We start from the raw sequence: 576716 nt of genomic DNA, 5'->3' as shown, positions 1-576716 counted from the left end.
GGACACACACGCTGCCTCAGCCAAGGCTCGAACTAGCGACCTTCAGATCACTAGACGAACGCCTTAACCACTTGGCCACGCACCAACATACACACACACACACACACACACACACACACACACATACACATATACACACATACAGTGCCTATAAAAAGTATTCACCCCCTTCAAGACCGTATTTAGTAGATGCACCTATGACAGCAATTTGTGGCTTTTCGGACCAAGACCCTTCGGCAGGACTGGAGAAAAAAAGCTGATTTAAAAGGTGGGGGGAGGAGGGAGAGAGATATAAGGTGATGGGTGAAACTGGGGGCAGGGGGGTGGATGAGGTAGAGAGCTGGGAAGTTGATTGGTGAAAGAGGTAGAAGGCTGGAGAAGGGGGAGTCTGCTAGAAGAGGTCAGAAGGCCATGGAAGAAAGAAAATGAGGGAGGAGCACCAGAGAGAGGTGATGGGCAGACAAGGTGAGAGAGGGAAAAGCAGGTGAGAAATGGTGAAGGAGGGAGGGCATTACTGGAAGGTCGAGTAATCAATGTTCATGCCATTAGACTGGAGGCTACCCAGATCCATGGCCTCCACTATCGATTCTGCCATCGTCCCCCTTTCTTTTCAGTCCTAAAGGCGAGTCTCTGCCCAAAACATCGACAGTTTATTCATTTCCATAGATGCTGCCTGACCTGCTGAGTTCCTCCAGCATTTTGTGTGTGTTGCTGTTTTGGTTTGCATTTTTGCCTCATCTTGGCAGTGGAAAAGGCTGAGGACAGACAGGTCAGTAAAAGAGTTCTGAATCTCTTAGAGAAAGTATTTCTCCTCACTTCTGTGCAAAATGGGTGATATCTTCGACGGGTGGGACTTGTCAGACGTGGTTGCAGCTCATCTAGGAGAAAGGAATCTCTGATCTCAAACCTCTGCTGCCTTGCGGCTATACCCACTCACGGGGAAGACTTCTGGGGTAAACCCCGAGGGGAAAATCCAGAGCTGAAGTCCCTAAGGCAGTCCTACAATTGAGTTCAATGCTGAATGGCAACTCATATATTGGTCTCTGCCATTCCTTTGAACTCATCAGATGCATGGAGAGCAGAAGCTTGCTACATGTGCAACAGCTTTTTCTCCATATCGCACTGCCCAGGCTTGCATAGCTAGACAGCTCAGATGCAACATCCATGGCCAACCCTGACCAATGGAGGCCTCACTCACTCGGGCAGCCTGGTGACACAACTAGTAGGCCCAGGTTTTCATACTGACTTCGGGTGCTGTCAGTTGGCCACAAGGCATTCTTCAGGTACTGCAGTTTGCATGTCCTCTCCATGACCACATGATAGTCATTGGCTGCGTCTGTGCAAGCTTATGTGTTCTTCCTGTAACCACATGAGGTTCTTCGGGTGCAGTCTGTACAGAGTTTGGTTTGTGTGTTCTCCCCATGGCCACGGTCCATCTCCTATCAGATGCCTGCTTCAAAGTTCAGAGTACATTTATGATCGAAGTATGCATACCGTATACAACTCTGAGATTCATATTCTTGCAGGCAGCCACAAAACAAAGAAACACAATAGTATTCCAAAAATAAAAACCCCCGTAACAAAGACAGTCATGCGTTAAATGTGCAAAAAAAGAGAGCAAATCAGGTAAACAGCAAAATAAAGCAAACAAGCAATCCAGAGTCCCTGAAAGTAAGTTTACAACTTTCATAACTACATAGCCAGTCCAGGAGCCCAATGGCAATTCTTCTCTAAGAGAGAGGCGATTCTGTGGACGCAAAAAGGAAACACAGATGGTAGTTTGCCTCCCAGGTGCAAGGGTCCATGATGTTTCTGAACATGCCCACAATATCATGAAAACAGAGGGTGAGCAGCCAAAAATCATGGTACATATTGGTACCAATGACATAGGTAGAAAAAGGAAGGAGGTCCTGAAATCAGAATACAGGAAATTATGAAGGAAGCTGAGAAGCAGGACCTTAAGGGTGGTGATCTCGGGATTGCCGCCTGTGCCATATGACAGTGAGGAAAGGAATAGAATGAGGTGGCTGAAGAATTGGAGTAGGGGTCAGGGATTCAGATTTCTGGATCATTGGGATCTCTTCTGGGTCAAGTGGGACACATACAAAAGGGACAGGTTGCACTTGAATCTGAGGGGGACCAATATTCTTGCAGGCAGGTTTGCTAGAGCCGTTGGGAGTGGTTTAAACTAATATGGCAGGGGGATGGGAACCAGGATGATAGAGCTGAGGATGAACCAACGAGTTTACAAGTAGATGATGGATGTAACATGAATGTAAGGAAGGACAAGCCAATGACTGGGTACAAATGCAGAAAGAGCAAAGAGTTAAGTTGTACCACAGAGGCAAAATTCATAAGGGTGAAGAACGCAGGACTGAAGGTGCTGTATTTAAATGTACGTAGCATTCGGAATAAGGTGGACGAACTCATGGTGCAATTAGAGATTGGTCGGTGTGACATTGTGGGCATTACTGAGTATTGGCTGAAAGAAGGCCATTGTTGGGAGCTCAACATCAAAAGATATACTTTGTATTGAAAGGACAGGCAGTGGTGTGGCTCTGTTGGTAAGAGATGGAATCACATCTTTAGAAAGAGCTGACATTGTCATGGTCCGGATCGGGGTCTCTTTAAATTTACCTTGTTTATGTTACGATCTGGACCGTTGATTCCCTGTTTTCCCGTGTTGTCCCTCGGCATTGGTAATTAGAGGCAATTAACGCTCAGCTGAACCAGTAGTTTATAGTCTCCGGCTTTCAGCCGTTCGGCACGGGAGCGTCTACAAAGTCATCTGAGGTACGGTGTGCCGATGTCATCTGGCCGGAGCAAGCCCCGTCTCTGCCGAAGTGAGTGCCGGTAATTCGCCTTTCCTCACCGGAGCAACCCTGTCCAGTTACCTCGCCAAAGCGAGCCTGGAAAGTTTCCTAACCGAGGTGGGTCCATCAGTTAACCTGCCGGAGGGAATCAAGAACCGCTGTCTACTGTTCCCGGGCCGAGTCGAGAGCTCGCCACTACCCGGAGGCTCCAAGTCAAGTCCTGGCTCCGGGGGCATTCAAGTAGCAAGTCAAGTCCTGGCCCTGGCGGCTTCCCAGTTCCGAGTCAAGTCCTGGCCCTGGCGGTCTGTGATTCCTGTCCTACCCCCCTGTCTGAATACCTTCTCTGCCCCTCTTGCCTCTAGCCCTCGTCTGCAGCCCTCACCTGCACTTCGGTCTAGTTCTATCGCCGGAGCTAGATAGGTACTGTCTGGTGTGCTTTAGTGTTGGTCTTGTCCTGTCCTTGCCTCCGTGGGGTAAGTCTGGCCGTCTTACTGTTCCCCGCGGGAGGTCATGTCTTGTCTTGTCTTGTCCTCACCTCCATGGGGTAAGTCAGGCCGTCTTGCCATTGCCCCGCGGGGGGGTCACGTCTTGTCTTGTCCTCGCCTCCGTGGGCTAGGTCAGGCCGTCTTGCCGTTGCCCCGCAGGGGTCATGTCTTGTCTTGTCTTGTCCTCACCTCCATGGGGTAAGTCAGGCCATCTTGCCGTTGCCCCACGGGGGTCATGTCTTGTCTTGTCTTGTCCTCACCTCCGTGGGGTAAGTCAGGCCATCTTGCCGTTGCCCCATGGGGGTCATGAGTCCCGGCCCTATGTCCTGTACCCAAGGAGGGGTCCCGGCTCTCTGCTCTGTGTGTGAGTCCTGGCCCTATGTCCTGTTCCCAAGGAGGGGTCCCGGCTTTGTGTTCTGTGTATGTGTCCATGGTTACGTGTACCTGCTCTCCCAAGACCGAGGCTCTGTTTTCCATGTTCCTCCTCTCCCTAGCCCATGCCATGTCCACGCCTGGTTCTGGGGTCCGAGCCCGAGGCAAGACCCAGCGTGAGCAACTCTGCGTGAAACATGTGGCGAGTGAATCAGGACAACAAGGGATGCCTGGCCAGCGTAAACTCCTTTCCTATTCTTTAACTATTCAGGAGAGTCAGGGATACTTAACGAGTGTGCACACAAGGTAGTTAGTGTATGAATTCACGTACTTGTTAGTTTAAACAATAAAGGTAAATACAGATCTCTCTGTGCCTCACTAATCATCATTATAAGTAGTATTTTTTTACAACAAAGAGAGGCAAGTGTGAATAATGGACCACTGGAAAGCAATGCTGGAGAGGTAGTAATGGGGGACAACAAAATGGCGAATGAACTAAATAAGTATTTTGTGTCAATCTTCACTGTAGAAGACGCTGGCAGTATGGTGGAGGTTCCAGGTGTTAGGAGTCATGAAGTTTGTGAAGTTACCATAATTAGAGAGAAGGTTTTTGGGAAACTGAAAGGCCTGAAGGTAGATAGGTCACCTGGACCGGACAGTGTACACCTAAGGGCTCTGAAAGAGGTGGCTGAAGAGATTGTGGAGGCATTAGTAATTACCTTTCAAAAATCACGATTCTGGAATGGTTCTGGAAGACTGGAAAATTGCAAATGTCACTCCACTCTTCAAGAAAGGAGAGAAACAGAAGAAAGGAAACCATAGGCCGTTTAGTATGACCTCTGTGGTTGAGAAGATGTTGGAATCAATTATTAAGGATTAGGTCTCTGGGTACTTGGAGGCACATGATAAAATAGGCCATAGTCTGCATGGTTTCCTCAAGGGAAAATCTTGCCTGACAAATCTGTTGGAGTTCTTTGAAGAAATAACAAGCAGGAGATTTAGATGATGTTGTGTACTTCGATTTTCAGAAGGCTTTTGACAAAGTGCCACACATGAGGCTGCTTTACAAGCTACGAGCCCATGGTATTACAGGAAAGATTCTAGCATAGATAAAGCAGTGGCTGATTGGTAGGAGGGAAAGAGTGGGAATAAAGAGAGACTTTACAGGTTGCCTGCCAGTGACTAGTGGTGTTCCACAGGGGTCTGCACTGGGACTGATTCTTTTTACGTTATATGTCAAGGATTTGAATGATAGAATTGATGGTTTTGTTGCAAAGTTTGCAGATGATATGAAGATAGGTGGAGGCGCAGGTAGTTTTGAAGTAGTTGAAAGGCTACAGAAGGACTTAGATTAGGTTAATGGGCAAAGAAATGGCAGATGGAATACAGTGTCATGCACTTTGCAAGAAGAAGTGAAAGGACTGACTATTAAGTGTAAAGAAAATACAAAAAGCTGAGGTGCAGAGGGTCTTGGGAGTCCTTGTGTAGGATTAATTTGCAGGTTGAGTCTGTGGTGAGGAAGGCAAATGCAATGTTAGCATTCATTTCAAGAGGACTAGAATATGAAAGCAAAGATATAGTGTTGAGACTTTATAAAACACTGGTGAGGCCTCACTTGTGAGCAGTTTTGGGCCCCTTATCTTAGAAAGGATGCGCTGAAACTGGTTTGTCCGCCAGAAACGCTCTGTCCGCCAGAGAAAGCAGGATCTCCCAGTGGCCACACATTTTAATTCCACATCCCATTCCCATCCTGACATGTCTATCCACAGCCTCCTCTACTGTAAAGATGAAGCCACACTCAGGTTGGAGGAACAACACCTTATATTCCATCTGGGTAGCCTCCAACCTGATGGCATGAACATTGACTTCTCTAACTTCTGCTAATGCCCCACCTCCCCCTCGTACCCCATCCATTATTTATTTATATATGCACATTCTTTCTCTCACTCTCCTTTTTCTCCCTCTGTCCCTCTGACTAGACCCCTTGCCCATCCTCTGGGGTTTTTCCCCCCCCGCTCCTTGTCTTTCTTCCCGGACCTCCTGTCCCATGATCCTCTCATACCCCTTTTGCCAATCACCTGTCCAGCTCTTGGCTCCATCCCTCCCCCTCCTGTCTTCTCCTATCATTTTGGATCTCCCCCTCCCCCTCCAACTTTCAAATCTCTTACTCACTCTTCCTTCAGTTAGTCCTGACGAAGGGTCTCGGCCTGAAACGTCGACTGCACCTCTTCCTACAGATGCTGTCTGGCCTGCTGCGTTCACCAGCAACTTTGATGTGTGTTGCTTGAATTTCCAGCATCTGCAGAATTCCTCGTGTTTATGCTGAAACTGGAAAGGGTTCAAAAGAGGTTCATGGAATACAGGCTCTGGACCTGTATTCACTAGCATTCAGAAGAATGAGGGGTAAAACATTGAAACCTATTGAATGGCAGACATCCCACCTCTCCCGGAAGTTCCGGGAGTCTCCTGCATATTAATAGCGACACCCTGATGCCCACAAATTATATACAATATCACGGAAATCAATGTTTTTGAGAGCGAGCGAATGAGAGAGCGCGAGAGTGACCATGAGAGAAAGCAAGCGCAAGCGCGCACTAGCGACCACGAGAGAGAGAAAGCGAAAGCGTGAGAGAGCACGCCATGGCAGAGTGTTCCAAAAAATGAAAATATAAAATGTACGTCACCCCAGACTACACTAAAGTGTACCCCTGCCTAATAGGGGTCAAAATAATGACAGTGTTGCTCACTGCACTGTTTGCAACAGTGACTCTTCTATTGCCCATGGTGGGTTAAGACTGTAAAAGACATGTTGAGGTGAGTTTAACAGATGTCATTCGTTCATTAGCATAGTTAACGTTATTTAAACTAGCTGGCCAGCTGCTAAGGAGCTACTCTATTGCAGACATCCCACCTCTCCCAGAAGTCTCCCGCAAATTGATGCTACTACCTCCCTGAACTGAGTTTTTGCAGGGTGGGATGTCTGGAATGGTGAAAGGTATTGATAGAGTGGATGTGGAGGGGATGTTTCCTATGGTGGGAGAGTCTAGGAATCGAGGAGGAATTTCTTTTGCCAGAGTGTGGTGAAGCTGTAGAATTCCTTGCTACAGGCAGCTGTGGAGGCCAAATCTTTATGTATATTTAAGGCAGAGATTGATAAATTCTTGATTGGTCAGGGCATGAAGGGGTACTGGGAGAAGGCAAAAGATTGGGGCTGAGTAGAAAATTGGATCTGCCATGATGAAATGGCGTAGCAGACTCGATGGGCCAAATGGCCTAATTCTGCTCCTACAGTATATCTTATGGTCACTATGTACTTCATTATAATCTTGTACTTTCTATCATTTACCTACACTGCACTCTCTCTGAAGCTTTTACACTTTATTCCACATTGTTATTGTTTTACTTTGTTCTAACTCAATGCACTGTGCAACGATCTGATCTGTGTGAACAGTATCCCAGTACATTTGATAATAATAAACCAATTCCAGTTCCAATGGGCATTCCTTTCGTTCTGATTGTATTCCTTCTTATAAAATCTAGATTTAAGTTTGTTTTTCTTGTGGATATTTAAAATCTGATGCTCTGTGTCTGTGAGGCTGCTGCAAGTAAGCTTTTTCATTGCAGCTGTGAAAACGTGGACTTGTGTAGGTGACAATAAACTGGACTCTGACTTTCACTATCTATGAACTGTTTGAAAAATCTCTCTTCGGGGCACCTATAAGTTCTGTCTAAGCCTTTCACTGTAAAGCTATTCCATGAGCTTGTCTTGATTGGCTTGTGTGTTCGGGGAGGATGGCAGGTAGTGATTAGCAGGCGCTTCTCTGGTCCATGTTCAATGTAACACCAAGAGACGCCAGAGTCTGATGACCGAGGGTAGGAATGACCTCATGTAACGCTCTTAGGAGCGGTACAGTTGTCTTAGTCTATTACTAGAAGTGCTCCTCTGTTCAGCCAAGCTGGCATGCAGAGGGTGAGAAACATTGTCCAGAATTGCCTGGATTTTCCAGGGGGTCCTTTGTTCTACCACAGCCTCCAGTGTGTCCAGTTTGACTCCTAAAACGGAGCCAGCCTTTCTAATCAGTTTACTGAGCCTGTTGGCATCACACGTGTTGATGCCATTGCCCCAGCACAACACCACATAGAAGATTGTACTGGCAGCAACAGACTGATAGAACATGTGAAGGAACGGCCTGCATGCTCTAAAGGACCACAATTTCAATAGGTTTCAATATATACATTTAATGTCAGAGAAATGTTTACAATATACATCCTGAAATGCTTTTTCTTTGCAAACATCCACAAAAACAGAGGAGTGCCCCAAATAATGAATAACAGTTAAACATTAGAATCCAAAGCCCACCCCCCAGCTCCCCCTCCCATGCACAAGCAGCAGGAAGGCAATGACCCCCGCCCGGCCCCCACCAGCACAAAAGCATCAGCGCCCTCCACCGAGCACTCAAGTGTGCAGCAAGCATCTATAAAGACACAGACCTGCAGTGCTCCAAAGACTACTCGTTCACCTGGTAACTCGACATACCACAGGCTCTCTCTCTCCCTAAGGGAGAAAGGTGTCCCTGTTTCACAGCGAGAAGGGTGACACAACAAACAACTCGCTGATTTACAATGTTAAAAATCTGTTTTTCTGAGCTCTGCACCCAGAGACTCGGCCCCAGAAAGGGGCAGCTCTCTGGACACACAACCCCTGGCAGCTAACCCGCTGCTCCCGATGTTCCGTGTTCTCCCGCGACCCCTCAGTCGGGGACACTGGCCTAGAATCAGCATGTCTCCAGAGCCACGAAAATCTGGAACCCTGAAAGCGCGCTTGCCTTCCAGGCCACGTCCTTGGGATATCAAAAAGCGGCTGGTCGTGAGGCCCTAAGAGTGGGCCTCACAAAGAACCAAGGTCAGAGAGTAACTCCAGGTCAGGGTCTTCAAAAGAACCTTGAAAAGGGAAAAAAGAGATATCAAAGATAGAACTAGAGTTGTTTCTGAAGTTGCAAGCAGAGGAGTCTCCGTTCAGTGCCATCGTGACTTTGCTCTGCTCCTTCACGTCCAGAATTTCCTCAGGAAGTAGAGACGACTCTGGCCATCTTGTACACAGCCTCTGTGTTGGGGCTCCACCCAAGTCTGTCATCCAGGTGAACCCCCAGGTACTTGTAGGTCCTCATCCATATCCACGTCCTCACCATCAATAGTAATGGGAAGCAGTGCAGGCTTAGCCTTCCTAAAGCCCGGCACCATCTCCTTTGTCTTACTGATGTTAAGCTGCAGATGATTCAGCTTGCACCATTTGACAAAATCCTCCTCCAGGGCCCTGTATTCATTCTCCTGTCCTCTCTTTATACACCAACTATTGCTGAGTCATCAGAGAATTTCTGCAGATGACATGACTCAGTGTTGTATCTAAAGTCTGAGGTATACAGGGTAAACAGAAAGGTCTGAAGTCCGAGGTATACAGCTCCCTGTGAGGCCCCAGTGCTGCTTATAGCCATGTCTGACACACAGCTCTGAAGCTGCACAAACTGTGATCAGCCAGTCAAGTATACTATACTTCATTCAGAGTTTGAACGGATTTATTATGTCAACAAATACACTCAAAAACTTCTATAGATGTACTGTGGAGATCATTCTGACAGGCTGCATCACTGTCTAGTTTTCTTCTATATTCTGTATTGCATTGAACTGCTGCTGCTAAGTTAACAAATTTCACATCACATGTCGGTGATAATAAACCAGATTCTGATTCTGATTCTGAAGTAGTCAATTATCCAGGATACAATGGAAGTATCAAACTGTATTGAATGGAGCTTTTCCCCCAGCTGTATGGTATTGAAGGCACTTGAGAGATCAAAAAACATGATCCTCACAGTGCTGTTGAAACCCTCACAACAGCTCTACATTATTAGGAGTTTGAGGAGGTTTGGTATGTCACCAAAGACCCTTGCAAACTTCCACAGATGTACCATGGAGGGCATTCAGACTGGTTGCCTTGTCACCTGGTACGGACGCTGCAATGTGCAGGATCACAAGAGGGTACAGAGGCTTGTAGACTCAGCCAGTTCCATCATGAGCACAACCCTCCCCACCATTCAAGACGCAGTACCTGTCAAAAGGACTTTCACCATGGCGGACTCGCCTTCTTCTCAGTATTATCATCAGGGAGGAGGTACAGGAGCCTGAATACCCACACAATGCTTAAGGAACAGCATATCTCCCTCTGCCGTCAGATTTGTGAACAGTCCATTAACACTATCTCACTTCTTGCACAACTTACTTTTATGTACTTCTTATTGTACTTTATTGCACAGTCCATGAACCCATGAATACTGTCTCATTATACCACTTTCCATAATTTATTAACTTTTGTAACTTTTTAAAATGTAATGCACTGTACCACTGCTGCTAAACAAAACAGATCACATATCTCAGTGATAATAAACCTGATTCTGATTCTAAAACTTCTCTTATTTATCGTGATAGTTGAAGCACTTTGACAAACGTACTCCCCACCCAAGCAACACACATCAAAGTTGCTGGTGAACGCAGCAGGCCAGGCAGCATCTCTAGGAAGAGGTACAGTCGATGTTTCGGGCCGAGACCCTTCGTCAGGACTAACTGAAGGAACAGTTAGTAAGAGATTTGAAAGTGGGGGGGGGGGAGATCCAAAATGATCGGAGAAGACAGGAGGGGGAGGGATGGAGCCAAGAGCTGGACAGGTGATTGGCAAAAGGGATATGAGAGGATCATGAGACGGGAGGCCTAGGGAGAAAGAAAAGGGGAAGGGGCAAGGGGTACAGTGAGAGGGACAGAGAGAGAAAAAGAATGTGTGTATATAAATAAATAATGGATGGGGTACGAGGGGGAGGTGGGGCATTAGCGGAAGTTTGAGAAGTCAATGTTCATGCCATCAGGTTGGAGGCTACCCAGACGGAATATAAGATGTTGTTCCTCCAACCTGAGTGTGGCTTCATCTTTACAGTAGAGGAGGCTGCGGATAGACATATCAGAATGGGAATGGGACATGGAATTAAAATGTGTGGCCACTGGGAGATCCTGCTTTCTCTGGCGGACAGAGCGTAGGTGTTCAGCGAAACGATCTCCCAATCTGCGTCGGGTCTCGCCAATATATAGAAGGCCGCATCAGGAGCACTGGATGCATTATATTACCCCATCCAACTCACAGGTGAAGTGTCATCTCACCTGGAAGGACTGTCTGGGGCCCTGAATGGCGGTCAGGGAGGAAGTGTAAGGGCATGTGTAGCACTTGTTCCGCTTACAAGGATAAGTGCCAGGAGGGAGATCAGTGAGGAGGGATGGGGGGGACGAATGGACAAGGGAGTTGTGTAGGGAGCGATCCCTGCGGAATGCGGAGGGGGGGGAGGGAAAGATGTGCTCAGTGGTGGGATCCCGTTGGAGGTGGCAGAAGTTACGGAGAATAATATGTTGGACCCGGAGGCTGATGGGGTGGTAGGTGAGGACAAGAGGAACCCTATTCCTAGTGGGGTGGCGGAAGGATGGAGTGAGAGCAGATGTGCGTGAAATGGGGGAGATGCATTTGAGAGCAGAGTTGATGGTGGAGGAAGGGAAGCCCCTTTCTTTAAAAAAGGAGGACATCTCCCTCGTCCTGGAATGAAAAGCCTCATTCTGACAGCAGATGCGGTGGAGACGGAGGAATTGCGAGAAGCGGATGGCATTTTTGCATGAGACAGGGTGAGAAGAGCAATTGTCCAGGTAGCTGTGAGAGTCCGTAGGCTTATAGTAGACATCAGTAGATAAGCTGGCTCCAGAGACAGAGACAGAAAGATCTAGAAAGGGGAGGGAGGAAAGCGACCCTCTTCCCCACCCAAGCAGCTAACATTAGCATGGACAATCTACTCCACATGTCACAGAAAGTAGGGAAAGCCCCAAGAATAAACCGCACTGGGATATATGAAAGATTAATTCTCTTCAGGAGACTGCAGCCTGTGTCTGAGTTAACAAGGTACAAAACAGATGGTTGCTTGAGTTCAGAATTTATTTTTAGATTCTAAGCATTACGTCATCTTTTCTGTCCCTTCCAGACTTCACTTTATTTTTCTGTCTTAGTTTCTGCTTGATATTTGAATATCATCTTATCCATCCTCTGTACCAGAAAGTCATTTATAACTGGAGTTAATTAGCATCTCTGCCGCAGCTTCTGCTATGTTAGTGCACCAGCTTCCTCATTATCATTGTCAAGGTGAACATAGATTACAAAACTCAGGCACAAGTTTTCATGATTATTTTTGTCAAGCTGGGAATAAAAATAATCAGAACAGGAAGGTAGGTTGAGCAAGCTTGGGCTTTTCTCTTTGGGGTGGAGGAGGGTGAGAGGGGACTTAATGGAGGTGCACAGGATGGCAAGAGGCATAGGTAGCAGGGATAGCCAGAGATATTTTTTCCTAGGGTGGAAATGGCTAATAATGATCGGATATAATTTTAACATGATGGGAGCAAAGTATAGGTGGGTTGTCTAAAGTAAGTTTGTTATACAGGGAGTGATGGGTGAGTGGAAAGCACTGTCAGAGCTGGTGGTAGAGGCAAATACATTAGGGGTATTTAAGAGACCCTTAGGCACATGGATAACAGAAAAATAGAGTGCTATGTGAGGGGAAGGGTCAGACTCTTCTTAGAGTAGGTTAAAGGTCAGCACAACATCATGGGCTGAAAGGCCTGTACTGTGCTGTAATGTTCTATGATCTATGCTCTATATCTTATGTACCCATATAGATTAGACCATAAGACATAGGAGCAGAATTAGGTCATTCAGCCCATCGAGTCTGCTCCGCCATTCCATCATGGCTGATCCTGGATTCTACTCAACCCCATACACCTGCCTGCTCACCATATCCTTTGATGCCCTGACCGATCGGGAAATGATCAACTTCCATTTTAAATATATCCACGGACTTGGCCTCCACCACAGTCTGTGGCAGAGCGTTCCACAGGTTGACTACTGTGAACTTGTTGTACTACGTTGTACTACAATCCTAGTCACCCTGTTACAGGAAGGATAACATAGAAACAAAGAAAACCTGGGGGGAGGGAGAGAGAATCCTTTTAAAAATGTTTCTCCTGAACAGACAAAGCAGTCCCTGGCTTTGTATTCTATCTAGTCTGCTTGCCTTTTTCGGTCTTTTGGGAGGGGGAGGGGTTAGAGTTAGGAATTTTTTCCCATTCGGTGGTTCCGGAGCATGCGTGTTTTTTATGTGGTTGTATTCTTCATCACCACCATTTTTGATCATCTCATATTGGTATGTGCTCTGTGCATGTGAAAAGTAGAATAAAATTATAATATGGTGTTTAAACAGATTAATGTACTAAGTTGGAATGTACGTGGTTGGAATCATCCTACCAAATGAAAAAAGACTTTTAAAATTATTAATCGATTCCAACCTGATATAATTTCTGCTCAAGAGACACATATCAGGGTGGGAGATTTTTTTGGATGGTGGAAAGATTTGCAATTCCACTCCACTTCTCAGAATAAGACTAAAGGTGTGGCCATCTTTATTAAATCTGATATATTTACTCAAGAGGATATTGAGTCAGATTCTAATGGTAGATTTTTAATTGTTAAAGAAGTGATCTATAACAGAAAAGTTGATTTGGTTAATTTATATGGTCCTAATTTAGATGATCCTTCTATTTTTAAAAAAGGTATTTGCTTTACTGCCTGATTTAAATGAATATATGTTGATAATGGGTGAGGATTTTAACTGTTATTTAAATCCTTTGATGGATAAGAGCTTAACCTATCGTTCTGCGTCACTTATCAACTCCTTTTTGACCGATTTTGGATTGATTGAGTTATGGAGGTATCTACACCCTGATAACAGAGAATATTCTTTCTTTCCACATGTTTATAAAACTATTCGAGGATCGGTTATATTTTAATCAATCCCCGCTTCTTGCCTAGTGTTAAAATTGTGAATATGATGCTATTGCTATATCTGATCATGTGCCTTTGAGTTTGTCTTTTGAATTTGATGATGTCATTCTGGCCCGTCCACCATGGCGCATGTCTCAGATATTATTGCAAAATCCTGACTTTCTCAGTTTTATTGAAAATCAGATAAAAGAATTATTTTTTTTTAATGATTTAGGGGGTACATCTAAATTAATTATATGGGATACATTTAAAGCATTTTTACGTGGACAGATAATTTCTTATTCAGCTAAGCTTAAAAAACAGACTAAGGTAGAATTAGATAAAATTTCAAAACAAATTAAAAACTTAGATAATATTTATGCAGTTTGCCCTAATATTGATTTATTCAAACAAAGGGTGAAACTTCAATCACAATATGACCTATTATTAACTCATCCTATTGAAGGCTATTTGCTTAAGTTAAAGAGTCAATTTTATATGTTTAAAGATAAAAATGATAAACTGCTTGCATCTCAATTAAAAACAGCTAGAGCCAAAAGGCAAATATTGAAAATTCGTAGGAAAGATGGTACTTTGGCTTGGGAATATGAAGAAATTAATAGGATTTTTCAAGACTTTTATGCTGAACTTTATAAATCTCAATGTCCAGTAGATTCTTTTAAAACGGATGCTTTCTTACGAAAGATTGCTTTTCCCAAAATCTCTGCTGAAGATCAAAAAACTCTTGATGCCCAAATTACTGAAGCCAAAATTCATAAAGCTATTTTTTTGATGCAGTCTGCTAAAGCCCCTGCACTTGATGGTTATTCTGTAGAATTCTATAAAAAATTTGGAAAATTGCTTTCTCCGTATATGTTGGAAATGTTTAAGGATTCTTTTGTGAAAGGTGATTTATCCTCTACTTTTTATGAGGCTTCTATCTCTTTAGTTCTTAAAACGGATAAAGATCCTACTGATTGTGCCTCATATAGACCTAGTTCACTATTGAATGTTGATGCTAAGATTCTGTCAAAGATAATGGCCAATCGATTGGAGAATATTTTGGGAAAAATTATTTTTAAAGATCAGACAGGTTTCATTAAGGGTCATTATTCTTTTTCAAATGTATGGAGACTGTTTAAGATTATATATTCGTCCTCTTTTAAAACTCCACAATGCGTTGTTTCTTTGGATGCTGAAAAAGTGTTCAATCCAGTCGAATGGAAATATCTATTTAATGTTTTAGAGAAATTTGGCTTTGGTGTTAATTTTAATAATTGGATTAGAATGATATATAAAGCTGTTATTTCTAATAACTGTAGGTCTCCTTTTTTTCAGCTTTCACAGGGGACAAGACAAGGCTGTCCATTAAGTCCTTTGTTATTTAATTTAATACTAGAACCCCTTGCTATTGCTCTCCATGAAGCTAAAAATATTTATGGGATTTCTGTGAATGAGACTATTCACAAGAGTTCTCTTTATGCAGATGATTTATTGGTTTGGATATCTAATTCTGAAGAATCTATTCCTGCTTTGTTAAAAATATTTAATGAATTTGGAGAGTTTTCAGGATAAAAAATAAATTTTAGTAGAAGTGAATTGTTTCCTATAAATGAATCCGTTTCTATGTATGACAATACTCCTTTCAAAGTTACAGATTCTTTTGGTTATTTAGGTGTCACAATCACTAAAAAATATAAGGATCTTTATAAAGCCAATTTTGTTCCTTTTCTAGACTCAATGAAATATTTATTTAGTAGATGGAGTCCACTTACATTTTCACTTGTTGGTCGCATCCATATAGTCAAAATTATGATTTTACCAACATTTTTATATCTATTTCAGAATATTCCTGTTTTTTTGACTAAGAAGTTTTTTGACCAGATTGATTCTATTATTTTATCTGTTACCCGGAATAATAAAAGACCAAGAATTAGTAAATGTCATTTACAAAAGTTGAAAAAGGATGGAGGTCTTGCTTTGCCTAATTTAAGAATGTATTATTGGGCTGTTAATGTGTTTACATATCCTTTTGGTGATATTGGGTTGATAAGAAGGATCGGCCTGTCTGGGTAGATTTGGAATTGAAAGCTGTGAAACAGTTTTATTTACCTCATTATTGAGAGCTGCTTTGCCTATACAATTAGCTAAAGTTGCTAATTTAAACTTATACCCTGAGATCAAGCATTCCTTACAAACTTGGCTTCAGTTCCGCAATTTTTTTAATCTCAAAAAATTTAAGCTTTATAGTTTAATTTATTGGAACTACTTTTTTAAGCCTTCTTTGAGTGATCCAGTTTTTTTCACTTTGGAAAAATAAAGATATTAATTCTTTTTTGGATTTATTTAAAGAAGGTAGACTGATGACCTTTGAACAATTAGTTGATAAATATTCTCTTTCATACTCACACTTTTTACAATATCTCCAACTTAGACATTTCTTACAAAAATAAGTAATTTAAGTAATTTTCCTTACATATTGGATGCTGACCTGTTAGAGACTATTATGAGTATGAACCCTTCGATGAACGGTTCCATTGAAAGAATTTATAATTCACTATTACAATGGGATAAGCGTCCTTTATTTAAGATTAAACAAGATTGGGAAAAGGAATTCAATTTGACTTTTATGACGGAGCATTGGACGCAGATTCTGAAGCTGGTTAACTCTTCTTCGATCTGTGCTAGTCATTCACTGATTCAATTTAAAATTGTACATCGTTACCATTTGACGAAGGAGAGATTGTCTAAAATATTCCCTAACGTTAATAGTTTTTGTGATAGATGTAAAACTGAGACAGCAGTACTGACACACATGTTTTGGCCTTGCTCTATACTGGAACAGTTCTGGAAGTCAGTTTTTTTGACAATTTCTAAAGCACTTAAAATTAATTTACAACCTAACAAATTAACTGTGCTTTTTGGAATAATTCCTTGAATATCCATGGTATCTCTGTGTCTGACCAACATGTTATTGCATTTGTTACATTGATAGCTAGCAGGGCCATTTTGTTGAAGTGGAAGGATAAAACGGCTCCCACTTTGTCACAATGGTTCTCTCAAGTGATGCTTTGTCTTAGTTGGAGAAAATTAGAAGTCGAACCTTTGAACTTGGGTTTGATTTTGAGAAAAGATGGGGCTCATTTGCTCGTTATTATCATTTGAGTTAATTGATGGGTTCTCCACGATCCAATTGTAAATTTTTAGTACTTTTTTTTGCTGGCGGTTTGATGTTTATCTTTACAAGCTTTATGTATGACACATGGCTCTGGGTTTGAACACCTAATGGGGTTTTTCTTTTTTCCCACTTTTCTTGCTTAGTAGGGGTTTTTTTCATCACAAAATTTTTTCAATCTTTATATAATTTTTTTTGAGATATTGTAAGTGTTGTTTACTTTGATGTACTCGTGTTTATTTTGGATAAAAATAATAAAAAGATTTGAAAGAAGAAAACCTACAGCACAATACAGGCCCTTCAGCCCTGTGCCGAACATGTCACTACCTTAGAACTACCTAGGCTTTACCCATAGCCCTCTATTTTTCTAAGCTCCATGTAGCCATCCAGGAGTCTCTTAAAAGACCCTATCATTTCCACCTCCACCACCGTCACCAGCAGCCCATTCCACGCACTCACCACTCTCTGCATAAAAAACTTACCCCTGACATCTCGTCTGTACCTACTTTCAAGCACCTTAAAACTATGCCCTCTCATGCTAGCCATTTCAGCCCTGGGGAAAAGCCTCTGACTATCCACACAATCAATGCCTCTCAATATATTGAACACCTCTATCAGGTCACCTCTCATCCTCCGTCGCTCCAAGGATAAAAGGCCGAGTTCACTCAACTTATTCTCATAAGACATGCTCCCCAACCCAGGCAACATCCTTGTAAATCTCCTCTGCACCCTTTCTATGGTTTCCACGTCCTTCGTGTAGTGAGGCGACCAAAATTGAGCACAGTACTCCAAGTGGGGACTGACTAGCGTCTTTTATAGCTGCAACATTACCTCTCAGCTCCTAAACTCAATCCCACAATCAACGAAGGCCAATGCACCGTATGCCTTCTTAACCACAGAGTCAGCCTGCGTAGCAGCTTTGAGTGTCCTATGGACTCGGACCCCAAGATCCCTCTGATCCTCCACACTGCCAAGAGTCTTGCCATTAATGCTATATTCTGCCATCATATTTGACCTACCAAAATAAACCACCTCACACATCTGGGTTGAACTCCATCTGCCACTTCTCAGCCCAGTTTTGCATCCTATCAATGTCCCGTTGTAACCTCTGACAGCCCTCCACACTATCCACAACACCCCCAACCTTTGTGTCATCAGTAAATTTATGAACCCATTCCTCAACTTCCTCATCCAGTTCATTTATAAAAATCACAAAGAGTAGGGGTCCCAGAACAGATCCCTGAGGCACACCACTGGTCACTGGCCTCCATGCAGAATATGACCCATCTACAACCACTCCTTGCCTTCTGTGGACAAGGCAGTTCTGGATCCAGAAAGTAAGGTCCCCTTGGATCCCATGCCTCCTTACTTTCTCAATAAACCTGGCATGGGCTACCTTATCAAATGCCTTGCTGGAATCCATATACACTACATCTACGGCTCTACCATCATCAATGTGTTTAGTCACATCCTCAAAAAATTCTATCAGTCTCGTAAGGCACGACCTGCCTTTGACAAAGCCATGCTGACTATTCCTAATCATATTATGCCTCTTAAATGTTCTTAAATCCTGCCTCTCAGGATCTTCTCCATCAACTTACCAACCACTGAAGTAAGACTCACTTATGTCATTGAGTCATACAGACCCTTCGGCCCAACTCATCCATGCCAACCAAAATACCCACCTGACTGGTCCAATTTGCCCACATTTAACCCATATTACTCTAAACCTTTCCTGTCCCTGTACCCGTCAAAGTGCCTTTTAAATGCTGTTACTGTACCTGCTTCAACCACTACTTTTGGCAGTTCATTCCCTCTACCCATCACCCTCCGCATGAACAAGTTGCCCCTCAGGTCCCTCTTAAATCTTTCCCCTCTCACCTTAAACCTATTAGGAACATTTAAGAAGCTCTTAGACACATGAATGATAGAAAATGGAGGCTATATAGGAGGGAAGAGTTAGATTGATCTTAAAGTAGGTTAAAAGGTCAGCACAACATTGTGGGCTGAAGGGCCTGTACTGTGCTGTAGTGTTCCATGTTCTGCAGTATGTTCTACAATAGCAAAGAAACCATCTTGTACATTTCTGGGCCATATTTACCAGTAGTGCACACATCCAAGTCATAGCCTTTGTCAGGGTCTCGTTTATGGCTGCTATCAGAAAGAAATGGTTGATTGCAGATGGCATTGCTTGAGAACATATACCACTAGACTCAAGGACAGCTTTGTCATGGCCAAGAAAGCTCACCAATGCCTATACTTCCTCAGGAAGCTAAAGGAACACATGCCCCCGTCAATCCTCACCAATTTGTATCGATGCAACATAGAACGCATTCTGTCTGGATCATCATGGCTTGGAGTGGCAACTTCTCTGCCCGTGACCACAAGATACTGTAGATAGTTGCTCAGCACATCACAGGAACCACCCTTCCCTCTATGGACCTAGTCTACATTCCTTGCTGTCTCATTAAATCAGAATCAGAATTAGGTTTATCATCGCCGGCATGTGTCATGAAATGTGTTGACTTACCGGCAGCAATTCAATGCAATACATGATAATAAATAAACAAACAGACAGACCAACAAGTAAGCAAATTGCAGTGGATATATACATATGCACTGTCTGTTGACTAGATTAAAAATAGTGCAAAAACAGAAATAATATGTTTTTAAAAAAGTGAGCTAGTCTTCATGGGTTCAATGTCCATTTAGGAATCAGGTGGCAAAGGGGAAGAAGTTGTTCCAGAATTGCTGAGTGTGTGCCTTCAGGCTTCTGTATCTTCTACCTGATGGTAACAATGAGAAAAGGGTTGTCCTGGATGATGGGGGTCCTTAGTAATGGACATCACTTTTCTGAGGCACCATTCCTTGAAGATATCTTGGCTGCTACGGAGGCCAATACCCAAGATATATCTGACTAATTTTATAACTTTCTGCAGCTTCTTTCAGTCCTGTGCAGTAGCGACCACCCCCTTCCCCCCACCGCTCATACCAGACCGTGACGCAACCTGTCAGAATGCTCTCCAAGGTACATCTATAGAAGATTTCCAGTGTTTTAGTTGACAAACCAAATCTCTTCATACTCCTAATGAAATATAGCCGCTGTTCTGCTTCCTTTATAGCTGCATCAACATGTTGAGAAACAAGTTAGATCCTCAGAGGTCCTGTCACCCAGGAACTTGAGATTGCTCACTCTCTCCACTTCTGATCCCTATATGAGGACTGGTTCGTGTTCCCTCATCTTACCCTTCCTGAAGTCCAAAATCAACTCTTTCATTTTCCTGACATTGAGTGCAAGGTTGTTGCTCAAACACCACTCAACTGGTATATCTCACTCCTGTAGACCCTCCCTTCTCCATCTGAGATAAGCAGCCAGTATAATCATAGACTCCGCCTACCCTGAACATTCTCTCTTCTCCCCTCTCCATCGAGCAGAAGATACATAACTCCGGGTTCAAGAACAGTTTCTATCCCGTTGTTATAAAGCTATTAAATAGCCTGACAAGTTGGACTCTTGACCCCACAGCTTACCTCGTCATGATCCTGTACTTTATTGTTTGCCTGCACTGCACTTTCTCTGTAGCTGTTACACTTTATTCTGCATTGTGTTATTGTTTTACCTCAATGCACTGTGTAATGATCTGATCTGTACGAACAAAGTTCAATGTTCAATGTAAATTTATTATCAAAGCACACCATAAGCACCACCATATGCTACCCTGAGATCCGTTTCCTTGTAGGTGTTTAGAGAAGAACAAAGAGATACAATAGAATCGATGAAAAACTACTCACAAATACTGACAAGCAACCAATGTGCAAAAGAAGACAAACGGTGAAAATGCACATTAGATAAACAAATAATACTGAGAACATGAGTTGTGGGGTCCTTGAAACGGAGTCCATAGGTTGTGCTCAGTGTTGAGGTGAGTGAAGTTGTCCATTCCACTGTTCCTGAACCTGTTGGTGTGGGACTAAGGCTCCTGTACTTCATTCCTGATGGCAGCAGCAAGAAGAGAACATGAACGACCTGGGTGGTGGCAATAATATGCAGGACAAGTTCTCCGATGTATCTTGGTGTACTTGACAATGATAAACCAATTCCAATTCGTTTTTGAATGGACTTCTTATACAATCAAGATGAGCTCTTGACCTCACAATCCACCTCTAGCTGTACTGCACTTTCTGTTTAACTAAAACATTATGTTCTGTGTTTTTTTTCCCTCTTGGACTACCTCGATGTGCTCATGCAAGAAAAGATCTGTATGCCTCTCCTGAATCAGGAGGGATGGACGATGGGGGTGTAAATACCACCGGACTAGACATGCCTAGGCATCATCCCTAGTGAAGATGGATGAGTTTGTCATCAAAACATCGGTTAAGATCGATACTTGTACCCAGGTGGAAACCCAAGCAGAGTTTATTCGTCATATACACTGCAAAAGCACGAGATCAATAACTTATAGCGTTTTTTTATTATGTACTGTATTGCAATGTATCGCTAAAATAAGTTAAGAGGTGATAGGTGGAAAAGGAAGAGGGCTGAAGAAGAAGGAACGTGATAGGAGAGGAGAATGGATCACTGGAGAAGGGGAATGAGGAGGGGCACCAGGGTGAGGTGATAGGCATATGAAGAGAAGGGATAAAGGGCCAGAGTCGGACATTGAAGAAGAAAGAAAATTGGGGGGGGGGGTCGAGGATAAATGGCAGATAAGTTTAATCTGGATAAGTCCGATGTGATGCGTTTTGGGAGGTCAAGTGCACGAGGGAAGTGTACGGTAGAGGGTAGCACTTTTAGGAGTACCAACATTAGATTAGATTAGATTATGAGGACACTCAGTCCTCGTTTATTGTCATTTAGAAATGCATGCATTAAAAAATGATACAATGTTCCTCCAGAAAGATATCACAGAAACACAAGACTACCAACTGACAAACCACATAATTATAACATATAGTTACAACAGTGCAAAACAATACCGTAATTTGATGAAGAGCAGACCATGGGCACAGGAAAAGTCCCGATAGCCCCATCATCTCACGCAGATGGTAGAAGGGAGAAACTCTCCCTGCCATGAACCTCCAAGCACCGCAAGCTTGACGATGCATTGGAAGCAGCCGACTCTGAGTCCGTCCAAGAACTTCAAGCCTCCGACCAGCCCCTCCAACACAGCCCCTCCGAGCACCATCCTCTGCCGAGCGCTTCGACCCCGCCCCGGCCGCCGAGCAACAAGCAAAGCCAAGGTCTCGGGGCCTTCCCCTCCGGAGATTCCGGACCGCACAGTAGCAGCAGCAGCGAAGCAGGCATTTCAGAAGTTTCACCAGATGTTCCTCCGTGCTCTCGCATCTGTCTCCATCAAATCAGGATTGTGCACGGCACCCTACTTGACAGATAACAGATATCGCCACCGGAGTGGCCGCTGCGCGCTGCGTCGTGCCACCATCTTCTCATCCCGCCTAGAGCCTCCTCTTTCAGAACCCTTCATACAGGAGGATCTTGGGCTGTCCATAACTCGCCGAAGATGGTGGTAAAGAAAGTATACTGACTGCATGCCTCCTTTTATCGGTCCGGGCACAGAATATGAAAGTTGGCAAATCATGTTGTAACTGTATTAAACTTTGGTTCGATCACATTTGGAGTATTGAGTCAGGAGCAGAGTCAGGTTTGTTATCACTGACATAGGTCATGAAATGTGTTGGGTTGCGGCAGCAGTACAGCACAATACATAAAATTATCATAAATTACAGTACCAAATATAAAAAAGCAAATAGTGCAAAGTAGATCGCCAAGTGAGGTGGGGATTGATGCCGTTCTGGACACCACATTCTAGAGAGGTTGTGAAGTCTTCAGGGAGGGTGCACTTACTGCTGCCTGGATTGAAATGTATCAGCTCGAGGGGGAGGTTAGAAATACCTGGCTTGTTTTCTCTGAAGTGTTGGATGCCAAGGGAAAGCTGCAGAAAAGGGGATAAAATTATGAGAGTTGAGTGTGCAGTAGATAGTCAGAGAGTTCTTCAAAGGATAGAAATATCAAATGCTAGTCAGTATTGGTTTCCGGTGGGGGGGGGGTGGAACTCAAAGGAGATTCGCAGAGCAGGTTTTTTTTTACACTGTGAGAGCCGGGTGCCTGGAATGTGCTGCCAGGGGAGCTGACAGTGCAGTTCAGATATCAACTCCCTCCTCTGTGTTCAGAGAAACCTTCCCCTCAGATCTCCCTCAAAACTCTTTTCTCTCAGGTCACCCCCTCGGCCTTCTTCACTGCAGGGAAAACGAGTGCAGCCTATCCAACCTCTCACCATAACAGTTCCAATCATGAACTGCTATTGTCTTTCTAAAATTATTCAAGAATAAACACAGGACAGAGAACACTACAGCACAGTACAGAGACTTCACCCCACGACGTTGTGCCAACCTTTTAACGTACTCTAAGATCAATCAAACACTTCCCTCCCACACAGGCCTCTACTTTACTTTCATCTGCGTGACTTAGTCTCTTAAATGCCCTGAATATATCTGCCTCTACCACCACCCTTGGCAGGGTGTTCAGCTCACTGTGGAACCTTGACCACGCCCCCTTTACTCTCCTCCAATCACCTTAAAATTGTGTCCCCCTGCTATTAGCCACTTCTGCCCTGGGAAAAAGTCTTTGGCTATGCACTTCAACTATGCCTCGTATCATGCTATACACCTTTATTGAGTTACCTCTTATCTTCCTTCACTCCAAAGAGAAAATCTCTAGCTTGGTCAACCTTTCCTTATAAAACATGGTCTCTAATCCAGGCTGTATCCTGGTAAATCTCCTCTGCACCCTCTCTAAAGCTTCCACAACCCTCCTATAATGAAGTGGCCAGAAATGAACACAATATCCCAAGTGTGGTGTAGCCGAGCTTTATAGAGTTTAAAGACTGTTAACTGAATTGACTGTTAATTAATTCTTTGCAAAGTCTGCGAAGCGAGTTATATCTGTTCAAGGATTTTGTTGGGTGCATATGTAAGATAAAGATGAAATATGGAAGTCATTGAGCCAATAATATCAAAGAGGATACAAAAGGTTATTTTCTGATGTATAAAGAGTAAAAGAAAGACGTGAGTGGATATTGGAACACTGGAAAATGACACTGGAGATGTAGCAATGGGGGACACAGAAATGGCGGACGAACTTAATAAGTAATTTGTGTCAGTCTTCACTATGCCAGACTTTTGAGAGTGTCACATGGGCAGAAGTGAGTGAAGTTGCTATTGCTAAGGAGAAGGTGCTTGGGAAACTGAAAGGTCTCCTGGACCAGATGGTGTACACGCCAGGGTTCTGAAAGCGTTCTGAAAGAGAAGGCTGAAGAGATTGTGGAGGCATTAGTAATGATCTTTCAAGAATTATTAGATTCTGGAATGATTCTTTCTTTTTAAATCTTTTTATTAATTTTCAAAATTATAAACACAGTAACAAAGTTGGTACGAAGAGATTGGAATAATCTTAATAAGCATATATAAAAAGGATTTTAAGTAACATAGGAATAATAGACTTCCAAACTCATAATGAAATTAATCATAAAGAAAAAAAAGAAAGGAAAAGAAAAAATATATATAAACAAAGAAAAACCCCCAAAAGAAAAAGAAAAATAACCCAAAAAGAAACAGAACAGAACAGTGCTGGACCAATATCTTGAATCAGACACATTCAGTAATGTCGTCAGCTCCACTCCTCTATTTGTATAATTTAAGTTAATAAAAAAAAAGATTCGGAAAGGTCAAATTACATCATATGAAAATGTTGCATAAAAGGTTTCCAAGTTTCTTCAAATTTAACCGAAGGATCAAAAATATCACTTCTATTTTTTTCTAAGTTTAAACTTAATATAGTTTGAGAAAACCATTGGAATGTAGTAGGAGGATTGGTTTCCTTCCAGTTCAACAAAATAGATCTTCTCGCCATTAAAGTAACAAATGCTATCATCCGACAGGCTGAAGAAGATAAAGATCTATGTTCTACCATTGGCAATCCAAAAATTGCCGTAATAGGATGGGGTTTTAAATCAAATAATACCAAAAATATCTTTCCAACATTTTTCCGAAAGAGGACAAGACCAAAACATATGACTTAAAGAAGCCACCTCAGAGTGACCTCTATCACAAATAGGGTTTATATGGGAATAAAAACGGGCTAATCTATCTTTGGACATATGGGCTCTATGTACTACTTTAAATTGTATTAATGTACATTTAGCACATGTAGAAGAAGTACTAACTAATTGAAAAATTTTATCCCATTTCTCCGTAGGTAGACAAAGTTGAAGTTCCCTTTCCCATTCATTTTTAATTTTATCAGATATACCTGGCTGTAATTTCATAATTATATCATAGATAATTGATATTAATCCCTTCTGAAAAGGATTTAAACCTAAAATTTTATCAATAATATCAGTAGGATTTGAAATCAGAAAGGTAGGCAATGTAGTATTTTAAAAATTTCTTATTTGTAAGTATCTAAAAAATTGGGATCTAGGCAAATCAAATTTCTTAGATAACTGCTCAAAAGACATAAAACAGTTATCCAGAAATAAGTCATGAAAACATATTATACCTTTCGTTTTTCTGGAATGATTCTAGGGGGCTGGAAAATTGCAAATGTCACTCCACTCCTCAGGAAAGGAGAGAGGCAGAAGAAAGGAAACTATAGGCCAGTTAGTCTGACTTCAGTGGTTGGGAAGATGTTGGAGTCCATTACTAAGGATAAGGTTTTGGGGTACTTGGAGGCACATGATAAAATAGGCCACAGTCAGCATGATTTTCTTAAGTGGAAAATTTGCCTGCATACAGCGTAAGAAATAAAATGGACGATCTTGAAATTCAGCTACAGATTAACAAGTATGATGTTGTGGCCATCTCTGAAACTTGGCTGAAGGATGGCTGCCACTGGGAGCTGAATGTCCAAGGATATACGGTGTATCAGAAAGATAGGTTAGTAGGCAGAGGGGGTAGTGTGGCCCTGTTATAAGAAATAATATTAAATCATAAGAAAGGGATGACAAAGGCTTGGAAGATGCAGAGTCTCTACAGGTTGAGTTAAGAAATGGCAGGGTAAAAGGACACTAATGGCAGTTGTATACAGGCCTCCAAACAGCAGCTGAGATGTGGATTACAAATTACAGCAGAAGATATAAAAGGCATGTCAGAAGGGCAATGTCATGATAATCGTTGGGAATTTTAACATGAAAGTGGATTGGGAAAACCAGGTCAAGAGAGAGAATTTGTAGAATGTCTAAGGGATAGCTTTTTAGAACAGCTTGTTGTTGAGCCCACTATGGGATCGGCTGTGCTGGATTGGGTGTTGTGTAATGATCCGGAGGTGATAAGAGAGCTTAGAGTTAAGGAACCCATAGGGAACAATGATCACAATATGATCCAGTTCACTTTGAAACTTGAGAAGAAGAAACTAAATTCCAATGTGTTGGTATTTCAGTGGAATAAAGGAAATTACAATGGCATGAGAGGGGAACTGGCCAAGGTTGATTGGAAAGGGACACGAGCAAGAAGGACAGTAGAGCAGCAACGGCTGGAGTTTCTGTGAAAAATGAAGGAAGTGCAAGACAGATATATTCCAAATAAGAAGAAATTTTTGAATGGAATAAGGACACTACCATGGCAGACAAGTGAAGTCACAGCCAAAGTAAAAGTAAAAGAGAGGGCATACAAGGAAGCCAAAGCTAGTGGGAAGATAGAGGACTGGGAAGCTTTTAAAAGGGTTCAGAGAAGATTCACAAGAATGATTCCAGGAATGAAAGGGTTACCATATGAGGAATGTCTGGCAGCTGTATTCCCTGGAGTTCAGGAGAATGAGGGGGGATCTCACAGAAACATTCTGAATGTTAAAAGGCCTGAACAGATTAGATATGGCTCAGTTATTTCCCATGGTAGGGGAGTCTAGGACAAGTGGGCACGACTTCAGGATTGAAGGACATACATTTAGAACAGAGATGCAGAGAAATTACTTCAGTCAGAGGGTGGTAAATCTGTGGAATTTGTTGCCACGAGCGGCTGTGGAGGCCAAGTCAGTGAGTGTACTTAAGGCAGAGATAGCTAGGTTCTTGATTAGACAGGCATCAAATGGTATGGGGGTAGGGATGATCGGAAGAATTGGATCAGCCCATGATTGAATAGCAGAGCAGACTCGATGGGCCGAATGACCTGCTTCTGCTCCTATATCTTATGGTCTTATGGTCTAAATCTGTTGAAATTCTTTGAGGAAGTAACAAGCAAAATAGATAAAGGACACTCGGTGGACGTACTTGGATTTTCAGAAGGCCTTTGACAAGGTGCCACACATGAGACTGCTTAGCAAGCTACAAGTCCATAGTATTAGAGAAAGGATACTAATATGGATTGAAGATTAGATAACTGGTAGGAAGCGAACAGTGAGAATATAGGGAGCTTTTTCTGGTTGGCTGCTGGTGACCAGTAGTGTTGGTGTTGGGACCCCTTCTCTTCACGTTATATGTCAGTGATTTGGTTGAAGCAGTTGATGGCTTTGTGGCCAAATTTATGGATAATATGAAGACAGGTGGAGGGGCAGGTAGTTTTGAGGAAGTAGAGAGGCTACAGAAGGACTTAGATGGGTTGGGAGAAGGGGCAAAGAAGGGGCAAAAGGGGCAAAGATGGAATACGGTGTAGGGCAGTGCATAGTCATGCGCTTTGGTAGAAGGAATTAAGGTGTGGACTATTTTCTAAATGGGGAGAAATTTCAAAAATCTGAGGTACAAATGAACTTAGGAGCTCTCGTGTAGGATTCCCTAATGGTTAACTTGCAGGTTGAGTAAGGAAGGCAATTCAATGTTAGCATTCATTTCAAGAAAACTAGAGTATAAAAGCAAAATATAATGTTCAGGCTTAATAAGGCTTTGGTCAGACCATATTTGGAGTATTGTGAGCAGTTTTGAGCCCCTTATCTAAGAAAAGATATGCTGGTATTGGAGGGGGCCCAGAGGAAGTTCACAAGAATGATCCCAGGAATGAAAGGGTTAACATATGAGGAACGTTTGATGGCTATGTGACTGTACTGATCGGAGTTGAGAAGAATGGGGGGATGGGGGGGCGGAATCTCATTGAAACCTATCAAATATTGAAAGGACTACATAGAGTGGACATTTAGAGGATGTTGCCTGTAAGTGGGGAGCCTCAGAATTGAGGGACGTCCATTTAGAATAGAGATGAGCAAAAATTTCTTCATCCAAAGGGAGTGAATCTGTGGAATTCATTACCATAGATGGCTGAGGAACCCAGCTCATACGGCATATTTAGGGTGGAGGTTGATAGGTACTTGATTAATCAGGGTGTCAAAGGTTACGGGGAGAAAGCTGGAGAATGAGGTTGAGAGGGATAAAAAAATCAGCCATGATGGAATGGTCGAGCTGACCCAATGGGCCGAATGGCCTAATTCTGTTCCTCTGTCTTATGGTCTTACATATATTACTGGAGCAGAGGCCTCTTCGCTTCAGTCACCACCTCCTTCATATTCCTTCTCAGTTGCTGATGTCATAGGCGGTTCAACACAAGCATGTTCAGCTGTTGGTTAAAGTGCCACTCGTGTATCCCGTGCTCGAGGGAATACTGCAGCACTGGATGAGAAATTAAACTGAAATCCCAAATATCCCATTAGAGGTAAGAGATCCTGACAATAACACAACTGGACCCTACTGGTGGTGTTTCTTTTTTGTATTTACCCAGATTATCATCTCTTCACATTGATTATCTGCCATACTTTGATTGGGGCCATTTTTCATTGATTCTATGATATTTCTTTGTTCTACCATGAATGCCTGCAAGAAAATGAGATTCCGGCTTGGAAATGGTTACATAGTATATTGCACACACTTTGATAATAAATTTACTTTGAACTTTTGATCTTTGGTGCTGTGAACAACTCCCGTCTCAGAATCAACGTCACTAAGATCTGGATGTAATTAGACTTCCCTTGTGATGACTTTGGAAAATGGGTTGTCATGCACCCCAAATTGCTCCCCACTCTCCAGCTTACCCTCCCTCATCCCCTCACTTCTTCCCCTCATTCTCTCATTTCTTCCTCGCTCCTCCCCTTCCTCCTACCTCCCATCTCATCCCTCCTGCCCCTTCCTAATCTTCTACCCCTTCTTTTGTCCTCTTTTTCCCATCCCTACCTTCTCTCCAATCTTCTCTCCTGCCCCTTCCCCTTCACTCCTCCCCAGCTCCCTTCTCTTTCCTAATCCCTCTTGCATTGCACTCTCCAGTTTCCTCAATTTGTACTCGCTGGAGTTTAGAGGAATTAGAGGTGGCGGGGGAGTGGGGAGATCTCATTGAAACCAATCGAATATTGAAAGGCTTAGATAGAGTGGACATACAGAGGATGTTTCTTATAATGGATGCCTAGAACCAGAGGGCATGGCATCAGAATAGAGGGGCGTCCCTTTAGAACAGAAGTGAGGAGGAATTTCCTTAACCAGAGGATAGTGAATCTGTGGAACGCATTGTCACCAACAGCAGTGGAGGCCAAGTCAATGGGTATATTTAAAGCAGAGGTTGATAGGTTCTTGATTAGTAAGGTCATCAAGGGTACGAGGAGAGTTTAAGAGAATGGAGTTGAGAGGGGTAAGAATTCAGCCATAATGAAACGGCCTAATTCTGCTCCTATATTTATTGATCATCATCCACATATGCATTCTCTGGCCTCTACTCCTTTTCTAGGAACTAACCCCAACCCTTTTAGTGTAATACTGTCCTCCGACGTTTTATGTTGGCCGAGGAGGCGGAGCGGAGCCAGAGGTTCCCTTTAAAGGGAGGGGGGCGGGCTGTCCCAGGATGCTCGGCGCGGTGGAGGGTGACAGCGCCATTTGTGGGGCTCCGAGGTGAGCGGTGTCTTCAACTTTCCCCCCACATCCTCGCCCCTTTCCCTCGATGGCTCCCTCACTCTCGGCGGCCCCCTACCATAGGGACCCGGTGGCCGACAGCTGTGGGCGGCGGCCTGAGCGGGGGTTTTGCCACCTCGGTCCCCCCGCCCCCCGTGAGGGGAGCGCGGCGCCGAGGCCCCGTCACTCGGCTCCTCCCGCACCTCACACTACCCCCGCCTCCCTCAACCACTCCTCCTTCCCTCCCTTACTCCCCAGATCGGTAATCCACGTACCCTTCACCCGTCACATTCCCTCCCCAGCCCCTTTTCTTTGCCCCAACCTGGCACCGTCTTCATCCCCAACTGCTCCTCACTCCCCTTCTCTCCACTCTGCGCCCCCCCTATCCTCTATCGTGCCCCTCCGCTGTTTTCCTGGCCTTAATCTGAGTAGATTTCAAGGCGTGTGTGTTAATTTGGATTTGTTTATTGTGCTTTCTTCCGTAGAATTGTCCACCTATAAAGTTTATTATATATGAATTCACTTAACTCTAATTTGGTGTGCAGTCTAATTTACACAATATTATATCTAGCTTATTCAAGTGTTTCTGGAAAATATTAGCTGAAGTGCTTCATGAAGTGTTTTTTGAAAAGCATTATTTGAATTACTTTTAAGTAATTGGTTCTGTTTTTGAAGTAGAATTTTACTTTTGGCTTGCCTAAGATTTCACCTGGCCTTTTATGGATCATGGTGCTTGTTGCTGAGGCTTCAGGTGCAGGATTCTTGTAATGGATTGGTTGCAGCTCAAATCACACTTTCTGTAAGGAATATTTTGAGGCTAATGGACTTTAGTGTAGGTATAAATCTATTTTTGTGTTAAGAAAGAAACAGTTATACACTAATGGTAATTTTTGTGATCTGCTACATGTTTGTGGCCACCAGATATTGGATAAGAAAAATTGGTATTCAGAGGCTTTAGTGTGGGGGAAGTGAGGGAGTTTTTCCATTGGAATGTAATTTGCTGGTCAGTCTAGTTTGAGTGTCAGAAAATGTATGATACTGGAACCCAATTCTAAAGTTCCAATACTTGGTCCATAGTTAAAGTAATTCTCCTGTCATTGGTTTCTAATTGTCACATATACCAATGTTCAGTGGAAGAATTTACTTTTGCATAACGTCCATACAGTTTGTGCCTCGTATTTAATAAAGGATGTTCTGGCATCGGAGAGAGTCCAGAGGAAGTTGAGAGTTATCCTGGGAATGAAATGGTCTGAGAAGCATTTGATGGCTCTGGGCCTGTACTCACTGGTGTTTAGAAGAATGAGATTCCTTTGAAAGATCAGGAGTTCACAACTTTTTTTCTTAATACCATGGAGCCTTGCCATTTACCATTAACCTGAGGGGGCAGGAAACCAATAGAGTAGACTAGAGAGGATGTTTCTGATAGTGGGACAGTCTAGGACCAGAGGGCACAGCCTCAAAATAGCGGGATGTCCCTTTAGAACAGAGATGAGATGGAATTTCCGGAGCCAGAGGATGGTGAATCTATGAAATTCATTGCTACAGATAGCTGTGGAGACCAAGTCATTAGTATCAAAAGCAGAGGTTGACAGGTTCTTGATTAGTCAAGCTTAGAGGGAGAAGGCAGGAGATTGGGTTTGAGGGATAATAAACCGGCTATGATGGAATGGTGGGTGTAGATGTTAATGGACAGAATGGCCTGATTCTGCTCCTATGTTTTATGGTCTTATTTCATTGCATTAAGACAAGTGGGTGGATGAGTATTCTGAGATGGTGAGGAGGAAGCATCATTACAGGGTAACGAAATGTCTTTTTAACCAATAGTTAGCAGAAACAGACAATATACAAAGACAGCTGGAGCAAGGGGGTAACGTGCAGATTACAAAAAGAAAATCAAAGGCTGAATGGACATAACTGGGAATGATACAGATGTTGTGAAGTGATCAAGGGTGAGAGTATGGGGTAAAAGTAGTAGGAATGGAAAGTATTTTTGCTCAAATCCACGTACAGGTATTGTGCTGTTTATAAACTTGCTGCATTCACTGCCTCTTTAGTGTGTATCCTGTTTACAAATCCACTTTTTACTATAATGGATAGCGTGTCACATCTCAGTCATAGCAATACCATATATTTCACCCCATCTATCCAATTTAAAAAAAATTTTGTTAGCAAAATATTTTTCAGCAATCCAGTTATTTTCATAAACTGCAAGTGTAGTGGGTTTGGATGGAGCTGAGAAATAGATATGGAAAAGACCTTGGTGATAATTTATTGTTAGGCTTAAATGGGCATGTTTAATCTAGTTACAGGTAACAAGAGTATTTATGTACATACTCTTGTTAGCTGTAAGTACATACAAGGCAATCCAAATTAGCAATAATATGGAGGTCAAATCGTTAGGGCTTTTCTAATAGGAGGTCATTGACCACAAGTGAAAGCCATTGTTTGTAACATTTTAATAACTTAAATGAAGGTGCTCAGATACATGATAACATTGAAACTGTCCTCCCTACCCTTGATATTTTCAATAGGCAATGTCTCAAGAAGGGCCCTCACCATCCAGGACATGCCCGCTTCTCGTTACTACCAGCAGGAAGGGAGTGCAGGAGACTGAACATTTTAGGAACAGTTTGTTTCCCTGTGCCATCAGATTTCTGGACAGTCCATGAATACTACCTGATTTTTTTTGTTCTCTTTTTGCAATATTAGGTTTTTATTTTTCTTATTATAACTTTTGGTAATTGCAGTGTTCAACAAATTTCATGACAGATGTCAGTGACAGTAAACCTGAATCTGAAGCTGTGGATAGTGGGGAGGGTTGTTAAAGCAGTCAGCAGAACTTAGACCAGATGAAAATGTGAACAGAGAAATCGCGGACAAGAATGAGCCAGGACGTTCCAGAGAATTGATGAAGAGGGAACTTGGGGCACAAGTTCATAGAAACATACACATAGAAAATAGGTGCAGGAGTAGGCCATTCGCTGAAATTCGCAACACAGTGCTGGTGAAGAAGGCATACAACATGCTTGCTTTCATTGGTCATGCCATTAAGTGTAAAAGTTGGGAAGTCATGATGGCAGCTACATAAAACTTTGGTTAGGCCACATTTGGAGTATTGTGTGGTTCTGGTAACCACGCTATAGGACAGATCTAGAAGGAATGATTTGCCTTGATGTTGCACAGATCAGACTGTATTGACTGAGGTTATACTAAAAGCATTTGAAGGATGACTTGATAGAAAAATGGTCTTTCACAGGTGGCAAGTATTGGAGGCCATTGCTTTAAGGTGAGAAGGGGGAAGTTTTGTTTTTGGTAGTTGCCTGGAATACTAGGGGAGGTATTGGAAGCAAAAATAGGAATGCTTTAAGAGGCATTCAGACAGATGCATGAGCAAGCAAAGGAGGGAGGGCACATGCCACACAGGTGGATGGGATTAGATTAGCATCATGTTCTGTGTAGACTTGGTGGGCCAAAGGGCCTGTTACAGTGAATTTAAATCAGTGGGATAAGGAAATAGGTTGTATTGTGTGATGCTGAAGGGTCAGTAATCTTCTATGTACGGGTCCTTCAGGGAAGGGAGCTTTTATGTAATTTTGTAGAAGGATCAAAAGTGAATTAATTCACTGAAGTCCAACTCTTGAACCTAAACAAAGGAAAATATGAAGGTATCAGGCAAAGCATCTGCAGATTTTTCTTGTCTGTAGGTATCGGGTAGAAGTTGCAGTGGGAGAATACATGGTTTACAGCAAACAAACCTGAGGATGCTGGAAATCCTCAGCAAATCATGCTACATGTGTGGGGAAAGAATAAAAAGGTTAACATCAGGTTCAAGATTTCTAGCATTTTTTTTTAAACTGTCTGGTCCAACCTTTTCCCTACTGACAAGAAGTCAAAGGCCTTGTACCAATTCAAAAAGTAACTAGATATTGGAACAGATCATATCCCTGTTGAATTTCTGAAACAAGAGGCATCTATAGTCACAAATTCAAAGCATCTTCTCCCACACCTGGAAGAGAACATAACTAGAGACCGTGGAGATATGGTCATGATGATCATCTTGAGGAAGGAGATATTAAATATAACGGTAGAGGGTTGCTCTTGTTTGTTACAGGGACAATTGGGGTCCTTCTCAATGCCTGCTCCCTAAGTTGCAGTGTAAATATCATTCATCTAAGAGAAAAGTTTAAACTCATGTCAGCTCTAAAAGCAGCACCAACTATGATGTATTTTTCAACCTCTTAATCCTTTCCCGATCATTTGACGGGCATATGTCTCAAACTTGATTTTCTGCAGATAGCTGTCTCTCACTTGCTTCATAAAGCTGTGCTCTGATAAGCAGATCTACAACATCCCATCTCGAGCAACATAAACAAAATGCTCTGGAAGCACGTCATCACAACTAGGCATCATCAGCCTTTAAATGTTCCCATTTAGGCTGAGTACTATCATTGTCTTGATATTTGGATAATACAGTAAAATGGGCTTGCATCTAAATTTATAATTCACACAAATCAGCAACCCCCCAAAAAACGTGGGCACTTTCCACCTTTTGAGCTGCCCCAACAATGGCAGGTATCTGGTGAAATTCACCTTCATGTTTGATGTATTTGCAAAGGCTTTGGCTATCTGAAATAAAAATCAAGACCACTAACCTCAAAGTTCATCTTTTACTGTGCCATGATCTCTTGAGTACTTCTGAGATACTGACTATCTGCAGTGAACATGTACTTTGGGGAGTGTTGTGCAGTTTCATCAGATTGATTTCTGGAATTAGGAGGTAGGATATGTGAGGGCAGTGGGTGATTAAATCGTCTAAAGAGGCAGTTGTGTCTTTAGCCTAAACATAATTTTATACACTTCAATGACTTGAATTTCTCAAAATACTTCACTTTGCACTTTTTGGAGTTAAATTCTGTCTGCCATTTCCTTTTCTCCTTGCTAGTTCAATTAGATTCTGTTGTTGTCATATCCATTGACACCATTCTTGGTGTCATCTGTAAATTTACCGTTTCCCATCAATGATTGATTGTCTGATGGTCATAGCTGCAGGGGAGTCGGGACCAAAATCAATCTATACAAAATAAGCAGCACTTTTTTTTCCTCCTTTGCAGTCTGGCTAAATTAAAAGCTATGGGATGTAAATTTAATAAAGCAAATCCAATATTACCTCAAGAGCATGCTAAATTTGGAAAATAATTTGCTAAAGTTGGTGACTGTTGGGGGTGGAGTGGAAGCAGCATCCCTCCTTCCTCCATCACTCCAGCTTTGTATCTTTTGTCCAAAGCCATAAATCTATCTCTGTCCCCTCTTGTAACTAATTAATCGGAACGGTTTTTGTTTCTTTCACCTAAACCCTTCTCTAATATTGCACATGGCTCTAAAATTTTACACTGTAGAGCTCGTGTTCTTAGAATCATTATGGTAAATCTCTGTACATTCAGGAAGTTCAAGATCTTGCCTAAAATATGATGACTGAACTGGATGCAATATTCTGGCCTTGACCTAACCAGAGCAGTTTAAAAAATTTTGTGTAAATTTCCCTCCTTTTCAGCTTCTAATGGAGCATAGAATCACCTATGTTTTGCTATGAGTTAATAAGTCCTACCTCCTTCAAAGATTTGTGTACTTGAACACCCTGGGCTCCTTGGCTTCTGCATGTTTATTAAAATACTGTCATTAACTGTCAAAATACATCAGTTCATACCTCCCTGTGTATAAACTATTTGCCTATTCAGCGGCTCTGTTTGATTGGTTTCAACCCCATTGTTTGGCAAATTTCTGAAATTTCATTCTTTATATCCCAATGTTTGAGTCAAAAATAAAGAACTGATATTTGGCATGGAATCTTTAGGAATATCTTCCAAGCTGGGGTTCTCAACATTTTACTGCCATGGAACCCATTAACCAAGGGGTTCATGTTCCCCAGGTTGGGAACCCCCCTCTAGAACAATTGTGTTGTTACAATTGTTTGTTACAACTGTTTTCTGTTCTTAAGCCTTTTTTCAACCAAGCTTAATGATAATCTTTTATGACCATTGTTTTGATGTTTTTTGTGGCAGATTGTCAAAAGTTTGTGATAAAATCCATATGGATATCATCCACCTTTTTCCCTTCGTTAATCTGTTACTTTACTTTTTCTGTCAATTCATTAGGTTGATTAAATGTTATCTGCCCTTTTGCAAATTCTTACTGGCTGTATTAATTAACCTATTATTGCTAGTGCCTTGCCCACCACCGATGTTATGCTGGCCAGCCCGTGATTATCTGGAATGTTTGTACCTTGGACAAGGATGTACTGTTTAACACCTCCAGCAGTCTTTTTCTCCCTCCTTTCCATATCTAAGAAGATTGAAAGGCACTTCTGTCTTTAGCCAAACTTCCCTTAATCTGAGATGTTGGCCATTCACAACCAGTGACATAACCCCTTTAAACATGCCCACCCTTTCCAATATATCCTGCCTATCAATTTTCACCCTATCTATTACCTCTATGGTCAATTGGGTTCTGCTGATCTTGTATCAACCTCCTTGTTCTCAGTAAGCATTGATAGATAGTACACCGAAGTATTCCAGATTTACATCTTTGTAAACAGATCACATTGTTAACAAGAGAATCATGACTGGCACTTCATTGCTGAAGGAGGCTTGCAGTGCATTGACTCATTGACTGCTATCTTTGGCAGAATGTTAAGCTAAATGTCTAATTCACTGAGCAAGTATAGATGATGCTGCTTAGAGTGCATGTTGTTCTTAGCGGTTCTGGCCATTGTTTATTACTTAATCTGCGTATGCCACCAGGAAAATGACCCAGGCAGATCACATTGCTTTTTGCTGCCTGTAGGGAACTTGACTGTCATGTTGCTCTCATGACAATAGTGCATTCTTTCAGAAGATTTGATACTCTTATGAAGTTCTGTAATATTGTGAACCAGGGTATGCTATATCAATGCACTCTCCTCACTACTCCTATTGGGCAGGTGGTACTGCGGCCTTGGGAGACACAAGTTCAGGAACAGTTATAACCCTATAACCATTAGGCTTCTGAACCAGTGTGGATAACTTCTTTCACCACAATGCTGAATGATTCCACAGCCTACAGACACTTTCAAGCACTCTACAACTCGTTCTCAGTATTACTTATTTTGTATGTTGGTCAGTCATTGTATGTATAGTTTTTCATAAATTCTATTGTAATTTATTTTCTAAATGCCTGCAAGAAGAGGAATTCCAGAGTAATATATAGTGATGTATACATTGATAAATTTACTTTGTCTTTTTAATGTAGTACGTGACTAGTAATGTAACGGGAGCCAGCACCCTACAGAAGTGGTCTGTTTTGGACTTGATGCTGTGGCCCAAGCCTGCATGTTTTGTATGTTCCATGGTATATCCTACAATTTCTCGTGTGTATGTATGTATTGCTTTATACCTTGTTTAACCATGGCCACCTAAAATTAGGCCATATCCTTGAATGTCCTTTTGCTTGAGAATGCTTGGAGGACCTTATAAATTTTTTTTCCTGTCTCAAAGCCTGCTTCGATAAAAATCTTACGCAAATGACAAATGTTTTGGAGCAAAGTTGATTATACACACAGCCAGAGATGGGGTTATTACAAAAGCAGTGTTCTGTTAACTTCCTGTATAACTATTTTTATTCATGTGAACTGCTGTTATCTCTTATCTTGAAGTACATGGTTTTGCAGAGGATGAAATGCTGATCCGATCAAAGATTTTCTTTTTTTAAATTCTTGCAAGGTGTTTAGCCCATTTATATCAGTGTTTTACATAGCAAGCATAATAAAAAGTTTTCTATAATAAGCACAGCTACTACAGGAAGTTTGCTGATTTTGTTCTCACACTCATGTTGGTGGCATGTGCCACAGAATCCCAGAAATCTTTTTTTTTCTCTCTCCTCCCCTTTCTCTAGTGAGATTGGCATACAATAGTTTCGGAGGTGTTGACATTGGTTTCGGACCTTGGGCCATTGCCCTGCATGTGGAAAAATGTATCATAAAAGTCACAGACCTCCCTGGGTGGATCCAGGTACTTGCATTTATTGTTGTGCTTTCCTAAGAGACACAATTTAAAATTTTTGGCTTATTTGGATTGGAAGAATCATAAATTTCTCTCCATTCTGTAAGGTCATCAGAGTTCCAGAATATTATCATTGTGAGGAATGCATCCACTACTTTGGAGCAAATTTGCTCTCTCCACACATTGGCATCTTTCAGATCTTCAGAGCACATCTGATCTAGGCTATAATATTATATTCTGGCCTTGATCTTATTATTCTGTGAACCTTATTCTATGATTCATGTGAGAGGACGAGAACTGAACATGGGACAGGTGTTCCCCGCTTTTCAAACGTTCGCTTCACGAAACCTCACTGTTACGAAAAACCGACATTAGTTCCCTGTTTTCGCTAACAGAAGGTGTTTTCACTGTTACGAAAAAAGGCAGCGTGCAGAAAAAGCAGCACGCGATTAAAAAGCAGTGCCTGCCCTGAGCAGTTGCTCTCCCCGGGAACTGCATTCTTGCTGGCATTGCTTAAGCACGTGCCTGTGAGCAGCCGTTTGCAAGAAAAGCCTAAAAGAGCTTGTAAGGGTGTTACACTTAGTGTAAAACTAGACATAATTTAGCGTTTTGATCGTGGTGAACGAAGTAAGGACAAAGTGAGTTTGGCTTGTGGAAGTTGATGAAGATGATGTTGAAGAGGTTTTGGCATCCCATGACCAAGAACTGAAGAAGAGCAGATGCAATTGGAAGAGGAAAGGATAACAATCGTAACCGAATGAGTAATGATAAAATACGACTTTAATTTTGAAAGGGTACGTTGGTTTAGGGCATATTTGCAAGATGTTTTGAGTCCTTACAAAGAACTGTATGATAGAAAAATGCGCGAGGCTTAGCAGTCAAGCATACTGTCGTTTTTCAAGACTTCCACAGCAGACGACAAACCTTGACCTTCGACATGAGGCAGGCAGACATAGAAGATGCAACACACATCAAAGTTGCTGGTGAACGCAGCAGGCCAGGCAGCAACTTTGATGTGTGTTGCTTGAATTTCCAGCATCTGCAGAATTCCTGTTGTTTGCATAGAAGAAGATGACCTGCTTGCCCTGATGGAAACAGACAACATCCCAGTGTCCCACCACCCCAACCCCCAGGCCGCGGGCAGATACTGATGTGCAGAGAATGCAGTGGTAGCCGGGAGGCACACAGCACATCTTTAAGAAAAGAGCTGAAATAAACAAGCTAATTAATTACATGCCGGGCGGCACCTAATTAATTAGCATGTTTGTTTCGGCTTTTTTCTTAAAGATGTGCTGGGTGCCTCCCGGCTACCGCTGGACCCCTGCATGCTTTGCGGATCGGTATCGGTTCGCTGCCCGGAGGGTGGGGGCCACTGCACCACCCCAACCTGCGACGACTCAGCCTAACACACCATCATCAGTGTGCTCATGTCTTCCAAATTCCCGTAAGTGATACTACACTGTACCTATATTATTTCTACTTTATATAGGCTGTGTGTTTTTACGTGTTATTTGGTATGATTTGGCTGCTTCATAGCTTAAAGGTTACTGGAGAGCTCTTGCGCCGTGTTTCTGCCGACGGCGCATGCGCGAGATATTCGCTACAGAGAACAGTTCAGGCAATGATTGTGGAAAAGTATTTCTACTTTATATAGGCTGTGTATTTATCATATCATTCCTGCTTTTACTATATGTTACTGTTATCTTAGGTTTTGTGTGTTATTTGTCATGATTTTATAGGTTATTTTTTGGGTCTGCGAACGCTCACAAATTTTTCCCATATAAATGGTAATTGCTTCTTCGCTTTACGACATTCTGGCTTACGAACCGTTTCATAGGAATGCTCTACTTGCGGATGGCGGGGGAAACCTGTATCTAGAATGATGTCTAAGACAACAGACATAGGAGTAGAATTAGGACATTGTTTAACTGCAGTGTTGTGCATGAATATTGTTTTGCTGATTTGGAATCCATTTGTTCAAGTTTATTGTTATGGCAAAATTGTTATTTAACCTCCTCCAAAGAGGAATTCTGTCGTGGAACCATAGAACACTATATCATAAACAGACCCTTCAGCTCATCTAGTCCATGCTGAACTGTTATTTTACCTAGTCCCATTTGCCCACGCTTGGGCCATAGCCCGCATACCCCTTCCATTTATGTACTTATCCAAACATTGTTTAAATCTTGTAATTGAACCTGCATACCCCACCACTGCTGCCAGCGACTCATGCCACACTCGCAGCACTGAGTGAAGAAGTTCCTCCTCAGTTTCCCCTTAAATTTTTCATCTTTCACTTTGATCTATAACCTCTAGTTCTAGCCCATCTAGGTAACTAAAGTCCTTTATCCTTGGGGTGAGTCCAGTGAATCTTTCCTGCATTCCTCTAATGTCTTAAACCTTTTAAAAACTTTTAGGCACTTTATCTTGTCTCTTGAAGTCCATTATCTTCTGCTTTCACATTCTTCTGTTACTTTCAACAAGTGCATAGAGTTCTGAGAATGTTGCTTAGAATTCTGTACTCTATTTTATTGTTTTACCTTCACTGGAATGTAAGGCTTGAAATTTGTTTGACATTGCATCCACTCTTGACATTTTGTTTATTGTCCTTTTCAGAGTTCATTTTGCTTCCAAATGTATAATCTGTCAAATTTACTGACAATGCTGCAGAACTGGGGCTCATCACCAATAACAGCAACCACCCCTCCATACCCCAACCACCACTACTTTATCATTTTCTTGTCAGTCACCTTAAGTTCTGTGCCTGGTATTACTTTATGGACGTACAATTAATCTATGTATATAAGCTATCTTGTGTATTTGTGTTATGTTGTTGATATTGTGGGTTAAGACCATAGGATATAGGAGCAGAATTGGGCCATTTGGCCCATAGAATTGGCTCTGCAGTTTTATCAAGGATGATCCAATTTTCCTCTTAGCCCTATCTCTTGCCTTCTGCCTGTATCCCTTCATGCTCTGACCAATCAAGAATCTATCAGTCTCTGCCTTAAATATACATAAAGTCTTGACTTCCACAGCTGCTTGTGGCAAAGAATTCCATAGATTCACTACTCTCTGGCTATGAAATTCCTCTTCTCTACTCTACTCTAAAAGGGCACCCCTCTATTCTGAGGTTATGTTCCCTAATCGTGGACTCTCCCACTCTATCAAGACCTTCCACCGTTTGATAAGTTTCAATGAGATCACACCTCATTCTTCTGAATTCCAGTAAATACAAGCCTGGAGCCATCAAACGCTCTTCATATGACAAGCCATTCAATCCTGGAATCATTTTCATGAATCTCCTTTAACCCTTCTCCAGTTTCAGCTCATCCTTTCTAAGATGTCCAAAACTGCTTATGATACTCCAAGTGAGGCCTCACCAGTGCTTTATAAAACCTCAACATTATGTCCTTGCTTTTATATTCTAGTCCTCTTGATTCTGCCTTCCTCACCACATACTTGATCTGCAAATTAACCTTTAGGGAATCCTGCACAAGGACTTCTAAGTCCCTTTGTGCCACAGTTTATTTTAGATTGAGAACACTCAGTCCTCATTTATTGTCATTTAGAAATGCATGCATGCATTAAGAAATGATACAATGTTCCTCCAGAATGATATCACAGAAAAACAGGACAAACCAAAGACTTGACACTGACAGAACCACATAATTATAACATATAGTAGCAGCAGTGTGAAACAATACCATAATTTGATAAAGAACAGACCATGGGCACGGTTTAAAAAAAAGTCTCAAAGGCCCGAGTCAATCGACTCATGAGTCCCCGATAGCAGGCGGCAAAGTGAGAAACTCCCTGCCATAAACCTGCAGGCACCGACAACTGCCAATGCATTGGAAGCACCCGACCACAGCCGACACTGAGCCTGTCCGTCCGAAAACTTCGAGCCTCCGACCAGCCCCTCTGATACAGCCTGCTGAGCGTCTTCGACCTCGCCCGGCCGCCGAAACAAGCAAAGTGTATTTTCTCTCACTTAGAAAATAGTCAACCCTTTCATTTCTTCTGGCAAGTGTATGATCATACACTTCCTGACTCTGTATTCCATCTGCCACTTCTTTGCCCATTTTCCTAATCTGTTCTTTTGTAACATCTCTACTTCCTCAAAGCTACCTGCCCCTCTATCTGTCTTCATATCAAATGCAAACTTTGTAACAAAGCCATCAATTTTCATCCAAATCAAGGTAAAATAATTAGGACCTTACCTTATAGGACATATAGGGTAAAAATAATTTATCCCAACATGAACCCCTATGGAGCACCACTAGTCACTGGCAGCCAATCAGGAAGGCTCCTGTTATTCCCACTCTGTCTCCAGCCAGTCAGACTCTGTTTTATCCATGCCAGAGTCTTCCCTGTAATACCATGGGCTTGTAGCTTGTTAAGCATCTGGTCCAGGTGACTTGTCTACTATCAGATCTTTCAGATTCCCAAGAACCTTCTCCCTAGTAATAGTAACTTCACAAACTTCATGCCCCCTACACCTGAAACTTTCACCATACTGCTAGTATTTTCCACAGTGAAGACTAATGCAAAATTCTTAAATCAGTTCATCCACCATTTTGTTGTCCCCCATTACTACCCCTCCAGCAAAATTTTCCTACAGTCTGATAGCTACTCCCACCTCTTTTACACTTTTAAGTATCTGAAGAAACTTTTGGTATCCACTTTTATTGGCTGGCTTATATTCGTATTCCATCTTTACCTTATTGTGCATTGGATCTGGTGTAACAATGATTTTGTTCTCCTTTTATACTTGTACTGTATACTGGAAATAGCAAAACAATTTTGAATCTTGGAAGTTATCAATGAATTGGACTTTATAATGTTTGTGAGGTTCTAACACTGAAGTACCATTACACACTTTCCTATCCAGTTCAGTGGGTGGGGGGGAATTTGCTTTTCTTTTCATCACCTAACCAATTATTTTAATCCTTGCTACTGCCAGTTTTGTTCCTTGGGGTTTGGTCTTAATTCTAAACTAATTATGCACTACATCCAGTGTCCTTTTGAAAACCCCTATAATCTTTATCAAATCTGTTTTTACATCAAGTTAATTGAACAAAGTATTTTTCTTTGATAAATCCATATTTGCCTTCTCCATAAATTCAGTTATCTGTCGAATTTTGCCCATGATTGAAATTTCTAAAAGTTTCCAAACAACTGAGGTTAACCATCTTAAAAACCATAAAATGCTGGAAACAGTAGACCATGTTCTGACAAAGGTTTGTGGGAAGCAGTTAGCTCAAGTGTAATTTTCTCTTCAGCAAACTACCTGATGAGTGTATCCTGTTAAAGTTTATTGTCATCTGACTGTACACATGCAACCAAATGAAAGTGACCATGGTGCATTCCATTGTCCATGGTGCATTCACATTGTCATGCACAGCACATTGAACAATGTATTACCATAAATCAATAAAATATAATTCAAAATGCATGCACTGTGCAACACAAGTAAACAGTTTGCCATCCTAGTGACAAGATCTTGCTGATGGCGGGGTATTCATTAGTTTCACAGCCTGAGGGAAGAAGCTGTTGCCCAGTCTGGCAGTTCTAGTCCTGATGCTCCTGTACCTCTTTCCTGTGGTAGTGGGCAAGAGATTGTTGTTTGGGTGCTAGGGGTCCTCAGTGCTTCGGCCACTTCATCTATAATGCTCCCAGTAAATGTCACAAATAGGGGAGAGGAAGACTCTGATCCCTTTGGGGTTTTGCTGTCATTCAATCCAGCATTTTTATTTTGCATTCCCAGCATCTACTATTTTTATTATTAACAAAGTTGTAGATAATATTAAAATGGAGGATTGTGTGCACTGAAGTGTGTGATTTCAGTTTAAACTGGAGTTGTGAAATTTGGCCAAATTCGAATAATTTTTTTCACTCTAAACGTGGCACCATTGCCTGTAAAATGCTTTGGATAGTCTGAAAGTTGTGAAAGCCTCTTTTCATAAGTGCATTCCTGTCCCACCCAATGTTTTTGACTTGTATGTGTTAATTGAAGCATGCTTTTTTCCCCAAAAGACATTAAAGAAATGCCCCATGCCTGTCACACCATGAGCCTCCACATCCAGCACATGGTTCTTCACAACTTCTGCAATCTTTAATGGGATCTTACCACAAAACACAACTTTACCTTCCCTACCCCACTTTCTGCAGGTATTGCTCTCTGTCTGTGATTCTCTTGTTTATTCATCCCTCCAATAATTCCCTCCTAGCGCTTGTCCCTGCAAGTAGAATAAATCGTACACCTGCCCATTCACCTCATGCAGGGCCCCAAACAGTCTTCCCTGGTGAGGTAACACTTCACATGCAAATCTGTTGAGGTTGTCTACAATATCTGGTGTCCTGATGCAGCCTGCTCTACATCAGTGAGACCTGATGTAGATTGGAGGATCACTTTGTTGAGTACCTTTGCTCCATCTGCAGCATGCAGGATATTCTGGTGGCGATTTCCGTTCCAATCCTACTGCCACAATGAGGCCACTCCCTAGAATGGAGGAGCAACACCTCACTGTCCAGGTAGCTCCCAACCTGATGGCATGAACATCGATTTCTGCAATCTCTGGTGATTTTCTTCTCTCCCCCGCCCCCCCCATCCCCTTCTCCTTCACCTTATTCTGGCTTCCTGTCTAGTCCTGATGAAGATTGTCTGCCCAAAATGTCAACTATTCTTTCCATAGATGCTGCCTGACTTGCTGAGTTCCTCTGGCATTTTATGTTGTCTAGATTTCTGGTATCTGCAGATTTTTTTTTTAAATTTAGAGAAACGTTTGAACTGTTATAACAGTTGAACTGTTTGTGGTCTTTACTGAAAACTACTTTTTTTTCCAAAACTTAATTTGTATTGTTAGTCTATCTAGATGTTGGCTGAGCTTGTTCCTGGGACTCTGGATTATGGATCCAAATTTGGCCTTTACGCTAACTCCCATAGCAAATATAAAATAAATGGCAATGTCTCAGGTTGCTGATGTTTTAAATGTTCAGCTTGTTCGGCACCAGCAGCCCAGGTTCATTTCCTGCCACTTTCTGTAGAGTTTGTACGTTGTCTCCTTGACTGGTGCTACAATTTCCTCCACATTCCCAAGTTAGAGGGTTAATTGATCACTTGGGTTATTTAGATGGTGTGCACTTATTGGGCCGGAAGGTCTTGTTACTATGTATTTGGATAGGGTGGCCTCACTGGGCTGCAAGGGCAGTTACTGTGCTGTATCTCTAAATAAAATGAGTAACGAAAATGTGTGAAAGAGCTGGAAGGTCCTAAATGGATCAGGTGCACATTGGTGTGCATTGCAGACTTGATGATTACAACTTGAGAGGTTGCACAAAAATGGTTAAAATGTTGAAGGATTTAGAAGTTTTGCCTATTTGGGAAATGTAGCCAGTTAATAGGCCAAATGCAAAGAGCTGAACTGCCAGAAGATATCAAGAAGGATCTAAGGTAGGAAGTGTTTACAAAGCTGTTTTGTAATCTTCCTAATGCAAGATGCAGTCATGAGGTATGACAGGGCAACTCTTGTTCATTAGACTTTGGAATCCTGAATTTCATAATTAGCTATAAAGTAAGCTTTATAGCCAATGACTTCCCCATCTATTATAGAGGTAAATTTAAGTGTTTTGTATTGATCTCATTTAGTACTTTTTTTTTGACTGGGATTGGGTAATTTGTAGCTTGTTTTGATCAAATAGAAATAGTTGGCTGGAAAGGCTGATTTGTTTATGTACCGGGTACTCAACATTGCACACCTTGATAGTGGTTTTGAATTTCACCAACAATGTTAATTGTCTCTGAATCTCCAGCTCATTTGTGCTGATGGAAGTCCTTGGACTGTTTCTCTGCACAACTACTATCTGACCTGTATTTCCATGATTTTATGTTGGCATTTCCTCATAACTTTAGCTCATGAGGAATAATTGTATTCCTCAACCAACATCTGTAACCTCCAACCTGATGGCATGAACATCGACTTCTCTAACTTCCGCTAATCCCCACCTCCCCCTCGTACCCTATCTGTTACTTATTTTTATACACACATTCTTTCTCTCACTGTCCTTTTTCTCCCTCTGTCCCTCTGAATATACCCCTTGCCCATCCTCTGGGTTCCCCCCCCCCCGTCTTTCTTCCCGGACCTCCTGTCCCATGATCCTCTCGTATCCCTTTTACCTATCACCTGTCCAGCTCTTGGCTCCATCCCTCCCCCTCCTGTCTTCTCCTATCATTTTGGATCTCCCCCTCCCCCTCCCCCTCCCCCTCCAACTTTCAAATCCCTTACTCACCCTTCCTTCAGTTAGTCCTGTCGAAGGGTCTCGGCCTGAAACGTCGACTGTACCTCTTCTTAGAGATGCTGCCTGGCCTGCTGCGTTCACCAGCAACTTTTATGTGTGTTATCTGTACATTAAAACTTTGATAATTGAGACCTTTGACTTTGGTACCAAACTTAGTTTTTACAGACTCCTGTACATTGCCCAACGCACTTTTAATTCACTTGATAGAAGTTGTGCAGCAGTGCAGTAAATTATCTTGTGAACTGGCATGTGGGAAATGGGGTTTAGATCCTGTTGGATTGGTATCCAGATGCCTATGAACTGTTTTCATAATAGATTGAATTTTACCATACAGCAAATTGATTCTATGTTTGTGGCAATGTGTTCAGCAACTAATCTGAAAGGGACACCAATGAAGTGCAGTTGAATATCATCTGAGTTGATCTACCTAGTTCCCTGTAATGGGATTTGAAACTCCAATCTTCAAATGAGGTGTCTAACCATAACTGAAGTTCCACAAGAGGAAGGCACTGTGTTGTAGAGATTTGTGTTAATACAAACAACTGGACCACCTTGAGAAACCCATGCTACTGTCTGCAAGGAGTTTGTATGTAGCCCTTTGACTGTTTCCTTTGGGTGCTTCAGTCTCCTCCACATTCAAAAGATGTACAGGTTACTAGGTAAATTGGTCATATGGGTATAAGGCCTTCATGGGTTCATTGGACTGTAAGGGTTTGTTACTGGCTGTACCTCAAGTCTTTTTGTTACCCATCAAAAAAAATTCCCAAATGTTGGTTTGTCTGGTGGATTCTGGCTTCACCTACAGATTTTCAACCACACGTTTGGGGTTGGGTAGAGCAGTGACAGTTCTGCTCAGGGCCGAATCTATTACCTTTTTACGATTTTCCACTCAAAGGCATTGTTGTTCCCATACCAGGCTGTAATGCAGCCAGTCAGCACACTTTCCACCACATATCTATAGAAATTTGCCAAGACATTTGATGACGTGCTGAATTGCTGCAAACTCTTGAGGAAGTAGAGGTGCTGTTGTGCTTTCTTCATAATATTAATGTGATGCGTCCAGGACAGTTCCTCTGAGATGGTGATACCCAGGAATTTAAAGTTGCTGACCCTCTTTCTCCCCCCCTCCCCCCCCCAATCCTTTGATGATGATTACTGGCTCATGGACCTCTGGTTTCCCTCTGATTTATCACCACCTTTGATACAGTCCACAACAGTGGTATCATCGGCAAACTTGTATGTGGTGTTGGAGCTGGGAAAAGCATCAACATTTCAGGTCAGTGACATTTCACCAAAACGAAATGTCAACTATTCCTCTATTGTGCACTCCATGACCTAATGGAAATTTCTAGTATTTTCTGTTATTACCTCTCTGGTTTGAGGCCAATACTGATCTGAGAAGAAACTGACCATGCAAGCTGTGATATAACACTATGAAGGGTGGTATTTATTCCCTTCTATAGATGTTGCTTGACTTGCTGAGTTCCTCCATCATTCTGTGTATTTGTTTGTCAAGATTTCCAGCATCTGCAGGATCTTGTTTAAGGTATAACACTAGCTTCATTGAGTTTTACTTTTGTTCAAGGTCCTTTATATTGTTTACTGACAACTTTTGTGTGAGAGATTGAACAAATGCTTTTTATACTTGATCCTTGAGCACCACAGCTGCCGTTATGTGTCCTCCACAAAATGCAAAAAGACTACTTTAACTCATCCCAAGCCAACATCCAAGAAGACCGGTGGTTGAAGTTGATGGGACCACACCACTGATGGATTCCACCCCCAGTAGTATCTTCCAAAAGACAACAGTGATTCATTCATAATAGCTGCTGCCTTCACTATTTTCAGTTGTGTAAAGATTTGCAATAAATGCTGGCCTTGTTAGCTGCCCCATTACAGGGACGGTAGGTTGAAGGAACCCCTTTCTGTGCTCTAAGTCTGCATCAGCCACCCATTTTTTTTTTTTTTTTTTTTTTTTGAGAACAATAATCATACCTTCACAGCCCAGAAACTGGTTGGGGGAAACTGTTCTCGCTTGGTCTCAACGCTTCCCTCTGCAATTGAATACTAGACATCTTATCAGTAAGGCCACTGTCAGTCTGTGTGGGCAGCAGTGTCTCTAATCCCATTACTCTGAACATTGGTGCTCCCCAATGCTGTGTGCTCAGCCTTCTCCTGTTCAAACCATGTCAGGTTTGTGGATGCCACAACAGTGGTTGCTGTCATTAAGAATGATGATGAGACAGAGTACAGAGAGGAAGTCGAGTAGCTGGTGAACTGGTGTGAAGAACAACCTAAGCCTGAAAGTAGAGGAGATCAAGGAGGTCATTATGGAGTTCAGGAAGGTGCAGATAAATCATCCCCCTCTGTGAATGCATGGCTGCTCCATAGTTAATTGTACAGAGTTCCCGGAAGTTCACATCATGGATGACTTCACCTGGTCCTTTTAATATCACTGCCCTGAGCAAGAAGGTACTGCAACGCCTCCACTTCCTAAGAAGATTGAGGCAAGCAAGGTTCCAACGACCCCCCCTCCCCGCCAATCTTAACTATACTTTCACAGGAGAGCCATTGAGAGCATCCTCCAACGTTGCATCCCCATGTGGTATGGGAGCAGCCAAGCATCAGACCCAAAGTCCCCACAAAGGATTGAAAATGGCTGTGAGGATCATAGGGGTCTCCCTGCCACTCATCGGGGACATTTATCGGGAGCACTGCATACACAGGGCCCTTAGTATTATGAAGGATACCGCCCTTTCATCCAGCATCCTCTTTGACATTCTACCATCAGGCAGGAAACTGCGATTAAATTAAAAACAAGAATGGCAAGGATGGGAAACTTTCTTCCTTCAGGCCATTGGGCTTCTGAACTCCCTACCACATCACATTCAAAGTGTCACTGTTTAATCTGTTTTGTACCTTTTAATAATTTGTGCACTTTAGCTTATGCCTGCTTCATCTGTAGGTTTTTATCCTTGCCTTCATAAATTATCATGTGTGATATGTTATAGGACCACAGGATGCAAGCAGAATAAGGCAGTTCAGCTCACTGAGTGAGTCTGCACTGCCATTCCATGACTGATACCGGATCCCACTCAACCCCATACAACTCAAAATCTGGAGGAACTTACCAAGCCAGGCAACATCTATAGCAAAGAGTACAGTTGACATTTCAGGCTGAGACCCTTCATTAACCCCATACATCTGTCTTCTTGACGTGTCCTTCAATGTCCTGATCAATCAGAAACTATCAGCTTCTGCCTTAAGTATACAAATTCCACCGAGATGCAATACGGAGCGTCATAGGAAGTCATTCCTGCCTGTGGCCATCAAACTTTACAGCTCCTCCCTTGGAGGGTCAGACACCCTGAGCCAATAGGCTGGTCTTGGACTTACTTCCTGGCATAATTTACATATTACTATTTAACTATTTATGGTTCTGTTACTATTTATTATTTATGGTGCAACTGTAACGAAAACCAATTTCCCCCGGGATCAATAAAGTATGACTATGACTAAATGGACTTAACCTCCACTGCAATCTGTGGTAGAGCATTCTCTAGATTCACTACTCTCTGGCTAAAAAAAAATTCCCCTTGCCTCTGTTCTCAAAGTTCACCCCTCCATTATGAGGCTGTGCTCTAGTTCTGGATACACCCACCATAGGAACCATCCCCTTCACATCCACCTGATCCAGTCCTTTCATCATTTGGTAGGTTTCAATGAGATCCCCCTCCCCCACATTCTTCTAAATTCCAGTGAGTACAGGTCCAAAATTGCCAAATGGTCCTCATGTTTAACCCTTTTATTCTCCGAATCATCCTTGTGAACCTCTTTTGGACACACTCTTCAATAACAGCACATCCTTTCTGAGACATTTGGGGCTCAAAACTATTGACAATACTCCAAGTGGCCTGAATAGTGTATTATAAAGCTTCAGCATTATCTCCTTGTTTTTATATCCTATTCCGTTTGAAATAAATGCCAACATTGCCTTTGCCTTCTTTACCACAGACTCAATCTGTAAATTAACCATCTGGGAGTCTTGCACGAGGGCTCCCAAGTCCCTCTGTGCCCCTGTTTGAATTTTCTCCCCATTTAGATGATAGTCTACACTATTGTTCCTTTGCAAAAATGTATTATCGTACATTTCCCAACACTGTATCCATCTGCCACTTTTTTGCCCAATGTGTCTTAAGTCGTGCTGCAATCACATTGCTTCCTCAGCACTACCTACCTCTCCAACTATCTTCGAATCATCTGCAAACTTTGCCACAAAGCCATCAATTCCATTATCCAAATTGCTGACAAACAATGTGAAAAGTAGCGGTTCCAATACTGACCCTGAGGAACACCACTAGTCATTGGCAGCAAACTAGGAAAGGCCACTATTATTCCCACTTGCTGCCTCCTACCTGTCAACCATTCCTCTATCCATGCCAGAATCTTTCCTGTAATGCCATAGGATTTTATCTTGTTAAACAGCCTCGTGTGGCACCTAATCGATTGCCTTCTGAAAATCCAGGTAAAGGATATCTGGTGACTCTCCTTTGTCCATCCTTCCTTGAAGAACAGTTTTGTCAGACAAGATTTCCCTTTACAGAAATCATGCTGGCTTTGACTTGTCATTAGTCTCTAAGTACCTCGAAACTTCATCCTTAATAATAGACTTTCCTAACCACTGAGGTTAGGCTAACTGGCCTATAATTTCATTTCTTTTGCCGCCTTCCCTCCTTAAACGGTGGAGTGACATTTGCAATTCTCTTGGCCTCTGGGACCATGTTACAATCAAGTGATTCTTGAAAGATCATGACCAATGCATCTGTTATCTCTTCAGCAACCTCACTGTTTGTAGTCCATCTGGTTGCGGTGACTTATCTACATTAAGACCTTTGAGTTTCTCTGGCAGTTTTTCCTTTGACATAGCAATGGCACTCATGGACCTCTGGCACACTGCTAGTGTCTTCTACAATGAAGACTGATGCTCAGTACCCAATAAGTTTTTCTGCCATTTCTTTGTCCCCCATTACTACCTCACCAGCATCATTTTCCAGTGGTCCAATATCAACTCTCACCTCCCTTTACTCATTATACAACTGAGAAAACTTTTAGTATCCTCCTTTATATTATTGGCTAGTTTGTCCTTGTTAATATCTTTTCCCTTTTCATAGCTTTTTTAGCTGCCTTTTGTCTGATTTTAAGCTTCTCAATAACTTTCCACTTACTTTTGCTGCCTTGTATACATGCCTTTCCTCTGTTTTTATGCAGTTCTTAACTTCCCTTGTCAGCCATGGTTGCCTAGCCCTGCCATTTGAGAAAACTTCTGTGGGGACATATCTATCCTGTGCCTTGTGAACTATTTCCAGAAACTTCAGCCATCTCTGCTCTGACATCATCCCTGCCATATCCTCCTCCAATCCACCTGGTTAAGCTCTTCTGTCATGCCTCTAATTCTCTGATGCATGTGACTTGTGCTTCTCCCTCTCAAATTGCAGTATGAATTGAATCATATTGTGATCATTGCCTCCTAATGTTTCCTTTGCGTTAAGCTCCCTAATAAGATCTGGGTTATTTACACAACACCCAATCTAAGAGCTTTTCCTGTTGTAGGCTTGAGCACAGCTGGTCTAAAAAGGCATTCAATGAATTCCCTCTTGTGATCCACACACCAAACTGGATTTTTCCAGTCCCCTTGTATATTGAAGTCTTCATTACAATTGTGACATTACCCTTATTACATGCCTTTTCCAGCTCCCTTTGCAATCTCAACCCCACATCTTGGCTACCATTTGGAAGCCCATTATGATTCCCATAATGGTTTTTTCACCCTTGTATTTTCATAACTCCACTCACAAAGATTAACATCCACTGACCCTATGTCACCTCTTTCTAAAGATGTAATTCTGTCTCTTAAAAAAGAACCACGCCACCACCTATGCCTTCCTGCCTGTCCTATCCTTTGATGTTAAGCTCCCAACTATGGCCTTCTTCCAGCCATGACTCACTGATGTCCTCAACGTCATACTGACCAATCTCTAATTGCGCCACAAGTTCGTCCACCTTATTCCGAATACTGCATGCATTTAAATACAGCACCTTCAGTCCTGCATTTTTCACCTTTTGAATTTTGCTTCTAAGGTACAACTTAACTCATTGTTCTGTCTGCGTTTGTACTCAATCATTGGCTTGTCCTTCCTTGCATTTGTATTACATTTATTTGTAAACCTGCTGGTTTATCCTCAGTTCTTTCATACTGGTAGAGGAACTCCACAGGCCAGGCAGCATCAGTGGTGGTGGGGGGAGGGGGGGCAGGGGAGTACAGTCAGTGTTTTGGGGCATAATATCAACTGTACTTTTTTCCCCATAGATGCTGTCTGATCTGAGTTCCTCCAGCATTTTGTGTGTTGCATGGATTCCCAGCATCTACACATTTTTCTTGTCTATCACACTGGTTCCCAAGCCCTTGCTATATTAGTTTAAACCACTCTCAACAGCTCTAGTAAACCTGCCTGAAATGATATTGGTCCCCCTCAGATTCAAGTGCAACCTGTCCCTTTTGTACAGGTCACACCTGCTCCAGAAGAGGTCCAAATTATCCAGAAATATGAATCCCTGCTCCAGTTCTACAGCCATGCATTTATTTGCCACCTTATTCTATTCCTATCCTCACTGTTGTGTTGCACAGACCTAAATCCCAAGATTACTACCCTTGAGGTCCTGCTTCCCGGCTTCCTTTGTAACTCTGTATTCTTTTTTCAGGACCTCCTTCCTTTTTCTACCTATGTTGTTGGTACCAATATGTATCACAACTTCTGGCTGCTCACCTTCCCTTTTCAGGATATCGTGGACGCGTTCAGAAACATCGCAGACCCTGGCATCTGGGAGGCAAACTACCATCCGTGTTTCTTTTGGCGTCCACAGAATCGCCTAACTGTAGAGTCCCCTATTACGTTATGTATATTTCTGTGCTTTACACCCTGGTTCAGAGAAACATTCTTGTTTCTATATGCATTATGTGGTTAGATAATGGTTAAATGGCAATGGACTTGCTCGTCCTTCATCTACATACACAATGGGCAACTTGCAATTAACCTACCAACATGTGTGCTTCAATGTAGCATTTACTCAATGTTGACTTTATGTAATAACATTTTCATCAAATGGTATATATTCAAAGAGCAGTGATCCAGGCTGCTTCTACTATTCAGGCGGTATAGTGATTAATGCAGCACTTTACAGCAACGGCTGTAACACTGGGAATCAATTTTATTAGTCATATACATTTATGGTGTGTTGGTCAGGGTGTGGTATGCAAATGAAAACAGCATTCAGTAATTATGAAGTATATAAGTTGGAAGTTAAAGTTCAGGTATGAAATGCTTAAGTACATAAATACTAGCATGTATAAACAGCATTATAAAATTATTTGCATTGCAGGGACAGAAATAATAGATGGGGAGGGGGAGGAGGCTAAAGAGAGTAGTTGATCAGATTAACTACCTGGGGATAAGAAACATTTCAGATAACATGAACTTTTTGTTTTAATAGCCCTATAGCACTTTATAGAAGGAAGTTTTGGAAAAGACATTTTGTAGGGTGGGTAATCTTTCCTGCCCACTTCTTTGACTTGGACATAAGTCCTGCAGTGATGGTAGACTGCAGCCAGTGATAGTTCATTGTGGATTTTGTAAATTGTAAGAAGATGCTACACTATACCAGACTATAATGGCCAATGTCATCATGGAGGGCATCCTCACAGGGAAGAATTGCACCAATATATTCCGGTGAAGATAGAATTTTACCAACTGCCACAAGTACCATCCTATGGCGAACCTAAGCTTGAATCAGATTCCCAATGCTGCCTGTAAGGAATTCCAATGTTCTCCCTGTAACCATACGGGTTTCCTCCAGCTGCTTCCAGTTTCCTCCCACATTCCAAAGATTTAGGCTTAGTGAGTTGTGGACACATTAGTTGGTACGAGAAGCATGGTGACTCTTGCAGGCTGCCCAGCACAATTGTTGCTGATTTAATGCTAATTTGATTAGAACTAATCTTAATTGTATATTAGCTGAATGCAATGGATTTCTGTTAATTGGGGCATCTCTTAAAGAACAAAATCTAATAATTAAAATAGTTGAGTTTCCCTTGGTTTATCTGGGTCATGATGGCACTTAACTGGCGCAGGAGACTGTTGTCATACAGGTTTTAACTAGTGTTAGCCACTTGCATTTGTGTGGCTCTTCGACACTACACTATGCTTGAAGCAAACAGTGTGCTTGTGTTCAAAAAGAAGTGATATTTGTCACTGATGGTTGGCGTGAAACAAACAGTAAGACAATTCCAAACTCTTTTGCACACTGCAGTTTTAAGCATTCAGGCATGGAGATGCCAGGAATGGCTGGTAGTGAAAATGAAACTATTTCAGTACGCTAGGAACTATGAAAAGTTTGAAGGTATCAACAATCATCTTGAATGTTACAATAAAATGAAGATTTGGAGGATGTAATTGTCAAAAGCAATGTATGAAGGCAGTACATTATCTGGACTAGGTCTGCTGATTTGGTTCAGTTACAGTCAAAAGAACGCGACGTGGATGAATTCCTCTGTCAGCGTACTAGAAACTAATTCTACTGCAGTAGCATTGGTGGCATTCTAATTTCTTTTCATTTAAATACTTGATTGGTTCAATGACATTTTATACCTTTTTAACTACTTCCATTAAAATTCAGCTTTTTGGGGCAGCCACTTAGTTGGACCAAAATGTGCTGGTCCTGATGTGTTCCAATTAACCGGAATCCATTGTATCAGGACTGTCTACTGAGGCAATTGAGCATGCCTCCAGATGGCTATGAATCCAGAGATGTGACCTGTGGACCAGCACTGCTGGGGCCTGATCAACTCTGGCTGGGTCACCTGGGTGAGGGTGTCTGGCGTTAAAATACTCAACCCCCAGTGACCCCAAGTTGCACAACTGATGTTGTGTCCCAGCACATCCTAGAATGTATTATTTGTAAAATCTGAAAAATGTTTCAAATGCTTATAGCACTGGAATTTCCAGAATTGGAGAAAATATTGGTTGTCTCCAGTTTGTGTACTGATGGAATACTGGTCTGCTCTGTCCTTTAGATTTGATATTAAACCAAGGTCTCATCAGCTGACTGAATTGGCATCATCTGAAGAGGAAGAAGTTCTAATGTACTGTCCATCAGGCAAGACAAGGTTAATATTCACATATTTAATTTGCTGTGGCATATGTGTGCATGAAAAATGGTGTATTCAACAACACTGAAAAATATTGAAGTTTACTCTTTGTAAAAGTACTATTTTGAAGATGAAAACTTGAGACAGTTGTTGAAGATGCAATTATAAAATGATTGCCTTTGCCTTGTATAGAAATGAATAATTTTCTGGATTTGCTTTTCATTTATAAAGAATGAAATTAACACTTCCCATCCTTATAAAATTAGTATTTGCTCACAGCTAATAAATTTTCTATTTAAGGAAGCTTTCAGTAATTCTTTGCCTTATCTTTTCTGGTCCTAAATATTCTGCCCATATGCTGTCAAATTCTCGGATAGAGGAATGAGTTTTAAACTGCTGTGCTATTGGGAAATGCTTATGTTCAAAGGAACTCTGTTCTTGTCCCATAATCACTTAAAACTCTTCTATAGGTGTATCACACAATTAGAAAGACGAATTGCAAGCTCTATCACAGGGAATTGTAGTACGAGTCAAGATTCCTTACTAAATTATAGTATATTGTAAGCCCATGTCTTGACCGTGCAATTTTGGTCTTAATGTATTTAATAAAAGTTGTGATTGCTGTCTGTGGCATGAGTGAGTGGGAGGGAGGAGCAGGACATGTTTTGCTGTTCTATTTTGTTCTGTGAACATGGCAGGCACCTTGTCTTGGTGCCAGAATGTGTGACAACACTTGTGCTGCCCCCATCTGACCTTGGGTGTGTTGGTTGTTAACACAGATGGTACATTTCACTGTTTTAATGTACATATGATAAATAAATGAATCTGAGTAAATCAGACTGGTTCCTGGATTGTCTGGATTTGTTTTCCTTGATGTGGATGAGGGGCCTCAGTATAAAATTGAGGTGCTTGGGTTGTAGGAAACTTCCTCTACAGAGGTATCTACAACTAGAAGGCATAGGTTTAGGGTAAGGAATAAGAGGTGTAGGAGTCTGGAACATACTGATTTGGTGGGAGGGGGAGGGGGAGGGTTTGCTGAAATTATCAACACTATATTTAGATGAGCCCTTGAATGGCTAAGACGTCAAAGGATTTGGACCAAGATAGTAGCGTAGCGTAGCATAGCATTAGCATAACACTATTATATCGTCAGCGACCCGGGTTCAATTCCCTTTGCTCTCTGGAAGGAGTTGGTGCATTCTCCCTGTGACCACATGGGCTTCTGGTTTTCTCCCACGTTCCAAAGGCCTATGAGTAGGTGTAATTGGTTGGCATGGGCTAAGTGTGCTAGAAGGGCCTGATACCATGCTTGTATTAAATAAATGGGATGGACATATGGGCCAAAGGGCCTGTTTCTTGTGGTTCTGACTGTATGCTGGGTCTGTCATACAGAGATTTGGGTAAGTCGAGCCTCTATTAAATGGCACTTAGAAGAATGAAAGGCAGACTCGGTGAAATGACATTTGTATAGGACTCAACAGGGTAGATGCAAGGAAGATTGTTCCCCTGGATTAGGAGTGCACAAATAGGGGGTAGTTTCAAAATGTTAGGCCACTTAAGATGGAAATGAGGCTCTTCATTCAGAGGCTGATGTATCTACAGAATTTACTCAAAGATGGTGTTCAAAACAGATCATTAGATAGAAGATGAAAATGGCATTTGAGGCTGTAATCATGTTGACTAATAAAGCAGGCTCCAGACTGAATGACATACTATTTTTTTTCCCTCATTCACTGCTTTTATGAAGCAAATTCCTCTACTCCACCAATGTAGGCAGGAGCTACTGTTGCTTTCCAGAGAAGTTAGTGGTGGGCAGGAGTCTGTCAGAGGTAAATTTGACTTTTAGCAGTGTTTACAAAGAAGCTTGCTATAGAATCAGTAATAATTACTGTGAATGTAGCATATTGACTTAATATGGTAATAAAAATTTTGGAGTCTGTTTCATTTACTTCTCAGCATGCACACAAACCAGCAAACTCTCCTGGGTGCCTCTTGCTATCTGCATTCTACCTTGAGACTCTTCACTTGTTCCTTCTATTTCATTTGTACAGTTTTGAAAATGTGCTCTGGCTTGGTATTCTTTTGCATCATATGCATTAATATTGCCATAGTGGTTACTGAGAAGGTAAATACAGTTGGCTTTCCTTATCCGTGGGTTCCACATGCGCGGATTCAACCAACTGTGGATCGGAGAAAACCCGGAAGTTCTCTCTCCAGCACTTGTTGCTTGAGCATGTACAAACTTTTTTTTTTCCTTGTCATTATTCCCTAAACCAGTGGTCCCCAACCTGCGGGCCGCGGACCGATACGCTGCCGCGAAGAATGCAGCAGTACAGCGGTAGCCAGAACGCACCCAGCACATCTTTAAGAAAAAAGCCGAAATAAACAAACTAATTAATTAGGTGCCATCCGGCACGTAAATGTTGGCCCAGATCAGAGGCGATTGCATCATCTTTGATCTGGGCTGAGATTTACGAGCCGGGTGGCATCTAATTAATTAGCTTGTTTATTTCAGCTTTTTTCTTAAAGATGTGCTGCGTGCATTCCGACTACCGCTGTACTGCTGCATTCTTCACGGCCATGTATCGGTCTGCGGCCCAGAGGTTGAGAACCACTGCCCTAAACAACGCAGTATAACAACTACTTACATAGCATTTATGTTGTATTAGGTATTGCAAGTAATCTAGAGATGATTTTAAGTATATGGGAGGATGTGCGGGTAGGTTTCTGCGGATCGGGATCGGGGAAAAAACGGTTCTCTTACTAAGTACAGGTACATCTGGTATTATTTAGCGTCAGTCAAACGTTTATCTTGGTATATAGTGTATATTTTACCTTTCTATGCATATAAAACACTTAAGAAATGTATGTATTTCAATAATTAAACCACTATGTTGCTTAGTAATAATTGTAGCTTTCCAACTTTCTATATTCTGTTTAAGTTTTGAAATAAACTCCGAAGTTTAATTTGAATATAAATTTAGGATCTTTGGGGATTGCCAAGCCAAGATAAGTAAAGTGATCTTTAACTACTTTGAATGGGACACTTTCCGCATGTAGTCGTTGGAGAGGGGCACAAAGTCACTTTTTGTCCAATTGATTGAGTATCCCGATAGTCTGCCAAAAGAGGTGATTAAATCTAGAAGAAGAGGGGCTGAGTTTTGTAAGTAGGGTATCACATCGTCAGCATATAAACTAATGTGTGTTTCAATACCTCCCACTTTCAAACCCAGAATATTTGGGTGACTTATTTTTAGGGCAAGGGCTGTACTGCGACGGCAAAAAGAGCTGGTGAGAGGGCACCCCTGCTGGACTGAACGGTGTAGGGGAAACAGAGTTGAATTGTCACCATTAGTTATAATAGAACACATTGGGCTGGCATATATCAGTTTTACCCAAGACGCAAATGACTTCCGAACCCAAACCTGTACAGTGACTCAAACGTGTAAAGCCACTCAATCTGGTCAAAAGCCTTCTGTGCATCAAGGGAAATTTGAGCTGCTTCATTCGCACTTTTCTCGTTACTTACAAATTAGACACTACATTCAATCTTAAGATTTGTAATTTTAAAATCCTTCCAGGGAAACATTTTTTTCATGTTTTAAAGAACCCTCCTGGCTCCAGGCATCTCGTTTCTAAGTTTGTACGTTTGTTTGATAATTGCACTGTAGCGTTTACTGTGAAGATTAGAGATGCCTAGAGAGAGGAGTTGGCATTGAATTATCTGAAGCTGCCTGGGACAAGTATTTGTCTATGATACAGGCTTGCTTTGTTAACAGCAGGCACCAACTGATCCAGTTTAAAGTTGTCCACCGTTCTCACTACTCTAAACTTAGATTGCACAGGATTTCTCTTCTGTCTCACCAATGTGTGATAGATGCCAAGGGACGGAGGCCACGTTGTCACACACCTTTTGGTTTTGCCCATTACTAACTGGATTTTGGTCCTAGATATTCGACTGGTACTCAGAGGCCTATAAAGATCCTTCCCCTTAGAAGCTGGTCTCGCTATATTTGGCTGCTGGCAATCTACTTTTGTTTCCCTGCAGCCATACAACAGTCTCTGATGCTGGGGATGATTGTTGCCAAAAGACTTGTCTTGAGGGAATGGAAATCACCCTCTTTTCCCCCTTCCTTTCGGAGATGGATGGCTGCTATGATCTCAGTCATACAGATGGAGAAACTTAGGTTCTTGAGAACCAATTCAATTTATTTAAAAAATAAATAAATAAATATTTCGGCTATCTGGAATCCATTTCTTGCCTACCTGGATGAGACCGGGGCGAATGAGCAATTTCCCCCCAGCTGATTTCTCACAACCCTCATTTGAGATTTAACATTTAGTATTTTTGAGCACTTTGTACATTAGGCATCCCTCTAATGTTATGTCTTTTTTACTTATTTCATTTTTATACATGTCTGAGCTGGGATGTTCTTGTTGATTTCATTGTTGTTTTTTGAAAATAAAATATAGAAAAAATTGTAGCTTTCATTGGGGCAGGGCCTTTCTCACTTTATCCTTTAAAATTGTTCTGATCGTTGACTGACTGTAGCCTAACGCTTTTCCAATGACTGGTGTTTCATCTCTTTCCAATTGCTTTATTGTTTCCACTTTATTTTTGATCATGATTATTTTTGTGAACAGAAACACTGCGGATTCAGGGCTCCGCCGGGTCCTAAAGTCCACCGCACTGAGACAGGTTAAATAAGGGACTTAAGCATCCGCGATCCTGGAGCCAATCCCCCACAGATAAAGGAGGATTTTACTATTTTGCACTCGAGTAAGTGCAGATGTGCATGTGTCCACTTTTTGAACCTTTGTATTCAGTGGGCACTAAATACACCTGCTTGTAAATGTTTAATCAGCCAATCATGTGACATCAACTCAATGCATAAAAGCATGCAGACTTAGGCAGGCAGTTCAGTTGTTCAGACCAAATATCAGAATGCTGAAGAAAAAATCTAAGTGACTTTGACTGTGGAATGATTGTCAATGCCAGACAGGCTGCTTTGAGTATCTCAAACTCCTGATTTGGGATTTTCACACACAGCAGTCTTGAACAGGAGTTCCCAACCTTTTTTATGCCATGGACCCCAACTATTAACAGAGGTTAGGAACCCCTGCTCTAGAGTTTATAGAGAATGTTATGATAAACAAAAAATAATTCCAATGAGGAATGGTTCTGTGGGTGAAAACTCCGATTGTTAATGAGAGCACTACTCACAATGCTGGAGCATCTACGGAAAAGATACTCTCAGCCTGAAACAGTGACTGTTTTCTCTTTTCCATAGATGCTGCCTGACCTGCTGTGAGGGTGTGGTATTTGCAGATTTTTCTTGTGTTCCCTAATGAGGTCAGAGGAGAATAGCCTGACTGGTTCAAGCTGACAGGAACGTGACAGTGACTCAGATAACCATGCATAAGTAATATGCATAGAGCATCTCTGAATGCAGAACATGCAAACCTTGGAAGTTGATGGGCTATAGCAGCAGAAGACTCTGTCGGGTTCCACTCCACTCCAATACCTAATAAACTGACCGTTTTCCCCCTACCCCCTCCTTGTGGCTAGGAATTTTTTTATGTTGTATCTGGAATTTTCTGGTTAGCGGGAGATTTCCTTCCATGCCGCTCTGACGTATTGGGAAATCGTGTACGAGGCAAGTTACGGCAGTGGTTTGCCATTGCCTTTCTAGAGATCGCCAGCTTTTAATCCAGCATGGATGGAGAGCGTGCAAGGGTGCCGGCTGGAATCGTACTCAGGACCTCTCGCCCTGAAGTCCAGCGCTGATGCCACTATGCCACCAGCTGGCTTTCGGCTAGAAGTACTGTTCTAAAATACAGTGGAGAAGGCAGTGACAAATCTAGTGTGATATTTCAGAGATGTGATTTTACACTTGTTTACTAGTGTGCTGTTGGAACTTTGTTACAGTTCATAGATATTTTCCCTATCTGGGTGATAAACATTCACCTGTGCAGTGTTATTGCCACTTTGAATTCATTAACATCTAAAAGAATATTCAGTTTACACTTGCACTTTAAATGTGGGATTCTGTATTTTTTTCAGTTTCCATGTGCATCATTTCTTCCTTGCCTTTGCTCTCACTTTCCCAGTCTTGGCTGTCTGTGCTTTATTCCTTCAAAAGATCCTTTTGGCCACTGCTGATAACTTTAGCCTTGGTCTTTGGTATTACATTGCATAGTGATTTCTAGTTTTTTTTAAAAAATAAAGATATTCTCTTCAGAGTAAGAGTGCCCTTGGTAGCCTTTTATTTCTGGCCCTCAGTTCTCTATCATGTATAGTAGGTAGTGGCTGTTACTGGAGAAATCCAAGAACTCAACTTTGCTTTGCCACTCTGTTACCGGGTTATCAGTAACATCTACTCGGGGTACCAAAAAATCTATGGCAATCTATCCTACCGGTAATTGTCTTGTGTTGTTGCATACTGAGAAGAGTTCTTAAAGAGTTTAGTTCAATACATTGTTTTAACCTGAAACACTGACTGTCCATTTCCCCCATAGATACTGCCCAACTTGCTGAGTTCATTCAGCTCCTTGTTGCTCCAGATTTCCAGCAACCACATTCTTTAGACTCCAGAAATCCTAGTTTGTCTACTTCCATCAATTTGAAATCTTGCTGGACTATTAAATGTTCTTGGTTGGAATACAAATCTAAACACTATTTTGGGATGTCAAGTTTCTTGGGCTAAAAGATTTTGCAAGATGATTTTAAGGGTGAGATACTTCAGTTGTGTTGTACTGATTGGAGCGAGGGTGGGAAAGGAAATACGTTTAAAGTTTATATACTATATACAACCATGAGATTGGTTTCCTAACAGGCAGCCACAAAACAAAGACACACAATAGAACCCATTTTTTTTTTTTAAAACCCGTTAAACACCCAATGTGCAGAGAAACAAAATGTGCAGACAATAAAATTAAGCAAAGAGTATTCAGAACTGAAGATCATGAAAGTGAGCCAGCAGCCAATTCAAGAGCTTGTTAGTTGCAGGCCACAGCCCCAGTTCAGTGCAGAAATGAGTAAACCTGGTGGCACAGTATTGCCTCTTGCCCCCAATAAGTAATGAAGATAACAAAGATTGAAGAATTGTGAAAGAGAAACTGATCTGTCCTAACCTGGGTTCATAGCCAGAGGTCACTAGTGTACATCCGTCCCCTATCAAATCTGACAAACTGCAAAACCCGTACTGGTTTATAGAAGTGATTGAATAAGTTGGGTCTCTTCCCTGGATCGACAAAGGCTAAAAAGCGTAGCTGTCCAGAGTCTTTCCCATGGTGGGGTGTCTAAAGGTAGAGGCCACAGGATTAAGGTGAGATGGAGCAAATAGGATATGAGCAAATAATTTTTGTAGAGTAGTTGGTATCTAAAATAAACTGCCAAAGGAGGTGGGAAGCAAGATCACTCAATGCTTTCCACGGGTACTTGAATATGCAGATATGTGAGATTAGTATTGAGGAGAATAATGTTAACATAAACAGTGACCCAAAGGATCTGTAACTGTTCCATATGACTAGGATTCTGTAACATTGACCACCACAGTGCACAAGGTATCACATTGATTACTTCCTGATCTGGTTGCAAGTTCAGAATCGGGTTTATTACCACTGGCATGTGTCATGAAACTTGTTAACTTAGCAGCAGAAGTTCAATGCAATACATAATATAGAGGGAAAAATAAAACGTGTAAATCAATTACAGTATACATTGAATAGATTAAAAATTGTGCAAAAAACAAAATTTTTAAAAAGCGAGTTAGTGTCTCGGGTTCAATGTCCATTTAGGAATCAGGTGGCAGAACTTGGGAGCAGTTAATCAATACATAATACAGAAGAAAAAATAATAAAGAAGTAAATCTTATTCAATATACTTTCACAGCATATGTATATTGAATAGATTGAAAGTCTTGCAAAAAACAGAAATGCTATACATTTTAAAAAAAAAAGTGAGGTAGTGTTCGCGGGTTCAATGCCCATTTAGGAATCGGATGGCAAAGGGAAAGAAGCTGTTCCTAAATTGCTGAGTGTGTGCCTTCAGGCTTCTGTAAGTCCTTCCTGATGGGAACAGTGAGAAAAGGGAATATCCTGGGTGCTGGGGGCCTTTAATAATTGACACTACCTTTCTGAGACACCACTCCTTGAAGATGTCCTGGGTACTTGTTGGCTCCATCTTGGGTACTAGCCTACTAAATTTTCAACCCTCTGTAGCTTCTGGTCCTGTGCCCCCCTTTCTCCCCCACCCCCCAGCCATACCAGACAGTGATGCAGCTTGTCAGAACGGTACATCTATAGAACTCTTTGAGCGTATCCATGGAGTCCAGACTCTCTGCATACTGTGTTTCCTCAGCATGTGGTGGAGATTTACCAGGATGCTCCTTGGAAAGGACAATTTCAGTTAAATGGTATGATTGGATAGGTTGGGTTTGTCTTTCATGGAGTGAACAAGGCAGAGGAGGTGGCCTGTGCTGGGACTGTAGTGCTGTGCGTGATGCTGGTGTTCTGCTGAACATCGTGGACTTGCTATGCTTAAATGTGTGGTAGTACTTGTGAGCTGCCCCTAGCAATTCCTTAAGTTTGTATATTTATGTAGTGATACAGCATGAATAGGCCCTTTGGGGCCCTTCAAGCCAAGCTGCCCTGCAACCCTGATGCAACCCCAAGATTGTGTTAATGCAAACAACGCATTTTATTTTTGATTGACGTGATAAATAAAGAATATGAACCTCAATCAAAAAGTTGCCATGGACTTGATGGGATGATGGATCTATTTTTGTGCTGTACAACTGACACTTTCTTACTGCTCAAATTTCCCTCTTTCTTCATCTAAAGTTGTAATTAACATTCCACAATCCTTTTTATATGACTAGGTTATGGGTGTCAAGCCCAGCACAGCCTAAGGTGATTTTAAAAAAACCTAATGGAGCTATTTTATTCCCAAAAGAAGCATTGGTCATGTTGCCTAAGCAACATCTGCCAAGCTGTTAGAAGCAGCTGCTGCTGACTGGAGTTGCAGTCCTAGAGGGATGCACTGGGAAACAGCACTTTTGGCCACTGATTCCAAGCCAGCCATCTGACCATTCACGTTAAACCTACGATTAATCACTTACTTTTTTCCCCCATCTTCTAAACTCCTCCCCATCCCTCTTCACTGCCCTCAAGATTAGAATTGAATCTGGATCTCTGGTCGTTGTGCTGCCTGTGTCTAAAGGTGCAAATCTGAAATAGAATGGAGAGAGGGAGGGGGAGAATATGCTGCCGGTCAATCAGCATTCATGGAAAGCAACACACATCAAAGTTGCTGGTGAACGCAGCAGGCCAGGCAGCATCTGTAGGAAGAGGTACAGTCGACGTTTCAGGCCGAGACCCTTCGTCAGGACTAACTGCAGGAAGAGTGAGTAAGGGATTTGAAAGGGGGAGGGGGAGATCCAAAATGATAGGAGAAGACAGGAGGGGGAGGAATGGAGCCAAGAGCTGGACAGGTGATAGGCAAAAGGGGATACGAGAGGATCATGGGACAGGAGGTCCGGGAAGAAAGACAAGCGGGGGGGGGGACCCAGAGGATGGGCAAGAGGTATATTCAGAGGGACAGAGGGAGAAAAAGGAGAGTGAGAGGAAGAATGTGTGCATAAAAATAAGTAACAGATGGGGTACGAGGGGGAGGTGGGGCCTTAGCGGAAGTTAAAGAAGTCGATGTTCATGCCATCAGGTTGGAGGCTACCCAGACGGAATATAAGGTGTTGTTCCTCCAACCTGAGTGTGGCTTCATCTTTACAGTAGAGGAGGCCGTGGATAGACATGTCAGAATGGGAATGGGATGTGGAATTAAAATGTGTGGCCACTGGGAGATCCTGCTTTCTCTGGCGGACAGAGTGTAGATGTTTAGCAAAGCGGTCTCCCAGTCTGCGTTGGGTCTCGCCAATATATAAAAGGCCACATCGGGAGCACCGGACGCAGTATATCACCCCAGTTGACTCACAGGTGAAGTGTTGCCTCACCTGGAAGGACTGTTTGGGGCCCTGAATGGTGGTAAGGGAGGAAGTGTAAGGGCAAGTGCAGCACTTGTTGCACTTACACGGATAAGTGCCAGGAGGGAGATCAGTGGGGAGGGATGGGTGGGACGAATGGACAAGGGAGTTGCGTAGGGAGCGATCCCTACGGAATGCGGGGAGGTGGGAGGGAAAGATGTGCTTAGTGGTGGGATCCCGTTGGAGGTGGCGGAAGTTACGGAGAGTAATATGTTGGACCCGGAGGCTGGTGGGGTGGTAGGTGAGGACCAGGGGAACCCTATTCCTAGTGGGGTGGTGGGAGGATGGAGTGAGAGCAGATGTACGTGAAATGGGGGAGATGCGTTTAAGAGCAGAGTTGATAGTGGAGGAAGGGAAGCCCCTTTCTTTAAAAAAGGAAGACATCTCCCTCGTCCTAGAATGAAAAGCCTCATCCTGAGAGCAGATGCGGCGGAGACAGAGGAATTGCGAGAAGGGGATGGCGTTTTTGCAAGAGACAGGGTGAGAAGAGGAATAGTCCAGATAGCTGTGAGAGTCAGTAGGCTTATAGTAGACATCAGTGGATAAGCTGTCTCCAGAGAGACAACTTTCCCTCCCCCCCCCCCGCATTCCGCAGGGATCACTCCCTATGCAACTCCCTTCTCCATTCGTCCCTCCCCACTGATCTCCCTCCTGGCACTTATCCGTGTAAGTGCAACAAGTGCTGCACATGCCCTTACACTTCCTCCCTTACCACCATTCAGGACCCCAAACAGTCCTTCCAGGTGAGGCAACACTTCACCTGTGAGTCGACTGGGGTGATGTGCTGCGTCCGGTGCTCCCGATGTGGCCTTTTATATATTGGCAAGACCCGACGCAGACTGGGAGATCGTTTCACTGAACACCTACGCTCTGTCCGCCAGAGAAAGCAGGATCTCCCAGTGGCCACACATTTTAATTCCACATCCCATTCCCATTCTGACATGTCTATCCACAGCCTCCTCTACTGTAAAGATGAAGCCACACTCAGGTTGGAGGAACAACGCTTTGTATTCCGTCTGGGTAGCCTCCAACCTGATGGCATGAACATCGACTTCTCTAACTTCCGCAAAGACCCCACCTCCCCCTCGTACCCCATCTGTTACTTATTTTTATGCACACAGTCTTCCTCTCACTCTCCTTTTTCTCCCTCTATCCCTCTGAATATACCTCTTGCCCATCCTCTGGGTCCCCCCCCCACCCAACTGTCTTTCTTCCCGGACCTCCTGTCCCATGATCCTCTCATATCCCCTTTTGCCTATCACCTGTCCAGCTCTTGGCTCCATCCCTCCCCCTCCTGTCTTCTCCTATCATTTTGGATCTCCCGCTCCCCCTCCAACTTTCAAATCCCTTACTCACTCTTCCTTCAGTTAGTCCTGACGAAGAGTTTCGGCCTGAAACGTCGACTGCACCTCTTCCTACAGATGCTGCCTGGCCTGCTGCGTTCACCAGCAACTTTGATGTGTGTTGCTTGAATTTCCAGCATCTGCAGAATTCCTGTTGTTAGCATTCATGGAAAGCCTTCTTTATCAGAGGGTAGTGAGAGCCTGGGATAAGCTGCCAGAGGAAATGGTTGGGATGAGTACAATTCCAACAATTAAGAGACATTTGAGCAGGTACATGAGGGGAGGGTCTTTGAGGGTAATGGGGCGAACATGAGCAATGGACTAGCAGGTAGGCTGAGTTCAGCGCGGACCAGTTGGGCCAAAGGGCCTGTTTCTGTGCTATGTATGACTTCGTCCACAGATTCTGCCTTGTCCAGGTTTCAAGGATGTTATTTTAGTGATTCCTATGTAACATCAGCTTATGGAAGTTTTACAAACCATAACTTTACAATAATTTGTAGAAAAGAAATGGGGTATTAGTTTGGGACCAAGATCTGGAATGCATAACTTTTAAGATTGTTCAAGCAGATTCTCTGCAAACATTAACAGACCATGTACCTTTTGAGGTCTGATTGGTGAGGTGGTGGTGTAGAAGATAGTGAGATTAAATTAGTCAGGTGTTGCAAAGAAAGAATAACAGGCACAACAAGCTGAACACACATTTTGGCGCTATCATTTTTTAAGGCCAATGCCATATTTTAGTGTCCTATTGCACCTGTTTATTTATTACATAGCTGTCAAAATTCATTTGCAATTGTGGCAGGATTTTTTCTGTTTTTTTATATATAGTTCTTTTGTTCTTTCTAATCATTCCAGTAGCCTTGGGTAAATATTGGTTTTTACTCTGCAAGTGAACTGCTTGACTTGCTCTGGATAAGATAGGACTGTGTAAATCTGGCATATTGCTTCTGCAAACAACAGGAATTCTGCAGATGCTGGAAATTCAAGCAACACACATCAAAGTTGCTGGTGAACGCAGCAGGCCAGGCAGCATCTGTAGGAAGAGGTGCAGTCGATGTTTCAGGCCGAAACTCTTCGTCAGGACTAACTGAAGGAAGAGTGAGTAAGGGATTTGAAAGTTGGAGGGGGAGGGGGAGATCCAAAATGATAGGAGAAGACAGGAGGGGGAGGGATGGAGCCAAGAGCTGGACAGGTGATAGGCAAAAGGGGATACGAAAGGATCATGGGACAGGAGGTCCGGGAAGAAAGACAGTTGTGGGGGGGGGGGGGAACCCAGAGGATGGGCAAGAGGTATATTCAGAGGGACAGAGGGACTCTCCTTTTTCTCCCTCTGTCCCTCTGAATATACCTCTTGCCCATCCTCTGGGTCCCCCCGCCCCTTGTCTTTCTTCCCGGACCTCCTGTCCCATGATCCTCTCGTATCCCCTTTTGCCTATCACCTGTCCAGCTCTTGGCTCTATCCCTCCCCCTCCTGTCTTCTCCTATCATATTGCTTCTGCTATAGTATATCTTGCGGATAACTTTGTATTGCTCTAATTAAAACCCCAATATATTTAATTTGCTTTTTTAATATAGTGTACAGTCATATCATAAACACTAGTTTCATTTGAAAATTTAAAAGAAATGTGAAGAATGTAACTCAGTGATTCAAATATTAAGTTGTTGGAGTTTCTGAATAAACTGAAACTGGATTATTTTAATGTTTTACTACTGGAGTTATAAGGGAAGATTCAAATTTAATACTGTCATTGACAGTTTAGAGTGTTGAGGAGAGTTTGGCTTAAAACCACAAAAGATTTTGACAGAAAAAGCGAAGGTTTTGCATTTGAATTTGCAGGGGGCTAGTAATCAGAGGACATTGTTCTTATTTGGTAGGAAACTTTGTCACATGGTGTGAGCAGAATTATCTACAACTTAATGCGGAAAAAGTCTAAGGAGCTGGTGGTAGACCTGAGGAGAACTAAGGTACCGGTGACCCCTGTTTCCATCCAGGGGGTCAGTGTGGACGTGGTGGAAGATTACAAATACCTGGGGATACAAATTGACAATAAGCTGGACTGGTCAAAGAATACTGAGGCTGTCTACAAGAAGGGTCAGAGCCGTCTCTATTTCCTGAGGAGACTGAGGTCCTTTAACATCTGCCGGACGATGCTGAGGATGTTCTACGAGTCTGTGGTGGCCAGTGCTATCATGTTTGCTGTTGTGTGCTGGGGCAGCAGGCTGAGGGTAGAAGCTACACCAACAGAATCAACAAACTCATTCGTAAGGCCAGTGATATTGTGGGGATGGAACTGGACACTCTCACGGTGGTGTCTGAAAAGAGGATGCTGTATAAGTTGCATGCCATCTTGGACAATGTCTCCCATCCACTACATAATGTACTGGGTGGGCACAGGAGTACATTCAGCCAGAGACTCAGTCCACCGAGATGCAACACAGAGGCGTCATAGGAAGTCATTCCTGCCTGTGGCCATCAAACTTTACAACTCCTCGCTTGGAGGGTCGGACACCCTGAGCCAATAGGCTGGTCCTGGACTTATTTCATAATTTACTGGCATAATTTACATATTACTATTTAACTATTTATTACTATTTTTCTATTACTATTCTATTACTACTTATTATTTCCATGACTATTACTATTTACTAATAGTAGTATTACTATTACTATTTATTGTTTATGGTGCAACTGTAACAAAACCAATTTCCCCCGGGATCAATAAAGTATGACTATGCCTATGAAAGAACCTGAAGAGAATTGAGAAGTTAAAGATTAGCTCTATTCATCACATCTACAGTACTTTGAGCAACACACATGAAAGTTGCTGGTGAACACAGCAGGCCAGGCAGCATCTCTAGGAAGAGGTACTGTCGATGTTTTGGGCTGAGACCCTTCATCAGGACGAAGGGTCTCGGCCCAAAACATCGACTGTACCTCTTCCTAGAGATGCTGCCTGGCCTGCTGCATTCACCAGCAACTTTTATGTGTGTTGCTTGAAATTCCAGCATCTGAAGATTTCCTCGTGTTTACAGTACTGTGATACAGTCTTAGGCACACATAGCTAGGGTGCCTAAGACTTTTGCATAGTATTGTAGTAATTTTGTGTATTGCATTGAACTGCTGCAGCAAAAAAAAATTCATGACGTGCAGGTGATGAACCTGATTCTGATATGGGTGTCTATTGTGGATTGAGTGGGAAGGGGGCAAGGAGAGGGGAATCATGGTTGGCAAAAGGGGAAGGGAGGGAGTGGGGAGCACTAGAAAGACTTTCTGTAATGATCAATATTCCTATTATTTGGAACCAAATGCTGTCTGGTGTCTCACGGCTAGGTGTGTCTGCACTCGTGCCACCCTACCCCCTTGCCCCAGCACTCCTCTGGCACCTGTCCCACACCTCTCCCGTGGCGCTCTACCCTTGCCATTCCCAACACTGTTTGCACCCACCAGATTTACAAACTCTCCACTCCACGTTGACAAATAGTTATGTGCTTAAGATCTTTGCACAGTAATGTGCATCGAAATCTATAATGAAATCCGTCATTTTTGTCGATGACCGGCACAGTCTGAGGATGTGCTGTGGGGCAGCCTTCAAGTGCGCCATGTTCCTGGTACGAGCATAGCATGCTCACAGCTCACATGTGAGTCTTTTGGAACATGGGGAGAAAAGTGAAGCGCCCCAGAGAAATTTCATGCACTCACTGGGGGAGCATTAAAAACGCTGTACCTGGGCAGTGGCAGGAATTTAATGTCTATTGTTGGTGCTGCAAAGTGTTGCGCTGACTGCTGCATGTAATGTTATTTGATGCATTCTGAGGAGTCCTGCAGATTCTTAAGGCAAGAGGAAGATACCTGGTATCTGTGACTTGTGAGTTTCATATCAGTGGTAGGGGAGATGCTAGAAAAAGCTGAGGCAGATTGGTGATCAGTGGAAAGGCAGGGAATAACTAGACTGCTAACGTGGCTTTGTCAAGGGCAGATCTTGTCTGAATAATTGGAGATCTTTGCAGACCTAACTCTGTTCATGAGGATGGGGCAGTAGATGTAATTTCTGACATGGATTTTAGTGAGACTTGTTCAAAAGACTGGGGCCAAATGGATCCAGGGCAATCGGCAAACTGGGTCTAAAATTGCCTTGGGGTGGTTTTTACAGCTGATTGCTTATTGCTAATGGTATCCAACAAGGATGAATGCTGAAACCCCTGCTGTTCATGATATGAGAATGTCCTGGGTGTGAGGGGCAACTTAAAGGATTATATGAAGATTGGCAGAGTTGACAGCAAAGAATAAGTAGCAGTAGGCTGCCTAGCAAAATCAATGTTGGTAAAATCAACTTAAAAATGGCAGGTAGAGTGTAATCCAGTCAAAAGTGGTGATGCATTTTGTGAACATTAATGGGGTAAGGGCCTAGGAGTACTAAGGACAGATAAGTCATGTTCATGGGTCTATGGAGTACCAGTCCATAGATCTGAGGGCAACAATGCAGGTAGACAACATGGCTGAAAAGGGATATTGGTCTTCATTAGTCAGGGCATTTAATATAGAGTAGGAAGCTGTACTCCAACCTTAAAGCTTGATTGGACCTGAAAATTCACTGTTCCTCTTTCCACAGGTGCTGCCTGAACTGTTAAGTGTTTCTAGCATTTTGTCTTTTATTTCGGACTTGAAGCTTGTGCAGTTTTTTCTTTGTCAACGTGGCTGTTCAAGCATGACTTTTAGCAATAATTTAGTCTACTTTAATTTTGGATTCCATTGTTATTGTGACTTTCATAAATTAGCATTGAGTACAGGAGTTGGGATGTTATGAAATTGTACAAGATGTTAGTGAGACTTAATTTGGAGTATTGTGTGCAGTAAAGATCTCAATAACAGGACAAGAGATTCTGTGGCTGCGAAAGAAGCCAGGATGGTGTGCTGCCTCCCAAGTACTGGGGTCCAGGATGTCATGCCTGTAGATGATTCTCAAGAGGGACTTGTTCCGTTGTTTAAAAAAGGCTCTAAAAGTAATCCGGGAAATTATAGGCTGGTAAGTTTGACATCAGTAGTAGGTAAATTATTGGAAGGAGTACTGAGAGATAGGATCTACAAGTATTTGAATAGACAGGGACTTATTAGGGAGAGTCAACATGGCTTTGTGCGTGGTAGGTCATGTTTAACAAATCTATTAGTTTTTCGAGGAGCCTACCAGGAAAGTGGATGAAGGGAAGGCAGTGGATGTTGTCTACGTGGACTTCAATAAGGCCTTTGACAAGGTCCCGCATGGGAAGTTAGTTAGGAAGATTCAGTCACTAGGTATACATGGAGAGGTAGTAAATTGGATTAGACACTGGCTCAATGGAAGATGCCAGAGAGTGGTAGTGGAGGATTGCTTTTCTGAGTGGAGGCCTGTGACTAGTGGTGTGCCACAGGGATCAGTGCTGGGTCCATTGTTATTTGTCATCTATATCAATGATCTGGAAGATAATGTGGTAAATTGGATCAGCAAATTTGCTGGTGATACAAAGATTGGAGGTGTAGTGGACAGTGAGGAAGGTTTTCAAAGCTTGCAGAGGGATTTGGACCAGCTGGAAAAATGGGCTGAAAAATGGCAGATGGAGTTTAATACAGACAAGTGTGAGGTATTGCACTTTGGAAGGACAAACCAAGGTAGAACATACAAGGTAAATGGTAGCACAAGGAAATCTGTAGATCCTGGAAATTCAAGCAACACACATCAAAGTTGCTGGTGAACGCAGCAGACCAGGCAGCATCTGTAGGAAGAGATACAGTCGACGTTTCGGGCCGAGACCCTTCGTCAGGACACATGTTAGGTAAATGGTAGGGCACGAAGGAGTTCAGTAGAACAGAGGGATCTGGAATACAGATACAGAATTCCCTAAAAGTGGCGTCACATGTAGATAGGGTCGTAAAGGGAGCTTTTGGTACATTGGCCTTTATAAATCAAAGTATTGAGTATAATAGTTGGAATGTTATGGTGAGGTTGTATAAGGCATTGGTGAGGCCGAATTTGGAGTATTGTGTTCAGTTTTGGTCACCAAATTACAGGAAGGATATTAATAAGGTTGAAAGAGTGCAGAGAAGGTTTACAAGGATGTTGCCAGGACTTGAGAAACTCAGTTACAGCGAAGGTTGAATAGGTTAGGACTTTATTCCCTGGAGCTTAGAAGAATGAAGGGAGATTTGATAGAGGTATATAAAATTATGATGGGTATAGATAGAGTGAATGCAAGCAGGCTTTTTCCACTGAGGCTAGGGGAGAAAAAAAGAGGCCATAGGTTAGGGGTGCAGGGGGAAAGTTTAAAGGGAACATTAGGGGGGGCTTCGTCACACAGAGAGTGGTGGGAATGTGGAATGATCTGCCAGATGAAGTGGTAAATGCAGGCTCACTTTTAACATTTAAGAAACTTGGACAGGTACATGGATGGGAGGTGTATGGAGGGGTATGGTCCAGGTGCAGGTCAGTGGGACTAGGCAGAAAAATGGTTCTGGACAGCCAAGGAGGGCCAAGAGGCCTGTTTCTGTGGTGTAATGTTCTATGGAGTGTGAGTGTGATTAGGTAAATGTTAAATAGGTGCGTTGCTGGGTGGTGATGCTCGTTGGGCTGGAAGAGCCTGTTCTGTGATGCATCTCTAAAATAAATATTGGTATATCAGTCTAAGCATAAATTACCTGTTACTGGGGTAGATTTAATTTAGAAATATGTTTGTATATGCCGAGTATAATTTGGCATTCTGCATATTTATTCCATACAAAGCAGCAGTTTGTAAAAAGGCAAGAAAGCAGGAGAGTGCATTGATTTTCATCAACAACTTTGTTTTTACTTTAGTTGTGCTTCATTCCAAGGCAGTACATTTATCACCAACTTTGGGTAAATGCACTTGTCAACTGCATGCATCTCCATTCCAAAGAAATGCAATGTAGCTATTTGGATATGTTCAGTGAAAGCATGGTTCCTTCAAAAACAGCAAACGCAAGGAAATCTGCAAATGCTGGAAATTCAAGCAACACATATCAAAGTTGCTGGTGAACGCAGCAGGCCAGGCAGCATCCCCCCCCCCCCACCCCCACCCCCCAGCTTTCCGCAGGGATCGTTCCCTACCCGACTCCCTTGTCCATTCGTCCCCGCCCATCCCTTCCCACCGATCTCCCTCCTAGCACTTATCCTTGTAAGCGGAACAAGTGCTACACATGCCCTTACACTTCCTCCCTTACCACCATTCAGGGCCCCAGACAGTCCTTCCAGGTGAGGCGACACTTCACCTGTGAGTCGGCTGGGGTGATGTACTGTGTCCGGTGCTCCCGATGTGGCCTTCTATATACTGGCGAGACCCGACGCAGACTGGGAGATTGTTTCGCTGAACACCTACGCTCTGTCCACCAGAGAAAGCAGAATCTCCCAGTGGCCACACAGTTTAATTCCACATCCCATTCCCATTCTGATATGTCTATCCACGGCCTCCTCTACTGTAAAGATGAAGCCACACTCAAGTTGGAGAAACATCACCTTATATTTCGTCTGGGTAGCCTCTAACCTGATGGCATGAACATTGACTTCTCTAACTTCCGTTAATGTCCCACCTCCCCCTCGTACCCCATCTGTTATTTATTTATATACACACATTCTTTTTCTTTTTCTCTCTCTCCCTTTTCTCCCTCCGTCCCTCTCACTATACCCCTTGCCCATCCTCTGGGTTCCCCCCTCCCCCTTTTCCTTCTCCCTGGGTCTCTTGTCCCATGATCCTCTCATATCCCCTTTGCCAATCACCTGTCCAGCTCTTGGCTCCATTTCCCCCCCACCCCACCGTCTTCTCCTATCATTTTGGATCTCCCCCTCCCACTTTCAAATCTCTTACTAGCTCTTCCTTCAGTTAGTCCTGACGAAGGGTCCCGGCCTGAAACATCGACTGTACCTCTTCCTAGAGATTCTGCCTGGCCTGCTGCGTTCACCAGCAACTTTGATGTGTGTTCCTTAAAAACCAGTATACTTTGCCCCAGGCGCTCTTATCCAAATAATTTAAATCAGTAGTAGAGAAGGGAAATAAGAAAATGTAAGGGAATTGATCCTTTTTCTGTCCCCACCCAATCACTTGTATGTTTCAAATTGAAACATGTAGCTGAGACATTGTTTCAATTACTCCTAATCACGTTTGGAGATTTTTCCTTCATATCTATACTTCTGTTATCTTGTTTTTTGTGATATTTGGACAATTTTGAAATTTTTTGATCACTTTATATCACTCGGAGCTGACAGCATTGGACTTGATATTTGAATAGGTCATTGCCATAGAAACGAGTGCCATTGTAAAGCACGGGAATATGCAGCATGTAGCCTCTGGGAGCTGAAAGTGCTCCTGAAGGTAATGAATTATTAAGCTAATGCACTGCTGTGCTTGTTGGTCAGTTTGGGATTGGCTCTAGTCGCACTCTTAATAGCAAGATCCTGTACTTGAAACAATTTTTGTGTCAGTTTTTGAAACTTGGCAGTAATATGCTTGAAATTGAAGTGACAAATAATTGCAAGAAAATTGCTGTATTTTTAGAAGCTTGTGAGTGCAATCTTTGGCTATGTTTCTAATATAGAGTGACACCTCTTCCATCTTCCTACTCAGTTTTCCTAGACAGAGTAGAATATGGTCAGTAACATGGGAGTTTTTCACCATGTTCATATGCTACTAACTTAAATATTGGTAATTGGTTTACTATTCAATTTATTTTTTAAAAATCAGCCCAGAAATAACTTGGTTTTGAGGTATGGGCAAATAACATACTATACTAAAAATTGTAAACAAGTCTTAAAATTTCTTTCAGCATTTGCAGTTGCACATACAAGCTGTTTTTTGGCAACATTATTTTTCAATTGTTCCCTGGTATATATTTTCAATATTTATGTGAGGTGCTCTTGACACTTGTGTAGTTGAGGGGGTGAGGAACCTGCTTCTAAGATTCTGCCAAGGTTTCTGTTAAACTATGATTTGCCACAAGATGAAACTTCCAAGTTTATATTTTCTAGATGTTGCTTTCCTGCTTGGCAAAGTTTTTGTTATAGGTGATTGAAATAGGAATACTGATGATGAATGTTTCCAGATTGCTGAATCTTGTCTGTGGCAACCTGCATCTCTCAAAATGATGAAAATGTGAAACAACATATAAACAAGATACTCGAGACACTCAGCAAAAAACGTGCTCTGTTAAATTGGGCAGAAAACCACTTTAAAAATTTCAGATCCAACTTGTTTTCTCTCCCTCTTCGTTCCAATAAAGTGTCTTTGATCTTAAACGCTCTCTGTGGTCTGTTTCATGGATGCTGACTGACCTGCAGATTTCCAGCAATGCCTGTTTTTATTACCCTTTATTAAGTGAGTGTGTGTCATGGTAGTTCATGTCATTAGACGTGGCATTCACAGCTTCAATTGCCACAGGCAATGGGCTGAGAACATGCAGAAAGTGTTGGCACCCGGTTTCTCCTGTCACTTATCTGCAGAAAGTGCAGTTTTGTGCTCGCTCTATGGGGAAATGGGCAAAAGGCAAATTAAAAAAAACACCTGGATAAACATTTGAGTTCCTCCAGAAGTTTGTTTGTTGCTGTGGATTTCCAGTATCTGCAGAATCTCTTGTGTTTATAGTTTGCTGCTCTACTGCAAATTCTCTTCAAGATGTGTGCTGAGTATCTAATATTTCAGTAATGTTTTGAGTAATATTGTAAGTATTGCTTGAGTAAGCATTTTGTTAATAATTCATAAGTAGAAGTACATGACTGGGCTACATCATCACGCCACGACGTAAGTGCGTGCTTCTCTTAAAGTAATGAAGCAAAATGTTTTCCCAGTCTCCCCGTGTTTCTCTTTCAAGCAACACACTTGACTTGTCCTGACGAAGGGTCTCGGCCTGAAACGTCGACTGTACCTCTTCCTAGAGATGCTGCCTGGCCTGTTGCGTTCACCAGCAACTTTGATGTGTGTTGCTTGAATTTCCAGCATCTGCAGAATTCCTGTTGTTTGCATTTCTCTTTCAATTAGTTTTATATATTGGAGTGACAAAACTTAACAGTGGTAACAAAGCTTTAAATGAACTTGATGACTACCCAGCCGTTGAAGGGTAGCAAGAGGTTTAAAATAAAGCCCAGAAAGTTTTATTTTTAAAGGCAGAAAAAGGACAAATTCATGGGTTTATTAACAGTTAGTACCGGGTGACAATAACAAATGTAAAAAAATAATTGTAGACATGGCTAGGTATATTGGAAAGATGGATGTATTTGATTGTACAAGAGATAACTGGGTATTGAATACTAAATGAATTGAGCAGTATTTTAAAGGAAATAGCCAATGAAAAACGCGCCCGTTTTGCTCAGTGTAATTGGTCGAAGTGTTTTTCAACTGTTTGTTTACAGGACCAGAGATTTCATATTTCACAAATTTGTGGAGTTTTATGATGGATAAGAGTTAGTCAGCTTTGTCATGGTTTCAAAGTACAAGTATGTCACCATACGCAGCCCCTGAGGTTCATTTTCTTGCAGGCCTACTTAATAAATCCGGTAATCATAATAGAGTCAATGAAAGACTGCACCAATTGGGTGGACAATGAGTGTGCAAAAAAACTGCAAATATAAAAAGGTAAAAAGAAATAATAAATAATAAATATCAAGAACATGAAATGAAGAGTCCTTGAGAGTGAAGCATAGGTTATGGGAACAGTTCAGTGATGGGGCAAGTGAAGTTGATCTTGGGACACAGAAATTTTTTTTTACCCATAAATTTGTCTATCTTCTATGAAAGGAAGAAATGTGTATCGATGTTTCTATTCAACTTATTCCTAAGACTGTACTTTGTATTGAAAAGGAAGTCAATACTTTGGGAAACTCTTTCCACACACAAGTTTGACATACTGCAGTTGCTGGCAATCCAAAGTAACACAAAATGCTGGAGGAACTCAGCAGCTCATGCAGCATCTATGGGAAGGAATAAAGAGTTGAGGTTTTGGCCTAAAACATTGATTATTTATTCCTTTCTGTAGATGTTGCCTGACCTGAGTTCCTCCAGCATTTTGCACTTGCTACTCTACACACGACCTCTGGTTTCTCCCCACACGAACCTTCTTTGTTACAGATTTCATCTCTGAACTAGAGTTCTCATGGCTTGAAGGAAGCTGCGTTGGCTGTATTTGAATGGAAATTAACAGCTGCCCATGCTGTCCTGGATTAGGCATAGCTCTAGTGTTTTTAATGTTTAATTGATGAAGTGCCTCCTGCCAGTACTGCTCATATGTTATTCGTGGAAAAGAGCTGCTGTTTGGCAGATTTTCAGCTGGATGCTCTATCTAACCCTGACACGATATATTAATGCAGCTATAAATAAGGCAAAATAATGGCTATGCTTCATTAGGAGTTTGAGGAGATTTGGTTTGTCAACTGAAACCCCCAAATTTCTACAGATGTACCATGGAGAGAATTCCAACAGGCTGCATCACCATCTGGTATTGTGGTGGTGCGGGGGGGGGGGGGTGGTTACTGCACAGGATTGAATTAGTTACAGAAACTTGTAAAACTAATCAGCTGCATCATGGGGACCAGCCTCCTTGGTATCCAAGACATTGTCAAGGCGTGGTGCCTTTTAGAAGGTGGCAACTTTCATTAAGGACCTCCACCACCCAGGACATTCCCTCTTCTCACTGTTATTGTGGGGTAGGTGATACAGAATACTGAGGCAATTCAGGAACAGCTTCCCTTCTGCCATCCGATTCCTAAAAAGGACATTCAGCCCATGAACACTATTCTATCTCTTTTTTGCATTACTTATTTTGTCTTAACTATTTAATAGGCATATATACTTTAATTCAATTTTTTGTCTATCATGTATTCCTGATGTAAAGTTAATAAATTTCATGATATATGCCAGTGATATTAAACTGATTTGATAAGTAAGTACAGTCAACATTTTTTTAAAAAACGGCAATATTATTGCAATCAAATATTTAAGGATTGCTTTCAATATGGAGAATTTTGAAACACTGCAAAGCCTTTAAATTGAAAACTAGCTATTTTGGAAGTATTCATTAAGAAGATCTTGAATCCTCATTCTGGGTAGCCTCCAACCTGATGGCATGAACATCAATTTCTACTGGTTTTTTTCTCCTCCCCTCCCCTCTTCTATTTCCCATTCTGGCCTCTTCTCACCTGCCTTTCACCTCCCCGTCCCCGCTTCTCAGTGTCCCTCCTAGCCATTCTCCTATGGTCCACTCTCCTCCCCTATCAGATTCCTTTTCCAGCCCTTGAACTTTCCCAATCACCTGGCTTCACCTATCACCTTCTAGCTTGTCCTCCTTCCCCCTCCCTGACCTTTTTCATTTTGGCATCTCCCCCTTTACTTTCAGTCCTAAGGAAGAGTCTCTGGCCAAAATATTGACTGTTTATTAATTTCTGTGGATGCTGCCTGACCTGCTGGGTTCATCCAACAGTTTGTGTGTGGTGTTCTGAATTTCCAGCAACTGCAGAATCTCTCATGTCTATAGAGCTGTCTCTTTTGGGGGGAGTGGGGGGGTGGAGGAAGGGAGTTACTGAAATTCCAAAGGTATTGAAAGAATATGGCGATCATGTTTTATTCATGATTTTCTTGATAATTCTGCATTGGGCACTTTAAAAGTGCTGATTGAAAGACTGAATTGCTGATGGGCTGTAAAACAGTTTTATATTATTGCTTTGGGACAGGTGAGCAAATGCTTTGTAGCTTTTCAACAGGGAAAATAAAAGCTATAGTTGCAGTTTGGATGTTTGTTTTGCTTTTGATCTATTTTTCCTATGGGCAATCTTGTAGTGTACAGGCACCACAAAAAAAGTTACCATTTTCATGTTCTTAGACTTTTATTTAGAGCTGACCATGTTATTTAAATGAAACAAGCAAGCGCTTTCATATTTTAATGGCTGGTTAATATAGCAGGAATGAAAATCCCACTTGCTCTTTCAGATCTATCTCCCCTCTTGTGGCCTTAGATGTAAAAGAAAATTGTAGCTTACTTTCTGCACATTCAAATGATCCCAGTGTAATTGGATATTGTATTTCTAAAATGGCCCCCTTTATTAGCCAATATAGAATGACGAATTGTTACCTGCCCAATTGACGCAGCAATCAATTCTCACTGCCTCATTGTTCTGGAGGAATGGACTTCAGTTTGTAAGACTGAGCTATTTAATCAGATATAGATTTTCTGTAAGTCAAAATTTGTAAATTTGTGGTCTCGTTTGATAAATCTTTTAACTCATTTCTTTGAAGAAAGTTGCTCATTGTCCTGATGGAAACAAACCAAATAGTTCATTATATGTATCCTGGTTTAATTTTGAGTAGATGACACACACTGAAAATGCATAGAACTAAAATTTGGCAGATATTAAACCTCCACTGCAATCAAATCATAATTCAGTCTACATTGGATAATCTCTCATAGTTTTACTCTATTGTTTCAGGGCATATTGATACCTTAAAGGTGAGAATTAGAACATTTGAGAGGTCACAGTGACCACTACAGACCTGCTCAGTAATCAGTGTCTGAAGTATGCTCAACAAGTTAGAACAAAGAACAGTACATCATAGGATCAGGACCTTCGGCCGACAATGTTGTGCCGAACCAGATAAACTAGTAATCAAGTGGCCAACTAAACTAATCCTTTCAGCCTACACGTTGTCCATGTCCTTCCATTTTCCCGGCATTCATGTCCCTGTCAAAACATCTCTTAAAAGACCCAAATGTAGCAGCCTCTATCCAATCACCCCATTCCAGGTACCCACTACTGTTTATTTTTATAAAAAAAAAGCGCCTCTAAATTAATTTAAGGTGATGGAATAATTTTAAAAGGAGATTTTAATCTTAAATTCAAACCCTGTAGTATTAGACATTTCAGCCCTGGGGATGAAAAGATACTGTCCCTCTACAATGAGACCCTCTGGTTGGGGTTGACCGTGGATATTACATCCAAGCTGTCTATGTGATATGCAAGCCTGGGGAGTACGATATGGAGAGCAAGCTGTTGCCTGTGCTGCAGGCTCCCCCTGTCCATGCAGCTGAATCCAAACGAAAGGCAGAGAGTGAAACAGTTCGCCACTAGTGGTGTCGCAGGAGTTTCCAATCAGTGCTAAACTCAACATATGATTCCTTTAGGAACTCCAGCTCTGGATTTTTCCTTGGGATTTACTCCTGAAGCCTTTCCCATGAGTGGGTATTAGCTTCAAGGCAGCGGAGGTTTGAGATCAGGTTTTCTTTCAGATGAACTGCCGACCATGGCTGACGAGCCCCATCTGTCCAAAGTGACTGGTTTTAAGGTGCCAATATCCCACCTTTGCCCCTTCTGTCAGTAGAAATGGTTCCACCGGGCTTAGTAGCTAAGCCACACATGAAGGGCAGGAGTTGGACTTGATTGTCAGATGGAGCATTTAATAGCTAATGGGAGCTTATCTTCACTACTTCCCCCGGCAATGACAACTTTAAGGAACCCTATTCTTCTATACCTCTCATAATCTTATAAGCCTCTATCAGATCTTTGCTGCTCCAGAGAAAACAACCCAAGTTTGTCCAACCTCTTATGCCCTCTAATCCAGGTAACATCCTGGGAAACCACCTATGCACCCTCTCCAAAGCCTCTTCATCCTTCCTAGAATGAGGTGAACAGAACTATATTCAATACTCCAGTTGCGGCTTAACTAGAGTTTTATAAAGCTGCAACGTAATTTCCTTATTTTTGAATTCAATGTCTCAATTAAAAGGCAACCAACTTGGGCATTCAACCAGTGTGAAAAAGACAACAAACTGTGAAAATACAAAAAGATAAAAATAAATAAGCAATAAACATTGAAAACATAAGATGAAGTGTCTTTGAAAGTGAGTCCTTTGGTTGTGGGAACACTTCAATGATGGGGTAAGTGAATTTGAGTGAAGTTATCTCCTTTGGTTCAAAAGCCTGATGGTTGAGGGGTAATAACTGTTCCTGAACCTGATGGTGAGTTCTGAGGTTCCTTTCTTCCTTATGGCAACAGTGAGAACAGAATTTGTCCTGGGTGGTGAGGGTCCATGATGATGGATGTTGCTTTCCTGTAGATATGCTCAATGGTGGGGAGAGCTTTACCCATGATGAACTGGGCCATATCCACTTTTTTTTGTAGGATTTTCCATTCAAGGGCATTGGTGTTTCTATACTAGACTGTGAAGCAGTCGGTCAATATACATTCCACTACACATCTATAGAAGTTTGTCAAAGTTTTAGTTGTCTTGCTGAACCTTTGCAAACTCCTGAGGAAGATGAGCTACTGCTGTGTTTTTGTAATTGCACAAATGTTCTGGCCAAGGACAGATCCTCTGAAATAATAGCAGAGGAATTTAAAGTTGCTGACCTTCTCCACTTCTGATTCTCCAAGGACTGAATCTCTAGCTTCTTTCTAGTCAATACTCAGCTCCTTGCAGAGAACAGCAAAGGTCCCAGTACAGATCCCTGCGAAACACCTCTAATCCCAGACTGCCAGCTACAATAAGTCCCTCAACCATTACCCGCTGTTTTTTCTGGGCAAACCAGTTCTGAATCCAAAAGGTCCATTCACCATTGATCTTCTGGATGTGCCTCCCATGAGGGACCTTGTGAAATACCTTACTAAAATCAATGTAGACAACGTTCACAGCTCTCTTCATCAATCACCCTCATTGCCTTGTCAAAAAATTCAATTATCAGTAAGGCATATTAATACCCTTGCCACTGATCTCCCTATCCTCCATGTCCTTGTCCTTGGTAAATATTGAGGTGAAGTATTCATTAGGACCTCAACCACACCCTCTGCATCCAAGCAAACGTTTTCCCTTTTATTCTTGAGTGCTTCCACCCTCTCTGTTACTCTCTTGCTCCAAATTATGTATAGAATGCCTTGGGATTCTGTACTTGCCAAGGAATTTCTGTACTTGCCAAGGAATTTCTGTGACCCTTCCTGGCTTTCCTAATTCCCTATCCTGAAGAAGGGTCTCAGCCCGAAACATTGACTATACTCTTTTCCATAGATGCTGCCTGGCCTGCTGAGTTCCTCCAGCATTTTGTGTGTTACTTGGTTTTCCAGTATCTGTAGATTTTCTCTTGTTTCTAATTTCCTTTAGTTCCTTTCTGGTTTATTTTATAATCCTTAAGGGCTCTGTTTAATTCTGGCTTCCTAAGGTTTACATACTTTACCTTCCTTCTTGACTGAATTCATTGTCTGTCACAGCATCCAAGGTCGTCTTCACCATCTTTGTTTTTCCTTCTGGCTGGAACATACCTGTCCTGTACTCTGCAGTTTGTCTTCATACACCCTCCACATGCCCATAAACAGCTGTCCTAATTAACTCTTCCTAGTTCCTGTCTAATGCAATCTGTAATTTGTCCTGCTCCAATTTAATACTCTTCCAGAAGGTCCGTACTGAAAAAAATTAAGGAGTTATTCCCTAATATTATTCTATTCCCTATTCCCTATCTGTACACCCACTGAAAGGTCAGTCACCTGACTCGGCTCATTACCCAATACCAGATCCACACCAGCTGCCCCCCCCCCCCTGCCCTGGCAACCTCTTGTTGGACTGTCTACACAATGATTTAAGAAATCCTCCTGGATGCACCTAGCAAACAGATCTAAACTACTTGCGCTAAGAAGGTCCCAGTTCATATTAGAGAAGTTGATGTTGCCCATGACAACAAACTTAGTTTTTACTCGTCTCCTTAATCTGCCTGAATATCTGTTTCTTTTGCACTCTAGAAAGTGCCAATGGGGTTAAGCTTAATTATTTGAACTTGGAAATTAAAGCTGAGGGGGAAATTGCCTAATTTTTATTCGTAAAATGTATTCTATCTTAACCAACTTATAATAGCACCTCAGTATCTTTACTGTGTTTGGGTAAAAGTCTGTCATATTAATATAGCACATAAATGGGCTGCTGGACCCACCCTGTCTCTCCTGACAATCAAAATTAGACCCATTTTCCAGCACTTGGCTATGTTGTGACATTTCAGGAGCTCATCTAAATGCTAAAATGTTGTGTGAGTGCCTGTGTCTAACATACACTCAGATTGTGTGTTCCAGATTTCAACCCTCTGCATGAAAACTCCCTTAAATCTCTTGCCCCTTGCCTTTCTAAAATCTAGGCTCCCTGTTTACACACTCCTCTACGAACTATAGTCTCTTATACACTCCCTGTTTACACACTCCTCTACGAACTATAGTCTCTGTGCCCATTTTCTACATTGCTGTTGGGTCACCTACAATTCTCCTCTGCATCAAACATGACAAAGCCAGTCTCTCCTTGCGACTGGTTAGTTCCACCCTGGGAAATATCTCAGTGAATCTGTACTTCATTGTAGTTGTATCATTCCTCTCGTATGATGACCATAGTATTTCAACTAGATAGAGTGAATAATTTGTTTTTTTTCTCCCAGGTCTAAAATGACAAAGCATTTCTGGTCTCAGTGATAACTCAGACTGTCATAAAAGTAAGTCGGCTTTAGTAACCATAAAGGAAAGAAAAGTTTTGTATGCTCTGATTTAAAACTCCACATCCAATAATCTGCCCAATTCAGAGGCAAATTAGGGATGGACAATTAGTGGTTGCATTTTTAATTGTGTATAGTGAGTAAAAATACCAAAGTGAGGCAAGACCTGAACTGTTTTAATAAATGTGACCAAAACATTAAAATCACATGCTTGAAATCTGAATTGGACAGAAGTACTGGAAATGCACATCAGGCATGTTAATACTGACAGGCAGTCAGTTCATATTCTTCAAAGCAAGTGGGGTATCTGCTGAAGCTTGACTTGATACCAAGTCATTATTCTTTTGGATAGGTAATTGCATTGGAAATACAAGTAGATTATACTCAAACAGGTAGAATTTTGAAGGAATAATCTGGTTTGCATAGTAGTGTGCTAGACTAGTTGTTAGTCTTCAGTTGTTGGATAACACTTTTCACTGGGAAAGTGTCAAATGAGTCACTGCTAGCAGTTCCACACTTCCCTCAGCATCTAAATCCAACATGTATCGAGTTCTGTGATTACAGGATGGTGCAAAGCTCAGCTAAGATCAATACCAGAAAAATGAGGGATAAGGGTGTTGATTATTGAGGATGTGAAGAGAAACTGTGGGTGTTGTGGAACAATGTTATGATAACCAAGAACATTACTTCCTTTCAACTGTTTGTCTGTTGAACTAAACTGCACAACCCTAATCACTACTTCAGTATAGTAATACTGATTTTAAATAGACTCTTGTTTTAATTGTGTATATTTTTGTATAATTTTTCAGTGTTGTCTAATGCTATATACCTGTGATGCCGCTGCAGATTTTCATTGTACCTGTGCATAAATTAACTTCTGCATATGGGAATAAACTACTTTGATTTCTACCCTATTTATGTTAGCTGCTAATCTCATCTTTTCTACTTTTGCCTCTTAATTTCCACATTCCCTCTGAATCTTTTGTTGTCAGATTCTTGCAACCCATTGCATAAGCAACCTTTCTCCTTTATTACCCCCTTCTATTTTCGTTATCTGATGAACTGGTCTTTTTGGTTCTTTGCCTCTTATCAGCATCTGCTTCGACCTACCTGAGCCGTCTTTCTCTAAGGGAGTCTGTTGTCCCCTTTTGTGTTAACTTTCTGTGCCAATAGATTGAGATTGACAGATTGAGTCTTGGCTCTTTGGAAAAGAAATGTATCCAACAGTAACATGAGGAAATCTGCAGATGCTGGAATTTTAGGCAACACACATAAAAGTTGCTGGTGAAAGCAGCAGGCCAGGCAGCATCTGCAGATTTCCTCGTGGACTGTACCTCTTCCTAGAGATGCTGCCTGGCCTGCTGCGTTCACCAGCAACTTTTATGTGTGTATCCAACAATGCCTCCTTCCTCACTGGTTCAAAAATGTACTACTTTAGAAAATTATCTTGGGCCCATTTTAGAAACACTTCATCTCTGCCCTTAATACAGTAACTCTGTTTAGATAGGAATAATTAATGTCCCACATTTAACTACCCCATATTTTTGAACTTCATGGTTGTTCCTCCTAGTGATGACCAGAACTATAACATTCCCTGTCCTGCAGGGAATCACAACCTTTTTACACTATAGGCCAATACCATTAAGCAAGGGGTCAGCAGCCCCGAGTGACAGTACCTGTACAACAATGTGTCACATTGCTCCACACCTCAACTGTAGGTCCAAAAATACTGAATATATGTGAAGAAAAATGGAAGCATGGAAGTTTTATTGAAGACCGACAGATTTTTGTAGGGGATTCACACAAAGGCAGTAAGAAAGATTTTTATTGCCCACTTTAGGGATATTTAAGATGTTCTTAAATAAGCACATGGATGATAGAAAAATGGAGGGCGATGAAGGGTATGATTGATCTTGGAGTAGGTTAAAAGGTTGGCACAGTATCGTGGGCTGAAGGACCTGTACTGTTGTGCTGTTCCATGTTCTATATTGTATCTAGTTAGTTGTAACACATGTTATTTGCTGACAGCATCACAATAAACAGAATGCATTTGGAATTTTTATACAATACATGGCACTTTTATCTTTATGCTGCAGATTAGGAATGCTGAAGTGAATATATTTATCCTTGAGGGGGATGTTGTAAGGATTCTAACATTGAAATAGTAACAATGGCTTGTTTTGGCTTGTGTTTATTTTTTCTCTGAAATTTCCCAGTGATACCTCTAATTGTGTAATTACTGGAATTTCCACTTTGGCACCAACTGTGTATCACTCAAGTGAGTCTTTAATGTATTACCACATAGGCTATTTGACTATGAAAATCAATTTTGTTATTTTTGCATACTGATCAGGAAAAACTATACTGTAATTTGCTGAATTGGTATCTAGGCCAGAGTTTACATTCAGCAGCAAATGAGTAGCTCAGGATGATTCTTGTTCCGAGAAGCTGACAGGGAAACATTAATGGGTGTTCAAAATTGAGTTTTGTCTGAGAACTGTGGGGAAGTGGTTTCAGCAGTACTGTAGCAAGAGAATTGGATAGCTCTACCAAAGAATGAAGCAAATGGAAATCACGTAGGCATTCCGGACTGCTGCACCAACCAACCATTTACTATTCTTGCAACTGTGCCACTGACATGTCATGCAATAAACAAAAGGCTTTTCACTTCAGTTGAGTTTTGAAAGTGAAATTTTCACACAAGATCTGCAGTATTCCACATTTGCGCTACTAGTTTTTCCAACTGTTTCCTGTGTATTGAGAGGAAAAACAAAACTTACTCATTTTGCAACTGATTTGGAATATATGCATAAGACATAGGAGCACAATCAGCCTATTTAGTCTGTGCTGCTGTTCAATCATGGCTGATTTAATACCACTTCTCAATCTGTTCTCTTGTCTTTTCTCTGTAACTTTTCACGCCCTGACTAATCAAGAACCAATCAACCTCCGCTTTAAATATACCTAATGGCTTGGCCTCCAACCATCTGTGGCAATGAATTTCACAGATTCACCACTATAGTTGAAGTATTTGATTTCTGGTGATAGAGATGAGTCAAGAGTTTAAAAGTTACTTTTACCCCCTCCTGTATTGCTATCCATCTCTCAGATTAATAAGCACAGTGCTGACCCTGACTTGGTTTTTAAAATTGCCCTGATCTGTGCAGCTCAGTTACTTATAAGCTTGACAAATGCTGAGCCACATGAGTTGCTAAAACATATGGCAAACATGAATCCTATAAAGACTGAGGTATGGGAGCAAAATTAGGCCATTTGCCCCATTGAGTCTATTCCGTCATTTCATGGCTGATCCATTTTCCCCCTCAGCCCCAATCTCCTGCCTTCTCCCCGTATCCCTTCAGGCCCTGACCAGTCAAGAATCCATCAACCTGTGCCTTAAATATACATAAAGACTTGGCTTCTAGCTAAAAAAAATTCCTCCTCGTCTCCATTCTAAAAGGACATCCCTCAATTCTGAGGTTGCGTCCTCTGGTCTTAGACTCTCCCACCCTGGAAAACATCCTCTCTGCATCCACTCTATCAAGACCTTTCACCATTCAATAGGTTTCAATGAGGTCACCCCTCATTCTTTTGAATTCAGTTAAATACGGCCCAGAGCTATCAGGCATTCTTCATATGACAGACTAAAAAGTTTTTAGAAACTTGTGGAAAATCTCTACTTTCCATGCTGTTGTAGCTGTATTTGGCTCAGTGTGAACTCTCATCTGTTCTGAACAGAACTATGTTTGCCCAACTGTTGACTTAATTTATCATGAAATTGGTATAATAAAGATAACTTCTAACGAAGGCAAGTTAGTGTTGGTGCTTTGTATGTAGTATCTCATTCACATGTGCCTTTTATTTTTGAGCCTGTTTTCCATCTTGAATTTGTGTCTACAGGTACCTAATCTAAACTTCAAAATAACTGTTTAATGGAGCTGGAAAGAGAATTTGGTACCCATTTTCTCAAAATTACATTGTACTATGACCACAAAACAGTGATATTGATTGATTACCTAATCAGTTGCATTTTCTTTCTGTCATGCCTGGAAAATCTAAACTGTAGAATATTAAGCTGCCAGTCTAGCTTTTCAGTCGGTCATGTTTCCATGAATGCAATAATATCATAATTCCGTGTTGAGTAACGCCATCCTGACCTGTTAAGTCTCGCCAGAAAATGTCAAAACAAAGCTAATCTCCTCAGGTTTTCAGCTGCTTGTCTTTACTGTAGTCATGAATCCCAGAGATTCACAATTAAAATTGCCTTTCCCAAATATTTTTCCTTTCTCTGAGATGCACTTGTTTTTCTACAAAGCAAAAGTGATTTTATTTTACAACAACCCTCAATTTAACCCTAGCCTAATCACTGGAGAGTTTACAATGACCAATTAACCTATTAACCAGAACATCTTTGGACTGTGGGAGAAAACTGCAGTACCCAGAGGAAACCCACGCATTCCACGGGGAGGATGTACAAACTCCTCACAGAGGACATCCCAAGCTGTAATATCAGAGTGCTAACTACTACGCTATTGTGGTACCCTTAATGTCTTCCACTAATTGGGTATCTGCATCATGTACTGCTTGTGAAATGCTCTGTAATTAATACACTCATTTTCCATCTATCTCCTAAACTTACTTGTTTTTGGAATAGGTGTTTCAGTCTTGCTGCACTGCTTTCTTGTTGCCAGCTTCAGCACTACAGCCTCTCTCAAACACACCCTTCCTCTGACTTTGACTTTGCCCTCTGGTATCCAGTTCCAATTGTACTGTTGACGTGACTCAGGTTTCCTAGGGGTTGTGCCAGAATTTCAACACCTCCCTTTTTGTCATAAAATATAGGGGCAGAATTAGGCCATTTGGTCCATTGAGTCTGCTCAGCCATTTCATTATGGCTGATCTGTTTTCCCCTCAGCCCTGATCTCCTGCCTTCTCCCTATATCCCTTCATGCCCTAACCAATGCGGAATCTATCAGCCTCTGCCTTAAATATACCCAGTGCTGCCTGTGGCAATTAATTCCACAGATTCACCACTCTCTGGCTAAAGAAATTCCTCCTCATCTCCGTTCTAAAAGAATGCCTATCAGTTCTGAAGCTGTGTCCTCTGGTCTTGGACTCTCCCATGTGGAAACATTCTCTCCACATCCACTCTAAGACCTTTCACTATTTGGCTTCAATGAGGTCACCCCTCATTCTCTAAAATTCTAGTGAAAGCAGGCCCAGAGCCATCAAATGCTCTTCATATGACTCAATCCTGGAGTCATTTTCATGAACCTCCTTTGAACCCTCTCCAGTTTCAGCACATCCTTTCCAAGTTAAGGGGCCCAAAACTGCTCTCAGTACTTCAAGTGAGGCCTCACCAGTGCTTTATGAAGTATTAACATTACATCATTGCTTTTATTTTCAGTCCCCTTGAAATGAATGCTAACATCACATTTACCTTTCTCACCGAAGACTCAATTGGCAAATTAACCTTTAGGGAATCCTGCACAAGAACTCCCAAGTCCTTTTGTGCCTCACATTATTTTTGTATTTTCTCTCCATTTAGAAAATAATCAACCCTTTCAGTTCTTTTAGCAAAGTGAATGACCATATACTTCCCAACACTGTATTCCATCTGCCATTTATTTGCCCATTCTCCTAATCTGCCTAAGTCCTTCTGTAGCCCCTCTAGTTCCTCAAAACTTACCTGCCCCTCCACCTATCTTTGTATCGTTTGCAAACTTTGCAACAGAGCCATCAATTCTATCATCGAACTCATTGACCTATGACATAAAAAGAATCAGTCCCAACACAGACCCCTGTGGAAACACCACTAGTCACGAGCAGCCAACCAGGAAAGGCTCCCATATTCCTGTTCTTGCTTCCTTCCAATCAACAGCTGCTATAACCATGCTAGAATCTTTCCTGCAGTACTGTGGGCTCATAGCTTGTTAAGTAGCCTCATGTATGGCACCTTGTCAAATGCCTTCTGGAAATCCAATTACACAACATCAACTGAATCTCCTTTGTTTATCTTGCTTGTTACTACTTCAAAGAATTCCAACAAATTATGTCAGGCAAGATTTTCCCATGCTGACTACGGCCTATTTTATCATGTGCCTTCAAGTACTCTGAGACTTTATCCTTAATGATCGACTCCAACAACTTCCCAACCACTAAGGTCAGACTAACTGGCCTAGAGTTTCCTTTCTTCTGACTCTCCCTTCTTGAAGAGTGGAGTATCATTCGCAATTTTCCTGTCTTCTGAAATCATTCCAGAATCTAGTGATTCTTGAAAGATCATTACAAATGCCTCCACAATCTCTTCAGCCACCTCTTTCAGTACCCTGGAGTATATGCCATCTGGTCCAGGTGACTTATCTACCTTCAGACCTTTCAGTTTCCCAAGAACCTTCTCGCCGGTTATGGTAACTTCACATACTTTATGACTCCTGGAACTTCTGCCATACTGCTAGTGTCTTCCACAGTGAAATACTTGTTCAGTTCATCTGCCATTTCCTTGTCTCCCATTACTACCTCTCCAGCATTGTTTTCCAATGGTCCGATATCTATTCTTGCCTCTCTTTTACATTTTATGTATCTGAAGAAGCTTTTGGTATCCTCTTTCATATTACTTGCTAACTTACCTTTGTATTCTGTCTTTTCCTCCTTTAAGATTCTTGTAATTGCCTTCTGTTGGTTTTTAAAAGCTTCCCAATCCTCTAATTTGCTACTAATTTTTGCTCTTGTATATGCCTTGTCTTTGGCTTTTATTTTGGCTTTGACTTCTCTCCTAGCCACAGTTGTCATCTTTCCTTTAGAATACTTCTTCCTCTTTGGAATGTATATATCCTGTGCCTTACAAATTATTTACAGAAATTCCAGCCATTGCTCTGCTGTTATCCCTGCCAGTGTTCTTTATATACAATTCTGGCCAACTCCCTTCTCATGCCTCTGTAATTCCCTTTATTCCACTGTAATAGTGATACATCTGATTTTTAGCTTCTCCTCAAATTTCAGGGTGAATTTGATCATATTATGATCACTTGCCCCTCTGGGTTCTTTTACCTTAAGCACTCTAATCAATTTCAGTTCATTGCACAACACCAAATCTAAAATAGTTAATCCCTTAGTGGGCTCAACCAAAAGCTGCTCTAAAAAGCCATCTTGTAGGCATTCCAGAAATTCCTCCTCTGGGAAAATTAGGTTGGTGCTGGATTCCAAACGTGCCTGCATATTGAAATCCACCAGGACTATTGTAACACTGCCCTTTGGCATGCATTTTCTCTCATCCATTGTAGTCTGTAGACTGCATCTTAACTACAGTTTGGGGGTCTCTATATAACTCCCATCAGGGTCTTTTTATCCTTGCAGTTCTTGAGCTGTATCCACAATGAATTAACGTCTTCTGACCCTATATCACCTCTTTCTAATAATTTGATTTAATTTTTTTTACAACAGAGCAGAGGAAAGCCACTCCTTTTGCCTTCTTGCCTATCCTTTCAATATAATGTGTATTCTTGGACATTAAGCTCCCTGCTATAATCTTCTTTCAACTATGATTCAGTGGTGCTTACAACATCATGCAAATCTGTAACTGTGCTACAAGTTTATCTACCTTATTCTGTATACTGCACCATTCAAATATAATGCTTTCAGTCCTATATTTTTGCAGTCAACAGGACAAGTTGCAATTTTGCCCTACTATCAGCTTCTCCTTGCTAGGAGTCTCACTACACACTGCCTCTGTTTGTAAACCAACTCCCTCATCATTAGTGCTATCAACAGATGGAAAATGCTGGAGGAACTCTGCAGGTCAGGCAGCATCTATGGAAAAGAGTAAACTATCAACGCTTCGGTCCAAGACCCTTCTTCAGGACTAGAGAAAAAAAGATGAGAAGTCAGAGTAAGAAGGTGGGGGGAGAGTGGAAGAAGTAGTACAAAGTGGTAGGTGATAGGTGAAGTAAAGAGCAGGGAAGTTGATTGGTGAAAGAGATAAAGGGCCGGAGAAGAGAGAATCTGATGGGAGAGGACAGAAGGCCATGAAAGAAAGGGAAGGGGTGGAGCACCAGAGGGAGATGATGGGCGGGTAAGGAGATAAGGTGAGATGGGAAATGGTGAAGGGGAGTGACATTACCAGAAGTTCAAGAAATTAATGTTCATACTATCAGGTTGGAGGCTTTCCAGATGGAATACAAGGTGTTGCTCCTCCAACCTGAGTGTGGCCTCCATTGTGGCAGGAGAATTAAAATGGGTTGCCACTGGGAGATCCCGCTTTTTCTGGCGGACGAAGTGTAGGTGCTTGGTGAATTGGTCTCCCAATCTGCATTGTCTCACCGATATACAGGAGACCACACCGGGAGCACCAGATACAGTAGATGACCCCGCCTGGAAGGACTATTAGGGGCCCTGAATGGTAGTGAGGGAGAAGGTGCAGAGGCAGGCGCGGCACTTGTTCCACTTCCAAGGATACGTACCAGGAGGGAGACCATTGGGGTGGGATGAGTGGACAAGGGAGTTGCGTAGGGAGTGATCCCTGCAGAAAGTGGGGAGTGAGGGAAAGATGTGCTGAGTAGTTAGATTTCACTGGAGATGGCAGAAGTTGTGGAGAATTATGTGTTGGATGTGGAGGCTGGTGGAGTGGTAGGTGAGGACGAGAGGAACCCTATCACTGGTGGGGTGGCTGGTGGATGCACAAAATGGAAGAGAGGGCAGTGTTGATGGTGCAGGAAGGGAAACCCCTTTCTTTGAAGAAGGAGAGCATCTTCTTAGTTCTGGAATGAAAAGCCTCATCCTGAGAGCAGGTGTGGCGGAGGCAGTGGAATTGAGAGAAAAGGATGGCATTTTTGCAAGTAACGTGATGGGAAGAGGTATAGTGCAGATAGCTGTGAGGGTCAGTGGGTTTATAAAAGATATCAGTAGAAAGTTGTCTCCAGGGATGGAGACAGAGATTGAGAGAGGTGTCGGATATGGACCGTGGTAGTTGGAGGCAATGTTGAAGTGGATGAGCTTAGCATGGGTCCAGGAAGCAGCACCAATGTAGTTATCAATGTTGCATAGGAAAAGTTGGGGAGTGTATAGGCTTGGAACATAAACTGTTCCATGTAGCTAACAAAAAGGTAGGCATAGCTGAGACCCACGTGAGTGCCCACAGCTGCACCTTTTGTTTGAAGCACTATCACTTCAGTTCCCATCCCCCTGCAAAATCAGTTCAAACTCTCCCAAACAACTTTAGCCAACCTGCTGTCAAGGCTGTTGGACCCCCTGAGGTTCAGGTGTGACCCATCCCTTTTGTACAAGTCATGTATTCCCCAGAAGACATCCCAATGATTCATAAATCTAAACCCATGTCCCTGTACCAGTTCTTCAGCCACACATTCATCTGCCAAAACATTCTAGTCTTGCCCTCACTGGCACATGACACAGGCAGTAATCCAGAGAAGCCTTTAGACCTATTTCACAGTTAAAGAAAGGCACATTTGAAACTAGTTTATTATCGTGGTGAAATACATCTGGCTGGTGCTTTCCTCTGAAGTTTTAGAATTCTATTTTTGATTTGTATCTTCCTTTAAGAAAATCCCTATGAAACCACTGGCTTCGCTTTAATGCTTGGATGGTGAGTGATGGTGGAGAGAGTTCTACCATCAGTCTTTGCTGTTATTATTAATTGACTGTTACGCTGGTGTTTAGGGTAGCAATAAAGGTCCTCCATCTCTCTGTCCTTGGCCACGTGGAAGGAAATCTTCATTGCTGTTTCCATAAAACTTTGTAAATTGTCCTGTGATTAGGTTAGGGTTAATTGGAATTGTGGAGTTGCTGGATGGTGTAGCTCGAAGGGCTGGTAGGGTCTACTCTGTGCTGTATTACTAAATAAATAAATAAATAGAAAGCATGTGACGTGCTTGACTTTATTAGTCGAGATATTGAGTTCAAAAATAAGGAAGTTTCTTCTTAGCTTTATACAACTCTAATTGCGCTGCATCTGGAGTATTGCATATAGTTCTGGTCGTTCCACTATAGGAAGGATATTCAGTTTTGGAGAGGGTGCAGAAGAGGTTTACCAGGATGCTGCCTGAATTAAAGAATTTGTGCAGTAAGAGGGTGCGCAATGTTGGCTGGTTTTCTATGGAGTGGGCGAAGGCTGAGGGGAGATCTGATAGGTTTATAAGATAGAGTGGCATAGATAGCGTAGGCCGGGGTGGCCAACCTTTCACATTCCATGCGTCAATTTTTTTCACTCACGAGTTCAAATGCGCCATACAACTCTTGTACCCCCATTCAATTCTTGTAAAAAAAAAGTTAATAGAGAACACATGCATGAAAAAATTGACGCATGGAATGTAAAAGGTTGGCCACCCCTGGCATAGACAGACAAAATCTTTTTCTAGGGGTTGAAATGTCTAATACCAGAAAGCATGCATTTAAGGTGAGAGGAGGTAATTTCAAAGGAAATAAGGGACAAGTTTTTTTTACACAGTGGTGGGTGTCTGCAATGTGCTGCTTGGAGTGGACTTTAAAACTTTAAAGAGGACTTTAACAGAGGTTTAGATAGAGACACAGATATGAGGAAAATGGAAAGATATGGGCATTGTGTAGGCAAAATAGGTTAGTTTATTTGGTATTTGATTACTAATTTGATTGGTTTGGCACAACATTGTGGGCTATGGGCCTGTTTCTGTATTGTTGTGTTCTCTGTTCCAGTTGTTTAATCTCTTATAACATTCCTTTTCCACACTTGGCAATAGTCTGATTTCCGCTTTTCTTTTAAATTGTCATTACAGGCAGGGTTTGTAAATTTCTGAAAACTTAACACTGTTGCTCAAAATTAGCTGTATTTTGAAATAATGCCTGTTCCTATCTTTTCACATCTGCATGTCCCTGGAAACCTTTTTTTTTGCTATTATTCCTATCTTGAATTTGGCTGATAAGGTGGCAGTTTTTAAAACTTTGTACCACTTCATCTTGAAATGCATGGCATCAGCATAAAAATTGCCAGATGTCGCAACATTTTAATCAAATAGACAACCAGGATATCATATCCGATGTCATTTCACAGAAATGAGGGTTGCTTATCAAGCCTGGATTTAGTTCTGGTGTAACCTCGAGTGGCAGAATTTTATTCCAGTAATGGCCAAGGTAGCATGTAGAAGAGGAGAGAAAGAGGCAGTTGTTATCATCTATTTAACTGCCCAGTTTTGTATGCCAGCTTAAAATACATGTACCTTTTCTAATACTTTGCTAAGAACATCAATAATTTTAAACTTTCTAAGTAAGGGGAGCTTAAGGTTGTTATAGTCAGGGGTGGTAGTGGGGAAAAACTCCCACTATTAAATGTTCCCAATGGCGTGTATTTCAAATAGCCTCTGACAACTAAGTCCAGCTCCTACCTTCACATGTGGCTTAGCCACTAAGCCCGATGGGACAGTTTTTACTGACAGGTGAGGGGGAAAGGCGGGACACTGTTGCCTTAAAACCAGTTGCTTCAAGCAGATGGGGATCATCATCCATGGTTGGCAGCTCATCTAGAAGGAATACTCTGATCTCAAATCTCTACTGCCTTGTGGCTATACCCACTCATGGGGAAAGCTTTGTGAGTAAAACTCGGGGGGGGGGGTGGAATATAGAGCTGGTGTCCCTAAGGCAGTCCAACGCTGACTGGAAGCTCTTGCAATGCTGCTGGTACCAAGCTGTGTCGGTCTCTGCTATTCTTTTTGGGTTTGGGTTCATCAGATGCGTGGAGAGGGGGAGCTTACTCTCCATATTGTACTGTCCAGGCTTTGCATATATAGACAGCTACTTCACAACATCCATGGTCGATCCTGACCAATGGTGAGTCTCAGAAAAGTTGGGGACCCAATTTTAGTAGCTGATTTGGGATTTTTAAAAAAATATTTCATTCTGACATCAAAAACTAGAAATTAGTAAAACAGCTAAATTTAAGGAAAGTTGTTTGATAAAGAAAATTGCTGTCAATATAATTGAAGATGCACAGTTTATAGAACATACAGCATAGGATATGGTGTCGTCCTTTTAATATACTCTGATATCAATCTAACGCTATTGTCCCATTTTTCTGTTTTCTGTAATGACAGCCTTCCATTTTTCTGATTTTTATGTACAAAGTTTTCAGGCATATTTTTGTCTGTTATGAAACCCTGACAGTTTGTGGTCACAAAAGCAGGGTTAATTTTAAACTGTAAAATATGTAGCATTTATGTGTACCTCCATCCTCTCCAATGTTAAATGCTAAGATGGATGTTTCAGAGTATAGTGATGTGACAGTTAATACCAGAAGAAATGGCCTTTGGCCCAACAAGATCTCACTGACCACTTTTGCTAAAGCCACATTGATCCCATTTTACTTTTTGCATGTTTCCATCACTCTGAGATTTTTACCACTCTCCTACCCACCAGGGTCAATTTATAGCAGCTAATTAACTTAGCGTGCACGTTTCTGGGATGTGGGAGGTAACTGTGGCATCTGAGGTTAACCCACTTGCCTGTGGTGAGAATGTGCAGTTAGGTGCCACATAGACAGCACTAGAGATCAGAATCAAACCTGGTTCCCTGGAGCTTTAGGCAACAGTTGTACAGTGTCCTAATGCAGGGTCAGGACCCTAAATGCTGATTGTTTGTTCTTTTCCATAGATGCTGCCTAGCCTGCTGAGTTCCTCCCGCATTTTGTGTTGCTTTGGATTTCCATCGCCTGCAGATTTTCTTGTGTTTATATTTGCTGAATGTGCTGAAAGTGATGTATAGTGCAGACTGTACCACTTTATCATGAGCAAAGCTCTTTAACATGCATATCAATAATGTGATGACATGCCTTCTTCAAGAGGTTTCGAATAACCTACCAGCCAATTTTCTTAAAACTGCACAACAGTGTATCGAAGAGAATTGATGCAGTTTTAAAGACAAAGTGTAGTCACACCAAATATTAATTTGGTTTAGTTTTTTTACTGTTTACTGCTTATTAAAGAATTTTTTTGATATTTAGAAGCTTTTGATTATTTTTGAAGCATCCTTGCTTTACAGAATTTTTTTACATGTGCCCATGACTTTTGCACAGGACTTGCATCCCTCCTCTTCAAGAATTTTTTAACCAATTGTTTGCCCAAAATATATTTTCTATCAGAACTTATTACAATATTTTTCTATTTGTCAAGCAAGTTGAGTTCCTTTTGGAGTGGAGATCTGTGACTGCTGAAGATGTAACTGCGTCAGTCCTTAGCAGGCCAGCTGTTGACATTTGACTGGCAGTCTGGCAGAGTAATATAATCATGAGTGGTTCAGATTCCTCTGCAGTTGGTTTCAAATAACCATGCAAGCTCACGTCCTGGAGGTACATCATCTCCAGATCAGAGCAAAGTGAATTTCATTACTCCTTTGTCCTGGTTAGTTCTGTGGAGTTCATTTGGGAAATTCCAGTATTATCATTGTGCACATTAGCATTTTATCTGGGTTTAGATGTTCTGTTCTGTTATTCCTTGTACGAGTTAGATCCAGTTAAATGACTCATTGAGCCAATTCAGTTTCATTGCTGTGAGGTCTGAAATCAGTGAAAACATAGCAGAGTTGTCAAAGAGCATCCAGGGTTTTGAATATCAAATTAGTTTGTATTCAGTTACCAATGTCAGTTTTTTATTCCAGGTTTATTTAGTTTGTGATACAATTCACCCTGAGCCCAACAATTTTATTTAATTTAGAGATTCAGCATGGTACAGGCCCTTCTAGCTCAATGAGCTGGTGCCACCCATTTCTACCCATGTGACAAACTGCTAACCTGTACATCTTTGGAATGTGGGAGGAAACCAGAGCACCTGGAGGAAACTCATGCAGTCGTGCGAAGAATGTGCAGGCTCCTTACGTTGGTTTGTGGGAACAGTTTGGTGATGGGTCAAATAAAGTTATCCCCTATTTGTTCAAGAGCCTGATGGTTGAGTGGTAATAACTATTCCAGATCCCAGTTGGTGTGAGGCTCGAGGCTCCTGTACCTTCCTGACGGCAGCAGCGAGAAAAGAGCATGACCAAGGTGCTGCGGTCCCTGATGATGGTTGCTGCTTTCCTGCAACAGCACTTTGTGTAGACATGCTTCATGATGGGTAGAGTATTATCCATCATCTGCTACCTTTTTGTAGGAGTTTTTCCATTTGAGGGCGTTGGTGTCTCCATACCAGGCAGTGATGCAGCCAGTCAATATATTCTCCACCACACATCTACTGAAGTTGTCAAAGTTTTAGATGTCGTGCTATCATCACATTGATCTGGATTTGATATCCTCCTAAACATCATAAATACAAATTTTTGATAGCTCTCAACCCTTTAATTTCTAGGTTTTAGAGGAATCTTTACTTGAGAAATCTTACGTTCAATTGCTAATTAGTGTGAGATTTCCATAATGGCATGTTTGACACTCTGGTATAATAGTATATTGGGGCTTCCTGTCTGAATTAACAATTCAGATTTCCCAAACAGGAGATTCTGAGGATGCTGGAAATCCAGAGCAACACACACAAGATGCTGGAGGAACTCTCCATCTCAGGCAGCATCAATGGAAATGAACAAACAGTTGATGTTTTGGGCAGAGGCTCTTCTTCAGGACTGGTTTCCTTCATAATTATGCATTTCCCAATGAATTTGAAACAGGATCCAAACCCCTGCTGCTTTATCTTGGAGATGGGGTTTTATGAAGTTTTAAAGCTTTCAAAGCCAAAATAGTTCAATAATGAAATGTACTGGCTGCGATGGAACATTGAACTTGAATCAAATTATAGTATCTGATTAAGGACTGTCTAATCCTCCTTTTGATCTGTGTAGATTTCAATCTAGCATTACAATTTGGGTTTACATTCTTCAGCAGTGTTAAAACCCTTAATATTGCCATGGGTGCCTTTCATAGCATTGTTCTGTTCTGTTCAAATCTCCTTATTGCTAACTTTTGTGTTTATTGAAGTGTTGAGAAAAGCCAGGTTGTTGATGGGTGAACTGTTCCAGCAGTTGGACAGCAACTGTACACATAAGGAAACGTGACTGTATATCCTGTTCTTAACAGGATCTCGATGTTGATATTATTTGTGTGTACACTCAGAGCATATTTATAGATTCATTAATCTCATGTACATCAAAATATACAGTGAAATGCTTTGTTTGTGTTCACAACCAACGCAGCCCAAGGATGGCAGCTCGCAAGTGTTTTATTTATTTATTGAGAAAAGGCTGGAACAGATCCTCCTGGCCTTTTGAGCCATCCTGTCCAGCAAACCCAATTTAACCCTGTCCTCATCACAGGGCAATTTACAATGACCAATTAGCTTACCAACCGATACATCTTTGGACTGTGGGAGGAAACCAGAGCATCCGGAAGATGGTCACAGGGAGAAAATAAAATCTTCAGACATTTGTGGGAATTGAACCCAGGTTGCTGGTACTGTAAAGCATTGCACTAACTACTACAATACCGTGCAGCCCCAAACATTCACACATTCCAGCAGCAACCTCATACCTACTCACCCACGTGCACACAGGCGGTGCTCTAACCCCAGAACAGGCTGTCTCCCTCCTACACAGACAGACAGACACTACCACCCCCTCTAGTCTAGGATGCTTCTGATTACAATTCATTTAATGCTAAAGAAATATGAGCTCAGTGCACCCACAATTTAACATCAGTTGAGAGCTTCAAGATCTTAATGAGCATCAGCAATAGCTTGTCCGGGTTCAACCACGCAGATACCATGGTCAAGAAAGCCTCTACTTCCTCGGGAGGGTAAATAAATGATGCTGTCATTGACTGGCCTGCTGCTAATGGACTCCTTGACTGGCTGCAGTGATGAATTGCTTCATGACTGTGAATTCACTTGTGTGAACTTTAGATCTGATTACTTGTTTTTAGTGTTTGCGCAATGTTTCTTTTTGTTTTGCACATTTGTTGGTCTTTTTAAGTAGGTTTTATTGGGTTTCTTTGTTTTGTGGCTGTATGCAAGGATATGAAGCTAAAGGTTCTATATAGTATGCATACTTCGCTCATAAATGAACTTTGACACTCACCAATTTTGGAGATGCACCACAGAAAGCATCCTGTCCAGATGCATTACAGCTTGGTATGGCTCAGGAACAGACACTAAACTTCCTGCTGCCTCTGTAAAGCAGCCGGCATAATCAGACCTCACCAGCACTGGACATTCTCTCATTTTAGCGCCCCCCCCCCCCCCATTGGACAGAAGATTTAAAAAAAAGCCTGAAAACACAGGCTCACAGACAGCTTCTATCCTGCTGTTTTAAGCTCCCAATCTACCTAGTTATTGCCTTGCCACTACTTTTATTGCCTGCATTTATTGCACTTTCTGTAGCTGTAACACTATTCTGCATTTGTTGTTTGTTCTGCATTTGTTATTGTTTTTCCTTGTACTACCTCAGTGCCCTGATATGATCTGTGTGGATGGCATGCAAAACAAAGCTTTTTATTGTCTTGATACATGTGACAATAAACCAAATTACATCCCTTTTAGTAGTAATGGCCTACTTGACCTGTGTAATACCCTTCTTTAATGCAGCTTTGAAGTGTGTGAGGTCAATAAGGACTAGACAATGTCAGGTTGTTTAAAGAGGCTGCATTCATATCTTAAAGCATTTTACAATTAATGGAGTGCTTTTGATGCAGGGGCAGATTAAGGTGTAATTATTATCTGTGTAATGTTAGATTAAGGCTCTATGAAGTTATTTGAACAGCACACATAAAATCTGGGAGGAAGTCAACAGCATTCTCCAGACCCAGGAAAGGATCACAAGTGTCTCCCTGCCCCCGTTTGTGAGATTTGCAGGGAGTGTTAGTTACATGCATAGCGCCCAAGGCGTTGTAGAGGAGTCATACCACTCATTTCACAATTCCCTTGACCCACTAAGGAGCAATAGGACTTGAGCTACCAGATTGGGTAACAGCTTCTTCCCGCAGGCTGTCAGACTAATGAATATTCTACCACCGCTTGGACAGTGAGCTGTGTACTGTTTACATCTGCACATTTCACATGTAATTGGAATTATATTTTATTAATTTATTTGTTTTATCTGCCGTGTGTGATGTGTATTGTGGGTGCACCAAGATCCAGAGGAACGTTTGGTTGTGTGTGTGTGTATAGATGTAGTGTATATGGATTTCAGCAAGGCATTTGATAAGGTACCCCATGCAAGACTTATTAAGAAAATGAGGCATGGGATCCAAGGGGACATTGCTTTCTGGATCCAGAATTGGCTTGCTCACAGAAGGCAAAGAGTGGTTGTAGACGGGTCATATTTTGCATGGAGGTTGGTGACCTCGGGGATCTGTTCTGGGACCCCTTCTCTTTGTGAATTTTTTTATAAATGACCAGGTGAGGAAGTGGAGGGATAGGTTAGTAAATTTGCTGATGACACAAAGGTTGGGGGTGTTGTGGATAGTGTGGAGGGCTGTCAGAGGTTACAGCAGGACATTGATAGGATGCAAAACTGGGCTGAGAAGTGGTAGATGGAGTTCAACCCAGATAAGTGTGAGGTTGTTCATTTTGATGGGTCAACTATGATGGCAGAATATAGTATTAATAGTAAGACTTTGGGCAGTGTGGAGGATCAGAGGGATCTTGGGGTCTGAGTCCATAGGACACTCAAGGCTGCTGTTCAGGTTGACTCTGTAGTTAAGAAAGCGTACCTGATAGAGCTGTATAAGATGATAGGCATTAATCGTGTGGATAGATAGATGCTTTTTCCCAGGGCTGAAATGGCTAACGCAAAAAGGGCACAGTTTTAAGGTGCTTGGAAGTAGGTACAGAGGAGATGTCAGGGGTAAGTTTTTTTTTATGCAGAGAGTGGTGAGTGTATGGAAAGGGCTGCTGGCAACGGTGGTGGAGGCAGATATGATAGGGTCTTTTACGAGGCTTCTGGATAGGTACATGGAGCTTAGAAAAATAGAGGGCTATGGGTAACACTAGATAATTTCTAAAGTACGTACATGTTTGGCACAGCTTTGTGGGCCAAAGGGCCTGTATTGTGCTCTAGGTTTTTCTATGTTTCTATGTTTTTATAAGCAATAAACTTGAAGGTGATTGTGTATGTGTTGGTCTCAATTTGCAGTATCTTATCTGCTGTTTGAATCCATTAGTGTCCTTATAGTTCAGATATTTTACTTCATGTGGAGAATGGAATGTTTCCTTGCAGTATTTAGCTAGATTGTGCATATTTGTAAGAACACTCAGGATGGAGGAGTAACACCTCATATTCTGTCTAGATAGCCTCCAACCTAAACATCAATTTTCTCCAAGTCTGGAAATTTATTTTTACCCTCCCCTTTGCCTCTTACTACTTACTACTCTTACCTCTTACTACTTCTCCTCACCTGCCTATCATCTCCCCGGAGCCCCTCCTCCTTCCCTTTCTTCCATGGTCCACAGTCCTCTCCAATCAGATTATTTCTTCTCTAGCCCTTTACCGTTTCCACCTATCACCTCCCAGCTTATTTCTCCCACCATCCACCTGGATTCATCTATCACCTTCTAGCTTGTCTTCCTTCCCCTCCCTCACCTTATTCTGGCATCTTTTCCCCCTTCCTCTCCAGTCCTGATGAAGGGTCTTTGCTTGAGATGTCAACTGTTCATTCATTTCCATGGCTGCTGCCTGGCTTGCTGAGCTCCTCTAGCAATTTGTGTGTTGTGCATATTTTACTTGAATGGTGAGGGTGGGAGTTTGGGGGGGGGCGTTGTGTTGCAGGTAGCGAGTCTTGCTGCAAAGGGGACGGAGTAAAGCCAGTAACTAGGTCTTGGGGAGAGAAGTTCCTGGTGGATTGTCTGAAACTATGAAAGGCATTATACTTGCGCAAAGTTTTGTTTTTCTGTGTGCCACAGTTTTATGTGGGGAAACATGGCTCAACATTGTAGGTCCTCTGAAAATGAATTAATGCAACTTGTATTTATTTGTTCTGCAAAGCCGATGTTGTGTTGAGCCAGTAATGAGCATGTACAAACTACTACTGGTCGTTCCGACCTTGATCAACATGACATTGCTCAGGGAGCCACAAAGGATTACTTTTTCATGACATGCTAATTACTAGTTAGGTTATTTCTTTGGCCATATTTCCTATGTGAGAAACTCATTCCTGTTGTTGTATTTCACAATTTATGGAAGATCATGATCCTATGTTTGCTTGTTTTATTTACAAGTAATAGCTAAGATCATTACCTCAACTCTCGTCTCCAAAATAGCACATATTCAAATCATAGAACCATTATGGCACAAAGGCCATTCAGCCCAGCTCATCTGCCTAAAATACAATCCCATCTTCCGAAACATGAGAAAATCTGCAAGTTCTGGAAATCAAAAACAACACACACAAAATGCTGGAGGAACTCAGCAGGTCAGGCAGCATATATCGAAAAGGGTAAACAGCCAACATTTTGTTGCAGTCCTGATAAAGTGTCTCAGCCCAAAACATTGACTGTTTACTCTTTTCCATTGATGCTGCCTGGCTTGCTGAGTTCCTCCACATTCTTTTCCCATGCCCCTGTAAACTATTTTCCTTTAAGTGCTGAAAATGACAACCGACTATGATATCCACCACGTTTTATGCTCAGTAAATCCAGATCCTGAATAATTCCCTGCATTTTATTAAAATTTCTTTGTATCAATTCTTTTGGCTGAGATTTTAACTTGTATCCCTTGTTATATGAATCATCTGTTAATGGGGTATATGTTTTCTCTACCTAAGCACATTGCAGTCTTGTGCACCTCTTACCAAATCTAATTATTGCTGCAAGGAAAACAATATTCATTTAATCTTGCAGAACTTCCAATTGAAGATCCCCCCCACCTGCACCATTTCTGAAGTGTGGTGACTGCGGTTGTACGTATTGTAGACTAACCCATGTTTTAATTGGAGTTTTCCCTTGGTTAAATCTTGGTTTTGTAAAACAGTTTGATTTTATTTTTGACCCCAGGGAACATGGATCGTTGTGTAGGAAATAAGAAAGAAAAATTCCTATAGCTGTGAGGCCAGACTGAAGCTGACAAAATAGACAACACAGGAATTGTATCTTAGTTTTTAAACTACAAGCGCCTTTTCTTCTCTGGCTATTTTTACAGACTTTCTCTGCACTACTGTGTTCAGTAAGCTTGCCTTTCACTCTCCACACCTGTACCTGTGCTGTAAGGGTTTATGCAAAAATATTTAAAGTCAGTATTTACATGGCTTTTTTGAAAAAAGGTGGAGACGGATGTTCATGTGGAAATCTACAGCAAGCCTGCACAGCGATCAGAAGTTTCAAAGATGCATTTAATGTCAGAAATGTATACAGTATACATCCTGAAATTATTTTTCTTCACAAACATCCATGTAAACAGAAGTGCCCCAAAGAATGAATGACAGTTAAATGTTAGAACCGCAAAGTCCCCCCCATCTCCACCTTCCCATGCATAAGCAGCAGCAAAGCAACGACCCCCTCCACCTCAGGGGCAGTCAGGATTTATCTATAAGTCTAATGAACGGTCCCTAATACCATAAAATGGACTCTTGATCTCAGCCTCATGGCTTTGCACCTTACTGTCTGCCTACTCTGTGCTTTTCTGCAACTAATATTCTGTATTCTGTTACTGTACTGTGTTCCCTTGTGCTACCTCAATGCCCTGATGTAATGAAATGATCAGTATGTATGGCATGTAACCTCACTGCATGTGACAACAGTAAACCAAATTACCAAAGTGGGCAAGTTGACATTCGCATCCAGATCCAGAAATGCCCACGTTCTTGTACACAGTTGTGGTCTCCATGGGAAAGGATATAATCCGTTTTCTTAATTTGAAATGGATCTTTGTTTTGAACCTGTTCTACCATTTAATAAGTTTGGTGGATTAAAGGATCATGTGATCTACTCTTCACCCTATTTTGTTCAAAAAAATATTGATTCACCTGTGTTTCTAGCCTTTTGTGTATTTACTAGTGTTGGATGCTTTGTGGTTATTTATCTGTGCTATTTCATGTTGAATGATACATTTATGACAAGTCTATAGCTCTACAACTTTTCAATGACACCCTCACTGAAGTGATGACTTTAGCACAGTACTGTGCTGTACTGTTCTATGATGGTTTATCACCTCTGTCTAATCTGTTACCCCAGCTCTATTGCCTCCTCTGCAAAGAAAATAAGCTTCTTATTAACTACCTTGGCTCATTTAATACAAATTTAATCACCCACAATTCCAGAGTAATGTTATTATTGTGTCAAAGATGGCAAGAGCAAGATGCTGTTCGTTGACTACAGCATAGCATTCAGAACTGTCATCCTTTCAAAACTAATCAATAAGCTTCAAGACCTTAGCCTCAATACCTCCTTGTGCAGTAGCATCGTCTATTCCCTCAATGCTGACTCCAGTCAGTTCAGATTGGCAACATGTCCTCCAGTCTCCCATCAACACAGGTACACAACAAGGCTGTGTACTTGGCTTCCTGCTCTACTTGCTTTATATATATGACTGTGAGGCTAAGCACATTTCCAGTGCCACATTTAAGTGTACTGATGACACCACTGTTGTTGGCTGATTCAGAGGTGGTGAGTCAGCTTATAGGAGGGAGGTTGAAAATGTGGTTGAGTGATGCCACAACAACAACTTCTCATTCAATGTCAGCAAGTCCAAGGAGATAATTATTGACTTCAGGAGGAGGAAACTGGAGGTCCACGTGCCAGTCCTCATCAGGGGATCGGAGGTGGAGAGGGTCAGCAACTTTAAATTCCTCAGTGTTGTCATTTCAGAAGATCTTGTCATAGATCCAGCACGAAGATTTCAAAGTTTGCAAAGATTCAGGATGTCATCTAAAAGATAAACTTTAGTGTTTAAGGGAGGATGAGGCAACTGTGACCGACTGACAAGGGAAGTCAAAAACAACATAAAAGCAAATGAGAGGGCATATGATGGATTATTAAAACATTATTGCATAAGAACATAAGAAATAGGAGCAGGAGTCGGCCATCCTGCCTGTCAAGTCTGCTCCACCATTCAATAAGATCATGGCTGATCTGGCCATGGACTCATCTCCACCTACCTGCCATTTCCCCATAACCCTTAATTCCCCTACGATGCAAAACTCTATCCAACCTTGTCTTAAATATATTTACTGAGGTAGCCTCCACTGCTTCATTGGGCAGAAAATTCCACAGATTCACCACTCTCTGGGAAAAGCAGTTCCTCCTCATCTTCGTCCTAAATCTACTCCCCTGAATCTTAAGGCTATTTCCCCTAGTTCTAGTCTCACCTACAAGTGGAAATGACTTTCCTGCCTCTATCTTATCTATCTCTTTCATAATTTTATGTTTCAATAAGATCTCCTCTCATCTGAATTCCAGCGAGTACAGTCCCAGGAGACTCAATCTCTCCTCATAGTGTAACCCTGTCATCTCTGGAATCAACTTGGTGAACTTCCTCTGCACTGCATCCGAAGCTAGTATATCCTTCAAATGAGGAGACCAGAACTGCATGCAGTTCTCCAGGTGCGACCTCACCAGTACCCTGAACAATTGCAGCATAACCTTCCTGCTCTTAAATTCAATGCCTCTAGTAATGAAGGCCAATATCACATTTGCCTTCTTGATAGTCTGCTGTACCTGCAAACCAACCTTTTGTGATTCATAGAAACATAGAAAACCTGCAGCACAATACAGGCCTTTTGGCCCACAATGCTGTGCCAAACATGTACTTACTTTAGAAATTACCTTGGGTTACCCATAGCCCTCTTTTTCAAGCTCCATGTACCTATCCAGCAGTCTCTTAAAAGATTCTGTTCTATCGGCCTCCACCACTATCGCCGCCAGCCCATTCCACGCACTCACCACTCTCTGCGTTTTTGAAAAGGAACTTACCCCTGACATCTCCTCTGTACCTACTCCCAAAACTGTGTCCTCTCGAGTCAGCCCTGGGAAAAAGCCTCTGACTATCCACATGATCAATGCCTTTCATCATCTTGTACACCTCTATCAGGTCACCTCTCATTGTCCTTCACTCCAAGGAGAAAAGGCCAAGTTCATTCAACCTATTCCCATAAGGCATGCTCCCCAATCCAGGTAACATCCTTGTAAATCTCCTCTGCACCCTTTCTGTGGTTTCCACATCTTTCCTATAGTGAGGCGACCAGAACTGAGCACAGTACTCCAAGTGGGGTGTGACCAGGGTCCTATATAGCTGCAACATTTCGTCACGATTGATGAAGGCCAATTTCTTAACGTACACTTTCTTAACCACAGAGTCAACCTGCGCAGCATCTTTGAGTGTCCAATGGACTCGGGCCCCAAGATCCCTCTGATCCTCCACACTGCCAAGGTCTTACCAAAATACTATATTCTGCCATCATATTTGACTTCCCAAAATGAACCACCTCACACTTGAACTCCATCTGCCACTACTCAGCCCAGATTTCCATCCTGTAACCTCTGACAGCCCTCCACACTATTCACAACACCCCCAACCTTTGTGTCAGCAGCGAATTTACTAACCCATCTCTCCGCTTCCTCATCCAGGTCATTTATAAAAATCACGAAGAGAGGGGTCCCAGAACAGATCCCTGAGGCACTCCATTGGTCGCCAACCTCCATGCAGAGTATGACCCATCTACAACCGCTTCTACACAGCCTTCTGTGTACAAGCCAGTTCTGGATCCAGAAAGCAAGGTCCCCTTGGATCCTATGCCTCCTTACTTTCTCAATAAGCCTTGCATGGGGTACCTTATCAAATGCCTTGCTGAAATCCATATACACTACATCGGCTGCTCTACCTTCATCAATGTGTTTAGTCACATCCTCAAGAAATTCAATCAGGCTCTTAAGACATGACCTGCCTTTGACAAAGCCATGCTGACTATTCCTAATCAGATTATGCCTCTCCAAATGTTCATAAATCCTGCCTCTCAGGATTTCCATCAATTTACCAACCACTGAAGTAAGACTCACTGGTCTATAATTTCCTGGGCTATCTCTACTCCCTTCTTGAATAAGGGAACAACATCTGCAACCCTCCAATCCTCTGGAACCTCTCCTCTCCCCACTGATAATGCAAAGATCATTGCCAGTGGCTCAGCAATCTCCTCCGCCTAGGGTATATCTCGTCCTGTCCCTGTGACTTATCCAACTTGATGCTTTCCAAAAGCTCCAGCACATCCCCTTTCTTAATGTCTATATGCTCAAGCTTTTCAGTACACTGTAAGTCATCCCTTAATCCCAAGATCCTTTTTTGTAGTGAATACTGAAGCAAAGTACTCATTAAGTACCTCTGCTATCTCCTCCGGTTCCATACACGCTTTTCCACTGTCACACTTGATTGACCCTATTCTCTCATGTCTTATCCTCTTGCTCTTCACATTCTTGTAGAATGCCTTGGGGTTTTCCTTAATCCTGCTCGCCAAGGCCTTCTCATGGCCTGTTCTGGCTATCCTAACTTCATTCTTAAGCTCCTTCCTGCTAGCCTTATAATTTTCTAGATCTCTATCATTACCTAGTTTTTTGAACCTTTTCGTTTCTTCTTGACTAGATTTTCAACAGCCTTTGTACACCACGGTTCCTGTACTCTACCATCTTTCCCTGTCTCATTGGAACGTACCTATGCAGAATGCCACACAAATATCCCCTGAAAATTTGCCACGTTTCTGCCGTACGTTTCCCTGAGAACATCTGTTCCCAATTTATGCTTCCAAGTTCCTGCCTGGTAGCTTTATATTTCCCCTTACTCCAATTAAACACTTTCCTAACTTGTCTGTTGCTATCCCTCTCCAATGCTATGGTAAAGGAGATAGAATTGTGATCACTGTCTCCAAAATGCTCTCCCACTGTGAGACTTGACACCTGACCAGGTTCATTTCCCAATACCAGATCAAGTACAGTCTCTCCTCTTGTAGGCTTATCTACATACTGTGTCAGGAAACCTTCCTGAACACACCTAGCAAACTCCAGCCCATCTAAACCCCTTGCTCCAGGGAGATGCCAATCAATATTGGGGAAATTAAAATCCCCCATCATGACAACCCTGTTATTACTGCACCTTTCCAGAATCTGTCTCCTGATCTGCTCCTCAATGTCCCTGTTACTATTGCACGAGCACTCCCAAGTTCCTCTGTACAGCAGCATGCTGCAACTTTTTACCATTTAAGTAGTAGGAAGTTAGAGGATTGACAAGTTTTCTAAAATCAACTGAAGGCCACAGTTTCCACATCCTTCCTTTAGAACACCGAAGTATCTTTTAGATGACATGCTGAATTTTTGCAGACTTCTAATAAAGTAGATGTGTTATGACACTTTGTAATGACACTTATGTGCTGGATCCAGGACAAATTTCGTAAACTTCAGCAAATTTAACCTTTAGGACCTAAGGGTTAACTTGCAGGTTGAGTCAGTAGTAAGGAAGGCAAATGCAGTGTCAGCATTCTTTTTGAGAGGGCTAGAATATAAAAGCAAGGATGTAATGCTGAGGCTTGGAGGCAGATCAAATGGCCTGCAGCTAACATGACTTCACTATGGAAGCAGTTTGATGAAGATGTTAACCAAATTCTGGAGGAAACGGCGAAGGGAGGGGTTGATAGGAAGCTGCAAGCCATGACAACAATTATTGTCAGTATCGCAGATGGAGATTGAGGTGTCTCCCAGTGGAGGTTGGCTGTAGGGGATTCGCAGCCCGTTCCTTAGTTCGAGCCTTCAGCATTTTGGGCATCGAGGGAGAGAGGAAGAGGAGAGCCATCCGCAGTACTACTGATGCGGCAGAGAGGGCCTCAAGATGGCTGTGGCTTAAAAGAGGGGAGCCATGGAGTCATAAGTAGCTAGCCATCAGGACACAAGCTGGGGTCTGATCAGCCCCGGCTGGGTCACCTAGAGGAGGTTGTATGATGTGGAAAGACCTGAAACACCCGATGATTCCAGGAACATCACTGAAGATGTGTCCAGAAGCATCAGTAGATGTATGTACACAGGCTTTATAAGGCATTTGTCAGACTACCCTAGAGCAGTTTAGGGCCCCTTATCTAAGAAAAGATATGCTGACGTTGGCGAGGGTTCAGAGGAGGTTCATGAAAATGATTCCAGGATTGAAAGGGTTATTGTATGAGGAACATTTGATGCTTCTGGGCCTGTACTCTCTGGAATTGAAAATAAGTGGGGGATTCATTGTAACCTATCAAATGTTGAAAAGCCTAGATAGTGTGGATGTGGAGAAGATGTTTTCCTTAGTGGGGGAGTCGAGAACAAGAGGGCACAGCCTTAGAGTTGAGGGACATCCATATAGAATGGTGATGAAAAGGAATTTCTTTAGCCAGATGATGGTGGATCAATGGAATTCATTGCCACAGTGGCTGTGGAGGCCAGGTCATTGGGTGTGTTTAAAATGGAGGTTGATAGGATTTTGGTTAGTTAGGGTGTGGAAGTTTACGGGGAGAATGGGGTTGAGAGAGAAAATGGAAAACAGACTCAAAGGGCCGAATAGTCTAATTCAGCTCCTTTGTCTTATGATCTTAAAACAGATGAATTTCTATTGATGTGTGTTAGAGAGTCTATTGATTGGTTGCATCACAGCCTGGCATGGAAACACCAATTCTCCTGTACAGAAAAGCTGAGAAAAAGTAGTGGATGTGGCTCAGTTCATCATGGATAAAGCCTTGTTCACCATTGAGCACATCTACATGGAGCACTGTCACAGAAAGGCAGCATCCATTATCAGGGACCCTCACCACCCAGGTCATGCTCCCTTCTTGCTGCTGCCATCAGGAAGAAAGTACAGGAGCCACAGGACTCACACCAGCAGGTTCAGGAACAATTACTACCCCTCAAACATCAGGCTCTTGAACCAAAGGAGATGACTTCACTCACCCCAGCACTGAACTGTTCCCACAGCCTACAAACTCACCTTCAAGAACTCTTCATCTCATGTTCTAGATATTTTTTGTTTGTCTATTTTATTTTCTTCTCTTTATTTTTATATACTTGCAGTTTGTGTTTTCCCCCTCCTTGGTTGTTGTCCATTCAGTTGGGGGTGGTCTTGCATTGATTCTATTATGCTTCTTGCTTCTACTGTGAATGCCTGCAACAGAATGAATCTCGGGTTGTATATGGTGACATGTATGTACTCAATTAATAAATTTATTTTGAACTTTGAAATTGGCCAGAGTATCTTTGAGGACAACTTCCATGTATTGGGCAAACGCGAGGAAATCTGCAGATGCTGGAAATTCAAGCAACACACACAAAATGCTGGTGGAACACAGCAGGCCAGGCAGCATCTATAGGAAGAAGTACAGTCGATGTTTCGGGCCGAGGCCCTTCATCAAGTCAGCTCCGCCATTCCATCATGCCTGACTTGTTATCCTTCTCAGCACCATTCCCCATTCTCCTGCCTCCTCCCCATAACCTTTGATGCCTTACCTACCAGGAACCTATCAACCTCCATTTCAAATATACCCAATGACACAATGAATTCCACAGATTCACCACTCTGGCTAGAGAAATTTCTCTTCTGTTCTAAAGGGACGTCCTTTTATTGAGGCTATGCCCTCTAGTTCTGGAATCTCCAACTAGCTAATCCATTCAATATTTGATAGATTTCAATGAGATTTGCAAGCATCTTTGGTGACAATAAATCTCAAACTCCTAATGAGTAAAACTGCTGGCGTGACTACTTCATGATTGCATCAGTGTGTTGGGCCCAGGATAGGTTCTCCTCAAAGCTGCTCACTCTTTCTACCACTGACTCCTCAGTGAAGACTGGTGTGTGTTTTTCTCACCTCCCATTCCTGAAGTGCATAATAAGTTGCTTGGTCTTGCTGTCGATGTTGCGATATCACTCAGCCAGCCAATCTACCTCACTCTTGCACATCGCCTCCTTGCCATCTGATATTTTACAATTGATAGTAGCAAAATAGAGGTGTCCAAGACCAGATGACATGGGTTTAAGGCACTGAGTGGAGTCATAGAACAATACAGCACAGATACTGGCCCTTCAGCCCAAAGAACACAAGCCAACCAGGTGCCCACCTAGCTCATCCCAATTTTCCATCATTTAGCCCAAATCCCTCTTAAGTCAGAGTTTCCCATCCTTTTATGTCATGGATCCTTACCATTAACAGAAAGGTCTATAGACTCCAGATTGGGACCCCCTGCTCTAATCCTGTCTCTCCTACCTATCAAAGTACTCCTTAAGTAATAATATTGTACCTGTCTCAACTTCTTCCTTTGGCAGCTCATTCCATATACCAACCACCCTCTGTGTGAAGATGATTCCCTTCAAGTCCCTTTTAAATCTATCCCCTCTCATCCCTATACCCACTAGTTTTAGTCCCCCCTCTCCCCTGACTTGAGGAAAAGAATGTTCACATCCACCTTATCTAGGACTCATAATTTTAAACATTTTTACAAGGTTGTCCCTCTTATTCCAAGAAATCTTTTCTGCACTCTTCCCAGTTTAACCACATCTTTCCTATAACAGGATGACCAAAACTGTACACAGTACTCCAAGTGCTGACTTACCAAGAACTGCAACATGATGTCCTGATTTCTACTGTACTCCCAGATCTCTCTATTCCATTAAACTGTCTAGTGCCGCACTCTTCATGGTTTAAGTATAGTATATGTGGCATGGTAACGTAAAATTGTAGTGCCAGTAGCCTGGTTTTAATTCTGCTTCTGTAAGAAATCAGTATGTTCTCCCCTGACCATGTGGGTTTCTTCCAGGTGCTCTGGTTTCCTCCCACGTTGCAAAGACGCAAGTTTAGAAGGTTAATTGGTCATATGAGTGTAATTGGTGGTGCAGGATCATTGGGTCTTGAGGGCTTTTTAGCTTGCAGAATCTCTAAGCAAATAAGTCCTCTGCTGATTGACACTCCTCAGCCCATTGATCAAGAAAGAGGATTTGAACCAGTGTCTGAGGACTCCCTTTCATTCTTAATGCTATTTGCGTACTTGTATTAGCACAACTTGTTTTTCTCCCCCCTCTGTACACATTGGGTGTTTGATCTTTTTTTCAATGGGTTCTTTTGAGTTTCTTTGTTTTGTGGCTGCCTATAAGACAACAAATCTTAAGATTGTATAATGTATACATACTTTGAATAAATGTACTTTGAACTTGAACTTTGAAGTGACTGAAGTAAGAATTTTGGTTGCAATCTGGAACCCAGTGCTTAAGAAAATGGTGGAAGCAGGTAACTTTCACAATATTTAGGAAATATCTGGATGGGGATTTTAATTGCCAAGGTATGAAAGGTTATGAATCAAGTGCTGTTAAATGGGATTTATTTACATTGGGGACTTGATAGCTGGCATGGCTGTGATGAGTTGAAGATCCTGTTTCTGTGCTGTATGACATGAGGATAACCATTTTGAGAGGATGTCCCTATAGTGGGGAAGTATTGGACCAGAGGGCACAGCCTCAGAATAGACGGATGTCCCTTTCAGAACAGCAATGAAGTATTTCTTTAGCTACAGAGTGGTGAATCTGTGGAATTTATTGCCACTGACGGCTGTAATTAGGTATATTAAAGCAGATGTTCATAGATTCTTGATTAGTAAGGGTGTCAAAGGTTATGGGAAGAAGGCAGGAGAATGGAGTTGAGAGAGATAATTCAGTCATGATGGAATGGCGGAGCAGACGATGGGTGAATAGTCTAATCTGCTCCTATGTCTTGTAATCTAATGGAACTGAGATCTCCTTTTGTTAAAAATTGTGTGTGATGTTACGGGAAAGGGTCTGGATTTTTATGCACAGCTCAGGTTTCTTTCCAACTTGATGAATGGTAACCTTAGTTGGAATTTGATTTTGTCTAACACTATCAACTCTGGGTGACGTGGCAAGATCCTCCTGTGCTTATAAAATCCCTTGTGGGATGTGGAGTTCCATCCAATGCATGAGAAATGAAAGCTGGGATTACTGCAGGTGTTTCAATGTGATTACATTTTATTTTAATGATATTTGCAGTAGGTGATCGCCACTGAGTAAAGCTACTGGTGAACCCCAGCTGCATTTCAGGAGGAAACTATACTATATTCAAGGATGTAGCTATTTCGGTGACTTTCATGGGAATAAGAGATGTGCTAAGCATCTCAATTAATTGCATACTGCTGCATTTTTGATGGTGTGATTTAATGAAAAAGAAATAGTGAACAACTTCTCATAATTTCCTAAGTTCGAGGTCAAAATGGATTCCTTTCCCTTTCATCAGCTACAGTTTGGTGACTGCTGTTTGAACTGTTTTAACTAGGAAATCACTCACCTTCGATTCAACTTGGAGCTGCTAAAAGGTTAAGTGCTGTGAAACATCCTTTCGTTCTAAAAAGGACTGAGGTTTGATTTCAGATTCTCTACAGGGGTTGAAATACTTTCTTAACTTTTTTTCTGTCAACTGAATGTCTTTTTGATGGGTTCAGACTCCCCCCACGCCCCTCCCCATCTATGAAACAGAGCACAAGTGTACTGACTCTGCCTACAGTAGTCTTTGTCAATCAGTAACAGAATTTTTAAAATGTATTTCTTTGAATGTTCTCCAACCACAAAATGTGATTTCTTAAAAAAAGTAGTGAGTGATATAGTTGTAAAGAAACAGGAAAGACATAAAGTCAAAATTGAAAGTAAATTTGTTATCAAAGTACATATAGATCACCATATATTGCCCCGAGATTCATTTTCTTGCAGGTGTTTGCTGGAAAAGAAAGAAATACAAAAGAATTTGAAATTTGAGTAAATATATATATAATATATATGATAGACAGACAGACAGACAATGTGCAAAAGAATAAATAAATAATACTGAGAACATGAGTTGCAGAGTCCTTGAAAGTGATTGTGTAAGTTGTGGAATCAATTCAGAGTTATGATAAGTGAAGTTATCCACGCCAGTTGAGGATCTTAGAAGCTGGGAATCCCTCTTGTCTGGGAAATTACGAAACCAATCCTCATTACCAGGTCTGGAATTTGTTATGGATTTTTTTTCCAGCTCCTGGGTCAACACAGAAAGGTAATTATCTGTAGAGTTGTAACTACTTAACTATCAATGGTTAATATACTTTCCTACCAGAGAAGTAATGTAGATGATCTCTTCCTTGTCAATAAGAAGTTGAATTTGTATAATGTCATTTCCAGTGCATAAGTGTAAAGGTGTATGAAATAATTGTTACTACTGATCCGATGCAACACCAGAAAATCACAGTAAGATATAAAGAACACAGTTAAACCACAATAAATATAAATTCATAAAATAGCTTATAACTTTACTCAACTTCACTTGCCCCATTATTGAACTGTTCCCACAGCCTATGGATTCACTTTCAAGCACTCTTGATTTTATGTCGTTGATATTTGTTGCTGATTTATTTATTATTATTATTATTTTTTGTATTTGCACCGGTGGTTGAACACCCAAGTTAGCGCGGTCTTTCATTGATTCTGTTGTGGTTATTATTCTATTATGGATTTGAGTATACCCACAAGAAAATGAATCTGCGGTTTGTATATAGTGACATATTAAAGTACATATAAATTTATTTGTACTTTGAACTTTAGCTTCTAGGTGCTGTCTGTTCTAACGCCTTTGATAACAAAAGGGGAAAATATTAAGTAGAGATGCACGGAATAAGATTTTTTGACATGAAGTGGTTGGTCCCTAGAATAGGCTGCTGGAGGTTGTGGTGGAAGCCAATACGATAGTGGTGTTTAAGAGATTGCTAGATTAACACATGAATATGGAGGGAGTGGAGGGATATGGATCTTGTGTAGGCGGAAGGGAATTAGTTAAATCTGGCACGTTTGGTGCAGGGACCAGGGGCCGCAGAGTCTGTTCCTGTGCTGTACTGTCCTGTGTTCTGTGTTAACTACCAGCCTACGCTAGTAGTTATTTATAGTAGTTGATTAACCTCTCTTTAGAGTGTGGGATGAAACTGAAGCACTTGGAGGGCACAAGTCACACAGACAACACCAGAGGTCAAGAGGCAAATTTGGGTCGCCGAAATCCTGAGGCAACAGCTCTAACTGCCTCACCACTACAAATGAAATTGCTTTAAAACTCAGCGTTTGTAGCATTGCTCATAGCTCAGCACATCACAGGTACCAACCCTCCCCTCTATGGACTCTGTCTACACCTTTCACTGCCTCAGTAAAGCAGCCAATATAATCAGACCCTGCCAATCCCAGACATTCTCTCTTCTTCCCTCTGCCATCGGGCATAAGATACAAAAGCCTGAAAGCACGTAGCACTAGGCCTAAAGGTTGCATCTGCCCCACTATTATAAGACTATTGAATGGTTCCCTAGTATGACAAAAAGGACTCTTGACCTCTCAGTCTACCGTTTTTATTCCGTCTACGTTATTTTCTTGCACCTGACTGTTCTTTCTTTGTAGTTTTACTCTTTATTCTGTATATTTATTGTTTTACCTCATTCTAGCTCAGTGCACTATATAATGATCTGTATGAACAGTGTGCAAGACAAATTTTTCAATGTATCTTGGTGCATAATAAACCAATTCCACTAGGAGCACACAGCAGCAGTTTGAAAGTACATGCTATGTCAGTCCTGAAATACGTGGAATTGCTGATGGTAAAATTGAAATGAACTCTTAATGTGGCTAATCATGTAACATTTTGTTTTAAAAAAAAAACTAAATGCCACTTTTAATCTGCTCCTTTGTATATGTGCTGCTCATTGGTTCCAGCAAATCTTACAAATCAAACCGATTTTTCATTTGTTGCTGCTCCAGTGGCCAATGTATTGTTGTTTTGGGAAACAAGTTCAAGGGGAGGATCTTCAACTTGCTATATGACTGGTTATCAGCTCGTAACAATTCCTATAAATATACCAATTGCTCTGAAACCACTCACTTTACAAAGAGTGCGAAAAGGATCAACCCTGGTTCCAGAGCAGGCATTGAAGAAGAGGACAACGATTGAAGTCAGAGACCACCAAGGACTGTGGGGCAGATGAAGACTGACAGCAAGAGCCCGCTGTGATGTCTGAATCAAATGTGTATATTATTGTAAGGCACAATGCTGATAGGCTGATTAAGTGGTACCATCCCAGTTATTGGAGACTTTGCTTATAAAGGGTTCTCTACATTTATTTTAAGCCAAGTAAGTTCTGTTTTTTTTCTGTTTTGGAGGGGCATGTAATCTCTGGCATGCTCTCTTTAAAATGATACTTCAGCTGGATGTGTAGAGATTAAAGTTATGTACTAAAGCCAATTTTTTTCCTTTATGAGAAAGGCTTTGTCTTTATATTTGCTTTGCCATTCATGACATTGCATTACATGAGCCAGATCATAATAAATCTTTGCAGAAAACTTCAATGTTCTGGTGGTATTCTGGTCAGAGCCAAGTTGCAAGTGAATTGTACCTGTCTATTGCTCCAAGATGGATGGTTTACTAACACAAAATAATGTGGCTCTCTAGTAGCAAATCATTTAAATTACCTAAATGCATATTTGTAAATCTTTCTGTGGGTCTTTTACCTGTGAACACACACTTTGCATTATTAAAATATGTGGGGTTCAAAGGGAAACTGAGCAAGGTAGTTGAATGGGAGTACACATACTGAGCTGGTTAGCTCCTATGATTTGCATATTTCAGTAAGCACTGGAAGCATGTGGTCTGGTTTAATTTATTCCTGTTTTGGTACTCAGTGTAGTATTGAAGGGAAGTACCTAGTTTAGGAAGTGGCCTTATGCACTCTGGCCATTTTATTAGCTATATTGTACACTTGCTTGTTTATGTAAGTACCTAATCAGCCAATCATGTGGCAGCAACTCAATGCATAAAAGCATGCAGATATAGTCTTGAGACTCAGTTGTTCAGACAAACATCAGCATGGGGGAACAAATATGATCTAAGTGACTTTGACCGTGGAATGATTACCACTTTGAGTATCTCAAACTATTGAACTCCTGGGATTTTCGTGCACAGCGGTCTCTATAGTTCACAAAGTTTGGTACGAAAAACACAAAAATGTTGTCATAATGAGAGATATCAGAGGAGAATGGCCAGACTGTTACAAGCTGACAGGAAGGTGATGGTAACTCAGATAAGCACGCGTTGCAACAGTGGTGTGCAGAAGAACATCTCTGAATGTACAACGCGCTGAACAGTGAAGTGAGTGGGTGATAGCAGCAGAAGACCACAAACATACTCTGTGGCCATGTTATTAAGAACAAGAGGTGCCTCATAAAGTGGCCTCTGAGTGCATTGGAGCAGATCAGGGCATTCAGCCCAACAAGTCTGCACCACCATTCGATTGTGGTTGATTTATTATCCATATCAACCCCATTCTTCAGCCTTCTCCCCATAACTTTTGACATCCTTACTAATCAAGAACCTATTATCCTTCACTTTAAATATACTCAAATTCCACAGATTCACCACTCTCTGACTGAAGAAATTTTTCCTCATCGCTATTCTAAAGGGATCTGCTTCTCTTCTGAGGCTGTGCTCTCTGATCCTAGACTCCCCTAGTATAGAACAAGAGTTTGTTTGATACAGTAGTCAAGTTTAGGAAGGTTTGGGAGTTAATGTGGTTAATAATTTCATTTGCACTAACAGTTTGGGATTGACATGTTAGTTTTTCTGATTCTTTCTTTCTTGCATGTATGTTTAGTAATAGCAAATGTAATCCAACTATTTTAGAAATTACTGTGAAAGAAAATGGGGAGCTACTGGCCTGTTGGCCTGATTTCATTAGTTTACAAAATGCTGGAATTTATAAAGCACAGCTAACGCGACTGAGTGCAGTCAGCAGAAATTTGGAAGGCAAATTATGTTTCTCTAAGCTTTTAGAGTTCTTGCAGGTGACTATTAGAATACATGAGGAGGAAATAGTGTGGTGTATTTAATTTTCAGAGGCTTTTAATAAGGTCCCGCACAGCAGATTGGTCATTGTCATTAGATCACATAGAATTAGACCATTGCAAGTAATGTACTGGAATGAATTGGTTATTGCATAGAAAACAGAGTGGGAATGAACAGGTCTTTTTCCCAAATTGACAGGTTGTTACTAGAGGGGGTAATGCAGAGGATGGGTGCATGGACCCCAACTATTCACAAGCTGTATGAGCAATTTGTTTGCGGGGACCAAGGACCCCATTTCCAAGTTTATTAATGATATTAAAGTAGGCAGGAATTGTAAGGTAGATGTAAAGAGAGATGGACTATCTGAGCGAGTGGGCAGGATCATTGCAGCTGTTCAACAATGTGGGGGAAAAATAGAGCATTGTGGTGGGCATAAATGAAAAGCATAGTGATAGGCTGCTGCTGATGTTCTGAGGGATCGCTATACAGTATGTATATCTCTAAAAACAACTATGCAGATACAGCATGCAGGTATATTGTGAAACAATTTAATTACATGAGTAAAATATCTTACATTATTATATATGATGCAACTGCAGTTGGAGTATTATAGTTTTTGTCTCCTAACCCCAAAAAGGGTGTATTTGCTATAGAGGAATTGCTGTGTAGATTTAATGTACCATTCCTGGGGTAGCGAGTTTTCTTTGCGAAGAGATAGTGTGGGCTAAGCTGTATTTTCTAGAGTTTAGAAGAGTGGAAGTTGATCTCCTTGAAATGTTTGAGGGCTCTAAAGAGTGAGTGCATGATTTTCCCCGGGCTGAGGAATGTTGAACCACTCAGAATAAGAGAGTTAAGTTAGGGCAGAAGTTGTGACACCCTGACTAATCAAGAACCTATCAACCTCCTGCTTTAAATTTAAATTTGGCCTCCACAGTTTCTGGTTGGCTGCCAGTAGAGGTCTGTGTTGGGACCGCCTGTTATGTAATATGACAGTTATTTGGATGATGGAATTGATGGCTTTGTGGCAAAGTTTGCGGATGATATGAAGATGGGTGGAGGGGCAGGTGGTTTTGAGGAAGTAGAGAGGCTACAGAAGGACTTAGATTAGAAAAATGGGCAAAGAAGTGGCAGATGGAATACCATGTTGGGAAGTGAATGCTAATGCACTTTGGTAGAAGAAATAAAAGGGTAGACTCTTTTGTAAATGGAGAGAAAATTCAAAAAACTGAGGTGCAAAGGGACTTGGGAGTCCTTGTGCAGGATTGCCTAAAGATTAATTTGCAGGTTGAGTCAGTGGTAAGGAAGGCAAACACGATTTTAGCATTCATTTCAAGAGGACGAGAATATAAAAGCAAGGATGTAATGTTGATGTTTTATAAGGAAGGCAAACATGATTTTAGCATTCATTTCAAGAGGACGAGAATATATAAGCAAGGATGTAATATTGATGCTTTATAAGGCAGTTTTGAGCCCCTGAGCTAAGAAAGAATGTGCTGACATTGGAGAGGGTTCAAAGGAGGTTCATGAACATGAATCCGAGATTGAAGTGTTTGATGCCTCTGGGGCCAGTACTCACTGGAATTCAGAAGGATGAAGGGGCTTTTCGTTAAAACCTGTCAAATGTTGAAAGGCATAGATAGAGGGGATGTGGAGAGGATGTTTCCTTTGGTGGGGAAGTCCAAGATCAAAGGACACAGCATCAAAATAGAGGGGCATCTATTTAGAACAGAGATGAGGAATTTCTTTAGCCAGAGAGTGGTGAATCTTGAATTTGTTGCTGCAGGAGGCTGTGGAGGCCAAGTCTTTGGGTATAAGGCAGAGGTTGATAGGTTCTTGATTAGTCAGGACATGAAGGATTACAGGGAGAAGACAGGAGATGGGGGCTGAGGGAGAAATAGCTCAGCCATGATGAAATGGTGGATCAGACTTGATGGGTTAAATGGCCTCATTCTGCTCCAATATCTTATGGTTCACAGTTGTCTGTGACAACCTGGAATCAATGGACCACTCAGTTAATGATGGTAAGGGATTGTGGCATTTAAAAAAAAAAGGGTGGGAACCCGTGAACTAAAAGGTCAAAAATTGAAAGGTACAGAATTTAAGTGTTTGGCAAATCAACACCATGTGGTTGGGTTTTAAACTAGAGTTGCAAGGGGATGGGAACCAGAGTGCCAGAACAGATAGTGGAGTGGTTGTGGAGAAAGATGTGAAGCCTACATACAAAGTAGGAATAGATGGGTGAGACTAACATTCTGAACTGCATATATTTCAATGCAACGAGTATTGAAGCAATGGTTGATGAGCTTCAGGCATGGATCAGTACATGGAATTATGATGTCGTTGCTATTAGTGAGACTTGGTCTCAGGACTGGCTGCTCAATGTTCCAGGTTTCTGTTGTTTTATACATGACAGAGCAGGAGGGATGGCATTACTGGTTAGGGAAATGTCACAGCAGTACTCAGGACAGACTGGAGAGCTTGTTTAGTGAGGCTTTATGTGTAGGTCTGTGGAGTAAGAAAAGTATGATCACGTTAATAGGATTATATTATAGACCACCCGACAATCCATAGGACTTCGAGGAGCAAGTTTGTAGAAAGATCAGCCTGTTGCAAGAAACAAGGTTGTGATAGTAGGTGATTTTAACTTTCCACAGATTGACTGGGACTCCCATACTGTAAAATGGCTGGATGGGAAAGAGTTCGTTAAATGTTCAGGAAAGTTTTAATCAGTACAGAAGTTCCAACTAGAGACAGTGTGATACTAGTTCTCCTATTAGGGCATGAGACAGGTCAGGTGACAGAAGTTTGTGTGGGGGAACACTTTGCATCTAGTGATCATAATCGGCGGGAGAAGATGGTGGTATGACGCAGCGCGCGCAACTCTCTGGTGAAATGATATCGTATTTGTAAATAGGATGCTGTGAACAATTCTGATTTGATGGAGACAGACGTGAGAAGCACAGAGGAACATTTGGAGAAATTTCTGAAATGCCCGGTTCACTGCCGCTGCTATTATGCAATCGAGAATCTCCGGAGGGAAGGCCCCGAAATCCCCAACTTTGCCTGCTGCTGGCGACCGAGGCTGGGGTCGAAGCATTCAGCAGAGATGGAGCTTGGTACTCAGTGTTGGAGGGCTGATCGGAGCTCGTAGTTTTCGGACGACTCAGAGTCGGACTGTGGTCGGGCATGGCAAGAAGAGTTTTCTTCCTTCTCCCGTCTGTGTGAGATGTGGGACTTTCGAGAGACTTTGAACTTTTTTACTGTGCCCATGGCCTGTTCTTCATCAAGTTATGGTATTGTTGCACTGTTGTAACTATATGTTATAATTATGTGGTTTTTGTTAGTTTTTCAGTCTTGGTCTGTCCCGTGTTTCTGTGATATCACATCGGAGGAATATTGTATCATTTCTTAATGCATGCGTTACTAAATGACAATAAAAGAGGACTGCGCGTTCTCATAATCTAATAAATCTAGTCTAATGTTATTAGTTTCAAGGTAATTATGTTACCATAGGTATGGTTTTAAATTGGAGAAATACCATCCAAATTGGCCTAAGGAAGAATCTGGCAATTGTGGATTGGGGCAGGGTGCCTTCTGGCAAAGACAGACTGTAAGTGGGAGGCATTCAAAAGTGAAATTTTTTAAGTACAGATTTTTTTGCACCTTTGTTTACTCAGGTGATGGGCACAGAGTCTAGAGATGTGAGTCAGTGCAGCAACGAGGTCGTGGACTCTATACAGATTACAGAGGAGGAAGTACTTTCTGTCTTGAGGCAAATTGGGTGGATAAGTTCCCAGGACCTGACAATGTGTTCCCTTGGACCCTGTGGGAGAATAGTGCAGAGCTTGCAAGGGCCTGAGCAGAGATATTTAAAACATCCTTAGCCACAGGTGAGGTTCCAGATGATTAGTGGGTAGGTAATGTTGTTCAGTCATTTAAGAAAAGCTCTAAGAATATAAATAAGCCAGGAAATTATAGGCTGGTGTACCTGACATCAGTTCAGGGAAAGTTATTAGAAGGTGTTCTAAGGGATTGAATATATAAGAATTTTGATAGACAGGGACTGATTAAGGATAGTCAGCGTGGCTTTGTGTGTGGTAGGTCATGTCTAACCAACCTTAGAGGTTTTTGAGGAAGGTACTAGGAAAGTGGATGAAGGCAAGGCATCGGATGTTGTCTACATGGACTTTAGGAAGGTCTTTGACAAGGTTCTGCATAGGAGGTTGGTCAAGTAGGTTTACTCGCTTTGCATTCAAGATGAGGCAGTAAATTGGATTAGACTTTGGCTCCATGGAAGAAGTCAGAGTGGTTGCAAATGGTTGCCTCTGACTGGAGGCCTATAACAAGTGGTGTGCTGCAGGGATTGGTGCTGTGTCCATTGTTTGTCATCTATATCTATGATCTGGATGATAATCTTAACTGGATCAGCAGATTTACAGATGACACCAAGACTGGAGGTGTAGTGGACAGTGTGGAAGACTATCAAAGCTTGTAGCAGTAGGGCACTGAGGAATTTGGTGAAACAGAGCAATTTGGGAATACGAAGTAGAGTTACAGGTAGATAGGCTGTAAAGAAAGCTTTTGGTATATTGGCCTTCATAAGTCAATGTACTGAGTACAGCAGTTGGGATGTTATGTTGAAGTTGTATAAGATGTTGGAGAGGCTGAATTTGGAGTATTGTGTGCTGTTTTGCTCACTTCCCTTCAGGAAGGATGTAAATAAGATTGAAAGAATGCAGAGAAAATTTACAAGGATGTTGTCAGGACTTGAGGACCTGAGTTGTAGGAAAAGGTTGACTAGAGTCGGACGCTATTCCCTAGGATACAGAAGAACGAGTTGAGATTTGACAGGAATACAATATTAGGGGTATAGGTAGGGTAAATACAAACAGGCTTTTTCCACTGAGGCTGAGTGAGACTAGAACTGGAGGTCATGGGTTAAGGGTGTTAAGTTATGACCTAGGGGGCAATTTCAACCCACCATGTCTTTGCTGCCTCTAAGCAATCCCATTCTCTGACTGATCATCCTCACAAGCTATTTTCACATTTCCACTCAACATGCCCGTCCCAGATGCCTCCATTCACCCAAACACCAGAGGCAATTTGCAGCAGAGAATGAACTTAGTAACCCACTCATCTGTTGGGAATTGGGAGGAAGCTGACCGGTTCCCGGAGAACAGGCTGACTTCATGTCGACAGTACTCAAGTTCAGAATTGAGCCTGGGTCACAGCCACTGTATAAAATGTGTCAGTTTGTTGCCCAAACCTATTTTGCATTCCTCTGCTTGGTTTCTTTATTGATTGGGAAACTGTAACTGAAATCCGGTGAGAATCTATTTTGGGGTTCTTGATTTGACGGCTCCACCTTGGCAGTTTAGTCTGAAATTGACATACTGAGCTTTGAAATTTGCTCCCGAAATCCCCATACTTTATCTCTTTCAATCCTACCTCTTTGATAAAGCTTTTAGTCATCACTGTAATAGCTCCTTCTTAGCACCTTAATTGAATAACTCTACAAGCCCAAGGGAGTGTGTCTACGTCTATAATATTGTCCCATTTTCTGTTACTGGACAGATTAGAAGCACAAGAGATTTGTGGATGTCGGAGCAGAAAATAAATTTCATTGCTTACTATCAGACTTGAATCATTAACTACTTCTTGAAAGAGCTGCAGAGAAAATATTTTCTCATTTTCAGATACTGGTCTACAGACCACTCTTGCATGATGTATGCCTGATTGCTGTTGAATGTAAAACTAAGTGATTGGCACCTCTGTATGATCTGTCATATCAATCAGTGGAGTGCAGCAATGAAGGCGCATGCTCAGCGTGTTAGGAACAGATTCCCCTCCACCATCAGATTTCTGAGTAGATGATGCATTCTATCTCTGGTATTTTTTTTGCCCTGTTTTTATGCTACTACTTTAATATATGTATATTTGTTTATTTTTCATTTTGTATTTTTTGTGTATTAAGCTGTTGCTTTTGCAAAACAAATTGCATGACATATGTTATTGATAAACCTGATTCTGAGCATCTTAGTTCAATAGTCCACAGTACTTGCGCTTAAAGATTAGCTTTATTTGTCACACATAAAATACATCATTTGCCTCAAAATGAATCAGCAAGGATTGTGCTGGATAGCCTGAAAGTGTTCCCATGCTTCCAGTGCCAACATAACATGCTCACAACTCACTAACCCTAACAGTGTGTCTTTGGAATATGGGAGGAAAGCAAGTTCTGGTGGAAACCCATGCAGTCACGGCGAGAACGTACAAACTCCTTGTAGACAGCAGTGGGAATCAAACCCTGATGGATAATCACAAGTACTGTAAATTGATTGCATTAACTGCTACGCTACCGTACTGCCCTCGCTGTTTCTGGCACCCAAACCCAGAAATCAGGCTAGCATCCAGAATGTGTGGTGATCCTTGGATGTGTTGGTTGTTGACGCAAACAATGCATCTCACTATGTTTTGATGTACATGTGATAAATCAGGATCTGACTTGGGTGGGTCAGAAGAGAAAGGATTAGAGGAGCTTGCCTAGAATTGTAGAAATCAGTACTCATGCCTTTGAGTTATATAATATACATGTGGAATAAGAAGTCCTGTTGTACTTTTCAAAATGAATGAATGGAATCCTGAGGCATTATTTTGAAGTGCAGAGGAATTGTCGCTTGTGATTGTGGCAATATTTAACTACTCTCAGATGACAACTAAGGATCAGGGATCAACTTTATTTGCCATATGCATTTATATGTACAGGTCGACCTTCACTAATCCGACACCATAGGGACCTGAGGAGTGCCGGATTAGTGAAAATGCCGAATTACAGAAGGATCACATTAAGCCAATAGCTAACCGCCTCATCATACCTTTAAACTATCATGTAAATCAGTACAAGTTAGATCATAATGAAACAGAAATATTAAATGAGTAGCAAGTGAAATTTTAATAGTAATATACTGTACAGGCACAGATAAAATAAAGGGTACAGGTAAATGTACAGGAATCAATTTATACAGAAAGGTTGAGCACTTCTGCTTCTAAAATGAGACATTTAACATACCTTCAGGCAAAGTTACTTGTCTGCAAGTGTGGGGTTGTCAGGATCATCAACATCTTCATCTTGAAAAATGCATCAGGAACTGGTGCTGAAACTGGCACAACAGTTTCTTCACAAACTAATGTTGGTGGCAGCACATCTGGGTGAACAGAATTGATGACACTGGATTTTCAAGTGTTAGCTCCCCTGTTGCACTTTTTCTAGCAATTTTTTGAACATATCTTCCAAGGTAAGCTGTTTCATATATTTTGGTCTCTCTCTGATTAGCTTATCCTGCAGCATATAAACATTCATTATTTCTTACTCAGTTATAAAACATCGTTGCTCTAATCCTTTCAGCAATTCACCTGCAAACTTAATTAGCCTGTCAATAGAAAGTCTCTCTGCTACAACTTCCTCATCTTCATCACTGTTTTCTCCTCCAGTATCTTCCTTCTCTGGATGTACAACCATCTGCACAATTTTCAAGTCGGTATAATGATGAACAGTAGGCTCATCCTCATCTGTATTCATCCATTCTTCAACATTGTCATAATTGAACCTTGATGCAAGATCCGTGGCAGCAGGATTAGTTAGCTTTTGAGCAAAAGAAAGCAGTTTACATATCATCTGTTTTTCCTTGGAAACTCTAAAGCCTGTAAAGTCATTTCCAGTGTCTTCACCAGGTACAGACTCAAAACATTAAACCTGGCCATAATTTATGCCAACCATTCTTCAGTGTGGATGGCTCTACAGATCTCCAAGCATTAGCAGCACAGTAAATCATCTCTTTCATATTAAAATCCTTTGTGAATTCCTTTACCGGTCTGCCAGCATTAACTGCACTCAAAAGGCACCTTATAAACAGGGAAAGATACTTCGACTTGAGAGAACGTAATATGCTAATATCCAGGGGTTGAATTAATGACGTACAGTTAGGTGGCAGGAAGATACCGAAAACTTTTTTTTTTAACCAGGAGTTCTGCTTTCGGGTGTGCTGAACAGTTGTCTAAAATAAGCATTATCTTACAGTTGTGGTGCAGGCCAACAAAGTCACAGTGAGCTTGTGCTTCGGGAATGAAATAATTTTCAAACCATTCTAGTGTGATGCTAGTTGTAATCCATCCGTTTTTGTTAGCACAGTAAATCACAGGAAATTGCGTCATACCCCTTTGAAGGCCTTGGGACGTAAACTTTTGCCAATGGCCAGTAACTTACATCTGTGGGCTCCTGCAGCATTAGAGCAGCCTAGCAAAGTCACACAATTTCTCGATGCCTTATACCCTATTGGTGATTCTGCATCTGCTGTTGTTAGTGTTCTTCTTGGTGTACATCTCCAATACAAAGCAGTTTCATCAGCATTGTACACCTGCTCGGGGCTCAATTTTTCATCAGAGACTAACTTGGCGAACTCTGCTGCTGCTTCCTTGTCTGCTGAACGAGGTGCATTTCCTTTACTCACTGGGGCCATAATTGGGCCTAAAAAAAAAAGCCAATGATATTAATAAATGCAGGAAAACAAGCAGGAATCGCCTGCCTATGCTTACAAGAGCGCGCCAACACGTGAACAGATCTAGCGCAACCAAAACAATGTGCAGCAGATTGGTACGGTGGCCTGGGAAATTTGAAATTACAGTTGTGCAGAAAATTTGAAATCAGTGCCAGATTATCGAAGGAACGGGATTACAGGTAGTCGGATTAGTGAAGGTTGACTGTATTAGGAATTTGCTATGCTGTGTTGTCATAACTTGCATTAAGGATGGTTATCACATTGCTGTTTGTCAAAGTTGGTGCTCAAATTTGCTGCCAGAGTCCTAGGTGAGAAAAGTTGCTACACTTTCAAAGTGCTTCATTTTATGTAAAAACAGTTTGGGGTGTTTTGAAAGTTATGAAAGACCCAGTTATCAATGTACCAAATAGATGTAGTGTAGAGGTTCTGGTATAATCATATTTCCATTTCTGTCTCGTTTAGCCTTTCATCTTGACTGCATATTTTCACTTTTGTTTATAGGCTTTCTAGCTACAATTAAGAGGTTTTTTTCATTTACATATAAAGGTATTTTTCTTTTATTATGTTGCGTCTTGTTTTTTAGTTGTGCTTAAATATTCATTGTATTATAGTGTGTCCTTCTAGATTTAGTTCTTTCATTTAATGTCCCTTAGCTCAGTAGCACAGTCTGCTTTAATACAGAACTGTCATTATTCTGCAGCGTCTGTTTAGTGGGCTGGAGGGGCGCTATTCAAAACAGATGAGTGTGCATATATAAATTTAAATCCTCTCGCACTCTTGCAGAGTTGAATCCTCACCCTCCTTCCTTTGAGTAGTTCATTCACGTGCTGTCAGGCATGAGCATAAGGATGTGCTGCCTTTGCTTGCATCAGAATTGGTGCAGCAAAAAGCCTGGGGGTGAGGAAGGTGGAGTGTGGAGTGTGGGGAGAGGGAAAGAGAGAATATGTTGTCGGGCTTCAGGAGGAAGCCTCTCTCTATAGCAAAGCAGCTTCGAGTTTCAGCTGGGATCAATACAGCAATCTTGCCAACAGCATGCTCCTCTTTGTTCTAATCTAGGTGTGCACAGAGTGTATGCCGTGATGGGGGTAAAGAACCGCCCGCAGTGTTACTTCGATGTGGAAATAAACAGGGCTCCAGGTAAGATATTTCCCTCTTTCTTCCCAGCAAGCATTTTTACGTTGATAAATTTTGCCATTTTTATAGGTTGTTCATTAAAGTGATCATTGCAGTGCTTCCTGTTGTGATTCAGCTGCGTTTTAAACAGCTTCATAAATAGGAAATGTTGGTCGAGCAAGTACAAACTGAAAACTGCATTTATGCTGCCTGGGGGGGGTTGACTCGTGCTCTTTAGCCTCAAGGATAAGTGAATAGGTGAAACTGTGTTTAGCTTCTATTGAATGATTCACATTAACTTTGACAGCTTAGTACCCAATGATTTAAATACTCTTATTCTTTTTTACACTTACTGTGTGGACCCTTAACATTACTAAGCTACAGTGTGGAGCTAGATTCTAGTTTTAACATGTGACGACAAGAGTTCAAGTTCAAGTTTAATTGTTATTCAGCCATACACATAAATATAGCCAAACAAAACAGCATCCGTTTGGGCGAAGGTGCAAAACACTACTAACAGTCAGGCACACCAGAAGCACATGTCACATTTAATTACAATAACAGAAAAACAGTCACAAAAAATATAGCCCACATCCCTGAGTATATGGCTTGTAGATTGATGATACATGGGATGTCGTTCTGGAGCCATATTTCTGCAAGAACAAGTGCACAGCAGTTCCTAATTATGCAGTAGTGCAGCTGCAGACAAATGCAACCCAACTCATCTTCCCTTGGCTATTGCATCTCACACAAATTTGCAACTTTGAGGAGAAGGTCAAATTAGATTAATCTTCACACTAGTGGTTCGGCAGATGCTGGAAGTCCAAAGTAACTCGCAACATACCGGAGGAACTCATCATCTATAGGGAGGAATAAAGAGACGAAGTTTCAGACTTGGGACCTGTCATTAGTTTGGCGTTACTAACCTTTTACATTTTTAAAGTACAGCCATTTTAGTTTAAGTTGGTTCGGGTGAGTCAGTAGATGTCAGGGTCAATATAAACAGGCAGGAGCAGAATAATGGATGTGATGTGATGCATAGTTTGAAGTGTGGGTATTTTAACGCTAGGAGTATTATGGGTAAAGGTGATTAACTTGGAGCATGGATCAGTACGTTGATCTTTGATGTGGTCATTACAGAGACTTGGTTGAGAAAGGGACAGAATTGGATGCTTAATATCCCAAGGTTTTGATCCTTTAGAAAAGATAGGGAGGTAAAAGAGTTGGGGGAGATGCACCCAGAGGGGTCTTAATGGAATCCACTCAGTCTGTATGGGTATAACTCAAAAATGGGAAGGCTGCAATCAATTTAAGATTGTGCTATAGAACACCCCCGCCCCCCCCCCCCCCGCAATGGCCACCAAAACATTGAAGAACCAATATGCAGGCAGATTAAGAAAAGGTGTTTTTAAAAAAAAACAACAGGGTTGTTATCATGGGGGCTTCAATTTTATTAATATAGACTGGGACCTTCTGGTTGCAAGAGGTTTAGATTGAGCAGAATTTGTTGGGTGCATCAGGAGGGTTTCTTAAGTCAATATGTCGATAGTCCAACAAGAGGTGGGCCTGTAGTGGACCTGGCGTTGGGTAATGGGCCTGGCCAGGTGACATGACCTTTCAGTGGATGAGCATTTGGGAACACTGACCAAAACTCCTTTATTTTTAAAATAGTGATAGATAAGGATAAGTATAGACCTTGTGGAAGAGTGTTAAATTGGCGCAGGGCAAATTACAGATTGCATTAGGCTGGAACTAGCAAAAGTTAATTGGGAACAGCTGTTTATGGACATGTAAAAGGTGTTTGAAGACCAACTGCACACAGTACAGGACAGGTATGTTCCAGTCAGAAGGAAAAACAAAGATCGGGAGGTAAGAGGACCTTAAATGTCGTGAGATGTGACGAATTTAGTCCAAAAATGGAAAAGTGTATAGAAGTTAGGAAGCTAGAATCAAACAGAGCCCTTGAGGATTATAAACAAACCAGAAAAGAATTGAAGGAGAGAATTGGGAAAGCCAGGAGGGGCCATGAAATGTCCTTGGCAAGTAGGGTTAAAGAGAATCCCAAGGCATTCTGTACATGTATCAAGAGCAAGGGGTTAATTGGGAGAGGATAGGACCGCTCAAGGATAAAGAAGGGAACACTTGCTTGGATGCAGAGGATGTGGGTGAGTCTTTAATGAGTACTTTACATCAGTATTTACCAAGGAGAAGGATGGTAGAGGATAGGGAGGTCAGTGCCGAGCATTTTAATATGCTAAAGCATTTCAAGGTAAAGGAGGATGTAGTGTTGGGTCTCCTAAAGAGCATTCAGGTGGATAAGTTCCCAGGCATTAATTGGATAAACCCCAGGTTGTTGAGAGAGGCAAGAGAGGAGATTGCTGGGGCCTTGGCCTCATCACATGGTGGATGGAGTTCATGGTAAGTTGTCTGTTTCGATTTAGAATTGGCTTGCCCATAGAAATGGGGCAGTGGTTGAAGGGACTTACTCTAGTGGGAGGTCTGTAATTAGTGGTGTTCTGCAGGAATCTGTGCTGGGATCTCTACTGTTTGTGATGTTTATAAATGACCTGGGTGAAAATGTAGCTGGATGGGATAGTAAGTTTGACGATACGAAATTTGATGATGTTGTGGAAAGTCTGATGACTGACAGACAATACAAGATATGGATCAATGCAGATATAGATGGGGAATTGACAGATTGAATTTAATCCATCCTAATGTGAAGTCTTGCATCTGGTAGGTCAAATGTAAAGAGACAGTATGCTGTTAAGGGCAAGACCTTTAAAAGTGTTGCTGAGCAGAGGGATCTTGGGGGAGCAAGTTCGTAGCTTCCTGAAAGTGGCTACACAGGTTGATAGGGTCTGCAGAAAAATTATATGGCCTGCTTGCCTTTCTTTGCTGAGGCATTGAGTTCAAAAGTCAAAAAGTCATGTTGCAGCTTTATAAAACTCAGGCTGCATCAAGAGTATCGCGTACAGTTCTGGTTGCCCCATTTATAGGGAGGATGTTAAGGCTTTGGAGAAAAGGTTTACCAGTTTATTACCTGGTAGAGGGCATGGGCTATAACGAGAAGTTGGACATACTTTGGTTGTTTTCTCTGGATCGGTGGAGGCTGAGGGGAGGTCTCACAACACGCTGGAGGAACTCAGCAGGTCGGGCAGCATCTGTGGAAAAGATCGGTTGACGTTTTGGGCTGGAAACCTTTGTCAGGACTGTGGGAGGAAGGGGTAGAGGCCCTATAAAGAAGGTGGGAGGAGGGTGGGAAGGAGAAGGCTGGTAGGTTCCAGGTGAAAAACCAGTAAGGGGAAAGATAAAGGGGAAGTAGGGAGGGTATAGGCAGGAAAGGTGAAGAAGGAATAGGGGAAAACACAATGGGTAGTAGAAGGAGGTGGAACCAAGAGGGAGGTGATAGGCAGCTGGGGGAGGGGGCAGAGTGACATAGGGATAGAGGAAGCTGGGGTGGGGTGGGGAGGGAATTACCGGAAGTTGGAGAATTCTATGTTCATACCAAAGGGCTGGAGACTACCTAGACGGTATATGAGGTGTTGCTCCTCCACCCTGAGTTTAGCCTCACATGGCAGTAGAGGAGGCCATGTATGGACATATCTGAATGGGAGTGGGAAGCAGAGTTGAAGTGGGTGGCTACCGGGAGATCCTGTCTGTTTTGGCGGACGGAGCGGAGGTGCTCAACGAAGCAGTCCCCCAATCTGTGTCGGGTTTCACCGATGTAGAGGAGACTTCCCACTCCCATTCAGATATGTCCATACATGGCCTCCTCTACTGCCATGATGAGGCTAAACTCAGGTAGGAGGAGCAACACTTCATATACCGTCTAGGTAGTCTCTAGCCCCTTGGTATGAACATAGAATTCTCCAACTTCCGGTAATTCCTTCCCCCTCCCTTCCTCTATCCCTATGTCACTCTGCCCCCTCCCCCAGCTGCCTTCCACCTCCCTCATGGTTCTGCCTCCTTCTACCCATTGTGTTTTCCCCTATTCCTTCTTCACCTTTCCTGCCTATCACCTCCCTGCTTCCCCTCCCCCACACCTTTATATCTTTCCCCTTACTGGTTTTTCACCTGGAACCTACCAGCCTTCTTCCCACTCTTCCCCCTCTTCCCCCCACCTTCTTTATAGGGCCTCTGCCCCTCCCTCTTCAGTCCTGACGAAGGGTTCCGGCCCGAAACGTTGACCAATCTTTTCCACGGATGCTGCCCGACCTGCTGAGTTCCTCCTGCGTGTTGTGAGTGTTGTTTTGACCCCAGCATCTGCAGATTATTTTGTGTTTACTGAGGGGAGGTCTGATAGAGGTTTATAAGATTATGAGAGGCATTATATTAATTCTTACTGGCAAATTAAGCTTTTCATTGATTCTTTGTACAGGTATGTGTCACTTAACGTCCACGATACGTTCTGTGAAATTGGACGTTATGTGAACACCATATTATATACTTAGCAAACCTATATGGAGTACTGTAGTGTACCTGTATTGACTAAATCCATGTTATTAGCAATTTCTCCATATCCAATACAGGTCTCTCTCGCATTTTCGTGAGCCTTGTAGTTTTCAGTGAAGCCGATCCTTTAACAGCTTGGAGAATTTTTTTCTTTGTTTTTCAGGATTGTTGTGATTGTCACGTTCGACATACCTAAATCCCAAGCAATAGCATTCACTGGTTTTCCACCTTCAGATTGTTTAATAACCTATTGTTTCACTTCCAAATCAATACTTTTCCTTTGCCTTTTGCTGCTGCTATCACTAGGAGTGGTTTTGCTGCGCTTGGAAGCCATGGTGCACTTTATGGTAATATTTTCGAAAGAAAATTAAGCAGTGAGATAACGCTACTACACTCAAAAGACGCGCGATACGCGAGATTGGTTATGTCCGCTACGTCACGTTCTCCGATCAGGACTACGGACGTATATGCGATCAGACATTGTCCGAATGGACGTTAAGTGGCGCACACCTGTATTTATTCTGAATGCTGGCAAGAGTATGAATCTCAGTGTAGTATTAAGTGTTGATGAGCAGAGGGACCTTGGAGTTCCAAGTTCATAGCTCCCTGAAAGTGGCTTCATAGGTTGGTGATATGTACTTTGTTAATAAATTAACTGAGCTACTTCAATTTTAACATAAATAATGAAACTCACCAATCTACTTGATTATAAGACTATAAGACATAGGAGCAGAATTAAGCCATTCAGCCCATTGAATCTGCTCCACCATTCCATCATGGCTGATCTCAAATCCCACTCAGCCCCATACACCTGCCTTCTCGCCTTATCATTTAATGCCCTGACCGATCAGGAAACTGTCAACTTCCACTTTAAACATACCCATGGACTTGGCCTCCACCGCAGATTCACCACTCTGGCTAAAAAAGATTCCTCCTTACCTCTGTTCTAAAAGGTCACCCCTCAGTTTTGAGGCTGTGCCCTCTAGTTCTGGATACCCCCGCCATAGGAAACATCCTCTCCACATCCACCCTACCTAGTTCTTTTAACGTTCAGAAGGTTTCAATGAGATCCCTCCACCCACATTCATCTGAATTCCAGTGAGTACAGGCCCAAAGCTACCAAATGTTCCTCGTATGTTAATCCTTTCATTCCTGGAATCATCCTTGTAAGCTGCCTTTGGACTCCCTCCAATGACAACACATCTTTTCTGAGATATGGGGCCCAAAACTGTTGACAATACTCTAAGTGCAGCCTGATTAGTGTCTTATAAAGTTTCAGCATTATCTCCTTGTTTTTATATTGTATTCCTTTTTGGAAATAAATGCCAACATTGCATTTGCCTTCTTCACCACAGACTCAGCTTGTAAATTAACCTTCTGGAGTCTTGCACGAGGACCCCTGAGTGCCTTTGCACCTCTGATGTTTGAATTTTCTCCCTATTTAGATAATAGTCTGCACTATTCTTCCTTTTGCCAAAATACATTATCATACATTTCCCAACACTGTATTCCATCTGCCACTTTTTTGCCCATTCTTCCAATTTGTCTTAAGTCCTGCGGCAATCGCATTGCTTCCTCAGCACTATCTGCCCCTCCACCTATCTTTGTATCAAACACAAACTTTGCCACAAAACTATCAATTCTATTATCTAAATCTTTGACAAACAATGTGAAAAGTAGCGGTCCCAATACTGAACCCTGAGGAACACCACTAATCTCTGACAGCCAATGAGATAAAGCCCCCTTTATTTGCACTCATTACCTCCTGCCTGTTAGCCATTCCTCTATCAATGGCAATATCTTTCCTGTAATGCCATAGGATTTTATCTTGTTAAGCAGTCTTGTGTGTGGCACCTTATCAAATGAGTTCTGAAAATTCAAGTAAATGCATTCACTGCCTCTCCTTTTTCCACCCTGCTTGTTACTTCCTTGAAGAACTCTGGCAGGTTGTCAGGCAAGATTTCCCTTAACAGAAACCAAGCTGACTTTGACTTGTTTTATCGTAAGTCTCCAAGTACCCCGAAACTTCATCCTTAATAATAGACTCCAACACTTTCCCACCCACTGAGGTTAGGCTAACTGGCTTATTTCCTATCTTGTGCCTTCTTCCCTTAAAGTGTGGAGTGACATTTGCAATTTTCCAGTCCTCCTGGACCATGCCGGAATCAAGTAATTCTTGAAAGATTATGACCGATGCATCCATTATCTTTTTAGCAACCTCTCTCAGGACTCTAGGGAGGTTGTCCATCTGATCCAGGTGACTTATCCACTTTAAGACCTTTGAGTTTGCCTTGTACATTTTCCTCTGTAATAGCAATGGCACTCACTCCTGCTCCCTGGCACTCATGGACCTCTGGCATACTGCTAGAGTGTTCATCTGCCATTTCTTTGTCCCCCATTACTACCTCACTAGCATCATTTTCCAGTGGTCCAATCATCTCCCTTTTACTCTTTAGAGTTAAAAAAATACACATGGACTAAGATGTTAACTGTCTTGTGCTATCACCAGGGGGATCATCAGTTGATCTGCCACCTGTCTTCAGGAGTTTCGGCCCGCTTATGATCAAGACTCCCTCGAGGTGGTGGGCCAGCAGTGCTAAAGCACCACCTCCCACTGGTGAGCTTAAAAACTTGGCATCTGCCTCTATCAGAGTTGTTGTTCACTTCCATCCAACAGATAGTCTGCTCTTCAGGTGTCTAAGCAACTACTGAAGGGTTTGCAAGATATGTATACACTTTCTGACTATCTGCCCCCCTGGACATACTTGGTCCATACCCATGCTGATCCTGTCTCTGCTGCCTCAGCTACAGCCCTGCTGGTTGACTTGATCTCTCTTCTAGTGAAGCCAAGGTCATGCAGCCACTTCTGGAAAGTGAACGCAATAAAGCCACGGCAGCCTACTTCGAATGGATAGCATGAGACCTTCCACCCTCTGTCTCTGCACTCTGATCTTAATTCTGCATACTTGGTTAACTTGCGTTCATGGGCTTCATCGATGTCTTCCCAGTGGACTGTGAGTTCACTGATACCCACTTCTCTACTGGTGTCAGACCATACGATTATAGCTGGACGCAATGTGGTGAAAGCTATTTGCTCCGGGAAACTGCCTTTCCCATCCAGGTTGGCTTTGACACACCAGTCATTGGCTGAAGAAAGTATGTTTGATCATGAACCTGCACTGCACACCTTTGACTTGGAGCCTTCTTTCACAAGTGATATGTGATGTTCTGTGCAACATGGGGCATGAGATTAGTTGTGCTGCAGTACTGTCTGCTCAACTGCTAGTTTCCTCTCATATTTCATCTTTTCCCTTATAGCTATTTTAGTTGCCTTTGTTGGATTTTAAACACATCCCAATCATCCAACTTCCCACTCACTTTGCTACCTGGTATGCCCTTTCCTTGGCTTTAAAGCAGTCCTTAACATCCCTTGCCATTTGAGAACAATCTCTTCAGTGGGACACATCTATCCTGCGCACCTTGTGAACTACTCCCAGAAACTTCAGCAGCCCTCCACCTCTGCTGTGCTGTCATCCTTGCCAGTATCCTGCTCCAATCCACCTGGACATGCTTCTGTTTCATGCCTCTGTAATTCTTTCTTCCATTGCAATACTAATTAATTCCCTTTATTCCATTGTGAATACATGCCAGGTTTTGTACTCTTTTGCCACTTGCTTACCCAACACCCTTTTAACAAAGGTAGAAATATAGCTCATTCTTCCTGAGCGAACTTAAATAGGCTTGGGGAGAGGCAAGCGTGTCTCACCGACACATACTCCTGTTTTCCGATGAGAGTCATTTTGCAGTCGGCAGAAATTCTCCCCTCAGTGCTGCACCACATCCCAAGCCATGTTACTGAGGCTAGGCTATGGAATCGTACAACCCTTCATGTTTGTCCCAGTCTTCAGAGTTAATCAGTTATCCAGTTAGTCTCTTGTTTCCATTGATCTTTTTCCTCTTGCAACCATAATGTTCAGTCAAGAGCTTAAGTTTCAAATGATTTGCTGAACTGTATTCATTGGCTTTGTCCTCATGATTAGTTTGTTGATATGAAATAAGAAATTGTTCAATAGTTCTCAATGGGTTGCTCTGTTAATGTAACAAAGCCATAGGCTTGCTGCTCTTTTTAAAATGTTTCGGGGTGGGGGGGGGAAGAAAAATGTGAATTAATGTAAACATAGTGGGCCTCAATGAAAGCCTTTATATGGCTCACCAGGGCAAAATCCCTGAATTGCTGCAGGTAAGGCTGTCACTGGGCCAACTCCTAGCAAACATTATGCTTTAAACCTCAAGGGGGGCTATCTAATTCTCAGCCTTTGAATTAGAACCACACCCTGGATTCTACTTTCAACGATTTATAACTTGCACATCCTTCTGCTGCCTCTTCCTGTTAACAGATTGAATGACCATAAGAACAGAATTAGGCCATTTGGCCCATAGAGTTTGCTCTGCCACCATATTCCATCACGGCTGATTTATTATCCCTCCAACCCCATTCTCCTGCCTTCTTCCTGTAACCTTTGATGTTGTTTCTAATCAAGAACCTGTCAGTCACTGCTTTAAATATACCCAATGGCTTGGCTTTCACAGCCATCTGTGCCAATGAATTGCATAGATTCGCCACCCTCTCTGGCTAAAGAAATTCCTCCTCATCACTGTTCTAAAGGGATGTCCTTCTATTCTGAGGTTGTGCCTTCTGGCCCTAGAGTCCCCCACTATAGGAAACATCCTCTCCATGTCCACTTTACCTAGAGGCCTGAAAATATGTAAGAGGATTCAATGAAGTTTCCCCCTCCCCCATTCTTCTAAACTCAAATGAATATAGTTAGACGCTCCCCATATGAACACTTTCATTCCCAGGATTATTCTAATGATCTTCCTCTAGACCCTCTCCAATGTTTACTTTCTTAGATAGGGGGCCCAAAACTGCCCACAATAGTCTCAAGTGCAGTCTGACCAATGTTTTATCAAGCCTCAGCATTATATCCTTGAATGGTTATGGTAGAGATGTGGTCCAGATTGAGTACTTTTATGGTAATAAAACTTATAAATTTTATAAAAGTGCTTTAAACTTTACCACAGTTTTCTGAGTGCCAGATCAGTGGCATTCAGGTCTGTTGACCAAGGCATCGACCCTATGAATTCAGTCCGTGGGGCCAACGGGAGACTATCCTTCAGGAGGGAGAACCCACACAAAGTATCTGTTCCAGATGAGTACTAAAGATTTGTGCTGATCAACTGGCTGGAATGTTCCCCAATATCTTAGATCTCTTGCTTCAGCAGTCTGAAGTTCCCACCAGCGTCATGCAGGCTTCAGTTCAGAACCTGGTAACCTGCCTCAATGACTACTGTAAAGCAGCACCTGCATCCACTGTGAAGAAGTACTTCAGTACTATCATCCCCTCAAAATCAATCAATATGCTTCAAGTCCTAGGCTTCAATACCTCCTTGTGCAACTGGATCTTTGATTTCCTTACTTGCAGATCTCAGTCTTGCTGAGTGGTGCCTGAACAACAACCTGTCATTCAATTCCTCAATGTTATCATTTCAGAGTATCTGTCCTAGGTCCAGCAAGTAGATGCTATAATGAAAAAAACACGATAGTGCCTCTATCTTCTTAGAAGTTTGCAAAGGTTCAGCGTGTCATCTAAAATTTTGGCAAACTTCTGTAGATGTGTGAATTGACTGGTTATATCAAGGCCTGGTATGGAAACACTGAAAGTCTACAAGAAATTGTGGATATGGACAAGTTCTTCATGGGCAAGACCATCCCCACTATTGAGCACAGCTACATGGAGTGTGGTTACAGGAAAGCTGCATCATCAAGGACCCACACCATCCAGGCCGTGTTCTCTTCTCGCTGCCACCATCAGGAAGCTTCAGGGCCCATACCACCAGATACAGGAACAGTTATTACTCCTCAATCATCAGGCTGTTGAACCAGAGGGGATAACTTCATCACTGAAGTGTTCCCAGTGAAATGGATTTGCTTTCAAGGACTCTTTATCTCAAGTTCTCTACTTGTTATTATTCTTTATTACTTCCTTTTTACCTCTTTTTGTATTTGCAGAGTTTGTTTTCTTCCACATTGTGTTGTTGGGTGTGGTCTTTCACTGATAGTATTGTGTTTCTTTTATTTACTGTGAATGCCCACAAGAAAATGAATCCCAGGGTTGTATCTGGTGACATATATGTACTTTGATAATAAATTTATTTTGAACTTTGAATATATATTATGTGAAATAAGAGGTTTTTGTACTTTTGGTTGTAACTCTGAATTTATCGTGCCTTTTTTTGCTCATTTGGCTTTTTCAGCATTTCCATGTCATGTATGGAATTACATAATTCAGAGTTCCAAAGAATTAAGTCAACTTTAATCACCTGTCTGATCCCTTTGAAAAGATACTTTGACGACTGAGTCAGGGTAAAATTGAAGGAATTAATTTGAGACTGAAATAGTTGATCAACATCATTAGTGGCATTCTAGGCATTAAATCCTGGAGATCTGAAATCGTGTGCGTGTTTGGCTCCCTCATGCTGCCAGATTCAATAATTACTTCCCACCGTTTTTCTAACCAACACTTGCAGTTTGGAAAAGAAATGGGAAGTGTTTACTCTTATTTCCTCATAAGGAAACACTTGGAAATTTGTAATAGTTTAACACATATCTTTTATCTGTTGGCATGGGCTGTGAATCAAAAACAAATCAACATAGATTGATTGGAGGCTTGGAGAAGAGGGGTTGAGACTGAAAAGCTGTCAGTGTTGGGTGAGATTCAATGGACTGTGTGGGTTTTTTCAGTCTCTGTAAACTGTAATGTTGTAAAATTGTGAGTTTTAGTGAGGAGGAGCAATTTACCTTAAATGAAAGTCAATACAGCAATTGGGATTGTACAAGGTTTATACATTAGAACCGGTTACACATGCACATATGACATAAGAGCAGAATTAAGTTATTCAGCCCATTGAATGTGCTCTGTGATTCAATCATGGCTGGTCTATTTTTAAACCCCACTCCCTTGGCTTCCTTCTATAAACCCTTAACCATCTTACCAGTCAAGAACCTGTCAATCTCTGCCTTAAGTATGCCAGTGACTTGGCTACAGAGCACCCTGCGGCAGTGAACTCCACAGATTCACAGAAGTAATCTGTGTAAGGACATCAAACGCTGCTCGTAAGTTCTTTCATTCCTGTGATCATTCTAGTAAAGCTTCTTCCCTGAACCCTCTGTCGGGTTAGCACATCTTTCTTTAGGTACAGAATATAATTGCTCGCAATATTCCAAGTGCGGTCTGACCATTACCTTTATAAAGCTTCAGCAGTATATCCTTGTTTTTACATTCTAGTCCTCTTGACCCAAATGCTAAAATTGCATTTTCCACCTTTACTTGGCCCATAAGTTAACCTTTAGAGAATGCTGAACTAAGAATCCCAAGCCCAACTGCACCTTTGAACTTGTGAATGTTCTCCCCATGTATTAAAAAAAGTCTACACCTTTATTCATCCTACCAAAAGTGCAAAACATGAAACTTCTGTATGTTGTATTCTACCTGCCATTTCTTGGTCCACTCTCCCAGCCTGTTCGTATCCTTCTGCAGACTCTCTGCCACTACCTGTTCTTCCACTTTTCTTGGAATGTTGATTGGCGTGGACCAGTTGGGCTGATCGACCTGATGAGGATTTCCTTCATTCATTTCAGATTGTTATGTGTTGCTTTTATACTATAGTGAAATTATTTTGAAGGCTTTAGTTCTTCTATTGATGGTTATAATTTTTGTGTTCCTGATACTTCTTGTAATGAAGTGAAACCAAAGTACAAGTTAGTTTTGAGAGATTTGATGAGATTTATGGGGGAAGATTGAACTGAAGCCAAAAGTGAAGTTGACTGTGATGTGGAGAAGCTCACAGGCTGTGTCACCACTATCTCCATTCATTGTTTTTAAGATGACGTGAGTTCAAAGTCTGGTCTGGCTTAGGCCATTTGCCATAGCATCTTGCATAAGCAGAGTGAAATGAACAGAATAATAATGTGATTGGGCAGCTTACAACCTAGCATACTTATAAATTACTCTGTATAGATTTTGTAATGAATTCTTGGTTATGTCCAATGACTCGATGTCACAGTGGTGTAGGGATTAGCGTAACGCTTTACAGCATCGAAACCTGCGTTCAATTCCTGCTGCTCTCTCTGAGTAGTTTGTGCATTTTCCCTGTGACCGTGTGGGTCTCCTCCCACATCCCAAAGATATATGGGTTAGGTTTAGTTCATTGTGGGCATGCTATGTTGGTGCCGGAGGCCTGGTGATTCTTGGGGGCTGCCTCATCAGACTATTTTGGTCATTAGTGCAGAAGATGCATTTCATTGTATGTTTCAATGTACATGCAGCAAAAAAAGCTAATCTTTTTCTTTAAATTTTGTAGGGTGTTGGGGGAACTTGGGTGTAGTTGCTAGTGTAATTATTTCAATGGCTATGGGGTCTAAAATTTGGCAAATGGGTTTATTATTGTCCCATATACAGAGGTAAGGTGAAAAACAATTTCACATACCATCCATACAGATCATTTTATCACATCGATACATCAAGGTATACCCGGTTATAACCGGGGGAAAAACAGTAACAGAATGCAGAATGTCGTCATTTGGACATACTCACTATATTAACTAATGCCCAATGTCAGCTAATAGTTATAAAAAATTGGTCTGTTTCTTTATAAACCAACCCAAGACGGTGTTTGGAAAAAGCATAGCTATTCTCTTGACAAGTATCTTTCAGCCAGCATTTGCTGACATGTTTTCCTACTTAGCTACACCTATTACTTTTTATCAAGTATAATGATTGCAAAGTGCTTTGGAGATGTTTCTAGGCTGTAAAAGTCTAAAAGGAATTTTACATAAATTTTTTAATGCAACTTATCTAAATCCTCATTCTCTGAGGATGACTAGAAAAGCAGGATCTGATTGTGGTTTGTAGAAATCAATAAAATAAATCCTTTATTAAACGGCTGTGGATTGAAATTATCCTTTAAGATATAGGGACTCTGAAGAATGGATGCTAACTTACCTTAGACAGTTCAAAAGTTCAAAGTATCTATACAATACACTGTTCAACCTTGATTGCTCGCCTCTTCGTTGTTTGCGGTGATTGTATACCATAATGTTTTACAGGAAGTGTTATTACTGAAGTATTTGTTTATATTTCTTGCTTTGAGAACTGGCAGTAAGTTGTCACTCATCTTCAGCATGTCCTGTTATGTTGTGTGGTGCAACAGGTTTGCTGAATGGGACAGATTTAATATAGATTTAGCATCTCAAAACTGGTCAGTGAGGTACACAGGCACCCAAACAACAGCAACACTCACAACACGCTGGAGGAACTCAGCAGGTCGGGCAGCATCCGTGGAAAGGATCAGTTAACGTTTCGGGCCGGAACTCTTCGTCAGGACTGAAGATGGAAGGGGCAGAGGTCCTATAAAGAAGGTGGGGGGAGGGTGGGAAGGAGAAGGCTGGTAGGTTCCAGGTGAAAAACCAGTGAGGGGAAAGACAAAGGGGTGGGGGAGGGGAAGCAGGGAGGGGATAGGCTGGAAAGGTGAAGAAGGAATAAGGGAAAGCACAATGGGTAGTAGAAGGAGGTGCAACCATGAGGAATAGTTTGAGAATAACTTGCTTCTCAACATGGACAAGACAGAAGAGATTATTGTGGACTTCAGGATGGCACAGGTTGACCATTCTCCATTGCGCATCAATCTCTCTGCTGTGGAGAGAGCAAAGAGCACAGTTTCTAGGTGCACACATAACTAACGGACAATCTGACCTGGACCCAAAACACCACCTCATTAGTTAGCGTTTGCACTTTCTGAGGAGGTAGAGACGTACAAGGCTCCCTGCCCCTATTCTAACAATTTTGTAAAGGAGCACCATCGAAAGTGCTCTGACTGCCTGCATCATTGTGTGGTACAGAAGCTACAAGACCCTGCAGAGAATAGCGTAAAAAAAAACGCCAAGAGGATCACTGAATCTCTCCCCTATTTGCTGCATTTACTGGTAGAGTTATAGACGAAGGGCCTGAAGCATTGTTGAGGATCCCGACCACCATCCCACAATCTCTTTAACCCACTACCATCAGGAAGGAGGTACAGGAGCATTAGGACTATGGCTGCCAGACTGGTAACAGCTTCTTTCCGGCTGTGAGATTAATGAACTTCAACTTGAGTACAGAAGGATATGTTGTGCACAGCACCAAGCATATTTAAATGTGAACTAATAGTCTACTGAATAGTATCGAGTTGGCAGAAGGTAGAAATCTCACAACTAACTGATCACATCAAAGTTCTTCAGCCTTACCACTTCTACTTGTGAATGGTGGACAATTGAACAGCTATGGGGACGAGGAGACTCTAGGACCATCCCTATCTTCAATGCAACAAAGCCCAGCATATGAGCACGGAAGGTAGAAATGAAGATTTGCAGCTATATTAAACCAGAACTGCTGAGGAGATTAGAAATTTCAGCTTACTAAGAAGGTCTCTAATTTTCAGACAGTTTTATTCACAAAAATCAGGCAATGTTTGGAAGCACTAGATATAGCAAAAGGTGTGGGACCAGATGTCATCTCATCTGTAGAACTTAAGATCGGCTGCACCTGTAGCCCATCTGCATTAGTACAATTACAACATAGATTTGTAGAAAATTGCCAGGGGTCTCCTACTTCCAAATTCAGCTCAAGTCCAATCCAGTTAATCATGGTTTAATAAATTATCACAGACCTGAAATGTTCATAATTTTTCTTTCTACTGATGTTGCTTGACTTGGTTTTACCAGCATTTCTTTTTCTATATTCTGCTCATTTCCACCTGTTGGTCTCCTGCAGTCCTCAGAATTGTGATGCACAGTTTTGTCAATGGTCACTAATAATCTGCTCGTCAGTGCCCAGTCTGTGGGTTTGACAGGATGACTTGGCTTCAGGTCTCATCCTGGCCACGGTCCAAACATGAGCTGACTTTGGGAGATGAGGTGAGAGTGAGTGCCCTCAACATAAACCATAAAATTTAGGAACAGAGTTAAGCCATTTGGTCCATCGAGTCTGCTTTGTCATTTCGTCATGGCTGATCCAGCTTTCCTCTCAGTCCCAGTCTCCTGCCTCCCCCCCCCCCCCCCCGTATCCCTTAATGACTTGAGCAGTCAAGAATCTATCAACCTCTGTCTTAAACATACATAAAGACTTGGCCTCCACAGCTGCCTGTGGCGAAGAATTCCATAGATTCACCGCTATCTCGCTAAAGAAATTCCTTCTCATCTCTGTTCTAAAAGGACACCCCTCTATTCTGAGGCTGTGTCCTCTGGTTGTAAACACAAAATAATCTGCGGATGCTGGAGTCAAAGCAACACTCACAACACGCTGGAGGAACTCAGCAGGTCAGGCAGCATCCGTGAAAAAGATCGATTGACGTTTCGGGCCGGAACCCTTCGTCAGGACATATAACATAAAAAGAATCAGTCCCAACACAGACCCCTGTGGAACACCGCTAGTCACCGGCAGGCAACCGGAAAAGGCTCTCTTTGTTCCCACTCTTTCGCCTCCTGCCAGTCAGCCACTGTTCTATCCATACTAGAAACTTTCCTGTAGTACCATGAGCTCATAGCTTGTTAAGCAGCCTTGTGTGTGGCACTTTGTCAAAGGCCTTATAAAAATCCGATTCCCCTATGTCTATCCTGCTTGTTATTTCTTCAAAGATTTCCAACAGATTTGTCAGGCAGGATTTTCCTTTGACTATGGCCTATTTTATCATGTGCCTCCAAGTACCCTGAGACCTAATCCTTAATAATTGACTCCAACATCTTCCCAGCCACTGAGGTCAGAGTTTAACTGAGTGTGACATAAAGGTGTGCTGGTAAAACTAAAGTCAATGGACATCAAAAAGGGTTTCTTAAAAAATCCTCTGGAGTATGTAGTCATACCTCGCGCATAGGTTGTGTTGTTGGAAGTGAATTATCTAGAATTATCTCAGTCCTAAAACATCACTGCACAAGATCTGCAGATCATTACAAACAAGAGAAAGTCTGCAGATGCTGGAAATCTGAGCAACACACACAAAGTGCTGGAGGAACTCAGCAGGCCAGGCGGCGTCTATGGAAAAAAGTACAGTTGACATTTGGGCCAAAACCCTTCGGCAGGACTGCAGAAAAAAAGCTGGAGTAGATTTAAAAGGTGGGGGGGAGGAGAGAGAGCCACCTGGTGATAAGGTGAAATCTGTAAGGGGGGGGCGTGCGGGATGAAGTAAAGAGCTCGGAAGTTGATTGGTGAAAAAGACAAAGGCCATGGAAGAAAGAAAAAAGGGGGAAGGAGCACCAGAGGGGGAGGTAATGGGCAGGCAAGGAGATGAGGTGAGAGAGGGAAAAGGGGATGGGGAGTGGAGAAGGAGGGGAGGGGTTGGGTTGGGGAGCATTACTGAAAATTTGAGAAATTGATGTTCATGCCATCAGATTGAAGGCTCTTTCATCAATCAACTTCCCAGCTTGTTACTTCATCCTCATCCCCGCACTCCAGGTTTCACCTATCTCCCCTTCTCCACCCCACCCCCCAACCTTTTAAATTTTCTCCTGTCCTGCTGAAGGATTTCGGCCCAAAACGTTGACTGTACCCTTTTTCCATAAATGCTGCTTGGCCTGCTGAGTTCCTCCAGCATTTTGTGTGTGTTTCTGCAGATCATTATCCTAAGTCTAATCGTCTTCATCAAGATTTGTCAATGAGCTTCTTTCCATTGTAAGTTTGGAAGTGGAGATGTTAACAAACATAGTCCACACTTGCACACAGTATGACTCTATCTACAAAGGCAAGCATGCCTAATCATCTGTGTACCTGTTTTAATGTCTTCCAATTTGTGTTGCACTTGAACCCCTGTGTCCCTTTCCTTAATACCTTACCATTTGACGATTTTTGAGTACATCACCTTGTACTTGTTGGGATTAACATCTGCAAATTGATCTGCCTCTCATTTCTGACCTCTAGTGCTATCAGTGTTGCGTTTTGGAGTCTTCCCCCCCCCCCCCCATGCCACCCTGTAATTAAGTGGATTTCCTCTGGGCACTCTAATAGGACAAAATTGCAGCCAGCTGGGTGAGTATCAGTGCATATTGGGGATACAGAATCAAAAAGGGCAGAAAATACAGGATTCAAAGTGTTATCCCTCAATGCACAGAGTAAAAGAAATAAGATGGATGATCTTATTGCACTTTTACAGATTGTCGGGTATGATGTTGTGGCCATCACTGAATCATGGCTGAAGGATGGTTGTAGTTAACAGCTGAATGTCTAAGGTTGCACATTGTATTGGAGGGATAGGAAGGTAGTCAGAGGGGGCCGTGTGTCTCTGCTGGTAAGGAATGGCATCAAATCATTAGAAAGGTGTGACGTAGGATCAGAAGATGTTGAATTCTTGTGGGTTGAGTTAAGAAACTGGAAGGGTAAAAAGACCCTGATGGCAGTTATATACAGGCTTCCAAACAGTCGCTGGGATGTGGACTACAGTGGGAAATAGAAAAGGCATGTCAAAAGGGCAATGTTATGATAGTCATGGGAGACTTTAACATGCAGGTAGATTTGGAAAATCAGGTTGGCAGTGGATCTCTAGAGTGAATTTTTTGGGTGCCTACAAGATGGTTTTTTTGGAGCAATTTGTCGTTGAACTTACTAAGGGATCAGCTATACAGGGTTGGGTGTTCTGTAATGAACTGCAGGCGGTTAGGGAGCTTAATGTAAAGGATCCCTTAGGCGTCGGTGATCACAATATGATTGAGTTCATCTTGAAATTTAATAGGGAGAAAGTAAAGACTGACGTAGTAGTATTTCAGTGGAGTAAAGGAAATCACAGTGGTATGAAGGAGGAGTTGGCCAAAGTAAATTGGAAGGAGATACTGGCAGGGATGACAGCAGAGCAGCAATGGTGTGATTTTCTGGGGAAAATGTGGAAAGTGCAGGATAGATGTATTCCAAAAAAAACAAAGAAATACTCAAATGGCAAAATAGTACAACCATGGCTGACAAGGGAAGTCAAAGTTAATGTAAAAGCAAAAGGGAGCATATAACAAAGCAAAAATTAGTGGGAAGACAGGATTGGGAAGCCTTTAAAACCCTGCAGAAAGCAGCTAAAAGAATCATTAGGAGGGAAAAGATGTAATATGAAAGCAAGCTAGCAAACAATATCAAAGTGGATAGTAAAAGCTTTTTCAAGTATGTGAAATATAAGAGAGACGAGAGTGCATATAGGACCACTAGAAAATAAGGTCCGAGAAATAATAACGGGGGACAATGAAATGGCCAATGAACAAAATGAGCGTTTTGTATCAGTCTTCACTGTTGAAGAAACTTAACAGTGTGCCAGATGTTGAAGGGTGTGAGGGAAGAAAAGTGAGTGTAGTTACTATTATAAGGGAGAAGGTACTCAAAAAGCTGAAAGACTTCAGAGGATATAAGACACCTGGACCAGATGAACTGCACCCCAGTGTTCTGAAAGAGGTAGCGGTAGATATTGTGAAGGGATTAATAATGATGATCTTTTAAGAATCATTGGACTCTGCCATGGTTCTAGAGGACAGGAAAATTGCAAAAGTCACTCCATTCTTTAAGAAAGGAGGGAAGCAGCAGAAAGGAAATTATAGGTATTTAGCTTGATATCTGGTTGGGAAGATGTTGGAGTCAGTTGTTAAGATGAGGTTATGGAGTACTTGGTGACATACGACAAGATAGGACAAAGTCAGCATGGTTTCCTTAAAGGAAAATCTTGCCTGACGAACCTGTTGGAACTTGAGTAGATTACAAGTAGGGTGGATAAAGGGGATGCAGTGGATGATGTATATTTGGATTTTCAGAAGGCCTTTGACAAGGTGCCAGACATGAGGCTGCTTACTAAGTTAAGAACCATGGTATTACAGGTAAGTTACTGGCATAGTTGGAGTATTGGCTGATTGGTAGGAGGCAATGATTGGGAATAAAAGGATCCTTTTCTGGTTGGCTGCCAGTGACTAGTGGTGTTCTGCAGGGGTTGTTGTTTCGACCATTTCTTTTTACGCTGTATATCAATGACTTAAATGATGGAATAGATGGCTTTGTTGCCAGATTTGCAGATGATATGAATGTTGGTGGAGGGGCAGGTAGTGTTGAGGAAACAGGAAGGCTGCAGAAGGACTTAGACAGATTCAGAAAATGGGCAAGAAAGTGGCAAATGAAATATAATGTTGAAAAATACATATTCTTGCACTTTGATAGAAGAAATAAATGTGCAGACTATTTTCTAAATGGGGAGAAAATCCAAAAATCTGAAATGCAAAGGGAGTCCTTGTGCAGAACATCCTAAAGGTTAACTTGCAGTTAGAGTCAGTGGTGAGGAAGGCGAATGCGATGTTTGCATTCCTTTCAAGAGGTCTTGAATATAAGAGCAGGGATATGATGCTAAGGCTTTACAAAGCGCTGGTGAGGCCTCGCCTTGAGTATTGTGAATAGTTTTGGGCTCTTCATCTCAGAAAAGATGCCCTGGCGTTGGAGAGGGTTCAGAGGAGGTTCACAAGGATGATTCCGGGAATGAAAGGGTTATCATACGAGGAATGTTTGATGGCTCCGGGCTTGTACTTGCTGGAAATTAGAACGATGGGGGTGGGGGGATCTAATTGAAACCTGTCATATGTTGAAAGGCCTAGACAGAGTAAATATGGAAAGGATGTTTCCCATGGTGGGGGAGCCTAAAACAAGGACACAGCCTCAGGATACGGGCATCCACTTAAAACAGAGATGCAGGGAAATTTCTGTAGCCAGAGGGTGGTGAGTTTGTGGAATTTGTTCCCACAGGCAGCTGTGGATACCAAGTCGTTGGTTGTTCAAGGCGGAGATTGATAGGTTCCTGATTGACCACAGCATCAAAGGTTGCAGGGAGAAAGCCAGGGAGTGGGGTAAGGAGGAGAAAGAAAGGATCAGCCATGATTGAATGGCAGGATAGACTCTATGGGCCAAATAGCCTATTTCTGCTCCTATGTCTTATGGTCTTATTATGGCCACTCTAGTTTCCTCACATTCCACGGAAATAAACTCGAGATTTTTTATTTATTTTTAAATTTAAAAAATATATATTTTGAGATGGTGCAAAACAGGCCCTGCCGGCTCACTGAGCCATGCTGGCCTGCAACCTGTCTATTTAACCCTAGCCCAATGACAGGACAATTAACCTACTAACCGGTATATCTTTAGACTATGGGAAGAAACCCACATGACCACGGGGAGAGCATAGAGACTCGTTATAGACGCCGGCTAAGCTGTAATAGCATTGCGCTAACCACTATACTACTGGTGGAGGAACTCAGCAGGTCAGGCAGCATCTGTGGAGAGGTGTCCTGATGGAGGGTCCTGGCCCAAAACATAAACTCTTTATTTCTCTCCGTAGATGTTGTCTGACCTGCTGAGATCATCCAGTGTTTTGTGAGGGTTGCATTTCATTTTGGTGGAGAGTGGTGCACTGTGTTTCATCAGGAAATAAATTCCTAAGTCAAGAGCTCATGCCCTCAAATAAAGCAAAAACTTTAAATAGGGTGTTTGTAAATAGAGGAATACTCGCATGGTTTATTCAAAGCCAATTCAGATTTAATAAACAGCAAATTGTGTTTGAATTTGATCAAGTTCTTTGAAACAGTAAGATTGATGTGGGCAATGCAGATGATGTGTATAAAATATATGATGAAATATCACATACTGAACTTGCCAAAAAGATTAACGCCGATAAGATTTAGAAGCAATGGTAGCATAGCTGTGAAATTGGCTAAGAAGTAGAAGAAAAAACCTGGTGGAAAGTTGTTTTCCAAATTGTTTTGACACACTGTAGGGTTCTCCAAGGATTTGTACTGGAGCCATTGTCCCCGTTACACATTAAAGACCTGCTGTCGGGTCTTCAAGTTTGCCAAAGATTCAAAACTTGGCAATATAGTAAACAACAAAGAGTACTGTCATAGAGGGTTTCCCGGGTACATCCAATTCCTTCAACCCTCCACTGCATAAATTCAGTCATTGGGACCCCTACCATCCAGAGTCATGTTACTGTTGGATACTGTTGTGGGGGATGACCTCCCAGGGGTGTGCCATGGAGACCGGGTTACTGGCACTGAGCATAGATCTGTGGTGCAAAAGGGAAGGGGGAGAAGAGGGGAGCAGTGGTGATAGGAGAGTCAGTAGTCAGAGGAACAGACAGGAGATTCCGTAGACGTGAATGGGACACCCAAATGGTGCATTACCTCTCAGGTGCCAGGGTCAGGGACATCTTGGATCGCATCCACAGTATTTTGGTGAGAGAGGGAGAGTAGCCAGATGTCTTGGTAAATATTGATACCAATGACTTGGGAAGAAAAAGCAAAGAGGTTCTGAAAAGAGAATTTAGAGAGCTAGGTTGTTGATTGGACACAGCATCAAAGGTTATGGGGTAGAAGGCCGGGGAGTGAGGCTGAGGAGAGGGTGGAGGGAAAGGATCAGCATGGTTGAATGGCGGAGCAGACTCGTTGGGCCAAGTGGCCTAATTCTACTCCAGTGTCTTCTGGTCATGCTCTGTACTTGCTGCTGTAATCAGGAAGAAGGTACATGAACTTTAGGACCCATACCATCAGGTTCAAGAAGTTATTAATTCCTCAACCATCAGGCTCTTGAACCAGAGGGATAACTTCACTCACCCACTCACTTCAACACTGAACTGTTCCCACAATCTATGGGCTCACTTTCAAGGACTCGTCATCCCATGTTCATGATAGTTATTGTTTATTTATTCGTATTCTTTTTGTATATGCATAGTTTGTTGTCTTTTACACTTAGGCTGTTCGGCTGTCTTGTATGTGGCTTTTCATTGATTCATTGTGTTTCTTTGTATTTACTGTGAATCGCCCTCAAGAAAATGAACCTCAGGGACATATATGGTGACATATATGTACAAACGTGTACTTTGATAATAAATTTACTTTGAACTTTGCATCTTGGGCTACTTTGGAATGGGGTTTCTTTCTGGAGAGGGTAAGTGAACTAAATCAAACAGACAGGGCCTGTATAATACAGCAAATCTAAGATGTATTTGTATGAATGCAAAAAAAGTGTAATGGGCAAAGCAGATAAATTTAGAACCTAGATCAGTATATGGAGCTATGGTACTGCAGCTATTAGAGAAACTTGGCTGAGAGCAGGGCAGAACTGACAAGTATTCCGGGACATGCATATTTTCGCTACGAAAGTGGGGGATGTCAAAGATGCAGCAGAGTTGTATTACTGGTGACGGAGAATGTTGCAGCAGCACTAGGAGAGAGCATCTTGGAGGGATCATCCACCATGGACATATGGGTGGAATTCCAGAATGTGAATGGTGCAGTCACTAGAGGAGCAGATAAGCTGACAGATCGTGGAAGGTTGTCAGAACTTATTGTACTGATAATTTAAACTCCCTAATTTTATTTATTTAAACTTATTTTAACCTCCCCAATATTGACTGTGACTCTTGTTGTACCAGAACTGAGAAGGGGCAGAATTTAAAACAATATGTAGGGTCCAGTTAGAGATGGTGTGCAGTAGACCTTGTATTAGGGAATGAAACTGGCTAGATAATCGGGTGGGGGGGGGTGGATAAAAGGTAATTGCATCATTATTAGGCAGGAGCTGGAGAAAGTAAATTGGAAGTGGTTATTTGGGGGTAAATACATAGGAAAGAGAGGGAATGAGGGATAATCCTGGAAACTATAGACAGTGGGTCTCATCTCGGTGGTAGGGAAGACACTGAAGAGAATTCTTAGGGACAGGATTTATGAGCATTTTTAAAGAGTCAGCATTGCTTTGTGCAGGGCAAAAATATGTCTTGGAAATTGATTTGAGTTTTTTTGACAAAGTGAGGAGTGTGATTGATGAAGGTAGAACTGTGGATGTTGTCTACGTGGATTTTAGTTTGACAAGGTCCCTCATGGGATGCTCATCCAGGAGATGCACAGGATCAATGGTGAATTGGCTGATTCAATTCCGAATTAGCTTGCCCATGGAAAACAGAGTAGTGGTCGAAGGGACTTATTTATGATTAGTGGTGTTCTGCAGCAATCCATACTAGGACCTCTGCTATTTGTGATGTATAAAAATAACTTTGATGTAGGTCAGTTGCAGATATGAGTGGTGAAATGGCAGATGGAGTTTAACATGCCCAAAAACCTCGTCTTAGACATTGAGTGCAAAGACTACCTACTCACAAAAAATTCAGGAACACCTGTCTGATAACAATCCCTGGCATATGTGGCTGGGCATCAAGGGCATTACTGACTACACAAGGAAAAGTAATGTTAACTGTACCATATACACCTTTCTCCCTGATGCTCTAAACAACTTTTATGCATACTTCGAGGCATGCAACACAATGCCAGCCATGAAAGCTACCTCCCCCCCTCCCACCCCAGGTGAGCAGCCACTGTCTGTAACAGCAGCACAGACATGAGGCCTCTTCAGAGAGCCAACCCCCTTAAAGACAGCTGTGCTAGAAAATATTCCAGGCTGAACACTCAGAGAGCCTACACAGCAGCTCACTGACGTCTTCATGGACATCTTTAGCACTTCACTTATCTAGGCTGCTATCCCCTCACACTTCAAATCAGCCACCATCATTTCTGTACAAAAGAACTGTACACCTTCAGAACTAAATGACTATGGCCCAATGGCACTGACGCCAATCATCATGAAGTGCTTTGAACGGCTGAATGTGGCACGTATCAAAAACGCTTTTCCTGCCACATCGGACACTCTCCAAAATAGTCATAGTCATACTTTATTGACCCCGGGGGAAATTGGTTTTCGTTACAGTTGCACCATAAATAATAAATAGTAATAGTAATATTACTATTAGTAAAGAGTAAATAGCAATATTACTATTAGTAAAGAGTAAATAGTAATACTCATAGAAATAAATGGTAATAGAACAGTAATAGAAAATAATAATAAATAGTTAAATAGTAATATGTAAATTATGCCAGTAAATTATGAAATAAGTCCAGGACCAGCCTATCGGCTCAGGGTGTCTGACCCTCCAAGGGAGGAGTTGTAAAGTTTGATGGCCACAGGCAGGAATGACTTCCTGTGATGCTCTGTGTTGCATCTCGGTGGAATGAGTCTCTGGCTGAATGTACTCCTGTGCCCACCCAGTACATTATGTAGTGGATTGGAGACATTGACCAAGATGGCATGCAACTTAGACAGCATCCTCTTTTCAGACACCACTGTGAGAGAGTCCAGTTCCATCCCCACAACATCACTGGCCTTACAAATGAGTTTGTTGATTCTGTTGGTGTCTGCTACCCTCAGCCTGCTGCCCCAGCACACAACAGCAAACATGATAGCACTGGCCACCACAGACTCGTAGAACATCCTCAGCATCGTCTGGCAGATGTTAAATGACCTCAGTCTCCTCAGGAAATAGAGACAGCTCTGACCCTTCCTGTAGACAGCCTCACTGTTCTTAGACTGGTCAGTTTATTGTCAATTCGTATCCCCAGGTGTTTGTAATCCTCCACCATGTCCACACTGACCCCCTGGTTGGAAACAGGGGTCACCGATACCTTAGCTCTCCTCAGGTCTACCACCAGCTCGATACTTACCTACAGAACTGCTCTATGACTGATGACATAACATCTGTCATGCACCAGGCCTGGACATACCTAGAAAACAAGGGCGGTTATGTCAGGATGCTGTTTCTGGATTTCAGTTCGGCGTTCAGCACTATTGCCCCAGAGCCCTTGGTGAGCAAGCTCCTATTCCTGTTCCTTGGTCTAAGTACACCAGTGTGCAACTGGGTGTGGACTTCCAAAGGAGCAGACCTCAGACAGTCAGGATGCACAACCACTCCTCCCTCAGCATCCTGCTCAACATGAGTGCCCCTAGGGCTGTGTGCTGAGCCCGTTGCTGAACACGCTGGTCACTCTCCTCCACATGACTGCATGGCCAGACACCGAAGCAATCACATCATCAGTTTGCCAATAACACGACGTTGGTAGGGCTCATCATTGACAGCAGAGAAATTGGAAGAGCTCAAGGCCTAATGTCAGGCAAATAACCTCCTTCTTAATGTCAACAAGATAAAGGAGATAGTTATTGATTTCAGGAGAACTTTCACCATTCATATCCCCCTTTACACTGGCAGCACAGCAGTATAAATTGCAGCCAGTCTGAAACTCCTTGGAGTGCACATCACACACAACCTCTCATGGTCCCAGAACACATCCTACACAGTGAAGAAAGCTCACCAATGCCTCTGCTTTTTGAGGAGGCTGAAGAGAGCTGGGCTTTACACATCTATACCTGTGTCATTCTACAGGTGCACAGTAGAGAGCATCCTAGTATGGGTACAACTGCTTAGTATGGGAACTGTACTGTGGTGGACAGGAAGGCTTTACAATGGGTAGTCAAACTGCCCAATGCTTCACTGGTACCAAACTACCTGCCATCAAGGACATACAAACAGAAAGCTGCTGGAAAAGGGCCAGAAAAATTGTAAAGGATCCCACCCACCCTGCTTACAGACTGTTTGTCCCACTCCTATTGGGGAGGAGGCTATGTAGCATCCACACCAGGACTACCAGATTTAAGAGCAATTACTTTCCCCAAGCAGTAAGACTGATCACTACCTCCACCCACCATCTCCACCAGTACTTCATTATTTCCAGTCAGTCACTTTATGTACAGCCTCATGTCATTTTATGGGCATACAATCAATCTATGTATATAAACCAACTTGTGTATTTATATTTATTGTGTGGTTTTTAGTATTATTGTTGTGTTCTTTCTCTTCTGTGTTATTTTTATGCTGCATTAGATCTGGAGTAACAATTATTTTCTTCTCCTTACACCTGTGTACAGAAAATTACATTAAGCAATGTTGGATTAAATGTTAAGTGTTACACCTTGGTAGGTCAAATGTAAAGACAGGTAACAGTGTTGATGAGCAGTTATAAGATTGAGAGCCATAGAGCAGGCAGATGGTATATTTGGGGTCCAAGTTCATAGCTCCCTGAAAGTGGCTGCATAGATTGATGTGATGGTTAAGAAAGCATATATAGGCATTGAGTTCAAAAGTCAGGAAGTTATGTTGCAGCTTTATAAAACTCTAGGCCGCATTTGGCATATTGCAAACCGTTCTGGTCACTCCATTATAGGAAGGAAGTTGAGGCTTTGGAGAGGGTTTACTTCTCAAGCCTTCCCCATGAGTGGGTTTTGCTGCAAGGCAGTGGAGGTTTGAGATCAGAGTATTCCTTCTCGATGAGCTGACAACCACGGCTGACAAGCTCCATCTGCCTTAAGTGACTGGTTTTAACATGCCAGTAACCCACCTTTGTCCCTTCTCCTGTCAGTAGAAACATTTCCGCCAGGTTTAGTAGCTAAGCCACGCATGAAGGCCAGGAGCTAGACTTGGTTGTCAGAGACTATTTAAGGTGCACACCACTGGGAGCATTTAATAGGTAGTGGGAGCTTGTCCCCATTACCAGCCCCCAGCTATAACAACCTTTAGGAACCTTTATTACAGCAGAAGGTATTCAAAGTACGAGAGCTCAAAATGTCATGTTACAATGATCAATAAAACTCGATCTTCAAGAGGTTGGTGTAGATGAACTGCATCAGTGTATCTTAAAATTCATTAATAACTTGCGTATTGCACTTCACAGCCAGATATTTTTATATTGAATTTTGTTAAATTTCAAAAGTTTTTTAAACTTTTAAGTGTCTTCTCTCTACCACCCCACTCCCTGCCCCACATTTCTTTAAAGGAAGATGCTGGTTACCTAGGAAATGGAGATAAGTTAGAAGACTGCAGCAGATTATTATGGGTGGTGCAGATAGTTACAGTGCAGAAGGTGAAAACACTCAATGCTAATAATATCCCTGCAGACAACAGTTTGAAGTCCTGTGTTCTTTTATACACCAGTCCAATTGTTAACTTCTAATGGGGAAGCAAGGCACTGAAGATTGTGCTTTGCTGAAGTGGGATGTGGTGATTGAATGCAGCTGCAGGGAATAGTACAGTGCCACAGGGAATGGAAGCTCAGACTTTTCCAACTCATTGATGTATTGTTCAGTTGGTTTACAACCCGAGGAGATGGAGTATTTACTTTTGTCTTCTCGTTTTCCTTTTGGCACATATCCTTCTCCAGGGCAAGAAAGAAGCCAGAATTCTGCCTGCAGTTCTCTTCTCTATCAACAGCTTGTATAGTGAGGTAGTTTGAATAACTGTCTCTCTTACTCTGCATTGACCTTAAGTAGGATTGGTGAGAGAAAACTTTCATTCGTTTGAGATGCTGATTCCTGCTGTGTCATTTGCCCTCTGATACCTCACCCAATGTTCCTGAAGCAGAATATCACCCAAATTTAAAGATGGTGTTTAGTATTTAAATAGAAACATTCCAAAGCATGTTGATATTAAGGGAGAGGAGGTGTTGGAGTTGTTAAAATACATTAGGACAGATAAGTCCCCGGGGCCTGACGGAATATTCCCCAGGCTGCTCCACGAGGCGAGAGAAGAGATTGCTGAGCCTCTGGCTAGGATCTTTATGTCCACGTTGTCCACGGGAATGGTACCGGAGGATTGGAGGGAGGTGAATGTTGTTCCCTTGTTCAAAAAAGGTAGTAGGGATAGTCCGGGTAATTATAGACCAGTGAGCCTTACGTCTGTGGTGGGAAAGCTGTTGGAAAAGATTCTTAGAGAGAGGATCTATGGGCATTTAGAGAATCATGGCCTGATCAGGGACAGTCAGCATGGCTTTGTGAAGGGCAGATCGTGTCTAACAAGCCTGTTCTTTGAGAAGGTGACCAGGCATATAGATGAGGGTAGTGCAGTGGATGTGATCTATATGGATTTTAGTAAGGCATTTGACAAGGTTCCACACGGTAGGCTTATTCAGAAAGTTAGAAGGCATGGGATCCAGGGAAGTTTGGCCAGGAGGATTCAGAATTGGCTTGCCTGCAGAAGGCAGAGGGTGGTGGTGGAGGGAGTACATTCAGATTGGAGGATTGTGACTAGTGGTGTCCCACAAGGATCTGTTCTGGGACCTCTACTTTTCGTGATTTTTATTAACGACCTAGATGTAGGGTTAGAAGGGTGGGTTGGCAAGTTTGCAGAAGACACAAAGGTTGGTGGTGTTGTAGATAGTGTAAAGGATTGTCAAAGATTGCAGAGACATTGATAGGATGCAGAAGGGGCTGAGAAGTGGCAGATGGAGTTCAACCCGGAGAAGTGTGAGGTGGTATACTTTGGAAGGACAAACTCCAAGGCAGAGTACAAAGTAAATGGCAGGATACTTAGTAGTGTGGAGGAGCAGAGGGATCTGGGGGTACATGTCCACAGATCCCTGAAAGTTGCCTCACAGGTGGATAGGGTAGTTAAGAAAGCTTATGGGGTGTTAGCTTTCATAAGTCGAGGGATAGAGTTTAAGAGTTGTGAGGTAATGATGCAACTCTATAAAACTCTGGTTAGGCCACACTTGAAGTACTGTGTCCAGTTCTGGTCACCTCACTATAGGAAGGATGTGGAAGCATTGGAAAGGATACAGAGGAGATTTACCAGGATGTTGCCTGGTTTAGAAAGTATGCATTATGATCAGAGATTACGGGAGCTAAGGCTTTACTCTTTGGAGAGAGGAGAGGAGACATGATAGAGGTGTACAAGATAATAAGAGGAATAGATAGAGTGGATAGCCAGCGCCTCTTCCCCAGGGCACCACTGCTCAATACAAGAGGACATGGCTTTAAGGTAAGGGGTGGGAAGTTCAAGGGGGATATTAGAGGAAGGTTTTTTACTCAGAGAGTGGTTGGTGCGTGGAATGCACTGCCTGAGTCAGTGGAGGAGGCAGATACACTAGTGAAGTTTAAGAGACTACTAGACAAGTATATGGAGGAATCTAAGGTGGGGGCTTATATGGGAGGCAGGGATTGACGGTCGGCACAACATTGTGGGCCGAAGGGGCTGTACTGTGCTGTACTATTCTATGTTCTATGTTCTAAATTCCTTTTTTTTTGCAACTTCTACTGACTTGCTTCAGCTTTTCTCTTCCCTTTTGGTATAACAGTTGCAATCAAGAGTGGGCGAGCCTAGGACCAGAGGGCACAGCATCAGAATAGAAGGATGTCCATTTAGAACAGAGATGAGGAATTTCTTTAACCAAAGGGTAATGAATTTGTGGAATTTAATTGCTGCAGGCCAAGTTATTGAGTATATTTAAAACAGAGGTCATTGGATGTATTTAAGGCAGAGGTTGATAGGTTCTTGATTAGTCAGGGTGTCAAAGGTTACAAAGAGAAGGCAGGAAAATGGGGTTGAAAGGGATAATAAATCAGCCATGATGGAATTGTGAAGCAGACTTGATGGGCCAAATGGTCTAATTCTGCTCTTATGGGCTTATAACAACATCATGTTAATACTGTTCGATTCTTTAATCCATGGTAAAGAAACTTGGTATGGTTCCAATTAGAGGAATGAATTTGGTGCACAAGTGGTCCCTGTGCACTGCTTAATTTTATGTGCCGTTCATGGGAATAGGAAAGAAGAACATAGGCTATACAAATCTAAAGAACTTTGATTTATTTGTCTTATCATTAGTTCTGGATTGATTTTTTTTAATGTCAATTAGGCTTGAAAATTTGACTTTTGATTTAATTAACAGCAGCTAAAGGGTGCAGCTAATGTAAAGGAAAATCTCCCATTAGTTTTTTTTTCACTTATTGCGGGTGCCATTGCTTGTGGAGTTTGGTGCCAGATTTAGAAATTAGCAGGGCATGTCAGGACTTTCTGCAGAGCTTGAAATCATTTGTTATTAGGCGCTTGGCAAGGGCCAATGAAAAGAAGTGAGGTGTAAGCAGAGTGACCATTGTTTGAGCGAGCCAGTGTTAGAGTGGGCAACTGAGCCTGATGGAATTCTTTGAAGTGATAAAGCAAGTTAAAGGTAGAGCAGTAAATGTGGTTTGTATGAATTTTAATAAGGCATTTGAAAAGGTGGGCTCATTGAGAAAGCTGGGAGGCATGGGATCTAGGGAAACTTAGTTGAATGGATTCAGAATTGGCTTGCCAACTCAAGGCAGAGGGAGAGTATTCTGCCTGGAGGTTGGTGACCAATGGTGTTTTGCAGGGATCTGTCTCTGCTCTTTGTGACTATTACAAATGACTTCCATTCTATCTAATCTTTCCTTATAACTACAGCCCTCCTATCAAGCAACATTTGTTCTTTGATCAATTAAAAAAAATCCCCCTTTTATTTTAAGTATCATTTTACTGAAAAATAATGTTGCTGGAATAACAATGGTGAAGTAGATGAAATCATTGAGGTTGGCTGATCAGTAATGGATGTGAAGCTGGAAGAATTATGACCCCCGTGAATCGTACTGATATTGATGGTGCTTCCTTTTATTCTGCCGTGTAGTTCAAATTTTATTCCCTGCTTGTTCTCCTGACTTATCCAAGATGCTGTGAGCAGATAATGCGCCGTCATCGGAATTCAAAACGATCAAATTATGGTGATCTTTGCAACTTTACTAGAATTTAATTGACAAACAATTGCCAAGAAATGAATGGAGAGAAATGTTTACCGGTAGCCGTATACCGCAGCACCTTATTAATAAGGTGTTTTTTTATATAACAATGTCAAAGCAAGCACCCATGGCACATGTGGGACTTACAGGTTGGTAGTTACTGCAGGCTTTAATCTCCTGTAATGAAATTCTGTGTCGCAGTGCTGACTAATCAGATTGGATATGCAATTAAATATTTTAATGAACAAAATGGTAAAGGATTAATTTATCTTGCCTTGGAAATTGGCTGACTGGACATGTACTCTCAATTCTCCTCTGATTTAGCCATTCACGTATAATTTTGCCAATTTAACTGTAGAACAAAAGACTGTATTTTTAGAGCCGTATGTAGTGCCAGCAACTGTATTTCATTAGCAGTTTGAGGATATTTAGACTGTACGGATGTAATGTGGAGAGCATTCAAACTGGTTGCATCACTGTTTGTTATGGAGGCTCCAATGCACAGCGTTGGAAAAAGCTGCAGAGTGCTGTCGACTCAGCCAGCTCCATCATGGACGCAACCCTCCCCAACATCGAGGACCTGTTCAAAATGCGATATCTCCAAAAGGCGACATCCATGGTTAAAGACCACAGCTACCCAGAACATGCCTTCATTTCAGTACTGCCATCGGGGAACTTAAAACTCAATGTTTTAAAATGGATTTGTGGCTAAATTTGCCGATGATACAAAGATCGGTGGAGGAGCGGGTAGTGTTGAGGAAACAGAGAGCCTGCAGAGAGACTTAGATAGTTTAGGGGAATGGACAAAGAAGTGGCAAATGAAATACAATGTTGGAAAGTGTATGGTTATGTACTTTGGTGGAAGAAGTAAATGGGCAGACTATTATTTAGATGGGGAGAGAATTCAAAATACAGTGATGCAAAGGGACTTGGGAGTCCTTGTGCAAGATACCCTAAAGGTTAACCTCCAGGGTGAGTCAGTTGTGAAGAAGGCAAATGCAACGTTGGCATTCATTTCTTGAGGTATAGAATGTAAGAGCAGGGATGTGATGTTGAGGGTCTATAAGACACTCGTGAGACCACACTTGGAGTATTGTGTGCATTTTTGGGCTCCCTATTTTAGAAAGGATATACTGACATTGGAGAGGGTTCAGAGAAGATTCATGAGAATGATTCTAGGAATGAAAGGGTTACTGTATGAAGAACATCTGGCAGGTCTTGGGCTGTGTTCCCTGGAGCTCAGGAGAATGAAGGAGGATCTCATAGAAACATTCCGAATGTTAAAAGGCCTGAACAGATTAGATATGGCAAAGTTATTTCCTGTGGTAGGGGAGTCTAGGACAAGAGAGCATGACTTCAGGATTGAAGGACGTTCTTTTAGAACTGAGATGCGGAGAAACTACTTTAGTCAGAGGGTGGTAGATCTGTGGGATTTGTTGTCACGAGCGGCTGTGGAGGCCAAGACATTGGGTGCATTTAAGGCAGGGATAGATAGGTTCTTGATTAGCCAGGACATCAAAGGGTATGGGGAGAAAGCAGGGGAGTGGGGATGACTGGAAGAATCGGATCAGCCCATGATTGAATGGGGGAGCAGACTAGATGGGCCAAATGGCCTACTTCTGCTCCTAGATCTTATGGTCTTATGGTTTTAGGAATAGTTTCTTCCTGTCCGCCACCAGACTCCTGACCGGTCAATAAACCCATGAACATGACCACCTCACTATTGCTCTCTTTTTGCACTACTTATTTATTTTTTAAAATATATATTTCTTGCTGTAATTTATAGTATATTTTATGTGTTGCACTGCACTGCTGCTGCAAAACAACAAATTTCATGACATATGTCAGTGATAATAAACCTGATTCTGGGTCAAAGTGTCTTGTGCATCAACCAGTTTTTCACCTCATACCTTGTGCTGCAGCTTCCTGCTTCTCTGTGCACCTATTCCATCCATTGTACATTACTCCTTTTCTGCTGAACGGAACAACCCCAGTTCTGAATACCTCAAACACTTCAGATTTATTATCACTAGTATACTGTAGTGTGCAAAAGTCTTGGGCAGATGCATGTTAGGTTGGGTACCTAAGATTTTGTACAGTACTGTAATAATTTTATCTATTGCTCTGTTACTGCTGCCTCAAAAAAACCAAAAAATTCATGATGTGTGTGAGTGATGATAAACCTGATTCTGATATGGGTCTCTATTGTGGACTGAGAGTGGGAAGGGGGCAGGGAGAGGGGAATCATGCTTGGGAAAAGGGGAAGGGAGAGAGGAGGGAGTGGGAAGCACCAGAGAGACATTCTGTAATGATCAATAAACCAATTGTTTGGAATCAATGACCTTGCTTGCCTGGTCTCTCGGAGTGGGATGTATCTGCACCCGTACCATCCATCCCCTGCCCCTGGCACTCCTTTTCTGCCACTTGTCTCACATCCCTCCGGTGCCGATCCACCCTTGCCATTCCCAACATCCTTTGTTCCTGCCAGATTTACAAACTCAATGTCTGCTCTACGTAAGACTTTTGCACAGTACTGTACATGTGGAGTTTGAGGTTTTGTAGCAATACAATGCAAAGAAATAAAAACCTATCCATGCAAAATTCTATTTTAAGTATAGGTTTGTATTGTTTTAAATTATACATCTCTGCTGTTAACATTAATTGAGAAGATGCAAAGGAGGTGACAGGTTTTGATTGAGCAAAAGCTGTGAAAGTGGTGTCCTCTGGAAGAAATGTTGCCACCATTATGTTAATTTGACAAAACAAGATACCTGAAAGGATTGTTCTCATTTATTACCATGTTGTCTTATCACCGTGCTAACCACAGATAGTTTGGGCTACCTGGTTTTTTTTTCCCCTCAAAACCCCACAAGTTGGCATTCATAAATACAAGATTTTGCAGATGCTGACCTGATGAGATCCTCCAGCATTTTGTGTGAGTTGACATTTCTTTTTGTCTTGTTTCAGTGGGCCGCATCGTGTTTGAATTATTTTCAGATGTCTGCCCCAAGACCTGTAAGAATTTCCACTTTCTCTGCACAGGTATGTTATGAAGTTACATTTAGACAACAATTGGCGTTTAGAAGCTGTCAGTCCTGAAAGTAGGGTGTTCAGAAAACAAGCACACAGGAACTACAAAAACACAATTTTCAAATAAAATTTAAAAAGTCTGCATGCAGTTTTGTTGAAATAATGTTTCATCTTTTTTTCCTTTAAAAGTAATATCAACTAATGTATATTTTCAACTTTTTCTCTTTATAATTATGAATTTGGTCCACTTTTGTACCGTTGGTGAGACTTGGGGAAGGGAAGGATTGTTTGCCTGTGGGATTTCAGCTGGGAGCGGGAATCTGTATCCTCTAGTTTAACGAGCTTTGCTAGCCAGCATCATTGATAGTCACTGTGGCTTGATGGGAAGCACGCTTTGCTTACTGAGATTTGTTGTCCCTGCTATCATTTTACTTTTTCTGCCCCTCAGTATTTGCTGCCCTACTATAGATTAGCACTTAGAAAATGGCATCATTAGGTAGAGAGAACTAATGGTTCACTCCTCATCCTCCATGAAGCTGTTGGCTTTCTTCTGTAACAGGTGTTTGAATGTCATTTTAGTCTTTTTAATTGAGTTGTGTACATTGAAGCAATACATTTTATCAACATTCTCGCAGTTGTATGGGATGCCGCCAATACTCAGATCACAGTAAAGATAACAGTCTTACCTTCTTTCCCTACTTGTTTTGACAATTTTTATCTTCATTGTTCCATTTAAGGTTCAAGTTTAATTGTTATGCAAGATTTTTTTGTCGGGTACTGTACTGGAAGCATCCCTGTTACTGTAGACTGATAAGTTATGTTGATTTGTTGGGTTGTCCCTTTACTAATATGAGGGGCCATAATTTTAAGGTGATTGGAGAAACGTAAGGGGGCTATGTCAGAGATAGGTTTTTCTTTAGAGTGGTGTGCACAAGGAACGTGCTGCCAGGCATGGTGGTAGAGGCAGATACATTGGGGACAATTGAGAGACTCTTAGATAGGCACATAGATAAAAGAAAAATGAAGGCTATGTGGGAGGGAAGGGTTACGTTGATTTTGGAATAGACCATAAGACCATACGATTATAGGAGCAGAAGTAGGCCATTCAGCCCATCAAGTCTGCTCTGCCATTCAATAGGTTAAAAGGTTGGCACAACATCATGGTCTGAAGGGTCCATACTGTGCTATTATGTTCTACGTTCTGCCATTCTCAATTATGGACAACAAATTATATCATTGGATCAGGAAAGTTGCATGTGATTACGATGACTGGGAACCTCTCTGCAAATGTTTTTCAAAAGATTGAACACATCTTTCTTAACGTCAATGTGTTCCAGCATATTAGTTTGTTCTATGCTGACCTCACATTCATCCAGTTCCCTCACACTGTTGAATACTGACGTATTCATTAAGGACTTCCCCTACCTCCTCTGACTCTAGGTGCATTTCCTCTTTTATGTCTGATCAGTCTTACCCTCCTGTTCATGTTGTGTGGAATGACTTGGGATTTTCCTTAATCCTACTTGCCAGTGCTTTTTTGTATACCCTTCTTGCTCTCCTAAATCCATGCTTAAACTCCTTACTGGCTCATTTTAACATGCATTCTGTGTGAATAGCTTCTTTGGAGTTGAGAATAATGAGGAAATGATCTTGTAGAAGACTTTTAGATGGTAGATGTTAGTGTTTCTACAGATGGGCGTATCTCATTCAAGGGGACATGGCTACAAGATTAAGAGGTAATCGTTTCCGACTGGTAGGAGCTTCTCATAAAGAATGATAAATCCCTATTGTTCTCTACCCCTGAGGATTGTGAGGGCTAGATTATTGGTGGTATTTCAAGAGGAAATGGATACAGTTTTTGAAAGATGAGGGAATTGAGAAGAGAAGGTTAGGACTGTGGCAGATCACCTATGAATCACATCGAGTTATGGGGCAGGTTTAAGGAGCTAGTGATACACTCCTATTTTCTGGTGCTGTATTCTTATGCATGGCATCTCCTCCCACTTTAAAGATCATTAGTGAGGACTGCATCTTGAGTCGTGGGACGGAATAGAGACCAAACTGAAGGGATACCATGCAAATTGTCCATCGTGATTGTTACATGAGAGACTGGTGCAGAGCACAAATGGCCAAAGCTGAAGAAGAGAATAGTTGGTAGTGCTTACAGTGTTAAGAACACTTTGGAAGTAAGGATTTTGAAGAAATCAAACTCAAGAGATTCTGAAGATGCTGGAAATTTTGAGCAACACACATGATGCTGGAGGTATTCAGCAAGTCAGGCGGCATTTATGGAAGGGGATAAACAGTGGATATCTCAGGCTGGGACCCTTCATCAGGATGGACATGCTGTCATTACTCCTGATGAAGGTCTCGGCCTGAAACATTGATTGTTTATTCCTCTCTGTAGATGCTGCCTGACTTGCTGAGTTCCTTCAGCATTTAGTGTGTGTTGCTTTTGAAGAGATCGTTTGGCTGTTGTAAGAGTATGGTGGTGGGTGTTAGCAATAGTATGTTTTGATATTGATCATTTCTCTTTGAGTTTTATTATAATTAACTGTTAATGCTTGCATTGAAGAGCAACTATTTTCTTCTTCTCCTTTTCCCAGCCTCTGTAAGTCACTGGTTTTCAAACTGGGATTCCCCGACTCTGGTATGTCTGTTGGATGAGGGCATCAGAATTCTGTCTATCTGGACCTAAGAACTCCATTTTATAATTTAATAGTATATAATTTCTGCAGTAGTAAACAGTGCTATGAAGTATTTTAAAAAATAATAATTCCTGCAGTCATATTGCACATTCTTCTATTGTGTAGCCAACAGTATCTTCTGGAAGCTGAGACAAGGGATCCCCTGAGTATGTCAGTACTTGCAGGTAAGTGCCCCCAGAAGTTCAAGAGAATATGATCGTACTTGCAAGAGGGTCTCAGCAGACCAGCGATATTTGCAGGGAGTCCTGTTTTCTTCACACTTTCAGGGATTTCACCAAACCACAAAAAAAGTTTGAAAACTAGTGTGATCAGGTGTCCTTCTCTATAGCATGTTTGTATGTATTCCATTTTGTATGTGCTAAGATTGTTTTATCTCTTACAGGTGAAAAAGGATTAGGAAAAAAAACTCGAAAGCAGCTTTGTTATAAGGGCTCCACTTTCCATCGTATTGTGAAAGAGTTTATGATCCAAGGTGGTGACTTCAGTGAAGGTGGGAAATACGTATTTGTCTAGCTGATGTAGTGTCGAGATAATTAACTGATGTAGCCTGTCGTTATAACTTCGTCCAAGAGGCTTTGCAATTTATTTTAATTCTATATGACTGAAATACTTGATATCTAAAGTTGGTATACTTCTCCTGGAAACTTGTTTTTGATTGTCACTTGGCCTTGAACTGGAGTCATAGAACACCACAGCACAGAAACAGGCCTTTGGGCCATCTAGTTGGTGCTGAACGATTAATCTGCCTAGTCCCTTGACCTGCACCTGGACCATAGCCTCCCATACCCTTCCTATCCAAATTTCTTTTAAATGTTGAAATCGAACCTGCATTCATCACTTCTGCTGGCAGCTCATTGCACATTCCCACCAGCCTCTGAGTGAAGTCTTCCCTCAGGTTCCCCTTAAACATTTCGTCTTTCACACTTAACCCATGACTTCTACTTCTTGTCTCACCCAACCTCAGTCGAAAAAGCCTGTTTGCATTTATCCTATCTATACCCCTCATAATTTTGCATAGACGTCTATCAAATCTCACCTCAATTTTCTACACTGTAGGAAAGTAAGTTTCCTAAATATGTCATTGACCTGCTCTGTTCCCACGTAGAAAATTCCTTGAAGGATAGATCCAATTAATCTCGCTTTCCTCAACTTCTGCAACTGTCTTTATTTTTTTCAAGCCTTTTGAAAATTATTATTAAAGATGTTGGAAGTCAGTTCGAGTGATGGGGTACAGAACATTTACCTGGCATTCTAAAATAAACTGATGTAGTGGGGTTTTGACCCAAAACATTAAAAGTTCCTTCCCCACAAATGCTGCCTCTCCCAGTAAGTTCCTCCAGCAGATTGTTTGTAACTCCAAATTTCAGTGTTTGCAGTCTTGTGTGTCTTTAAAAAAGAAGTTTCCTCATGAAACTTCTGCCTCTTTTACAATTTAAGTGTGTGTTTTCTGTTCACTGGTCCTTTTTTGTGTTTTTTTTTCTCATACACACCTCTTTAACCGCTCAATTTTGAACATTAACATTCGTTCAATCTCCAGTTAACTTCCTGAGTGCTAGAAGGACAATCCCAACTTCTCTGGTCTCTTCACATATTTGAAGACCCTTGGTTATGGTAGCATTCTTTTAAATCTTCATTCATTAAAGGTTAGCTTTATTATGAATGTACATTGAAACATGCAGTGAAATACATGGTTGACACCTAATCTGATTTCTGTAAGTTTAGGATAGCATTGTTCTGTTTTTATTTCCATATCCCTCAACAGAGAATCTATATGCTTTGTTAAAAGTCTTTTGGCTTTAATCTTTTATTTTGTTTATGTATATATAACAACAAATCATTCTATTTCATGGTCTATTATCGTTTCATTTTGCTCTGTTGAGGGATATGGAAAAAAAGCACAGAAATGCTATTCTTGCTTTGCAAATCATTCTATTTTGTGGTCTACTACAGTTTCATTTTGTTCTTGAGTACAAGGCCTTAAATCTTGTCACAGTGAATGATGACATTTTTGAACAAGGTTTATTTTTCTACTAACCTGGAACATTGACAAGGAGTAGAGGTTTGAAGACAAGTGTCTTTTTGTTTCATTTTCTTTCATTCGGCTTTATTTGAATGTATTCTCTTTGTTTGAGATGAAGTGGAAGATGTATTTTCCGCTGACAATAGGAATTGAATATTCTTTTAGAAAGGAAACTGGGGTCTAACACTTCTTGAAAATATATCTATAGTTTTGTTCATTGGATGGTCTCTTCAATTGTCTTCAGTCCCACTGGAGTTGGGAGAAACAACACCTGGACGGTTTCTTGTATCTAGATAACAAAATAGTGAAAATATCTAAATAGCAAGAGGGAGAACTGAAACTGAAGATCTTTCACTAAACAGCAGTCAAATGGTGAACATTATAGCAGATACAAAGGGCATTGGCCTCATAATCATCTTCTACCTGGATATGTCTGTTTTCTTAATAGTATGAAAACATTTGATGTAATGCCTAGTGTTACTTATGTGCCTGTGGTTCTTAGGTAATGGACGAGGAGGAGAATCTATTTATGGCGGATACTTCGAAGGTAGAGACATCTTTTTTTTGAATTTCATTACAAAGCCCAAATTAATCTCTCAGTTTACTAAATAAGAGTCCCTCTAGCAATATGTGACTAGCATTGCTTTTAACTCCCTCATCTGTTGCATGTAGCTAGTGCTTGAAATGTTGCATGCACAAATAGATGCATGAATTTGGGCTAATTGTTTCTTAGCGTGTTCACTATTATCTACAAAAAAAAGTGAATTAAAAGGTAAATTTTTTTATGCAGTAAGCTCGCAACTTGCAGCATGGAGGTTAGGCAATTTATTCATGAGAAAACCTATCATCCTGCCTAAAACTTTCAACATATTCTTTTATTTATAGAGAATGTGATCTTTTGCAAAATGAAAAGGTAAGAAAAAACAGCTAAGTAACACAATTAAAACACACTTCCTTGCACCCTCCCCAGCAAGTACCATTATTGGCAGTGAGTCGGTGGAATATATGGTCCAGTTTTCTTTATTGCTTGCAAACTTTAAACAAGACACAGACACACCTACCCAGACACGCACAAAGACACCCAGAGCATTTAGTGTTGTAGCTTTAGTACTGGTAATGTAAAACGACTTGAACTTTGTGTTCCTCCTTGACATATTACTTTAGTGTAAAGCTGTGGTAAGGCCTAAAGCTAGGCTGCTACTCTGTTGTTGGTGCAGTTGGCAAATAGACTACAGTTCCTCTGTGGTGTCTGAAAGCTGACCAACTACTCCTTTCTTGAACAGATGAGAATTTTGTGCTCAAACATGACAGGGAGTTCCTGTTGTCAATGGCAAACAGAGGAAGAGATACCAATGGCTCACAGTTCTTCATGTGAGTATGACTCCTTGTTGTCTTACCTGTTTCATATAGTGAAGTGCCATTCATTAGAAAGATGATTATCCACAGACATCAATGCCTGTAGATGTTGAGCAGTTTGCATTTTTATTGCATCGAATCCTTTCATTTGGACAGAGTAAAGTTTTCCAGTTTTGCATTCCATTCATTTGCCATGGAGCTATAGAGCATTGTAGCACAGAAACAGGCCCTTCAGCCCATCCGGTCCATGCTGAACCATTATTCTGGCTCGTCCCATGGAATATTAGAGTCATGGAGCATTAAGAAGTTTTCTGCCCTTATCACTCTGCAGTTCTGCAAAACAGGGAGCTAGCAAGTAGTCTCCCTTTCCTTACTCACCCCACAACTTTAGGAATTATCCAGTTAACTACATTCTTCCCACCAGCTAGGCGTAACCATTTTTTGAGTGGTAAAAGGAGAAAATTCATGATGAGAGGATTCCCTATTTAACTACAACTGTGTATTTTTGTCCTGTCACAACTTGGAAGAGTAGGATTGCAACAATGGATCCTACAAGTTCTGTATACAAGAAAATAGCATTTATGTTGGTATTAAAACAGTGTGCTGCAAAGAATTTTAGGCATTTGTCTGATAAGCAAGCCCAACAGCACAGGAAATTGCTGAAGAATTACTTACCATTACCCCTATTGGGATATAGGCTGCCAACAGTAGCTCTGTCCTGGGCCAGTCGTCCACATTGTCTCCAAGTGTAGCAGATTTTCTTGGAGTATCCTTCCTCTCCCAGGGATGAGGCCTTTGGAGCTTCTGTTGGCATTTCTGGAGCACTGGGTTTTAAAGGATGGGATTGCTAGTCTCATGTCATGCCCTCCTCCTCACAGCCAGGCTTAGGATCGTCCGTGGCGGAGTTGCTGAAGAATTAACTATAGACTTATCACAGGCAATTCTCAAGGAATAAAAAAAAATACCCAGACCTTTTTCATTATTTTTGTCTCCCTTAACACTTCGTTTCTTTTTATTTATGTGATGTGCCTATGCAGTACCATGTCCCAGCACTTACAACTTCTCCAATGAGCTGTGACAATATGATCACTCCATTGAGTGAATGAGCACATTCAGTGAATGCACTCCCAAGTATTCCTTAGGAAGATGCATTACCTGCTCTCTCACTGTTCAGAAGCTTAAGTTTCTGAGAGGGGAGCCTGTTTGCTTATCTAATTATCCTCGGAATCAGGTTTATTATCATGAGGTAGTCTTCATGGGTTCATTGTCCATTCAAAAATTTGAAGGCGGAGAGGAAGGAGCTGTTCTTAAAATGTTGGGTGTCTGTCATCAGGCTGATGATAGTAATGAGAAGAGGGCATGTCCTGGGTGTCAGAAGTCCTTAATGATGGATGGCACCTTTTTGAGGCATCGCCTTTTGAAGATGTCCTCAGTGGTGGGGAAGGTACTGCCCATGAGATGGAGCTTGCTGAGTTTGCAACCCTGTACAGCTTTTTCCAGTGTTGTATGGTGGCCCCTCATACCAGACGGTGATACAACTAGTTAGAATGCTCTCCACAGAACAACTGTAAAAATTTTCTAGAGTCTGGTGACGTACCAGATCACCTCAAACTCACAATGAAATATAGCCGCTGGTAAGCCTTCTTCATAATTGCATCAATATTTTGGGTCCAGGATAGATTTTTCAGAGATGGTAACAGCCAGGAATTTAAAACAGTTCACCCTTTCCACTGCTGACCCCTCAGTGAGGACTGGTGTGTGTTCCCTTGTCTTCCCCTTCCTGAAGTCAACGATCAATCCTTTAATAAGCTACAGTTTCAGTCCCAATCCTGTACTTGGCTGCATGAGTTTCAGCTGCTTGTTTTTTTGTTTTTTGCAGTATATTTTTGTCAGTCCTATCTGACTAAGATCAGCAACAAGCAATGATTAAGTGCCTTTAATGTTGAAAAACATTAATGTTCTTCACAAGATGCCTATCATTAAAAGTCTGACAGTAGATGATAACGAAGTAGAACTTAATGGAGCCTCTTAAGAAAAAGGAGGCTGGAGAGAATCCTTGAAAGTAAAGGTTTAGTGGTGATATGGCTACCACCGCTGAAACAATGGAAAAGTGGGTGAGGAACAATTTCTTAGACACAAGAGATTCTGTAAATATTGGAAATCTTGAGCAATAAGCATACATAAAATGTTGGAGGGACTCAGCAAGTCAGACAGCATGGATGGAAGAGAGTAAACAGTCACTGTTTGGGTCTAGGCTCTTCACCAGGAGTCATGAAGGGAGTTGGCCCGAAACGTTGACTGTTTATTCCCCTCCATAGAGGCTGTCTTCACTTGCTGAGTTCTTAGACAGTGGTACAACTGGGAAAGATTGCACAGGGGAGGGAATAAAAGAACTTGAACAAGGAGATAGCATTTTAAATGATGCAATTCCAGACCAGAACCAAAGGGATCTATGTACAGCTTTTTGATGCAGATAAATACAAGTTTGTTTCCAGTGGCAAGGCATTGCATGGAATGATGCTGGGCTCAATTTCATGTTGAGCTCTAAGCTTCCTATTCTAAGCTAATAGTTCCATGCCAGAAGTAGTTTGTTAATCTCAGAGGTTCACATTCACTTTTGTAAGCCATCCCTTGTTTTTCTTGTAATTCATCTAGAAATAACGTGTTTTAATAGGAATTAGCTAATTGTGTTTCTTGTGACTTTAGAGGATAAAATTCCAGTTTGTGATTTATTTATTTTTTTTTTAGGAGCCCTGAGTGTCAGGCATAGTCAATCATTAAGTATATTCAAAACCGTGTTGCAAAAGTAGATCTGATAGGAAATCCGGGTTGTGAGGGTGCAACAGGGAACTGGAGTTAAGTTAACCTATTAAATCAAGTTGAGTTTATTGTCATGTTGCACAAGTACTATGGAAAGGTGCAATGAAAACTGTCTTGCAGCAGCATTTTAGGGACGTATTATCATGTAAGCAACATTCACAAGATCATAAGCGTAATTTTTTCAAGAGAGCACAATTGAAACAAAAGAAGTATTTTTAGTGCAGTGATCAGTGTTGCTAAACTGCAGTAATTGGGGTTTGGACCAGTCATCCAACTCCAGCTTCTGATGTGTCCTTACAAAGCCAATATCCGCTTAGCAATATATTCGTTGAATAAGAAACACAGTATTGTGATCGCATCCTATCCGTTCATGTAATTCTGTACATCCAGTTTTGCTTTGAAAAGAGCCGATGGAGTAGAGCTAATTACAAGTAATTTCAGTTTAACTTCAGCATCCCAGCATTGTAGATCATGGGTATTTATACACCAGCATGGGAATCCACGAGCTCAACCTATCCTGCATAGTTTTTATTTGGTGTGGTGATTAGCTGGATGCCTTACCATCATGGTAGGCCCTTGCCAATAATGTGCCGATAATAATTAGAGTTTACTCATACAACAACCTATATGGAGATACTGACTTAATAGGTTTAAATTGGGAATTTTTAATTTCATTATCCTATGTTCTGTGCTTTTTATCAACCTCTTGGATTTGTATTTGTCACCTTTGTGCAATTGGACCCTCCGACTTACTGGTATTTCCCTTATTTTCATTGTTTGGAAATCTTGATGTATCTTGGGACTGACTTAATCTCCTCATGCTGTGTACATACATCTATTGATGCTTCTGGACACATCTTCAGTGATGTTCCTGGAATCATCGGGTGTTTCAGGTCTTTCAACACCATACAACCTCCTCCAGGTGACCCAGCCGGGGCTGATCAGACCCCAGCTTGTGTCCAGATGGCTAGCTACTTATTACTCCATGGCTTCCCTCTTTTGAGCCACAGCCATCTTGAGGTCCTCTCTGCCGCATCGGTGGTACTGCGGATGGCTCTCCTCTTCCTCTCTCCCTTGATGCCCAGATTGCTGAAGGCTCTAACTAAGGAACGGGCTACGAATCCCCTACAACCAACCTCCACTGAGAGACACCTCGCTCTCCATCCAGCCTGCTGACCTTTGCTGACCAGTCCCGCGTACTTGGAGAGCTTCCTTACAAAGATGGAAATTAAGTTATTTTTCCTAAGTTTAGGTCAGTTTTACTGTGTGTGTCAGCTAAATCTAGACGTAATTAAGTTTTATCAACCAATGATTTGGAACTTGCAATGCATGTTCTAAAGGTCCTGTCAGGACAGTTATATTGATAAATGATATCAATATGATGTTAGCTCCATTTATATATTGCTGTCCTAAGCACTGTCCCCTTCAATAGTTGCAACAAAGCAATTAATTTTTCAGAATTACTTAATAAATGATACTGCAAATGTTTCTGCTTCTATTAGAATTACAATGTATTATTTAATTACAGTTCATCAAACCCTTAAAGTTTTGAATTGCTCACAAAATGAACAAGAAAATAGTTTATGTTCATTCTTTGAAGGGTGATTTTGAACACCTTAGCACTGCTGTTCTTCAGAAAACAGGGCCCTCTGAAATTAACAAGAAAAGAACTTTGGTCCATCAAGTTTACTATCTGATCATGACTCCAGCCATTCATAAACTGCTTGGAGAGGGAAGAGAAGTGAAAAAGCATTGGGGTTATTAAGGGTGTAAATAACATTCTCAGGTGATGATGGCATGAACAAAATGTAATGTATCCTTCAATCGGAATTGAGGGATAATCTCATTTGTGGCCAGAACCTTGCACAAAGAAAAATGGTTATTTTGTTGGAAATACTTCAGCCTTGGATGTTACTGCAGGGCTTGCTCAGGGAAAAGTACTCGGTCTGCCATTTTCATCTGCCGCATTAATGGTTTCCTTTCTCATAAGCTCAGAATCAGGGATGCTCTCCCTTGATTGCTTGTCTTCAATTCCATTTGCACCTCCTCAAACAATGCCTGCTTGCAGCATGGTCAAAGGTCATAATGCAAATGGCTCCTTTGACTCACCATATTTATATCAACCATCAAGTTTTTTTTCTATATATCCTATTTACCGGCACTTGGTCTGTAACCTCCCATGCCCTGAGAACTCAACTAGTTGTTTAGATATTTAAATATGGCTCACTGTCTCCAGCAGTCACACACTGTATGTCTGATCATTTTCAGCCCTTACCTTGTCAGTGAGGCAAACCTGACTATGATATAAGTCGAAGGGCAATGCATCTACCTGCTGATTCCCAACTTCTCTATGGCCTAATTGCATTCACCTGCAACATACTTTTTGTATAGGGCCTTGTGAGTTCTGTTGTTTACATTATTCCATTTCTTGTAGGAACATTGTCCTTTGGCCCCCACACTTCTAACAACTGAAAACTCTGCAACTGTAAGATGGTCTGTTGAGCAGACTAGGAAAAGGAATTGGTGTGGAATTAGGTAGAATTTATAGGTTCAAAGTCAAATGTCTTGCCATATGCACAAATGCCATGAAAAACTTGCAGCAGCATCACAGGCACGACACCAAAACTGCTGTCAACTGGACTATACCAGCGTTTGTGTTCTTTAAACCTCCCTTTAACATAATCTTTTGTATCTGTCTACAATGTGCACTACTTGAGATTCTTGTGAAATATACACATCACCTGAAAAGCTTGCTTTGCTGTGCCCCATTTGACATAGATATCCTCAGCAATTTGCAGTTTACCAGTGAATATAATCATAAAAATGAGAAAAGATATTTTTTCTCCAGTGAGGTGAGTTTGATGCATGCCCACCATCTCCATTATCAGTGTTTGGCTCTATCCATTCTTTGTTGGGTTTGAGCAATATTGCTTTTAACATCTTTCTTGTTCAAATGAGATGAATGGCACCCCACTATACTTTATTTCACGTCTATTCTGCCTAGGTAGGTTCTTTTGTCATATACATTTGAACTCATTTACATTTTCCTTATTTTACTTGTTATAGAAATTACGTAAGCCCAGGTATTGATTAATTTTCATTAAGGCAGATAAATTTCATTTTTCAGATTTAAATAAAAACAGAAGCTAATCTCCAAGGGCTCTAAAATTTCCATATCCTGTTGCCTGTAGTCGATGGGATCTGCTTTGAGTTAATAATGGTAAAGATGTATTACTTTATAATGCCAGAGGCCTCAGTTCTACAAAGAAAAGAAATATTATCAAATTATTGGTGTGTATTATTTGAATCTATTAGTCAAATATTATCTTATGTGAGGGGAAAAATGAACTGCAGTTCTTTTGGGTTTTCAAAAAGGTATTGCAAGTAATTTGGTCTCAAGCAAGTGTATTCAGTTATGAAGTTACACAGCTTGTTTAGTTCTTGTTTTATCCCTGAATGAATTAGTATGGATTTATACTCTGGAAGATGCACACGACAAGCTGAACACCATTCGCAAATACTATCAAGATAGTTGATCAGCTTAAAAGAGTGAACTGTTAAAAGTTGTTTCTCTCTCCCCTCTCCCTCCCCCCCCCAATACACTTGCCACAGACCAGAGTTCTGTATACTAGATTTAACCTGTCACGTTTATTGACCTGCCCAGAGATGTCAGTGGGGGTTAGTTTATTGAAAAGGTACTGATAAGAATAAAGAATTAGAGGCATGGACTTGTTCAGCAGGATTCTCCTGTATCTTACCTGCCAAGTATATCTCCCCTTTGTGCCCTCCCAATTCCCTTTCTGAGTGTTATCCTACATCCGTTGTACTCCACAAAGGACTTGCTTGATCCTAACTGCCTATACGTGCACATATCTCCGGCCAGTCAGGGGTCCCGATTCCTTGCTCTTCCCTCTAACAGGAATATGCTGACCCTGAAAATTCCCATCTAAATTTTTTTTAAACTCCACTTGTCGCATGTCTCCCTACATACTAACAACCTCTCCAGATCAACCTTAGCAAGTTCATGTTTAGTGCCATCATAATTAGTCCTGCCCCAATTTTGGGCTTTATCTTATAGACCACTCCTGTCTTGTTCTATGACCATTTTAAAAGTAAAGGAATTATGGTCACTGTTCCATTGCTCCCCCATTGACACTTCAGTCACTTGCCCAGCCTCATTTCCTAAATGAAGGTAGAGTGTTGCCCTTGTCTACTACAGCCTGTTGCATGAAAAAGCTTTCTTGGACATAGCTTTCCATCTAGTTCTTTAGTACTACCAGTTCCCACGTTCTCCCACGTTCTTATTCTGGTTTCTTCCTCTTTCCCTTGCAGTCCTGATGAAGGGTCCTCAGCTGCTGCCTGAGCTGCTGAGTTCCTTTAGCATTTTGTGTGTGTTTCATTCCCAGTCTATGTTAGGGAATTTGCAGTGCCTATATAAAAAAAAGTATTCATCCCCCATGGAAGTTTTCATGTTTTATTGTTCTATAACATTGAATCACAGTGCATTTAACTTGACTTTTTTTGACACTGATCAACAGAAAAGGACAGCCTGACTTGCTGAGTTCCTCCAGCATTTTGTGTGTTGCTTGACAGCAACATTATAGGCATATTTGAGCCACCTGTCATGAGGCAGTTCCTTTTTTCATTTAGATTCATGTGACATCAATAAAAGATTGACCCATTGAATTTACAAAAGATTGTAGAATGTATGAGCAGAATTAGGCCATTTAGTCCATCAAGTCTGCTGAGCATTCCGTCATGATTTAGTATCCCGCTCAACCCCATTCTCCTGCCTTTTCCTCATAACCTTTGATACCCTGACTAATCAAGAACCTATCAATCTCTGATTTAAATATACCAATGACTTGGCCTCCACAGCCGTCTGTAGCAGTGAATTCCACAGACTTGCCAATCCCTGGCTAAAAATAATTCCACCTCATCTGTGGTCTAAATGGACGTCCCTGTATTCTGAGGCTGTGCCCTCTGGTCCTAGACTTCCCCACTATTGGAAACATCATCTCCGCATCCAATATTCGATAGGTTTCAATGAGATCCCATCTCTTCCCCCCCGCCCCCTCCAATTCTTCTAAACTTCAGCGAGTACAGACCCGGAGCCATTAAATGCTCCTCACTTTAATTTCTGGGATCATTCTTGTGAACCTTCTCTGGACTTCTTCCAATGCCAGCAAATCCTTTCTTAGGTAAGGGACCCAAAACTGTTCACGATACTCCAAGTGAAGTCTGTCCGATGCCTTATAAAGCTTCAGCATTACATCGTTGCTTTTTCATTTCATCCCAGAACTTTGAGTTATACCTGCTATTCATGGTGGACAATTAGGTCAAGGCTCGACATTTGTTTTACAGCACATTTCCAAACCAGTTTAAAAGTTTGGATGGGTAAGAATCTATACAAGAGAGTGCAAAAGAATTTGAGAATTTGTTTACAAGTCTTGAACGAAATACAAGCTTTAATAAAGCTTCTAAAAATAAAACTTCAATAATGTAGAAAGATAATATATATATAACATATAGCTGCTTTTCATTGCTGGTACACAATGAAATATTTGAATGCTTCGTTTGACTCTTGGATAGTCTAAGCAGATAGGTTGGAAGGATGGGCAAATAACTCAGGTAAGTGCAATCTGAAGCCTATCCAAACATTGAAAAGGATTAAAAGAGTGATACAGCAAAAAGTGTTGAAATGATAATGAATCCTAAAACAGATCTGTTAGAATTAGATTACAATGGAAGTACAGGTTAAGTACCCCTTATCCAAAAACATCCAAAATCCAAAATTTTTTTTGAGTGCTGACCTGACGTTACAAATGGAAAATTCCACAAGGCTCTGGGAAGGTTCCCAGGCAATGTGCAGGTCTCTACACCCTGCAGATAGTTCTGAAAAGTGACCTTTGCATATGTTATAAACAGAAGTTAATTAAAGCTATAAAAACACATAAAGCGAAAATGGAGATCTCCATCATGCATTGAAAGAATGGATTCATCAATACTGGAGTGAACATATGCTGCTTAGTGATATGCTGGTCATGAAACAACCAAAGATCTATCAGCACGAACTGAAAATTAATGGTAATAGTGAATTTTCAGCAGGCTTGTTGCTGAAATTTAAGAAAGGGCTCAGCATTAAATTTTTAAAGTGTCTGCTGATCACAAAGTAGAAGAGAAATTCAATGATAAGTTTGCAAAGATTGCCGCTGATAAAAATCTAACAACAGAACAAGTCTACAATTTTGATTGTTTTATACCTTACATGAAACCTTAAAAGTAAAATACAAATACTGTAAGCTCTTAATCAAAACAGTGCATCATAAGTGTAGACTGAGACCCTGCCATTATATTAATAGTATGTAATAATTTTTACTGCTAAGTACACATGTGTGATGATTAAGTGTAAGACAAGACTGCTTACCGATAGCACATAAATTCAGAGTTGGAAATGATGGTGATCCCAAGTTATCTCATTAGGTATTCCAAAATCCAAAACATTTCCAGCCTCGAACATTTTGGTTAACGGGTATTCAACCTGTATAAATTTTAAATAAGTGAAGGGAAACCATCATGGAAATGGTTCTAATCTCAGTAGCAGTTTGAGGCAGTAGAGTTACTGGTTAAGATTGGGCATGTTATTGTTGTAGCGTGGATTAAATTACTGGAGAGACAGAGTCACTGGTAGATACAAAGCGACTTCTTTATTCGACACAACAAGGTACAGCAGGCATCTTACGGACAGAGACGCTTTCCACAGAAAGGTCTGCTAGCTCAGTGTGGGCTCGATATTTATATGCTAAACACAAAGGCAATTGCTACTTAAGAAGTTATAGACAATACATAGACAATGCTTCCTATTGAAGCTACATACAAAATATCACACCATCCTTTTCTTCCGACGCCAACATGTTGGCATCCACAGCCTTTAGGAATGTAAGTTAAGTCTACGATCCATTTATTTGGCATTTCCCGTGCTAACATAGAAGACAATTAATATTGTATAGATAATACTGTCTTTGAAACTACAGCATCAGGTCAAAACTATGGTGCCAGAAGCATCTGGTATTCACACCTTTTTAGGAAACGCATTGTCAAATAGAAGTCCGGTGGCCAAAGTCACTTAAGTGTAAACATAATCATCTACCCAAAAAAATTCACTCTAACAGTTATAATAACAGTAGCTGTTTTATGTTGCACTTTCCAATAGTTCTGAAGCTGAATTTATTTAAGAAGCTAGTCACAATAACACTGAATAGCTGATTAATTACACCCTATCCTCGTTATATGCGGGGGATACGTTCCTCGAAGTCGATGCATAATGTGAATAATTATTTAAATGGAGAAAATAGGGATGTGTTCTTGAGGACTTCCTAAATATGTTTTATCTATAATTTATTCACATTTTCATACCAATACGACACAAAAGCAGTACCACAAGGCAACATCCGTATAATATTTCATCAATTTAAGGTAATATTCAATGTAATAAATTATAGGAAGTTAACATACTAGGGTGTACAGTACTCACCAACAGTGGCAGGTGTGTTCACTCCAGGAGATGAGTGGGTGTTGTGGTATCGGGCAGGTTTACATGGATGAGGTGGATGGTTGTGGTCGTCAGGATCATCAAGGACAGCAAGGGGTGAAGGAAGACTCAGAAAACTCTCAGTACTGCCGGCAGCAGGAGATGACACCGGTTTGAAGAAAGTGGTGAGGATTGTTTGCTTGGCAGCATTTTGTTTTTCAGCATAAATTTGCTTGTAGGGAAGAAGGGTTGACTGCAGGGAACGACTGAAATGCTGACTCCGTTCTAAACTTGGGTCTATGTCCATCGCCATTTGTGTTAAGTGTTCCGCAGCCTTAAAAAAAAATTGCTTCAGAGTGGAAGACCTGACGTCTTTCCAGGATTCATCAGTGTTGTTGATGGCATGTCTGATGTTGAAGGACTTCCACCATTCCCTCACCGTTGGTAAACTCCCGGGATTTTCAAAATCGTCTGTTGCTTGCAGCATCTGAGAGACAGTTCGCCATAAAAAAAAATACGCATTGAATGTGAATATCACACCTTGGTCGAGTGGTTGAATCAGCGATATTGTGTTAGGCGGCAGGAAACGCACTGTTATGTTAGGATGAATGCTGTCCACCTGTTTAGGGTGGGCTGGCGCATTGTCAAGCAACAAAAGAACTTTAAAGGCAAGATTCTGTTCCTGGCAGTAGCGTTCAGCCTCAACAGCAAAATGATTGGCAAACCGATCTTCAAAGATTTGACCAGTGACCCATGCTTTCTTGTTAGCTTCCCAGTGGACAGGAAGCATATTCTTACTCAAACCCTTAAGAGCATGGGGTTTAGTGAATGGCTTCATCTTACAGACTCCTTCAGCATTGGAACACACAAGCAAAGTCAATCTATCCTTTGCTGCCTTAAAATCTGACGCAGTTTTTTCATCTTTACTTGCAAAAAAGCTCGGTCTCGTCTGCATTAAACATGTGCTTTGGTGTGATGCCTAACTCAGCTATCATAGCCCGCAACTGCACAGGGTAGCATCCTGGAGCTGTTACCTTCACCTGACACTGCCCTGTTTATAATTTCCAACTTTTTTCCCCAAGTGTTAAAGCGGTTCTCTGCTCCTTGGCTAATGGCCCAGGACTTGACATCGGATGCTTAGGAGGCATAGTTAAATGTTTCAAGCACAAAATCACTGCACCGTAGGTAAAAACACAAAAGTTTAAGAGCACAAGATGGCACATCCATACGTTACCAAAACCAATGCGAGACTGGCGGGAGTGAGACTGTGAGACGTGCACACGTGTACTTGTATTGGCGGGAAAGCAGTGCTCCTCACATAACTGCGAGTTTTGGACGCATCTCACAAGAAGTTGGTAGAAATAGGTTTCTCACATAACTGTGAATCCGCATTGTCTGAAGACGCATATAACGAGGATAGGGTATATAAATAAAATGTTTCTTCAGCAGCAAGAATTGAAAGAATTCATTCACTTGCTCTTAACCTTATCCTCCATAAACATCAAAGCATTCAACTCTCACTGCAGTACCAGGTAGCTTTGTATGCTGAAGAAGACCTATCATTAAGGTACCCCTCTCCCCCTGTTTTAAACACTAATCACAAAAATCTACTGAACTTCAGTCTCCATCAGCTTACATTTGGGAGCTATAGTTGAAATATACAGGCAGTCCCCGGGTTACGAACGAGATCCGTTCCTAAGTCTGTCTTTAAGTCGGATTTGTACGTAAGTCCTTCGATGCCTTATGCCCTGGTGCACTTTTTTCCTCTTTCAAACTGTAGGTCCTTTCAGGCATAAGCCAGCCTCGTCTACGTTAAATATTCGGTCTGGCAAATAACCTCCCTCAATAATTTTTTTCAACATTTCAGGAAAATCACTCGCAGCACATTGGAACTCGCTGCTTCACCTTGCACTTTAATATTATGTAAATTTGCCCTCACTTTGAAACGATTGAACCAACTCCTACTCGCAACAAATTCTTCATCGCAGGGTGAAATAAACACGAGATGGCAATTATCGATCCATAATTTTAATTTGTTTACCGCGTCCGTCAACGGAACAGAAACACTGGATACAGCAGCAGCTGCGCGCGTCAGGTCCCAAGCTCCCCCGGGTCCTAAAGTCCACCTGCACTGAGACAGGTTAAATGGGACACACTCAACAAAGTGTTAACGGCAACGTGATCCGACTTAAAATGGCGGACAGCGTTCTCCTTCCTCGAGCCGACGAATTTTTAATATAATAGGCTTTATGGCAGGCCATTCGTAAGTACGAGTTGTTCGTAAGTCGGACGTTCGTAACTCAGGGACTGCCTATATTACTGAGTCTGAATGATCATACCTATTTGATCTGTTTTCTCAATGTGATCATTCAAGTGTCTTTCCTTGTATCCCTGGGAGAAGTCTAGCTTATCCCAACCATCTTCATTACTTTATTGGTGCTAATTATTTCAAAGTGGTTGAAGATGATAAAAATCGTCTTGTTTCTCTGAGACATTTTGTTAAACCTTTTCATTGCTCTCTTTAATGTAAACAGTTTGGTTGTATGCAGTTGAAAGCTCTTTGTCTTTCTCAGCTGAAATTTCTCCAGGCTTAAATAATTGGAATTGGAAATGGAGGAAATTGTTCTAAATTAAGACTCAAGTGTGTTGCACCCTGAAAAATTACTGAGCTGTGGAGTGTTAATAGACCATAGCTGACTTGTGCCACACATTTTCCCCAGGCTGGTCTTTAATTTTCCTTCCATTTTCCAAGTTTTTTTGCGATACTCTACGTATTGATGTTATTCTAAGCACCTGTTTCCTTAAGTTTGGTACAAGCCTGAAAAATAAACATTGGCTGCTTACCTTAGAATGAAAATTGTGGCAGCCATCACCTCAGATGTATTAGTAAGAGCTAAGTTTGTTATTTGCATTAATTTAATTCGAGACTTTCCATAGTGCTGAATATAGAAGTTAGTAACATGCCACAAGCATCATGTATTGTTAGGAACCAGTACAATGTAGTGTAGAATAATCAAACCCAAGACTGGTGTTTTGAGATGCAGTTCATTTCACCACCCCTATTTCAGCTGTTGTTGTTGCACTGTCTCCTAAAAATGATGTCTAGTAATACTCTAACCAAATATAATTTTCCCAACAATAGCAGTTTTGAGCAAAGGTCAGACCTAGAATTCCAATCTGTGTAATGCAAGTACTCAACTGAACTATCTAATGTCAGTGGTGGGAACGCTTTTATAAGCAAAAATCCAAGATGAATTAAACCTGCAGTAATGAAACTGAAGTAGAACATCAAATTCAGAGTGGTTATTGAAGGAAAATTAATCAATCTTCAATCTATTGATTAAACTAATGGAGGAAATTGAGAATAGTTGTGTTTAGAGCAATGACAAAGTAGCATATAAGTGAACACCAATAATATTTAAAGATCACCAGATTGCCTGGTTTGGAATGGATAAGGAAATTGTTTTCTGTGCTAGATTGTAGGCTGAGGAAAGACCTGACAGGCCATATATAATATTAGGAGAAATGTACATAAGATAGATAGTAGGAGCCCTTTTCTCTAGATGGAAAAGTCAATAATAGAGTGTATAGGTTTAAGTTTAAAGAAGTAAATTTCAAAGGAGTTATGTCAGAGGTTGTGAGTTGGTGCGGTTACATTTGGAATATTGTGTCCATTTTGGTCTCCTTGCTATAGAAATGATGCTGTTAAGCTAGAAAAATTCTACACCAAAATTGGGTGTGTAGTGGACAGTGAGGAAGGCTGTCATGGCCTGCAGAGGGATCTGCATCAGCTGGAGAGCAGGGCTGAAAAATGGCGGATGGAATTTAATGCAGACAACTGCAAAGTTTTGCACTTTGGTGGGACCAACTAGGTTACACAGTGAACAGTAGGGCACTGAGGAGTGTGGTAAAATAAAAGAATCTTGGAATATAGGTACATAATTCGATGAAAGTGGCGTTACAGGTAGCTTTTGGCACATTGGCCTTCATAAATCAATGTATTGTGTACAGGAGGTGAAATGTTATGTTGTTGAAGTTGCATAATATATTGGTGAGGCCTAATTTGGAGTATTGTGTGCAGTTTGATCACCTACCTACAGGAAAGATGTAAACAAGATTAAAGAGCGCAGAGAAAATATACAAGGGTGTTCTGGGTGTGGAGGACCCACGTTATGAGGAAAAATTGAATAGGTTAGGACTGTATTCTTTAGAACATAAAAGATTGAGTGGAGATTTGATAGAGATATACAAAACTGTGGGGTATAGATAGGGCAAATTCAAGGAGGCATTTTCTACTGAGGTTGGATGGGACTACACCTGGGCTTATGGGTTAAGGGTGAAAGGTGAAATATTTAAGGGGAACATGAGGGGAAACTTCTTCACTCACTGTCATGAGAGTGTGGAATGAGCTGCCAGTGCAAGTGGTCTCGTACAAACTTGATTTCAATGTTTAAGAGAAGTTTGGATAGATATATGAATAGTAGGGATATGAAGGGCTCTGGTCCAGGTGCAGGTCATTGGGACTAGGCAGTTTAAATGGTTCAGCATGCTAGATTGGCCTAAAGGGAAGGTTCTGTGCTGTACTTCTCTGACTCTAAGAGTGCAGAAATAAAAATTACAAAGATGCTGCCAGGACTCAAGGGTATTGAGTTAAAGAAAGTTTTTGACTAGGCTAGGGCTTTGTTCATTGAAGTGTAGAATAAGTAGTAATCATGAGGGACATGGGGTGAATGCACACGTCTCTTTCCCAGGGTTGCAGATTCAAGAACTAAAGGGCATAGGTTTAAAGGGGAGAGATTTATAAAATCTGAGGAGCAACTTTTCCATTCAAAGGGAGGTCCATAAATGCAGTGAACTGCCAGAGGATGGGTTAGGGCAGTTAAATTAACAACATTTGAAGATATTTGGGCAGGTGTATGGGTAGGAAAGATTTAGAGGAATATGGATGAAATGTAGGCAAATAGGACTAGCTTAACTGGATATTTGGTCAGCATAGATCAGTTGGACCAAGGACCTGTTTCTGTGCTGTACTGTGCTATATTCTGTGATCTGAATTTTTTTTAAAAGGATAATCCAGGATAACCTATATCTACTATGATTCATGTATCAGTAAGATGTTTCTTCAACAGTAGAAACTGAAAAACAAACAAAATATATTGCTAAACATGTCAGTGGCTTTCTATTAGCCATTACCTAAATGAATGTCAATATATTCACATATGCTTCTCTCCAACCTACCGAACAATTCATCACTTCTGCGTTCATTTGCTTAGTCATTTTCTCTATCACCTATCATCTTCCAGCTCTTGCACCACCCTTTTCCTCCATCTTTTAATACTGGCTATATCCCCTCTTTTCTGTCCAGAAGAATTCTGTATCTGAAACATCGACTGTCCATTTCCGTCCATAGGTAGTGCCTGACCTTCTGAATCCCTCCTAATGTTCCAAATTCCTTCATCAGCAGTCTTGAAGCCTCATCGTTGTATCTTTTTGCCATATATTTCAAGTTGCAATAATATCTACTAAACAGCACTCTGACAAACGCTCTATAAACAGCCTCTTTTAAACCCCTTTTAAGCCTCAGTACTATGTTAAATTATGAGCACCACAATTAGCGAATGATAGAAAGATCTTGGAGTAGGTGCAGAAGGCACTTGCAGGAATGGCTGTAGAGTGAGGGAGATCAATTGTGTGGTGAGATTGCAGAACCTACATTTGTAATTCCTATAGTAAAGTTAAGACATTGGATAAAAAGTTTTGACAAAGGAATTGAATAAAGTTTTTATTTGTCTATTGGGGATGGAGCAATGACCAGTTTTGAGAGAAATCTGAGGAGTGTTATTATGAACAATTATTTTCTGAGTATGCAGATTCAATTGAAAGATTTAAGAGTTAGATATTTACAGGAAAGAAAGACCCATTGCAAGGCTGTATTTCCAGAGCGAGTGGGTAGATAATTAGATAACAATAATGAAAAACCACAAAGGGCTGAATGAACTTCATCTGTCTGCTTCATCCAATGCTGCTATCTCAGAATCAGAATCAGGTTAAAATCACCAGCGTATGTCATGAAATTTGTTTTGCAGCAGCAGTACAATGCAATACATAATTTTAAAAAACTTAAGTTAAAATAAATATATAAAAAATTAAATAAGTAGTGTAAAAAGAGAGAAAAACAAACAAGGTGGTGTACATGGATTCATTGTCTATTCATATCTGATGATGGAAACATCAGACTGTGTCTTCATGCTCCCATACCTTCTCCTTGATGGTAGCATTAAGAAGAGGGCATGTCTTGGGTGATGGGTTCCTTAATGATGGATGCCACCTTTTTTTTGAGGTATCGCTTTTATAAGTCCTCGATGCTGGGGAGGCTAGTGCCTATGATGGAGCTGGCTCAGAAATCTTTTAAGTTTTGGCAAATGTACGAGGCCCTGTGATTGTAAAATTACAGTGAGTTGCTGGTGGCTTAGAAACCAATTGGACAGATAATTTAAATGCTTTATCGTGCAGAACAAATCAACAGGGACATATGTTCTGTGGTGTTCCCCATTGATTTCCCTGCACCAATGAGATATTACAGGCAAAAATGGAAAAATGTCATTGTTCAGCTTGTCTTGGGTCTGAGTATAATTCTAAACTATTGGGAAACTTATTAACGGCTGCAAATTCATAACTTGTCCTGACAGGTTTGCTAAAGATCACTTGCTATTGTGATTAATGCTTTTTATCCTTCATGGACATGGGGATTCTTATTCCTGCATTGGTATATTCTTTATGCAGTTTTATTTATTGGCTGTCAAAAATCGAAAGCATTTCGGTGAAGGGGTACAATCATTCAATTCATTGTGTCTATGTTTATGATGCAGGTACAACTGTACTTTGTACCAGGAATTTTAATTTGTCTTCAGTCTGGCAAAAAAAACAATAGTACATAGCTAAAAGGAGTATCGTTAGAGAAAGATACTAAGCTCTGTATAAACTGACACTGACCTCGGAAGTAATGAACTTATGCTGTGATTTCTGTGACACACATATACAATAATATACAATAACATAATATGTCCATCTCCTCATTAATCTTCACTAGAATTCCCTGAGATAGTGACTTGCAGTGGTTAGGTCCCATGCAGCAGCTGAAGTTAATGGAACACTAGAAGTATTGTGATATGCACTGAACTAGACATTACTTAATTCTGGTTTACTACACTGGTTTTTAGACTGTTGGGCATGCAAGCTCTCTAAGTGGAGGATCTCCTGATCTACTTAAATTTGTTTATCGTAAGCTTTTGTTCTAAAGCAGCTACAAGTTACTACAGATACATTTTGTAAGATGCCACTGAGTTGTCACAGTATGATATCCATGACAAATCCCATTATTTTCACCTTCTATAAAGAGCTTGATTTTCTTTCCTCAAGTTATAGTGACTTAAATAAGATTGTTTCTCGGTTAGTGTATCCCAGTTTTCTCAAAACCTTGTTTTATTATTGAAAAACAAATGAAATAATATGAATTGCTGATTGTTACTCACCATGGCAGAGTTCAAAATACCAATCTTTTTCCATCCTTTCAAAACTTGATTACTTTTGATTAAATTAACTATAAGGTATGCATTCAGTGGCCACTTCGTTAAGTACACTTGTACACCCGCTTGTTAATGCAAATATCTAATCAGCCATCATGTGGCAGCAACTCAGTGCATAAAAGCATGAAGTCATGATCAAGAGGTTCAGTTGTTGTTCAGACCAGACATCAGAATGGGGAAGAAACATGAGCTAAGTGACTTCGACCGTGGAATGGTTGTTGGTGCCAGATGGGATGGTTTGAGTATTTCAAACTACTGATCTCCTGGGATTTTCACACACTACAGTCCCTAGATTTTACAGCAGCAGTTCTGTGGGCAGAAATGGCTTGTTAATAAGAGAGGTCATAGGAGAATAGCCAAACTGGTTCAAGCTGACAGGAAGGCAACAGTAGCTCAAGTAATAACATATTAATTACAGTAGTGGTGAGCAGAAGAGCATCTCTGAATGCACAACACGTCAAACCTTGAAGTGGATGGGCTACAGCAGTCCAAGACCACGAACCTTATTAGGTACAGGAAATACCTAATAAAGTGGCCACTGAGTACATTTTGTGTTATTATTGTATTAAAAAATGTTTATGCTTCTTTCCCACTTTTCCATCAAGTATCAATATAGAACTTTAAATTCAGTAGTGAGGGGAAGTGTAAGCATTAGTTTCATCTCCTAAGCCCTACTGTATAAATGTTATCACTTGGAGCTACTTTGCCTATGATATTTGCAATTTGAGTTAGAATTGTAGTTGTACCACGTCACCAATGTAGTCATTTGATACATCCAGTATAGAGAGTGAAAAGTAGAAGAATAATGCCATTGCTATGGGTATAAACTATAGGTGAAGGCTTCTTTTGGCTAGATTAATGAGGGCATTTAGAGAGAAAGAGATCCATGGAGAAAGGAATGTAAAAGCTGTGAAAACGGGAACAGTCAATGAATGAGCACATATGCAAAAGAATGTGTAATCTGCCAAATACAGAACTATAGGGAATGCCCAGCTAGTCAGGCCATGCCAAAGGAGAAACTTGCGAATCTAGTGGATAGCTACATTAGAAGGTATGGTACTAAGCCACTTACACAGGAGTGACCCATTGATCAGTATTGACAGCATTAACACAAGAAATGGACCGTGGAAAAGGAAACGATTTTGTGTTTTCTTCTTATGACATTGTCAATGCATTTACATGACAATCACCAAAAATTACTGGAAGTTGATCCTGTTGTACTTAACATGGTCAAGGAGCTGCCCAGTTGTACATGTGAGGAAATGACCACTTAAGTGACATGGTGGACTATGTCCATGGAGGTGCCTCTTAGCATGAGCCATCATTCAGAGTCATAGAGCAATACAGCATGGATTCAGGCCCCTCAGCCCAACTAGTCCATGATGACCACAGTTTTCAGTCCAAATTTCCTGTGTTTGGCCCATATCCTTCCAAGCCCCACCCCTTCATGTACCTATCTTAGTTCTTCTTAAATGATACCATTATACCTACCACAATCACTTTCTCTGGCAGCTCATTCCATATATTCATCACCCTCTGGGGAAAAATTGCCTCTTGTCACTTTCCCCTCTCACACTAAATCTAAGCCCCGTTGATATGAGCCATCCTACCCTGGCAGAGGAGTGCAAAACTAGGATTTCTGGAAATAATAGAAGTTAGAAAACTGTGTGCACGGTCAGTGACTTCGGGGTTTAAAAATTGTTCCAACATCAATCCATTTAATTTTTTGTTTAGTATGCATGATCAGTTGTCGCTGAACAATATAACTTGATCCTAACTTGGAGCTGAAAACAACCCATTACCTAAGGTCCTTTACAGCTCAATAGTTAAAGCTGTTGAATTTCAGCTTCTGCTAAGATAGGATTAACTGCTCCCCAAGCAGTTCATCATTAAGAACACTAATCAAATAGAGGAAGTTGCCCATGTTGACTTTGTGCCTCTGTGAATTGTATACAATTAGCAGTACACTGCCAAGAATGGTTTTTGCAGTTTCCAAGATGTCTTCCCATAACGACCTGCCTTCAGACTGATTGTCTTTCTTGCTGCCACATTCCATCAAGCATCTGCATTGAACATCAGTAAGGAGGGTCCAGTAAATGGATTGAGTGATCATAAAGTGTTGGATTCCTTCAACTAATGCTGATCTCCAAAGGACTTACGGAGACGAGAAAAAAGAAACATCGTTTGATTGCCCTTTGCAAAGATCTTATTTGTTATCTTCAATTCCAGTATTACCTAAAGTAGCAAGTAGCTACCTTGATTCGAAATATTGCATAACTTCCTAGATTGTATTTTTGAAGATTTTGTCTTGGGACGTGCAAATAATTCATTGTACTTGGCCAAGATAGACCCAAAACCTATTGCTTTAGTTGTGATCCCAACATGTTGAGGATCCAAATCCTCTTCTCTGTATTGGGTATAAAAGAACTAGGATAGAGAAAAACCCAGTTAGTCTGCCAATGCTCATTATTCCTTATACACAACAACAATGAATGCCTTGAATACTTTTGTCAACAGTGTTGTTGGCTAGTTATTAGAGACTTATTTTAGAGGCTGCAGGATATAATTATTATCTCCATTTATACCTGTGATTCCCCTTGTGCTTGAACTTTTGATCATGGTGATTGTATCTCTGGAAACTAAGTTTGCTATCTGGAAGACCCAAGGACGGACTTCCTACGTCAGTAGCTTACAGTGGATATACAAGAGAAAATCTGCAGACGCTGGAAATTAAGCAGCACAAATAAAATGCTGGAGGAACTCAGCAGGCTAGGCAGCATCTATGGAAAAGAATACAGTCAACATTTCATCAGGACTGGAGGAAAAAAAGATGAGTAGGAGTTAGAAGGTGGGAGGAGGGAAGGAAGAAACACAAGGTAGATTGGTGAAAGAGATACAGGGCTGAAGAAGGGGGAATCTGATAGGAGAGGACAGATGGCCATGGAAGAAAGAAAAGGGGATGAGCACCAGAGGGAGGTGATAGGCAGGTAAGGAGATATTGGGAGAGAAGGGAAAGGAGATGGTACATCGATGAAACTCGAGGTAGATTGGGAGACTGCTTCGCTGAGCACTTGTGCTCAGTCTGCCAGAAAAAGCAGGATATCCCAGAGGCCACCCATTTTAATTGCACTTTCCATTCCCATTCTGTCGTGTCAGTCCATGGCCGCCTCTACTTTTGCGATGAAGGCCATGTTCAGGTTGGAGTGGCTGGGTAGTCTCCACCCTGATGGCATGAACATTGATTTCTCGAACTTCTAGTAATGCCCCCCCCACTCCCGCCTTCACCATTCCCCTTTCCCATTTCCCCAACTATCCTTATCTTAACCTGCCCATCACCTCTGTTTAGTGCTCCTCCCCCATTTCTTTCTACCATGGCCTTCTGTCCTCTCCTATCAGATTCCCCCTTCTCCAGCCCTGTGTCTCTTTCACCAATCTACTTCCCAGCTCTTTACTTCACTCCTCCTTCCCCCGCCCTCACCAGTTTCACCTATCACCTTGTGTTTCTTTCTCTCCTTCCCCACCTCCTAACTCCTATTCCTCATCTTTTTTCCCTCCAGTCCTGATGAAGGGTCTTGGCCCAAAACGTCGACTGTACTTTTTTCCACAGATGCTGCCTGGCCTGCTGAGTTCCTCCAGCATTTTGAGTTGATATACTGAGCTAAGTTTCTATCTTTATTACCGAAAACTTCTCTCCATTGATTTTAAGACAAGCCATTAACACATCTTTTGATGATCAGCCACTATATTAATGAAGCATGGAATCTAATCACATAATTTTTGATCAAGAAGTCTCTTCAGCACATTTTAATTCAGTCATCCAGTAAGATCAATTTAATTTGATGCTTTAAATACATTTGAAAAAAGAATTTCTCCTCAGAACAAACCTGAGACACTAACTTGCAGCCATAGGTTAAGGTAATCTTTTACTCCATTGGGGAGTAAAGATCTATATATTTTAAATATATATATTTTTAAAAGATTATCTTCATTTATCACATGCACCACAACATACAATTAAATGCATCATTTGTGTCAACAGCCAACATAGTTCAAGGATGTGCTGGGATCAGCCAGCAAGTGCTGCCCTGCTACTGGCACCAATCTAGCAAGGCCATAATGTACTAACTGCAACCCCTGTGTCTTTGAAATGTGGGAGATCAGTGGAGCACCCAGAGGAACCCCATCCAGCTACGAGGGAAACATACAAGCATCCTACAGTCAGCAGTGGGAACTGAAGCCCATTCACTAGCTATTATTCCACCCATGTTGTCAGCTGTCTTCATTCTAACTCAAGGAAGGATATAAGGATTTTGTTATTCTTCTCACCTCAGTGGAAGTTGAACTTTCATATTGCTATTGCAGTGCCTTTCCTCATTTGCTTCATCTGTTGCTGAGCCTCTGAATCTTTTCATAGAGATTAGCTTTATCAGAGATCAGGATTTTCACTGTAATTTTAAAGCCAAGTACGGACAATGCTAAATTCTTGCTCTGATAATTTTGTTTAAAACTGAGAAGAACGCTATTTATGTCACTTGGATGCTAAGCTCCCTGTGGGAATGAACCTTAATTGTAGTTATTGTTCATTTTTGGGCCACACATCATAATGAATTTGTACAATTACAGTAAGTATACTTTGCTACTTTTGTTCATTGGCTGCAGAAATATCTCAGCCCCCCCCCAACAATAATCATATTTGAACTTTCTTTGATAAAGTATAAAATTAAATGTGAAGATTTAAGTGTGTTAATAAATTCTCTGTAATATCAAATTAAAAGATGTCAGATTGTGAGGATCAGTTATTTTACTCATTCTGTTGCGTTCAAAAAGATGCTGTGCATCTGGCAACTCCTCTTGGCAATTTAACGTGTTATCAACCTTCATGTGTAATGTAGTTGTAATCAGATGTTTCTGTTGCAAGGAGTGGACAGATTATTCACCAATCTTGCACATGACCGCTTTTTTCCTTTTCTGATTGGTGTGTAGTGGGGCATATCTGTAGTTACAGTTTCACCAGTGCCAGCAGCCTTATGTGATGGTCCTGGGTTTGAAACACTTGGAAACATTGGCAGTGGAAGGCTTGAAGAAGGCCCAAACCTGCTTGATAATCAGAATGCAGAATGTGGTGGTTCTGTTGTGTGGGGGGAAGGAAAAGCGATTTTCAGAAAATTAGTTTGTAATAGAAAGAAGAGAATAGGTTTATTTAAAAATTGAGTGTTTTATGTAGAAGTTGAATAAAGAGAAATTAAGAAAAATTTTAGAGCCCTCTGCCTGCAAGCTTCAAGTACATTTAATGCAATCTGTTTTTGTGTATCACATCTGTTTGATTAAGAAAACTATCCTATAGTGTTGTGTTGACTTTTGATGTGATTTTAATAATATATGTGAAAAAAACTTGGATTTTTTTTGTCTGGAATGTATTACAATTTTTCTCTTGCCATTTTTGTGTAAAATTTACAGAATCAGTGTTACATCCTGCGCTGCAAAGGTAATGTGCCATTACTATAAGGCTGTCCTTACTTGCTCAGTATGTTAATTTCTTTTGAACAAAAAAAATGTCATTAAATCATTGTGGAGGGGAGGGGTACAATGTCTCATTTTATAGAAATCAGTTTTCCAGTCACATTTGGATTTGGGTATATTTGTTTTTCTGCTTATGGCCAATTACCATAGAGCTAATTATTTATATATGAAAATCTGATATAAAACAGAAAATGATATAAGCAATTGCAAAGTTTGGACAGGAGTTGGTTGATTTAAGGTTCCAGGTTGGAAATAATAAGATCAGAAGACATGGGAGCAGAATTAGACCATTTGGCCCATCGAGTCTGTTTTGCCTTTCCATCATGGCTGATGACCATTTATTTATGATGGAATGATGAAGCAGACTTAATGGGCCAAATGGCCTAATTCTATTCATATTGTCTTATGATCTGTCATCTGAAACATTAACCCAACCTACCTTTATTCAAAGAAACTGAACCATTTTCTGTTTTTAAAAGAGCTCCTGCTAACAATGTTTCGTGTGTACAGAGTACAGATACTGTTATCATTAAATTGCCATTGTGGAAGAGGAGAGGCAAGTTTGCTAACTTAAATAAGCTTCTCCATGTTCATCAACTGAGAAAGCCAGTTTAAAAATCTGTGTCCTTGACTTTAGCAGAGCCCAATCAGTCTGTGCTCTCATTTGGTTGCTGCTGGTGCAAGATTGGCACAGTGTAAAACCGCCCCTTGGCATTGAAATGCTCTATCAAGCCTGCAGTGGCTTTACCAAGTATCTGATCTCTGAAGTCCTATAATGCCAATGTAAAGCTAAAAATGGTCTAATCTTTGTACTTAACTCTAAGCCAGTTGGTTACAGTGTGATTACATCAGTAAAGAGTTTATTTTTTTCAGTTTTAAAGATCAATTTAAAAAATTTTTTTATTCCAAAATTAATCCAATTTCTGATCAAGGTGATCAGCTTGATTCAAGGTTTGATAGGGTAACTGAAAAGTAGTAGCTGCTTCTGTTGAAGGTATCGAGCCCAAGAGGGCATAGCCTCCAAATTCTACGGGGGCTTTCAGCAGACACTTTTCACCAAAAGGATAGTGGATACCTAGAACCCATCTCCTGAAAAATTGAGATCCCACAGAACAGATGAAAATCTCAGACCTATAAAAAATGGATTTTTCATACAAAGCTATTAAATCTTATGGAATTACGGCATTTGGAGTGAATTAACCAGCAGATTAGCCAGTGGATGTACAGGCCAAAAAGGGCTGAATGGCCTCCTCTTGTTCCATTGTTCCTAAATGTTTCTACAATTCCTGTAATCAGACTTTCGACTTTTCAGATACATGTGACATCGGTACAGACATTTTCATCCAAGAACATACCGAAACAGCTGTTCTGGGTTTTGTCTTACACTGGAACGCAAGTTCACTAATGTTAACAACGATTTTCTGAGAATTCTTGATCCCAGGGCTTTGGCCTATACTCCAGTATCAATAACCAATATCAATCCTGCTCTAATACTTGAACACAAAGATGTTGGGCAAGTCTTTTTCAAAGAAGAGATGTGTGTGTTGAAATTTGGTTGCACAATTCCAATGCTAAGTCCGTGAACTTTTGGCTATAATCTTCACTGTAACAGTGGCCCTGTTGCAAGCTTAACCAAAATTGGTTCATTGGACCAGCTAATCAAAATTTAACACTGTCCTGTAGTTTTTGCCAAATGCCAACCTTAATTAGTTGAAGTTTTCATGAAGTAATATCGCAGATTAAACTGGGGAGATGGCATCTTTAAAATCTTCACTTTATACATTCCTTAGGGAAAATTCTTGTGGAAATAATATATTGGGATAGACAAACAATCTCATTGTAAGTTTATGTGAAATATTTTTGGTTGCCTTTGGATTAGAATGTCTGTAACCTGCTTTCTAAAATAACAAATAAAATTTTGGAATTCATTGGGGTAAGATAACTGGTGACAAGTTAAATAATCTGAAATATGTCCATACTCTTTAACTGCTAAGTCTGTGGAAATAAAATTCTGTTTTTAATCTGGTGGAAATTTTGGGAAAGAAGTTCTGATTTTTGAGGTGAGAACGTAGGTATGAAGGTGCATTTCCAACTGCTCCCCTAATCCTGTACTAAACACAAGCTGTGCTTTCCTATATAATGTGTTGATGTGCATTACTAAAATCTTCTGAGTCATTGTCGCTTATTCTGAATTAAAAGTTTTTAGTCTGCCCTTCATGCAGCTGCAACCTCCCGAAGGTTTCTCAGTTTCCAGATTTCTTTCAAATACTGAGTGTCTGGATGTTCCCATGATTGCGGGTCAATCAATGTCACTTTGCTGTAGTGTTAACACTACGCTCGGAGAAGCTAAATGCTCTGGTCCTGCAGCTGCTTTCAGCTGCATATCTTTTCAATGCAAACTTTCAGTTGTGCATTCTCCAAAAGTACTTAATTGGGTTTAATTAATGATTGACAGTGAAATATAAAACAAAAGATAATGACTTAATCAAAAAAAATTTCAGCATTGTAGCAATTTTTACTGAGCTTGGTGATCAATCAAGACTAATGAGAGTTACAGTACTATCAAAAGGATCTTTACATCAACACCTTGTAAAATGTGGTATACCTTCGTAATCTTGCAGGCAGAGTTAGTCTGTGGGTTGAATTATTAAGTTAGTGCAGTCAAGCTTGCATTGGGGTGGATGTAGAACACAGCATAGAGAGGAAAGCGATCTTTTAAGTATAAGATTTTTAGCAGCACACTTGATGCTAAATTACTGTAAGATATCTGCCTACTATCTAGCTCAGTATTTTTAAAAGTAACTTTTTCGTGGAAATGGATGCAGCAGTTTCTCTTCCACTATGGTACTGAGAACAAAATGTAAAGTGATAGCTATGTTTTACAGTAAAGGGAGGGAGCATCATTTGCAATTTTGCAGTAGTAACCTTTTCAAGACTTTAGGTATAATAATAGTGATGAAGGATTTTATTTATATGCCTTGTCATTTGCAGTTAAGTAGGTACATATTATCTAATGGCGGGACCATTTAAAAGAACAATAGTTTCTATCAAACAAAAGTGAGTTTAAATAAACTGTTCAGTCAGAGTTGACGTAGTTAAGACCAGCAGTAACATCAAATCAGCTTCACCTATATGGATTTACGCATTTTGCCTTAAAAGTAACACTAAATAACTTGGAGATGTGCATAATTGTCCATCTTTCATAAAAATTGGCTTTGAAGAGTGCTTCAGAGACAATTCTGGAGAAATAATTTGAGGCCTGATGCAAAAATGAAAATTCCACAAGTATCTATTATTAGATCATGAATATTTTACCATTAAAAGAGTGGACCATCACGATTCATTGATTTTTTCTTTGATCACTGTAGTTTCTGAACCACATGATGTTAAAGGCTTCAAAGAGAGATTCTTGCCCAATTTATGTAGCATACTGGATGGAGATTACGTTTGAATTCTTGGATCAAACGCCCTCAAGGTTTAGAGGAACCCATTAGAAATGGAGCATACAGCTTTAATATGCCATTGCCGACACTGGGACCCAGAGCACTATTTTAATAAATCCAACAGTTCAGTGTGGGGCTAAATCAAAAAGCCAGCGCATGAATAGTGGTTTGATTGTTTATTAATTGAATGACCTTTTGAAGGGCAATTGTTTGAACTAATTTTTTTCTTTTCCTTTCATATTTTAAAATATTCGTCAAATCTGACATAAAAATGATCTCTACCTCTGTGCCGAATTCGTGACATCCTTCCTATTCTTTTTCAAATCATCCTTTCAAACTATGGATTCCTTCAAATGGAACAGAACTACAAAGCCAGCACCACATCTGGATGGGTATGTCAAAAGGTTTTTCAAACATCTATCTATTACTCTGAAGCCAAAAGGTTCCCACTTTTAACCCAAAGTTCAAGCTAAACTGCTAAAATTGTTCCAAGATATTCTCAAATCTTAAGTGATTTACAATTTCATCCTTTCTTACAACGCACCTTGTGAATTGTTCGTAAAATTATCGTGTTGTGGTAGAAACTTGTGTGTTGCATTACAACTTGAAGTTCTTGTCAGAAATAATGATTACATTGAGTGCTTCTTGAATATTTTTGTATTGGATTGCATTTTGTTTTCAGGAAGAGAAATACAAAAAGAATGCCAGTGGAGAAAGAAATCCACAGTGGAGAATCTCGTGCCTTGATTCAGTTTCATCCTTGTGCAGTCCTTTCATAAAATATCAGTCAGTCTGTTCAGATAAGAACCAGTAGATGTACTACGTTTAAATTTCAATAGGTGTTGGGACAAGATGCCACACAGTTGATTATTTGTAAGATAAAAGCTCATGGTGGAAGAGGTGATATACTTGCAAGGATGGAAGATTGATTTACCAATGGAAAATAGGATCAGTGCTGGAGCCACAGATATTTACGTGATTTAGAGGAAGGCAGCCAAAAGAAGGAAAGGCCTGCTGCGAAGAGCATACTCTTCATGAAGAGAATTTGATAGGTTCAGTCAATGATGGAGATGAATACAGCATGGAAACTTCAGCCAAATTCATCTGTGCTGATCAAGATACCCATCTGAGCTAATCCTATTTGCCTGTATGTGACCCATACTCCTCCATTGTACCTGCCTGAGTATCTTTTAGTGTTTTACCAGTTCAATAGTCCACTTTAGGAAAAAGAATAATAAAACCAATGTATTATTTAACAGGAAGACTGCAGAAAGCTGCAACACAGGGGTCCTTGCACCTGAAGCACAGGGCACTGCCATACAAGGAAAACTGATGAAACGCTGGCTTGGATTTAAAGGGGTTGAAGTATTTGTGAAAAGAAATCTTACCACATCTGCAAAAGGCACTAGGAATGCTAGATCTGTGTACGGATTTGGTCCCCTTATTTAAGGAAGTATGTATTACCATTTCAGAGAAGGTTTACTGGAATGGTCTTGCTAGATTTTGATGTTTTTGATCCAAGATTCTTTCCATAGACAAGAAAGCGACTTAAAACTTGCTGCTTCATGGTCATTTTATTAAGTGCTAGTAGAACAAAAGAGAATTGCATAGAATCATAGAAAAACTCTTCTCAATACAGGCCCTTTAGCCAGCAATGCTGTGCCAATCATGTACTCACTTTAGAAATACCTAGGGTTACCCATAGCCCTCTATTTTACTAAGCTCCATGTTCCTGTTACTATTGGGCAGTCTATAAAAAACACCCAGTGAAGTTATTGACCCCTTGCTGTTCCTAACTTCCACCCACAGAGACTCAGTAGACAATCCCTCCATGACTTCCTCCTTTTCTGCAGCTGTGACACTATTTCTGATCAACAGTGCCATGCCCCCACCTCTTTGCCTCCCTCCCTGTCCTTTCTGAAACATGTAAAGCCTGGCACTCTTAAGTAACTATTCCTGCCCCTGAGCCATCCAAGTCTCTGTAATGGCCACATCTTAGCTCCAAGTACTGATCCACGCTCTGAGCTCATCCACTTTGTTCATGATGCTTCTTGCATCAAAATAGACACATCTCAAACCATCAGTCTGGGCGTCTCCCTTCTCTATCACCTGCCTATCCTCCCTATCGCACTGTCACAAAGCTTTCTCTATATGTGAGCCAACTGCCCCTTCCTCCGTCTCTTCAGGTCAGTTCCTACCCCCCAGCAATTCTAGTTTAAACTTTCCCCAATGGCCTTAGCAAACCTCCCTGCCAGGATATTGGTCCTCCTTGGATTCAAGTGCAACCCGTCCTTTTTGTATAGGTCACGCTTGCCCCAGAAGAGGTCCCAATGATCCAGAAATCTGAATCCCTGCCCCCTGCTCCAATCCCTCAGCCATGCATTTATCCTCCACTTCACTCTATTCCTATACTCACTGTCGCATGGCACAGGCAGTATTCCCAAGATTACTACCTTTGAGGTCTTGCTTCTCAACTTCCTTCCTAACTCCCTGTAGTCTGTTTTCAGGACCTCCTCCCTTTTCCTACCTATGTCATTGGTACCAATATGTACCCACAACCTCTGGCTGTTCACCTTCCCACTTCAGGATATCATGGATGCGATCAGAACCATCCCAGACCCTAGCACCTGGGAGGCAAACTACCATCCGTGCTCCTTTCCTGTATCCACAGAATCACCTGTCTGACCCCCTAACTATAGAGTGCCCTACCATTGTTGCCATCTTCTTGTTTCTCTACCCTTCTGAGCTGCAGGGCCAGACTCTGTACCAGAGGCGCGGCCACTGTTGCTTCCCCCAGGTAGGCCATCCCCCCACAACAGTACTCAAACAAGAGTACTTATTGTTAAGGGGGTCAGCCATAGGGTTGCTCTCTGGTATCTGACTCTTGCCCTTCTTTCTCCTGAGAGTTACCTTCTTATCTGTCTCACGAGGCCCCAGTGTGACTACTTACCTATAGCTCCTCTCTATCACCACCTCACTTTCCCTGACCAGACGATGGTCATTGAGCTGCAGCTCGATGCACCTGGCGCAGGCTAGGAGTCTCCCGGACTTTCCACATCTGACAACCAGTGCAAGACACCGGCCTTATAGATATACTTCCTGTTTCTATTCCTCAAAGGTAACTTACCTCGCCTCGACCCATTATCCCCGAAGCCTGAATAAGCCAAAGCCTTACCACTCTGCCTCAGATCACTCCTTTGAAGACTGCTCTGCTAGGCAATGTCCTTCCCTGCTATTTAACTCATGATGGGTGTCCGGTTATAGCTGCTGATAGGCCATGTACAATGCAAACAGGCAGTAACAGAAGTCTGGAAGGGGAAGGAGAAATAAATTAAAACTAAAGAGAATAAAGATGGCGAGCCTACTTATACAGCCTCTTTTTATACCATAGATGAGAACCATTCCATTCAAATTTGTAGATAGGAATTAACCAATCAGATAGCCCTTCTTCAAATAATGCAATACCAAAGAACTTTCCAGAACCATATACATCCAGTGTACCAGTAGGAAACATATTGAGCTGTTACATGTATATAGGTAGCTATATAAAATACAAGCAGGCACTTGATTGTTAAACTGCACAATAAAATAACAAATATAGTCTAATCCAACAGTCCTAGAGGAGATTTAGGAGGATATTCCTAGGACTTAAGGGACTGAATTATAGAGAAAGGTTGGGACTTTTTCATAGGAGTTTAGGACACAGAGTTGATCTGATAGAGGTATGTAGACTTATTGAGGGTCATAGGGTCAATATTCACAGTCTTTTTGGTAGGGTTTTGAAATCAATAACTAGAAGGCATGGTTTTAAGATGAGAGGAGAGATGCATAGGAATCTGAAAGGCAATAAGGGAGCCCCATCTACAACTGAGATGTGGAGTAATTTCTCCTCGCAAATGGTTGTGTCTCTGAAACTCCTTACCCCAGAGCACTGGAACACTTAAATCCTTGCATATATTTTTAATCATTAAGGGCATAAGGGGGAAAAGGATGGGGTCAAGGAAAGATAGATTGGAGGGGCAGAGAGTCAGTACTGCTGCTGTCAAACAGCTCTAGCGACCCAGATTTAAAGCTAACCTCCAGTGAAGTTGTGTTTCCTCAGGATACTCCAGTTTTAAATACACTGATTGGTAGGTTAAAAAGCTTCTGTAAGTTATCCCTTACAGTGGATAAGTGGCAGAAGAATCAGAATGCAGTTTATCAGCATATGAGAACGAATAGATTACAGGAATTAAGTGAGAGAATGAAATTGTACTGAGATCCAGCATGGGGCCCTATGACCTTTTCCTATGTCATCAGAAAACATGAATAATATGCAAATGTTATAATGAAGTAAATTTTTAGTGAATTAGGTTAGTCATCTCAGCCCTTTCATTTGAACCTGCTTTTACCAACTTATTCGATGGCGTCCTCCTCCATGGCACTGAAGATAAAAGCTGAGTTGATGGAACAAAAAAAGAAGATGCTGTCATGAGTGACAGTGCAGCCAGTGTCTCCCTGTTGATGGTCACAACACTCAGATATAGTTTTGCTTTGTGTAGACGTTTGTATAGATTGTATAGACGTTACTTGGAGTATTTGTCATTGCCTGCACAGAGGACTATGAAAACCATAAGACACAGGAGCAGAATTAGCCCATTTGGCCCATTGTGTCTGCCTCGCCATTCGATTAAGGCTGATTTATTTATCTTTTGCAACCCTATTCTCCTGCCTTCTCCTGTAACCTTTGATGCCCTTATTAATCAAGAACCTATAATTAAGCAAGAAAATAATAATGCTGAGAGCATAACAAAATAGGTCACAGTCAACATGGTTTCCTTAATGGGAAATCTTGCCTGACAAATCTGTTGGAATTCTTTGAGGAAGTCATGGGGAGGACAAAGAGAGCAAATGGATGTTGTTTACTTGGATTTTCAGAAGCCCTTTGACTAGGTGGTCAGAAGCCATTTGACGAGGTGGTGTATATCAGGCTGCTAAACAAGATAAGAGCCCATGGTTATTACAGGAGAGATCCAAGGTTGACTGACTGGCAGGGGTGTAGAAAATGTCTTAGAAAACTGATCGCCTTAGAGGAACTGTGTAGCACTTTAAAACACAGTTAATGAAAACAGAGTCAAACTGATTGGCAGTTTGAATGAATTGCCACAACGTAGAGATGTGATGGTTCAGAGCTGCTTGAAAGCCTTTGTCTTCCCTATCTTTTTTGATCTTCTTTGAGAGAGCTGCTGTACTTGATCAATAAATTGCACTATCTGTAATAAATAAAGGGAGCCACAAGGCATTGCAGATCACCAGTTATATGAATAGCACATGGTTAAGACAGGATATCCTTCAACAAAATAAAAACGCTCCTGTTGGATTGCATGCCCATGGTGCTGTCTTGTTTGTACACTCACTTCAGGCTAACTATTCTTCAAAGCAGATCCTTTTTGCCAGAATGGATCTTGGGTGTGTTCAACCAGTTCATAACCACAGTTAACAGAAAGACAGAAGAAAAATGGTCCATCCTGCTCAGCTGTATTATTTGATGCTGCATCTTCTGTGACGGTGAATTCACATTTGAAAACCTACACGGCCTGTTATTAGGTTCTGTGTTCACTCATGCATTTAACTATTATCTTTACAAGGGCCACTTTGTGGTGTGTTCAGTTAGAGATTTCAAGTTGTTCATATAATGTAATGACTTATTAGATGGGGATTACTTTCAGAGAAGCTGTGCTCCATATCCAGAGAGTTGATGAATAAATACCAGATAAGCAATTGACTTTATTTAACACAGACTCTTGATCTTAGTTGTTGGGGAAATGTCTTATCGCTGTGCAGAAATCACAACACACATTCTGTTACTTTGGTTTTTTTAGTGTGCATGTCGTTTTCGGCCAAGTGATAACTGGCTTTGATGCCATCAAAGAAATAGAAAACCTGAAGACAGATGCTGCCAGCCGCCCATATGCAGATGTGCGGATCATTGACTGTGGAGAGTTTGTCCCAAAGTCTGCAAGTCATGGTGATTTTCTTTTGTTAAGCCCTGTGTGTGTGTGTGTGTGTGTGTGTGATAATACTTTTTTGTGTGCCTTGGTTGGTCTTTTTCAAAAACACAAGCAATTCAGCAGATGCTGGAAATCCAGAGTAACACACACGAAATGCTGGGTACCACAGTAGCATAGGGGGTTAGCGTGATACTATTACAGCTTGGGTGTCGGAGTTCAATTCGGCACCATCTGTAAGGATTTTAAACGTTCTCCCTGTGAATATGTGAGTTTCCTCTGAGTGCTCCAGTTCCCTCCTGCAGTCCAAAGATATCAGTCAGTAGATTAATTGGTCATTTTACATTGTCCTGTGAGTAGGCTGGGGTTAAATAGGTGCGTTGCTGGACCAGTCTTGTCTAGATCTCTAACTAATTAAAACTAAATAAATTCAGCAGACAGCATCCATGGAGTGGAATGAAGAGTTGACATTTCGGGTCAAGACAGTCATTCAGTCCAGTTGCAGACTTTCTCCAGCATTTTGTGTGTGTAACCCAGACTTATGTGCTTGTAGTTGAAGGTTGTTTGAATAAAGTGTCTTGCCTGGGGGTTTGCAAATTGACTTCTACCACCTGTACAGCATCCTTCCATGTCAGGTTTGATTATAGGCACAGGGGCTTTCCCCTTGACAATCATTGATCTTTATGCCTGTGCTAATTACTGTTGAGGGCAGAGTCATACAAGACGTGCAAGGGGTGATTGATAAGTTCTTGGCCTAAGGTAGAAGGAGTCAATTTTAGAAAACCTAGCACATTTATTTTTCCTACATTTACACACTTAGTCCAGCGGTCTTGGAGCGTACGGATCCCTTCTTTGTAGAAGTCGGCGTCTTAGACCACCTGGAGGTCCAAGATGCTCTTATTACATGCACGTGCAGTTCAGCTCTTTGAGTGATAGTGCGGAAAGTTTGAAGTTAATAACTCATCTCCTTCTACCTTAGGCCACAAACTTATCAATCACCCCTGCTGTGGACCACTTCTACAAAGAAGGGATCTGTATACTCCACGACCGCTGGACTAAGTGTGTACATGTAGGAGAGGACTATGTTGAAAAATAAATGTGCTAGGTTTTCTAAAATTGACTCCTTCTACCTTAGGCTACGAACTTATCAATCACCCCTTGTACACAGGCCTTTCAGCCCAACTTATCCATACCATCTATGCTGCCCAGTGGGTTAGTCCCATCTGCTGTGTTTGCCTCATAGCCCTTAAACCTTTCCTATCCATGTACTTAACTAGATGGCTTTTAAATGTTGCTGATATGTCCACCTCATCCACTGTTTCTGGCAGCTCATTCTAAATACCCATCACTCTTTGCATGAAGGAGCGGTCCACAACTCTTAGATCTTGTGCCTTTGATCTTAAACCTGTGCCCTCTTGTTTTTCACACCCTCTTATTTATCACATGTGCATCGAAGCATACAGTGAAATTAACAACCAATACACCTAATGATATGCTGGGGGCACCTCTCAAATATGGCCACACATCCTGGCGCCAACATAGCATGCCCACAATGTTCAGTAGAGCAACACAAGCAACAACACCAACAAGAGCAAAACAACCCCTTTTCCCACTTTCCCACACACACAGACAGGCTCCAGCCCCAGGGCAGGCCACCATCAGGCCTCCAGTCCCTGGCCTGATTTCACAGGGTCACAAAGATTGGGCCTCTGATCTCCAGGTAAGCTGACCCAGGGCCTTTGACCATCAGGCCTCTGTCTCTGGATTTGCTGACTTCAGTCTTCAACCTTCATGCTTCTCTCTCCAGATTCACAGACTTCTGGACTTCGACTTTCAGCTTTGCCCTCCAGACATTGCTGACCTCTGGACTATCATCCTGCGCATGCCTTAACAGAGGAGCAGTAGGCCAGTTTCCTTGACCTTTCTCTACTGTTCAGTAAAATCATGGCTGATCCATCCTCGTTCTTGGCGTCACTTTCCCAATCTCTCCCAATCCCCTTGAATTCCTTGCAATTGAATGTCTGTTCATCTTTACCTCCGAGCTCTCAAGGGTAGAGAATTACGGTCAAAAGCTTCTCAGTGAAGAAATTCCTTTTCGACTCCAGCTGAAGTTTGTGACCCCTTATTCTGAACTCTGTCCTCTGGTTCTAGATCATTTTACCAGGGGAAATATCCTCTCAGCATCAACCCTGTCAATGCTCCTCAGAACCTTCATCATTTTTATCCAAGCATTGATGTGGGTTGTAAGTGAATGTCACATTTTTCAAGCTGGGTGGTGGGGTCCTTGATGATGGATGCTGCTGTCATACGACAGTGCGCCATATAGATGTGCTCAATGATGATGGGGGGGGGGTACTTTCCCGTGATAGATTATCTATACCCACTACTATTTGTAGCATTTTCCTCTTCAAGGGCATTGGTGTTTTGGTACCAGGCTGTGATGCAGCCACTCAATATCCTCTCCACTACACGTCTATAGACATTTGTCAAAGTTTTAGATATCATTTTCAGTCTTGCAGTAAAGATATAAGGGCTTCTGAATGCAAATTTGACGAGCTTCCAATATTTCATCTGCTGGATTGTGCCACCTGAAAATGGGTGAAGAACCACATGCAACAAATCTAGAGCATTGCACTTGAAAGTTTATTTTCTCTATTCTCTTCTCTCCACATTGCTTTTATTAAGGTGTGGACCTTGACAGCATTGGATGGCTTATTTAATATGAGGCAATCTTGCTGCCATTTAACTATTCACCAATCTGCAGTCACAATTTGGCAAAATTTGAGTACCTGCAGATTGAACCATTGTCATAAAGGGGACTGTCTTGCCTCCCTTTCTCTTCACCATTTACACCTCGGACTTCAACTACTGCACAGAGTCTTGTCATCTTCAGAAGTTTTCGGATGACTCTGCCATAGTTGGATGCATCAGCAAGGGAGATGAGGTTGAGTACAGGGCTACGGTAGGAAACTTTGTCACATGGTGTGAGCAGAATTATCTGCAGCTTAATGTGAAAAAGACTAAGGAGCTGGTGGTAGACCTGAGGAGAGCTAAGGTACCGGTGACCCCTGTTTCTATCCAGGGGGTCAGTGTGGACATGGTGAAGGATTACAAATACCTGGGGATACGAATTGACAATAAACTGGGCTGGTCAAAGAACATTGAGGCTGTCTACAAGAAGGGTCAGAGCCATCTCTATTTCCTGAGGAGACTGAGGTCCTTTAACATCTGCCGGAGGATGCTGAGGATGTTCTACGAGTCTGTGGTGGCCAGTGCTATCATGTTTGCTGTTGTGTGCTGGGGCAGCAGGCTGAGGGTAGCAGACACCAACAGAATCAACAAACTCATTCGTAAGGCCAGTGATGTTGTGGGGATGGAACTGGACTCTCTGACGGTGGTGATTGAAAAGAGGATGCTGTCTAAGTTGCATGCCATCTTGGTCAATGTCTCCCATCCACCACATAATGTACTGGGTGGGCACAGGAGTACATTCAGCCAGAGACTCATTCCACCGAGATGCAACACAGAGCGTCATAGGAAGTCATTCCTGCCTGTGGCCATCAAACTTTACAACTCCTCGCTTGGAGAGTCAGACACCCTGTGCCAATAGGCTAGTCCTGGACTTATTTCATAATTTACTGGCATAATTTACATATTACTATTTAACTATTTATGGTTCTATTACTATTTATTATTTATGGTGCAACTGTAACGAAAACCAATTTCCCCCTGGAATCAATAAAGTATGACTATGACTATATTTGTTTGCAAACCTTAATGTTAAGGGCCTAAAGAATCCAGTTCCTTTGGCTGCTAACAGCTAGCTTAATTACTGTGCAAGTGGATTGGCAGGTGCATAGAAAATTCCAGACCAAGTTTAGATGAAGCTGATTTGCATGGAGTTTCTTTTTAATGTCAGTACGATGCATGTTTATAGTGGTGTATTTACATGGAACCTTTCACTTTGTCTTGTGTGCCATTCAGTGACCGAGCGCAAGAAAAAGGTCGCCGCCTCCTACTCCTCACACGAATCCACGACCAGCTCAGATTCTTCGACGTCTTCCAAATCCTCGGACTCGGACACAGAAACGGAGGAAGAGAGAGAAAGGAAACGGAAACGGAAGAGGAAGATGAAAACCAAGCACTCAAAAAGACGAAAAGAATCCAAAAGCAAAAAGAGGAAACTATCATCCAGCCAGAAGAGGTGTAGTACCTTGTTTTTACTGTGGGCATGATGGAGAGGTATTCTATACTCAATTGTAATAACCCCAAGACCCAGGGCATGCCCTCTTCTCGCTGCCACCATCAAAGAGGTGATACAGGAGCCTGAAGGTACATGCTCAGCAGACACGCTTCTTCCCTTCTACCATCAGATTATTGTACCAGCAGTGAACCAACCCATGAATGCTACCTCACTATTTCTGCTCTCTTTTTGTACTTAATTCATTTAATTTATATATACAGTATTGTACAAAAGTCTTAGGCACATATATATAGCTAGGGTGCCTAAGACTTTTGCACAGTACTGTTTTAGTCAATGTGGAGCAGAGAGCAAGCTTGTAAATCTGGTGGGAGCAAAGGATGGTGTGAATGGTGAGGGTGGAGTGCCATGGGAGGGGTGTGGGACAGGTGGCAGAGAAAGAGTGCCAAGAGCGTGGGGTGGCAGTTGTGTGCAGATGCACACAGCCCTTAGACAGCAGGCAAGGTCATTTGATTTCAAACAATTAGTTTATTGATCATTATATAATGTCTCTATGGTGCTTCCCACTTCCCCTTCTCCCTTCCCCTTTTCCCCAACCATAATTCCCCTCTCCCTACCCACTTCCCACTCTCAGTCTACAATAGAGACCCATATCAGAATCAGGTTTATCATCACTCTCATGTCATGAAATTTGCTTTCTTTGCAGCAGCAGTACAATGCAATACATAAAATTACTACAGTACTATGCAGCAATTCAGATTGACTGATTTACTATACACCATCAAGATAGACTATAGAGTCTCTCAAAAGCAGAGGTGGAAGTGTATGCCTCATGATCAACTCTTCTTGGGGAGGAGAAGATGGTGGCATGACGCAGCGCGCGTGGCCGCTCCAAAATGGTATCGTATTTGTTAAATAGGGGCTGTGCACAATCCTGATTTGATGGAGACAGACATGAAGAAGCACGGAGGAACACCTGGAGAAACTTCTGAAACGCCTGCTTCGCTGCCGCTGCGACTGTGCGATCGAGAATCTCCAGAGGGGAAGGCCCCAAATCCTCGGCTTTGCCTACTGCCTGTTGCCGGGGCCGGGGTCGAAGCACTCGGCAGAGATGGTGCTCGGTGTCGGAGGGCTGGTCGGAGGCTTGAAGTTTTTGGATGGACTCAGAGTCGGACTGTGGTCGGGTGCTTCCAGGATGCTGCATCAGCTCATGGCAAGGAGAGTTTCTCCCTTCAACCGTCTGCGTGAGATGCAAGAGACTTTGAGGCTTTTTTTTACCGTGACCATAGTCTGTTCTTCATCAAATTACGGTATTCCTTTGCACTGTTGTAACTATATGTTATAATTACAGGTGTCCCCCGCTTTTCGAACGTTCGCTTTACGAAACCTCACTGTTACGAAAGACCTACATTAGTACCCTATTTTCGCTTTCAGAAGGTGTTTTCACTGTTACGAAAAAAGAATTCAGCGCACGATAAAAGGCAGCGCGCCCCGAGCAGCCGCTCTCCCCCGGATTCTCGCCGGCATTGCTTAAACACGAGCCTGTGATTAGCTGTTTGCAAGATGAGTTCTGTGGTATCGGAAAAGCCGGAAAGAGCTCGTAAGGGTGTTACACTTACGGTAAAACTAGACATAATTAAACATTTTGATCGTGGTGAACGAAGTAAGGGCAACGTGAATTTGGCTTGTGGAAGTTGACGAAGATGATGTTGAGGTTTTGACATCCCATCACCAAGAACTGACAGATGAAGAGCTGATGCAATTTGAAGAAAAAAGGGTAACAATCAAAAACGAATGAGTAATGATAAAGTAGGACTTTAATTTTGAAAGGGTACGTAGGTTTAGGGGATATTTGCAGGATGGTTTGTGTCCTTATTAAAGAACTGTGTGATAGAAAAATACACGAGGCTCAGCAGTCAAGCAAGCCTTCCACAGCAGACGACGAACCTCGAACTTCGACATCGAGGCGGGCAGTCATAGGAGAAGATGAGCTGCCTGCTCTAATGGAAACAGACGATGAGATGACACCCCAGTGTCCCACCACCCCAACCCCCGGGCCCCGGACAGATACCGATTCGCGGAGAATGCAAGGGTAGCCGGGACGCACACAGCTTATCTTTAAGAAAAATGCCGAAATAAACATACTAATTAATTAGGTGCCGCCGACACGTAATTGTCGGCCCAGATCAAACACGACGCAATCGGAAATCGGCACTGATCTGGGCCAACAGTTACGGGCGGCACCTAATTAATTAGCATGTTTGTTTCGGCTTTTTTCTTAAAGATGTGCTGTGTACCTCCCTGCTACCGCTGGATGCCTGCGTTCTTCGCGGCAATGTATCACTCAGCGGCCTGGAGGGTGGAGGGGCCATTGCACCACCCAAACTCTGACGACTCAGTCTAACACACCATCATCAGTGTGCTCGGCACTGAACCAATTCCGGTAAGTGATACTACACTGTACATACATTATTTCTACTTTATATGGACTGTGTATTTTTATGTGTTATTTGGTATGATTTGGCAGCTTCATAGTTTAAAGATTACCAGAGAGCACTTGCGTGTGTTTTTGCCAGCAGCACCTGTGTGAGATTTTCTGCCAACGGCGCTTGCGTGAGATTTTCACTACGGAGAACAGTTCAGTAATGATTGTGGAAAAGTTTTTCTACTTTATATAGGCTGTGTATTTATCATATCATTCCTGCTTTTACTATATGTTACTGTTATTTTAGGTTTTATATGTTATTTGGCATGATTTGGTAGGTTATTTTTGGGTCTGCGAACGCTCACAAAATTTTCCCATATAAATAAATGGTAATTGCTTCTTCGCTTTACGACATTTCGGCTTACGAACCGTTTCATAGGAACGCTCTACCTCCGGATTGCGGGGGAAACCTGTATGTGGTTTTTGTCAGTTTTTTCAGTCTTGGTTTGTCTTGTGTTTCTGTGATATCATTCTGGAGGCACAAATTGTATCATTTCTTAGTGCATGCATTACTAAATGACAATAACAGAGGACTGCGTGTCCTCATAATCTAATCTTAACCTATCTGCCTTTTCTCCATAACCATTAATTCCCCTGCTGCGCAAAAATCTATCCAACCTTGTCTTAAATATACAAACATATTTACTGAGGTAGCCTCCACTGCTTCATTGGGCAGGGAATTTCACTCCCTGGGAAAAGCAGTTCTTGCTCATCTCCATCCTAAATCTACTCCCCTGAATCTTGAGGCTATGTCCACTAGTTCTAGTCTTCCCTACCAGTGGGAACAACTTTCCTGCCTCTGTCTTATCTATCCCTTTCATAATTTTATATGTTTCTATAAGATCACCTCTCATTCTAATGAATTGCAGCAAGTACAGTCCCAGGCAACTCAATCTCTCCTCATAGTCTAACCCCCTCATCTCTGGAATCAACCTAGTGGACCTCCTCTGCACTGCCTCCAAAGACAGTATATCCTTCCTCAAGTAAGGAGACCAGAACTGCACACAGTACTCCAGATGCAGCCTCACCAGTGCCCTGTATAGTTGCAGCATAACCTCCCTGCTCTTGAATTCAATCCCTCTGGCAATGAAGGCCACCATTCCACTTGCCCTCTTGATAGCCTGCTGCACCTGCAAACCAACCTTTTGTGATTCATGCTCAAGCACTCCCAAGTCCCTCTGCACAGCAGCATGCTGCAGTCTTTTACCATTTAAATGATAATCTCATTTTCCATTTTTCCTTCCAAAGTGGATGACCTTGCATTTACCAACGTTGTACACCATCTGTGAGACCCTTGCCCATTCACTTAGCCTATCTACATCTCTCTGCAGACTCTGTATATTCTGCACAATTTGCTTTTCCACTCAATTTAGTATCATCAGCAAACTTAGATACATTACACTCAGTCCATCTTCCAGATCGTTAATGTATATCATGAACAATTACGGGCCCAGCACTGACCCCTGCAGCACACCCCTCACCACTGGTTGTCAACCAGAGTAATACCCATCTATCCCAACTCTCTGCTTTCTGTTAGTTAACCAATCCCCTATCCATGCTAATACAACTCTATGCATCCTTATCTTATGGGTAAGTCTTTTATGGGGCATCTTGTCACACACCTTCTGGAAATCCAAGTAAGTAACGTCCATCTGTTCCCCTCTGTCCACTGCGCTGTTATAGCCTCAAAGAACTCCAGTAAGTTTGTCAAACAGGACCTGCGTTTGCTGAATCCATGCTGATGGATCCATTTCTTTCCAGATGCCTCACTATTTCTTCATTATTGATAGCTTAAAGCATTTTCCCAACTACAGATGTTAAACTAACTAGCCTACAATTGCCTGCCTTTTGTCTACATCCTTTTTTGAACAGTGGTGTGACATTCACCATCTTCCAATCTGCTGGGACCTGCCCAGAGTCCAGGGAATTCTGGTAAATTATCATCAAAGCCTCTACAATAACTTGTGCCATTTCCTTCAGTACCCTGGGATGCATTCCATCAGCACCACAAGTTTGCTCAGCACTACCTCTTTAGTGATAGCCATTGTTTCAAGGTCCTCACCTCCCATCGCATCCATAACATCTCTCTTTGGAATGTTCGATGTGTCTACCACCGTGGACCAACACAAAATAGTCATTCAAAGCCTCTGCTATTTCCTCATTACCCAATTTCAATTCCCCCTTCTCAACCTCCAAGGGACTTACATTCACTTTAGCAACCCTTTTCCGCTTTATATAATTATGAAAATTTTATTATCTCTTTTTATATTTTGTGCTAGTTTATTTTCATAATCTGGCTTCCCTTGCTTTATTGCTCGCTTAGTGGTTCTTTGTTGCTTTTTAAAGTTTTCCCAATTTTCCAGTTTCCCACTGCTCTTGGCAACTTTGTATGCACAAGCTTTTAGTTTGATGCCTTCCTTTATTTCCTTAGTTATTCAAGGGTGGCTCTATCCACTCTTACAATCCTTGCTTTTAACTAGAATATACTTTTGTTGAGAGTCTTCCACTGTTCCTCAACTGCCCCACCATATAGCCTGTGTTCCCAGTCTACTCTAGCCAAATCCTCCCTCATCCCATTGTAGTCTCCATTGTTTAGGCATAATACACTGGTTTTAGATCAAACTATTGCACCCTCCATTTGTATGAGAAACTCAATCATACTGTGATCACTCTTTCCAAGGGGGAGGGATGAATCATTGTTTTCCTGCTGCTTATGCGTGGGAGGGGGGAGCTGGGGGGGGGCTTTGGGGTTCTAATATTTAACAGTCCTTCATTCTTTGGGGCACTCCTCTGTTTTCCTGGATGGTTGCGAAGAAAAAGAATTTCAAGATGTGTATTGAATACATTTCTCTGACATTAAGTGTACCTTTGAAACTACAAGATCACTAATTTTACCTGTCTCATTGCATAAGACCAGATCTAAGATGGCATGTTCCCTTGTAGGTTTAGTAACATGCTGTTCAAGAAAGTATATATGTTACCATTACAGCCCTGAGATTCATTTTCCTGTGGGCATACTCAGCAAATCTATAGGATAGTAACTATAACAGATCAACGAAAGATCAACCAGAGTGCAGAAGATGAGAAACTCTGCAGATATAAATAAATAGTGAGGACATGAGTTCTTGAAATCTCGAGTTCTTAAAGTGAGATAACTGGTTGTGGGAACATCTCAATGGAAGGCACGTGAGTGTAGTTATCCCCTTTTGTTCAAGAGCCTGGTGATTGGTGGTGATTGTTCTTAAGCCTGTGGTGAAGTCCTGAGGCTCTTGTAGCTTCTACCTGATGGCAGCAGTAAGAAAGGAGCATGGCCTGGGTGGTGAGGATCTCTGATGTTGGATGCTGCTTTCCTACAACAGTGTTTCCTCTAGATGTGCTCAATGGTTGGGGGTGGGGGGGGCTTTACCCATTATGTACTGGACCAAATCCACTACCTTTGGTAGAATTTTTCACTCAAAGGCTTTGGTATTTCCATACCAGGCCGTGATGCAGCCAGTCAGTACAATCTCCACTACACAACTGTAGAGGCTTGTCAAAGTTTTCAATGTCAAACCGAATTGCGGCAGACTCTTAAGGAAGTAGAGGCGCTACTGTGCTTTCTTCACAATTGCATTTACGTGCTGGGTCCAGGACAGGCCCTCTGAAATAGTAACATCTAAGAATTTTGTGCATTAATTTAAAAAAGCTTTTAATTGGCAGAGAAAGAATTAAGAATTTACGTACAGTATTTCTACTTCTATACACACTAATCCTACGTCCCCACATATTCTTATTATTAACTGTCTTTGGACTTACAGTAGCTATTCTGTCTGTGGAATCTTTCCAGCACCACATGTGCCTGGCAGATGACAGCCTGGGCATCGAGTGGCATTGTGGTCTGACTGGCAAACATTAAAACCCTGTGCTCTTTAATTCTTAGTAAAGGTTGCAATGTGGTAATTAGGGGCTGCAGCACTGACTGCTTTGCCTTTTCAAACCCATTAAGTAGAGCAGCTGCCATTAGTAACTACAGCTGCTCTGATGAGATCCTCAGTACAGAGATGAGGATCGAGCCTGGGTCTACATGCTTTGTCTTTGTTTTGCATTTTAAAATAAATTCAAATTTAATCTTATTTTATGGCTCACTGTCTACTTGTATCTCCTCCCATCTTTAATGTTGGTTCCAGTTTTGTTTTCCCTTTGATTCTCCAAGTTGCCTGCCATGCAGCCTCTGAGGGCTGAAAACGGTTGATCAGAGATGAAACCACAACCATGCACACACTTGGAAGTGTTCTTAGTAAAATATAAAAGCTCCCAATAACATGCTACTTTCAGTAGACAAATTGGCTATCAAGTCTACTGCTGGTTGTGGGATCTTCGTGATTTCATTGTTAAAGCAATTAATTTCACCTGAAGTGCTTTAAGGTACCCTAAGAGAACCTCTATAAAACACACGCACTTCACTTGGTCTACTGTGAGAAGCCTGTGTTAATGTTGTAGGATTCTGAGCAGTTTTGTGGAATAATTCTGCTAAGGATATAACTGAAATGATTGGACCTGTTCCGCCAAAGAGAATAGCAGCTGAGCAAGTGACAGAAGCGGTGAGCTAAAAGGAGAAATTGCAGGAGGTGGAGCTATAATGTTAAACTTAAAAGTATGACGAGTTGTTCCAGTGGGAGAACAAAATAACTTTATTTAAATCTGAAGTACTTTGAAATTCCTTCTCACAGAAGCTGGTGAATCTTTGGAATTCTCCACCCCTTTGGAGGCCAGATCCTTAGATATATTTAAGGTGGAGATGGGTGAATATTTGGAACTTCAAGGGTAATGGGGACTGGCATAGAAGAGGAGTATAGCTAAGTATGTCCTACCATTCAAAACATACAAAAGAGGGTTAGCAACCCAATCCTGTAAAAGCCCACTGCTAAAGAAATGCCAACAGAAGCTCCAAGGACCTCATCCATGGGAGAGGAAGGATCATCACCTAAGAAGATGTATGATAGGCTAAAGCCAGCATGGTTTCCTGAAAGGAAGATCCTGCCTGACAAACCTACTGCAATTCTTTGAGGAAATTACAAGCAGGCTAGACAAAGGAGATGCAGTAGACATGGTGTACTTGGATTTTCAGAAGGCCTTTGACAAGGAGCTGCACATGAGGTTGCTTAGCAAGATAAGAGCCCATGGAATTACAGGGAAGTTACTAGCGTGAGTGGAGCATTGGCTGGTTGGTAGAAAACAGAGAGTAGGTATAAAGACATCCTATTCTGGCTGGTTGCTGGTTATCGGTGAAGTTCCACAGGGGCTGGTGTTGGGACCGTTACTTTTTACTTTTTATGCTAAACGGATCCTGACCTGGATCTGGGCCGTACCCTCCAAATATCCGGACCTGCCTCTTGGTTTTTTTGCACTACCTTACTTTCCATTTTTCTACTTTCTATTTATGATTCATAATTTAAATTTTTAATATTTACTAAATTTTACTATTTTTAATATTTAATATTTGTAATCCAGGGAGTGGGAAGTGCAGATTCAAATATCGCTGTGATGATTGTACGTTCTAGTATCAATTGTTTGGCGACAATAAAGTATAAAGTATGTCAATGATTTGGACTACGGTGTTAAGGGATTTGTGGCTAAATTTGCCGATGATACCCAGATAGGTGAAGGAGCGGGTAGTGTTGAGGAAACAGAGAGCCTGCAGAGAGACTTAGATAGTTTAGGGGAATGGGCAAAGAAGTGACAAATGAAATACAATGTTGGAAAGTGTATGATTATGCACTTTAGTGGAAGAAATAAACGGACAGACTATTATTTAGATGGGGAGAGAATTCAAAATGCCGAGATGCAAAGGGACTTGGGAATCCTTGTGCAGGATACCCTAAAGGTTAACCTCCAGGTTGAGTCGGTTGTGCAGATGGCGAATGCAATGTTGGCATTCATTTCTAGAGGTATAGAATATAAGTGCCAGAATGTGACGTTGAGGCTCTATAAGGCACTCGTGAGACCACACTTGGAGTATTCTGTGCAGTTTTGGGCTCCTTGTTTTAGAAAGGGTATACTGACATTGGAGAGGGTTCAGAGAAGATTCACGAGAATAATTCCAGGAATTAGAGGGTTACCGTATGAGGAACGTCTGGCAGCTCTTGGGCTGTATTCCCTGGAGTTTAGGAGAATGAGGGGGGATTTCATAGAAACATTCCGAATATTAAAAGGCCTGAACAGATTAGGTATGGCAAAGTTATTTCCTGTAGTGGGTGTTTCTAGGACAAGAGAGCACGACTTCAGGATTGAAGGGCGTCCTTTTAGAACTGAGATGCAGAGAAATTACTTTAGTCAGAGGGTGGTAAATCTGTGGAATTTGTTGCCACAAGCGGCTGTGGAGGCCAAGTCATTGGGTGTATTTAAGGCAGAGATACGTTCTTTTTTTTTTAATTCAAATTTTTATTATTATTTATTCTTATTTTACAAAGCAGCACAGCATATCACAGAGCAGATACAGTACAGCATATTTACACAGCTATCCCATGACAGGAAAACAAATAAAACTTATAGGTGCTTGATTAGCCAGGGCATCAAAGGGGTATGGGGTGAAAGCAGGAGAGTGGGGATGACTGGGTGAAGTGGCTCAGCCTATGATTGAACGGCGGAGCAGACTTGATGGGCCGAATGGCCTATTTCTGCTCCTGTATCTTATGGTCTAAGTCATATGATGAAAGCTATTGGTCCGTGAAAGCCACAGGTCCGATCAACCTTCTGTCATCCAGGACACCATTAGCCTGGCTCAGGACGGAGGACTCTGGCAAACTGCTGTTGGTGGCCTGTGCCACTGTAGGGGTGACTGGCTTAACTAACTACCTAACTAGCCATTCAATATGAGCATGGTTGGGGGCTCAGTGGTGGTCTGCTTCTTGTGTTCTTGAGAACGTGCTAGGTGTCATCGCTATTGTAATTAATAACCTCTCTTCATTCCATTGCTGCATGATCTTAATGGAAAAGTACCTTCCTATCCCCAGTGGATTTTCTATTCACCGTTTTTTTTAAAAAAGATGCATTTTGAGATTTATACGTTTGGTTCTATGGGAAGTTGTAACTTGAATGAATGCCCCACTTTGACAACTGCTAATTGTGTTGTCAGTGGTTTCAGGAGATATTTAAGCATGCTTGTATGGACACATTGATCAATCCACTGCTTGATGAGCTCCACTTTTTGTCCTCCAGCAGCCATAATGGTGTGGGTGAAGAAGATGAGAAAGACAGAGATTTGAATCCAAAGCGACAGAAGCTATCTGTGAGGCCCGAGGAGATCCCCCCGGTACCAGAGAACAGATTTTTGCTCAGGCGGGATGTGCCGAAACCAGATACTGAACCGTGAGTAAACTGCAGTCATTCTGCTTTACATTGCTGGTGTTTTTTTAAATATACTTTTAACAAGTAAAACAGTCAAAAAGATGTTTAAATATATGAAATTCACTTTTGATGTATTAAAGAGAATAAATGTAATATCTAGAATTGTATTTTTGTGGCATTTTGGCTAATTGATTATTGCATCACATTCAAAATGTCACCAGCTAATATGTTCTGTAACTTATAATATTTAATTTATGTGCTTTACTTTGTTTTTTATGAGTAATTTGTCTGTAGATTTTATCCTAACTTTCATAAGTTATTGTGTGTTATATGTGCTTTATACCCTGGTGCAGAGAAACGTCTCATTTGACAGTATACATGTACACCCTATCCTTGTTATATGCAGGGGATAAGTTCCTCGAAGTTGATGCATAATGTGAATTCGTATAATGTGAATAATTATTTAAATAGAGAAAATAGGGATGCGTTCCAGAGGGCTTCCTAAATATGTTTTATCTGTAATTTATTCACATTTTCATACCAATACGACACAAAAGCAGTACTACAAGACAACATTTGTATTATATTTCATCAATTTAAGGTAATATTCAATGTAATAAATCATAGAAAGTTAACATCCTAGGGTGTACAGTACTCACCAACAGTGGCAGGTGTGTTCGCTCCAGGAGATGAGTGGTTGTTGTGGTGTCGGGCAGTTGTACATAGATAAGGTGGGTGATTGTGGTCATCAGGATCATATCAAGCACAGCAAGGGGTGAAGGAAGACTCACAGAACTCTTAGAACTGCCAGCTGAAGCTGTTACCAATTTGAATAAAGTGGTGAGGGTTGTTTGCTTGGCAGCATTTTGTTTTAAATTTGCTTGTAGGGAAGAAGGGTTGACGGCAGGGAACGACTGAAATGCTGACTCCGTTCTAGACTTGGGTCCATGTCCATCGCCATTTGTGCCAAGTGTTCTGACTTCCACTATTCCCTCACCATTGGTAAACTCCCAGGATTTTCAAAATCGTCTGTTGCTTGCAGCATCTGAGAGATAGTTTGCAGTTAAAAAAAAAAGTACGCTTTGAATGTGGATCACACTGGTCGAGTAGTTGAATCAGCGATGTTGTGTTAAGTGGCAGGAAACGTACTGTTATGTTAGGATGAATGCTGTCCAAATGTTTAGGGTGGGCTGGCGTGTTGTCAAGCAACAAAAGAACTTTAAAGGCAAGATTCTGTTCCCAGCAGTAGCCATCCCACAGCTGTGTTACCTTCAGCTGATGCTGCGCTGTTTATAAATTCCAACTTTTTTCAAGTGTTAAAGCGGTTCTCTGCCGCTCGGCTGACAGCCCAGGACGTGACATCGGAAGCTTAGGAGGCATAGTTAAATATTTCAAGCACAGAATCACTGCACCGTAGGCAAAACCAACAGAAGTTTAAGATCACGCAACCACACCTTGCCAAAACCAATGCGAGAGTAGCGGGAGTGAGACTGTGAGGCGTGCGCACGTGACTTGTATTGGCGGGAAGGCAGTGCTCCTTGCATAACTGAATTTTGGAAAGCATATAACGAGACGTTGGTAGAAATAGGTTCCTCGCATAACTGTGAAGATGCATATAACGAGGATAGGGTGTATATAGTTAAATGACAATAAATTTGACTTGACTTTATTTTAATTTTTTGACTGCTAACCATGATTCCAAGGAAGAGGGGGAGAGATCAATAAATAATTAGTCAATCAATCAATAATTAGTCTCAGATTATGTCTAAGCTATGTCCAAAAAAATACCCATTATTCCTTTTTAATTTCATTATGATTTGGTTTGATTTCCCACTTCCTTTTCCTTCCCCCTTCTGTTAGGCAAAGCCATTTAGTTCTTTTCCTTGGTTATGTTGATATTTTTCTTTTAAAGTACTTGTGATGAGTGATTGTTTCACCAAATTATTTGACAATTCAAATGGATGCTAAGGTCTTCTGATATTTTTCAAGGAAGAACAATAATTTCTCTAAGTGGCTTAGCCAAGATTGCTCATTACTAATTCTTCCTTTCTCTGCCTTCACTAATCCCAAAACAAATCTCACCCAAAAAAAACAGATCTTGGTGATTCTGGGCAATAGATCTAATCCCGTCAGTTGTCCCTGAACCATAGGTGATTTCCCCCGTGGAAGCCCTGGGCCCAGCGGTTGAGCAGAAGGGCTGTGTCACTGAAGAGTTTTCAACAGCTGTTAAGGTTCCATCCATGTCATAGCTGACCATGTGAAAGAAGCTAGTGAAAGTTCGGGGTTCAGAATCAGGTTTATTATCAGACATACAGAGGTCACTTTATTGGGTACACCTGTACACCTTGTTAATGGAAATATCTAATCAGCCAATCATGTGGCAGCAACTCCATGGATAAAAACATGCAGACTTGGTCAAGCAGTTCAATTGCCGTTCAGACCAAGCATCAGAATGGGGGTGAAATCTGATCCAAGTGACTTTGACCATGGAATGATTGTTGGTGCAAGATGGGGTGGTTTGAATATATCAGAAACTGCTGATCTCCTGGGATTTTGACACACATAATTCCCTGGAGTTTACAGAGAATGGTGCAAAAAAAAAACCAGTGAGTGGCGGTTCTGTGAGCAAAAATGCCTTGTCACAGAGAGAGTTGTCAGAGGAGAATGGCCAGATTAGTTCAAGGTGACAGTAACTGAAATAACCACGTGTTACAACAGCAATGTGTAGAAGAGCATCTCTGAATGCACAGCATGTTGACCCTCGAAGTGGATAGGCTTCAGCAGCAGAAGACCACATCGGATTCCACTCCTGTAATAAAGTGGCCATTTTATGTCATGAAATTTGTTTTACAATGCAATACATAAAAAGTTACAAAGTATAACAATAAGAAATATATTAAAAATAAATAAATAGTGCAAAACGAGTTCAAAGTAGTGAGTTAGTGTTCATGGACCCTTCAGAAATCTGATGGTGGAGGGGAAGAAATCCTAAAACATTGTGTATCTTCAGTCTCCTGTACCTCCATTATAAGAAGAGGACATGTTCTGGATGATGAGAGTTCTTAGTGATGGAAGCCTCCTTGAAGCATCGCCTTTTAAGGATGTGGTTGTTGGTGGAAGTCTAACACCCATGATGGAACTAGGTTTTTTTTTTGTTCCTGTGGATTGATGTCTCCATACCAGACGTTGGTGCAACCAGTCCGACTGCTCTCCATGGTGCATCTGTAGGAATTTGCTGCCGTCTTTGGTGATGTACCAAGTCTCCTCAAACTCTGAAAGCATCATGCATCCTTTGTAAAAGCACCAATATGAACACTATCTCACTATTTTTTTATTTCTATTTTTGCACTACTTATTTAACTATTTAGTATATATACTTACCGTGATTCACAATTTTTTTCTCTCTATCATTATATATTGCATTATGCTGCTGTCGCAAAATCAGAAAATTTCACAACATGTCAGTGATAGTAAACCTGATTCTGACTCCCTGCTTTGTCAATCCTATCTGCCCCTTCACCTATCTCCATATCATCTGCAAACTTGGCCACAAAGCCATCAATTCCATCATCCAAGTAAGCAGCATCCACTGTCTATTTGTCCTTTGTCTATCCTGCCTGTTATATCCTCGATGAATTCCAACAGATTTATCAGGCAAGATTTCCTTTTAAGGAGCACTATAGGATGCCACAGATAGATGGATGGGAATGAGATGATGAATTAAAGTAGCAGACTGGAATGTACAGGGCCATTCCTGCTAGCTGCAGGTAGCCCTGGATTGCCATGAAAGGGTAAGTGTTGTATCTTCTGTAATAACCTAAGGAATTTGAGACATGAGGCTTGAGCCTGAGGTGAAGAGTTGTATTTTCTGACTCAGCTAGTTGGGTATGCTTACAGCTTATCCCCTGGGCAAACCTGGTATCACCCTATCAGAGAGAGGTTCTTTTGCCCTATTCATCCCACTGCTCATTTTCTCTCCTTAGATCTGTCGAAGAATCAGGGACTTGAAACACTAACTCTGTTTCACGATGCCTGAATGCTCCCAGAATTTTTCTTCTATCTCCCATTTATTTCAATGAGACTATTGGGCTTGTGGCCTAGTTTAACCCAGTGCAGCTCAGCTTAATGAGCAGACATCCTGCCTACAGGCTAGAAAACCCTGCGGAAGTTCACACTGCCTCTTGAGGAGGCTTCAGATGCTGGCATTCTACAGCAAAACACAAAATGCTGGAGGAACTCAGCAGGTTAGGCAGCACCTGTGGAGGGATATAGGCAGATGGCATTTGGGTCCAGCCTCCTTCAAGACTGGAAAGAAAGAGGGCTGATAGCCAGTATAAAAAGGTGGGTGTGGGGAGAGGCGGATCTGGGTCAGAGCGGGGTGACAAAGGTCTGAAGAGGATGGAATCTGATCAAAGAGGAGAGAAAACCATGGAAAAAAGGGAAGGAAGTAAGAGGAGAATAGGTGTAGAGAAGGTGTGGGTGATGAGCAGATCAAGAGGGTAGGGGAGGGGAAAGTGAAGGGATGATGGGGCTAATGGGATGATGCAGACCATATGTGGAGCTTGTATAGGCTGCAAGAACTGAAAAGTGTACTCAAATCAAGTCTTTTTGATTTGCCCAAAGCATTTTGCACTGGGGAACTATGCATTTAAGGCTGAAAAACGACACAGTTAACAGATTTGATATTTGTGAAGAGTTTTCCTTTAGTTTGGATTATTTCAGATTTTATTTCCGTTTCCTTACAGAAAGCTTCAGGAACCACCCTCAACAATTAGTGAACAGAAGCCAGTGGTGTCGAAATCAGGCCGTAAGATTAAAGGCAGAGGAACGATGGTATGTTTCTCTCTATCCTGCTGTTATCAGACTTTCAAATGAACCTCTTGTGCAATAAGATCTCTTGCCCTCACAGATTACTTCATTATAATCTTGCACTTTATCATTTATCTGCACTTGCATTGCAATTCCTCTGTAGCTTTCACACTTTATTCTGCATTGTTACTATTTTATCTTATTTTACCTCATTGCATTGTTTAATGATTTGATCTGTATGAACAGAATGCAAGACATGCTTTTCACTGTATCTTGATATTTGACAGTAAACCAATTCCAATTCTCACAAACTTTTCCGAGGTTAGGGAATCGAGAACGAGAGGACATAAGTTTAAGGTGAGAGAGAGAGTGGTCATTATGTAGTGATTGAGACAGGTATGCTAGCATCACTTAAAGAGCACTTGGACAGGTACATAGATCAGAAAGGTTTAGAGCAGGAGTTCACAACCTTCTTCGTGCCAGGGATCAATGCCATTAACCAAAGGGTACGTGGACCCCAGGTTGGAGGGTTAAACACGAGTAGATGGAACTAACTTGGATCAGAATCTTGTTTGGCACAGACCACCATTGGAAACATCCTCTCCACATCCACTTTATCTAGTCCTTTCATCATTCGGTAGGTTTCAATTAGATTCCCCTGCCCCCCCCCCCCCCGGTATTCTTTTAAATTCCAGTGAGTGCAGGCCCAAAGCTGCCAAATGCTCTTCATTTGTTAACCCCTTCATTCCCAGAATCATCACCATGAGCCTCCTCTGGACTCTCTCCAATGACAACACATCCTTTCTGAGGTATGGGGCCCAGAGCTGTTGACAAAACTCCAAGTGCAGCCTGACTAGTCTCTTATAAAGCCTCAGCATTATCTCCTTACTTTTATATTCTATTCCCCTTGAAATAAATGCCAGCATTGCATTTGCCGCCTTTATCACAGACTTAACCTGTAAGTTAATCTTCTGGGAGTCTTGTACAAGGACTCCTAAGTCCTTCTGCACCTCTGATGTTTGAAACTTCGCCTCATTTCGGTAATAGTCCACACTTATTGTTTCTTTTACCAAAATGCATTTTCATACATTTCCCAACACTGTATTCCATATGCCATTTTTTTGTCCATTCTTCCAATTTGTCTAAGCTCTGTTGCAATCGTATTGCTTCTCAGAACTACCTACCTCTCCACCTATCTTCGTATCATCCACAAAGCCATCAATTCCACTATCTAAATCATTGACAAACAATGTGAAAAGTAATAGTCCCAATACTGACCCCTGAGAAACACTACTAGTCATTGGCAGCCAAACAGAAAAGGCCCCCTTTATTCTTTCCTCACTGATTTCCCTTTACAGAAATCATGCTGACTTTGACTTGTTTTATCATTAGTCTCTAAGTACCTCGAAACCTCATCCTTGATAATGGACTCTTAACACTTTCCCAACCTCTGAGGTTAGGCTAACTGGCCTATAAATTGCTTCCTTTTGCCTTCTTCCCTTCTTAAAAGAGTGGAGTGACATTTGCAATCTTCCAGTCGTCTGGGACTATGCCAGAATCAAGTAATTCTTGAAAGATCATGACCAATGCACCTGTTGTCTCTTCAGCAACCTCTCTCAGGACTCTGGAATGTAGTCCATCTGGTCCAGGTGACTTATCCACCTTAAGACCTTTGATTTTGCCTAGTGCTTTCTTTTTTGTAATAACAATGGCACTCACTCCAGCTCCCTAACACTCATGGACCTCTGGCACACTGCTAGTGTCTTCCACAGTGAAGACTGATGTAAAGTACCCATTAAGTTTATCTGCCATTTCTTTGTCCCCCATTACTACCTCACCAGAATCATTTTCCAGTGGTCCTAAATCAACTCTCAACTCCCTTTACTCTTTATATAACTGAAAAAAAACTTTTGGTATTCTGCTTTATATTATTGGCTAGTTTGCTCTCATATTTCATCTTCTCCTTTCTTAAAACTTTTTTAGTTGCTTTTTGTTGGCTTTTAAAATGTTCCTAATCATCCAGCTTTCTACTCACTTTTGCTACCTTGTGTGTCCTTTCCTTGGCTTTTATGCAGTCCTTAACTTCCCTTGTCAGCTACGGTTGCCTGCCCCTGCCATTTGAGAACAACTTCTTCTGTCAGACATATTCATCCTGCACCTTGTGAACTATTCCCTAGAAATTTCAACCATCCGCTACCTCCGTTCTGCCATCATCCCTACCAGTATCCTCCTCTGAGCCACCTGGGCAAACTCCTCTCTCATGCCTCTATAATTCTCTTTATTCCATTGCAATACTGATAGATTTGAGTTATGCTTCTCCCTCTCAAACTGCAGTGTGAATTCAATCATATTGTGATCACTGACTCCTAAGGGTTCCTTTACATTAAGTTCCCTAATAAGATCTGGGTTATTACACAACACCCAATCTAAGATGGGCTTTCCCTTCTATCTTTCAAAGAGAAAAGCCCAAATTTTGTTTTGGTAAAAAAGGTTGTTCCCTAATTTATTTATTTCAAAAAATGTTTTAATATTGAGAAATAATTTAGCAGACTCAAATAGAAAATGTGTATTTTTTGTTTTGATTTTAATACCTATTGATGGCACGGTGTGACTGTATGAGATGTGTAGCACCTGAACCATCAATGACATGTACTGCAGGTCCTCTAATGGACAACTGACTGACCTTGAGAATGAAACAATCAAGGCCTTTACCTTGAGTGACAAAACAGAGATCAGCCTTTGCAGCAGACTCTGTTTCAGTAATTGAGGTAGCTGAAGAGAATACTTTAAAGCACTGATCATGACCGACTACCGCTCTGCAACCCCACAAGGTTGACCCATTATTAAGATTCTTCACCCTCAGTACCACTTGATTCTTATGGCTAATATTGTGTAGATTTATAGCATTTTATTTTGCTTAGCCGTGCAGTTTTATTCCATTCATCTGCAACACTCCTTCCTGGCCTGATTTTGTGCAGTATATCTAACTGTAGCATTCTCACTGGTATGGAGGGGCTACTGCACAGAATCAGAAAAGGCTGCAGAGGGTTGCAAACTCAGCCAGCTCCATCATGGACACGAGCCTCTCCACCATCAAGGACATCTTCATAAGGCAATGCCTCAAAAGAGTGGTATTCACCATTAAGGACCCCCCCCCCCCCATCACCCAGGACATGCCCTCTTCTCATACTACCATCAGGGAGGCGGTACAGGAGCCTGAAGATGCACAGTCAGCATTTTAGGAACAGCTTCTTCCCATCGGCCATCACATTTCTGAATGGTCCATGAACACTCATTGTCATCAGGTGCCATGCCCAGTTTGAACTTTGACTGCCATGGCCCACACACTCCTGTTCCGGGTCAAGTGGATCAGTTCATTGGTATTCATTTACAGTTCCCTGGCTGTTGTCTCCATCATCATTTGTCTTTGCCTTCCTCTTGCTTTCTTCCCTTCAATCTTTCCCATAATTACCGTGCATTCTAACACCTCTTTCCTAATCACATGTTCAATGAAGTCACATTGCCTTTTCATGATCTTATACATTACTTCTCTTTTTGTGCTTGCTCTGTTCATGACATCCTCGTTAGATATTGGTTTCGTCCATGATATTCTTTGCATCATCCTCAAAAACCACATCTCTGCTGCTTCAATTCGTTTCCTCATGTTCCTAGATATTGTCCAACATTCTGAGCCATATAACATAACTGGGTAAACTTAACATTTCAGTGTTACGATGAACACTACCTCGCTGCATTGCACTCTTTCTGTAATTTTACATTTGTTATTGTAATTTTTAGTTTTTTTTTCTTGCACTGTGCTGCTGTCAGGAAAGAATAAATTTCACGACACAAGTCAGTGATAATAAACCTGATTTTGATTCTGAATAATAAGAGAATCTTGCGTTGAAGTACCATTATATACATTGTGAAGAGCTTTGATGTCTGATAACCTCAGCTGTGATCACAATTTAAGTTCAGATGTGAGCAACATACATGTGGTTGCGTCACCAAGGGGCTGGTGGAATAATGCACCATTAGCCTCCTGAGGACATACTAGCGTTGGGTTGATCTTCAGACTATACTGACTAAGGCAGGCTTAGCTTTCATACACAAGAAGTCAAGATATAGGAGCAGGAGTAGGCCATCCGGCCCATCGAGCCTGCCCCGCCATTCAATAAGATCATGGCTGATCTGTCCGTAAACTCAGCTCCATCTACCTGCCTTTTCCCCATAACCCTTAATTCCCTTACTATGTAAAAACCTATCTAACTGTTTCTTAAATATATTTAGTGAAGAGGCCTCAACTGCTTCCCTGGGCAGAGAATTCCACAGATACACCACTCTCTGGGAAAAACAGTTTCTCCTCATCTCCATCCTAAATCTTCTCCCCTGAATCTTGAAGCAATGTTTCCTAGTTCTAGTCTCACCTACCAATGGAAACAACTTTCCTACTTCTATCTTATCTATCCCTTTCAAAATTTTGTATGTTTTTATGAGATCCCCTCTCATTCTTCTGAGCTCCAGAGAGTATAGTCCCAGGCAACTCCATCTCTCCTCAGAGGGTAACCCCTTCATCCCTGGAATCAACCTGATGAACCTCCTCTGCACTGCCTCCAAAGCCAGTATGTCCTTCCTCAAGTACGGAGACCAGAACTGCACACAGTACTCCAGGTGCGGCCTCACCAGTACCCTGTATAGTTGCAGCATGACCTCCCTGCTCTTGAATTCAATCCCTCTAGCAATGAAGGCCAACTTTCCATTTGCCTTCTTAATAACCTGTGGCACCTGCAAGCCAACTTTTTGCGATTCATGCACAAGCGCTCCCAAGTCCCTCTGCACAACAGCATGCTGCAATCTCACCATTTAAGTAATAATCTTGTCTTCTATTATTCCTTCCAAAGTGGATGATCTCACATTTACCAGTATTGTATTCCATCTGCCAGACCTTGGCCCTCTCAGTTTTAGTGTCATCAGCAAATTTTGCTATACTACATTCAGTTCCCTCTTCCAAATCATCAATGTAAATTGTAAACAGCTGTGGGCCCAGCACCAACCCCTGCGGCACCCCACTCACCACAGACTGCCAACTGGAGAAACACCCATTTATTACCAACTCTCTGCCTTCTATTGGTTAACCAGTCCACTATCCATGCCAATACACTTCCGCCGACTCCATGCGTCTGTACCTTATTTATCAGTCTTTTGTGCGGCATCTTATCGAACACCTCCTGGAAATCCAAGTATACAACATTTATGATGGCAGCATGTTATTGGTGAAGAGATCTCGAGATGCAGAGTCTAACAGCAAGGATTTTACAGTCCACCAACATTAATTGTATATTAGTATTTATATTATTGGGCTCTTTGTGTATATTAGACAAAGGTAAAAGCACAATTTCTCCCGCAATTGTGTAAAAGCCTACCAACACTTAGGTGGGTGCTCATAGATAAATTATATTTATTTTTGTATGTCTTGGTACATTTTGAGTTCTCTATAGAAATCAGTTTATTAGTTACATATAATTTATGTTAGATTAAGTTCATGGTAAAAGAACGAGAAAATCTGCAGATGCTGGAAATCCAAAGCAACACACACAAAATGCTGGAGGAACTCAGCAGGCTAGGCAGTATCTGTGGAAAAGAGTAAACAGTTGACTTTTCGGGCCGAGACTCTTCATCAGGGTCTTGGCCTGAAATATCAACTGCTTATTTTTTTCCATCGTGGCTGCCTGGCCTGCTGAGTTCCTTTGCAAAGATAAGTTAACATGAACTTAATTAATAGTGTTGCCGCTGCAAAAAAACTTAATGTGCATGGCTCTTAGATCTTGTGTGTGTCTTCCTTTGACAATAAACTTGAAAAGAAAATGATTGGGGAATATTCGAAGCAAGGGTTTCTGCTCTTCCACAGCACAGACTCGGTTTGTGCTGTGGGATGTAGGAAGCATAATGCAAAAAGGAGAAAGCTTCAAAATGTAATGTGTAGAATTGTTCTTCCAGGCTACAAAAGATTAAGAAATTGCATTTCACATTTTTCTTGTACCTTTTGTCCTTTTTCTGGGTCAGCGTTATCGTACTCCTTCAAAATCTAGATCGCATTCAGAATCTGAACTGGATGAAGAAACCAGTGAAACGCCACCTCACTGGAAGGAAGAAATGCAGCGTGTTAGAACGTACAGAGCCACCAGCTTAGAGAAGTGGACTAAAGGAGACAAGTATGAACTCTATAAAATAAAGCAAAAGTGTTTTGTTTTAACCATAATCCAATATGTCAAGTACACCAGAAACAGCTATGTTGGAAATACTCAGGTCAGGTACCATCTGTGGTGACAGAAATATTAGACATTTTCCCTTTGCAGATGCTGATTGATCTGAAGTGTATTTTATCATTATCTATTTTTAATTCAGATTTATAACATCTGTGTTTTTGTAAGCTGAGTGCACTTATTTTGCAAAGACTTGTAACATTAACAAAACAGTACTAATATTTCAGGCAATCTATCACTTGACTGTTGCATATTTTGTGAATAGGTTCGGACTTTATTCCCAGGAGTGCAGGAGAATGAGGGGAGATTTGATAGAGGTATTCAAAATTATGAGGGGTATAGATAGGGTAAATGCAAGCAGGCTTTTTCATTGGATGTTGGGTAAGACTACAACTAGAGGCCATGGATTACGGGTGAAAGGTGAAATGTTTGGGGGGAATGTGAGGGGGAACTTCACTGAGAGGGTGGCGAGAGTGTGGAACGAGATGTCAGCGCAAGTGGGGGATGCAGGTTCGATTGCAATATTTGAGAGATTTGGATAGATTGGTATGGTCCAGTTGCAGATTAAAAGGACCAAGCAGATTAATGGTTCAGCATTGACTAGATGGGCTGAAGGACATGTTTCTGTGCTGCAGTGTTTTGACAGTATTTTAGAGAATGTATTACCTGACTATTTTATATTTTGTTGATTTTCAGTTTTGCTGCATGTTTTGGATATGTTAAATTTTGTGCATATACTTTAACTTCATTATATCTATTAACTGAAGAGAAACCAGGAAATAGAAAGGGAGTAAGGTAATTTGGAATAGGAAGGGAAAGTGGAGTTAATTTATTGACGGGCATACCAGGCTCAAGACCATATGATTTTCCTGTAATTATTAATTGTGTTCCTAAAATAGGATTATACTAACTTGCAGAAGTCACAAAAAATTGGTGGTGTGGATAGTGAGAAGGGTTATCTAAAGACACATCAAGATGTACCATAGAGAACGTATAGCTCAGGATTAGGGTCTTCGGCCCACGATGTTGTGCTGAATGAATTAATCTAGTAATTAAATGCCCAAACTAATCCTTTTGCCTACACAATATTCATATTCCTCTGTCTCTGCATATTCACATGCCTACTTAAGAACCTAATTGCCTGTCGTATTTGCCTCCATTACCACCCTGACATCGCGTTGCAAGCACCCACCACTCAGTGTGTGTTAAAAAAACTTGCTCCGCACGTCTCCTAACTTATCCCCTCTCACCTTAAATGTGTGCCCTCTCATATTAGACATATTGACCTGGGGAATAAAGGTACAGGCTGGCTACTATCACTGCCTCTCATGATCTTATTAACCTCTATCAGATCTCCCTTCACCCGCTGGCATTGGAAAGTTGGTCTTATAATTGGCAAATTGAACCTAATCCTGACAATTTAAGTTGATAGGATGGTGAAGAAAACATATGTATGGTGTATAACATAACATCCATATGTTGCAACATTATAAAGGAATGATTAGGCTGTATTTGAAGTATTATTTGCAATTCTGGTCACCACACTGTAGTAAGGATGTGATTACACAGGAGAGGGTGTGGAGGAGATTCATCAGCCTGTTTTCTAGGTTGTAGGACATAAGTTTTAAGTTATGAGAAGGAAATGCACAGGCTGGGATTGTTTTCTCTAGAGCAGGGGTTCTCAACATGGGGTCTGCAGACCCCTTAAAAGTATTGGGCCATGGCATAAAAAAGATTGGGAACCCCTGTTCTGGAATGAAGAGGGCTGAGGGGTGACCTGTTGGAAAGATTATCAGTGGTAATTTCTTTTTTTCCCATGACTGGTATTAAAAACCAAAGGAGATGGTGCAAACAGGTACAATCAGGATGCTTAAGAGGCATTTAGATAAGCCCTTAAATAGGCAATGTATAGAAGGATACAGACCTACTACAAATGGGATTAGTGTAGACAGACATGTTTGGTCGAAGGACCAGGTTTTATAGAAACCATAGAAAACCATAGAAAAACTACAGCTTAGAAAGGGCCTCTTGGCTGTGCCGAACCATTTTCTGCCTAGTCCCACTGACCTGCACACGGACCATATCCCTCCATACACCTCCCATCCATGTATCTGTCCAATTTATTCTTAAATGTTAAAAAAATAACCCGCATTTACCACCTCGTCTGGCAGCTCATTCCACACTCCCACCACTCTCTGTGTGAAGAAGCCCCCCCAATGTTCCCTTTAGACTTTCCCCCCTCACCCTTAACCCATGTCCTCTGGTTTTATTCTCCTCTTGCCTCAGTGGAAAAAGCCAGCTTGCATTCACTCTATCTATACCCATCGTAATTTTATATACCTCTATCAAATCTCCCCTCATTCTTCTACACTCCAGGGAATAAAGTCCTAACCTATTCAACTTTCTCTGTAACTGCGTTTCTCAAGTCCCGGCAACATCCTTGTAAACCTTCTCTGCACTCTTTCAACCTTATTTATATCCTTCCTGTAATTTGGTGACCAAAACTGAACACAATACTCCAGATTCAGCCTCACCAATGCCTTATACAACCTCATAATAACATTCCAGCTCTTATACTCAATACTTTGATTAATAAGGCCAATGTACCAAAAGCTCTCTTTACGACCCTATCTACTTGTGCCGCCACTTTTAGGGAATTTTGTATCTGTATTCCCAGATCCCTCTGTTCTACTGCACTCCTCAGTGCCTTACCATTAATCCTGTATGTTCTACCTTGGTTTGTCCTTCCAACGTGCAATACCTCACACTTGTCTGTATTAAACTCCATCTGCCATTTTTCCAGCTGGTCCAAATCCCTCTGCAAGCTTTGAAAACCTTCCTCACTGTTGACCTCTGAATCTGTGACTATATAACTTTTCCATTTGACTGAATTTATCTTATTTACACTTTCAAAATAAAATACCCTTAAAACAAAAATAACGACAGCTACAATTGCAAGACAGAAGTGAAGCAATATTGGAAACATTCAATTCCTTTTGAGTATTTATTGCCAAGTAAATACATTCTGTACTAAAGTGAGATGGAATACCATCTTTCTTTAACTTGATGCATCCTCTTCAAGCATAAGTTGAGCTTTATCTCTTCTGATCTGTAGATTGAAGTCAGAATCACGGCGGTGGAGTGACAGATCTGCTTCCCCGTGGTCTCGGTCATGGTCACATGATGGATATTATTCAGATGACCGCAGGAGGAGAAAGTCCAGCCGCTATAAGAGACCTAAAAAGGAACGGCGGAAAATCAAAGCTAAGAAGAAGTCCAAGAAGCAAAAGCATTCCAGAAAGCAGAGAGGCCACAAGTATAAAACAAAGGAGATCTCTGTACCTTCGGAATCTGTTCGCTCATCAAGCTTCAAGACGAAGTCTTCACTTGAGCAGGAAAAGAAATCTCCATTAACAGCTTCATCAAGGCACTCTTCAGAAAGAGTATGGTCTGGATCTTCTAGTCACCTATCTTCTTCAGCTAGTACAGTATCTCGGTCCTATTCTAGATCAAAATCAGGGTCTAGGTCCCGGTCTAGATCAAGATCTAATTCTAGGACTGGGACTAGGTCCAGAACCAGATCGAGATCCAGAATGCGGTCAAGGTCTAGAACCAGTTCCAGGTCCAGGTCCCGGTCGAGAACCCGATCCAGTTCAAGCTCTGCATCGTCCAGAAGTAGATCCACATCCAAGTCAAGTTCCAAATCCAAGCACAAACACAGGAGTACCAGAAAGCATTTTGAAAACCTAAACCAGAAGAAACTTGATACGCCAAGGGTAGGTTCAAAGGAAAATGAAAAAATTATAACACATGCTGCTACTGTTGAAGCTGTTCCTGCTGTTCCATTAAGTGAGAGTCCCCCACCTTCAAGGTGGCGACCAGGGCAAAAGCCTTGGAAACCTTCTTATGTTCGGATCCAGGAAGCCCAGGCAAAACTCAGTGAAACCACACCTACATTGAGCAGTAGAGATTCCAAGTGTTCCAGGGAAGATGAGCTCTCTCCATCTCTACGGAAACAGCATCGGCGTTCAGAAACTAGAAGGCATTACAACTCTGACCACGAGAGCGATCGAAGTTCAACTTCAGGCTATCAGAAGAGCTCGAGGAGTAGAGGGTTTAGCTCCAGATCACGAACCCGTTCCTCCTCTGGGTCAAGGAGTCGGTCCAGTTCTAGGTCACGGTCCGTAACCAAATCCCCGTACCGGGAATCCTCATATTCCAAATCATCTAGTCGTTCATACGAGTCTGAAGAAGGTTGTGTGGCTAGCAGTGAAGAGAAGTATGGAAAAGATAAAAAGAAAAATTTGGTTTCTAATAAGCAAGATAAAGAGCAGCAGGCAAGCTCTACAACCAGCCACATAAGCAGAGAGCGCAGCACTGGGAAGAACTATGAAAGTGTTGAGTGCAGTGTGTCATCCTCACAATCTTCCAGTGAGATTGATTCAGATGAATACGAGAGAGGAAAGGGAAAATCAGAATCTAAAAGACTGGCTGCGTCTAACTCCAAGACCGAATTTCCCAAAAAAAATCGAAGCAGCAAGAAATCAGAGGGAAAAGATGAGCATCCCAGCAAAGGTTCTGCCAAGGACCATTTAAACATGAAGGCGAGCACAGCAAATGATCAGGTACAGAAGCCAAGGAAGAAATCTGAGAGGAACAAATCCTCAGAGAGGAAATCTGCCTCTGGCTCTCACAGCAAAGGTGAGAAAAGTACAAAGAAAGTACACAAGAGAGCAAGATTGAAATCTGAAACAGAGTCAGAAACCGAACAGAGTAGGGGGAGCAAAGTGCAATCTCGGTCGACCTCGGAAGAGGGCGAGGTGGTTGAGAAATCTGACGTCGGGGAGACAGAAGGGAAGACGACCACAGGGGGAATGAACTCGAGGTCTAAGGTTTGCAGTGCCAAGTCATCCGCATCGTCAGGCTCCGAGGTAGGTGGCAAGCCGCCAGCGGGCAGAAAGGCCTCTGCCTCCAGCAGCTCTTCGGGATCGGCCAGCGAGAGCGAGAAGAGGCGGAAGAAGAAAGTCAAACACAAACTTAAAAGTAAGAAAAGGTCCAAGTCCAAAAGCGCCAAGTTCAAGAAGAAAAGTGAGAAGAAGAAGATCAAAAAGGTACAGAAGGCAAAAGAAAAATTCCACTGGCAGCCCCCTCTGGAGTTCGGGGAAGAGGAAGAGGAGGAGGCAAAAATGGATGGGCCTGGCGCATTTGATGGAAAACCTAAAGTCAACCCACCCAAACACCAAACACCACCCAAAGTGGGAAGCCATGACACTGAAACCAGTGTCATAAATTGCACTGCCTCAGCGAAAGTCATCCACCCTGTCAGAGAGAATGCGGAACCCCATGAATCCTCCCCTGTTACCTCAAGTCACCAGAAAGAAGTGGAACCGCAGCCAAGGCAGAAGGGTGATTTATTGAAGACCGAAGCTGCAGCAGAAAAAGCCAAGGCCCCACATCAGAGTGTCAAGGGTTCCACACCAGAGAAGTGCATTTCCATCTCCCTAGCGCCAAAAGGCAGTGAGGAAGCATCGCTTTCTGGGGCTGGTAATTGCAAAGGAGCAAAGGGCTCTGGAGTCAAACCAGAAAGCAGTGTGCTGGTAGAGAAAGGTGAGCCGAATAAGACTGGAAAGAATGGTGCTGAGTCTGCCCAGCCACCTGACATCAACGGGAATACAACAGAAAGTAGCACAAAGACTGAGAGTGAATTAACTGATAGTAATAAATGGAAACCGTTAAAAGTATTACCAAGTGTACCAGCTGCCTGCTCCGTAGTTAACACAGAGGTTAAAGTAGAAACTACGGAACCTGATAATAAACCCCAAGGACTGAAAATAGAAATCAAAAGTAAAAATAAAGTCAAACCGGGTTCCCTCTTTGATGAAGTTCGGCGGACAGCGCGCTTGAACCAAAGGCAAAGAAATCAAGAAAGCTCAAGTGAGGAGGACTCGCTGTCAAGGGACAGCAACAGCAGATCTCGTAGTCGAAGTACTTCACGTGGTCACTACAGATCCAGCTCAAGGGACAGGACGCATTCCCGCACACGGTCTCGCTCAAGCAGTAGGTCAAGGAGTCGCTCAAGAAGTTACAGTTCTTCTTACAGGTAGGTGTATTCCATATTGACTTTGAATTATGTTCTAATGTCAGATTAATGGTTTCTAACCTACTGTAAACAAATTCAGTTCAATCATAGTGTCTTCTGGTCATCATTAAGTTTCATTAAATGTGTAGAATGTTTTAGAAACACTTGACAAATATGTCCATGGAGGAGAATAAACAGTTGACATTTTACGCCGAGATTCTTCGTAGAGATGGGCAATGAAGGCGGAAGAAACCAGAATAAGATGATGGTGGGGAAGAAGGAGTACAAACTGGCAAGTGATGTGTTCCATCCTCTTCCCCCTACCTTATCCTGGTTTCTGTCCCCTTCCTTTCCAGTCCCAGTGAAGGGTCTTTGCCTGAAACATCGACTCTTTATTCCCCTACGTAGATGCTGCCTGACTTGCTGAGTACCCCCAACATTTTATATGGGTTCCTCTGGATTTCCAGCATCTGCTGATTCCCCTGTGTCTGCAAAGAAGTCTCTTTGTGCTAGCAATCTTCTTTACAATTTGGGAGAAAGTTTCATTAGATAATTTCAGAAGTCTCTTCATTCATTGCTGGGTGGTACAAGCATCTCACTGTTAATGGTAACTCCAACTTTTGGTGACCTAGACTACTGGACTTTACTGTCTGAGGGGGAGCTATTCTTGTGCAACCTGAAATGAGAATTGTTCTGAAATTTTTTCACTTTTTTCCTCTGTCTTTTCCATACATTTCTAATATAAGAACAGAAAATGTTAAAATGTCACCGGCATTTCTAAGACACAGAAAAATAGTTCGGCACAGACTAGATGGGTGGAAGAGCCTGTTTCTGTGCTGTAGTGCTCTATGACTCTGTGATTGAATATCTTTAAATCTCTTGTGGGATGATAACGTTTTCTGTGTTCCTTCTTTCAGTGCAGCCCAGTTTGTCACTTGTGGCCCTTGCAAATTGCACCTAGCATGTAGGGGAGTGGTAGAATTTGGGGAGGGTTGGTGGGGGAAATAGATTAAAGAAAGAATTAAAGGAGGAATACAATTGCTCTGTGAGCTAGCATTGACTTGATTAGCCAAGTAGCCATCTCCCATGTCATAAGGAATTATGGAATTACTTGGAAAGCACCTTACTCCATCCTTAGTGCATCATCATTAAGGACCCCTCTCACCAGAAAATGCCCTCTTCTCATTGTTACTGTCAGAGAGGAGATGCTGAAAAGCCTGAAGAGACACATCAACGATTCAGAAATAGTTTCTTCCCCACTGCCATCACATTTCTGAATGGATATTGAACCCATGAACACTACCCACTACATTTTTTCTCTTTTTGCACTATGTATTTAATTTAACATTTTTAATATATATTTACTGTAATTTACAGTTCTTATGTATTACACTGTACTGCTGCATAACGAATTGTATGGCATATGCCATTGTTATTAAACCTGATTCTGATTTTGAATGTGAAATGTGCTGTGTGAATTATACTTTCTCTGCCTTGCTTTCTTACCCCTCAAAACTGGCTACTTTCCCCAAGGCATCAGACTGATCATCACCTCCACCAAGTAATCCACCCCACCACCACTACTTTATCATTTCCTATCAGTAACCTTATGTACAGACGACCCGGTGCCTAGTGTTAATTTATGGACATACATTCAATTTAGAACCATAGAACCATAGAAACTACAGCACAGAAACAGGCCTTTTGGCCCTTCTTGGCTGTGCCGAACCATTTTCTGCCTAGTCCCACTGACCTGCACACGGACCATATCCCTCCATACACCTCCCATCCATGTATCTGTCCAATTTATTCTTAAATGTTAAAAAAGAACCTGCATTTACCACAGACAACAGGAATTCTGCAGATGCTGGAAATTTAAGCAACACACATCAAAGTTGCTGGTGAATGCAGCAGGCCAGGCAGCATCCGTAGGAAGAGGTGCAGTCGACGTTTCAGGCCGAGACTGACAGCTGAAAGTTCATATCCCTTACTCACTCTTCCTTCAGTTAGTCCTGACGAAGGGTCTCGGCCTGAAACGTCGACTGCACCTCTTCCTACAGATGCTGCCTGGCCTGCTGCTCTCACCAGCAACTTTGATGTGTGTTGCCCACATTTACCACCTCGTCTGGCAGTTCATTCCATACTCCCACCACTCTCTGTGTGAAGAAGCCCCCCTCTAATGTTCCCTTTAAACTTTTCCCCCCTCACCCTTAACCCATGTCCTCTGGTTTTTTTCTCCCCTTGCCTCAGTGGAAAAAGTCTGCTTGCATTCACTCTATCAATACCCATCATAATTTTATATACCTCTATCAAATCTCCCCTCATTCTGCTACGCTCCAGGGAATAAAGTCCTAACCTATTCAACCTTTCTCTGTAACTGAGTTTCTCAAGTCCCGGCAACATCCTTGTAAACATTCTCTGCACTCCTTCAACCTTATTAATATCCTTCCTGTAATTTGGTGACCAAAGCTGAACACAATACTCCAGATTCGGCCTCACCAATGCCTTATCAACCTCATCATAACATTCCAGCTCTTATACTCAATACTTTGATTAATAAAGGCCAATGTACCAAAAGCTCTCTTTACGACCCTATCTACCTGTAACGCCACTTTTAGGGAATTTTGTATCTGTATTCCCAGATCCCTCTGTTCCACTGCACTCCTCAGTGCCTTACCATTAACCCTGTATGTTCTACCTTGGTTTGTCCTTCCAACATGCAATACCTCACACTTGTCTGTATTAAACACCATCTGCCATTTTTCAGCCCATTTTTCCAGCTGGTCCAAGTCCCTCTGCAGGCTCTGAAAACCTTCCTCACTGTCTACTACACCTCCAATCTTTGTATCAACAGCAAATTTGCTGATCCAATTTACCACATTATCATCCAGATCATTGATATAGATGACAAATAACAATGGACCCAGCACTGATCCCTGTGGCACACCACTAGTCACAGGCCTCCACTTGGAGAAGCAATTCTCTACTACCACCCTTTGGCTTCTTCCATTGAACCAATGTCTAATCCAATTTACCACCTCTCCATGTCTACCTAGCGACTGAATTTTCCTAACTAACCTCCCATGCGGGACCTTGTCAAAGGCCTTACTGAAGTCCATGTAGACAATATCCACTGCCTTCCCTTCATCCACTTTCCTGGTAACCTCCTCGAAAAACTCCAATAGATTGGTCAAACATGACCTACCACGCACAAAGCCATGTTGACTCTCCCTAATAAGTCCCTGTCTATCCAAATGCTTGTAGATTCTGTCTCTTAGTACTCCCTCCAATAACTTACCAATTACCGACGTTAAACTTACTGGCCTATAATTTCCCGGATTACTTTTCGATCCTTTTTTAAACAACGGAACAACATGAGCCACTCTCCAATCCTCCGGCACCTCACCTGTAGACAGCGACATTTTAAATATTTCTGCCAGGGCCCCTGCAATTTCAACACTAGTCTCCTTCAAGGTCCGAGGGAACACCCTGTCAGATCGCGGGGATTTATCCACTTTAATTTTCCTCAAGACAGCAAGGACCTCCTCCTTTTCGATCTGTACAGTTTCCATGATCTCCCTACTTGTTTCCCTTAATTCCATAGACTTCGTGCCAGTTTCCTTAGTAAATACAGACGCAAAAAACCTATTTAAGATCTCCCCCATTTCCTTTGGTTCCGCACATAGCCAACCACTCTGATCTTCAAGAGGACCAATTTTATCCCTTACAATCCTTTTGCTCTTAATATACCTGTAAAAGCTCTTTGGATTATCCTTCACTTTGACTGCCAAGGCAACCTCATGTCTTCTTTTAACCCTCCTGATTTCTTTCTTAAGTATTTTCTTGCACTTCTTATACTCCTCAAGCACCTTATTTACTCCCTACTTCCTATACATGTCATACGACTCCTCCTTTATCAGAGTTGCAATATCCCTTGAGAACCAAGGTTCCTTATTCCTATTCACATTGCCTTTAATCCTGACAGGAACATACAAATTCTGCACTCTCAAAATTTCTCCTTTGAAGGCTTCCTACCTACCGATCACATCCTTGTCAGAGAACAACCTGTCCAAATCCACGCTTTTTAGATCCTTTCTCATTTCTTCAAATTTGGCCTTTTTCCAGTTAAGAACCTCAACCCTAGGACCAGATCTATCCTTGTCCATGATCAAGTTGAAACTAATGGTGTTATGATCACTGGAACCAAAGTGCTCCCCTACACAGACTTGTGTCACTTGTCCTAACTCGTTTCCTAACAGGAGATCCAATATTGCATCCCCTCTAGTTGGTCCCTCTATATATTGATTTAGAAAACTTTCCTGAACACATTTTACAAACTCTAAACCATCTAGACCACTAACAGTATGGGAGACCCAATCAATATATGGAAAATTAAAATCCCCGACCACCGCAACTTTATGTTTCCTGCAGTTGCCTGCTATCGCTCTGCAGATTTGCTCTTCCAATTCTCGTTGACTATTGGGTGGTCTGTAATACAATCCCACTAATGTGGCCATACCTTTCCTGTTTCTCAGCTCCACCCATAAGGACTCACAAGCCCTCTAATCTGTCCTGCCTGAGCACTGCTGTAATATTTTCCCTAACAAGCAATGCTACTCCCCCACCTTTCATTCCTCTGCCTCGATCACATCTGAAACATCGGAACCCTGGAATATTAAGCTGCCAGTCCTGCCCCTCCTGTAGCCAAGTTTCACTAATTGCTATAACGTCATAATTCCACATGTCAATCCACGCCCTCAACTCATCCGCCTTCCCCGCAATACTCCTAGCATTGAAATATATACACCTCAGAAGATTTTTTACCACCATTCACAACCTTTCTATTAGCGGATTTGCTTGAACTTTTAACATCATTTATTTTCACCCCAGCCACTCTGAAAGCTCTGGCACTCTGGTCCCCATCCCCCTGTAAATCTAATTTAAAGCCTCCCCAATAGCACTAACCAACCTCCCTGAAAGGATATTGGTTCCCCTGTAGTTCAAGTGTAACCTGTCTCTCTTGTATAGGTCCCACCTGCCCCAGAAGAGGTCCCAATTATCCTGAAATCTGAAACCCTGCTCCCTACACCAGTTCCTCAGCCACTTGTTCCTCCTCCAGAGCATCCTATTCCTACCCTCACTGGCATGTAGCACAGGTAGCAATTCTGAGATTACCACCCTCGAGGTCCTGCTTTTCAACTTCCTACCAAGCTCGCTATACTCACTCTCCAGGACCTCCTCACTCTTCCTTGCTATGTCATTGGTACCGATGTGCACCACGACATCTGGCTGATCACCCTTCCACTTCAGAATGTCATGCAATCGATCAGAGACATCCTTGACCCTGGCACCCGGGAGGCAACAAACCATCCGGGATTCTCTGTCACGACCACAGAACCTCCTATCTGCACCTCTAACTATCGAGTCCCCTATCACTACCGCTGTCCTCTTTTTCCCCCCTCCCTCTGCACTGCAGAGCCAGACTCAGTGCCAGAGATCCGGCTACTGCAGCTTGTCCCAGGTAAGTCATCCCCCCCTCAACAGTATCCAATGTGGTATACTTGTTGAGGGGAATGGCCACAGGGGAACCCTGCTCTGCCTGCCCTTTCCTCTTCCCTCGCCTGACAGTGACCCAATTTCCTGTGCTCTGCTCCTTTGGTGTAACTACCTCCCTGTAGCTACTATCTATAATCTCCTCATTCTCCCGAATGATCCGCAGGTCATCCAGCTCCTGCTCCAGTTCCCTAACGCGGTTTGTCAGGAGCTGCAGCTGGATGCACTTCTTGCAGGTGTCGTTGTCAGGGACACTGGAGGGCTCCCTGACTTCCCACATCCTGCAAGAGGAGCATTCCAACATCCTGCCTGGCATTCTCTCTACGCTAGACAATCTGAATAAAAAACTTACCAGAACCTACCCTGGCCTCTGCCGAAGCCTGTTGAGCCAAAGCCGTCCCACTCTGACTCAGTCCACTCCGACGATGGCCGCTGTATGTGGTGGTCTGCTTTTTAAACCTTGGCGCGCTACGTCACGCGCCTGCGCAGTGCAGACCCTTCGCCCCGAGCAGTGTTTAAGAAAAAAAAAACGACTTTTTTTACCCGAATTCTTCCACTGTTCTTCAGCTGCTTGCTTCGACTGAAACAAGAACCGTTGAAATTTTCTCTTTTTAAACCTTGGCGCGCTACGTCACGCCCCTGCTCAGTGCAGACCCTTCGCCCCGAGCAGTGTTTAAGAAAAAAAAATGACTTTTTCTATTTAAGTATGTAAGCCATCAAATGTATTTATATTTATTGTGGGTTGTTTTATTATTGTGTTCTTTATCTTACTGTGTTATTTTTATACTGCATCAGATCCAGGAGTAACAATTATTTCATTCTCTTCTACACTTGTGTACTGGAAATGACATTAAACAATCTTGAGTACTTCTCATCATCGCTTTTTTAGTACTTCTCACACTCACTCATATGCTTTAGGATTAAGGGAGTCCTTTATGATTTTCTGAAATGGTTGCTAGGTATCCTTAGTTTTGTCTCATCGCAAAGCAGCTATTTTGCTGTCGCATACACTTATAGCTGGAGTGTTGAAATATCTAAAATGATATCCATGATCATTTAAATCTGCACTACGTTTTGCAATTCACTCTAGGTCACGAAGTTATAGCAGGAGTAGAAGCAGACGAAGGCACAGCAGAGATCACTCGAGCCATAGCAGTTCTTACAGAAGCTACAGAAGCCATAGGTAACCTAATTTCAAATGGCATTTATAAATGGTAGTATTCTTTCGTGCTCACAGCTGTACCACAGTAGCATTCCTAATCAGTTCAAAAAAGATGCTTTTCTGTTGAAGAGTTGTTAGAGGTGAAGAAAATAAGTGGTGATTTGAGAAAATAAGGTATTTTAGGACATGTTTATTTTCAACGTACACTCACTTAGTGGTTCCTTCAGGAGTGTACCTAATCAAGTGGCCACCAAGTGAAACCCAGTGTGGTCTTCTGTACACCGCGTTTGTAATGCGTGGTTATTTGAGTTACTGTCGCCTTCCTGTCATTCTACTCTGACTGCTCTTATTAACAAGGCGTTTTCACCCACAAAACTACCACACACTGATGTTTGTTTTTGTTTTTCGCACCATTCTCTGTAAACTCTGGAGACTGTTGTGCGCAAAGATCCCAGTTTCTGAGATGCTCAAACCACCCGTCTGGCACCAACAATCATTGAGATCACATTTCTTCCCCATTCTGATGTTTGGTCTGAACAATAACTGAACCTCTACCATGTCTGCATGCTTTAATGCATGGAGTTGCTGCCACATGATTTACTGATTAAATATTTGCATTAACAAGCAGGTGTATCTAGTAAAGTAGCCATTGAGTTTATGAAACTTCTCAGACTGGAATTGGAATGCTGAGTCCTTTTTCTGATTAAAGGCATCACCAATGAGAAGAGGCTTTTCTTTGTTGTGCAGAGGACAGATAAAGACTTCAAACAGATGAATTGCTTTCAGTGTACTTCTATTTATGAGTGGGATGTGGATTTATTTGGGTAGTCAGAATTTATTGACCATCCCCATTTCCAGAGGTTAGTCTATAAGAGTGCCATTGCAGCCTTAATGTAATGCCTGAGAAAATGGAGTTCTTAGTTGTCTAGAGAAGCACGAAACAGGAAAGCAATTAAATACTGGTGAACAAGGCGATTACTTTTGTGTGATAACACTGGAGGGGCTGCAGATACAAATGAAGGTTTGAGATACAAGGGCTGTTTTCTTCCTTTCACAAAAAAATATGTTAAGGATACAACTTGATTGAGTCCAGAGCTGTGAAGGATTATGTCAAGGAAAATAAAGGTTGTTTCAGTTAGGTGGGAGTATGATAATGAGAGGGCATAAATTTCAAATAATCACCAAAAGAGCTGACAGCAATTTTAGGGAAACTTCTTCACTCAGAGGGTGACAATATCCACCAATTACTTTGGCACTCACGGAGCACTATTGTAGATTTTGTGCAGAGCAAACTCAGTGCTGGTGTTTTCATGTCATGAAAGCATACGGTGCATTGGCTTTCATCAATCGTGGGATTGAGTTTAAGAGCCAAGAGGTAATGTTGCACTATATAGGACCCTGGTCAGACCCCACTTGGAGTACTGTGCTTAGTTCTGGTCGCCTCACTACAGGAAGGATGTAGAAACCATAGAAAGGGTTAAACACCATCTGCCATTTCTCCTGTCATATCTTCAACTTATCTATCCTATTGTATTCTTTGTCAGTCATCTATTCTATCCACAACATCACCAATCTTTGTATCATCTACAAACTTAATGACCCACCCATCTACATTTTCATCCGGGTCATTTATATACAGCAGAGATCCCAGTACAGATCCCTGTGGACCACTAATCACCAGCTAGAATAAGTCCCTTTGACCACTACCTTCGGTCTCTATAGACAAGTCAGTTCTGAATTACTATTGATCCCACGCATCTTAATCTACCGAATGAGCCTCCTATGAGGGACCCAGTCTGGCCCACATCATGTTCCTTTGTGCACCAAAGGTGTAGACTCTGAGTCTGAGGAGTAAATGACAAAATAGTGTCAACACTCCCAGTTTAATTAGAACAATACGGCTTATCTTCCAGATTTGTAGAAAGTTGTTAGTGAGATTGGAGACGGGGGAGGGGGTGCAGCATAATGTGTCACCGTAAGAACAGGGTTCGATTGCTGCGCAGGTTGACTCTGTGGTTAAGAAGGCATACGGTGCATCAGCCTTCATCAACCGTGGGATTGAGTTTAAGAGCTGAGGAAGGAGATTTACAAGGATATTGCCTTGATTGGGGAGCATGCCTTATGAGAATAGGTTGAGTGAACTCGGCCTTTTCTGCTCGGAGCAACAGAGGATGAGAGGTGACCTGATAGAGGTGTACAAGATAATGAGAAATTATTACTATAAATTATATTTAGAAATTAAACCTGACGCTGTTGTAAGTACTCAGCAATTCAAGCAGCATCCATGGAAAGGGAAGCACTTAACACTTCAGGCTGATGGCATTATAGAAGATCATGTTTTGACATTGTATTTTTTGGTCTACATTACAGAAAAGCACAACTTAACCTTTTTGCCTCCACTTTTTTATGTCACTCTTTATCTCCTCAATCATTAGGCCTTAGAACATTAACATCTTCATCACCATTTGCAATCCCTGAGAATCCCGGGGAATCTCAGTCCCCACTCCCATGATTTGATAGAGATATGTAGATCGTCAATCAAGCCTTGATGGCTAAAAAGGTCATTGAATGAGCCTTGAATCATAAACAAGAGAAAACCTGCAGGTGCTGGAAATCCAAGCAACATGCACAAAATGCTGGAAGAACTCAGCAGGCCAGGCAGCATCTATGGAAAAGAGTACAGTTAGTATTTCAGGCCGAGCGACTCTTGAATCATCCTGTTGAATCGGTTTGCTCCAATGTACTCTATTCAGGCCAGGGTTGCTGTCGTAGAACATGGGATATAGAACATAAACAGTATGGCATAGTTCTTTAGCCCATGGTATTGTAGTGACCTTCTAACCTACTTCAAGATCAGTCTAACCCTTCACTCCCTTAAAGCCCTCCATTTTTTTAATCATCCGAGTGCCGATCTAAGTCTCTGAAATATCCCTAATGTATCTTCCTGGCAGAGTGTTCCATGTAGTTACTACTCTCCGTATCTTAAAAAAAACACCTCTGTAATTTCCCCCCCCCCCCCCAAAACTTTGCTCTAATCACCTTAAAATTATGCCCCCTCACATTTCTGCCCTGGAAAACCATTGAATGACCCCTGCATCTTGCGAGCAGAATCTGTTGCAACCCTGATGCACTGTGCGCTCTAATACTTGTTGGTAGTCTCCATGTCTGAACATAGCTTGAACAGGATGAAGTTGGAACTCTGAGGTATTTAATACTTCTGACAGAGAGTCTGGTGCAGACAAAGCACAAGCATTTGTCTTCGGCAGATAACCTAAGCAAGCAAATATATTTATTTAGCAGAAACATTCATTTCAGCTTGCAAGAAAAATGCTGTGAATGATTAGAACCTGATTTCCCATACAGTTGCACCTAAATACCAAGGTGACGACAGCCGTGAGTTCTATGCCATGTTTTGGAAGCTGTAGGCTACTGTCAGCAGCCGCTGGCACAGTCATCGCAGGCAGGTATTGAGAATGCAAGCAGTTCTCTGTGGGTGGAAGGAGTTACCTCGAGCTATTCTCCTTGCCTTCCTACCCACTAAATATGTTTCCGTAGAGCAACATCAGTTACTGTTAATAGCACCTTCACGTCTCCCAGCTGTGCTTCTGGTGGACTGTGACAGAAAGTTGCCTCAGATTATAACCCTACTCTTGACTGGTTACCAGCTGGCTAGTGGAGAGAGGGAGGGGAAGGGTATACAAAACATAGCCTTGACCTGGATGTAGGTATGTAACAGATGGTGCAGACTGGAAGCAGTTTTTGGGATTGTGTATTTCGTACCTGCTCACTTACACTTGTTTCTGTTTCTCCAACAGTAGAACATACAGTCACAGCCGCTCCAGAAGCCTTTCTTCCAGCCGTCACCGGAGATCTCGGTATGTATCCAGTGGAGGCTACTGCTGTAAACTCAAGTACTGAATGTTGGCACCTTCTCCTCACCTTGGGATGGCTTACAGTCCCAGAACATCCCAGGTCCCACACAGTTACTACTATCACTTTAGGGCAGCTTTGTGAAAGAGGAATTGGAATTGGTTTATTATTGTCACATGTACCAAGATGCGATGAAGAGCTCACACCATTATGATGATGATGCTGGAAGCATGGAGACACTTGTGGGCTGCCCAGCACGATCCCCACTGATTTGATTTGATGCAAACGACACAGTATGTTTAGATATTTTCAATGTACTCTACATGTGGCAAATAAAGCTGATCTTTAGATCTTTACAGAGTGCATTGAGATAGCACAAGGTAAAACAATAACAATGCAGAATGGTGCAGGTAGATAATAAAGTTGCAAGTTCATAAATTGTGAGGTTGAAATTCTATGTCTTTGACCACTTGCAGGGAAGTGGACTTCGGCTTTCCTCCAGGATAAATAGAACATAGAAATCAACAGCACATTACAGGCCCTTCGGCCCATAATGTTGTGCTGACCATGTAACCTACTCTAGAAACTGCCTAGAATTTCCCTAGTGCATAGCCCTCTATTTTTCTAAGCTCCATGTACCAAATGTTTTGATTTACGAGCTGGGTAATGGTCGTCCATGCTCCTGTGTCCTCCCATGCAATGGATGTGATTAATTTTGTTTTTCAAGTCAATAGGTTCCCAGGAAGTAGTGGAGAAATTTACCTCATGGTGTCAAGTACCTTGAGTAGTTTTTTCTCGTTAAGGTTTGTATAGTGTCAGTGGCAGTTCTCAGAGAAAGCCCTTGGAATGTAATGGACCAGGCAACACACACAGTGCTGGAGGAACTCAGCAGATCGGGGAGTGTCTATGAAGGGAAGTAAACAGTTGGTACGAGACCCCTCATCAGATATTGAGTCTTGATGAAAAGGTCTTGGCCAAGATGCTGTTTATTTCTTCCATAGATGCTGTACGACCTGCTGAGCTCTTACAACGGGGGTGTTATCTCTTGGTCATCAGCCAGAGGATGTGGAGCAGGACCTTCTGCTTACAGACCATGATGCCAAGGAAGGATGTCTAAGGCAGCTTACCTACCTCCCCCCACCCCCCAGTCATCTCTCTGTTTCCCTTTGCCTGATCTACTGAGTGCTTCATTTGTAGGTGTGAACGGCCTCTGCGTACCCTGCAGCGAAACTCACCACAGCTCACACTGTGCAATTTGATTCACCATGGCTCTTGGTGCAGTAGAAATTATTCCATTAGCTTCTTTGATAAGTGCTGGAGTGCAGTTAATGGTGAGAGTGCATTAACTGGATGCTCGAGCTCCACTGAAGTGCTTGATAGTATCCTCCGAAACTCTCTTCCATGAAGTGCTGTCACAGTACACTTACAGAGGAGATGCTTTGTGGTAATTGCTGAGATATTTTTCCCCTCTTGTTTCCAGGTCAGATTCATATGATAGTTACGATAGTAGGAGCAGGAGTCGGAGTCGAAGCCGCAGTTACCACAAATCTCGAAGGTCCAGGTAAGAGAGTATTCCCGCTGTCTGCATTAACCTGCCACCTCTCCCAAAACAACAGCCTTTTCTTTCGAAGTTATATCTACTTTCTGCCCTTCTCTCTATTTCAACCTCGTTATGTACAGGTGTAGTGAAACACCAAGTCCCAGCAAGGTCAGGGACTGTCCCCCTTCTCACCTAATATCCTGAAATTTCTCCTACCAACACATCAGTGAAGGGGGATTAGGAGATGAGACCCAAGCTGCTACGTTTCGTGTTGGAATGGCTCTAAGCAGATCTGTTACAATCATTCTGCTCCTTTCAATCTCATTTCTAAGACTTTTAAGAATTACTAACAATGTTCTTTTAAATCTGCTATTTAACCATAACACTGTATTTGCATTCTGTTACTGCTTTTCTCTTGTACTACCTCGAAGCACTTGTGTTTTGAAATGATCTGAATGGTGTGTAAAGCAGCTTTTCACTGTGCTTGTGACAAACCAATTACCATTAAACACGACAGCACAATACAGATCCTTTAATCTACTCCGAGGGAGGGTTTAAACTAATTTGCAAGGGGGATGGGATTCGGAGCGATAGAGCAGTGGAAGAAGTGCATGGAGTAAAGCCAGATCTAACATATAGAGAGGCTTTGAGGAAAGAGAAGCTAAAGAAGGGTTAAAGTGCATGTATTTCAACGCAAGAAGCATCAGGAACAAGGGCGATGAACTGAGAGCTTCGATACATACATGGAATTAGGATGTAGTGGCCATTACAGAGACTTGGCTGACATCAGGGCAGGAATGGATTCTCAATATTCCTGGATTTCAGTGCTTTAAAAGGGTTAGAGAGGGGGAAAAGAGGAGGAGGGGTGGTATTACTGGTCAGGGATACTATTACAGCTACAGAAAGGGTGGGTAATGTAGCAGGATCCTCTTCTGAGTCAGGAACAGGAAGGGAGCAGTTACTCTATTGGGGGTATTCTGTAGGCCCCCTGGTAGCAACAGAGATACTGAGGAGCAGACTGGGAGGCAGATTTTGGAAAGGTGCAAAAATAATAGGGTTGTTATTATGGGTGACTTTTAATTTCCCTAATATTGATTGGCACCTGATTAGTTCTAAGGGTTTAGATGCGGCAGAGTTTGTTAAGTGTGTCCAGGACGGATTCCTGTCACAGTATGTTGACAGGCCGACTAGGGGGTATGCCATACTAGATCTAGTATTAGGTAACGAACCAGGTCTGGTCACAGATCTCTCAGTGAGTGAGCATCTGGGGAACAGTGACCACCACTCCCTGGCCTTTAGCATTATCATGGAAAAGGATAGAATCAGAGAGGACAGGAAAATTTTTAATTGGGGAAGGGCAAATTATGAGGCTATAAGGCTAGAACTTGCGGGTGTGAATTGGGATGATGTTTTTGCAGGGAAATGTACTATGGACATGTGGTCAATGTTTAGGGATCGCTTGCAGGATGTTATAGATAAATTTGTCCCGGTAAGGAAGATAAAGAATTGGTAGGGTGAAGGAACCATGGGTGACAAGTGGGGTGGAAAATCTAGTCAGGTGGACGAAGGCAGCAAACATGAGGTTTAGGAAGCAAGGATCAGGTGGGTCTATTGAGGAATATAGGGAAGCAAGAAAGGAGCTTAAGAAGGGGCTGAGGAGAGCAAGAAGGGGGCATGAGAAGGCCTTGGCGACTAGGGTAAAGGAAAACCCCAAGGCATTCTTCAATTATGTGAAGAACAAAAGGATGACAGGAATAACGGTGGGACCGATTAGAGATAAAGGTGGGAAGATGTGCCTGGAGGCTGTGGAAGTGAGCAAGGTCCTCAATGAATACTTCTCTTCAGTATTCACCAATGAGAGGGAACTTGATGACGGTGAGGACAATATGAGTGAGATTGATGTTCTGGAGCATGTTGATATTAAGGGAGAGGAGGTGTTGGAGTTGTTAAAATACATTAGGACGGATAAGTCCCCGGGACCTGATGGAATATTCCCCAGGCTGCTCCATGAGGTGAGGGAAGAGATTGCTGAGCCTCTGGCTAGGATCTTTATGTCCTTGTTGTCCACGGGAATGGTACCAGAGGATTGGAGGGAGGCGAATGTTGTCCGCTTGTTCAAGAAAGGTAGTAGGGATAGTCTGGGTAATTATAGACCAGTGAGCCTTAACGTCTGTAGTGGGAAAGCTGTTGGAAAAGATTCTTAGAGATAGGATCTATGGGCATTTAGAGAACCATGGTCTGATCAGGGACAGTCATCATGGCTTTGTGAAGGGCAGATCGTGTCTAACAAGCCTGATAGAGTTATTTGAGGAGGTGACCAGGCATATTGATGAGGGTAGCGCAGTGGATGTGATCTACATGGATTTTAGTAAGGCATTTGACAAGGTTCCACACAGTAGGCTTATTCAGAAAGTCAGAAGGCATGGGATCCAAGGAAGTTTGGCCAGGTGGATTCAGGATTGGCTCGCCTGCAGAAGGCAGAGGGTTGTGGTGGAGGGAGTACATTCGGATTGGAAGGTTGTGACTAGTGGTGTCCCTCAAGGATCGGTTCTGGGACCTCTACTTTTCGTGATTTTTATTAACGACCTGGATGTGGGGGTAGAAGGGTGGGTTGGCAAGTTTGCAGATAACACAAAGGTTGGTGGTGTTATGGATAATGTAGAGGATTGTCGAAGATTGCAGAGAGACATTGATAGGATGCAGAAGTGGGCTGAGAAGTGGCAGATGGAGTTCAACCCAGAGAAGTGTGAGGTGGTACACTTTGGAAGGACAAACTACAAAGTAAATGGCAGGATACTTGGTAGTGTGGAGGAACAGAGGGATCTGGGGGTACATGTCCACAGATCCCTGAAAGTTGCCTCACAGGTACATAGGGTAGTTAAGAAGGCTTATGGGGTGTTAACCTTCATAAGTTAAGGGATAGAGTTTAAGAGTCATGAGGTAATGATGCAGCTGTGTAAAACTGTGGTTAGGCTACGCTTGGAGTACTGTGTCCAGTTCTGGTCGCCTCACTATAGGAAGGATGTGGAAGCACTGGAAAGGGTACAGAGCAGATTTACCAGGATGCTGCCTGGTTTAGAGAGTATGGATTATGATCAGAGATTAAGGGAGCTAGGGCTTTACTCTTTGGAGAGAAGGAGGATGAAAGGAGACATGATAGAGGTGTACAAGATAGTAAGAGGAATCGATAGAGTGGATAGCCAGCGCCTCTTCCGCAGGGCACCACTGCTCAATACAAGAGGACATGGCTTTAAGGTAAGGGGTGGGAAGTTCAAGGGGGATATTAGAGGAAGGTTTTTTACTCAGAGAGTGATTGGTGTGTGGAACGCACTGCCTGAGTCAGTGGAGGAGGCAGATACACTAGTGAAGTTTAAGAGACTACTAGACAGGTATATGGAGGAATTTAAGGTGGGGGGGTTATATGAGTGGCAGGGTTTAAGGGTCGGCACAACATTGTGGGCTGAAGGGCCTGTACTGTGCAGTACTATTCTATGTTCTAAATCAACCTAACCCTTACGACATCATCATCATCAATGTTATCTGCTGTGTCGTAAGTCGTAGGCGATCATGGTTTTCTGACTATGATTGTTCTTGGCAAGTTTTTCTGCAGAAGCAGTTTGTCATCGCCACTTTCTGGGCGATGTCTCTACTCTTTACAAGACAGGTGACCCCAGCGCCCCCCCCCCCCCCCGCCATTATCAATACTTCTCAGAGATTGCCTGGCGTCAGTGGTCACATAACCAGGATTTGTGATATGCACCACCTGCTCATACAACCGTCTACCACCCTGACCGGGTGCTAAGCAGTTGCTACACCTTGCCCAAGGGTGACCTACAGGCTAGTAGAGGGAAGGAGTGCCTTACATTTCCCTTGGTAGAGATGTGTCTTCGCCCTGCCAGCCCCTCCTCCCTTATAACTCCCCATTTTTCTTTCATTCCTATACCTTTCTAAGAGTCTCTTAATGTCTCAAAAATATCTGTCTCTACCACCATCCTTGACACTACTGTGTGTGTGTGTGTGTGTGTGTGTGAATGTGTGTAAAACAAAAACCTACCTCTGACATCCCCCCATACATTCCTCCACCTCTGCCCATGACCACCTACCTCTCCAAGAGACACTAAGGACAATTGCGGTTTCCCGAATGCAGTGATTGCAGACCTTCCTTTTCTTGACGGTCTTTAACATAATAATGTGCCCATAGACCCTCCACAGAGACACAGTACAGCACAGTTTGATAAAGCTGCAGGGCAGGTTTTCACACAGGAAAGTGATACGTGGAAGGAATCCCGACTGCTCAAAGCACAGCCATTGACAGTTTTAACCAGGTGTCCATGGTAAGTCAGTCAGCACACGAGGGATAAGGAGCTGAGCATGAATAGTCACAGACAGCAGTGTTTTGGATAAGTACAGCTTGCAGTGGATAGAATGAGGGAAGTCAGAATCATCAGCAAAGTGCACTGATTGGCTTTAAAAATAGCAAAGGCACAAATGAGGATTTTAGTAGATAGGTGAAACATGGAACAAGTTGGATGGAGGTGGGTGGTTTCAGTAAGGATAGGGATTTGTTATCCAAAGTTTGTCTCAGGATTTCTTGGACAGCCAAGGCTGCAAACACTCTGGTTCCAGTCAGGCAGAGAGAGGGAGTTGTGTACGATGACATTGACTGGGACTTTACCTAGCTATCTTCTGATGTGGATAATTTATAATTAAGCACAAGAAGAGGAGTCGGGCTTTGGAGAGAGCAGAGGGACCAGCCATCTCTGGCGCAGCAGTTCCACATTGGACTAATCCAGGCACCATGATACTGATCCCACCAGGATAGAATGAGGCTTGACAGCTGGTCAAATGCCTTTTCAGAATCTAAATATACTGCATCTACAGATATCCTCTCTCCTGTTACATCCTCAGAGAATTTGTGCCAATTTGTCACGATTTACCTTTACTTAAAAACTAAGTTTAATTGCATTCAGTCTTCTCTTAATGATTACCTCTTTCCTCTTTGAGGTATGTCTTTCCTCTTTGCTTTATGTCTTATCTCTGTGTTTGCCCAGTCCACGTTGGATAACTCCTCTCACATACTTCTATAAGTGCCCATATTTAATTTGAAGACACTGGTTGTGGACCTATAATGTTCATCCTCAAGCTGTTTTTGGAATTGTGCTTAATTACACCTTGGAGTTCTTTCAACACAAGATCTCTTATTAATCATTGCTCATTACGTAAAAACAAATCTCAAATAACCCCTATAGGAGTAGCCTCTGCAATGTACTGCTGTGAAAAGCAAACAACACATTCCATGAATTCTTTTACTATACCCTTACTGGTCTAATCAAGATGTAGATTAAAATTGTCCATGATACTTGCAGTTCCCTTCAAACAGGCTCTTGTTATAAAGATAAGGAGTAGCTTTATTTGTCGCAGTACATGGAAGCACATTGAAATGTGTTGTTTGAATTAACGGCCAACACAGTCTGTGGATGTGCTGGGGGCAGCCCGCCAAGTGTTGCCATGCTTCTGGTGCCAACATAGAATGCCCACAACTTGCTAGCCCTAACCTGTATGTCGTTGGAACGTGGGAGGAAATCAAAGCACATGGAGGAAACCCACACAGTCATGGAGAGAACATACAAGCTCCTTTCAGACAGTGGTGGGAAAGAATTACACTAACCGCTACACATTTATCCCCATTTATGCTCTGACTGACCTACTGAGTTCACATTTTGGTGGTCTACAGTCTACTTCCACACATCTTCCTTCCCCTGCTGTTCGTGATTTCAACCCAAACCAATTCCACGTCACTATCTGATTACAAACAGAAATTCTGCAGATGCTGGAAATCCAAGCCAGACGCACAAAGTGCTGGAGGAACTCAGCAGGCCAAGCAGCATCTATGGAAAAGAGTACAATTGATGTTTTGGGCAGAGACATAGTGTGTGTTGCTCACTTCACTATCCACTGCCTTCATATCCCAACTCTGCCCTGCTGTGGTATAGTGCATAATTAACACCACCAACCCACTCCCTTTTCCCTCAGCCCGTTTGGGAAAGGTGAAATATTGAGAACTCAGTCTTGCAGCCACATTTCTGTAGTAGTTGTTGAGTCATACTCAAATGTTACTTTCAATTCATCTGTCTTGTTGCAAATGCTGTGTGCACACAAATAAAGAATGTTAAGCTTTGATTTTTTTAAAATTTGCAGCCCTGGATTTGTTCTGTTTTGCATATTATCATTTACATCCTCTGCCTTGGCCTATTGCGCTGTGACTGTCGGCCTTCTCCTCACTCTTTCGTGCCACTGCTCCTGATTTATTAAAACCTCCTGTTTGTGCAGCCCTCCGCCGTCACAGTTAGTTTAAGTTACCCTCTGCAACGCTAGTTAATGATTCACTACGACGCTGGTCCCAGCACGATTCAAATGGAGTCTGTCCCAACGAACAGCTCTCTCCTTCCCTAATATCAGTCCTAGTGTCCTGTGAAACAGAATGCATTTCTCGCCCTCAGTAGGATTTGAGGCATGCATTTACCTCTTTAATCCTATATACCCTTTAACAATTTGCATGTGGCTCAAGTAATAATCTGGAGATTATCACCCTTGTGATTCTACTTATCAGTCTTGGCCAGAGCTCCCCACAATCCGTCAGCAGAACTTCCTTGTCATAGCGATGTTGTTAGTGCCATGATCACCTTCCCTTTCCAAGTTCCTCTCCAGTCCAGAAGAAATGTCCTTGGCACGTAAGCATGTACCACCAGGCACAGACGCGACTTCCATCCTACTGGTATCCGACTATTGAATGGATCTCTTGTACGGATAAGATGAATTCTTGACCTCATAATGACTTTGTCATTGTCTTGCATCTTATTGTCTGATAGCACTGCACTTTCTCTGTAACTATCACACTATATTGTTATTGTTTTTCCCTTGTATTACACTGATGCACTGATGTGATGAAATGACGTGTATGGATGGCATGCAAAACAGATTTTCACTGTACCTCAGTACATGTGACAATAAACCAATTAACTAAAGCACCAAGCAGGCATGTCGTTAGGAACTCTGTTTGCTTCAGTCTATTCCCCTTGCTATGCTATCTCCTATAACTACATTCTTTCTCCTTTGACTTTAGTGTCTCCCTGTGCTGCGGCAGTTTGCAAATCCTCTCTGCAGTCCCCAGTCTCGTCCAGACAGGGAACAAGAACCTGTACCTGTTAGATGAGGGTAAGGGCTCCTTTGGGCCCCTTTCCTGCCTCTTCTGCAGTCACATCATAATGTCCCTGACCATTCACTGGTTTAAAGGCAGTCAGTGTAAGATGCATGACTGCCCTCTGAAGTACCATGTTGAGTCCAGATAAGTGTCCGTCTCCCAGATTTGTGGTAATGTTTTTAGCTCTACTGCAGCTCATTAGGTCTGAGGCTCAGGTCCCACACCACCAGGTTCAGGAACAGTTATTATTCTTCAACCATCAGGCTCCTGAACCAGTGTGGATAACTTCACTCACCTCAACACTCAATTAATTCCACACCTATGGAGTTAGCTTCAAGGACTCTACAACTCATGTTCTCGGTATTACTTATTTACTTCTATTGCACTATTTGTCTTTTGCACATTGGTTGTTTGTCACTCTATTCATATATAGTTTTTCACAAATTCCATTGTACTTTATTTTCCTGTGAATATCTGCATGAAAATAAATCTCAGGGAAGTATATGGTGACATATACGTACTTTGATAGTAAATTTGCTTTGACTTTGACTTTCACTTGAGCTAAAATTTCTTGGGCATCCTTTCGTACATTTTTACTAGAGCACTATGAGTGAGATGGCTAACTGGTACCCATTGGAAAAGGTCTTATAAGACCATCAAGCCTCCCTGGTTCAGGCATTAAACCTTGCCTGTCATCAGCTTAAGATAATGCAATATCATAAGACATAGGAGCAGAATTGGGCCATTCAGCGCATTGAGTCTGATCCATCATTCCATCATAGCTGATTTATTATCCCCCTAAACCTCATTTTCTTGCCTTGTCCCCAAGTTCTTTGATGTCCTGACTAACCAACAACCTGTCAACCTTCATTTTAAATATACCCAATGACTTCCACAGCCATCTGTGACAATAAATTCCGCAGATCCATCACCCTCTGTTTAAAGACATTCCTCTTCATCTCTGTTCCAAAGGGACATCCTTCTGTTCTGAGGCTGTGTTCTCTGGTCTGAGACTCCCCCGCTATAGGAAATATCCTCTCCACATCCACTCTATCTAGGCCTTCCATTATTTGATAGGTTCAAATGTGATATCCCTTTATTCTTCTAAACTCCAAGGAGTACAGGCCCAGAGCCATCAAACACTTCTCATATGTTAATCCTTAACCCGGGATCATTCTTGTGGACCTCCATTCGTCCTTCTCCAAAGTTGGCACATCCTTTCTTCAATAAAGGGGCCCAAAGCTGCTTAATACTCCCAAGCATGATCTAACCAATGCCTTATAAAGCCAAAAGATATGGGAGCAAAATGAGGCTATTTGGCCCATTCAGTCTGCTCTGCCATTTCATCATGGCTGATCTATTTTCCCTCTCAACCGCAATCTCCTACCTTCTCCCAGTAACCTTTCACACCTTGACTACATACATCCAATGACCTGGCCTCCATAGCCATAAGTGGCAACGATTTCCAGAGGATTTCAACATCCTCTGGCTAAAGAAATTCCTCTTCATCTCTGTTCTAAAGGGACATCACTCTATTGCCAGAAGATGTAAGCCTCAACATTACATCCTTGCTTTTATATTTTAGTCCTCTCGAAATGAAGACTAACGTTAGTATGGCAGTAACTCATCACGTGAAAGATTCTTGCTTCCTCGGTCACACTGAGAAGTTGGACAAGACAAGGGTTAATTATGTCCTTTCTTTTCCCCCACCCAAACGGCAACACTTCTCTTGGGCAGAAGCCGGGACAGAAGCTACAGGTCGTACCGCTCGTACAGCAGAAGCGACCGGAGTTACTCCCACCACCGGAGCCACAGCGAAAGCAGCAGGTACAGCTGACGGACAGACCTCCAGCCCTCATCCTCGTGGAACACTTCCCTCCTCCTCCTCTCCTTGCACCGATCCGGAATTATTTATTGGCGACCGACTCATTCGAGCCTTTTCTTTAAACTTCGGGAGAAACTGCAGTGAATTGGAAATTCATGGTTAATGCTGCAGTGAGCGGGTGGGAGGAAGAGGGGAGGCTCTTTGATCTTTGTTTTTTTTTTGCAAATTGTATTGAATTAAACTCTTTACAGCTCTTGCTGAGAGGAACTGTAATTTGTACCTGCAGTTTTGTATGTAAGCAATAGTATTTACACTTATGTACTGTACTTACCTGCATTATTCTGTCACAGTTTAAAGGGAAAAATAGTAAATTTTCATAATTCTACCTGGTCTCCATCCATTTTTAAAAAGGTAGATTACCAAAAAAAAATTAAAAGGTATATTTTGAAATGGTTTGAACATATTTGTATGGAATTATTATTGTAGGCTGATGAATTACAGAATTGTTTACAACATACAGTGGGAAATCACAAAAAAATAGAATCAACAGTGGGCCTCTCTCCAAGCCTGCCCTCACATCAGGTATGATTATGGCTGATCTGTGCCGGTTTCACCTCCTCTGCTGCACCAGTTCCCCATAACCTTTACTTTGCAAACACGAGATTTTGCGGAAATGCGTAGAAACTTCTTCCAGTGGGGGAGTGAGTCTCTAAATCCACTGTCCCGAAACTGGTGAAGGCCAGGTCATTGGAGTTATTGAAGGTGAAGATAGACAAATATTTGAAAGAACAACAAAGTAAAGATCAAAGATGAGGCCACGCTCAGGTTGCAGGAGGAACACCGCATGTTCTGTCTGCTTAGTCTCCAACCTGACAGCATGACGTCGAACTCTCAAACTCCAGTCATTTTTCCCTGCTCCCCCTTCTTTTTCCACTCCCCATTCTGGTTCCATTCTCACTCCTTCTCATCACCTGCCCATCATCTCCCTCCAGTGGCCCTTCTTCCCTTTCTCTGATGGTCCACTCTCCTCTCCCATCAGATTCCGTATTCAGCTCTTTACGTCTTCCACCCCTCACCTTCCAGTTATTCACATTGTCTTACCTTTCCCCCTCACCCACTCTCACCTGTCATCTGCCAGCTTGTACTCCTTCCATTTCCCCCCAACATCTTATACTGGCTTCCACCTCCTTCCTTCCCAGTTCTGATGAACGGTCTCAGCCCAAGATGTTGACTGTTTATTCCTCTCCATAGATGCTACCTGACCTGTTGAGTTCCTCCAGCATTTTATGTGTGATGCTCTGGATTTCCAGTATCTGCAGAATCTCTTGGTTTCTCCTCCAATACCTTATGCACTATTTTATCAAATGCATTTTTGAAATGTAAATACACTACATCTATAGGTTCCCCTCTATCAACTCTCCCCGTTACATTTTTCAGTGAATTCAAGCAAATTTATCGAAGATTTGCCTTCCATAAAACCCTGTTAACTGGGATTTTTTAGATTATGAGAACATTCAGTCCTCATTTATTGTCATTTAGAAAGTTCAGCAATGTTGTGACAGACTGAAACACAACCACACAGAAACTGTAGGTGGGAAATTTAAAGTCTTTATTCACACAGCTAATCTTCCAGAGAGAAAGAGTGTGTTCGGGAGAATCCAAGAGAATCTCCCTCTCCTGACACAATGTTTTATACTTGAACAGAAAGATAACAATAAACAATTAATTACAGTTTCAATTACTATAATCACCTGCTAAACTTTATAGTTTTGAATACAGTTGGATACATTTATAGAGTTACATATTTACAATGGTAGCACTTCCCAACTAGCAGAACCCCTTTGAATATTCAACACTGATGTCTGTTTGAAATGCCTGTGAGTAAAGCAGAATGCTTTACAACACCAGCAACCCCGGTTCAGTTCCTGCTGCTGTCAGTAAAGGAGCTTGTACATTCTCCCTGTGACTACATGGATTTCCAAGTGACAGAGATGCAGCTTTGGCAATGTGCTAATAGGAAGGTTTATCTATTGTCTTCCCCATGTCGTTTCAATGGGATGGAATCAGAATGTCCACACTCAATGACCACAAAGTATCCGTTGCAGGTTTTATTTCCTGAAAACTGATTATTCCATAAAGTCATAACTCCAGAATGATGTCTAACAAGCAACAAAGAACATGCTGGAGAAACTCAGCAAGTCAAGCAACATCTGTCAGAGGAAAGGAATTATCGACATTTTGGATCAAAACCCTGCATCAGACTGGGTGGAGGGGGGAGATGGACAATATGGAGTGGGCAGGATGTAGGGACAGAGGTGAGATGAGGGCCTGAGGTGATTGGTGTGAGGCAGGGTGTGGGATGACGGGTGGGTGGAACCAGACACAGGAGGGGGGGTGAAGCTGGGAGAAAGAGGCAGGTAGATGAGGGATGAAGGCAGACAAAAAGAAAAGGCAGAAGGAGCCAGTGGGGGAGGAATATTTCAGTTATCTGGAGAGGTCAGTGGATGGAGAAGACTGGAAGAAATTGACCAGAGGCTTAGAGGACATCTGAGGAAATTCTGTGCTGTTTGACTTCAATTCTGTGACTCAGTCCTCAGCATATTCCACTATTATCCATGCTCTTTTAACCAGGGAACCAGTGACAGCTTTTACTACACTCATCACCCCATCACACCTGGCATCCCCACAGACAGTCCTGAGCCCACTCCATTTTGCTGCTTGTCTATGTTACATTCAAAGGTTCACCCTTTCTCAACATCACTGATGCACGATACTGCTCATCCAGCAGCTGGGTCACCAAAGTATTTTCTAGTGGCCACCATCTTCAAACTTGGCTGTATCTTCTCCCTGGCACTGTCCATGTCTGAGTCAAACCTAGTGTCGAATTTCATCCCAACGTGCTGGCTCCATCACCAACATTGGCCCCATATAGATCTGTAAAGTCGCTTCCTCTTCTCCTCAGTCACAGAAACTCCTACCCAAGACTTGCTATCTCCAAAAAATAAAATGCTGCACCTGCCCATTCACCTCCATTCAGGGTCCAAAACAGTCCTTTCAGGTGAGGTAATACTCCACCTGCAAGTGTGTTGATGTCGTCTACTGTATCCGGTGCTCCTGGTGCGGCTTCCTCTACGTTGGTGAGACCTGATGTAGATTGGGGGATCAATTCGTCGAGCATTTTTGCTCCATCCGCTACAACAGGTGAGATTTCCCAATAACTCCTCTCTCAATTCTACTTTTCATTCCCACTCTGACATGTCAGTCCATGACCTTCTGCCACGATGAAGCCACTCTCAGGTTGGAGCAGCAACACCGCATATTCCATCTAGGTAGCCTCCAATCTGATGACATAACTATCAATTTCTCTAACATCCAGTAATTTCTGCCCCCTCCCCCTTCTCTCCTTTTCAATTCCCTATTCTGACTCCCCTTTTCTCACCTGCCCATCATCTCCCCTGGTGTCCCCCCTCCATCCCTTTCTCCCATAATCCACTCTCCTCTCCTATCAGATTCCTTCTTATTCAATACTGTGCAAAAGCCTTAGGTACATATATAAAGCCAAGGTACCTTTGTCAATGTGGAGTGGAGAGCAAGTTTGCAAATCTGACAGGAACAAAGGATGTTGGGAATAGTGAGAATGGATCGCCATGGGAGGGGTGTGGGACAGGTGGCAGAGGAGGAGTGCCGGGGCAGTGGGGGTGGCGATGCAGATACAAAAAGGGCAGCAAATACAGTATTCAAAGTGTTGTCTCTCAGTGCATGGGATATCAGAAATAAGGTGGACGATCTTGTTGCTCCATTACAGATTGTCCGGTATGACGTTGTGGTATCTCTGAATCGTGGCTGAAAGATGGTTGCTGTGGGGAGCTAAATGTCCGCGGTTATACATTGTATTGGAGGGATAGGAAGACAGGCAGAGAGGATGCCATGCTCTGCTGGTACAGAATGGCATCAAATCAGTAGAAATACATGACATTGAATCCTTGTGGGTTGAGTTAAGAAACTGCAAGGGTAAAAGGATCCTGATAGCAGTTATATTCAGGCCTCTGAACAGTAGCTGGAATGCGGACCACAGATTACAACAGGAAATAGAAAAGGCGTGTCAAAAGGGCAATGTTATGGTAGTCATGGGAGATTTCAACATGCAGATTGATTGGGAAAATCAGGTTGGAAATAGATCTCCAGAGTGAGTTTGTTGAATGCCTATGAGATGGCTTTTCAGAGCAGTTTGTTGTTGAGCCTACTAGGAGATCAGCTTTGCTGGATTGGGTGTCATGTTACAAACCAGAGGTGATGAAGGAGCTTAAGGTAAAGGAACCTGTAAGAGCCAGTGATCACAATATGATTGAATTGAAATTTGATAGGGAGAAAGCAAGTCCGACAGCAGTGTTTCAGTGGAGTAAAGGAAATTACAGTGGTATGAGAGAGGAGTTGGTCGAAGTAAATTGGAAAGAGTTACTGGCAGGGCAGAGCAGCAATGGCATGAGTTTCTGGGGAAAATGAGGAAGGTGCATGTATTCCAAAAATGAAAAATAGATTATTCCAAAAACAAAGAAATACACAAATGACAAAATAGTACAACTGTAGCTGACAAGGGAAGTCAAAACTAAAAGCAAAAGAGAGGGCATACAACAAAGCAAAAATTAGTGGAAAGATGGAGGATTGGGAAGCTTTCAAAACCCTACAGAGAGCAACTAAAAGAATCATTAGGAGGGAAAAGATGAAATATGAAAGCAAACTAGCAAACAATATCATGGATAATAAAAGCTTTTTCAAGTACAGATATGTAAAATAAAGAGATGAGAGTGGATATAGGACCACTGGAAAATGAGACTAGAAAAATAATAACAGAAACCTAGGAGATGACAGATGACTAAATGAGTATTTTGCATCAATCTTCACTGTGTAAGACACTAGCAATGTGCCAGATGTTGAAGGGTGTGAGGGAAGAGAAGTGAGTGCAGTTACTATTACAAGGGAGAAGGTGCTCAAAAAGCTAAAAGACCTAGGGGGACATAAATCACCCGGACCAGATGAACTGCACCTTAGGGTTCTGAAAGAGGTAGTGATAGAGATTGTGGAGGCATTAGTAATGATCTTTCAAAAATCATTGGACTCTGGTATAGTGCCAGAGGACTGGAAAACTGCAAATGTCACTCCACTCTTTAAGAAAGGAGGGAGGCAGCAGAAAAGATATTATAGACCAGTTAGCCTGATCTCAGTGGTTGGGAAAATGTTGGAGTCAATTAAGGAAGAGGTTGTGGAGTACTTGGTGATACAGGACAAGATAGGACAAAGTCAACATGGTTTCCTTAAGGAAAACTCTTGCCTGACAAACCTGTCGGAATTCTTTGAGGAGATTACACATAAAATGGATTGGGGGGTGCAGTAGATGTTGTATATTTGGACTTTCAGAAGGCCTTTGACAAGGTGCCACACATGAGGCTGCCTCCCAAGCCCATGGTATTACTGGAAAGTTACTGTCAGGGTTAGAGCATTGGCTGATTGGTAGGAGGCAGCAAGTAGGAATAAAAAGATCCTTTTCTGGTTGACTGCCAGTGACTAGTGGTGTTCCACAGGGGTTGGTGTTGGGACCACTTCTTTTTATGCTGTATATCAATAATTTAGATGATAGAATTGATAGCTTCAGAACGACTTGGACAGATTAAATTGAATTGAATTGACTTTATTACTTGCATCCTTCGTATACATGAGGAGTAAAAATCTTTACATTATGTCTCTATCTAAATGTGCAATGTGCAATTTATGTGTGAATTAATCAGTCTGATGGCCTGGTGGAAGAAGCTGTCCTGGAGCCTGTTGGTCCTGGCTTTTATGTTGCAGTACCGTTTCCTGGATGTGGAACAGGTTGTGGTTGGAGTCATTCGGGTCCCCAGTGATCCTTCAGGCCCTTTTTACACAGCTGTCTTTGTAAATGTCCTGAATAGTGGTAAGTTTATATTGACAGATGCGCTGGGTTGTCTGCACCACTCTGCAGAGTCCTGCGATTAAGGGAGGTACAGTTCCCATACCAGGCAGTGATGCAGCCAGTCAGGATGCTCTCAATTGTGCCCCTGTAGAAAGTTCTTAGGATTTGGGAGCCCATACCAAACTTCCTCAACCATCTGAGGTGAAAGAGGTGCTGTTGTGCCTTTTTCACCACACAGCTGGTAAATACAGACCACGTGAGATCCTCAGTGATGTTTATGCCAAGGAGCTGTTCACCCTCTCAACCTCAGATCCATTGATGTCAATAGGGGCTAGCCTATTTCCATTCCTCCTGTAGTCCACAACCAGCTCCTTTGCTTTTGCGACTTTGAGGGAGAGGTTGTTTTCTTGACACCACTGTGTCAAGGTGATGACTTCTTCTCTGTAGGCTACCTCATTATATTTGAGATTAGGCCAATCAGTGTAGTATCATCAGCAAATTTAATTAGTAGATTGGAGCTGTGAGTGGCGACACAGTCATGGGTAAACAGAGAGTAAAAGAGTGGTCTTAGGACACAGCCCTGAGGGGCCCCCGTGTTAAGGGTCAGAGGGGTGGAGGTGAGGGAGCCCACTCTTACCACCTGCCAGCAATCTGACAGGAAATCCAGGATCCAGCTGCACAAGGCAGGGTGAAGATTAGGAGAACGGGCAAGAGAGTGGCAAATGAAATACAATGTTGGAAAATGCATGGTCATGCACTTTGGGAGAAGAAATAAATGTGCAGACTATTTTCTAAACGGGGAGGAAATCCAAAAATCTGAGATGTAAAGGGACTTGGGAGTCCTTGTGCAGAACACCCTAAAGGTTAACTTGCAGGTAGAGTCAGTGGTGAGGAAGGCAAATGCAATGTTAGCATTCATTTCAGAAGGTCTAGAATACAAGAGCAGGGATGTGATGCTGCTGAGGCTTTATAAGGCACTGGTGAGGTCTCACTTTGAGTATTGTGAATAGTTCTGTCTCCTTATCTTAGAAAAGATGTACTGGCTTTGCAGGGGGTTCAGAGGAGGTTCACAAGGATGATTCCATGAATGAAAGGGTTATCATACAAGGAGCATTTGATTGTTTTGGGTCTGTACTCACTGGAATTCAGAAGGATGAGGGGGGATCTCATTGAAACCTTTCGAATATTGAAAGGCCTAGACAGAGTAGTTGTGGAAAGGATGTTCATGGTGGGGGAGTCTAGGACAAGAGGGCACAGCCTCATGGTAGAGAGTGCCCACTTAAAACAGAGATGTGGAGAAATTTCTTCAGCCAGAGGGTGGTGAATTTGTGGACCTTATTACCACAGTCAGCTGTGGTGGCCAGGTTGTTAGGTGTATTTAAGGCAGAGATTGATAGGTTCTTAATTGGACACAGTATCAAAGGTTATGAGGAAAAGGCCAGGGAGTGGGACTGGAGAGAGAGGAAAAAAGGATCAGCCATGATTGAATAGCAGAGCAGACTCAATGACACCTTGATGGAAGCAGTCTTCCATATCCCTCTGTGCCTCTGCCCATTAGAGGACCTGCCAAGTTGCCGTTTCAATGTTGTTACTGTTCCTGCTTCCACCACCACCTCTGACAGCTCATTCCAGGACCCAGCTATTCCTTTTGTGGAAAATAAACTCGAGTCTACCCTGGTTCAAATCACATATCTTGTATTTCCACTATCCTGCACACTTAGAAGTGATTCTGCCAGCGCAGTCCAGCTGATATGACACAAATGGCACATTTCACTGTATGTTTCAACATACAAGTGACAAATAAAGCTCATCTTTAATCCCATTACAAATGACAAGTGGGTTCCCTGGGACAGTTGGTTGCAATACCAGCTTTGCTGATTTATGTAATTAACGTCTGTCTGTTTTACAAGAGGATTCCAAATGTATGGGCTTTAGGAGTTAGCAGACAAAAGTTGCTCTGACAGATGTTTCATGCATTAAAAGATTTTTAGAGCTGCCATTGGGCACTAATTCAAGCTCCCTCCTGCCTACTTCCAGTCACAAACAATGGTGCTCTCTGGGCTAGAGGTTGGCACTGGAGAGGGTCCAGTGCAGGTTTACAAAAATGATTTGGGGAAATGGAAGTTCAGATTCACACCCAAGGATGTGCTCTGGACAGCCTGCAAGTATCCTCACTCCTTCTGGTTCCAACACAGTATGGACAGCACACTCACAAAACAACACAAGCAGCAAAACAAGCCCCTTTCCTCTTCTCACACATAAACTGGCCCCCATCCCCAGGACAGGCTGCCTTTGGGCCTCCAGTCCTTGTCTCCGGATTCTCAAACTCACAGGCTCTGGCCTCCATCTTCGGACTTTGCCCCTGGAGTCACTAATCACAGGTTTGGCCTTCAGGCCTAGACTTACAGACTTGCAAGGTCCTCCAGCCCCCATGACTCCTTTGGGCCTCTACCTTAGGACTTGCTGTACGTTGGACTTCAACCTTCAACTTCGCCTACCAGACTTCATCCTAAGAGTTCTTTTTTTAATCAGTAAGTTTGGATATAGTCTTATGGGACTTGAAATCCCAGGAACTGCAAGAGATAAATCATCCACATAAAGAGGTTAACAAAAGAGGAGTGTTTAATGGCTCTGGGCCTTTACTCACTGGAGTTTAGAAGAATGATGCGGGGGTGGTGGGATCTCATTAACACCTATTTAATATTAGCAGTGTAGTTAGTGTTACGCTTTACAGTGCAAGCAATCGGAAGATCAGGGTTTAATTCCCGCCACGGTCCATAAGAAGTTTTTACATAGTACCTGTGACCACGTGGGTTTCCACTGGGTGCTCCAGTTTCCTCCCACATTCCAAAGATGAACAGGTTAGGGTTAGTAAGGTTGTGGGCGTGCTACGTTGGTGCCGACAGCACATTGAACACCGAACACCAACGCTCTGAGCTGTAATAGCATCATACTAGCTGTTACACTATTGTGGCACTAGATCAAGACGATCTCTGTTGGCAGCCCGGGGTTACAAACATCTGAATTATGAATCCACTACGTACAAATAAATTCCCATAACATTTTTAAATTCTTAAGTCTGACATACATACCCGCGTTCGCTTATACAAACAGCAGACCTAGTTTCCTCTCTTCTCCACTTTTAAGTTGTTCTCTTATCAGTCTTGTGTGCTTTTAATCCTATTCACTACAACACTGTGGAGGTATGGTTACCATATTCAGTGATATTCACAGCTTGTGGACAGAATCAACATACTGAGGCCAAATTTAAAAACAGAACCCATTCATAATCCATATCTATTGAATTGAATTGACTTTATTACTTACATCCTTCATATACATGAGTAAAAATCTTTATATCTCCATCTAACCGTGCTAATTTGTAATAAATAGTATGTACAACAGGACAGTCAATATGGCTTAGAAATACAATTATGTCAGCATGAATTAATCAGTCTGATGGCCTGGTGGAAGAAGTTGTTCTGGAGCCTGTTGGTCCTGATTTTAATGCTGCTGTACCGTCTCCCAGATGGTAGCAGCCGGAACAGTTTGTGACTGGGGTGACTTGGATCTTCGGGCCTTTTTTACACACCTGTCTCCGTAAATGTCCTGAGTAGTGGGAAGTTCACATCTACAGATGCACTGGGCTGTCTGCACCACTCTCTGCAGAATCCTGCGATTGAGGGAAGTACAGTTCCCATACCAGGCAGTGATGCAGCCAGTCAGGATGCTCTCAATTATGCCCCTATAGAAAATTCATAGGATTTGGGGGCCCATACCAAACTTCTTCAACGGTCTGAGGTGAAAGAGGCGCTGTTGTGCTTTCTTCACCACACAGCCGGAGTCTACAGACCATGTGAGATCCTCGTTGATGTGGATGCTGAGGAACTTAAGCTGTTCACCCTCTCAACCCCAGATCCATTGATATCAGTAGGGGCTAGCCTATTTCCATTCCTCCTGTAGTCCACAAGCGGCTCCTTTGTTTTTGTGACATTGAGGGAGAGGTTGTTTTCTTGACACACTGTGTCAGGGCAATGACTTCTTCTCTGTAAGCTGCCTCATTATTATTTGAGATTAGGCCAATCAATGTAGTATCATCTATAAATTTAATTAGCAGATTGGAGCTGTGGGTGGCGACATAGACATGGGTATACAGAGAGTAAAGGAGGGGGCCCTGAGGGGTAGTTGTGTTGAGGGGCGGAGGTGAGGGAACCCACTCTCACCACCTGCCAGCAATCTGACAGGAAGTCTAGGATTCAACTGCACAAGGCAAGGTGAAGGCCCAGATCTCTGAGCTTCTTGTCGAGCCTGGAGGGAATTATGGTGTTGAATCCTTATGAGAGAATGCTTATGTAGAACTGTGGCTATTGTGTCATCTATCGATCGGTTGTGTCGGTAGGCGAATTGTAGGGAGTACAGTGTGGGTGTTTGAATGCTGCAAATGTAGTCCTTGACCAGCCTCTCAAAGCATTTTCCTGGTTAAAATTTCAACTGCTTTGCCATAGGTATTTCACTTCAGCAGTTGTCTGCAAAAGCAGTGTGTCCTGCTGGTGGAATGTTTTGGTTTCAACTAAGAAGCCCGACTGCTCCACTTAGGAATGAGAGTCAGGATTGTGGAGAAGGGATTTCTGAAGGACAGTGGTCTGGCTGGGGGGTTTTTGGTGGGAGCTGAGGAGCGGGACAGAAGGGAAGATGCCGCAGAATGCTGTTGGAAGGAGAGTCCCTGTTGCACAAAGTGCTTTGTGCAGAGGAATGGCTCCAAGGTGGAAGGGCCAATACTGCTGAGAGAGAGCCAGTTTGTTTGAGTTGGACTTCAAGGAAAGTTCGGAATGTGGTGCGTGCTTTCACTCAGGCTGTGGGTCCAGCGCGTGAGTAGGTGATAACTCCAGAATGAACTCCAACACTATGTGCACATTGGACTGGTTTAACTGTAATGGACCCTTTTTCTTTTTCTTATTAACTGTTTGATAAAGCTGAAAATTGCACATATACTTTATAATTTTTTTGTGGAGTACGATGTGTTATTTCTGGCCAACCACCAACTCTGTATTCACTTAAATCGAGGTTTCTTTAATCAGAACATCACAACATTCCTCTTTGATTGAACCCCAAATCATAACGACCTGAGACATATATTGTTTATGAAAGATGGCCTTCTCACTGCAGAGCCTCATGGCTGCAACTGTCACAAAAACCAAATTTCCCTCGGGATCAATAAAGTACGACTATGGCTGTTAGAGTTCAAGGTCGATTCCCAAACATTTTCCTGCATTGACCAACAGAGGGCACTCCTGGGCTGAATTTGAACACAGATCCAGCAACCAAACAGTTGTGGTTCCAGCGAATGAGGGAAAACCTCACAGAAATCTGTTGAATTCAGTGGGAGAAACATTGACATTGATGCTCATGAGCAGATTGTTGTGTTGGATTTCCTGACCAGGATTTGAGTCACTTCTCCACTGCCGACCCACCCCAGTTACAAATGCCTTTGCCAGCTGGAGTCATGGAGTCACAGAGTCACTGAACACTAAGCACAAAAACAGGCCCTTTGGCCCATCTAATCCATGCTGAACTATTATTCTGTCTACTCCCATCAACCCACACCTCGACCATAGCCCTCTGTATCTTTCCCGTCCATGTACTTACCTTAACCGTTGCAATCAAACCTACTACCACCACTTCCACTGGCAGCTCATTCCACACTCTCACCGGCCTTTGAATGAAAAAGTGCACCTTCATGCTCCTCTTAAACAGTTCACCTTTCACCCTTAACCCATGACCTCTGGTTCTAGTCTCACCCAACCTCAGAGGGAAAAGCTTGCTTGCATTTGCCCTATCTATACCCCTCATCATTCTGCATGCCTCTATCAAATCACCCCTCATTCTCCTGCGCTTCAGTGAATAAAGTCCTAACTATTCAACTTTTCCCTATAACTCAGGTCCTCAAGTCCCAGGAACATCCATGTGAATTTTCTCTGTGTTGCTGCTCTCCCTCTCTGTGCATTACATCTTCTGGGCCACGTGGATCCATCTCCAAACCCTCCACTTAAATCATTCCACTGTTGCATGCAAGAGAGGCTGTCCACCTTTATTGCCTGTGCTGACTCACGGCACAATTTGATTCAATGCTAATCTTCCTTGTGACCCGTTCTTCCTAAGTTGTACCACCACTGCAGCCAGTTAATCTGCCAATTTATGCAGTTTCAGATTCCTTCATTCCACTGCTGGTGGCTGCGTCCGAAGTTCTCCAAACCTCTCAGAACAGGAGTGATGTTACTGGAGGAGTAGCCCAGAAGTTGTCGAAAACTTCAGAGATTTTAAAAGTCCCAGTAGATTGGAAACTTGCTCAGTCACACCTCATGGGTGTGGGCTAAGGCCGCTGCTCTACCCTCTCTATACCCATGACTGTGTGGCTAGGCACTGCTCGAATGTTATTTATAAATTCACTGATGTTGATGGCAGAATTTCAGATGGCAATGAGGCGCCAGTAGAGTGAGATAGATCAACTGCTTGAGTGGTGTCACAAGAACTTTGCACTCAGCATCAGTAAGACCAATGACTTGATGGTGGACGTCAGGAAGGGAGCATTGTGGGAACACACACCAGTCCTCATCGAGGGGTCAGCAGTGGAAAGAGTGACCAGTTTCGAGTTCCTAGGTGTCAACGTCTCAGTGGATCTACCCAGGGCCAATATGTAGATACAATTACAAAGAAGGCACAACAGTGGCTACATTTCATTAAAAGTATGAAGCGATTTAGTATATCACCAAAAAGACGCTAGTAAATTTCTATATGGAGAGCATTCTGACTGGTTCCATCACCATCTGGTATGAAGGCACAATGCACAGGATCAGAAAAAGCTGCAGAGGTTTGTAGACTCAGCCAGCTCGATCGTGGGAACCAGCATTGAGGATATCTTCAAAAGACAATGCTTTAAGAAGACTGCACCCATTATGAAGGGCTCTCACCACCCAGGACATGCCCTGTTCTCATTGCTACCATCTTGTAAGATCCTGAAGTCACATGCCCGACACTTTAGGAACAGCTTCTCCCCTCAGCCATCAGATTCCTGAAGAGTTCATGAACCCACAAACACTACCTCACTAGTTTGCTCTCTTTTTTCACAATTTACATTCTCATTTTAATTTATTGTACATTTTATGTATTGCATGGTTCTGATACTGCAAAACAACAAATTTCACAATGTGTCAGTGATAATGGATCTAATTCTACAATCCCGGTTGATTACTTCTGCCAAATAATCTGTAGGTAAAATACTGTTCTTGTTTCTGAAACTAGAGTGCTTGCTGTCAAACAACACCTCCTTCACTGATGCCCCATGGGCAGGAAGATCCGTCGTCCTTAGCTCAGTCTAAGTGTGAGCCCAGAGCCACGAGTCTCTTCCTCAACAGAGCAGGAAAGCATTCAGTCCATAAGACCATAGAATATGGGAGGCCATTTGGCCCATTGTCTACTCCACCATTTCATCAGGCTGATCCAATTTTCCTCTCAGCCCCTGCCTTCTGCCTTCTCCCCATGTCCCTTCATGTCCTGACCAATCCAGAATCTATCAACCTCTGTCTCAAATATACATAAAGACTTGGCCTCCACAGCTTCACCACTCTCTGGCTAAAGAAATTCCACCTCATCTCCATTCTAAAAGGCCACCACTCTATTGTGAGCCTGTGTCCTCTGGCCTTAGACTCTCCGAACATAGGAAACATCCTCTCCACTTCCACTCTATCAAGGCCTTTCACCATTCGATAGGTTTCTAGTGAATACAGGCCCAGAGCGATCAGACGCTCTTCATATGACAAGCCATTCAATCCTGGAATCATTTTCGTGAACCATCTTTGAACCTGAACCCTCTCCAGTTTCAGCACATCCTTTCTAGGATAAAGGGGCCCAAACCTGTGTCACGTACCCCGTGACGGGGATAAAGAAACCAGCAGAAATAGAAAACACTTTGGAGTCTCATATTGCTAACAACTAATAATATCTATTAGTAACTACGCAATACAGTAATATAAATGAAGATAAATCACACAGGTTAGCAATAATTATATATAAAAGTAAGTGTGGAATATATATGTATGAAAACCAAGCTTCTTTAAGTCTAGGGGTAAAAAGATACAGTCTTACGATGTTGAGTAAAGTTCAGTTCAGTTCAGTTCGTGGTATTTAGTTGTATAGTGATGGAGAGAGACAGAGAGAGAGTGAGTTGAGTCTTCAGGTGAGCTGATGCCGTCAATCTTCTCGTCGTCCTCCGAAATCCTTCACAAGTCACCGACTGTGACTTTAACCAGGGGGACTGGTTTTCCTGTGGTGGAGCTATCACCCCGGCGAGGGTGGACACATAGACAACTCCCCACCAGTCAACCCCTTCTTCATCGCTGGAATAGCACTTTGGATCGATCCGCCTGATCGATTCTCCAAAACCCACTTTCTCTGCGGGCACAACAATGCTCATTCAGTGTCCAGATCATGTGTCTGAGGTCTGTATCATCTGACCTTCTATTCATTTCACCAGGCTGAGCATCACCTGTCACTCAAAGAGTCCCTCCTTCCTTTGTCTGTGAAGAAATGCACAGCAGGCGAACTGTCCTTGAAGAAATATCAACAACCTGCTGAAAATCACAACATCGAGTGTCCATTAAATAACACCGCCTTCGGTCACCATAGCAACTTACGAGCTGCCCGGTGCTGTCTCCAACTCCAAACTCAGTAAAAATCTAAAGTTATTTCCAATGCCTTAAAGTGACGGTACAACTGTTAATCTTCGTCTCTCTCTCTCTCTTTTCAAAAGCAACATCTTGATGGTAAATAACTCTCTCTCTCTGTCTCTCTTCAAACAGTTAATAGGGGCACTCCAGGATCCCTTCACACCTGCTCGTAATACTCCAAGTGAGGCCTCACCAGTCACAGAACATAGAACAGGCCCTTCAGTCCCCCATTTCTCTGCCGAACATGATACCAGATTACCCTTCTTTCTGCACATGGTCCCTTTCCCTTCATTCCCTGCATATTCGTGTGTCTAACTACGTCTTTTAAATACCACTCCATCACCAACCCCAGCAGTCCGTTTCAGGCACCCATTGCTCTCTGTAAATAAAAGAGTAATTGCCCTGTAAATCTCCTTTAAACTTCCCCCCTCTCATGTTAACCATATGACCTCTAGTATTTGACGTTTCTACCCTGTGAGAAATGCTCTGACTGTGTACTCTATGACTCGCACGTTTCCTCTCAGTCTCTGCCACTACAGAGAGAAATCATCCCAACTTTGTCCAACCTCTCCTTATAGCTCATACCGTCCAATCAAGGCAGCATCCTGGCGAACCTACTGTAGATACCAGATCCTGCAGATGCTGGAAATCTCAAGCAACACACAAAATGCTGGAGGAACTCAGGCAGCAAGTCCCGATGAAGGGTCTTCACCTGAAATGTCGACTTCTCCCCCTCCATGAATGCCGCTTGACTTGCTAAATCCCTTCAGCATTTTGTGCATGTTATCTTGGTGAACCTCTTCGGCACTCTTCCAAAGCCTCTATGTATAGGCGCCACAGCAGCATAGTGATTAGTGGCACAGTTTTCAGCACCGCCAGCTGGGGTTCAGTTCCCGCTGCTGCCCACAAGGAGTTTGTACATTTTCCTGTGACTGCTTGGGTTTTCCCAGGTGCTCTGGTTTCCTCCTACATACCAAAGGCACACAAGTTAGTCAAGGTTAAGAAGTTGTGTGCATGCTATGTTGGCACCAGAAGCATGGCAACTCTTGCAGGCTTCCCCCAGCAATCCTAAGACTGTGTTAATTATTGATATGGATGACATTTCACTGTATGTTTCAAAGTACACTTGACAAATTAAGCTAATCTTTATATACTTTCTGTAATGGGGCCAACCGAATTAACACAATACTCCAAGTGTAACTAACCAAAGTTTTATACAGCTACAACAGGACTTCCTGGTACTTCTGCTCAATGTCCTAATAGTGGCTCTACCCAATGTACCCCTGTGCCGACTGTTGTCAGTGTGGGGACTTTGTGGAACTGGTTGTGCTTGTGACATGGTCAAACTCACTGCCAGAGTCCATGCTGGGAAAGAACTGGTTGATGTCTGGTCACTTTAGAATCAGAATCGGGTTTATTATCACTGACTTGTGTCATGAAATTTATTGTTTTCAAGCAGCAGTACAGTGCAATGTAATACATAATAATTGCTATAAGTTACAATAAAAAATATTAAAAATAAATAGTGGTAAAGAAGAGCAAAACAGTCAGGCAGTATTCATTGGTTCGTGGACTGTTCAGATATCTGATGGCAGAGGGGAAGAAGCTGTCCCTAAAATGATGAATGTGTGTCTTCAGGCTCCTGTACTAATGGCCGTCATGAGAAGACAGCAGATCCTGGATGGAGAGCACTCTGAATGATGGATGGCGCTTTCCTGAGGCATCTCCTTTTGAGGATGTCTTTGATGCTGGGGAGGCTCGAGCCCATGAAGAAGTTGGTGAAGTTCAGAACCCTTTGGAGCTTTTTCTGAGCCTCTGAACCAGATGGTGTTGCAACCAGTCAGAAAACTCTCCACTGTAGATCTGTAGAAATTTGCTAGAGTCTTTGGTGACATACCAAATCTCCTCAAGCTCCTAATGAAATATAGCTGGTGTCAAGCCTTCTTCATAATTGCAACAATATGTTGGGCCCGGGATAGATCTAGAGATGTTGACAGTCAGGAACTTGAAACTGCTCACCCTTTCCACTGCCAATCCCTCAATGAGGACTGGTGTGTGTTCCCTTGATTTACCCTGCCAGCAGTCCACACAGGCCACTCAGTCTAACTTATTCATGCTGTCCCATGTGCTCATCTACACTACATTTCCCTACTTTTGGCCTACATCCCTTGAAACCTTCCCACATCCCTGTTCAAATGTTTTTTAAACTTCTTAATTGAATCCACATCTACAGCTTCCCCAGCAGCTCATACCAAATACTGACTACTCTCTAATGAATGACTTGCCCCTTATATCCCCTTTACACCTTTCCCCCTCACCCCAAATCTGCGCCCTAAATCGGTGTATTGGAGGGAAATGAGGAATTGCTGTGTTCTGTATTTCACAGAGACATGTCTTACTCCAGACACGGTGGATACGTTGGTTAAGATCTGAGGGCCTTTTGGTACACCAGATGGATCAGACTGCTGATTCGGAGGCGGGAGGTGCGGGGGGAGAATCTGTGTTTCAAAGAAGGGGCAGGGTAGTGTTGGAACCCTCTACCCTGGGAAAATGACTGACAATCTACTTATAACTTTTACAAGGTCACCCCTCAGCCTCCTACAGTCGAGGGAAAACAGTCCCAGCCAGTCCACTCTCTCCTTATAACTCAGTCCTGGCAACATCCTTGTGGATCTTTTCTGCCCTCTCTCCAGATTAATGAAAGTTAAAGATTAGCTTTGTTTGTCACATGGATATCAAATGGCAAGACGGTGCTGGTGAAACACGGAGACGTGTTGCAGGGACTTTACAAAACTTGAACTTCTTTTGAACTACCCCCACTGGAATCTGCAGCCTGTGATTTCCCTTTAAATAATGTACTTCTGAACAGTCTTAATGAACTAGCAGTTTTATGATCTTCTGAAGGACTCAGTTGGGCCCCTTTAAGCAGATGAATGGGCATCGCCATGGCTGAAAGACAGGGAGGAAGGGAGGACTCCAAGTCAGACTGAAACACCGGGGACTGAAACTTCCTCTACCAGCATCTTGTTAGCAAGTGTACAGTCACTGGAAAACAAGATTGATGACCTAAGGGCAAGGTTGGTGTATTGGAGGGAAATGAGGAATTGCTGTGCTCTCTATTTCACAGAGACATAGTTCTCTCCAGACACCAGACATGGTGGATACGTTGGTTAAGATCTGGGGGCTTCTCGGCACACTGGATGGACCAGACTGCTGATTCAAAGAAGGTTGGGGGGGGTCTGTGTTTCATGATAAACTCTTTTGGTGCTCAGGTGCAGTGGTCTTGTCGCACTCTTGTTCTCCCGACCTGGAATATCTAATGATGAAGTGCCCATCGGTCATCTTACTGAGAGAGTTCACCTACATGATCCTGACTGCAGTTTATATACTGCCAAAGGCTGCTGTTTAGCAGACAGGCAGTTGAGTGCGGCGATCAGCAAACAAGAAGCAGTCTACCCCAACACCATTTAAATCATTGTTGGGGACTTCAATCAGGCTTTGTTTGATGAAATCTCTGCCCAATTAATCATCATCATATCACCTGCAGCACCAGGGGTCCCAACACACTCAACGGCTGTTGCACTATGATTAGGAATGCCTACTGTTTCATGCCTAGACTGCATTTTTGGAAATCTGATCACTTGGCTGTCCTCCTCACTGCAGAGATAAGGATAACAAGGAGGGTGGTTGTGGGAGTTGGAGCAGCGGCTGCAGGATTGCTTCAGGTCAGTGGAATGGGCCATGTTCAAGGACTCATCAGAGGATCTAATCAAATACACCATGGTTGTCATGCACTCTATAAATATAGTCATAGACACAAAATCATTCAGTCTTCCCTAACCAGAAATCCTGGATGAACCATGAGATCCAGAATCTACTGAGGGCCAGATCAGTGGTGTTCAGGTCTGGCAGCCAAGTTAAATACAAGAGGTCTAGGTATGATCTCCAGAAAGCCACCTCAAGTGTGAAGTGGTAATTCTGGGCCAAACTCGACGGGTGTGGCAGCAATTGAATGCAATAAACTCTTACAAAGTGAAATCAAGTGACAACAAGGCCTCACTCCCAGATGAGCTCAATGTCTTTTATGCTTGCTTTGACCGTCAAAATATGTATGTTTTTTTCACAAATTCCCACAGCCCTCTATGACCCTCTCATTCCAGTCCCTAAGAGCAACCCTCAGGAGGATGAACTCACAAAAAGCATCCAGACTACCTGACTGAGTATTAAAGACCAGTGCTGATCAACTGGCTGGAGTGTTCAGCGATTTCTAACCTCTCACTTCAGCAGTCTGAGATGTCCACTGCCATGAAGTGCTTTGAGAGGTTGGTGATGAAACATATCAACTCCTGTCTGAAAAGTGACTTGGATCCACTCCATTTCATCTATTGTCAGAAAAGGTCAACAGCAGATGCCATTTCACTGGCTCTTCACTCGGTCCTGCAATATCTGGACAATGAAGATGCTAAAATCAGGATGCTCTTTATTGACTAAAGCTTGACATTCAATACTATCATCCCCTCAAAACTAATCCATAAGCTTCAAGACCTTGGTTTCAAAACCTCCTTGAGCAAACTGGATTCTCAATTTCCTCACTTGCAGACCCCAGTCAGTTCAGATTGGCAAGAATATCTCCTCCACAATCTTATTCAGCACAGTTGCACCACAAGGCTATATGCTTAGCCCCCTCCTCTACTCTCTTTATACATGATTGTGAGGCTAAGCACATCTCCAAAGCCATATTCAAGTTTGCTAGTGTGTATGTGTGTGTGAAAGAGATTATTCATTCTTTTTTGGCTTTTTTTGTTCACATTTGTTGGGTGTGGTTTTTTATTGGTTCTAAGAGGAGGAGAAGATGGCGGCGCGACACAGCGCGCAGCAGCCACTCCGGTGATGACTATCTGTTATCTGTCAAGTAGGGTGCCGTGCACAATCCTGATTTGATGGAGACAGACGTGAGAGCGCGGAGGAACATCTGGTGAAACTTCTGAAGTGCCTGTTTCATTGCCACTGCTACTGTGTGATCCTGAATCTCGGGAGGGGAAGGCCCCGAGTCCTCGGCTTTGCTCGTTGCTCGGAGGCTGGGGTGGGGTCAAAGCGCTCGGCAGAGTTGCTGCTCGGTGCTCAGTGTCGCAGGCTTGAAGTTTTCAGATGGACTCAGAGTCGGATGTGGTCGGGAGCTTCCAGGGTGCTGCATTGGCAAGTTTGTGGCGCTGGAGGTTCATAGCAGGCAGAGTTTCTCCCTTCTATCGTCTGCGTGAGATGATGGGGCTATCGGGACTTTGAGACTTTTTTTTACCGTGTCCATGTCTGCTCTTTAGCAAATTATGGTATTGCTTTGCACTGTTGTAACTATATGTTATAATTATGTGGTTTTGTCAGTTTTAGTCTTGGTTTGTCTTGTGTTTCTGTGATATCATACTGGAGGAACATTGTATCATTTCTCAATGCATGCATTTCTAAATGACAATAAACGAGGACTGATAATCTAATGTGTTTACATAATCTAATCTAATGTGTTTCTTGTATTTACTGTAAGTGCCCACTAGTAAATAAATCTCAGGGTTGTACATGGTAACATATATGTACTTTGATAATAAATTTACTTTACACTTTGAATTTTTGAAAATTGAAATGCGTCATTTGTGTCAACGACCAACACAGTCCAAGGAAGTGCTGGGATCAGCCGGTAAATATTGCCATGCTTCCAGCATGCTCACAACGCACTCACCCTTTGGAATGTCAGAGGAAACCAGAGCACCTGGATGGAACCTATGCAGTTACCGGGAGGATGCCCAAACTCCTTAAAAATAGCAGCGGGAACTGAACCCAGTTGCAAGCATTGTAAAATGTTATGCTGACTGCTAGGCTACTGAGCAGACCCTTCCTCCAGCCGGGTGACCAGAATGACATGCAGTGCTCTAAGTGTGGCCTACCCAGAGTTGTAGCATGATGTCCCAGCACCTGTACTCAATGCCCGAGTGCTCCACACAGGAGTACCAAATGGGTATGAACTGTACTCCTGGTGGGCCAGCGATGTCCACCAGCAAGTGGAAAACCACCAGTGACCAAGTTAGTCAAGTTTTGAAGGATGAAATGTCCAAACTAGGTCGTCTGCAGCCGGTGGGAACATCAGCCCAGTTCACTACATCCTTACCAACTTCATGCACCTCTCCGTGACTATATTACTCTCACAATATTCCTTGAACTGTTCAGATCTTAATTGAGGTCCATGATCTGATTTGCGAGACAGGCAGTTCATGTCTACTGAAAATGTACTCCAGACTGTCAATAACACTGTAATTGTAGAGGTCAAAATGTCCTATTCATAAAACCTACTGTAGTAATCAACTACTTGTACAAAGAACCTAGAACATAGAATAGTACAGCACAGTACAGGCCCTTCGGCCCACATTGTTGTGCCGACCCTCAAACCCTGCCTCCCATATAAGCCCCCACCTTAAATTCCTCCATATACCTGTCCAGTAGTCTCCTAAACCTCACCAGTGTATCTGCCTCCACCACTGACTCAGGCAGTGCATTCCACGCACCAACCACTCTCTGAGTAAAAAACCTTCCTCTAATATCCCCCTTGAACTTCCCACCCCTTACCTTAAAGCCATGTCCTCTTGTATTGAGCAGTGGTGCCCTGGGGAAGAGGCGCTGGCTATCCATTCTATCTATTCCTCTCATTATCTTGTACACCTCTATCATGTCTCCTCTCATCCTCCTTCTCTCCAAAGAGTAAAGCCCTAGCTCCCTTAATCTCTGATCATAATCCATACTCTCTAAACCAGGCAGCATCCTGGTAAATCTGCTCTGTACCCTTTCCAGTGCTTCCACATCCTTCCTATAGTGAGGCGACCAGAACTGGACACAGTACTCCAAGCGTAGCCTAACCACAGTTTTACACAGCTGCATCATTACATCGTGACTCTTAAACTCTATCCCTCAACTCATGAAAGCTAACACCCCATAAGCTTTCTTAACTACCCTATCCACCTGTGAGGCAACTTTCAGGGATCTGTGGACATGTACCCCCAGATCCCTCTGCTCCTCCACACTACCAAGTATCCTACCATTTACTTTGTACTCTGCCTTGGAGTTTGTCCTTCCAAAGTGTACCACCTCACACTTTTCCGGGTTGAACTCCATCTGCCACTTCTCAGCCCACTTCTGCATCCTATCAATGTCTCTCTGCAATCTTCAACAATTCTCTACACTAAAGGTCCAAGCAAGTCAACGGCTACCTCCTGCTGAAGACCATTTGGTAATGGTGTCAGTTTTGGTAGTTCTGGAGGGTCGGGTCTAGATACAGTTTGGCCTCCATGACGTTTGACGGTATTTCTCAGCTGCTTTATCCATACCCGGCCACCAAACCTTGGTGTTTTGTACCAAATATTCCCAAGTGTCCTTCATGAGCGAGGGCGAGTGCCCGTGTGTGTAAGGCCTTCGGTAACACAATCAGTGTCCCTCTGAGAACAAGATGACCCACTACACACAGCTCATTTGCAATGGGTGCATATGCAGAAGAAACGGAGAAATTGTGCCTGCTGGCAGAAGGCTTCCGAGGTACAGAGAATGAAGATCGCTGGGAAAAGAATCGGAAGTGAGAAGACTGAAGAGATGTGGATAGGGAATGGAACTCGCTGAACTTGGTCCGGCTGCATTAACGGCCGCTATGGAGACACCACTGCGCAGGGTCGAAAGAGTTGGTTGTTCGCAGAGCCAGAACAGCGGAGAGGCACGGTTGGACCACGTTAGTTAACGGTACACACGCCAACCGGGAGACACGAAGCCAGCCCGCCCGAACGACAGCATGCGCACGCGCTCGTCCGCGCCCAGGGGGCCCAATCGATCCGCCGCACCATCGCTCGGCCGCATGCGCACTCGCCACATTCTCGCCATCGATCGGCCGCATGCGCACTTGCCACATTCTCGCCATCGCTTCGCTGCGCATCTGTGGGAGATTGCGCGGAGCGGTGAACTCCGTCAAATTCATCGTGGGTACGGATTGTTCCCCACTATCGAGGACATCGACAAGAAGCGGTGACTCAGGATGGCGAACAAGACCTTAAGTGTAAGAGCAGAACTAGGCCCTTCTGCCCATCGAGTCTGCTTCATTCTCCCTCTCAACACAATTCTCCCCATAACCTTTGACTCCCTTACTAATCAAGAGTCTAGCAACCTCCGCTATAAATACATTCATTGTGGCAATGAATTCCACAGAATCACCACCCTCTGGCTAAAGAAAGTACTCATTTCTGTTCTAAAGAGATGTCCCTCGATTCTGTAGTACTAGACAATCGGAAACATCCTGCAGGAAGATTGTTCCCGATGTTGGGGAAGTCCAGAACGAGGGGTCACAGTTTGAGGATAAAGGCGAAGCCTTTTAGGACCGAGATTAGGAAAAACTTCTTCACACAGAGAGTGGTGAATCTGTGGAATTCTCTGCCACAGGAAACAGTTGAGGCCAGTTCATTGGCTATATTTAAGAGGGAGTTAGATATGGCCCTTGTGGCTAAAGGGATCAGGGGGTATGGAGGGAAGGCTGGTACAGGGTTCTGAGTTGGATGATCAGCCATGATCATACTGAATGGCGGTGCAGGCTCGAAGGGCCGAATGGCCTACTCCTGCACCTATTTTCTAGGTTTCTATCCTCTCTATGTCCAATATACTGTAAGCTACATTTCAAAAAGGTCTCCCCGCCCTCATTCTTAATTAAGACCCCACAGCATCTGGGGCTAGTCTTCTGCTCGATAACACCGTTGGACCAACTGCTCAAGGTCCAGTAACACCTTCCTATCCTCTTGAATCGATCTGTCAAAACCTAATTCTACCTCAGATTATATTTTCTTCAACATGCACTAATATGATTATCACAAACAAGAGAAAATCTGCAGATGCTGGGAATCAAGGCAACACTCACAAAATGCTGGAGGATCTCAGCAGGCCAGGCAGCATCTGAAAAAGAATGTAGGCGATGTTTCGGCCAAGGCCCTTCATCAGGACTGGAGACAAAAAAGATGACGAGTCAGAATTTAGAAGGTGGAGGGAAGGGACGAAGAAGCACGAGGTGATAGGTGAAACCGAGACGGGGTGAAGTAAAGATTTGGGAAGTTGATTGGTGAAAGAGATACAGGGCTGGAGAAGGGGGAATCTGATAGGAGAGGATGGAAGGCCATGGAAGAAAGAAAAGTGAGAGGAGCACCAGAGAGAGGTGATGAGCAGGTAAGGAGATAAGGTGAGAGAGGGAAAGGGGGCACATTAACAGAAGTTCAAGAAATTTATGTTCATGCCATCAAGTTGGAGGCTACCCAGACGGAATATAAGGTGTTGCCTCATGTGACAGTAGAGGAGGCCATGGACTGACATATGGGAATGGGAAGTGGAATTCAAATGGGTGGCTACTGGGAGATCCCGCTTGTTCTGGTGGACACAGAGTATGGGTGCTCGGCGAAGCAGTCCTCAAATTTACGTCAGGTCTCACCGGTATACAGGAGGGCACACTGGGAGCGCCGGACACAGTATATGACCCCAAGCAGACTCACAGGTTTTTTTGGATTCCAGACCTAATCAGTTCCCCTCTACCACCACTCTGCTCCGTCTAGCGGAATTAGTCCTTACTCTTAATAATTTCTCCTTTGGCTCCTCCCACTTCCTCCAAACTAAAGGTGTAGCTATGGGCACCCGTATGGGTCCCAGCTATGCCTGCCTTTTTGTTGGGTTTGTGGAACAATCTATGTTTCGTGCCTATTCTGGTATCTGTCCCCCACTTTTCCTTCGCTACATCGACGACTGCATTGGCGCTGCTTCCTGCACGCATGCAGAACTCATTGACTTTATTAACTTTGCCTCCAACTTTCACCCTGCCCTCAAGTTTACCTGGTCCATTTCCGACACCTCCCTCCCCTTTCTAGATCTTCCTGTCTCTGTCTCTGGAGACAGCTTATCCACTGATGTCTACTATAAGCCTACTGACTCTCACAGCTATCTGGACTATTCCTCTTCTCACCCTGTCTCTTGCAAAAACGCCATCCCCTTCTCGCAATTCCTCCGTCTCCACCGCATCTGCTCTCAGGATGAGGCTTTTCATTCTAGAACGAGGGAGATGTCTTCCTTTTTTAAAGAAAGGGGCTTCCCTTCCTCCACTATCAACTCTGCTCTTAAACGCATCTCCCCCATTTCACGTACATCTGCTGTCACTCCATCCTCCTGCCACCCCACTAGGAATAGGGTTCCCCTGGTCCTCACCTACCACCCCACCAGCCTCCGGGTCCAACATATTATTCTCTGTAACTTCCGCCACCTCCAACAGGATCCCACCACTAAGCACATCTTTCCCTCCCCCCATCTCTCTGCATTCCGCAGGGATTGCTCCCTACGCAACTCCCTTGTCCATTCGTCCCCCCCATCCCTCCCCACTGATCTCCCTCCTGGCACTTATCCGTGTAAGCGGAACAAGTGCTACACATGCCCTTACACTTCCTCCCTTACCACCATTCAGGGCCCCAAACAGTCCTTCCAGGTGAGGCATCACTTCACCTGTGAGTCAACTGGGGTGATATACTGCGTCCGGTGCTCCTGATGTGGCCTTTTATATATTGGCGAGACCCGACGCAGACTGGGAGACCGCTTTGCTGAACATCTACGCTCTGTCCGCCAGAGAAAGCAGGATCTCCCAGTGGCCACACATTTTAATTCCACATCCCATTCCCATTCTGATATGTCTATCCACGGCCTCCTCTACTGTAAAGATGAAGCCACACTCAGGTTGGAGGAACAACACCTTATATTCCGCCTGGGTAGCCTCCAACCTGATGGCATGAACATCGACTCCTCTAACTTCCGCTAAGACCCCACCTCCCCCTCGTACCCCATCTGTTACTTATTTTTATGCACACATTCTTTCTCTCACTCTCCTTTTTCTCCCTCTGTCCCTCTGAATATACCTCTTGCCCATCCTCTGGGTCCCCCCCCTCTTGTCTTTCTTCCTGGACCTCCTGTCCCTTGATCCTCTCATATCCCCTTTTGCCTATCTCCTGTCCAGCTCTTGGCTCTATCCATCCCCCTCCTGTCTTCTCCTATCATTTTGGATCTCCCCCTCCCCCTCCAACTTTCAAATCCCTTACTCACTCTTCCTTCAGTTAGTCCTGACGAAGGGTCTCGGCCTGAAACGTCGACTGCACCTCTTCCTACAGATGCTGCCTGGCCTGCTGCGTTCACCAGCAACTTTGATGTGTGTTGCTTGAATTTCCAGCATCTGCAGAATTCCTGTTGTTCACAGGTGAAGTGACTGGAAGGACTTTTTGGGGCCTTGAATGGTAGTGGGGGAGGTACGAATGGACAGGGGAGTTGCATAGGGAGCAATCCCTGAAGAAAGCACAAGACAGGGGAGGGAAAAATGTGCTTGGTGATAGGATCCAGTTGGAGATGATAGAAGTTATAGAGAATTATGTGCTGGATGCGGAGGCTAGTGGGGTGGTAGGTGAGGACAAGTGGAACCCTATCCCTGGTGGGGTGGCGGGACGATGGGATGAGGGCAGATGTGTGCAAAATGGAAAAGATAGGGTTGAGAGCAGCGTTGATGGTGGAGGAAGGGAAGCCCCTTTTATTGAAGAAGGACCTCCTTCGTTCTGGAATGAAAAGCCTCATCCTGAGAGCAGATGTGGCGGAAACAGAGTAATTGAGAGAAGGGGGTAGCATTTTTACAAGTAACTGGGTGGGAAAAGGTATAGTCCAGGTAGCTGTGAGAATCAGTCGGTTTATAATAGACATCAGTAGATGAGCTGTCTCCAGAGATGGAGAAAGCGGAGGGAGGTGTTGGAAATGGACCAGGTAAACTTGAGGGCAGGGTGGAAATTGGAGGCAACGTTGATGAAGTCTACAAGTTCCGCATGGGTGCAGGAAGCAGCACCAATGTAGTGTAGGAAAAGTTGGGGAGTGATACCAGTGTAGGCTTGGAACATAGACTGTTCTACGTAGCCAGCAAAAAGGCAGGCATAGCTGGGACCCATGCAAGTGTCCATGGCTACACCTTTTGTTTGAAGGAAGTGGGAGGAGCCAAAGGAGAAATTATTTAGAGTGAGAACAAGTTCTGTCAGACGGAGGACAGTGGTGGTGGAAAGGTATTTGTAGGGTCTGGTGTTCAGAAAGAAACTGGGAGCTTTGAGACCTTACTACTGAGAGATGGAGGTGTATAGGGACTGGACAGCCATGGTGAAAATAAGATACTCAGGGCCAGGGAAGTTGAAATTATTGAAAAGATCAAGAGCGTGTGAAGTGTCACGGATATAGGTAGGAAGGGACTGAACTGGGGGGAAAAACTGAGTTGTATGCAGATACAAGTTAAATGGGGCAGGAACAAGTTGAAACAATGGGTCGACATGAACAGGCAGATTTGTTCAGGGTCCTCATGCTTATTTTTGTTTCATCCTGTAACTTGTGTATAATTTATATTAATTTCAATTGATATAATTTGTCATTTTGTAATGTACTGTGCTGTGGCAGCAAAAAAAAACTTTCTCGTGGCATTTATACCCTGTGCCCATGACAATAAACTTGAATTTGAACTTGTAGTGGAGGCAGATTCAATTGCCGCTGGTTGGTTCTTAACAGGAAAGGATTTCCAGGGTTATGGGGTGAGGATAGAGTGGAGTTGGTTGGCAGGTTGGGCCAAATGGCCTCTGTGATGTAGCTTTTTGCTAATTCTTTAGTTATAAGCATTATGAAGTGTTTCTGGGCAAAATTCCATGTCATTAACTTCTCCACTTGATGATAATCCTTTAGAGTCTTAAGAGTACTACAGTGCAGAAACAGGCCATCTAGTCTGTGCTGAACTATTAATCTGCCTAGCACATGACACCCTGAGCCAATAGGCTGGTCCTGGACTTATTTCCTGGCATAATTTACATATTACTATTTAATTATTTATGGTTTTATTACTATTTAATTATTTATGGTGCAACTAACAGAAACCAATTTCCCTCGGGATCAATAAAATATGACTATGACTATATACCTGGACCTTAACCCTCCATACCCCTCACATCCATGTCCTTATCCAAACTTCTCTTCAATGTAGCAGTTGAACCCAAATCCATCACTTCCGCTGCAGCTCGTTCCACACTCTCGCCACCCTTTGAGTGAAGAAGGTCCCCTCATGCTCCCCTTAAATAGTTCACATTTCACCCTTAACCTATAGTTCTAGTCTCACTCAACCTCAGTGGAATAAGCCTGCTTGCATTTACCCTAGCTATACCTCTCACAATTTTGAATAACTCTCTCCTCAATTTTCTACGTTCCAAGGAATAATCTCGTAATCTATTCAGTCTTTCCATAAAACTCAGGTCCTCCAGTCATGGCAATATCCTTGTAAATTTTCTCTGTAGTACTTTATTCACATCTTTCCTGTGGGTAGGTGATCAAAATTCACACAATACTCCAAATTAGGCCTCACCAACATCTTATACAAATTCAACATAACATCCCATCTCCTGTACTCAATTCTTTGATTCATGCCAACATGCTGTCTTTAATGATCTCAAACAGTCTAACAGGCGGGTGTCATCACTGACCCGGCTATAGGTTGACTCATTATAGAGCCCAATGGTGGAGGATAGGAATGACTTTACATAGTGCTCTTTCGAGCATTGCAGTTGTGTTAGTCTATTATTGAATGTGCTCCTCTATTCAGCCAAGGTGGCATGCAGAGGATGAGAAACATTGTCCAGATGTGCCAGGATTTTCTGTAGGGTTTTTTGTTCTACCACAGCCTCCAGTGAATCCAGTTTGACTCCTATAACAGAGCCAAACTTTCTAATCAGTTTATTGAGCCTGTTGGCATCACCCGTGTTGATGCCACTGCCCCAGCACACCACTACATAAAATATTGTATTGGCAACAGCAGAGTGGTAGAGCATGTGATGGAAAGGCTGCATACTCCAAGGGACCTCAGTCTCCTCAGGAAGTAGAAGTGACTCTGGCCATCTTGTACACAGCCTCTGTGTTGGTGCTCCACTCAAGTCTGTCTTCCAGGTGTATCCACTGTAGGTCCTCACCACGTCCACACCTTCAATAGTAAGAGGGAGCAGTGCAGGCTTAGTCTTCCTAAAGTCCATCACCATCTCCTTTGTCTTACTGATGTGGGGCTGCAGATGATTCAGCTTGCACCATTTGACAAAGTCCCACACCAGAGCCCTGTATTCATCCTCCAGTCCTCCCTTTATACACCCAACAATTGCTGAGTCATCAGAGAATTTCTGCAGATTGTTGTATCTAAAGTCTGAGGTATACAGGGTAGACAGGAAGGGAGCCAACCCTGTGGGGCCCCAGTGCTGCTTATAGCCATGTCTGACACACAGCTCTGAAGCTGCACAAACTGTGATTTGCCAGACAGATAGTCCATTAGCCAGGATACCATGGATGTGCCAGCCTGCATTGAATGGAGCTTTTCCCCCGGCAATGGGTGTTGTATTGAAGGCACTCGAGAAATCAAAAAATATGATCCTCACAGTGCTGCCTCCTGCTTATCCAATTGGGATTAGGCGCAGCATGTAGATGACCACATTGTTGACTCCAATGTGCTGCAAGTAGGCAAACTGCAGGAGATTGAGGGCTGATCTGACCAGGGGTCAGAGGTGAGCCCCTCTTGAGTCTTCATGATGTGTGAGGTCAGGAGTCCTAATCTCTATTCAACCGATAACTCTGGTCTTCAAGTCCTGCTAACATCCCCGTAATTTTTCTCTTCACTCTTCAATCTTATCAATATCTTCTTTAGATAAGTGACTAGAACTGTACATAATACTCCAAATTTAGCTTTACCAAAATGTTATACAATTTTGATACTGTGCCCAGTGCTCCCCATGTGACCTCCTGTATATCAGTGAGACCTGACGTAGATTGGGAGACCGTTTCGCCGATTATCTACGCTCCATCCGCCAGAACAAGCAGGATCTCCCAGTAGCCACCCATTTTAATTCCACTTCCCATTCCCATTCTGATATGTCTATCCATGGCCTCCTCTGCTATCGTGTTGAGGCCACACTCAGGTTGGAGGAAGAACACCTTATATTTCGTCTGGGTTGCCTCCAACCTGATGGCATGAACATCAATTTCTCGAACTTCTGGTAAAGTCCTCTCCTTCGCCAGTTCCCATCCCCTTTTTCCTTCGCTCACCTTATCTCCTTGCCTGCCCATCACCTCTCTCTGATTCTCCTCCCCCCTTTTCTTTCCTCCATGGCCTTCTATCCCCACCTATCAGACTCCCCCTTCTCCAGCCCTGTATCTCTTTCACCATTCTACTTCCCAGCTATTTACTTCATCCCTCCCCCTCCCAGTTTCACCTAGCACCTTGTGTTTCTCTCACCCCCGTTCCCCACCTTTTAAATCTACTCATCTTTTTTTTCTCCAGTACTGCTGAAGGGTTTTGGCCTGAAACGTCGACTGTACTTTTTTTTTCCCCATAGATGATGCCTGGTCTGCTAAGTTCCTCCAGCATTTTGTGCGCGTCGCTTGGATTGCCAGCATCTGCAGATTCTCTCTTGTCTCTACAATTTCAGCATAACATCCCAACTCCTGTATTCAACTTCCTAATTTATGAAGGCTGGGTGCTCCAAAAGTTCTCTTTTTGACCCTATCTGCGTGTGATGCCACTTTTAAGGAACTATGGACCTGTTTTCCCAGATGCCCCTGTTCTACCACACTCCGCTGCTGGAGGGACTCAGCAGCGTCTGTGGAGGGAAGTGGACGGTCAACGTTTCGGGTCCCTTCATCTGGACAAAAGAAAACGCGACTCTTTATAAAAGTGAGGGTCTAACCGACTGACGTGGAAATTGGACTACCCTTGTCCAGGATAGGGGGTCAGCTGACCATTTTCACGTGTACACTGATAAATCGAGGTGACTATTAATTGCCGTTAGTCTTTTTTATATTAGTGAAATCCACGTCAGAATAGGACGCTGGCGGCCCGTTGTCTCTAAAGAGCAATTACAACATAAAACACCGCCTACTTAGGAATTGGCATCTCGCTTTAAGAGTGAGGTCCCGCCTCTCGTGGACTCTTCAACTAGCAATGCGGAAGTGCTACGGTTTAAGTTCCAAACGTAAAAAGCTTTGCTACTTGGGAAAAGAACCTAAACGAAACTGTTTTTTTATATTTTCACGTTACTTTCACTTCACAAGTCGACGATATCACTGGAGACTTTGTCACGGGTAGAAAGCGCCCAGCAGTTCGGAACAGCTCGCTTTAACTCCACACCTATATCCATATTTGGTAAGTTTTAATAAGCGTCCCTCCCCAAGCCTCTTTCTCTCCGCAAAAGTTGAAGTTGATCGATTGGTTAACACTTCAAAAACAAAGCAAAAAAGATAGTTACTGTCAAATAACTGCAGTTATACCCGGAGGAATAGTTCACGAACTCGCTTGTTTAAAAGAAAGATGTTATAAATATATATGGCATTTAGTTATGAAGGTTAGCGGCGCCTGTTATGTCTCCCTCCAGCGCCTCTTAGCTTAATATAGTATAGAGTTATTGCGACATACTTCACAGCAGATGACTTGGTTTCTCTTTATCGGTGCACTCTCCCCTCGGGCCCTCAAGAGGTCAGGTTGGTTAAAGCGTTTAAAAGTCGGGTAAAAACCTCTTGCTCCTAACACACACACATGAGGTGCGCCACTTTCGAATTCAAAGTCCTCCCTAAAATAACGACGTCTCGGTGGGAAAAGGGATGTCGGTAAAATCGGTTCTGAAACCCCTCGCGTTAGTTTCAATGCCCCTGTGTCACATCACGTCGCTCTCTCAGACGTGAGAGATAGTTTGGGCAATTGAACCTAATTAGCCTGTTGATAAATTGACAGTGTGGTGCGTAGTGATGCGAATGGCACAGGCCGCCCTGACCTGGGTTTCCAGTCGAGCGGTTTGATTGGCGGCGTTTGTAACCTAGCTTTAATTAGTAACACTTGGAAGTTCCTTAGCCGTTCAGGTTTTTAGCGGAAGTAAAGGGAAGCTACAGAAAATGATTGGTTTATTATAAGTCGCATGTACAGTGAAAAACTGTTTCATGCCACGTGCAATACCCATTATTTACTCTGTTGCATTAATATAATTCAATTTATATTTTACTGTAATTTATAGTTATTACGCATTGCGATGTACAGCTGCCGCCAGAACACCATATATTTCACCGCCAGTGTTATGCACAGAGAGAGAGACACGCACACACACACACAAACTTGGGATGTCAGGCAGCATCTATGGAGGGGAATTAATGTTTCAGGCCGAGGGCCTTCATTTACCTGCTGAGCTCCTGCAGTGTTTCTAAGAGGTTGAGTCTATTTTATTGTACTGAGACATGATACCACAGTCATGTAGCACCAGGATAGAAGATTCTTGAGCCTGGTGGTAAGTGCTTTCGGTCTTTATCTTCTACCCAAATGGGAGATGCGAGAAGAGAGAATGTCTCACGTAGATGGGGTCTTTGATTAAAGCAGAGAATATCGGAAATATCCAGCCTGGCCAGCATCTGTGGAGGGAGACTATGTTGAGTCTAAGACCCTTTGTCAGAAAAAGGATAGAGAGGTATCATAAACACAAGAAATTCTGTAGATGTTGCAAACTTAGAACAGCACAGTAGCATGGTAGCATAATGGTTAGCACAATGCTTTTCAGAACCAGTGACAAGTTCAATTCCCACCGCTGCCATAAGGAATTTGTATGTTCTCCCATTGATCATGTGGGTTTTCTCCCACGGCCCAAAGACCTACCGACTGGAAATTGCCCCGTGATTAGGCTAGGGTTAAATTGGGGCTGCTGGGCACGCTGGTTCCACACTGCATCTCAATAACACACACAACAGAGACTACTACATAGGTGTATGGAGGAATTTAAGGTGGGGGGGTTATATGGGAGGCAGGGTTTAAGGGTCGGCACAACATATTGGGCCAAAGGGCCTGTACTGTGCTGTACTATTCTATGTTCTATGTTTAACATGCTGGAGGAATTCAGCAGGTCAGGCAGCATCTATGGAGACGAATAGATGTTTGATGCTTTGGGATGAGGAGAGAGACTGGGGGAGGGATACGTAGAACAAAAGGAATTTCTGTGATATAATAATCCACACAAACTTCTCACATACATTCTATGAATTCACTTCCACTTGTAACAGCGAGTTTGATGTGTTCCACATCTTGGGCAGTACATTCCATAATCCACCACCCTCGGTAAAAAACGTTCTTCCTCTCTTCTACTCCTGCTCACCCTCAAACCTGAACCTCTGGGTTACTGTGAGATCAGTCACTCGGCCAAATAATCACTAATCCCCCATGCTGATAGCAAATCAGCCAACACTAAGAAGCTGAAGAGGTTTGTAACAAAGAAAGACCAAGGTTGCCCTGACAGATCTTCCAGGGGAGAGCAAAGCCTCCATTTTCAAATTCCCCCCCCCCCCACATTCTGAGTGAGCTAGAACTTCTCTTTGGAGCAAAGAAGAATGAGAGGTGACTTGATAGAGGTGTATAAGATGATAAGAGGCATTGATTGGGTGCCCAGCTGGAGATTCTTCCCCAGGGTAATATGAGGGGGTATCATTTTAAGGTGATTGGAGGAAAGTATAGAGGGGGATGTCAGGAGTACGTTTTTAACACACAATGGTGGGTGCATGGAATGGCCTACCGGGGCAGTGGCACAGGAAGATATATTGGGGGCATTTAAGAGACTCTTGGATGGGCAGATGGGTGATGGAAAAATGGAGGGCCATGTAGGAGGGAAGGGTTAGATTGATCTTGGAGTAGGTTTAAAGATTGGCACAACATCATGGGTCGAGGGACCTGTATTGTACTGTAATGTTCTCTGTTTTATCAGAGACCCTCTGGAGTTTACTCTGAATTTAGCTGCTCTGTCTTTGGCAGTTATGTTTTCTGCTGCCAAGGACCCAGGATTCTGGAATTACCTCTGCCTTGATCTCTTTCTGTGGTCCCCTCAACAGTTTCCTCTTGAACGGAAGATGTAACCCAGCGCACGACCTTCGTGTGATGGTGCTGTCGGAGTCGCTTGCTGCTCTTTGCAGGGGCAATGTAAACAAAGGGAGGGTCTTCATAAGTGACGATGAGGGCCTTGACCTGAACCATTGACTGTTTATTCCCCCCCCCCCACAGATGCCATCTAACCTGTTGAATCCCTTTAGCATTTTGCGTGTGTTGAGCATCTTTCTATCTCTACTGTGCGTTGATGCAAAACTGAAAAAGTTCATCTCAATCCCATCGTCTTGCAATATAGAAGATAGAGCAGTACAGTCTAAAGTTCCCTCGGATTTTTTTTTTACAGCTGTGCAGATCAACCACTGCTTTAAGTAGGGATTTTTTTTATATTGCCTGAAAACTGTGGCAATTTAATAAAACATTATATAAAAGAAAATTCTGGCTTTGTGGCAACAAAGGCTATGTGCATGGGAGCATTTCAGTTACTGTGTGGCAGTGCACCCGTGCAGCTTAGAAGGAACAGTGGTTTGCAGTCTCGTAGAACATGACAGCATAGTATAGACCCTTTGGCCCACAATGGTGTGCTGACTCTTTAATCTACTCAATCTAATCCTTCCTTTCCACATAGCTCTCCATATTATTCTTTCTTTTGCTAACTAACAAATCCCACTGAGAGCAAAATTGAGAAGGCTGATTTGGCCTGTAGAGTCTAAAGTGGCTCAGAGCAAGAGAGGTGAAGTTTGACCTTGACCTCGGTTTGCCGTCTGTGCGTAGTTTTCCCATTCTCTCTGTAACAGTGTTAGCCTATGTCATGTGCTTTGATCTCTCTTTACACTCAATAGACACGAGGGTTAGCGGGCCAATTGGCCACTGCATGTCACCCGTGGTGCGTGGATGAGTGGTAGAATCTGCAAGGTGGGGGGGGGGGGAGTGGCTGATGGAAAATGTGGAAAATAAGATGGGATTAATATTATGATTAGCATGGACTCAGTGGGATAAAAGGATATTTTCTGTCCTGTGTGACTGAACACAGGACATTAAAGCACAGTACAGGCCCTTCGGCCCACAATTTTATGCCAACCTTTTACACTACTCCAAGATCAATCTAATCCTTCTCTCCATTTTCCTATAATCCATGTTCCAGTCTAAGAGGTTTTGGTATATCCCTAATGTGTCTGCCTCTAACACCCCAGTCTGCTTCCAAATTATTTAATTTGTCCATAACCTTGCATGAATTTTTTTTTCCAAATATTGCACAGGAACAGGCCCTTTGGCCCAGTGGACCCATGCTGACCCGAGCTAGTCTCATTTACCGGCATTTGACTCGTATCCCTCTAAAACTTTTCCATCGATGTACCTGTCTAAATGAATCTGGTTTAATACCACTGGTAAATGTTGTGAAATTTATTGTTTTGGGGCAGCAGTACATTTGATACATACAAAAAATATAAGTTACAATAGGATGTGTGGCAACACACATCAAAGTTGCTGGTGAACGCAGCAGGCCAAGCAGCATCTGGATGTGTATATATGTTTGTAGAAAAGGACATGAACTGGATGATGGGGAGAACTTAATGATGAAATTGGCAGCTTGTTCCATATACACATTGCGTTGGGGGTGGGGGGTAATGCTCCTCGGGTCCCTTTAAATCTTTTCTCCTCTCACTTTCAGCCTGCAATTGAATCTGCTCCCAGCTTGCCGTCTCAGAGCTTAAACTCTCACAGTGTGCAGAACAGTATTTTTTCCCTCTTGCCTCTGGACAAGCGCTAGCTTGCCAGCTCTTACTGGGCTGAAAGGCAAAGTTCTAAGTGGCATGCTTGAGAAAATAAAAGGATTGTGGTTTGTGCCGTGCCTTTCCACATCTGTGGATTGCTTGGAGACAGGCTGCTTGGATTTCTCTCTAAGTCCCACAAACAGCCAGTTAAGTAAATGACTGATTAACCTGTTTGAGCTTCCTCTGTCGTGGTGCTGTTGGTCATATGTCCGTAAGACATTGGAGCAGAAGTAGGCCATTTGGCCCATTGAGCCTGCATTGCCATTCTATCATGGATGATATATAATCCCAGAGATGAGGGCTTTGAAGCTTCTGTTGGTGTTTCTGTAGCTCTGGGTTTTTATGAGATGGGGTTGCCAGCACCTTGTTTAACCTTCCTCCTTTCACAGCCAGGCTTGGAACTGTCCATGGCAGAGTTGATTAATTACCCCTCTCAATCCCATTCTCCTGCCTTCTTCCCGTACCCTTTGACGCACTTACTATAATCAAGGGCTTCTCAGCCTTCACTTTAAATATGCCCAATGATTCGGTCTCCACGGGCGTCTGCGGCGATGGATTCCACAGACTGAAGAGAATGGTCACAAAGCTGCTGGTTAGTGATTGGGTTATTGTTCTGACAGCCCTCTCTCCCAGTGTTGGAGTGAATGAATGTGAGGGGTTAATTCTCATCTTGAAAAGATCTGTAATTTTCCAGTTTTAATTTCAAGCAGTATCGGGGTTAGGAAGTACAAGGGATTCTGCAGATGCTGGAAATCTTAAGCAACACACAAAATGTTGGAGGAACTCGTCAAATCAGGCAGCATCTGTGGAGGGGAATAAAAAGTCTGTTTTTCTGGTCTAGGCCTTCATCAGGACCAGAAAGGAAGGGGGCAGAAAAAAGCCCTGACTTATAAATCTTCCCAAAATTTCCCAAGAGTCTTTGAAACAATTTTTTGAAGCAAGTTAAGTTTTCCCTAACTTTGGAGCAGAACCTAACAGTTAAATTGATTTATTATTGCCACATGTACAGTAAAAGATTTTGTTTTGCACACCATCCATACAGACCATTTCATCACATCAGTGCATTGAAGTAGCACATGGAACAACAGTAAGAGAATGCAGAATAAAACGATACAGTTACAGAGAAGGTACATGTAGGCAAGCAATAAAGTTCAAAGCCATAACAAGGTAGATTGTGAGGTCAAGAGTCTATCTTAGATTTAAAAGAACATTATTAGTAATTCTTAAGAGTCATAGAATGTGGATTTTAAAAAATTAGAAAGATTATGGACCATAAGACAGAATAAATGGGCCTTTCAGCCTGTTGAACCTGCTCCACCTTTGATCATGGCTGATTTATTTTCCCTGTCTTCTCCCCACCACTTTTGACACCTTGACTAATCGAGAACCTATCAACCTCCGCTATAAATACACCCAATGGCTTGGCCTCCAGAGTAATGATTTCCACAGATTCACCACCCTCTGGCTAAAGGAATTCCTCCTCATCTCTGTTCTAAAGGGATCCCCTTTATTCTGTGCCTTCTGGTCTTAGGCTCCCCTGCCTACAAGAGGAAACATCTTCTCCACATCCACACCATCTAGGCCTTTCAATATCTGATAGGTTTCAATGAGATCCACTCTCTCCCCCCCCCCCCCCCAATTCATCCATTCATCTAAACTGCAGTGAGTACAGGCCTGGAGCCATCAAATGCTCCTCATGTGTTAACGCTTTCATTCCCCTTTAAACCTCCCTCTTCTTCCCCCCCCCCCAACCTTCCTTTAAGCCTACAATTGAATCTGCCTCCAGCTTTCCAGATTTACCTATCACCTACAGCACAGGAACAGGCCCCTCGCCCCACAATGGGCATGCTGCTCGTGCTCTCTCCCAAAAGATTCCCATAGCCCTTTTATAAAGAACAACAGGCACATCCGCCATTATTGATCCTCAAACAGTATCAGGTAAATAGGTTATCTCATCAGAATTGGGGTTTTGTGAGAGCTTGCTGTGAACAATCAGCTGATCAAAATAATATCACTAACATAGTGGAAGTACTTTAATGCCAGAAAAATCTGAAACACAAGATTCTGCGGTTGCTGGAAATCCAGAGAAACACGCAGAAAATGCTGGAGGAACTCAGCAGGTCAGGCAGCATCTATGGAGAGGAAGAAAACAGTCCACATTTTGGGCTGAGACCCTTCAATGGGACTGGGAAGGAAGGGGAAAGAAGCCAGAATAAAAAGGTGGGGGGGGGGGAAGAGTTACAGGAGAGCAGAGCTGGTAGGTGAAGGGGGGGGGATCAGTGGGTGGGGGAGGGAAAATGAAGTAGGAAGCTGGGAAGTGAGTAAAGGGCTGAAGAAGAAGCAGTCTAACAGGAGAGGAGAGTGGAACATGGGAGAATAGGCAGAACAGTACCGCAGCAGTTTGCACAATGCTTTTTAGTGCTGGCGATAGCCGATTGGGGTTTAATTTCTGCTACTATCTGTAAGGAGTTTGAACGTTCCCCTGTGACTGTATGGGTTCCTCTCACACACTCGAAAGAGTTGAGCGTTGGTAAGTTGTGGGCATGCTATGTTAGTGCCAGAAGCACGACAACACTTGTGGGCTGCCCCCAGCACATCTTTGGACTGTATTGGTTGTTGATGCAAAACTACGCATTTCACTGTATATCCTGATGTACATGTGACAAATAAATCTAGTCTCTATTTAGTCTGATACTAAGATTTAAAATTAACTAAGATGTGACCTAATCTGTAGCTGATTAACATATCAGAGCAATTTTTGTGGTCTAGGCTGATAGCATTTCCTATTTACAGAAACTTGGGTGTAAGAGCAGTTCTCAGAAACCCTGCATGACCCAGGAGTGTCTCTATTTATAATCAACAGATCAACTCTGGGGAAGATGGTCAAGGGTAATTTCAGTGTAGGTTTTCTGTGGCCAGGTCCCAAGAGTGCTGGAAAATAGAGTTTAAACCTGTACTAGATAAATTTTTTTTAAAAAAAACAGCTAGTGGACTTCATTTTCTCTAATTACATTGTATTCTGCATTCTTTTATTGTGTTTCATTTTGTGCGACCTCAATGTACTCATGATTGGAATAATCTGTGTGGGATGGTTTGCAGACTAAAGCTTTTTGCTGTATCTCAGCACATGTGACGTTAATAAATGAATTATCTATGGAGAGATTAAAATTGATTTAATGTTAGAGGTTCATCATCATTATGTGTCATATAACGTGTGTAATTATGGTCTTTCCATGAACATGATTGTTCTTAGCAAATTTTTCTACAGAAGTGGTTTGTTATTGCTGCCTTTTGGGCAGTGTCTTTACAAGACGGGTGACCCCAGCCATTATCAATACTCTTTAGAGATTGTCTGCCTGATGTCAGTGGTCACATAACCAGCACTTGTGATCTGCACCGGCTGCTCATACGACCATCCACCACCTACTCCCGTGGCTTCACATGACCCTGATCGGGGGCTAAGCAAGTGCTACACCTTGCCCAAAGGTGACCTGCAGGCTAACGGAGGGAATCAGTGCCTTACACCTCCTTTGGTAGGGAAGTAGCTCCACACTGCCACCTAGAGGTTAATGTCCTTTAATCTGAGCACTCAATTTCTGACGTAAGCTAAAAAGGCTTGTTATCTGAAATTGTTGAATTTGGTGAATCCTGAAACGTACTAAGATGGAAGACAAGATTGGAATGGTACAGGTAGCCAAGAATAAATGGGTTAGAATCAGGTTTATTATCACTGAGGTATCTCATGAGATTTGTTTTATGGCAGCAATATAGTGCGAGACCTAAATACATTACAAGTTACAATAAATCATCATTAAGCACTGTGTCGAATGGCATCATCATTATTGCTGTGTTGCATGACTGGGCAGCCATCTACAGAAGTGGTTTGCCATTGCCTTCTGGGCAGTGTTTTTACGAGATGGGTGACCCCAGTCATTACCAATACTCTTCAGGGATTGTCTGTCTGGCGTCAGTGGTGTTACCATCAGTGGGAGAGTCTAGGATCGGAGGGCACAGTCACAGTCTCAGATTAAAGGCACATGTAACTCTGGATTCCCAGTTGCCCAAGTCTCCTAATTTATATGTCGCCCAACAGTATAACTTTTTTTTAGGGGACTTTCATTCCCAGGATCATTCACAAGAATTATCCTGGAAATGAAAGGGTTAACATTTGTTGACTCTGGGCCTGTACTCACTAGAGTTTAGAGGAATAAACGGTGGGGAGTGGGGGGGGGGGGAAATCTTGTTGAAGCCCATCGAATATTGAATGCCCTAGATAGACTGGATGTGGAGAGGATGTTTCCTATGTTGCCTAGGACCAGAAAGCACAGCCTTAAAATACAAGAACATCCATTTAGCTCAGATGAGGAGGAATTTATTTAGCCAGAGGATGGTGAATCTGTGGAATTCATTGCTAATGATAACTCTGGAGGTCAAGTCATTGGGTATATTTAAGGCAGAGTTTGATTGGATCCTGACTGGTAAGAGGCAGTATAAATGGGGTGGTTTAAAGGTTAGGGGAAGAAGGTGCAAGAATAGGGCTGAAAACTTAAAAACTCAGCCATGATTGAACGGTGAAGGAGACTCAAAGAACCTAATAGCCTGAATCTTCTCTGATATTTTATGATCACATGAAGTTCTGAAAATTCTTCCGGATAATTATCCATCCCTCTATCTAATACCACAACTGAATATATCCACCATTACCCTTGGCAGTATATTCAGTCCCGAACCACTCTGCATTGTAAATAGAGTCATAATCATAGAAAAGTACAGCACCAAAACAGGCCTTTTGGCCCATCTATTCCATGCCGAACCATTTAAACCATCTACTCCCATCGACCTGCACCAGGACCATAGCCTTCCATACCCCTACCAACTATGTTCCTATCCAATTTGCTCTTAAACATTGAAAACAAGCTCGCACGCACCACTGGTGCTGCAGCTTGTTCCATACTCTTACGACCCTCTGAGTGAAGAAGTTTTCCCTTGTGTTTCCCTTAAACTTGCACCTTTCACCCTTTACCCATGACCTCTATTTGTAGTCCCACCCAACATCATTGGGAAAAGCTTGCTTACATTTACCCTATCATAATTTTTTATACCTCTATCAAATCTCCTCTGTCTTCTTTGTTCTGAAGAATAAAGTCATAACCTATTCAATTTTCCTTATAACTCAGGTCCTCTAGATCTAGCAACATCCTTGTAAATTTTCTCTGTATACATTCAACCTTGTATCTTTCCTGTAGGTAGGTGACCAAAACTGCACACAATACTCCAAATTAGACCTCACCAATGTCTTGTACAACTTCAACATAACATCCCATTTCCTGTACTCAGTACATTGATTTATGAAGGCCAATGTGCCAAAAGCTTACTTTATAACCATATCTACCTGTGATGCCACTTTCAGCAAATTACATACCTGTATTCCCAGATCCTTTTGTTATACCACACTCCTCAGTGCTGGCGTTCACTTTGTAAGACCTACCCTGGTTAGTCCTACTGAAGTACAACACCTTGCACTTGTTGTATTAAATTCCATCTGCGATTTTCCAGCTGATGTAGATCCCACTGCAAGCTCTGATAATCTTCCTCGCTGTCCACTACACCCCCCCATCTCAGTGTCATCGGCAAATTTGCTGATCCAGTTAATCACATTGTCATCTATATCAATGATCTGGATGACAAACAACAATGGGCCCAGCACCGATCCCTGAGGCACACCACTAGTCACAGGCCTCCAGTCAGAGAGGCAACCCTGTACTACAGCTCTCAGGCTTCTCCCACAAAGTTAATGTCTAATCCAAATCACTACCTCATCTTGAATGTCAAGTGACTGAACCTTCTTGACCAACCTCCCATGAGGGACCTTGTTAAAGGCCTTACTAAAGTCCATGTAGACAACATCCACTGCCCTGCCTTCATCAACCTTCCTGGTAACTTCCTCAAAAATCTCTATAAGATTGGTTAGACATGATCTACCATGCACAAAGCCATGATGACTATCCCTAGTCAGTCCTTGTCTATCCAAATACTTGTATAATTGAGCCCTTTGAATACCTTCCACTAACTTTCCTATTACTGATGTTAGACTCACCAGCCTATAATTTCCTAGCACCTTTCTTAAACAGCAGTACACCTTAGCTATCCCTTCAATCCTCCAGTACCTCACCTGTCACTAGGCACGATTTAAATATCTCTGCTGGGGGCCCTGCAATTTCTGTACTTGCCTCCCACAGTGTTCAAGGGAACACTATATCAAGCCCTGGGGATTTATCCAGCCTATTTGCTTCAGGGTATCAAACACATCCTCCTCTGTAATCTGTTTAGGGTCCATGACCTTACTGCTACTTTGCCTCACTTCTATAGACTATATGTCTGTCTCCTGAGTGAATACAGATGCAAAGAGTCCATTGGAGATCTCCCCCCACCTCTTTTGGCTCCATGCATAGATTACTATTCAGATTTCCCAGAGGACCAATTTTGTCCCTTACAATCCTTTTGCTCTTAACATATCTGTAGAATCCCTTCGAATTCTCCTTGATCTTGTTGTAGGGCAACTTCTCTTAGCCCTCCTGTTATCTTTCTTAAGTGTTCTACATATCTTGTACTCCATAAGCACCCTATTTGTTCCCACTTGCCTATATCTGCTATGTATCTATCTGATTTTTTCTTAATCAGGGCCTCAGCATCTCTTTAAAACCAAGGTTCTGTAAACCTGTTATCTTTGCCTTTTATTCTGACGGGCACATACAAGCTTTATGCTTGCAAAATTTCACTTTTGAAAGCCTCTTAACAAGTTTGCTTTTGCCAGAAAACATCCTGCCCCAATCTACTCTTACCAGATCCCTTCCGATTCCATCAAAATTGGCCTAGCTCCAATTTAGAATCCCAACCTGCAGACCAGAATGATCTTTTTGCATATTTACTTTGAAACTAATGGCATTGTGATCACTAGGTGTGAAGTATTCCCCAACATAAACTTCTGTCACCTGTCCTGTCTCATTCCCTAATAGCAGATCAAGTATTGCACTCTCTCTTGCTGGGACGTCTATGTACTGATAAATAAAAACACATTTTCTGGACTCTGTCTATTTCCTTGCCTTCTGCCTGTTTTCATTTCTGGGATGTTGTGTTTGCACCAACTGTTCTTGCTATACTTGATCGTGTATTTGAATTCCATAATGGTAGGACCCAGCAAGGGTCAGAAGCCTGGTTAGCCACTACTCTGGACAAATGGAGGAGATGGTGGACTGCTCTGGTTCCCACTGACAGTAAATGATTCACTGAGCTTCATCCCTGAAACAAAAAAAAACCTTTCTGAAGATGAAGCAGTGAAGCTCCAAATGCTGATATCAATTTGAAGTGTTGAGACTGTTTATAAACTTGCAGATTAATGGGGTGAGGGGAAGCCTGGCATTCTGTACACCTAAGAGTATGCGCTTTTGTGTTTGTGTGTGCGTATTTGTATGCACAGGTTTTTGTGTGTTTGCATTTTAGTATGTACACACTTTTACAAAACAAGAGTTTCCTAAAAGCATTCAACTTGTTCAGTAAAAGTTGTGTCTGAATGTGTCTCTGTACGTGTCAGATACGCCCACACAAGTTTCAGGCTCCTTTAAATGTTAACCACAGATTTAACTGCAAACCAGACCGTCGCGATGCACAGATTTGCCAGGTCTTGAGCAAAGATCATTGACCCATGTGTATATTTATTAAAGTTTTACTTCCATGAACTCTTCAGCAGCTCTATCAGTGTGTCCTATATCTTGTTAGAACTCTTGCTGCCCCCTCATGAAAGGCTCAGACACCCCCTTGGGAACGGGAGGGGGGTGCTTTTCTTAATTGTTGCTGTTTCACCTATTTGTTTTACTATAATAGTGCCAGTAACATTATACTGTCTTACATGTATAAGACACTTTACTTCAACCTGTCAATCTTCAGGCTATTCCACTTGGGACTTGTGCTAATATTATTTTGTGATTCTATGTGCTCAGTAGTAACTATGTGCTGTGTGTGACACTGCCCTGTGTTTTGCACCTTGGCCCCAAAGGAATGATGTCTAGTTTGGCTGTATACATGTGTGTTTGGTTGAACGGCAATAAACTTAATACTCCAGAGGGAGCACTGAGCTCCTGGAGGACTGTTGCCACAAGAGCACCAATGTGTCATTTCTGAGATGATTTTTAAACTTGTGTCCCTGTTTTTAAAAAAAAACAACTCCCTGGAAATTCCCTTCTCTTCATTCTTTTTAGCCATTAACCGTAATGGGCCTGGTTATAGGATGTTGCAGCCATCAATTTAATGTGATATAAGATCAGTTCTTCATGTGAACCAGTTGTCAACATAGAACATTACTGCATAGGAACAGTCTGCACTGAACATGACGCTGAATGAAACAAATCTATTCTATCCGCACATGACCCAAATCCCTCCACTCCCTGCATATTCATGTCAAAAAGCACTTAATTCTCCACCTCCACCTAATTATCCCCTTCTTTCTCTTTGCATTCCCCATTCTGGCTCCCCTCTTACCCCCTCTCCTCACCTGCCTATCCCCTCCACTCTGCTCTGTCCTCCTCCCCTTTCTCCCATGGTCCACTCTCCTCTTCTTCAGTCCTTTAACTTTTCCACCTATCATGTCCCAGCTTCTTACTTCGTCCCTCTTGCACTACCCACCCATCTTCCCCCTCACCTATCTATCACCTGCCAGTTTATACGCCCTTTTCTTCCCTTATTCTGGCTTCTGCCCCGTTCCTTTCCAGTTCCAGTCTAAAGTGTCTCTGTCCAAAACATCAACTCTTTATTCCTCTCCTTGGAAGCAGCCTGACCGGTGGAGCTCCTCCAGCATTTTGTGTGAATTACTTTGAAGTACAACTATCTTTAATACTTCTATCACTCCCCTGGCAGCCCATTCCAGAAACCCATCATTCACTATATTTTTTTAAAAAAGGCTCCTCTGCATAAGTCCTTTCCCCTCTCACTCTAAGGCAGGAGACTGGGACCGAGAGGGAAATTGGGCGAAATGGCCTAATTCTGCTCCTATATCGTATGTGCTAAATGCATGTCCTCCTATCCTGGGGGAAATGATTCTGACTGTCTCTGTATGCCTCTCCTAATTTTATAAACTTTGATCAGGTCTCCCCTCAGCCTCTGCAACTCCAAGGAAAAACAACCCAGGTTTGCCCCACCTCTCCTTGTAGCTTATGCCCTCTGATCCAGGCAGACTCCTGGTGAACCTCTTTTGCAGCCTCTCCAGTGTCTGCATCCCTCCTGTAATGGGGTAGTCAGGAAACCACGCAGGTCCGTGACTGCTTCTACTGCTATGATGACGTCAAACTCAGGTTGGAGGAGCAACACCTCCTATTCTCATGGTAGCCTCAAACCTACACAGGCATGAACATCATTTTTCTAATTTCTGGTTATTTCCACCCCCCCCCACTTTTTTCCCATTCAGTTTCGCAAGTACAATCAGTTGGAATGTTAACCTTCTAACCTACCTTACTATGATTGTGCATCTTACCAGCACTGCACTGTCTCTGTGGCTGTTGCACTTCATTCTGCATTTTGCTATTGTTTTACCTTGCACTACCTCAATGTACTGTGTAAGACCTGTATGAACAACAGTAGGCAAGACCAGCTTTTCAAAATATCAACACCAAATATTGGCCCTAATAGATAATGAATTGATTTAGCATATCTAGCCTGAACATTATTTTATTTAAAAAAGAAACATTGTTTTTGTTCCTTTTTGTCTTTGCCTGTTTTTCTGTGTCCCTGTCTGTCACTCAGTGTCCGTGTGTGGGTGTCTGACTTTAGCCCTTTCTCTCGCTATGTGTGTGTGCGCCCCTTCAGTGTTGTGTGTCATTGTATCTCTTTCTCTCTCTACCCTTGTGTTTCTGTCTGTCTGATCGTCTCTGTGTGTGTGTGCCTCTGACTGTCCATCTCTTTCTGACTACCCTAGTAGACTACTCTGTCTGATTGTGTCCAACTCCTTCTCTCTGTCTGAGTCCCTGTGTGTTTGTGCCACTCGGAGTCTGTGTGTGTGTGTCTCTCTCTCTCTCTCTGTCACTGTTTGCCTGTGTCCCTCCCTCTATCTGTCCCTATGGGTGAATACGCGTGCCTCTGCCTCTCTCTTTTCCTGACTGTGTCCTCCCTGTGTGTGTCTGTCTCTGTGACCCTGCCTTCTCCCGCGCTGCGTAGAACAACACAACCGCCAGCCAAACTTCCTAAGTTTGGGGGGAGCGAAGAAACTGACCGCATTGAAAATCCTGGCATCCCCCCTCATCTGATCGGGAAGGTCCAATCAGCTACTTAGTATAGCGGGGCTCCGCCAGTGCGCCTGTGTGTCTGTGTGTATATGTGTGTGTGGGAGGGAGCGCCGTGTGGCCCCCACCTCCCTCCCCAGCTCCCCCTCCCCCCTACCCCTCCCGCATGGTGACGGAGCCGCCGGCCGGGGAGTGGGGACTGGGGGTTGCCGACTGCCCCCGGCACATGGACAGCTCCGGGCGCTGCAGCCGCGGGAGGAGCCTGGCCTCAAGATGGTACGTGTCTCGGTCCGTGAGGCTTCCCTGGGCCGGAGCGGCGGCGGCGGCCGGTTCGGGGACCTGCCTTTGCATGTGGGCTGGGTGCGGAGGGAATCTGCAACACTGCGGACTCTGAGCTGCGGTCTGCAAGGTGATGGTTGCAGAGTGGGTGCGGGGGGCGAGTGAGGCAGCTGGTCATTGAGTTGCACCCCCTCCCCTTCCCTCCCTCCGTCCCTCCCCCTCCTCGCCCCTCAAGAAGGGAGGAGGTGAAGCCCAATCCCACTCCCCTCCCCATATACAGAAAACAATGGGAGGCAGCTGGTAACAAAGAGTTAAATTCCTCAGGATGGGAATGCCGGGGGAGGGGGGGGGCGGTTTACTGCGGGGATCGAGGCTGCGCACCAGCACCGCTTTCCCGAGGTTTCCGCACGACCCGGCCCGGCCCGGCTCCTCGGGAACCGGGAGCAAAGAGCAATCATCCCCCGCCCAGACCCGGGGCCGCGTCCTTTCCTCCAGCAGCCCCGGTGGGGATCTTGCTCCATCTTGCTTTCTTTCTCCCTCGCTCTTTCCATGTCTCAGAGTCTTCCCTACTTTTCTCTTCGCCTGCCCCTCTGTCCTACCCCTCGCCTGCCCATCTGTCATTCCGCCCCGCCCGCCCGTCTGTGGCCGTCCCCCTCCCCTCTGTGGCTGTTCCCCCCCCCACGCCTGCAAGCCACTCTGTGGCCATCACCCCTCTGTGGCTGCCCCCCCCCCGTGGCCGCCCCCCCTCATGGCCACTCACCTGCCCCTCTGTGGCCATTGCCCCCCATGCCCGCCTGCCCTCTGTGGCCATCCTCCCCACGCCCACCTACCCCCTGTGGCCCTCACCGCTCTGTGGCTGTCCCCCCCGCCCCACGGCTGCCGTCCCCCCCCATGGCTGCTCACCTGCCCCTCTGAGGCCATCCCCCCCACGCCCCGCCTGCCCTCTGTGGCCATCCACCCCCCCCCATGCCTGCCCGTCTGCCCTCTGTGGCCGTTGCCCCTCACGCCTGCCTGATCAACTGTGGCCATCCCCCCCCATTACTGCCCCCTGTGGCCCTCACCCCTCTGTGGCCATTCCCCCCCAATGGCTGCCCGCTTGCCCCTCTATGGCCGTCACCCCCACGCCTACCTGATCATCTGTGGCCATCCCCCCCACCCCTCTGTGTCCATCCTCCCTCATGCCTGCCCGCCCCACTGTGACTGTTCCCCCCCCCACCACTCTATCTCTGGCACATCATTCCCCCACATACTGAACATGAAAGTTTTCAAAGAACGCAAGACTTTACTTTGCATTGGCTTCTCATCAAACCATTTCCACCTCCCCACCCCCACCCTTTGATTTTTATCAGGTGGTGTTCATTCCTTTACTTGTTTAACTGAAAATGTTATTTTGCAAAAGTGGGGATTGTTGATCAGTGGAGGGGATTACCACCAGAGTTCTCATTCTTAAACATTTCAGTTTGTAGTTTGCAACTCAGTTGTTTGTGGTGACTTTGACTCCTCTGGTGACAGGGGATGTGGTCCATTGTGGTGTACGTGAAGGTTCTGAAAAGTACACTGAGAAGAGATGTACAGTGGTGGGGCTGTAAACCAGTATCTGGTATCTAATGTATCCCTGAAGTTGTATATGCAGGGATAAAGACTTTGTCCTTCATTAGCCTTGGAATGCCCCAGAAAGTCAAATATTTTTAAAGTGTGGCAGTTGATTTTTGCACAGGTAGATCCTGCAGCCAGCAGTGTAAAGATGACTAGACGTGGCATTGTTTGTGGGGTGACAATTTGGGCAGGACGGCCGGAGGAAGTTCCCTGTTCTGTGTACTGCATCAACATGTAAGGGCTAGAGGCTAGGGCAATGCTATTTGCAGCTCAGGACGTCATAGGTCAGAGTTCAATTCCGGCGTACTCTGTAAAGGAGTTTTGTGCATCTTCCCCGTGAATACGTAGATTTCTTCTGGGTGCTCTGGTTTTCATTTAGAAGGTTGGTTGGTTGTTGTAAATTGTCCTGTGATTAGGCTAGTGTTAAATCGGGGGTTGCTGGGCGGTGTGGCTCGGTGGGCGAGAAGGGCCTGTTTCATGCTGTATCTCGAAATTAAATAGAAATAAGCCCTCTGCCCCTGGTGGGGGTGTCAACTCACAGCCTTCTGATTCTTGGGCAAGGGGCCTACCCACCGGGTCATCGTTATCTGTCCAATAAGAGCTCTTCCCCACTCCCTGAAGTACTATTTACCTTTGACCAAGAGTAGAGCTGTTCTAGCTGCTGGGAATTGTCTGTGAAGAATATTGATAATGGCTGGGGTCACCCCGTCTTGTAAAGACACTGTGCAGAAGAAGGCAATGGCAAACCACTGCCGTAGAAATTCTGCAAGAACAATGATTGGCAAAGACCATGTTTGCCCATGTCATACAGCACGGCACATAATGAACGAGCAGTAAAACTATAAATTACAGTGAGAAATATATATTTTTTAAAATTAAGTAGTGCAAAAAGCAATAAAAGTAGGTGGTGTTCATGGGTTGATGGAATTGATGGCTCTGTGGCCAAGTTTACAGACGACAGGAAGATGTGTTGAGGAAGCAGAGAGGCTGCAGAAGACCTTAGACAGATTAGGAGAATGGGCAAAGAGTTGGTAGATGGAATACAGTGATGGGAAGTGTAGAGTGGAAGGAATAAAAGAATAGACTATTTTCTAAATGCGGAGAAAATTCAAAAAATCAGAGGTGCAAAGGGAGTCCTTGAGTAGAATTTCCTAAAGGTTAATTTACCTGTTGAATCAATGGTGAGGAAGGTGAATACAATGTTAGCATTCATTTCAAAAAGACTAGAATACTTACATACTTTATAGTCGCCAAATAATGGATACTAGAACGTACAATCATCACAGCGATATTTGATTCTGTGCTTTCTGCTCCCTGGATTACAAATAATAAATACTAAAAATAGTTTTAAAATTAGTAAATATTAAAAATTTAAATTATAAATCATAAATAGAAAATAGAAAAATAGGAAGTAAGGTAGTGCAAAAAAAACTGAGAGGCAGGTCGGATATTTGGAGGGTACGGCCCAGATCCGGGTCAGGATCCGTTCAGCAGTCTTATCACAATTGGAAAGAAGCTGTTCCCAAATCTGGCTGTACGAGTCTTCAAGCTCCTGAGCCTTCTCCCGGAGGGAGGAGGGATGAAAAGTGTGTTGGTTGGGTGGGTATAATATAAAAGCAAGGATGTAATGCTGAGCCTGTAGAAGGCACTGGTGAGGCCTCACTTGAGAGTATTGGGAGCAGTTTTGTGCTGACATAAAGGGTTCAGAGGAGGATCACAAGAATGATTCTGGGAATGAAAGCCTTGTCTTGTGAGCAGTGTCTGAAGGCACTGGGCCTGTACTCGCTGGAATTTAGAAGGATGACGAGAGATCTCATTGAAACCTTTCAAATGTTGAAAGGTTTAAATAGAGTAGATTTGAAGAGAATGTTTCCTTTGGCGGGGGAGTCTAGGACCAAAGGGCACAGCCTCAAAATAACGGGATGTCCATTTAGAACAGAGTTGAGGAAGAATTTCTTTAGCCAGAGGGTTGTTAATCTGGAACTCGTTGCCACGGGCAGCTGTATGTCTGTGGTCTTCTGCTGCTGTAGCCCATCTAAGGTTCGACACATGCGTTCAGAGGTGTGTTTGGAGGTGGTAACACATGGTTATTTGAGTTACTGTTGCCTCTCTGTCAGCTTGAACCAGTCTGGCCATTCTCTGGCCTCTCTCATTACAAGGTATTTTTGCCCACAGAACTACTGCTTACTGGATGTTTTTTGTTTTTTCGCAACACTCTCTGTAGCTCTTGGAGATCTGTTGTGCATGAAAATCCCAGGAGATCAGCAATTTCTGAGGTACTCAAACCACCCTGTCTGGCACCAACAATCATCCCGCAGTCAAAGTTACTTAGATCACATTTCTTTCCCACTCAGGTGTTTGGTCTTGAGCATGTCTGCATGACATTGACTGGCTGATTAAGGAGCAGGCGTACAGGTATGCATCTAATAAAGTGGCCTCTGAGTGTATTTCAGGGACATGAGGGATACAGTGGTTGCCTCTTACTCACAGTCTCAGTCCCCTGGGTTCAGTCCTGTCCCTAGTTGCTACCTGTGTGGAACTTGCATGTTCTCACTGTTGCTATTGGTAAATTGATTATTGTCACATGTACAGGAATACAGTGAAAACTATGCCCTACATACTGTTCATACAGATCAGTTTGTGTTACCCGGAATGTAGGAGAATGGCGGGGACGGGGTAGATTTCATAGTGGTACAGTGGTGCTAGAAAGTTTGTGAACCCTGTAGAATTTTCTCTATTTCTGCATAAGTATAACCTAAAATGTGATCAGATCTTCACATAATTCCTAAAACAAGATAGAGAACCCAATTAAATAAATAACACAAAAACATTATAATTGTTCATTTATTTATTGAGAAAAATGGTCCAATATTACATGTATTTGTTGGAAAAAGTATGTGAACCTCTGGGGCAATGCCTTCTCAAAAAGCTATATGGAGTCAGGTATTCCAAACAATGAGATGAGATTGGAGGTACCCTGCCCTATAAAAAAGACACATAAAGTCAGATTACTGATAGAGCCTGCTCTTCTCAAGGAAGATCTGTTTATATGCACCATGTCTCAATCAAAACAACTTTCAGAGGACTTTAGAAGAAGAATTGTATAGATGCATGAAGTTGGAAAAGACAAAAAAAAGCATTTTTTAAAGACCTGAGTATTCATCAGTCCACAGTAAGAGAAATTGTCTCCAAATGGAGGAAACTCAGTTCTGCTACTCGCCCTAGGAGTGGGCATCCTGCAAAGATCACATCAAGAGCACTATGTATAATGCTGAAGGAGGTGAAAAAGCACTCAAGGGTAACAGCAAAAGACCTGCAGAAATCTCTAGAAATTACTGAAGTGTCTGCTCATGTGTCCACTATAAGAAAAATACCGAACAAGAATGGTGTTCATGGAAGGAGGGCACAGAGGAAACCACTGCTGTCCAAAAAAACATTGCTGCACGTCTCAATTTTACAAAAGACCACCTGGATGTTCTGCAATGCTTCTGGGACAATGTTCTGTGGACAGGTAAGACTAAAGTTGAACTTTTGGCAGAAATGTTTGGAGGAACCTCATCACAGCTGTGAAGCATAGTGGAAGCAGCATCATGGTTTGGGACTGCTTTGCTGCCTCAGGGCCTGGACAGCTTGCAATCTTTGAGGGAAAAATGAATTCAAAATTGTATCAAAACATTTTACAGGAGAATGTCAGGGTAGCAGCCCATCACCTGAAGCTTAATAGAAGTTGGATAATGCAACAAGACAATGATCCGAATGATAAGCAAATCAACAATAGAATGGTTTAAAAAGAAGGACATTTATGTTTGATATGGCCAAGTCAAAGTCCTGACCTGAGCCCTATAGAAGGACTTGAAGCTAGCAGTTCATGCAAGGAAGTCCACCAACATCCCAGAGTTGAAGCAGTTTTGTAAAGAGGAATGGCTTAAAATTCCTTCAAGCCGGTGTGTAGGACTAATCAACAGCTCCCGGAACTGTTTGGTTGAAGTGTGGGCACGTGGCCAAGTGGTTAAGGCATTGGACTAGCGACCTGCCTGAAGGTCATGAGTTCGAGCCCCAGCCAAGGGAACGTGTTGTCCTTGAGCAAGGCACTTAACCACACATTGCTCTGCGATGACACTGGTGCCAAGCTGTATGGGTCCTAATGCCCTTCCCTTGGACAACATTGGTGTCGTGGAGAGGGGAGACTTGCAGCATGGGCAACTGCTGGTCTTCCATACAACCTTGCCCAGGCCTGCGCCCTGGAGAGTGAAGACTTTCCAGGCGCAGATCCATGGTCTCGCAAGACTAACGGATGCCTTTATTTATTTGGTTGAAGTTATTGCTCTACACGGACGTCACACCAGTTACTGAAAGCAAAGGTTCACATTTTTCCAACAAATAGATTGTAATATTGAATAATTTTTCTTAATAAATAAATGAACAGGCCGGCTGGTGGCGCAGTGACATCAGTGCCAGACTCCGGAGCAAAGGTTCCCGAGGTCGAATCCAGTCAGGCCGCTCCAGGGCACGCTCTCCATCCGTGCCGGGTTGAGTGTCGAGCTCACAACTCAGTCTCGTTTTAAAAAAAAGACTGCGCTGTGAGAAAGACGTGGGGACCACTCACAGAATCTTTCCTCCAAGACAACCACTCGAAAAAGTGGTCGCCGAGGCTCTGGCAGAGTATGGCACACCAAAAAAAAGAACAGTCATAATGTCTTTTTGTGCTATTTATTTAATTGGGTTCTCTTTATGTAGTTTTAGGACTTGCGTGAAGATCTGATCACATTTTAGGTCGTATTTATGCAGAAATGGAGAAAAATTCTACAGGGTTCACGTACTTTCTAGCACCACTGTATACAAAATTATGGGGGGTATAGAGGTAGTTTAAATGCAAGCAGGCCTTTTCCATTGTGTTTTGGTGATACTAGAACTGGAGAGGTCATGGGTTAAGGGTGAAAAGTGAAATATTTGAGGGAATCCTGAGAGGGATTAGGACCAGAATAAAAAGACATCCCTTTAGAACAGATGAGGATTTTTTTTAGCCAAAGGGTGGTGAATCTTGTGTATATTTAAAGTGGAGGTTGAAAGGATCTTGATTAGTGAGGGCGTCAAAGGTTGCGGGGAGAAGACAGGAGAATGGGGTTGAGAGACTTGATGGGCTGAATGGTCTGATTTTGCTCATGTGTCTTATGGCCGGGTTTGGTAGAGGCACATATGATGGTGATGTTTAAGGGGCTGTTGGACAGACACATGAATATACAGGGAATGGAGGGATGTGGATCACGTGCAGGCAGCAGAGAATTAGTTTATTTTGGCATCACTTGCAGCACAGACATAGTGGCTGAAGGAAGGTCCTGTTCCTCTGCTTTACTAGAACATAGGACAGTACAGTCCAGGAATAGGACCTTCTGACCACAACATTATGTTGACGTAATAATGCTAATAATGCCTAATTAAACAAATCCCCTTGCCTGCACTTGGTCTATTTCCCTCCATTCTCCTCTTTTTCATATGTGTATCTATCTCTCCATCCTCTCCTTTTTCATGTGTGGACCAGCATTATCAAACGTGGTAAATGCTTTAGACCATTTCTTTATAATGCTGTTTACATTGCAAGTACAAGCTGGTCTTTATACACATTTTATTCCGTATCTGTATTTTAGCCTCTAATTTTATATTCTATATAAAACGTAGAACAGTACAGCACAGAATAGGCTATTCAGTCCATATTGTTCTGCAGAACCAGTTTAAAAATGCCCAAACACTCAGCCCTCCTACCTACATAATCTCCATATCCCTCCATCTTCCTTACATCCATGTCCCTATCCAAATGTCTTTTTAAAAAGCCTCCAATGTATTTTCCTCTACCACGATACCTTGCAGCGCATTCTAGGCATCCACCACTCTGGGTATAATAAAAAAAAAATCTTACCCCTCACATCCCCCCTTGAACCTACCCTCTCTCATCTTCAATGCATGCCCTCTGGTTTTAGACATTTCTACCCTGGGGGAAACAGAATACTCCCTGTCTACTCTACCTATGCCTCCAATAGTCTTATAAACCTGCAACAGATCTCCCCCCAGCCTCTCATTCCAGAGAAAACCACCCAAGTTTGTCCAGCCTCTCGTTATATTACATGCTTCTAATCCAGGGAGCATCCTGGTAAACTTCTTCTGCACCCTTGCCACAATTTCCCATTACCATAGGGAAAAAATTATCCGCTTGCTGGTTACTTTATCTCAGCTTGACCACTGTGTTGTTTTCTAGGTAACTAGGAAGTAGGTAATCTGAAGTGGGGGAAAAAAGGCCTTTGAAATGAGCTATTTATGCTGTTATTTATGTTTAAATCCTGTAGAGATTTGAATTTCTCCTGTGTATATTGTGTGTTTCTGGCAAAAAAAAAAGTACGCCTATCTTTACTGGGTGCTGGCTTCACAGCTTTCGCCACCAGAGTAGGTGTGAAGGTGATGCAGACTCCCAGTGGAATCTGATCGGATTTAGCACATGTCTTTGAGCTCTCAAAAGGACCCTTTTGTCCCCCCCCCCCCCAAGATGATGGCTCCTGCCCCCATCCATCATGGAGCTGCAAGTATGACTTTCTGATAATGTGGTGAGGATGCACGGGGACGTGAGGGGGCACTGAAGCCTTGCAGGATGATCCTCCGTCACCATGGTAACGCAGCAGCTAGCACGGCGCCATTAAAGATTGAAGTGTTCAGAGTTCAATTCTGGTGGTGTTTGCAAGGCATCTGAATGTTTTCCCCGTGACCGTGTGGGTTTCTTCCCACGATCCAAAGAGGTACCAGTTAGTAGGGTAGTTGGTCATTATAAAATTGCCCTGTGATTAGACCATAAGATGTAGGAGCAGAATTAGGCCATTTGGCCCATTGAGTCTGCTGTGCCATTCCATCATGGTGATCCATTTTCCCTCAGTCCCAGTCTCCTGCCCTCTCCCTGTAAGCCTTCACACCCTAACGAATGAAGAATCTATCAACTTATGCCTTAAATATACCTAATGACTTGGCCTCCACAGCCACCTGTGACAACAAATTCCACAGGTTCACCACTCACTAGCTAAAGAAATTCCTCATCTCCATTCTAAAAGGACGCCCCTCAATTCCGAGGCTCTGTCCTCAGGTCTTAGACACTCCAATCATAGGAAGCATCCTCTCCACACCCACTTTCAATTAGGTCACTCTGCATTCTTCTGAATTCTAGTGAATACGGGCCCAGAGCCATCAAACGCTCTTCAAATGGGATCATTTTTGTGAACCTCCTTTGAACCCTCTCCAGTGTTAGCACATCAGCATCGGGCTAGTTTTACAGTCAGTAGGTCAGACAGTGTGACTCACCGGGCCAGAATCGCCTGTTCCATGCTGCATCTTTAAATAAAATAAAGTTTTTAAAAAAAAATTGTTGTGGATTGTCAGTGCTGAAGTTACCCCCTCTTGTGCGTGCGCCATCTCCCGGCAGAGAAGATGCCTCCAGGGTAACTGGAAGCTCTACCTCTCCTGGTAGCAGGTTGACAGCTGATGAAGGATGTACATGGATGCCGGTTGTCCCAGGTCAATGGGTCCTGGGATCAGATGTCCATACAAGCAGGAGGCGCAAGGGCCAGTCATTCGATGTGCCCGGAGGTCAAGCCTGAAGTTCCTGTCGTCATCTAGTCAGAGGGTCAGTACCGATTGAAACCCAAAGGCCCACTGGAAGGTGAAGCCCACTGACTGTAGGTCGGAGTCTGGAGGCTGGTCTTGGGGTCTGGAGGCCTGATTGGATGTGTGTGTGGGAGGGAGAAAGGGGGCTTGTTTTGTAGTTGTTGGGTTCTGTGTTGTTCTGCCGGTCATTGTGGGCGTGTTATATTAGCACTGAAATGTGTGGTGACACTTGCGGGCCGCCCCCAGCACATCTTTGGGTGTGATGGTTGTTAACGCAAATGACCCACTTCACTGCATGTTTTAATGAGCACGTGATAAATCGGAATCTGAAAATCTGAAACTACTGTTTCTTATACAAGTACCTGTCCAAATGCTTTTGAAATGTTGTCATTCTATCTGCCTCCCACTTCCTTCCTTGGCAGTTCGTTCTAGATATCCACCTTAGTCTGATGGGTACTTGATTAGTCGGCGTCAAAGGTTGCATGAGTAGGCAGGAGAATGGGGTTGAGAGGGAAAATAAATCAGCCATGATTGAATGGTGGAGCAGACTTGATGGGCCGAATGGCCTGATTCTCCTGCTATGTCTTGTAGTCTAGTGGGACCCTAGTGAGAGTGGAGAGTCCTTCAGTAAGATTCCTGATTCAGTCTATAGGCTGCAGTTGATGAGTGGGGGTGGTGGTCTGATTGGGGCTGGGGGAATTGGGTTGACCACTCCTTCCTATAACATAGTGACCAGGGCACACTGTTGACATGGGAGAGGCCTCTGTTCCAATTGCAGATGCCTGTGACTTGCCGTCAAATACCTTGGAAAATGTGTGTCCATTTCCTGTTGACAGCAGAGACTGCAGCCGCAGGAGCAACACAGACGTAATGCTGGAGAAACTCCTCTGGCCAGGCAGCACCTGTGCAGGAAATGGACAGTTTACACTTCGGGGCGACACTCTTTGGCTCTTCGTCACTTCCACCTTGCTCAACATTCCCCCCTCCCAACTCTTTATACTTGATTTTATTTAGAGATTCAGCATATTAACATGAGCCCACTCTGCCCAATTAGAACCATGTGACCAGTTAACCTATTAACCCGTACATCTTTGGACTGTGGGAGGAAATCAGAGAACCCAGAGGAAACCCACGGGGAGAAGGTGTAAGCTTCTTATAGGCAGCGGCGGGAATTGAACCCGGGTCGCTGGTACTGTTGAGCATTGTGCTAACCACGACGCTACTGTCTGCACCCCCCCCCCACCCCTTGGCTATCTCCCTTTCACCAATCAGCCCAAATTGTCTTCATAAATCTCTTCTTGTCTTTTTCTGTTGTCTGCCACTCCCTCTCCCCCCCCCCGCAGTACTTTGACCTGGTTCTCTGAGGCTTTGAGGTGTTTGCCAGTGGCACTGAAGGCCGAGGCACAGATTGCACTGAGCTGCAGCCACAGGCTCAGTTTGCTGCTGTATTGACACCAGGTGCAGTTGGCATTTCCTGTGGAATCTCTGCGCTGTGTTTACAATCGTGGATCAGATGTACGGGGCCGGACTGCTATGACTGCTGGTATCGGGCTCTGGGATTCAGTTGGCTCAGCTCAACAGCATTGAAACCAAAAAGAGGGACTTTTAAACTCCCAGAATGGAATAATTCCAACTGGGGTGGGGGGGGGGGGCGGGCCAGTTCAGACAGCCTCCTGAAGCCTGGAGAGATCCGGTCTAGACTGTACCTCTAGTTCTCCCTCCGTGCCTCTGCCCTTAAGTAACATGGATGCAGGGTGTCAAAACCTCGGAGGAGCCTGTGTCCGCCCCTCGGCCTCTCTCCAAAAAGCTGCAGGTTTCTCATCTCTGGCACCGGCCCAGCGCATTGTTCAGGATTATTTACAGTGTAATAATAACAGGTTTTTCAGAATCTGTTCCCATCTCCTGGAAGCAGAGACGAAAACCCTGGCAGATCTGAGGAGGAGAAACATCAAGGAGGAGGTACAGGAGCCTGGAGACACACACTCAACATTTTAGGAATGGCTTCTTCCCCTCTGCCATCAGATTTCTGCTCAGCCCATGAACACGACCTCCCTTTACGCACCACTTGGCTATATTTCTTATTGTAACTGGTAGTAATTTTTTTGATGTATTGCACTGTTCTGCCATAGAAAAACAAACTTCATGACACCTATCAGTGATAATAAACCTGATTCCGAATTCCATTTGATATTATTTTGCCTTCTCATTCACCTTGAGTTCCTCCTTCATCTTCCTGCCCCACCTCCATCCCCCGTACCCTTTGCCTCCTTCGGGGAGGCCTGACCCTCGGGAGTCTATGCAGAAGATCTGTCCCCAGGAGCGTTGAAGTCATGGGAGACCGCAGGCGTTTCCTTAAACTGGCTGACCTGAGCGCAGGGGTACCTGTGTTCGACAGCAGGGCCTTGCCGCTGTCTGTAAAGAGTTTGTATGTTTTTCCTGTGACCATGCGGGTTTCCTCTGGGTGCTCTGGTTTCCTCTCGCAGTCCAAAGATGTAGTGGTTAATAGGTTAATTGGTCATTGTGAACTGTCCAGTGATTAGGCTCGGGTGGGTGGGTTGCTGGGCGGTGTGGCTCTAAGGGCCAGAAGGGCCTGTTATCTCTCAGTCAAAATTAAAAATAAATTGGTCATATGAGTGTAATTGGTGGGGATTCATTAATGTGCTGTATCTCGAAATAAAATTTAAAAATACAATGACTGACTGCGCGCAAACCATAACTTCTGGCTGGTTGCTAGCAAAAGCAAGTTGGCGGCAGGTGACTGTGGTTCCCGAGCTGGGAGAGTGTGACTGGAGGGAATGTTTGAAGAGCTTCTATCTGTTCAATGTCCTCCTGTCCCCTGTGACACAGCTACTGAAGATGCTGCCTTGAGGCACCAGAGACCCAGATTCAACTCTGACTTTGCCTTCCATCTAGTTTACACGTTCTTCCCGTGACCATGTGTGTTCCACCCCCCACCCCCAGGTGCTCCATTTGTTAATGCACCTCAGAGCCATCCTTGTTGGTGGGTTATCTGCCTGCTGTAAATTCCACCCCCCCCCCCCCCCGGTCTGTAGGTGAGTGTTGGAATCGATGGAATTTAATAGGAATCTGAGGAGAATAAATTTTTTAAAAAACAAATGGGATTAACTTATTTGTGTTTCGAAGGATACGGTGAAATCAGTCGTTTTGCGTCAACGAGCAACACAGTTTGAGGATTGCTGGACGGAGCCCGCAAATGTCACCACACTTCCGGCAGCAGTATAGCATGTCCACACCTTACTAACCCTAATTTGTATGTCTTACGAATGTTGGAGGAAACCCATGCCATCTGTGGGAGAACGTAAAACCCCTCACAGACTGCAGTGGGATCTCAACCCTAATCTTACAAGTGGCACTATAAAGCATTGTGCTAATTGCCACAGTACAGTGTTGCCCCTTTGCTATAAACTAGTACTGGAAGTGGTTGGTTGACAAGCACTCTGTAGGCTGAAGAGTTTGTTTCTCGGCTGAATCTCTCTACGGTTGCCAGCTAGTAGTTTGGTGGCATCCGCACTGGACTTCAAGGCAAGTTGTCTCTGGTTCGAATCTGGCCGGCTCCTTGGATGCTTTCCATCCCTCCTGGGATGAGGCCAGGAACTTGGCCTCATTTAAAAAAAATGCTAAAGAAATGGCAAAGTTCGTGCCCGACGCCCCACAAAACACAGAGAGGGACAGCAATCTTTCTATGATTCTGAAATAGAGAGATTGGCTTTATTTGTCAAGTGTACATTGAAAGTGCATCATTTGTTTCCAGCGCCAACATAGCATGTCCACAACTCACTGACCCTGACTGTGTGTTACTTGTAACTGGAGCACCTGCAGGAACCCCACGCGGTCACTCGGAGAATGTACAAACTCCTTACAGACAGTGGCGGGAATCGAACCCCCGTCTTATAGCCAGTCCCCAGTGCTGTAAAATTTGCGTTAACCACTACGCTGAGGTTTTCTTGATACCCTGATTTCCAAGTGTTAGATTTGCCTGTGAGATTGCTGCAATGTTTTGGTCTTTTTGGTTAAAGTTTGTTCATAGTTTCTTCTTCATCGTTGTGGTGACCATTTCTTCATGAAATCCTGTAGTGAGGTAGGAGAACATTCAGCCCCTTGTCTTTTTCCTGCCTCCCTGGATTCTGCTGTGAGCCATGTAGAAGTTAGAAACATAGAAAACCTACAGCACAATACAGGCCCTTCGGCCCACAAAGTTGTGCTGAACATGTCCCTACCTTAGAAATTGCACAGGGTTACCCATAGCCCTCTATTTTTCTAAGCTCCATGTACCTATCCAAAAGTCTCTTAAAAGACCCTTTCGTATCCACCTCCACCACCGCTGCCGGCACCCATTCCACGCACTCACCACTCTCTGCGTACTAAATAAATAAATAAATATATTTTTAAAAAAGAACAACTTACCCCTGACATCTCCTCTGTACCTACTTCCGAGGACCTTAAATCTGTGCCCTCTTGTGGCAGCCATGGCAGCCATTTCAGCCTTGGGAAAAAACCTCTAACTATCCACATGATCAATGCCTCTCATCATCTTATATACCTCTATCAGGTCACCTCTCGTCCTCCGTCGCTCCAAGAAGAAAAGGCCGAGTTCACTCAATCTGTCTTTCATAAGGCATGCTTCCCAATCCAGGCAACATCCTTGTAGATCTCCTCTGCACCCTTTCCATGGTTTCCACATCCTTCCAGCAGTGAGGCAACCAAAACTGAGCACAGTACTCCAAGTGAGGTTTGACCAGGGTCCTATATAGCTGCAACATTACCTCTCGGCTCCTAAGTTCAATTCCACGATTGGTGAAGGACAATGCATCGTATGCCTTCTTAACCACAGAGTCAACCTGTGCAGCCGCTTTGAGCGTCCTATGGACTCGGACCCCAAGATCCCTCTGATCCTCCACACTACCAAGAGTCTAACCATTAATACTATATTCTGCCTTCATATTTGACCTACAAGTTCCTCCTCGGGGTGGCAAATCCCTGGAACTCTCTTCCCCAGGAAGGTGAGGATCCTTGGGAATATTCAAAGAGCAGGGGGATACATTCTTTTGTGGAACTTTAGGGAGTTGAGGCCAGGGGCAGTTGAGCCATGATCTTACTGAAGGGTGAGGCAAGCTTGAGGGGCTGAATGGCCTGCCCCTGCTCCTGTTTTGTTTCTGTTTTCCCTCTGCTCTGGTAATTATTCTTCCCAAGCCCTCATCCAGGTTTAAGTTTTTGTAATGTGTCCTCTTCACTTGAGTCTTTTAAAGACCCTCCTCCCCCACCACCCACCCCATCCCTTTGAGACCCAGATTACAGGTACATTGGGTAAAACAGGGCCTTTGGCCCAGCCCATCCATGCTGATGAAGTTGATCCCATTTTGCCTGTTTCCCTCTAAAGCTTTCATGTACCTGTCCAATTGCCTTTTTAAAAGCTGTTATTCTATCTGCCTCTAACACTTCATCTAGTAGCTCGTTCCATAAACTCACCACCCTCTGCTACTGACATCCCCTTTCAATTATTCTTCCCTCTCAGCCCTCTGGGTTTAGATTCTCCCCCCCCCCCCCCGGGCAGGGGGAAAGACGGATATAGTACATCCCTGGTCAGGGGCCATGGGTATGTTGAGATGGGGATTCTTTGGTTACTTGGGTTGCTCTTTATTGCCATGTAGTTGTTAATCAGAAAAAAAACCTAATGTTTACTTAAAAAGGAAACTTGCCAAAAGTCTGCTAGTTTGCTTGTGGTGTGCATTAGATTCTGTTCTGAGGCATCATTGTGTCCCTATGTCAAAGTGACCTCAATGTAATTGACGTCACCGGATCTCCTCTGACCCCTGTCTGCTGCAGTGGGGACTTGTTCATAAGTCTCCAACCATTCCTCCTTGTGTTTGTACCTCAGACTCATAATAAGGAGCCCAGCAATGGGAAAGGTAAGTTGAGCCCTGCAGTGGATTGAGAATTGGTTATCAGTTGGCAGGACATGGAGAGAACGTGAATAAACCCTGCGGTTGGCAGACTGTGGCTGGGTGGATGGAGTGTCAGCAGACATTACTGAATCTTGAGTTGGTGTGCAGTGCAGCATTTCAAGAAGCTGTAGAGGGTGCAGTAAATGGTAGGCGCTGAAGAATGTTGATCAGAGTGACCTTGGGGTCAAGCTCATGGTCTGTGATGGTGGTTAGCGTGGTGAGGTAGGCATATAGTGTGCTTAGGGCGTAGAATATAAAGGTTGGGTTGTTATGTTGCAACTTTACAAAACACTGGATCTCAGAATCTGATTTCTTGTCACTGACGTACATCATGAAATCTTGTTTTGGGGCAGCAGTGTAGTGCAGGACATATAGTTCAAATATGATGACAGAATATAGTATTATTAGTAAGACCCTTGGCAGTGTGGAGGATCAGAGGGATCTTGGGGTCTGAGTCCACAGGACACTCAGCTGCTATGCAGGTTGACTCTGGTAAAGAAGGCATATGGTGCGTTGGTCTTCATCAATCATGGGATTGAGTTTAAGAGCCGAGAGGTAATGTTACAGCTATATAGGACCCTGGTCAGACCCCACTTGGAGTACTGTGCTCAATTCTGGTTGCCTCACTATAGGAAGGACGTGGAAACTGTCGAAAGGGTGCAAAAGAGATTTACAAGGATATTGCCTGGATTGGGGAGCATGCTTTATGAGAATAGGTTGAGTGAACTCGGCCTTTTCTCCTTGGAGCGACGGAGGATGAGAGGTGACTTGATAGAGGTGTACAAGATGATGAGAGGCATTGATCATGTGACTAGTCAGAGGCTTTTACCCCAGGGCTGAAATGGCTAGTGTGAGAGGGCATAATTTTAAGGTGCTTGAAAACAGGTACAGAGGAGATGTCAGGAGTAAGTTTTTGAGTGCATGGAATGGGCTGCTGGCGGCAGTGGTGGAGGAGGTAGAAGTGATAGGGTCTTTTAAGAGACTCCTGGATGTCTACATGGAGCTTAGGAAAATAGAGGGCTATGGGTAAAGCCTAGGTAGTTCTAAGGTAGGGACATGTTCGGCACGGCTTTGTGGGCTGAAGGGCCTGTATTGTGCTGTAGGTTTTCTATGTTCTAAGACATGAAAATTGCACCAGTTACAGAAGTATGGCACAAAAGAGGTGTGGCTGAAGATTGTTCAGAAATCACGTGGTGGAGAGGAAGGAACTGTTCCTACAACATTGTGCGCCTTGAAGCTCCTGTAACACCTCAGCTGGATGGTGGGGTGGAGATGCGTCTCTCCCAAAGGAGGTGTAAGGTGCTCCTTCCTCCACTAGCCTGCAGGTCACCCTTGGGCAAGGTGTAGCACCTAATTGCCTCCCTCTCCCCACCCCCAGATCAGGGTCATGATAAACCATGGGAGCAGGTGGTGGGTGGTCGTATGAGCAGCCGGTGCAGATCACAAGACCTGGTTATGCGACCACTGACACCAGGCAGACAATCTCTGAAGAGTGTTGATAGTGGCTGGGGTTCCCCCGTCTTGTAAAGACACTGCCCAGAAGAAGTCTATGGCAAACCACTTCTGTAGGAAAATTTGCCAAGAACAGTCATGGTCATGGAAAGACCGTGGCTGCTCACGTCATGACAGGGCACATGACGAATGACGAACTACCTTCCCGATGGTTATAGTGTGAAAAGAGCCTTAGTGAAAATGCTGCCTTTTGAAGATGGCACCGCACTCGGGTGCCCTTCTGGTCACCGCTCTGTGGTGGTGTTGGAGAGGGTGCAGAGGAGATTCACCAGGGTGTTGCCTGGACTGGAGGACTGTAGTTTATGGGGAGATGGCAGAATTAGTTACAACCATAACATTTATAAGATTTTTAGACTGCAGGCAAGGTATAGAAAGATACGGGCCTAATACAGGCAAACAGGAGTACGTATTGGCATAGACAAGCAAAAAGACTGTCACGAGTGTGATGTGTGGAAGGGCCATTTCCTCTCTGTGTTACTCTGACTGCACCTTCTCACTGGAGGTCCTGTGGCTCTGAAGAGGGCTTTGGAAAAGGCTTGTACAACTGCATTCACACCGCTGGAGAGTGTGGAGCAGGATTTTGCATTGCAGTTGAGTTTATTGTCGCTGTATGATGTGAAATTTTGTTGTTTTAGCAGTACAGGGCCCTCAGTTACAGCATTTTAAACTGCTTTTAATGACGCTGTTTACAGGCTGGCCGTTACGCACACTTAATTCATATCCATTCTTCTTGCGTTCCATGTCACTGGACCCTGACGCCCAATCTGTTAATGACAGCAGTGGCTGCCCGAGCATCAGCCTCCCCACGTTAAACAAAGTCACACACAGACATTCTCCTTTAAGGGAATCCACAACCTCTTAAGAGAACATCATATTTGACCCTACTAGTAAATTTATAATACTGCTTATAATTATTCAATTATCCTCCTCCTCCTCCCCTTTCTCCCATGGTCCACTCTCCTCTCCTTATCAGGCTCCTTCTTCTCCAGCCCTTTTCCTTTTCCACCTACCACCTCCCAGATGTTTACTTCATCCACTCCTTCCCTCACCTGGCTTCACCTCTCACCTACCAGCGTGTACTCCTTCCCCTCCCCCCACCTTATTCTGGCTTCTTCCCCCTTCCTTTCCAGTCCTGATGAAGGGTCTCTGTCTGAATCATTGACCCCTTGTTCCTTTCCACGGATGCTGCCTGACCTGTTGAATGTTTATAATTGTTGAATGTTGTTTTTATGTTGCATGTCGGGGCAACACACCACAGCAGATTCCTAATATACGTAAATGTATATTACAAAACAACCAAGAGAAAGTTTACAGATGCTGGAAATCTAAGCAAAACACACAAAATGCCGGAGGAACCCAGCAGGGGTCAGGTAGTATCTATGGAAAAGAGTTTTGGGTAGAGACTCAGGACTGGAGGGGGCTAAAGAAGGATGAGTCAGAGTAAGGAGGTGGGGGGAGGGGAGGAAGAAACACAAGGTGATAAGTGAAACTGGGATGGGGAGGGGAAGTTGATTGGTGAAAGATACAGGGCTGGAGAAGGGGGAGTCTGATAGAGGACAGAAGGCCATGGAAGAAAGAAAAGAGGAGGAGCACCAGAGGGAGGTGATGGGCAGGGAAGGAGGTAAAGTGAGAGAGCGAAAAGAGAATGGTGAGGGCGTCCCTCACTATTAACAGAAGTTTGAGAAATTGATGTTCATGCTACCAGGTTGGCAGCTACCCAGATGGAATATACGTTATTGCTCCTCCAAACTGAATGTGGCCTCATCATGACAGTAGAGGAGTCCATGGACTCGCATGTCAGAATGGGAAGCGGAATTAAAATGGATGGCCATTGGGAGGTCCCATTTTTTTTCTGGTGGATAGTGTAGGTGCTTGGCAAAGCGGTCTCCCAGTCTACGTAGAGTCTCTGTAGTATACAGGAGACCACACCAGGTGCACCCGATACAGTAGATGACCCCAACAGACTTGCAAATGAAGTGTTGCCTCACCTGGAAGGGCTGTTTGGGGCCCTGATTGGTCGTGAGGGAGGAAGTGTAGGGGCAGCTGTAGCATTTGTCCTGCTTGCAAGGATAAGTTCCAGGAGGGAGATCAGTGGGGAGGGACGAATGGACAATGGAGTTGTGTGGGGAGTGATCCCTGTGGAAAGCAGAAACTGGGAGTGGGGATGGGGGGGAAGGTGTGTTTGGTGCTGTGATCCCATTGGAGATGGCAGAAATTACGGAGAATTATGTGTTGAACATGGAGGCTGGTAGGATGGCAGGAGGGATGGGTTGAGGGCTGATGTGTGTGAAATGGAAGAGATGCTGTTGAGGGCAGCGTTGATGTTGGAGGAGGGGAAGCCCCTTTCTTTGAAGGAGAACATTTCCTTCATTCTGAAATGAAAAGCCTCATCCTGAGAGCAGATGCAGTGGAGACGGAGGAATTGATAAATAACTGGGTGGGAAGAGGTATAGTCCAGGTAGCTGTGAGAGTCGGTGGGTTTATAATAGACATCAGTAAATAAGCTGTCTCCAGAGATAGAAACAGAGAGATCGAGAAAGGGGAGGGAGATGTCGGAAATGGACCAGGTAAATTTGAGGGCAGGGTGGAAGTTGGAGGCAAAGTTGATGAAGTCGATGAGCTTGGCACAGGTGCAAGAAGCAGCGCCAGTGCTGTGGTCAGTGTAGTATAGGAAAAGTGGGAGAGTGACACCAGTGTCAGCTCGGAACATAGACTGCTCCACACAGCCAACAAAAAGGCAGGCATGTGAATGCCCATGGTTACACCTTTTGTTTGAAGGAAGTGGGAGGGCCAAAGGAGACATTACTGAGAGTGAGAACAAGTTCCACTAGAGGAGAGTGTGGTGGAGGGGAACCGGTTGGGTCTGGTGTCTAGAAAGAAACGGAGAGCTTTGAGGCCTTCCTGGTGGGGGATGGAGGTGTACAGGGACTGGACATCCATAGTAAAAATATGATGGGGGCCAGGGAACTTGAAATCATTGAAAAGATCCAGAGTGTGTGAAGTGTCATGGATGCAGGCAGGAAGAGACTGAATCGCTGGGCTGAAGATAAAACTGAATCAGTTTATTACTGAAGTACATATGTCACATGTATCACCCTGAGATTCATTCCTTGTGGGCATACTCAATAAATCCAGTAACCATAATAAAATCATTGAAAGACCTTACCAACAGGACATTCAACCAGAGTGCAAAAAGAAAACAGTGCAAATACAAACAGAAAGAAATAGTAATAATAAATAAATAAACAATAAATATTGAGAACATGAAGTGAAAAGTCCTTGAAAGTGAGTCTGTAGGCTGTGGGAACAGCTCAGTGTTGAGTCAAATTAAGTTGAGTGAAATTTATCCCCTCTGGATCGGGGGCCTGATGGTTGAGGGGTATTAACTGTTTCTGAATCTGGTGGTATGACTCCTGAGGGTCCTGTACCACCTTCCCGATGGCAGCAGCGAGAAGAGAGTGTAAGATAGTGGGGGTGGGGGGGGGTCCCTGATGTTGCTTTCCTGCATCTGTACAGTGGTGGGGAGAGCTTTGCCCATGATGGATAGGCCTGTATCTGTGACATTTTGTAGGATTTTCCTTTCAAGGGCATTGCTGTTTCCATACCAGGCTGTGATGCAGCCCGTCAATATACCCCTCACCACACATCTATTGAAGTTTGTCAAAGTTTTAGATGTCATGCTGAATCTTTGCAAACTCCTGAGGGAGTTTAACAAAAATAATGAGGTGGTGTTCATGGAATGTTTAGACTTCTTGTTTAAGTTGAACAGATACTCAGTAGGTAGGTTTCAATAGGTACATTTAATGTCAGAGCAATGTATACAATATACATCGTGAAGTTCTTTTTGTTCACAAATGTCCATGCAAACAGAGTGCGCCAAAGAATAAATGAGTTAAATGTTAGAACCCCAAAGCCCCCCCAACTCCCCCCCGCCCAATCACAAGGAGCAGCAAAGCAACGACCTTCCCCCCCCCCACCCACCAGCAAAAAATCATCGGCACCCCCCATCAAGCGTGCAGCAAAGTATCAATAAAAACACGTGCAGTACCCTAAGGACTACTCGTTTACCTGGTAATTCAACATCCCACAGGTTTTCTCTCCTTAACGAGGGAGAAAGAGGCTTCCATGCTGACTAGTAGACATCCCTCTGAATTAATCTCATCTTCCTGCATTTGTTCTGTAGCCTTCTCTGCCTGGGTGATTCAAGTGCTCACCCAGGCGCCTTTGAAATGCTGTCAGTGACTCTGCTTCCACCGCTCTCTTCCAGCAGGGCGTTCAAGATACTCTCAGCTCTCTGGGTGAAAATGGTCCCCTCTGAAATCCACTCTAAATCTCTTGGCCCTTTACCCTGAATCTCTGTCTTCTAGCTTTCTCTATCACAGACAAACATTTCCAGCAGTCTAGTTTATTTGTGCCCTCATAATTGTATATACCCTGATGTGGATTCAGTTTTCAGCATTTGTCACATGTGCATTGAGCATACAGTGAAATGGGTCATATGTGTTAACGCCCCCACACACTCAAGGATGTGCTGGGGCGGCCTGCGAGTGTCGCCAACAGACTATACCCACAACGCTCAGCAGAGCAACACAGAACAGAACGGACCAAACAACATAGATACAACAACCTTGTTCCTGTGTTTGTGGGGCACGCCAGGCCGTGTTTGCATTTGAGTAGTTGGTAATAGATTCAAGATTGTTTAATGTCATTTCCAGTACGCAAGTGTAAAGCAGAACAAAATAATTGTTACTCCGCATCAGATACAGCACAAAGAAAGTGCACAAAATTTAAAGAACACAATAATAAAATTAAATTAAAAATATAAATACATAAGGTAGTTCATATACATAAAGTGACTGACAGGAAATAATAAAGTAGTGGTGGTTGGGTTAGTGGGTGGAGGTGTTGATCAGCCTTACTGTTTGGGGAAAGTAAAGGCTGATTTATACTTCTGCGTCAAATGGATGCCGTAGGTATGGCGTCACCGTGGATCCCTACGCCGTAGCCTGACGCGCACCTCTCCCAAAAACTACGCGTTGCAGCAACGCAAACGGCAACAACTGTGATTGGTCCACTTGGTAGCATTGCATTTCCTCTTTCGCTGGGCGGCTGAAGGGCAGGGAAGGAACTCTGGCTGCAATGTTTTCCATAAAGCTTTACAGACCTCTGAAATTATGGAGGACAGATTTCTCTTTTACGAAAAAAGACGCTTGCTTTAAACTTGTTTACCCCGAGAAAGACTACCGTGACCATGAAGCCTTGCACGGGCAGGTGTGTGCGCATGCACGATGTGCCTGAATTGCAGGGCGACGCAGACACACCAACGCACAAGTATAAATGCTCTCAACACACGTAGGCCACTTGCGTAGGTTATGGCGTCCATTTGACGCACAAGTATAAATCGGCCTTAACTGTTTTTGAGTCTGGTGGTCCTGGTGTGGATGCTATGTAGCCTCCTCCCTGACGGGAGTGGGACAGACAGTCCATGAGCAGGATGGGTGGGATCCTTCATGATGTTTCGGCCCTTTTCTGCACCTTCCTACAATAGTTCATTATCGTTGCATGTATGGAGATAGAGTGAAACACTGTAGTTGGGTTGACCTGATTTGGATCAGAGGTTTTTCCTGAGCCCCACTTCAGAGAGAGGACATTTCTTTCAGGACCCTTGTATATTCCCCGCAGAAGCTATTTTGTCATATGAACCCCCCCCCCATTTGAGAACCTGAGCGTTAAATTATCCAGAGAGGTGTTGAAGGTAACAATAAGAATTTGTTTTGTTGTTTATCAAGGTGAACCAGAAGGTTCAAACCAGCAGGGTAACTCTAAAAGATGATTATGCTAATGATGAGAATTTTTGTTTTATAAGCTGGTTGAAGCTAGATCTGAAAAGCAAAATTAGATATTTAGATTTTAAGACGTAGGAACAGAATGTGACCTTTTGGCCCATTGCGTCTGCTCCACCATTCCATCATGGCTGATTTATTGTCCCTATCAACCTTATTCTCCTGCCTTCTCCCCGTAAGCTTTAATGCCCTTACTAATCAAGAACTTATCAACCTCCATTTTAAATAGACCCAGTGATCTGGCCTCCACAGCTGCCTATGGCAGTGAATTTCACAGATTTATCTCCCTCTAGCTAAAGTAGTTCCCCTTAATCTCTGTTCCAAAGGGGTGCCCTATTCTGAGGCTGTGCCCTCTGGCTTTACTATAGGAAACATTTTTATCCACTCTATGTAGGCCTTTCAATATTCGATAGGTTTCAATGAGATTCCCCCCCTCCCCCCAACACCAGTTCTTCTAAACTCCAGCAAGTACAGGCCCAAAGCCATTAAATGCTCCTCATATGTTAACCCTTTCATTCCTGGGGTTATTTTCTTGCATCTCCTCTGGACACTCTCCAATGCCAGTACACCTCTTCTTAGATAAGGGGCCCAAAACTGCTCTCAACACTCCCAAGTGTGGTCTGACCAATGCCTTGTACAGCCTCAGCATTACATTTTTGCTTTCAAATGCTATTCCTATCGAAATGGATGCTAACTTTGCATTTGACTTCCTTACCACAGACTCCACCTGCAAGCTAACCTTTAGGGAACCCTGCACAAGGACTTCCAAGTCCCTTTGTGCCTCTGATTTCTGTACGTTCTTCCCACTTAAAAAATAATCTACGCCCTTATTCCTTCTACCAAAGTGCATGACCATGCTGGATCTTTTATGACCATGTACTTTCCTACACCATATTCCTTCTGCCACAACTTTGCCCAGTCTTCTTCCTATTTTATCATGATTTTTTTATTATGCTTTGGGAACAGTGAATGAAGTGAACGTGACCAAGCCTGGCATAGTAGGTTTAGTGGTCAACCTGGTGGTTCCATATCAGGTGTCCACCACCTTCCCCCTTCCCTTCAGTCTTGTTGAAGGATCTCTGACTGAAGAGTCTTGGATCTTGGGCAAGGTTTAATTGACACAGTTTGTGTTGTTTGTTTCTGGTTGCAAGTGTTTTATTGCTGTTTCGTGCAACTTTTGATTGGGGCTCTGTGGTGTGCAGTAAAAGAATGACAGAGCACTAAATTGAACTGAAGTGAGCTAAGATGAACATTCCTAGACTGTGGTTGATGTTTTATATTCTGTTTTCGCTTGCTTTTTGCTGCATGCGCAGTTTGTTTTTTTTTGTGCATTGGGTCTTTGTTTTCTTTGAACTGGTTCCACAGTGTTTCTTTCTTTCGTGGCTGCCTGTGGGAAGATGAATCTCAGGGTTGTACACTGCATACATACTTTGATAATAAATGTACTTTGAATCTTCAACTGAAACATCGACTGTTCATTCCGCTCCATAGATGATGCCTGACTTGTTGGGTTTCTCCAGCATTTTGTGTGTTACTCAAGTTTCACCCCACCTTATTGTCTTTATTTTAGTACCATGCTGGAAGCCGCAGACTTTCCAGTTCTCCTTCCCATCTATAAAGATGTGTGCTCCACGTGTGTGAGGATCTCGTGGTTTCTAGTCAGCCACCTATGCTTTGACTTCCCTTTGGTTTCCAGCTGAACTGGCAACAATGCAGGCACCGGCTCTGCAGGTTTTGCATTTGTGCAACAAAGGTGTTATTAATGAGGTAGTGAAAAGTTATGCCCTTGGGGCTTACTAAAATAGAACAGAAACATTAACCTTTCCTAGCTTGTAAAACAGAGGGCCTTGCTTTCCTGCATAATCTTCCACAACCTCAGGACATCCTTTCATGCTCTATGGCCACTGATTTTTTTTTCTTCGTTTGAAGTGTGGTTTAATTAATCTCTCCCACATCTCCAAAGTCATCCACATGAGCAATCATCTTCTTGAAACCCACTCTCACTACCTTGACCACCCCAATTTCTATCCACTGTTTTCCATTACAAGTAGATACCTCTCCTTTCTTTTAGACTTGCCCCTCTCCCAGTCTCATGAGCTTGTACACTTCCATGTCATTCATTTCCTCTACCCACATCTGTTTATTCCAATGATCTTCAGCCCAGCTTCCTACAATGTTTTCCCCTCACTCTCTCCTCAAGTTGCATCCCGTCCATGTTTTTGCTGAATGTGGCAGACCGTCTTTGACACTACCTGCTGTTCCTGTCTTGGCTGAAACATTCGCTTGTGACCTTGGTTCCCTCCAGACTTAACAATTCCAACCGTCCCACAGTTGAACTCTGAACCTGAACACATTCCGGAATTCTGCAACTCGTTCGGCCGCCACCTCCTCGCTGCCTCATCTGTATGGATGGAATGCAAAACAAGGCTCTTTCGCTGTATCTTAGTACACGTGGTGATGATAAACCGATTCCATTTCCAGTGTGACATTGACGGTGCTCTTAAATCCTTTTTTCCTTCTGCAGTTTTCTCTCTCTCTGTCTATCTTCAGATCATGAAGTTTACCACGCTTGGACGACTGTGCTCAGTTCTGGTCACCTCCTTGTCGGAAGGATGTGGAAGCTTTAGAGAGGGTGCAGAGGTGGTTTACAAGGATGCTGCCTGGATTAGAGAGCACGTTTTATGAGGATAGATTGACAGAGCTAGGGCTTTTCTCTTTGGAGTGAAGGGTGATGAGAGGTGGCTTAATAGAGCCAAGATAAAAGGTGTAGGTTGAGAGGATGAGTGTCTTTCCTCAGGCCACCAATGGTTAATATGAGGGGGCATCCGTTCAAGGTTCAAAATGTAGGTGGGGGGAGGGTGGGTTTCAGAGGTTTTTTTTACAGAGTGGGTGTGTGGATGGTGGTAGAAGCACATGCATTAGGGGCATATAAGAAACTCAGACAGGCACATGGATGATAGAAAAATGGAGGGCTAGTAGGATGGAGTGATCGAATTGATCTTGGAATAGGTTAAAAGGTTGGCACAGCATGATGGGCCGAAGGGCCTGTGCTGTTCTATGTGTATCTTCTGTTTGGTTTCTTGGCATCTGTACTTCTCTTATTCACTGGTTACATGTTTCTTGAAGCCTTGATTACCTGCGGTCCAATATGAAGACAAGTCGTGCGGTTTTCTCCCTTCCACTGGCTTCTTCCCTTCCAGGCGCTGCCTTCCATTCGGACAAGTATCGTAGAATACATTGGAGCTGCTCTCTCCGGGAGGAAGAGAGAAACTTTTGATTTTGCTCTGATAGTAATTGAGCAGATTTAAGAATGGATATTGTGGGGCTCAAGTGGTCCTCTCAGTAGACCTTTTGCATGAATCAATGGCTCTGGGGTGTGGTTTGGATTAGTGCACAAAGGTATTACTAATGAGGCAGTGAGCACAGTGAGGCAGAACACCCTTGGGGCTTACTGAAATAGAAGAGACCTTTCCAAGCTTGTGTTTTTTTTTAAAAAAGAGAGTGGTGATTCAGAATGCAGGTGTGACCTATTGAAGGCCATCTTAAGAGCGAAAAAGCAATTCCGATTGAAGTTAGAGGTGGAATCGGATGCACGTCAGCTCTGGCAGAGCTTGCAGGTCATTACTTCCTTAACATCCTGAATGGCCGTGATGCCGCACTCCCAGATGAGCTTAACGCCTTGTATGCACACCTTGAAAGGGAGAATCAAACTACGCCTGTGCAAGTTCCTGTATTATCTGGGGAGCCTGTGATATCTGTCTCAGAGGCTGATGACAGGACATCTTTCAAGGGGGTGAAGCTGATCCTGATTCTGGCTTGCTTTTCTACTGAGCCTTTCACAACCTGTGATGCTTTACAGCCAGGGGCAGGAAATATTCACCTTCTCTGTCTTAATTGCTGACTTCCTTGAAGCCTACCTCTGACCTAGCTCTGGACTACTCAGTTATCAGTTTCAATAAGTGCCTTGATGTGAAATCTTATCTCACAAAGTAGCTCTGGAGATCTAACCGCTTAATTTAATTGCAGCATGTTGAAGCAGCTAAATCTTCACCTACTTCAACATAGAACATAGAATAGTACAGCACAGTACAGCCCCTTCAGCCCACAATGTTGTGCCGACCCTCAAACCCTGCCTCCCATATAAGCCCCCACCTTAGATTCCTCCATATACCTGTCTAGTAGTCTCTTAAACTTCACTAGTGTATCTGCCTCCACCACTGACTCAGGCAGTGCATTCCACGCACCAACCACTCTCTGAGTAAAAAACCTTCCTCTAATATCCCCCTTGAACTTCCCACCCCTTACCTTAAAGCCATGTCCTCTTGTATTGAGCAGTGGTGCCCTGGGGAAGAGGCACTGGCTATCCACTCTATCTATTCCTCTTATTATCTTGTACACCTCTATCATGTCTCCTCTCATCCTCCTTCTCTCCAAAGAGTAAAGCCCTAGCTCAAGATCAATGTAACCCAGGGATTCCCAACCTGGGGTCCACAGTGAATGGTTGGGGTCCATGGCAGGAACCCCTGATCTAACCCTTTCCTCCCACATAACCCTCCATTTTTCTTTCATCTGTGTGCCTACCTAATGTCCTTAATGTATCTGCCTTTACTGGCACCCTTGGCACCACCACTGTACTTCCTCCAATCAGCTTAAAATTGTGCTGTCTGCGTTGCCGCCTTGGGGAAAAGTGCTGGCTATTGACTCTATGTCTCATCGTCTTGTGCACTTGTATCAAGTCACCTCTTGCCCTTTTTCACTAGCTTGTTCAATGCTCTCCAATCTAGGCAGCATCCTGGTAAGTTTCCTCTGCACCCTTTTCAAAATCTTCCACCTCCTTGTAATGAGGGGACCAGAAATGAACACCATACTCCAAGTATGGTTTAACCAGAGTTTTGTAGAGCTACAACATTACCTCACTGCTCTGGAACTCAATCTCCCCCCCATTAATGAAGGCCAACTCACCACGGGCACTATCAACCTGCACAGCAATTTTGAGAAAACTACGGAAGTTCAAAATAAATTTATTATCGAAGTATGTATATGTAATCATGTACTACTCTGAGAGTCATTTTCTTGCGGGCATTTACAGTAGAACAATCAATGAAAAACACGAAGTGGACAAACAACCAACGTGCAAAAGCAGACAAACTGTGCAAATACAAGAAAGCTAATAATAATAGTAGATAAAAAGTGGACTTAAAAATCCATGTACTTTTTTTTAAAACCTGGTTCATCTTTTGATCAGACAGTTATTGATTTGACTATAGCCTCAACTCCACTTATCCTGGTTATTCGCAGGAACATTTCAGCATCTTGCCTGTAAGGAATCTATCTTATTCTGCCATTTAACAAAACAAAATTCAAAGATCCAGCTTCCAGTTCTGAAAGTCTAAAACAAGATGCTTCATACGTGGGATATTTGTAATCTGCTGAGTATTTCCATACTGAGCGTATCTGGGCTGCGGATGGCCACGCATCAAAGTCCATGTGGCGCGGTTGTCCTGGTTCCGACCCGCTCTGTTTCCTTCCTTTGCCACTGCAGATTCAAGTCGAGTTGGGTTAGGCGGGCACTAGGAGGCAATTAGCAACTACAAAAACAAGTGGCTGCAGACTTGCTGAGCCAGGGCGACAGGCACTTATGAGGGTTGCAGCCTAAAGCCTGGGTGAGATGTATTTCCCAGCCCAATTCCCTTACAATCTCCTGTACAAGTGACGTTCCCCTCTGGGGGCGTTTCACTAGGTGGTTTTACATGGAATGGGGCCTTGCCACAGCTGATAGAGCTCTAGCAACCCGGGATTAATCCTGCCCCCCCCCCCCCCGAGCCACCTTTGTCTGTGATAACGCAGGTGTCCAGTTTCTTCTCAGCTTCCAACAACGGGTGGATCGGAAAGTTAATTTGCCACTGCAGATTCAGGTCAAGTTGTGTTTGTGGTCGTTAATGATCACAGTCAGGTTTAATATCACTGGTATATGTCGTGAAATTTGTTAACTTTGCGGCAGCAGTACAAAGCAATACATGATAATAGAAAAAACTGAGTTAAAGTAATCACCCCTTGGAAGTTTTCATGTTGTTTTACAACTTCGAACCACAGTGGATGTAATTTGGCATTTTTAACACTGATCAACAGAAAAAGACTCGTTTGTGTCAAAATGAAAACAGAGCTCTACAACGTGAACTAAATTAATTACAAATATAAAACACAAAATAATTGATTGCATAAGTATTCACTCCCTTTAATATGACACACCAAATCATCACTGGTGCAGCTAATTGGTTTTAGAAGTGGCATAATTAGTTAAATGGAGATCACCGTGTGCAGTCAAGGTGTTTCAATTGATTGTCGTAACAATACACCTGTATCTGGAAGGTCCAACTGCTGGTGAGTCAGTATCCTGGCAAAAACTACACCATGAAGACAAAAGAACACTCCAAGCAACTCCATGAAAAGGTTATTTATTGAAAAGCACGAATCAGGTGATGGATACAAGAAAATTTCCAAGTCACTGAATATCCTTTGGAGTACAGTTAAGTCAATCATCAAGAAATGGAAAGAATATGGCACAGCTGTAAATCTGCCTTGAGCAGGTCGTCCTCAAAAACTGAGTGACTGTGCAAGAAGGAGACTAGTGAGGGAGGCCACCAAGAGACTTGTGACAAATCTGGAGGAATTACAAGCTTCAGTCACTGAGATGGGAGAGACTGTGCATACAACAACTATTGCCCGGGTGCTTCACCAGTCACTACTTTATGGGAGAGTGGCAAAAAGAAAGCCACTGTTGGGGAAAAGAAAACGGACATGAAATCTTGGCTAGAGTTTGCCAGAAGGCATGTTAGAGACTCTGAAGTCAGCTGGAAGAAGATTCTATGGTCTGATGAAACCAAAATTGAGCTTTTTGGCCATTGCGGCCTGCAGGAGAACTGTGACTTGGGAGAAGTTTTGTTTTCCAGCAAGACAAAGACCCCAAGCATAAAGCCAAAGCTACACAGGAATGGCTTAAAAACAACAAAGTTAATGCCCTGGAGTCACCAAGTCGGAGTCCAGACCTCAATCCAATTGAGAATTTGTGGCTGGACTTTAAAAAGGGCTATTCACTCACGATCCCCATGCAATCTGATAGAGCTTGAACAGTTTCGTAAAGAAGACTGGGGAAAAATTGCACTGTCCAGATGTGCAAAGCTGATAGAGACCTATCCACACAGACTCAAGGCTGTAATTGTTGCCAAATGTGCATCTACTAAATACTGACTTGAAGGGGGTGAATACTTATGCAATCAATTATTTTGTGTTTTTATATTTGTAATTGATTTAGATTGCTTTATAGAGATCTGTTTTCACTTTAACACAAGTCTTTTTCTGTTGATCAGTGCCCCCCAAAAAAAGCCAAATTAAATCCACTGTGATTCACTATTGTAAAACAATAAAACATGAAAACTTCCGGGAGCCGGAGGGTGAATACTTTTTCTACACACTGCACGTTTACATTTAGGAGTTTGCTGTGATGTGTTGTTGCAACATGTCACGCATCACGTGCACAAGGACGGTGGGCTACCTGTATAATGAAAAGAGCAGTGTCATAAATTTATAGGTACAGACAACACACAGAACATAATCTACACAGAACAGTGAAGAGAAAGAGCCATAGAACATGGCAGCACAGAAACAGGCTTGAAATTGCAAAGCAACACACATAAACTGCTGGAGGAACTCAGCATCTATGGAAAAGAATAAACAGTTGATGTTTTAGGCCAGGTCCTGACGCTGCCTGACCTGCTGAGTTTCCCCTGGCATTTTGTGTGTGTTGCTCTATATGCTACCTTGTCTCATTGATCCACACCCAGCTCTCCAGGCCCCGCCCACCCACGTACTTATCCAAACTTCTCTTAAATGTTGAAATTGAACCTGCATCCGCCTCTTCCACTGGCAGCTCAGAATCACATTCTCTCCACCCTCTGGCTGAAGAAATTCCCCCTCATGTTCCCTTTAAACATTTCAGCTTTCGCTCTTAACCCATGACCTCTAGTTTTAGTCTCACCCAACTTTAGTGGAAAAAGCCTGGTTGCATTTACCCTATCTATACCCCTTATAATTTTATTTACTTCCATCACATCTCCCCTCATTCTCCTATACTCCAGGGAATAAAATCCTAACCCATTGAACTTCTCCCTGTGACTTGGGTGATCAAGCCCCGGCTCTCAGAATCAGGTTTATTATCACTGACGTATGTTGTGAACCTTGTTGCTTTGCGGCAGCAGTACAGCGCAGCACGTAAAAAATTACCACAAGTTAGAACAAGAAATATAAAAATAAATAGTTTTATTCCCTGAGAGGAGAATAAAGAATTGAATTGACTTAATTTCTTACATCCTTCATATATATGAGTAAAAGTCTTTACGTTATGTCTCGTCTAAATGTGCAGTTTATATTAATTTATAATAAATAGTATGTCCTACAGGACAGTTAGTATAACATAGAAATGCAATTGTATCAGCTTGAATTAATCAGACTGAAGGTCTGGTGGAAGAAGCTGTCCCGGAGCCTGTTGGTCCTGGCTTTAATGCTGCTGTACCGTTTCCCGAATGGTAGCAGCTGGAACAGTTTGTGGTTGGGGTAACTCAGGCTCCCAATGATCCTACGGGTCCTTTTTACACACCTGTCCTATAAATGTCCTGAATAGTGGGAAGTTCACATCCACAGATGCGCTGGGCTGTCCGCACCACTCTCTGCAGAGTCCTGCGATTGGGAGAAGTACAGTTCCCATACCAGGCAGTGATGCAGCCAGTCAGGATGTTCTCAATTGTGCCCCTGTAGAAAATCCTTAGGATTTGGGGGCCCATACCAAACTTCTTCAACCGTCCGAGGTGAAAGAGGCGCTGTTCTGCCTTTTTCACCACACAGCCGGTATGTACAGACTGCGTGAGGTCCGTGTGTGTGTTGTGGAGGGGGAGAGATGACCACACAACAAACAATTGACTCTAGTATTGTAGATGAGTGATGGATGGGAATTGTAGGGAGTCTTTATCAGTGTGTAAGGTATAGATTGCTCGTGCTTTGGTAATTCTGGTACCTGTCTAGATGTTGCTTAAATATTGTGAGAGTAACCCCCCTTCTGATTGCTACCACACATTAACCCACAAATAGCCCTGGTCCCCGATTCGGGGAGGCCTGTTGCTCATGTTAGTTTTTGACTTCCTCTAACTGTCTATCCATCATCAAGGACGCCCACCATCCAGACCTCGCTCTCTTGCTGCTGCCAGCGGGAAGGAGGTACAGGAGCTTGGCTCCCACACCACCAGGTTCAGGAATAGTTGTTGCCCTTCGACCATCAGGCTTCTGAACCAGCGCGGATAACTCCACTGCCCTCAACTCTGAGCAGATTCCAAAACCTATGGACTCGCTTTCAAGGACTTACAGATCATGTCCTTGATACTAATTATTATTATTGTCGTCTTGTGCACATTGGTTGGTTGTCTTTGTGTGTAGCTTTTTGTTGATTCTATTGTATTTCTTTGCATCTACTGTGAATGCCTGCAAGGAAATGAATTTCAGGATAGTATGTGGTGATAGAGACGTACTTTGTTAATAAACTTACTTTCAGCTTTGAAATGTACCCACCCAGGACATGCCCTCTCCTCATTACTACCATCCATCCAACAGGAGGTACAGGAATCTGAAGACACATATTCAATTCTTTAGGTGAACGGTATTGGAGCTCTCCACCATCATATTTCTGAATGGTCCATGAATACCACCTCACTATTATGCTCTTTTTTTTCCACTACTTACCTTTTTTCTATTTTTATTGTAACTAAATTATTTTTCTACAAAACAACAAATTTCACAACATATTCCTAAACCAGTGACTTGTATACAGGGCTGGGGTATCTGTAATTACTAGGCAAAAATTGGCTTCAGTTATTTATTATTTCAAAGTTTTGAAGTATGTATGCAGTATTCGTCTTCCCACAGGCAGCCACAAAACAGCATGGAATAAGTTCAAAGAAAATGTCGAACACCCAATGGACAAAAAAATTCCAAAACACAAAGGAATAACGCAGAATATTAAACATCAAACCGCAGAGTCCCTGAAGCAGTCTAGGATACTCAGTGCAGTTCATCTCAGTTCCTTAGCGTTGTGTCATTCATTGACGGCAGGTCACAAAGCCAGTCCATGTCACAGTGCCCTGATCAAAATCACAAAAAAGTTTGTAACCAGAAACACACAACATGAATGACAGAGTCCTCTAAAAATAAGTTCAATCTTCAAACTGCACTGATAAACCTTGCCCAAGACCCGAGACTCCTGCACTTTCCTCCGGTGGCAGCGAGCGAGAGGGAGAGGCAGACTGGTCAAACGGTGGCAGATGGCGCTGAACGCCCGCTCACCTGCCATTCTCGTCCTCATTGATTTCAGTCTTGCTCGACACTTTAACCGGTGAGATCAGTGATTAATGAAGCCAGGCAGGGGTTTGGGCTCCACCATTAGGCCAAGTACTCTGTTCTCAACCACACTGAATTTCCTTGGAGACAGCAAAAGCTCAATTGGCCCAAAAACACATTGCCAAAATGTAAATGACAGCCTCCAATCACACACAGATCTGTAGGAGAAGTATATTTAAAAGGAGGAGGAAAAGAAGTAGTAAAAAGTAGTGAACTGTCAGTATAGGTTGCTAGCGTCATCTTATTTTAAAGTTATTTATTTATTTAGAGACACGGTGTGGACCAGGCCCAACAGGCCGCACTGATCAGCAACCCACCTATTTAACCCTAGCCTAATCACAGGACAATTTACAATGAGCAAATAACCTACTCACCTATAGTTCTTTGCACTGTGGGAGGAAACCACATGGTCGCGGGGAGAATGTACAACATTTCTAGATGATGTTGGGATTGAACTCTGAACCCTGGAACGCCCCAGGCTGTAATAGTGCTGCGCGAACCCCTCTGCTAATGTGGTAGCATAGCGGACAGGTTATTGGACCAGCAGCCATTTGATGCTAACACACAAGTTCAAATCCCACCATGCTCTCTGGAGAATTTACATTTTGCTCATCAAATAAATAAACCTTGGAATTCTTTGAATACTGTCTTCCATAACAGCATCAATGAAATTACTGAATTGTGATTAAAAATACTGTGGCTTTACTAATGCCTGTCAGAAGGGGTAACGGGCCTGTATGTGACTCCAAACCATTTAACATGGTTAACTCTAAGTTACCTTCTTTACTCTGAGGCAATTAGGGATGGGTATTAAATGCAGGCATTGCCAACGACCATTAGACATAAGAGCAAATTAGGCCATTCGGTCCATTGAGACTGCCCCACTATTCAATCATGGCTGATTTATTATCCCCCTCTACCTCATAGTCCTGCCTTCTCCATGTAGTCTTTGACACTCTAACTAATTAAGAACCTATCAACCTCTGCTTTAAATATACCCAATGACTTGGCAGCTGTCTGTGGCAATGAATTCCACAGATTCACCACCCTCTGACTGAATGAGTTCCTCCTTATCTCTGTTCTAAAGGGGCATTTTTATTTTCCGAGACTGTACCCTCTGGTCACGAAACTACCTCTGGACTGGCTCTGCAGTGTGTGGTTATGGGCGATGCAGCGCTAAATTGAATCGAGTGCTCCTAGGCTGTTTCAAGGGCTCTGTGGTTTGATGTGTGCTATTTGTTCATTTTTTTGCCATTTGCGATATTTGTTCTTTGTTTTGTTTGTTGGATATTTTCTTTGAACGGGTTCCATGGTGTTTCTTTGTGGCTGCCTGCCAGCAGACGAATCAGGATTGTATACTTTGATTTAAAAAAAATGTACTTTTGAATCTTTGGGTCTAGACTTTCCCATTCTAGGAAGCATCCTCTCCACATCCACTCTATCTAGGTCTTTCAATATTCAGTAGGTTTGGATTCTCTCCCCACCCCCCCCACCCCGTTCTTCTGAGCTCTAGTGAGTGAGATATCCAATGCTTATTATATTTTAACTCTACTTCGACAGCCAGATCTAAACCAAATCATGATTTATTTATTTTTCTTTCTCACAGAAATGGGTAATCCACTCTCTCTGTCAATCTTTGATAAAATTCTGGGTAGTGTAAATATTGGTTTCTGCAGTTTTCAAATTCACTTAAAAAAATTAATGGGTTTATTGTTGCCGCATATATCAAAGAGCAGGGAAAACCTTGTCTTGTCTATACATGTCATTCACATAAAATGCTGGAGGAACTCAGCAGGACAGGCAGCATCTACAGGAAAGAGGCAACCCTTCATCAGGATTGGGGAAAAGAAGATGAGAGGTTAGAGCAAGAAGGTGGGGGGAGGGGAAGAAGTACAAGGCAGTAGGTGATTGGTGAAACCAGGAGGGGTGAAGTAGAGAGCTGGGAAAGAGATAGAGGGCTGCAGAAGGGGGAGTCTGAAAGGAGAGGACAGAAGACTACGGAAGAAAGGGAAGAGCGAGCAGCAGCAGAGAAAAGTGATGGGTGGGTAAGAGGGGAATGGGGAATGGTGAAGGAGAAGTGGGGGGGGGGTTAGTAACCACAAGTTTGAGAAATCGATGTGCATGCCATCAGGTTGGAGGCTTCCCAGGTGGAATATAATGTTTTGCTCCTCCAATCTGAGTTGTGGCTTCATCGCAGCAGCAGAAGAGGCCATGCACTGACATGTTGGAATGGAAAGTTGAATTAAAATAAGTGGCTCTAGGGAGATCCTGATTTTTCTGGCAGAGTGTAGGTACTTGGCGAAGCAATCTCCTTTTTATTTCCTGGTCCTGATGAAGGGTCTTGGCCCGAAATATAAACTGTACTCTTTTCTATAGATACTGCCTGACCTGCTGAGTTCCTCCAGCATTTTGTGTATAGTCAACCCTCCTTATCCGTGGGGAATTGGTTCCGGGACCCCCCCGCGGATACCAAAAAACACAGATGCTCAAGTCCCTTATTTAACCTGTCTTAGTGTGGTGGACTTTAGGACCCAGCGGAGCCCTGGACCTTATTTAACCTGTCTCATTACGGTGAACTTTAGGACCTGGCGGAGCTCTGAATCCACAGTGTTTCTGTTCATGAAAATAATCACAACCACGATCACAATTGAAAATAAAGTGGAAATAGTAAAGCGATTGGAAAGAGGTGAAACTCCATCGGTCATTGGAAAAGCGTTAGGCTACAGTCGGTCAACGATCAGAACAATTTTAAAGGATAAAGTGAGAAAGGCCCTGCCTCGATGAAAGCTACACAATTATTACTAAGCGACACAGTGGTTTAATTATTGGAATACATAAGTTTCTTAAGTGTTTTATATGCATAGAAAGGTAAAGTATATACTATATACTAAGACAAACGTTTGACTCACTGACGCTAAATAATATCGGATGTACCTGTTCCGATTTACTTAGTAAGAGAACTTCCGTTTTTTTTTTCGATCCCGATCCACGGTAACCTACGCACATCCTCCTGTATATTTTAAATCATCTCTAGATTACTTATAATACCTAATACAACGTAAATGCTATGTAAAATAGTTGTTATACTGCATTGTTTAGGGAATAATGACAAGAAAAAAAGTCTGTACTTGCTCGAACAACAAGTGCTGGAGAGAGAACTTCCGGGTTTTCCCGATCTGCGGTTGGTTGAATCCACGCGTGTGGAACCCGTGGATAAGGAGGGCCGACTGTATATTACTTTGATTTCCAGCATCTGCGGATTTTCCCTTGTTTGTGATCTATACATATCAGTTCGTTGCAGTGGTGCATTGAGGTAGTACAAGGTAAAGCTGTGAAAGTGTGCAGAATAAAGTGTTGGAGTGCAGGCCAGGCAGATAAGTAAAATGCAAGGTCACAACAAGGTAGATTGTGAGGTCGAGAATTCATCTTACTGTACTAGGGAAATATCCAAATCAGATTCAGACTTATTACACATATATGTGGTAATGTACAGTGAAATGCGTCGTCTGCGTTAACAATCGGCGCACTTGAGTACGTGTTGGGGCAGCCTGCAAGTGTCGCCACACAGTCCAACGCCAACATAGCATGCTGCCAGTGCTTGGCAGAGCAAACACAGAACGCAACAAGCCCCTCTCCTCCCTTCTCCCTTCTCCCTGCCCATAAACATGGATAGGTTTCCAGTCTTCAGGCTTCGGCCATTGGGCCTCACCTTCTGCACTTCCGGTCGATCTTCAGTATCGACCTCCTGACTTGCTGATGATGGGACTCTGAACTGTGTAAAGTTCAATAGTCTTCTAACAGCAGGGTAGAGGCCTAGCCTGTGTGTCCAGACTCTGTGAAAGAATGTTTGTGACAGTCCTGCCTTTTTTTTTTTGCAGCATGTTTCATCTGCAGTCCTTTGCAAGTGCAGCCTTTTTGCTCATAGACTTTCTTCCATATTGAGTAGGGGTTTATCGTACGTGCTTGGCCCAAGAGAGATTATTGCAGTATGGAATTTGGTTTCATGCCTCACTCAGAATTCCCCTTACATGGTCAAAGTTTACTGAGACTTCTGCATGAGCTTTGGGACTGCTCCCTGTTGGAGATGTCCGCTTGTGGTTTTTGACTCTGGACGGTATAGTGGTGGATATATTTGTGTGTTTGTTTGGAAGCTCTTTACAGCCATTTCTACCTGGGGCAGTATGGTAGTGTAACGCTTTACGGCCCCACCGATGGGAAGATCGGGGTTCAATCCCCGCACTGTCTGTAAGGAGTTTTGTACGTTTTCCCCATAGCTGCGTGGGCTTCCTTCAGCTGCTCCGGTTTCCTTCATACAGAAAGGTTTGTAAGCTGTGGGCATGCTATGTTAGCGCCGGAAATGTGCCAATACTTGCAGGCTGTCTCCAGCACATCTGGCTGTGCTGGACGTTGATATGAATAACGCATTTCATTGTATGTTTCGACGAATGTGTGGCAAGTAAAGCTAATCTTTAATCTATAATTGTCTGGCGAATTAACCAAGGAAATTCTTGTGACTGCAATTGGCCGCATGAGTAGATAGGGTAGTAAAGAAGGCCAGAGTCAGGAAGTCGTGTTGCAGCGGTATTAAACTTTGGCTAGGCTGCACTGTGTGCAGGTCTGGTTGCTCCTCTACAGGACGGAATGGGTTTAGCATGGGAAAGGATGCAAAAGGGGTTTACAGGATGTTGCCTGCGTTAGAGGGTGCAGACTATATCTCAGAGAAGTTAGGTCAAACACTGTTTGGAGCATTGCAGGTTGAAGGAGGACCTGAGACACACTTGTATATGAGAATAATTCAAGAAGCTTAAGTAGTGTAGGCCAGCAGAGTTTTCCCTCCAGGAAACAAATGTAAAATATTAGACACGCATTTAAGCTGAGGGGGAGAGAATTTAAATAGATAGAATACAGCATAAGGATTGTATGGTCAGCATGGACTATTTTCTATATGGGGAGCAGATTCAGAAATCAGAGGTTAAAGGGACTAGTGCAGGATTCCCTATAGATTAAGTTACAGGTTGAATTGATGGGAAGGAAGGTAAATGCAATGTTAGCATTCTTTTTGCAAGGACTAGAATATAAAAGCAAACATGTCAAGCTGAGGCTTTATAAAGCATTGGTTTGACTGCATTTGGAGTATTGTGAGCAGTTTTGGGCCCCTTATCTAAGGGATGATGTGCTGGCATTGGACAGGTTCTGGGCAAGAATCTTCCTGGGAATGAAAGGGTTAACATACAAGAATTTATGCAGATGCTGGAAATACAAGCAACGGACACAAGATGCTGGAGGAACTCAGCAGGCCAGATGTTCGTGATGGTGGGGAGAGGCTATTGCGCATGATGGAGCTGGTTGAGTCTACAACCCTCTACAGCTTTTACCGATCCTGTGCACGGGTGCATCCGTATCAGACGATGATGCAACCAGTTAGAATGCTGTCCATGTAGAGTTTCCGGTAGCATACCAACTCTCTGGAAATTCCTAAAATATAGCCGCTGTCACGCCGCCTTTACAATTGTATCAATATGTTGGGCCCAGGATCGATCTTCAGAGATGTTGACACCTAGGAACTTGAAATTGCTCACCCTTTCTACTACTGATCCCTTGATTAAGACTGGTGTGTATTCCCTCGGCTTCCCTTTCCTGATGTCCAGAATCAATTCTGTGGTCTTACTGACATCGAGTGCAAGATTGTTGTTGCGACACCACTCCTCTACCTCACTCCTGTGTCCCTCATCATCGCCATCTAAATTCTGCCAACAAAATACTATATAATCTGCAAATTTATAGAGGGTGTTTGAGCTGTGCCTAGCCACAGAGTTGTGGGTGTAGAGAGGGCAGAAGAGTAAGCACACATTCTTGAGCTGCGCTGGTGCTGATTGTCAGTGAGAGGGAAATGTTATAACCAACCCACACTAACTAAGGATTCCCAATAAGGAAGTCGAGGATCCAGTTGCAGAGGGAGGTACAGAGGTCCAGGTTTTGAAGCTTGCTGATTCTTTGGCAGTTCTGCATTGATTTCTGAGCTGAATGTGCTCTCTAGCAACTCACTAACCTTCCGGGCAAATCAAATTCTGGTGCTTCATTCCTTCTGGAATGCAACTATTCTACAGTGCCCATGTTAGTGACTTGGTGTGTTCCCTTAATAGGCAACATTTTCTTTCTGCTTAAGTCTCTAGTGGAATTCTTCCAGTGATTTCACAAACAGAAACATGATAATGGCTGAATAAGTAACTTTCTGAAATCAGCACACATGAAACGCTGGAGGAACACAGCAGGTCAGGTAGCATCTATGGCAATAAATAAACAGTCGACGTTTTGGGCCGAGACCCTTGCTGTTTGTATATCTGTGGTGTGGGAGGAGAGAAAATGAGAGAATGAACAAGACACAGCGGGGTTTGGTGGAGATGTATGCCAACTATGGTGGAGTTGTGGAGCAGACTTGATGGGTTAAGTGGCTTAATTCCGCTCCTCTTACGGTCCAGTAATACAATATGGAAACAAGTCCTTTGGCCCAACCTGTCTCTGCTGAGCATGGTGCCCACCACAATTTGGGACATCTTAACCCACCGGGCAGAAACAGAGACATGACTTTAAAATAGTGCTTGTTAAGATGCTGAAAGAGGAAAGGTGTGTGAAGGGGATTCAAGAGTGTGGGGCTTGGCAATTGAAGGCCGAAAGGCACACTTGCCAGCATTTGGAGGGGAAACGAGTGCGGAGATTGAGTGATTAAATTGGGGAATGGGGAGGAGATGCAGAAGTGGGGAACAGGAGATTCCAGAGAGGTGTTAGGCTGAAAGAGGTGGCTAAGTTAAGGGGAAGGGCAGGTGGTGGTGGTGGGGGGGGTGTTAGGTAGAGGGCACCATAGAAACCAAGGGGAGAATTTTTAAATGGAGGTATGAGCTAATTTAAAATCAGTGCATGTCTTGGGTCTTGGTGGAAGATGGGAAATCCCTTTAAAACTTACTTATTTTTATCTATTGAGATACAATGCGGAATAGGCCCTTCCGGCCATTCGAGCTGCACTGCCCAGCACTCCCTCCGATTTAAGCCTAGCCTAATCACAGGACAATTTACAATGACCAATTAACCTACCAACCAGTACGCCTTTGGACTGTGGGAGGAAACCAGAGCACGGGGAGAAGCTCCTTACAGACATTGGTGAGAAATGAACCCTGGTCGCCAGTACTGTAAAGCATTGTGCTGACCACTACGTTGCTTAATAATCTCTTAGAGGCATAGTCATAGTATCATACAACGTGAACACATTATACAACTCTTTTATTTGCTCAGTTTGTCTTCTTTTGCACATCGGTTGTTTGTCAGTCTTTGTGAGTAATTTTGAATTGATCTGACTGTATTTCTTTGTTCTACTGTGAATACCTGCAAGAAAATGACTCTCAAGGTCTATATGGTGACTAACCTCGGTGGCCATTTTATTAGATACACCTGATTGTTAATGCAGGTATCTCATTAGCCAATCACGTGGCAGCAGAATGCATAAGAGCATGCAGACATGGTCAAGAGTATCAGTTGTTCAGACCAAACATCAGAATGGGGAAGAAATGTGATCTAAGTGACTTTGACCGTAAAATGGTTATTGGTGCCAGACAGGGTGGTTTATCACAGAAGCTGCTGATCTCTTGGGATTGTCTTGCACAACAGGCTCTAGAGCAGGGGTCGGCAACCTTTTTGCCTCTGTGGGCTGGATTGCCTATTAATGAGCGGATGGTGGGCCAGATAAATACCATATTAAAAAAATTGAAATATGGGAATTATCCATTTAAATACATCTAGTTATGTTTTGCCTCAAATTAATGAATAACGCATGCTGGAAAATCATTTGTGCTTAACCAAGGATGCCAATTAGTAATCAAAGTTTGGTTGCAATTTATTTCAGTCAAGGCATCTTTTGAATCTATTAAAAGGATACAAAGAATCTTTAAACATAAAACGTATGAACATGATGTATTGAATGGTGGTAAATTAAATGTAATAAAAAAAACTGTAATGCAAACAGTCGATAAATCAATGTGAAACTTGTTTTTTTTGGTGCCTGCGTGCGTGCAAGTCTGTGCGTGCACGTCTGCATGTCCGTGCGTGCGTCCGTGATGATGTCTTTTTCATGGCGAGAGAGAGAGAGACTGTGTGGCCACTTCTCACACAGACATTTTCGCAGTATTTTCCCTTTATTTTACGAGGTCGAGTTGCAATCTTGACACTCAACCCGGCACGGGTGGAAAGCGTACTGGGGAGCAGACCTGAATGGTTTCGAACCCGGGAACCTCCGCTCCTGGGTCCGGCGCCGATGTCGTTGCACCACCAGCCGGCCCTCAGTGTGAAACTTGATGCTATTTGTTGCTTGAAAGCTTCTCAATATTGGGTGTCAGACTTGTTGATGCCAAGAGCAAGACATTATGCAGATGGGCATCAGTTTATCTTGCTCTCAAATGGTTCTTGGTGTGCTTCATTTTTGAAAATAATTGTTCTCACAGATAAGTGCTGCCAAACAATGATGCCATCTTTTTTGCATGGTCCACTAAGTTAGGATATTTCCCTCTTGGATGAATATATTTTCCATAGAAGTCGAGCACTGACACTTCAGAATGAAATTTCAATATCAATATGTCGTCACAATGCATCTCAATCAATTCCATTTGAAGAATTTCTGGTGCAGTGCCCACTTCCACATCAAATGGAGTAGCAAACAGCTTGAACAAATTTGCATGCAAGCGAAAATCAGCAAAATGAGATGAAAACTCTTTTCTCAATTCTTGGACCATATTCACAAAAATGCCTGGATCTTGTGATTTACTTTCTTGAAAAGTGGAAAGATGAGCAAAATTTCCTTTTTGAAGCTGGTACTTTCCACTATGGCGGGTCTTGTAATGTCACCTGATATTTGCTACCTTCTTCACAGCAACATTTTCTAGGCAAATGAGACAAACTGGTTTCCCAGCTTGCTCAATGAAGAAGTAATCTAGTGTCCAAGTGTCTTGGGAATTTCGGCTCTCAGTGTCTACCTTCCTGCCTTTTGCATTCATTGCCATTGGAATTTTTTTCTTTAATTTTATTTCGAAACGCGAGTTATTCAACAAGTATCGTAGCACATGTAAATATCTGGATATTTAGTGTGGATTTCTTGTTAAAACACAGTGACGCTGTTTCTGTTTACAAATTTGAATGATCCTATCTGAAAACCTGTGCATGCACTGAGAGTTTCTAATACATATTGATAAGGTAGTCGGCCTTCTCGTCATTCATATATATGAGTGTTTGGTCTGGAACAAAACGGAATGTGGGGCCAGTGTAATGAGACACCATGCATGTCCATCAGTGTGGTCGCGTGAAACAGTCAGAATAAGGAAAAATTGCTCGCGGGCCGGATAAGCATAGTATCTCAATATTTGCTCGTGGGCTGGTCAAAATACTTTTGCAGGCCGTAGGTTGCCTACCCCTGCTCTAGAGAATGGTGTGGAAGAATAAACCAGAAAAACATCTGGTGCACTGCAGTTCAGTGGGTGAAAACATTTTACTGAGAGAGGTCAGAGGAGAATCGCCAGACTGGTTCAAGCTGACAGGAAGGTGACAGTAACTCTAATAACCATGTGTTACAACCATGGTGTGCAGAAGAACATCTCTGAATGCACAACATGTCAAATTTTGAAGTGGATAGGTTATAGCAGCAGCAGACCATGCGCACACACTCAGTGGCCACTTTATTAGGTACAGGAGGTACTTTGATAATTAAGTTTACTTTCAACTTTGAAAATTGTTCAAATTAAATTTATTATCAAAGTACATAATTGTCAACAAAACAACCCTGAGATTTGTTTTCTTGTGTGCATACTCAGGAAATGCAAGATAGAATCAATGAAAGAACACACCCAACAGAGCAAACAACCAATGTGCAAAAGATGACAAATTGTACAAATACAAAACAGAAAATATAATAATAGAGAATAAAAATAAATAAGCAATAAATATTGTGAACATGAGATGAAGAGTCCTTAAAAGTGAGTCCACAGGTTGTAGGAACATTTCAGTGACGGGGCAAATGAAGTTGAGTGAAGTTATCCCCTCTGGTTCAAGAGCCTGATGGTTGAGGGGTAGTAACTGTTCCTGAGCCTGGTGGTGTGAGATTCCTGTACCACCTTCCTGATGGCAGCAGCAAGAAGAGAGCATGTCCTGGGTGGTGGAGGTCCCTGATGATGGATGCTGCTTTCAGCCTTTTGGCATGAGCTGCCCATGCTGACCAAGGTGCGTTCCTGTGCCAGTCCCATTTGCCTGCCTGCACTTGGCGCAGATCCCTCTCAATATTTTAAATCTTGTATTTCTGGTTGGGTTGAGTTGTTCTCTGATCTTGGCAATTTACTTGTAAACATTTCGTCACCGTACAAGGAGACATCATCAGTGCGCTGTTGATTGTGGTATGTCCTCCGAAAGCTTGGTGTATATACACTTGTCAGTCACTACAGAAACTCGTTTGTGACGTGCAGAGGAAATTTCATCACTAATTAGTTGCGTAGTGTACTTTGTGCGTTGTGGGCTGGAGTTTTGCATGCATTGCCTGGTAAACAGGATCGAGATCATGAATAGATTGATCCTGTTTATGAGACAATGTGGGCAAAATTCCTCCAGACGACAACGCACGAAGTTCACCGCACAGCCAATGAGCGACAAAATTCCACCCCCCCCGTCACAATTGAGTTTCCGAAATGGCGACCAGTCAGCTGATTGATAAATACATAAAGGACACAGCACAACCAAGAGCGCACTAACGATGTCTCCTTGCATAGTGATGAAGAATTTGCAAGTAAATTGCCAGGAGAACTTTGGGGTGACACAGCCTTGTAGCTCCAGTGACCTGAACTCGGGCGCTATCAGTGTGAGGTTAATACTCCCCATGACCCTGCGGGTTTCCTTGGGATAGTCCTGTTTCTTCCCACAGCCCGTGGGTTGGTCGGGTAGTTGGCCACTAATGTGTAGCTAAGTGGTGGAAATGTGAAGGAGTTAAATGTGATTAGTGTAGCGGGGTGGTTGAGAGCTGCTATGGGTCGACAGTCTTCTTTCCATACTGTGGATCTGTGTGACATTTACACATTTCAATGGTGTGCTCTCTACTACCTTTGGTTTAAGCACTTAATCCCAGTATCTGGAAGATGGGGGAGGAGGTATTGGCTCCTACGTGTTGCCAGGTAGTTGGGTGGAGGCTGAGCTGCCCCTGCCAGCAGTCAGTTGGATTTGGCTGAAATGGAGGATATTTACGACAGGGCGTTTAGATTTAGGATCAGTAGTAGGCCATTTGGCCCATTGAGTCTGCACCTCTGTTCAATCACGTAACCTTAAACCACACTTACCAATCAAGATCTTGTCAATGTCTCCCTTCTAATACACCCAGTGACTTGGTCTTCCCAGTCCTTTTGGCAACACATTCTACAGATTCATCCCCTCCTCTCAGATTTAAGGGGCATCACTTTACCACCTCAGGCAATGCAGTCCATCAGATACGTCTACGAGCAGAATTAGGTCATTTGGTCCCTTAAGTCTGCACTGCCATTCAATCGTGGCTGATTTATTTTCCTTCTCAACCCTGCTCTCCTGCCTTCTTCCCTAAACATTTGTTACTCTTACTAATTCAGAATTTAGTATTTTCTGCTTTAAAACCCAATGACCTAGCCTCCATAGCTGCCTGTAGCAATGAATTCCACAGATTCACTATCCTCTGGCTGAAGAAAGTCCTCCTCATCTCTGTTCTAAATGGACATTTCCCTATTCTGAGGCTGTGCCCTCTGGTCCTAGACCCCCCCCCATGGAGAAAAAATCCTCTCCACTCCACTCTATCTGGGCCTTTCAACATTTGATAGGTTTCAAAGAGATTACCCCCCCCCCACCTCATTCTTCGAAACTCCAGTGGGTACAGGCCCAGAGCCATCAAATGTTCCTCATGTTAACCCTTTCATTCCTAGGATCATTCTCGTAACCCTCCTCTGGACTGTCTCCAGTGCCTGCTCACAATACTCCAAAAGTCATCCGGCCAGTGCCAGCATTCCCAGAAAATATTACATGAGAAAACATGTAAATTGGCGAGCAGCAAGTTCTAACAACTGGGTCTGTGCAACAAGGATACAGTATTCAATGTGCTTTAAAAGTTCTGTTCACATCAAGTTCACCAAAAATGTCTTACCAACAGCATGTCTTAGCAATTTTTAACTGTATGAAATCTCTGCTTTAGGATTTCACGGTAGCATAGTGGTTAGCATACGCTTTACAGTACAGCCGACCCGGGTTCAATTCCTGCCACTGCCTGTAAGGAGTTCATACGTTCTCCCCATGACCACGTGGGTTTCCTCCGAATGCTCTGGTTTCCTCCCACAGTCCAAAGGTGTACCGGTTGGTAGGTTAATTGGTCATTGTGAATTGTCCTTTAATCAGGAGATTGCTGGGCGGTGTAGCACGAAGTGCCGGAAGGACCTGTTCTGTGCTGTATGTCAATCAATCAATCAATAAACGTTTGGAGAAAAGATCAGACCTAATGAAGGGTCTTGGACCAAAATGTTGACTCTTTATTCCCCTCTATAGATGCTGCTTGACTTGCTGAGTTCCTCCTGTGAAACTTAGACTCCCTTGTGGAGACAGTGTAGAGTCTAAACATAGGAATACCCCCACCCACACTGACTCCCAACTCTTTTCCCAGGTTTCCTCCCACCTCTCATCCCTATCCAATCCTGGGAGATTGTTCAGTGCTAACAAAGGCATGTTCACTGTGTTAATTAGAGTAATGACCAGGGTCGGAATGTAGAAGCCTCCCTCTGAGTTTAGTGGAGAAGAGATGCCTCAGTTGCTAACTGCACCCTTTGCAGGGGCAGCACGGTAGCATAACAGTTAGTCTATCCTTTACAGCACCAATAAATTGAACTGGGTTCAATTACCACTACCTTCTGTAACAAGTTTGTGCATTCTCCCCATGACCGCGCAAAGTAAACTTCTTATCAAAGTACATGCACATCATTTTCTCGAGGGACATTCACAGTAGAACAAAGAAATACAATAGAATTAATGAAAACCTGCAACCAATGTGCAAAAGAAAACAAACCCTGCAAACAGAACAAAATAAATAATCAATCAATAAATCAGTCATGAGCTGTAGTCCTTGAAAGTGAGTCCATAAGTTGTGGGAACAGTACGCTGTTGGGGTGAGTGAAGTTATCCACACTGGTTCAGAAGGCTGATGGCTGAAGGGTAACAACTGTTCCTCACCTGGTGCTGTGAAATTTTATGCACCTGTACCTCCTCCCTGATGGGAGCAGCAAGAAGAGTGCATGGCCGGATGGTAGTGATCCTGGGTGGTGGGAGTCCTTGATGATGGAAACTGCTTTCCTGCAACAATACTCCGTGTAGACGTGCTTAATGGTGGGGAGGGCTTTGCCCGTGATGGACTGTGCTTCCTGTAGACCTTGGACATTGGTGTCTCCATACCAGGCTGTGATGGAACCAGTCGGGATTCTTTCCAGGGTGCATCCGTAGAAGTTAGTCAACGTTTCAGATGTCATGCTGAATCAGCTTCTAAGAAAGTATAAGTACTGTCATGCCTTCTATATAATGGCATTTATGTGCTAGACCCAGGACATGTCCTCTGATATGATAACACCAAGGAATTTAAAGCTACTGACCCTCTCCACCTCCGATCCCTTAATGAGGACTGTTGTATAGACCAGTGGCTTCTTCCTCCTATAGTCAATAAGCTCTGGTTTTGCTGATGTTCAGTGAGAAGTTTTTGTGGTGGCACCATTCAACCAGATTTTCAATCCAACTCCTATATGCTCACTCGTCACCACCTTGGATTCGGCCAATGACAGTGGTGTCAACAGCAAACAAATATGGCTTTGGAGCTGTACTTGGCCACAGAGTCTGATATAAAGCGAGTAGAGAAGGGGGCTAAGCACATAACCTTGTGGTGCTTCTGTGGGATGGAGATGTTATTGCCAATCCGATCTGACTTGAGTCCGCAAGTGAAGAAATCGAGCACTTGCACAAGGTGATATTGAGGCTTAGGTCTTGGAGCTTAGTGATTAGTTTTCAGAGGATGATAGTGTTGAATACCGAGCTGTGTTGATGTATGCATTTTTGCTGTCCAGATGTTTCAGGGTTGAGTGAATAGGCACCAGCTGTGGAATTGTTGTCATGGTAGGCAAATTGGAGCACATCCAAATCACTCCTCAGGCAGGAGTTGATGTGTTTCATGCCCAACCTCTCAAAACACTTTATTATAGTGGATTTCCAACAGGTGCTCTGGTTTCCTCTCACATTCCAAAGACGTACGGGTTAGGGTTAGCAAGCTGTGGGCCTGCTATGTTGTGGGTGCCAAAAGTGCATCAATACTTGGTGGCTACCCCCAGCACATCTTTGGACTGTGTTGGTCGTTAACACAAACATGTTTCACTGTATGTTTTGATGCACATGTGACAAATACAGCTAATCTTTCAGTGATATTGAGTTGTAGTGACACTCTTGCCTATCCTCCATTCACCACTATGGGATGGGGGTGGGGGAAACCAGAGACCACTGCCTCTGCTCCCATCCCTTTCCCTGTGATGGGATGGTTGGTTATCACACTCACTGCACCCCTCCTGTTGACCCCTCCGATTTGATGCAGTGGGTGTCGTACCTCTCCTGTTGTGATTGGATGGGAGATGTTTTTTCTCCTGTTGTGATTGGCTGGCAGGAGGATTGTCCCTTTTATTCTGACCACCTGTCCAATGCAAGGTATTCCTTCTTGCTATCCCTGTCCTGTGGTGATTGGGTGTAGGTATTCCCCCCCCCGTGGTGATTGGGTAGGGGTGTCCCCCATTCTGTGGTGATTGGGTGGGAGTGTCCCCCTCCTGTTGTGATTGGGTGGGGGTGTCATTCTCTCTCCTCCCCCCTTTTCCTATTGTGATTGGGTGCAGGTGTTCCTTCTACGTTTGTGACTGGGTGGGGCTGTTTTCCCACCCCCTCCCATTGTGATTGGGTAGGGTTGTTGGGGGGGGTGTTCTCTTCCCCCCCCCCATTATGAATGGCTTGGGTGAAGGTGTTATTCTCTTCCCCCACCCCCGTTGAGATTAGGTGGGGTGGGAGGTGTTATTCTATTCCCCCCCCCCGATGTTATTGGGTGGGGTGTCGTTCCCTCTCACACTCTCCCCCACCAACAATCCCCCCCCCACCGTCGGCTCCGCGTGGCCCCGCCCCCTCGGGCACTGATTGACAGCTCCGGGGACCGCTAATGGTTAAACGGGGCTCAGCCGGTCCGAGCGGGCTGGGTGAGCCGAGCCGAGGCCGAGGCCAGGCGCCGCTCCGCTCGCCAGAGCCGAGTGATGTGGGTAAGGCGGCGGCGGCGGGGGAAATGAAAAGAGGGCTGTGTGGCAGCGGGCGCGCTAAGTTAACCCTTTCCCGGGCCCGACGCCCTCCACCACCACCGGGCGAGCTAGCTGCTAGGCCGCTGGCGGAGGTCTGGGGGGGCCCCCGGAGAGTCCGAAGGCGGTGGCGGCCGCCGCGAGCTTCCTGGCTCGACTGGTGCCGCCCGCCTCCAGGCTGCTCCCGGGAAGGGAGGCCGGGGCGGACCGGGCCTAGCCCTGGAATAAGGTGTGTGTCGGGAGATTCCTCCCCTCAGCTCCGCTCTCTGCAGCTGGGGAGCAGACTTGTTGCAAAGCTTTCCTTTCCCTCTCCACTTTCATATAAAGTACATTATCCACAAATCCTTTCCATTCCAGCAAGATTTCTCATATGCAAAAAAAATCAATCTCCACGTGTATTCCGATGCAAAATGTTATCAAGACATACGCTATCAATATATTGTTGCAGAAGTAAAAGAACAATTGCTTATTTCTATTATCCAGAGATATCGTTATGTAATATATGCTGTTATTATGTAATCTATTCCTTGGGGGGTGGGGGCTTGGTATTCTTATATAATACATTGCTTAAGGGATTTGCAAATTGGTTAAATTTTGCGTAATGAAGTATTTGTTTCACTTATTTTGAAGACTGAAGTTTTAGTATTTTCCACAATGGAGGTTATTTTGCTGATGCAAATCACGATGCAGTTTTTTTGGGGATAAAGTTTTTGCCAATTTGTTAGTTTTATACAGTGTTTGCTCTGTAGAACCTTATTAATATTTATCCCAACTCAAGACTGCTTGAAATTTTGTTTTAGAGGTCATTCTTGCAGTGAACATTAATTTTAAAATTTGCATGAATTTATTAAATTTGTCAATACGAACTTCAGGGTTGCAAAAGAATTTTGCACTCATATTGGTTGGTTAATTTGTATATTGTTCAGCTGTTTTCTGTGCACTTCAGAATTTGTGTATCTGGAAATATGCACATATCACAGAATCTGGGGTTTTGCAATTTTAATGTGGAAAGTGGGTTAGTATTACATGTTGGTGGGAATTGGTATTAGAATTAGTAATGTATCAATATTAAAAACATAAACTTTAAAATGGCGGAAAAAGTATGTCAGGTTAAGGGATACCTTGGGTAGGAGCGGTGCTGTCACTGAGGTTTGATCAGAATCAGTTTTTTTTAAAGCGTCAATAGGTACATTTAGTGTCAGAAATGTATACAATATACTTGCTGAAATTCTTTTTCTTTGCAAGCATCCACAAAAACAGAGGAGTGCCCCAAAGAATGAAAGACAGTTAAATGTTAGAACCCCAAAGCGGGCTCCCCAGCTCCCCCCTCCCACGCACAAGCAGCAGCAAGGAAATGGCCCCATCCCCGCCCCCACCAGCAAAAATGAGAAGAAATTTGTTGGTAATCAGCAGTGGTACTGTGCAAAGACATAAAAGTACTATACATTGCAAATTAAATCAATAGTGCCAGAGAAAGCAACAATGGAAGAGTTCATGGACCATTCAGAAATCTGAGGGCAGAGGGGAAGAAGCTGTTTCAGAATCATTGAGTTTGGGAAAGGTTCCTAGCTCACCCGCTGTCTTGCCCCCCCGTTTTTTTGAATATTGTTCCTACAGATAGTTGGTGGTCACCATTCTGGAAAGTGAGAGTTAATTGTTCAATGCTAAAACTTGGCAGCATTTTCTGAAAATAGGAGGTCTGCAGAGCAGTTTGTCTCAGATTGAAGCATTGCCTGTTGATGTATCACTGGTGAGCTTTTATATTGGTCTGTTCATTTCCTTGAATCTGGAGTGCAGCCTCTGCCTGTCACTCTCCATTTAATTTTATGATCCTTTACTGATCCACTGGGACAGCGTGTGGCCACGTGGGCTTAGTTGCTGTGCTGTTGGAAGGACATAACTGACATCCAGTTGTCCTAACAATTATGGCTATAAAGAAGGGTGATGTGCAGGGAAGATGGACAAATGAGATCTTTTGAATCAGAATTAGGTTTATTATCATTGGCATGTCGAAAGTTGCAGCAGAGATGCTGTGCCGCCCTTTTAACCTATTTTAAGATCAATCTAACCCTTCCCTCCTACATAGCCCCCCCACCCACCAATTTCTATCATCCATGTGCCTATATGGGTTTCTTGTTGTTTCTTTCTTTCCTGCTGCCTTGTGGCACATCGGGTGACAACCTTGCCATTTCTTCAGCGTTTTGTCTGTTTTTGTGAGGCTGAGTTGCCAGCTCGATGCTCATCCCAGCTTGCTGGGAGCCGGCTGGATTCAAACCCGGGCCCATTTCCCTGAAAGTCCGGTGTGGACGCTATTACACCAACATCCAGCCAGTCTGAGTCTCCTAAATGTGTCTACCGCCATTTTCACCCTGACGCATTTTCTGTTTTTTTTAAAAAAAACTTAACCTCCGACTTTCTTCCAATCACCTTAAAATTATGTCTCCTCCTATTAGCCATTTCTGGCTGAGGAAAAAGTCTCTGGCTGTAAACTCAATCTTTGCCTCTTATATGGTCATGAAATTTGTTGTTTTGAGGCAACATTGCAGTGCAATATATAATTTTTAAAAATTACAATAATAAGAATTAAAATCAGAATCAGGATTAATATCATTGGCATATGCTGTGAAATTTGTTATGCGGCAGCAGAACAGTGCAATACATTATAAAAACTGTAAATTACAGTACGAAGTATATTTTGGAAAGTTAAATAAGTATTACAAAAAGAAGTACTGAGATAGTGTTCATGGGTTCAGTGTCCATTCAGAAATCGGATGGCTGAGGAGGAGGCGGAATTGTTGAGTGTGTGTCTTCAGGATCCTGTAATGTGAAGAGGGCGTATTGTAAGAAGAGAGCAAAGCACTGAGGTAGTGATCATGGACCATTCAGAAATCCGATGGTAAAAGGGAAGAAGCTGTTTCTGAAATGTCGAGTGTGTATCAGGCCTGCATGTCCTGGGTGGTGAAGGTTTTAAATGATGGATGTCACCTTCTGGAGGTATCACCTCTTGAAGATGTCCTGGATGTTGGGGAGGCTCGTACCCATGACGAAGCTAGCACAGTTCAGTACTCACCAGCTTTTTTCGATCCTGTGCAGTGCCTCTCTACACCAGACGGTGATGCAGCCAGTCAGAATGGTCTCCACAGTATGTCTGTCGAAATTTGCGAGTGTCTTTGATGATGTACCAAATCTCCTCAAACTCCTGATGGAAATACAGCTTCTGTTGTGCCTTTTTTATAATTGCCTCATATATTGGGCCAGGAAAGATCTTCAGTGATTTGATACCCAGAAACTTGAAGCTGCTCACCCTCTAAATCTATTAAACACCAGTCATTTGCCTCATAATGATGTGTGGTTTCATTTGCTTTACTCACTTTGCATATATTTTGTTCATTTTGATTACCTTGGACTTGGGTGTTTTAATTGATGCACATTTCCTTTTGGGCAGAGTTTAAGATTTCTGCTACCTCTTGTGGATTCTTGATTTTGCTCCTGTCCTGAAATTTAAGATCATACTCTTTACTGCATTACCCTGGTGTTGGAATTAGCTTCTTTTTAGCCTTTCTAATCCTTTCACCATTCATAGATGTGAGGATAATCCAGCCATTAAAGGGCAGGGAGATGTGTGCAGCATGCCCTCAAGTTGATTGTTTGTTGTTTGGAACCTGGTGGGTGAATCAGTAAACCACTCTTACTGATTCAGCGCAGAATAGGCCCTCTGAGCTGCCCCCGATTTAATCTGAGTATAGTTTACAGTCCCAGATTAATCCACCAACCGGTACATCTTTGGACTGGGAGAAGAAGCTGGAGGAAACCCTGGCAGTCAGGGGAAGAGGCATGGGGAAACCCATGCACCCACACAGACAGCGTCAGGAGTTGAACCCGACTTGCTGGTACTGAGAAGCGTTGTACTAAGCACTACACTACAGTGATTTCTGTGACCAGTAAGGATGCAGGCAGTCTTTTTTTCTTACTGAGGTTGGGTGAGACTAGAACTAGAGGTCACAGGTTAAGACCATAAAACATAGGAGCAGAATTAGGCCACTTGGCCCATCGAGTTTGCTCCGCCATTTCATTATGGTTGATCCAATTTTCCTCTCATCTCCAATCTCCTGCCTGCTCCCTGTATCCCTTCACACCCTGACCAATCAAGAATCTGTCAATCTCTGCCTTAAATATACATGAAGACTTGGCCTCCACAGCTGCCTGTGGCAAAGAATTCCAGATTCACCACTCTGTGGCTAAAGATGAGCCTTTTGGTTAAGGATGAAAGGTGAAATATTTAATGAGAATCTGAGGAGGAACTTGGTGTTCAGATACGGGCCACATTCAAAACAGTTACTTGTACATTGTGTTTTATAGAATTGCTTTTAGAATTAGCTGTGACAGAATGGTGGATCAGACTTGATGGGCCGAATTGCCTAATTCTGCTCCAATGTCTTAGGGGCTTATTTTGGTTCAGTCTTGGTTATTACTATTAAATTGCTGGATAAAAATTCCCATCTTGTCGCCATTGCTTTCATTATTTGCAAATAGCCCGGGCCACTCCTTATGGCACTGCTCCAGTTTTTTTTTTGCACAGTGCTTGCCTGTTACACTTTTATTTTTAGGAATTTAGGCCCCCATTAATGGAAAAATAGCTTAGGTTTCCAACTATCCCTCCCTCTCTCTCATGAGAGAGAAATGATTTTCAACAGCTGAGTTACTTTGAGACTCAATCCTGTTTGTTTTTTTCTGCTGTTGCTGTTCTGTAATTGAGTAGTTAAGGTAATGCTTTTTTTCTTATAAGTACTTTTTCCCCGAGATTATCATTGCTTATTAACCCAGTACTGAGACAAATGATGAATGCTGTTCACCACAGAAGCTTGTAAACTGTTGTTGAGAGATGAGCTCTGAATGTCAGTGAATAAACTGAAGTTGCAAAGCTATTAACAAAATGCTGGATGTTAGTTATGAGACAGTGTACTACTGTGTGCGTTCGTGTGCGCAATACATTGCATATTGCTGAAACGTGGCTTAAAGATGAGATGGACCATCGGGTCGATATTTTAGTTTAAAGGGTTTTGAGACCAGAGGACAGGATGCATTCATATTATTTACAATAACCATTATAGTTTGTAAGGGATGATGTGTGAGAAAGATCAACATTGTCACGGGGGACTGTGTGTGATGGAGCTTATTACGATGTCTGTTGCTTTTTGTAAGAACATGCTAATAGTTTGGAAATAGGGCCTATTATTAGGGTGTCACGGTATAGTGGCATTCAGTGTAACACTATTGGACCATAAAACACAGAAGCAGAATTGGCCCATTGAATCTGAAACACCATTTGATCATAGCTGATTAATTTTTCCTCTCAGCTCCGTTCTCCTCCCTGTAACATCTGACACCCTAATTAATCAAGAATCTATCAACCTTTGCTTTAAATACTATTACTGCACCAGCGGCCCGAGTTCAGATCTGCTGCTGACTGTAAGAAGTTTGTACCTTCTCCCTGTGATGGAATGTGTAGAATTTACTGCACAGGAGCAGGCCCTTCTGCCTATCATGCATGATGTACCATTAAACTAATCCCTTCTGCCTGCATGTGAGCCATGTTCCTCCACTCCCATGTGCCTCTGTCGTGAGGATCTTCAAATGTGTGTCCGAAGTTCAACGAAGGGGGCTGGACAGGCAGCTAAGGTGGTTAAGATGGTGTGTGAGATGCTTGCGTCTTTCCAGCTGTGGCGAAGCAAGGATTCGCCAATACTCTGTACTGTGCACAGTTCTCATCATCTTAAAACAAACGGCTTAATAGCATTCTAGAATTGCCAGGGCTGGTGAATTGCAGTGGTGGTGACTACATTGGGGTGGTACTCTTTGGCTCTGAGAGAAGGTTTAATTGAGCCTTGATGGGCAAGATGAATCAACTGCACGAGAGGATGTTATGGATATTGCTGGCAAAGCCAGCATTCTTTTACTTAATTGCCATTGAAATTGGTGTTGAGCTACTGCCTGGAGCCTCTGTAGAGATGTGATGAAGGTACTCCCACTACAACGTCGGGAAGCTAGTTCTATGATATTACACCATGTAGTGGTGATTATATTTACAAATCAGCATGAAGACTTGGAATGGAGCCTGCAGATGATGGAAAGAAATAAACAGTTGATGTTTCAGGCCAAGACTAAAGAAGGGTCTCAGCCCGAAACGTCAGTTTATTCATTTCCATAGTTGCTGCCTGGCCTGCTGAGTTCCTGCAGCATTTTGAGTGTTGCATGATGCTATACAGGCCCTTCGGCCCATGATGTTATGTTGACCTATTAACCAACGCCAAGATTCTGTGCACATGCTGTGTTTGGTGTTAGAGGTTATATAGACTTGAGGTGCTGTCAGGGTACCTTTAGCAAGTAATTAGTGCAGTCTGTAGACAGTACACACTCTAGTTACTGTGAGCCATTGGTGTAGAGAATGAATGCAACAAATGCTGGATGGGTTGCCAGTATCAGTATCAACTCTGATATTACCAGCATTTGTCATGAAATTTGTTATTTTGTGGCAGCAGTATATTGCAATACATAACAAAAACTATACATACATACATAAAATGTTTATGTACAGAGTATATATCAGCTATGTACAGAGGGAGGTACAGAGGCCCAGGTTTTGGAGCTTTTTGATTAGAACTGAGAGTATGATTGTGTTGAACACTGAGCTGTAGTCAATAAATAGCAGCTTGACATAGGTATTCTATTGTCCAGGTGATCCAAGGCCAAGTGGAGAGCCAGTGAGATTGCATCTGCTGTAGACCTATTGCGGCAGTAGGCATATTGCAGCAGGTTTAGGTTCTTGCTTAGGCAGGAGTTGATTCTAGCCATGACCAACCTCTCAAAGCACTTCATCACAGTAGATGTGAGTGCCACTGGGCGATAGTTGTTGAGGCAGCTCACCCTGCTCTTCTTGGGCACTGGTATTATTGTTGCCCTTTTGATGCAGGTTGGAACTTCCGAACGCAGCAGTGAGGGATTCAAGATGTCCTTGAACACAACCGCCAGTTGATTGGCACAGATTTTCAGAGCCCCACCAGGTACACCATCAGGGTCTGACAACTTGTGAAGATTCACCTCTTGAAAGATGTTCTAACATCGACCTTTGAGACAGATCACAGGGTTACTGGATGCTGCAGGGATTTGTGCAGATGTACTTTTATTCTCCCTGCCAAAGTTTGCATGAAGGGCATTGAGCTCATCTGGGAGTGATGCATCACTGCTATGCATGATGTTAGGTTTTGCTTTGTAGGAAGCAATGGCCTGCAAACCCTGTCAGAGCTGATGTGCATTTGATTCTGTCTCTAGCCTCAATTGGAATTGATTTTTTTTTTTGCTTTGTAGTGGATTCTGGCTCCCATCTTATCCCTTCTCTTCTCCCCACCTGCCCATCGCCTCCTGGTACCATTCAAGCAGGCTTCTTTGTTTTGGATGTCTTGAGTTCCTTGAGAGTTGTTGGAGCTGCACCAGGCAAGTTAGAGTCAATTTCCTTGCACCCAGATGTGTACCTTAGGGGCTTGTGGAGGCTTGAGGTGGATTGTATGAACCATCTTTCCTTTCAGACAAGCTGTTGATCAAATCCTTTTTCAGGGGCATGGAATAGGAGATTATGGAGAATAATCACTTGTTAAAGAAAAAATCCTGGTATCAGTTTTGAGAATCACTTTCATTCTCTGTCCTTTGATTCTTGGAGACCTGGGGCATTGGGGAAGGGGCGGTGTAGTATTTTTCCAAAAGTTTGTTGGAATTTGGAATAGATAGTGGACATGGAGAGGATATTTCCAATAGCGGGGGACCAGAGGGCACAGTCTCACAATAGAAGGATGTCCATTTAGAATGGATGGGGAATTTCTTTAGCCAAAGTGTGGTGAATGTGTGGAATTCATTGCCACAGATAGCTGTGGAGACCAAGTCATTGGGTATATTTAAAGCAGAGGTTGATTGGTCCTTGATTAGGCAAAGCTTATAGGGAAAAGGCAGGAGAATGCAGTTGAGGGGGATAATAAATCACGTATAATGGAATGGTGGAGCAGAGTCGGTGGGCTGAATGGCTTAATTCTAGTCTTATGTCTGATGGGATCTATATATCTATACAAATTTGGGTGAAGAGGAAAAAATGGGGAAGTAAGTTGTGAGGAAGATGCAGAATGACTGTAAGAGGATAAGCTGGGTTATCTGTGCAGGCGACAATTTGGATAAATTGAGAAAATACAGGTTTATCCACTTTAGTGAGAGCAATAATAAAACAAATATGTTTAACCAGAGAGAGACCACAGTCCAGATGGATCTGGGTGACCTGATAAATGAAGTGGAGTTGACGTGTGGGTATGGCAATTAGTTGGTCAAATTGAGTGTTGGTTTTTAATACGAACAGCATGGAGTTCACAAGTAAGGAAGTGATGTTACAGCTGTACAGATTATTGTCGAGACCACAGCTGAAGTAATGCGTATGTTTTTTGTCTCTTTACTTATTTAAATTGGAAATATACTCACAGTTCAAAGCAAGTTCACTAGATGCTGGTGTAACCTCCTCAACATCAGTGAAACCGGAGATAGATTGGGGGATAGCTTCATTAAGCATCTTTGCTCCATCCACCACAAAGGGCGGGATTTCCCAGTGGCCACCCACTTTAATTCTTCTTCTCATTCCTATTCTGACATGTCAGTCCATGGCCTTCTGCAATGTCATGGTGAGTCCACTCTCAAGTCGAAGGAGCAACACCTGATATTCTGTCTGGGTAGCCTCCAAACTAAAGCCGTAAACATCAATTTCTTGCCCCCCTACCTTATCTCTTTTCCATTCCCCATTCTGGCTTTCCTCTTATACCTTCTCTTTATGTGCCCATCATTTTCCTCCTGTGCCCCTCTCCTTCCCAGTCTCCTATGGTTCACTGTCCTCTCCTTTCCGATTGCTTCTTCAGGCCTTTACCTCGTCCACCTATCACCTCTCAGCTTCTCACTTTTCCCCTCTCTTCTCTCTCCCTCCCCCCCCCACTTGGTTTCACCTTTTCCCTGACAGCTTGTCCTCCCTTCCTTCCTCCTACTTTCTTAATCTGGCTTTTTCCCCCCTTTTTTCCCCAGTCCTGATGAATGGTCTCAGCCCGAAACATCGATCTTTTGTTCCTCCAGCAGCTTATGTGTGGTGCTCTGGATTTCCAGTATCTACAGTATCTCATATATTTAAGTTCAGTAGATTATGTGTAGGAACTTAGTGGGTCAGGCAGCATTAGGGGGAAATAGACATCCAGCATTTCAGGTCAAGATCCTTCATCTGAAGAGGTGAAAGGACAGAAGGGGGTGTCCAAGAGGAGGAAGGTTTGATGTGGAACAAGGAGTTATCGGTGGGGATTCCTTCCCAAAGGAATGGGCATGGAGGCAGTGGGAGAAGAGTTCTGTATCCTGACGTGCGTGGAACTTGTTGAGATGCTGATGAAGTCCACTCCAGGTGAAGGGGCTTGACCTGTAATGTCAACGGTCTGCTTCCTTCCACAAATGTTGCCTGACCTGCTGAGTTTCTCCAGCTTTTTGTGTCTTGCTCTAAATTCCAGCATCTGCAGTCTCTTATGCCTTCACAGAATTTCCTCCTTGTGTGAAGAAGTGTTTAACCTGATGGAACTGAAGGAGGAGAAGTGGTGTTATTGATAGGTACAGGCTCTGACAGAGCTTGATAGGGTCAAAGTGGAATGAATGTTTCCATCGGTACTGGAAGTCTGCAATTGGTTGGCAGATTTTCCAAGTAAGCGGTTGTCCATTTGGAAAGTTGAACTTGAAAGCAGAATACATAGTTAATCTCAGGATTCATAGCAGTGTGGAGGAACAGAGATATTTTTGGGTCCACATGTATGGATCCTTCAAAGCGGCACATTGATAGAAGGTATATGGTATGTTGGCCTTCCTTAGTTGGGGAATTGAGTTCAAGAGCCATAAGGTAATGTTGCAGCTCTACGATTACTCTAGGAATATCCTGTTCAGTTGTGGTTGCCTCTTCACAGGAAGGATGTGGAAGCTTTAGAGAGGGTGCAGGGGAGGTTTACCAGGATACTGCCTAGATCAGAGAGCATGTCTTGTGAGGAAAAGTAGAGTGAAGGGCTTTTCTCTTTGGAGAGGAGGCGGAGGAGAAGTGACTTGATATTAGTGCATCAGAATCAGTATTAATATCACTGGCATATGTCATGAAATTTGTTTTGTGGCAGCAGTACATGGCAATACGCAATACAGACTATAAATTACAATAAGAAATTAATTACTCAAGAAAAAATTAAGTCATCCAAAAAGAGAGGAAAACAACAGGGCTCCATGTTGATGTACTCATTGGGGGGAGTGCTTTACCCGTGATGGACTTAACTGTATCTACTATTTTTTTTTTTGTAGACTTTTCCATTTAAGGCATTGGTATTTCTATACCAAGCTATGAAGCAACTTGTCAACATACTATCCACAACACATCCATAGAAGTTTGTCAAAGTTTTAGATGTCATGCCGAATCTTTGTAAACTTCTGTGAAAGTAAAGGTGCTGCCTTGCTTAACATTCATCATGGAGTTTAAAGTTGCTGACCCTCTCCACTTCTGAATCTCCAATGAAGACCGGGTCATGGACTCTGGTTTCCTCCCCCTGAAGTCAGCTACTTGGTCTTGGTGAAAGGTTGTTGAGGCACCACTCTGTCAGATTTTCAGTCACCTTCCTGTATGCTGATTTGTCACCACCTTTGATTCGGCCAATGACAGTGGTACATCTGTAGAAATTTGAGAGTGTCATTATTTACATACCAAGTCATCTCAAATTCCTAATGAAATATAGCTGCTGTCATGCCTTCTTTGTAATTGCATCAATATATTAGGCCAGGACAGATCTTCATTGATGTTGTAGAAGATGATATGGGACATAGATATAGTGGACAGCTAAAGATTTTTTTCCCCAGCATGAAAATGGCTAATACAAGGGGTCTTAACTTTAAGGTGTTTGTAGGAAAGGAGAGGGGTGTGGATGTCAGAGATAGAACTTTTACTCAGAGTGGTAGGTCTATAGAACGCCTTGCCAGAGGTACTGGTAGAAGCAAATGAATCATTTACATTTTAGAGATGCTATGGATGAAAGGAGAATGGAAGGCTTTGACAGGGAAGGGTTAGATTGATTTTAGAGAAAGTTAAGAGGTCGGCACACCATTGTGGGCTAAATGGTCTGCTGAACTGTTCAATGTTTCTCTGCTGTAAATTCAGTTTGGCCCAATAAGCCAATATCAGTCTTATTCTCCACATGAACCTCTGCCACCCTACTTCATATCTTCAATATGTTCTTCTATTGCATTCTTCCTTGTACTTGTCTGGCAGAATTTACTGCTCTTGCACTTCAGTGTTTATAGAGTGTATATTCTCACATCTCTCTAGTTGCGCTTGAAACCACAACCTGTGATTCAGAGGTGACAGTTTTGTGACAGAGCTACAGCTGAGACTGCTTTCTTTCTGCAGTCTATTTCACTGTTTTATTTTCCTTCCTCTGAACTTTTCCCTCAAGCAGTTGTAACCCTTGGTATAAGAAAGTATAATAGACGATTATAAGTGGGTGGATTCGTAGGTAGTAATTGTGCTGTGAAACAGCTTGTTCAGTCCTTTATAAATTTATCGTGCTGTATAACATTCATGCTGTCCCTCTCAAAAGATCTTTACTCATGGCTGAAAAATATATGTTTATCTCAAGTAGAAAGTAACCTTTAAGGACCTGACATACAAATGGACTTTTGGTTAAATGTTTAACACTGTTTTGTTCAGTGGTTTTGGCAAAAGTTTGAAAATGCAAACACTGGTTGGTGTTAGGTAAATTGAGAGTGGAGTAGGAGAGCAAATTATAATTTCCTTTTTCTTTCCACTTTGTCCCTTGCTACCATATGAGTATGTAGTGAGAAAGATCAGCAAGGTGCAGTGGTGCTGCTAATCTTGCCTCGAAGATATGGGTCAACTATAATTTACAGCAGTCATTTCTTACTGAATTCACTCTGTGGTCTTGCTTTCTCTCTCAGTTTGATCCATCAGACCTTCTCCTCCTGAAATCCCTCCAAATAAACTATTGCCTGGCCACCGACATTGAAAGTTTTAAAACTTAGCTTTATTTGTCACATGTACATTGAAGTATACAGTGAAATGTAGCATTTGTGTCAGTGACAAACAGAATCTGAAGATTGGGCTGGGACAGCCCACAAGTGTCACTATGCTTATGGCAACAACCTAACACACCCACAACTTTTTTTACTTCCTCTCCATGCCTAGTGGCGCATCGTGGGGGGGGGGGGCAACCTTACCATTTCTTCAGCATTTTTGACTTTTTGTACTAGGCCGAGTTGCTAGCTCAATGCTCAACCCGGTTGAGATGGAAAGCAAAGAGATGGCCGGATTTGAACCTGGGACCACCTGCCTCAAAGTCCAGTGCTGATGCCACTACACCACTGGCCAGCTATACCCAGAACTTGCTAACCCCTAATTGTACCTGTACGTAGTACAAGAGCGCATGACTTAAGGATTGAAGGGCGCCCATTCAGAACAGAAATGCGAAGAAATTTTTTTAGTCAGAGGGTGGTGAATCTATGGAATTTGTTGCCACGGGCAGCAGTGGAGGCCAAGTCATTGGGTGTATTTAAGGCAGAGATTGATAGGTATCTGAGTAGCCAGGGCATCAAAGGTTATGGTGAGAAGGCGGGGGAATGGGACTAAATGGGAGAATGGATCAGCTCATGATAAAATGGCGGAGCAGACTTGATGGCCTGAATGGCCTACTTCTGCTCCTTTGTCTTGTGTTCTTACGGTCTTTGGAATGTGGGAGGAAACCCACGTGGTCTTGGGGAGAACATGTAAACTTCCAGACGGTGGCAGGAATTGAACCCTCATCAGTGATTGCTCGCGCTGCAAAGCATTGTGCTAACCGCTACACAACTGTGCTGCGCCAACGGCATTGGGGCCATTTAAGTAGCTATTGTAGAGCAATCCTGTAAATTGATTCTTGAATGTTTTAAAGTTCTCTACCTGGGGATCTGTCACATGGAGAAATTGTGGCTGTGGAGCCAGTGGAAAAGCTTGTGGTTTTAAAATGAGATCTGACCTCCTTCAGTTCTGTTGTGAATGGGTTCTGCTGTGCTGGCAATTGACTGCTAGCCAGCAGTAACGCTGTTGAAATTCTGCCTTCACTTTCAAAGAACTAATTGATGACCCCAGTTAAACGGTACAACCTCTGAACAAGCTGCACACTGCTATTGGTTAACATCCAGTTTCCTCCTAGTATAATGGATCTCCAGTAGCACATCCAAAAAATAAAATTTAAAGATGGCTAAGAACATTTCTCTTTATCTAGGGCGTGTTCAAATGATTCAGTTTCATATCAGAGAATGTGTGCAGCATACAACCTGAAATTCTTACTCTTTGCAGACATCCATGAAACAGGAAAAAACCTCAAAGAATGAATGACAGAAATGTTAGAACTCTAAAGCCCACCCTCCCCTCCCAAGCACAAGCAGCGGCAAAAACATCATGAGTTTTTCAGAAATATGAGCTTAAACAAATTCCTCAACACAATATTCTGCAGGTGTTAACATATACAAAATGCTGGAGGAACTCAGCAGGTCAGATAGCATCTGTGGAAATGAATGAACAGTTGACATTTTGGGTCAAGACCTTTTATCAAGCCTGGAAAGGAGGGGGGAAGACGCTTGAATAAAACAGGGGGAGGAGTACAAGCTAGTGAAATGTGAGGGGTAAGGTGGCTGGGTGTGGGACGGAGGAGGGGGGGTGGAGGAATGAAGAAAGAAGTTTGGGAGGTGACAGGTGGAAGAGGTGAAGGGTCTCAGCCTGAAGAATTGACTCAATTCCTTTCCAAAGACACTGCCTGACCTGAGTTCCCCCAGCATTTTATGTGTGTAACTTAAAACAACTTTCTCTTAGAAAGCTTTAAATGATCCCTATGGCTGCGTTGTCCTTGTTTTAATAAGTCCCATTTAGTGAGTTCAGTCGTTTCTTTTCTGTGTCAGTAGATTTTTAATAAGGTCTGCAAGTTTTTTTTAAAAAAAATTCATTTTGATGGTTTTGTGCTGATGGGTTCCCAGGAAACCTGGGTATATTTTGCCGATGGAAGTAACAAAACCTCGTGCTCTGATATATGTGGTAGTATAACAATAACACTTTAACATGGAATGTGAAATGGCTATTGGATTCTGTTGTGACTGGTGTGGTCACCATGTCAAAAGAGACTATTGCTGCAAATTGAACCCCAGCTTTGGTATATTCATCAGAACTTGTTGGGGTTTGAAATTTATGAGAATCCAAACAATGGATTTTTCTTCTCAAATCCATGGTGAAAAAAGTCTTTTTCCCAAAGAAATCATCATTCAAAAAAAGGTAAAATTTGTTAGTTTCTGTGAAATCCATGCTAAGTGTATGGAATTTGCATGGCCTTCCTGTGACTGTGTGGCTTTTCATCTGGATGCTCCAGGAAACCCATCCCACCCTCCTCCCCCCACTAACATCTAGAAATGTGCAGATTGATAGTTTTTCCCCCAAAACTTTATTTAGAGATACAGAATGGTAACAGGCCCTTCTGGTCCAATTAACATACTAACCGATACACCTTTGGAATGTGGGGGGAAACTGGAGCACACGGAAGAAACCCAAGTGGTCACGGGAAGAAGTTACAAACTCCTCCAATGGTATCCCACCATGAAGCACATCTTTCCTTCCCCCACCCTCTCACTTTCTGGTTTCCACAGGGATCTATGCTTCTCCTTTGTCCACTCATCCCTCCTCCCCAATCTCCCTCCTGGCACTTATCCTTGCAAGTGGAACAAGGGTTACACATGCCCTACACTTCCTCCCTCACTACCATTCTACCATTCAGGGCCCAATAACAGTCCTTTGGGTGAGGCAACACTTCACCTGTGAGTCTTTTGGGGCCATCTGCTGTATCCACTGCTCCCGATGTGGTCTCCTTTATATCGGTGAGACCTGACGTAGATTGGGAGACCTTCGCTCAGCACCTTCGCTCCGTCCACCAGAAAAAGCGGAATCTTCCGGTGACTAGCCACATCCATTCTACTTCTCATTCCCATTCCAACATGTCAGCCTCGGGCCTCCTCTACTGCCGCGATGAGGCCACACTGAGGCTGGAGGAGCAACACCTTATACTCTGTCTAGGTAACCTTCTGCCAGATTTCTTGAACATCCAATAATTGCCTCCCCTCCCCCACCTCACTTCACCATTCCTCATTCCCATTCCCCCTCACCACCACCTCATCTCCTTACCTGACCATCACCTCTGTCCCTTTCTTCCATGGTCTTCTGCCCTCTCCTATCAGATTCCCCTTCCTCCAGCCCTTTCTGTCTTTCACCAATCAACTTCCCAGCACTTTACTTCACCCTCCCCCTCCCCCAGTTTCACCTATTACCTACCACCTTGTATTTCTTCCTCCACTCCCCCCACCTTCTTACTCTGACTCCTCATCTATTTTTTTCTCCAGTCCTGATGAAGGGTGTCTGCCCGAAACATCGACTGTTTTCTCTTTTCCATAGTTCCTGCTGAGTTCCTCCAGCATTTTGTGTGTGTTGCTTTGGATTTCCAGCATCTGTAGATTTTCTCGTCTATGTACAAACCCCTTGCACACAGTGGCAGAATTGAACACAGGTCGCTGGCGCTATACCACTAACCACTATGTGACCATGCCACCCCAGGTTAATTCTGAAGTTCCCCTAACGTGTCGGCAAGTGAACAGAGTTGACTGGAGTGCTGAGATAACAAAATGGCAATGGCCTCAAAGGAATGCTTGATGGTCGACTGACAGGTCTTTTTTCATGCCGATTCTATGACTTGAATGGAAATATAAATGCTTTGTTTACAGTGGTTTACAAATCCAGAGTGTGAGGAGATGGATTTAAATAAGAGGTTTAGAGTAGAGAGCTGCAGAAATAGGATTTCAAAGGGACAGATGTGCAAGTTTCTTCAGAGGCAAAAAGGGCAGGTGAATGTTTTTTTTTTCTGCGTCATTGGGATCTCTTCTGGGGAAGGTATGACCTGTACAAAAAGGATGGATTCCACCTGGACCCTCGGCTGTTTTGCCAGAGTGTTGGTGAGCGTTTAAATTTAAGTTGGCATGGGGATGGGAACCAAAATGATGGGGCATTTGGTAGGGAAGTAGATGCAGTGTGTAGTGAGACTGTAAGGAAGGACAGGCAGATGATAGGGAACAGTTATAGTGATTGGAATGAGTTGAAGTGTAACCTGGGGGCAAAATCAAAACAGGTGATGAATATATGGCTGTAGGTGTTACACTTGAATGCGCACAATGTATGGAAGGTGATCTTGTAGTACAGTTAGAGATGGGCAAGAATGATGTTGTGGGCATCACTGAGTTGAGACTGAAAGAAGATCATAATTAGGAGCTTAACATCCAAGGATGCACCATCTATGGAAAGGACAGGCAGGTAGGCAGAGTGATGTGGTGGCTCTGTTGGTTTTAAAAAAAAAATGGAATCAAATCCTTAAAAAGAGGTCACATAGAATTGGAAGATGCAGAGTTCTTGTGGGTAGAATTAAGAAACTGCTCAGATGAAAAGATCCTGATTGGAGTTATATATAGGCCTCCATATGTAGCTAGGATGTGGGATGCAAATTATAACAGGAAGCAGAAAAGAGATGTAAAAAGGCCAATGTTACGATAGTGATGGGAGATTTCAATGTGAAGGTAGACTGGGAAAATCAATTTGGTGCTGAATCCAAAGAGAAGGAATTCTGAGATAGCCTTTTAGAGCAGCTTGTGTCTGAGCCCACTAGGGGAAAGACAATTCTGGACTGAGTGTTGTGTTATGAACTAGACTTGATTAGGGAGCTTAGGGTAAAGGATCCCTTAGGGAGACAGTGATCATTATATCACAGAATTCACTCACCAGTTTGAGAAGAAGGTAGAGTCAGTTGTATCAGATGTACAGTGCAGTAAAGGGAATTACAGAGGCATGAGAGAGGAGCTGGCTAGAGTTGATTGGAAGGAGATACAAGCAGGGATGATGGCACAACAACAATGGCTGGAGTTTCTGGAGGCAATTTGGAAGGTGCAACAGATACATCCCAAAGTAATAGTATTCTAAAGGGAGAATGAGGCAACCATGGCTGACAATGGAAGCCAAAGCCAGCATGAAAGGAAAAGAGTGTAATATAGCAAAAATTGGTGGGAATTTAGGGGATTGGGAAGCTTTTGAAAACCAACAAAAGGGAACTAAAAAAAACATAAGGAGAGAAGAGATAAAATACGAAGGTAAATAATAGAGGATACCAAAGGTTTTTTCAAATGTATAAGGAGTAAAAGAGGCGAGAATGGAGATCGGACTGCTGGAGAGGGAGTATTCGAGGACGAAGAAATGGTAGATGAACTTAAGTATTTTGCATCAGTTTTCACATTGGAAGACGCTGGAAGAATGCCAGAAATTAAAGGGTGTCAGGCAGAAGTGAGTGTTGTTACTATTACTAAAGAGAAGGTGCTTGGGAGGCTGAGAGATCTGAATGTAGATACAGTGGTGCTAGAAAGTTTGTGAACTGGGACCGGACAAGATGTACCCCAGGCTACTGTGGGAGGCAAGGGAGGTGATCGCTGATCCTCTGGCAATGATCTTTGCATTATTAATGTGGACGGGAGAGGTTCTGGAGGATTGGAGGGTTGCGGGTGTTGTTCCTTTATTCAGGAAAGGGAGTAGAGATAGCCCAGGAAATTATAGACCAGTGAGTCTTACTTCAGTGGTTGGTAAGTTGATGGAGAAGATCCTGAGAGGCAGGATTTATGAACATTTGGAGAGGCATAATATGATTAGGAATAGTCAGCATGGCTTTGTCAAAGGCAGATTGTGCCTTACGAGCCTGATTCAATTTTTTGAGGATGTGACTAAAGACATTGATGAAGGTAGAGCAGTAGATGTAGTTGTAGTGTATATAGATTTCAGCAAGGCATTTGATGAATTACCCCATGCAAGGCTTATTGAGAAAGTAAGGAGGCAGTGGATCCAAGGGGACATTGCTTTTTGGATACAGAACTGGCTTGCACACAGAAGGCAACGAGTGGTTGTAGACGGGTCATATTCTACATGGAGGTTGGTGACCAGTGGTGTGCCTCAGGGATCTGTTCTGGGACCCCTATTCTTTGTGATTTTTATAAATGACCTGGATGAGGAAGTGGATGGATGGGTTAGTAAATTTGCTGATGACACAAAGGTTGGGGGTGTTGTGGATAGTGTGGAGGGCTGTCAGAGGTTACAGCGGGACATTGATAGGATGTAAAACTGGGCTGAGAAGTGGCAGATGGAGTTGAACCCAGATAAGTGTGAGATGGTTCATTTTGGTTGGTCAATTATGATGGCAGAACGTAGTGTGAATGGTAAGACTCTTGGCAGTGTGGAGGATCAGAGGGATCTTGGGGTCCTGAGTCCATAGGATGCTCAAAGCACTTGCGCAGGTTGACTCTGTGGTTAAGAAGGCATACAGTGTATTGGCCTTCATTAATCGTGGAATTGAATTTAGGAACTGAGAGGTAATGTTGCAGCTATATAGGACCCTGGTCAGACCCCATTTGGAGTACTGTGCTCAGTTCTGGTCGCCTCACTACAGGAAGGATGTGGAAGCCATAGGAAGGGTGCAGAGGAGATTTACAAGGATGTTGCCTGGATTGGGGAGCATGCCTTATGAGAATAGCTTGAGTGAACTCGGCCTTTTCTCCTTGGAGTGACAGAGGATGAGAGGTGACCTAGTAGAGGTGTATAAGATGATGAGAAGCATTGATTGTGTGGATAGTCAGAGGCTTTTTCCTAGGACTGAAATGGCTAACAGGAGGGGGCACAGTTTTAAGGTCCTTGGAAGTAGGTACAGAGGAGAGTTCAGGGGCAAGTATTTTACGCAGAGGGTGGTGAGTGTGTGGAATGGGCTGGAGGCAGATACGATAGAGTCTTTTAAGAGGCTCCTGGATAGGTACATGGAGCTTAGAAAAATAGAGGGCTACGGGTAACATTGGGTAATTTTTAAAGTAATTACGTATTCAGCACCGCGTCGTGGGCCAAAGGGCCTGTATTGTGCTGTAGGTTTTCTATGTTTCTAACCCTGTAGAATTTTCATGCGTCCTAAAACTAAATAAAGAGAAACCAATTAAATAATGCAAAAAAAATTATAACTTCATTTATTTATTGAGAAAAATTATCCAATATTACAATGTGTTTATTGGAAAAATTGTGAACCTTTGCTTTCAGTAACTGGTGTGACCCCCTTATACAGCAATAACTTCAACCAAATGTTTCCAATAACTATTGATCAGTCCTGCACATTGCTTTGGAGGAATTTTAGGCCATCCCTCCTTACAAAACTGCTTTAGCTCTGGGGTGTTGGTGGGCTTCCTTGCATGAACTGTTTGCTTCACGTTCTTCCACAATATTGCAATCAGATTAAGGTCAGGACTTTGACTTGGCCATTCCAAAACATGAATGTTTTTCTTTTTAAACCATTCTGTTGATTTACTTTTGTCTTTCAAATCATTGTCTTGTTGTATTATCCAACTTCTATTAAGCTTCAGATGACGGACTGCTATCCTGAAATTTACCTATAAAATGGCTCGATACAATTTTGAATTCATTGTTCCCTCAACGATTGCAAGCTGTCCAGGTCCTGAGACAGCAAAGCAGCGCCAAACCATGATGCTCCTTCCACCATGCTTCACAGTTGGGATGAGGCTTTTGTATTGGTGTGCGTGCTTTTTCCTCCAAACATTTCTGCCAAGAAGTTCAACTTTAGTCTCACCTGTCCACAGAACATCAACCGAGAAGCATTGTAGAACATCTAGGTGGTCTTTTGCAAACTTGAGACGTACAGCAATGTTTTTTTGGAGAGCAGTGATTTATTCCATGGTGTCCTTCCATGAACACCAACACCATTCTTCTTCAGTGTGCACATGAACAAAGATTTTAGTAAGTGCTGGAGATTTCTGCGGGTTGTTTGCTGTTATTCTTGGGTTCTTTTTCACCTCCCTTCAGCATTGCACATTGTACTCTTGGTGTGATCTTTGCAGAACGCCCGCTCCTAGGGAGAGTAGCAATGGTACCGTTCCCTCGATTTGTAGACAATTTCTCTTACTATGGACTGAAAGTTGTTATGGTTGAGGCATGGTACATATATGGTGCTCTAGAGAAGAACAATCTGTCAGTAACCTGACTTTGTGTGTCTTTTTTTTAAATATAGGGCAAGGCACCTCTACAACCCACAAGTCCAATCTCATCTCATTGATTGGTGTTACCCAACTCCAAATAGCTTTTGTAGAAGGCATTACCCCAGAGATTCACATACTTTTTCCAACCAGTACATGTAATATTGGATCATTTTTCTCAATAAATAAATTAACAAGTATAATGTTTTTTATGTTATTTATTTAATTGGTTCTCTTTATCTAGTTTTATAATTTGTGTGAAAATCTGATCACATTTTAGGTCATATTTATGCCGAAATAGAGAAAATGCTGCAAGGTTCACAAACTTTCTAGCACCACTACAAGTCACCTGGACCAGATGGACTTTGTCCTAGGGTTGTAGAAGAGGTAGCTGAAGTGATTGTGGAAGCATCAGTAATGATCTATCAAGAATCAATAGATTTTGGAATGATTCCGGAGGACTTGAAAACTGCAAGTCACTCCACTCTTAAAGAAGGGAGTGAGGCGAAAGAAAGGAAATTATAGGCCAACTAGCCTGATTCAGTGATTGGGAAGATGTTGGGTCCATTATTAAGGATGAGGTTTTGGGGTTCTTGGAGGCACATGATAAAGTAGGCCAAAGTCAGCATGGTCTCCTATGTCTTATAGTCCACAAGACATAGGAGCAGAATTACACTATTCAGCCCATCGAGTCTGCTCTGCCATTCCATTATGGCTGATCCTGGATCCCACTCAACTCCATATACCTGCCTTCTTGCCATATTCTTTGATGCCCTGACTGATCAGGAAATGATCAGCTTCTACCTTAAATATACCCACGGACTTAGCCTCCACCGCAGTCTGTGGCAGAGCATTCCACAGATTCACTGCTCTGGCTAAAAAAAATTCCTCCTTACCTCTGTTCTAAAAGGTTGCCCCTCAATTTTGAGACTGTGCCCTCTAGTTCTGGATACCCCCACCATAGGAAACATCCTCTCCACATCCACCCTATCTAGTCCTTTCAACATTCAGTAGATTTCAGTGAGATCCCCCCCCCCCCACGCCCACATTCTTCTAAATTCCAGTGGGTATTATGAGAAGATTTTGTTTATTTGTTCACATTGTATGAATATGATGGACAATTATTATGTACCTCAAACTGCCCTGAACTCAAAGGGCATTTGAGAATTGATCAGATTGGTGGGTGGGTTTGCAGTTGCATCTGGACCAGAGTTTGGATATGGCAGGTTGCTGTGCCTTTGTAGTAATTTCATGGTTACTTTTAATGAGGGCTATGGTCCAGGTGTGGGTTGATGGGACTGGGCAGAATAATAGTTTGGCATGGATTAGGTGGGCCAAAGGGACTATACGCTAGCTTTTTAAAAAAAAAAAAATCCAAATTTATTGCAGTGATTTAAATTTGAATCCCACAGCTACCATAGTGGGATTTGATCTTGTTTGCAAAGCCAGTAGTCTAGAACTCTGGGTGCTAATCTGATAACAGCCACTATACCAATGCAAGAATGAAGCCTAAGCAATGTAAACTAGCTGAATCCCAAAAAATATAGCTGATGATATCCCCCTAAACTTTCCTTCAATCACCTTAAACTGAGAGGGCATAATTTTAAGGTGACTGGAGGAAAGGTAGGGGGGAATGACATAGGTAGGTGTTTCTTACACACAGATTGGTGGGTGCATGGATATACTGCCAGATGTACTGGAGACATTTAAGACGCTCTTAGATAGGCACATGGATTGAAAAAAAAATTGAGGGTTGTGTGCGAGGGACAGGTTAGATTGATCTTAGAGTAGGTTAAAGGATCAGCACATCATTGCGGGCCGATAAGCTTGTTCTGTGCTGTAATGTTCTATAACGATAAAGTTTTGTAATCAATGGGTTTAATTAAATATTGTACTTGATAATGTATTTCAAGTACAAGGGTTCTCCACCTGAGGTCCACAGACCCCTTGCTTAATGGTATTGGTCCATGGCGTAGAGGCTGGAGCCCCCTTTCTAGTGTATTCACAGTAACCTGGCTAGGAGTGTGGTCTGTCCACTCTCAGCAGGATTCTGTGTGACTATCTGAAGCCCATATCTGACCAAGCAGAGTTAGACATAAATCGATTTTTATTTTCCCCTTAAGTTGGTTAGCCTGAATTTATTAATAATGTCTGTTGCATTAAGGCATCTGGGGCTTTCAAGAATATGGAAGCCAAAGTGGATGGGGTTAAAAAAGGAATAAATGCCTCTTTCCATCTATTTTAACCACAATAATAAAGCTATGTTGAAGTAGATTTATTTTACGTACCTTGATATGTCATCATATACTACCTTGAGGGTTCATTTCTGCAGGCATTTACAGGAAAATAAAGAAATATAATAGAATTTATAAAAAACTAGATACTGGCAAACAACTAATGTGCAAAAGAAGATAGTGCTGCAAATTAATTAAAAGGTAAATACATAATACTGAGAACATGAACAAGAGAAAATCCTGTAGATGCTGGAAATCAAGGTAACACACACAAAATGCTGGAGGAACTCCGTAGGCCAGGCAGCGTCTATGGAAAACTGTTCACTCTTTTCTGAGAACATGAATTGTAGAGTCCTTGAAAATGAGTCAACAGGTTGTGGAATCTGTCCATTGTTAAGTTGAGTGAAGTTATCCACGCTGGTTCGTGAGCCTGATACTTGAAGGGTAATAATTGTTCCTGAACCTGGTGGTGTGGGACCTAAGGCTCCTGTAGCTCCTGCTCAATGTGTACATTACTGAAAAATATTCCCATTTCGGAATTCACATACAAAATGATGGAGGAACACAGCAGGTCAGGCAGAGCCTATGGAAAGGAATAATGAGTCGAGACCCTTCATCAAGATCTGAAACAACAACTGTTTATTCCTTTCCATAGATGCTGCCTGACTTGCTGTGTTTCTCTTGCACTTTGTGTGTGTTACTCTGAGTTTTCAACATCTGCAGAACCTCTCATGTTCCAGTTAGGAATTAAAGCTACTTTATCAGATAATGGAATTTTTGCTCGCAAAGCTGTTTACCTCCAAAACTGAACAATAATGGTCTAGGTCCCATTTCCTGCAATGAGACTTGGTAGGGGTGTGGGGTGCTGAAGTACTCTGACGCTTATTCAGTTCACGTTATTTCTGGGTGATTGTATAGTAAAACGTTCATTCCTTTGCATGCTTCTTGGAAGGTGAATCTAAGCTGAGGGTTTCGGGTTCTATAATAATGGACATCTGCCCCTGATTAATAGGCAGTTAGCTGAATCATGTGGTACAGTGTAATTTAGTTTAATATCAGATTGTTTGAAAGAATTTTAATTTGTGGATGGTGCCTCTTCATTCGAGTCACATAGTTAATTAGCATTGCAGCTGGCAGAGGAGGATCTGCAACCCTATTCTCACCATTTCATTGCCAAATAATCTGCAGTCGATTGGAGAGGAATTGAAAGATCTCAGTTATAATGGTTTGAGTTCAAGGAGCTTTCCATTATTTCTAGTTGCTACGTACTTCAGTCTGCTCATAATTTAGCATGGAAGCACTGAAATGAAAATGATATTTGGAAAGCGCACTCAATTGCAGGTTAACGGTAACCGATTTCAAGGTGACGCATTTTGATCTGTGAAATTTAGTGTGGAGGACTTGGCTTGTGTTACTGGCTGTTGTGACTGTCCATTCAGGGTTGTTTAAAATGTAGTGTTGTACTCATGCGGAATTTTCTATTCATTAGTATTTTATTGATTTTGCAATGTCTCATGCTGTGTTAATATATGATACAGATGTCACTGCATTTTGTTTTATAAGTGCACATTCTCAATGAAGGACCTTTTTGCCAAGTTGGTTCAAATTCAGAATCGAAAGTAGCAATGAATTAGAGTTATATGTAATCATTGTCTGTTCTTGTGTCCTCTTTGATCCCTCCTAATGTGAGATTGCGCTGTCTTCAAACTGAAACCTTGTCTGAAATGGTGTGTAAGCTGAGTTGGTAGAGGTATCTTGTTCTTGGTTGTTTCCCAGTATAGTAAAGGGCAGAAGTTCTCATTTGTCCATACATCAGCTCTGAATTTCAGTCACTTTAAAGCATGATATCAACTATTTATTCAGATTGAGAATAATTTATTTATCACATGTACGTCGAATGAATTGTGAATTTGCGTCAACAATCAGCACAATTAGGGATAGGCTGGGGACAACCTATAAGTGTCATCACATGTTCTGGTGCCAATGTATCATGCCCACAGTGTTCAGCAGAACACAATAAACAACCAAACAACCACAGTAAAATAATAGGCTTCTGGTATGTTTATCTTCTTTAAGTTTTCTGAACTAGAGCTTGCTGCTTGATTCAAATCTTCAGTAGCCCAGTTGTGTTTGGATTGGGTGTGTGGGCTCGAGTTGGGGAGGGGGAATTGTGGGAATAAGTGATCTGGTTAAAGCGGGCAGGCTCACTTTGGGACCATACCCGGCCACCAAGCAGACATGGTGAAGTGACACTCTCAAAGTGATAGGTAACTGGCGCAGCTATTTTCCAGCCAGGTGCCAGGAGAGATGCTGCTGGGATCTGAGAAGTGTGGCTTGTTAATTCTGAGGCACGGGCTTCAGCTGAGGAAGAAGAAGGAAAAGAGACACATACACCTACAAAGAATGTGGCCACAAGAAAGCAGCATCCATCATCAAGGACCCCCACCAAGAAGGCCACGCTCTCTCCTTGCTGCTACCAGCAGAAAGATGGTACAAGAGCCCTAGATGCCACACCACCAAGTTCAGGATCAGTTATTACCCTTCAACCATCAGGCTCCTGAACCAGCGTCGATAACTTCACTCACCTGATCATTGAACACAAACTCATGGACTCGCTTTCAAGGACTTTACAACTCATGTTCCTAGTGTTTGTTTATTATTATTGTGTGTTTCTTTTTGTATTTGCACAGTTTGTCATTCTTTGTGTGTAGCTTTTCATTGATTCTATGGTACTACTTTGTTCTACTGTGAATGCCTGGAAGGAAATGATCTCAGTAGTTTATGGTGACTTATATGACACGTTGATAAGAAATTTACTTTGAAGAGAGGATCATCCTTGGACAGAAGAAATGTTAAAGCTTGGATGTTTACAGGAGCCACACAGTGCTGAGTCAAATGGGCCCATGCTGTGTTCCAGGGACAGAGTTCTGAATAACAGCATGTGTTGGATTATGTTTGCAGTGATGGTCTGCTATGGGGAAACAATATCCTCAATTCTTGGACATGTCAGATTTGGATTGACTGTGAAAATCAAAAAAAACTGCAGATGCTGGAAATTTAAAAGAAACAGAAAATTCTGAAGGCATGGCCTGACCTGCTGAGTATTTCCAGTATGTTTTTATTTTGGATTGATTGTGGTTGGGTTTCAAATTAATTCTCAAGTAGCTCACTGCTCTGAACTGAATGTAATAGTGATATGTGTCCTTATTTGACTTTGGAAAGAAAATAGTGTGATTTTTTAATGTGAGGTGGGGCAATGGAGAGGGTTTCTAAAAAATTCTCAAAAATAGAAAATCCACAAGTTTTTAAAATCTGGCTTCTTCCCCCCTTCCTTTCCAATCCTATCCAAAACGTCAATTTATCCATTTCCATAAATGCTGCCTGACCTGCTGATTTCCTCCAGCATTTTGTATTTGTTGGTCTGGATTTCCAGCATCTGCAGAATCTCCTGTGATTAGTTTTGAATTCTGTTTTGAATTTTGAAGTGGGGGGGCAGGTGGGAGAAGTCAGAATGAAAAAAAGATGTTTTAGCAGAGATCGAGCATACTGAAATTCAAATTGTAAATGGAATTGGACAGTTTCACTGGTATTATGTGGAATTACTGGGTTGTAATTGTGCAAAATATTTTTAAGACAAATGTCATGAGCTGAACATTGAAATCAAGGTTAAACCCAGATGAATCCACACCCATGTTAATATACATTACTGTAGATTGGAGAGAAAAATACTGGTTTTGCAGAATGCAGTCTGTGGTTGGAGATGACCTTTACTTTACAAACCACAACAGCCGCCTTAGATTTCTTTTTTAAAAAAAGATCAGTTACTGTTTTTTTTGTCTTCATTTGCAGACTGACCTAGAAAATGTGTCTTAAATGTTTACTCTAGCCACCCACACACCTTTTTTAACCCAGAACAGGTTTGCTGCTTGCTTGCAAGAGAATTCTGGAGATGGCAGTACTTTTTTAAAAAAAATAAAAATAATTTTTAAAAATGCGCCTCTGTGACAAACAATTCTGGGTGGATTTCTTTCGAGAGCCATGTGAGAATGCAAATCTTCAAAGATAATTTTGAAAGATAGCACTTGATTGTGACCTGGTTAATGCCGTGTTTTCTTATTTTTTTCAGTCCCGTGATCATTCTAAAACTAATCCCTGCAAGTTCTATTTCAAAATTCCTTGAACAGCATTTTGCTGCCTTATTAAAAACCAGTATCTGCATTAGATTTCATAAGTTTTTTTTGGAAATGATCTGATTCAATGAAATACATATTTTTTATTGTAATTTATAGTGTATTTTGTGTATTATACTGCTGCCGCAAAACAAGGGCCTTCACGACATACTGTATGTCAGTAACAGTAAACCCGATTCTGACTGGAAAAATTTTGCCAGTCCGATTACGGTTGAAGATTGCAATTCCAAGTGTGTGTGGGAGGCTGAGCATGGTGTGGTTTTGTATGTCTGTGCATCTGATGCATTGTGTAACGTTCTGAGCAGTATTGTGTTCAGTTTTGGGTCACTTATCGAAGTAAGGATACGATGGGATTGGAGGGGGTCCAGAGGAGGTTCTCAAGAATAATCCCTGGAATGAAATGGTTAATGCATAAGGAGCTTTTGTTGCTTCTGGGCAGTACTCACTGGAATTTAGAAGAATGAGCAGGGGATCTCATTGAAACGTACCGAATATTGAAAGGCCTGGAGAGTGGACGTGGAGACTGTCCTGTAGTGGGAGAGTCTACGACCAGAGAGCACAGTCTCAGAATAGAAGGACTTCCGTCTGGAACAGAGATGAGGAAGAATTTCCTTAGCCTAGGGGTGCTGATTCTGTGGAAATCATTGTCACAGATGGTTGTGGCGGCTGAGTCATTGAATATAAAAGGTTATGGGGAGAAGGCAGGAGAATGAGGGTTGAGGAGGGTAATAAATCAGCCATGATGGAATGGTAACGCAGGTTCAATGGGCTGGATGGCCTCATTCTGCTCCCATGTAATATGATGTCGTCAAGGTAAGATTATTATTGAAATACATATGTTACCATATGTTATCTTGAGATTCATATTCTTGTGTGTACTTATGGAAAAATAAAGGAATGTGTGAGATGTGTTAAAGTTTGCATCCAGTACACTGCAGGTGTAGTGAAGTGGGTGAATGTTTAGTCCTGTGGAAAAATGCTCAGTGCTTAATTAGCTTGTTTATTCTCTTGGATTCGAGTTCTGTCTGCAGAGGACATTTTGAGCTGTATGTGTAATTACTGAGGCAACAGTCTTCACTGGTCTGTCAGGAATAGTAAGAACTTCTAATTTGATTAGGAGCATTGGCAAATATTTGCATGTGCTCTTTGTATTCTGGTACCAACATGTTATTTAAGTCATTTGATCACATTTGAGTAATTCCTGATAATGTCTGCTTTCTTTTGGGTTACCCGGTGAATGGAATTGGAAACATTTTGAATTTTGCTATATAAGTTTTAAATCATCTTATCCAGGCCATGATGAGATTGCATATCCGTGTAGTTTAATGAGCATCCACAGATTTGCAGACAAGATCAAAGAACATAATTTTTGTATTTCATTTTATTTCTGGAACTAGCTAAAATACCTTTATTTAACCTCCAAGTTCAAGAGCAGTTATTACCCTACATTCATCAAGCTGTGGAACCAGCGTGGATAGCTTCACTCACCTTAATGCTCACCTGACTCCACAACCTATAGACTCGCTTTCAAAGATACTTTGCAACTCCTGTCAGAGTTGCCTTCTGTACGACTGTACAGACACTCTTGTGCCTAGCGTCACTTAATGGGCATACAATCAATCTACACATATGTGTGTACATTTATATATGCCTGTTTTCTTACGTATTTATATTTATTGTTTTATCATGTTCTTTATCTTATTTTGCTTTTTTTGTATTGCATTGGTTCCAGAGTAACAACGATTTTGTTCTGCTTTACATTTGTGTAGTGGAAATGACAATCTTGAATGTTCTTGGTATTATTTATTTAGTTTTAGTTATTTACAAGATTTGTGTTTTGCATATTGGTTGCTTGTCAGTCTTTATATATTGCATAAGTTATTTTTCTTTATTTTCCTCTAAATGCCCACAAGAAAATGAATCTCAGGGTTGCATAGGGTGATATAGACATACCTTGACAATAAATTGCTTTAACTTTTGGAATCTATTAAGCTAAACTCACAGTCAAATTTGTTTTTCGTGTCTGGGGTTTCTAATCAATTGGACAGTTCCCCTTGAACCTGTCACAGATGCTGGTCTATCTTTACGTTTTGTACAGTAATTAGCCATTTATATGCCGGGACCATTCTACAGTGGAACACACTTTGCTTTAAGGATGGTTTTTATTTGTCTAATTGCTCTAATTCATTTGTGGTATCTGGACAGCACTGACAAGCTCAGCAGGTTTTGCCCATCCAAATGTTTCGGTATTTTTGTTCTGTGTGAGAGACAGAGAGAGAGACTTTGTTAAATCCTACACTAAGTTTTGAACATTAGGGAAAAAACTAAGAGGAAACAGTTAACAATCACGTGCCGGGTGGGGGTGGGGGGGGAACCGGAGTGCCAGAACAGATAGTGGAGTGAGTGGTGAAGGAAGTAAAGCCTACATAGAAAGTGAGGAATCAAAAGTTTGAGCATGGGGACTAGTGTTCTAAGTGGTGGTGATTTTAATACAAGGAGTATTGTAGGAAAGGCAGCTGAACTGAGGGCATGGATCAGTACATGGAATTATTACATTGTGACTATTAGTGAGGTATACCGTATGCATTCTCTAATATTAAATTGAACCATAATTCCTTGAAAGTGGTGTCACTGGATCTTTACATGGATCATAAAGAAAGCTGTCGGCACTTTGGCCTTCACAAATCAAAGTATTGAGTAGAGGAGTTGGGATGTTATGTTGAAATTGTTTAAGATGTTAATAAGACCTAATTGTGTTCAGTTTTGGTTATCTACCAACAGGAAAGATATAAATAAGATTGAAAGAGTGCAGAGAAAATTTACAAGGATGTTGCCAGGACTTGAGGACCTGAGTTATAGGGAAAGGTTGAATAGGTTGTGACTTTGTTTTCCTGGATGTAGAAGATTGAGGTGACATTTGACAGAGGTATACCAAATTATGAGGTGTTTTGATAGGGTAAATGCAGGCAGGCATTTTCTTTTTTACTGGGGTTGGGTGAGACTATAACAAAAGGTCATGGGTTAAGGGGAACATGTGGGAGAACTTCACTCAGAGGCTGGTGAGAGTCTGGAATGAGCTGCCAGCACAAGTGGTGGATGTGGGGTCGATCTCAACATTAAGAGAAATTTGGATAGGTACATGGATGGGGGGGGGGGCGCTATTGTCCAGGTGCAAATCAGTGGGATTAGATGGGCCAAAGGGTCTGTTTTTGTGCTGTAGCGTTCTGTGACTAAGAGATTCTGCACATGTTGGAAATCCAGAGCAACACACACACACAAAATGTCAGTGGAACTCAGCAGGTCAGGCAGCATCTACAGAGAGGAATAAATTTTGGGTTGAGACTCTTCCATCAGTACTGGGAGAGAAGGGGGAAAAAGGCAGAATCTTTGATCACATCTTTCCAAATAGACAAAAAAAAGCACATATCGGCAAGTCTGGGTTATTTTTCACTGAACTCAATAGATTATGTGGTGTCACTCGCTACCACAACATAAATGTTCCCTCTTTTTACAGCTGCGTGGACCAGCCGTTGTTCTGAACAGGAAATTTTTACATGGCCTGAAAACTGTGTAATGTGCATACTATGAATATTTAGAATGAAATTGGAAAAAAAACATACTTTTGATTTTACTTAACAATTGAAGGGTATAGTGAAATACAGTAAACCAAGAAAACCTTTAACTTAAACTTTTTCTCATCTGTCTTTATTCCAGCTGCATGGCTGCAAAGGCTATGTACACAGGAGCAAGTTACTGTGCAGCCACATACCTGCACAGCTGAGAGGGAACAGTGTACCTGATCCTGACTGTTTAAACTGCGTGTTTGCTGGGCATTTACTCTTACAAAAGGCCTTGTGAGATTGCAATATTATGTGTAGCTTTGATCTCCTTGCCTAAGGTGCACTTTGAATTTGAGGGACTGTAGTGATAATTCGCTAGACTGATTCAGGGGTTGGAAGGACTGTTGCATAGGCAGAGAAAGAATAGACTAGTCTGTAGTTTAGAAGAATGAGGGGAAAATCTAATTGAGATGGAAAAAACTGGGATAGAGTACAACTGCTATGTGCAGGGAAGGTGTTTGCCATGGCTGAGGGTTCTATAGTTGGTTACAGTGACAGGTAAAAACACCTATGACTGAAATTAGGAAATGTTCTAGTGGTAGACTTGTGGAAATTCTGTGCCACAGAAGGAGATGGAGACCAAGTTGATAAATACATTTAAGAGGAAAAGACATTTAGAGGCGCAAACACGGGGAAATCCGCAGATGCTAGAAATTCAAGCAACACACACAAAAAATGTTGGTGGATGCAACAGGCCAGGCAGCATCTATAGGAAGAGGTACAGTCGACGTTTTGGGCTGAGACCCTTCGTCAGGACTAACTGAAAGAAGAGGTTGTAAGAGAGTTGAAAGTGGGAGGGGGAGGGGGAGATCCAAAATGATAGAAGACAGGAGAGGGAGGGATGGAGCCAAGAGCTGGACAGGTGATTGGCAAAAGGGATACGAGGCTGGAGAAGGGAGAGATCGTGGGACAGGAGGCCGAGGGAGAAAGGCGGGGGGACCCAGAGGGTGGGCAAGGAGTTATTGTGAGAGGGACAGAGGGAGAAAAAAGAGAGAGAAAAAGGGAGGGAAAAGAAAAAAATAATAAATAAATTACGGATGGGGCACGAAGGGGAGGTGGGGCATTAGCGGAAGTTAGACAAGTCGATGTTCATACCATCAGGTGGGAGGCTACCCAGACGGAATATAAGGTGTTGTTCCTCCAACCTGAGTGTGGCTTCATCTTTACAGTAGAGGAGGCCGTGGATAGACATATCAGAATGGAACATGGAATTAAAATGTGTGGCCACTGGGAGATCCTGCTTTCTCTGGCGGACAGAGCGTAGGTGTTCAGCGAAATGGTCTCCCGGCCTGCGTCGGGTCCTGCCAATATGTAGAAGGCCGCATCGGGAGCACCAGACGCAGTATATCACCCCCAGTCGACTCACAGGTGAAGTGTCGCCTCACCTGGAAAGACTACCTGGGGCCATGAATGATGGTGAGGGAGGAAATGTAAGGGCACATGTAGCATTTGTTCCGCTTACAAGGATAAGTGCCAGGAGGGAGATCGGTGGGAAGGGTTGGGGGGATGAATGGACAAGGGAGTCGCATAGGGAACAATCCCTGTGGAAAGTGGGTGGGGGGAGGGAAAGATGTGCTTAGTGGTGGGATTCCATTGGAGGTGGCGGAAGTTATGGAGAATTATATGTTGGACCCGGAGGCTGGTAGTGTGGTAGGTGAGGACAAGGGGAACGCTATTCCTAGTGGAGTGGCGGGAGGATGGGGTGAGAGCAGATGTGCGTGGAATGGGAGAGATGCGTTTGAGAGCAGAGTTGATAATGGAGGAAGGGAAGCCCCTTTCTTTAAAAAAGGAGGACATCTCCTTCGTCCTGGAATGACGGAATTGGAGGAATTGTGAGAAGGGGATAGAATTTTTGCAAGAGACAGGGTGGGAAGAGGAATAGTCCAGGTAGCTGTGAGAGTCCGTAGGCTTATAGTAAACATCAGTAGATAAGCTGTCTCCAGAGATAGAGACAAAAAGATCAAAAAAGGGGAGGGAGGTGTCAGAAATGGACCAGGTAAATTTGAGGGCAGGGTGAAAGTTGGAGGCAAAGTTAATGAAGTCAACGAGTTCAGCGTGTGTGCAGGAAGCAGTACCAATGCAGTCGTCGATGTAGTGAAGGAAAAGTGGAGGACAGATACCAGTATAGGCTTGGAACATGGATTGTTCCGTAAAGCCAACGAAAAGGCAGGCATAACTGGGACCCATACGGATGCCCATGGCTACACCTTTAGTTTGGAGGAAGTGGGAGGAGCCAAAGGAGAAATTATTAAGAGTAAGGACTAATTCCGCTAGACGGAGGAGAGTGGTGGTAGAAGGGAACTGGTTCGGACATTTAGGGGTATTGGTAAAGATTGGGGTTATGGTATTGAAGTATTGAGATGGAAGATCAGTCATGTCTTGAATAATGGAGTAGACTTGAGGGCAGTGGTCTACTCCAACCACGTGTGGAAGCTTCTTGAGAGTCAACCACATTGCTTTGGGTGTGGATCTGCATATAACTGTGTGAACTAAGATGCTGGATTCCCTTCCCCGTCAAGGACACAATTTGAAATTGGTATTTCTGTTGCTGAGAGCCTTTTCAAACTACTGAATTTTAATGAATGAATGAACAAACTAATGAGCGGACAAACAATTTAAATTCGCCAGCTGCTAGGTAGGATTAGACTGTGTCTCTTCAGATCAGTAGTTGAAGAGATTGCTGGTCCTGTGACATGATCACTGAGCCACATGACCTTAATTCATGGTTCTCAATTGGAAAGCAACAGGACCCAACTTCTCAAACATCAATAGTTGATGCAGTACCATCTATCTTTGGATTGAGAAGTAGATGGAACCTCCATCAGACAGTCTTACTGTAAAAACTGAACAAAAACATCATGGCATCAGACATTTAATCAGATCAACCATTCCAGTTAGCTACCCCATCCCCCTCTATCTTCTACCTCTGTCACTGCGCTGTAAGTACATTATAACTTATATAATGTTTACATTGTAAATACATGCTGCTATTTATGCACATTTTATTCCATATCTGTACTTTAACCAGTAACTTTTTTTATACAGTTCTTCATAGTTTAAGGTCGTTTATTGTTGCATGCTGCACCCTGACCAACATACCCAGCAATTCCTAATATGTGTAAGTGTACAATATATGGTGAATAAAGTTGCCTTGAATCAAGCCATTAATAAGTATCTTGTGGTCACTACTGGTAATGAAACACTTAAATTTTTCATCAGTTCTGACCAACATCCTTACCTCAGCTAATACCATCAGGGAAAAGTCATCTCATCATGTATCTAGTTTTTTCAAAAATTTCTATTTAATTAACTGCCTTATTTGATGCTTGTAACCGTGTCACGTGTAGAGGTATGGGGAGATGACATAGAGGAATAGAGACTAGCATAGATTCACCCATTATCGGACTAGATGGTGAGGCAGGCTTGTGGGGCCTGGTGCCCACTACCTACCTGTAAACACGAGATTCTGCAGACATTGGAAGTCTTCAGCAACACACACAAAATGCTGGAGGAACTTAGCAGGCCAAGCAGCATCTTTGGAGGGAAATAAATAATGAAGCGTCAGTCTGAGACCCTTCCCTCTCACCTCATCTCGCCTATCACCTGCCAGGTTGTACTCCTTCCCCTCCCGCCTATCTTATTCTGGCGTTAGCCCCGTTCCTTTCCAGTCCTGATGAAGGGTCTTGGCCTGAAACGTTGACTGTTAGTTTCCCAACATTGATGCTGCCTGACCCGCTGAGTTCCTCCAGCACTTCGTGTGTGTTGTCCTATTCCTGCTGTCTTCTTGTGTTCTAGAGCCACTGACTTTCAGCTCCAGCAACCGAAGAGCAATCCTGACCTGGGGTATTGTCTGTGTGGAGTTTACACTTTTCCCTGCGAACAAGGGGTTTCCTCTGGGTGCTTCATTTTCCTCCAAAAGGTAGGTGTATGTCTGTGTTAGCCACTGTAAGTTGCTCCCTAGCGTGTCGCTGAGTGTTAGAATCTTGGGTGAATTGCTGGGATTGTGGGCAAAGTAACACAGGATCAGTGTAAATAGATGGTTGATGTGGGTGGAAGGCCCTGCGTCTGGTCTCTACGACTCTAACATAAGTTGAAAAGAAGTGATCAGTTCTCATATGCTTTGTGTCATGAGATAATGTGCGATGTGAAATCAAAAATTTTCCTTTTATGTACCTGGAGGGAATCTGCTCTGCATTAGCCAGAAAACTTTTGGAGCATTGTGAGCAGTTTTTGGGCTCCTTATCTAAGAAAGGATGTGCTGGCATTTGAGAGGAGGTTTATGAGAATGATCCTGCAAATGAAAGGGTTAATGTATGAGGAGCATTTGATTGTCCTGGTTCTGTACTCACTGGAGTTTAGAGAAATGTGGGGGGGGGGGTCTCATTGAAACCCATTTTTTATTGAAGGGCTCGATAGAGTGGACGTAGAGATGTTGTTTCCTGCAGCGGGTGAGTCTAGGACCAGAGGGCAAAGCTTCAGAATAGAAGGATGTCGCTTTAGAACAGAAATTATAAGGTATTTCTTTAGGCAGAGGGTGGTGACTCTGTGGAATTTCTGGAGGCCAAGTCATTGGGTAGAAGTAAAGAGGAGGTTCATGTATTCTTGATAATTAAGGCCTCAAAGGTGAAGGCAAGAGAAAGCTTGCGAGGGATAATAAATCAGTCATGATGGAACAGCGGAGCAGAATCTATGGGCAGAATGGCCAATTCTGTTCCTGTGTCTTATGGTTTTCTGTTCTAAACAGTTGATAACACAACTGCCAATTTGTGAAGCATCAAAGTTTGCTGAATTAATGAGAATAACTTAGATATAATTTTGCATCAGATGCCTTTCAGTTTACCCTTGACTAGCCTAATCGTTGATGGGCCTTGTTCGGTTAGATAGGGTTAAGAGGAGGAGTGTACACATCAAATGGTCTGTTCCTGCACTGTAATCCTTTCATGAGAAGAGTTTCTTTCTCGTGTTGTGTTGTCAGCTGATGAGATTTGAAGCAAACTAAAACTGCAGTGGTACAGAGAAGACAATGGGACTAAATCTCTTCCTGTGCCAGAACCTCCAATTCAAGTACCATCATCCATGCCCCCTGGAAAAGGATTTGATCAGTTTCCTGCCTGAAAGGAAACACAATCCACCCTCAAATCTAGACAACATGTTCAAATTCTGGAAGGAGGCTGAACACTAAACAGGTGTTCATGTAAGGGTGTCATCTCTACTTTGGTCTTCATTAGTTTATTTGTTTGGGGAGCTTAGAAATTAACTGCACCATTGATATTTACGATTTTTGATTTTGGCGATAAAGTTGCTGACTCATTTTTATTCTTTAAAATACCAGGCTTGTTAGCCTGATTCAGCTCAACTACCATTGGGGATTATTCATGTTATCGTTGTAGAGATGACACCTTCACACAAATACCTGATTAATGTTCAGTCGCCTTCCAGAATTTCCCCCTGTTCCCTGAGCAGTGTACTGTATTCCAGATCCTAATCACTTTTTTAAAAGAAAAATATTAATTTTGAGAATCACTTTCATTCTGTGCCCTTTGATTTTATTCATGGAAGTGCTGTGGGAAGGTGTGGGGTATGATATTTACCCAGATATTTGTTGGGATTTGGAAGAGATAGTGGACAGGGAGAGGATGTTTTCAAAAGTGGGAGAGACTGGTGCCAGAGGGAACAACCTCAGAATAGAAGGGCATCCCTTTAGAACAGAGATGAGGAGGAATTTCTTTAGCCAGAGAGTGGTGAATCTGTGGAATTCATTGCCACAGATGGCTGTGGAGGCCAAGTCATGGGTATATTTAAAATGGAGGTTGCTAGGTTCTTGATTAGTCTGGGTATCAAAATCTGCGAGAAGAAGGCAGGAGGATGAGAATTGAGAGGGAAAATGAATCAGCCACGATCGAATGTGGAGCAGACTGGATAGGCCGAATGTCCTAATTCTGACCTCTGGGCATCCCATTTGTCACAGACCTCAAGTTGGAAAATCCACTTTCAACCATCACCCTCTGCTTCCTATCATTGAGCCAATTCTGAATCCACCCCGCTAGCTCCACTGAATCCCGTGTATCCAGAGCAGCCTGCCATGCAGGACTTTGTAAAAGCCCTTAAAGTCCATATAGGCAATATCCGTTGCCCTACCTTCATCTATCCCCTTAGTTACCTTTTCAAAATCCTCAAAAAGATTTGCAAGACATGACCCCCCCCCCCCACCCAAGTGACTGTTTCTGATCATGCTTTCACTATCTAAGTTCCTCTGAATTCCCTCCAGTAATTTTCTTTTGACTGAAGTCGGGTTCACTGGGCTGTAGTTCCCTTGCACGCCCTCGCTGCAAAATTAGTCACCTTCCAGTCTTTGGGAACTTCGCCAGTGGCTAACAATAAAGCAACCAGGGTCTCTTCACTGACCTCCCATGAGATCCAGAGTTACACTTCAGAATCAGAATCATATCACCGGCATATATCGTGAGATTTGTTAACTTTGCAGCAGCAGTATAATTGCAATACATGATAATAAAGAAAAAACTGAATCACAGTGGGGTGTGTGTGTGTGTATTAAATAGTTGAGTAGTGCAGAAACAGAAATTTTTTTAAAAAGTAGTGAGTCAGTGTTGCTGGGTTCCATGTCCATTCAGAAATCGGACGGCAGAGGGGAAGAAGATGTTCCCGAATCACTAAGTGTGTGCCTTCAGGCTTCTGTACCTCCTTAATGATGGATGCTGCTTTCCTGAAGCACCGCTCCTTTTCCCACCTTAATGCTCTTGAAGAGTGCAAATGCTTCCTTCCCTGAAATGTGCAAATGTTCTCAGACCTCTGCTTATTATCCTCATTAATTTGGCATCCTTGATTTCCTCCTTAGTATACACAGAGGAGAAACAGATATTAAAAATCTCAACCATCTCCCTTGCCTCCATACATAGGCAGCCCTGATGGTCTGTAAGAGAAATTTGTCTCCCTTTAATGTTAATATAACTGAAGAATCTCTTGGAAATATCTTTAACCCTGCTTGTCAAATCCATCTAATTCCTTCTTTTTGCTCTCCTGATTTCCCTCTTAAGCCTCATCTTAAACTACTTGTATTTGCCTGGAGATTAATCTGTACATGGCTGCCTGAAAGTGTTGTGGTTTCTTTCCTTTTCTTTACCAGTATCAGTATCTCTCATCAGCCAAGTTAACATGTTCTTGGTAAGACCATAAAACATGCCTACCCTTTAATGATAAAGATTAGCTTTACTTCTCACATGTACATCGAAGCACAAAGTGAAATGTGCTGTTTGCGTCAAATCAAATATGAGAAGGTTGTGTTGGGCAGTTTGCAAGTGACGCCAAACTTCCAACATAGCATGCCCACAACTCACTAACCATAACCTAAAACGAGAGGGCACAGTTTTAAGGTGTTTGGAAGTAGGTACAGAGGAGAAGTCAGGGGTATGTTTTTTAGGCAGAGAGTGATGAGTACATGGAATGGGCTGCCAGTGATGGTGGTGGTGGAGACTCTGGATAGGCACATGAAGCTTAGAAAAATAGAGAGCTATGGGTAGCTCTAGTAATTTCTAAAGTAATGTTCGGCACAGCATTGTGGACCGAAGGGCCTGTATTGTGCTGTAGGTTTTCTATGTCCTATGTTTGACCTGTACGTCTTTAGAGCGTGAGGGGAAACTAGAGCACTCAGAGGAACCCCACATGGTCACGGGGAGAGCGTATAAACTCCTTACTGACAGCAGCGGGAATTGAAGCCGAATCTTACAGCTGGAGCTTTAATAGCATTATGCTAACCACTATGTGACTGTGCTGCCACTCGTCAGCCTAACTTCATCCTCATGTTTTTGTGCTTTGAAACCAGAATCACTGATGAATTTTTGTGAATTTTTTGTTTTGTGGCAGCAGTACAGTGCAATACATACATACTATAAAATACAGTAAGAAGAAATATAAATAAATACAGGTTAACCACAACAAGTCCAAAAGATTGGGACCTGTGCAATGCCGGATTAGTGATATTGCCAAATCACTGGTGGTTGGGTTAGGATCAAATAAACACTTTTAACCCACTTGATGATCACTTCACCCTTGTATAATAAAATAGAAATGGCAAATGAAAAGCAATTTGTTTCACAAATTCTTGTACTGGTCTACAAGAGTCAACTGCACTCAGTAGCCACTTAATAAATGGGGAGCGATAAGTAGCCTTCATGGAACTATATGCCATTGTCCAGGAGTTCAATTTATGTTCATTAGGTGGCAGGTAGACGCTGTAAACATTTCTCTTTACCAAGAGTTCTGCTTTTGGATGCGCAGAGCAGTTATCTAAAGTCCAGCAGTATCTTACAGTATTTGTCCAGACCAACAGAGTCACAGTGAACACTCGCTTCTGGAGCAAAGTAATATTCAAACCATTCCAATGTAATGTCAGTTGTAATCCATTCTTTTTTGTTGGCGTGGTAAATTACTGGAAACTGCTTTATACCTTTGAAAGCTCTGGAGCGTAAGCTTTTGCCGATGACTAACAACTTACACGTTAGTTACACCAGGGTTAAAGCAGCTGAACACAGTGACACGATCTTTTGAAATAATTTTGTTTGTTCCTTCACCGTCTCTTCTGACAGTTCTACACCTTCACTGTGGTGGAGTGTAAACCACTTTGAGAACTTCATCTTGTTGTGAATATCGTCCACCTTTCATGGTTTTCCTTATGCACACCTGTTTTGTTGATTCACTGTCGGCAAAGAACTAGAGCAACTTTTTCTTTCTTAACTCTGGAAGAGCCAATGTTAATCAAGTTGCGTATACTTTTCATAGACACACCAGTGTCACGTTTTTTCAGAACTTCCACCTTATCTTGTATAGATAACATACGATGTTTGTTGCTTTACACCACGAGAAGCACTCCCTTTATTTCATGAAGACATGACTGGGGCTAGATAAGCACAGATTATAAAAATAAATGCAGTATTTCACAGAGGAACGACTTGCCTGTTTGAAAGACCATGCCAGCAGGTGATTATGCTGATGATGACGGGTTGGTGTGGCAACTCGGGAAATTTGAAATAAGACTGGCAAAAGTTATTTCCGAATCACGGTGGGACAGGATTACTGATTGCCGGTTTCAAGATGGTCGGTCTGTACTGCAAAAAAGAGAGAAAGTAGTAAGCTATTGCTCATTGTCCATTCAGAAATCTAGCGGTGGAAGGGAAGAAGCTGTTCCTAAAACATTGAGTGTGTGTGTGTGTTCAGGGTCCTGTGCCTCCTCTCTGATGGCAGTAATAGTAAAGGAGCATGTCCTGCGTGATAGGGATCCTCAATGATGGATGCCCGCCTTTTGAGGTGTCTCCTTTTGAAGATGTCTTCGATGCGCGGGAGGCTAGTGCCCATGATCATAGTATTTCGGTTTATTTCTGAAAAAGCTTTTGTGACCTACCAACAAATCTCCATGTACAGAAGGAGCCAAAAATGCCGGCCTGGTCCCTTTTTAAATAAATGTCCCTTCTTGCTTTGCCTCAGGCTCTCTCCCAGAGATTGACATCTACACTTTTCCAGAGAACAGGATGTTTAAGTGAGAGCAATCTGTGTTTGTACTGAGGGAAGGTAACCTTGCCACCAGTTATTGACAACAAACAGAAAACCACTGCAGCCCTCTGCAGTGGAGAATATGTAGGCGAGCATTCAAGGTTATCCAATAAATTTGCTGATCATGCAGTTTGAAAAGATGCCAGATAGTAAGTGGTCTTCACTGTACAGCATAAAGTATAACATGCCTCTCTCAGAGAATGTAAGATTAGTGTTAATTAAAAAAACTGTGACTAGGGTTGTTAATTTTAATACTGTAAAGAATACCCTTTAAAGTATTCTCTGTTTCCGATGATCACTTTAAACTTTATTTCTCCAGTTAACCTGGGTATTTTTTTTAATACCAATAAAACTGTATCTCATGAAAATTTAAATGAGCCTCAAAAGAGAATCAGATTACATAGACACTCCAAAACAAGATATTTTGATCGTAACATTGAATACTGCAGCACAGTATAGGACTTTCAGCCCACGATGTTGTTGACCTTTTAACCTAATCTAAGGTCAGTGTAACCCTTCCCTCCTACATAGCTCTTGAATTTTTCCATCACCCATGTGCCTGCCCGAGAGCTTCTCACACACTGCTAATGTCTCCGCCTCCACCACCAGCCCTGGCAGGACGTTCCACACACCCACCACTCTGTGCAAAGAACTTGTTTACAATATTCCCCCCCGCCCCCATATTTTCTTCTAATCATCTTAAAATTGTGCTTCCTAGTATTAGACATTGCCGCCCTGGGGGGAGAGTGTCTGGCTTTTAATTTGATCTATGCCTCATCATTCTGTACACCGCTATCATGTCATCTCTCGTCCTCCTTCGCTACAAAGAGAAATGCTTCAGCCTGCTCAATCTATCCTCATAGGACATGCACTGTAATCCAAGCAGCATCCTGGTAAATTTCTTCTGCACCCTCCCTAAAGCAAATCTTGAATTTTTTGTTTTTGGCGTGTGCCTGCGTGCGCACTACTCGGTGCATGTGAGTCTGCATGCATGCGTCCGTGATGATGTCTTTTTCATGGCTTTTATACAAGGCGCGGAGCGAGAGAGAGACTGTGGCGTGCCACTCCTCTCGGACATTTTCGCAGTATTTCTCCCTTTATTTTGCAAGGTCGAGTTGCGATCTCGACACTCAACTCGGCACGGATGGAAAGCGTACTCGGGGGCTGACCCGACTAGTTTCGAACTCAGGAACCTCCGCTCCCAGGTCCAGCGCCAATGTCGTTGCGCCACCAGCCAGCCCGCAAATCTTGAAATTTTAAATCTTTATTTTCCATTTCTCCTGAACACTTTGCCCTAACCTAATTCTGGCCTGAAATTTCATGGATGTTGGAAGGGTGTTCTGTTAAAGGGTGCTTTGAGGCTATTAGAAAACTAGAAAAACCTGTTCATTTAAAAGCATATCATTTTAGTCAGTGTTGTAAAGGACAGAAAAAGCCCTTCAGTCAGGATGTCCATGCTGACCAAGATGTATATATTCATATTCAAGTTTAATAGAATATTTCCCAACACCTGGCCCATATCCTTCTTAACCAGGGATTCCCAGTCTTTTTTATACCGTGGACCCCTACCATTAATCGACAGGTCTGTGGACCCCAGGTTGGGAACCCCTACTCCAAACTCTTGTCATCCATACGCTCCTCATACTGTGTAAGTGTCGTTAATGTGTCTGCCTCACCACTTCCTCTGGCAGTTGGTTCCATGCAGTGTCTTGTAAAAGTATTCAGCCCCCCAACTCTTTGTACACATAAATGAATATTACAACCAGGGGTTTTGATCAATTTAACTGAGAATTTTTGTTTGTGAATCACACACTTTTTTCACAGTAAAGCCTAAAAAAAAGGGAAGATTGTAAAGCATGAAAAACAAAAATGGGCAAAAAAGTGCTTTTTTTTAAAACCAGAGCTTCTTCCTTTGCCATTCTTCCATAAATATCCTTATTGTGCAAGGCCTTAGAGATTGTGGAGCCATGAACTTCATCTCCAGTTGCAGACATTGATTTCTGCAACTCGCTCAGAGTGACTGTTGGCATCACAGTAGCCTCTCTTACAAGTGCTATTCTTTCCTGGCGACTAAGTTTAGAGGGGTGGCCTGACCTAGGCAGTGTGGTTGTGGTTCTCGTCCATTTGCCCTGTGTTGCTTGAATCCAAACTAGTGAACCAGTGTTTACAGTTGGACATAACTAACGTGATACAGCTTAGCAGGGGTTCCCAACCTTTTTTACGTCATGAACCAATACCATTAAGCAAGGGGTCTGTGAAGCCCAGGTTGGAAACTTCTGCAGTATAGGAAAAAAAATGCAGATTTTTGAGATTGATTTTTAAACTAAGGTTTCTAATGGCGAATATAGAAACATAAAACATAGAAAACATACAACACAATACAGGCCCTTCGGCCCACAAAGCTGTGCCGAACATGTCCCTACCTTAGAACTACCTAGGCTTTACGCATAGCCCTCTATTTTTCTAAGCTCCGTGTAGCCATCCAGGAGTCTCTTAAAAGACCCTATCGTTTCCACCTCCACCACCGTCACCAGCAGCCCATTCCACGCACTCACCACTCTCTGCGTTTAAAAAAAACTTGCCCCTTGACATCTCCTCTGTACCTACTTCTAAGCACCTTAAAACTATGCCCTCTGGTGCTAGCCATTTCAGCCCTGGGGAAAAGCCTCTGACTATCCACACGCTCAGTGCCTCTCATTATCTTGTACACCTCTATCAAGTCACCTCTCATCCTCCGTTGCTCCAAGGAGAAAAGGCCAAGTTCACTCAACCTATTCTCATGAGGCATGCTCCCCAATCCAGGCAACATCCTTGTAAATCTCCTCTGCACAATATAAAAACATCTTTGGCATTCATACAAATTTTGAAAGGTGTAAAATATTGCCTGCCTTTAAAATGGTTGAATTTTTTTTGAGAAATATAATTAGTTTAATAGCTAGCTTAATTTTAAAAGGAATGATTTGCCTCTGGGAGAAAAATAATAACTGATAGGGTTAAGAGACCAAACTTCCTTCCCATTCTAGTTGGCAGGTTTGCTGTCATCTGAAAGTAATTTAATGGCTAGATTAACTTCTTTGCTCACTTGGGTATTTTATGGCTGTTTCAGTATTTTTTTGTTCTGTATTGCTTTTGCTACGTTGGAATCCACACCTGGTTTGCACTTGCGAAGTTTTTTTAAAAAAAAGTCTCGGCGAATAATGTGCCGTAGGAGGTTTGGAAGTGTGGAATGTATGTCATGCTGTATATGACGTGTCGCTGAACATTCACTGAAGAATCAGCAGTTTCCTAAAGTAATTATTTCAGAGCATTCGCTGAATGCTTCCTTGAAGAATGCCCTTAAAAGCACAAAATCTGTGAGGTTGCAATTGAAATCTTGACTTGGTTTTATTTCTCTATAGCAAACTCCCCCCCCCAAAAAAAACACCAACAATACACAGTAGCATTCCATAACACTGGCCTGATAAATATTGTTCTTGTTTCTAAGTGTCAGCGAGCTCTCCAACTGAGGAAGACTATTGTAACCAAGTTTGAACTTTTCACCTAGTATCCATGTTGCATTCCTGACCGGGTTTGCTGAATTTGAATCGAGGAACAGAAACATTTGGAGTTCCGACCTTTGTAACCAATTGAAGTGCTTGAGAATTGTGGCCTGAAGCAGGGAAAATGGTTGCCAACAAGGCAGTACAATGGTGTGATGATGATCAATTAATATCTCTGAGGTGATGGACACCGGAATTGTCATGCACCAAGATGCAATGAGAGAGCTTAGTTTTGCAAGCGTACCCTGCAGTACAGGGGAAAAACAGTAACAATATAGTGCAGGGGAGGCAAGGTAGTGTTTCAGTTAGCACAATGATTTACAGCGATCTCAATCGGGATTCAATTCCTGACAGTTTGTGTGTTCACCCTGTGACCATGTGGCTTTCCTCTGGTAGCTCCACTTTCCTCCCACATTCCAAAGACGCTCGGGTTAGTATATAGAACACAACATAGAAAACTACAGCACATGACAGGCCCTTCAGCCCACAATGTTGTGTTGACCACGTAACCTACTCTTGAAGCTGCCTGGAATTTCTCTGCCACATAGCCCTCTATCTTTCTAAACTCCATGTACCTACCTGAGAGACCCTATAGTCTCTGCCACTGCCGCTGTTGCTGGCAGTGCATACTAAGGGTTACTAAGTTGTGGGCATGCTATGTCTGTGCCAGGTGCATGGCAACGCTTGCAGGCTGTGTTGGTTGTTGATGCAGACAATGTATTTCACTGCATGTTTCAACATATATGTGACAAATAAAGCTAATCTTTATAGTGCTACAGTTATAGTGAAAATGCTTTGCAGGTAGGCAGTAAGGTGCAAGAGCCACAATATGACTAAGAAGTTTATCTTTGACATAGATGTTAGTGGGGGATGATCTAAAAGATGCACCTAGATAGGATATGAAGCTTGAGCTCGGTATTTCTGTCACAGCCCTACGCCCACCTGTGCAAAAATACAAATTATAGGCAGGAGCAGGCAAGCAGAGCCCTCAGCATGCTGCCATCTGACAAGGTCACGGCTGCTCTGAGTGCAAGCCCAGCTTAGCATTCCTGGCTGCCTTTTTTCCTTCACGTGTGTGTGTGTGTGGATCACAGAACTATCTGCCTCTGCCTGACAAATGTTCCAAGCCTGCTTCCAATCTCCTTGAAAGTTCTGAAGTCTCATGACCCTGGAGAGGTGTCTTCAGTGGGTGACTACTTATTTTTAAACAGAAATGTCTAATTTTAGATTCTCCCACAAGAGAGAACATCCTCTTCACATCCCCTCTGTTTCAAGATCTTGATAGCATGCCTCAGTGTCTCTGCCCAGCACATCACCTGCACCAGCTTCCCCACCATCAAGGACGTACATGCAGAAAGGTGCAGAGAAGGATCGCACCCACCCAGCACATAGACTGTTCCTCCCACTCCCATCAGGGAGGGGGCTGCATAGCATCCACGCCAGGGCCACCAGACTCAAAAACAGTTGCTCTCCAAGCAGTAAGGCTGATCAACACCTCCACTCACAAACCCACCACTCCATACCCCCAGCCACCACTACTTTATCATTTCCTGTCAGGCACCTTGTGTACAGACACTCCTGTGCCTAGCTTCACTTTATTATCAATCTATTTGTTTATAACAAAACACACAAAATGCTGGAGGAACTCAGCAGATCAGACAGCACCTATGGAAATGAATAAACAGTCAACATTTTGGACTGAGATCCTTCTTCAGGACTGAGAAGGAAGGGGGAAGATGCCAGAACAAAAATATTAAAGCAGTATATTTATTGGGGTTTTTTTTGTGCTACATCGGATCTGGAATAACAATGATTTCATTCTGCTTTACACTTGTGTACTGGAATTGACATTCAACAACCTTGAATCTTAAATAAACCTGAATCTGAACTTGTTAGAACCTTTCCCATTCACTTGATCTGTAGCCTTTATCAGTTTGTAGGTACATAATGTCCTCTTCATAGCTTTCTTTCCTACCGATGTATATGTCATTGGCATTTCTGACAAAATTCATTCCCTGAGTACTGCACTGCACAGCACATATCACTTGTCTCCCAAGTTTCTAGACTGTGACTCAGAATGTCGAGCAATATAGCTACGGTCCCTTTGGCCCAATGTCTGAACCAAGCACGATGCTAATCCTTTCTACTTGCACTTCATCTCCCTCCCTATATTCCTTGCATAGCATGTGCCCTGTTGCATCAGCTTCCACCACTGTCCTTGGCAACCCATTCCACTCTGTAAAGTTAAAAAAAAAGCTTGCTGGCACATCTCCGTTAAACTTCCCCCTTTTTCCTTTTAAATTATGCATTGTAATATCTTGACATTTCTACTGTTGGCTGGGGGAAGATTCTGACTGTCTATTTAGAGTCATAGAATATTACAGCGCAATGGTCTGTGCTGAACTGTTATTCTGCTTAGACCCATTGACCGGCACCCAGACCATAGCACCACCCCACCACACACCCCACCCCACCACACACCCCACCCCACCCCACCCCACCCCACCCCACCCCACCCCACCCCACCCCACCAATACTCATACCATACATGTACAGTGGCATGCAAAAGTTTGGGCACCTTTGGTCAAAATTTCTGTTACTGTGAATAGCTAAACGAGTAAAAGATGACCTGATTTCCAAAAGGCATGAAGTTAAAAATGACACATTTCTTTAATATTTTAAGCAAGATTACTTTTTTATTTCCATCTTCTACGGTTTCAAAATAACAAAAAAGGAAAAGGGCCGGAAGCAAAAGTTTGGGCACCCTGCATGGTCAGTACTTAGTAACACCCCGTTTGGCAAGTGTCACAGCTTGTAAACGCTTTCTGTTGCCAGCTAAGAGTCTTTCAATTCTTGTTTGGGGGATTTTCGCCCATTCTTCCTTGCAAAAGGCTTCTAGTTCTGTGAGATTCTTGGGCCATCTTGTAAGCACTGCTCTTTTGAGGTCTATCCACAGATTTTCGATGATGTTTAGGTCAGGGGACGGTGAGGGCCATGGCAAAACCTTCAGCTTGCGCCTCTTGAGGTAGTCCATTGTGGATTTTGAGGTGTGTATAGGATCATTATCCTGTTGTAGAAGCCATCCTCTTTTCATCTTCAGCTTTTTTTTTACAGACGGTGTGATGCTTGCTTCCAGAATTTGCTGATATTTAATTGAATTAATTCTTCCCTCTACCAGTGAAATGTTCCCTGTGCCACTGGCTGCAACACAAGCCCAAAGCACGATTGATCCACCCCTGTGCTTAACAGTTGGAGAGGTGTTCTTTTCATGAAATTCTGCACCCTTTTTTCTCCAAACATACCTTTGCTGATTGTGGCTAAAAAGTTCTATTTTAACTTCATCAGTCCACAGGACTTGTTTCCAAAATGCATCAGGCTTGTTTAGATGTTCCTATGCAAACTTCTGACGCTGAATTTTGTGGTGAGGACGCAGGAAAGGTTTTCTTCTGATGACTCTTCCATGAAGGTCATATTTGTGCAGGTGTCGCTGCACAGTAGAACAGTGCACCACCACTCCAGAGTCTGCTAAATCGTCCTGAAGGTCTTTTGCAGTCAAACGGGGGCTTTGATTTGCCTTTCTAGCAATCCTACAAGCTGTTCTCTCGGAAAGTTTTCTTGGTCTTCCAGACCTCAACTTGACCTCCACCGTTCCTGTTAACTGCCATTTCTTAATTACATTACCTACTGAGGAAACGTCTACCTGAAAACGCTTTGCTATCTTCTTATAGCCTTCTCCTGCTTTGTGTGCATCATTTATTTTAATTTTCAGAGTGCTAGGCAGCTGTTTAGAGGATCCCATGGCTGCTGATTGTTGGGACAAGGTTTGAGGAGTCAGGATATTTATAAAGCTTTGAAATTTGCATCACCTGGCCTTTCCTAACGATGACTGTGAACAAGCCATAGTCCTAATAGCTAGTTAAGGTCTGAAACCTTGTTAAAGTTATCTGAGAGCTCAAATCTCTTGGGGTGCCCAAACTTTTGCATGGTGCCCCTTTCCTTTTTTATCACTCTAAAATTGTATAAAACAAAAATAATACACTAATCTTGCTTAAAATGTTGAAAAGAATGTTTCATCTGTAACTTTATGACTTTTGGAGGTCAGTTCATCTTCTACTCACTTAACTATTCACAGTAACAGAAATTTTGACCAGGGGTGCCCAAACTTTTGCATGCCACTGTATCTATACTTCTCGCTCTGTCAAAGTAGACAATGGATGCGCCCCGGGGCGCAGACCTGGGCGATGAATATGGAGATCCTGGGCTGCCCAGACCTCAAGATCCCCCTCTCGGCCTCGCGGATGTGGTCCAAAGGAATCCGAAGCAGTACATTTGGCATCAGCTTGGCTGCAGGAGCTGCTGGAGGTGACGTGATACGTCATCCTAACCACCTTAGGGGCTCCACTCCTGATTTGTGTAGGGTTTACTCCTTGGCCTTCTCTTCTCCCGAAAATACCGACAAGGCAGTGGGATCCGTAACCCTGGATAGGGGCCCATACCGGGTACCGTCAGATGGAGCCAGCTGAGCCCGGGACTCGTGTAAGGCAGGGTCGTCACGCCCTGTAGTAGTGACATATGGACTCACTACCCACTGTACCTGTACAGATCGTGCTGACGTCCACCACTTCCGCTGGCAGTTTGTTCCAACACATTCACCACCCTCTCAGTAAAGAAGTACCCTCTCATGTTGTCTGTAAACATTTGTCCTTTCACCCTTCACCATGACCTGTGATTGTAGTTGCACTCAACCTCAATGGAAAAGCCTACTTGCATTTGCCCTATCGGTAGCAATTGGCGCTATCTCAGGTGGATATGGAGAGGACGTTTCCACTGGTGGGGGAGTCTAGGACCAGAGGGCACAACCTCAGAATAGAGGGTTTAGAAGGGAGATGAGGGGTTTTTTTTTTTTTTAGCTAGATGGTAGTGAATCTGTGGAATTCATTGCCACAGACAGCTGTTGAGGCCAGGTTATTGGGTAAATTTAAGTTTAAGGTTGATAAGTCAGTGTATGAAGGTTATGGGGAGAAGGCAGGAAAATGGGTTTCAGACGGAAATCAATCAGCCATAATCAAATGGGGGGAGAAGACGTGATGAGCCAAATGACCTATGTCTTATAATTTTGTATACCTCTTATCAAATTTCCCTCATTTTTCTCTGCTCTAGTTCTTATAAACTTTCTGTCCAGTCTCCCCTTAGCCTCTAGTGCTCTAGGGTAAAGCAACTCAAGTTTGTCCATCCTAGTAAATCTTTTTGTCGAAATGTTGTCTTGTTTCTATATATGTTATATGGTTACATACGTAATATACATGTATGTAGTTAAATGATAATAAATTTGACTTGACTTCTGAATCCTCTCCAAAGCATCCACGTTCTCCCTCTCATGGGGCATCAAGAGCCGCACACAAAACTCTGCCCATAACTATTATTGATCCAGTCCTGTTAAATCCTCACTCCTTCACTGTCTGCAGCCCACATCCTTTTGCTAACCGGTGTTCTACAAACTGTGCCAATACTGAACTTGGCCAGAAATAAAAGTCAAATTTTACTTTTTCCTCTTGAGAACAATTAATTTAAAGCTGGATTTTACTATCTGGGATCAAGGCAATTGTTTTTTTTTGAAGCTCTCAGCAAGTTTGTTGTCTGTTTTTCTATCCTCTACAATCTAACTGGAGAAGATGGAGCACTCAGCCAGGAACAGAAACCCTAATTTCTTGGGGTGTTTAATTCCACCGCTGTCTGTAAGGAGTTTACTTGAAATTACCTTGTTGCAGCTGGGCAATTTGTAGTCATTGAATTAAATAAACCTGGAGTACTTAAACCTTTCCAATAGCAGGAAGACTGAGTTGTTACCAATCAATCATCTGTTGAGTTCCTGTCTTTTGGGGGGTTAAATTTATAGCCCTTATCTGGATTGTATTTGACACCCAGCCTACACATGGTTGACTCTCACCTGTCCCCTGAAATAGTTATAAATGTCAAGGGAGGTTATCAATAGGCATTAAATGTTACTGCAACCACATGCTGTGAATGAAGAAAACGATACCTTTCCAGAGATTTTGGTGACCTTCCCAGTGTTCTCGGTGTTGAATTACAGCAAAGACCGCAGGAGTAGGGAGCATACTTGATCGTCTTAAGTGAATGTCTCTACAGAATGACAGGTGCATATTGGGTAATGACCAGAGCAATTATACTGGAGAGTGCCCAGCCAGCTATGTTGTCAAAACACAAAGAAGGCAAAAGATGATTTTTTAAAAAATGAAATAAAAATAGAGAATATTGTAGAAATATTTCACAGGCTAGGATAGCATCCAGAAAAAAAAAATCATCCGGATTATTGATCTGATGAGAAGTGGAAGATGTTAGAGATAAAATTGCGTCTTTGAGTAACTGGGAATAGAGTCATGGAGGCATAGAAAAGTACAGCGCAGGAACAGGCCCTTCAGCCCATCTAGTCCATGCTGAGCCATTTAATCTGCCTAATTCCAATAGGCCAGTAGTTAGAATGTCATTACTATAACTCTTTGTGGGATGTCAAAGTTCAAAGTAAATATATTATTAAAGTATATATATGTCATTATATATTACTTTAAGATTCATTTTTTGCAGGCATTCACAATAGAATAAAGAAATACAATAGAATCAGTGAAAAACTACAATCAAAGACTGACAAACAACTTATGTACAGATGAAGAAAAACTGCAAATAAAAATAATAATAAATAAGTAAATAAATAATGCTAAGAACCTGAGCTGTCGAGTCCTTGAAAATTAGTTTGTAGGTTGTGGAGTCATGTCAGTGTTAGATGAATAAAATTATCCACGCTGGTTCAGGAGCCTGATGGTTGAAGAGTAATAACTGTTCCTGAACCTGGTGGTGTGGGCCCTAGGCTCCTGTACACCTCTTCAATGGCAGCAGAGAGAAGAGAGCATGGTCTGGATGGTCAGGGTCCTTGCTGGTGGTACTGAATCTGCTGTTGCTCATCTTTGATCCTGAAGGATCTGCTAACTTGCTTTGGACTTGCTGACTCTGCCAGAGGTGGCCAGTTGATGCTTGAAAGGAAGGGCACATTTCTTAACATTGTTTCCAGTGCAAAAATTAACCTGACCCACTTAACACTCAGCACTGCAGTTATCAAACATTCAAATTTTTAAAGTAAATTCATCATCAAAGTACATATATGTCACATATATAACCCTGAGATTCATTTTCTTGCAGACAGGCAGACATAGAATAATAACCATAACAGAATCAAAGAAAGACCGCTCCAACTTCGGCATTCAACCAGTGTGCAAAAAAAAACAAACTCTGCAAGTACAAAAAGAAATAAACAAATAGATAAATAAGCAATAAACATTGAGAAAATTAGATGAAGGGTCCTTGAAAGTGAGTCCATAGGTTGTGAGAACAGTTCAATGGTGGGGTGAGTGAAGTTATCCCCACTGGTTCAAGAGCCTAATGGTTGAGTGGTAGCAACTGTTCCTGAACCTGGTGGTATGAGTCCTATGGTTCCTGTACCTTCTTCCTGATGGTTGGAGCGAGAAGAGAGCATGTCCTGGGTGGTGGGGGTCCCTGATGATGGATACTACTTTCCTGCAACAGTGTTTCATGTAGATGCGATGGACTGGGCCAGATCTACCTTTTGTAGCATTTTCCATTCAAGGGCATTGGTGTCTCCATACCAGCTTGTGATGTAGTCAGTCAGTGTACTCTCTACTGGACATCTCTATATAAGTATTAGGTGTCATCCCAAATCTCCACAAACTCCGAAGCACTGTCATGCTTTCTTCATAATTGCAATTGTGTGCTGGGTCCAGTACTGGTCCTCTGAAGTAATAACACCAAGGAATTTAAAGGCTGAGCATTTTGGGCGTAATCTGACATTACTTGTGGGTTTGAGCTTTTCTTGCTGAAGTAGAAAACCAAAGGATCATTTTCTGTTTATAGACCAGAGCACTACAATAATTATCTTTAGAGGTGGGGTGGTAGCGTAGTGCTTTACAGAGCTAGCAATTTGGATTTGATTCTCCCTGCTGTCAGTAAGGAGTTTGTACATTCTCCCTGTGACTGCGTGGGTTTGCTCTGGGTGCTCCAGTTTCCTTCCACATTCTAAAGACGTATGGGTTAGTGTTAGTAATTTGCTGGTATGCTGTGTTGTTGCCGGAAGCATGGCAACACTTGCGGGCTGCCCCTGTATATCCTTGGTCGTTGATGTAAAGGACACATTTCACTGTATGCTTCAATGTGCATGTGATTAATAAAGCTTATCTATTAACTGTGGATTTTAGCTCCTAATTCTTGCAAATTGAGCATGTTGTGGTATTGTGATCCTACTTGCCTATCCATCTTTAGATTTATGTTTCTTTTTCTCTCTTGTTCTCTATTCTCTTCCTCTTTTGTTCCTTTTCTTCCCTCTTTTTCACCAGAACGGATGCCTAGCCCTTATTTCCATCCACAGTTGCCCAAGATCTGAAGAGGGCAGTTAAGAATCAGCAATTACACCCAAGCCTGGCTGGATAAAATTGACAGGAGCCAGCTTAGATTTAATGATGGGTTGGTGGTTTCATGGATACCATTATTGAGACTAACTTTTTCATTTTAGTTCCATGTTTATATATTTGCTTGAATTTAAATTGCCAAGCTGGCACTAATTTTATCAAAAGCTCTTGGTAAGGTAAAGCACAAGATTTAAAAAAAAAATGTTAGTTATAAATTTTAATTTTGATTTCGGAAGGATTGTATTTAATTTCTGACTTCACAATAAAATGGCTGTTGATCCATGCTATTGCTATTTTCGTCCTCTGTGTCAGTATAGAATGTCATACAGCACAGAACCAGTCCCTTTGTTCCACTAAGTCCACGCCAACTCAGACGCCCACAGATTCTGCTACTTGTCTATGCACTTGGGGCAAAATATAGAGGCCAGTTAACCTACCAATGCTCTCATCTTTTTGGCATGTGGTTGTTACTGGAGCATCCGCAGGAAACTGATGTGGTCGCAGGAAGATTGTGCCAACTCCTTGTAGAAGGCTGAGGTCACCCACCGTTGATGCACAGCTGCACCACTGTGAATCTTTCCATTCCTGTCTTTACTCCTGTTCAGAAAGCAAATGAATGCCATTTAGTAAAGGGTTGTGGCGAGGCACTGCCATCCTTTGTTGCTCAAGGATTAACATTATTAGAAATTTGCTGTGGCGTGTTAGTCAGGATGCAACCTGCAACAAAAAACAACATTTAACAATTATAAAGAATAAACAATTATGTAAAAAATGAACAGTGTATTCCATCTGGGTGCCCTCCAATCTGATGGCATGAATATCGATTTCCAGTGAACAAAATTCCCCCCACTCCCCTTCCTCTATTCCCCACTCTGACCTTTCACTTTTTCTCACCTTCCTGTCACTTTCCCCTGGATCCCCTCCTCCTCCCCTTTCTTCTATGGTCCAGTCTCGTCTCCTATCAGATTCTTTCTTCTCCAGCCCTTGATCTTTCCCACCCACCTGGCTTCACCCATCACTTTCCAGCTAGCCTCTTTTCTCACCACCCCCCCCCCCCATCCCAAACACCTTTTTAATCTGGCATCTCCCTTCTCAGTCCGGAAGAAGGGTCTCAGCTCAGAATGTCGACTGTTTACTCTTTTCTATAGATGCTGCCCGGCTTGCTGAGTTCCTCCAGCACTTTGTGTGTGTTACTTCAGATTTCTAGCATCTGCAGATTTTCTCGTGTTTATACAAGAATTTAAGTTGGAGGTTAAAGATTGGATTGAAGTAAAATGTGCGTAAGTACCAGCATGAATTTACAAGGTAAATCTTGTGATCTTGCCGAACCCACAGGCAGGGAATGTTGGCTGAAGGATCCTGAGCAGCAGTTGGTATTTTTTTGGTGCACCGGCAAGGGTGAGAGTTACCCAGTGGATTGAGGAGCTGTGCTCTGTGTTGCATCTTGCTTGTTAGCTGGGTGTCCATTCTAATTTGAGGCAAGGTCAGTTCACAAAAAACAGCCTTCTTCCTATGGACTCTGTCTACACTTCCCGCTGCCTCTGTAAAGCAAAATCAAAGTCTCCACTCACTGTGGACATTCTCTTTTCTCTACCCTTCTATCGGGCAGAAGATAAGAGCCTGAAAGCATGTATCACCAAGCTCAAGGACGGCCTCTACCCCTCTGTTATACAACTATTAAACAGTTTCCTAGTATACTAAAATAGACTCTTGACCTCACAATCTGCCTCGTGCTGACCTTATTGACTACCTGCACTGCACTTTCTCTGTCACTGGGACACTTTATTCGGTCCTCTGTTATTGTTTTACCTTGTACTCAATGTACTGTTGCAACCACTTGATCTGTATAACAGCATGAGCTTTTTTCTTTATCTTGGTAAATGTTACAATAATAAACTCAATTCCAGTTTCAAACAGACTTCTGATGCACAAAAAGATCTCACAATCAACCTGGCCATGGCCCTTGCACTTTATTTGTCTGCCTGAATGGCAGGCAGTGACTAGTGGGGTACCACAAGGCTCAGTGCTGGGACTGCAGCTATTTACAATATACATTAATGATTTAGATGAAGGGATTAAAAATAGCATTAGCAAATTTGCAGATGACACAAAGCTGGGTGGCAGTGTGAAATATAAGGAGGATGATGTGAGAATGCAGGGTGACTAGGACAGGTTGGGTGAGTGGGCAGATGCAGTTTAATGTGGATAAATGTGAGGTTATCCACTTTGGTGGCAAGAACAGGAAGGCAGATTACTATCTAAATGGTGTCAAGTTAGGAAAAGGGGAAGTACAACGAGATCTAGGTGTCCTTGTTCATCAGTCACTGAAAGTAAGCATGCAGGTACAGCAGGCAGTGAAGAAAGCTAATGGCATGCTGGCCTTCATAACAAGGGGAATTGAGTATAGGAGCAAAGAGGTCCTTCTGCAGTTGTACAGGGCCCTGGTGAGACCACACCTGGAGTATTGTGTGCAGTTTTGGTCGCCAAATTTAAGGAAGGACATTCTAGCTATTGAGGGAGTGCAGCGTAGGTTTACAAGGTTAATTCCCGGGATGGCGGGACTGTCATATGTTGAAAGATTGGAGCAACTCGGGTTGTATACACTGGAATTTAGAAAGCTGAGAGGGGATCTGATTGAAACATATAAGATTATTAGGGGATTGGACAAGCTAGGGGCAGGAAACACGTTCCCGATGTTGCGGGAGTCCAGAACCAGAGGCCACAGTTTAAGAATAAGGGGTAGATAATTTAGAACAGAGTTAAGGAAAAACTTTTTCACACAGAGGGTTGTGGATCTGTGGAATGCTCTGCCTCAGAAGGCAGTAGAGGCCAATTCTCTGGATTCTTTCAAGAAAGAGTTAGGTAGAGCTCTTAAAGATAGCGGAGTGAAGGGATATGGGGAGCAGGCAGGTAAAGGATACTGATTGTGGATGATCAGCCATGATCACAGTGAATGGTGGTGCTGGCTCAAAGGGCTGAATGGCCTACTCCTGCACCTATTGTCTGTTGTCTACTTGCATTGCATTTTCTCTGCAACTGTAGCACATTCTACTTTGTTATTGTTCTACCTTTTACTCCCTCTGTGTACTGTTGTAATAAATTAATTTGCATGAATGGTATGCAGGGCAAACCTGAACTGCACAGTGTTCTTTAAATTGGCTTGTGTATTTAAACATCTGTCACCTATTTGAGCAAAAATTTCAAAGAGACGTTCAGAAGGCTTGATTTCTGGCCTGTGACGAATAACCTGTTGAGAATGGGCAGTACTTACAGTGATATAGTTGGTGTCTTGGCAGGGAAAGAGTGGAAAACTCACCAAGGTTCCAGATCCATCCTCCGTGAAACACCGAAGTAGAAGTTCAAGTCAAAACTGTTCTTTTGGTTGAGATGTTTTGCTGAACTCTTGTCATTGTCATTCATGAATGCAGAAAATCCCGTAGCCATGTTCAAAGGGGAAAATGTCTGGCTGCTTCTGTATTGGATAACATTTATCTCTCGTTGCCTGTTCCAAAAATAGATTATCTGGCTTTTTACTGCTTTGCTGTTTGTGATCCCTTGATGTGCACAAATGACCTGGTAAATGTACCTTAAGAGAATGCGATCGCCTCTGAAGTACTTTGGGACATACTGTAAGTCATGAAAGGTGCTGTGTAATTTCAGATTCTTTCATGGTTTACGCCATGTGACCGTAAGATAAAGCAGCAGATTTAGGCCATTCCGCCCATCAAGTTTGCCATTCTATCATGACTGATTTATTATTCGGTTCAACCCCATTCTTCTGCTTTCTACCTGTAACTTTTGGCACCTTTACTAATCAAGAACCTGTCAACCTCTTTTAAACATACCAGATGATTTGGCCTCCACATCTGTCTCCGGCAATGAGGTCTACAGCTTCACCACCCTCGCGTTGGTATCAATGGTACCATTATTCATTGGCGAGACTGTTGGCGCGGGAGCTAAGTTGTCTCGGTTGTTGTGCGGACCAGGCCCTCATGCTGCGGGGTTGCCTGTTGCAGCTGCCCAGAGGAGGAGGGGCCAGAGGCAGTGTGGGAGAGAGCTGGGGTCCGTGCCGGGTAGGAGCGGGCCCCTGCAGTGCTCGCTCGATGGAAAATGGGCTGGATTGCAGTTGGCTGCACTAGCTTGTGAAGAGCAGTGCTGCACACTTGTTCTTGCAGAAACTCCATGACAGCATCCATGGGCCATCAATCTGCAGGCCATGACACTCAGGGACTTGGGCTGTATTATTAGTTTGTGACCATATGTCTCTCTGCTCTATGGGCTGTGACTGTTGGAACTGAGTTTCACACTTTGGTTCCAGAGGAACGCTATTTTGTTTGGCTGAATTCATGTGACTGGTTGAATGACAGTTGAACTGTAGTCACTGCTAGAAGTCAATTGGTGAGGGTTAGTTGTACAGGTTCTACTTTTTACCTGGTTGCCTAGCTTGAAGTAATAAATGTCTGTACTCTGTGAAGGTGAGGAGGCCTCTTACGTTGAGATATTGGTGGCTTTGGACCTGGCTAGGAGGAGGAAACAGGTCTATGGGGGAGGTGGTCAGTGTTCTGGTCCCTCTAACACGAGAATATCAGCAAATGCTGGAAATTCAAAGCAACACACACAAAGTGCTGGAGGAACACAGCAGGCCAAGCAGCATCTATGGAAAAGAGCAGTCAGCATTTTGTGCTGAGACAGGATGAAGAGTTCTGTTCCAAAATAGCGACTGTATACTCTTTTCCATGGACCTGCCTTTTCTGTCACCTGCAAAAACTGCCTTGTGATTTCAGTAAGTTAACGCTTCTTAAAATTTTAAACCAATATTAGCAGACTGACTGGCTTTTGTTGGATCTTGCAAATCTTAAAAACATGATGATAATTGGGTGTGTGTTATTACTGACGTCTTTAACTGTTTCATAAAAATTGAACCACGCTAAGCACGCTCGAACTCTTTCCTGCTGTAATATCCGTGCCTACACACTGTTTTAAAAATCAGTGAAGATTGTACTTGTATTATCTTTAAAATTGGGTTTGCAAATGATTAAAAATCTTGCCTTCCTGCTTTTGGCATATGTGTTTAATGTAGGTGACATTCTACCTTACCCGTGGCTGAGAAACAATGATGACATTATGCCTGCCCATTGCATTAAAATGTTGTGTGAACCCATTGCCACAGATTGCTCCTTTTATTTGCCCTCTTTTCCTCTTTTTGGTCCTATCTGGTCATAGGGGAGTTTATAATTGGAGGTTACCATCAATAAGCTCCTTTTGGGGGCTTCTAGCCGTGTACAGTTATTGACTTCAACTGGTGTTTCAATGACAAACTCTGCTATCTTCATCAGAGATGATGTCTCAGCATGTCTAGTCCGGTGGTATATATAACCCCCCCCATCTGTCCTTCCTGATTGGTTAGTCTTCATCCAATCAGGATTCAGCTGTCCCACCTTGTTTACAATCCAATTGCGGTTGGTACTTAGATTGAGACTTTGTCTTTGTTAAAATTCTTTTTCTGTAGTTTTATTTCAATGACTTCCTTCACCAGCTGGTCCCAAAACCTAAAAGGCATAACTGGGGGTTATTCCTTTAGTTGGGGGGGGTTGAAATTTAAAGGGGCAACTTTTTCCACAGAAGAGGACAGTGGGTTTATGATATGAGCTGCCAGAGGAAGTGGTGGAGGCATTTGGATGTGCGCTTGTATAGGAAGGTAGATTAAAGATTAGCTCTGTTTGTCACAGTGTACAACAAAACATCGAAACATACAGTGAAAAACAAGAGATTCTGCAGATGCTGGAGATACAGAGTAACACACACAAAATGCTAGAGGAACTCAGAAGGTCTGGCAGCATCAATACAAAGGAATAAAGAGTTAACATTTCAGGCCGAGATATCTTCATTAGGTCTGTCTAAAGGGCCTTGGCCTGAAATGTTGACTCTATTCCTATCCATAGTTGCTGTCTGACCTGCTGAGTTCCCCTAGCATTTTGTGTGTGCTATTCCAGAACGTATTGAAATGCATTGCTTGTATCGAGGATGTGCTGGGGACAGCTCGCAGGTGTCTCCAAGCTTCCTGTGCTAATGGTGCTTACCTACAACGTGTTAATCCTATCATGTACGTCTTTGGAATGTGGGAGGAAACTGGAGCACTCGGAGGAAACCCATGTGGTCACAGGGAGAATGTACAATCCCCTCAGAGACAGTGGCGGGAGTCGTACCCTGATCTTATTGCTGGTGCGCTTTAAAGCGTTGCATTAACTGCTACACTGTCGTGACGCATTAGATCCATATGTCGATGTATATGGGCCAAATGTAGACAAATAGAATTAGCAGTAAGGGGTGAACTGTTCAAGTTCAAGTTTGTCATTCAACCATAAATAAATTCCCATGAATACAGGCAAATGAAACAGCATTACTCCGAGGTCACGGTGCAAAACACCACTAACAGTCATTCATAGCACAAGCACATATAAGATATCAGTAAAATACAGTCACACATGACAAAAGAAGTCCAAATCCTGAGTCCATAAATGTCTGCAAAATACATTAACACCTTTGAATGACCCCGTAGAAGCTGCTGTGATTGAGCACGCCACCGTCCTACTAGAAGGACCATAAGTCGGACAGCAGCATCTCTATTTGCTGTCTGAGTTGCCCTGCTCTTCCGTGGGCTGTATTGTTTCCAGTACATAATCAAATGACTCAAAGGGTTGGATTTTGTTTGCCCAAGAAGTTCAGGCTGGTCCCAGAATCAGAACTATTATCACTGACTTGGATCACGTGAGATCTCAAAACAAGAAAAAATCTGCAATCCAAGCAATACACACAAAATGCTGGAGGAACTTGGCAAGTCAGGCAGCATCTATGGAAAAGAGTACAGTCGAGGTTTTGTGCTGAAACCCTTCACCCGGCCTGCTGAAGGGTTTTGCTAAAATGTCGAGTGTACTCTTTTCCCTAGATGTTGCTGAGTTCCTCCAACATTTTGTGTCATGTGAGACTTGTTTTACGGCAGCAGTACAGTGCAAAGATGTAAAATTGCCATACCTAACAAAAATAAGCAATGCTCTCACAAAGAGGAATAATGAGATAGTGTTCTTGGACCATCTGATGGTGGATGGGAAGAAGCTGTTGCTGAATTGTTGAGTGTGTGTCTTAAGGCTTCTGTTCTACCTACCCGATGGTGGCAATGAAAAGAGGGCATATCCTGTAAGGTGAGGGTCCTTACTGATGGATGCTGCCTTCTTGTGGATATCCTCTGGTGGGGAGGGTTATCCTTGTGATGGAGCTGGCTGGGTCCTGCAACCTTCTGCAGCTACGGTACTTGCAACCCTGTGCATTGGACCCTCCACACCAGGCTAGGATGCAACAAGTCAGAATGCTTTTAATTACAGTACTGCAAACAGTCTTGGTCATTAAAAAGTCATTCTTCAGTGAAATTCAATTAAGTTTTTTTATTCATTTCTCAGAAAGTCTTAACATGTAAATTTTGATTGTGGTCTCCCTGCAAACTCAATGGTCTGAATGGCCTAATTCTGCTCCTATGTCTTATGCTCTTAAGTGTTTGAAAAGTGCATGTCCTGCTTTGACACTGCTTGAAACATCTTCACAAACACAGTTTACACAGAGCCCAAATTCCATGAGGAGGAAACTGTGCCATAGCCAACTCCTGACTTCATTAAATCTCCAGGCAGGTACACGTGTAATGAGCAAACACTATTCATCTCTGGTTCAAAATGTAGGCCATAAGGGCTGTGGCTTTGTTCATTGCAACTCTATATAAGCTCCTAGAAGAGGTCAGGCCAACGGGGTGGGCTTGGTTAGCTTCCTGTAGCCGTTAGTATTTTAATTTATTAGTTTTAGAGCTGGATATGCTCCATTAAGCAGCAGAATGCATAAAATAACTGATGCCATGTTACTGCATTTTGACAAATGTTTGAAGCTCAGTTTACTGCCAGTGACTTCCTAAATCCAGCAAATTGGATTGTCTTCTCTAGATTGTATTGATGATATTTGAAGTGCAAAACCCAAGTGGGGGTGGGGGGGGGGGAGTGTCTTTAGCTGACTTTCATAAATGGGAGATTCTGCAGATGCTAGAAGTCCAGAGTAAAACATACAAGATGTTGGAGGAACTCAGCAGGTCAGGCAGCATCTGTAGAAATTAACGAACGGTCCTGAAGAAGGGTCTCGGCCTAAATCATCAGCGATTTATTCTTTTTCATTGATGCTGTCTGACCTGCTGAACTCCTCCAGCATTTTGTATGTGTTAGCTGACTTTCTTCAGTTACGAGGCTGAGACAAGAGAAATAGGCGATGGGGAAAATATTTGCATATTGTGGTCGAAGTAGCAGCTATCTGTGGTTTGCAAAGTAAATATTAGTAGTGTTCCACTGGGGTTTCAGCTGGCAGTTTCAAAAGATCCCACATAGTGAAATCTTTCTATTGCCTTCATTTCCCCTTTTATATCTTTTCATGTGCTAGCTTTGAATCGGTTTTTCTGAAAATATCAAATTTGATAATAATGTTTACTTAAGATTTAAAGTATGGTATGCAAAAAAAAACTAAATTGGATAACAAAACAAGCGATGCTGTACTTCTGTCTAGTTATCTTAGCCCTCGCTCCCCATCCAGTGCACCACCAAATAAGGCTTTATGTTGTTTTTTGAAATGATCGCAGTAGTGTCTTATGAAACTTGCAGATTGATTAAAATCTGAATGCTTTGGATGATGATGTTCATGCAGTTAGTAGGTTTGAAGATGGCGCCAAAATTTATGGTGTAGTGGATAGTGAAGAAGGTTATCTAAGATTACGACCTCAGTGGTCACAGAACTGTAGTTGTGGGAAGAAGCATCATCCTCTGTCTCCTGTTACCAGGCCAGTGTTGTATTTGGTTAGCTCGATTGCACTTGATTCCATGTGATCTCACAACCTACCCTGCAGTATCTTGCTAAAGTCCAAATAGACAATGTCTACTGCACTACCTTCTCTCTTTATGGTCCCCAAGTAAAAAAAAAACTTCATCAAATTTGTAAGCCATGATTTCCCTTCCACAAGCTGACTATCCCCAATCAGTCTTTGCCTTTCTAAATGTATATAGAACCCTATCTCTTGGAATCTCCTTTAATAACTTGCCTGCCACTGGACGTTGGGGTGACGAGCCTTTAGTTCCCAGCCTTCCTTAAAGGTGCAGATAGTTTAGAGGTGGTCTGCTGCTTTGCCTTAAATATACCCTTAAATATACTTGACCTTCACAGCGGCCTGTGGCAACAAATTCCACAGCATCACTGTTCTCTGACTAAAGAAACTCCTCATCTCTCTTAGGCTGTGCCCTTTGGTCTTAGACCCTCCCACCACAGGAAACATCCTCTTCACATCCACTCTATCAAGGCTTTTCACCATTTGATAGGTTTCAATGAAGTTTCCCCTCATTGTTCTGAATTCTAATGAATACAGTCCCAGATCTATCAAATGCTCTTCCAGGCCATTAAGAACTTCAAAAAACAAGTAAGAGAGCTTTAAAATCAACTCTTTTAACAAAAAATACAGGAAGCCAATGCAGAAAAGTTAGGAGGGGACTTGTATGCTCTCTCATCCCGGCTTCAGTTAAAAGTCCAGCAATCAGAGCTTAGATCTGAATGTCTTTTTCAAGGTTCATGTTGGGCAAACAAACAGCATTATTTACCAAGTGTGGCTACTGAGTTGTAACTAGGACCTCAATGTTGGGGATATTCTCCTGGAAGAGAATACATTGTGGTTCAGTGACCCTTCAGTGAATGGGAAGGACTTTGCATAGGCACTTCAGTGGTATTGTCCTAATGCCATGAAGCCTGCTGTCGATTTTCCAAGTGTCAGGCATGTAAGAAGGCAGGATCACTAGTGACTGGTCAGTCAGTACTGAGGGCAGCTCAGTAGCCTAGCGGTTAGCGTAACACTTTACAGCACTGGTGATCAGAATATCGGGGTTCAGTTCCTGCTGCTGTCTGTGAGGAAATTTGTACATTCTTCCCATAACCCTGTGGACTTCCTCCGGGTGCTCCAGTTTCCTCCCACATTCCAAAGACATGCGGATAAGTTGTGTGCATGATGTTTTCGTGGCAGAGGCAGCAACACTTGTCAGCTTCCTCCAGCACATCCTTGGACTGTGTTGGCCTTTGACGCAAAACAGGTCATTTCACTGTATGTGTACATGTGATAAACAAAGGTAATAATCTTTAATCTCTTTTTGTGCCAAGGTCTGAGATTTTAACCTTCAAGTTTGCTTTTTCACTATTGATCAAAGGCTGTCCCATCACATGGCAGTGGCAAATTTTATCTTCAGTATCTACTGTTATCAAGAGGTGGCCGCTAACTTATGGGAAGTGGTGCAAGTTTTCCAGAGTCCTAACGTGAACATATATTGTTGGATGGTTGCATGGTGTAGTAGGGGTAGATTGATAGAGGACCTTTTCCTGACAAGTCAAGCCCATTTTCCTGACAAGTCAAGCCCATTTTCTCAAATGCTTTATTAGAAGTGATAACTACAGCTTGTTGAAATCTTGTACAATGCACAGTTTTGTGTGTATTGTCTGCAAATTGCATCTTTACGATGAGATTGGTTTACCATTGTTTAGTTGCTCAAGGTTGATTAGCTTCCCATTAAGACCATAAGACATAGGAACACAGACCATTCAGCCCATCAAGTCTGCTCACCATGCGATCATGGCTGATTTATTTTCCTTCTCAAACCCATTCTCCCTGTAGCTTTTGACGCCCTTACCAATCAAGAACTTAGCAACCTCAGCTTTAAATATACCCAGTGACTTGGTCTCCACAGCCATCAGCAATGAGTTCCACAGGTTCACCATTATCTGGCTAAATTCCTCCTCATCTCTGTTCTGTAGGCGTGTATGGCCATGTGGAACATAGAATAGTACAGCACAGTACAGGCCCTTCAGCCCACTATGTTGTGCCGACCCTTAAACCCTGCCTCCCATATAACCCCCACCTTAAATTCCTCCATATACCTGTCTAGTAGTCTCTGTTGTGTGTGTTATTGAGATGCAGTGTGGAACCAGCGCGCCCAGCAGCCCCAATTTAGCACTAGCCTAATCACGGGGCAATTTACAACACCAAACGACCTACTAGTTGGTAGGTCTTTGGGCAGTGGGAGAAAACCCACATGATCAATGGGAGAACATACAGCAGCGGTGGGAATTGAACCTGTCGCTGGTTCTGGAGTTAACAGTCAGATGGAAATGAACTTGGGCAGCCAAATTTGAGGAGAATTTTCGACAGGCCGTTCTGATTGAAGGTATTGGTTCTGCTCAAGTAGAAGATAGATGTGTATCCTAATGGTACTGCTGCCAGTGTGTCTTTTTTTGGAGTTGTGTGTGGTAATGATTATCTCTGTGCCTTGAGCGTGGCTGCTGCCATCGGGAAGAGGGTGCAGGAGCTAGGGGGGCTCACACCACCAGGTTCAGGAATAATTATTGCCCCGTAACCATCAGCCTCTTGAACCAAAAGGGAAATCGTCACTCAACTTCACTTCATCATTGAAATGTTCCCACAACCTGTGGACTCACTTTCAGTAACTCATCATCTCATGCTTTTGATGTTTGTTACTTGTTCATTATTATTTCTTCTTTTTGTGTTTGCAGTTTGTTATCTTTTGTGCATTGGTTGAATGCCCAAGTTGGGGTGGTCGTTCATTGTTCTGTTATGGTTATTATTCTATTACAGATTTATTGCGTATGCCCGAACAAAAATGAATCTCAGGGCTATATATGGTGATAAACAGTTGCAAGAAAAAGTTTGTGAATCCTTTGCAATTATCTGGCTTTCTGCATTAATTACACATAATGTGGTGTGATCTTCACCTAAGTCACAATAATAGACAAACACAAATTTGCCTAAAATAATAACACAAAAAATTGTACTTTTCATGTCTTTATTGAACACATTGTTTAATCATTCACAGTCCAGGCTGGAAAAAGTATGTGGAGCCTTGTATTTAAAAACTGGTAGAACTTTCTTTAGCAGCAATAACCTCCACCAAACATTTCCTGTAACTGCTGATTAGACTTGCACAGCAGCAAGGAGGAATTTTAGACCATTTTTCCATATAAAACTTTCAGTTCATCAATATTTCTGAGATACCTTGCACAAACAGCCCTCTTCAGATCATACCACAGCATTTCTTCTGGGTTAAGGTCAGGACTTTGATTTGGCCATTCCAAAACACAGATTTTCTTCTGTTTAAACCATTCTGTTGTGAATTTACTCTTGTCTTTTAGATCATTGTCTTGTGCATCATCCTACTTCTATTAAGTTTCAGGTGATGGACTGCTATCCTGACATTCACCTGTAAAATGTTTTGAAGCAATTTTCAATTCATTGTTCCCTCAACAGTTGCAAGCTGTCCAAGCAAAGCAACCCCAAACCATGATGTTTCTTTTACCTTGCTAAGATGAGGTTTTGGTGTTGGTGTGCAGTGCCCTTTTTCCTCCAAACATGGCAATATGCATTTCTGCCAAAAAGTTCAACTTTTGTCTCATCTGTCCACAGAAAATTGTCTGAGAAGCATTGTGGAACATCCAGATAGTCTTTTGCAAACTTGAGATGTGCAGCAATGTTTTTGTTTTGGAGAGCAGTGGTTTCCTTCACTGTCCTTCCATGAACATGCTAGTAGAACATAGAACATAGAATAGTACAGCACAGTACAGGCCCTTTGGCCCACAATGTTGTGCCGACCCTCAAACCCTGCCTCCCATATAAACCCCCAACTTAAATTTCTCCATATACCTGTCCAGTAGTCTCTTAAACTTCACTAGTGTATCTGCCTCCACCACTGACTCAGGCAGTGCATTCCATGCACCAACCACTCTCTGAGTAAAAAACCTTCCTCTAATATCCCCCTTGAACTTCCCACCCCTTACCTTAAAGCCATGTCCTCTTGTATTGAGCAGTGGTGCCCTGGGGAAGGGGCGCTGGCTATCCACCCTATCTATTCCCCTCATTATCTTGTATACCTCTATCATGTCTCCTCTCATCCTCCTTCTCTTCAAAGAGTAAAGCCCGAGCTCCCTCAGTTTTTCTTATAGTCGACACATGAACAGAGACTTTCTGCAGGTCTTTTGCTGTTACTGTTGGGTTCTTTTTCACCTCTTGCAGTATTGCACCTTGTGCTCTTGGTGTGATCTCTTGGGGAGAGCAGCAACAGTACTGAATTTCCTCTGCTAATGCAGATGAACTGAACACACTGAGGGAGAGGGAGAAGTGTAGAGTCCGTCATCGTGCCTGACGCCGGCCCCCTAGGCCTGAGTCGACGTAGTAGTAGTAGTCGTCTATTTGTAGACAATTTCTCTTACTATGGACTGATGAACACGCAGGTCTTTAGAAATGCTTTTGTAGCCTTTTCCAGCTTCGTGCATCTCTACAGTTCTTCTAAGGTCCTCAGAAAATTGTTTTGGTTGCGGCATAGTCCTCATAAACAAATCTTTCTTGAGAAGAATAGGCTCTGTCAGTAACCTGACTTTGTGTCTCTTTTTTATCGGGTAGGTCACCTCTACAACCCACACCTCCAATTTCATCTCATTGATTGGAACCCCTGACTCCAAGTAGCTTTTGTGGAATGCATTACCCCGGAGGTTCATGTGTGTTTTTGAACCTAGACAGTGATTGTTTAAAAGGTGTACTCAGTATTGACAAGAAGTAGTACAGTTGTTTGTGTGTTATTAGTTTCAGTAGATTATGAGCGATGAATGCAGAAAACCCAGTAATTGCAAAGGGATCACAGAAATGTTCAGCTGCTGCTGTAAGGAGCCCAAACTTGTGGGCAGATTTACAGTGCCTATAAAAAGTATTCATCCCCCTTGGAAGTTTTCATGTTTTATTGTTTCACAACATTGAATCACAGTGGATTTAATTTGGCTTTTTTGACTCTGATCAACAGAAAAAGTCTTTTGTGTTAGTGTTTAATTACAAATATAAAGCATAAAATAATTGCATAACTATTCACCCCCTTTAATATGACACACCAAATCATCACTGGTGCAGCCAATTGGTTTTAGAAGCCACGTAATTAGTTAAAAGGAGAACACCATGTGCAGTCAAGGTGTTTCAATTGATTGTAGTAAAAATACACAGGTATCAAGAAGGTCCAACTGCTGGTGAGTCAGTATCCTGGCAAACTAAACCATGAAGACAAAAGAACACGCCAAGCAACTCCGTGAAAGGTTATTGAAAAGCACAAGTCAGGAGATGGATACAAGAATATTTCCAAGTCACTGAATATCCTTTGGAGTACAGTTAAATCAGAAAGAATATGGCACAGCTATGAATCTGACTAGAGCAGGCCATCCTCAAAAATTGAGTGACCATATAAGAAGGGGACTAGTGAGGGAGGCTGCCAAGAGACCTATGACAACTCCGGAGGAGTTACAGGCTTCAGTGGCTGAGAAGGGAGAGACTGTGTATACAACAACTGTTGCCCGGGTGCTTCACCAGTCACAGCATCACGGGAGAGTGGCAAAGAGAAAACCACTGTTGAACAAAAAACTCACATGAAATCTTGGCTAGAGTTTTTCAGAAGGCAGGTGGGAGACCCTGAAGCCAGCTAAAAGCAGGTTCTGATGAAAACAACATTGAGCTTTTTGGCCATCAGATTAAATGCTATGTTCAGTGTAAGCCAAACATTGCACATCATCAAAAACACACCACCTCTACTGTGAACACGAGGAAATCTGCAGATGCTGGAATTTCAAGCAACACACACAAAAAATGCTGATGGAATGCAGCAGGCCAGGCAGCATCTATAGGAAGAGGTACAGTCGACGTTTCGGGCTGGGACCCTTCGTCAGGATGAACTGAAAGAAGAGATAGTAAGAGATTTGAGAGGGGGATGGGGAGATCTGAAATGATAGGAGAAGACAGGAGGGGGAGGGATGGATCTAAGAGCTGGATCTAAGAGCTGGAAAGTTGATTGGCAAAAGGGATACCAGACTGGAAAAGGGAGAGGATCATGGGATGGGAAGCCTGGGGAGAGAGAGAAGGGGGGAGGGGAGCCCGGAGGGTGGAGAGCAGGCAAGGAGTTATAGTGAGAGGGACAGAGGGAGAAAAAAGAGAGAGAGAGTGGGGGGGGGATATATTTTTTTTATTTATTAAGTAAATAAACAAACAAACAAGGGATGGGGTGTGAAGGGGAGGAAGGGCATTAATGGAAGTTAGAGAAGTCAATATTTATGCCATCAGGTTGGAAGCTACCCAGATGAAATATAAGGTGCTGTTCCTCCAACCTGAGTGTGGTTTCATCTTGACAGTAGAGGAGGCTGTGGATCAACATATCAGAATAGGAATGGGACGTGGAGTTAAAATGTGTGGCCACTGGGAGATCCTGCTTTCTCTGGGGGACAGAGCGTAGGTGTTCAGCGAAACGGTCTCCCAGTCTGCGTCGGGTCTCGCCACTATATAGAAGGCCGCACCGGGAGCACCGGACGCAGTATATCACCCCAGCCGATTCACAGGTGAAGTGTCGCCTCACCTGGAAGGACTGTCTGGGGCCTTGAATGGTAGTGAGGGAGGAAGTGTAAGGGCATGTGTCACACTTGTTCCGCTTACAAGGATAGGCTTCCTGTCCCATGATCCTTTCCCTTCCCCAGTCTGGTGTCCCTTTTGCCAATCAACTTTCCAGCTCTTAGATCCACCCCTCCCCTCCTGTCTTCTCCTATCATTTTGAATCTCCCCCTCCCCCTCTCACTTTCAAATCTCTTACTATCTCTTCTTTCAGTTAGTCCTGACGAAGGGTCCCATCCGGAAACATCGACTGTACCTCTTCCTGGCCTGCTGCATTCACCAGCATTTTTTGTATCTCTACTGTGAAGCATGGTGGTGGCAGTATCATGCTGTGGGGATACTTCACTACAGCAGGCCCCGGAAGGCTTGTGAAGCTAGAAGGTAAAATGAGTGCAGCAAAATACAGGGAAATCCTGGAGGAAAACCTGATGCAGTCTGCAAGAGTACTGCAACTTGGGAGAAGATTTGTTTCTAGCAAGACAATGACCCCAAGCATAAAGCCAAAGCTATACAGGAATGGCTTAAAAACAACAAAGTTAATGTCCTAGTGTAGCCAAGGACATTGTCCAGACCTCAATCCAATTGAGAATTTGTAGCTGGACTTGAAAAGGGCTATTCACTCATGATCCCCTTGCAATCTGACAGAGCTTGAGCAGTTTTGTAAAGAAGAATAGGGAAAATTGCAGTGTCCAGATGTGCAAAGCTGATGGAGGCCTATCCACACAAAATTCAAGGCTGTAATTGCTGCCTAAGGTGCATCTAGTAAATACTGACTTGAAGGGGGTGAGTAATTATGCAACAATTATTTTGTGTTTAATAATTGTAATAATTTTAGACTAATTTGTAGAAATTTGTTTTCACTTTGACATGAAAGAGTCTTTTCTGTTGATCAGTATCAAGAAAAAGCCAAATTAAATCCACTGTGATTCAGTGTTGTAAAACAATAAAACTTGAGCACTTCCAAGGGGTTAAATTCTTTTTATTGGCATTGTAAGTAATGGGAGGCTGTGGTAACAGTGGGAATAGAATTTTGCCTTGGGTGAAGTAGTGCACTCATGTAGGAAAAGGGAGGAATACAGTCACTTGGATGACACTGGAAGCCTGTTGGCTGCCAGATGGTTCCTGTTCTCTTTGCTTACCATGCAGAAATCTGGTAGACACTAAGGAAACTACAAAAGGAATTTTATCAAAATATCTTGGTGGATAATACAAAACTGTTCCTCCTGAAATGGGCTGAAGAAAACAAAAGATGATGCAACGCTCACAAAAGCAGAGAAGGATGAGGAGCAGAAATTACCAGAAGTTAGGAAAGGAAAGGTACGTCGCATCCGGAGTTTCTCTGGTTAGCAGACGATTTCCCTCCATGCCTCTCTGACATAGTGGGGAACCGCATACGAGGCAAGTTACAGCTGTGGTTTGCCATTGCCTTCTGCTGGGTGAGTTTCCAAAGAGATCACCAGCTCGTAACCCAGCACGGATGGATTTGAACCGTGCAGGTTCACCGGCTGAATTTGAACTCGGGACCTTTCCTCCCGAAGTCCGGCACTGAAGCCACTACGCCAGCAGCTGGGTCACCAGAAATCAGAGTTAGAGAAATCTATGTTCAGGCCGTTGGGTTGAAGGCTACTCAGACGGAATGCGAGGTAACACACTCAAGATGCTGGAGGAACTTAGCAAGCCAGGCAGCATCTATGGAAAAGAGTAAACAGTTGACATTTTGGGTCGAAACTTTCTTCAGGACTATGCAGTGTTGCTTCTCCAACCCAAGAGCGACCTTTTTTTTTGATGCAAAAGTGTTAGTACTCAAACTACACATTAATTGTAGAACCAGAGTTTGAAATTTACTATCTTGACAGATTGTGTCAATGCGTGGTTGTGCACCTAATATTGACTAGGTTTTTTTAATATGTGGTGATAGACTGATTGCAATGAATTTGTATGCATGTCTTCCGATTCTTGCTGTCATTAAGCGTAGACTCTGGTTAAAACAATTTGTGTAAATGGATGTTGAATTGTAATAGCAATGCCCGTTTGCTATGTGTATTGGTTAGCTAATTAGCTGCATTTAGAGCAAGTTATACAATGGACTAGTGCTTTTCATTTTATGTATTGCACTCTGGTGCAGGTCACTTATTTCTGAAGTGTGCTGGAGGTTCATAAGATCATTTTGATAACTAATGGCAATTTGTTATCATTGACATAACAATACTTTTACCCCCAGCTCCATTACCTTGTCCCTGGCATTCAATATATCCTAATAGTGATGAATGCCATTGAGTACAGGTGACATAAGGTTTAGTGTGCTGAAAATAGGTTAGTGGCAATTGGCGGATGTGGGTGGTTGCCACAATTATAGTGTCATAGTTGCAAAAGTTTCTGCAGATGCTGGAAATGCAGAACAACACCCTCGAAATGCAGCAGGTCGGGTAGCATCTATGGAGAGGAATGAACATTCGATGTTTTGGGCCAAGACGCTTCTCGAGACTGGAAAGGTTCAAGTTCAAGGTTCAAAGAAACCAGAATAAGGTGGGGGTGGGGATGGGGATGGAGTACCAGCTTGAAGGTGGTATGTGAAGAGCACATAGCCAGAGTCAGAAGGCAGCAGAGACCACGAGGGTGGGGGGGGGGGAGCATTGAGAGAGGAACTCGGGTCAAGGAGAAGATTTAAACTTCAGTGTAAGCCTACCTTGAAGAGCACAGAAAATGGCCCTTTCTCTGTGACAACCAAGATAGTTAGTCCCATTTGCCTGTTTCTATTTCTACTTCTACATCTTATGGATTCTTACAAACCTTTCCTATTCATACCTTTTAAACTTTGTAATTGTATCCATCTTGTGCTTATTGGTATATGTTGACAAACGTGGAGAGGTGGAGACTTGATAGAGGTGAATATGATAATAAGATACAACAATAGAGTTCACAGCCAGTGCCTTTTTCTTAAGGCAGAAATAGCTAATATGAGAGAGCATAATTTTTCAGTGATTGGAAGAATGTATCGGGGGTGTCCAAGGTAAGGTTTATTTTTACACAGAGTGGTGGGTACATTGAATGTGCTGTCGGGTGGGGGAGGTGGGGGTGGGTGGAAGGTGGTTGCTAGAGACAGATACATCAGGGACATTTAAGAGACATAGATGAAAAAATGGAGGGCTGTGTGGGAGGGAAGGGTTTGATTGATCTCAGAGTAGGTTAAATGTTGGCATTGTGGGCTGAAGGGTCTGTACTGTGCTTTAGAATCTGTTTTCTAAGGTTTTGTTTGTGGACCATTCAGAAATCTGATGGTGGAGTGGAAGAAGCTGTTCCTGAAAGTTGGGTGAGGAATGAAGAGGGTGAAGGAAGTTGGTGCAGCCTGGATAGCAGAAGGAATTGGAGCCAGTATTGGAACGTATGAGAGGTCGGAGTCGGAGGAGTGGCATAGGGCATGTTGGGGTTTGGGAACTCAGATGGTTGAGATTGAAATTGACGCCGTTTCTGGACCAGGAATTAGTTGGAGAACGAGAGCAATAAATGGCCAAAGTTGACCCAGAGCACAGTTAATGATATTTTAGATGCACAAATGTTTACAACATTTGCTGAATAGATGCTCAAGCTGGGAGTGCTTACGAAGTGATTGGGATGAATCATGTAAACACGAGGAATTCTGCAGATGCTGGAAGATCAAGCAACACACATCAAAGTTGCTGGTGAGCGCAGCAGGCCAGGCAGCATCTCTAGGAAGAGGTACAGTCGACGTTTCAGGCCGAGACCCTTCATCAGGACTAACTGAAGGAAGACCTAGTAAGAGATTTGAAAGTGGGAGGGAGAGGGGGAGATCCAAAATGATAGGAGAAGACAGGAGGGGGAGGGATGGAGCCAAGAGCTGGACAGGTGATAGGCAAAAGGGATATGAGAGGATCATGGGACAGGAGGTCCAGGGAGAGGGAAAGGGGGGAGAGGGGGGAAAACCCAGAGGATGGGCAAGGGGTATAGTGAGAGGGACAGAGGGAGAAAAGGGAGGGAGAGAGAAAGAATGTGTGTATATAAATAAATAACGGATAGCGTACGAGGGGGAGGTGGGGCATTAGTGGAAGTTAGAGAAGTCAGTGTTCATGCCATCAGGTTGGAGGCTACTCAGACGGAATATAAGGTGTTGTTCCTCCAATGCAAGTTTTGGATTGTGTGACTTGAATGGAAGTTGCACTGTGGAATTTACCAGAGAACCAGTTCTCTCTGTGGTAAATTCAACAGTGTAATTTCAGTTAAGCAACAGAATCAGTTTCTCTCTCTCCTCTAACGTATGCTTCAAAGCTAATTATATACATGAGAAACAAGGTCACTGTTGTAATGTTGTGAAATGTTTCTGCTAATTTGCCCACAAGAAAGTCATGTTAATGGATACAACTGCTGGCAATGTAATTTGACACTGAGTGATAATGTACAGAATCTCATTTGTTTTCCTCTTGAAAGGGACCATTGGATTGTTTAGTTGCAAATGAGAAACAAGATGTGCAATAGTATTAAAGTCTTAATCAGAATACTCCCTTGATAAAGTTGCGTGCTCTTGCTACTACCTTTGCGTTGGTTAGATTGGCACTGTGTGCATTTTTTCGGAGTGAGATTTGAAACCACACTTTTCAGACTGAAGCAAGGTGCTAACTTCATACTTGATATTTGGTTCTTCCTGTCTGTTGTCATTCAGTATTTTCTTAAAAAGCAAACTTCTAAATTCATTCTAAGTCTTTCTTGTATTGTGTAGTCTTCCTGTGGTATGTAACCAACCTCTCAATTTCAAAGAGATATGAATTTATGATGTATGTAATGTATAGCTATACCTGAAAACCTTTTAAAAGTACAGTGGATTCCAGTTAATTGGGGCGCATCAGGTCCAGTGCATTCATCCAGTATCCGCAGTGAACAAAATCAGCACAGGCATAGTGGAGTGCCTTCATACAATGCTGTCGGCGATTGCATTCTTCAAATTCTTCTTTGTTTCTAACTTGTTGAAGTAGTTAAATTGTTTCATTTTCACTCCCAGCTGTTCCTGACATCTCCAAGCCTGATTGCTCAAAATCATTCTTTGGAAAAAGTTTGGAATGGTCTCCTTCACCATTCCTCCGTTCCCATTTCCCCCCCCTCACCATGTCTCCTCACCTACCTATCACCTCCCTCTAGTGCCTCTCCCCCTTCCCTTTCTTCCATGGTCTTCTATCCTGTCATATCAGATTCCCCCTCCTCCAGCCCTTTATCTCTTTCACCAATCAACTTCCCAACTCTTTACTTCATCCCTCCCCCTTCCCTGGTTTCACCCATCACCTGACACCTTGTACTTCTTCCCCCACTCCTCCCACCTTTTTGCCCTAACTTCTGCCCTTCCTTTTGAGGACTGATGAAGGGTCTTGACTCGAAACGTTGACATTTATCCTTTTCCATAGATGCTGCCTGGTCTGCTGGGTTCCTCCAGGATTTTGCGTGTTGCCTTGGAATGGTTGTACTGCTTATTTTTCACCAACCATCAGTGACAAAAATCACTACTGATGCAATTTAAAAACGATTCACTTCAAGCACGTTGTAATATCTAACAGCCGCACAAGTGCACGTGGTTGATACTAGTTTGGCAAGTCTCCTCCCCAATTAAACAGCATAGTGTTCCACATAAATGAAGGGAATTCCAGCAATGTTCTTGATTAGTTCTTGCTCTTTAAGAGTTGTCCCAAATTAACCAGAATCCACTGTATTTAATATTTCACAAATAATTGTTGCTTCCATTTTAGGAAAGCATAATGTGTGTAGGCGGCTTTGGATATTATCATTTTGCATATTTGCATCAAGTCATAACAGTTTGGAATGGCAGCTGCTCTGTCCGTGAATGCAAAAACTGTGGTAATTGACAGGATGCAGAGCTGGGCAAAGCCAGAGAAAATGATGAATCTTTGGAATTCTCAATCCAAGAGGGATGCCTGGTCTCGCTAAATATCTTTAAAATGGTGATCCGTCGATTTGGATATCGACGAAATTGAAAAGTATGGTCTTAGTGCAAGAAAGTGACAGGCAAAAGATCAGCGTTGATCTTCTTGAAAGGAAAAGCACGCAGAACTACTTCCTTGCGTGTTTATAAAAAATGGATGTGCAAAAAATCTGGAACTCTCTGGAAATGCGAAAAATTCACACAACCAATCGGTCAAATATTTCGTCCAGATTTGGTTAGTCACCTTTAAGAAGGGTGTTGAAGAAACTTGTAATAATGTGAATGAGTGACTTTAGTTGATGGGAAGACCATAAGACATAGGAGCAGAATTAGGCCATTCAGCCCACTTAGTCTGCTCTGCCATTCCATCATGGCTGACGGTTCCCACTCAGCCTCATATACCTGCCTTCTTGCAATATCCTTTGATGCCCTAACCAATCAGGAAATGATCAACTTTGGGTTTAAATATACGCATGGACTTGACCTCCACTGCAGTCTGTGGCAGAGCATTCCACAGATTTACTACTCTCTGGCTAAAAATAATTTCTCCTCGCCCCTTTTCTAAAAGGTCGCCCTCAATTTTGAGGCTGTGCCCTCTAATTCTGGATACCTCCAACGTAGGAAACATCCTCTCCACATTCGACATTCGGTAGATTTCAATGAGACTCTCTCCTCCCTCTCCCCCCCCCCCCACCATTATTCTTCTAAATTCCAGTGAGTATAGGCCCAAAGCTGCCAGACGCTCCTCCTATGTTAATCCCTTCATTCCCGGAATTATCTTTATGAACCTCCTCTGGACTGTCTCCAATGACAACACATCCTTTCTAAGATATGAAGCCCAAAACTGTTGATGATACTCCCAAGCGTGGTCTATAAAGGCTCAGCATTATCTCCTTGCTTTTATATTCTATTCCCCTTGAAATAAATGCCGACATTGCATTTGCCTTCTTTACCACAGACTCAACCTGTAAATTAACCTTCTTAGAGTCTTGCACGAGGACTCCTAAGTCCCGCTGCGTCTTTGATGTTTGAACCTTCTCCCCATTTAGGTAGTAGTCCACACTTCTGTTCTTTTTTGCCAAAATGCATTATCATACGTTTCCCAACACTGTATTCCATCTGCCACGTTTTTGCCCATTCTTCTAATTTGTCTTTAGTCCTGCTGCAATTGTATTGCTGCCTCAGCACTACCTACCCCTCCACCTATCTTTGTAACATCTGCAAGCTTGGCCACAAAACCATCGATTCCATTATCTAAATCATTGATAAACAGCGTGAAAAACAGTGGTCCCAATACTGATCCCTGAGGAATACCACTAGTCACCAGATAACGCCCCTTTTATTCCCACTCACTGCCTCCTGCCTGTCAGCCATTCTGTTATCCATGCTATTACCTTTCCTGTAACACCATAGGATCTTGTGGCACCTTATCAAATGCCTTCTGAAAATCCAAGTAAATGACATCCACTGCCTCTCCTTTGTCTACCCTGCTTGTTACTTCCTCTAAGAATTCCAACAGATTAATCAGGCAAGATTTCCCTTTACAGAAACCATGCTGACTTTGAGTTATTTTATCATTAGTCCCCAAGTACCTCAAAACCTCATCCTTAATGACGGACTCCAACACTTTCCCAACCACTGAGATTAGGCTAACTGGCCTATAATTTCCTTTCTTTTGCCTTCTTCCCTTAAAGAGTGGAGTGACATTTGCAATCTTCCAGTCCTCTGGAACCATTGCCAGAATCAAGTGATTCTTGAAAGATCATGACCAATGCATCTATTATCTCTTCACAATCTCTTTCAGGACTCTGGGATATAGTCCATCTGACCCAGATGACTTATCCACCTGAAGACTTTTGACTTTACCTAGCACTTTTTCCACTGTGCAATGACACTCACTTCTGCTCCCTGACACTCACAGACCTCTGGCATGCTGCTAGTATCTTCCACAGTGATGACGGAAGAGATTAAGTTCATCCAGAGCGAGGGGTCACAGTTTGAGGATAAGGTCCAGAACGAGGGGTCACAGTTTGAGGATAAGGGGGAAGCCTTTTAGGACTGAGATTAGGAAAAACTTCTTCACACAGAGAGTGGTGAATCTGTGGAATTCTCTGCCACAGGAAACAGTTGAGACCAGTTCATTGGCTATATTTAAGAGGGAGTTAGATATGGCCCTTGTGGCTACTGGGATCAGGGGGTATGGAGGGAAGGCTGGTGCAGGGTTCTGAGTTGGATGATCAGCCATGATCATAATAAATGACGGTGCAGGCTCGAAGGGCCGAATGGCCTACTCCACCTATTTTCTATGTTTCTATCTGTTATTTCTTTGTTCCCCTATTACTACCTCACCAGCATCATTTTCCAGTGGTCCAATATCAACTCTCACCTTGCTTTTATTCTCTATATAACTGAAAAAACTTCTAGTATCCTGCTTTATATTATTGGCTAGTCTGCCCTCCTATTTCATCTTTTCCCTTCTCATAGCTTTTTTAGTTGCTTTTTGTTGGATTTTTAAAAGCATCCCAATCATCCAACTTCCCACTCACTTTTGCTACCTTATATGCCCTTTCCTTGCCTTTTATGCAGTCCTTAACTTCCCTTGTCAGCCACGGTTGCCTACACCTGCCATTTGAGAACTTCTTCCCTCTGTGGGACATATCTATCCTGTGCCTTGTGAACTATTCTCCAAAACTTCAGCCATCTCTGCTCTGCTGTCATCCTCGCCAGTATCCTCCTCCAATCTACCTGGGCAAGCTCCTCTCTCATGCCTCTGTAATTCTCTTTATTCCACTGTGATACTGATACATGTGACTTGTGCTTCTCCCTCTCAAATTGCAGTATGAATTCGTTAACATTCTGATCATTCCCTCCTACGGGTTCCTTTGCTTTAAGTTCCCTTATAAAATTTGGGTTATTTCACAAGACCCAATCTAAGATCGCCTTTCCCCAAGTAGGCTCAAGCACAAGCTGCTCTAAAATGCCATCTCATAGGCATTCAGCAAATTCCCTCTCTTGCGATCCACATCCAACCTGATTTTCCAAATCCCCTTGCATATTGAAGTCTCCCATTACAATTGTGATGTTACCCTTATTACATGCCTTTTCCAGCTCCCTTTGCAATTTCAACCCCACATCTTGGCTACTATTTGGAGGCCTATATATGATTTCCAGATAAAATTTCCGGTTGGAAAAAGATGTGCTTCTCTTCTGTTCAAAATGAGCTGTCAAATAGATAAAAACTACAATTAGTTTTTGTGGAATGCAAGTTTTAGAAAGAAAATTTAGAGGTGTGGGAATAGTTGTGTGGATAGGATTCCTCTTGCAGGATGATTGTCTTAACCAGAGAAGTTAATATTTGAAAAATGAAGTGTTATAAGAGAGTTTGTGGGGATGACAAAGCCATGATCTAAGGGAATAGCTCTTGGGACAACTTGACAGTGGAGAGGTCAGAGTGAACTCCCGTGTATATGGGCAAATGGTAGCATAACAGCACAATCGCTTTATAGTGCCAGTAATCGTGGTACAATTCCTGCAGCTGTCTATAAGGAGATTGTATGTTCTCCCCGTGACCATATGGCTTTCCTCCTATATTTCAAAGACATACAGGTTAGCGTTAGTAAGCTTTGTGCAAGCTATGTTGGTGCCAGAAGCATTGCAACACTTGCATCACATCCTCAGACTGCGGTCGTTGATGCAAATGATAAATGTTACTGTATGGTCCGATGTACAAGAGACAAATCAAACTAATCTTTGATCTTTTTGCTTAAAAATAGGATGCAATCAAGAAGCTGTATTAATCAGGAAAGGAAGGTTAAAGGGAAAGTGTATCTTTTTCTCATGTTGCGTAATTACACATAAATGGCAATTTGAGTCTTTGAGCATCATACCAGATGACATGGGTTTAAGGTTAATCCTATTCCATGGTAGAGATTTTAATATCTTCCCCCATGTATTCTTTGTAGCTGCATAAAGGAAGATGTTTAGAAAGGATGAGAGAATGGAGATTAGTAGGGATATGTATGGATTCCCTTAGGGTTACAAGTCTTTGGAACTCTTTCTGAAAGGCTAGACGCAGACTCTAGATGTTTTTGTTAAGCCAGAGGTAAGTGGATATTTAGTGCTTAAGGGGTGAAGGATATAGAGTACGAGTTGAGGTTACTGTTGAGTGAGCTATGATCTTATTAAATATCAGGACAGGAAGAGTCTGCCTGATTACCGACGAATGTACCTCTGGAACTTTGTCAGCTAATCTCTGTTAGATCGAAACTGTGCACATACCTACTATGTTGAAGAAAAGAACTAAATTAGGTTGAATGAGTTTTATTCCTAATTTAGTAATGCAGAATGACTTTCTAAAAAGCATTTGCATTGGCTGGGCTCAAGTAACAAACTTAAAATTATTTTCAACCTAGAAAATGGTATGGCATGGAGCGCAGTAACAGTTGTAAATGCTGTCAATTGTGTTCTGCAGAACGTGGAATAAAATTAACTTCTCAAGCTGAGAATAAATAGGATCAGAAGACATAAAGCCAGAACTCTGCTATTTGGCCCATTGAGTGTGCTCCTTTGTGCCATCACAACTGATTTATTATCCCTCTTATGCCATCTCCCCATAAACTATGATACCCTGACTGCTCAAGAAGCTGTCAACCTCTGACTTAGATACACCCAATGACTTGGCCTCCAAAGCCATCTGTGGCTATAAATTCCACAGATTCACCATCCTCTTCATCTCTGTTCTAAATGGACTTCTCTCTCCTCTGAGACTGTACCCACTATAGGAAACATGCGCTTCACATCATCTCTATCTAGGCCTTTCAGTATTTGATAGGTTTAAATGAGGTCCCCTTTCATTCTTCTAAACTCCAGCGAGTACAGGCCCAGAGCCATCAAATACTCCTCAATAATTAAAACTTTCATTACTGGGATCATTCTTGTGAACCTCCTCTGGATCCTCTCCAATGCCAGTATTTTTTTTCTTAGATAAGAAGCCCAGAACTGTTCACAATACTCCAAGTGTAGTGCCAAAGCACAATGCACCAGTGCCTTATAAAGCCTCAGTATTACATCCTTGCTTTTATATTATAGTCCCTTTGAAATATATGCTAACATTATGTTTGACTTTTTTTTACTACTAACTCAGCTTGCAAATTAACCTTTAGGGAGTTCTGCACAAGGTCTCCCAAGTCCCTTTTCACCTTTGAATTTTGAATCTTCTCCCAGTTTAGAAGGATAGTAGTTATTTTCCTATTGCTTTTGGTCAAATAAGTTAATTGGTTTTATGTCCTGGGTATGCCTCTAAACTACAACTGGTGATGAGGCTCTGATTGGGGACTTTCAGAGCTTTGGGGAAAAGTGAGTTATCCCTTAGTCATTCATTGCTCCCAGGGCTGCTCTGACCCAGAACGGTAGCACTTGCAAGGGTTTCCTACTCAGGATATGAGCGAAGGTCAACGGCAGATCTGACAGGTTCAGTAACTGAACTTATGATGGAGAAGGCGGATGAGCTAGGACCTCAAATGTCAACGGCTATAGTACAGGTGGATGAACATTTGGGAAGAGAAATGGCGATTTCTTTAGTTTGCCCAACGGAAGGCAATAGCAAACCACCATTGCTAGATACTAGGTTTCCTAGAATCTATTTGCTAAGAAAACCATGGTCAAACTCACAAGATGTATCACACAACCACAGCGTCAAGAGGATCTTCAAGACAATTCTGAAGATGCTTCGCTTGGTAGGGTTGATTCTGGTCAGCAGGGGATCCCCGACCGTCATCAAGCTACTGCTCATATAATTCAAGTAACACAAAAGAAAATTATTGCCACTTGGAATGTCAGAACCCTATATCAAGCAGGAAGATTGGACAGTGTGATAAATGAAATGGAAAGACTAAAGATTAACATAATGGAAATTAGCGAAGTTTGTTGGATAGGTGCTGGAACATGTCAGAATAGAAATAAAACACTAGTTTATTGTGGAACAGCCCATACTAATGGAGTAGGAGTTCTTATGGATGAAAACATGGCAAAAAGTGCTTTAGGACATTGGGCAATATCAGAAAGAGTGCTCCTTGTTAGATTCAGAGGATAACCATTTGATTTAGCAATTATACAGGTATATGCACCAACAGATGGAACAAATGAGGATATAGATAAATTCTATGAAGAGCTTGAATAAGCAAAGAATGGATGCAAATCTCAAGATATTGTTATTGTCATGGGAAATCTAAATGTTAAAGTAGGAGAAGGTGCTGATGGAAATACCACAGGAAAATTTGGACGAAGGGAAAGAAATGAAAGAGGTGAGAAATAGGTAGAATGGTGCAAGCTGAATAATCAGGTCATTATGAATACCTACTTTAAAAATCATTCAAGAGGCTTGTGGACCTGGAAAAGTCCAGGTGATAACACTAGAAATCAAATTGACTTTCTTACTATAAACCAAAGATTTAGAAACTCAGTGACTCAATGCAAAACGTATCCAGGTGCAGACTGTAATAGTGACTATAACCCAGTAGTATGTCATGTAAAAGTAAAACTTAAAAAACTAAAGAAGCAAAAACCTGAACAATCTCTTGACTACTTGCAATTAATTAAAGAAGAAAACTTAGGACAAAAATTTACCATTGAAGTAAGGAATAGATTTCAAAGTCTAGAAATAGAATCTGTTGAAGATGATGGCAATCGTGTAGAAATGAAGTTTAACTCTTTAAAGGATGCCTTGGTAGAGTCAGCAAAGTCAGTGATTCCTAAAAAAAAGGAAAAAAAGCACAAAGCATAAATGGATAAATGGATGACGGATGAAATCAAAAATGTAATGGAAGAAAGCAAATCCTATAGAATATAAGTCCTTAGATAAAAAAGTTAAAAGCTTATGTCAAAAGCCAAAGAAGAATGGTTAACCCAGGAGTGTGAGTAAATAGAAAGAATCCCTATTACGGTTCCAAAAAGGTTACATCAACAAATCAAGAATATCACTGGTAAAAAGCTCTTCTGTTCTTCAGGTGGATGTTTGAAAGCAAAGGACGGTACCATTATCATGGAAAAAGATGAGATTATGAACAGATGAACTGACTATATTCAGGAATTGTTTGAAGACGATCAAGGCGAAAAACCAGAAATTAAGAAAAACATTGAAGGTCCAAGTATTTTAAAATCTGAAGTTCGTAATGCAATAAATAAGGTGAAGAAAGGAAAGGTAGCAGATCCTGATGAATTAGTAATAGAACAAATTATCGCCCTTAAAGATTATGGAATTGAAAAACTTACTGATCTAATCAATGACATTTATGAGACTGGAATAATACCAGGAGATGAAAAAATCAGTATTTATCACTCTTCCTAAGAAACCTGGAGCAATAGAATGTGAATTACATAGGACCATAAGTTTAATGAGTCACATCACCAAGATATTTCTAAGAATTTTAATGACAAGAGCTAAAAGTAAGATACAAGCTGAAATAGGCAAAGAACAATGTGGTTTTGTGAAGACAAAGGTACAAGAAACACAATACTGATGTTAAGGATACTATCAGAATGAGCTATTCAAATGCAAAAAGATTTGTTTGTTTTATCGACTACACAAACACATTTGATAAAGTGAAGCACAATAAGTTATTTGAAATATTACAGAAAACACTAGATCTAGATTCGAAAGACCTCCGCCTAATCAGAAATCTGTACGGGGAGCAAACTGCGGCTGTAACAATAGATGGAGAAGTGAGTCAGTTTACAAAGATCAAGAGAGGCGTTAGACAAGGGTATGTTTTCTCCCCTGATTTATTTAATGTGTACAGTGAAACAATATTACAAAAAATAAGAGACATCTTGGGAATCAAAGTTGGCGTTGAAAACATCAATAATTTCAGATATGCAGGTGACATTGTGTTAATTGCAAGTACGGAGGAAGAACTACAAAACCTAATTGATATGGTTATTGAAGAAAGTGCAGAAATGGGTCTATCTGTCAATTGCAAAAAGACAATGTATGGTGATATCCAAAAGGAAGGAGAATCCTATCTGCAGGCTGAGAATAAACGGGGAAGACATAAAACAAGTACGGAACTTTTCTACTTAGGAAGCTGGGTGACATTTGATGGCAGGTGCGACATGGACATCAAAAGAAGAATAGGGATGGCAAAAGATACCTTTACGAGAGTGAAGAGTATACTGACCAATACTAAACTAGGTATGACAACCCGCCTCAGAGTACTGAAATGTTATGTTTATCCAGTTACGTTATATGGCTCAGAATGTTGGACAATATCTGGTAACATGAGGAAATGAATTGAAGCAGCAGAGATGTGGTTTTTGAGGAGGATGCAAAGAATATCATGGACGAAATGAATACCTAATGAGGATGTCATGAACAGAGCAAATACAAAAAGAGAAGTAATGTATGAGATCATGAAAAGGCAACATAACTTCATTGGACATGCAATTAGGAAAGAGGAGTTAGAATGCACGATAATTATGGGAAAGATTGAAGGGAAGAAAGTAAGAGGAAGGCAATGACAAATGATGATGGAAACAGCAACCAGAGAACTGGAAATGAATACCAATGAATTGATCCACTTGGCCTGCAACAGGAGTGTGTAAGCCATGGCAGACAAAGCTCAAACTGGGCATGGCACCTGATAATGATGATGATGGAGGTGTTGAAACATTCACAGCTCTGAAATGTAGGTTTATTCTGGATACTCAGACCAAGCCTGTGATGAGATTTCACACCAGAAGCAATAAATGAGAATGTGATGAGATATCTTGATTGAGTTCAGCTCAGAGACACATGTTCCAAGGGCTGGTTTTTGTCTGTTGTCGTCTTCATCTACTAGACTGGCCAACATACAGTACTGGGGTAACATACTAATTACTGTCTTGCGTGTAATTATTTCTTATTAATTCCCTATTTCATGAAAAACGTTCTTTGCAGGTTTTCTATCTCCGTTTCCAGTGTGAAGCATAAGTTCTGATTGTTGTCTCTCCGTGGTTGTTGTTTTTCATTTAATCGGTCATAATCTCTAAGTAAAGGGCATCAGACCATTCGTTGCTGCCCGATACCAGCTTCAGAAGTTGGTTTATTTCCTCTCATTGTGGAATATCCTGATACTTGCATGCTTCTTTTACTTATCACATCCCTGCTGCCGCATCCCGAAAAATCTTCCTCACATGGATCTTGATAAAGGCAGCATTTCTTCAAGGGCCTGTGACTTCTTTTCAAGTACCAAATGGCAGTGTTACGTAGCAGTTAGTGTAACACTATATGGAACCAGCTGTAAGATCGGGGTTCAATACCCGCCGCTGTCTATAAGGAGTCTGTATGTTTTCCTTGTGACTACGTGGGTTTCCTCCAGGTACTTCCATTTTGTCCCACCTTCCAAAGACATGCAAGTTAGAGTTAGTAGTCCTGATGAAGGGTCTCAGCCCGAAACATCGACTATTTACTTTTTTCCATAGATTCTACCTGGCCTGCTGAGATCCTCCAGCATTTTGAGTGTGTTGCTGGGATACTGTGTTGGTGCCAGAAATTTGAGGGCTGCCCCCAGCAGATCCTCAACATGTATGATGTATTTCACTATTTTTCGACCTACCACAAAGCTGTGTCCTTAGCGCCCTGCTCTACTCACTTTACACTTATGACTGTGTAGCTATGCGCAGTTCCAATGCCATATTTAAGTTTGCTGACGACACCACTGTTGTAGACCAAATCAAAGGTGGTGACGAATCAGCATATAGAAGGGAGATTAAAAATCTGGCAGAGTGGTGCCACAACCACAACGACATCCTCTCCCTCAATGTCAGCAAGACCAAGGGGCTGATTATTGACTTTAGGAGGTGGAAACTGGAGGTCCATGAGCCAGTCCCCATCAGGAATCATAGGTGAAGAAGGTCAGCAACTTTAAATTCCTTGGTGTTATATTTTCAAAGGATCCATCCTGGGCCCAGCACGAAAGTGCAATTACAAAGAAAGCATGGCAATGCCTCTACTTCCTTGGGAGGTTTGTAAAGATTTGGCATGATGTCTAAAACTGTGACTAATTTCTATAGATGTGTGGTGGAGAGTATATTGATTGGTTGCAACACAGCCTTGTATGGAAACACCAATTCCCTTGAATGGAAATCCTACAAAAAGTAGTGGATATGACCTCGTCCATCACAGGTAAAGCCCTCTCAACCACTGAGCACATCTACATGGAGCATTGTCACAGGAAAGCAGCAGGGACCTCCATGACCCAGGTTATTCTCTCTTCTTGTTGCTACTGAAGAGACAGCGGTCTCAGGACCTGCACAACCAGGTTCAGGAACAGTTATCACCCCTTAATCATCACCCTCCTGAACCAGTGGAGATAACTTCACTTGCCCCATCTCCGAAATATACCCTCAATCTATGGACTCTCTTTCAAGGTCTCTATTTCATGTTATTGATAATTATTGTTTATTTATTATTATTATCATTATTATTTCTTTTTTGATTTTTGTGTTTGCACGATTTGGTGTCTTTTGCATGCTGGTTGTCCACTCTGTTGGGTGCAGTCTTTCATTGATTCTACTATGGTTATTAGATTTATTGAGTATACCTGCAAGAAAATGACTCTCTAGGGTTGTATATGGTGAAATATATGTCCTGTACTTTGATAATAAATTTACTTCGAACTTTACATATCACAGACAAAGCAAATCTTCTAATCTTCCTTGTGTGTATGGATAAGTTTTCTTTGTGGCGGCACTGATGGCATTCCTCTGAGAAAGTCGAGTTTATTTTCTTTGCACAAGTTATTTCTACATGCAGTCAGGTGCAATAATAAAAAAAGCTTACCTGCAGCAGGTACATGGCATGAATTATTCAAGTCGGGACACAATTTGATCAAAAAGAACAACAAAGACCATGGTAGTGCAAAGTGGTCATTGAATTGCTCTACTGAGATAGTGATCCGGATTGTGCTGGTTGGTTCAAGAACTGAATGTGTGAAAGGAAATAGCGGTTCTTGTACCAGGTGTTGTGGGATTTCGAGTTTCTGTATTGCATATGTTGAAGGGCTGAATGGTGGCAATTATATGAATAAAAGAGAAGATGAAAATTAGCTTTCACCATCCTTTTTGATATCTCCCACACCAGAGCACTGAAAATATCTTGGTTCACCCCATAGTAACGCACACAAAATGCTGGAGGAACTCAGCACATTGGGCAGCATCTATGGAGAGGAATAAAGAACTGATGTTTCAGCCCAAAATCCTTCCTCATGAAAGGTCTCAGCCTGAAACATCAGCTCACTATTTCTCTCCATAGGTGCTGCCTGACCTGCTGAGTTCCTCCAGCATTTTGTATATGTGTTGTTCTAGATTTCCAGCAACTGTGGAATGTCTTGTGTTTTTGGTCCACCCCATTTTTCTTGCTAATGCCGTAATTCCCTCTTGGTTATCACTGCTCTGCCACTGACACCCATTTAATAATTTATAAAAATGCTTCATTTGTTCAAAGAGCTCTATTCAGTCTTGCCCTTATCTGTTCCAAGCACAGCATCTCTACTGCCTTTGTGATATCCCTCACCTCCCCCCCACTCCCATCCCCTCTGTTTCTAATCTGAACACATAACCTTCTTGCATCACTGGTACATTTTCTGGTAGATTTCCTTTACAAATTCTCCTTAGTGGTCTCCATAAACTACGATGCCCAAAATATCTTTCACCTTGCTTAGAAACTTGCAACTGATCAGTTCCTTCCATCCCACTTACTAATTTTGAAATGCATATCAAAGTTCAAAGTAAATTTATTATCAAAGTAAGTTTATGTCATCATATACTACCCTGAGATTCATTTTCTTGCAGGCATTCACAGTAGATAAAACAGAATCAATGAAAAACTACACACAAAGACAAAGAACCAATGTGCAAGAGAAGACAAAATGTGCAAATACACCAAAACCAAATAATAGTAATATATAATATTGAAAACAAGAGTTTTAGAGTCATATAGTTTCAATATTGATATTTGAACTGCAAAAACTGCATTTGAGCAAAAGTTGATTATCATTCTAGGTGGTCTTGTTTCTGACAATTTCATTCCTAAAACTGATTACCTCGTGCGCGGGTAGAAGAATTTGTGTTTTCTACTTTCTCAATTATAGAAGTTCATGAAACAGTTAATTTTGTCATCAAATGACTTCTGTTATGATATTAGTCCAATCATGCAATGGTAAGAAAAGGATCAAAGAAAAGTGATCGACCCCCCCCCCCCGTTTGATTGGTGTCCCATTCTCACTCTAGTGTACAGATGCTGCAATTACAAACTGTGACAGCACCTCCATCAGAAAAGGTAGTATAGTGGGTGATAGGGACCCCAACCTCTTCACGATGCATACATCTTCTCTGAGTCCAAATGCTGACGGAGATGTAATGTAAAGATTTTTGCTCCTCATATATGTGAAGGATGTAAGAAAGAAAGTCAATTCAATTCAATTCAACACTGCAGCATCCTCTCCCAGTTTTAGCACTTGTACCAAGAAGACTGCTGTGGTTGAGGAAAGATTTGCCCCATCAGTTTCTCAAGGGAATTTGGAGGATAGACAATAAATGCTGACCTTTTGGCAATGAAAAGTGAATGAATTATTTTTAAAAAACAATCAAGGCTTGGTCCTACATAACGACAGATAAATTTACAAAACAAAATGCAATAAATTCAGAGCCTCTGAAATAGAAGAAATCGGAGATGTGCTTCAAGTCAGGCAGCAACCGTAGAGGGAGGTGATTCGGTTCTGATTTTTAAACAAAGTTATTGATCTGAAATATTAACCCCATTTCTCTCTCCACAGATATTGCCTGCCATTTCCTTTTTGTACTGGCAGGTTATATTGCAAAGATTGTTCAATGTGTATACACTAAGAGGAGTTATGAACACACAACTGCTATTGGATGTTTACTAATTGAAAACACAAAGACTACCATAGTAGGAGTAAACCTTGAACCAACTGTCTACCTGGCTCCTCCGGCTAAGTTAGAAACTCCGGGTGGACCAGAGAAAAATATGGTGACAGGCCAGATGTAGCCCAAGAACTATTGATCTAACTATGATTTGTGTTAGTAATAATTAGCAAGATTGTCAGTAATCATTCCACCCTGGATAAGGTGGTAAAGAAGGGGTATGGTAATTCTTGCCTTCATTGGTAGGAATGTTGGCCTTCATTGCGAGAGGGATTGAATTCAAGAGTAGGAAGGTCATGCTGCAACTATACAGGGTACTGGTGAGGGCACACCGGGAGTACTGTGTGCAGTTCTGGTCTCCATACCTGAGGAAGGATATACAGGCTTTGGAGGCAGTGCAGAGGAGGTTCACCAGATTGATTCCAGGGATGAAGGGGTTACCCTATGAGGAGAGGTTGAGTCGCCTGTGACTATACTCTCTGGAGTTCAGAAGAATGAGAGGGGATCTTATAGAAACATGCAAAATTTTGAAAGGGATAGATAGGATAGAAGTAGAAAAGTTATTTTCATTGGTAGGTGAGACTAGAACTAGGGGACATTGCCTCAAGATTCAGGGGAGAAGATTTAGGACGGAGATGAGGAGAAATTGTTTTTCTCAGAGAGTGGTGAATTTGTGGAATTCTCTGCCCAGGGAAACAATTGAGGCTTCTTCACTAAATATATTTAAGGAACAGTTAGATAGATTATTACATAGTAAGGGAATTAAGGGATATGGGGAAAAGGCAGGTAGGTGGAGCTGAGTTTACAGACAGCTCAGCCATGATCTTATTGAATGGCAGGGCAGGCTCAATGGGCCGGATGGCCTACTCCTGCTCCTATTTCTTATGTTGAATAGGTAGAGTAAAGCTGTAGCTGTATAAAACTTCAGTCAGACCACACTTGCAATATTGCACACAGTTCTGGTCACCCCATTAAAGGGAGGATGTGGAGACTGTGGAAAGGGTGCAGAAGAAGTTTACCAGGCTGCTGCCTTGTGCCTTGTGTGACTGCTGGTGCTGTGCTTTGCACCTTGGCCCCAGAGGAACACTGTTTCGTTTGGCTGTATTCATGGGTATTCACGTATAGTTAAATGACAATTAAACTCGAACTTAATTTGGAAAGGTTGGATAAACTTGGATTGATTTCCCTAGATTTCTGGAGACTTAAAAGAAATTTAAAAAAATATGAGAGCCATCGATGGGGCAGAGAGTCAGAATCTTTAAGCATGAGTTTCTGCAGATGCTGGAAATCCTGAGCGCAACACAACATTTTGGAGGAATTCAGGAGGTCAGCAGCAACTTTGGAGGAGAATGAACAGTTGACATTTTAGGCCAAGAGCCTTTGTCAGGATTCAGCAATTTTTTTTCTCAGGCTGGAAATGTCAGACACCAGAGGACATGATTTGAAGCTAAGAATGTAAGTTTAAAGTTGATGTGAGTGGCAAGCTTTTACCCAGAGAGTGGTAAGGGCCTGGAATGGGTTACCAGAGATACAAGTGGAAATAGGCACTTTAGCACAGTTTGACGATGTTAGTTCAATACTTGAAAGTAAAGGGAATGGAGAGATATGTATTATACAGAAGAAGAGCACGTAGTGTAAATCAGCACAACATCGTGGGCTGGGTGGACTATGCTGTACTAATGTCCTAATGATTTTCTCATTACACTGTCAGAAACAGCATATTTTGATCTCCTGGCATTTGATTGCAGGACGTATAAAAGCTCATTCTGCAGTTTAATATGTCATCTCTGTATCCTAACACAGTAATAGTTTTTTTTTGTTAGCGTGAATGCAGGCATTAAATGGGGGAAAAAGGTGAGATTCTTGTATTTGGGTGTTTGTGTGTTATTAGCTCATGGCTTTTATTAATGCAGATACTAACCTGAGACCTGATTTCTAATGAGTTTTGTGATATTAGATATTTTACATAATTCTTAGTATACTTTGCTTGTGAAAGTTGATACCATAAGTTTCCAAATGTAAAGCTTTGTGTCTTTGCCTTGTTAGTAATGTTTCCCAGTGCTGTACATTCTGGCCAATACTGTGGCATTATCAGAGCTGACACTTTTCAATGCAGTGTTAAATGCAGGTCTTGTCTGCTCCCTCAGGTGGTCATTCAAAATAGTGCTGTGTGATTTATATATATATATAGGCAACACACATCAAAGTTGCTGGTGAACGCAGCAGGCCAGGCAGCATCTCTAGGAAGAGGTACAGTCGACGTGTCAGGACGAACTGAAGGAAGAGTTAGTAAGGGATTTGAAAGTGGGAGGGGGAGGGGGAGATCCAAAATGATCGGAGAAGACAGGAGGGGGAGGGATGGAGCCAAGAGCTGGACAGGTGATTGGCAAAGGGGATATGAGAGGATCATGGGACAGGAGGCCTTGGGAGAAAGACAAGGGGGGGGGAACCCAGAGGATGGGCAAGGGGTATAGTGAGAGGGACAGAGGGAGAAAAAGGAGAGTGAGAGAAAGAACGTGTGTATAAAAATAAATAACGGATGGGGAACGAGGGGGAGGTGGGCATTAGCGTAAGTTAGAGAAGTCAGTGTTCATACCATCAGGTTGGAGGCTACCCAGACGGAATATAAGGTGTTGTTCCTCCAACCTGAGTGTGGCTTCATCTTGACAGTCGAGGAGGCTGTGGATAGACATATCAGAATGGGAATGGGATGTGGAATTAAAATGTGTGGCCACTCGGAGATCCTGCTTTCTCTGGCGGACAGAGTGTAGGTGTTCAGCAAACCGGTCTCCCAGTCTGCGTCGGGTCTCGCCAATATATAGAAGGCCACATCGGGAGCACCGGACGCGGTATATCACCCCAGCCGACTCACAGGTGAAGTGTCGCCTCACCTGGAAGGACTGTCTGCGGCCCTGAATGGTGGTAAGGGAGGAAGTGTAAGGGCATGTGTAGCACTTGTTCCGCTTACAAGGATAAGTGCCAGGAGGGAGATCAGTGGGGAGGGATGGGGGGGACGAATGGACAAGGGAGTCGCGTAGGGAGTGATCCCTGCAGAAAGCGGGGGGGGAGGGAAAGATGAGCTTAGTGGTGGGATCCCGTTGGAGGTGGCGGAAGTTACGGAGAATAATATGTTGGACCGGGAGGCTGGTGGGGTGGTAGGTGAGGACCAGGGGAACCCTATTTCTAGTGGGTGGCGGGAGGATGGAGTGAGAGCAGATGTACGTGAAATGGGAGAGATGCATTTGAGAGCAGAGTTGATGGTGGAGGAAGGGAAGCCCCTTTCTTTAAAAAAGGAGGACATCTCCCTCATCCTGGAATGAAAAGCCTCATCCTGAGAGCAGATGCGGCGGAGACGGAGGAATTGTGAGAAGGGGATGGCATTTTTGCAAGAGACAAGGTGAGAAGAGGAATAGTCCAGATAGCTGTGAGAGTCCATAGGCTTATAGTAGACATCAGTGGATAAGCTGTCTCCAGAGATAGAGACAGAAAGATCTAGAAAGGGGAGGGAGGTGTCGGAAATGGACCAGGTAAACTTGAGGGCAGGGTGAAAGTTGGAGTCAAAGTTAATAAAGTCAACGAGCTCAGCATGCGTGCAGGAAGCAGCGCCAATGCAGTCGTCGATGGAGCGAAGGAAAAGTGGGGGACAGATACCAGAATAGGTACGGAACATAGATTGTTCCACAAAGCCAACAAAAAGGCAGGCATAGCTAGGACCCATACGGGTGCCCATAGCTACACCTTTAGTTTGGAGGAAGTGGGATGAGCCAAAGAAGAAATTATTAAGAGTAAGGACTAATTCCGTGACAGAAAGATCTAGAAAGGGGAGGGAGGCCACAGATGTCTACTATAAGCCTACTGGGTCCCACGCTGCCAGGTTCAGGAGCAGTTGCCGCCCTGCAGCCATCGGGCAGCACTGAATGAGCTCTCCGGCTGTAGATTCAGTTTTGGGGACTCTGCAGCTCATGTCCTCTGAATTATTTACTTTTAAAAATTATGTGTGTGATTTGTCCTCTTGAACATTTGATATTTGTCAGTCTTTGTTCTGTATGTTTTTTTGTGATTTCTGTTGTATTTTGTTGTCCTGAGGGTGCCCGCAAGAGAATTAATCTCGGGGTTGGATATGGCATGCATACTTTGCTGATAAATTTACTTTGAATTTTGGAACTTTGATATTGGCTGGAGTGTCTGATTTTCTTCTTTAAGGATTAAGGATCAACTTCATTCACCACGTATATTTACACATATTAGGAACTTGCTGTGGTGTGTTGTTAGGGCACAACATGCAGTAAAAAGCAACCACATTCAGCAGTCCTGATGAAGGGTCTCGGCCCAAAACGTCACCTGTTTGCTCTTTTCCATCAACGCTGCCTGGTCTGCTGAGTTCCTCCAGCATTTTGTGTGTGTTGCTCTGGATTTCCTACATCTGCAGATTTTCTTGTGTTTCTGGAACATTCAACAATTGTAAATCATAAAGAATTATATAAAAATAAAGGATAGATATGGAATAAAATGTGTATAAATATTATAAATACTAGCATGTACTGTATATGCAACATAAACAGCCTTATAAGAAGTGGTTTAAAGTGCTTGCAGTGCAGTAACTGAGATAATAGATAGAGGGGGGTGGCAGCTAACTAGAGTGGTTGATCAGATTAACTGCCTGGTGGTAGAAACTTTTAAGATGGTGTGAAGTTTTTATTTTAATAGCCCTATAGCACTTTCCAGCAGTGAGCTTTTGGGAAAAGCTTTTCTCTATAAGAAGTATTTTTTTAAAATTGCTGATAAATTTCTTGACTTATAAGCCATATTTGCTCTTCGTGTTAGCTACACGCACACAGAATGCTGGAGGAGTTCAGCAAGTCGGGCAGCGGCTGTGGAGGGAAATAAACAGTTGACTATGCATTCATTCATTGTGTGGGTGGGGGTGTGTGTGTTGCTCGAAATATTTGTCAGCTGCAGAATCTCTTGTGTTCATGATACTGTTTGTGAATACACTGAGTGATGGCTGTGACTCTTTGAAACTGAGCATAAGCCATCGCATGAAAATGTTATCGATGATAAGAGGTGGACCACTTACAACATCTACAATGCATCTTTGTCGGAGAAGTGTAAATGAAAGCATATCACTTGGTTTGTTTCCACTGGGATCTGCAGCAGAACTGAGAACAAACAGTGGTACACGGTAATCTATGTCTGAGCTTCATTTGACAAGGGATCAGATTGGACTGACCTAGTGCAGGAATTAATGTGTACAGTTCAGTGGCAGTTATACCCAAGAAATGTGTACTCTTCATTTTGACTGTGTGTTAAAATTGGGTGATTGCTCTGGGACAGAGAGTTAGGAAAGATGCAGGAGGGAGTTATCAGAGTTTGGAGTAAGTATTTTTCAGTTCAAGTGATCTGAATTGCTAAAGGTATGAAGGCAAGCAGTAGGAGTTGTCTTGACTTGTGCTGATGCTTTTTTTCTGGGCAGTTGGATTGTCATGCGGGAACTTGGGAAGATACCAGACCTGTTCTTCCAGTGTTATTGAAGCAGGAGGTTTGGACATGTGCTTACTATTGATTTTTCGATTCCTCTTGAAATATTTTGGACACCTTTAAACAAGTCAATGGATCAGACAACTTATTTTTCAAGTATTAATTTTGATTGGTTATTCTTGAAATTAGGTTTGTAGGCTTTGTACTCTGACCAGTACCATGTTTCCAAGTTTCTTCAGTATTAACGTCACAGATTTCTAAAAAGAAACAGGATCGTGTGATGTTTGAGGGAGTCCTAGGTGCAGGGATCAGGTATTATAGGCCAAACGGCCACATTCAGTAGCTGGTTCATCCTTGTGCTCCTCCAGCCCAGCTGATCCATGCAGTCCCACAGAACCCAGCAAGTTGGCCCCTTCCCTATGTGGCTTCTCCAGTTTGCCAGCAGTTTAAGAAAAAGACTGTCCCTGCAGGGCTGTGCAGTGATCTTTCAGAGCTGATGTCAGTGAGGATACAGTTAGGTGTCTACTCAGTTACTGAGCCTTACAAAATACAGGCAGTGTGGCAGAGCCACAGTGGAGACTGTAAGAGATAAGAACAGAATTAGTCCATCAAGTCTGCTCTGTCATTCCATCATGAGTAATTATCATCCCTCTCAAGCCCATTCTTCTGTCTTCTCCCTGTAACCTTTGATGCCCTTACTAATCATTAACTTATCAACCTCCCCTTTAAATATACCCATTGACTTGACCACCACAGTTGTCTGTGGCAATGAATTCCACAGAGTCACCACCCTCTGGTGAAAGAAATTCCTCCTGATCTCTGTTCTAAGGGGATGTCTTTGTATTCTGAGGCTGTGACCTTTGTTCCTTTTTTCTCGCACTACAGGAAACATCCTCTTCATGTTGACTCTGTCTAGACCTTTTTAATATTTAGTAGGTTTCAATGAGATCCCCCCCCCCCCATTCTTCCAAACTCCAGTGAGTACAGACCCTAAGCCAGAGAACTGGACACCAAGAAGTGTTGGCAGATTGGATGTGGCAGGGTTTAGGAAGAGGAAAACAAGAAGAGAAAATCAAAGCCTTCACTTTTCAACCATCCAATAGGCAATATGGGTATACACTCAGTGTCCACTTTATCATTTACTCCGGTACCTAATAACATGGACACTGAGTGTGTGTTCATGTTCTGCTGCTGTTGTAGCCCATCAACTTCAAGGTTCGACATGTTGTGCATTCAGAGATGCTCCTCTGCACACCACTGTCGTAATGCGTGGTTACTTGAGTTGCTGTCGCCTTCCTATCAGCTTGAACCAGTCTGGCCATTCTCCTCTGACCTCTCTCATAAACAAGGCATTTTCACCCACAGAACTGCTGGCCTCTGGATGTTTTTTTTTGTTTCTCCCCACCATCCTCTGCAAACTCTAGGGACTTGTGTGTAAAAATGGCAGAAGGTCAATTTCTGAGATACTCAAACCACCCCCGTCTGGCACCAACAATCATTCCATGGGTGAAAGTCACTTAGATCACGTTTCTTTCCCATTTTGATGTTTGGTCTGAACAACAGCTGAACCTCTTGACCACGCCTGCATGCTTTTATGCATTGAGTTGCTGTTACGTGATTGGTTGATTAGATATTTGCATTAACGAGTAGATATGCAGGTCGCCACTGAGTGTACGTTCAGAATAATTCTGCGTGATATCTAAAATAGTTCTTGGTTTTGGAAAGAAGTGCTCACATTTTATGTTGCATTTAGCTGCCTGGACTTATGGGTTGAAAAGAAACCCCTTTCCCAGTGCACTCGGTGTTGTCTGTATGCAACGTTTTGACCTGATTTTTGTTTTCCTTTCTCTTCCAGCTGATAGTTGAAAAGACCACTGACTACCCTTCCACTGAGTATTCTCTGGTGGAGGATGTTGCCCTCCACTTCACTTGTTTGATGGACAGATTGAACGAGCAGCGCCTGTTTCAGCCGGACCTGTGTGACGTAGACATTGTGTTGGTGCGGCAGAAGAACACGTTCCCCGCTCACAAGGGGGTCCTCGCGGCCTACAGCCAGTTCTTTCATTCCCTCTTCACGCAAAATAAGCAGCTGCAACGCGTCGAACTTTCATTGGAGGCCCTGACGTCGCAAGGGTTCCAGCAGATCCTTAACTTCATCTACACTTCAAAGCTGCTGGTAAACGCCTGCAACGTGCAGGATGTGCTGAATGCGGCTGCAGTTCTACAGATGAACGATATTGCCACTTCCTGTCAAGAGTTAATAGACAGCCGATCCTTAAATTTGACAACAGTGGTGAGCGACATGTCGAAACAGGAAAGCCACAGCAATCCTCTCGGCTCGCAGTTTTACCGTGAGATCAAACAGGAGGTGGATTCACATCCCAAGATCTACGCCCGAGAGGGTAACAACCCGTACTCGGTACGTGTGGAAGACAATACAGGGAAGCAGCACTCACCTCTGCAGCAGAAGCAGCAATATTACAAGGAGGAGAATGATAGCCAAGCAGTGTGCAAGATCGAAGGCGACACGGAGATGGACGATGACTCTGATAGCCGGAGCTCCTATAATAGGGAGCAGATCATCGTTGAGGTTAACCTCAACAACCAGACTCTAAATGTTTCTAAAGGTGCCGAAGGAATGTCTTCACCTTCAGAGGCCACTGCTGTTCTGGGAAGGTGTCCCGAAGAGGAGGAGGATGAAGAGGAGGAAGAGGATGACGAAGAGGACGACGACGACGACGATGAGGATGATGATGAAGACGATGCAGATGAAGAGGAGGACGAAGAAGTCAGTGAGGAAGATGATGAGGATGTAGAGGAGAGTGAAGAAGATGTAAACGAAGATGATAATTCTGAAACTCCAGAAGTTAAGACTGAAAGTGGCCAAGCTCCGAGAAGAGCAGCAAGAGCTTCAACTGCCTCTAAAGAGGCGACTCCAGCAGCTTCCAGTAGGTCACGGAGACGGGCCAAACCAGAAGCGACCACTCGAGGTAGGAAGCGAAAGAAGGATTCCGATAGCTCAAATCAGAAGGTGAAAATTGAGGAGAAGCAGAACTTCCCCTGCAAAAAGTGCCCCCGGGTCTTCAATAACCGTTGGTATCTAGAAAAGCACATGAATGTCACACACAGCCGCATGCAGATCTGTGACAAGTGTGGCAAGAGATTTGTACTGGAGAGTGAGCTATCACTACATCACCAGACTGACTGTGAGAAAAGTATTCAGGTATGTCACTCGTTCTCGTTGTTTGCAATCTAAATAACGCCTCATCACCCAGGTTGAGAGTTAACTCGTCCATTTATTTTAAGTTTAGTCTTCTGAGATCCATATAGTACTAGATTTGGCAATCTGGTCTCTGACGTGCTATAGGATACTTAGCAATATTTCCCATTAAGGAATTGGCAGTTAATGAATATGTACTGTTTTTCTTTCTGGCTGCCGTACAGGTTCTCTGCTATTGTGTCTTGCCAAAGTGGTAACGCTTCAACTATTTTGTTCAAGTTGTGTTTGCTCATGGTATCTAAACACTATAATTTTTGTCTTTATTTGTATTTATGCACTTTGGTGAAAATCCAGTGACAGCCGTAATCTTTGAATATGATATCACCTGAGATAAGACATTGGTAGATCAACTGACCATTCAACAATTATTTTGGCATTAAAGAAAGGACAAGGTGAAGTCCATTTTTAAGGCTTTCACTGCAAGAGTGAGAATTTATAATCATTGGATATATTTAAAACAGAGGTTGATAGGTTATTGATTCGCAAGGGTGCCAAAGGTTATGGGGAGAAGGCAAGAGAATGGGGTTGAGAAGAGTTATAAATCAGCCATGGTTGAATGGCAGAGCATACTCAATGGGCTGAATGGCCTAATTCTGCTCCTACATCTTGTGGTCTTACGTTGGAGCTTGGTTAACCATTGTACATAGTGGAATGGTAATGATGGCTGCCATGTGTGAAGGATAGGTTGAGAAATAGACCACTCTGTCTCACAGCAAGTTATATTATTCAAAATAAACACCAGATCTGTATGTGAAATATTATTTCCTGCCTTGGGTCTATATTCACTGATAGATACAGTGATGCTAGAAAGTTTGTGAACCCTGTAGATTTTTCTCTATTTTTGTGGAAATATGAGCTCAATTGCGATCAGATCTTCACTGAAGTCCTGGAACAAGATAGAGAACCCAGTTAAATAAATAACACAAAAAATTATACTTGTTCATTTATTTATTGAGAAAAATTATCCAATGTTAAGTGTATTTGTTGGAAAAGGTATGTGAACCTTTACTTTCAGTAACTGGTGTGACCCTTTGTAAAGCAATAACTTCAACCAAACATTTCCAGTAACTGTTGGTCAGTTCTGCACGTCAGCTTGGATGAATTTTAAGCCTTTCCTCTTTACAAAACTGCTTCAACTCTGGGATGTCGGTGGGCTTCCTTGTATGATCAGTTTGCTTCCGGTCCTTCCACAACATTTCTATAGGATTAAGGTCAGGACTTTGATTCGGCCATTCCAAAATACAAATGTTCTTTTTAAACCATTCTGTTGTTGATTTACACTTGTCTTTCAGATCATTGTCTTGTTGCATTATCTAACTTCTATTATGCTTCAGGTGATGGACCACTACCCTGACATTCTCCTGAAAAGTGTCTCGATACAATTTTGTATTCATTGTTGCCTCAGTGATCGCAAGCCGTCCAGGCCCTGAGGCAGCAAAGCAGCACCAAACCATGATGCTTCTTCCACCGTGCTTCACTGTTGGGATGAGGTTTTGGTGGTGGTGCGCAGTGCCTTTTTTCCTCCAAACATAGCAATGTGTATTTCTGCCAGAAAGTTCAACTTTAGTCTTACCTGTCCACAGAACATTGTCCTAGAAGCGTTGTAGAACATCCAGGTGGTCTTTTGTAAAATTGAGACGTGCAGCAATGTTTTTTTGGACAGCAGTGGTTTCCTCTGTGCTCTCCTTCCATGAACACCATTCTTGTTCAGTATTTTTCTTATAGTGGACACATGAGCAGACACTTCAGTAATTTCTAGAGATTTCTGCAGGTCTTTTGCTGTTATCCTTGGGTTCTTTTTCCCCTCCTTCAGCATTATACATAGTGCTCTTGATGTGATCTTTGCAGGATGCCCACTCCTAGGGCGAATAGCAGTATTGAGTTTTCTCCTTTTCTATACAATTTCTCCTGCTGTAGACTTTAGCAATGCTTTTGTTGCCTTTTCCAACTTCATACAGCTGTACAATTCTTCTGAAGTCCTCTTTAAGATCGTTTCTAGCACCACTGTAAGTCCTTCTGTAGCCTCTATACTTCCTCAAAACCACCTGCTTCTCCTTCTATCTTCATATCATTTGCAATCTTTGCAACAAAGCCATCAAATCCATCATCGACATATAATGTAAAAAGAAGTGGTCCCTACACAGAACCCTATGGAACACCACTAGTTATCAGCAGCCATCCAGCAAAGGCTCCCTTTATTCCCACTCTTTGCCTCCTGCCAATCAGCCACTGCTTTATCCATGCTAGAATCCTTGCTGTAATACCATGGGCTCGTAGATTGTTAAGCAGCCTTGTGTGACACCTTGTCAAAGGCCTTCTGAAAATTCAAGTATACAACATTAACTGATTCTCCTTTATCTATCTTGCTTGTTATTTCTTTAAAGAATTCCAACAAATTTGTCAGGCAAGCTTTTATCTTGAGGAAACTATGCTGACTATGCCTCCAAGTACTCCAAAACCACATCCTTAACAATCGGCTCCAACATCTTCCCAACCACTGAAATCAGACTAACTGGCCTATAATTTCCTTTCATCTGCCTCTCTCCCTTCTTGAAGAGTGGAGTGACATTCGCAATTTTCCAATCTTCCAGAACCATTCCAGAATTCAATGATTCTTGAAAGATCATCACTAATGCCTCCACAATCACTTCAGCAACCTCTTTCAGAACCTTGAGGTGTACAGCATCTGGTTCAGGTGAATTATCTACCTTCAGACCTTTCAGTTTCCCAAGAGCCTTCTCTCTACTTATGGTAACTTTACACACTTCGTGACCCCTGATACCTTCAAATTCCACCATTCTGCTAGCTTACTTTCATATTCCATCTTTTCCTTAATGACTTTTTAGTTGCCGCTTTTTGGTTTTTAAAAGCTTCCCAATCTTCTAACTTCTCACTTTTATTTTGCTATCTTATATGCCCTCTCTTTGGCTTTTATGCTAGATTTGACTTCTCTTGTAAGCCACAGTGTTTCATCTTGCTGATAGATAGATAGATCAATAGATACTTTATTGACCCCAAAGGAAATTACGGCGTCATAGTAGTATTACAAGTGCACAGGTACACAAATATTAGAAGAGAAGTAAGAAAGAATATATAAAAAAAAGTTACCTGGGGGGGGGGTGTCGGTCATCAGTTCCCCAGCTATAGCTTGATTCATTATAGAGCCTATTGGCTGAGGGTAAGAATGACCTCATACACCACTCTTTGGTTGTCTTAGTTTATTACTAAAAGTGATCCTCTGTTCGGCCACAGTGGCATACAGAGGGTGAGAAATATTGTCCAGAATTGCCAGGATTTTCCATAGGGTCCTTTGTTCTACCGCAGCCTCCAATGTGTCCAGTTTGACTCCTATAACAGAGCCAGCCTTTCTAATCAGTTTATTGAGCCTGTTGGCCATCACCCGTGTTGATGCCATTGCCCCAGCACACCATAGAAGATTGTACTGGCAACAACAGACTGGTAGAACATGTGTAGGAGAGGCCTGCATACTTAGAAGATCCTCAGTCTCCTCTAGAATACTTCTTCCTCTTTGTGATGTATATATCCTGTGCCTCCTGAATTGCTTCCAGACATTCCTGTCATTTCTGCTCTGCTGTCATCCCTGCCAGTGTTCTTTGCCAATCAATTCTGGCCATCTCCTTTCTCATGTCTCTGTAGTTCCCTTTACTCCACTGTAACTCTGATATATCTGACTTCAGTTTCTCCTCAAATTTCAGAGTGAATTTCATCAGATTATGATCACTTGTCCCTAAGGGTTCTTTTACCTTAAGCTTTCTAATCCATTCTGGTTCATTGCACAACACCTAGCCCAGAATAGCTGATCTTCTAGTGGGCTCAGCCGCGAGCTGCTCTACAAAGTTATGTCATAGCCATTCTAGAAATTTCTCCTCTTGGGATCCAGCACCAACCTGATTTTTCCTATCTACCTGCATATTGAAATCCCCCTAGTCTGTTGTAACATTGCCCCTTTTTGCATGCCTTTTCTGTATCCCATGGTAATTTGTAGACCTCATCTTTACTACTGTTAGGGGGTCTTTTTACCCTTGCAGTTCCTTGGCTCTATTCAGAATGATTCAACATCTTCCGACCCCATGTCACCTCTTTCTTATGATTTGATTCCATTTTTTACCAACAGAGCAACACCACCGCCTCTGCCTTCCTGTTGCCCTTGGACATTAAGCTCCCAGCTATAATACTCTTCCAGCCATGATTCAGTAATGCCTACAATATCATACATGCCAATCTGTAACTGCTACAAGTTCATCGATCTTATTCCGTATATTGCGCGCATTCATTTATATCACCTTAGTCCTGTATTCACTCTTTTCAATTTTGTCTGTCTTTTGCATTGCAACTCATCCGGTTGACTGCAATCTTGCTTTTCCATCAGTCTTTCATTGTTGGGAGTCTAATTACACACTGCCTCTACACCAACCAACCAGTTCATCCTCAACACAGTCACTCCGGTTCCCATTCTCCTGCTGGGTTAATTTAAACCATCTCAAACAACTCTGGCCAACTTGTCTGCAAGGATACTTACTTCAGTGGTTGGTTGGTAAGTTGATGGAGAAGATCTTGAGAGGCAGGGTTTATGAACATTTGGGGAAGCGTAATATGATTAGGAATAACCTGCATGGCTTTGCCTTACGAGCCTGATTGAATTTTTTGAGGATGTGACTAAACACATTAATGAAGGTAGAGCAGCAGATGTAGTTGGTGTCATGTATATAGATTTCAGCAAGGCGTTTGATAAGGTACCCTATGCAAGGCTTATTGAAAAAGTAAGGAGGCATGAGATCCAAGGGGACGTTGCTTTGTGGATCCAGAACTGGCTTGCTCACAGAAGGCAAAGAGTGGTTGTAGACGGGTCATATTCTGCATGGAGGTCAGTGACCAGTGGTGTGCCTCAGGGATCTGTTCTGGGATCTCTGCTCCATGATTTTTATAGATGACCTGGATGAGGAAGTGGAGGGAAGGGTTAGTAAATTTGCTGATGACACAAAGGTTGGGGGTGTTGTGGATAGTGTGGAGGTTACAGCAGGACATCGATAGGATGCAAAACTGGGTTGAGAAATGGCAGATGGAGTTCAACCCAGACAAGTGCGAGGTGGTTCATTTTGTTAGCTCATATATGATGGCAGAATATAGTATGGTAAGACTCTTGGCAGTGTGGAGGATCAGAGGGATCTTGGGGTCTGAGTCCATAGGACACTTGAAGCTGCTGTGCAGGTTGACTGCGGTTAAAAAGGCATGTGGTGTATTAGCCTTCATCAACCGTGGGATTGAGTTTAAGAGCCGAGAGGTAATGTTAGAACTATATAGGACCCTGGTCAGACCCCACTTGGAGTACTGTGCTCAGTTCTGGATGCCTCACTGCAGGAAGGATGTGGAAACTATAGAAAGGGTGCAGAGGAAATTTACAACAATGTTGCCTGGATTGGGGAGCATTCCTTATGAGAATAGGTTGAGTGAACTTGGCCTTTTCTCTTTGGGGCGACGGAGGATGAGAGGTGACCTGATAGAGGTGTATAAGATGATGAGAGGCATTGATTATGTAGATAGTTAGAAGTTTTTTCCCCAAGGCTGAAATGGCTAGCATGAGAGAGCACAGTTTTAAGGTGCTTGGAAGCAGGTACAGAAGAGATGTCAGGGTAAGTGTTTTAAACAGAGTGTGGTGAGTGCGTGGAATGGGCTATCGGCAACAGTGTTGGAGGTGGATACAATAGAGTCTTTTAAGAGACTGCAGGATAGGTAATGGAGTTTAGAAAAATAAGAGCTATGGGTAACCCTAGGTAATTTCTCAAGTAAGTACATGTTTGGCACAACTTTGTGGGCTGAAGGGCTTGTACGGTGCTGTAGATTTTCTATGTTTCTATGATACTGGACCTCCTTGAGTTCATGTGTAACCCGTCCCTTTTCCACAGGTTGTACCTTCCTCAGAAGAGATTCCAACAATCCATAAATCTGAATCCTGGTCGCCTCCACCATTTCTTCAGCCATGAATTCACCTGCCAGATCATGCTATTCATACCCTCACTGGTGTGTGGCACAGGCAGCAATCCCAAGATTACTATCCTGGAGGTCCTGCTTTTCAGCTTTCTACCTAACTCACTAAAATCTCTGTATGTTTACCTATGCCATTGGTGCCAATATGTACCAAGACTTCTGGCTGCTCACAGACTCCCTTGAGAATGCCATGGACCTGATCTGAGATATCCCTGATCCTGGCGCCTGGGAGGTAACGTAACATCTGGATGTTTCTATCGCAGCACAGACTCTCATTTCTGTTCCTCTGATTATGGAATCTCCAATCAACACTGCAGTCCTTTTCACCTCTCTGCTCTTCTGAGCCACAGCACCAGACTCAGTGTCAGAAACCCAGCCACTATGCCCCCTCCCCCCCCCCCAACACCCGGCACTCAATAGTACCTGAAGTTGTATACTTATTGAGGGGACAGCTGAACAGTCACAGGTGTACTCTACACTGGCTGTGCATTTCCCCACCCCCCCCCATCTCCCAGTTACCTGTTTCCTGCAATCTAGAGGTAACTACCTCCCTGTAGCTCCTGTCTGTTATGTCCTTATTCTCCCGTACGAGTTGAAGACCTTCCAGCTGCAGCTCCAGTTCCTTAATACGTTCTCTCAAGAGCTGCAGCTGTGCAGATGTGTTTATCTGAGAGACTGGGGGTCTCTCAGACTTCCCACACCCCACACACAGTACAAAACACTACCTCAGGAGCCATTCTGCTATGCCCTAACAGATGAGGAATGAGCAAATAAGAACAGAAGGAGAGAAAAGTAATCTTGCATCACTGAACTTATTTCTTCAATCTTGACTCAGTTGACTCCCTTGGCACTCTATTGTCTTTGAGTCAAAAGAGCAGTATAGCAGAGTAACAAGCCCTTTATCGAAAAGATACTAGAATTGATAGAGCATTGCCTGGCAAAGAGTGGGAATAAAGGCAACCTTTTCTGCTTGGCCTCAGTGACAAGGGGTGTTCAACAGGGGTCATTGTTGGGACCACTTGTATGTCAATGATTTGGATGACAGAATTGATGGCTTTGTGGCCAAGGTTACAGGCGATACGAAGATAGGTGGAGGGGCAGGTAACGTTGAGGAGGCAAGTAGGCTGTAGAAGGACTTAGACAGATTAGGGAAGTGGCAAAGAAGCGGCAGATGGAATACATTGTCGGAATGTGTATACTAATGCATTTTGATAGAAGGAATAAAAGCATGGGCTATTTTCTAAATGGGAAGAAAATTCAAAAATCCAAGTTGCAAAGGGACTTGGGAGACCTTGTGCAGTTTGCAGGTTGAGTTGGTGGTGAGGAAGGTAAATGCAACATTGGCTTTCATTTCAGGAGGACGAGACCATAAAAGCAAGGATATCATGCTAAGGCTTTATAAGGTACTGGTGAGGCCTCACTTAGAGTATTGTGAGCGGTTATTTAAGAAAGAATGAACTAAGGTTGGAGAAGGTTCAGAGGAGGTTCACAAGAATGATTCTAGGAATGAAAGGCTTATCGTATGAGGAGCGATTGAAGGCCCTGGGCCTTTAATCGCTGGAATTTAGAAGGTCGAGATAGAGTGGATGTGCAGGCAATATTTCCTGTGGTGGGGGAGTCTAGGATTAGAGGGCACAGCCTCAGAATAGAAGGACGTCCATTGAGAACGGAGATCAGGTTAAAATTCTTTAGACGGAGGGTGGTGAATCTATGCAATTCATTGCCAGAGGTGGCTGTGGAAGCCAAGTCATTGGGTGTACTTGACGTTCTTGATTAGTCAGGGTGTGAAAGGTTATTGGGAAAAGGCAGGAGATTGGTGTTGAGAGCAAAATGGATCAGCCATGATGAAATGGCGGACCAGACTCAGAGCGCTAAGCGGCATTATTGTGCTCTCATGTCTGATGGAAAGGAAGTGGGGCAGAATAAGGTTGTGGGGGAAGGGGAATGAGTACAAGCTATCAGGTGATCGGTGTGGGGAAGGTGCGTGGGGTAAAGGGTATGAAGGGAGAAAATAAGCACTGGCTAAACCTGTCATTCCTGTGTAGATTCAGCAGAGCCCTCAATAGAAACCTGGAAATCCTGCACCAACATCAGAATGTTGGAAGCACTCTGAAGGTCAAGCAGCATCCAGAGCGAGAAAATCTGAGGCGACATTTCAGGTCATGATCTTTCGTTAGAGCTGGGAGAAGTGGGAAAATGAGTGTGGTTTAAGTTGCAGAAAAGAAAGAAGGGACAGAATGAGAGCTCAAGACAAAAGAAAAAAAATCTAACCAAAATAGATGAGACATGGCCAATTCTGTGGAGTGAAAAAATCCAACAGAATGGTGGCTAACCTTAAACACATGAGATTCTGTAGATGCTAGAAATCCAGGGCAACACATACGTAAAATGCTGGAGGAACTCAGCAGGTCAGACAGCATATATGAAAATGAATAAACGTCAGCGTTTCAGGCTGAGACAAGCTTAATTTGTTCAGTTCAATGAGAGGTCCACTGAGATTGAGTGAGACTAAAACTAGAGGGCATAGGTTAAAGGTGAAATATTTACGAGGGACCTTAGAACTTCATCACTCAGAGGGTGATGCAAGGATGGAATGAGCTGCCAGTTTAAGTGGGGAATGTGGGTTTGATTTCAACATTTCAGAAAATTTGCATGTACATAGATGGGAGAGGTATGGAAAGCTATGGGTCCAGGTGCGGGTCAGTGGGTCGAGGTGGAATAACAGTTCAGTGTGGACTAGATAGAGCAAAAGGCCTGTTACTGTGCTATGGTACTCTATGACTCAGTGACAGTACTGAGAGCCAAGGAAGTCAATTGAGTCAAGGTGGAAGAAATCATTTCTCTGAGGCAAGATGAGGTTGAAATCATGGATTTATCAAGTGACTTATCAAGAATCATGGTAAAAGATTTCCAGAATCTGCAGAATATTTTATGTTTACAGTGTATTAAAAGTGACTGAGACTGTTTTGTTTAAATGACTATTGATGACTTTTTGAAATTAATGTACCACTTTGTTATGACATGAATTGCTTGGGTTTATTTCTATACTGTGGTGACCAGAACTGTGCATAATACTCCAGTTCTTGTGAAGGGTGGCGACCAGAAATGTCAACATATATCAGGATGCTCAGCTTTCAGTACCATCATCCCCTTAAACCGAATCAATAAGCTTCAAGTGCGTGGACTCAAAACTTCCTTGTACAACTGGATCTCGATTTCCTCCTTTGCTGGCCCTAGTCAGTTTAGATTGGCAGTAACATCACCTCCACAGTCACCCATCAGCACAGGTACAGCACAAGGCCATGTGCTTAGCCCCCTGCTCTACTTGCTTTGTATTTATGACTGTGAGGCTAAACACAGCTCCAATGCCATACTTAAGTTTGCTGATTACACCACTGTTGTTGGCCAAATCAAAGGTGGTGATGAATCAGCATATAAACATCAGCAGATTGAAAATTTGGCTGAGTGGTGCCACAACAACCTCTCTCTCAATGTCAAGAAGACCAAGGAGCTGATAGAACTTAGAAATTTACAGCACGTTACAGGCCCTTCAGCCCACAATGCTGTGCTGACCATGTAACCTACTCTAGAGACTGCCTAGAATTTCCCTAGCGCATAGCCCTCTATTTTTCTAAGCTCCATGTCAGACATCCTACCTCTTCCGGAACTTCCGGGAGTCTCCCGCATATTAATAGTGGCTCCCTGATGCCCGCAAATTATGTACAATATCACGGAAATCAGTTTGTTTGAGAGTGAGCGAGAGAAAAGCGCGAGAGCGAAGGCACGAGAGAGAGAGAGAGAGATTGATTGAGAGACTGCAGAGTGTTCCAAAAAAATAAAACGTACGTCACCCCAGACTACACTAAAGTGTACCCCTGCCTAATTGGGTTAAAATAATGACAGTGTTGCTCGCTGCACTGTTTGCAACAGTGACTTTTCTATTGCCCATGGTGGGTTAAGACTGTAAAAGACATGTTGAAGTGAGTTTAACAGGTGTCATTCGTTCATTAGCATAGCTAACGTTATTTAAACTAGCTGGCCAGCTGCTAAGGAGCTACTCTATTGCAGACATCCCACCTCTCCTGGAAGTCTCCTGCAAGTTGATGGTGCTACCTCCCTGAAATGAGTTTTTGCAGGGTGGGATGTCTGCCATGTACCTATCTAAGAGGCTATCAAAAGACCTTGTTTTATCCACTTCCACTGCCCACACTAGCAGTGCGTCCCACGCACCCACCACTCTGTGTGGAATAACTTACCCCTGACATCACCTCAGTACCTACTTCCAGGCACCTTAAAACTATGCCCCCTTGTGTTAGCTACTTCAGCCCTGGGGATAATGCCTCTGGCTATCCACACGAACAATGCCCCTCATCATCTTATACACCTCTTATCAGTACACCTCTCATCCTCCATCACTCCAATTCTCATAAGGCTGTCCAATCCAGGCAACATCCTTATAAATCTCGTCTGTACTTTCTCTATAGTATCCACATCCTTCCTGTAGTGAGGTGTCCAGAACTGAACACAGTACTCCAAGTGGGGTCTGACCAAGGTCTTGTGTAGCTGTAATGTTATCTCATGGCTTTTGATGAACGCCAACACACCATAAGCCTTCTTAACAACACTGTCAACCTGTGCAGCAGCCTTGAGTGTCCTATGGACACGGACCCAAGTGATTATTGACTTGAGAAGGAAACTGGAGGGCTGTGAGCCAGTCCTCATCACAGGATTAGAGGTGGAGAGGGTGAGCAGCTTTAAATTCATTGGTGTTATCATTTTGGAGGACCTGCCCTGGGTCCAAAATGCAAGTGCAATGACAAAGTAAGCATGGTGGCTCCTCTACTTCCTCAGAAATTTGCAAAGATTCGGCATGACATCTAAAACTTTGAAAAACTTATATAGATTTGTGGGGGAAGTATATTGACTGGTTGCATCATGGCCTGGTATGGAAACACCAATGCCTTGAACAGAAAATCCTACAAAAAGTAGTGGATATGGCCCAGTCCATCACAAGTAACGCCCTCCCCACCATTTAGCACATCTACATGGCAAACTGTTGCAGGAAAGTTGAATCCATCATCAAGGTCTCCCACCCACCATCCAGCCCATGCTCTCTTCTCGCTGCTGCCATAAGGAAGAAGATATAGGAGCCTTAGGACCCACACCACCCAGGTTCAGAAACAGTTATTACCCCTCAATCATCTGGCTCTTGAACCTGTGGGAATAATTTCACTCAACTGTTCCCACAACCTACGAAGTTACTTTCAAGGACTCTCCATCTCACATTATTAATATTTATTGTTTATTTAAAAGTGTTTTTCTTTTGTATTTGCAGTTTGTTGTCTTTTGCACATTGGCTGTATGTCCATCTTGTTGGGTGTAATCTTTCATTGATTCTATTGTGTTTCTTGGATTTACTGTGTGTGCCTGCAAGAAAATGAATCTCAGGGTTCTATATGGTGGATATACGTACTTTGCTAATAAATTTATTTTGAATTTTGAGACTGTAGGTATTGGAATCTGGAGCAAAAGACTAACTGTTGGAGGAACTCAGTTGGTTAGGCAGCATCAGTGCAGGCAAAGGGAGGGTCAGTGTTTCAGGCCATGGTCCTGCATCAGGCCTGATGCTGGATTCCTCCAGTACTTATTTTTCCCAGTTCTGACCCTGGTGCTTTCTGTGTGGAGTTTACATGTTCTCCCTGTGGCTGTGTGTTTTAAAGTTTAAGCCTATTGCCCCTGCTGGGGCATAGGACACTGACAGTAGTTCACCATACTCTTCTCTCCTGGGCCAGACTTTCAAGTTGTCCCCAGGTGTAGCTCATTCCTCTCCCAGGGAACTTATGTTGGCCTTTCCATAGCTCTAGGTGTTTACGAGATGCGGTTGCTAACATCATGCCTAACCTCCCTCCTCTAGCAGCCAGGATTGGAGCTCTCCATGGTGGTGTCTGTGACTGTGTGCGTGACTATATTCAAGGTCCTCCAATTTCTTCTCATATTCCGCAGATGGGTATTGATAGCTTAATTGGTTATTGTAAATGATCTCTGGTATTAGTGGGTGGCAAAATGAAGATGGAATTAGTGGATGTGTCATACAGAACAGGACACAGAAAAGCCAGTGGCATGGTGGGACTGGGAACCACTGTAGACCCTGGCCTAAATGGCTGCCTCCTACAACATAAAAAAAATGAGATTTATTCCCTGAATATTGTTATTGTTGTATGTTTCTCCAGTGTATCGAGTATAAATGTTGGTTATCTCAGTGTAATCAGAGGAAATAAGTGCTTCTGCTATCCTTTCTTCCTTCCAGTTAGATTTCTCTCCAGCCAAACCTTCTCACCCATCTTCACCTACCCCACACATCTGTTTTTTATCAAGTGGGAACCCACAAGGTGATCAGAGCCAAACAGAAAACCCTAAAATATATATTCAACAAAGCTATTGGAAATTGTAGAATTGTATACATAATGACAGCATCCACCCTGTGGCCACGTTTTTAGGTACACCTGTATACCTGTTCATTAATGCAAATATCTAACCAGCCAATCGTGTGGCAGCAATTCAGTGCATAAAAGCATGCAGATATGGTCAAGAGGTTCAGTTGTTGTTCAGAACAAAGATTAGAATGGGGAAGAAAAGTGATCTAAGTGACTTTGACTGTGGAATGATTGTCGGTGCCAGATGGGGTGGTTTGAGTATCTCAGAAACTGCCGATCTCCTGGCATTTTCATGTACGACAGGCACTAGAACAGGGTTTCCCAACTTTTTTCTATGCCATGGTCCCCTATCATTAATCGAAGGGTCTGTGGACTTCAGGTTGGGAACCCCCGCTTTAGAGTTTACAGGGAATGGTGCAAAAAACAAAAGAACATCCAGTGAGTGGCATTTCTGTGGGCAAAAACGCCTTGTTATTGAGAGAGGTCGGAAGAGAATGGCCAGACTGGTTCAAGCTGACTGGAAGGGGACAGTAACTCAAATAACCACACATTACAACAGTGGTGTGCAGAAGAGCATCTCTGACTGCACAACACATCAAACCTTGAAGTGGATGGGCTACAGAAGGAGAAGACCACACTGGGTTCCATTCCTGCACCTAATAAAGTGGCCACTGAATGTATATTGCTGTGGTTCTTTTGTAACAAAGTGAAACATTCTAAGATACAACACAGAACCCTCATGGATGTAAAATTTCATGTGAAGCTATAAGATTATATCAGGGCAGATCTTTAAAACCTTGGACAACTAGAGTAATTGCAGGGAACGTGTTGAAGAAGGAAGAGAGATTTTGTAGTGGTTAGCATAATGATATTACAGTGCCAGTGAGCCTGGTTCAGTTCTACCACTGTCTGTAAGGAAATTGTACATTCTCCCCTCAACTATGTGTGTTTTCCCCTTGGTGCTCCCATTTCCTCCAACATTCCAAAGACGTACAGATGATTGAATTAATTGGTATCGTGGCTGTAATTGGACCAGAAAGGCCCGTTACCGTGTTGTATCTCTAAATAAATTAATAATTAAGAACTCAGGCATTTACATGATGCATAGCTGCCAGCAATGGAAAGTCCAAATTAGCAAAGTCTTGAGAGGTTGGAAGACAGGAGGGGCATGTGGAGCTGAGGGATTTGAAGGTAAGGATAAGAATTTGAAAACTCAGGCTGCAGTTATCTTTGAACCAGCAAGTCATAAACAAAGGAGATTCTGGAGCTGCTGGAAATCCAGAATTCAGCAAGTTACGTATGAGTCGTGATGAAGGATCTCAGCCGGAAATGTTGACTGTTCCTCTGCATAGATGCTGATGTTCCTCTAGCACTTAGTGTGTTGCATCTGGTGAGTTTGTGTTGGTCAGTAGATACCAGTATAGTAAATGGCTGTGAAAATAGTTAGAAATTATACCATGGGCTGCATTGTTTATGATTATGTTTAGGGGGTTAGAATCAAGGAGGTAGATCAGAAACAAAAGGCATTGTTGAGGGTATCCCCAGACCATGCTGAGGCAGAAGAGTATGGAGATAGTTATAGCATGGTGAGGGTATAAAATCTGAGATGCTAAATCTATGTTTCCTGCTATGGTTTCTATTCTTATCTTATGGTGGAACAGGCACAAGAAGCCAAAATGGCCTGCTCCTTCTTGCATTCCCCATGTTCATCTTTAGTCTCAAACCCACGTTGCAAACTCTCTTTCAGTTTAGGATGTTGCCAAGAGGAGGAATAGAATCAATGTGCAGGCGGCTAAAGGAGTTTGTACCAGTGTTCAAACAGGAATGGTCTTCTTCCCCTTCCTCGTCACTCCTGATGAAGGGTCTTGTGCTGAAATGTCGATAGTTATTCCACTCCATAACAGCTGTCTGACCTGCTGAGTTCCTCCGGCACCTTGTGTGTTCCTCAGGAAGGATGTGATTCAGCATGATGTTGCCTGGATTAGAGGGGTTGGACAAACTTGGGCTGCTTTCACTGGAACACCAGAGCCTGATAGAAACTTGTAAAATGATTAAGAGGCATTGAAAGGGTGGACAGTGAGAATCTTATTCTGCAGATGTTGGAAATCCAGAGCAACATGCACAAGAAGCTGAAGGAATTCAGGATGTCAGGCAGCATAGTTGGAAATGTCCTGAAGAAAGGTCTTGGCCCAAAACGTCAACTGTTTATTAATTTCCATAGATGCTGCCTGAGCTGCTGAGTTCCTTCAGCATTTTCTTTTTGTGCGTTGAAATGTCATTTAAAGTGAGAGGGAGAAAGTTTTTAGAGATGCGCAGGACAAGGTTTTTTAACTGAGTATGGCAGGTGCCTGGAACGGGCTCCCAAGGATTGTGGTGAAAGTGAATATGATAATAGTGTTTAAGAGACTGTTAGATAGACACACATGAATATGCAGGGAATGAGGGATCTGGATCATGTACAGGCAGAAGAGATTTTGTTTAATTCTGTATTGTGTTCAATGCTGATAGCATGGTCTGGAGAGCCTATTCTTATGCTGTACTGCTCTGTGTTTGAAACATACTGTCTTTTATCTTCGAGCGGAAACTTCTACTTATCCAGTAGATGACATTAGATAGGATTTAACAACAGAAATAGCTCTGCATTAATGGAAATTGTGACAGGTAGACAGAGTCATAGAGAGAGCTTTTGGCACATTGGCCTTCATAAATCAGAGCAATGAGTACAAGAATTGGGATGTTATGTTGAAGTTGTACAAGACGTTAGTGAGGCCAAATTTGGAGCATTGTGTGCGGTTGTGGTCTCTATGACTCACTGCTAGGTGTCTTCACTGAGCTTTTAAACGACTTTGCCAAGGACGCAGCACATGATTTTATATGGAATTCGTCTAGGAAAAATCACTAACACTGATAAAATTATAAATTTGCAATGAAATTTATAATTTGGCTGAGAGAATGTTGAAGTTGGCACTTTGGTAGAGCAAACTAGATGGGCCGAAGGGGTGCAGAAGAAGCTTACCAGGATGCCGCCTGCACTAGAGAGTGTGTCTTTGGATAGGTTGTGTGAACTGGGGCTTTTCATTTTGAAGCGAACAAGGATGAGATGTGTATAAGATTATAAGAGGCAAAGATCAAGTAGACTTTTTCCAAGGGTGGAAATAGTTAATACAAGGTGGATAATTTTAAGGTGATTTGCAAGAAAGTACAAAGATGTCAGAGGGAGGCTTTTTGCACAGCTAGAGGTGGGTGAGTGGAATACACTGCTGGAGGTGGTGGTAGAGGCAAATAAGAATTTGTTTAGATAGGTATGGGTGATAGAAAATGGGAGATTCTGTAGGAGGGAAGGGTTAGAATGATCGTTTAGCACAACATCATGGACCGAAGGGCCTATACCGTGTTGTACAGTTCTGTATTTTCTGGCGTCCTATCAGCTATCTGTGCAATATATCTGCATTGTGTGATGGTTAGAGATGAGGAAGATTTTGATGAGCGCTGCTGATGTTTAGACATCGTGGTTTCCCTTTTCTCTTTCCCTTCTGTATGATCTGCAGAATTTTGGGGAGAAAACCTGTAATCTGGTCCGTGTACGTTCCAGAGGTTCTCAGTAAATGGTCTATCTGTTGGCATACTCTGACACATGGAATAGTACAGGAGCAGGCCCTTTGGCCCACAATGTCATGTCCCTGTCAATTCAAGGATTGTCGGATATGTGAAATAAACCACCTTTAATCAGCTAGAAATGAAGGTTTATTTCAAAATAAATTTATCGGCACATCTTGTTTAGGATTGTTCAAGGACTCTGCTACACTGTCCTGGGACCAGTCCAAATTGGCAACTTGTTTAAGGCTAGAATTAAGAATATTGCTGTTTATATTAATCATTTTAGAATATAAACATCTTGATGTAGTACATAATTATGTCATCTTGCTGTGCTTTCAAAGAAGCATTAATTTCTTGTTAATTTCATAGGATACACTGTTACTCACCATGACATATTTACCTTGGTTTACCACACTTAAAAGAGAAAAGTAATTGAAAGTTTTTATATCTTATGCATTTTGAATGTGGAGATAAGAACTGTACACATTGTGGTTTCACAGGACATTTGAGGCCTATCGACAGCGAATGACAGACACATGCTTATTTTATGTCCTCACATTATTGACCTTCACTCACTTTCCCCTGGGTTCAGTCTTTTATTTCACTCAGTTGGCAAGAAGCTAGGGGATAAAGTATAGAGGTCAGCAAGTTAAATATAGCATTTTTGAGCCATCATGTCAAATGAGTCATAGAGTACTACAGCACAAAAACAGGCTCTTCAGCCCATCTAGTCCATGCCAAACTATTAATTTGCCTAGTCCCATCTGACTGTAGCCCCCCAGATCTCTTCCTTCCATGTACCTATGCAAATTTATCTTAAATGTTGAAATCAAATCCACATTCACCACTTCTGCTGGCAGCTCTTTCCAGACTCTCATTACCCTCTGAGTGAAGAAGTTCCCCCTAAATATTTAACCTTTCACTCTAAATCCAGGACCTCTAATTGCAATCTCCCCCAACCACAGTGCAAGAAGCTTGCTTGCATTTCACCTCTCTATGACACTCAACTGGTCCCTGCAATTTTTTTATTGTGTACTATTCTAATAGCTTTTCAAACATCGAATAGATTCCTAAATTTCAGTATTCAGATTGTAGCTTCGTATTGCTTGTCCCCAGAGGTTGTGACATTGAAGTGGGATTGTCAAGCTAGAACATTGAGACCAAGTTGTTAATTGGATTGTTTGCTGAAGTGTAACGAAGGAGAGCCCCGTTAAGCACATAACAAGCTTTCTTTGTTCTTTTCCTTCTCACTTTTACTCTATTGTTGTTTTAAGAAAATAACATGATCCTTGTGAAAATCAAAAAAAACATCTCCAGTGCTGGGATCTAAACCGAAAGCAGAAAATGATGGAAACACTCAACATGTCAGGCAGCGCCTGTGGGGTGAGAAACAGACTTAGGGTTTCTGGTGGGGAGAGGGATTGTCTCTGGTAGGGTAAAACTGGGTTGAACCTGGGGATAAACTGCAAAGAAGGTTAATGTGGTTGATGTGTGAATGGAAGCAGTTAAGGAGAGAAAATGAAGGCCAAATTTCACCCATGGGTGGTGCAAGCTCATTGGGCTGGAAGGCCCTGTTACTGTGCTGTATCGCTAAATAAAATAAATTAGTGAAATGAATATGGACATTGCAAACTACAGAGTAGGAGAACAAATCCAGCAGGTCAGGGTAAATTATCCTTCACTCTTGGTGGGGTGGGGGGGGAGGTGGAGAAAGGAAAGTTGGGTGGGGGGAAGGGGCAAACAAGCTGGGCTAATATTACAGATAGGTGACCAATACTGACCAAAAAATCATGTTATCTGAAGTTGTAAAATTCACTATTGACTCCAGATAGTAAATGAGTTGATGTACCTCAAGTTTGAATCAGGCCTTGTTATGATAGTTCAGAGCGGGAATTGGATGGGGAATTAAAGTGGCTCTTTACAAAGTAACTGCTGGAAGAACTCAGCAGGTTACCCAACTTCTGTGGGAAGAACAGAATTTAACACTGGTGCAGGATTTTTGACATGAAAGCTCAATGATTTCTCTCATCCCACAGATGCTGCTTGGTCCATTAAGTTCTCCAGCAGATCAGTGCTCCAGATCCAGGTTTACTGTCACTGCCAGGTCATAACATTTGTTGTCTTTCGGCTGCAGTACGTTTAAAAAAAGTTACTGAGTGTTACAATAAGAAATATTTTAAAACGTGTACGCAAAGTGAGGTTAATGATTTCACGGCCCATTTGGAAATCTGATGACAGAGGGTAAGGAGCTATGCCTAAAACATTGAGTGTGCGTATTCACACTCCTGAACCTCCTTGGTGGTAGCAATGAGAAGAGGGTATGTCCCGAATGGTGAAGGTCCTTAATGATGGATGCTGCTTTCTTGAGGCCGTCAGTGCAGATTGGAAATAAGATCTGTTCCTCACTGGCAATCACCACAGGCACAACTCAAGGGTGCGTGCATAGCCTGCTGTTCAACTCTACACTCGTGGCTGTATGGCTAGGTGCAGCTCATACACCATCTATAAGTTTGCCAAGTGACAAAACTGATCTGCAGTCTCTTGTGTCTCTTCTGGCTATCAGAGAAGCTTACACTTCCCCTGTCTCCCCAATTCTGATGAAGCGTCTCCAACCTAAAACTGTGACTTTTTCTCTTCCCATAGATGTGACCTGAATTTCTGAGTACTTGCAATATTTTCTGCTTTTGTTTCACCTTCATCCTTGCGAAATATACAGTGAAAGTCGATAGGGTTATTAAGAAGGCATATGGTATGTTGGCTGCCTTAGTAAGGGGATCGAAGTCAAGAGCCGTGAGGTAATGTTGCAGCTCTATAAAACTAGCTGGACCACACTTGGAGTTTTGGGTTCAGTTTTTGTTGCCTCATTACAAGAAGGATGTTAAAACTTTAGAGAAGGTACAGAGGAGATTAACCAGGAAGTTGCCCAGACTAAAGAGAATGTCTTATGAGGATAGGTTGAGCAAGGTAGAGCTTTTCTCCTTGGAATGAATGACGATGAAATGTGACTTGATAGAGGCATAGATTGAGTGGACAGCCAGAGACTTTTCCCAAGGTGAAAATGACTAATACAAAGGGTCTTTAAGGTGAAAGGAGGAAAGTGTGTAGTGAGGGCTGTCAGAATTGGGTTTTTTTTACATAGAGGGGTGGGTTCATGGAATGCCCTGCTAAGGGTGGTAGTTGAAGCAGATATACAAGAGGCATTTAAGAAACTCTCTTCACAAACGAGAAAATCTGCTGATGCTGGAAATCCAAGCAACACACACAAAATGCTGGAGGAACTCAGCAGGCCAAGCAGCATCAATGGAAAAGCGTAGTCGACATTTGGAGTAGAGACCCTTCATCGGGACTGGAGGAAAAAAGATGAGTCAGAGTAAGAAGGTGAGGGGAGGGAAGGAAGAAACACAAGGTAATAGGTGGAACTGGGAGGTGGAGGAGATGAAGTGAAGAGCTGGGAAGTTGATTGATGAAAGAGATACAGGAGTGGAGAAGGAGGAATCTGACAGGAGAGGAGAAAAGGCCATGGAGAGAAGGCAGGGGAGTGGGACTAAATAGGAGAAAATGGATCAGCTCATGATAAAATGGCAGAGCAGACTCGATGGGCCAAATGGCCTACTTCTGCTCCTTCGTCTTACGGTCTTATGGAAGAAAGAAAGGGGGTGGAGCACCGGAGGGAGGCGATGGGCAGGCAAGGAGATAAGGTGAGAGAGGGAAAAGGGAATGGGGAATGATGAGGGTGGGGGCATTACTGGAAGTTCGCAAAATCAATGTTCGTGCCATCAGGTTGGAGGTTACCCGGACAAAATATAAGGGGTTACTCATTCTTGGCCTCCTCTGCTGTTGCAGTGGGGTCACACTCAGGTTGGAGGAGTAACACTTTATATTCCCTCTGGGTAGTCTACAACCTGATGGCATGAACATCGATTTCTCAAACTTCCAGTAATACCCCCACCCCCCTCCACCATTCTCCATTCCCATTTCCCTCTCCCCGCTCCTTTCCTTACCTTTCCATCACCCAAAACCTCGACTGTACTCTTTTTCATAGATTCTACCTGGCGTGCTGAGCTCCTCCAGCATTCTGTGTGTGTTGCTTGCAAATTCTTAGATAGGTACGTGGATGATAGAAAAATGGAGACCCATGTATGAGCAAAGGATTGGACTGATCTTGGAGTAAATTAAAAGGTCTGCACAACATTGTGGGCCGAAGGGCCTGTACAGTGCCCTATGGTCTATATGCATCTTGCTTCTCTCTGCTTTTGTTTCTAGTTCTGTCTTTTTTTTTAACTCTTCAAAAATTGCCTCATTGACCTGTTCAACCACTGGCCACGGTCCTCCCGTAGACATTTTGCCAAGGTTCTGGGTTCCCTTTGTTCTCAAATCTGGTGCACAGATGGAGAGCGCCATTTTCATTTCTGCGTGGTGCTTTTGCTCTTTAGCCAACCAATTTGCTGTCATGTACGATGGCCTCATATTTTAGCAGTTTTGAATTCCTCTACTCTGATTAATTTTGAGCCTGCTTTGTGTAACCAAAGTTCTTGTTGTCTCTGCCAGATTCGAGTTCTGCCTTGCACTATGAGTATGGCCCGTGGCTCAGTAACTTCAAAACACTTTATTTTTGCAACCCAACTTCCTTAATGACTTCCTCTCTGAAGACGCAGAGTTCCTTTTGAAAGCGGGCCTGCAAGGTGTCATGTGCATGCTGACATCTGAAACAAGAGTAGGGACTTTTAGTCAAAGCACTTGGGAGCTTTCGGAAAATCTTCATAGGCATCTGCTAATGGTTAAGAGGCCGTGCAATCTAACCAATCAATCCTGGTAATTCGCACTGCTTGGAAATTGTGCTTGGAGTACTGGCTAATCAGGTGCGGTCTCTTGTGCTTCAGATGGAATGGAGTAAATTAGGTGAGAAACTGTGTTTTTGCACTTCTGTAATAGCTCTTTTGTTTGGTGATCAACAATAGATCCCCTTTCCTCTCTACCGTCCCAGCTGGTGAATCAGCAACAGATTTATATATTATCACTGACCTGAAACATGTTGCTTTGCGGCAGCAGTACACTGCAAAAGACATAAAGTTGCTACGAATTTCAAAATAAATAGTGCTGAAAGAATAATGAGGGAATGTGCATAGGTTGACCATTCATTAATCTGTTAGCGGAGGGGGGAGGAACTGTTTCTGAACCATTTTGGTTGTGGGTCTCCTAAGGGGTTGTCTATTGGTGGGTCCTCAGGCGGCTGTAGAGGCCGATCCGGGATCCACATATCCTGGTGCAGTGTGGACATCCGTAAGTGGTGGCTTTGGTTAGTAGTCGCAAATGAGAAAATCTGCAGATGCTGCAAGTCCGAGCAACACACACAAAATGTTGGAGGAAGTCAGCAGGACAGGCAACATCTATGGAAAAAAGTACAGTCGAAGTTTTGGCCTGACTTGCTGAGTTCCTGCAGCATTTTGTGTTGGTTCGTGGTTGGGTATTTTTTTGGTTGTTCTCTCTCCGTTTGTAGCTGTTTCAGGCTCCTGTACTACCTTCCTGATGATATTAACAAGAATCCTGTCATTGTTTGTTGTTCATTCAAATGAAACGAGTCTTTATTTTATCAGTCATCAGTGTAGCCTTTTCCAGCCATCTTTACAATAATAAGATTGATCTTGGGCAGAGAAGGTTGAAGTGATTTTGAAGTGAGTCTCCAGTTTCAAGGGATTTTGTTTCCACTGAGGGATAGGCTGATGGTGACAGGCACACATTTAAGATAATTGGCAAAAGAAACAGAAGATTAGAGCCTCCTGTGTGGAGTTGGCTATGATTTGAGATACACTAGCAGAAAAAACAGATTCAGTAACTTCCAAGTGCGATTTGATTATGTGCCTTTAAAGAAAACCATTAGCAAAAGCAGGAGTGAATGGATCAAATTGGACATTTCTTTCAGTGACACTGGCAAAGGCACAATGTGCTTGATAGTCTCCTGTATTTTAAAATTCTTCATCCAAAAAGGGGGGCCGGGATGATAGTGGGGGGGGGGCTGTGGGAAGTTCAAGCATGAACTCTTATTATTTACGTTGTCTGCCTCAGCTGGCAATGCACTATGCTCCTCTCCAAAATATAGGGGCAAAGTTAAATTGTTTTACCTTAAATACAGTTTCTTTTCTTTATTTTTTAATTTAGAGATGTTGCACGGAGCAGGCACTTCTGGCCCAACGAGCCACATGGCCCAGCAGTCCACCTAGCCTAATCACAGGACAATTTACAATGACCAGTTGTTTCTGTTATAACACTTTCTTTCTTCCCACCTACAAGACTGCCAACAGTCTGTCAGCGTTGAAGCCTACCAGGTGGTTGTTGGTATATTACATGTGGGTTTCAAACCCTGTTATGTCAAAGTTTTGGGCAGAATGTGCCTTATGGTTGCTTTCAATATGTTGACTAAAATCTTGCCTTATAAGATGGGCCCCATCAGCCCCAGAACCAAACATTCTTAATACTGCCTCCAATGGATACCAAAACTGTACGCAATGTTCTGATTTGTAAAGACATTAAAGGTTATGGGGAGAAGGCGGCAGAATGGGGTTGAGAGGGAAAACAAAAGAGACTCAATAGGCTGAATGGCCTAATTTTTGTCCCATGCTTTATGGTCTTATGGAACCTGCCTGACACTTGAATGAATTGTTGCCACTGTTAAAAAAAAATTTGTGGGAACAATGCCAAAAAGTAATTTCTGGTGTTGTTGAAAGATAGAATTGTACTGTATCAGATTGGAGTGCACGTGCCACATCCACACACGATCGATCTTGTAGTGAATTGATTGGGCCTCTTACGTGTGGGAGGCGCTCTCTTCTGGGCGCAAGCTTTCAAATGCACACATTTTCACTTGGCAGGGCAAGTTCGTTGCTCTCACACTGTAAATTGCCCAGCATGTACTGTTACAAACGTGGCTCAGTAAAAGCACTTAATCATACTACTCCTTCGTGTTCTTGCCACACAGATGCATAACAGACCTGGATAGAGTGAATGTGGAGAGGAAGTTTTCTATAGTAGGGGAATCTAGGACTAGAGGGAACAGCCTCAGAGTAGAAGGATGCCCCTTTAGAACAGAGATGAGGAATTTCTTTAGCCAGAGGGTGGTGAATCTGTGGAATTCATTGCAGCAGACGGTTGTGGAGGCCAAGTCATATTTAAAGCGGAGTTTGATAGAATGTCAAAGATTATGGGGGGAAAGGGCCAAAGAACGGGGTTGAGAGGGATAAAAAAAAATCAGCCATGATGGAATGGCAGAGCAGACTCAAAGGGCCAAATGGCCTAATTCTGGTCCTATTATGGTCTAAGTGTTGACCAGGAACATGAACCTAGAAATGCTATCTGATTGTTTTTTTTCTGCTCTATTTATTTTTGTAATTTACAGTAATCTGTCTTTGCACTATACTGCTACCACAAAGCAAATAAATTCGTGAGAAGTCAATAAATTGGATTCTGATTCTAGACAAGACACTGAGAAAGCTCCCTTGTTAATTGAAGGATTGCCTTACAATCTTTTGTGCCTAATTTAGATTATGGCTAGACCCAGTTCAATGTCTAATCTGTGACGTGGCATTGCCAATTTTTGCTAAGGAGTCCCTTGTGATTGAGGATGACGTGCTTCTCCTCCAGTTTGGTGGTTTCCCAGGTACCTGATGAAGCCATTGTAGGGACCACAGGTGAGATGGGAGATGACTGTCAGGTCGATAGATGGTAGTTTGGGAGGGGGTGCTGGCCTCCCACATATAATGCTGCAGCCGTACACTATCAGTCTTGCTGCCAATCCCAAATGCTCCTCCACTCAGCTTCACTTGCCCCATCACTGAATTATTCCCACAACCAATGGACTCACTTTCAATGACTCCTCATCTCATGTTCTCAATATTTAGTGCTTAATTATTTATTATTATTATTTCTTCTTTTTGTATTTGCATAGTTTGTTGTCTTCTGCACAATGGTTGAACACCCTGGTTGGGAGGTCTTTCAGTGATTCTGAAATTCTGTGAAGGGTTACCATCCTACTGTTGTTGATCTGGGAGTGAATGCTGGTTGGTTTGGTTATCTTGCCACTGGATTTTGCATTAGTGCTGCCTTTCCTGCCACCTTTTATAAACAGGAGATTCTGCAGATATAGGAAATCCAGAGCAACATACGAAAAATGCTAGAAGTACTGAACAGGTCAGGCAGCATCTATGGAGAGGAATAAAGAGCCAAAGTTTTGGGCCAAGATCCTTCATCAGGACTCGGCCTGCTGTGCCTTTTAGGTGGCTGCTAGAAGTAATCCATTTCTTCCCTGCCTGAAGTGTAGCATTCAGTATACACACCTTAATACTTGAAGGGGGACCTGAACTCTCAATTGTCACTAAGTTAGAGTAGACTCCAAGGTTCAAAGACCTAACAATTTCTTTTTATGGAAATATGACTTGTAATTTGCAAAAATATTTTACAATTAGTTGATTTCAAATGATGTCAGATACATGGTTAAGAGGTCCTTGTTTGATACTTTGGGTGTTTTTGTTTTGCATGTGCTCTTTTAATAGAACTACTTTTCTAAGACTATTAACCTTTTCTTGTTTCGAAAGAAAGGGAGGTTAATGTAGAGTGTGGTTATGATTAGATTAGATTATGAGGACACGCAGTCCTCTTTTATTGTCATTTAGTAATGCATGCATTAAGAAATGATACAATGTTCCTCCAGTATGATATCACAGAAATACAAGACAGACCAAGACTGAAAAACTGACAAAAACCACATAATTATAACATATAATTACAACAGTGCAAAGCAAATACCATAATTTGATAAAGAACAGACCATGGACACGGTTAAAAAAAAGTCTCAAAGTCTCTTAAAAGTCCCATCATCTCACGCAGACGGTAGAAGGAAGAAAAACTCTCTTTCTGCCATGAACCTCCAGTGCTGCAAACTTGCTGATACAGCATCCTGGAAGCACCCGACCACAGCCAACTCTTGAGTACGTCTGAAAACTTTGAGCCTCCGACCAGCCCTCTGACACCGAGCGCCATCTCTGCCGAGCGCTTCGACCCCGGCCCCAGCAACAGGCAATAGGCAAAGCCGAGAATTCGGGGCCTTCCCCTCTGGAGATTCTCGATCGCACGGTAGCAGCAGCAGCGAAGCGGGCATTTCAGAAGTTTTACCAGATGTTCCTCCGTGCTTCTCAAGACTGTCTCCATCAAATCAGGATTGTGCACGGTACCCTATGTAACAAATACAGATATGTAACTTGATACATTTAAGACTGGTGGAAAGGGAATTAATTGGGGATTTCAGAAGGAAACAGAAAGAAAATAATTTACAGAATGATAGGGGAAGAGCAGGGTACTGGACTGGGCAGAGAGTTCTACAGAGAGCCAATGTGAACTCAGTTATGAAGGGCCTCCTGTATCATCATGGTTCTCTGAAGTTGCTTACCTCCCCAGCCTTGAACAAGGAAACCATGGCTTTCCTACCTGTCAGCTGATTAGCTTTTGGAATTCTGGTGAATAAATTAACCTAGGATTATAAACATGAGAAAGTTTGCAGATGCTGGAATCCAGAACAACACATACAAAATGCTGGAGGAACTCAGCAGGTCAGGCAGTGGCTATAGAAATAAATAAAGAGTCGACATTTTGGGCTAAGACCCTTCTTCAGAGCTTGAAAGGAAGGGAGATGATGATAAAGTTTAAGGGAATGGGGGATTCTCAGATCCTTGTAAACAATGGATTCAGTACTGACTATGTCTGTGACTGCAGTGTGTTTGAATAATGTCTCACAGCTGCTTTCTTTGGAGCAAGATGAGGGTTAAAGTTCACCCAGATCCACATAAAATGTCTTTGGGCTTTTCACACCTTTTGATTTTGACAAAAAGCAGTACCTGATGGAAATTAGACAGAACATTCCTTTTTATTTAAAGCATAAATTTGACGGATGTTCTTATCTTTGTAATTCAGTTGTGGCTCCAGCAAACGAGGTAGGACATTCCTTTCTTTAATTAACGTGGCTGGAGTGTCTAACAAATTGATTGTACTTTTGTATCAATAGTCCACTGATTTGGCCGGAATGGTTATCAAACTGATTGTTCTCTGTATCAATAGTCCATTGACTTGACCAGAATGGTTATCAAACTGATTGTTCTTTTGTATCGGTGGCCTTATAACTTCTGACAATTCTGGCATCAGGCAATGAATTTGTAGAACTGCCGGGGAGATGAGAAAGATTCTCTCCCTGATGTTGGGTCCAAGTTCACTCACCGGCTGAGCTCGAAGAAATAAAGGGGTGAAAAGATAAGTAACGGTCTTTTTGTGCTGTGGTTATTTGATCCAGCAAAGTTACGTTTACAAAGATACCAGAATAAAGCTGCGGGGGGCGGGGGTGGGAAGGAGGACAGCTAGAAGGCGTTAGGTGAAGCCAGGTGGGTAAGAAAGATGAGGGGCTGGAGAGGAAGGAATCTGATAGGAGGTGAGAGTGGACCATAGGAGAATCAGAATCAGGTTGCTTACCACCAGCATGTGTTGTGAAATTTGTTAACTTAGCAGCAGCAGTTCAATGCAATACATAATATAGACAAAAAAAATAAAATAATGATAATAAATAAGTATATCAATTATAGTATACATATATTGAATAGATTAAAAAAATTGTGCAAAAAACCCAGAAATAATATATATTAAAAAAGTGAGGTAGTGTCCAAGGGTTCAATGTCCATTTAGGAATCAGATGACAGAGGGGAAGAAGCTGTTCCTGAATCACTGAGTGTGTGCCTTCAGGCTTCTGTACCTCCTACCTGACGGTAACAGTGAGAAAAGGGCATGCCCTGGGTGCTGGAGGTTCTGCCTTTCTGAGACACCGTTCCTTGAAGGTGTCCTGGGTAATTTGTAGCTAGTACCCAAGATGGAGCCGACTAAATTTACAACCCTCTGCAGCACCTTTTGGTCCTGTGCAGTACCCCCCCCCAATACCAGGCAGTGATGCAGCCTGTCAGGGTGCTCTCCATGGTACATCTGTAGAAGTTTTTGAGTGTATTTGTTGACATTACCAAATCTCTTCAAACTCCTAATGAAGTAAAGCCACTGCTTAGCCTTCTTTATAACTGCATCGATATCTTGGGACCAGGTTAGATTCTCAGAGATCTTGACACCCAGGAACTTGAAACTGCTCACTGTCTCCATTTCTAATCCCTCTATGAGGAAAGAGGAGGGGATAGGCAGGTGAGAAGAGGCCAGAGTGGGGAATAGAAAAAGAGGTGAGGGGGATAACCTGGGATTATTCATGATAGCGGCATCATAGCGTAGCACAATAGGGTAAAAGTTAGCATAACACTTTACAGCAGCAGCAGCTGTAAGATCGGGGTTCAAATTTTGGTGGTGTTTGTTTGTGAGGAGTTTGTACGTTCTCCCTGTGATGGCGTCGGTTTCCTCTGCATCCCAAAGGTGTATGCTTTGGGATTGGTGAGTTATGAGCAGGCAGTGTTGGTGCCGGAAGTGTGGCAACACTTGAGGGGCTGCTCCCCACCCCCCCCCCCCAACCACACCTTGGACTGTGCTGGTCATTGATGCAAAACGACACATGTCGCTGTATGTTTCGATGTACAAGTAACGACTAAAGCTGATCGTCTTGTTAAGACACTGACTCAAATGGAGGGAATTTTGCATTTGGATAAAAACTTGCTCCCAGTAATATTTGACCAATATTTTCGTTTCAAATTAACTTCGTCTCAAAGCACTTGCTCAACACTCTCTTGTGTGATGTCTTTTGATGGTAATATAATATCCTGAGTCTCCTAATGTTTAGAAAAACAGACTTTCTATTCCAAGCTTTGTGGGAGAACTGATTAGCATAGTGAAATGTTTAAAGATGAATGGATTATTATGTTTTGGTGTTATGGAAACTGAAGTGTTGATGGCAGTAGCTTGGAAAGTATTTAAACAGGAGAGACTTATACTCACTGGAGTTCTGAGATATGCAAGATATAGAAACTTAAGCTTTTGAGAGATCTTAATAGAGTGGATGGTTTGCAAATGCCTCCGATGGTCAGGCAGTCTGGAGCTAACGAGCATGTCAATGGGATAAGGAATTAGCCACAAAAAGTGGTGGATACGGCCCAGACCATCACGGGTAAAGTCATCGCCACCATTGAGCACATCTACATGAAGCATTGTCAAAGGAAAGCAGCGTCCATCATCAGGGGCCCCCTCCACCCAGGTCATGCTTTCTTTTTGCTGCTGCCATCAGAAAGGAGGTACAGGAGCCTCAGAACCCACACCGCCAGGTTCAGGAACAGTTATTACCCCTCGACCATGAGGCCCTTCAACCAAAGGGGATAATATCTCTCGACGACTTGCCCCATCACTGAGCTGTTCCTACAACTAATAGACTCATTTTCAAGGACTCTTCATGTTCTCTATTTACTGCTTATTTATTTGTTATTCTTTTTGTACTTGCAGTTTGTTGTCTTTTGCACATTGGTTGATCACCCAAGCTGGTGTGGTCTTTCTTTGATTCTATTATGGATTTATTGAGCATACCCGCACGAAAATGAATCTCAGGGTTGTATGTGATGACATTAACTTTGAACTCTTCAATTTCTTGCGGTCACATGCGGCAGAGCAGTTGCTGTAGCAAGCCATTATGCATGCAAATTGAATGCTTTCTTCGATGCATCGGGGGGGGGGGAAATTGATAACGAGTCGATGGGGACATGCCAAGCTCCTTTAACCTCCTAAATTGGGTAGAGTATTGGAGTTGAAACCCAAAATTAGATTGCTCATGATTTTATCAAATGATAGAAAAAGTATGAGGGAGTGTAATGTGCTCTGCATCTTGTGTTCTTGTAATTAACAACCTACGATCTTCAAATGCTGTTTGGAAGAAGCTTTTATTTTGATCTGATATTGCTGTCTTTGAACTCTGAGTAGAAGATTGGTGGTTGCCATGCTCCTCATTTTTCTCCTTTGCCAGCGGTGACCATCTTGCATAGACTGATGTAGAAGAAAGCTCTATCTGCCTTTGATCTGCAGTCATAATCTCGGCCACCAAAGAGCAAAGCTTGCTACTTTAACTGCTGTTGTTTGAATGGGCACTCACAAAATGCTGGAGGAACTCAGCAGGTCAGGACGTATCTATGGTGAGGAATGAACAATCTATGTTTCAGGCCATGTCCTGTCATTAGGAGAGAGAAAAGGACAGAGAATAGAAGCAAGGAAAGCATGTGTCATGTAGCTCCCACTCTATGTCCAGGTAAACTTTGTAAGAGAAAGGTTGACTTCTAATAATTTGATTTAAGAAATGTTATCTATTTGTTACTGATTTTGAGATATCACATGGTAATAACTCCTTCTGGCCCAACAAGCCTGCACTGCCCAGTTGCGTCCATGTGACCAATCAACCTACTTCCTTGGACTGTGGGAAGAAACCAGAGCACCCGGAGGAAACCCATGCTGTCGTGGGGAGAACATCCAGACAGTGGTGGGAATTTTAGATTAACTCCCTGTTAATATTGAGCAACTTGGGTATAAAAAATCTAAACAGCATGGAAAATTGCATGTTATGTAGATGTTTTAGATGAACCTGATTCTAACCCTGTGCCCCACTCTCCTCCCCCCCCCCCCCCCGGACTCTATCATTTGCCAGCCTGTCATTATTATCAACCAGTGAAAGTTCCAAGGTTGTTAATGTCATTTTCAGTATACAAGTGTAAAGGAGAATGAAATCATTGTTTCTCTGGATCTAATGCAGCATTAAAAAACACAATTAATACATAAGATAGCTTATATACATTGTTTGTCCATAAAGTGATGCTAGGCACAGGAGTCTCTGTACGCAAGGTGACTAACAGGAAATGATAAAGTACCAGGGGTGTGAGGGGTGAGATAGTGAGTGGAGAGGTTGATCAGCCTTACTGCTGGGGGAAAGTAACTGTTTTTGAGTCTGCTAGTCCTGGTGTGGATGCTACATTGCCTCCGCTCTAATGGGAGTGGGACAAGCAGTCCACGCGCAGGGTGGGGATTCATCATGATGGTACTGGCCCGATTCTGCTGATGATGTGTTGAGCAGTTTTGATTACCCATGGTAGAAATTCCTGTCGACTGCAGTGAAGTTTCCGTACCATGCAGTGATGCAGCTTTGCTCCATCCATGCAACAGCCAGTGAGTAATCTCTTTCGAAATTCCACAGAAAACCAAATTTAATTCTTCCCTTAGCTTTGTCTGCTCAAAAATTTCATCTTTTTCCATAACTGTTTTTTAATTGTTGGTACCTTTCTGACCAACGTACCCAAGTACAATCCTTTAGCATCCGTTTTGTAAGAGTACCCGAAAGAAAAACACATAAGTTATACTTAATCTCACCTTGCGGCTTATTTTGCAGCAGCCTGTCTGGTGAAATTTTGTTGAAGAGAAAATAAGCTTTGTTTCAAAAAATATAAGCACATTTATTGTGCAGTTGGAACAGAATGCACAGCAAGCATTTAGTAAAACACATGGCTATGAAGTTAGCAAAAGTACACTAGCAAATGTTGCAGCAGTTACTGAATATGAAACCATCACCCCTTCCAAAGCAGTTATTCATTTTAAGAGGGCTTTTTTTTTGTTAAGAATTGAGAGATTTTGGCATCAAACTGATGTAATTAAGCCAAGGTCTTGCAATCTGGATATAATTGTTCCATAAACAACAAGAATTCTGCAGATGCTGGAAATTCAAGCAACACACATCAAAGTTGCTGGTGAACGCAGCAGGCCAATCAGCATCTGTAGGAAGAGGTGCAGTCGACGTTACAGGACGAAGGGTCTCGGCCTGTAACGTCGACTGCACCTCTTCCTACAGATGCTGCTTGGCCTGCTGCGTTCACCAGCAACTTTGATGGATAATTGTTCCATAGTTAGGGAAAATTACACACTTGGTATGGTAACACTTTTTAAGAATGTGTGCTGAAGGTTTTGAAGATCTACAAGATGACTAGGGGCACAGAAATTCAATTACTGATGTTGGATTTTTTTTTCACTGAATTTTCATTAATTCGGTTAACGTTTTGAAACTTAGGTGAGCATCATAGAAATACTTTGTGTTGTACTTGAAAGGTAACAAAATTCTGTACACACTAAAATCCCATTGTCTGTGGTATGCACCAAGCTGCCATTTCTCTGCCAAAATACCCAACTTCAGCCTCAATGGCAGGTGTGTAAATTTCATTACTTTAAAGAAAATTACTTTTCTTCATCATTTTGGTACTGTGAGCGTGCTGATTATGTTGCAAATAGGGCAGTTTTGAGGTCAATTGAGGCAAGGTATAGGATTTGTACCATAGAAATAGGAGCAGGATTAATGATTCCCAATGATTCCGCTCCGCCATTCCATCTTGGCTGATATTTTTATCCCTCTCAACCCCATTCTCTTGCTTTCTGCCCGTAACCTTGATGCTCTGACTAATCAAGGACCTATTAACCTCTGCTTTAAATATACCCAATGACTTGACCTCCACAGCTATCTGTAGCAATGAATTCCACAGATTCACCACCCTCTGGTTAAAGAAATTCCTTCTCATCTCTGTCCTAAAGGGATGTGAGTCTGTGTTTTCTGGTCCTAGATTTCCCCAGTATAGGAAATCCACTCTATCTACGCATTTCAGTATTCGATAGGTTTCAGTGAGATCCTCCTTATTCTTTTAAACTCCATCAATTGCAGGCTCAGAGCCGTCAAACCCTCCTCGTATCTTAACTCTTTCATTCCCAGAATCATTTTCATGAACCTCCTCTGGAGGACCCTCTCCAATGCCAGCATGTCATTTCTTAGATAAGGGGCAATACTCCAACTAATAGCTTACACCTAAGCATGCAGGAGAATTTCATCCGTTACTGAGATGAATTTTGATCCCAGATTTGAAGACGTGAAATGGCAGTGCCGTTTGCTCTTTTTTTTTGGTTTAATTTGGAGAGGAAAGTGATGTTTTAATGATTTTTATTGACTGGTGAAAGGAGACTGATGTAAAATATTAGCAAAACACAAGCTGTTAAACGCTGTCTGTTTGCCATCCTCGGATACTGCCTGACATGCTGCTCTTTTTGCTCCAGCTTCCAGCTTCTGCGCTCTCCACAAGTTTTGATTTCAGATTTCCAACATTTGCTTTTTCCTGTTTTTGGATGTGTATTTGAACTTTGAAAAGGTCTTTCAAAAGGCATAAAAAGTATTTAATTGGTTGGTAAAGATAAATCCATTTGGATTAAAGGAACGATGACTATGTAGGTGTCCAGGGTAACACACACGAAGTGCCAGAGGAACTCAGCAGGTCAGGCAGCATCTGTGGAAATAAATAGACAGTACTGTAGATGTTTCAGGCCATGACCCTTTATCAGGATTGGAAAAGAAGGGGGGGACCAGAATGAAAAGGTGTTGGGGGATGGATGGGAAGGAGGACAAGCTAGAAGGTGATAGGCAAAGCCAGATGGGACGGGGATGAAATACAAAGCTGGGAAATGATAGGACGGAAAGGTAAAGGCTGGAGAAGAAGGATAGGAGAGGCGTGTGGACGATGGCCGAAAGGGACGGAGGGACACCAGGGGCAGGTGATAGACAGGTGAGGAGGAGAGATACAAGGCCAGAATGGGTAATTGAAAAAGAGAGAAGGGAGAGTGGGGAAAAACATTACTGGAAGTTAGAGAAATTAATGTTCATGCCATCAGGTTGGAGGCTCCCTAGATGGAATATGAGGTGTAGCTCCACCAACTTAAGAGTCACTTCACCAAGGAAGGAGAGAAGGCCTTGGACCAACATGTCAAAATAGGAGTGGGATAGGAATTGAAATGGTTGACCACCCCAGGAAATTTTGCCTTTTTGGGGAATGGAGCAGCAGTGCTTGACAAAGCAATCCCCAAATCTGGCTGGCCAAAGTCTAGGTAGTATAGACCTTTACAAGTTGAAGAGAAGTGGTTAGCGCTGAGAATTAAAACCATGGTTTATTTTTGACAAGCCATTACATTCAAAGTCTGAAATTATGTGAAATCCAGATATACGAAACAATGTACTTAGAACTGGAGTAGAAGCAAGGCATTTAGGAATAATAAATGGAGGCAACATGAACCAATAGTAAATTTTAACGACAGTTAAACAATAGAGATATAGAAGTATCTTATGCACATGCAACACATGGGGTAAGAAGCCTTTACCTTTAAAAAACACGTAATCTTTTTACTTTAAAAGATATACAGAAAGTTTTCCAAAACTTTATAGAAATTATTTACTTACCCTTATCCAGAGCATTGTTTGTTCTGTGCGCCACACTTTAGTGAGGCTTTTGGGCACTCGGAATACATGCAGAAGCAATTTATGCTCGATGGGACTAGTTTTTAAAATGTTGCTTAAACAAGAAATGAGAGAGTTGAAGTTGATTTTAAGGAAGAACTTGAGTCTGGGATTTTGGCAGCCAAAGCCACTACAGCTAATGGAAAAAATAATTATTATTTGTTGTAGGTGAGGAAATAGAGTCATGGAGTTGTAAAGCATGAGAAAAAGCTCTTCGGCCCATTCATGTTCATGCAGACCAAGTATATTTAAGCCAATCCCATTTCCCAGCGCTTGACCCATATCTCTCTAAACTCGTCATCCATATAGCTGTCCACGTACTTAAATGCGTCCACATACCTGCCTCAACCATTTCTTCTGGCAGCTGATTTCATACATCTATCATTCGCTGTGTAAGTAGGGGGAGTTTCCCTAATGTTCTTATTAAACCTTTCAGCTCTAACCTTAAACAATGTCCCTGGAAGAAAGGTCACTCAGCCTGTCTATGGCCCTCATGATTTTATACTCCTCAGGGATCACCCCTCAGTCTCTTGTACTCCAAGAAGGCCCAAACTCCTCTGGGTCACCCCCCCCCCCCGTCTTTCTTCCCGGACCTCCTGTCCCATGATCCTCTCGTATCCCCTTTTGCCTATCACCTGTCCAGCTCTCGGCTCTATCCCTCCCCCTCCTGTCTTCTCCTATCATTTTGCATCTCCCCCTCCCCCTCCAGCTTTCAAATCCCTTACTCACTCTTCCTTCAGTTAGTCCTGACGAAGGGTCTCGGCCTGAAACGTCGACTGCGCCTCTTCCTATAGATGCTGCTTGGCCTGCTGCGTTCACCAGCAACTTTGATGTGTGTTGCTTGAATTTCCAGCATCTGCAGAATTCCTGTTGTTTGCCTATAATAGTCTATTGAGTTCTGGTAACATCCGGGCAAAATCTTGTTTAAACTTCTTCCAGTTTAATCACATCTTCCCTATGACAGGGTGAGCAAAATTGGCCACAATATTCCAAGTGCAGCCTCACCAACATCTTGTATAACTTCCCAACTTCTGTATTTAATGCCCTGATTGAAGACCAGTGTGCTTAAAGCCACCTTCACTTCTCTGCTTACCTGGAACTCCACATTAAGGGAACTATGTACTTGTATTCCAGGGTCCCTCTGACTCACAATAGTGCCCAGAGCTCTTGCATTCAATGTTAGAGGTCTAACCTTGATCTGTCCTCCTCAAATGTAACACTTCGCACTTAGCCAAGTTAAATTCCATTTGGCATTCCTCAGCCCACTTACTCAGCTGATCAAGATCCTGCTGTAATTCTTGATACTCCTCTTCAGTGTCTATGACACCATAATTTTAGTGTTTTACTGCAAACTTACGAACTATTCCTTTTATGTTCTTGTTAATATAGACAGCAAATAACGACGGGGCAAACCCTGGGGCACACTCATCACAGATCACCAATCTGAGAAACTTCCTTCCACTATCATTGTCTGTTTCATACTATCCAGCAATTTTGTATCCAAATGATTGGAGAAGTACAAAAATCTGGAAGAGCTGAAATTCTGAGAGGACTTGCAGAGTCAAGGGCACAGAGTTTGAAAATTAGGTTGAGAAATGCAGGGAGTAGCATCAATGGGCCTTTTTAGATCTCTTAAGTTTTTCTTAACTTGAGTCTGTGCTTCTGGAGAGGGTGTGAAGCATTCTTCGCATTTTTGGTTGAAAATTAATCTTCATCTTGCATCTGGCACATGTCATGCAAACCATGATCTTAATCAGTGAGTTCACTACAGGGCCAAGATCAGCCAAGATTTGTGTCATATAGGTAGTGTTATTTTGACAACAGTTTGCAGATCTCCAGAATAAATGGGAAGCGCTTCAACTCCAGACCCAAGGGCACTCCAACCTTCGAGCAAAGGGTGAAAGGCAACTTGATAGAGGCATGTTAAATTACCAGAGGCGTAGATAGACTGGACAGTCAATGCCTTTCCCCCAGGCCAGTATAAATGGGTATACTTTTAAGATGAGGGGAGGAAATTTTAGGGGAGATGTCAGAGGTAGCCTTTATTACACAAAGAGTGATCAGTGCCTGGTATGTGTTCCCAGGGCTGGTGGTAGAGGCAGATACATTAGGGACATTTAAGAGACTCTTGGATAAACACAAGGATGAAAGAAAAACAGAGGGCTATGTGGGAGGGAAGGGTTAGATTGATTTTGTTGTAGGTTAGAAGGTTATCCCAACATCTTGGACCAAAGAGCCTGTACTGTGCAGGATGGAAGACCATCAGAGGGTTATGGGCTATGTGGGAGGGAAAGGTTAGATCAATCAATCTTGAGTGTTGTGGGCTGAAGGGACCGTGCTGTACAGAGCTGTATTGTTCTCTATTCTGTGTTCATCATTGAACTACAGTATATGGGAAACAGTTGAATATATGTTCACTTTTGGAGGCTGAGTTCCAAATGAGTGATGACACATCCACTGAAACATTTAAGAGATGGGGCCTTGCGTTTTTATAAAACCAATATCAAAAATCAAACTTTTTAATCTGTAAAAGTCCATTGTAAAATCCTGAAAATTATGGAACCACATCCCATATCTTTTAACAAAAGCAAAGATCTTTGATGAACTTCACCCCCACCTTCAGTGTTTCAACATGGCATTTCATTGTCTGAGAAAAGAAGTGCTTGAAGATAAAGATTTCAGACCTGATCAATAGTTATATCATTGAGGTCCTGCTAACCTTCATTTGAAGCAGTTGCCCAGGTCATGTTGTTTGCATACTTTAAATTGACTCTGCTCTGAGCATTGTCATGCAACTGATTACCAGAACACAAAGGAAGCGGTTTAAGGACGTTTTCAAACCCTCCTTGCAGAATGGTGACATCCCCAGTGTCTTTTGGGAATCGCTGACCAATAGCTGCTCAATGACAAATCCGCCTCCAGGGCAACATTGAGAGCCCTAGATCAATCCATAGGAACACACGTTAACCTAGGGTAGATGTTGGAGCATATTACCTGTCGTGTACGCCATCAACCATCTGCCCCACCAGTAGCAGAGTCTACAGGTTGCACGTTGACCTCAGAAATGTACTGGAAGTAAGGCATCCTGTCCCTAAGAGGCTCTGTAAGCGAATGAAAGAGAAATGTAGGAATAAACAAAATGCAATAATTGTCCAAACGCAAAAAGATTAAAGGGTCTAACCAATGAAGATGAGAAATTTTTAATTCGTGCTGTGTCCTTGCTTGGGACCCAGTATGATTCCGTCAGATCAGTAATCTAGCACAAGACCACAATACATATTAGGCCATTCTGCCCATCATATCTGCTCAACCATTCCATCATAGCCAATTTATTTTCCCTGTCAACCCCCTTCTCCTGCCTTCTCTCCATAACCTTCAGACCCTTATTAATTAAGAATCTATCAACCTCTGCTTTAAATATGCCCAGTAACATGCCCTCAAAGGTTCAATTTAATGTCAGAGAAATGTGTACAATATACATCCTGAAATGTTTTTTCTTCACAAACTTACACGAAAACAGAAGTGCCCCAAAGAATGAACAACAGTTAAACATAAGAACCCCAAAATCCCTCCCCAGTTCCCCCCCTCCTGTACGTAAACTGCAGCAAGCAACGATCCCCTCTCCCCCACCAGCAAAAAAAAGCGTATCGGTACTGTCACCGAGCCCAAGCGTGTGCAAAGACACAGACCAAAGTTACCACAAAGGCTTCGCATTTCATCTGACATTCGACAAACCACAGGTTCTCTCTCTCCCTAATGAGGGAGAGGAAGAAGTCCCCCTTTTTCACAGTGAGCGGGAGACATAACAACAACCCGCTGGTTTACGATATTAAAAGTCCATTTCATTGCTCTTTTTGAGCTCTGTGTTTGAAGATCACAAAGAACTTATGTCGTCAGGCCCACAGCAAAAGATTTTCTGGCCTCCCTGACAACACACGAATCTCCTGCTGTGACACCGACCCTCAATCTGCCCCTCTCCAGAGCCCCGAGATCTTAGGCTTCTGAACACGAGTGAGACTCTCAGGCCAAACCCTTGGCATGTTGGCATGAGAACGGGTCCCATTTCTGCAAAGAACCGAAGTCAGTATGTAACTCCAGGTCAGGGTCTTCAAAAGAACCCTGAAAAGGGAAAAATAAAGATATTAAAGGTGGAAGTAGAGCTGTTTCTGAAGATGCAAGCAAAGGAGTGGCGGTTAGGCTCCATTATCCCTCCTAAGCTCCACAGGCCAAAGGTACATATCTAGGATGTAAGGTAATACTCTAACTTGCCTGGATCAGTGCAGTCCAACAATTCTTGAGGCGGCACGGTACTGTAGTATTTAGCGTAACACTACTGCAGTGCCAGCTGTAAGATCAGAGTTCAATTCCTGCCATTATCTGCAGGGAGCCTGCACATTCCCACCATGGCCATGCAATATTTATCTTGACACCCCATAGTTTGGCCATAATAGTTGCAAAGATCAGTATTATGAACTTTTCAACGTAGCTTTGTAATCCATCCTCAAAAGGAGACATTTAAGCTTCTTTGAACTTCCACTCCAAGGTTTTTGTTAGTCAAAAGTTTGTATTTTATTACTTAAGTATTGTATCCATTTTAGTTCCATGGCAGATGCTGTCTTCAGGTTCAAAAAGTTAAACTAATTGCCTCTTTTTTCCATTCTTTTGGGGGAAAAAAGAAAAACTGTCTTTTCCATTTTCCATTCTATTTACCTTCTCACCCCATAACCTCCTCTCTCGCCTTATAGCCTGCCCATCACTTCCTTCTAGTTCTCTACTTCCTTTCCTTTATTCCATGGTCCACTCTCCTCTCCTATTAGATTCCTTCTTCTTCACCTCTTCCTCTTAGCCCTCACAGCTTTCTTTACCTCCCCCAATAGCACTCACCCTCTTTCCCCCTCGCTTGGTCTTAACTATCACCTACCTCTTTCCCCCCGCCGTATTTTGATGGAATAGTGTTGGGACTTGTATAATCATTCACTTTGGTAAAAGACTATTTTCTAAATGTAAAGAAAATTTTAAAAATCTGATGCGCAAATTGTGCAGGATTCCCTAAAGGTTAATTTGCAGATTGGGTCTGTAAGGCAACTGTGATGTTAGCATTCATTTCAAGAGGACCAGAATATAAAAAGCAAGGATGTAATGTTGAGGCTGTATGAAGTACTGGTGAGGCCTCAGAGTACTGTGAGCAGTTCTAGGCCACTTATCACAGAAAGGATGTGCTGACACTGGGGAGGGTTCAAAGGAGTTTCATGAAAGTTATTTCAGGATTGAATGGCTTGTCATATGAAGAGCATTTGATGGCTCTGGTCCTGTATTCACTAGAATTCAGAAGAATGAAGGGTGACTTAATTGAAACCTATTGAATGGTGAAAAGTCTTGATAGAGTGGTCCTAGAGAAACATCCTCTCCACATCCAGAGAAACAGCCTTAGACAGAGGAGCGTCCTTTTAGAACGGAGATGAGGAGGAAATTCTTTAGCCAGAGAGTGGCGAATCTGTGGAATTCGTCATCACAGGCAGCTATGGAGGCCAAGTCTTTAAATGTATTTAAGGCAGAGGTTGATAGATTCTTGATTAGTGATGGAATTAAGGGATACGGGGAGAGGGCAGGAGATTGGGGTTGAGGGGGAAAATGGATCAGCCATGATGAAATGGCAGTGCAAACTCTGGGCCAAATGGACTAATTCTGCTCCCATATCTTATGGTCTTAATCTAGTTTCTGCCCCCTTCCTTTCTAGTGCTGATGAAGGGTTTCGGCCTGAAACATCGACTGTTTATTCCCCTCCAGAGGTGCTGTCTGTTTACCTTAAAATTTCCAGCATCTGCAGAATCTCTTGTATATCAAGCTACTTGTCCATTTTTTCCTAAAAGCAAAGTATAACAAAAGCTATAAATCTGAAACGCACGGTGCAATGAATCAGGTAGCATCTGTGCAAAGTTAACAATTAAGTAACTGATGTATCTCTGTCTTTGAGTCCTTGGCAAACCTGGATACGTGCTTTTTTTAAACCATCATCCAAAACATTAGGGAGCGCTGTGCAGTAGTTTGGGCCCCAGCATACATCCTTTTGCAATGGTATGTGTCCTGTCTTCCTCATTAAAGTACTTCAAATGGCAATGAACACTGGTTATTGTTAGACCATAAGACTTAAGCAAAGCTCTTGGCCATTCGGCCTAAATGTCTTTGTTAAAATACTTTGGCTTTGCAGTCAAGTATTGCCAGTGATGGCTAGTGAAAGGAAGTTGTCCAATAAAGAGTCCACTCTTCTACTGGAAGTAAAGGAACCAGACCCCAGTGTGGGACTACTGTCCAATCTACACTTGATGTGGCAATGGCTAACATTGGTACTTTTCTCCACAAGTACTTCTAATGTGCTGTTGGCAGGAAGCAACCACTATCTTTATTGGGATAATTTAGTATATTTTAACACTAACAGTTTATATCATATTGTGCAAATTTTCATCTTGTGCAGTTTACATTTGGCTGAATGTTTTATGCTGTTTTGCACTGTTCCTGCTGCTGCTTTAGATACATTTGCTTCAGAAGGTTAGAAGTTTAAATGGCTCCATCCAGTTTTCTCATTCAGACATGGGCAACCCATGTTTCCCTTGCAACATTCAGCTTACAAAGCCAGGTTAGCATCTAGAGTTGGCACGTGAAAGGTGACACACCTTTGTAGAGGAAATAAACTCTCAACTGGCCTTCAAAAACAGAGCAAAGCATGGCACTTCAGAGGCTTTGTGGCAGCAGTCCTTCAGAATTGAGTAAGGCTGTTTGGGACAGTTGTCTGTGGAGGCAGGCTTGTTGTTTGAAACAATTGTAGTTCAGTACACTTTTTTTTCCTCCAGATATTGTTCTGCAGAAATTTGTGAACTGAGACTTGGATTGATAGTCTGAAAGAAACAATTCTTCACTCTTTTGCCCCAGTTTCTTAAATTATTCTATGTTGCCTTCATATTTTTATTTTTATTTCTTCTGTAACAGGAGGCTGCACAGTTTGCTAGAAAGCACCACTGCTTTTATGTAATCAAAAATATAGAACATGGAACAGTACAGCACAGTACAGGCCCTTCATCCCACAATATTGTGCCAACCCTTAAACCCTGCCTCCCATATAACCCCCCACCTTAAATTCCTCTATATACCTATCTAGTAGTCTCTTAAACATCACTAGTGTATCTGCCTCCACCACTGACTCAGGCAGTGCATTCCATGCACCAACCACTCTCTGAGTAAAAAAATCTTCCTCTAATATCCCCCTTGAACTTCCCACCTTAAAGCCATGTCCTCTTGTATTGAACAGTGGTGCCCTGAGGAGGAGGCGTTGGCTGTCCACTCTATCTATTCCTCTTAATATCTTGTATACCTCTATCATGTCTCCTCTCATCCTCCTTCTCTCCAAAGAGTAAAGCCCTAGCTCCCTTAATCTCTGATCATAATGCATACTCTCTAAACCAGGCAGCATCCTGGTAAATCTCCTCTGTACTCTTTCCAATGCTTCCACATCCTTCCTATAGTGAGGCGACCAGAACTGGACACAGTACTCCAAGTGTGACCTAACCAGAGTTTTATAGAGCTGCATCATTACATTGTGACTCTTAATCTCTATTCCTCGACTTATGAAAGCTAACACCCCATAAGCTTTCAACTACCTTATCCACCTTTGAGGCAACTTTCAAGGACCTGTGGACATGTACCCCGAGATCCCTCTGCTCCTCCACACTACCAAGTATCCTGCCATTTACTTTGTACTCTGCCTTGGAGTTTGTCCTTCCAAAGTGTACCACCTCACACTTCTCCGGGTTGAACTCCATCTGCCACTTCTCAGCCCACTTCTGCATCCTATCAATGTCTCTCTGCAATCTTTGACAATCCTCTACACTATCCACAACACCACCAACCTTTGTGTCATCTGCAAACTTGCCAACCCACCCTTCTACCCCCTCATCCAGGTTGTTAATAAAAATAACGAAAAGTAGAGGTCCCAGAACAGATCCTCGTGGGACACCACTAGTCACAATCCTCCAATCTGAATGTACTCCCTCCACCACGTATATGTAGTAGAAAGTCTCAAGACTCCATTCTTGATTAAGTGTTTAATTTTAAAACTATGATAGGCTGAGCTTTGCAAGGTAACTTTTTGTCCAGCTGTGGAGATTAACATTGACTTGTATGGTCCAAAGAGCCATGCTTTACAACCCTGACTGCTCTGTATTCTGTACTTTTGTTTACACAATATAAAAATAAAGTGGGGGGGGGGGAATGTGGGGAATGTGAGCATTTACAATAATGGAATTATAATCCCTAATTGCTTTTTTTAAAACTATAGCTCTAAGTGGTTGTATGATGAGTGTATTTATATTTTTTAACAGCACACTAACTGGCAACTCCTGCGACACTGCTCGTGCCAAACTGTCGCGGTCTTTGCCATGCCTTTGAATTCACCAGCTGCATGGAGAGGAGACCCTAATGATTGGCAACAGCTTTTTCTCCATATCATACTGCCCTGGCTTGCATATATGTAGGCAGCTAGGGTGCACTATTTATGGTTGATCCTGGCCAATGGAGGCCTCAGAACAGGACATTGTAAGGCCATTTGATCCAGTTGGTCAGACCTGTGTTTATACTCCATATAAGCATCTTTATCTTATCCCATCAGATTATCGTTGTTTCTGCTGCCGTCTCTTAAATGCACTTAGTAAATTCATTTATTATTGTCACGTGTACTGAGGAACAGTGAAAACCTTTTCTGGCCTACCACCCACTTTTATTAACTTCAGCTTTTTCCCTGTGGTGGCAAGTCCCAAATTCTGCTTACACTCTTGAGTAGAATTTTTTTCTCTGAACTTACAGGATTTATTAATGACAGATTCTCCCACATTCTACTGTGGTTATTTAAGACGCCAAATAAGGAAGAGCACTCATAGTTGTTTAATTTAGCAATGTTGGCAATCCAGAGATGATCTCTCTTTTTAAATAAAAACCTGCTTCGTATCTATTACCCTGCACTATTACTAACTTTTGTAAATTTTGAGAGTAATGTCTATAGTTGTACTCTTCCAAAATACAAATGATTTGAAAATAATTTTCAAGATTCATTGCTTGTGAGAAAGACATCCAATACCAGTAAATTTAAAAAATTTGGAACAAATTTATAAAAAGGGCGATCGGAATAGCTGAGCATGCCCATCGAAAGATCGAGAAGTTGGTGAAGTGATCAACGTTTCTGTTGTAGAGATACTTCTATGCAGTCTGGTTCAAAGTTAATATTTTCATACAAGTGGGTGGATTCCATGTTCCAGTGGCTTCTCTTTGTACTATTGAACTGGTTCTTTGTTCTACTGAACCTACAACTCACTTGCAAGGACTCTACAACTCGTTCTCAGGTTAGGGAAGAAGGCAGGAGAATGGAATTGAGCGGGATAATAAATCAACCATAATGGAATGGCAGAACAGTAGCAATAGACTGGTCTAATTCAGTTCCTAGGTCTTTTTATTTATTTATACAGTGGATTCCAGTTAATTAGAAATGTACACAAGTACATTTTGGCCCAGTTAAGTGGCTGACCCAATTAGCCAAAATTTCATGGAAATAGTTAAAAAGAGCACACTACTGTTTGAGCAACAAATTATACATTTGAATGAAATACAGAACAAATTAGAACCCTACCAATACTACTACGCTACTATAAAACCGTACTAACTGTGCAATGAATACCCTGCCACCACTGAGGTTTCGTCACTCGGACAGCGAGTTGTTTACAGTAATATTCGCCTGTGCTATGCTTAGGTGTTTACAACTCTGACTGCTCTGTATTCTGTACTTTTGTTTACAAAATATAAAAAATAAAGGAGGGGGGGAATGTGAGCATTTACAATATTGGAATTATAATCCCTAATCACTTATTTTAAAACTATAGCTCTAAGTGATTGTATGATGAGTGTATTTATATTTTTTAACAGCACACTAACTGGCGACTCCTGAGACACTGCTCGTGCCAAACTGTCGCGGTCTTTGCCATGCTGTTCCTGTGTTTATCACATGCATTTTAAATTGGATTTTACTTACTGATTTTTAATGTACTATTTTTGGTTTTTGTGCTGTGTGAGATGTATATTGTGTGGATGCACAGTGGTCCAGAGGAACATTGTTTTGTTTGATTTGATTTGTATATCTGTACAATCAGATGTCAATAAACTTGAACTAGAACTATTAGTTCCTAATAGTTTCTAAGAATTAATCCAGTGTTCATTCGCTGCTGTACACTGACTGTAGATGGACAAAATCAATGCAGATACCTAGTGCAAATAATGGACTGCCTTCATACAGTGCTATCGATGATTGCATTGTCCATGTCTTCATTTTCATTGTAGCATTCAAAATGATTGTCGATATCTTCGACTTCTTCATAGTTCCCAACTTGTTAAAGTGGCAAAATCATTTCATTTTCACCCCAGGCTATTTCTAGCATCTCCAAGTCTGAATGCTTGAAAATGCAGAGAGCAGAACAATTCTGGTCTCACTGCTTGTTTCTTGCCAACTAATAGTGACAAATATTGTTGCTTTTTTAACACAAGCACAGGCAACTCGTGCTATTTGAAAGCAGTTTGCCCGAAGCAAGGTTTAGTGTCTAACAGCCATACGAGTGCATGAATCTAACACTGGTTAGAAACTCTTCGGCAACAGTCTCCTGTCCCAATTAAAAGGCATAGTGTCCTAAATAAATGAAGGAAATCCCAGCTATTTTCTCAATTAGTTTTTGTTCTTTCAAGAGTTTTCCAAGTAAGCGACTACCCCAATTAACTGATGACTCAATTAGCAGGAATCCACTGTATATATTTTTTGCACAATTTGTTTTCTTTTGTACATTGTTTGGCAGCCTTTATGTATAGTTTTTCATAAGTTCTATTGTATTTATTTATTTTGCTGTAAATGCCTGCAAGAAAATTAATCTCAAGGTATATAGTGACATATATGTACTTCGATTAAAAAAAAAACTTACTTTGACTTTGGTGCATCTTGGTCTTCGTCGGAGTGAGTTACCACACATTTCAGTGAGTTGAGTATTGATTATTGTCAAGAGTTATTAGGAAAAATAAAGCCACTTGTGAGTAAAAACACAAACCATTTGCAAGAGGAAAGCTGCAGGGATAATGAGGAGAGATCAGTTTTGGACTGTCCTGGCACAGGCCCAATAACCAATTTGTATGCCCAGCTGATGTAGTCTTTCATTGATTCTATTATGGTCATTAGATTTACTGAGTATGCCCGCAAGAAAATGAACCTCAGGGTTGTATATGGTGACATACATGTACTTTGAACTTTGAAATTAATAAGGCTGAAATAGTTTTGCCCTGTCTATATTGTATTGCAATCCCACAGTCAGGGATTAAACGTTGCCATTTAAATGGGAAATATTACCCTTGCCAAATCTGACATGACTAGGGACTAAACGTTGCTGTTTCCTTTCCACATGAAAACCTACTGTATATCCCAGTGGTGTTCTGTACAGCTCCCTGCTTTGGTTGTTTTGCCCAGAGCTGGCAAGACTAAAGCCCCCTACTGTACTGCATAAATCTAGATTTAAGATTGTTTATTGTCATTCTTCGGATCTAATGCAGCTTTAAAAAAATCACTAAATATAAAGAACACAATTTAAAAATAAACAAAATAAATATAAATGTGAAAGCAATCCTAGAAAACACAATGTACAGGTAACTTGTATACACAGGCTGATTGTACGTGCATAAAGTGACAGTAAGTGATGTGTACAGTACTGTGCAGAAGTCTCGGGCACACATATACAGCTTGGGTGCCCAAGACGTTTGCACAGTACTGCAGTAATTTTATGTATTGCACTGTACTGCGGCTTCAAATAGGAAAACAAATTTCATGACATGTGAGTATTGTTAAACCTGATTCTGATATGGGTCTTTATTGTGGACTGAGAGTGGGAAGGGGGCAAAAAGAAAGGAATCATGGTTGGGAAAAGAGAGGGGAGAGGGGAAGGAATGCGAAGCACCAGAGAGACATTCTGTAATGATCAATAAGTCAATTGTTTGGAATCAAATGACCTTGCCTAGTGTCTCAGAGCTGGGTGTGTCTGCACCCGTGCTACACTCCTGTCCCTGCCACCAGTCCCACACCCCTCCCACAGCAGTCCACCCTCACCATTCCCAACATCCTTTGCTGCTGCCAGATTTACGAACTTGCTCTCCACTCCATGTTGACAAATAACAGTACTATGCAAAAGTCTTGGGTACCCTAGCTATACAGTACCCAAGACTTTTGCATAGTACTGTATGCAGCGGTGGTGGTGTGAGTTAATGGGTGGAGGTGCTGATCAGTTTGATGGCTTGAGGCCAGTAACTCTTTATGTTGTGGTACATCTTGGGCTTTTTTGTATTAACGTGCACTTGTATTTGAATTTTAATAGAGTCATAGAGATGTACCATGCAGAAACAGGCCATTTGGCCCTTCCAGTCAATGCCAAAACTATTTAATCTGCCTGCTCCCATCGACCTGCACCGGGACCAGAGCCCTCCATATCCCTACTGTCCATGCACCTTTCCAAACTTCTCTTTAACGTTGAAATCGAGCTCTCATGGACTACTTCTGCCGGCAGTTTATTCCATACTGTCATAACCCTCTGAGTGAAGAAGTTTCCCCTCATGTTCCCCTTAAACCTCACCTTTCACCCTTAAACCATGACCTCTGGTTGTAGTCCCACCCAATCTCAGTGGAAAAAGCCTGCTTGCATTTACTCAATCTATACCCCTCAATTTTGTAAACCTCTATGAAATCTCCTCTCAGTCTTATACATTCTAAAGGATACAGTCCTAACCTATTCAGTCTTTCTTTATAACTCAGACCCTACAGACCCAGTAACATCCTTGTAAATTTTCTCTTGTACTCTTTCAGCCTTGCTTACATCTTTCCTGTACGTAGGTGACCAAAACTGCACACAATACTCCAAGTCAGGCCTCCCCAGCGTCTAAGACAACATAACATCCCATCTCCTGCACTCAATACTTTGATTTATGAAGGCCAGTGTTCCAAAAGTTTTCTTTATGACCCTGTCTACCTGTGATACCACTTTCAATGAGTTATGGACCTGCATTCCCAGATCCATTTGTTCTATCACACTCCTCAGTGCCCTACCATTCACTGTGTAAGACCTACCCTGGTTGATTCTACCGAAGTACAAAACCTCACACTTGCCTGCATTAAATTTCATCTGCCATTTTTCAGCCCAGTTTTCCAGCTGATGGCAGATCCCTCTGCAAGCCTTGATCGTCTTCCTCACATGGATTACCATCCTGTTCTTGCAAAGGACAAATTTTGTCCCTTGCAATTCTTTTGCTCTTAACATTCCTGTAGAGTCCCTTAGAATTCTCCTTCACCTTGTCTGCCAGGGCAACCTTATGCCTTCTCTTAGCTCTCCTGATTTCTTTCTTAAGTGTTTTCTTACATTTCTTGTGCTCCATAAGCACCCCATGTTCCTACTTGCCTATACCTGCTATGCACCTCTTTTTTTCTCTAAACCAGGGCTTCAATATCTCTTGAAAACCAGGGTTCCCTACACTTGTTTATCGTTACCTTTTATTCTGACAGGCTCCTGAAAAGCTCCTGGGTTCTTTAACAGGATGCATTGCTAACTGATCTTATGAAATGAACCCATTTGTGCCGAAGTTATGGTTTCTGATCATAAGCGTGAGAGTTAAAAGTATAGTGCATTAGCTAGTGAAGTCAGTAATCCTGTAATCATTTGCATTAATCAGGAAACCTCAGTTTATCAGCAAGTAAATCATGGCACCAACTGGAAACTATACACTTGGGTTATTCTCCAATTCTCTTGCAACCCAGCATTCCTCTCAAAGAGTAGCTCTGTATTCTTAAAACTCTCTCACTCGTTTCTTTGGTCGGAACCAAGGTTTGATGTTTCTACCCACGTGAACACTTGGGAAGCAAAATCACTGCTATGATTACAGATGATGAGGCATAGATTGAGTGGACAACTGGAGACTTTTTCCCAGGCAGAAATGGCTAATACCAGGAGGCATAATTTTAAGGTGATTGGAGGAAAGTGAAGTGTGGGGGAATGTCAGGAGAAGGTTTTCTTTTACACAGAGACTGGTGAATGCGTGGAACACCCTGCCAGGGGTGGTGGTAGAGGCAGATACGTTCAGGGCATCTGAGAAGCTCATAGATAGGCACCATGGACGATAGAAAAATGGGGGACTATGTGGCAGGGAAGGGTTATATTGATCTTAGAGTAGATTAAAAGGTTGACACAACATTGTGGGCCAAAGAGCCTGTACTGTGCTTTAGTGTTCTATGTTCTATTTCAGGGAAAGGAATGCAATGTAGATCTTGAATAGCTACCAAAGTCCTTGCACAGGGAGAAAGGTAAAGAGTAAAGCCAATCGTAATGGCACTTTAATCAACACAAGTTAACTTTAACTGTGGGATTTTGACTTTGATATATAGATGTTTGCAATGTTTCTGATTGAGAATTATTGAAATATAACCAAATTATGAGTATTAATAATTCTTTTTATAACCAAAGACAAAGCAACTACATTTTGTCATCTATTCTTTAATTCTGTTAACTATATGGAGCATTGAAGGACTGCTCTCATAGTTGTGTTGTGGCTAAATGCTGCGGTCATTGCAAACATTGTATATAAACCCAATACTCCACCTATGGAGTGTGTGTGGTACTGCACCTGGTAGTCTGGTAAGATCAGGGCTGGTGCAAACACTCTATAGTTCAGTGGTCAAGAACAGGGCAAGTGGTACAAGACTTTTATATTTTAAATGCTCTGCAGAAAAAGATGGCTTTTGTAATTTCTGATCCTCAGTACTTAGGGTGGAGGAATTTGAATTCTTATCCTGGGTTGTTCCTCTGTTGTTACAGCTCTACCAAACTTCAAAATAAGTTAGTTATCAAAGTACGTATATGTCACCATATATGATCCTGAGATATGTTTTCTTGCGGGGATACACAGCAAATCCAAGAAACAAAATAGAATCAATGAAAGACCACACCCAACAGGACGGACAAATAACCGGTGTGGAGAAGACAATAAACGGTGCAAAAACAAAAGAAAAACAATAATACTAAGCAATAAATATCAAGAACGTGAGATGAAGAGCCCTTGACAGTGAGTCCATATGTTGTGGGGTCAGTTCAGTGATGGGGCAAGTGAAGTTATTCCCACTGGCTCAAGAGCCCCTGATGGTTGAGATGCTGCTTTCCTGCAACACACTGCTTGTGCTTAGTGGTGGGGGGGGCTTTACCTATCATGGACTGGGCCATATCCTCAAACAAAGAAGGTACTTGGAGTCAGTGCATTGAAGGTGCAAAGATTGTTCCCTTGGGTGGGGGGGGGCATCCTCAGAGAAGACCTTGAGTAGGACACGGTATTTAATGGATTGAAAGGCACGTTTAACAATGCCTACAAAGTATTACCCCCCTCCCCGGAAAAAATTAGAGTCAACGTTTTGGGCTGAAACATCAACTGTACTTTTTTTCCATAGGTGCTGCCTGACCTTCTGAGTTTCTCCAGCATTTTGTGTGTGTTGCACAGACTTCCAGCACCTGCAGATTTTCTCTTGTTTGTATCACCCCCCCCCCGCAGAAGTTTTGCAACATTGAATCACAGTGGATTTAATTTAGCTTTTTTGACACTGATCAACAGAAAAGACTTTTTCATGTCAAAAGTGAAAACAAATTTCTGCAAATTAGTCTCAATTTATTACAATTATTAAACAAAATAATTGAATGCATAATTACTCACCCCTTTCAAGTCAGTATTTAGTAGATGCAACTTTGGCAGCAATTACAGCTTTGAGTCTGTGTGGATAGGTCTTTATCAGCTTTGCAATCTGGACACTGTAATTTTTCCCCATTCTTCTTTACAAAACTGCTCAAGCTCTGTCAGATTGCATGGGGATTGTGAGTGAACAGCTCTTTTCAAGTCCAGTCACAAGTTCTCAATTGGATTGAGGTCTGGACTCCAACTTGGCCACTCCAGGACATTAACTTTGTTGTTTTTAAGCCATTCCTGTATAGCTTCGCCTTTATGCTTGGAGTTATTGTCTTGCTGAAAAATAATTCTTCTCCCAAGTCGCAGTTTTCTTGCAGGCTGCATCAGGTATTGCTCCAGGATTTCCTTGTATTTTGCTGCATTCATTTTACCCTCTACTTTCACAAGCCTTCCAGGGCCTGCTGCAGTGAAGCATCCCCACAGCATGATGCAGCCACCACCATACTTCACGGTAGGGATGGTGTGTTTTTGATGATATATGGTGTTTAACTTGCGCCAAACGTAGCATTTAGCCCTGATGGCTATCAGACCATAGAAACTTCTTCCAGCTGACTTCAAGTCTCCACATGCCTTCTGGCAAACTCGAGTTGAGATTTCATTTGAGTTTTTTTCAACAGTGGTTTTCTCTTTGCCACTCTCCCGTGATGCTGTGACTGATGAAGCACCCGGGCAACAGTTGTTGTATACACAGTCTCTCCCTTCTCAGCCACTGAAGCCTGTAACTCCTCCGGAGTTGTCATAGGTCTCTTGGAGGCCTCCCTCGCTAGTCCCCTTCTTGCACGGTCACTCAGTTTTTGAGGACAGCCTGCTCTGGGCAGATTCACAGCTGTGCTATATTCCTTCTGACTTAACTGTATTCCAAGGGGTATTCAGTGGCTTGGAAATGTTCTTGTATCCATCTCCTGACTTGTGCTTTCCAATAACCTTTTCACGGAGTTGCTTGGTGTGTTCTTTTGTCTTCATGGTGTAGTTTTTGCCAGGATACTGACTCACCAGCAGTTGGACCTTCCAGACACAGGTGTAGTTTTACTACAATCAGTTGAAGCACCTTGACTGCACACGATGATCTCCATTTATGTGATTTCTGAAACCAGTTAGCTGCACCAGTGATGATTTGGTGTGTCATATTAAAGGGAGTAAATACTTAAGCAATCGATTATTTTGTGTTTTATATTTGTAATTAGATCACTTTGTAGAGATCTGTTTTCACTTTGACAGGAAAGAGTCTTTTTCCGTTGATCAGTATCAAAAATGCCAAATGAAATCCACTGTAATTCAATGTTGTAAAACAATAAAACATGAAAGCTTCCAAGGAGGGCAAATACTTTTTATAGGCATTGTAGTTGCACCAGAATTCTCTGAAAGCTTTGTTAGATACTGAAGTGGAACCCTGTTTGGTGTTCAGCTGCTGAAGCCCACCCACTTCAAGGTTCGATGTGCACTCAACAATGCCCTTCTACACACCACTGTTGTAATGTCTGATTATTTGAGTTTGGCTGACTGGCAGAAGGCAAAGGGGGGCAGGGAATAAAGGGGGCCTTTTCTGGTCAGCTACCAGTGATTTGTGGTGTTCCATAGGAGTGGGTGTTGGGTCCACTAATATCAGGATGATGGAATTGATGGCTTTGTGGCCAAGTTTACAGACAACACTAATATAGTTGGAGGCACAAGTGGTATTGTAACAGCAGGGAGCCTGCAAAAGGACTTAGATTAGGAGAATGAGCGAAGAAATAGAAGATGGAATACAGTGTAGGGAAGTGTATGGTCATGCACTTTGGTAAAAGGAATAAAAAAGAATATTTTCTCTAATGAGAAGCAAATTCAGAAATTACACGTGTAAAGGACTTGGGAGTCCTCATGCAGGATTTCCTAGAGGTTACTTTGCAGGTTAGGTCAGGGTGAGGAAGGCAAATGCAATGTTAGTATTCATTTTGAAAGTACTAGAATATAAAAGCAAGGCTGTAATGTTAGGGCTTTATAAGGCACAGGTCAGACCATCCTGGGAGTATGGTGAGCAGTTTTGGTACCCTTATCTTAGAAAGCATGTTCTGGCATTGGAGAGGTGGTTTACGAAGTTATCCCGGGAATGAAAGTGTTAACATATGAGGAACATTTGATGGTTCTGGGCTTACTCGCCAGACTTTAGAAGAACGAGGAGGTCTACCGAGTAGTGAATGGCCTAGATAGAGTGATCCCAATATGAACCAGAGGGCACAGCCTCAGGATAAAGGGACGTCTTTTTAGAACAGAGTTCAGAGGGTGGTGAATCTGTGGAATTCATTACCACAGACAGCAGTCCAAGTCATTGGGTATATTTAATGTGAAAGTTGATAGGTTCTTGATTAACAAGGGCATTAAAGATTACAGGGAGAAGGCAAGAGAGTGGGATTGAGAGGGAAATTAAATCAGCCTTGGTCGAATAGCGGAGCAGACTTGATGGCTGAATGTCTTAATTCTGCTCCCATGTCTTATTGTCTTGTAGATCAGTGATTGGTGAGTATTCCCTTCTTTGCTTCTTAAAATAGATACAGAAATTATAGTGGATATGGTTTCTGGTGCTATAATCAAAGAAGTCACTGAGTGGATGCAGAAAACTTTGAGGGAGATGGTTTACACCTGGAAGTCATAGATCATATCAGTGCCAATATCAGAGTTAGAATGTGAGGTGAGGAGCTGCAGGCACAGGTTAAGGAATATGCCAAGTCTCGAAAGATAATCATCAATTACAAATGGTGTCAGAGCAAGGAAATATGGCCTGAGTGATGGCATCGGAAAAGGGGCTATTATTCCTGGGTTGAGGTAGTTCAAAGGAAAGGTTGGTGTAGGTACATGTCCAAAGGATTACAGCTCAACAGGGTTAGAGCCAGAGATTCACACAGCACAGAAACAGGCCCTTTGGCCCATATCCCTCTAAACCTATCCTTGAACCTTTCCAAACATTGTATTTTACCCACTTCTACCGCTTCTTTGATCCATTAACCACGCATTCAGCAATGCTCTTCTACACACCACTGTTGTAACATGTGGTTATTTGAGTTACTGTCCTTCCTGTCACCTTAAACCAACCTGGCCATTCTCCCCTGATCTTTCTCATTAGCAAGGCATTTTTGCCCACAGAATTACTATTCACTGGATTTTTTTTTATTGTTTTATGCACCATTGTCTGTAAACTCTGGAGACAGCTGTGTGTAAAAATCCTAAAGGTTCAGCAGTTTCTGAACTACTCAAACCACCCAGTCTGGCACCAGCAATCATTCCACAGTCAAAATCACTTGGATCACATTTCTTCCCCATTCTGCATGTTTGGTCTGAACAACAACTGAACCTCTTCACCATGCCTGTATGCTTTTATGCATTGAGTCACTGCCACATGATTGGCCAATTGGATGTATGCAGTAATGTTCAGGTGTATCTAATGAAATGACTACAGAGTGTGTATTGAGTTGTAGAGTCTATGTTCGGAAATTGTAGTCTTGGTAAGTGAGTGACAACCTCAGAACTGGGGTAAAGAGAAGTTTTCTCTCAAAGCATTGTGCATCTTTGGAATTTTACCCTTAGAACTGTGCAGATCCTTTAATGCACTTTGAACTAAGCAGAGTTCACTTGCAGTACCACCACAGAGAAGTTACTCAGTCATCACTACTTGAGTGGATTTAGTTTATTCATGTGTGTATTCTGGGCAGCATTGGGATGCTGTTCATTGTCTCGAGAGGATGTTGCTTTGCTGTCTTGTTGGCATATTTTCCTGAACATTTAACGATTTAAAGATTAGTTTTATTTGTCACTTGTTTATCCATTGATTATTGTTTATCCAGTCTTTGTGTCAATGACCAACACAGTCTGGGGATTGTGTTGAGGTTAGCCGCAACTGCAAACATTCATCTGGTGCCAACATTACATGCCCACCACTTACTAACCCTAACCTGTACATCTTTAGAACGTGGGAGAAGACCGGAGCACTCAGCAAACCCATACAGACACGAGGAAAACGTAAAAACTCCTTATGCACAGTGGCAGAAATCGAATTCCGACTGGTGATTACTACCGCTGTAAATCGATTACATTGCCATGCCACCCACCAGTCTGTCTTACTGCCATGAGTTGGAATCTGGTTTGGGCAGGATGGAGGAAGGGAACACATTATTTTTTTTTACAGCAATTACAATTGCCATTACTGATGAGTTATATCTCAGAGGTGGCAGCGATTTGCATTCTCAGTTCCATGTTGTTATCTGGGTATTGAGGTTACTAGTTCAGTAAGATGACCACTACCTCGCAGAACCTCTGGTGCTTTATCCTTTGTCTGTACTGCTGTGATGTTCCATACATCTGTAGCAGGGTCAAGGACTCAAATCTGATTGATATTGATTGAAAAATAAAATCGTTAACCTCCTCGTTCAGTGCTGTGTTGTTTGTCTCACTGAAAGTATTAATAAATACTGTGCATTGATTCAGAAAGCCAGCCATGATGAATGGGCGTAAAGTCTGTGCTGTGGGGTATAATAAAGATCTTCACAAATGAGGCAGAACAAAAAACCCACAGGCAAAGAAGCCTGTCACTTTTTTTGTTGAAAGATAATTACTTCAGACTTCTGCTGATATACTTGTAAAAAGAAGCTGCCAGGTTGTGCACACAAAGTAATGATGTGTTCCTGGTGGGTAGCCATTACTTAACTGATGATCTGGGCTTCAGAAGTAAGACTCACAGTTTCATTTGTTGCCAGTCTCCATGTTGTATGACTATAATTAACGGAACGGTTATCAGTTACCGTTTAACCTATGATTGCACATAATTCAGGATTTCACAAACTGGACAGGGATATAGTGTCACATGTACAGCAAAACATAGAGTGAGATACGTCCAACACAATCTGAGGGCTGCCCACAAGCGTCACCATGCTTCGCTGCCAGCACGGCAAGCCCACAGCTCACTAACCCTAACCGTGTGTCTTTGGAATGTGGAGGAAGCCCACGTGGTCATGAGGAGAACATGCAAACTTACAGGCAGGGATGGGAATCGAACACTAATCAGTGATTACTGTGCCATGGCGCCGTCCCTCAATGATTTCTTGATTCATTCAGATTCTCCTTTGAATAAATTCAATACATCTGTCAGACTTGAATTAGGGGGCATAACTGAACCTGCTCAAAGACCCCACACGCTCCCCCTCTGTAACAGGCAAAGGCAGAAGAGAAACTGCAGCTGCTGGAAATCTGAAGCAACACACACAAAATGCCAGAGGAATTCAGCGTGTCAGGCAGCCTCTGTGGAGGGGAATGGATAGTCAGTCACCTTAACTCGGGCATAGTTTTAGGGTGATTCAAGGAAAATATGGCGGGGGGGGGATATCAGAGGTAAGCTTTTTACACAAAGAGTGGTGGATGCATGGAACCCTGCCCAAGGATGGTGGTGGAGATAGATTAATTAGGGACATTTAACTCTTAGATGGGCATATGGATGATAGAAAAATGGAGGGCTGTTGGGAGGGAAGGGTTAGATTAATTTCAAAGTAGGTTAAAACGTCAATACATCGTGTGCAGGTACTGTGCTGTACTGTTCTATGAATCAAAGAACCTTTTTAGTTCACCGTGAAGCTAAGTAATGCCTTTAGCTCCACTTCGGGCTCTGTAATGTGGGTGAAGTGGTTTCCTTGTATAATGGATGCATATTGTTCAAAGAGGTATTTGATAACTAATTTATTTTTCCTTCACATTGGTTAAGCTCGCACAAGTATTGTAACTGGCAGGGCAGAAGTGTTCCTTTTTCATCTGTGACAGGGCTGATGAGTGGGAGACATTGCAGCATTCTGCAATTAGATCAAGGCTATAAACATTCAAATGTATAGAAAAAGCTCTACCTAAATAGTACGGTGAACTGGTTTAAAAAGTTGAGGTTGAGTGGCAAAGAAAACAGATAAAAGCATGGAAAAAGTGACTACAACTGGTTGCGGTACTTTGCAAAGATCAGTTGTTATACACTCAATGGCCACTTTTTTAGGTACACCTTACTACTCATTAATCAGCCAATCATCTGGCAACAGTTCAATGCATAAAAGCATGCAGACATGGTCAAGAGGTTCAGTTGTTGTTCAGACCAAACATCGGAATGGAGAAGAAATCTGATCTAAGCGGCTTTGACAGTGGAGTGAATATTGGTGCCAGATGGGGTGGCTTGAGTATCTAAGCACCTATTGATCTCCTGGGATTTTCATGCACAACAGTGTCTAGAGTTTCCAAGTACTGGTGTGAAAAACAAAAAAAATCCAGTGAGCAGCAGTTCTGTGGGTGAAAATGACTTGTTAATGAGAGAGTTCGGAGGAAAATGGCCAGACTGGAGCAAGCTGACAGGAAGGTGTCAGTAACTCACATTACCACACATTACAACAGTGGTATGCAGAAGAGCATCTCTGAATACACGTTGAACCTTGAAGCAGATGCGTTACAGCAGCAGAAGCCCACACTGGGTTCCACTTCTGTACTAATACAGAGGCTACTGAGTGTATTAGCTCTCGAGTTTGGGGAACGGTGAGCACAAAAAAGAAGTGTATAAACTCTTTATAATTTTAAAAAGACTTGATCTTACCTATAGGGCTCATTGCCTTGGTAACCTTGATTTTCTCCCCCTCTGTCTGTGTAGCTTGGTGCATGGTAATTCCCTGCTCCTTTCCAGGGCAGTGGTTGGTTCAAGTCATAGCGTCTCTCACAGAATGCTGGAGGAGCTTAACGGGTCAGGCAGCATCTATGGAGGGAAACGGACAGTCAACGTTTCAGGCTGAGACCCAGAGTCACAGTTTTATCAGAAACAAGAGGGAATAGAACTCATTTGAGAGGGAAGGTATTTTAAAGGGGATCTAAGAGCTGGTTTTTGTTGAACAGTGGTTGATGTGCAGAACATGCTGTAAGAGGGGAAGTGGAATCATACGATTACCTTACTGCCTGTTACCCTGGTGGTGTTTAAAGTGGCAATGAAGGTCCTTCGTTTATGGAGGTGTTCAGGGCTTCCTCTGGGTTTTTACTACTGTCGGTCGCAAGTCCCAGCTGGAGACTCAGGAATACCATTGCACTCAGATGTAGGGTTCTTCATTGCTGTTTCCGTAACAGTTTTGTTTTATCAGTCAGGGTTGTCAGCCCTGAGCAGAACCCCCGAACCAGGAAGACCAACCAGTGGATCACTCTTACTCTGTCTTCTACCCTTTGGTCTGTTTGGCATCGGTCAAGAGCCCTGACTCCAGCCAACGTCGCTCTCCAGGTCATAGGGCACAAAAGCCTCCAAACCATGACAAGGTTGTGGTCCTCTTGGAGGACACATTTATGACAAGTAAGAAATATTTAGACCAGATCATAGAATTGTTGTTTTCACTGAAGTGAGTTTTGGATAAGAATAAATAAGCAATAAATACGGAGAACATAAGATGAAGAGTCCTTGAAAGTGAGTCCATAGGTTGCGGGAACAGTTCAAATGAACTTGAGTGAAGTTATCCCCTTTAGTTCAAGAGCCTGATGGTTGAGGGGTAATATCTGTTTCTGAACCCAGTGGTGTGGGTCCTGAGGCTCCTGTAATACCTTCCTGATGGCAGCAGTGAGAAGAGAACATGGCCTAAGTAGTGGGGGTCCTTCATGATGGATGGTGTTTACCTGTGACAGCGCTCCTTGTAGATGTGTTCAATGGCTTTCCCCATGATGGACTGAGCTGTATCCACTACTTTCTGAAATGATAACACTAAGAAATTTAAAGTTGCTGACCCTCTCCACCTCTGATCCTACGATGAAGACTGGCTCGTGGATCTCTGGTTCCTTCCTCCTGAAGTCAATAATCAGCTCCTAAGGTGGTCTTGCTGATGTTGAGTGAGAGGTTGTTGTTCTGGAACCACTCAGCCAGATTTACAATCTCCCTCCTATATGTTGATTCATCGTCACCTTTGATACGGCAACGACAGTGGTATCATCAGCAATCTTAAATATGGCATTGGAACCATGCTTAGTCTCACTGTCATTAGTGTAAAGCAAGTAGAGCAGGGGGCTAAGCACACAACCTTGAGGTGCACCTGTGCTGATCTGCATTTGGAGTATTGTCAACAACTTTGGACCCCATATCTCAGAAAGGATGTGTTGTCATTGTAGAGAATCTACAAGAGGTTCACGAGAATGATTCCAGGAATGAAGGGGTTAACATATGAGGAGTGTTTGGCAGCTTTGGGCCTGTACTCACTGGAATTTAGAAGAATGCAGGGGGATCCAATTGAAACTTACTGAATGTTGAAAGGACTAGATAGAGTGGATGTGGAGAGGATGTTTCCAATGGTGGGGGTATCCAGAACTAGAGGGCACAGCCTCAAATAGAACAGAGGTAAGGAGGAATTTTTTTAGCTAGATAATAGTGAACCTGTGGAATGTTCTGCCATAGACTGCAGTGGAGGCCAAGTCCGTGGGTATATTTAAGGCGGCAGTTGATTAATTTCCTAAGATTGATTAGGGCATCAAAGGATATGGCGAGGAGGCAGGTAGTATGGGTTTTAGTGGGATCCAGGATCAACCATGATGGAATGGCGAAACAGACTCGATGGCCGAATGGCCTAATTCTATTCCTATACCTTATGATCTTATGATAATGGAGGAGATGTTTTTGCCAATCCGAATTGACTAGGGTCTACAAGTGAGGAATTTGAGGATCCAATTGCACAAGGGTATTGAGGCCAAGGTCTTGAAGCTTGTTGATTAGTTTTGAGGGGATGATAGTGTTGAATGCTGAGGCTATAGATGATAAAGAGCCTCCTGATGTATGCATCTTCATTGTCCGGATGTTCCAAGGTTGAGTGAAGAGCCAATGAAATGGCATCTGCTGTGTTGGTGGGCAAATTTGAGTGGATCCAAGATGTTTCTCAGGCTGGAGTTGATGTGTTTCATCACCAACAACATCGACATCAGGTAGAACAAAGTAAAACAATAAAGTGTAACAGCTACAGAGAAAGTGCAGTTCAGGTAAACAATAAGATGCAAGATCATGATGTAAATTGCGAGGTTAAGAGTCCAACTTGTCATACTAAGGAACTATTTAATAGTCTTGTATCAATGGGGCAGAAGCTATCCTTGAGCCTGGTGCTTTCTGGCTTTGTATATTCTGCCTGGTGGAAGAATGGAAGATGGGAGAAGACGGAATGCCTCAGGTGGGTGGGCTCTTTGATTATGTTAGCTGCTATATTAAGGCAGCAAGAATTATAGACAGAGTCCACAGAGGGGAGGCTGGTTTCTGTGACATGCTGATCCATGGCAACAATTCTTTGAAGTTTCTTGCAGAGTAGCTGCTGTACCAAGCTGATAACCATCCAGATAGGATTTTTTCTGTGGTGCATTGATTAGGGTCAACACGGACATTCCAGTTTTCTTAAACCTCCTGAGGAAGAAGAGGCATTGGTGTGCTTTCTAGTCGTGGCTCATTAATGGTTTCTGTCTCACAGGAAAGATGTGATTAAACTGGAAAAGGATTTACAAAGATGTTGCCAAGACTTGAGAGCCTGAGTTATAAAAGAGGGGTTAGACAGGCTGGGTTTTTATTCCATGCGGAGTAGGTGACTGAGAGATGTGTTAAATCATAAGGAGCATAGATAGGGCATTTTCACCAGGGCTGGGGAATTATAAACTATAGGAGCAACAGCCCGAAATGTCAACTATTCTTTTTACCATAGATGCTGCCTGGTCTGCTAAGTTCCTCCAGCATTTTGGGTGTGTTGCTCAGATTTCCAGCATCTGTACATTTTCTCTTGTTTATAAACTATAGGACATAGTTTTAAGGCGAGAGGTGAAATCTTTGATAAAGACCTGAGGGGCAACTTTTTTCTTGTGAGGTAATGCATATGAAACTCTGGCTAGACCACGCTTGGAGTATTGTGTTGAGTTCTGGTCACCTCATTGCCAGAAGTATGTGGAAGCTTTAGAGAGGGTGCGAAGGAGATTTATCAGGATGCTGCCTGGATTAGAGAGCATGTCTTATGAGAATAGATTGAGTGAGTTTAGGCTTTTCTCTTTGGAGTAAAGGAGGATAAGAGGTGACAATAGACATGTATAAGATGATAAGAGGCATAGATACAGGGCACAACCAGCGCCTTTTTCCTAGGTTGGCAGTGGCCAATGTACGAAGGCATGGTTTTAAGTGATTGGAGAAAAGGATAATGGGGAGGGACTTATTTTAAACATGGTGGTGGTTTGTTACTCAGAATTGTAGGTGTGTGGATCATGCTGACAGGTGGTGGTAGAGGCAGATATGTTAAGAGCGCTTTAGAGACTGTTAGATAGGCACATGGATGAAAAATGAGAAGGGTTAGATTGTTCTTTGTGTAGGTTAAAGGGCCCATACTGTGCAGTACTCTTCTGTGTTCTACAAAATGGGTGGTAGATCATGGAACCAGCTGCCAGAAGAAATGATTGAGGCAGATACTTTGGATATATTTAACAAGTAATTGCGCCAATGTATGGTTGACAAGAGTTTAGAGCAGGGGTTCCCAAACTAGGGTCCATGGACCCCTTGGTTAATGGTAAGGCTCCATGGTGTTTAGAAGTTTGATAAGCCCCCTGTTTAGAGGGACGTGGCCAAGTGGTTAAGGCGTTTGTCTAGTTATCTCAAGGTCGCTAGTTCGAGCCTCAGCTGTGGCAGCGTGTTTGTGCCCTTGAGCAAGGCACTTAGTCACACATTGCTCTAGTCTGTGCGAGGAGTGGCGCCCCACGTAGACTTCCAATCTGCGCCTTGTAAGGCATGAAAATGCCCGACGCAGGCCCCTCACGGTCTGAGTCGACGTTCCCTCCCCTCCCCTTAGAGGGATGTGGACCAAGTGCAGGCAAACGAGATTAGCTTGAATCTATATCTTGGTCAGCATGGACATGTATGGGCCAAAGGGCTTTTTCCCATACTGTATATGACTGTTAATTTTGTTTTTGTGGCAGATGCAGCCTGGGCTATTCAGTATTTTCAGCATATTATTTTATTACAAATTTCCAATCGCTTTTATTAAATGTATTTTTATACACACTCAAATGTTTTATTGCACACCATTTACTGTAATCATGGGTAAGATAATTTCTAACTAAATTGCTATAATCTAAACAGTTGCTGATAGAATTGCAATAACATCCTATTAGCTGTGTTTAATTTAATAGCAGCTTTCATATTTATTCTGAAAATTGGAGTATTTGTTTGCCTCTCAGTTGTTTGTTCCTCCACATTGTTAGCACATAAGAAATGGAATCAGAATGCTCAAAGCTATGCTGCCTCATCCGTCCAATATGATGATGAGTGAACCTAGGCTTCAAGTCCACTGTGCCCAGGACTCTGGTGCCCATCTCTAGAGTGGCACGGTAGCGCAGTGCTTTACAGCAGCAGCAATGGGGGTTCAGTAGTCGGTAAGGAGCCTGTATGTTCTTCCTGTGGCTGCATGGATTTCTTCCGGGTGCTCCAGTTTCCTCCCACATTCCAAAGGCATACTGGTTCGGGTTAGTAAATTGTGGGCATGCCATGTTGGCACCTGAGGCATGGCAACACTTGCAGGCTGCCCTCCCCCCCAGCACTTCCTTGGACTGTGTTGGCCATTGATGCAAAAGATGGATTTCACTTGAATGTGTGAAATAGAATAAAGTTAGTCTTGTATATCTTGGCCTTGAATATACTCAGAGCAAGTGGGTGGGGTCAAAAGCAATTCAGAAAAGCATTAGAGAGAAGATGGTACAGATTTCACTCACAGGGTGGTAGAGGTATATTAAACACTACCTAGAAGAGTGGCCGAGGCAGAAACTCCTATGTTAGAGAGTTGGATGTGCATTTGAAGACACAATATCCGCAAGGCCAGGAGACCAGTGCTGGAAGTCGAGAGCAGGTTGGGTGGTTGTTTGGAGATACAGGTGCTGGAAACTTGAGCAATTTAAAAAAAACTGCTGTAGGAACTGTGGATCGAGTAGCACAATCCCGACTCTGGATCTGTTGTGGGGAGGAGTGAAATTGTTGGTGTTTTACGTCAAAATCCTCCATCAGGACTGGTGCAGAGTTTTGACCTAAGATGTTGATTCCTCTTCCCCGTGGGGGTGGAGTGCTGCGGGGGGAGTGTGGGACAGGTGGCAGAGGAGTGCCAGGGATGAGAGTTGGCACGGGTGCAGACGCACTTAGCCCTGAGACACCAGCCAAGGTCATTTGATCCAAACAATTGGTTTATTGATCATTACAGAATGTCTCTCTGCTGCTTCCCTCTCCCTTCCCCATTTCCCAACCATGATTCCCCTCTCCCTGACCCCTTCCCACTCTCAGTCCACAATGAAGACCCACATCAGAATCAAGTTTATTATCACTCACATTTGTCATGATTTTTTTTGTGACAGCAGTACAGTGCGATACATAAAATTATTACAGTATTGAGCAAAGGTCTTAAGCACTTTAGCTCTATTTATGTGCCCAAGACTTTGGCACTCCTCTTTGGTACTCCTCGTGGTAGACTCCCCAAGTGGAGGAAACGTTTGCTATAAAGATGCCCACGCTAGTTGATTCAATAGCTACACAAAGCCATTTGTAACTTTCAATTTCCATAATTTGTTGCTACCTTTCTAACTCTCCACTCCTCTGACTTTGTCTGTTCATGCCTTTCATTCCTAATTTCCCCTCTATTGACATCTCGAATCCTGTCCAGAAACTTTTCCGTTTAACACCCCCTGCCGCCATTCTCTCCCCAAAAGGTGTCCCTCAATTTCATCACTGGCCAAACTGTAATCACTATCTTTGTCTATTTATGCAGCAGGGACGCCCATTTACACATTTAAGGCTCCTATATTGCTGCACGCTAGTACCTCTATATTTGGACTATTACATTTTCAAACACAATCACCTTTCTGAAAGTGAAGCTAAACTGCAATCCTGCTTTCTACTAATTTTCTATTTGTCAAGGCTGAAATCTAGGACAAGAAACTCCCTTTAGCTTGTCGCGTTCGAAGTATTTCTGCAGGCAATCTATTCCATCAGTCACTCTCCAAGGTCAGAGTTGTTATTAAGAATCCACACGCATACTTGCATAAATTACTTCGTCCTTGTTAAAATGAGCACTTAGTGTGTTATTTGTTGCCTAGACATTTGGCTCCAGGCTGGTATTTTTTTGAGGTGAGTTTATTTATTTATTAAATCTTGTAATGGGTAACAGCAAACTTGGCAAATAGCACAGAAACAGCCCTTCAGCCCGTCTAGCCTGTGCTGAACTGTTATTCTTCCTTTGTCACTGTGTTAGTTAGTTGCTGCTTGTTATACCACCAGACTGGGCTTGTATACTCTGGAATTTAGAAGGCTGAGAAGGGATCTTATTGAAACGTATAAGATTATTAAGAGATTGGACACGCTGGAGGCAGGAAGCAGGTTCCTGCTGATGGGTGAGTCCAGAACCAGAGGTCACAGTTTAAGAATAAGGGGTAGGCCATTTAGAATGGATTTGAGGAAAAACTTTTTCATCCAGAGAGTGGTGGATATATGGAATGCTCTGCCCCAGAAGGCTGTGGAGGCCAAGTCTCTGGATGCTTTCAAGAAAGAGATGGATAGCGCTCTTAAAGATAGCAGAATCAAAGGTTATGGGGATAAGGCAGGAACTGGATTCTGATTGTGGATGATCAGCCATGATCACAGTGAATGGCGATGCTGGCTCGAAGGGCCAAATGGCCTACTCCTGCATCTATTGTCTATTTAAGACAGCTTACTGTTTATGCAGCAATTTTTATTTTTAACTAGTCAGGGTTGTTAGTCCTGAGCTGAATCCCCAAACCTGGAGGGCTGGTGAACCACTCTTAATCTGACCTCTACCCTTTGACCTGTTTGGCATGGGTGGCACTACCAAGGGCCAAAGCACAAGACCCTGACTCCAGCCAATATAGCTCTCCGGGTCATTGAGGCAAGCAAACCTCCAAACCTTACGACAAGGTTGTGGTCCTCTTGGAGGTTTGTCACTGTGTACCAAAATATTTTTGAAGAGAAGGGGCAAGATCTCCATCAGCAAATGGGGTATGGGCAGTAAGAGAAGAATTTTCTCCTCGCTGGAGCAGCATTTTATTTGGTGGCTCAGTTGTTTTAGTTTAAATCATAGTTGACCTCAAAGAAATGTATTTTTTTCTATATTTCATAGATAACTCATGGAAAATAGTGAACTGTATGTAGCAACAAAAAGCTAAGGAGGGTTTGCGGAAGAGTATTGGCAGAGAAATGTATCATATTGGCAATAAGCCCTACTTTTGTGCTGAAATGATTTATTCATAAATACTTCGCCTCATTTGTTAACAGAGATTTAATTGTTTAATGGAAGAGATGAAGCTTAATGGATGTCAAATTGCACTGATGACTCAGATGAAAACAAATCTAGCAATGTTATTGTCCAGTGTTGGCTCGCGCATCTAGATATTGACGAAGGGTCATCCATAGAATCATAAGTCATATGAGTAGAATTAGGCCACTGGACCCATTGAGTCTGCTCCACCATTCCATCATGGCTGATTATTATCCCTCTCAACCCTATTCTCCTGCCTTCTCGTAACTTTTGACCCCCTTACTGTTGAGAATCTATCGACCCCTGCTTTAAGTATACGCAATGACTTGGCCTCCACAGCTGTCTGATTTACTGTTCTCTGACTAAACAAAAAATCCCTTCAAATCGTATGTTAACCCTTTCATTCCTGGGACTATTTTCATGAATCTCCAATGTTGGCACATCGGTTCTTAGATACAAGGCCCAAAACTGCTCTCAATATTCCAAGTGTAGTCTGACCAATTCCTTATAAAGCCTCAGCTTTTCCACTTGATGTGTAGAGTGCTTCTGACGTCTTCAGTTTTTATTTTACATTTCCTTAGACACAATGGTGGACTAGAAATATGGTCAGTCCAAAGGGATTGTTCTACTCTTAGACGAGCAGTGTGGTAAGTATGGACCAGTTTACAGAGGCAGTACTTCAGATGCATCCGGTCCACAAGAACAGAGGTGACTTTAAACTAGAATGGTTGGGGGGTGGGAATAAAATTAAAGAGGCTAGGCAAGAGGAGGTTAGTTCACAACAGGGGGATGGGAACCAGTGCAGAGAGACAGAGGGGTGTAAAGTGAGGGTGGAAGCAAAAAGTAGTAAGGAGAAAAGTAAAAGTGGCAGGCTGACAAATCCAGGGCAAGCATCAAAAAGGGCCACTTTTCAACCTAATTGTATAAGGGCTAAGAGAGTTGTAAAAGAGCGCCTGAAGGCTTTGTGTGTCAATGCAAGGAGCATTTGTAACAAGGTGGATGAATTGAAAGTGCAGATTGTTATTAATGATTATGATATAGTTGGGATCACAGAGACATGGCTCCAGGGTGACCAAGGATGGGAGATCAGGGATATTCAATATTCAGGAGGGATAGACATGAAAGAAAAGGAGGTGGGGTGGCATTGCTGGTTAGAGATGAGATTAATGCAATAGAAAGGAAGGACATAAGCGGGGAAGATGTGGAATCGATATGGGTAGAGCTGCGTAACACTAAGGGGCAGAAAACGCTGGTGGGAGTTGTGTACAGGCCATCTAACAGTAGTAGTGAGGTCGGAGATGGTATTAAACAGGAAATTAGAAATGTGTGCAATAAAGGAACAGCAGTTATAATGGGTGACTTCAATCTACATGTAGATTGGGTGAACCAAATTGGTAAAGGTGCTGAGGAAGAGGATTTCTTGGAATGTATGCGGGATGGTTTTTTGAACCAACATGTCGAGGAACCAACGAGAGAGCAGGATATTCTAGACTGGGTTTTGAGCAATGAGGAAGGGTTAATTAGCAGTCTTGTCGTGAGAGGCCCCTTGGGTAAGAGTGACCATAATATGGTGGAATTCTTCATTAAGATGGAGAGTGACATAGTTAATTCAGAAACAAAGGTTCTGAACTTAAAGAGGGGTAACTTTGAAGGTACGAGACGTGAATTAGCTAAGATAACTGGCAAATGACACTTAAAAGATTGACGGTGGATATGCAATGGCAAGCATTTAAGGATTGCATGGATGAACTACAACAATTGTTCATCCCAATTTGGCAAAAGAATAAATCAAGGAAGGTAGTGCACCCGTGGCTGACAAGAGAAATTAGGGATAGTATCAATTCCAAAGAAGAAGCATACAAATTAGCCAGAAAAAGTGGCTCACCTGAGGACTGGGAGAAATTCAGAGTTCAGCAGAGGAGGGCAAAGGGCTTAATTAGGAAGGGGAAAAAAGATTATGAGAGAAAACTGGCAGGGAACATAAAAACTGACTGTAAAAGCTTTTATAGATATGTAAAAAGGAAAAGACTGGTAAAGACAAATTTAGGTCCCCTACAGACAGAAACAGGTGAATTGATTATGGGGAGCAAGGACATGGCAGACCAATTGAATAATTACTTTGGTTCTGTCTTCACTAAGGAGGACATAAATAATCTTCCAGAAATAGTAGGGGACAGAGGGTCCAGTGAGATGGAGGAACTGAGCAAAATACATGCTAGTAGGGAAGTGGTGTTGGGTAAATTGAAGGAATTAAAGGCAGATAAATCCCCAGGGCCAGATGGTCTGCATCCCAGAGTGCTTAAGGAAGTAGCCCAAGAAATAGTGGATGCATTAGTGATAATTTTTCTAAACTCGTTAGATTCTGGACTAGTTCCTGAGGATTGGAGGGTGGCTAATGTAACCCCACTTTTTAAAAAAGGAGGGAGAGAGAAGCCGGGGAATTATAGGCCGGTTAGCCTAACATCGGTAGTGGGGAAACTGCTGGAGTCAGTTATCAAAGATGTGATAACAGCACATTTGGAAAGCGGTGAAATCATCGGACAAAGTCAGCATGGATTTGTGAAAGGAAAATCATGTCTGACGAATCTCATAGAATTTTTTGAGGATGTAACTAGTAGAGTGGATAGGGGAGAACCAGTGGATGTGGTATATTTGGATTTTCAAAAGGCTTTTGACAAAGTCCCACACAGGAGATTAGTGTGCAAACTTAAAGCACACGGTATTGGGGGTAAGGTATTGATGTGGATGGATAATTGGTTAGCAGACAGGAAGCAAAGAGTGGGAATAAACGGGACCTTTTCAGAATGGCAGGCAGTGACTAGTGGGGTACCGCAAGGCTCAGTGCTGGGACCCCAGTTGTTTACAATATATATTAATGACTTGGATGAGGGAGTTAAATGCAGCATCTCCAAGTTTGCGGATGACACGAAGCTGGGCGGCAGTGTTAGCTGTGAGGAGGATGCTAAGAGGATGCAGGGTGACTTGGATAGTTTGGGTGAGTGGGCAAATTCATGGCAGATGCAATTTAATGTGGATAAATGTGAAGTTATCCACTTTGGTGGCAAAAATAGGAAAACAGATTATTATCTGAATGGTGGCCGATTAGGAAAAGGGGAAGTGCAACGAGACCTGGGTGTCATTATACACCAGTCATTGAAAGTGGGCATGCAGGTACAGCAGGCGGTGAAAAAGGCGAATGGTATGCTGGCATTTATAGCGAGAGGATTCGAGTACAGGAGCAGGGAGGTACTACTGCAGTTGTACAAGGCCTTGGTGAGACCACACCCGGAGTATTGTGTGCAGTTTTGGTCCCCTAATCTGAGGAAAGACATCCTTGCCATAGAGGGAGTACAAAGAAGGTTCACCAGATTGATTCCTGGGATGGCAGGACTTTCATATGAAGAAAGACTGGATGAACTGGGCTTGTACTCGTTGGAATTTAGAAGATTGAGGCGGGATCTGATTGAAACGTATAAAATCCTAAAGGGATTGGCCAGGCTAGATGCAGGAAGATTGTTCCCGATGTTGGGGAAGTCCAGAACGAGGGGTCACAGTTTGAGGATAAAAGGGAAGCCTTTTAGGACCGAGATTAGGAAAAACTTCTTCACACAGAGAGTGGTGAATCTGTAGAATTCTCTGCCACAGGAAACAGTTGAGGCCAGTTCATTGGCTATATTTAAGAGGGAGTTAGATATGGCCCTTGTGGCTACGGGGATCAGGGGGTATGGAGGGAAGGCTGGTGCAGGGTTCTGAGTTGGATGATCAGCCATGATCATAATAAATGGCGGTGCAGGCTCGAAGGGCCGAATGGCCTACACCTGCACCTATTTTCTATGTTTCTATGTTTCTATTTTGGAGATGGCTGTTCCACAGAATCAGGAATTTTCCAAGGACTGTTCGAGGGATTGGCAGTCCACAGAAGCATGTGCTATGTCATTGTAGGTACTTCCTTCCAGGACGTGTTATTTGCAGATTTTATTTTTCTGTCTCTGTGCCTTGTGATGCAATGGGTGGCAGCCTTACCATTTCCTTAGCATTTGTCTGTTTTTTATGAGGCCGAGTTGTTAGTTTGATGCTCGACCCAGTGTGGATGGGAAATGTGCAAGGAGCCAGCCTGATTCGAACCCGAGACCTCTCACCTCGAAGTCCAGTGCGGATGCCACTGCACTACCGGCCAGCATTTTGCAATATTGTTTAGTCATAATTGTGGCATAGTGTGAGGAAGTCTAGGACCAGAGGCACAACCTCAGAATCCCTTTAGAACAGAGATGAGGAGGAATTTTTTTAGAAAGAGGGTGGTGAATCTGTGGAATTAATTATTACAGGTGGCTCTGGAGGTCAGGGCATTGAGTATGTTTAAAGGGGTGGTTGATTATTTCTTGATTAGTAAAGGTGTCAAATGTTTTGGGAAGAAGGCAGGAGAAAGGGGGTTGAGTGAGATAATTAATCAGCCTTGGTGGAACGGCAGAGCAAATTTGATGGGCCAAATGGCCTATTTCTGCTCCTTTGTCTTACGGTCTTATGGTAATTCCAAATCAAACTGCCTTTATTGTATAATTTCTGTTCTTGATTGAAATGAAGTAATTTATAATCTAAACCTTTATACCCCCGTTGCCAAGGCTGCTTTATTGACTATGCTGTTGCCTTGCAAACCTGTCATGTCAGGTGGGCTTTAATGCCTGGGTGACTTCTTTGCCACTTCAGAGGGCAGTAAGAGTTCATATTCCGTCATGTATGTGTGAAGTGAGTAAGCCAGACCTGGTTAGGGTGGCCAGCTTCTCCCCCTTAAGAACAATAAAGATCTTTCTCAGAAATTATTCTCGCTATTAATTTTAGCTGACATACTGAATTCAGCAGAATTTTATTGAGCAGCATGCGTGCCATGTCTAATTTTTTTCAAAAGCTAAATCTATATTTTAAAATATATTGCACATGCTCCCTGTACCGAACCAAAGTTAAAAGAACGAAAGATTAAGTTTCCTGTTCAGTAATTCCTTTTTCTGGTGTGCCCTTTAAACATTAGATGCTTGACAATATAAGAATTAGAATATTCAAGGAAAAGAAAAAAGACAAAGGTCAGAGAAGACAGGAACACACATAAGGATTACATGGCAATGACTTTTAAGGGCTTGCATTCAACGGACAAAGTAATGAAGAAGCCGTTTTGATGTTTAAAAGGTACAAAGACGGGACAATGAAGGGCTGAGGACCAAGAGCTGGAATGGGGTCAAACAGCACAGTCATCTTGGTCACATAGAATATAGAATATTACAGCACATTACAGGCCCTTTTAACCTACACCAAGATAAATCTAACCTTCCCTACATCGCCCTCCATTTTTCTATCATCTGTGTGCCAATCTTCTTGGACACTACAGAATAGCCTTCTATGGTATCATTTGTATGATCCAGTATTTAAGAACTCTGAATCCCAACATCCAACACCACTATGGTACATTTCTGGTTACTATTGAATAGGAAGGATGTCACAACAGACATGGACATGAGCACCACAGCTCTCCTGATGGGGTAGAACCTGGCCACATTTACCTCCTGTACCTAATAAAGTGGCCATGTTCGTGGTCTTCTGTTGTTATAGTCCATCCACTTCAAGGTTTGATGTGTTGCGCATTCAAAGATTCTCTTCTGCACGCCACCATTGTAACGCGTGGTTATTCGATTTACTGTTGCCTTCCTGTCAGCTTGAACCAGTCTGGCCGTTCTCCTCTGACCTCTCTCATTAACAAGGCATTTTTTCCCACAGAATAGCCGGTCACTGGATATTTTTTTTGTTTCTAGCACCATTCTCGATAAACTCTGGAGGCTGTTGTGTGTGAAAATCCCAGAAGATCAGCAGTTTCTGAGATACCCAAACCTCCTCATCTGGTGCCGACAATCATTCCATGGTCAAAGCCACTTAGGTTACATTTCCTCCCCATTCTGATGTTTGGTCTGAACAACAACTGAACCTCTTGACCATGCCTGTATGCTTTTATGCATTGAGTTGCTGCAACATGATTGGCTGGTTATATATTTACATTAACGAGCAGGTGACCTAATAAAGTGGCCACTGAGTGTAGAATGATAAATTTGGTCACTATGCAGCTCTGCTTTATTTTATTGACTTTACATTGATTTAAAAACCATCAGAATTTATAACAGCACAACCAAAATTGCATTAGGATCCTAAAAATATCCCTAAAGTATTTTCTTTTGCTTTTTCTGACACTGTTTATATGTTTGAAACGTGATCAGGAGCCAAGGCGAGCACAATAATAGCTGATAGTAATTTCCTTTGTACCCAGTACGAACTGTACCTTGCCTTGAAGTGGCTCGTTGTTCAGTGAATTTAATTACCAGCCTTTGAGAAAATTATAAGCCCTTAACAGACAGCTGAAATCCAACCCAATTGCCAATTGAACAAAGCAACACACAGGAAATAAAAAAGACCAAGAGTTCGCTGACGGAATGCTAATTATTTTGCATGTGAGGGAGGAAATTAGTGGCTTGATGCCTTTTATTTGGAAGAGCTACAATTTTTACTCAACAAAGACTGTGCTATTATTTCTGGTGAAATCTCTTCGTACTTGCTATAGGTATGTCTCTGACATACTCATACATTCTCTTGGACATGATAACGGTACAGGGTGATATTTTCGTACCTGAGTACTAGGAATTATCTCGTAACCGAGTCTGCAAGTATGGATTACATAATACTGGTTTGCTGAGGAGAAAAATATTCTATTTAATCCCATTTTGAATATCATGCCTCATTGAAGTTGCCAAGTAAAGAACAGTAAATTTCAATGTATATATCACCATATACTATCTGAAGATTCATTTTCTTGTCGGAATTTACAGGGAAATAAAGGAATACAATTGGTTTATGAAAAACTCAACATAACAAAGACTGACAAACATACAACGTGCAAAAGCAGATAAATTGTACTAATAATAATTTTTTAAAAGTAAGTAAGTAATGCTGAGAATATGAGTTGTAGAAAGTGAGTCCGTAGATCGTGGAATCAGTTCAGTGTTGAGGTCAGTGAAATTATCCACACTGATTCAGGGGCCTGATGGTTGCAGGGTAGTAACTATTACTGAAGCTGGTGGTGTTTGACTTAAAGACTCCTGTACCTCATGCCTGATGGTAGTAGTGAGAAGACAGCATGACCTGGGTGGTGGGGGGTCCTTGATGATGGATGCTGCTTTCGTGTGGCAGGGCTCCTTGTAAATCTGCTCAATGGTGGGGAGGACTTTGCCTGTGATGGGCGGGCCTGTCTCCATCAGTTTCTGTGGACTTTTCTGTTCCTAGGCATTGGCGTTTCCATACCAGGTCGTGATGCTGCTTTCCTGTGGCAGTATTCAAGAGTAGAGCAGTAAAGAGCTTGATGATTATTCCCTTTGTCACACATTTGAGTTAAGAGGAAATGATGGAGCAAAATGTGCTTTTAAACCCAAAAGCGAAGTGAGTCAGATGATACTTAGCATGTAAGCACGATTATTTGGGATGTGAAAAGAATAAATTTAATCATTACCTGAAGATCAGATGGGAATCAGTCCCGGCCTGAAACGTCGACCGATCTTTTCCACGGATGCTGCCCGACCTGCTGAGTTCCTCCAGCATGTTGTGAGTGTTGCTTTGACTCCAGCATCTGCAGATTATTTTGTGTTTACCAGTCATACAAACAGTGATAAGTCCATATAATGCTGGAAGCTAACCTCTCGTTGAATTAAGGGCTGCATTTTACAGTGGGATTTAATAAGATCTCATCTGTGATAGGTGCGGTCTGGTTGACTTTATTTTGGCAAAAAGCTAAATGTTCAAAGGGGAAAGAAGACTAATGAAATATCAACATCAATAGAAACAATGGAATGCTAAAAGATTGCTTGAAATATTTAACTTTCACTCTACCTTGAGTTAAAAACCCTTTCCTTGCTCAGTTAAATGCATATCCAAATGCCATGGCTTGGAAAGTATTCATACCGATAAAGTTCTTGCTGTTGGAGTGGGGGAGTGACTGTAATATACCTATACAATTCATGAACAGTGCAGATATTAAAGATATTGGTAATCTAAGTTCCATTAAATGTTGGATTAAAGTTTTAAAATATTCTGAGCTGCATCCTTATAGATTTCAAACACAAGAGATTCTGCAGATGCTGGAAGTCCAGAGCAACACACACAAAATGCTGGAGGAGCTCAGCAAGTCATGCAGCATCTACAGAAATGAATAAACAGTTGATGTTTTGGGCCGAGACTGGTTTAATTCATTGGCGGGTATAGATAGGGCAATTACAAGCAGGCTGTTTCCACTGGGGTTGAGTGAAACTAGAACGAGTGATCATAGGTTAAGGAGGAAAGGTGAAGTATTTAAGGGGAACCTGAGGAGGAACTCCATCACTCAGGGGCGGTGTGAGTGTGGAACGAGCTGCCAGTGGAAATAGTGGATGCAAATTTGATTTCAACATTTCAGAGAAATTGGGATTAATACATGGATGGAAGGGGTTTGGAGAGACATGGTCTAGGGGCAGGTCGATGGGACTAGGTGGAATAACAGTTCGGCATGGATGAGATGGAATGAAGAACCTGTTACTGTGCTGTGGTACTCTGTGACTCAATGACAATACCAAGAGCCATGGGAGCCAATTGAGTCAAGACAGAAGGAATCATTACTGTGAGTCAAGATGAGGTTGAAACCATGGACTTATCTAGAAACATAGAAAATAGGTGCAGGAGTAGGCCATTCGGCCCTTCGAGCCTGCACCGCCATTCAGTATGATCATGGCTGATCATCCAACTCAGAACCCTATACCAGCCTTCCCTCCATACCCCCTGATCCCTTTAGCCACAAGGGCCATATCTAACTCCCTCTAGCCAATGAACTGGCCTCAACTGTTTCCTGTGGCAGAGAATTCCACAGATTCACCACTCTCTGTGTGAAGAAGTTTTTCCTAATCTCAGTCCTAAAAGGCTTCCCCTTTATCCTCAAACTGTGACCCCTCGTTCTGGACTTCCCCAACATCGGGAACAATCTTCCTGCATCTAGCCTGTCCAATCCCTTTAGGATTTTATACATTTCAGTCAGATCCCCCCTCAATCTTCTAAATTCCAACGAGTATAAGCCTCGTTCATCCAGTCTTTCATGATATGAAAGTCCTGCCATCCCAGGAATCAATCTGGTGAACCTTCTTTGTACTCCCTCTATGGCAAGGATGTCTTTCCTCAGATTAGGGGACCAAAACTGCACACAATACTCCAGGTGTGGTCTCACCAAGGCCTTGTACAACTGCAGTAGTACCTCCCTGCTCCTGTACTCGAATCCTCTTGCTATGAATGCCAGCATACCATTCGCCTTTTTTACCGCCTGCTGTACCTGCATGCCCACTTTCAATGACCGGTGTATAATGACACCCAGGTCTCGTTGCACCTCCCCTTTTCCTAATCGGCCACCATTCAGATAATAATCTGTTTTCCTGTTTTTGCCACCAAAGTGGATAACTTCACATTTATCCACATTAAATTACATCTGCCATGAATTTGCCCACTCACCCAAACTATCCAAGTCACCCTGCATCCTCTTCGCGTCCTCCTCACAGCTAACACTGCCGCCCAGCTTCGTGTCATCAAGGTAAAAGTAGGCAGTGCTGGGCTGAAGGTCATTAAAGCTGGAGAGAAGATGCCAGTGAAATGAAATTGCTGAGTAAATCAGAATCAGATTTATTATCACAGACATGCGATGCGGCGTTGCTTTGCAGCACTGCCATGTAGAATCAACAGATGCCTCAGAGTAGGTACAGCAGAAAGTGCCTAGGAGACAAAGGTTTGATGTTTAATGGTGGGGTCGTAGATCCAATTATGAACATGGGAGTTGTGGGTTGTTGTCTCTGAACTGCCACTCAGTTTCTGCAAGGTAGCTGTCAGATTATCAAAACGCAACAGCCCCAACCTCGTCAGCAGATTTGGTGCAGTCAGGGTGAATCCTTAGCCTAGTGCAGGGCGGAACAGGTCAGAACGAGCACCGTCAATGTCACATCAGCAGTTAATGATAAGTATGTTTAAAGTGAGTATGAGGCTTGGACAGAGGGGTCCAATTGGATGGGGAATTGTAGACACAGGAGAAGGTTCACAATGTGGGGCAAGGACTCTCGACCAGAGAAATGGGCACAAAGGCATAGACAGCAGAAAACAGCTCAATAACCTTGCACTCATTGTCAGCAAGACCCAGGAGTTGATTGTGGACTTCAGGAAGGGAAAGTTGAGGGAACACACACCAGTCCTCATAGAGGGATCAGCAGTGGAAAGGGTGAACAGTTTCAAGTTCCTGGGTGTCAACATCTCTGAAGATCGATCCTGGGCCCAACATATTGATCCCATTACAAAGAAAGCATGCCAGTGGCTACATTTCATTCAGAGTTTGAGGGCGTTTGCTATGTCACCAAAGACTCTAGCAGATTTCTAAAGATGTACCCTGGAGAGCATCCTAGCTCGTTGCATCACCGTCTGGTATGAGGGGAGGGGGCACTCGCCTCCCCAGCATCGAGGACATCTTCCAAAGACAACACCTCAAAAAGGCAGAGTAAATCAGAGTCCTGATGAAAGGTCTCAGCCCAAAACATTGACTCTGTATCCCCTTCCACAGATGCTGCCTGATCTGCTGAGTTCCTTGAGCATTTTGTGTGTGTCATAGTCTGCGATTTTGTTCCTCCAACCTTCGGGTTTCTGTACAGCACTAGTATATACAACAGTATAGCACTGGACACAATGTTGAGCTGATTTTAATGGCAGTTGACACTAACTGCCCTCTGTATATCCTTCCATTCCCTTCATTTTTCATGTGTCTAATGTAAAATCCTCTTAAACTTAAACTCCACCAACCTATCCGCTTGCACAAATACCCCAGTAACCTCTTCCAGGCGCATACAGCACTCTGCAATTTAAAAGAAAAAGACAACTTCCCTCATGCCATCTTTAAATTCTACTTCTTTGGTTGTCCATCGAAATCCGATGGTGATGTCCCCTCCTTTAACGGTGAGATCTTTGATGACTATACAATCCTATCCTGGTCCCACAAGCTCTGTTGCAGGTGGGACATGTATATGTGGTAGTGGTGGCAACTATGGCTGCATTTCTCCTGGCTCTCTCCTGCTGTCTTCTGGTTGTTCTTTCCATCTCCAGAATACGAACCCCGTCCCTACACAGCTGTCGCCAAGTGGTACGGTCAGCAGCAACATCCTCCAGGTCCTCGGGTCTGATCTTGCACTTCCTTAAAACATTCTTCATCTGATCCTTATAGCGCTCCAGCTGAGCGTCGACCATGATGTAGCTGGCTGTATAACACTCTGCGGGGCAGCCGACATGGGGGCATTCTTATCACGTGCCCCAGGCACTGCAGCTGACGCTGGGTGATCATGGCCTCAATACTCTTTACAAGTATTTCAGTGTGAGGCACCTGCTCACGCCAGGTAATTCCCAGGATGCGCTGGAGGCAGCTTAAGTGGAAGTGCTCCAAGGACTTGATGTGACGGCTGTAGGTTACCCAAGCTTCACAGCTATAAAGGAGGGTGGTGACACAGATCGCTTGGTATACGGCGACCTTTGTGGAGGAACGAAGGCTCCTGTTCTGAAAGACTCTACGCCAAAGTCTCCCAAAGGCAGCTGATGCCTGTTTAATGCGGCTCTGGATGTTGTTGTCAATGCCGCTATCCTCAGAGAGAATGCTCCCCAGATATTTGAAAGATGGCACTACTGACAGCTTTTGATCACCAACAGTGAAGACAGGTAGAGTGGATGGAACACTGGTACTCCATTGGCAAACCACTTCTGTCTTGGTGGTATTGACAGTCAGCCCCATCCTGCTGTACGCTCTCACCGCCACAGCAAGGACAGTCTGAAGACCCTCCGGAGTATGGGCCACAAGAGCAGTCATCTGCATACTGCAGCTCCAGGACCCAATCTCTATGGAGCTTGGTGGTTGCATGGAGCCTCCTGATGTCAAAGAGGTTAATCTGACGTCCACTGCCACACCGCTGCTGTCTTCAATCTCGTTGTGGAGAAGCTTGGTAACACAACATTAAAGAGCACTGGCGCTAGCACACACCCCTGTGCGTACAAGGAAGGGCTCGGACTCTTGTCCGTCTATGGTCACCCGAGCAGTCATCCCATCGTGGAACTGGCGGAGGATGTTAACAAATTTATCGGGACAGCCAAACCTGAGAAGGACATCCCATAAGAACTCTTTGCAGTGTTGAATGCTTTGGAGAGGTTGACAAAGGCTGTAAACAGGTCTTGATGTTGCTCCCAGCACTTTTCCTGAAGCTGCCGGGCTGTGAAGATCATGTTGATCGTACTCCTGTTCTTCCTAAATCCACACTGCGATTCAGGCAGCATTGACTCTGTGATGTTGCTGATGAGTCTCTGAAGCATCACCTTAGCCAGGACTTTTCCGGCAACAGAAAGGAGTGATATGCCCCTACTATTGCCGCAGATGGCCTTGTCACCCTTGTTCTTATAAATGGTAATGATGTTTGCATTTCTCCATTGCTGTGGGATGTTCTCATCAGTCCAGACCTTGGTGATGTACTGATAGAGGGTACGCATACACATGTACCCTCTGTTCTTCAGTACTCCTGCAATAATTCCCACCACCACCACCTTAAGAGTTATATCCTCTGGTGTTTGACATTTATTTTATTTAGAAATGCAGTGCGCTAACAGGCCCATCTGGCCCAATGAGCCTGTACTGCCCAATTATACCCATGTGGTCAATTAACCTTCTAATGCGTGCATCTTCGGAATGTGAAAGGAAACTGGAGCACCTGGAGGAAACCCACGTGGTCACAAAGAGAGCATAGACAGTAAAGGAATTGAACCTGGGTTGCCCGTGTTGTAACCGCTGTGCTATTGTGCCACCTGCTGTGAAAAGGATTCTAAATGTTTACACTATCTGTGCCTCTCATTATTTATATAAAAAAACTCTTACCAGTTCTCCCCTCAGCCCTGCATGCTCGAGGGAAAACAAGTTCGTCCAACCTGCTTGATCTGTTGGTATGGAATTATTTGAGAAATTTAGCAAATATTCCAAAATACTAAAAGCAAATTTTTTTGAAGTGACGTTTATTTCCCTTCTCCCAGAAGAATTGGCTCCGTGTATATCAAGGAAGCCCAGCTGCTTGTTGTTTTGTGAGTGAACACCCAAGGGAGCCATCTGTCTGTGAAATACCTATTGTTCAGCTGAGTTTCTGTGCAGTGCCGTTTCTAACACATCTTGGTTGTGTGATGCAGTGAGACTGTTAGCTTCTGATGTGGGGTTATGATGCAATATCTGCTTATTATCCCCTTCTGTGTTGGCTGTTGGTAATCTTGTAATGTATGGTTATGATCCAAAATAAATAAATTTAATAAATACTCTCTGAATTTCTTACCCTAATCAATATGGTGCAAATTCAGATTAGTTTATCATTATATGCTCCAGGGTGCAATGTAGTTCCATGCTTGCAAGCTCACAGAGTTAACAGTGTACACAGTAATAATAAATCAACACACAGTGTCCGCTGACCTTTCTGTGCTCACTACTGTCTGATGGACTTGTGGTCAAAGGTACTTACTTGGAAGAACTCTTCCACAACAGACAGTGAATATAGCAGCGTCCAGCTTTCATGGGCTATGGGGCCAGGCATTTCTTCTGCAGCACTTAAAGATCAAGTTAGTGCTGTATCTAGCCACACGGTCATGCGTCTACAGGGGTAAAGAAGGGGACTGAGCACATAGCCCGGGGAGCACCAGTGTCAGGGTCAATTAGATATTATGATGTTATGGCATGAGTACATTGTGCTTTGAATTCATTTTGTCAAATATTTTAGTTGTGAGATTTTTTTGAACAAATCTGTTTGTTGGAAAGTTAAATGTGTGTCATCTACACTCATTGGCCACTTGATTAGGTACAGGAGGTGGGGGGAACATCGACTCAGACCATGAGAGGCCTGCGTCGGGCATTTTCATGCCTTACAAGGCGCAGATTGGAAGTCTGTGTGGGGTGCTACTCCTCGCACAGACTAGAGCAATGTGTGGTTAAGTGCCTTGCTCAAGGGCACAAACACGCTGCCGCAGCTGAGGCTCGAACTAGCAACTTCGAGGTAACTAGACGAACGCCTTAACCACTTGGCTACGTGCCCAACACAATAAAGTACCTAATCAAGTGACCTCGGAGTGTAAGTTTACGATCTTCTGCTCCTGTAGCCCATCCACTTCAAGGTGTTGTGCGTTCTGAGGTGCTCTGCATACCACTGTTGTAACATGTTTGAGTTACTGTTGCCTTCCTGTCAGTTTGAACCAGTCTGGCTGTTCTCCTCTGACCTCTCATTAGCAAGGCGTTTTCACGCACAGAACTGCTGCTCACTGGATGTTTTTTTTTTGTTTTGTTTTCACACCATTCTCTGTAAACTCTAGAGATAGTTATGTGTGAAAATCCCAGGAGAGCAGCAGTTTCTGAGGTAATAGACAATAGGTGCAGAAGTAGACCATTCAGCCCTTCGAGCCTGCACTGCCCCATCTGGCACCAACAATCATTCCACTGTCAAAGTCACTTAGATCACATTTCTTCCCCATTCTGATGTCTGAACAACAGTTGAACCTCTTGACCACGTCTGCATGCTTTTATGCATCAAGTTGCTGCCACGTGATTAGCTGATCAGATGTTTGATTAATAAGCAAGTATATATATGCAAAACAATACAGTAGGTCCCAAGCACCAAACAAAAGATGGACAAAAGAGATAATACCCCAAAGAGTTTTTTCCTTGCTCAAATTCCTTTCTCTGATGTGCCGTTCAAACATTAGCTGTTTGGCATTTGTTCTGTTTCTGACTGTGTGTGACTGAAATCCAAGTGTACTTCAGTACACTAGAGCCTGTGTGCACAACCAAATGACTTTCAATCGCTGTCTACAGAGATTGCTGACAAGCCACAGGTGTAGCTCCAGCCAACACTGCTGATTTTAGCTGCACAACCTATTTTTAGTGTAGGTGTCACGTCCAAAAGAGGAGCTTCTTCTGTGCAGTTATTTAATTTCATCACCATATTTATGGAAACAAAATTAAAAACAGAATATTTTGGAATTACTCGGCAGGTCAGACTGCATCTGTGGGTAGGGAAATAGTTTCTTTACAATATCAGTGACCCAGGTTCAATTCCCACCACTGTATGGAGTTTGTACGTCCACCTCGTGACTGCGTGGGTTTCCCCTGGGTGCTCCGGTTTCCTCCCACAGTCCAGAGTAGGTTAATTGACCATTGTAAATTGTCCCGTGATTAGGCTAGGATTAAATCATGGGATTGCTGGGCAGCATGGCTCAAAGGGCCAAGAGGGCCTATTTCACACTGTATCTCAATAAATAATACAAACACTACAGCACAGAAACAGGCCATTCAGCCCATCTAGTTTATGCCAAACTCTTCTGCCAAGTCCCATCAACCTACAGCTGGACCATGCCCATACCCCTCTCATCCGTGTACTTGTTCTTTGAGACTTCCAGCTTTTGTGGATTTTTAAAAAAATTTCCCTCTTTGTGCAAACACTACAGTCTGTCTGTTTCACAAGGGATTGCAAAGAATGCTGCAAGGATTATTGGGGTCTCTCTTCCTCTTCCTCCTATCAGAGATATTTATCAGAAGCACTGAATACACAGGGTTCTTAGCATTGTCAGTGATCCCTCCCATCTGTTCAACATGACCGTCTAACATCAGGCAGGAGGTACTGTAGCATTAGGATAAGAACTTTAGGGCTTTAAACTAAATAGTGGGAGGTGTCAACAGATTGGAGAAGTGGATAAAGTAAAAGAGAAAAGTGTGGACAAAGATGAAGAAAAAGCCAGAGACAAAAAAGAGAAAAGATTGAATTGAATTGACTTTATTACTTACATCCTTCATATACATGAGTAAAAATCTTTACGTTATGTCTCTGTCTAAATATACAATGTGCAATTTATAGTAGTTTATAATAAAGATTATGTACAACAGGACAGTAGTAAGATGGTTAAATATGAACAGTCAATATAACAGAAATACAGTTGTGTCAGCATGAGTTAATCAGTCTGATGGCCTGGTGGAAGAAGCTGTCCCGGAGCCTGTTGGCCCTGGCTTTTATGCTGCGGTACCGTTTCCTGGGTGGTAGCAGCTGGAACAGTTTTTGGTTGGGGTGACTTGGGTCCCCAGTGATCCTTTGGGCACAGTGGACTGAAGAAAAGTCAAGTGCAAAAGAGTAAAAGATTACAAGATTTTAAAAGCACAATGAGTGTGAGGGCACTGAATGCCTGTAGTATTCAGAACAAAGTCAGTTGAACTTGTGGCACAAATCAGTTCAAAGGTTTAGTGGCCATTACAGAGATGTGGAATTAAATATCCAAGGATATCAGGTAATAAGGAAGGATAAGCAGAAGGTAAGGGAGGTGGGGTAGTGCCCTTATTTAAAGATGAGATCAGGGAGATGACAGACAGTATAAGATCTAAGGACCAGAATGTTGAATCCATCTGGGTAGAGATTAGGAATAGTAAAGGGAAAAATCACTGGTGAGAGTTGTCACCACTGGCCACCGTCTAATAACATTATAGTACGCAGGCAATAAACAGAGAAATATCTGAGGCATGTAAGAATTGAACAGCAGTTATCATGGGGGACTTTAACGCACATAGATTGGGTGAATCAAGTTGGTCAAGGCAGTCTTGAGGAGTACTCCATAGAATGCATCCATAATGGCTTTCTGGAACAGCATGCTACTGAACCTACAAGGTAACATGCTATAACGTCTGGTCCTGTGCAGTGAGACTGGTAAAATTAGCTATCTTGTAGTTAGGGATCCTCTTGGAAAGAGTGATCACAGTGTGGTTGAGTTTCGCATACAAATGAAGGGTGCAATAGTTCATTCTAAAACCAGTGCCTAAACAATAGAGACTACAATGGGATTAGGGAGGATTTGACTAGTGTAGACTGGGAACACAGGCTATATGGTGGGACGGTTGAAGAACGGTGGAAGATTTTCAAAGAGATTTTTCACAGTGCTCAACAAAAGTATATTCTAGTTAAGAGCAAGGACAGTAAGGGTGGGGAGAGCCAGCCTTGGATAATTAAGGAAATAAAATAAGGCATCAAACTAAAAGCTCGTGCATACAAAGTCACCAAGAGTAGTGGGAAACTGGAAGGTTGGGAAAACTTTAAAAAGCAACAAAGAACCACAAAGCAAACAATAAAGAAAGGGAAGCTAGATTATGAAAATAAGCTAGCACAAAATATAAAAACATCGTAAAAGTTTTATATAAAGTGGAAAAGGGTGGCTAAAGTGAACGTAGGTCCCTTAAAGGGAGAGAAGGGGGAGTTGATATTGGGTAATGAAGAAATGGCAGAGGCTTTGAATGACTATTTTGTGTTGGTCTTCACGGTAGAGGACATGTCTAACATACCAAAGAGAGATCTAATGGATACAGTGGAAGGTGAGCACCTCGATACAACAGCTATCACTGAAGAGGTAGTGCTGAGCAAACTTGTGGGCCTGAAGTTAGATAAGTCCCCTGGTCCTGATGGAATGCACCCCAGGGTACTGAAAGAAATGGCAAAAGTTATAGTAGAGGCTTTGGTGATAATTTACCAAAATTCTTTGGACTCTGGGCAGGTCCTGGCGGATTGGAAGATGGTGAATGTCACACCACTGTTCAAAAGGGATGCAGGCAAAAGGCGAGTAGCTATAGACCAGTTAGTTCAACATCTGTAGTTGGGAAAATACTTGAAGCTACCATTGAAGAAGAAATAGCAAGGCATCTGGAAAGAAGTGGATCCATCAGGCAGACACAGCATGGATTCAGCAAAGGCAGGTCCTGTTTGACAAACTTATTGGAGTTCCTTGAGGATATAATGAGTGCAGTGGATAGAGGGAACAGATGGATGTTATTTACTTGGATTTCTTTTAGGATATAACGAGTGCAGTGGATAGAGTGAACAGATGGACTTTATTTACTTGGATTTCCAGAAGGCATTAGATAATGTGCTGCACTAAAGACTTATCCATAAGATAAGGATGCATAGAGTTGGGGATGATGTATTAGCATGGATAGAAGATTGGTTAACTAATAGAAAACAAAGAGTTGGGGTACATGGGTATTACTCTGATTGACAATATCAGTGGTGAGGGGTGTGCCACAGGGGTCGGTGCTGGGCCTGCAACTGTTCACAATATACATTAACGATCTGGAAGAGGGGACCAAATGTAGTGTATTGAAGTTTGCTGATGATACAAAGTTGAGTAGAAAAGCAAATTGTGCAGAAAATACAGAGAGTCTACAGAGAGAGATAGATAGGTTAAGTGAGTGGATGAGGGTCTGGCAGATAGAGTACAATGTTGGTTAATGTGAGTTCATCCACTTTGGAAGGAAAAATAAAAGAGCAGATTATTATTTAAATGGTAAAGATTGCAGCGCGCTGCTGTGCAGAGGGAATTGGGAGAGCTTGTGCATGAATCACAAAAGGTTGGTTTGCAGTTACAACAGGCTATCAAGAGGGCAAGTAGAATGTTGGCCTTCATTGCTAGAGGGATTGAATTTAAGAGCAGGGAGGTTATGCTGCAACTGTATAGGGTACTGGTGAGGCCGCACCTGGAGTCTTACAAGTAGTTCTGGTCTCCTTACTTGAGGAAAGATATACTGGCTTTGGAGGCGATGCAGAGAAGGTTCACCAATTTGATTCCAGAGATGAGGGGGTTAGACTACGAGGAGAGATTGAGTTGCCTGGGACTGTACTTGCTGGAATTCAGAAGAATGAGAGGAGATCTTATAGAAAGATATAAAATTATGAAATGGATAGATAAGAAGAGGCAGGTAAGTTGTTTCCACTGATAGGTGAGACTAGAACTAGGGAACATAACCTCAAGATTCAGGGGAGTAGATTTAGGATGGAGATGAGGAGGAACTGCTTTTCCCAGAGAGTGGTGAATCTGTGGAATTCTCTGCCCAATGAAGCAGTGGAGGTTACCTCAGTAAATATATTTAAGACAAGGTTGGATAGATTTTTGCATAGTAGGGGAATTAAGGGCTGTGGGGAAAAAACCAGGTAGCTGGAGATGAGTCCATGGTCAGATCAGCCATGATCTTATTGAATGGCGGAGCAGGCTTAACGGACCAGATGGCTGCCTCCTGCTCCTGTTTCTTATGTTCTAGCTGTATGGGGAAACCGCTTCTTTCTCCAGGCTGAGAGACTACTGAACTGCCTGCCACCACCTGGGTCTCATCACATACCAGGTGACCTGATAGAGGTGTATAAGATGATGAGAGGCATTGATCGTGTGGATAGTCAGAGGTTTTTTCCCAGGGCTGAAATGGTTGCCACAAGAGGACACAGGTTTAAGGTGCTGGGGAATAGGTACAGAGGAGATGTCGGATACATTTTTAAGCAGGGAGTGATGAGTGCGTGGAATGGGCTGCCGGCAACAGTGGTGAAGGCGGATACGATAGGGTCTTTTAAGAGACTTTTGGATAGGTACATGGAGCTTAGAAAAATAGAGGGCTATAGGTAAGCCTAGTAATTTCTAAGGTAGGGACATAATGGGCACAACTTTGTGGGCCGAAGGGCCTGTATTGTGCTGTAGGTTTTCTGTGTTTCTACATATGAAGCGCCAGTAACATTGTACAGTTTACTTTTTAACTTGTGTTGTAAATGAAACTTGTGTTAAATGTCAATCTTCTGGAATATTTGTTAATTTATTTGTGGTAATATTACTTCATATGTTGTGCGTACATTATATGTACTGTGCTGTGCACCTTGATCTGGAGGAATGTTGTTTCATTTGGCAAGTATATGTCTACGGTTGAATGAGAATAAACTTGAGTTTGAATTTCTGATTAGCGGTTTAAAAGGCACATTTTTGGTCCATTGGTTGCAAACTGGGTTTTACTGCCTCAGTGATTTTTGAGGATGTTGATTGAATGTATGAAACCTGTCTGTTAATCCAGAGCAGTTGAACATAACAGTAATTTTCCCTTTGTCATCATGATGAAATTTATTTGTCAGGAATGTTGTCTTTTGCTTGGCTGGAGCATTTATTCTGATTGATTAATGCAGCATTTCCTCAGAGCTTGGCATTTCCAAAGCAATGTTGTTCATGAACTGTCCCACTTCCATCAGGGAGGAGGCTAAGCGATATCCATGTCAGGACCACCAGCCTCAAAAACCGTTACTTTCCTCAAGCAGTAAGGCTGATCCACCCCTCCACACCCCCGACCACCACTACTTTATCGTCTCCTGTGCCTAGCGTCATTTCATGGACATACAGTACAATCAATTATGAGCTATCTTATGGATTTATATTTCTTGTGCTTTTTTAATTGTGATTTTTTTTTTGTGTGCTGCATCTGATCCAGAATAACAATTATTTCGTTCTTCTTTACACTTCTTTACAGGAAATTACATTGAACAATCTTGAATTTTGTATATGTGTGAGTTAGAGAGAGCCTCCTCCCTATGATGCCTCTGTTTTTGTGAATCCCTCCCTGTTTTTATTCTCTCTCTCCCCTCCAACTCTGTCTCTCTCCTCCCTCTCTCATTGCACAGTACGGGCCCTTCCACCCACGATGTTGTGCTGTCCTTTTAACCTGCTCAAAGATCAATTTAACTCTGCCCCCTCAGTTTTCTCCATGTTTCTGTTAGTAGTTTAATTAGTTCAGCACAACATCGTGGGCCGAATGGCCTGTGCGGTACTGTTCGCTATTCAAATATTTTCAGGAAGGGAGCTTGTTGAAGTCAATAAGATGCAAGTGCAAGTTTCTTTGTAATTGTCCTCACTTATAAATTACATACAAACGAATTCAGAACTATAGCCAGAGATTTAGGTGCTTACCCTCAAATAACTATGTCAAATGGTTTCTAATGGGAAGTGGAATATGGTTCTCAGCACCAAACCCCACAGCTGTGTAATATAGAAATTCAGATTCTAATCTCGGGGTTTGGATGACACGTAATGTATGCCATGTTAACTTTCAATATTTGTATCTTTCTCAACTTTTGTATTCAATTGTGGTTTACCAGTTTGCCACAACTGTGAAGCATTCTTGCAGATTACTGATTGGTAGAGAACTGATTTTGGTTTTGGTGTCTTTCTGATGTGATTTAGACCATAAAACATAACAGAATTCAACCATTTCGCCTATCTGGTATGGTCATAGTCATACTTTATTGATCTTGGGGGAAATTGGATTTTTGTTACAGTTGCTCCATAAGTAATTGCTCCACCATTCCATCATGGCTGATTTATTATCTCTTAATGCCATTCACCTGCCTTCTCCCTGTAACTTTCAACACCCTTACTAATCAAGAACCTATCAACTCCTGCTTTAAATATACCCATTCACTTGGCTGGGACAAGTCTTTTATAAATCAATTCATTTTCAGTTGTGGGTGAATTGCAGCTAATGAGGGCCTGGAAGGGGGATGTAGAAATGTGAACCTCATCTCTGCATGTTGTAGAGCTTTAGAGCAGGTATGGCAGCTCAGGGTTATCGCCCAAGGGCCCACAAAGGGTTCATGTCTAGGCTCCCAAGGAATGTGTTCTTTGCACCACGCACAAAGTTCTGGAAAAACTCAGCGGGTCACGCAGCATCTATGTAGCCCACAGTCCTTCCTGTTTCATGTTTCACCCTGCACCTCCAAAAAGATTTAATTGCTAAGTATTTCTTGAGCTCCAAGACACCACCCACCCAGTAAACTAATTCCCTTCTGGAAAGCACTATAGGGATAGTAAACAAAAACTTCCAATTTTTATTAATATTATATAAATTGCATAAATAAAAATACAAGTAATACAAATTATATTTAAATCACAGTATCCCATATTCCATATCAATCATGTAGGAAAAAAAGATTGAATTATGAAATAAAATAAAATAATTTTATTTTATTTTTAAAAATCTACCCCCACTACCAAAATGAGCTGGTTGGTAAAAAAAAAAGAAAAAAAACTTTATCATATAATATTATAATAATGGCTCAGATCCATACTTTAATAACAGTTCAAAGATTATGAAAATAACTCAGAAAGGGTCCCCATAACATTAGAAAATCATGTTTAGAATCAGAAATCGAACAACGAATCTTCTCTAGATCAAGGCACAACATAACATCAGACAGCCATTGAACACGAGTGGGCGGGGTGGCCTCCTTCCACTTGAGCAAGATCATCCTCCTGGCCATAAGAGACATAAAGGTCAATACCCGCAAATTAGATGGCTTCAATTTTGTAACACTATCCTCAACAATACCAAACAAGGCAGTCACAGAATTGGGCTTATAACTAACATTGAAAAGTACAGAAAAGGTTTGAAATACATCTTTCCAAAATTTTTCAAAGCTCGGACATGTCCAAAACATATGAATTAGTGTGGCCACTCCATTAATACATCTATCACAGTAAGGGGAAATATCTGCATAGAAACGAGAGAGCTTGTCTTTAGACATATGAACCTTATGTACCACTTTGAATTATAATAAGAATGACGAGCACATAATGATGAAGAATTAATCAATTTTAAAATAATCTTGCAGCTAGCTCTCTTCAGATATGAAAATCTGTAAATCCTTTTCCCCGTCTCCTTTAATTTTATCTAAAGAGGCCTTTTTCATTCCTAGCAGCAGACCATAAATGTAAGATATTGAATCGTTGTCAAAGGGTTTCAGATTTAAAATTGTATATTATATTCTTATCTGGACTTGCAGGAAATGTATGTAATTGAGATTTTTAAAAATCTCTAATCTGTAAGTATTGAAAAAAGTGGGTATTGGAAAGGTTAAATTTCATTGAAAGTTGCACAAAAGAAGAGAGATTCCCTCCATCAGACAAATCCTGAAATCGTTTAACACCCAATCTGTCCCACTATTTAAAAGATAAGTCAATTAAAGATGGTTTAAAAAAACAATTAGAAAAGGTGGGACTTGAGAGGGAGAATCTCAATAAACCAAAATGTTTTCTAAACTGAAACCAAGTCCTCAAAGTATGTTTGACCACCATATTATCAGTTAGTTTATTTAAAGATGAAGGAAACGAGGATCCAAGTAAAGAAATAATGGAAAATTTCATAACAGAGTTGACTTCCAAAGAAACCCATATAGGGCAATTCTCATGGTTAATGACCATATTTCGTATATTATCTGTCCAATAATATTACCTAAAATTGGGTAAGGCAAAGCTTCCATTCTCTTTAGTTTTTTGAAGGTGAGCTTTATTTATACAAGGTTTTTTTATTTTTCCATGTATAGGAAGAAAGAATTGAATCCAAAGGGTCAAAAAAAGATTTAGGAATAAAAACAGGCACGGCTTGAAAAAAGTATATAAATTTAGGTAAGATATTCATTTTAATAGAATTAATTCGGCCAATCAGTGATAAAGAGAGAGGCGACACCACAGCAAGTTCCTAATACATGCAAGTATACCCTATCCTCGTTATATGCAGGGGATACATTCCTCGAAGTCGATGCATAATGTGAAAATGCATAATGTGAATAATTATTTAAATGGAGAAAATAGGAATGTGTTCTGGAGGGCTTCCTAAGTATGTTTTATCTGTAATTTATTCACATTTTCATACCAATACAAGGCACCACAAGGCAACATTCGTATTATATTTCATCAATTTAAGGTAATTTGCACTGTAATAAATCATAGAAAGTTAACACACTAGGGTGTACAGTACTCATCAGTGGCAGGTGTGTTCGCTCTGGGAGATGAGTGGTTGTGGTGTCGGGCAGCTTTACATGGATGAGGTGGATGGTTGTATGTCGTCAGGATCATCAAGGACAGCAAGGGGTGAAGGAAGACTCACAGAACTCTCAGTACTGTGGGCAGCAGGAGATGACACCGGTTTGAAGAAAGTGGTGAGGGTTGTTTGCTTGGCAGCTTTTTGTTTTTCAGCATAAATTTGCTTTTGGGGAAGAAGACTTGACTGCAGGGGACAACTGAAATGCTGACTCCGTTCTAAACTTGGGTCCATGTCCATAGCCATTTGTGCCAAGTGTTCCACAGCCTTAAAAAAATTCTGCCAGTTGCTTCACCGTAAAATCCTTCACCTGCAACTTGACACTTCCTTCTTCATCATTATCACCTTCAGTCTGAGTTAAACGCAGAAGGTCATCCACACTTAATTCTTCATCATGAGAATCCAGGAGTTCTACCACGTCAGCAGTCTCGAGATCTGAGAATCCCTCCCCACCAATTTTACGGCCCAGGGCCACACCATCCTGGACAGCTGCAGTGAAGGCAGGAAACCCCTTGAGGGTGTGCACACACTCCGCCCAAATTGATTTCCACGCTCCATTGAAAGGCTTCTTACTCAAACCCTTAAGAGCACGGGGGTTTAGTGAATGGTAAACTAAGAGGGGCTTCGTCTTACAGTCTCCTTCAGCATTGGAACACATAAGCAAAGTCAATCTCTCCTTTGCTGCCTTGAAACCTGACGCAGTTTTTTTCATCCTTGCTTATGTAAGTGCGTTTCAGCATACGCTTCCAAAAAAGCCTGGTCTCGTCTGCATTGAACACCTGCTTTGGTGTGATGCCTAACTTAGCTATCATAGCCTGCAACTACACAGGGTAGCGTCCCAGAGCTGTGTTACCTTCACCTGACGCCGCTCTGTTTTTTCAAGTGTTAAAGCGGTTCTCTGCTGCTTGGCTGATGACCCAGGACTTGACATTGGACGTTTAGGAGGCATAGTTAAATATCACAAAATCACTGCACCATAGGTAAAAGCAACAAAAGTTTAAGAGCACAAGATTGCACATCCACACATTGCCAAAACCAATGCGAGACTGGCAGGAGTGAGACTGTGAGGCGTTCACACGTGACTTGTATTGGCGGGAAAGCAGTGCTCCTCGCATAACTGAATTTTGGACGCATATAAGGAGACATTGGTAGAAATAGGTTCCTCGCATAACTGTGAATCAGCATTGTCTGAAGATGCATATAACGAGGATAGGGTATATACAATCTGTGGTCATTTTATCAGGTGTGATCTTCTGCTGCTGTAGCCCATCCACTTCAAGGTTCAATGTGTTGTGAGTTCAGAGATGCTCTTCCAAACATCACAGTTGTATCACATGGTTATTTGAGTTACGGTTGCCTTCCTATTAGCTTGAATCAGTTTGGTCGTTCTCCTCTGACCTTTCTCATTAACAAGACAGGTTTTGTCCACAGAATTGCTGTTCATTGGATTTTTTTTTTTGTTTTTCGCACCTTTTTTTGTAAACTCTGGAGACTATTCTGTGTGAAAATCCCAGGAGGTCAGCAGTTTCTGAGAAAACTAAAGAAATTTGGCCTGTCCCCTAAAACCCTCACTAATTTTTATAGATGCACCGTAGAAAGCAGTCTTCTAGGGTGGATCACAACCTGGTATGGAGGTTGTCCTGTCCAAGACCAGAAGAAGCTGCGGAAGATCGTGAACATGGCGCAGCACATCACACAAACCAATCTTCTGTCCTTGGACTCACTTTACACCGCACGCTGTCGGAGCAGTGCTGCCAGGATAATCAAGGACACGACCCACCCAGCCAACACACTCTTCGTCCCTCTTCCCTCCGGGAGAAGGCTTAGGAGCTTGAAGACTCATACGGCCAGGTTTGGGAACAGCTTCTTTCCAACTGTGATAAGACTGCTGAACGGACCCTGACCCGGATCTGGGCCGTACCCTCCAAATATCCCGATCTGCCTCTCTGTTTTTTTGCACTACCTTACTTCCCATTTTTTATTTTCTATATATGATTTATAATTTAAATTTTTAATATTTACTAATTTTTGCTATTTTTAATATTTAATATTTGTAATCCAGGGAGCGGGAAGCGCAGAATCAAATATCGCTGTGATGATTGTACGTTCTAGTACCAATTGTTTGCCGACAATAAAGTATAAAGTAAAGTTTCTGAGATACTCAAACCACCCCTTCTGGCACCAACAATCATTCCACAGTCAGTCACTTAGATACCATTTCTTCCCCATTCTGATGTTTGGTCTGAACAACTGATTTTATTTGTTATGTTTATTATTTAGTGTTGCGTTTGTTATGTTATGATTGCACTGCTCCTGAGAAATGCTGTCTCATTCTGCCCTGCAGAGCTGATGTACGGTTAGAATGACAATAAAGTTTTTTGAATCTTGAAGCGATTGACCAGGTCTACATACTTTTATGCATTGAGTTGCTGCTAGATGTTTATCTGATTAGATACCTGCATTAACAAGCAGGTTTACTGGTGTACCTAATAAAGTGGCTTCTGAGTGTATCTGACAAATGAAGTATATCGTCAATCCTTGAAGAGCTAGGCATGAAATAACATATTTATTAGCAATAAGTACACAGCACTGCTGCACTGGAGTCACCAGAGTAGACCATTTTGTTCAATTGGATTGGCATGTTTATAGTGTGCTATGTAGCAGACCCAGAATTTAACAATCCCACACCATCTACTTTTGCTGGGATCTTGACCCCATGAAATGCATTTCCCAATCTCCAGCTGCCCTTTGGGATTTTTAAAAATGTTATTTTAAACCAATGTCTATTATTTTTGAGCACTCAGTTTGTGGTACATTCAATCATTCCTATGTTCCCAAAAATAACCTGTTATTTTGTCTCAGCATATGCTTTGCACCCTTAAACAACTTGGGAGAAAAGCAAAGGTGTTTGGATTTTTGAAAACTAAGTCAAATTGTTAGACTGGGATTGCATTTTGTTGGGGCAAGTCTTTAAATGCCTGCTTACTTGGTACTTTCAACATGGTGCTGACTCACAAATCAGCGTCTTAAAAGTACACTTCAAGGTAGCTTAGTGCTTAGGATAATGCTTCATAGCACTGTCTGTAGGAGTGGAGTTCAATTCCCACTGCTGACTAAAGGGGTATGTACGTTCTTCCCATGAGCACGTCGATCTCCTCTGGTTGCTCCAATATTCTCCCACATTCCAAAGATGTTCGGTTAGTGTTAGTTGTGGCCATGATGTATTGGTGCTGGCAGCATGGTGATGCTTGTGTGCTGCCCAGCACTACCCTTGCTCACTTGGCTTGATGCATATGGTGCATTTCAATGTACAGGTCACAAGTAAAGATAATCTAATCTAAATATACTGCCTTGAAATTCTCTTTTTCCCTCAAATGATCAACCAGGTCAGCACTTACTAAAAGTTAATACATGACCTTGCTCCAGTTCTGTTCTCCCCTCCAAAGTTATGTTGCTTTGCATGAGTACTCAACCCTCCACTTGTCCATCTCTGCTCTCCTACAGATCTCAACCTCTGTCCTCCTTCAGTTCACCTTGTCACTCTTCCACTTCCCAAGTAGAACAGCCATTCTGCTGCAAGTGATCTAGCACAACCTCTTAAAGACTTATCAGCTCATCTTCTGAAAGAGTTTCTCTTGTTATATTTGGCCAGTACGAACTGAAGGGCCCGACTTTGTCAGTTGACTGACTTCTCTCTCTTTTATCTGAGTTACATTTTATTAGCGTTGTATATTTGTGGAGTAAGAAGTTCAAATTAAATTTATTATCAATGTATATTTATGTCACCGTAGACTACCTTGAGATTCATTTTCTTGCAGGCATTTAAGGAAAATAAAGATATGTGATAGAATTTATGAAAAACTATAAGAAAGACTGACAAACAACCAAATGTGCAAAAAGACAAACTGTACAAAAAAATACTGAGAGCATGAATTGTAGAGTCCTTGAAGGTGTGTCTATAGGTTGTGAAATCAATTCATTGTTGGGGTGAGTGAGCTATTCACTCTGGTGCAGGAGCCTAATAGTTATTGGGCAATAACTGTTGCTGAACCTAGTGGTGTGGGATAATCTCGGGATCCTATACTTCCTTCCCCATATTAGAAAAGAGAAGAAAGCATGGCCAGGGTGGGGGGGTTTCTTTCTTGTTCCAGCACTCCTTGTAGATCTGCCCAGTGGGGGCAGGGGGTTGGGAAGGTGGTGTGGAGGGCTTTGCTTGTGATCTTCTGGGCTGTGTCCACCACTCAAATTTCTAACAAATTAAATGCACTGCTGTGTCTTTGTGATGGCAGTTACATGTTGGTCCCAGGACAGATCCTCTGATATTCATAATACCAAGGAATTTAAAGTTACTGACCCTCTCCACCTCCGATTTCCTAATGAAGACTAACTCATGGACTTCTAGATTCTTCCTCCTGTAGTCAATGGAAAATTTAAATATAAATAGCAAACTAAAGACTTCACAATGAGACTGGTTTTCCCTCATTTAGAGATATACAGGAGACATGGTTTGTTGTGCTGGTGCCCCAGCACATTTTACTGCATCCCACTTCGTCAAGTTTTCAACCGCTGTTGCTAAAAAGAATGAGACTTTGAGATCCCTGTGTTGGCGTGCTGTTTGCTAAATGGAGGAAGTTTGATGTATTTTCCTGCGGTCTTGAGGTTATGTAAAATTACCGGTGATTATGCTGTAAAACAGACAAAAGTGAGGAGCTTTGATTGTGTGCCTGAGCTACATGGCACTAGAAAATGGGCCTTTACTTCTCTATAGACTGACTGCCTGGCTGGAGCGAAGAACCAGGTCGGGTTCTTCTGAGCATAAGATGTGGACATGCTTTGTTGGTGTCAGAATGTGTGGTGATACTTGAGGGCTGCCCCCAGCACAACCTCAGGTGTGATGGTTGTCAAAGCAAGCTGCACATTTCACTGTTTGTTCCAACGTAGATAAGATAAATAAAGCTCAATCTTGAATAATGAGTCTGTCAATGATACTCACTGTTTGGGTGCACGTGGAAGGTTAGGGATGTATTTAAAGACCTAGAAGTTCAAGGAAAGAAACTTAAGCAGTATTGGAAATAGATTTGTTCTTGTAGGATATCTGAGACTTTCTTCAGAGTGTATGAGTCCGAGAGGTTTTTGGAAAATCGTGAAATGTAGATCTGGTGAATGGTCATGGTTTATCTCCCCTAGAGTCTCTGCCTAGAGCAGGGGTTTCGAACCTTTTTATGCCATGGACCCCTACCATTAACCGAGGGGTCTGTGGACCCCAGGTTGGGAACCCCTGGACTAGAGGGTAAAGGTTTAAAGTGAGAGGGTGAACAACTTGGAAGGGATGTCAGGAGCAACTTTTTCCACACAGAGTAGTAGGTATATGGGACGAGCTGCCAGGAGAAGTGGTAGAGACTGGTACAATTACAACATTTTAAAGGCGTCCGGACAGGTTCACGGATAAAAAATGTTAAGAGGGCCTGTGAGTCACAATAAGATGGACTCTTGACCTCGCAATCTACCTTGTAATGACCTTGCACCTTACACGCTACCTGCCCTACACTTTTTCTGTAGGTGTTATACTTTATTCTGCATTCTGTGTTGTTCTCATTGCTACTATCAGGGAAGTGATACAGAAGTCTGAACACCAGCACTCAGTGATTTAGGAATGGCTTCTCCTCCCCTGCTATTGGTCCATGAACTCGTCAACTCTACCTCACTATTTTGAATTTTGCTCTTTTTGCACTATTTATGTATTTCTTACTGTAAGCTATAGCAATTGCTCTGTACTGCTGCCACAAAACAAGTTTCAAGACCTATGTTAGCGATAATAAACCTGATTCCTATTTTACCTTGTACTACCTCAATGCACTGTGCAGTGATTTGATCTGTTTGAACAGTGTGCAAGTATTCACTGGACCCCAACAACAATAATAACCCAATTCCAAGGATAATGGAACCAACCACCCCATGCAACATTCACAATAGTGAGACCAGTTACACCCAAGACTGACTGGCAGGCCCTGTAAAGTCTATTCAATGGAAGTACATCGAAACCCAGCACAAGGAACTCCAACCTTCAACCCTCGCTCCTTCCCCATCTGAGAAGCGATCTGTGGTTCCCACAAAAGGCTCATTAGTCATCTCAGAAAATACAGAACTGGAGGGGAAGGAAGTGATTGTTAACCCAAAACGCCCCCTTAAAAAGGGAAGGTACTTCATGAAGTGAATCTAACTTGTGATTTTTTTTTTGAGATTCTGTATGCAAATTTTTTGAAGAAATTACGTTTTCTATTTGTAGCATGTTTCAGAGGCTTCATTTGGCAGTATGCATCTGTCCAGTTAAATGACAATAAACTTGAACTTTGAAGAGAATCAGTGGCTCTGGAGCTGAGAAAGTTTTCTCATCTTCTGTTGACTAGTTGGCTGCAGTGGTTAGTAGAAATTTCATTATCAATGCATTGTGTAGCAGCAAAATGAGACTCGGGTGTGATCCTGACCTCTAGTGCAGTCTTGTGTTGAGTTCCTGTGACCGCCTGGGTCGCTCCTGGCGCACGGCTTTAACCCACATCCTCAAGACATGCTGGTAGGCTTCTGTGAATTACTCCTGGTGTAGGCGGTTGGCAGGTAGATTTGGGAAGAGGACCTGGTTGATGATGGGCATGTAAGGGAAAAAAATAGGTTGCCAAGAAATAAAAGGGATAAGACTGAAGAGAATGTTCTTTGAGTAGCACTGGCTTAGTGGCATGAGAAATACGAGTTTGACAGGGACTGCGAGAGATGACCTGTCTGTTGGCTTATTCATTCATTATTTAGTATCTGCAGAAGGTCAGCTGGAAGTCCAGAATAGACAATAGGTGCAGGAGTAGGCCATTCGGCCCTTCGAGCCAGCACTGCCATTCACTGTGATCATGACAAATCTCAAGGCAAGGCAAGAAGTCAAGGCAAATCTCTCGAAGTCCACTAGGGAAGTTGAAAGCCCAGTGTCTGCGAGTCTGAGTTCACTGGAGGTTGAAGACAGCCTGTCCTGGGGTTAGATGACATTGTATCTGCGTGGGAGGGAAGGAGGAATGGGCTTGTTATGTTGCTTGTGTTTTGTGTTGTTCTGCTGTGCTTTGTGGGCACACTGAGTTGGCACTGGCATGTGTGGCAGCATTTGCAGGCTTTCCCCAGCTCATCCTTGAGTGCAATGGTTGTTAATGCAAAGTACGTGTTTCATGGTATGTTTGATTGTAAGTAAAGGCATCTGTTAGTCTTGCGAGACCATGGATCTGCGCCTGGAAAGTCTTCACTCTCCAGGGCGCAGGCCTGGGCAAGGTTGTATGGAAGACCAGCAGTTGCCCATGCTGCAAGTCTCCCCTCTCCACGAGACCAATGTTGTCCAAGGGAAGGGCATTAGGACCCATACAGCTTGGCACCAGTGTCATCGCAGAGCAATGTGTGATTAAGTGCCTTGCTCAAGGACACAACACATGGTGCCTTGTCTGGGGCTCGAACTCATGACCTTCAGGTCGCTAGTCCAATGCCCTAACCACTTGGCCACGTGTTTGATGTACATGTGATAAACTAGTGAATATGAATCATTCCTGAGGATATTGCCCTCTACTAGCTCGTTTCCCAAAATCACTGTTTTTTCACCAAAGTGAGCAAATTGAAAAACTTTTGAACTCCACATATGAAACGCGGGATTAGCATCAAATCTCACTTCCTTGATTGTAGTACTGTGCAGTCCTAACTACAAATTGACAACATTGAGAAATATCGTCAGTCCTCCTTCTGACTGATTCACTTGTCTTATAGTTGATTCCTGAGGTCCCACATTTTCAGACCTAGGGCAAAATAATGATTTCATAAACTCCCAAAGCTACATCGTGTTTCCAAATGGATTCATACTCTTAAAGGTTGCATATGTAGTGAGTTATGAAAGTGTTTATTTCAGAGGAGAGAGAGGAATCTTTGCAACATCGTGTGTTTATGAGAGAGAGAGAGAGAGACCACAATTGAGCAGTACAGGGATGGAATTCAAACCACTTGCTGCTTGTATACATTTTGGTTTCGGGCACATAGAGTTATTGAGCACTACAGCTCGGAAGCAGGCCCTTCAACCCATCTAGCCTGTGCTAAACCACTACTCTGCTTAGTCCCATCGGCCAGCAGCTGGACCACAGCAAAATAGTGAGGTCGTGTTCACGGAGCATTCGTATATCTGATGGTGGAAGGGAGGAAGGTGTTTCTGAAACGTAACATGCATGTCTTTGGGCTTTTGTACCTCCTTGCTGATGATGGTAATGAGAAGATTAATTAACAAGTGTAATTAATATCTGGAGTGGCAGCTGAAGGGGAGTAGTGGAAATGAAAATTCATTGCGGGGTAAATTCAGGTGAAAATTGGGTGCAGGGTAACAAGGGGTAGTGGGTACTGAAGGGCAATGGGGACCACTGGAATCTATGGAAAGGATGAATTGCTCTGTAAAATTCAGCTCTTATCAGTATTTTTACTGAATAATCTTTCAAGATCACGCACTTCATTTGAGATGCATGAAACCCTTGTCAAAATAGCTTTTAATAATTTATAAATTGCAGTACTTTGGGTTGATAACTTAGGAATTTTCCTCAGCTGTACATCAGAATCAGTTTTACTATCACGGACATACATATGCCATGAAATTTCTTGTTTTGTGGCAGCAGAATTGTGCAAGACATGTAGCGTTTTTGTAAGTTACAATAAAGTTACAATAAAAAGTCAAATTAAATAGTGTAAAAGAGGAGTAGTGAAGTAGTGTGCATGAGGTACATGGAACATTTGGAAGTGGGATGGAGGAGGAGAAGAAGAAGCTGTAACAAAAATTGTTGTGTGTGTATCTACCCTTCCTGGTGATAGTAATGACAAAATACATGTTCCAGCCGGTGAGGGTCCTAAATGATGGATGCCACCTTCTTGAGGCAATGCATTTTGAAGTTGTCTTTGATGGTGGAGCCACTTGTGCCTGTGACGAAGCTGGCTGTGTCTACAACCCTCTGCAGCCTCTTTCCATCCTGTGCATTGGGGCCTCCACACCAGACAGTGATGCCACTAGTCAGAATGCTGTCCACCGTACATTTGTAGAAATTTGCTAGAAGCTTTGGGCATGTACCAGATCTGGTCAAACTCCTAATGAAGTCTAGTGGCTGGTGTGCTTTCTTCATAATTGCATCCAATGGTTAGGTCAGACTTAAAATATGTACGACATAGAGTGTTTAAAGTAATCAGTGTTGCATCAGGCATTGGGAACTACCTGAGCCAGCATACAAAGTAAAGTGTTCTCTATTTCGATTTTTGCCAATCCTGAATAATTTTGGTTATGATTTATTTTAAACAAATGATTCCTCTGTTCTATATTTCAGTGCGTCACCTGTGGGAAGGCATTTAAGAAGCTTTGGTCCCTTCATGAGCACAATAAAATAGTCCATGGTTACGCTGAGAAAAAGTTCTCGTGTGAAATCTGCGAAAAAAAATTTTACACAATGGCCCACGTCAGAAAACACATGGTTGGTAAGTGCATTAAATCATTGATGAATCAGTTACAAAGGCTGGCACTGTAGCATACTGGTTAGCATAACACTTTTCCAGCCCCAGCAACCCAGGTTCAATTGCGCCACTGTCTGCAAGGATTCGGTACGTTTCCTCCCACATTCCAAAGCTGTACAGGTTAGGGTTAGTGTGGTTGTGTTATGTTGGCACCGGAAACATGGCAACACTTGCAGGCTGCCCCCAGCACATGCTCAGACGGTGTTGGCTGTTGATGCAATGTGCATGTGACAAATAAAGCCAGTCTTCAATCTTCGTTAATTTTCAGTAAACGCCAAATGGAATTAAACAAATTGGAAAAGTATTTGTGAGCACAGTTCTTCTGTAATAGTGGCCTCTAATCATATGGTGCATGAAATGCACCCTTGGGGACTTCCTTGTGGTAATAACAAACAAATTTTCATTCAAAGCTGCACAAGGACCTATAAAGCAAATAGATTATACAATGTGCAGTATCTGTTTAGTGAGTGTTCTCTTGCTCCTTTGACAGTACTCTTCAATCCTCAGCTGTCTCCATAAACTTTGAATCAAATTGCCTTCTCCACCTCATTTCCCTAATGAAGACTGGCTTCCTCCTCCTCCAGTATATAATCATTTCTTTGGTTTTGCTGACATTGAGTGAGAGGTTCTTGCTGTGGCACCACGTGACCAGATTTTCAATCTCCCTCCTGTATGCTGATTTTTTTTTAAACGAGAAAGAATGCAATTAGAAGCGAAAGAGAAAGGTCATTTTGGGTTCTGCTGTAAAAATGGACACTTTAGTGTGCTTCAATAGAAGGCATGCAGTAAGGACTGGGACAGAAAACACAGTGAGTAATGTGTGGTTACTGTGGAAATGCTGAAATCTGTTGTTAAGAGGAGCATATGTAGCTGTTGGGCCTGGGATGTTAGGAGGAGGAAAGGGGAGGTATCTGTGGTGGTACTGTTGTGTTAATGACTCTATGACTCTGGGTGAGGTGAGGGAGTTAGAAAAAGCACACTGTGGTGATAGGGGATTCATTAGTTAGAGGAACGGACAGGAGGTTCTGTGGGCAAGTACGAGACTCCTGGATGGTATGTTGCCTCACGGGTGCCAGGGCCTGGGACGTCTCTGATCGAGTCCTCAGCATTCTTAAGCGGGAGGGTGAACAGAGAGAGGTCGTGGTCCATGTAGGTACCACTGATGTGGGTAGGATAAGTGATGAGGTTCTGCATAGGGAGTTCAGGGAGTCAGATGCTAAGTTAAAGGGCAGGACCCCCAGGGTTGTGATCTCAGGATTGCTGCCTGTGCCATGTGCTAGTGAGGCCAGAACTAAGAATATTATACAGTTTAATATGTGGCTAAGGAGTTGGTGTAGGAGGGAGAGCATAAGATTTTTGGATCATTGGGCTCTCTTCCAGGGAAGGTGGGACCTGTACAGAAGGGACGATATGCACCTGAACTGGAGGGGGACTGATATTCTAGTCGGAAGGTTTGTAAATGCTGCACGGTGGGTTTAAACTGGATTTGTGGGGGGCGGGGTGGACCAGAGTTAGTGGAGAGGTTGTGGAGGCAGATGTTGGTAAGACCTCAGGCAAAGTCAGGAATCAAAAGATTGAGCATGGTGCGACTAGTGTCCTGAGCTGTAGATATTTCAATGCAAGAAGTATTGTAGGAAAGGCAGATGATAGTGCTGAAGATGAGGTAGTTGGTTTATAAACAGAGGCAAAGTGTACCGAGGAGAGGCTGATTGCAAAATTGCAGTCAACAGGATGAGTTGCAATGTAAAAGGCAGACAAAATCGAAAAGGGTGAATACAGGACTATAGGTGATATATTTGATTATGCGCAGTATACGGAATAAGGTAAATGAACTTGTAGCATAGATGCAGATCAGCATGTATGATGTTGTAGGCATCAGTGAATCATGGCTGAAAGAAGATTATAGCTTCAAGTTTATGGTCATGCACTTTGGTGGAAGAAATTAAAAGGTTGGCTATTTGTAAATGGAGAGAAAATACAAAAAATCTGAGACGCAAAGGGACTTGGGTGTCCTTGTGCAGGATTCCCTAAAGGTTAATTTGCAGGATGAGTCAGTGGTGAGGAAGGCAAATGTAATGTTAGCATTCATTTCAAGAGGACTAGAATATAAAAGCAAAAATGTAATGTTGAGACTTTTTAAAGCATTGGTGAGGCCTTGCTTAGAGTATTGTGAGCAGTTTTGGGCCTCTTAACTGAGGAAGGATGTGTAGAGGGTTCAAGGGAGGTTCACGAAAATAATTCCAGGATCGAATGGCTTGTCTTATGAAGAGCATTTGATGGTTCTGGGCCCGTATTCACTAAAATTCAGAAGAATGCAGTGACCTAATTGAAACTTATCAAATAGTGAAAGGTCTTGATAGAGTGGATATGGGAGAGGATGTTTCCTATGGTGGGAGAGTCTAAGACCAGAGAACACAGCCTCAGAATAGAGGGGCCTGCTTTTAGAATGGAGATGAGGAGGAATTTCTTTAGTCAGAGAATGGTGAATCTGTGGAATTCGTTGCCACAGGCAGCTGTGGATGCCATGCCTTTATGTGTATTTAAGGACGAGGTGGACAGCTTCTTGATTGATCAGAGCATGGAGGGATATGGGGAGAAGGCAGGAGATTGGGGCTGAGAGGAAAATTGGATCGGCCGTGTTGAAATGGTGGAGCAGATTCAGTGGGCCAAATGGCTTAATTCTGGTCCTATATCTTATGGTGTTAATAAACTGCTGAACTTCGTGCCTCCAATTGTACAAGCACTTTGAGAGAGACAGAGTACCTGGGCGCAACCAAACACAAAAGTGATAGAGCAAATGAGGGAAAAGTAGAACTTTTGATCTGGAAATCGGTGGCTAAGTGTGGGAAGTTGTTCTCCACAGCCATCTTCCAGAGGCTGGCATTCATCAGTGTTGTTTATCTGGGGTGGTTGTGCAGTTAATTTCTGTGTAATCTTGACTTAAGCACAAGATATTCTGCAGAAGCTGGAAATCCAGAGCGACACATACACATTGCTGGAGGAATTCAGCAGGTCAGACAACATCTATGGAGAGGAATAATCAGATTCTGGTTTAATAACATCGGAATTTGTTAACCTTGTGGCAGCAGTACATTGCAATACATGATAAATATAAGAAAAACAATTACAGTAAAATATATATAAAATAGTTAAATTAAAATAAGTAGTACAAAAGCAGAAATAGAAAAAAAGTGGTGAGATAGTGTTCATGGGTTCAGTGTCCATTTAGAAGTCAGATGGCAGAAGGGGAGAACTGAGTGTGTGTCTTCAGGCTTCTGTTCCTCCTGATGGTAGCAATGAGAAGAGGCATGTCCTGGGTGGTGGGGGTCCTTAATGATGCACACCATGTTTCTGAGGCACCACTCCTTGAAGATGTCTTGGATACTACGGAGGCAAGTAGCCATGATGGAGCTGGCTAATTTTACTGCTCTGCAGTTTACTTCGATCTTGTGCCTCAGCCACTCACCCCCACCCCCATACCAGACAGTGGTGTGGCCTGTCAGAATGCTCTCCACGGTATCATATGTTTTAGATGATAAACCAAATCTCCTTAAACTCTTAATGAAATATAATCAGTTGACGTTTCAGGCCAAGATCCTTTATCAGCGCTGGAAAAGAAGGGGGAAGAAGCCAGAATGAAAAGGTGGGAGGGGAAGGAGTACAAGCTAGAAGGTGATAGGTGAACCCAGGTGAGGGCGAAGGCAGGTGGGTGCGGGAGGGGATGAAATAAGAAAATGGGAGGTGGAAGAGGCTAAACAAGAGCAATCTGACAGGAGAGAACAGTGGACCATGGAAGAAAGAGAAGGAGGAGGGGTGCCAGTGGAAGGTGATAGGCATTTAAAAGAGGATGAATATATAATGTTAAATAGTCTCCGAATATTTGAAAAAGAATAACGACCCTTTATGAAACCTGTCTGATCTTTAAAAATAATTTTTCCCAAAATATTCTCCAACTGATTGGCCATTACCTTTGACAGAATCTTAGCATCAATGTTCAATAGTGAACTAGGTCTATATGAGGCACAATCAGTAGGATTTTTATCCTTTTTAAGAATTAAAGAGATAGAAGCCTCAAAAAAGTAGAGGGTAAATCACCTTTCACAAAAGAATCCTCAAACATTTTCAACATATACGGAGAAAGCAATTTTCCAAATTTTTTATAAAGTTCTACAGAATAACCATCAAGTCCAGGGGCTTTACCAGACTGCATCATAAAAATAGCTTTATGAATTTCGGCTTCGGTAATTATGGCATCAGGAGTTTTTTGATCTTCAACAGAGATTTTGGGAAAAACAATCTTCCGTAAGAAAGCATCCATTTTAGAAGAATCTACTGGACATTGAGATTTATAAAGTTCAGTGTAAAAGTCTTGAAAAATCGTATTAATTTCTTCATATTCCCAAGCCAAAGTACCATCTTTCCTACGAATTTTCAATATTTGACTATTTAACATTATATATTCGTCCTTTTTTAAAACTCCACAATGCGTCGTCTCTTTGGATGCTGAAAAAGCGTTCGATTGAGTCGAATGGAAATATCTATTTAATGTCTTAGAGAAATTTGGCTTTGGTGTTAATTTTAATAATTGGATTAGAATGAAATATAAAGCTCCTGTTGCTACTGTTATTACCAATAACTGTAGGTCTCCTTTTTTTCAGCTTTCACGGGGGCACGACAGGGCTGTCCATTAAGTCCTTTGTTATTTAATTTAATATTAGAACCCCTTGCTATTGCTCTCCGTGAAGCTAAAAATATTTATGGGATTTCTGTGAATGAGACCATTCATAAGATTTCTCTTTATGCAGTTGATTTTTTGGTTTATATATCAAATCCTGAGGAATTTATTCCTGCCTTGTTAAAATTATTTAATAAATTTGGAGAGTTTTCAGGATAAAAAATAAATTTTAGTAAAAGTGAATTGTTTCCTATAAATGAATCCGTTTCTATGTATGACAATACTCCTTTCGAAGTCACAAATTCTTTTAGTTATTTAGGTGTCACAATCAGTAAAAAATATAAGGATCTTTATAAAGCCAATTTTGTTCCTTTGCTAGACTCTGTGAAATATTTATTTAGTAGATGAAGTCCACTTACATTTTCATTTGTTGGTCGCATCCATATAGTCAAAATGATGATTTTACCAAAATTTTTATATCTATTTCGGAATATCCCTGTTTTTTGACTAAGCAGTTTTTTGACCGGATTGATTCTATTATTTTATCTTTTATCTGGAATAATAAAAGACCAAGAATTAATAAATGTCATTTACAAAAGTTGAAGAAGGATGGAGTTCTCACTTTGCCTAATTTAAGAATGTATTACTGGGCTGTTAATTTGGTTATATTGGGTTGATAAGAAGGGTTGGCCTATCTGTGTAGATTTGGAATTGAAAGCTGTGAAACGGTTTTATTTAACCTCGTTATTCGGAGCTGCTTTGCCTATACAATTAGCTAAAGTTGCTACTTTAAACTTATACCCTGTGATTAAGCATTCTTTACAAACTTGGCTTCCGTTCCACAATTCTTTTAATCTTAAAAAATTTAAGCTTTGTAGTTTAATTTATCGAAACTAATTTTTTAAGCCTTCTTTGAGTGATCCAATTCTTTTACTTTGGAAAAATAAAGGTATTAATTCTTTTTTGGATTTATTTAAAGAAGGTAGACTGATGTCCTTTGAACAATTAGTTGATAAATATTCTCTTTCATACTCACAATTTTTACAGTATCTCCAACTTAGATATTTCTTACAAAAATATTTAAGGAAGGTGATAGGCAGGTGAGAAGGGAAGGAGTAAGAAGAGAGCTAGAATGGGGGGGAAAAAAGGTTGAGGGGGAAGAAATCAGTTTATGCCATTCCGGATGGAATTTGAGGTGATGCTCCTCCAACCCCTGAGTTTGGCATCATTGTGGCAGTCGAGGAGACCATGGGCTGACGTATCGGAATGGAGATGGGAAACGGAACTGAAATGGGTGGTCACCAGAAAATCCCGCCTTCAGAGGCAGACGGGGCAAAGGTGCTTGATGAAGTTGATCTATGATAGGTCTCCCCAGTGTAAAGGAGGCTGCACTGGGAGCGCCAGATACAGATGATGTCTACAACTGTGCACATTTTCAAAATTTGTCTTTGAACATTTTTGCTAGATCAAAGGTCTAGCAACCTATTCTGAAAGAGTGAACAATAAACTTCCTCATTCGAGGATGAGGACGGCACCCTGATGTGGCTAGTCAAGTCTCACAGGTCGATTTACTCGGGTTCAGTCCTCGCCCTCTGGTACTGCCTGTGTGGAGTTGATGTCTCCTGAGTTTCTTCCGGCAGTTCTGATTCCTCACACATCCCACGGAGGTGTGGTTGGTAATTGACCACATACAGTTATCCCTGGATGATTCTGGGAGGAATTGGTGGGAATATGGGGACTATATATAGGGCTGGTACAAATGGATGCAGCAGACAATCTGCTGCAAGAACTCAGTGTGTCAAGCAGCATCTGTGGCAGGAAGGAAACTGACTATGTTTCAGGTCATATTAAGATTAGTGGTTGGCACAGACCGAAGGACCAGTTTCTGTGGTGTATATCTGTGATGCCTTATCCAGTTAGAGTCTCTGCATCTGGGGGTGAAGCTTTTAAGTTGGTCCCTGCAGCAATACGTGGAAAAGTGGCTGGAGAGAAAATGTGTTCAATTCCCACCGCTGCCTGTCAAGGGTTTGTACGTTCTCCCCGAGATTTTGTGGGTTTCCTCACACATTCCAAAGGTGTATGGCCAGGGTTAGTGAGATTGGCATGTTATATTGGCACCGGAAGCATGGCAACACTTGCAGGCTGCCCCAGCACCATCATCGCTGATTTGATTTGTCACGGATGATGCATTTCAAAGTCCAAAGTAACTTTATTATCGAAGTACATGTATGTCACCATATACAACCCTGAGATTCATTTTCTTGCAGGCATTCTCAATAAATCCATGGAATGATAACCATAACAGAATCAGTGAAAGACTGCACCAACTTGGCAGTTCAACCACTGTGTAAAAGACAACAAACTGTGCAGATATAAAAAGAAAGAAAGAAAGAAATAAGCAATAAACATCACAAACATGAGATGAAAAGTCCTTGATAGTGAGTCCAAAGGTTGTGGAACAGTTCAGTGATGGGGCAAGTGAATTTGAGTAAAGCTATCCCCTTTGGTTCACGGGCCTGATGATTGAGGGGTAATAACTGTTCCTGAACCTGGTGGTGAGTCCTGAGGTTTCTATGCCTTGTTCCTGATGGCAGCAGCCAGATGAGAGCATGTCCTGGGTGCTGGGGGTCCCTAATGATGGATGCTGCTTTCCTGTGACAGCATTTCAAGTGGATGTGTGCAGTGCTGGGGTGGGTGCGCTTTACCTGTGATGGACTGGGTCGTATCCACTATTTTAGTAGGATTTTCCATTCAAAGGCATTGGTGTTTTCATACAGGCTGTGATGCAGCCAGTCAATATACTTTTTACCACACATCTATAAAAGTTTGTCAAAATATCAAAACATGAGAAGCAAAGCTAATCTTATTAATCTTATAAATTTTATTAATCTGCTTAGACTTTCAAAATCCAGTTCATCTTTTTTTGGAATCAGAATGCAGTTTATTATCACTGATAAATGTCATGAAATTTGTTGATTTACGACAGCAGTACTGTGCAAGACGTAATAAAGATTACAATATGTTACAATAAGATGGATATTAAATAAAAGTGGAAGAGGACAGCAAAATCATGAGGTAGTGTTCATGGACTTCCAGAAGCAGGAATAGCTTCACTGCATAGATCTTCAGTGTCACTGGTGTCTTAGAGCTTCCTGAGGTTATGAAAACTTCAGTAGAATTTCAGATGTCACTTTTATTCCTGTTTGCATCGTTCCTGTTACTCTTCGTTTTTGTTTCAGCTCACACGAAGGACATGCCATTCACCTGCGAGACATGTGGGAAGTCGTTTAAACGCAGCATGTCACTAAAAGTCCACTCTCTGCAGCATTCAGGAGAGAAACCTTTCAAATGTGAGGTGAGTGTCACCTTAGATTGATAAATCCACTCTGAACCCTCACGCTGTTCTGCAAAATGTATACGTACTTTATCAGAATGAGTCTAACGTAAACATTGTTTAATAATCCATTTCAACAGACCGTTCCTGTGAGTCCTCAGTAGCAATTTTCACTCTTATTACTCCTTAAAATATTTTTCATCACATTTTAATGTTATTTCATATGGTGCCAGTGTCAATGGGAAATATGTATGGAAGTGCTGGGTTATATCATGGTACGACTGGCCTGGATCACTGAGGGCCATTGGACTGAAGTTAAGGGGTCAGAGATGCTACGTGCAGGAAGCAAAGCAGAGCTGGTGGAAGCCCAGCCAGTTACAGTGCCTATAAAGAGTATTCACCCACCCCTGGAAGTTTTCATGCTTTATTATTTTACAACATTGAATCACAGTGGATTTAATTTGGCTTTTTTGACACTAATCAACAGAAAAAGACTCTTTCGTGTCAAAGTGAAACAGATCGCTACAAAGTGATCTAAGTTAATTACAAATATAAAACACACAAGTCAGGAGATGAATACAAAAAGATTTCCAAGTCACTGAATATCCCCTGGAGTACAGTTAGGTCAATCATCAAGAAATGGAAAGAATATGGCACAGCTGTAAACCTGCCCAGAGCAGGTCGTCCTCAAAAACTGAGTGACTGTGCAAGAAGGGGACTAGTGAGGGAGACCACCAAGAGACTTATGACAACTCTGGAGGAATTACAAGCTTCAGTCACTGAGGTAGGAGAGACTGTGCATACAATATCTGTTGCCTGGGTGCTTCACCAGTCACAGCTTTATGGGAGAGTGGCAAAGAGAAAGCCACTGTTGAAAAATACTCACATGAACTCCCTTCTGTGGTCTGATGAAACCAAAATTGATCTTTTTGGCCATCAAACTAAACGCTATGTTTGGCATAAGCTAAACACCACACTGCACACATCATCAAAAACGCAACATCCCTACGGTGAAGCATGGTGGTGGCTGCATCGTGCTGTGGGGATGCTTCACTGCAGCAGACCCTGAAAAACTACCCTGGAAGGTAGAAGGTAAAATGAATGCAGGGAAATCCTGATGCAGTCTGCAAGAGAATTGCGACTTAGGAGAAGATTTGTTTTCCAGCAAGACAATGACCCCTAGCATAAAGCCAAAGCTACACAGGAATGGCTTAAAAACAATAAAGTTAATGTCCTGGAGTGGCCAAGTCGGAGTCCAGACCCCAATCCAATTGAGAATTTGTGGCTGGACTTGAAAAGGGCTGTTCACTCACAATCTCCATGCAATCTGAGCAGTTTTGTAAAGAAGAATGGAGGGAAATTACAGTACCCAGATGTGCAAAGCTGATAAAGATGTATCCACACAGATTCAAGGCTGTAATTGCTACTAAAGGTGCATCTACCAAATAGTGACTTGAAGGGGGTGAGTAATTATGCAATCAATTATTTTGTGTTTAATAAATGTAATAAATTTAGACAAATTTACAGAAATTTGTTTTCACTTTAACACGAAGTCTTTTCCGTTGAATAGTGTCAAAAAGCCAAATTAAATCCACTGTGAATACTTTTTATAGGCATTGTTTCTCTCATTACTGAAGTGTGAGGAGCATGCCACATGCAAAGTCAAACTATTAGAATTAAAGCTGGTTGCAATCGGCTTTAATGTTCTACTATTAAAGACTCCATCCCAACGTGTCTCTTGCATAATTAGAAAGTGTGCCCCTATCAGTTTCAACAATTATGCCCCTTTGTATTATCTAGTTCCACGCTGGGGGAGAGTGGGGAGTCCTTCTATGCTTCTTATCATCTTGTACACCTCTGTCAAGTTGCCTCTCGCCCTCCGTTGCTCCAAAGAGAAAAGCCCTAGCTCACGTCCTCTAAATTAGACATGCTCTCTAATTCAGGCAGCATCCTGGTCAATCTCCTCTGTGCTCTCTCTGAAGCGTCCACATCCTTCCTCTAGTGAGGTGACTGGGACTGAACACAACATATCAAGTGTGGTCTAACCTGGTTTTTACAGAACTGCAAGATTACCTTGTGGCATTTAAACTCAATCCACCAACTAATGAAGGCCAACACAGCATACACCACCTTAACCACGCGATCAACTTGCCTGCCAACTTTGAGGGATCTATAGACATAGACCCCAACATCCCTCTGTTCCTCCACACTGCTAAGAATGCTGTCTTTAAACCCTGTATTCTGCCTTCCAAGTTTGCTACAGGGAATAAAGTCTTAACCTATTTAACTTTCCCCTGTAACTCAGGTCTTCAAGTACCTGTAATGTCCTTCTAACGTTCTGTGCACTCTTCCAGTCTTATGAATATCTTTCCTGTAGCAAGCTGACCAGAACTGCACACACTACTCCAAATTTGGCCTTGACCAACATCAACATAACATCCCAACTCCTGTAGTGTTGGAATTTCTGCAGATATAGTTGAGGAAATGCTTCCCGATTTTAATCCCTTCCATCGTCCTCCACACCCAGCCCTCCTTCGTGGGCCAGCTCTTGACCTGAAGTTGTGTCTTCAGCCAAATGTAGATTTACATTGACCATTGTTGATGAAGAACTCTGACTTATTGGAGATACTGGTTATTAGAATGTGTATCAAAATTCAGTCAGATAATCTGCTCCAAGTAGGAGTCCTGTTCCTCTTCAGATCCTTCTCTGTACAGCGATCAGGTAGTTAAAGTGTAACAGTCCGTTGCAGCTGGAGTGGGACACTTCATTGGGTAAGAACTCTAAGCCAGTCACGTGCTAACGGGTAGTTACACTGGGGTTTGAATGCTTCATTCCCCACACAGCCAAGGCATTTAAAGTTGGTTTAGTGGAGATGAAAATGAAATGCGAGAAATACTCAAGACAAAGCACACACGGAGAGAGCCATGTTTCAGGTCAATGCTGCCTGATGCAACTTTCTGTTTTTGAGATCTGAAGCTTGTCAAGATGGAACTAGACTTCTTAACATTGAATAAAGGGCTTTGGGGCTGACAGGAGGACATTTGTATTGAAAATAAGTCCTGGGAGATATTGATGTTTGTTATTTAAAGTGTGCATTTGATGACTTACCTCTCATAAGAACTTCCAACTGAAGAAGAGAGTGCTGTATGAATCTTTCACTTGCTTTTAATTTGACGCTGCTATAGAATTTAAAAATTTGTGTACCATTTCCTTTGTCTGAGGAATGCAGGTCCCCAGTGTTCCAGTGCAGACCTGTTTCCCTCCTGCTTCCTCTCTGTGTAAATACTCAGTGCCTGCACGGATTTACATTAAAACCCAGTGACTTTGCCCCAGTCTTCCATGCCACCCTCCTTTACCGGGAAAATATTCATCAATATGCTCAGGCAATGTTCTACGTGGCCCCATCTCCCAATCAGTAGGGAATTGGTTGGTATGTTTTGGCTACCTTTGCTACAGACTTCCATTCTTTTTCTGGGGTGATCTCCACTGTAGTACCCTTGGATCATTCAAAATCTTCATTCCTTATGGTCGCTGTCTTGTTCAGGCGCCTAGAGGGTTGATGCTAATAACCTTGGATTATCTTGTCACGTTGCAGCAGCTCCCAGTAATCAGAGTTTGTTGGGATGCCTGGCTTACTCGATGTAGTCATAGAGCACTTCAGCATCAAAACAGACCGTTCAGCCCTGGTCAGTGCCAAACGGTTATCTGCTTAATCGCATTGACTCGTACCTCCAGGACCATGTCCCTCCATCCCCCACCCCCCCACACTCATGTACTTTTCCAGTGTTGCAATCGTTCCACACTTGCAGCACCCTCTGTGAAAGGATCCCTCTCAGGTTCCCCTTAAATATTTCACCTTTCACCCTTAATCTATGACCTATAGTACTCGTCTCATTGAACCTCAGTGGGAAAAGCCTGCTGGCATTTATCCTATACATATGCCCCTCATAATTTTGTAAACCTCTATCAAATCTCCCCTCATTCTCCAACACTCCTCATTCAATGTTTCCCTATAACGTGTGTCCTCAAGTCCTGGCAACACCCTTGCACATTCGAGGGGAGTCCCTGGGCACAAGCAACAGCACTCTGGCCATACGTCCCCTCCCACACGTCTTCCACCACACAATCCCCACACCTGCCCAGTTCCACTGAACCAAAATCCCAAACTATCACTGCCCACCAAGGACTGAATCTGGCCACTGTGCAGTGGTAGTTTGGGATTTTGTTTTGAGGAGCTTGGGTAAGGAAAAGGTTTATGGAGAGATGGAGGAAAGGCAAAAATCATCTTACCTCCGGGGTGCTAATGGCTTTGCTTGTAGACCTCACATCAGTTTACACTGATTTAAGCATGCACTGGTGCCTACTTCATTTGGTTGTTGTGCAACTGTTAACAGATGCAGAAAAGCAGATGTCTAGGTCTTAAAAACTTGCCCTCCCCAAGGCCAGCATCATCTTGTGAGGGGACATTCAGAAGTGAGAGAAGAGTCCTGATTGAAAACCTCTAGAATGTGCACATCTCTTTTATCCCATCATGCCCTACAGGGGCATCGGCCTCCATCAACAGCTCACCTGATTCCTCTGTCCTGGGCCAGTCTTTCGAACCCACCTTCAAAGACCCTTCCTCTCCCGGGGATGAGGACTTTAGAGCTTCTGTTGGTGTTTCTATAGCATTGAGTTTTTAATGGGATAGAATTGCTAGCCTAATGCCCAACCTTCTCCTTCCGCAACTGGGTTTGGGACCATCTATGGCAGAGTTAGATAGACACATGGTTGATAGAAAACTGGAGAGCTTTATAAGAGGGAACGGTAGATTGATCTTAGAGTAGGTGAAAATTCGGCACAACATTGTGGGCTGAAGGGCCTGTACTGTGCTGTAATGTTCTATGTACTATATTTTATGAATTATATACCATTGGTGGATATTAGAAATCATCCCATTTTATATAAAAGGCCAAATGGGAGTTGGGCTGTACATGTCTTTGCTCTTTCTGTAAGGAGCTGCACTAATCCTACCTTTCACACTTGTGTCTTCAATCATTAGAACTGCAATGAAAGATTCCAGTACAAGTATCAGTTGCGCTCTCATATGAGCATCCACATCGGACACAAGCAGTTCATGTGTCAATGGTGCGGCAAGGATTTTAACATGAAGCAGTATTTCGATGAGCATATGAAGACGCACACTGGTACGGACATTTTTACTTTGTCGATCAAACGCGTGTAGAGTGTGGTGTTCAAAGCGCAAACGTGGTCTTTCTGATCTCCGAGGATGGTGATGGTGTATCAGCGCCGGTTTTTGTTGTGGGGTGTGGAAGAACACTTTAAACGCTTTTATCTTTCCTGTCATTCTCAGAGAATAAAGGGCTGTTTTTCCAGTTACTTTCATTGACTGCTTCACCACAACAGTTTTGTGTGTGCGCGCGTGTGAGAGATGCACACACGTTCTTCATCTCATGTCTTTCCTCAACACTAATCATCTACAAGTAAACCCTGTCAATGCAGTATCCAACTCATGCTCCCATTCTTTGCCTTGGAAACGGACAGAAGTGTCATCTGACCAATGGTTCTTGCTGGTTTTTATTGTTTTTTTTTTCTAAAAATGTTTTGTTGAGATACAACACAGAATAAGCCCTTCCGGATGTTCAAGTCACTCTGCTCAGCAATCACCCGATTTAATCCTGGTCTAATCACAGGGCAATTTACAAGGACTGTGAGAGGACACCTTAAAGAAGGCAAGTGTAATGTTGGCATTTATTTCAAGGGGAATAGAATATAAAAGCAAGGAGATAATGCTGAGTCTTTATAACACACTAGTCAGGCCGCACTTGGAATATTGTCAACAGTTTTGGGCCCCGTATCTCAGAAAGGATCTGTTGTCATTGAAGAGAGTCTAGAGGAGGTTCATGAGGATTATTCCAGGAATGAAGGGGTTAATGTGAGGAGTGTTTGCCAGCTTTGGGCCTGTACTCACTGGAATTTAGAATAATGCAGGGAAATCTCATTGAAACCTACCAGATGTTGAAAGGACTAGATAGGGTGGACGTGGAGAGGATGCTTCCCATGATGAGGATATCCAGAACTAGAGGGCACAGCCTCAAAATTGAGGGGTGACCCTTTAGAACAGAGATGAGGAGGGATTCTTTTAGCCAGAGAGTAGTGAATCTGTGGAATGCTCTGCCACAGACTGCGATGGAGGCCAAGTGGATGATATGTTTAAGGCGGAATTTGATAATTTTCTGATCAGTCAGGGCATCAAAGGATATGATGAGAAGGCAGGTGTATGGGGTTGAGTGGGATCCAGGAACAGCCGTGATGGATGGGCTGAATGGCCTAATTCTGCTCCTATATCTTCTGGTCTAAACCAGAGCACCCGGAGGAAATCCACATGGTGATGGGGAGAACGTACAAACTCCTTACAGGCAGCAGCGGGGATTGAGCACAAGTCACTGGTACTGTAAAACATCGTGCTCACCTCTCCACCACCCTGGTTGTTGCACATCAGAGGGCAGATTCCAGGATAGCGTGAGAGAACAAGATTCCTGGGTGAATTTAGTTCATTTTGGAGTCATAGAGTATGGAACCAGACCCTTCAGCCCAACTTGTCCATGCAGACTGTGTAGCCCAATGAGCTAGTTCTTTCTGTCTATGTATGGCTCATAATCCTCTTAACCCCTTCTAAACTACTCGAGCTGAGGAGAAGAATTGAAGCCGATTCTTGTAGCCTGACTAGGTATTCACAAGATGCTCAGGTAAAACCACAAATTAAGAATCAAACCTGCAATTTCTGGTCTGAACAGTGTACATACCTGTGTCTATTTATCCACTGATAGAATCATAGGGCAGTACTGCACAGAACAGGTCCTTCGTCTCAGGACAGATTGAATAGGTGAGGAGCACAGGAGAATGCGGAGAGCTTGGAGAGACTTGTTAGAGGCATATAAAATTATGAGGGGTATAGATAGGGTAAGTACAAGCAGGCTTTTTCCTGCTTGAGGTTGGGTGAGACTAGAATTAGAGATCATCAGTTAAGGGTGGATAAGGGAAACTTGGGTGTCTATTTCACTCGGAGGGTACTGAGAACGTGGAGTGAGCTGCCAGTGGAAGTGGGTTTGATTTCAACACTTAAGAGAAATTTAGGTAGGTACATGGATGGGAGGGGTATGGTCCAGGTGCAGGTGCAGGTCGATGAGACCGGACAGAAATATAGTTCAGCTTGACTAGATGGGCCAAAGGACCTGTCTCGGGGCTGTAGGGCTCTATGGCTCTAATCACCTAATAAGTTTTCTATCAATTCCTTAATAACCAGGTTAATAAGGGACAGCATGGTGATGTAGTGGTTAGCCCAACGCCTTACAATACCAGCGATCCAGGTTCAGTTCCCGCTGCGGCCTGTAAGGAGTTTGTACGGTCTCCCCATGACTGTGTGGGTTTCCTCTGGGTGCTCCGGTTTCCACCCACAGTCCAAAGACATACTGATTGGTAGGTTAATAGGTCATTGTAAATTGTCCTGTGATTAGGCTAGGCTGTTAATTGGGGGTTGCTGGGCCGCACTATCAGAAGGGCTTACACGGCACTGTATCTCAATAAATAAATAAATTTATGTAAAGAGGCACATAGAACCAAGTCTTATTGACATTTAGTCAGACATTACCCAGCTACCTGAGAATCACCAGTTTATTTTTGCACTTTCATTTCTTTTTCCCTCTTCCACCTTTTCTAATGAGCTACGATTTAGAAAGTTAGAGGGAGGATATTGTGGAGAAGAGAAATTACTGTGACACAAGGGCGGGAGCATACTGATATAAGCATGCGCCTGCAGATGGGATTGAGAAGGAGAGCTTGTAAAAAGACAGAATTGAAAGCTATAATCACAGTGTATTCTGCAGATGCTGGAAATCCAGAGCAAAAAAAAACACACATAGACACCCGGAAGAACTCAGCAGGGCAGGCAGCATCTATGGAAATGAATAAATACTCAACATTTTGGGCCAAGACCCTTTATGAGGATTTTTGAAGGGACTTGACACAAAAGTTCAAGTGTTTATTCAATTGCATAGGTGCTGCCTGACTTGCAGAATTGAAAGCAATTAAGGTTCTCCCTTCTGTAGTTTCCTGGCTTATTCCTATACCCCTTGAATAGGGAAACAACATTATCTTACTCTTCAGATGTCTAGTACTTCACCTGTGGTTAAAGATGGTGCAAAATCTATCAGTCCCAGCAATCCCTTGTTTCCTTGCTGTCTATTTCATTAGACCAGGGGTTCCCAACCTGGAGTCCACACACCCCTCGGTTAATGATAAGGATCCATGCCAGTAAAAAGGGTTGGGAACCCCTGCATTAGACTCTGGAGATTTGTTTGCCTCGTGTACATAATTATCTCTAACACTTCCCCATTGATCCAAACCATCGGCGTACAACTGCCCTAACTGTTCATCCTCCCATCCTTCTCCCTGGTGGAGCACTGCACATCCCCAAGCTCCACACGAAGAATTCCCTTTTACCACTGAGGGGACCCTACTCCTTCTATTGCTTCCCTCTAATAGATTTCTGAAAACGTTAGGAAATTCAGCATCTGAATTTGCACAGTACAAAGGTAGTTGAGAAAACAAGAAGTCACCAAGCCCGAAAAAGTATACAAGTGCGTGATACCCAGAGAGTGATGTCACAAGTAGAGTGGTAAAGAAAACCTTTAGCATGCAGGCCTTCGTCAGCCATGGCATTGTTTTGAAGTTGAGATGGTATGTTGCATTTGTCCAGGATGCTGGTTAATTGTGTTCGGTTTTGGTCACCCTGCTAGGGGAAAGACGTCACTAAGCTGAAAAGTGATTTAATAGGATCTTGGACAGGCAACTTTTTCACCCAGAGGGTGATCGGTATATGGAAAGAGCTGTCAGCGGAAGTGGTTGGGACAGGTACATGAACATTTAAAAGACTTGGACAGGGGCATGGATAGGGAGGGTTCAGAGGGACAGGGGGGCCAAACACATGCAAATGGGACTAGCTTAGAAAGGAATTTTAGTTGGTGTGGATCATTTAGGGCAAAGGACCCATTTCTGTGCTCAGTGGCTCTGTATGTGAAAGTTCAAAAAGTAATTGGCAAATGGAGGATAGTGTGGGTAAACATGAGGCCTTCCACTTGGATGGGAGGATTAGAGAAGCAAATGTTACTTCAATATACTACGGATTACCACGCTACAAAGGGATCTGGTTTCCTTGTTCATGAAACAGGGCTATAATGCACAATCAGTTAGTAATTTGAAATATAAAGAATAAGGCAGTCTTATTTAGCATCTGACTTTGCTCAGTACACAGGTAGGTGAGAAAGCAAGAAGGCACAAGTCTGAAAAAGGATACAAGTGCGTGATTCCCAGAGAGTGATGTCAGGAAGGATAGGCAGATGATAGAGCTAAGATCCACTCAGCCTGATGGTTTATGAGATGTGTCTTTTTTAATACAAGGAGTTTCCTAAACAAGGCGGATGAACTTAGAGCATGGATCAATACGTGGAACTATGATGTTGTGGCCATTACAGAGACTTGGATGTGTCAGGGGCAGGAGTGGCTCTGAGTGTGCCAGGCTTTAGATGTTTCAAAAAGGGTAGGGAGGGAGGCAAAAGAGGTGGGGGCATGACATTGCTAATCAGGGATAGTGTCACAGCAGCACAAAAGGAGAAAGTCATGGAGGGATTATCTATTAAGTCAGTGTAGGTGGAAGTCAGAAACAGGAAGGGGGCAATAACTCTACTGGGTGTTTTTTTTTATAAACCCCCCCCCCCCCATAGTAACAGGGATATTAAGGAGCAGATATAGGGAGGTAGGTTCTGGAATGGTGCGATAATAATAGGGTTATTGTGATAGGAGATTTTAACTTTCCTAATATTGACTGGCATCTCCTTAGAGCAAGGGGCTTAGAGGGGGTGGAGTTTGTTTGGTGTGTTCAGGAGGGTTTCCTAATGCTATATGTAGATAAACCAACTAGAGGAGAGGCTGTATTTGATCTGGTATTGGGAAGTGAACATAGTCAGGTGTCAGATCTTTTGGTGGGAGAGCATTTTGGAGGTAGTGATCACAAGTCTATCTCCTTTACCATAGCGCAGAGGGATAGGAGCAGACGATTTTGGAAAACATTTAATTGGGGTAGGGGGAAATATGCTATTAGGCAGGAACTTGGGAGCAGATGTTCTCAGGGAAATGCACAGCAAGAATGTGGCAAATGTTCAGGGAACATTTGTAAGGCATTCTGCATAGGTATGTTCCATTGAGGCGGAGAAAGGATGGTAGGGCAAAAGAACAAAGGATGTGGAAAATCTAGTTAAGAAGAAAAGAAAGGCTTACAAAAGGTTCAAGAAACTTGGTACTGATAGAGTTCTAGAAAATTGCAAGGTTGCCAGGAAGGAGCTGAGGAATGATGTTAGGAGAGCCAGAAGGGGCCATGAGAAGGCCTTGGCGAGCAGGATTAAGGAAAATCCCAAGGCATTCTACAAGTACGTGAAGAGCAAGAGGATGAGCCATGTGAGAATAAGACCAATCAGGTGTGATAGTGGAAAAATGTGCATGGAGTTGGAGGAGGTAGCGGAGGTACTTAGTGAATACTTTGCTTCAGTATTCACTAGAGAAAAGGACCTTGTCAGTTGTGGGGATGACTTACAGCAGATTGAACCGCTTGAGCATATAGACATTAAGAAAGAGTATGTGCTGGAGCTTTTGAAAAGCATTGATTTAGACAAGTCGCTGGGACTGAACGAGATGTACCCCAGCCTCTGGCGATGACCTTTGCAATATTAATGGGGACGGAAGAAGTACCGGAGGATTAGAGGGTTGCAAATGTTGTTCCCTTGTTCAAGAAAGGGAGTAGCGATAACCCAGGAAATTATAGACCAGCGAGTCTGACTTCAGTGGTGGGCAAGTTGTTGGAAATGAATCTGAGAAGCAAGATTTATGAACAATTGGAGAGACATAATCTGATTAGGGACAGTCAGCATGGTTTTGTCAAGGGCTGGTCATGCCTTACAAGCCTGGTTGAATTCTTTGAGGATGTAATAATACACATTGATGAAGGTAGAGCAGTGGATGTTGTGTATATGGATTTCAGCAAGGCATTTGTTAAGGTTCCCCATGCGAGGCTCATTCAGAAAGTAAGGAGGTATGGGATCCAAGGAGAGACCTTGCTTTGTGGATCCAGAACTGGCTTGCCCACAGAAGGCAAAGGGTGGCTGTAGATGGTTCGTATTCTGCATGGAGGTCAGTGACCAGTGGTGTTCCACAGGGATCTGTTCTGGGACCCCTCCTGTTTGTGATTTTTTTAAATGACCTGGATGAGGAAGTGGAGGGGTAGGTTAGTAAGTTTGCTGATGGCACAAAGGTTGGAGGTGTTGTGGACAGTGTGGAGGGCTGTCAGAGGTTAAAACGGGACATTGATAGGATGCAGAACTGGGCTGAGAAGTAGCAGATGGAGTTCAACCCAGATAAGTGTAAAGTGGCTCATTTCAGATGGCCAAATTTGAAGACAAAATATAATATTAATGGTAAGACTCTTGGCAATGTGGAGGATCAGTGAGATCTTGGGGTCCATGTCCAGAAGACACTCAAAGCTGCTGCGCAGATTGACAGTGTTGTTAAGAAAGCGTATGGTGTGTTGGCGTTCATCAACTGTGGGATTGAGTTCAAGAGCCCTGAGGTAATGTTACAACTATATAAGACCCTGGTCAGACCCCACTTGAAGTACTGTGTTCAGTTCTGATCATCTCACTACAGGAAGGATGTGGATACTATAGAAAGAATGCAGAGGAGATTTACAAGTGTAACTCTCATTTCGGCTAGCGGCTTAATATAGGGGATGATAGTCCCTGGCCCAGCCAAACTTAAGAAATCTCGTTTGGGTGGATGCTGCGCAATGTGTCTCCTGTTACAAATCAGTACCATGAAATAACAAACAGTACACAATATGCGATTAAACGATTGAGATTTATAATTCTTAATTTGACTATATGGTTAGTAAAGAAAACAAAAAAAGAATAAGGGCCCATTCTCATGAAACAGTCTAATGCGTAACGTTGGAGTTCGCTGATAAGCTGTTCATCCACCATCGACCTCCTCCGATCGTCACTGACCTTTGGACCCTTGCTCCAAGTCCACTCTTTCCATTCGCGTCTCCTCTCCTCATCTCTCCCCAGTAAAAGACCGCGAATTCCCAGCTCCCAGATACACAAGAAAGAACAGCACCCTGCTCATTGGCTAACATGCCCCGTTATCTCTAGTCATAACCCAAACATTGCTGCTACAGGGAAGCCATTACCTCAGCAGTGGACCTTTACAGAGAAGCCCTTATATTAGCAGTGAAACCTTACAGCCTGTTACACAAGGGTGTTGCCTGGATTGGAGAGTAGGTGAGTGAATTTGGAGTTTTCTCCTTGGAGTGATAGAGGATGAGAGGTGACCTGATAGAGGTGTATAAGATGATGAGAGGCATTGATCGTGTGGATAGCTAAAGGCTTTTTCCCAGGGCTGAAATGGCCAACACGAAGGGGCATAGTTTTAAGGTGCTTGGTAGCAGGTACAGAGGAGATGTCAGAGACAGGTTTTACACACAGAGAGTTGTGGGTGCATGGAATGCACTGCCAGTGAGGGTTGTAGAGGCAGATACAATAGGGTCTTTTAAGACTCTTAGATTGGCACATGGAGCCTAGAAAAAAAGAGGGCTATGCAGTTGTGAAATTCTAGGCAGTTTCTCGAGTAGGTTACGCAGTCACCTGTCATCCTCCGTCACTCCAAGGAGAAAAGGCCAAGTTCACTCAACCTTTTCTCCTAAGGCATGTTCTCCAATCCAGGCAACATCCTTGTAAATCTCCTCTGCACTCTATAGTATGCACATCCTTCCTGTAGTGTGACCAGAATTGAACACAGTTCTCCAAATATAGATTGACTCATTTAGAGCCTGATGGCCAAGGGTAAGAGTGACCCCATATAGCACTCTTTGCAGCAGCACAATTGTCTTAGTCTATTACTGAAAGTGCTTCTCTGTTCAGCCAAACCGGCATGCAGAGGGTGAGAGACCTTGTCCAGAATTGACCAGATTTTCCATGGGGTCCTTTTTCCTACCAGAGCCTCCAGTGTGTCCAGTTTGACTCCTATAACAGAGCCAGCATTCCTAATCATTTTATTGAGCCTGTTGGCATCACCCATGTTGATGCCATTGCCCCAGCACACCACCACAGAGAAGATTGTACTGGCAACAACAGACTGGTAGAACATGTGAAAGTGAGGCCTGCATATTCCAAAGGATCTCAGTCTTCTCAGGAAGTAGGGGCGACTCTGGCCCTTCTTGTACGCAGCCTCTGTGTTGGTGCTTCACTCAAGTCTGTCGTCCAGGTGAACCCCCAGGTGCTTGTAGGTCATCACCACATCCACGTCCTGACCATCAATAGTAACAGGGAGCAGTGCAGCCATAGTCTTCCTAAAGTCCATCACCATCTCCTTTGTCTTACTGATGTTGAGCTGCAGATGATTCAGCTTGCACCATTCGACAAAGTCCTCCACTAGGGCCCTGTATTCATCCTCCTGTCCTCCCTTTATACACCCAACTATTGCTGAGTCATCAGAGAATTTCTGCAGATGACATGACTCGGTGTTGTATCTAAAGTCCGAGGTATACAGGGTAAACAGGAAGGCGCCAGTACAATCTATGATGGGGCCCCAGTGCTGCTCATAGCCATGTCTGACACCCAGTTCTGAAGCCGCACAAGAGAGGACGTCATGGGAAGAAGGAAATCCCCACTTGGGCCATGCTATCACAGAGCTGGAGGTACAGAAGCCTAAGGTGAACACCACCAAGATCAAAAACAGCTACTTCCCTTCAACAATTCAGTTCTTGAACCCATTAGCAAAAACTTATCACTTGGCAACACCATCTGACCACTTGGCACATCAATGGACTTCAGTTTTTTTTGGTTGTTCTCATTGTGTTTTCTTGCAGAACATTGTATATAATTTGTTTAATTTATATTTTCTCAAGAGTGTTGCTTATCTGATGCTCTGTGCCTGTGAAGTTGCTGCAAGGAAGTTTTTCATTGCACCTGTACACACATGGACTTGTGCATTTGGCAATTAACTTTGAGAACCTTGATTATACTGGTTGCTTTCCTGAGGCAGTGGGAAGTGGTTATTAGCAGTGAGGCTGGTTTTCATATACTTATCCCTGTTTCTAATTATCCTTTTCATACATTTGGTCCTTGCCCTCCCTGGCATATCAGATTGTTGAGTAGCTCTGCTGGTTGGTGAACCATTAGACTTTCATCGTCGGCAACAAAATCTTTCTACTTGAAAACTTTCCGGAAAAACTGGCACAATTATTAAATGTGGTTTAAAAAAAACATTGGCTGCTTGCCTCCTGTAGCTCTTCTTGGCTTGAATATGCATGCTAAAGGGCCATTTTGGTGGTAATTCAATATACTGATGACGCAAGTTTATCCAAGCTAGGGAATTTGGGCTACTTAGCTCAGTTGATTTCAACAATCTGTTCTCTGTTTGTATTAGGAGTTCTGTAAAATGTGTCTATTATTTCTACGTGAAGCTCTTCATTATTTTCCACCATAAAGCATAAGAACAGAATTAGGCCATTCAGCCTATCAAATCTTCTCCGCTATTCCATCGTGGCTGACTTTATTATCCCTCTCAACCCCATTCTCCTGCCTTCTCCCTGTAACCTTTGACACCCTTACTAATCAACCTCTGCTTTAAATATACCTAATGACTTGGCTAAATCAAATGGTTGTCCTCTGAACCTAACAAGGAGCACTCTTTCTGATATTGCCCAATGTCCTAAAGCACTTTTTGCCATGTTTACATCCATAAAAATTCCTACTCCATTAGTATGGGATGTTCCACAAGAATAAATTAGTGTTTTATTTCTATTCTGACATGTTCCAGCATGTGTCCAACGAACTTTGCATGATGTTAATCTTTAGTATCAGTATTTATCACTCTTCCTCAGAAACCTGAGCAATAGAATGTGAAATACATAGGACCATAAGTTTAATGAGTTACATCAGTAAGATAGGAAAGGAAAGGTACGTCGCATCCGGAGTTTCTCCGGTTAGCGGACGATTTCCCTCCACGCCGCGTACGAAGCAAGTTACAGCAGTGGTTTGCCATTGCCGTCTGGCGGGTGAGTTTCCAAAGAGTTCACCAGCTCGTAACCCAGCACGGATGGAAAGCGTGCAGGGGAGCCGGCTGGATTCGAACTCAGGACCTTTCGTCCCGAAGTCCGGCACTGATGCCACTACGCGACCAGCCGGTTCATCACTAAGTTACTTCTAAGAATTTTGATGACAAGAGCTAAAAGTAAGATACAAGCTGAAATAGGTAAAGAACAATGTGGTTTTGTGAAAGACAAAGGTACAAGAAACGTGATATTGATGTTAAGGATACTATCAGAACGAGATATTCAAGTGCAAAAAGATTTGTTTTTTTTATCAATTACACAAAAGCATTTGATAAAGTGAAACACAATAAGTTATTCGAAATATTACAGGAAACTCTGGACCTAGATTCGAAAGCCCTCCGCCTATTCAGAAATCTGTACTGGGAACAAACTGCCACTGTAAGAATAGGTGGAAAAGTGAGTCAGTTTATGAAAATCAAGGGAGGTGTTAGACAAGGGTGTGTTTTCTCCCCTGATTTGTTTAATGTGTACAGTGAAACAATATTACAAAAAATAAGAGACATCTTGGGAATCAAAGTTGGCGGTGAAAACATTAGTAATTTCAGATATGCGGATGACACTGTTAATTGCAAGTACGAAGGAAGAACTACAAAACTTAATTGATATAGTTGTTGAAGAAAGTGCAAAAATGGATCTACCTATCAATTGCAAAAAGACAGAATGTATGGTGATATCCAAAAAGAAGGAGAATCCGATCTGCAGGCTGAGAATAAACGGGGAAGACATAAAACAACTACAGAACTTTTGCTACTTAGGAAGCTGGGTGACATCAGATGGCAGGTGCGACACGGACATTGAAAGAAGAATAGGGATGGTGAAAGATACCTTTACGAGAATGAAGAGTATACTGACCAACACTAAAATAGGCATGACAACCCGCCTCAGAGTATCGAAATGTTATGTTTATCCAGTTATGTTATATGGCTCGGAATGTTGGACAATATCTAGTAACATGAGGAAACGAATTGAAGCAGCAGAGATGTGGTTTTTGAGGAGGATGCAAAGAATATCATGGATGAAACAAATATCTAATGAGGATGTCATGAACAGACCAAGCAGAAAAAGAGAAGTAATGTATGAAATCATGAAAAGGCAACGTGACTTCATTGGACATGTGATTAGGAAAGAGAAGTTAGAATGCACGGTAATTATGGGAAAGATTGAAGGGATGAAAGCAAGAGGAAGGCAAAGACAAATGATGATGGAGACAGCAGCCAGAGAACTGGAAATGAATACCAATGAATTGATCCACTTGACCCGCAACAGGAGTGTGTGGGCCATGGCAGTCAAAGCTCAAACTGGGCATGGCACTTGATGATGATGATGAATGGCCTTCACAGCCTCCTGTAGCATTGAATTCCACAGATTCACCACCCTCTGGCTAAGGAAATTCCTCCTCACCTGTGTTCTAAACGTCTCTGTGTTCTGAGGTTGTGCCCTCTGGCTCTAGACTCTCCCAATACAGGAAACATCCTCTCCATGTCCGTTCTATGTAGGCCTTTCAATATTCAATTGGTTTCAATGAATTCAAAATGGTTATGTGCTTTGACAGGAAAAGGATGATATCCCATCAACCTCCAATTTCTGTATTTGTTACCCTTCCCTGAGCTCTTGTCTTTGTCTGAACGGCTGCTGATTATCAAATGTGAACAGATTGTCTGAATCACAGGCTATTTAACCAATCAACCCACAGTGAAGAGCAATTTCCAGTAATACAATGTAGGTCAGGGGACCTTCACTCTGTTTGCCAGTGGACACCTATTTCAGTTCAACTTCCCATTCCAAAATGGCCTCCTGCTCTGTCATGATGAGGCCACTCTCAGATTGGAGGAGCAACACCTCATATTCCATCTAAGTAGCCTTCAATCTGATGGCATGAACATTGACTTCCCAACTTCCGGTAACTTCTCACTGCCCCCCCTCCCCACCTTCTCTCTTTGTCCATTCTCCAGTCCGGCTTCCCTCTTAACACTTCTGACCTGTCCAACATCTCCCGCTGGTGCTCCTCCTTCCCTTTCTTCCATGGTCCACTGTCCTCTCCTATTAACGTCCTTCAGCCCTTTACCTGTTCCACCTATCAACTCCTAGCTTCTGACTTCATTCCCCCCTCCAAGACTGATGAAGGATTTCCACTCTAAGCATTGATTGGTAATTCCTCTGCATAGCTGCTTCCTGGCCTGCTGAGTTCCTCCAGCATTTTGTCAGTGTTAATAAGAATTTAGAAGTTTGTGTGTGTGTGTGTGTGTGTGTGTGAGAGAGAGAGAGAGAGAGAGATGTGGGCATCACTGGCAGTGTCAGCATTCCCCTCTTCTTACCAGTTCTTGATACTCAGTGAAAGTGATACTCCGCTGCCACCTTGAGCTGTTGGGTGAAGGTAGTTGTGTTAGGTAGATTTAGTCTTGATTATGAGGGAGTAGATAAAGTGCTTCCTGGTCAAGATAATTTAGACTTGTAGGGGTATTTTGAGTTCTCGCATGTCTGCTGCCCTCGTCTTCTCCTGTGGGAGAAGTTGTGGATATGGCGGGATTTGTTTGAATGACCTAATGGATTAAGTGCAGTGTCTTCTGTTGGTGTACACTTCAACCAGAGTCCATACGATCATAGGGGCCACATTAGGCCATTCAGCCCATCAAATCTGCTCCTCCATTCCATCATGGGTAATTTATTATCCCTTTCACCCCCATTGTCCTGCTTTCTCCCTGCAACAGTCTTGTTGTGCAGGAGGGAACGGATCAAACGGAAGCTCCAGATGGAAGAGCAGATTGACGTATTTACCTTTTTTATTGAAACATAGATAATGGGAACTAGAGAATTTTCTCCCATGCAGTATGTTCCTTCGTGATAATCGCTATTCTGTATCCTGTTCCAACTCTCCCCCATCTTCATTGATTGCATCCCCCCATTTCTCCCCCCCCCCCCGCGGCACAGCTTAACAGCACCTGCTTTCACCGATCGGGGTTCAGTCCCCACCGCTCTCTGGAAGAAGTTTGTACGTTCTCTCCGTGACCAAGTAGGTGCTCCTCTGGCTTCCTCCCACATTCCAAAGACGTACAGTCTGGGTTAGTAGGTTGTGGGCACATGGTGTTGGCCCTGGGAGCACGGCAACAGTTGCAGCTGCACCCAGCACACCCTCACGAGTTTGATTTGATGTGATTGGTATATTTCACTCAGTGTTTTGATGGATGCGTGTCAAGTAAAGCTAAGCTAACTTCTTGAATGTATTTAAGTTCAAGGACAGCTTCTATCCCACTGTTAACAGATTGTTGAATGGATCTCTTATTGAACTCTTGGCCTCTCAATCTATCTCATAATAATCTTGCACTTTGCCGTTTACCTGCAGTACACTTTTTCAGTAGCTTTGCATTTCATACAGATCAAATCATTACACAGTGCATTGAGCTAGAATACAGCAAAACAATAACAATGCAGAATAAACAGCATGCAAGGCAAGCTTTTTCACTGTGCCTCGGTACATGTGACAATAATAAAAAAAACAATGATGATTAGCGGCAAAAAGCAAGCTGCTGGAGGAACTCAGCGGATCAGGCAGCGTCCCTGGAGGGAGATCAATAGTGTCACCAGCAGCAAGGACATCTTCAAAAGGCGATGACTCAAAAAGGCAGCATCCCATCACGCCCCCATCACCCAGGGCATATCCTCATCTCACTGCTTCCATCAAGGAAGGAGTTACGTGAGTCTGAAGACACACACTCAACATTTTAGGAACAGCTTCTTCCCCTCCGCCATCGGATTTCTGAATGGGCAATGAATCTACGAACATAACAGCAATAATTTGTTTTGCTCTCTTTCTGCACTCCTTATTCAAATTAATTTTTAAAAATGTATTTCTTATTGTGTTTTATTGTTCATTACGTGCCATGTCATATGACTTGGGCAATCATGGCCTTTCCATGATTGTTCTTGGCAAGTTTTTCCACAGAAGTGGTTTGCCATTGCCTTCGTCTGGGCAGTGTCTTTACAAGACACTGAAACTCAGTCTAATTCCCTCCACAGATGCTGCCCGACCTGCTGAGTTCCTCCAGTAGCTTAACATTTTTGTTGCTCTAGATTCAATCATCTGCACTTTGTGCCTCTACTTAATCATTTTGGCTTGCCGGCAAAGCTGCTTGTTGATAATTGGGCTTGTCTGTACTGCTTGACGTGATTCCAACATTCCATTGGGAGTCTCATGCTTCCCATTGCTGTTAGCCAAATAAGTCCTCTCACCAGGGGTGGTGCTGCCCACTGCTGGGCAAACACAGCTCAAGCACTTTTGGGACTTGTTCATAAAGACTGGCCTCTTGAGGGCTTTTTAAAGCCATCCGGTGTGATTTTTTAGGAAAACAAAGAGAGTTGGAACCAAGAGGGAACGTTACGTGAGCTTGGTTGGATACCCTTTCGAAGAACCACCATCTACAAAATGTATTCAAAATGCTGGAGGAGCTCAGCTGGTCAGGCAGCATCTATGGAGGGAAATGAACAGTCGATATTTCGGGCTGAGATCCATCAGCACTGTCCACTTCCTTCCACAGATGCTGCCTGACCCACTGAGTTCCTCCAGCATTTTGTGTGTGTTGCTTCAGATTTCCAGCATCTGCAGAATCTCTTGTGGTGGTCGTTGACGGACCAGGTCAAGGGGCCTGCAGATGGAGTACTCCGTTACCTGCTGTACCCTGGTGGTGCAGCTTGGCTGGAGATTCGCTGGGTTTCAACCCAAGGAAAAATTAACTAGGTTGGGACTTTATATTCCTTGAAGTGTTGGAGAATGTGGGGAGATTTGACAGAGGTATATAAAATTATGAGGGAAATTATAGGATCAATGCCAGAAGGCTTTTTCCACTGAGGCTGGGTGAGACACGTACTCAAGGTCAAAGGTTAAGAGTGAAATGTGTAAGGGGAACCTGAAGGGAAATTCTTCACTCAGAGGTGGTGTGAATGTGGAACAATCTGCCAGTGGGAGTGGTAGTACGGATTCAGTTGCGAGATTTAAGAGAAGTTTGTGTAAGTGTATGGATGGGAGGGGTATGGAGGTCCACATGCAGATCAATGGGACTAGGCAGAATAAATTTGGCACGGACAAGATGGGTTGAAGGGCCTGTTTTCTTGACTCTAAGAAATGAACTTTCTGCTTGCTTTCAGGGGAGAAACCATACATCTGTGAAATCTGCGGCAAGAGCTTCACCAGTCGACCAAACATGAAGCGCCATCGCCGGACGCACACGGGCGAGAAGCCGTACCCTTGTGACGTCTGCGGCCAGCGGTTCCGCTTTTCCAACATGCTGAAGGCGCACAAGGAGAAGTGTTTCCGAGTGACCAACCCTGTCACAGCAGACAGCAGCCCACTGAGCCTCACCTCCAGCGCGCCCCCCAATTCCAGCCCCCTCATCTCCCACCCCCACCACACTCACCCCCACTCCCTCCCACTGCCTCTCCTGCACTCCCTCCCCCCTCCTCCCCACCTGCCACCCCCTCCACCCCTCTTCCCAGCTGGACGGATAAACGCCAACAACAATTGAGCGGCTGTGAGCTGGTTTCTCTCCGAACAGAAGAAACAAGGGACTGCCCAAGTGGTTGGAGCCGTGCCCCAGGTGTGACGCCGAATACACTGTTACCTGGAAGGAATACAACCAAAGGAGGCATATGTACTTAAAGGACGGGGTGTAACAGTCAATGAACCTAGGGGGAAAAAAGACTTGTGTAACAAAAAAAAACTATTTTGGTGTATTATTTACATTAAAGATGTAGACAGGATTTTTTTTTAAATACCATATAGGACAGGACTGGTGATAACTAGTCTGAACCACTTTTAAAGACAACCATAGACTCTAACTATTCACTAAAAAAATATCTTTTGTTAGAATTTTCAAACACAAATATACTGTACCTGCAGCATATAATGCAAGAAGGACATGTACAGATTTAATACAGTGTGCATCCTGAGGGCAAAGGGACTGAACAGGTAGCCCTTCATAAATGTGTTCCTGATGTACTTAATTAGCAAGGTAATATGGGATTCTTCCCCTTCCTGCCGTTCTCCTTTCCCCCCTGGCCTCTAATCTGTAACCTGCTGTTTTATTTAACAAAATGAGCTGTGCTTGTGTGTAGCAAGTTTAACCACTTACTGGAGTGTACCCAACGGACTTGACATTTTAGCAGCCAGTGTTGTGTGGTGTAAGTGAACCGGAACCATAAGAGTGTGTGGCCTGCTGTGGACTCGATTGAAGCAAGGCTGAATGAAAGAGTAGCAGCTTATAGGAATGTACAAAAAACCAAAGAGGGAAGGACTGTCAGGATGAATATTTAGCAAATAGTTCCACCAGGCTAGGAAGTTACTGGTGGGAATCCTACTTCTCCCAGCCTTCGGAACCCACTCCCGCTCACACCTTTGCTGCGTTTTACCTCCAAAATTTGCATACCTTTCTGTAGTTAGTTTTCCAGAGCACAGAATTAGCACTTAATTATGGGCGCTGTGTCTTTCAGTGGGAAGGTGGAGCTAATAAATGCAGAAATTGGCATTTTCAAGCCCATGGAATGCAAGAAAGACGGTTATAGAGCTGGTCTGGGGTTGTTTGATGGAAAGTTGGGAGTGGAACTAGTCAGTATAACCCTGAAGAAACGCAGTGATTTTGCTGTGCATCCAGCAGAAGAGGCGCATAGCACTGAGCCGAGAAAAGATGCACGGTGGCGCTTGGGTAAGACGCGTGAGGTTATTGGCACCTCACCAACAACGACTGCTCCAAGCTGAAATGAGTGAGGGCTTCTGTTCATTAAATCTCTATATACTCAACAGGAAAACAGGATTTCTCTTTCAAATATTGCCTTAAATGATTGGGTACTTTGAGTTGCAAGGGGCGCTTCAATGAAGGACACGTTTCTACCCCCTCTTTCCACTACTCCCAGCTCATCTGGCTGCTGGTGGTTAATCTGGAGATGTACTCCAGTCTAAAACGTAAAAGTAGCATTGCATCTTTGTGATAGAGTTGGAGGTTTGTGTTTCAGAGATGAGTGGGTCAGCAGGCAATAATGCTACTCTGGTGATTTGTACTTGTGTGCGAGTGAGTGTTCAGGTAGGATCTTGATTGCATAAATGATCAAACCTCATGAGTTTTCCTTAGCCAAGGATTTTATTTTAGTCAAATATCCTGCATGATTGTGCCCAAAGGACAAGGGAACATTGATTGATCGAATGTTGAATTGAATTTGAGCTCTTATTTTTGGTAGCCCTTCTAGTATGTGGTCAGGTAGTGGTGTGGAAATCCCAAGAGAGATCATTTGCATTGGTTAACTTTTGCATCGTCCAGTTCGTTTATGATGTCTTCACCTCAAACATGGTGGACTCTGGAAAGAGAACTTATTGCAAGAAGAATTATGGGATGGTGCAGTCTTCCTTTGCAAGTGCAGCAGGCAAGTAGGAAACGAAGTGGTTGGTTGACCATTATTGCAAAGCGATTGGAGTACAAGGGTACATGTCGTGCTGCAGTTAGATTGGGTGTTGTTGAGACCACGCCTAGTTTCATTGTATTGACTGCTGTGTCTATGGATTGTCACATGTGGAGAGATTTCGTCAACTAGTGTATATTCCCTAGGGTTTAGGACAATTAAAAACATTCAACAGAAAATCTTATGTGGCCTGATAGGGTGAACATTCAGAAAGTAGATCTCACGGCTAGAGAGTTTAGATCAAGCAGATCACTGCCTTGGCCATTTGGGACTGAGCTGAGGAGAAATCTCTTAACCCAAAGGTTTGTGAATGTGTGGAGTTCTCAATCCCAGAAGGCAAAGGTTATTTAGTTCTTGAATTTATTCAAGACGAGCTTGAATAGATTTTTGGGATACTACTATGTAGGTAACCAAATTGTTGAAAGTTAGTCCTCATCTTGAACAGCGGGGAACGGTAAGCGACCCCTTTTGGGCCCTGCCTTCTCTCATTCTTGTAGGCCAACCGGACACTGCTAGACATACCAGGCCATTGCTGGTGCTTTCAAGGTCTATAATTAGACCATTAGGAAGGGCTGCCAGCATGGACCATGTTCCCAGATGCTGCCATTTTAATTAATTTTGTTTTGCTCAACTAACGGGTACTAGCAAACTTTTGTTTTAAACTTGAACACTAACCTAGATTTTAAAAGCATTAGTACAATGAGACTGGTGGGCAGTCTTGCTTTTTGAAACTAGAGCTGCTGTGATTGCTTGCTTTGGGCCTTGGTTTCTCAGACAACCTTGTACACTACACTGCATCCACATCAAAGGTGTGCAGTTACTGAATCTCCCACTCCCTCCTCCTCTTGTCCAGTTACATGATGAGGTAGGACTGGAAAAGGTAGAAGCTCATTTGAAGTAAATGGTTCAGAAATGACATAATCAGCAGCTTTAATCGTAATAAAAATCACTATCTTGTATCGGGAAGGAGTAGAAATTCCTTGTTTCCATTGTGCAGGTTTATAACATTTAGTGGTAAGAAGCAGGGGAGTAAAGTATCTTTGCAAGTGCACTGTTAAGTCACAAGCTATATTTTATCAGAGAATTTAAAGTGCAGTATTTGTCGTTGTACAGAGGAGATAAGGAGTATGTCAGTGAAGCATCGCAGTATTTTTAATGTGCTCTTATCGGATACAGAGTTTAAAATATTAAATAAAATAAAAGTTGGTTATTGTAAAGACATAGGACTTTTTTTAATATTAAGTGTTTTTGATACTTTTGAATTCTGCCTATTTTGCTCATCGTGAAGAGATGGAAACTTAGGAAAGTCACAATTAAAGCAATAGTAACCAAGGGAATGCACATCCTGACGCTTTCATGCAGCACTTTCTGACTCTTCTGACATAGGAGCCCTCAGATGGTCATTGGCAAGTATAAACCTTTCAAAATAAAAAACAATTTGGCCTCCTGTAATAGATCTATCATAGTCGCTGCAAACTTATTGTTTGCAATTTGGCCTGATGCTGGAAATAAAGGGTAGTCCCCACATTGTGACATTTGCACAGAAACAGTTCAAGGTAAATAATAATTCAATAATTCGTTCCTTTTCATTAACCCCGTGGTCTACACTGCGCATGGTCGCACACCAAACGGCTACAGCCAGGCATTGTGATATGCCCTCTTTGTAGCTGGGATTTCTTTATGTATTATTGAGAGGATGGAGGGCTGAATTCCGCAACCCTATTTTTAAAAAAAAAAGAAAAAAAATGTTTTTGACAAAAAATTATCCCAAAGAAAGCAATAAATGGACATTTGTCATTAAAAAGCAGGACAAACTTACATAGGTTATATATTGCACCCATACAGTCTATAGTAATGATATCAAGTCTCAGCCAACAATATTAAGGGGATTTTATTTTGTTTTGGTGGCACTTCCTGTGGTGAGTCTTTTATTATTTCTAAAATAAATCCTCGTTCCAATTCCGACTTTCATCCCTTTACCAGTTGAACTCACGTTACTGTTCTGTATGGCATGCTGTTGTCTGCCAGTCTCCTGAGGTTGAATCAGTTCTAGGGTTGGATGAGTTACACTCAAAGGTTTCATTAAATTCATAGGCATTTAAATTCGAAGGTCAGAGTTGAAAGGTGAGGATTAATATTGAATCGGAGCATTTAACTAACAGTACTGATCAATATCATGGATAAATTTATTCATGTGCTTCACTTAGGTAAGCTAATTTTACCACGAAATCTTGCACCTTATCCCTATTTAATGGCCCTTTCTTACACAGACCAGAGGGGGTTGGTCAGGGGGAGGGGTTGGTAGGGAGAAATGATGCTTTGTACTGTAGTGTTCCACTATCTTGCTGAGGGATTTTTTTTTTGAAGTGAGATTGTACCAATGTTGCTCACTGCATAGTACAGCCTCAATCAGGTAGCAAACAGCTTGTTGAACATAGGGAAATGCTACAGTTAATATTCAGTGGATTTGAGGCCAAAATTTAGCTTGGCCGTTTAGTAAAGCATTAGGTTTAAGAAAAAAAATCAAATTTGTGTATCAGTCATAAGTATCTTAATTCTATATTTTACTACATAAACACATCTTAGTTATCTTGTGTATATAGCATTAATATAGAATGTTGTAATCTTGTGGTTAAAAGGAAGATTATGTCAATAGGTGCTACAATTACTGGTCTATATCCGTCATTTATGTATTGCTTAGTGTATAGTGTATTCAGGATTTGCTGTCTAAATTCCTGACAGAAATAAACCCTTTCATTATAATAAATATATGGTTTATGTCTTGTTTTTTTAAATATACACTCAGTGGCCACTTTATTAGGTACAGGAGGTAAATCAAATTTGTGTATCAGTACAGGAGTACTTGATAAAGTGGTCACTGAATGTATGTTTGTGGTCTTCTGCTTTAGTAGCTTATCCACTTCAAAATTCAATGTGCTGTGCATTCAGAGATGCTCTTCTGCACACCACTGCTGTAACTCATGGGTACCTGAGTTTCACCTTGAACCAATCTGGCCATTCTCCTCTGACCTCTCTCATTAACAAGGCGTTTTCACCCACGGAACTGCCCACTGACTTTTGGTTTTAGCACCATTCTCCATAAACTCCAGTAGTAGAGTCATCTTCTGCCACGATGAAGCCACTCTCAGGTTGGAGGGGTGATACCTCATATTCTGTCTAGGTAGCTTCCAATCAGATGTCATGAACATTGATTTCTCCAATTTCTGTTAATTTTTCCCCCTCTCCCTTTCCTCTTCAATTCCCACTTTGTCCCCTCCCTCTTACATTCTTCTCCTCACCTGCCTAAAACCTCCTCCTGGTGACCTTCTTCCTTCCCTCTCTCCCATGGTCCACTCTCCTTCCTATCAGATCCCTTCTCCAGCCCTTCTTTTCCAACCATCACCTCCAAAGTGGATGTTAAAACAAAATGATCCTATTAAGCAAAGCTGAAGGTGAGTAGGAGAGAGTTCTTGTAATATTTCTTTCATTCTCTATAATAAATTATCCGTTCATTATCACTTATTGAGGGAAAATTTTATCCAACTGCTATTAATTTTGGCTCTAAAGGGTTTTAGTTATGAAATGTGCAATATGTAGGGGATTCCAGTCAATTGGGCATTGGTTAATTGGGGCAATGGCTTATTTGGGACATAATTGGGGCAGGAGACACTGCCAGTTTTTTAATAGCATCAGTTATATGCGTTTGTATTCAAAAATCAGTGAGTTTGTCACCGATAAGTTGGTGAGACATGAACAGAAAGACAATTCCAAACTTGTTTTGTTCACTGTGGTTTCAAGCATTCCGACTTGGAGATGCCAGAAACAGCCAGAAGTGAAAATGAAACGATTTCACTACTTCAAGTTAGGAACAATGAAGAATTTGAAGGCACCTGTATCGTCAAACATCTTGAATGTTACAATGAAAATGAAGATTTGGAGGATGCAATCGTTGACAGCATTGTATCAAGGCACTCCCATTATCTACACTAGGTTTTGCTCTGATTTTGCTCATTAGTCAACCAAAAAAATGCAGTAGTGCACAGGTATTCTGGATGAATTCCTCCATCGATAACAATTTGGAACTAATACACAGTTTTGTAGTACCGAGGTAATATTGGTGGTGTTCTAATCTGTATTTCATTTGAATACATAATTTGTTGCTCAGTCAAACAATAGGTTGTCTTTATTTTATACCTTTTTAACTATTTTAATGAAATTTTGGTTAATTGAGGCCACCACTTAATCAGGCCAAAATGTACCAGTTGCAATTAACCGGAATCCATTGTAAATGCAAGTATGTTTCTCTCTCCTTTCTCTCCTTCCCTCAACTAGCTGTAGTCTGAGGCAGCGGGATCACAGAGACACTGAGCTGCTGCTGCTCACTAATGTTCACTTGGTGCTGACCTCTGGTGTTCACTCGGTGGAAAAACAAGCTGGACCAGGACAACTTACCTTCAGTCTGCTCATGCCACATAGGGGCTTTCATTCTCTTAGTGACGGCCTCTTTTTCTGAAATCGTAACCATATGTGCAGTGTGCTGTTGGTAATGTATTTTGCATCTTTGCCCCGGAGGAATGCTGTTTCATTTGTCCATATTCATGTAACTGCTGAATGATAATTTAACTTGAAATTCCCCCTGGCAACAGCCTTGCTGAAGTCCACACAGACAGTCCTCAATCAAAATTTGGTCACCTCTTCAAAAATTAAACTAGAGCGAGCATTGAGGAATAGTACGTGCGTCCAAAGGTTTCTTTAAGCCGGCAGCAGAGTAAACTGTTAGATGGAAGGTGAGTGAGATGACACAAAGGTTGGTGGAGTTGTGGACAGCATAGAAGATTGTCATTGGTTACAATGGGACATTGACAAAATGCAGGGTTGGACTGAGAAGTAACAGATGGAGTTCAACCTGGGAACTGTTCAGTGATCCACTTTGGAAGGCAGAATACAGGGTTAATGGCAGGATTCTTAGCAGTGTGAAGGAACAAAGGGATCTTGAGGTCGACATCCATGGATCCCTCAAAGTTGCCGGGCAAGCTGATAGAGGGGTTAAGAAGGTGAATGTGTTGGGGGATTGAGTTCAAGAGCCACAAGGCAATATTACGGCTCTATAAAACCCTGGTAAGACCACACTTAAGAGTATTGTGTTCATTTCTGGTCACCTCATTATAGGAAGGATGTAAAAGCTTTAGAGGGTGCAGAGAAGATTTACTAGGATGCTGCCTAGATTGGAGAGCATGTCCAATCTAGATTGGGATCAATAAAGTATGTCGCATGAGGATAGATTGAGTGAGCTAGGGCTTGTCTCTTTGCAGCAAAGTAGGATGAGAGGTGACTTCATAGAGGTACACAAGATGATAAGATCAAGTGCTTAGCCAGAAACTTACTCCCAGGGCAAAAATGGCTAAAACCAGGAGGCATAATTTAAAGGTTTTTGGGGGAAAGTATTATACTTTTTTCCATAGATGTTTCCTGGCCTGCTGAGTTCCACCAGCATTTTGTGTGTGTTGTTGGGAGGATGTCTGGGGCAGTTTTTTTTACACAAAATGTGGTAGGTATGTGGAATACCCTGCAAGGGTTGGTGGCAGAGGCAGATAAACTAGATACATTTAAGAAATTCTTAGATGAGCTCAAAGTTGACAGAAAAATGCAGGGTTGTGTAAGAGGGAAGTGTTGGATAGATCCTAAGAGAAGGGTAAAAGGATTGCACAACATTGGCCAAAGACCATGGAGGTGACTGTACAATCTTAGGAAATAATGGTTAGACCGCAGCTGGAGTACTGTCTGCAGTGTTGGTCACCACTCTATAGGAAGGATGTGCCTGTGCTGGGGGAGGGTGCTAAGGAGATTCACTTGGACATCTGCTGGGATGGAGTGCTTTAGTTCAGAGGAAAGACTGGATGGGTTGGGCTTGTTTTCCTTGGAATGGAGGATCTGAGGGGGTTGGAGAAACATGAAGGCTTTCAAGATGTACAGGATAGATTGTAGGAGACCTTTTCCCATTGTGTGCAGTTTTGGTCCCCTGATCTGAGGAAAGACATTCTTGCCATAGAGGGAGTACAAAGAAGGTTCACCAGATTGTTTCCTGGGATGGCAGGACTTTCATATGATGAAAGACTGGATCGACTAGGCTTATACTCTCTGGAATTTAGAAGATTGAGGGTGGATCTGAT

General features: G+C 42.6%; 2 protein-coding genes across 14 annotated transcripts; both read left to right on the top strand.

Annotated features, from left to right (window-relative positions):
- The first annotated feature begins 29541 nt into the window (after positions 1–29541).
- Positions 29542–254266, top strand: nktr (natural killer cell triggering receptor). Of its 7 annotated transcripts, none has more exons than XM_063044548.1 (18): positions 29542–29603; positions 55065–55157; positions 128391–128471; positions 162419–162493; positions 165572–165679; positions 167712–167756; positions 168493–168580; positions 195828–195857; positions 201327–201472; positions 205437–205656; positions 215336–215485; positions 220210–220297; positions 226337–226485; positions 229652–232636; positions 239259–239351; positions 243149–243205; positions 244681–244761; positions 253679–254264. In XM_063044548.1, the coding sequence occupies exons 3-18, from the start codon at positions 128414–128416 to the stop codon at positions 253776–253778; spliced, it is 4473 nt and encodes a 1490-aa protein (XP_062900618.1). In that variant the 5' UTR covers positions 29542–29603; positions 55065–55157; positions 128391–128413; the 3' UTR covers positions 253779–254264. The 7 variants fall into 7 exon arrangements, with proteins under 7 accessions (XP_062900618.1, XP_062900616.1, XP_062900617.1 ...); XM_063044546.1 differs by having other exon boundaries at positions 215339–215485; positions 243146–243205; positions 253679–254263; XM_063044547.1 differs by having other exon boundaries at positions 243146–243205; positions 253682–254262.
- Positions 254267–276406: 22140 nt separating this feature from the next.
- zbtb47b (zinc finger and BTB domain containing 47b) lies at positions 276407–573290 on the top strand. Of its 7 annotated transcripts, XM_063044540.1 has the most exons (7): positions 276407–276495; positions 283883–284688; positions 441678–443045; positions 539693–539840; positions 547791–547906; positions 552928–553072; positions 568246–573290. In XM_063044540.1, the coding sequence occupies exons 3-7, from the start codon at positions 441759–441761 to the stop codon at positions 568620–568622; spliced, it is 2073 nt and encodes a 690-aa protein (XP_062900610.1). In that variant the 5' UTR covers positions 276407–276495; positions 283883–284688; positions 441678–441758; the 3' UTR covers positions 568623–573290. The 7 variants fall into 7 exon arrangements, with proteins under 7 accessions (XP_062900610.1, XP_062900613.1, XP_062900609.1 ...); XM_063044543.1 differs by lacking the exons at positions 276407–276495; positions 283883–284688 and adding an exon at positions 285005–285023; XM_063044539.1 differs by lacking the exons at positions 276407–276495; positions 283883–284688 and adding an exon at positions 298703–299710.
- The last annotated feature ends 3426 nt before the right edge of the window (positions 573291–576716 follow it).

Source organism: Mobula hypostoma, chromosome 3 (assembly GCF_963921235.1).
Source record: "Mobula hypostoma chromosome 3, sMobHyp1.1, whole genome shotgun sequence".
Lineage (NCBI taxonomy): Eukaryota > Metazoa > Chordata > Chondrichthyes > Myliobatiformes > Myliobatidae > Mobula > Mobula hypostoma.
Note: the sequence above shows the minus strand (reverse complement) of the source record. Positions and strands in the feature narration are given on the sequence as shown.

What these genes read in the sequence shown, in the direction of transcription:
- nktr (XM_063044545.1), top strand. Translation starts at nt 128,414, where the DNA reads ATGGGGGTAAAGAACCGCCCGCAGTGTTACTTCGATGTGGAAATAAAC. An exon ending in CTATCATCCAGCCAGAAGAG is followed by an intron (nt 205,657 to 215,335) that starts GTGTAGTACCTT and finishes TTTGTCCTCCAG; the next exon opens with CAGCCATAATGGTGTGGGTG. An exon ending in TTAAAGGCAGAGGAACGATG is followed by an intron (nt 220,298 to 226,336) that starts GTATGTTTCTCT and finishes TTTCTGGGTCAG; the next exon opens with CGTTATCGTACTCCTTCAAA.
- zbtb47b (XM_063044537.1), top strand. Translation starts at nt 417,931, where the DNA reads ATGAACATTCGATGTTTTGGGCCAAGACGCTTCTCGAGACTGGAAAGG. An exon ending in TTCAAAGAAACCAGAATAAG is followed by an intron (nt 418,012 to 441,677) that starts GTGGGGGTGGGG and finishes TTTCTCTTCCAG; the next exon opens with CTGATAGTTGAAAAGACCAC. An exon ending in ACTGTGAGAAAAGTATTCAG is followed by an intron (nt 443,046 to 539,692) that starts GTATGTCACTCG and finishes TCTATATTTCAG; the next exon opens with TGCGTCACCTGTGGGAAGGC.